The 564197-nt window shown below is 43.7% G+C and overlaps 1 protein-coding gene across 13 annotated transcripts; it reads right to left on the bottom strand.

The window, feature by feature from the left end:
* Nucleotides 1–106452: 106452 nt before the first annotated feature.
* Nucleotides 106453–489652, bottom strand: TNIK (TRAF2 and NCK interacting kinase). Of its 13 annotated transcripts, none has more exons than XM_069727314.1 (35): nt 489332–489652; nt 409320–409385; nt 297152–297208; nt 291312–291437; nt 291010–291120; nt 275632–275722; nt 274150–274280; nt 270203–270257; nt 267266–267344; nt 249331–249506; nt 242694–242760; nt 242081–242285; nt 215860–215970; nt 202364–202450; nt 198525–198731; nt 195950–196339; nt 188650–188814; nt 183561–183797; nt 181121–181227; nt 179960–180123; nt 176587–176678; nt 168558–168581; nt 158445–158519; nt 152510–152688; nt 151083–151191; nt 145464–145628; nt 139441–139579; nt 136994–137164; nt 135000–135143; nt 126759–126893; nt 126324–126424; nt 118804–118953; nt 117500–117659; nt 111913–112052; nt 107419–108386 (listed from the first exon to the last, which is right to left on the bottom strand). In XM_069727314.1, exons 1-35 carry the CDS (start codon nt 489386–489388, stop codon nt 108303–108305), a joined length of 4557 nt encoding a protein of 1518 aa, XP_069583415.1. In that variant the 5' UTR covers nt 489389–489652; the 3' UTR covers nt 107419–108302. The 13 variants fall into 13 exon arrangements, with proteins under 13 accessions (XP_069583426.1, XP_069583415.1, XP_069583417.1 ...); XM_069727316.1 differs by having other exon boundaries at nt 145533–145628; XM_069727315.1 differs by having other exon boundaries at nt 215860–215967.
* Between the last annotated feature and the right edge of the window lie 74545 nt (nt 489653–564197).

Raw genomic sequence — 564197 nt, 5'->3', positions numbered from 1 at the left:
CTATTCTTGGAGAAATATGTTAGGAATAAAATGGTCCCTAGAGGACTTAGGGTCAGCGTGATCCCATCTTTTCCGGTAGAGGATACATCTTTTGTTACACAGTGGGAAGATGCCTGTACCCTATGTTCAAATACACTCATGCAATTATTGATTAACTTCAACACAAATTCAATTGTGGAACTAGATAAAATGATTGACTATGCAGGTTGAGGTCAAGATTGGTTGTCCTACTGATAAATTGCAGAGTTTTGAGGGAGACTTTGATAAGTCGATGGATGCATTGGCCAAAAAAATTCAGGAATCTCAACTCTCTAAGTTTGGTAGAGATACCAAGGATTACCAAACTAGGAAAGTATATTTGTGGAGAAATAAAAACAATCAGCCATTTATAAGAACAACCTCAAATACCTCTCTGTCATCCCTGAGCACACGGTCTGATCAATCCTCAGCATCGGTTTCTACAACTGGAGGTGGTGGTGGTAGACTACGGATCATTCTTACCACCCCTACAAGAGAGGCAATATATCGTCTGATTTATCTAAAAGGGACAACAAGGTGGTTAATTTAAGTAACCATATACTATCAGTTACAGATTTCAAACTTTTTGGAGAAGGGTCTTTCTTTCTCCCCTACATCGAATTTTGATATGTTTTCTAGTGTTAAAGATCTTCATCTGTTTGCCCGGTCGTTGCTGTTCAAGCGATACCATTTCAATAATGAACTACATCTATTGTTCCCCACCGAGGAAGAACAGAATGCGTTGAGGATTCTGGAGGAGTTGGTGATAGAACATAGGCACGATGGAGGTAAGATTCCTCCATCTATTCGCCCTCGTTCCAACAGGTTTCCTCCGTTATCTTCCTGTGCTAATATTGATTTGTTTGTCCAGGTGGTGACGGAGGAATTTAGGAACATTCAATGCTCCTTTATACAGGATAATCTATCTAGAGCTGAGAGGGAAAGACTTAGGGGTTTCTTAAAAATCTGCTGGACATAGTCATCAAGCCGGCAGATAGAGGTGGTAACGTCGTCTTGTGGCCCGTGGATATATATGAGAAAGAAGTACAGTGGGGCAAAAAAGTATTTAGTCAGTCAGCAATAGTGCGAGTTCCACCACTTAAAAAGATGAGAGGCGTCTGTAATTTACATCATAGGTAGACCTCAACTATGGGAGACAAACTGAGAAAAAAAAATCCAGAAAATCACATTGTCTGTTTTTTTATCATTTTATTTGCATATTATGGTGGAAAATAAGTATTTGGTCAGAAACAAAATTTCATCTCAATACTTTGTAATATATCCTTTGTTGGCAATGACAGAGGTCAAACGTTTTCTGTAAGTCTTCACAAGGTTGCCACACACTGTTGTTGGTATGTTGGCCATTCCTCCATGCAGATCTCCTCTAGAGCAGTGATGTTTTTGGCTTTTCGCTTGGCAACACGGACTTTCAACTCCCTCCAAAGGTTTTCTATAGGGTTGAGATCTGGAGACTGGCAAGGCCACTCCACGACCTTGAAATTCTTCTTACGAAGCCACTCCTTCGTTGCCCTGGCGGTGTGCTTTGGATCATTGTCATGTTGAAAGACCCAGCCACGTTTCATCTTCAATGCCCTTGCTGATGGAAGGAGGTTTGCACTCAAAATCTCACGATACATGGCCCCATTCATTCTTTCATGTACCCGGATCAGTCGTCCTGGCCCCTTTGCAGAGAAACAGCCCCAAAGCATGATGTTTCCACCACCATGCTTTACAGTAGGTATGGTGTTTGATGGATGCAACTCAGTATTCTTTTTCCTCCAAACACGACAAGTTGTGTTTCTACCAAACAGTTCCAGTTTGGTTTCATCAGACCATAGGACATTCTCCCAAAACTCCTCTGGATCATCCAAATGCTCTCTAGCAAACTTCAGACGGGCCCGGACATGTACTGGCTTAAGCAGTGGGACACGTGTTGTGAATTCTGTGGCTGAATTCACTCCTGTGGTCACAAGTGGTACTGCAGCTTCTGAGCTTCCTCCCTCAGGTGTTCTGGTGAGCTCGTTAACTGCTTCATTACTTAACTCCGCCTGATGCTGCTATCCTGGCTCCTTGTCTATGTTTCAGTGTTGGATCTGAGCTTCTCCTGATTGTTCCTGTGACCTGCTGCTCTGTATAGCTAAGTGCTTTTTGCTTTTTTGTTGCTTTTTTTTCTGTCCAGCTTGTCTTTTGTTTTGCTGGAAGCTCTGAGACGCAAAGGGTGTACCGCCGTGCCGTTAGTTCGGCACGGTGGGTTTTTTTTGCCCCCTTTGCGTGGTTTTGCTTTAGGGTTTTTTGTAGACTGCAAAGTTCACTTTACTGTCCTCGCTCTGTCCTAGAATATCGGGCCCCACTTTGCTGAATCTATTTCATCCCTACGTTTTGTCTTTTCATCTTACTCACAGTCATTATATGTGGGGGGCTGCCTTTTCCTTTGGGGAATTTCTCTGGGGCAAGTCAGGCCTATTTTTCTATCTTCAGGCTAGCTAGTTTCTTAGGCTGTGCCGAGTTGCCTAGGTAGTTGTTAGGCGCAATCCACAGCCGCTTTTAGTTGTGTTTAGGATAGGATCAGGTGTGCAGTCTACAGAGTTTCCACGTCTAAAAAAAGCAACAAAAAAGCAAAAAGCACTTAGCTATACAGAGCAGCAGGTCACAGGAACAATCAGGAGAAGCTCAGATCCAACACTGAAACATAGACAAGGAGCCAGGATAGCAGCATCAGGCGGAGTTAAGTAATGAAGCAGTTAACGAGCTCACCAGAACACCTGAGGGAGGAAGCTCAGAAGCTGCAGTACCACTTGTGACCACAGGAGTGAATTCAGCCACAGAATTCACAACAGACACGTCTGGCACTGCAGGATCTGAGTCCATGGTGGCGTAGTGTGTTACTTATGGTAGGCCTTGTTACATTGGTCCCAGCTCTCTGCAGTTCATTCACTAGGTCCCCCTGCGTGGTTCTGGGATTTTTGCTCACCGTTCTTGTGATCATTCTGACCCCACGGGGTGGGATTTTGCGTGGAGCCCCAGATCGAGGGAGATTATCAGTGGTCTTGTATGTCTTCCATTTTCTAATTATTGCTCCCACTGTTGATTTCTTCACTCCAAGCTGGTTGGCTATTGCAGATTCAGTCTTCCCAGCCTGGTGCAGGGCTACAATTTTGTTTCTGGTGTCCTTTGACAGCTCTTTGGTCTTCACCATAGTGAAGTTTGGAGTCAGACTGTTTGAGGGTGTGCACAGGTGTCTTTTTATACTGATAACAAGTTTAAACAGGTGCCATTACTACAGGTAATGAGTGGAAGAAAGAGGAGACTCTTAAAGAAGAAGTTACAGGTCTGTGAGAGCCAGAAATCTTGATTGTTTGTTTGTGACCAAATATTTATTTTCCACCATAATATGCAAAAAAAATGATTAAAAAACAGACAATGTGATTTTCTGGATTTTTTTTTCTCAGTTTGTCTCCCATAGTTGAGGTCTACCTATGATGTAAATTACAGACGCCTCTCATCTTTTTAAGTGGTGGAACTTGCACTATTGCTGACTGACTAAATACTTTTTTGCCCCACTGTATATAGACAACTGGACAACAAGATCTGCTATAAAAAATTAACTTATAATCCACTTTCCACTTTTTCTGGTAAGTTGGACTCCATTATCCAGCGGGCTCTACAGGACGACGTTATCACCAAAGACTTAGCTGCTGCCTTATCTGTGAAAGAACCTACTGTACCAACATTGTATTTGCTCCCTAAAATACATAAGAACCTCCAGTCACCACCTGGCAGACCTATTATTTCAGGACGAGGAAACCTGTTGGAACATGTAAACAGGTGGATTGATTTCCATTTTCAGCCCCTGGTTACTAGCCTCCCGTGCTTCCTCAAAGACACTGGGGATCTGTTGCGCAGGGTCGACAGATTGTGTTTGGAGGGTGGGACTCTATTGGCTACAGCAGATGTGGAATCTCTTTACACCAATATCAGGCATAGTGACGGCATTAATGCCGTGAGATTTTTTCTAGACTCTTCATCATTATCTGTGGGTATGAGAGCACTTCTGCTGGAGCTTCTAGAGTTCACCCTCACCCACAATTTCTTTGTGTTTAAGGGGTCCTTCTACCTACAGCTCCAGGGGACCGCCATGGGTGCGGCCTTTGCGCCCTCCTATGCCGCTCTTTTCCTGGGGCTGTGGGAGAGGGACCTCCTCCTGTCAGATGAACAAGGATCAATAGATCGTATCCCATTGTGGACACGATATATTGATGATATCTTCTTCATCTGGCAGGGCACATCCGTCGACCTTGCTCAATATATGTCTCGACTGAACAGCAACGACTTGAATACCTTACATTTGTGGCCGATGCCGTATCTATAGATTTTTTGGATGTTACTGTCAAGAAGGGCCCTACGGGAATTGTAAATACTGATATTTTCCGTAAAGAAACATCTACAAAAACTCCATTGCATGCCTCCTCTGGACATCCGGCCCATATGATTCGATCCATACCGGTGGGACAGTTCCTTCGTCTCAGACGGATCTGCTCCACCGATTGTGACTTTGAGAAAAGGGCGGATGAACTAAGGAGACGCTTTAGGGAACGTGGATATAGCGGTAGATTGAGTAAAAGGGCCTATTTAAAAGCTAAATATACTACACGCAATAGTTTAATCTATGGTACTTCAGACCGTGCAGTGATGGGTGGTAGCGATAAGCTGAGGTTTATTACTACTTATAGTACTAAATCCCATCAGGTACGCCAGATATTACAAAAAGCCTGGCCAATATTGATGGTTGATTCTACTGTAAAGAGATTCCTCCCTGATCGGCCTTCTTTAACATCCAGGCGTGCGAGGAATCTCAGGGACCATTTAGTCCAGAGCCATTACAGTTGTCAGTCAACCAGGACATTTTTGGATAATTTTTCACCCAAGCTTGATTGTAGTCCGTGTGGCCACTGTGTCGCCTGTCCCAATGTGGAAAGGAGTTCTTCCTTTCTCAACTCTAAGGGCACGAAAATATTATATATATATATGTAAATATAACCTATTTGGACACACTATCTATACGGGCATTTGTCCGCCTATTTAATATATTATAATTTATTTTTCCTTAGTTTTTATCTTTTACTTTGTTTATTTTCTTTATTTTTTTGGTCATTAGTGGGTTTTGCCCCCTTTTATTGCGTGGGTAATTCTGTTCGCTCCAATTATACCGCAATCATGCTGTCGGTGGCCGCTTGATGTTGCTTCTGTATTTGTGGCAGTAATAGATATACTTATGCTCGTACAGCTTTTATCTTCCCCAAGATGGCCACAATGAGAATCCTAGAGCGACACCCTGTGGTCTCCAACAGTATGGTTGCGGTCGGCTGCTTGCGCATGCGCAGTTAGAACTTATGGTCTATGTCCCCACGGCTACATTTGCGCATGTCCTCTGGCTACACCAAGATGGCAGTTCGGCGTCTTCATCCCCACAGTACATATGTCACCTCCGGTTTATGATACCGCGGTGCCGCAGCCAGGGCCGGACTGGCCATTTGGCAATTCTGGCAAATGCCAGAAGGGCCTGTCTGGTTGTGGGCTGCCTTGTCTGCAACATTGTTAACAGAATCAGTGTTCTCAAGACAGCCATACTGTTAAGAATTGTGATGGAGCACAAAGTCGCTGACTCCATCACTTACCCTAGCAGGCCACGGGTAACATTAGTATATTGGTCTTGTAGTAAATATTACTTACCTCCATGCAGGGAAATATTAATAATATATTCCATCTGGTGCTTAGGGACGGGGACAGCATGGGCCTGTATGATTTCAAATGCCAGGGCTGAATTTCAGTCCCAGTCCGTACCTGGCCGCAGCCCTGTGATCACATGGGGCCCCTGTGCTTCCGGGTGATGCGGCCGAGCGGTACAGCTGCCGTGAGTTATGTGTATCGTTCTACTTCCGGTTTTGTAAGTATATATCTCCAGTCAGTTTACACACTAGTCACCCCTTGAGAAAGGCATTGGCCGAAACGCGCGTTGGGGGGACGGGTCTTTGATGCGCACGTGTACCCATCTTATACTGCCGGTATGTATATATTCTGACATTGTTATTTGATCGCTGTTATGTGACTTTTTGATTTATACACATGCTGTATACCGATGTGGCTATGATACCTATTACATGGGCTAGTGTGCATTATTTTCTGTCCATTTGTGCGTGCTGTTGATAGCACAGGTGAGTTTCCCACTTTTTACTGTGCACCTGTTGTTATTTTTGAATAAAGTTTATATATTTCTATAATGGGACTTATGACTACGTTTTTCTTAGATTTGTGTTCCTCCTGTGTATAGTATATACCTGTGTGTCATCTCTCCTGTATATAGTATATACCTGTGTGTCATCTCCCCTGTATATAGTATATAACTGTGTGTCATCTCCCCTATACATAATATATACCTGTGTGTCATCTCCTCCTGTATTAGACCGCGTTCACACGTTATTTGGTCAGTATTTTTACCTCAGTATTTGTAAGCTAAATTGGCAGCCTGATAAATCCCCAGCCAACAGGAAGCCCTCCCCCCTGGCAGTATATGTTAGCTCACACATACACATAATAGACAGGTCATGTGACTGACAGCTGCCATATTTCCTATATGGTACATTTGTTGCTCTTGTAGTTTGTCTGCTTATTAATCAGATTTTTATTTTTGAAGGATAATACCAGACTTGTGTGTGTTTTAGGGCGAGTTTCATGTATCAAGTTGTGTGTGTTGAGTTGCATGTGGCGACATGCATGTAGCGACTTTTGTGAGATGAGTTTTGTGTGGCGACATGCGTGTAGCAACTTTTTGTGTGTCGAGTTGCATGTGACAGGTTAGTGTAGCAAGTTGTGTGCAGCAAGTTTTGCGCACGGCGAGTTTTGCACGTGGCGAGTTTTATGTGTGGTGAATTTTGAGTATGTGCAAGTTTTGTGTGAGGCAACTTTTGCATGCGTTGCAACTTTTGTGCATGTGGCAATTTTTCCGTGTGTGCAAGTTTTGCGTGTGGCGAGTTTTCCATGAGGTGAGTTTTACACGTGTGGAGAGTTTTGCGTGAGCCTAGTTTTGCATATGGCGAGTTTTGCACGTGGCGAGTTTTGAGCGGCAACTTTTGTGTTTCGACTTTTATGTGGCGAGGTTGGTGTATGTGTGGTGAAATGTGTGCTGAGGGTGGCATATGTGTTCAAGCACGTGGTAGTGTGTGGCGCATTTGTGTGTGTGTTCATATCCCCGTGTGTGGTGAGTATCCCATGTCGGGGCCCCACCTTAGCAACTGTACAGTATGTACTCTTTGGCGCCATTGCTCTCACTCTTTAAGTCCCCTTTGTTCACATCTGGCAGCTGTCAATTTGCCTCCAACACTTTTCCTTTCACTTTTTCCCCATTACGTAGATAGGGGTAAAATTGTTTCTTGAATTGGAAAGCGCGGGGTTAAAATTTCACCTCACAACATAGCCTATGACGCTCTCAGGTTCCAGACATGTGACTGTGCAAAATTTTGTGGCTGTAGCTGCGACGCCTCCAACATTTTTCCTTTCACTTTTTCCCCATTATGTAGATAGGGGCAAAATTGTTTGGTGAATTGGAACGCGCGGGGTTAAAATTTCGCCTCACAACATAGCCTATGACGCTTTCAGGGTCTAGACGTGTGACTGTGCAAAATTTTGTGGCTGTAGCTGCGACGGTGCAGATGCCAATCCCGGACATACACACACACACACACACACACACATTCAGCTTTATATAATACTAGCTGAAGAGCCCGGCGTTGCCTGGGCATAGTAAATATCTGTGGTTAGTTATAGCACCTTACTTCTCTTATTTTCCCATCACGCCTCTCATTTTCCCAATCACATCTTTCATTTTCCCCCTCACATCTCTCATTTTCTCCCTCACACCTCTCATTTTCTCCCTCACTCCTCTCATTCCCCCCTAACACTTGTCATTTCAACCTCACATCTGTCATTTTCTGATCACTCCACTATTTTTCCTCACTCCTCTCATTTTGCACTCACACCTTTTCATTTTCACCTCACACCTCTCATTTTCACCTCATCACCTCAGTATATACATGTTTGTCATCTCCCTTATATATAGTAAACATCTGTATGTCATCTCCTGTATATAGTATATACCTGTATGTCATCTCCCCTGTATATAGTATATACCTGCTGTGTGTCATCTCCCCTATATATAGTATATACCTGAATGTCATCTCCTTCTATATATAGTATATACCTGTATGTCATCTCCTCCTGTATATAGTATATACCTGTGTGTCATCTCCCCTGTATATAGTATATATCTGAGTGTCATCTCCTCCTGCATATAGTATATACCTGCATGTCATCTTCTATATATAGCATATACCTGTATGTCATCTCCTCCTGTATATAGTATATACCTGTGTGTCATCTCCCCTGTATATAGTATATATCTGAGTGTCATCTCCTCCTGCATATAGTATATACCTGCATGTCATCTTCTATATATAGCATATACCTGTATGTTATCTCCTCCTGTATATAGTATATACCTGTATGTCATCTCCTCCTGTATATATATGTACCTATATGTCATCTCCTCCTCTATATAGTATATACCTGTGTGTCATCTCTCCTGTATATAGTATATATCTGTGTGTCATCTCCCCTGTATATAGTATATACCTGTGTGTCATCTCCTCCTGTATTAGACCTCGTTCACACGTTATTTGCTCAGTATTTTTACCTCAGTATTTGTAAGCTAAATTGGCAGCCTGATAAATCCCCAGCCAACAGGAAGCCCTCCCCCTGGCAGTATATATTAGCTCACACATACACATAATAGACAGGTCATGTGACTGACAGCTGCTGTATTTCCTATATGGTGCAATTGTTGTAGTTTGTCTCCTTATTAATCAGATTTTTATTTTTGAAGGATAATACCAGACTTGTGTGTGTTTTAGGGCGAGTTTCGTTTGTCAAGTTGTGTATGTTGAGTTGCGTGTGGCGACATGCATGTAGCGACTTTTGTGAGATGAGTTTTGTGTAGCAACATGCGTGTAGCAACTTTTTGTGTGTCGAGTTGCATGTGACAGGTTAGTGTAGCAAGTTGTGTGCAGCAAGTTTTGCGCATGGCGAGTTTTGCGTGTTGCGAGTATTATGTGTGGTGCCTTTTGAGTATGTGCAAGTTTTGTGTGAGGCAACTTTTGCATGTGTTGCAACTTTTGTGCATGTGGCAATTTTTCCGCGTGTGCAAGTTTTGCGTGTGGCGAGTTTTTCATGAGGAGAATTTTGCACTTGTGGCGAGTTTTGCAAGAGCCTAGTTTTTGCATGTGGCGAGTTCTGCGCGTGGCGAGTTTTGAGTGGCGACTTTTGTGTTTTGACTTTTATGTGGCGAGGTTGGTGTATTTGTGGTGAAATGTGTGCTGAGGGTAATATCTGTTCAAGCACGTGGTAGTGTGTGGCGCATTTGTGTGTGTTCATATCCCCGTGTGTGGTGAGTATCCCATGTCGAGGCCCCACCTTAGCAACTGTACGGTATATACTCTTTGGCGCCATCGCTCTCATTCTTTAAGTCCCCCTTGTTCACATCTGGCAGCTGTCAATTTGCCTCCTACACTTTTCCTTTCATTTTTTCCCATTATGTAGATAGGGGCAAAATTGGTGATTTGGAAAGCGCGGGGTTAAAATTTCACCTCACAACGAAGCCTATGACGCTCTCAGGGTCCAGACGTGTGACTGTGCAAAATTTTGTTGCTGTAGCTGCGACGCTTCCAACACTTTTCCTTTCACTTTTTTCCCCATTATGTAGATAGGGGCAAAATTGTTTGGTGAATTGGAACGCGCGGGGTTAAAATTTCGCCTCACAATATAGCCTATGACGCTCTCGGGGTCCAGACATGTGACTGTGCAAAATTTTGTGGCTGTAGCTTCGACGCCTCCAACACTTTTCCTTTCACTTTTTCCCCATTATGTAGATAGGGGCAAAATTGTTTGGTGAATTGGAACGCGCGGGGTTAAAATTTCACCTCACAACGTAGCCTATGACGCTCTCAGGGTCCAGAGGTGTGACTGTGCAAAATTTTGTTTCTGTAGCTGCGACGCCTCCAACACTTTTCCTTTCACTTTTTTCCCCATTATGTAGATAGGGGCAAAATTGTTTGGTGAATTAGAAAGCGTGGGGTTAATATTTCACCTCACAACGTAGCCTATGACGCTCTCAGGGTCCAGACGTGTGACTGTGCAAAATTTTGTTGCTGTAGCTGCGACGCTTCCAACACTTTTCCTTTCACTTTTTTCCCCATTATGTAGATAGGGGCAAAATTGTTTGGTGAATTGGAATGCGCGGGGTTAAAATTTCGCCTCACAATATAGCCTATGACGCTCTCGGGTCCAGACGTGTGACTGTGCAAAATTTTGTGGCTGTAGCTGCGACGCTTCCAACACTTTTCCTTTCACTTTTTTCCCCATTATGTAGATAGGGGCAAAATTGTTTGGTGAATTGGAATGCGCGGGGTTAAAATTTCGCCTCACAATATAGCCTATGACGCTCTCGGGTCCAGACGTGTGACTGTGCAAAATTTTGTGGCTGTAGCTGCGACGGTGCAGATGCCAATCCCGGACATACACACACACATACACACACACACACACACACACACACACATTCAGCTTTATATAGTAGATATATATATATATATATACACGGTGCAGACCAAAAGTTTGGACACACCTTCTCATTTAAAGATTTTTCTGTATTTTCATGACTATGAAAATTGTGCATTCACACTGAAGGCATCAAAACTATGAATTAACACACGAAATCACCACTGTAGCCAAAACACAGAGACTTGAGCAGCAGCGGCAGTCAATTATACAGCAAGGTGAGGGTGAGCACTATGGTTTAGTCGATATTCCAGGAATCGCTTGAGGTCCATCTTTTTAAAACTGAAAAACCCATTTAAACTGTTGGGGGCTGCTTATTCTTTCACATGGCCACCAAGAGAGTTTACTGTCAGGGGTTTACCATGACAGAGAGGAGCCAGAAGATTCCAGTGTCTGATTTCTCCTACTCCTGCGCTGAATAGAAGCACTTCACCTTTTTATTAAACTGTGTAAATTTATTTGGGCAGTGCAGGGGTTAATCTGCTCTGTTGAGAGCTGTTGGAGCTAAGGCTCTCAGCTGTGCAATGTGAGCCACTCCCATCTCTCTATATTATCTGGGTCCTGGCTAAAGGTACTTTCACACTGAGCAACTTTACAACGAGAACGACAACGATCCGTGACATTGCAGCGTCCTGGATAGCGATCTCGTTGTGTTTGACACGCAGCAGCGATCAGGATCCCGCTGTGACATCGCTGCTCAGAGCTAGAAGTCCGGAACTTTATTTGGTCGTCAGGTCAGCGTGATTCGTCATGTTTGACAGTAAAAGCAACGATGCCAGCAATGTTTTAACATGGAGCTAACAACCGGTGAGAACGATAAGTTCGTCACTGGATCCCTCCTGCATCGTTCTGGTGTTGCCGTGTTTGACGTCTCCTAGCGACCCAAACAGCGACGCTGCAGCGATCGGCTCGTTGTCTATATCGCTGCAGCATCGCTTAGTGTAACGGTACCTTAACACATATCGTCAAATCTAGCTTATGCTGCATGGCTGGAGGTTGTTGGTGGATATTTGAGTAGACAGTTGGTGGATTTATCTGTGACTGTTGCTAGGTTTGGTGAGTGTGATAATTCCCTTCACAGCCCAAGACCGTGTAGGACACTTGGCATTTGCCACAGAACACCAGGATTGGCAAATTCATCACTGGCGCCCTGTGCTCTACACAGATGATAGCAGGTTCACACTGAGCTCATGTGACAGACAAGACAGAGTCTGGAGATGCCATGCAGAGCGATAAGCTGCCTGGAACATCATTCAGCATGACCAGTTTGGCAGTGGGTCAGTGATGGTGTGGGGTGGCATTTCTTTGGATTGCCGCACAGCCCTCCATGTGCTCGCCAGAGGTAGCCTGACTGCCATTCGGTACCGAGATGAGATCCTCAGACCCCTTGTGAGACCATATGCTTGGGCGGTTGGCCCTGGGTTCCTCCTAATGCAGGACAATGCCAGACCTCATGTGGCTGGACTATGTCAGCAATTCCTGCAAGATGAAGGCATTGTAGCTATAGACTGGCCTGCCCATTCCCCAGATCTGAATCCGATTGAGCACATCTGGGACATCATGTCTCGCTCCATCCACCAATATCACGATGCACCACAGACTGTCCAGAAGTTGTCAGATGCTTTAAGGTACCTTCACACTAAACGATATCGCTAGCAATCCGTGACGTTGCAGCGTCCTCGCTAGCGATATCGTTTAGTTTGACACGCAGCAGCGATCAGAATCCTTCTGTGATGTCGTTGGTCGGGGCTAGAGGGCCAGAACTTTCTTTGGTCGCTGGCTCTCCCGCTGACATCGCTGAATCGGCGTGTGTGGCACCGATTCAGCGATGTCTTCGCTGGTAACCAGGGTAAACATCGGGTTACTAAGCGCAGGACCGCGCTTAGTAACCCGATGTTTACCCTGGTTACCATCCTAAAAGTAAAAAAAACAAACGCTTCATACTTACCTACCGCTGTCTGTTCCCGGCGCTGTGCTTTCCTGCACTCACTGTGAGCACAGCGTCCGGAAAGCAGAGCGGTGACGTCACCGTTCTGCTTTCCGGCTGCCCGGCGCTCACAGCCAGAGCAGAGAAGCAAAGCGCCGGGGACAGACAGCGGTAGGTAAGTATGTAGCGTTTGTTTTTTTTACTTTTAGGATGGTAACCAGGGTAAACATCGGGTTACTAAGCGCGGCCCTGCGCTTAGTAACCCGATGTTTACCCTGGTTACCGGCATCGTTGGTCGCTGGAGAGCTGTCTGTGTGACAGCTCTCCAGCGACCAAACAGCGACGCTGCAGCGATCCGGATCGTTGTCTGGATCGCTGCAGCGTCGTTTTAGTATGAAGGTACCTTTAGTCCAGGTCTGGGAGGAGATCCCTCAGGAGACCATCTGCCGCCTCTTAATAATAATAATCTTTATTTATATAGCGCCAACATATTCCGCAGCGCTTTACAGTTTAACAGTTTCAAACACAAAAGTCATAAGTAACAACGTTAACAATACAATAATTAAAGCAAAATAAGACGACCCTGCTCATGAGAGCTTACAATCTACCTCTTCAGGAGCATGCCCAGGCGTTGTACAGTAAGGAAGTCATACATGCACGTGGAGGCCACACATAATACTGAGCATCTTTTCCTTGTCATGAGGCATTTCCACTGAAGTTGGATAAGCCTGTAAATTGATTTTCCACTTTGATTTTGAGTATCATTCCAAATCCAGACCTCCATGGGATATTCATTTTGATTTCCATTGATAATTGTTATGCTCTATAGTTCTGAACACATTCCACTATGCAATGAATAAAAATTTGCAACTGGAATAATTCAATCAGATATATCTAGGATGTGGTATTTTAGTGTTCCCTTTATTTTTTGGAGAAATATATCCAGTATATATATATATATATATATATATATATATATATATATATATATATATATATATATATATATATATATACTGGATATATTTCTCAAAAAAAAAAAAAAAAACATATATATATATACAGTGGGGCAAAAAAGTATTTAGTCAGTCAGCAATAGTGCAAGTTCCACCACTTAAAAAGATGAGAGGCGTCTGTAATTTACATCATAGGTAAACCTCAACTATGGGAGACAAACTGAGAAAAAAAAATCCAGAAAATCACATTGTCTGTTTTTTTTAACATTTTATTTGCATATTATGGTGGAAAATAAGTATTTGGTCAGAAACAAACAATCAAGATTTCTGGCTCTCACAGACCTGTAACTTCTTCTTTAAGAGTCTCCTCTTTCCTCCACTCATTACCTGTAGTAATGGCACCTGTTTAAACTTGTTATCAGTATAAAAAGACACCTGTGCACATCCTCAAACAGTCTGACTCCAAACTCCACTATGGTGAAGACCAAAGAGCTGTCAAAGGACACCAGAAACAAAATTGTAGCCCTGCACCAGGCTGGGAAGACTGAATCTGCAATAGCCAACCAGCTTGGAGTGAAGAAATCAACAGTGGGAGCAATAATTAGAAAATGGAAGACATACAAGACCACTGATAATCTCCCTTGATCTGGGGCTCCACGCAAAATCCCACCCCGTGGGGTCAGAATGATCACAAGAACGGTGAGCAAAAATCCCAGAACCACGCGGGGGGACCTAGTGAATGAACTGCAGAGAGCTGGGACCAATGTAACAAGGCCTACCATAAGTAACACACTACGCCACCATGGACTCAGATCCTGCAGTTCCAGACGTGTCCCACTGCTTAAGCCAGTACATGTCCGGGCCCGTCTGAAGTTTGCTAGAGAGCATTTGGATGATCCAGAGGAGTTTTGGGAGAATGTCCTATGGTCTGATGAAACCAAACTGGAACTGTTTGGTAGAAACACAACTTGTCGTGTTTGGAGGAAAAAGAATACTGAGTTGCATCCATCAAACACCATACCTACTGTAAAGCATGGTGGTGGAAACATCATGCTTTGGGGCTGTTTCTCTGCAAAGGGGCCAGGACGACTGATCCGGGTACATGAAAGAATGAATGGGGCCATGTATCGTGAGATTTTGAGTGCAAACCTCCTTCCATCAGCAAGGGCATTGAAGATGAAACGTGGCTGGGTCTTTCAACATGACAATGATCCAAAGCACACCGCCAGGGCAACGAAGGAGTGGCTTCGTAAGAAGCATTTCAAGGTCCTGGAGTGGCCTAGCCAGTCTCCAGATCTCAACCCTATAGAAAACCTTTGGAGGGAGTTGAAAGTCCGTGTTGCCAAGCGAAAAGCCAAAAACATCACTGCTCTAGAGGAGATCTGCATGGAGGAATGGGCCAACATACCAACAACAGTGTGTGGCAACCTTGTGAAGACTTACAGAAAACGTTTGAACTCTGTCATTGCCAACAAAGGATATATTACAAAGTATTGAGATGAAATTTTGTTTCTGACCAAATACTTATTTTCCACCATAATATGCAAATAAAATGTTAAAAAAACAGACAATGTGATTTTCTGGATGTTTTTTTCTCAGTTTGTCTCCCATAGTTGAGGTCTACCTATGATGTAAATTACAGACGCCTCTCATCTTTTTAAGTGGTGGAACTTGCACTATTGCTGACTGACTAAATACTTTTTTGCCCCACTGTATATATATATATAACTTTTTGGCAACAATGCCAAACAATATGTTTGGCGTAAAGGCAACACAGCTCATCACCCTGAACACACCAACCCCACTGTCAAACATGGTGGTGGCAGCATCATTGTTTGGGCCTGCTTTTCTTCAGCAGGTACAGGGAGGATGGTTAAAATTGATGGAAAGATGGATGAAGCCAAATACAGGACCATTCTTGAAGAAAACCTGTTGGAGTCTGCAAAAGACCTGAGACTGGGATGGAGATTTGTCTTCCAACAAGACAATGATCCCAAACATAAAGCAAAATCTACAATGGAATGGTTCACAAATAAACGTATCCAGGTGTTAGAAGGGCCAAGTCAAAGTTCAGACCTCAATCCAATTGAGAATCTGTGGAAAGAGCTGAAAACTGCTGTTCACAAACGATCTCCATCAAACCTCACTGAGCTTGAGCTGTTTGCCAAGGAAGAATGGGCAAGAATTTCAGTCTCTCAATGTGCAAAACTGATAGAGACATACCCCAAGCGACTTGCAGCTGTAATCGCAGCAAAAGGTGGCGCCACAAAGTATTAAGTTAAAGGGGCCGAATAATATTGCACACTCCACTTTTCAGTTTTTGAATTTCCACAAAAATTTAAAATAGCCAATAAATTTTGTTCAACTTCACAATTGTGTTCCACTTGCTGTTGATTCTTCACCAAAAATTTATATTTGGTATCTTTATGTTTGAAGCATGATATGTGGGAAAAGGTTGAAAAGTTCAAGGGGGCCGAATACTTTCGCAAGGCACTGTATATACATTGTGAGGCTGTGGCCTCTGATACAGCTAGGGGGCGCTGTTTGTTCTCCCCAGAATGTGCATGCAGACGGATGAAGTCCATAGGTGTGCATGAGAGTCACGGATCTCTGGTCCGGGTTTTCCGGGTGGCTGAAGGCCACAGGTTTGTGTGTGTTTAAAAGCCCTGCAGTAAGGGGTATGGGTGTGTCAGGCCGTGTCAGGTGTCTGGCCAGGTCAGGCCAGGTGTGCGAGGTGCACATCAGTGTCAGTCTGGTGTGTGCTGGTCTGCAGAGGCAGAGGCCAGCAGAGCCAGCACCCAGGGCAGCTGATAGCCTGGCACCCGCAGCGTACACAGAGATGCAAATCGTCCATGGTACTGGTCTCGGATGTGGACAGTCCTGTGCCCGGAGGTGGATATCCTGTGCCCTTAGGAGTCGGATGTGTATAGTCCTGTGCCCGTAGGAGTCGGATGTGGACAGTCCTGTGCCCGGAGGTGGATGTCCTGTGCCCGTAGGAGTCGGATGTGGATAGTCCTGTGCCCGGAGGTGGATGCCCTGTACCCAAAAGAGGACTAGCATGTGCAACGATTGCAAACAGGTGGATATGGTGCCCGGCTGCTATCCGGAGGATATCCTGAACTGTGTATGACTGTGTGAGTAAAGAGTCTGTAAAGAGATTGTTATACAGCGATGCAGGGCACCCACAAGAACTAGTCAGAGGAGGGCTGGCGTGTGCAGTGTCTGCAACATATGAGGCTGTGTGTATGGAGACATATAGAGACTGTGAGATGGCGTGCGGTCGCCCAGGGAAACTGGACAAGGGAAGTCTGGCCTGTTTAGGGACCGCAAATCTAAAGCCATGTGATATGCATTACTTTGAACTGGTGTAAATTGATCACTGAAGTTATATGCATTTATGTGAAGTGGACTTTAATGCTGTGAAGAAACACATTAAAAGAGACTTTTGTGTTTGAATTTGTGGGTCACTGCTTCTTCACTGCGTATGAAGCTGCTGCAGCTTTACAACATATACACACAAGCGCTTAAGAAGGTCTTAGAATGGAGATTACATGAAGTTGTTTTGGAAAATTCTATGTGGTCATGTGACTTTTATACTATGTGGACAACTGAGTCCTTTACAAAGGGCCGCAGACAGTCTGATGTACTAATCTACCCATTGGCTTTATTCCTGTACCATAATTTGAACAGGTACCGTGATCTCACATTTGTCATCACTGCCACTATATGTTATATAATGCCAGTATACTCATATATATGCTCATAGATAAATGATAGCTTTAGCTTCCCGATATACCGCAGGTTCAATGTATTTTCTCTGGGAAGCTGTTTAACCTGTTTGGTCTTAAAGTAGAGAAGAATGTCCAATGACACAAGAACATAAACAACTAAATATGTGACAACCTACAGAGGGTTCAAGTCAGGAGCCGTACAGTCATCTTTGTGTGCTAGATATTTACAAGCACTTTTCACTTAAAGAGGATTTTTCACTAGAATTTTCTATTAAAACTAAGTACCTCCTCCAATTGCAGCAGCTCCACTGGTTTTGTAACAGTCTTTCTTTTTTTCTGTTCCAAAGTTATGCCCCTGATGGTAAAGATGTATATTTTTTGCTTTCAACCAACTGGATGTATACCACAGAACTTCTCTGCTGACATTTGTCTTTTCTCCTCCAATTAAACAAAAAAAATGAAATTGAGTACAAGTTGGTATGCATTGAAAATAGAAGAATGTTCACACTGGTGTTCAAACAGACAAAACCAAAGAAAGAAACAAAAACCAGTGTAAGTAGGTGGCGGGGACCCGCATGTACCTTCTCTCTCCTTAATGCTGTTCACCTGTGTCACATGTGGCACCCTGATGTTTAATGTTTTGCTATGGTGTTCACTGTAATGTATTTGTCATGTACTGTAATGTGATGTATTGTGCTTTAGCTTAGGGATAGATTAGTAAGTAGTGCAGGACCATAGGGGTAAGCAGATGGAAGGAATCACAGAGCAGAGCAGCACAGAGCAGGGAGCATAGGAAAGGCACTTCCTGATTAGAGACAGACGCCCGGGCATCATGTGTGAGCAGAGTATTACAGGCCGTGGGGATAAAGCTGTTTCAGTAAGGGTCCCCAGGCTGAGAATCATGCAGGTAGTCACCAGTTTAGACAAGAACCGTTCCAAGGAAGGGTCCAAAGCTAGTGGCTGGAATTAGGAGGCAGCTGAGTCGGCAAGCCCATTACCTTATAACTCACAGCCGGACCAGGGAAATGGCAGGAAACTGGTGGGCTTGGAGCAGGAGTGGGACAGAGCTTGTCCAGAAGAGGGCCAGGGGTTGTCCAATAGTGGGTCAGCGATTGACCAAGGATATAGACAGAGTCGAAAGGAAGAACCGAGTCTGCCTGGACAGCAGGGAAAGATAAGATGATGTCTCTGTGTTGAATTGTGCTGTCTGTGAGAGAAATATGCTGCTGTTTAGTAAAGTTTAACCATTGAAACAAAAATGTGACTCTATGGTACTTCATGGGACTAGGATTCCAGCAAAGTGAGTATTCTTCCCTTCATGTGCAAGGTGCCAGCGTTCTCACCAACTGTTGCTTCATGAACTCGCCCACGACTACCACCCCGTGCCACCTTGTTACATTTAGCGTAGTCAGCAGGATCAAATCCAGAATCCCTGCAGCTATAGGACTGGTGGAAAAGATTCCCGGGACTTGTGGACTTATTACTGAGTTTTGTAACAAGATGCTGCCAAACTCTTTCGAGAAGGAGATAGTCAGCGGCGCAAAAATGGAGGGTGGTACCACCTTTCATGGCCATCCTAGAAAGAAACTGGCACCAAAAGGAAGGAGGCCATGGCCTGAGTCGAGGCCACAGCCCACTGTGACTGATGTCTGTCTGAAATAGGTGAGGGCAAAGAAGAGATTTCAGCCTTTCCAACAGAGTGTGAGGAAATGGGTGAAGCAGCCAGAAGTGACTCTGCCCACGAATGGGAGGAGCCCAGAAGAGCAAGACTACGTGACAGGTATAGAGATACCACTGCCGAGTTACCTGTCCGTATGCAGCAGTCGGTGAGGAAGATCACCAGGAGCTGGAGCACTGTAGATGTGGAGGACCCTTAGCCAGAAGGAGCAGTCAAGAAAGCGGAAGCCGTGGAAAGAGGGACCACCGCAGCCATGATCCTGAGTTTGTGCGGCCGCAGTGGAGGACCGTCGCAGCTGTATGCAGTCACAGTGAGTGTGATGCTTACCCTCACCCCAGTCCCTGCACCTGTTTTGCCACAAGGACCATATGCTGTGGCGGTCACAGTGGTCTTTGATATCTAGGAGAGACAGGCACAGGAGGTGCAGTGTGTCCAGCAACCGCTTGTAACGACCGCAGCACCTGCAGTGAGACAGAGGGCAGAGGGGCTCTTAAAGGAAACGGTGACCACAGGCGGGTCACAGGAGTGGGAGGCACCAAGTTTGCTGAGTCGGTCGTTGCCGAAGGAAAGAAGTCGGAGGAACAGTGATGAGTCGTCCTCCAGTGGGTCTTCGGGCCATACCTTTATTGTTATGCAGGGCCAAAATGCAGCCCACTACTCTAATCAGCAGCCATGCATACACTGATGTGGCCCCGTTCCTACAAAAAAGGGATGTTTTTTGTGCAGATTGTACCAGTTGAATAGAAGAGACTGTTCCGCATCTCTGAAAGGGCAGTGAGCAATTTACGACACCAGGATTGAGTGTCGTGGGTGGCCCGAATGGTCACGGATAAAAGACTGTTGTTTTTGTTTTCCCCTTCCTCATCCAAGTTTAATTTATGCATATTTGCGTATCCCATGCTGGATTGCAGGACTGGAACCCGGAAAGGGTTTATCACCATAGACTGTGTGTGCGGTTGCTTCAATTCAAGACGCAGCCCTTTTTCGTTTTTGCGTTTTCGTTTTTCGCTCCCCTCCTTCCCAGAGCCATAACTTTCTTTTATTTTTCCGTCAATATGGCCATGTGAGGGCTTATTTTTTGCGGGTCGAGTTGTAGTTTTGAACAACACCATTGGTTTTACCATGTGTTGTACTAGAAAACAGGAAAAAAATTCCAAGTGTGGTGAAATAGGAAAAAAAGTGCAATCCCACACTTGTTTTTTGTTTGGCTTTTTTGCTAGGTTCACTAAATGCTAAAACTGACCTGCCATTATGATTCTCCAGGTCATTACAAGTACATAGACATTTTTCGGGATCTCGGGTCAGGTGAGGGCTTATTTTTTGCATGCCGAGCTGACGTTTTTAGAATAGATTAGTAAGTAGTGCTGAATTAAGAAGTTGGGAGGAGTCAGAAAGCAGAGCAGAACAGAGCAGGCAGGTATAGAGCCAGCAACAGGTCATGTTTTCAGGATTTCCTTCGTAGGAATTATTGCCTGTGAAGGTGATGCAATTATCACCTGGGCAATACTCAGGAAATCCTGAAAACATGACCTGTTGGTGGCTCTTGCGGACCGGAGTTGGGGAACACTGACATAGAGGGAGATTCGGAAACTAAAAACAGGAAATTCATGTTTAGTACGTATTTTGTGCATAGTGTTTTGTGACTGGGACAGAAAAGTCAAGGACGGTATGTTTTCTGATTTTGTGGATATAGAGTTTATTATCTGAACAACGTCTTATTGTACATAGAATAGCTCCTGGCTGGAGTCGCTTTACTCCAGTGTAATTATTAACATACTGCTGTGTATAGGAACATACATTGTGATGACAGCAGATGCCTGGCATGGGGGGTATTCTGTGCAAGAGATATCATAGTTCCATAGTTCATAAGGTTGAAAGAAGAAACAAGTCCATCGAGTTCACCAATAACGTAACATGTTCATTAAACTTACAGTTGAAAGGGACCTCCAGGGTCATAGTATCCAACCCCCTGCTCAACGCAGGATTCACTAAACCATCTCAGACAGATGTCTGTCCAGCCTCTATTTGAAGTCTTCCATTGAAGGAGAACTCGCCACCTCTCGTGGCAGCCTGTTCCACTCCTTGACCACCCCCACGGTCAAAGATTTTTCTGATCTCTGATCTGTATCTTCTCACAGAGGAAAGCAAAAAATGAGGCAGATGCTAAGTCTCCCATATTAGGGGAAATATTCCTTCCTAACTCCATAAATTGGAATCAGATAAGTTCTTGGATCAATGTCCCATAGCAGAAATCTAATTCCCATAATGTTATATTTATACTTTGTCACTTTTAGAAGCTCTCCTCTACACTTGCTCTAGTTTAGCTATGTCCTCCTTATACAGGAATTATTTTGATAATAGGTGTTATAGCCAAAGTAGCATTTATGGGTCCCAGAAGTGTTGCATCAAGTTGGTGGCCTTCTGACCTGCTCCCTGACACTGAGCTCTATCGCTTGATGCTGCTGCACATAATTTTGGTGCTGTTTGTATTACTACAGTGCATTTTACTATGTACTTGTCAGAGTGGGGGCCATTTGTCTTTACTATTGTGTCCTTCTAGTTGTGAATTTTGATTTAGTCTCAGATTATGGCCTGGGTCATTAACAATAGGTAAATGTTACAGATGAATCTACACTGTTGAAACACATTGTCACGCTCGGACACAGGTACAGTAAATCCAGCGGACAACACAGCATATAAATACAATGGGACGTAAAAAGAAGAAGAAGGCCATAACGGTAGGGAGTGGGGAAATGAGACACCTCCGGACCCCAACCTCTGCCCGTCCCTAAGCTCCCCTAATGTCCTATGCGTGTTCTTCCCCCCACCGTCCCGTGCCTAGTCTCTGACTGTCGCCTCTATGAATCCTACCTAGTGCACTGTCCGTTAAGGACGCTAGCCTCACCACTACAAATGATAGCACACAGGGGAAGTGACAAACAAGGGACTGACAAAAAGGATAATACTCAGCTCAGGATCTTCTGATAAGCTCCACGGCAGCAAAGAAAATGACACCAGGATAACAGAACTCCAACAGCAGCAACACCACCGTCACAGGCGAGCTCCACACACCTCGTTGGTCTGCACCGAAAAAAAATTGTATAACCAATGATCAGCTGATAAGTTATGTGACTATTTAAAGGGAGGTGGAAGTGGTTACCAACCAACATCAGCTGACCAGCCTAAAAGAAACTGCCAATAAAGACTGACATTAATTCTTGATAGACCAAAGGAAAAAAAATTACATTTCAGCAGACTCAGAGTTGCCATGAATCCCTTAATGATTCGTGACAGTACCCCCTTTCTACGAGGTGCCTCTGGACCCTTAAGACTGGCCTTGACCGGAAATGGCATACGGCAAGGATGCATAAAACCACTAGTATTCATCTCCGTAGTCACCTGGTCCTCAAGGTCATAGCAAACACAGACTGACTGTGATGGTAACAATGTAGGCTCTGGAGGCACAACAAATCTCCTGAGTGACAACTTGAAAGTCCCAGGCCTGAGAGCAGTCACCACCCTTTATGGCCCGATCACCCTAGAGACCGAGTGCCCAAACTGCAATCTAAAACCCACTTATTTTTTGCAAAGTGCCAACACAGCAATTTAACTGGAATACTGAGGTTTTAGATTAGAAAAACAACTCCTACATTAGCGCCCTACAGTGTTTATACTATAGAATAACAAAGAATGATGACCCCATCATAGTGTGATTTTCCAAAGGTAATCCCCACACAGCTCTCCATACAGTATAATGAGAACAAAATGTCACCCATACAGTACAATGGTTCCACATAGTCCTCCATACAGTGTAATGGGCCTCACATAATTCTCCATAAAGTGTAATTGGCTCCACATAGTGCTTTATACAGTATAATGGGGCCCACATTGCCTTCCATACAGTATTATGGCCCCACATAGTGCTTGATACAGTATTATGGCCCCACATGAGGTTCCATTATGTATTAAGGCCCCACATAGAGCTCCATACTGTATAATGGCCCCACATGATGCTCCATACTGTATAATGGACTCACATGATGCTCCATACTGCATAATGGCCACACATGATGGTCCATACTGTATAATGGCCACACATGATGCTCCATACTGTATAATTGCCACACAGTGCTCCATATGGCATAATGACCCCACATGATGCTCCATACTGTATAATGGCCCCACATGATGCTCCATATGGCATAATGGCCCCACATAATGCTCCATACTGTATAATGGCCCCACAGATGCTCCATACTGTATAATGGCCCCACATGATGCTCTATACTGTATAATGGCCACACAAAGTGCTCCATACTGTATATGGCCACACATGATGCTGCATACTGTATAATGGCCACACATAATGCCCGATGCCCGATTCTCATAGTAACATAGTTAGCAAGGCCGAAAAAATACATTTGTCCATTGAGTTCAGCCTATTTTCCATCAGAATAAATCCCCAGATCTGTATCCTTCTAAACAACCTAATAACTGTAAGATACAATATTGTTACGCTCCAGGAAGACATCCAGGCCTCTCTTGAACTCCTCGAATGAGTTCGCCATCACCACCTCCTCAGGCAAGAAATTACAGATTCTCACTGTCCTGACAGTAAAGAATAGTGATGAGCGAGTGTACTCGTTGCTCGGGTTTTCCCCGAGCACGCTCGAGTGACCTCCGAGTATTTATGACTGCTCGGAGATTTAGTTTTCATCACGGCAGCTGAATAATTTACAGCTAGTAGCCAGCCTAAGTACATGTTTGGGGTTGCCTGGTTGCTAGGGAATCCCCACATGTAATCAAACTGTCTAGTAGCTGTAAATCATTCAGCTGCTGGGATGAAAGCGAAATCTCCGAGCAGTCATAAATACTCGGAGGTCACCCGAGCGTGAGTGCACTCGTTCATCACTAGTAAAGAATCCTCTTCTATGTTGGTGGAAAAAACCTTCTCTCCTCCAGACGCAGAGAATGCTCCCTTGTGACTGTTAGCTTCCTTGGTATAAACAGATACTCGGAAAGAGATTTGTATTGTCCTCTTATTTACTTATACATGGTTATTAGATCGTCCCTCAGTCATCTTTTTTTTAGACTAAATAATCCTAATTTTGCAAATCTCTCTGGGTATTGTAGCTCCCCCATCCCCTTTATTAATTTTGTTGCTCTCCTTTGTACTCGCTCTAGTTCCATTATATCCTTCCTGAGCATCGGTGCCCAATACTGGGCACAGTGCTCCATGTGCAGTCTAACCAGAGATTTGTACAGAGGCAGTATAAGGCTCCTATTATGTGTATCCAGACCTCTTTAAATGCACCCCATGATCCTGTTTGCCTTGGCAGCTGCTGCCTGGCACTGGCTGCTCCAGGTAAGTTTATCATTAACTAGGATCCCCAAGTCCTTCTCCATGTCAGATTTACCCAGTGGTTTCCCGTTCAGTGTGTAATGGTGATATTGATTCCTTCTTCCCATGTGTATAACCTTACATTTATCATTTTTAAACCGCATCTGCAACCTCTCGTTTCCAGCTTAACCAGATCCATCTGTAGCAGAATACTATCTTCTGCATTGACTGCTTTACATAGTTTTGTATCATCTGCAAATATTGATATTTTACTGTGTAAACCTTCTACCAGATCATTAATAAACATGTTGAAGAGAATAGGTCCCAACACCGACCCCTGCGGTACCCCACTAGTCACAGCGAACCTGTTAGAGAATATACCATTTATAATGACCCTCTGCTTTCTATCACTAAGCCAGTTACTTACCCATTTACATACATTTTCCCCCAGACCCAGCATTCTCATTTTGTGTACCAACCTCTTTTGTCGCACGGTATCAAACGCTTTGGAAAAATCAAGATATACCACTTCGGTTCACTTTTAGAGCCCTTTTTGAATATTGGTACCACATTTGCTATGCTCCAGTCCTGTGGAACAGACCCCGTCTCTATAGAGTTCCTAAATATAAGAAGTAATGGTTTGTCTATTACATTATTTAGCTCTCTTAGTACACGTGGGTGTATGCCATCTGGACCTGGAGATTTATCTATTTTAATCTTATTTTGCCGGTTTTGCACCCCTTCTTGGTTTAGATTGGTGACCCTTAATATAGGGTTTGCTTGGTCTCTCGGCATTTCACCTAGTATTTCATTTTGCACCATGAATACCGTGGAGAAGAAGGTGTTTAATATATTAGCTTTTTCCCTGTCATCTACAACCATTCTTTCCTTACAATTTTTTAAGGGGCCTACACTTTCACTTTTGATTCTTTTGCTATTGATATAGTTGAAGAACAGTTTGGGATTAGTTTTACTCTCCATAGCAATGTTCTTCTCTGTTTCTTTTTTGTCAGCTTTTTCATAACGCTCTATGCTGCTCTGAAATCCTACGATGCTCCTGACCTCCGGAAAGGGGCAAGAGTAAAAGGAGTAAGGCCGGGTTCACATTACGTTTTAAAAGTCCGTTAGACGGACTGCGTTACACCATGGCATAACGCAGTGTAACGCAGTCCGTTAACACTGCCATTAAGCTCTATTTCAGGCACATCGCTAGCACACGCCCAAAATGGGCGTGCGCTAGCGATGTGCCGTCATTGAGTGACAGACCCTGGGACGCAGGCTGCAGTGTTTCCGGGTCCGTCACCACTAGCGCAGATAGAGCATCTGCTAGCTCTATCTGCATTAGCGATATGACATGTCGGCACTTGCGTTAATGCAGCCCGTTTAACGCATGTGTTGCTGCTTTAACGCAATGTGAACCTAGCCTAACACAGGCTGGACAGACAGGGGTAAACCAAGACACAATAAAGCAGCAAATAAGATAAAATACAAAGGAAAGATGGGAGCACATTAACGAGGCAGAAAAGCGACACGAAGAAAAGCCAAAAAGGGAAGGAAGAGGTATTCACATGAAACTGCATGCAACAATCTCAAAACAACAAGAGTGACTCTCCAGACAACCTTCTCCAAAGCAGCCAAGAACAGAATGAAGATTCTATTGCTTTCATGGAGGGATTCATGGAGGGAATCCAGGCACAGGTTTATATAATGGAAGGGTTTTGTTCCAATAAAGAAAATTTGTGTACCATAATAATTGGATTAGTGTAGAAAAAGGCTCACAAAAAAACTAATACCATAAAAATATGTAAATTTTATTCAAAAATACAAAAAACAATTATAAAACCAATTGACACCAGGTCAATGATGACCTACTATACCAGACCAGACCATAGGTAGGTTGGGGTATAGGTATACCTATTTCACCCTTTTTACCCCTATCTTAACCCTACCTATCAGCGGAGGTTGGCACCCTGTTGAACGCAATGTGGTGCCCCCACTCGTCGGCGGCTCTCCCTTCTATCCCTAGAATTCCCTGATTTTATCACTAAGTGGGGTTTTCCGGATTAACCCCTACAAAACACATACCGCACAACAAACCATAAAGTATTACTACAGTATATAACCAACCAAGGAATTCTAACAAAAGCCGCCACCATACAAAATACGTCTAGTACACGCTAAAAGTAATACTCATGAATACAGAGACAATTGAATAGCTCTAACGTATCCCTATAGTGATCCCTGCCTGTCAGCGGAGGTTGGCACCCTCTTGAATGCAACACGGCGCCCCCACTCCTCGGTGGCTCTTCCTGATAACCCTAGCAACCGTTTATACTTAAGTAACAGGGAGCTATACGGTGTCACCATACACTATAAAGGTGAACTGTGCTAAGCCGCCGATAACCCCTCATTGGCTTATGAAACTTGACTTCCAGAGATTTATCAACTGTCACCCGAATAACTTTAAATAAGGAGACACAGTGAAAAATACATACTCAAATGATCCAATCGTCCCAATGGGATCTCCAACTCCGAGTCCCAACAAGACATCATTGTTTTCTTAGTACACTATCAGAATGCCCTTCCAAACACATTTAGGGCATTGCAACATACCCATTAGCATAGGGTTAAACCTGTGTCTATATTTATCAAAGCGCAGAGTAATTTTTTATATATATAGCATGCACCCTCAGCATACCATACCAGGCATATACAGAGAACTAAATATTGTTATTATTGATATATGTATTTTGCACTGTGTCTCCTTATTTAAAGTTATTCGGGTGACAGTTGATAAATTCCTGGAAGTCAAGTTTCATAAGCCAATGAGGGGTTATCGCCGGCTTAGCAGCGTTCATCTTTATAGGATATGGTGACACCGTATAGCTCCCTGTTACTTAAGTATAAACAGTTGCTAGGGTTATCAGGGAGAGCCGCCGAGGAGCGGGGGCGCCGTGTTGCGTTCAAGAGGGTGCCTACCTCCACTGACAGGCAGGGATCACTATAGGGATACGTTAGAGCTATTCAATTGTCTCTGTATTCATGAGTATTGCTTTTAGCGCGTACTCAGTGGCGTATCCAGGGGGGGGCAGCCGGGGCATGTGCCCCGGGCGCAGCCAACAAGGGGGCGCCAGCAGGCCACCTGATGCGGTGGTCCAAGGAGGAGCCTCCCCGTCCACGGAATTCTCAAACTTTGCCCCTGAGGCAAGCATCTGCGGCCCGAGGTGCACGCTAGAAGAGGAGGCGGCACAGAGCTCTGGGACTTTCGCAGCTGCTGGAGACGAGAGCTGCCCACAATGCGTCGCCATGGATACGCAGTGACTTCCGACCCCGTCCAGTGCCCGGAGAATGAGACGTGCGTCGCTAAACAGGAAGTGTGCACTGTGCAGCACCTGGAGCAAAGGATTGCGGGGGCTGGGGGGATGCAGAGCCTGGCTGGGAGGACAAGGTATGGGCTCTAATATACTGCATGGGCTGCTGTATACTACATGGGCTCCTATTTATTACGTGGGCTCTGCTACATACTACATGGGCTGCTATATACTACATGGCTGCTATTTACTACGTGGGCTGCTATATACTACATGGGCTGCTATATACTACATGGGCTCTGCTATATACTACATGGGCTGCTATATACTACATGGGCTCTGCTATATACTACGTGGGCTGCTATATACTACATGGGCTGCTATATACTACGTGGGCTGCTATATACTACGTGGGCTGCTATATACTACATGGACTGCTATATACTACATGGGCTCTGCTATATACTACGTCGGCTGCTATATACTACATGGACTGCTATATACTGCGCGGGCTGCTATATACTACATGGGCTCTGCTATATACTACGTGGGCTCTGCTATATACTACGTGGGCTGCTATATACTACATGGGCTGCTATATACTACATGGGCTGCTATATACTACATGGGCTGCTATATACTACATGGGCTCTGCTGTATACTACGTGGGCTCTGCTGTATACTACGTGGGCTCTGCTATATACTGTGTGGGCTGCTATATACTACATGGGCTCTGCTATATACTACGTGGGCTCTGCTATATACTACGTGGGCTGCTATATACTACATGGGCTCTGCTATATACTACATGGGCTCTGCTACATACTACGTGGGCTCTGCTACATACTACGTGGGCTCTGCTATATACTACGTGGGCTGCTATATACTACATGGGCTCTGCTATATACTACATGGGCTCTGCTACATACTACGTGGGCTCTGCTACATACTACGTGGGCTCTGCTATATACTACGTGGGCTCTGCTATATACTACGTGGGCTGCTATATACTACATGGGCTGCTATATACTACATGGGCTCTGCTATATACTACATGGGCTGCTATATACTACATGGGCTCTGCTATATACTACGTGGGCTCTGCTATATACTACGTGGGCTGCTATATACTACATGGGCTCTGCTATATACTACATGGGCTCTGCTATATAATACGTGGGCTGCTATATACTACATGGGCTGCTATATACTACGTGGGCTGCTATATACTACGTGGGCTGCTATATACTACATGGGCTCTGCTATATACTACGTGGGCTGCTATATACTACATGGGCTCTGCTATATACTACGTGGGCTCTGCTACATACTACGTGGGCTCTGCTATATACTACATGGGCTGCTATATACTACATGGGCTGCTATATACTACATGGGCTCTGCTATATACTACGTGGGCTCTGCTATATACTACGTGGGCTGCTATATACTACATGGGCTGCTATATACTACGTGGGCTGCTATATACTACATGGGCTGCTATATACTACATGGGCTGCTATATACTACATGGGCTACTATTTACTATGTGGGCTCTGTTATATACTATGTGGACTCCTGTTTACTTCGTGGGCTCTGCTATATACTACGTGGGCTGCTATATACTACGTGGGCTGCTACTTACTACGTGGGCTGCTATATACTACGTGGGCTGCTATATACTACGTGGGCTGCTATATACTACGTGGGCTGCTATTTACTACGTGGGCTGCTATATACTACATGGGCTGTGTTATATACTGCGTGGGCTGCTATATACTACGTGGGCTGCTATATACTACGTGGGCTGCTATATACTACGTGGGCTGTGTTATATACTACGTGGGCTGCTATATACTACGTGGGCTGTGCTGTATACTACAATGTGGGCTGTGCTGTATACTACTACTGCTTCCTGGAGCAGAACAATATTGTATCATACAATTATTAGGTTCTGTAGAAGGACGTAGATCTGGGTATTTATTATGATGGAATATAGGCTGAACTGGATGGACAAATGTCTTTTTTCGGCCTTACTAACTATGTTACTATGTTACTATGTTACTATATGGGCAGTGCTGTATACTACTGTGTGGGCTGTGCTGTATACTACTGTGTGGGCTGTGCTGTATACTACTGTTTGGGCTGTCCTATATACTACTATGTGGTCTGTGCTACATACTACTATGTGAGGACTGAAACAAGGCCAGGGGGCTGGATGGGTGCAATGTCGTGATTTCTGCCCCCATAATGTGCTCAGATCTCTTCTGCCCCCCTAACCTAATGTCCTGATTTCTGCCCCCATATGTTCCTCAGATTTCTCCACCACATGCAACTGCACCCGGGAAGGGAGGGGATAGAGGAAGGAATCAGGACATTATGGGGGCAGAAGAAATCTGAGGACATTATGGGGGCAGAAGAAATCTGAGGAGATTATAGGGGCAGAAATCTGAGGGGGGGGGGGCACCAAACTGATCTTTTGCCCCGGGTGCAGGAGGAGCTAGATACACCTCTGCCGGCGTACTAGACGTATTTTGTATGGTGGCGATTTTTGTTAGAATTCCTTGATTGGTTATATACTGTAGTAATACTTTATGGTTTGTTGTGCGGTATGTGTTTTGTAGGGGTTAATCCAGAAAACCCCACATAGTGATAAAATCAGGGAATTCTAGGGATAGAAGGGAGAGCCGCCGACGAGTGGGGGCACCACATTGCGTCCAAGAGGGTGCCAACCTCCGTGATAGGTAGGGTTAAGATAGGGGTAAAAAGGGTGAAATAGGTATACCTATACCCCAACCTACCTATGGTCTGGTCTGGTATAGTAGGTCATCAGTGACCTGGTGTCAATTGGTTTTATAATTGTTTTTTGTCTTTTTGAATAAAATTTACATATTTTTATGGAATTAGGTTTTTTTTGTGAGCCTTTTGTTCCAATAAGCAGCACAATCAGTAGACCATGAGAAACCCTTTCTATGCCACAAAAAAACCTGTTAACTCAGCTAAATGCTGTGATCTTCTAATCTCATATGTACCACATGTTCCAGCAGAATGCAGCACATTCATGACACTTTTGGGGTTACTGACATCATCACTGCATTTCTTTTTTAAGAATGTGCCAAATTGTTGGTTTGTTAGTCTTGTTTATTTAGCCTTACACTGGCCTCTTTCACCTGCATTGACACCTTGAGTTAGGGTACCGTCACATTTAGCGACGCTGCAGCGATATAGACAACGATGCCGATCGCTGCAGCGTCGCTATTTAGGTCGTTGTGTGGTCGCTTGAGAGCTGTCACACAGACAGCTCTTCAGCGACCAATGGTGCCAAAGTCCCCGGGTAACCAGGGTAAACATCGGGTTACTAAGCGTAGGGCCGCGCTTAGTAACCCGATGTTTACCCTGGTTACCGTTGTAAAAGTTAAAAAAAACAAACAGTACATATTTATATTCCGGTGTCTGTCCCCCGGCGTCAGCTTCCCTGCACTGTGTCAGCGCCGGCCGGCCGAAAAGCAGAGCACAGCGGGGACAGACATTAGACAGAGTCGCAGCTTCATCTATTTGCTTTACGAGGATATTCTCCATTGCTTCCATTATTTTTGGAGATTTATAACAAACCCCTATCAGTAATTTATTATTTTTTCCTCCTCCCCTTATCTCCACCCACAGGGACTCTACATTTTCATTAAATTCACCTATATTACCACGCAGGATGGGTTTTAAGGACGATTTTACATACAGACACACCCCTCCCCCTCGCTTATCTGTATGGTCATTTCTGAACAGGCTATAGCCCTGCAAGTTAACAGCCCAGTCATGGCTCTCATCCAACCACGTTTCAGATATCCCCACCATGTTATAATTATGCTCCAACAACATTAGTTCTAATTCGTCCATTTTGTTGGCGAGGCTTCTGGCATTAGTATATATGCACTTGATGTTCCTCTCTGTACCTCTATTCTTTCTTAAATTATTAACTGTTCTAACCCCACCCCCCATGCCACCGCCACCCCCAACTTCCTCATTTGTGCCCAGGTCTCTGTCTGCACTATCTTCCCCTCCTATAAATTGAATACCCTCCCCCCCAATTCCTAGTTTAAACACTCCTCCAACCTTCTAGCCATTTTTTCCCCCAGCACAGCTGCACCCTCCCCATTGAGGTGCAGCCCGTCCCTAGCGTAGAGCCTGTAGCCAACTGAGAAGTCTCCCTAATCTCCCGTTGCCTCTCTGGCATGGCACGTGGTACAGGCAGTATTTCGGAAAATACCATGTTGGAGGTCCTTGCTTTCAGCTTGCGGCCTAAATCCCTGAAATCATCTTTAATGACCTTCCACCTACCTCTAACTTTGTCATTTGTGCCAATGTGCACCATGACCGCTGGGTCCTAACCAGCCCCTCCCAGTAATCTGTCCACCCGATCAGCGATGTGTCGGACTTGAGCGCCAGGTAGGCAGCACACCATTCGACGATCCCTGTCTTTGTGACAGATTGCCCTATCTGTTCCCCTAATAATTGAGTCTCCCACTATCAGCACCTGTCTGACCTGCCCTGCTCTCCTATTTCCCTCCTTACTGGAGCAGTCACTCCTCCGGCTTTCAGAGGACATGCCTGGCTGCAGCAGTGCTACCCCTGTACTGTCACCCCCCTCATCTGCCAACTTAGCAAACTTATTGGGGTGTTCCAGATCAGGACTAGCCTCCCTAGCACTCTTCCCTCTACCCCGCTTCCTAACTGTCACCCAGCTTGCTACTTCACCATTCTGCAGCTCCATCCCAGCATCCCCCCCCCTCATCTGTCCCATTGAGCGTCTGCTCCGTGAGCAGAAGTCTCCTCTCCATATTGTCTATGGATCTTAGTGTTGCCAGCTGCACATTTAGATCCAGAATCTGGGTTTCCAAATGCACAACGTGCTCACATCTCGCACAGCAGTATGCACCCTCGATCGGCTGCTCAAGGGCTGCATACATGTGGCAAGATGTGCACTGGATGGCATTAACAATAGTGGAGCACATTTCCTAATGGGGATTGCACCAGACAGAAAAGTTAAATAAAAAAAATAAAAAATAAATACAAAGTATTAATAAGAAACACAGCAATTCAGTAATTCCTCCCCTGGAAACTCCCTGACTCCAAAGTCACTGAATCACAAGTCACACTTACCGCCGTCCACACTTACACTCAGGCCACACTCAGCTCGCTCACACTCGCTATGCTGAAGATTTATAGATTTTTTTTTCTCTAGTTCCCTTAACAGCAATCCACCTTGCTGTTCAAATTTCTATGCTTGCGTTTTGTTGTGGAAATGCAACATGTAGTAATTTTTAGAGGCGTTTTTTGCCGCAAAAAAAAAATGCATGCGTTTTTTTGCCGCAAAAAAACTTATTGCTGCCTATGTAAACGCATGTGTTTTTAAGCACATGTGTTTGCTTGTGTTTTTAAACGCATGCGTTTCAATAGAAAAAAAAAAAGAATACACACTGATAAGCCAACCCTAACCCATAAAGGTGATAAAGGGATCCAAACCCTAACCCTAAGCCTAGGGATCCTAACCCTAACCCTAGAGATCCTAACCCTAACCCTGGGGATCCTAACCCTAGCTATTTCTGTTTATAGTGTGTTTTCTAGTTGATTTTGATGATTGGCAGTTGTCACACACTTCTCATCATGCGTTTCAAAAACGCAAACGCAGGAAAAAAACGCATGTAAACGCATCAAAACGCCGCGTTTTTTTACTACATGCAAAAACGCATGCGTCTAAAAAACGCAGCGTTTGCACGCGTTTACATGCGTTTTTTTCACCACCTGCGTTTGCGTTTAAAACGCTGCGTTTTTAAACGCAAATGTGAAACTAGCCTTATTTTCCCCACTGTAGGACTGCAATACAGTATATCATCTAATTTTGGAAGTCAAGTTAAAAACAAGGAAGGCACTAGCCATCCATATGGTTTGGGAATTTCAGTACGTTTTATAAAGCCTTATGAAATGAGCCAGGTATCTATGGCACTAAGGCTCATGTAGAGGATCTTCTATATTTATTATTTTACCCCCTGGTAGATAGAGTTTTTTATGATGATATAGGATTTATACTGTAATTCATCATTTAAATTTTTGCACACATTTTCAAATACTAGTCATAAGCACTTCTTTATTAAGAACGCCGAATGGCATTTTCACTTATTTCATCACTATATTCCCTTAATTTGTGTTCTGTCTTCCTCCACGTAGGATGCTGTGTGGATTCCAACATACGGCTAAACCTTCATCCACATCAGTAAACAGACTGTGTTGATGCTTAAGTCTTATTTATTAGGGTGATGATAACCAAAACTATAACGTTGAACAACAATGGTGGACAGTATTCATAGTAGATGATCGAATAGTGAATGATGTTGATGTACAAAGTGGATGTTCAGTGAATAATCATAGTGGATGACTGATCATAGTGGATGACTGATCATAGTGGATGACTGGTGAAAAACTGTAAAGAATAACAGCATTTCAGTATATGCACATACAGGGTGTAATCACATAAATAACTGGGACATAACAGCAAGAATTATACAGAGTGCATTACACAGTAATTCTAACAGCACTGCCCTATTCTATACAAGAATGCATCTATCTAAATGCAGAGTACACATTAACCTAACTGCAAGCTGCAAAGCACATCTGCCTAACTATATCTGACTATAGGAGCTGCATAAGGCTTAAATACTAACACAAACATAAGATGCATTAAACCTTTATAAACGTACCGAGATCCGTTAGGACAGGGGTAAGAAAGTAAGCGAGACAGGAGCACGTGTGCCTCTCTGCAGATCTGAGGAAAAATGGCTACTGAAGCTTGTCTTCACAAGAAGAATGTGGGCGGAACTAACCCATAAGACATTGCTCTTAGCAGGGAAAGGTTGGTAAACAACATGAAAAGTAGGCAACTGATGACCTCCAGTGGCCACAACTTGAATAACATGATAATTAACTCTCTGCACATTAAGATGGGCAGAACACTCCCCGCTTGGCGTCAACAGATGCCACAATTAGGTTTTTTTGGGGAAAATAATAATACAAGCTCGGTAACGGGTCTGAGGAACAGTTGGTTTTCTCCAAGCTTGCACACTCTGACCTCTACTTTCCGCACTTTCCCATCTTTACTGGGCAGGGTCTTAATGACTAGGCTGAGTGGCCACTCGTTCCGATGTGACTGACTGTCTTTGACAAGTACAACATCGCCAGATTGAATGTTTGGGCGGTCTTTCTGCCACTTTGTCCTGCTTTGCAGAGTGGAAAGATACTGTTTCCTCCATCTATTCCAGAAGACGTTGGACACGCTTTGTACCTGCCTCCATTGTCGTCTGTAGAGGTCTTTGTCATTGAATTCTCCAAGTGGAGCTTTCGGGACACAGGTTTTCTGTGTGAGTAACATTGCAGGAGTAAGGATGGATGGATCTCCAGAATCACTAGAAAGTGCTGTCAGTGGCCTGGCATTCATGATGGCTGAGACCTCTGCCAAGAACGTGGATAAACTCTCTTGTGTAAGTCTGGTGTTAGCTTGCAAGAAGATAGAGTCTAATATTCTGCGTGCTATCCCTATCATCCTTTCCCACGCATCTCCCATGTGCGATGAGTGTGGTGGATTGAAGGTCCAGGTACATCCTTGCTCACCTAGATACCTTTCCACATTATCGATGTCCAGATTGGAAGGGATTTGGAGTTCTCTTGCCGCTCCGACGAAATTTGTACCTCGGTCAGAACGAATATGCTTCACAGGTCCTCTGATTGCGATGAAGCGTCGAAGTGCGTTTATAAAACTTGATGTGTCCATCGATTCGATTACTTCGATATGAACGGCTCTGACGGACAGACACGTGAATAGAACCGCCCAACACTTTGCTTCCGTAAGTATTTTTCTAGTCCGTCGTGTAGCCACAGACCAAGGACCGAATACATCTAGTCCAACGTTGGTGAAGGGAGGTTCAGAACTGAGTCTGTCGGGTGGAAGATTGGCCATCTTCGGATTTTGGAATGTGCCCCGGAGTTTGCGACACGTAACACAGTCGAAGATGAGTTTGCTCACTCTTCTCTTAGCTCCAACTATCCATAGTCCAGCTGCCCTTAGGTTTCCTTCAGTGAACAAACGGCCTTGGTGTCTCACCAAGACATGATGGTGTTGAATCAGCAGGGTTGTTACGTGATGACGTCCAGGAATTATCACCGGGTGCTTCTCTGAAACTTCTACCTCAGCTTCTTGATGACGACCACCGACTCTCAGCAGCCCTTCTTGATCGACAATCGGGGGGAGCTTCCTCAGCCCACTGACCTCAGGAATGGGTTGTCCCTTGTTGAGGTTGTCTATTTCTCTGCCATAGGTTTCTCTTTGTACGGCACAAAGTATTATAACCTTGGCTCTTTCCAGGTCGGGAGCAGTAAACGCAAGCCTGCAGTGATGCCAACCTTTACAACGTCTCTGGCTATCAGGTAGTGCTGACTTGTAGGACTGGGTTACATGAAATAGACAAGCTATAGCTCGAACAAGTGACTTCCATGTGGAGAACCTGCTGAACCGGTGAGATTCGAGGTGGCAGCTTGAAATCTCTGTATGTAGAGCAGACACTTGAGGTCGGATCTCTTTGTCTGTGTCTGGACCCACTAGTTCGAAAGTTTCAGGCCTGCTGATGTGGGACATCGAACGGTACAAAGAGGTAGGACCTGTGAACCATGAAGTGTCCTTCAGATGACTGGGTGCAACGGATCTAGTCGCGTGGTCCGCAGGATTGTGATGAGTAGGTACGTAGTGCCACTGATTAGGGTCGGTGGATCTTCTTACCCGAAGTACCCGGTTGCTGACGTAGACGTAGAAGCGTCGTGTCTCGTTACAGATGTACCCTAGTACCACCTTGCTATCGGTGTAGAACTCTGCATCCCCGATCTTCAGGCCCATCGCATCCAAGACCAGCTCGGCCAACTCAACTGCAAGGACAGCAGCACAGAGTTCCAGTCTGGGTATCGTGTGTTCACGAAGTGGCGCCAATTTCGTCCGGCTCATAACGAACCCGATATGGCATTGTCCGCTTACGTCTGTGGATTTGAGGTACGCTACTGCTGCAATCGCCTTGACTGATGCATCACAGAAAATACAAAGTGTTTGCGTTTTGACCTCTGTGGATGGCACAGGAGCATACGGTCGTTTCACACGAAGGTTGGTCAGGGCTTCAAGAGACTTCCTCCACTCTGCCCACAGGTCAGCCTTTCCCGCTGGAAGTGGATCATCCCAATCAGTAGTGTCTTGGGTGAAGTCCCTGAGCATCAGCTTTCCTTGGATGGTTACTGGAGCTACGAACCCCAAGGGGTCGTATAAACTATTCACGAAGGAAAGAACTCCTCTGCGCGTGAAGGGTTTCTCATCCTTGCTGATCTGAAAGGTGAAGGTATCTGTCTTCAGGTCCCACAGCAATCCAAGGCTCCGCTGCATAGGAAGGGGGTCGATGCTGAGGTCTAAATCCTTTAGATCGCTGGAATAGTCTTCAGAGGGAAAGGCTTCCATCAGCTCTCGGCTGTTGGAAGAAATCTTGTGTAACCTTAGGTTAGACTGAGCGAGCATGTCACGAGTCCTCTTTAGTAGACTGATTGCGGCCTCACTTGTCGGTGTGGACTTCAAACAGTCATCCACGTAAAAATCCTTTTCCACAAAGGACCTGACGTCCGAGCCATACTCTTCTTCACACTTTTTGGCAGAATGTCGGAGGCCGTAGATTGCGACCGCTGGGGAAGGACTGTTCCCAAAGATGTGTACCCGCATCCGGTACTCTGCGATGTCTTCGTCCGGGTCGTTGTCACGGTACCAGAAGAACCTCAGGTAGTTTCTGTGTTCCTCTTTGACGAGAAAACAGTGGAACATCTGTTATATGTCGGCCATAAATGCCACTGAATCTCTACGGAAACAGAGTAATACTTCCAGAAGTCTGTTGTTGAGGTCTGGGCCCGACAGTAAGACATCATTCAATGACACGTCTTCGCATTTGGCACTTGAGTCGAATACCACTCTAATTTGACCTGGCTTCTTAGGATGGTACACTCCGAAGATGGGCAGGTACCAACACTTCTCTCTGTGTCGAAGTGCAGGTGCAATCTCTGCGTGGTTGTTCTGGAATATCTTTCCCATGAAGGTAAAGAAATGTTCCTTCGTCTCAGGTGACTTCTGAAGCTTGTGTCTTAGGGAGATGAATCTGCTGTAGACCAATTCCTTGTTGTTGGGTAGGCGTCTCCTCTGAGGTCGAAATGGTAGAGGTGCGACCCAACTATTCGCCGTATCCTTGACTATTTGTTCGTCCATGATGTCCAGGAATATCTTGTCTTCTATAGACATCGCTACCTTGTTGTCTTCCTTCATCCTGTGGAAGACTGTACATCCTATGTGGTCTTGTTCACCTTCACAGGCGTGGTCTTCGTTGATAGGAACTGAGAAAGGGCAAGGTAGGGGAGTGCTGCTCGGTAGTTCCTTTACCAGCAGACTATTGTGACACGGCTGGAAGAGAGATGGACGTCCATTTTCTAGTGTGCTGGTAAGCATACTGTTGACTGAGACCGGCTTGTGTGCTCCTCCTAGACAGACATCTCCTACAATGACCCATCCAAGGTCTTGCCTCTGCGCGTATGGAGCATTCAGTGAGCCATTGATATATTCTCTAGTCTTGTGGACTCGTAGTATATCTCTTCCCAGAAGTAAAGCTATTGGCGCTTCTGGTTCCAACTTAGTTATCAGGTGGGCTATACGCTTCAGGTGGGGGTGATACGTTGCCACCTCTGGTGAAGGTATCTCAGACCTGTTGTCAGGAATCTGGTTGCACTCCAGGATGGTCGGTAGTGACAGACAGGTCTGGCCATCCATGGACTCCACTTTGTATCCGGTTGCTTTCCTCCCCGCCGTCTCGATGGTACCTGAACATGTCCTAAGGGAGTAGGGAGAACCGGGGCCTACAATGCTGAAGTTGTCAAAGAAGATGGACCTGGCTAAAGACCTATTACTTTGGTCATCTAGGATTGCATATATCTTGAGCGCTTTGTCTCTGTGGCCTGTTGGATAGACTCGGACAAGGCAGATTTTTGAGCAGGATCTTCCTCCCTTGAGTCCCTTACAGATCTCCGTACATTGAGAGGTGACCGCAGGGGTGTCTTCGTCGGTGTTCTTCTGTTTCTCATCATGCTCCTCTGCTTGTGACAACACTCCTGGAGGTGGTCCAGGATGCAAGGCTGTATTGTGATCCGTGCTGCTGCATTCTGCACATTTCACGCTAGCTCCACAGTTCTTGGCGAAGTGAGAGGTCGTAGCACAGCATTTGAAGCACATGTTGTTTTCCTTGAGGAAACCTTTGCGATCCTCTAAAGTCTTCTCCCTGAAGGCTCTGCACTTTAGTAGAGGATGTGGTTTCTTGTGTAGAGGACACTGCTTACTGACATCCTGAGGTTTGCTCTCTTCCGTAGGGGGCTTAGTTGTCTTGTGTGGAGGACCTGTGGAATCAATATCAGTTTTATGGACTGCCACGGGTGTCTTACTGGGTTTGACACCAGGGGTAGTGGAACATGACAGAGTGAAATCAAAACTAGGGTCATTTCTGATCTTGGCTTGCTGGGTGACAAACTCAACAAATAGAGCAAAAGGAGGGAATGGTACGTTATGAATTTGTTTATACCGTGAACCATGTATAATCCACCTTTCTTGAAGATTGTAAGGAAGTTTTTGTACTATTGGATTGACACCCCTAGCAGTGTCTAAGAATGCCAATCCAGCCAAGTGATCTTCCTTCTGGGCGACCTGTAACTCTATCAATAAATCATTCAATTCTCTAAGTCTTTGATAACCCTTGGGCCCTATCTTAGGGAAATCATCAATTCTTTTGAATAAAGCATTCTCTATTACTTCTACGGACCCATAGCATTCGTCAAGTCTTTCCCACACTTTACGTAAACCTATGTGTGGGTATTCTATGTTAATGTCTCTTAGTCTTTTAGCATGCTCGACCGATTCAGTTCCAAGCCACTTTAGCAGGAGATCTAACTCCTCACTACTAGAAAGGTCCAGTCCCTGAATGGCGTTCTGGAACGAAGCTCGCCACGACCTGTAGTTTTCGGCTTTGTCAGTGAACTTTACAAGTCCATTTGTTACCAGTTCTCGGCGGGCAAAGAACTTTGCCAAGTCTATGGTGGCTTGATCAGTGTTGGTACGAGCCGGTATGTTATAGCCATGTCTAGTGTGTGGTGCGTCACCATACCTGTGAGACGCTCTTGGCTTCGGACAGTCTGCATAGTACTTTTCTGGTGAAGAAGATGTCTCTTTAAGGTGAGGTGGGAGCTGTACCTTCTTCTCAGTGGAACGGTAGCTGTGGTCGACTCCTCTGTGTTGGACGTCTTCTTGTTTGTAGTAGTGAAGTTCGGGGTTTGATCGATGATAATCGGCGTAGGCTGATCGTTGTACTCTGTCGAGGGTGTTGTCCATGCTGGAGTGTCGATGAACGTACTCTGCGACGCGCTGAGCTGGATCTTGCTGCTCTAGATCTGTTCCAAGAACGTTGCTGCGTCTCTCATAATCAGGATCCTTCATGGCTTCCAAGTACTCTGCCTTAGCTATTGCAGCTGCTGCCTCTTTGTCTACCATAAGTCTTTCTAGAGACACTTGCAGGCGCGCACCTTCTGCTTCTTGCTCTGCCCGCAAACGTGCGGTTTCGGCTTGCAGGCGTGCAGTTTGTTCTGCCTGCAAACTTACCTTTTCTGCCTCATGCTCTGCTTGTCTCAGCTTTAGATGCATTTCTTTCTCGGCAAAGGAGGACCTCGCTTTGGCTGCTTCAGCTTCAGCACGAGCGACAGCAGCCAGCTCTGCTAATGATGACCTGTTAGAGCTTGCTCGTGACCTCGTCTTGAGTGAGGATGTGCTGTTTCGAGACATTGTGCGCTTAGCTGCGTACTGCTGAGTGTTTTGGCGGGAAACTGAGTCTAGGTGCGGTGAGCTTCCGCGTGGCGGGAATGATGTAGCTTCTCTTGGCGGGCTGCAGTATAGTCCCGCGGCTGTATGGCGGCTGCTGTGATACCCGAATGCGGAGCAGTGTGGGTGTTAGCGGTTCCGTACAGTCTGAACAACTACAGCCTGCGACCGGCTATCAGTTTCACTGAAGGCAGCTAATCTGTTCTTACTTTACAATCACCGCCTGCGACTGGCGGTCTCGTTTTTCACTGTTCTGTCTTCCTCCAGGTAGGATGCTGTGTGGATTCCAACATACGGCTAAACCTTCATCCACATCCCAGTAAACAGACTGTGTTGATGCTTAAGTCTTATTTATTAGGGTGATGATAACCAAAACTATAACGTTGAACAACAATGGTGGACAGTATTCATAGTAGATGATCGAATAGTGAATGATGTTGATGTACAAAGTGGATGTTCAGTGAATAATCATAGTGGATGACTGATCATAGTGGATGACTGATCATAGTGGATGACTGGTGAAAACTGTAAAGAATAACAGCATTTCAGTATATGCACATACAGGGTGTAATCACATAAATAACTGGGACATAACAGCAAGAATTATACAGAGTGCATTACACAGTAATTCTAACAGCACTGCCCTATTCTATACAAGAATGCATCTATCTAAATGCAGAGTACACATTAACCTAACTGCAAGCTGCAAAGCACATCTGCCTAACTATATCTGACTATAGGAGCTGCATAAGGCTTAAATACTAACACAAACATAAGATGCATTAAACCTTTATAAACGTACCGAGATCCGTTAGGACAGGGGTAAGAAAGTAAGCGAGACAGGAGCACGTGTGCCTCTCTGCAGATCTGAGGAAAAATGGCTACTGAAGCTTGTCTTCACAAGAAGAATGTGGGCGGAACTAACCCATAAGACACTGCTCTTAGGAGGGAAAGGTTGGTAAACAACATGAAAAGTAGGCAACTGATGACCTCCAGTGGCCACAACTTGAATAACATGATAATTAACTCTCTGCACATTAAGATGGGCAGAACAATTTGTTTTATCACATAAATGAGTCACATTATTTGTTGTATCGAATAAGAATGGATCACCATTTTGTCCTAGTTCTGACTTGTTGCTATCATTCTCCCTTTAAGTTAGATATAAATTACGCAGGACGCTCCAGCGCCCTCTTCACTAACTCAGGTCTCACTTTAACCCCTTAACGCCCAATGACAAATACCGTATATCCGTTATAAGGCACCTTCCTTCCCCTCTTTGGTGCACCTTTTCCAGCACATCACAGCTGATCTGATCAGCTGTGATGTTCCCCTAACAGATGCAGGTGGATCACAAGGTTAACAGGCTGTTAACCTGTTAAATGCTGCTGTCAAACTCCGACAGCGGCATTTAACATGGCAATGCCGGAAGCCATCAGTGCCTTTGTCACATGATTATGGGTCGCCGATGGGTTGGATGACAACCCAGGGTCTGCAGGAGAGCCCCACGGCCGGCACTCATAGCAGATGAGCATTTTTGTAAATATAGCAGGGCAATCAGATGATCGCAGCTTCAAGTCTCCTAAGGAGACTATTAAAGTAAAACGTCTAAAAAAAAATGTAAGTATTAAAATTTTTTTTAAAAATATAAAAGTTAAAATCACCCTTTTGCCCCATTCAAAATAAACCAAATAAAAATAACCTAAAACATACACATTTAGTATTGCCATGTTCAGAAAAGCCCAATCAAAATATAAAAAGAGTTAATCCGATTGGTAAACGGCATAACAAGAAAAAAATCTAAATGTCAGAGTTACGTTTTTTTCGTCACAGCAATATTGCAATAAAATGCAACTACCCAAAATGGTATCAATAAAAATGACAGATTGGCACGCAAAAAGGAATCCCTCACACAACCCCAGATCCCGAAAAATGGGGACACTATGGGTCTCGAAAAATGGCAACTTTTTTTTTTTTTTTACAAATTTGGGATTTTTTTTCATCACTTAACTTAAAAAAATAACCTATACATGTTTGGTATCTATGAACTCATAGTGAATTGGAGATTCATAATAGCAGGTCAGTTTTAGCATTTAGTAAGCATGGTTAAAAAAAAAAAAAACAATTGTGGAATTGCACTTTTTTGAAAATTTCACCTAGTGGAGTTTTTATTTCCTGTTTTCCAGTACATGATATGGTAAATTCAATGGTATCGTTCAAAAGTACAACTCATCCTGCAAAAAACAAGCCCTCACGCGGCCATATTGACGGAAAAACAACAAAGTTGTGGCTCTAGGAAGAAGGGGAGCAAAAAATGGAAATGCAAAAATGGAAATACTCCTGGTCCTTATGGGGTTAATCACCATGTTTGTTGCCTCCTTCACTGTCCTCTTCCACCAGGGCAGGGTGGAACTCTGCTTTGTTCATGTGAGTGCAGCCTCAAGTCACCTTAGTTATGCAAACTCAGCATGCCCACTTTGTTTCATATACTCTATTAACAGCATTGCACCACATCTCACTCTCATTGCTCCATTGCAGTATTTAAACCTGGGCGCCCCCTGCCATGACACGTTTCCCCCCGGAGGAAGCTGGGCAAAATGTGTGTCGGGGTTGAGGGACGCTAGCATTTGATTGTTCACATAGCGATTTATATTGTCAAAATAGGGCTTTTGTTTATACTGTGTCTGTGCTATAAGAATCCTTTCACTTTACATTCTCACAGTATATGGCGTTATGGGAGGTGGCAATGGCAATTCAAACTGCAGCAACATGCTTTCACAGCACTGGTCTGCAGCTACCAGCCATGTTCTCCCTCCTGCAAAATGGGTGTAGAAACGTCAGTATACTCCTTGATTTCAATTTTTACACCATAGATCAGCACCACTAAAATCCTATTTCATTAGGTTGTCAGCTACAAAATTCTTTCTTTGTTTTTACTTACTTCAACATAGGTCTGAGTGAATATTACACCATTTAGGTTCTTAAATCACTAATAGTCCTCAAAGTTAAATCTAAGAAAGTGAGAAAAAAAGATTCAGATGATTATTGGTATTGCATATTTGCACTTTTTTGCCATACCCAAAGCACTCTCTTATTATTGAATTAGCATTAGTGATGAGTGAGCATGCACGCCGCTACTCGGTATTCACCCGAGCATCTCACTGCTCGAGATGCTCGGAGCTCGTCGAGTATTTCCAGAGCTCGGGTCACCGCCCTGCATGTTTGGCGCTCTTTAGAGAGTCAATGAACATGCAGGGATGTTCTGCCACACACTGTAATGCCGCAGCCATGTTGGTTGTGGCATTACAGTGATTGGCTGGCCGCACAGGGTCATCAGATCTATATCAGAACTGGCACCGCCATGCTCGTAACAGTCTACTCTGGAATTAGGCAGTGTAGGGAGAGTTGCTGCTGAGCTAGGGAGAGATTTGCTTGTGTCTTAGTTAGTGTAGGTATACCACAATATATTATACACATATCCATCTCAACTAACAGTCCTTCTGAGGGTTAATCCAGCTGCATAGATATCAGTTCTAGGCAGGCAGCGTATGTGGCAGACTGCAGTGCATATAGCAAGAGGGCCCATTCCAGTTCTGTCTGCTGCTGCTTTAACAGATATTTGTAGACATATCCGCAGGTATCAGGGTCCAGGAATAATTTTTTTTGGATCTTAATCCTGATTATTTGATTAAAAAGCAATCCAGAGAACACAGGTTTTTCTGCTCCATTTGCTTGTTGGACTGCAGAATACAGCCAGAACCTTTCCATATTACAGCACTAAAAATCCATCTATTTAAAACTGTGGTTTGTTCTTCACATGGATCACATATAATTGCGCTAAAAATTCTGCCATTTCTGGCCTCCATTTAAATTTGGTTGCAGTGTGTTAGCGAAGTTATTGACACCAGTTTGCTGGTAAAAATAGTTTCCTACAGGCCAGATAATTAAAACTGTGGTTTGTCCGTCACACAGATCACATATAAGTTCACTCCAAATTCATCCATTTGTAGAGAACGTGGAAAATATTGTCCTCCATTTAAAATGGGCAAAGCGCGTGGCAAGGGATGGGGAACTGGACGTGATGATGCATGCAGAGGCCGAGGCCATGGACAAGTGAAATTGTGCCACAAGGAACACCCACATCTTCTCACCCAACGTTCCTGTCCCAATTACTAGGGGACCGCAGCACACCACTATTGAACCCAGAGCAGTTTCAAAAGGTTGTTGGTTTTATAGCGGATAATGCTTCCAGTCACTTTGCCACCACCACCCTGTCTTCCACACAATCAAGTCTCAGTAGCCGTGAGTCTGGAACCCATATTTCTCACCCTGATCCTCCTTCCTCCCACCATGTCAAGTGCCCGGAGACAACTAATCCCACACTTGGACACTCTGAAGAGCTGTTTACTTTTCCATTTACAGATTCGGGCCTCTTGCCCGGTCCACTTGAAGTGGGGCAAGAGGAGACCGCATGTAGCGATGCCCAAATACTTGAGCAGCCACGGTCACACGAAGGTGATGGTGGGAAAGTGTCACAAGAGGTGGACGACGATGAGACGCAATTGCCAGAAAGTCAGGAGGATGACCAGGGTGCAGAAGTGGAAGATGAGGTGGTGGATGATATAGTAACTTACCCAACTTGGCAGGAAGACTTGCAGAGTGAGGACAGCAGCACACATGGGGAGGGAGATGTAGCACCCCAACAGGCAGGAAGAAGCAGTGTGGTGGTCGCAGACAGAAGGCAGGCAACCATTCCTCGTAACACCAGCATGACAGAAGGTGCCAGTCCAACTGTTAGGTCTTCCTGAGTCTGGGTGTTTTTTAAAGAGTCTGCCGATAACCGCCCAAAAGGCCATTTGCACCACCTGCCATGCCAGCATCATCAGGAGTAGCAAAACTACCAGCATGACCACCACCAGCATGATCAGGCAAATGGCAGCAAAGCACCCGACTTTGTAATCCGAACCCCAGGGTCCAGGAACAGTGTCACCACTTCTTGTTCCACTGTTGTGCATGCAAGCCAATCCCGTCCATGGTACATGTGAAGATGTCTCCTGCCCCTGTCATTGCACACACTCAACTAACACCATCAGCAAGCACGTCCAGCGCAGTGTTCAGTTTTCCATACCCCAGTCCTTGGAATGCAAGGGTAAATACGCAGCCAACGCCCCACAGGCCACACAACTAAATTCCCACATTTCGCTACAGCTTTCGCTCAAAATGTTGCCTTTTAGGCTCGTAGAGATGGAAGCTTTTCGCAACCTGATAGCGGCAGCCGTCCCTCGATACTCGGTCCCCAGCAACCACTATTTCTCCATTATATTACAAAGCTAAAGAAGAAAATAACCGGGTACCTCTAGTAGTTACCTACAATCCAAATCTGGAGGTGCTAAGGGGAGCTGCACGGAAATTACAACCTTTACTAAAAAAAGATGCCTGCTTACAATCCATTTTTCCAGACCCCCCACTACTGTGTGTTAGGCAGCCCCCAAATCTAAGAAGCATCATTGTCAAGAGCTCCCTGTCCTCTCCAACAGTTGCAGGTACCTTTCCTTGCAATCAAAAAAAATGTAAATCCTGTCCATTTATAATGACCACGGACAAGATAAAGATCCCCAATTCACATCAGGACTACAAGATCCCAGGTACTTTCAGCTGCGTCACTTCTAATGTGGTGTACCTAATTATTTGTACTAAATGTCCAACTGGGGGTCTGTATGTGGGGGAGACAGGGCAAAAGCTTAGAACAAGAATTAATTCTCACCGCCACACAATAAGAGAAAAAAGAATGGATCTACGTGTGGCAATACATTTTTGTCTCCCAAATAATAACATTATTGACATGAAATTACTTGTTTTAAAAGGTAACTTCAAATCTAAGAGAGACAGAAGAATATGGGAATATAAACTGATGATGATCTTTGACAATCTTAGTGCAGAAATGAATGTGTCGCATGGATTTATGTCTTTTTACATCAACTAAGGAACTTGCCCCTCAGACCATGTGGGGTAATCACAACAGAACCAGACCCCAATCAGAGGACAATAAAACATTCCTTATCTAAGAACTGGTCCAATATTTATGGATATAACTGTTTATCACTTATGGTAATTCTGCCTCATGGCACCGGTCTTATCCATGTTATTTTTCTGTGCTATGTTGTGCATAAATATGTGATTCTTCAGAATTTCTTTTAGTCTTTGCCTGATGAAGAGACCTGAGTAGTCTCGAAAACTTGCAATTTGTTACCATATTTTCAGTTAGCTATTAAAAGGTATCAACCACTGAGGACTCTCAATTCTAAACATTATGTGGTAATAACTCTAGAATGCTTCAATGGATCCCAGTGATTCTGAGACAAAAAAATGGAAAATTTCACAATTTTCAAACTTTAAATTTGTAAGCCCTTAAATCAGATAGTTATACCACACAAAATAGTTAATAAATAACATTTTCCACATTTCTACTTTAGAGCAGCACGATTTTTGAGCATAATTATTTTTGTTAGGATGTTAGAAGGGTTCAAAGTTGATCAGCAATTTCTCAACAAAATTTACAAAACCATTTTTTTTTAGGGACCACATCACATTTCAAGTGACTGAGGAGCCTATATGACAGAAAATATCCAAATGTGACACCATTCTAAAAACTTCAACTCTCAAAGTCCTCCAAACCACATTCAAGAAATTTATTAACTTTTCAGGTGGTCACATGAACTAATGGCATGTGTAAGGAAAAAATTAACATTTTACGTTTTCACAATAATTTTGCTTTAGTCCCAAATAATTTACTTTCATAAGGATACCAGAAGAAAATGGACCATTTGTTGTGCAATTTCACCTGAGTACGCCGATATGTGGGGGAATACTACTGTTTGGGCACATGGCAGGGTTGGAAGCAAAGGAGTATGGGGCCCGGTGAGCCCGTATCAGGCTCCGTCTCTTTTGCTCATCGGGCCTGGGCCCCAGCGGCAAGCTTCTATTGGTAACTGAACCTGCGTCCGAGACGCAGGTTCAGTTACTCTATTGCAGCCTTGCGGGCCCATGCGAGCCCACATGGCAATGGTTAAATCCGCCAGCCAATTGGAGGCTGGCAGCCAACGTCAGCGCGCATCGCCGGCATATGACGTCATTGTCATTCGCCGGAGAGTGCGAGCTGGGACACCGGGAGGGATCTCCGCCGCAGGAGCGCGGCCAGGTAAGAGGAAAGTTTTTTTACATTTTTTTTAACTGAAAGTGGCAAGCTGCAATGTTTCACCGGCAGGATAGAGACACATGGACCATCTGTCTCCATCCAGCCCGGCATAGAATGGAGACAAGAGGCAGATTGGAGACCCGTGGGCAGATTGGAGACAAGTGGGCAGAATGGAGACAAGGGGGCAGAATGGAGACACGGGGGCAGGATTGGAGACACGGGGCAGAATGGAAACACGGGGGCAGAATGGAGACACGGGGCAGGATTGGAGACACGGGGCAGAATGGAAACACGGGGGCAGAATGGAGACAGGTGGCAGAATGGAGGCACGGGGCAGGATTTGAGACACGGGGCAGAATGGAGACATGGGGCAGAATGGAGACATGGGGCAGAATGGAGACACAGGGCAGAATGGAGTCACGGGGCAGAATGGAGACACGGGTCAGAATGGAGACAGGTAGCAGAATGGAGACACGGGCAGGATTGGAGACACGGGGCAGAATGGAGACACGGAGCAGAATGGAGACACGGAGCAGAATGGAGACACGGGGCAGATGGGAGACACGAGGGCAGATGGGAGACACGGGGTGCAGGATAGAGACATGCTGCAGGATGGAGACAGATGGGGCAGGAATATGGGGCAGGATGGAGACAGATGGTACAGGATCATGGGACAGATGGGGCAGGATGGAGACAGATGGGGCAGGAATATGGGGAAGGATGGAGACAGATGGTGCAGGATCATGGGACAGATGGGGCAGGATGGAGACAGATGGTGTAGGATCATGGGGTAGGATGTGTACGATGGAGACAGATGGGGCAGGATGGGGAGATCATATGGTGCAGGATGGGACATCACATGGTGCAGGATAGGAGAACATATGGCTGGAGCCATATGTTCACATTCTGAGCAGCAACTGGCGGTGTTGGAGCCCAGGGATTACAGTTCAGGTGGTAGAAACATGAAAACAACAGGAGACCTGGATACTGTTGCCAACCTATTATTTAATCTGGAAGAGGACTGGCAAATTCCTTCGATATCCAGTCCTTGTTCATTTTCAGAAAAGTAAGCCGGTCAACGTTATCAGAGGATAGTCGCATGCGACGGTCTGTTAGTACACCACCTGCGACACTAAAGATGCGTTCCGATAATATATTAGCAGCAGGGCAAGCCAGCACCTCCAATGCATACTGGCTAAGCTCTGGCCATGTATCCAACTTAGAGACCCAAAACTTGAAGGGGGAAGAGCGGTCTGGGAGTACACTGAGAGGGCAAGACATGTAGTCTGTCACCATCTGACGGAAACGTTGCCTCCTGCTGACTGGAGCCATCTGTGATGGTGTAGACATTTGTGGCGGGGACACAAAACTTTGCCACATTTGGGCCATACTGGTCTTGCCTTGTGCTGAGGCACTGCTTCTGCTCCCTCTTTGTGCAGAGCTTCCTCCGCTGCCTCGATGCACTGAGCTGCTTTGTAAAGCACTAGAAGCACTGCTCTCGGTTGGAATGGAGAACATGATGAAATGCACCAGTGTGTCTTGGTACTCCCGCATTTTACGCTCCCAATTCATTAAAGAGTTATAGATGCTCATGAGGAGAACATAATTTTACCTCTGTACAAGTTACTAGTTTGACCACACTTAGAATACTGTGTACAGTTCTGGTCTCCAGTGTATAAGAAAGACATAGCTGAACTAGAGCGGGTGCAGAGAAGAGCGACCAAGGTTATTAGAGAACTGGGGGGTTTGCAATACCAAGATAGGTTATTACAATTGGGGCTATTTAGTATGGAAAAACGAAGGCTATGGGGTGATCATGTTACAATGTATAAATATATGAGGGGACAGTACAAAGACTTTTCTGATGATCTTTTTAATCATAGACCTGAGACAGGGACAAGGGGGCATCCTGTTGTGAATTCTGTGGCCATGAGTGGTACTTCGGCTGGTTCTGTCTATGAGCTTCCTTTGGTGGATGAGAGTGGTACTGCGGCTTCTGAGTTTCCTTCCTCAGGTGATGAGGTTAAGTCGTTAGGTGCTGCTCTATTTAACTCCACCTGGTGCTTTGATCCTGGCCTCCAGTCAATGTTCTAGTATTGGTCTTGCTTCCTCCTGGATCATTCCTGTGGCCTGTCTATCCTGCATAAGCTAAGTTCTGCTTGTGTTACTTTTCTTTGCTATATTTTCTGTCCAGCTTGCTATATTGGTTTTTCTTGCTTGCTGGAAGCTCTGAGACGCAGAGGGAGCACCTCCGTACCGTTAGTCGGTGCGGAGGGTCTTTTTGCCCCTCTGCGTGGTTGTTTTGTAGGTTTTTGTGTTGACCGCAAAGCTATCTTTCCTATCCTCGGTCTATTCAGTAAGTCGGGCCTCACTTTGCTAAATCTATTTCATCTCTGTGTTTGTATTTTCATCTTTACTCACAGTCATTATATGTGGGGGGCTGCCTTTTCCTTTGGGGAATTTCTCTGAGGCAAGGTAGGCTTATTTTTCTATCTTCAGGGCTAGTTAGTTTCTCAGGCTGTGCCGAGTTGCATAGGGAGCGTTAGGCGCAATCCACGGCTACCTCTAGTGTGGTGTGATAGGATTAGGGATTGCGGTCAGCAGAGTTCCCACGTCTCAGAGCTCGTCCTATGTTTTTGGTAATTGTCAGGTCACTTTGTGTGCTCTGAACTTCAAGGTCCATTGTGGTTCTGAATTACCTGTTCATAACAGCATCCTCTACGTCTGGAGGAAAGAAGGTTTAAGCATAATAACAGACATGGATTCTTTACTGTAAGAGCAGTGAGACTATGGAACGCTCTGCCGTGTGATATTGTAATGAGTGATTCATTACTAAAATTTAAGACGGGACTGGATACCTTTCTGGAAAAGTATAATGTTGCAGGTTATATATACTAGATTCCTTGATAGGGCGTTGATCCAGGGAACTAGTCTGATTGCCGTGTGTGGAGCCGGGAAGGATTTTTTTCCCCAATGTGGAGCTTACTCTTTGCCACATGGGTTTTTTTTTGCCTTCCACTGGATCAACATGTTAGGGCTTGTTAGGTTAGGCTATGGGTTGAACTAGATGGACTTAAAGTCTTCCTTCAACCTTAATAACTATGTTACTACACAGAGCCACAGTATAGCATCTGATTTGTATGGATACCTTGCATTTCTTTAAGGCCCCTTCACATGTCAGTGTCTCCAGTACATATGTTGAGAGTTTCCACAATTACTGGAGACACTTACGCACATAGAACCATTCAAATCTATGGTTCTGCGCACATGTTAGTGTTGAACATATCAGTTTTTTACTGGGGACACGGTCCACAATATGTCCCGAACACTTATGCACTGATGACACGCGGATGACATCCGTGTGTCATCAGTGTGACATACAGTTAGGGCCAGAAATATTTGGACAGTGACACAATTTTCGCGAGTTGGGCTCTGCATGCCACCACATTGGATTTGAAATGAAACCTCTACAACAGAATTCAAGTGCAGATTGTAACGTTTAATTTGAAGGGTTGAACAAAAATATCTGATAGAAAATGTAGGAATTGTACACATTTCTTTACAAACACTCCACATTTTAGGAGGTCAAAAGTAATTGGACAAATAAACATAACCCAAACAAAATATTTTTATTTTCAATATTTTGTTGCAAATCCTTTGGAGGCAATCACTGCCTTAAGTCTGGAACCCATGGACATCACCAAACGCTGGGTTTCCTCCTTCTTAATGCTTTGCCAGGCCTTTACAGCCGCAGCCTTCAGGTCTTGCTTGTTTGTGGGTCTTTCCGTCTTAAGTCTGGATTTGAGCAAGTGAAATGCATGCTCAATTGGGTTTAGATCTGGAGATTGACTTGGCCATTGCAGAATGTTCCACTTTTTGGCACTCATGAACTCCTGGGTAGCTTTGGCTGTATGCTTGGGGTCATTGTCCATCTGTACTATGAAGCGCCGTCCAATCAACTTTGCAGCATTTGGCTGAATCTGGGCTGAAAGTATATCCCGGTACACTTCAGAATTCATCCGGCTACTCTTGTCTGCTCTTATGTCATCAATAAACACAAGTGACCCAGTGCCATTGAAAGCCATGCATGCCCATGCCATCACGTTGCCTCCACCATGTTTTACAGAGGATGTGGTGTGCTTTGGATCATGTGCCGTTCCCTTTCTTCTCCAAACTTTTTTCTTCCCATCATTCTGGTACAGGTTGCAGAATGGAGGCACGGGGCAGGATTTGAGACACGGGGCAGAATGGAGACATGGGGCAGAATGGAGACATGGGGCAGAATGGAGACACAGGGCAGAATGGAGTCACGGGGCAGAATGGAGACACGGGTCAGAATGGAGACAGGTAGCAGAATGGAGACACGGGCAGGATTGGAGACACGGGGCAGAATGGAGACACAGAGCAGAATGGAGACACGGAGCAGAATGGAGACACGGGGCAGATGGGAGACACGAGGGCAGATGGGAGACACGGGGTGCAGGATAGAGACATGCTGCAGGATGGAGACAGATGGGGCAGGAATATGGGGCAGGATGGAGACAGATGGTACAGGATCATGGGACAGATGGGGCAGGATGGAGACAGATGGGGCAGGAATATGGGGAAGGATGGAGACAGATGGTGCAGGATCATGGGACAGATGGGGCAGGATGGAGACAGATGGTGTAGGATCATGGGGTAGGATGTGTACGATGGAGACAGATGGGGCAGGATGGGGAGATCATATGGTGCAGGATGGGACATCACATGGTGCAGGATAGGAGAACATATGGCTGGAGCCATATGTTCACATTCTGAGCAGCAACTGGCGGTGTTGGAGCCCAGGGATTACAGTTCAGGTGGTAGAAACATGAAAACAACAGGAGACCTGGATACTGTTGCCAACCTATTATTTAATCTGGAAGAGGACTGGCAAATTCCTTCGATATCCAGTCCTTGTTCATTTTCAGAAAAGTAAGCCGGTCAACGTTATCAGAGGATAGTCGCATGCGACGGTCTGTTAGTACACCACCTGCGACACTAAAGATGCGTTCCGATAATATATTAGCAGCAGGGCAAGCCAGCACCTCCAATGCATACTGGCTAAGCTCTGGCCATGTATCCAACTTAGAGACCCAAAACTTGAAGGGGGAAGAGCGGTCTGGGAGTACACTGAGAGGGCAAGACATGTAGTCTGTCACCATCTGACGGAAACGTTGCCTCCTGCTGACTGGAGCCATCTGTGATGGTGTAGACATTTGTGGCGGGGACACAAAACTTTGCCACATTTGGGCCATACTGGTCTTGCCTTGTGCTGAGGCACTGCTTCTGCTCCCTCTTTGTGCAGAGCTTCCTCCGCTGCCTCGATGCACTGAGCTGCTTTGTAAAGCACTAGAAGCACTGCTCTCGGTTGGAATGGAGAACATGATGAAATGCACCAGTGTGTCTTGGTACTCCCGCATTTTACGCTCCCAATTCATTAAAGAGTTATAGATGCTCATGAGGAGAACATAATTTTACCTCTGTACAAGTTACTAGTTTGACCACACTTAGAATACTGTGTACAGTTCTGGTCTCCAGTGTATAAGAAAGACATAGCTGAACTAGAGCGGGTGCAGAGAAGAGCGACCAAGGTTATTAGAGAACTGGGGGGTTTGCAATACCAAGATAGGTTATTACAATTGGGGCTATTTAGTATGGAAAAACGAAGGCTATGGGGTGATCATGTTACAATGTATAAATATATGAGGGGACAGTACAAAGACTTTTCTGATGATCTTTTTAATCATAGACCTGAGACAGGGACAAGGGGGCATCCTGTTGTGAATTCTGTGGCCATGAGTGGTACTTCGGCTGGTTCTGTCTATGAGCTTCCTTTGGTGGATGAGAGTGGTACTGCGGCTTCTGAGTTTCCTTCCTCAGGTGATGAGGTTAAGTCGTTAGGTGCTGCTCTATTTAACTCCACCTGGTGCTTTGATCCTGGCCTCCAGTCAATGTTCTAGTATTGGTCTTGCTTCCTCCTGGATCATTCCTGTGGCCTGTCTATCCTGCATAAGCTAAGTTCTGCTTGTGTTACTTTTCTTTGCTATATTTTCTGTCCAGCTTGCTATATTGGTTTTTCTTGCTTGCTGGAAGCTCTGAGACGCAGAGGGAGCACCTCCGTACCGTTAGTCGGTGCGGAGGGTCTTTTTGCCCCTCTGCGTGGTTGTTTTGTAGGTTTTTGTGTTGACCGCAAAGCTATCTTTCCTATCCTCGGTCTATTCAGTAAGTCGGGCCTCACTTTGCTAAATCTATTTCATCTCTGTGTTTGTATTTTCATCTTTACTCACAGTCATTATATGTGGGGGGCTGCCTTTTCCTTTGGGGAATTTCTCTGAGGCAAGGTAGGCTTATTTTTCTATCTTCAGGGCTAGTTAGTTTCTCAGGCTGTGCCGAGTTGCATAGGGAGCGTTAGGCGCAATCCACGGCTACCTCTAGTGTGGTGTGATAGGATTAGGGATTGCGGTCAGCAGAGTTCCCACGTCTCAGAGCTCGTCCTATGTTTTTGGTAATTGTCAGGTCACTTTGTGTGCTCTGAACTTCAAGGTCCATTGTGGTTCTGAATTACCTGTTCATAACAGCATCCTCTACGTCTGGAGGAAAGAAGGTTTAAGCATAATAACAGACATGGATTCTTTACTGTAAGAGCAGTGAGACTATGGAACGCTCTGCCGTGTGATATTGTAATGAGTGATTCATTACTAAAATTTAAGACGGGACTGGATACCTTTCTGGAAAAGTATAATGTTGCAGGTTATATATACTAGATTCCTTGATAGGGCGTTGATCCAGGGAACTAGTCTGATTGCCGTGTGTGGAGCCGGGAAGGATTTTTTTCCCCAATGTGGAGCTTACTCTTTGCCACATGGGTTTTTTTTTGCCTTCCACTGGATCAACATGTTAGGGCTTGTTAGGTTAGGCTATGGGTTGAACTAGATGGACTTAAAGTCTTCCTTCAACCTTAATAACTATGTTACTACACAGAGCCACAGTATAGCATCTGATTTGTATGGATACCTTGCATTTCTTTAAGGCCCCTTCACATGTCAGTGTCTCCAGTACATATGTTGAGAGTTTCCACAATTACTGGAGACACTTACGCACATAGAACCATTCAAATCTATGGTTCTGCGCACATGTTAGTGTTGAACATATCAGTTTTTTACTGGGAACACGGTCCACAATATGTCCCGAACACTTATGCACTGATGACACGCGGATGACATCCGTGTGTCATCAGTGTGACATACAGTTAGGGCCAGAAATATTTGGACAGTGACACAATTTTCGCGAGTTGGGCTCTGCATGCCACCACATTGGATTTGAAATGAAACCTCTACAACAGAATTCAAGTGCAGATTGTAACGTTTAATTTGAAGGGTTGAACAAAAATATCTGATAGAAAATGTAGGAATTGTACACATTTCTTTACAAACACTCCACATTTTAGGAGGTCAAAAGTAATTGGACAAATAAACATAACCCAAACAAAATATTTTTATTTTCAATATTTTGTTGCAAATCCTTTGGAGGCAATCACTGCCTTAAGTCTGGAACCCATGGACATCACCAAACGCTGGGTTTCCTCCTTCTTAATGCTTTGCCAGGCCTTTACAGCCGCAGCCTTCAGGTCTTGCTTGTTTGTGGGTCTTTCCGTCTTAAGTCTGGATTTGAGCAAGTGAAATGCATGCTCAATTGGGTTTAGATCTGGAGATTGACTTGGCCATTGCAGAATGTTCCACTTTTTGGCACTCATGAACTCCTGGGTAGCTTTGGCTGTATGCTTGGGGTCATTGTCCATCTGTACTATGAAGCGCCGTCCAATCAACTTTGCAGCATTTGGCTGAATCTGGGCTGAAAGTATATCCCGGTACACTTCAGAATTCATCCGGCTACTCTTGTCTGCTCTTATGTCATCAATAAACACAAGTGACCCAGTGCCATTGAAAGCCATGCATGCCCATGCCATCACGTTGCCTCCACCATGTTTTACAGAGGATGTGGTGTGCTTTGGATCATGTGCCGTTCCCTTTCTTCTCCAAACTTTTTTCTTCCCATCATTCTGGTACAGGTTGATCTTTGTCTCATCTGTCCATAGAATACTTTTCCAGAACTGAGCTGGCTTCTTGAGGTGTTTTTCTGCAAATTTAACTCTGGCCTGTCTATTTTTGGTATTGATGAATGGTTTGCATCTAGATGTGAACCCTTTGTATTTACTGTCATGGAGTTTTCTCTTTACTGATGACTTAGAGACAGATACACCTACTTCACTGAGAGTGTTCTGGACTTCAGTTGATTTTGTGAACGGGTTCTTCTTCACCAAATTAAGTATGCGGCGATCATCCACCACTGTTGTCATCCGTGGACGCCCAGGCCTTTTTGAGTTCCCAAGCTCACCAGTCAATTCCTTTTTTCTCAGAATGTACCCAACTGTTGATTTTGCTACTCCAAGCATGTCTGCTATCTCTCTGATGGATTTTTTCTTTTTTTTCAGCCTCAGGATGTTCTGCTTCACCTCAATTGAGAGTTCCTTTGACCGCATGTTGTCTGCTCACAGCAACAGCTTCCAAATGCAAAACCACACACCTGGAATCCACCCCTGACCTTTTAACTACTTCATTGATTACAGGTTAACGAGGGAGACGCCTTCAGAGTTAATTGCAGCCCTTAGAGTCCATTGTCCAATTACTTTTGGTCCCTTGAAAAAGAGGACGCTATGCATTACAGAGCTATGATTCCTAAACCCTTTCTCCGATTTGGATGTGGAAACTATCATATTGCAGCTGGGAGTGTGCACTTTCAGCCCATATTACATATATAATTTTATTTCTGAACATGTTTTTGTAAACAGCTAAAATAACAAAACTTGTGTCACTGTCCAAATATTTCTGGCCCTAACTGTATACTGGTGTCTGGGAAAAGTTTTCCAGTTAGCGGAATGAGACACACGAAGGCCAAGATGGGGGATATTGTTACCATAGGGGCTAATTAAGGGATATTATTACTCCAGTGACGTATTTATTTTATTTTTTGAGGATATGGTTTTAAATGAAAGGAGGGTGGGCGGTCCTGTTACTGTGCAGAGTAACACTGTCACTTTTTTCTTCATCTGTTGCAGTTTTGAATTTGGGAAATAAGTAATATTTTCTGCAAGCAGTGCTCTAGAAACACGCCCTGGCTGGATGAAGTGATGGCGGTATGTGCTGGATGAAGATTAAAAGCAAAGAAGAAGGACTTCACCTAGACGTCACTAGTGAGTCAGTGTGTTACCTGTACACTGATGCTATACACTGTGGTGTTGTGAATTCTGTTGTCAAACTACCTCCTGTGGTCGTGAATGGTACTTCGGCGAGTTCTGTCCATGGACTCCCTCTGGTGGATGTGAGTGAAGCTGCTGCTTCTGAGGTTCCTTACACAGGTGACGTGGTTTATCCTTTGGTTGGCTGCTCTATTTAACTCCACTCAGATCGTTACTCCATGCCAGCTGTCAATGTTCCTGCATTGGTTCAGTTCGCTCTTGGATCTTTCTGGTGACCTGTCTTCTCCAGCAGAAGCTAAATTCCTGATAGTTATTATTTGTTCATTGTTTCCTTGTCCAGCTGGTTATCATGATTTTGTCTTGCTAGCTGGAAGCTCTGGGATGCAGAGTGGCACCTCCGCACCGTGAGTCGGTGCAGAGGTCTTTTTGCACACTCTGCGTGGTCTTTTGTAGTTTTTGTGCTGACCGCAAAGATACCTTTCCTATCCTCTGTCTGTTTAGTAAGTCTGGCCTCCCTTTGCTGAAACCTGTTTCATTTCTGCGTTTGTGACTTTCATCTTTACTCACAGTCAATATATGTGGGGGGCTGCCTTTTCCTTTGGGGAATTTCTCTGAGGCAAGGTAGGCTTTATTTTCTATCTCTAGGGCTAGCTAGCTCTGAGGCTGTGAAGAGGCGTCTAGGGAGAGTCAGGAATGCTCCACAGCTATTTCTAGTGTGTGTGATAGGATTAGGGCTTGCGGTCAGCAGAGCTCCCACATCCCAGAGCTTGTCCTGTGTGAGTTTAACTATCAGGTCGTGCCGGGTGCTCCTAACCACCAGGTCACAACACAGCGGTCCTGTGTACAACATCACCAGTGATCACTGTATTTCCTTTACATTATACACTATATAGTGTATAATATAGAGAGTACAAAGGAGGGCAACAAAATTAATAAAGGGGATTGGAGAACTACAATACCCAGATAGATTAGCGAAATTAGGATTATTTAGTCTAGAAAAAAGACGACTGAGGGGCGATCTAATAACCATGTATAAGTATATAAGGGGACAATACAAATATCTCGCTGAGGATCTGTTTATACCAAGGAAGGTGACGGGCACAAGGGGGCATTCTTTGCGTCTGGAGGAGAGAAGGTTTTTCCACCAACATAGAAGAGGATTCTTTACTGTTAGGGCAGTGAGAATCTGGAATTGCTTGCCTGAGGAGGTGGTGATGGCGAACTCAGTCGAGGGGTTCAAGAGAGGCCTGGATGTCTTCCTGGAGCAGAACAATATTGTATCATACAATTATTAGGTTCTGTAGAAGGACGTAGATCTGGGTATTTATTATGATGGAATATAGGCTGAACTGGATGGACAAATGTCTTTTTTCGGCCTTACTAACTATGTTACTATGTTACTATGTTACTATATACAGAGCTCCTGTGTATAATGTCACCGGTGATCAATGTATTACCTGTACACAGACAGTGCATACAGTACAGATCTCCTGTGAATACTGGGACTTATGGTGATATTAGTATTGTGTTTTTTTTTTATTACTGATCAGTATTGTAGTATTCAGTCACTATGTGGTGGTAATATGTTGTCCGGCCATGGTGTGACGGTATTTGTTCCTTGTATGTGCTATTATTTGGTCACAATGTGGTGGTAATATCTGGTCTGGTTATGGTGTGGTGGTATTTGCTCCTTGTATGTGGTTTTATTGGTGATCATATGGTGGTAATATGTGGTCTGGACATGGTGTGGTGGTATTTGTTCCTTGTATGTGCTATTATTTGGTCACTATGTGGTGGTAATATGGTGTCTGGTCGTGGTGTGGTGGTATTTGTGCCCTGTATGTGGTATTGTTCATTTTAAAAATTGAAAAATAAATAAAAATATACCTAACTTGTATTGGATATTTTAACAAATGTTTAGTAGGTTAGAGTAGGGTAGGTCCTGACGAAACTGCGGGGGCAGTGAAATGCGCGTCGAGGTGCGCTACGGGGCCACCATCCGGGGTTGTATCATGGCCGCAGGTAATATATGAGCTGCGTATTATGTGTGCCACTATTTTACTAACTTATTACTGCATGTGTATTACGGAACTCTGGTATGTGATCACCTATGTGACTGTAATCTGAGTCAGGCACCCTACAGGGATACTGGCACTATTGTGGTTAGCCTCACTGTGTACTTCTTATACCTATATCTGATGGTACATGGTGTAGTCTTGATCTGATATACAACTGGTCTATCATATGTAACAACTATATGAAATTGACAGTCTGTAATAATATAGTATCTGATCATGCATAGCCCTATATGGGCCTTATGGTACACTGTTTATAGTTAGGTGTGATCCGGGATATAGTGATTTATACCCTTAGGATTGTGGTCTCTTCCTTTTTTGGTTTTTCGCTGATATATAGCCTGCCTTACTCTCCCCCTATCTTTTAGGGTATTGCCATATTATTGTATGTATATTTTTATACCTTTTGCCATTTAGTGCTGGTATAATTTGTAATATGTGTGCTCAATAAATTTATACCTTTTTACATATTGGCACCTTCCTTATTCTCTATTGGTCTATGTTGGTAGAGGAAGGGATCACTTTGTGATCATATGTTTGGCTGGTTCACTGTAGTTGTTAGAGTAGGGTAGGGCCTGACCTTCTCGTGGTGGCGGCTTTAAAAATCTTTTCACTGTGGACAGTTTGAGAGGTGGAGGCGGGGCTGGGGTGGAGCCTCAAGGGGGCCCCGAACATTTTGCCAGCATGGGGCCCCGAAATTCCTAGTGGCAGCCCTGATAATAGGCTGTGTAGCTAATCCTATCCTGTGTGATACTGGGCTTCCCCTGCAGTCTGTGTCAGAGGGTGGTCTGTGTTGGCACGGTAATAAATTGTTATTTCCAGCTTTACAAAAGGAGGATAACACCATAGAAATTATAAGAATAATAGGCCTCAGTTAACACAACTGTCTACAAGGAAACTGTTGCTCATAGCAACCAATCACAGCTCATCTTCTTATAAACAGCTCTGGTAAAATGAAAGATGCTTAGTGATTGGTTGCCGATACATACACACACTCATTTTTATATATAATATATATATACATACATCTATCTATATATATAATTGCCTAAGGGTTTTTCTGTCTGTCTGTCTTTCTGTCTGTCTGTCTTTCTGTCTGTCTGTCTGTCCTGGAAATCCCACGTCTCTGATTGGTCGAGGCCGCCAGGCCTCAACCAATCAGCGACGAGCACAGCGACGATGATGTCATAAAGGACGTAGACATCCCGCGTCTCTGATTGGTCGAGGCTGCCAGACCTCGACCAATCAGCAACGGGCACAGTGACGATGATGTCATAAAGGATGTAGAAATCCCACGTTTCTGATTCAGCGACGGGCACAGTATCAACGTAGATGTCATAATGGTTGCCATGGCGACGATGATGTCATAAAGGTTGCCTCGACCAATCAGCGACGGGCACAGTCTGTCGTGAATTCTGGAATCATCATTGTCCATATACTACGGGGACATGCATATTCTAGAATACCCGATACGTTAGAATCGGGCCACAATCTAGTATATATATAATTGTCTAAGGGTTTTTCCGTCTGTCTGTCTTTCTGTCTGTCTGTCTGTCTGTCCTGGAAATCCCGCATCTCTGATTGGTCGAGGCCGCCAGGCCTCGACCAATCAGCAACGGGCACAGCGACGATAATGTCATAAAGGACGTAGACATCTCACGTTTCTGATTCAGCGACGGGCACAGTATCGACGTAGATGTCATAATGGTTGCCTCGACCAATCAGCGACGGGTACAGTCTGCCGCGAATTCTGGAATCATCATTGTCCATATACTACGGATGCATATTCTAGAATACCCGATGCGTTAGAATCGGGCCACAATCTAGTATATATATAATATATATATAATATATATACCGTATATACTCGAGTATAAGCCGAGATTTTCAGCCCAAATTTTTGGGCTGAAAGTGCCCCTCTCGGCTTATACTCGAGTCAATGTGGGTGGCAGGGTCGGCGGGTGAGGGGGTGAGGGCGCTGAGGCATACTTACCTAGTCCCAGCGATCCTCGCGCTGTCCCTGCCGTCCCACGGGCTTCTGTGCTGCAGCTTCTTCCCCTCTTCAGCGGTCACGTGGGACCGCTCATTAGAGATATGAATAAGCGGCTCCACCTCCCATAGGGGCGGAGCCGCCTATTCATTCCTCTAATCAGCGGTGCCGGTGACCGCTGACAGGAAGAGCTGCGGCACCGAAGACCAGGCAGAGGGACAGCGCGAGGATCGCCAGGACTAGGTAAGTATAGCATATTCACCTGTCCTCGTTCCAGCCGCCGGGCGCCGCTCCATCTTCCCGGCCGGCGCCTCCATCTTCCCGGCGTCTGCGCTCTGACTGTTCAGGCAGAGGGCGCGATGACGCATACAGTGTGCGCGGCGCCCTCTGCCTGATCAGTCAGAGCAGAGACGCCGGGAAGATGGAGGCGCCGGAACGAGACGCCGGGAGCTGCAATCAAGGGAGGTGAGTATGTGGTTTTTTTTTTTATTGCAGCAGCGGCGGCAGAGATTTCTATGGGGCACAATGAACGGTGCAGAGCACCGTATATGGCACAGCAATGGGGCATAATGAATGGTGCAAAGCACCGTATATGGCACAGCAATGGGGCACAATGAACGGTGCAGAGCACCGTATATGGCACAGCAATGGGGCACAATGAACGGTGCAGAGCACCGTATATGGGCACAGATATGGGGCACAATGAACGGTGCAGAGCACCGTATATGGCAAAGCAATGGGGCACAATGAACGGTGCAGAGCACCGTATATGGCACAGCAATGGGGCACAATGAACGGTGCAGAGCACTGTATATGGCACAGCAATGGGGCACAATGAACGGTGCAGAGCACCATATATGGCACAGCAATGGGGCACAATGAACGGTGCAGAGCACCGTATATGGCACAGCAATGGGGCACAATGAACGGTGCAGAGCACCGTATATGGCACAGCTATGGGGCACAATGAACGGTGCAGAGCACTATATGGGGCACAGCTATGGGGAAATAATGAACGGTGCAGAGCACTATATGGCACAGCTATGGGGAAATAATGATCTATTTTTATTTTTGAAATTCACCGGTAAATGCTGCATTTCCACCCTAGGCTTATACTCGAGTCAATAAGTTTTCCCAGTTTTTTGTGGCAAAATTAGGGGGGTCGGCTTATACTCGGGTCGGCTTATACTCGAGTATATACGGTATATTCAAGGAAGCTTTATTGGCCGGACCAAATAACATTAGTTTTGCCAAAGCACAAGTACAGTAGGGAATAGGGAGTAGGGACTGTAATGATAATGGGTGGGGACGATGGATTATTAAATTAAAAAAATGTAATTCTATCTAAAGGGATGACGTACTAATTATTAGCTTTTGATCTCTGTGGTATAGACCCTATCACAGTGATCAAAATAAACCAATAGGAAAAATCCTTGCTGTTGTCAGCCCAGCAGATCTTGGCGGGTGCACTGTACATGTGCTCACCATTTTTTTGTTTCAGGAAGAATAGGCAGAGGGCCGTGGGAGAAATCTGGAGGGACCGTGGGATGGCGGAGTTGCTGAGGGGAGGGGGGGGGGTACTTGGGAATCTTATTTCTCCCACTTCCCTATGTTCATTGAGCAATTCAGCATCAAGGAGGTTTAGAATGTAAGCTCCTTTTCCTACTGGAAATTCTGTGATTAGAGAGGAGGGGGTGGGGTGAATGCCCCCTTACTGAAGTTGCTTTATAGAATTTAATGTTTTCTATGCCAAGGGACTTTTTAGAAAGTAGATATAAGATTTAATAATTTGGGTTACTAGGGCAGCTGACAAGATCCTTCATTCATTGGTTTCAATGTAAATAGATTTTCATTGACGCTTGCTAACTGCATCATCTCATCATCATACGTAGACTACTTGTTTTACTTTGCTTCATCTACAACAAAGTTAAAGAGACATTCCGTCTGGTTTTGTGTCTTACAAAATAAGAATATTTTCATACAATGGTCTCCAGCTGCTCAGTAGAGTTACACCCTATTTTCTCCAAAAGATTTCCTGGACAAAAGAAACGGAAAAGACCACCACAATGTCTTTGTTGAGATTGTTATTACTTACCATTTCAGCTACTGTTTGGAAATTACCTTTATGACAAAAGTGTATTAAATTTACATAAACTGCAATAAGTTATTATAAACTTTTTTTTGTGCTCATATTGGTTAATAAGAATTGCAAAATGTATTCCAATTGATGTATATGATATAATACTTAAAGAATTCTTCATTTTCAAAGTCGTAGATGAAATTTTAAAGCCATTTTTATATCTGCTCCGAGATCTCATTTGATTTCTACATCGTAGTAGCAAAAAAATGGAATTAAAGTCAGCGACGGATCATCATATTTCAAACGGACATCAACAGATTCATGGAACCCATTATGTTCAGTTCTCTCCTTTAGATTGTACATGCTCAAGGGAAGCAAATTTACATTTTTATTTACATGGGAACCTATTTCTAAAGTGTGATTGGTTGATTCACAAATGACCTGTTATACCCTACATGATGAAAGCAAAGATGATGGCATATGAATTGTGTACATTAGCAATTTTTCACTACTTTTCCACTTTTCAGGATCTGTGTCTAATTTCCAATTATCTCTGAGCTGGCAGATGAAAATTAGCTGCTCTGATGTCTCCCATACACAGCACAAAGACATGAGAGACTCCTACTCTGCTGTGTTTCTGAAACACACATTTAGAAGCAACAGCATGGGTACTATCACTAACAGTATTGAGCAGTGTAGCTGTGAATCCAAATCTGGGGTGTAAAACCACTTACTAGAAAGCAGCAAGGTTTCTGTGCTTCCTCTGACTCCTCTTACCTGCTCTATAGATTTTATTAAGCAGCTTTTATCTGACACCGCAGTGACCTTGAAGCCTATTTTGTTTTGACCCAGGCAGATTTTAGTAGTTTTTTAGTGTTGAAAAGTTGAAAAGGGGGGGAAGAATTTTCTTATAAGTAGAAAAAGAAATATATTTCTCTGATAAGATGTGTTACAAAGTTTATTTTATTTGCTTGTACTATTGATCCATCCAGTGTTTCTTAAAATAACAATGACAATTTAAAGTACAAGAAATAAAGGAAAAAATATCAAAATGCAAAAACTGTCTATTTTCTCTACCTTCAAATGGTGTGCTTGGCAAAAAAAGCTTATACAATTATAGCAAGGTAAAATATATAGAAATATTATTATTTTTTTTTTACTTTGACATAACTGAGCTTTTTTCCCTACTGGCAATGTTAACCATTATCAGCTTTCTTCACTTTCATGATCTGGTTTGTTAAAATATGCACCATGTGCCATAAATAGCTTTATTACGTTACTATGCAATATACTACTATATATGCTTTGTTTACTTCTTACTTTTTGTGCTGTAAAAGCATTAAGCCCCTAATAGGAGGTGGGGACCTGTACCTCATAGCAAGTGTTTGAGTAGGGGACTAATGCACTAAGTAATTTTTCCTGAAGTAAATCCACATAAAATTCTGCTTATGGGTGCCAAGCGTAATATGGAGAGTATTTTGGGTGGTTCCTTCATTACAAGCTCATACTGAGCTGCTGGTTCCAGGTTGCTGTGCCGTTCTAGTATACCTGATCTAGTAATCCATCGGAACAGCTGCTTGTTGGTTTGATGTGCTTCATTTGGAAATATCCACTTGTAGGCAGCTCAGTATGAGTGGTAAAAGAAGTTCACAAGAGGTTCAGAGAACTCTTCTAAGGCCGGGATCACACATGCGAGAAACACGTCCGTGTCTCGCATGTGAAATCCAAGCTCTGGCGCTGGCACTCCGGAGCGGAGCGTGCGGCTCCATGTGTTGCTATGCGGCCGCATGCTCCGCTCCACAGTGCCGGTGCCAGAGCTTGGATTTCACATGCGAGACACAGACGTGTTTCTCGCATGTGTGATCCCGACCTAAAACACTTTATTTTACTTTGGCTTTTTCTCGTCAGTGCTGCCCGGCCAAAACAAATTCAGTCTCATTAGTAAAAAAAATAAGAATAAAACGTTTACAGGAATTATACGCATTTTTAAAACTGCCTGCAATTAATAAAAACTGGTTGATTGTGATCTGAAGTGGATGATGAGTTTTAGGGGTCATATTAGCGTATGGCAGCCGAGGCGATGCCGAGCGTCAGTGTTCCGATCCTCTCGCATGCGATAATCAGATCACAGGTGAGGAGCAGGAGAGATTAATCTCTCCATCAACTCCATTGTCTGTCTCCGCGTTTATCGGACTGCACTTGGATGACAGAGTGCAGTCTGATGTTTGCACACACCCATAGACTTGAATAGGTGCACAATTCACATAGGTTGCCCTTAATAGGATACCCCTAAACTGGGGATACAAGTACCACTAGATACTCAAAATATAAATGTTTTGGGATTTACTGTTTAGTATTAATTTTCCCAAAAAAATGTGATTTATATTTTGAATAGGTGCACGCAGTGCGACTACGCTGCCAATCGCAATTTCACTCTCATGCAGAATTGACATGGCAAAAAATGTGCAGATCTGCTCCGACTCATTGAATAACACTGGTCAGAGTGCAATGCGAGATTTTCTCACATTGTCCTCCTACGTATTATACGCCAATATGAGCGAGCCCTTATAGCGAGACTTGCAGTGGATGATGGGATATCTGTGTGAGCATGGCAGGCCTTAGATTGGACAGAACCTGTGCAGGACTGTTTTTTATACTGTCCCGCCCCCCAAAAAAATCAATTTTACTATCTAGAGAGCTAGATTCCCCATAGAAAAGGCAGAGATGGTTTATTACTTTCCCTGCCTTCTTGATCACTGGACACACAATGAGGAATGAGTGCTGTACATACAGTTCAGTAGACTGTGAACCCACTTCCTCATCAAGTGTCACGATCACCAAGTGCCAAGGGTGCAGATGCTGCTTGGTATTAGACACAGATCAGCTCTAGGACGCAGTCATGATGCGGAATTTGCCCTGTAACTGGGGCTAATATGTGAATTTAGTTTTACGTTAAAATAAATAAAATAAAGAAAAGCCTATGTCTCCCTTACGCGTTTCTTCTTTTAATTCATCAGGGGAATGATGACATACGTGCTGCCACATACACGAGCATTGCTAACCCATGCGTCCTTTACCTGTCTTAAATAGAATCCATGTGTTCCTCCGTGCAGCGCGTGCACGGCTGCCAGTGACTCATTTCCGGCTACTATCGCCCACGCGCTGCACAGCTCGTGTGACGTAACCGCCTTGTGCATAGGCTTTAACCGGGATTAATGGATAGTACGGCATGATCCGCCTCTAAGTCCCGGATACTCTGAGGAGGCACCGCTGACAGCATCGGCCCCACAGATGAGTATAAATTGAAACGCTGTTAACAAATGTATCCACGCATAGACACCTACTGAACGTATGCTGATGTGCACAAACAGTTTTGTGAGGCATATATGTATTCCGGTGCTATCGGTGGTTTGAATACAATAGGTCGGGGTCTGGCCCGCCTTATACTGTTGTTGTTGAGCTTGCTCATTTGCTGTTAAGCACCATATGTACGAAATCCCTGAAACATATGAGTGATTTACAAATATTGTTCCATTTGGTTCTTACCTGTGTTCTGTGTTGTGGTCTTTGTTATTGTTATTGGTTTTAAAACACTGGCACTTTGTTCACCTACGGTCACGCTTGTGATTTTAAATAGTAAAAGTAAAAGTTAAGTTTTAATATTTAATCTCTAACCCGCTGCTAGATAAAATAATAAAACTGACTCATTTTTTTAAAAAAATCCAATGAATGTTGCCAGAAGGCAGATGAGAAAAGTGTCCATGCGTTTCACAGAAAATCTACGCAGCTTTAAAATTTAATTTAATTGGCTGCATGGTTTTCATAATTGAATTATTAATTAATTGAATAATTAATCCTCCCTTCTTTCCAAGAGCCATAACTTTTACATTTTCCCTCCACCAGCTGAATGAGGGTTTGTATTATTTGCAGGATAAGGTGGAGCTTTGAATGACACCATGTGCATTGCTATATTATTCACTGAAAAATAGCTAGAAGAAAAAAAAGCAAAAACAATTCCAATTATGGCGAAACTGAGAACAAGGAGCAATTCTGCCATTGCTTTTTAGGGTTTGCTCTTACAGTGTTCATTATTTCAAACAACTTTGCTGCCATTTTCTTTAACATGGGGCCTCCTCAAAGTCTGACCTCCACATGAGCCACGCAGCTTTCTGCGCATGTGTCTGAATGAAGGACGCTGGCTGGAATTGCTTGGTTACATGGGCGCATATAAAAGATCACTGCTTCTCCACGTATTTTAGGTCTGACAACACTTTACTCACAGGACACAGAATATATCACACAGATACAGAGGGCAGGCCAATAGAAAAGCGGCAGGCCAGGCATACATTACAATAGCCGCAGGTGGCCGGAGCCTGCCGATATTTACTGTGGGAATTACAAAGGTGGGGGGCGGACAAAAGGGGAATATCGTGTCCCCTTTGCCCAGGGGCGCAGCCTGTGGGCTGATACATTAGGGACATGCATCTCACTTGGAACCTATTATACATACATATAACTGCACAACATATTCTGGGTGCTGAGTGGTTCCGTAACACGTAACATAGGCAATTGAGTGACAAATGACGGATGAGACCATGGCTGTTTCCTCTATTAGGCCAGTTATTGGTATATGGTATATACACCTCTGATTCCAATGGGTGGACTATATATGCATATATATATATATATATATATTGTAGGGATTTCACTCACTCAGCTGCGACGGCTGACACTCAGGAGACGTGTTCCTTTAAAGTTCACTGGGTTTATTGCTTCATAAACCATGTGGCAAACAACAGAAAGCAAATAGCCTTTGGTTCAGGTAAAGAAAAACAAGTGTCCAATTCATCCGGCTCAGTCCTGAAGCCGTAACACACTCCGGAGGGTTTCACCTCCACACATACCCACCTGTGTTAAGCATCAGGCTTTCTTTTATATGTCTAACCACACCCAGAACCCGTCACATGACCAGACATGTGGTTGTGACATCACCACAGGTCCTGAAACACATATAGGTAGCCATGGTTACATCACAGCAGCAAGCCATCTATAAGACACATATCTCCCATCGATTAGACATCCTTTAGCCACGCTACATACCTCCCCCCTCTGCCTAAAGCCGTGGGGCTTGGCACTTTCTCCCACTAGACAAGGGATTCTTGACAGGGCATCAGCATTACCGTGCAGCTTTCCGGCCCTATGTTCCACATGGAAACAGAAGTCCTGCAGGGCTAAGAACCAACGGGTGACCCTAGCATTTCTACCCTTCGTTTCCCTTATCCACCTAAGTGGGGCATGGTCGGATATCAGTCTAAATTTACGTCCCAGCAAATAGTACCATAATGTGTCGACTGCCCATTTTATGGCCAAGCACTCCTTTTCAACGACTGAGTAGTTCTTTTCAGACGAGGACAGCTTCCTACTCAGATAGAGAACAGGATTCTCCTCTCCATGTAGTTCTTGGGAAAGGACTGCTCCCACCCCAACATCTGAGGCATCTGTCTGAAGAATAAACTCTTTCTTGAAGTTTGGGGCCATCAGAACGGGTTGCTTACATAAAACCTCTTTCATTTCTTGGAAGGCTCAATCTGTTTCTTCGGACCACTTAACCATTACTGATTTTGTCCCTTTTAGCAGGTCAGTCAGAGGCGCCGCCATTGTGGCGAAGTTTGGGATGAACCTCCTGTAATATCCCACGATTCCCAGGAAGGCTTTAACTTGCTTCTTGGAAACTGGTTTTGGCCATGTTTGAATTGCCTCCACTTTACTGATTTGGGGTTTTATTTCTCAATGACCCACTATGTATCCAAGGTACTTAGCTTCTTCTTTACCCAATGCACACTTCTTCGGGTTTATTGTAAATCCGGCCTCTCTTATAACATCAAACACCGCTTGGACTTTCTCCAGATGACTCTCCCAGTCCGGGCTAAAGATGACGATATCATCTAGGTACGCAGCAGCGTATGCCTTGTGGGGTGCAAGGACTCTATCCATAGCCCTTTGGAAGGTGGCCGGAGCTCCCTGTAGGCAAAATGGCATCCGGACATACTGGAAGCATCCATCTGGTGTAGAAAACGCCGTCTTCTCCTTGGCTTCCTGTGCCATGGGGATCTGCCAATACCCCTTCGTCAAATCCAAGGTGGTTATGTACCTGGCGGGCCCAAGCCTTTCGATGAGCTCATCAACGCGGGGCATGGGATATGCGTCGAACTTGGAGACCTCATTCAACTTCCTATAGTCGTTGCAAAATCTCCACTCCCCATCAGGTTTTGGGACCAGGACAATTGGGCTCGACCAACCGCTCTTGGATTCCTCAATGACTCCAAGCTTCAACATACGCTCCACTTCCTTGGAGACTATTTCTCGACGGGCCTCAGGAATTCTATAGGGCTTCACGTTCACGCGCACATGGGGCTCTGTCAGGACCTCATGCTCTATGACCTTCGTGTACCCAGGCAACTCGGAAAACAGGTCCCTGTTTTTCTGGAGTAACTCCCGGCATTGCTGTTTCTGGGACTCCGATAGCGTCTCCGCTATAGTAACTGCTCCAACCTCATCTTCTGGGTTGCTTAACAACGATGGAGTTACTGTCGGCTCTCTATCTTGCCACGGCTTGATAAGGTTGACATGGTATACTTGGAATGGTTTCCGTCTTCCTGGTTGGTGAATTTTATAGTTTACTTCACCAAGTTTCTCGACAACCTCATATGGCCCTTGCCATTTGGCCAAGAACTTGCTTTCCACTGTCGGAACTAACACAAGAACTCGGTCTCCCGGATTGAATTGCCTCACTCTTGCAGACCGGTTGTAGACACTGGCCTGAGCTTCTTGTGCTTGGAGAAGGTGTTCTTTCACGATAGGCATCACCTTTGCAATCCTCTGCTGCATCAGGGCCACATGCTCAATGACGCTTCTGTGGGGCGTGACTTCGGCTTCCCAGGTTTCCTTGGCTATATCCAGGAGTCCTCGTGGATGTCGGCCATACAGAAGCTCAAACGGTGAGAAACCTGTGGAGGCCTGTGGAACTTCACGAATGGAAAACATCAAATAGGGTAAGAGACAATCCCAGTCTCTACCGTCTTTCTCTATAGCTTTTCTCAGCATGCTCTTCAGTGTCTTGTTAAATCTCTCAACAAGGCCATCTGACTGGGGATGGTACACCGAGGTCCTCAACTGGGAGATTTTCAGGGCTTTGCATAGTTCCCTCATCATCTTGCTCATGAAAGGTGTCCCCTGGTCAGTCAGGATCTCCTTCGGCAGACCTGTCCGGGAAAAGACATGGACCAACTCACGAGCTATACTCTTTGAAGAAGAATTTCTCAAGGGAATTGCCTCAGGATAGCGTGTGGCATAGTCCAGGATGACTAATATATACTGATGGCCCCGGGCTGATTTAACTAAGGGACCGACCAAGTCCATGGCAATTCTCTCGAATGGCACCTCAATAATGGGCAGTGGCACAAGGGGGTTCCGGAAATGAGGAGTGGGAGCAGTTAGCTGACATGTAGAGCAGGACCTGCAATAGTTCACTATTTCCCGGTGGCACCCAGGCCAATAGAACCTCTGCACAACCCGTTCCTGCGTTATTTCCACCCCTAGGTGTGCACCCAAGATGTGTGAATGGGCCATATCCAACACCTTCCGTCTATATGGACCCGGCACTACCAACTGCTCTACCAACTCCTCCCTTATTTTCGTGACCCGGTACAACAACTCCCTGTTCATTAGAAAATGGGGAAATCTTGTGTCTGCCCCCGGCTCCTGTACCACCCCGTCAATAACTGTGACATTATTAAAGGCTTCCCTCAGAGTGGGGTCCCTATGTTGGGCAGTCCCAAAATTTTCACCGGATACCTCTAACTCCAGAATGTCAGATGCAGGGGACACTTCCTCCTCATCTCCAGCCAGGACACAAAAAGGAAACCTGTCTGACTCTGGGTGTGGCACCACCCTTCCCGGGTTCACTGGTTCCCTACTCTTGCTAGGGAGCTCAGAACCTTTCCCCCACAAATCCCAAAACAAACAGAAATCCCGGCCAATAATTATAGGGTGCAACAAGTCCTGAATGACGCCGACTATGTGGGACTCCGTGCCACATGTCGTTTCAATGTTCACACTGGCCACAGGGTAGTCCTTTGCATCACCATGTATGCACCGCACTCCGACCTTCTTTCCCGGGAGCAGGTGGAGAGGAAAAGTGGCCCTCACCAGGGTCACTAGGCTCCCCGAGTCTAACAGTGCCGTTACTGCTTGACCGTTCACCTTCACGGGACATGCTTGAGGTCCCTCGTTGGGCGGAGAGTTCACACTGCAAGCTGGATACGCATAGTATGAACAACGGCGTCCCATGCTGCAGTCCATCTGCTCAGTGGTTTGGGAACAACGGGCAGCTATATGTCCTGGCTTGTGGCACCTCCAACAAACAATATCACCCGTGGGGACCTTGGGCACCACCTCCCCCGCCCTTTGTGACCTTGGACGCACCACCCCTTTTTGGGACTCAGCTGCCTTCTGGGATCCCCAGTACGGCATGGGCTGCCTCCCGAAGGAGCCTTCCAACCCTTGGTATCTCTCAACCAGTCCGATCAGCTCGTCGGCATTCTGGGGATCACCCTGGGCAACCCAAGACTGTATAGGCCTCGGGAGGGAATGGACAAACCGATCCATCATCACCCGTTCTACCATCTGTGCAGGCGCAGAGGACTCTGGCTGCAGCCATTTCTGGATGAGGTGCAACAGATCAAACATTTGGGAACGAGGTGGTTTGTCCTGGTGATAGCCCCAGGAGTGAACTCGCTGTGCCCTGACAGTCAGTGTCACCCCCAAACGTGCGAGAATCTCGGCTTTCAATTTGTGATACTCTTTGGCATCCTACAAGGTCAAATCATAGTACGCCTTCTGGGGTTCTCCCGTCAGGTATGGCGCAAGTACCTCTGCCCACTGCTCTGGCGGAAGTTTTTCCCTCTCAGCGACCCTCTCAAACACCGTCAGGAAGGCCTCAACATCATCCCCGGGAGTCATTTTCTGCAATGCGCATCTTACCGTTTTCCGGACGTGGGTGTCATCAGCCAAACCTGGGGTTGGGGCGCTCGCCTTTCCCTGGATGGCGGTTGCCATAAGCTGCATCTGCTGCTGATGCTCCTGCTGGCTCTGCTGCATCTGCTGCTGGCTCTGTTGTAACTGCTGCCGTTGCTCCTGCTGGCTTTGTTGCATCTGCTGCCGTTGCTCCTGCTGGCTCTGTTGTATCTGCTGCATCAACAGCCTGTTGGTCTCTTGCTGCCTTTTCTCCTGCTGTGACTGCATCTGGACCAAGTGTTTCAGCAGGTCCTCCATTTTCTCCGGCAATGCTTGCTGGCTTGCAACAGCCTTGACCCAGGACATTCAAAATAAACTCACGTCTCCGCTGGGAACGCTGCCCGCATTCTCCACCAATTGTAGGGATTTCACTCACTCAGCTGCGACGGCTGACACTCAGGAGACGTGTTCCTTTAAAGTTCACTGGGTTTATTGCTTCATAAACCATGTGGCAAACAACAGAAAGCAAATAGCCTTTGGTTCAGGTAAAGAAAAACAAGTGTCCAGTTCATCCGGCTCAGTCCTGAAGCCGTAACACACTCCGGAGGGTTTCACCTCCACACATACCCACCTGTGTTAAGCATCAGGCTTTCTTTTATATGTCTAACCACACCCAGAACCCATCACATGACCAGACATGTGGTTGTGACATCACCACAGGTCCTGAAACACATATAGGTAGCCATGGTTACATCACAGCAGCAAGCCATCTATAAGACACATATCTCCCATCGATTAGACATCCTTTAGCCACGCTACAATATATATATATATATATATATATATATTGTGGTGCAGTCACCAATGTTACAGCCAGGGGGCGCTGCGTGTGCACTTCAAGATGCACTTGGAGGCATAGTTGTGATGAGACAAAGTCCGGCAGAATTGTAGATGGCCGGTATGTGTGTCGCAGAGGAGGACACTCTGCGCTGTCAGTCTAAAGTTATGTTGTGGTCTGGGAAATGTAGTCCCACATGTAAATGTGTAAATTCTAATGGGAGATTGGCACGGCTAGTCATGAGAGATGGGAGGGTCAGACTAGCCACACACATCCACACTCCCACCCAGGGGTGTGGTTTCAGGGTATGTAATGTGACCAGGGTGTGGGTCACATGGTTCCTGTGTTTGGATCTGAATGGTGCAAGTGCAAGGACCTGGAAGCCTGTATTGGATAATTCTGGGATTTCCTGAATAGCACATGGTGGGACTTTGCTACTGGTGGCCTGGGTATTGGACGGTCCCAGCTGGGGATGGACGTCCTGAATAGTACCCAGACTGGCCACCTGTGTGATCCTGTGTAACCTGGGTGTTGGGAGGTCCTGGGAGTAGGACCGGATCCCTGAATAGCATGAGGTGAGGACCGGGATCTGCAGAGCCAGTGACAGCTACTGTGTGGGGAAGCTACAGTCCTTCGGTGTCTCTGGACTGACTGATGTGTGCCGGCCAGGCAAGTTGGTGAACCCCGTAAGGCAGCTTTCCCAGAGGACTGACAAGGAGTCAGCAGGTGGAGCAGGAGCTCCCGTCAGGTACCTTCATAAACTGTAGGTGCTTGTTGTATCATGGAATGTATTGCAATGGACTGTACGTCATGTGGTTTATGAAGTTTAATAAACCAGATTTATGTGAGATATCGTGCCTGAAGTGTTTATCCTGCTGCCAAGCGAGTGTTCCCCAACACACTCAGGTAGCGTAATCTTACAATATATATACCGTATATACTCGAGTATAAGCCGACCCGAGTATAAGCCGACCCCCCTAATTTTGCCACAAAAAACTGGGAAAACTTATTGACTCGAGTATAAGCCTAGGGTGGAAAATGCAGCAGCTACTCGTAAATTTAAAAAATAAAAATAGATGCTCCATACCGTTCATTATTGCCCCATAGATGCTCCATATACAACTGTGCTATATAGAATGCTCTATACCGTTCATTATGGCCCCATAGATGCTCCATATAAAGCTGTGCCACATATAATGCTCTGCACCGTTCATTATGGCCTCATAGATGCTCCTTATAAAGCTGTGCCATATATATATTGCTCTGCACCGTCGATTATGGCCCCATAGATGCTGCTTATAAAGCTGTGCCCCATATACGGTATATTGCTCTGCACCATTGATTATGGCCCCATAGATGCTCCTTATAAAGCTGTGCCCCATATACGGTATATTGCTCTGCACCGTTCATTATTTCCCCATAGATGCTCCTTATAAAGCTGTGCCATATATATCATGCTCTGCACCGTTCTTTATGGCCCCATAGATGTGCCATATAAAGCTGTGCCATATATAATGCTCTGCACCGTTCTTTATGGCCCCATAGATGTGCCATATAAAGCTGTGCCATATATAATGCTCTGCACCGTACTTTTTGGCCCCATAGATGCTCCTTATATAATGCTGTGCCATATATAATGCTCTGCACCGTACTTTTTGGCCCCATAGGTGCTCCATATATAATGCTGTGCCCCATATATATTGCTCTGCACCGTACTTTTTGGCCCCATAGATGCTCCTTATATAAAGCTGTGCCATATATAATGCTGCTGGTGCTGCCATAAAAAAAAAATCACATACTCACCTCTCTTCGCTCAGGACGCCGGCGCTTTCAATATTTACCTGCTCCTCGTGCGGCTCCGTCTCCAGCACTGACGCTCAGCAGAGGGCGCGCACTGACTACGTCACAGCGCCCTCTAACCTGAGCGTCACTGCTAGAGGACGCTGCAAACGGAGCCGCACCGGAGCGAGGAGCAGGTAAATATCATGCAGCGCTGCGCTCCCCTTACCTGCTCCTGGCGCGGTCCCTGCAGTCCCTGGCTTCCCCGGCGCTGCAGCTTCTTCCTGTAATTGAGCGGTCACATGGCACCGATCATTTACAGCAATGAATATGCGGCTCCTCCCCTATGGGAGGTGGAGCCGCCTATTCATTTCTGTAATGAGCGGTGCCATGTGACCGCTCAGTACAGGAAGAATCTGCAGCGCCGGGGAAGCCAGGGACTGCAGGGACCGCGCCAGGAGCAGGTAAGTATGATTACACAGCCCCCGCTCTCCCTCACCTGCCGACCCCCGGGTATATGACTCGAGTATAAGCCGAGAGGGGGACTTTCAGCCCAAAAAAGTGGGCTGAAAATCTCGGCTTATACTCGAGTATATACGGTATATACAGTGGGGCAAAAAAGTATTTAGTCAGTCAGCAATAGTGCAAGTTCCACCACTTAAAAAGATGAGAGGCGTCTGTAATTTACATCATAGGTAGACCTCAACTATGGGAGACAAACTGAGAAAAAAAAATCCAGAAAATCACATTGTCTGTTTTTTTAACATTTTATTTGCATATTATGGTGGAAAATAAGTATTTGGTCAGAAACAAAATTTCATCTCAATACTTTGTAATATATCCTTTGTTGGCAATGACAGAGGTCAAACGTTTTCTGTAAGTCTTCACAAGGTTGCCACACACTGCTGTTGGTATGTTGGCCCATTCCTCCATGCAGATCTCCTCTAGAGCAGTGATGTTTTTGGCTTTTCGCTTGGCAACACGGACTTTCAACTCCCTCCAAAGGTTTTCTATAAGGTTGAGATCTGGAGACTGGCTAGGCCACTCCAGGACCTTGAAATGCTTCTTACGAAGCCACTCCTTCGTTGCCCTGGCAGTGCACTTTGGATCATTGTCATGTTGAAAGATCCAGCCATGTTTCATCTTCAATGCCCTTGCTGATGGAAGGAGGTTTGCACTCAAAATCTCACGATACATGGCCCCATTCATTCTTTCATGTACCCGGATCAGTCGTCCTGGCCCCTTTGCAGAGAAACAGCCCCAAAGCATGATGTTTCCACCACCATGCTTTACAGTAGGTATGGTGTTTGATGGATTCAACTCAGTATTCTTTTTCCTCCAAACACGACAAGTTGTGTTTCTACCAAACAGTTCCAGTTTGGTTTCATCAGACCATAGGACATTCTCCCAAAACTCCTCTGGATCATCCAAATGCTCTCTAGCAAACTTCAGATGGGCCCGGACATGTACTGGCTTAAGCAGTGGGACACGTCTGGCACTGCAGGATCTGAGTCCATGGTGGCGTAGTGTGTTACTTATGGTAGGCCTTGTTACATTGGTCCCAGCTCTCTGCAGTTCATTCACTAGGTCCCCCCGCGTGGTTCTGGGATTTTTGCTCACCGTTCTTGTGATCATTCTGACCCCACGGGGTGGGATATTGCGTGGAGCCCCAGATCGAGGGAGATTATCAGTGGTCTTGTATGTCTTCCATTTTCTAATTATTGCTCCCACTGTTGATTTCTTCACTCCAAGCTGGTTGGCTATTGCAGATTCAGTCTTCCCAGCTTGGTGCAGGGCTACAATTTTGTTTCTGGTGTCCTTTGACAGCTCTTTGGTCGTCACCATAGTGGAGTTTGGAGTCAGACTGTTTGAGGGTGTGCACAGGTGTCTTTTTATACTGATAACAAGTTTAAACAGGTGCCATTACTACAGGTAATGAGTGGAGGAAAGAGGAGACTCTTAAAGAAGAAGTTACAGGTCTGTGAGAGCCAGAAATCTTGATTGTTTGTTTCTGACCAAATACTTATTTTCCACCATAATATGTAAAAAAAATGATAAAAAAACAGACAATGTGATTTTCTGGATTTTTTTTTCTCAGTTTGTCTCCCATAGTTGAGGTCTACCTATGATGTAAATTACAGACGCCTCTCATCTTTTTAAGTGGTGGAACTTGCACTATTGCTGACTGACTAAATACTTTTTTGCCCCACTGTATATATATATATACACACACACACATATACATACACACACACCCCGGTACAGTCATTGCCAACTCCACAATATCAAAAAACGAGCCACTAGCTGCTGCCACCACAATCGATTATACAGGCCGATTGGACACACGTTACAGGTAGCATATGGCTTCAGGGGTGTGGCTTACAGAGGAAGAGGAATGGAGCTATTCGACTTTATATATTTGATCCACAAATGTAGGCAGTGGTTATAACTTATAAGAAATATACAAGATGATACATAATGGGAGCAAAACAATACAATACATACAATTACTTACATTTAAAAGGGTAAGGAAAGAAAATTCAATCTGAGTCACGGAAATGGCTCACAGCACAGTTGAGGGAAGTACTTCAATTAGGAAAATGGAACACTCTCACAGCGAACTATGTCTTCCCAGAATGATCAAAGACCCAAACCCAAATACTGGCTTTTACCACCTCAAGGTTACAAACACATATACTACCCTTCAAAAGTTTAGGGTCATTTAGAAATTTCCTTATTTTTGAAAGAAAAGCACAGTTTTTTCCAATGAAGCTAACATTAAATGATTCAGAAATACACTCTATACATTGTTAATGTGGTAAATGACTATTCTAGCTGCAAACGTCTGGTTTGCAATGTAATATCTTCATAGGTGTATAGAGGTCCATTTCCAACAACCATCACTCCAGTGTTCTTATGGTACTTTGTGTTTGCTAACTGTGTAAGAAGGCTAATGGATGGTTAGAATACCCTTGAAAACCCTTGTGCAAGTATGTTAGCACAGCTGAAAACAGTTTGGCTGATTAGAGAACCTATAAACCTGACCTCCTTTTGAGCTAGTTGAGAATTTGGAGCATTACATGTGTTGGTTCCATTAAACTCTCAAAATGGCCAGAAAAAAAGAACTTTCATGTGAAGCTCGACAGTCTATTCTTGTTCTTAGAAATTAAGGCTATTCCATGCAAGAAACTGAAGATTTCCTACAACGTTGTGTACTACTCCCTTCAGGGGAGAGCATAAACAGGCTCTAACCAGAGTAGAAAGAAAAGTCGGAGGCCCCGCTGCACGACTGAGCAACATGACAAGTATCTTAAAATCTGTAGCTTGAGAAATTGACGCTTCACAGGTCCTCAACTGGCAGCTTCATTCAATAGTACATGCAAAACACCAGTGTTAACGTCTACAGTGAAGATGCGACTCCGGGATGCTGGCCTTCAGGGCAGAGTGGCAAAGAAAAAGCCATATCTGAGACTGGCTAATAAAAGGAAAAGATTAATATGGGCAAAAGAACACAGACATTGGACAGAGGAAGATTGAAAAAAGTGTTATGGACAGACAAATCCAAGTTTGAGGTGTTTGGATCACACAGAACATTTGTGAGACGCAGAACTGAAAAGATGCTGGAAGAGTGCCTGATGGCATCTGTCAAGCATGGTGGAGGCAATGTGATAGTTTGAGGTTGCTTTGGTGCTGATAAAGTGGGAGATTTGTAAATGGTAAAAGGGATTTTGAATAAGGAAGGCTATCACTCCATTTGGCAATGCCATGCCATATCCTGTGGACAGCGCTTGATTGGAGCCAATTTCACCCTACAGAACAATGACCCAAAGCACACCTCCAAATTATGGAAAAACTATTTAGGGAAGAAGGAGGCAGCTGGTATTCTATCTGTAATGGAGTGGCCAGATCTCAACCCCATTGAGCTGTTGTGGGAGCAGCTTGACCATATGGTACGCAAAAAGTGCCCATCAAGCCAAACCAACTTGTGGAAGGGGCTTCTGGAAGCATGGGGTGGAATTTCTCCAGATTACCTCAGCAAATTAAGTGCTAGAATGCGAAAGGTCTGCAATGCTGTAATTGCTGCAAAGGGAGCATTCTTTGACGAATGCAAACTTTGAAGGAAAAAATTATTATTTCAAATAAAAATCTTTTTTTTGAACCTTGTCAATGTCTGGACTAGATTTTCAATTAATTTGGCAACTCATTTGATTAATAAAAGTATGAGTTTTCATGGAAAACACAAAATTGTGACCCTAAACTTTTGAACGGTAGTGTACCTCCTTTTCATGAGTGTGGGCTGATTGTGAGATGTGCTGGGTATGTCAGAATTTTATGAGATCCTCAACTTACATGATAACTTCACCATGGAGGTTCCAGATAGTAGATAATGTTGTCACATTTTGTTATTATGATTTTAACTTTACATACTGATCAAATATGAGCTGGATAGCATAATCTATTGGACCAATAAGTTGGAGGGGTTAGAATGGACTGATAGTGATGTGAGTGAATGTGTTCTATTTGTCCCTTTGCTACAACGCCAAAAATGTATCTCCTATATTTATCAGATTGATGCAAACCCCAATATTCATATATGGACACTGCCACTGGCTGGTCTTCAACAGATTAATTGATAAGAGGAAGTTTCCGCATTGAGAGGCAGTTCTCCTCTGTGTAAATGAATGTCCATTTTGGTATCTGGCTCTCGGAGTAGAACTTCCTGCCTTAATTACCTGGTGATTGCAGGGGGCCGCTACTTCGAAGGAGATGAGGTATTCGCTCACTCTCTAACTTTCCCTGTTATAATTAATCCCAGATGTTCAATATGAGGAGTGATATGTCCCCTCTCTGGAAATGTATTACGGATTTTTTATTTTTCTCTGACATGTATATACTTCATCCTGTGTCTCCTATTCTATACACTCCAGCCTCAATGTCTCCTATATGATGTATATGTTGCAGCTATAGTGTCTCCCTTGTGATGTATCTGCTGCAGCCCCAGTGTCTCCCATGTAATGTAGATGCTCCAATTCCCAGCATCTCCCATGTGATGTATATGCTGCAGCCCCAATGTCTCCTATGCTATTTATAGGGTGCAGCCCTAGTGTCTCATATGTGGTGTAAATACAGCAGTCACAGTGTCTCTTATGTCATGTATATGCTGCAGCTCCAGTGTCTCAAATGTGATGTACATGCTGCATCCCCAGTGTACTCTACGTGATGTGTATACACCACTCCTATATTTGAATAATAAGAATAATCTTTATTTAAATAGCGCCTACATATTGCGCAGTGCTTTACAATTCAACAGTTCATATACAAGTCATAAATATCAACGTTAAAGATAATACAATAATTAAAGCAAAAGTAATGATGACCCTGCCCGTAAGAGCTTACAATCTACAATGAGGTGGGGGGATAAACAAAGTACAGATGCTTATTTATAATGATGGTACAGCTATCTTGAGGGAAGGGGGATAAAGGCTGCACGAGGTTGTCACTAGCCAGTATGTGTGGTGCATATATATATATATATATATATACAGTGGGGCAAAAAAGTATTTAGTCAGTCAGCAATAGTGCAAGTTCCACCACTTAAAAAGATGAGAGGCGTCTGTAATTTACATCATAGGTAGACCTCAACTATGGGAGACAAACTGAGAAAAAAAAATCCAGAAAATCACATTGTCTGTTTTTTTAACATTTTATTTGCATATTATGGAGGAAAATAAGTATTTGGTCAGAAACAAACAATCAAGATTTCTGGCTCTCACAGACCTGTAACTTCTTCTTTAAGAGTCTCCTCTTTCCTCCACTCATTACCTGTAGTAATGGCACCTGTTTAAACTTGTTATCAGTATAAAAAGACACCTGTGCACACCCTCAAACAGTCTGACTCCAAACTCCACTATGGTGAAGACCAAAGAGCTGTCAAAGGACACCGGAAACAAAATTGTAGCCCTGCACCAGGCTGGGAAGACTGAATCTGCAATAGCCAACCAGCTTGGAGTGAAGAAATCAACAGTGGGAGCAATAATTAGAAAATGGAAGACATACAACACCACATAATCTCCCTCGATCAGGGGCTCCACGCAAAATCCCACCCCGTGGGGTCAGAATGATCACAAGAACGGTGAGCAGAAATCCCAGAACCACGCGGGGGGACCTAGTGAATGAACTGCAGAGAGCTGGGACCAATGTAACAAGGCCTACCATAAGTAACACACTACGCCACCATGGACTCAGACCCTGCAGTGCCAGACGTGTCCCACTGCTTAAGCCAGTACATGTCCGGGCCCATCTGAAGTTTGCTAGAGAGCATTTGGATGATCCAGAGGAGTTTTGGGAGAATGTCCTATGGTCTGATGAAACCAAACTGGAACTGTTTGGTAGAAACACAACTTGTCGTGTTTGGAGGAAAAAGAATACTGAGTTGCATCCATCAAACACCATACCTAAAGTAAAGCATGGTGGTGGAAACATCATGCTTTGGGGCTGTTTCTCTGCAAAGGGGCCAGGACGACTGATCCGGGTACATGAAAGAATGAATGGGGCCATGTATCGTGAGATTTTGAGTGCAAACCTCCTTCCATCAGCAAGGGCATTGAAGATGAAATGTGGCTGGGTCTTTCAACATGACAATGATCCAAAGCACACCGCCAGGGCAATGAAGGAGTGGCTTCGTAAGAAGCATTTCAAGGTCCTGGAGTGGCCTAGCCAGTCTCCAGATCTCAACCCTATAGAAAACCTTTGGAGGGAGTTGAAAGTCCGTGTTGCCAAGCGAAAAGCCAAAAACATCACTGCTCTAGAGGAGATCTGCATGGAGGAATGGGCCAACATACCAACAACAGTGTGTGGCAACCTTGTGAAGACTTACAGAAAACGTTTGACCTCTGTCATTGCCAACAAAGGATATATTACAAAGTATTGAGATGAAATTTTGTTTCTGACCAAATACTTATTTTCCACCATAATATGCAAATAAAATGTTAAAAAAACAGACAATGTGATTTTCTGGATTTTTTTTTCTCAGTTTGTCTCCCATAGTTGAGGTCTACCTATGATGTAAATTACAGACGCCTCTCATCTTTTTAAGTGGTGGAACTTGCACTATTGCTGACTGACTAAATACTTTTTTGCCCCACTGTATATATATATATATATATTCTAGATGGTGGCCCGATTCTAATGCATTGGGTATTCTAGAATATGCATGTCCACGTAGTATATTGCACAGCCCAAGTAGTATATTGCACAGCCCAAGTAGTATATTGCCCAACCACGTAGTATATTGCCCAGCCCCGTAGCATATTGCCCAGCCACGTAGTATATTGCCCAATCACGTATGTTGCCCAATCACGTAGTATATTGCCCAGTCACGTACTATATTGCCCAGTGACGTACTATATTGCCCAGTCACGTAGTATATTGCCCAGTCACGTACTATATTGCCCAGTCACGTACTATATTGCCCAGTCACATACTATATTGCCCAGTCACGCACTATATTGCCCAGCCACGTAGTATATTGCCCAGTCACATAGTATATTGCCCAGCCACATAGTATATTGCCCAGCCATATTATATTGCCCAGCCACATAGTATATTGCCCAGCCACATAGTATATTGCCCAGCCACATAGTATATTGCCCAGCCACATAGTATATTGCCCAGCCAAAGTATATTGCCCAGCCACATAGTATATTGCCCAGCCACATAGTATATTGCCCAGCCACATAGTATATTGCCCAGCCATATTATATTGCCCAGCCACATAGTATATTGCCCAGCCACATAGTATATTGCCCAGCCATATTATATTGCCCAGCCACATAGTATATTGCCCAGCCACATAGTATATTGCCCAGCCACATAGTATATTGCCCAGCCACGTAGTATATTGCCCAGCCACGTAGTATATTGCCCAGCCACGTAGTATATTGGCCAGCCACGTAGTATATTGGCCAGCCACGTAGTATATTGGCCAGCCACGTAGTATATTGCCCAGCCACGTAGTATATTGGCCAGCCACGTAGTATATTGGCCAGCCACGTAGTATATTGCCCAGTCACGTAGCATATTGGCCAGCCACATAGTATATTGCCCAGTCACGTAGTATGTAGTAAATTGCCCGGCCCGCGTAGTATATTGCCCAGCCCGCATAGTATATTGCACAGCCCGCGTAGTATATTGCACAGCCCGCGTAGTATATTGCACAGCCCGCGTAGTATATTGCACAGCCCGCGTAGTATATTGCACAGCCCGCGTAGTATATTGCACAGCCCGCGTAGTATATTGCACAGCCCGCATAGTATATTGCACAGCCCGCATAGTATATTGCACAGCCCGCGTAGTATATTGCACAGCCCGCGTAGTATATTGCACAGCCCGCGTAGTATATTGCCCAGCCCGCGAAGAAAAATAAAAAATAGTTCTATACTCACCTTCCGTTGGCCCCTGGATCCAGGAAGCGTTTACCGACGCTCCTCACATGCTCCGGTCTCAAGAGTGCATTGCGGTCTCGCGAGATGTTAACGTAGCGGTCTCGTGAGACCGCTACGTCATCATCTCGCGAGATCGCAATGCATGGACCGGTCACCGGAGCATCGCGAGGAGCAGAAAAGGCGCCAAAAGGTGAGTATATGATGATTTTTTATTTTTTTTAATTATTTTTAACATTAGATCTTTTTACTATTGATGCTGCATAGGCAGTGTCGGGATCACACTCAGTCGGAGCAGCCTTTGGAAGTGGGGAATCACCAGAAATAATACACAAGACACGTCTTGTATAGTGTATCACTGGGAAGTCTCTGAAGCACGCCTGCCTTCAAAGTGCTATCCCTTCTTTATATAGTTGTTTCAGTAGGTTTAGTGGTTATACAAGTTTTGCATGTTTAAACAAAGAGACAAAACAGGAAAGAAAGAAAAGAAAAGAAAACAGTTTCGTGGGCGGCAGTTTCACAACAAACAGTACAAAGGCAATTCCACAGACAAGAAAAACAGGATTTCATACTATAGCTAAAATGTCCTTGAATGGACAGGTCAATATTTATCACAAATTCTTTTTTTTTATTTTTGTTCATTGAGGTAATCATTTTTGTTCTGCTCTTCACAATCCCCCCTTTGACATATTCCATTCAAAACCTTGTCGATCATTTTAGTCATTCTTTTTGTGATATTACAAAAAAAAACAACTTTATATTCTCGCATCCATTACACAAAATTTATTTGTGCATACCGAGATACCCTTGAGTACAACCTTGAACAATACATATATAATTACAATAACCATAACTGTATGTATTAGGCTTTGCATAATCCCGGTAACCCACCCACCGATCCCTCTGAACCAATTGGCCGGGTTAAGAAAAGAAAAGGTATCTGACCACCAGCTATCCTTATTTTGGTCATTGTCTTTGTCATACTGATCCCTGAGTCGTTGTACGTCTTTTAATTTAAATCTCATACTCATAGTACTATTCGGGTCTATATAATGACAGCAGGTGGGTCCGATGATTTGACACATACCCCCTTGTGAGGCAGTTAGGTAATCCAATACCAGGGTATGTTGGTTAGTGACTATTATAAGCTGATTCTGTACAGCTATACTAGTATTTAATATGTCCAATATATCCCAAATCTGATCATCTAGATAATCCGTGGCTCTAACTAATTTATCCCACATCTGTGTTAACATAGGATAAATAAAAATGGTACTAGCAATTTTGTTGGGAATTCCCATTTGTACTATATGCGGCCTCCCCGAGGGACGTGGTGAGTTATCTGCAGCTCTTTTATACAGTGTGTGCTTGGGCACGGCTTGCATATTCACTTGTTTATTTGAAATTATGAAAGTAGCCGGGGTTAGGCGTCCTAATGTACAAGTACCCTTTATACCTACGGGAAGCCATTTATATGCTCCTTCTCCGCATATCCAAAATGTACCCTCAGGCAGATCCCACAAAGCTGAGTGCTGCAATACCAATATGTGAGCCAAATCCACAAAACTAGATACATTCTGAAGCATACACCAAGAGGGTTTTTGTCCCAAGGGGCTACAGTACCCGGCTGCGGGATTCCCACATACATGCATTCCGTTGACATACTCATTGGATTCATTACAAACCAGGTTCCCCGGCTTACTTGTACAACTGTTTGCATCACCTTGGGGGAACAACTCAGAATGTTCCCATTTTCTATAATGTATGTATCTTTCCAATACTGTAGGTTTGAAAGCATCAGAGGAAGGGGTGGTTGTACTGAAACTGAGCTGTAGATTTTCAGTGGGGACCTGTCCTAAATCAGTTAATCCAGTCTTATTCCTAGGTACCCATTTTCCTCCCTTGAATGCTAAATATTGTAAGTTGTCTATTTTTCCTGTAAGATTGCCCTGCCACCAAGGAAATTCTACCCATCCCACAATTGGTATGGCGATTGTAGTATTCCATAGTCTAGTATTGCCAGGTTGGTTGTTGGCCAGGTTGTCTGAACAATTAGGCCAAGCGAATATTTCTTCAGCTGACACGGGAACTGCTAGAAAAGGTATACTTGTGGCTGATACTGGTGAATGGGTACAGATCCAACAATCTGCCAGGGGTTGCGTATTATTTAACAAGTCATGCACTAATTTTCTATGATGTTGTACGAATCTATTGTTCAAAGGGGCTAGAGAATTCAGTCTTTCCCATGCCTCCGTTGAGGTTAACATTATTAACATCAATATCATGAGTCTTATACTGCTTTTTTGCAATGGCTTGCATGTATCCATGATGCCTTTCCTTCAAGCTTGACTGCTGTTGGAGTTGTTAACAGGACTTGGAAAGGTCCATCAAATCTCGGTTCCAGAGTCTTTCTGGTGTGTCTTTTCACGTAGACTTGATCACCAGGTTCCAACTTGTGGCCTCCTTCGAGATTTTCTGGATCTGGAAGGGAAGCAAAAACTTGCGAATGCACTTTAGTTAAACGTTTTTGTAATTCTTGTACATAAGCAGTTAAAGTCTCAGTATTCAACATCAGTTGTTGTGGAAAATAACAACCCAAATTTGCTGCTCTACCAAAAAGAATCTCATGTGGTGACAGCTTAGCCTTCCCCCTTGGGGTGTTTCGGATGGAATACAGGGCAAGTGGTAGACACTCGGTCCAAGGCTTTCCTGTTTCTGCCATGGCCTTCTGGATTTTTAATTTTATTGTCCCATTTAATCTTTCCACTTTACTTGAACTCTGTGGATGATATGGAGTGTGAAACTGGTTTTCTACTCCCAACATTTTCATAACATTCTGGAATATTTCCCCAGTAAAATGGGTACCCCTATCTGACTCGATCACCTCAGGCATGCCGTAACGGGGTATCAGTTCATGTGCTATTTTAATGGCAGTAGTTTTTGCTGAGGCTTTACGAACTGGATAAGCCTCTGGCCACCCTGAGAACATGTCCACACACACAAGCACATATTCGTATCCATTGTACCTAGGAAGTTGGATGTAGTCGATCTGGAGTCTTTGAAAGGGATACAGTGGTCTTACATGATGCTTGGTTGGGGTTTTAATGGCCTGACCTGGATTGTGTGCCAGGCATATAGCGCATGCAGCACACATGTTCCGAGCAAAATTACCAAAGCCTGGAGCCAACCACCTTTCTTTTACCTTGAGCGTCATACCATTTGCCGACACATGCGTGGGTAGGTGGAGGTCACTTGCCACTGCGGGGTACCAGGCTCTGGGTAAACACAACAAAGTTCCTTTTTTCCATAATCCTTGCTGATCTTCTGCCCCTTTTTTCTGCCACTGCCCTCGTTCTTCGTCGTCTACCTGTTTCTGAGCTTCCTTCAATCTTTCCTCATCATCTTCAGAGCTATCTAGTGTGTGGGCATGATGTAAGGGTTTACGTGCTGCCTGTTTTGCTGCCTTATTGGCTTTATCGTTACCCCTGGCTTCCTCGGTGTCGAGTCTCACATGTGCAGCTACCTTTATCACCGCTATTTCTTTAGTTTCTTGTGCTGCCTCCAGAATCTGTCTAATGAGGGAGGCATGTTTAACAGGTTGGCCTGAAGCAGTCATATAACCTCTGGCTCTCCATATTACGCCAAAATCGAAAATAATGCCATGTGCATATCTAGAATCAGTGTATATGTTTGCTGTCTGATCTTTGGCTATTTTTAGAGCTTCAACTAATGCCGTAAGTTCTGCTTCTTGTGCAGACTGATTAGCAGGGAGAGGTTCTGCTTTCAGCACTTCATGCTGAGTTACTACCGCATAACCTGTATGAAATTGTCCATTCATATCTGCATATCTACTGCCATCTATGAAAAGTTCAAATGTAGCATTACAGAGTGGCTTGTCACGTACATTACATAAGCCCTGAGTCTCTTGTTCCATTAATTGTACACAATCATGCATTGACTTTGATGGGTCAAAGGAGTTGGAGAGTGCAGTTTCAAAGGAGTTGGAGAGTGCAGTTTCCTCAGGTATGGTACCCCCCTCAGACTCTAAAGGGAGCAAAGACGCGAGATTAAGAGTCTGAATCCTGGCAAAGGAAATGTTGGGCGGCAGTAGTAGGGAACATTGGAGACGGAGGTGTCTGGCCATTGAAATATGTTTAGGTTGGACCTGGTTAAGAATGCCATGTACATCATGAGTGGTCTGAACTAGAAGTGGGTGATGAAGAACAATCTCAGAAGCTTTATCTAATAACAGTGAAATTGCGGCTACTACTCTTACACAAGAAGGTGCGGCTCTAGCTACAGGGTCCAGATGAGCTGATATGTATGCCACAGGTCTCTGTTTGTTTCCATGTTTTTGTGTGAGCACCCCTGTAGCATGTGAGGATATCTCAGCTGCCATCAATTGAAAAGGTTTAGTGTAGTCTGGGAGTCCCAAAGCCGGAGCTGATACCAGTGCTGTTTTCAAAGAGGAAAATGACTGTTTAGCCTCTTCACTGAGTGAATATGGTGTGTTGGCAATACAGTCATATAAAGGCTGCATGAGTTGACTTGCATGTATGATCCACTGTCTACAGTGTGAAACAATACCTAGGAAAGTACGCAGCTGTTTGTGATTCCTGGGTTCAAGCATGTTACGTATGGCTTCCGTACGTTGAGGTGTGAGGTGTCTGATGCCCTGTGATATGCAGTGACCTAAAAACACGACTGTTTGTTGACAAGCCTGGAGTTTCTGTCTATTTACTTTACAGCCTTCTTGCGCTAGGAAAATTAAGAAATTAACAGTTGAGGTAACTGCCGTCTGCTCATCAGGGCAACAAATAAGTAAGTCATCTACATACTGTAGAATGACTACTCCTGGTTCTGGGATGAAATTTTTTAGCACGGTCTGCATTGCTTCAGAGTACAAAGTTGGTGAGTGTACCATACCTTGTGGCAATCTTGTCCATGCTAATTGTTTACCCTTGAATGTAAAGGCAAACAAATGCCAACAGTTCTTATGTAGTGGCACAGAAAAAAATGCGTTTGATAAGTCAATTACCGTAAAATATGCAGCAGTGCTGGGAATTTGAGACAGTAAGGTATGAGGATTCGGTACCACAGGGGTGACCGGTGCCAAAACCTTATTGATTTCCCGTAAGTCGTGCACCATGCGATATTTCACCATAGTTTCTTTGGAGGACACTTTCTTTTTAACAGGATATAAGGGTGTATTGGCGGGTGACCTGATTTCTACCAAAACACCTTGTAACACATAATCCTGAATTTGTTGAGAAATCGCCTGTTCTTGCTGGGCGCTGATGGGGTATTGCCTAAGCTGAGGTAATATGGTTCCCGGGGCAGTTTCTAACAGTATAGGAGCTACTGATAAAAATCCTACATCAGTGTCTCCTTTTGCCCATAGGCTGTCAGGAACCCGAGACAAGTCAATTTTTGCTTGTTGAGTGTAAATTTCGGGAAAATCCTCCATTGCCTGTATTCTAACATATGGTTCCAGAGTTTCTGCATCTTCAGGGATGGTCAGCATAACTGTGCCATCTTCTCTAAAATGGATGTTTGCATGCATTTTACTTAAGACATCAGTACCCAACAAGCAGGTAGGTGCACCTTTAGCAAATAAAAATTTGGATACAAAAGTTTTAGGGCCAAAGCTCACATTTAAAGGTTTTGTAAAGGGCAACGCCTGAATTTTACCATCATACCCTTCTGCATATGTAACCTTTGAGGATATATTGTCAGGATATGGTAAAAAGTCCTGATTTAAAATGGAGGATGTTGCTCCCGTATCTATCAGAAAAGGTACATTTTTACCCTCAACTTCAACTTGTATTATTGGTCTTCTAGAAGGAAGAGAGACCTGCATAACTTTCAGTCATTCTGAGCTGTCTGTTTGATCAGGCACTGGGTTATTTATCCTATTTTTGGGTACAAAGGTTCCTGAATCTATATCTGTTTTTCTCTTCCTACATTCCCTTTGGAAATGTCCTGGCTTCTTACAGTAATGACAAGTAAACTTTTGATTAGCAGAGCCAGTATTAGCCTGTGCAATTCTTACTGGCTTAGAATTTTCTCTTAAGTCCATTTCTATCCCTACAGCTTTCTGTCTAGCCAGGTGTGGGTCTTCCAAGGTTCTCCAATCAGGGGTTGCGGCCTTAAGCTTTTCCTTCACTTTTGGAGACAATCCATCTATAAAGGTTTTTGTAACTAACCTCATCATTCCTGGAGCGGTTAGATCCATGCCTTCATCTCTGAAATTATTTTCTACACTTAGATAATATTCGTCTACTGATTGTCCAGATTTCTGAGCCACCACTCCCGTTGTTCCTCTCTGCCTCTGTCTCTCCCTCATGAAAACCATTAAGTGATCTACAAATTGTGTACCTGATTCTATCGTTTGCAAGGCACCATCTCCTGCTTGGGGCCTATGTACCTGTAGATTTGCTAATAGCTCCTGGAAGAGTCCAGGAGTCATTTTCATTCTACATAATTCTTCTCCATCTGCCCAAACTCCAGCGTGAGTCTGCATAATTTGCTGTATATATTGTGCAAATCTAACTGGACACTGGGTGGGATCTGGTGCGTTATGCAAGAGAGACATGCCTTCAGCGGGGGACCAAGGGAAATATTGTCGAGTTTGGTGATATCTAGTTCCCATTACTCCGTCAGCACCAGGTTCCCTAAAGGGTCTTGGTACTACCCTAACAGGGGCAAGTACAGCGCCATGTCTAGGTGTACCACAGGCTAGGCAATCATTTCTCCAGTCTGGATTTTGTTGTCCACAGTGCGGACATACCCATCCTCCTGGTCCGGCTAAACTTTGAGGTGGTGTTTGGAGAAAAGATGGGGCATGTGGGTTAAGGTATGGGGGTGGGGTATTTTTAGATTCCACATTTTGTTTTTCTCCACAGCCTGTGGGTCTAATACACCACTTTTTACTCTGTTGATTATATGTCCATCCCTCATTTTCTGCTACCCTAGAGACATCAATCAATGCTTGGATCTGATCTATCCATTTCTTGTCTCTGATTATGCCTTTTTTCCTTTCCTGAATTCCTTCCCATAGTTTTCTACTAAAAGCTTCTGCCCTAGTAACTCCAAACTTACTAAAAATCTTTTTCAGCCCCTTAGTGGCATCTTCACCACTTCTCTCCTTTATGATAGTATAGATATCTAATTCTTCTGGTTCCGACTTTGTTTGCTTATTCCCCATTTTCTTATCCTGAGCTTTCTTGCCCTAGGTGGCGTTTGGGTATGAGAATACCTCGTTACCTTCTTCCTAAGGAGCTAGGATGTCTTTTTCTTGCCCTAGGTGGCGTTTGGGTATGAGAATACCTCGTTACCTTCTTCCTAAGGAGCTAGGATGTTTAAACTGTGTTGATGTAAGAAAATCCTGATTCCTACACCTATAGCAAACAACACAAATGCAACCAGACAGAAAAAGAAAAAGAACATACAACGTATCTTGTCCCAGGCTAATTTATCTGTCCTGGGCTCATACTATCATACACTTATCCGTCACCAGGTTTTTGTCAAAGACAGGATCAGAGATTGAACATAGGCGCGGAGGTCTCCCCGAAAGGACGCAACCACGTTGCCCAGTGGGACAGTCACTTCTTCTGTTTCAACCCCCTGGGCGGCTTATAGGGCTATTCCCAACTTCCACACACCTTCTATTCACATTCACTCTCATTCAATGCCGTACTCCGTGAGGTGATCAATTCCTAAATAGTTCAAGAACCCGAGCTATAGGTATCCTCCTCTACTAGAACTACCCGCTAAAGAACACGACACAGAAAATCTTACGGACAGTGCAGGGCAGATATAAGAGATCTAACAGTGTCTCTTACCTGGCCAGGTTTTTGTTCATCTGCCGTCCATTATCCCAGATTCTCTTTTCGTTCGTATTCTGCCGGTGTTCTTGAAGGAATACACAGACCTCGGGTCCCTGTTCGGGCGCCAGGAAATGTCGGGATCACACTCAGTCGGAGCAGCCTTTGGAAGTGGGGAATCACCAGAAATAATACACAAGACACGTCTTGTATAGTGTATCACTGGAAGTCTCTGAAGCACGCCTGCCTTCAAAGTGCTATCCCTTCTTTATATAGTTGTTTCAGTAGGTTTAGTGGTTATACAAGTTTTGCATGTTTAAACAAAGAGACAAAACAGGAAAGAAAGAAAAGAAAAGAAAACAGTTTCGTGGGTGGCAGTTTCACAACAAACAGTACAAAGGCAATTCCACAGACAAGAAAAACAGGATTTCATACTATAGCTAAAATGTCCTTGAATGGACAGGTCAATATTTATCACAAATTCTTTTTTTTTTATTTTTGTTCATTGAGGTAATCATTTTTGTTCTGCTCTTCACAGCAGCATCAATAGTAAAAAAGTTGGTCACACAGGGTTAATAGCAGTGTTAATGGAGTGCGTTACACCACGGCATAACGCGGTCCATTAGCGCTGCCATTAACCCTGTGTGAGCGCTGACTGGAGAAGAGTATGGAGCGGACACTGACTGCGGAGAGGAAGGAGCGGCAATTTTGCCGCCGGACTGCGCCCGTCGCTGATTGGTCGTGGCAATGGTCGCGGGCGTTTTGCCACGACCAATCAGCGACTTGTATTTCCATGACAGACAGAGGCTGCGACCAATGAATATCCGTGACAGAAAGACAGACAGACGAAATTGACCTTAGACAATTATATAGTAGATATATAAAAGGACTTCCATTAGGGAACGTGATAGGCCACTCTAAACAGATGTGATTTTAGGGAGCACCTAAAACTGTATAAGCTGTGGTCAGTCCTGATTTCTTGGGGGAGAGCATTCCAGAGGATTGGTGCTACTCGAGAGAAGTCTTGGAGCCAGGAGTGGGAGGTACGGATGTTAGTCGAATGTTGCTTGCGGAGCGTAACAAGTGGTTAGGTCGTTAAACAGAAATTAGGGAGGAAATATAAGGGGGTGCCGCACTCTGGAAAACTTTGTGGGTGAGAACAAGCAATTTAAATTGGATCCTGTAAAGTATGGCAGGCAGTGCAATGATTGGTAAAGAGCGGACGCATCCGAGTACGGATTAGGCAGATAGACGACCCTGGATGCTGCACTAAGGATGGACTGGAGAGGGGAAAGTCGAGTGAGGGGGAGGCCAATTAATAGAGAATTACAGTAATCATGGCGGGAGAGGATCAGGGCAGCAGTGAGAGTTTTTGTTCTTTCCATGGTGAGAAAGGAGTGGATTCTAGAGATGTTCTTTAGGTGTAAGTGGCAAGAATGGGTAAGAAATTAGGTGTAAGTGGCAAGAGTGGGTAAGAGATTGTATATGGGAGGTGAAGGAGAGATCGGAGTCAAACATAACACCCAGACAGTGAGCCTGCTGCTTGGTCGTTTTTGTGGTGCCATCCACAGAGAGGGAGATATCAGCTTTAGAGAGGTCAGTAGACAACGGGAGCAGAAGTAGTTCAGTTTTGGAAAGGTTTGAGTTTCAGATAGAGAGGGGACATGATGTTGGAGACTGTGGACAAACAGTTTTGTTATACAGCGGGGGTAAGGTCAGGGGATGACGTGTATATTTGTGTGTCATCAGCATAAAGATGGTACTGAAAACCAAATCTGCTCATGGTCTGTCCGATTGGGGTCGTGTAGAGAGAAGAGAAGGGGGCCAAGGACTGAACCCAGAGGGACCCCAATAGTAAGAGGAGAAGTGGAGCCAGCAAATAATACACTGAAGAAGAGGCGAGAAAGATAGGAGGAGAATCAGATGAGAGCAGTGTCCTTTATGCCTATTGATTGGAGCATAGATATTAGGACGTGGTGGTCGACAGTGTCGAAAGCTGCAGAGAGGTCGAGAAGAATGAGTAGAGAGTGGCGATCATTACATTTTGCTGTCAAAAGGTCATTAGCCACTTTGATGAGTGCAGTTTCTGTCTAATGTAGGCAGCAGAAGCCGGACTGTGATGGATCTAGGAGAGTGAGTGGAGAGATAATGGGTAAGGTGGGAATAGACCAGGTGCTCCAAGAGTTTAGAAATGAAAGGGAGATTGGAGACTGGTCTGTAGTTATTTGTGCAGGATGGATCGAAGAGATTTTTTTTTAAATAATGGAGTAACAAATATTTGCATCTAAACATATTCAACATACAGTTATAAAATAAATATGGGCTTGAAGTGCAGGCTCTCAGCTTTAATTTGTGGGTATTCATGTCCTAATTGTAGTAAAGATTTAGGAATTATAGCTCTTTAATATGTAGCTGCCTCTTTTTAATGGCACCAAAAGTAATTGCACAATTATCTCAAAAGGTCTTTAATGGCCTGCATTGGCAATTGCCTCATTAGTCCATCAATTAAGCAGGTAAGAGGTCTGAAGCTGATTTCAGGTGTGGCATTTGCATTTGAAAGCTGTTTGCTGTGAACCAACACCATGCACTCAAAGGAGCTCCAGCCATCACATAGGGGCGAGTTAATTGTTGACCAAATATAGCAGGATCAAATGGCCCTTGGCAGAAAACAGGTTTCCCATCCCTTGTTTATATGGACCAACTGGCAGCACCATAGGACAACTCATCAGTAAACTTTTACCAGTCGGCAGTTTAAATGTCTCTTTACACTGGCAGACCAAAGTAAATGATGAGCACTCCGTGCGCATGGCCTGCCATGGTTCTCGGCAGTGCGCAAAAGATCATTTCATCTGATGAACCAGGGATTTGCAGTTATCTTGCAGTGTAAATGCAGCTTTAACAGTATATCTCTACTACTCGCTGTTATCTGCCGCCTATCATCCTGCACCTTCCCTTTTAATGTGCCTGTTGAATGTTTGCTAAATTCATTTGTTGCATTGTATTACTCATTGCTGTCCATCCATGCTGGGGTCACAGGAGATATTATCGTGTTCAAGGTGTTAGAGCATATGGTTGCAGCCAGGCTCAGTGCCTTTGATCATGTAACCTCCCCTGGGGTGTTGGCCAATTGCTAATTTATCCTAAATAAGGACCCACAATCCCTCTCACCTGATCCTTTAGTCAGTCCTATAAATTTAGTAGCATCTTAAGGGGGACACGCGTGTGGGGTCAGACACGTGCATCCCTGCAGCAAAGCATCACGGCAGCTAAGCATACCGACGCCGGTTATTTCAACGGCAGTTAGTCACGGCAGGAGTCAGGACCCCACTATGTATCTGTTTCTTCCGGGTACGTCTTCTGAGTAAGCACTTCTTATTACTTGGATGTAGCTTTTCTATTAACCCATCTTACTCTTTCACCATGTTTACATATGCCCCTACAGTGTTTGCTCCACTAGTCCTCTCTCTTTCGCTATCACAAATCCCAGCACTCTCTAACCTAGTAATCATCTCCCCCTCCCTCTTACCTCCCCACCTGTCCTCTGCTGACCTGCTCCTCAACCTCAAATCACCCACACCCCTCGACCCGGCAACAAACATGGTGGAGGAGTGGGTCTTCTCCTTTCTTCAAACTGCACCTTTAACCCAATCCCGCCTCTTCCCTCCCTTATCCTCCCCTCTTTTGAAGTCCATTCTGTCCGCATCTACTCTCCCTCCAACCTCCAAGTGGCCGTCATATACCGACCTCCGGGCCCTGCCACTGCCTTTATTGACCAATTCTCCACCTGGCTTCTTCACTTTCTCTCTGCTGACATTCCCACCATCATTATGGGTGACTTCAACATCCCCATTGATACCCTTCAGTCAACAGCCTCCAAACTTCTGTCCCTTACCTCATCCTTTGGACTTACTCAGTGGTCCTCCACAGCCACTCACATGGATGGGCATACACTAGACCTGGTATTCACCCGTCTCTGCTTTCTATCTAACTTCACCACCTCCCCTCTCCCTCTATCCGACCACCATCTGCTCACCTTCTCATCCCTGTCCTCCTCACCGATCATCCATGTCCAGCAACATGCACACCCACACAGAAACCTTGCACACCTAGACACCCACACACTCTCTGACTCCATCCTACCACTGGCATCCATATCCTCACTCCATGACGCAGACACTGCCACTGCTTTCTACAATGCCACTCTCGCATCAGCTATTGACACGGTTGCCCCTCTCGTCCATGGCAGAGTGCGACGTATCAATAGACAACCATGGCACAATAACACCACCAAAAAGCTCGGCAAGTGTCCAGGTTTGCGGAGCGGCGTTTGAAGAAAACACACTCGCAAGATGACTTCACTGTATTCAAACAAGCAACACTCGCTTTTAAATCTGCACTCACCTCTGCTAAACAGGCCTACTTCACAACCCTCGTATCTTCCCTATCCTACAACCCCAAACAGTTATTCAAAACCTTTAACTCCCTCCTCTGCCCCCCACTGCCCCCTCCAACCTCCCTCATCTCTGCTGAGGACTTTGTCACACACTTTAAAAATAAGATCGACCAGACAAGGCAAGTCTTTATTGTTCAACCACCACAACCCCTTTGTATACCAGACCAATGCCCAAACCCCATAACCTCCCTATCCAACATCACTGAAGGGGGGCTTAATTGTCTCCTCTCCAAATCGCACCTCACCACCTGTGCGCTCGACCCCATCCCATCTCCTCCTGTTATGACCTGGTGGTTAGGAGCACCCGGAATGACCTGATAGTTAAACCTCATACAGGACGAGCTCTGGGATGTGGGAGCTCTGCTGACCGCAAGCCCTAATCCTATCACACACACTAGAAATAGCCGTGGAGCGCTCCTGACCAGACCTAGGCGCCTCATCACAGCCTAAGAACTATCTAGCCCTAGAGATAGAAAATAAAGCCTACCTTGCCTCAGAGAAATTCCCCAAAGGTAAAGGAAGCCCCCCACATATATTGACTGTGAGTAAAGATGAAAGTCACAAACGCAGAAATGAAACAGGTTTCAGCAAAGGGAGGCCAGACTTACTAAATAGACAGAGGATAGGAAAGGTAACTTTGCGATCAGCACAAAAACCTACAAAAGACCACGCAGAGTGTGCAAAAAAGACCTCCGCACCGACTCACGGTGCGGAGGGGCCACTCTGCATCCCAGAGCTTCCAGCTAGCAAGACAAAATCATGAAAACCAGCTGGACAAGAAAACAATGAACAAATAATGACTATCAGGAACTTAGCTTCTGCAGGAGAAGGCAGGTCACCAGAGAGATCCAGGAGCGAACTGAACCAATGCAAAAACATTGACAGCTGGCATGGAGTAACAATCTGAGAGGAGTTAAATAGAGCAGTCAACCAAAGGATAAACCACATCACCTGTGTAAGGAACCTCAGAAGCAGCAGCTTCACTCACAGCCACCAGAGGGAGCCCATAGACAGAACTCGCCGAAGTACCATTCATGACCACAGGAGGGAGTTCGACAACAGAATTCACAACATCCTCCCCAACCTCACCACCACACTTATCCCATCCCTAACCCACCTCTTCAACCTATCACTAACTTCTGGCACCTTCCCCTCTGCGTTCAAACATGCCACAATCACGCCTATCCTTAAAAAGCCAACCCTTGATCCAACTGCTATGTCCAGCTATCGCCCAATATCGCTGCTCCCATTCGCTTCCAAACTCCTGGAGCAGAACGTCCATGCTGAACTCTCCTCCCACCTCTCATCTAACTTGTTCGACAATCTACAATCTGGTTTCCGCCCCATCACTCAACTGAGACTGCCCTGACCAAAATCACTAATGACCTACTTACCGCCAAAGCTACTGGACAATACTCTGTACTCCTCCTTCTAGACCGGTCCTCTGCTTTCGACACAGTTCACCACTGCCTCCTACTACAGATCCTCTCCTCCTTTGGCATCAAAGACCTCGCCCTATCCTGGATCGTCTCGTACCTTTCCAACCGCACATTCAGCGTCTCCCACTCCCATACTACCTCCTCATCCCACCCTCTCTCTGTTGGAGTCCCCCCCAAGGCTCTGTTCTAGGACCCCTACTTTTCTCAATCTATACACTTGGCTTGGGACAACTCAAAGTCCCAGGGATTCCAGTACCACCTCTATGCTGATGACACTCAGATCTACCTCTCTGGCCCAGACGTCACCGCTCTGCTGTCCAGAATCCCAGAGTGCCTATCAGCCATATCCTCCTTCTTCTGCTCTCGCTTCCTCAAACTCAATGTGGACAAATCTGAACTCATCATCTTTCCTCCATCCCACAAATCTTCCTTACCTGACCTATCGCAGTCAATGACATCATGCTTTCCCCCGTACCCGAAGTCCGCTGCCTCGGAGTAACCTTCGACTCTGCCCTGTCCTTCAAACCGCACATCCAAGCTCTTTCCACCTCCTGTCGCCTTCAGCTCAAAAATATCTCCAGGATCCGTCCTTTCCTCAACCCCCAATCTACTAAAATGCTTGTGCATGCCCTCATCATTTCCCGCCTTGACTACTGCAACATCCTTTTCTGTGGCCTCCCTGCTAACACCCTTGGACCTCTCCAGTTCATCCTTAACTCTGCTGCCCGACTAATCCATCTCTCTCCTCACTACTCCTCCGCTTCCCCCCTGTGCAAATCTCTTCACTGGCTCCCATTCCCTCAGCGTATCCAGTTCAAATTACTAATACTGACCTACAAAGCCATCCATAACCTGTCTCCTCCGTATATCTCTGAACTAATCTCCCGATATCTTCCCTCACGCAATCTCCGGTCCTCCCAAGACCTCCTTCTCTCCTCCACTTATTCGCTCCTCATCCAATCGCCTCCAAGACTTCTCCCGAATATCCCCCATCCTCTGGAACTCTCTGCCCCAACACGTCCGACTATCAACCACAGTTGGATCCTTCAGACGGAACCTGAAAACTCATCTCTTCAGGAAAGCCTACAGCCTGCACTGACACCGCTGCCGCCTCATCACTATCGAAGCTACCGCCTCACCAACACCAGAGCTCCTGCAACCCCCAACCTACTGTCTCCTTCCCCATAATCCTGTAGAATGTAAGCCCGCAAGGGCCGGGTCCTCGTCCCTCTGTATCAGTCCGTCATTGTTAGTTTGTTTACTGTAAGTGATATCTGTAACTTGTATGTAACCCCTTCTCATGTACAGCACCATGGAATCAATGGTGCTATATAAATAAATAAATAATAATAACAGTATCACTGGTAAGAGTCACTAATTAAATTGGAGGTTAGAGACTAGTATCATAGTAGGCTCCCTCTTGTTTTTTTCTGATTTTTTTCCTATGTTTGGATGAGAACAACTAAAATGGATTATACAAAATGTGAAAGCTTCCAAGTTTTCTTTCCGAAGCATTTCCTTATTCCATCCATGGGTTGTGTCTGGTAGTGGAGCTCATCTCTTTTGAAATGAATGCGACAGTTGCAACATCGCAATCTATGGACAGCTGTGGCAATACTTTTGGAAGACAGGAACCAGGCTTTATTGATCCAGCCCTTTATTACACAGCCTATACAGCAAACCAACAGTATTATTATTATTTCTTTTTTAGATATACAAGGTATAATCATTCATATTCTGTAGCTTATGCTATTTGTGGATATGCTGGCTGCAATCTCCTGCCTACTGATGTTCCAACATCAGTCTTTTCTATATATAAAAAAAAATAACTGAACGCTATCATTTGCATGCAAAGATGCATTCTATTTTTTCATCCAGGTCCTGCATGCTAAATTACAGGGCCACTCACTTTTTAAGTTTCCTCTGCACTCTAAATTTAATATTGGATAAATATTTGAAGTCTATACAGTCAATGTTGAAATGGCAAAGACTTTACAGTTTTGAACTCCGCTTTTATTTCTAGGGACTTGCTGTACTTTGATGTCCCTTATGTGCCACCATCTTGTAGACATCTTGTCTGCCTGCAGGGTTTCTCACAGTGAGGATGCACAGTGGTAACAATAGGCTCCTGCTGTTCGGCTACCTGGTGGAAAAACTTCACACAAAGGTTCTCCTGCTCTTACACAAATACATCTTCCTGAAAAAGATTAAACAGGAAAAGGCAGCCATTCCTTAAGAAAAATGTTGCTTTTTTTATTTCATCATTTTCAGAACTGATGAAACCTCATAATAACAGACCTACTTGTACTGTACATATTATACATCTTGTGTTGACCACCGGCCTTTTAGAATTTTCAGACGTTTTACTTCTGTGACCTCAAATGAGGATATACCGTAATCAGCTTTCTATGACAGCTGTCTGAAAAAATGCTATTCATTGCTCAAATGACGCTCGTGTTAGTTACTTTTGGCACATTACCAAAATGTATTTCTTATATTCATTCGTGCATACGTTTAGTGTGTTAAAAGTTAGGAGAAATGTTTAAAGATTTATGCATAAAGTCATATGCAGAATGATATAAAATCCTTTATTTGTAGTGTTGTGTACAAGAAATAGCAGCACAAGAAAATATTCAGACCAGACTAGTCTAAAAAGTCATCTTTGTATTTCACAAACATGGTAATCTTAAGGGGTTTTTCCCCATGAACTAAGTACATTTTAATAGCTAGATATTAGAATAATAACTTCCACAATTAAATTTGTTAAATAAATGTATTAAGAGGATAACATTTTTTATGTGAGTGCTTCTTTAAACAGGCAGGGAAATGTACTTCTTTACAGAAAAGCAAAAATCTGCAATCCCATGCTGTCCTGTCTGTATATTCTTTTTCTTCTCCTCTTGCCCAGGAGCTGTGGTATGATCAGACCGTGTCCCTGTACGGTCAGACACGGCCATTACACAGTACACAGCAGGGGCACATTTATAAGATTATCTCAGCACAGGGACATTTGTTTTTTAACCCCCTTTCTGGACGGAATATTATGTCTGATGGCAGAAGCCCCACTTTGATGCGGGCTCCGGCCGTGAGCCCGCATCAAAGCCAGGACATGTCAGCTGTTTTGAACAGCTGACATGTACCCGCAATAAGCGCTGGCGTAATCGCGATCTACCCGCACCTATTAACTAGTTAAATGCCGCTGTTAAACTGACAGCGGCATTTAACAAGCGATTTCGGTCATCCGGCCAGAAATGCACGCACCGTTGACCCCCGTCACACCGGCATAACAACCAGAGGTCTCCTGCAGACCTCTATGGTTGTGGATGCCAGATTGCTATGTGCGCCACCCTGTGGTCAGCGCTCATAAGTAATGCTGTAATTCTACTACATAGAGGCGATCTGTGAATCGCCTCTATGTAGCAGAGGCAATCGAGTTATGGCAGCTTCTAGTCTCCCCATGGAGGCTATTGAAGCATGCCAAAATTATTAAAAAAAAAAAAAATGAAAGAAAAATTAAAAAAAATTAAAATTTTAAATCACCCCCCATTCAAATTAAAACAATTAAAAGAAATCAAACTTACACATATTTGGTATCGCCGTGTTCAGAATCGCTCAGTCTATAAAAAAAAAGGAATAACCTGATAGCAAAACGGTGTAGGGAGAAAAACGTCAAAACACCAAAATTAAGTTTTTTTGGTCGCCACGACATTGAATTAAAATGCAATAACGGGCGATAGAAAGAACGTATCTGCACCAAAATGGTATAATTAAAAACGTCAGCTTAGTGCGCAAAAAATAAGCCCTCACCCAACCCCAGATCACGAAAAATGGAAACGCTACGGGTAACGGAAAATTGCTATTTTTATTTTTAGCAAAGTTTGGAATTTTTTTTTCACCACTTAGATAAAAAAGAACCTAGACATGTTTTGTGTCTATAAACTCGAAATGACCTGGAGGATCATAATGGCAGGTCAGTTTTAGCATTTAGTGAACCTAGCAAAAAAAGCCAAACAAAAAAGTTTGGGATTGCACTTTTTTTGCAATTTCACCGCACTTGAATTTTTTTTCCCGTTGTCTAGTACACGACATGGTTAAACCAACGGTGTCATTCAAAAGTACAACTCGTCCCGCAAAAAAGAAGCCCTCACATTGCCATATTGACTGAAAAATAAAAAAAGTTATGGCTCTGGGAAGGTGGGGAGTAAAAAACGAAAAAGCTCTGTTCATTAAGGGGTTAAACACATCCAATTGTGGAAGTTATTATTCCAAGATCTATTGATTAAATGTGCAGTACTTTGTTCATGGGAAAACAACGGTTAATTTAATATAACATGCCACCAATAGTCAACACAGGGATTAAAAAATAATTCCTATGGAAATTTTGATAATTTTGATCAGTACAATCATCGTACATATATATTTCACAATGATTTCATTGTGCACACCAATTTTGATAAATAATAAAATAGCTTTCACTGACTATAGCTACTCGAAAGTAAAACAAGGCAGGGTTTCCATATAACCAAGTCATACAAATCAGTATCTTTGTGCCTGAAGACAACTGATGGCAAAGCTGCATCAATTGTCATCAGTAGAGCGGATCAATCCACTGAGGATCGACTTCAAGTTGAATTTCCTAAATTCCCCTGTTATTCAAACACGCCTGGTGCCATTTCATTCACTGCTGAAGACTCAGAAAGCGGTCTGCGTTATCGTCACTACATTGAATGCCAATTTGCACAGCCTTGAACCAAGGTACACAGTCAACGTAAAGGGAATAAGATCACTTTCTGCACAAAGATGTAAACTGAAAAAAAGCTGTTGCCTGGCCAGAGATTTCTTGGTTGTCGTAATCCAAGGGATTTCTTGATTGTCATGCTTGCCCGAGCCCCCATTTTTTTTTTTTTTTCAAGAAAGAGTCAAGGAGAATTTACAGAATAGTATTGGTCCCCAGAATGGCTGCTGAAGTAAAGCAGTCATGTAGGGAGATTTGGGGGGTAAAGTTTCTCTGGGCAACAATCTACTAACATCCATTCAAAAAGGATTGGAAGGTATAAGGGGAAAGCCAAAAGACAGGACCAAGTTTAGTACCAAAAGGTACAGATGTAGGATCTAAATGAGAAACGGGTACATAGTTAGGTGAAATCAGAATCAGGAGTAAAACTGAAAGCGCCAAGTGATATTTCCATGAATAATTCACTTAATTTTACCCCACTATAAACCTATTACAGAGCTATTAATTTATAATAATTACATTTCCAGATACAGGCATAAAAATACAGAACAGCTCAAAATAGGTATCATGTATTGGTCTACATACTGTCTACTACTGCCTGGCCATCATGTATCTCTTATCACCCAATGGATAAATATGAAGACTTGAACCATTCTAAAAGAACTAATTTCCCGATATCTTCTAACATGTATTTGTCGATTCTCTCAAGACCTATAGAAGCAAAAATGTGAGAAATAAAACTTAAAGGGGTATTCCCATCTCCGAGATCCTATCCCAACATGTAGTAGGTGTAATAATAATAATAGCAAATATCTCCAATTAGAAATTTAGTATAGTTTTTCTGATTCGCTATATCTCTGTCCCCATGTGCAGGCATTGCAGGACCTTAGGTATCCATGGTTATGACCACTAGCAACTAGCTGTCACTATATCAGTGGTCATAACCATGGATACCTAAGGTCGTGTAATTCCTGCACATGGGGAAACACATAGCGAATCAGAATAAACGATACTACACTTCTAATTAGAGATATTTGTTAAAAGGAAAAAAAAGAGCATGAACCGCACATCCCAAAATCATACGTTGATCTAAAGCCGCTAGGCAAAAATTTATATACTGAACATGAGGTTTTCAGTTCAACATTCTGATCAGACTGTATGAAGCTTACTGCCACTTCACGGCAAACCTCATAGTGCGTCCTATCGCCCTAACGGAGCGGAGCCATGCGGCGACCACCGCCACCGCGGCCACGCACCAGCAGGGCGGACGGCCTGTTGCCCCACAGCACCCATGCTGCGAGACTGAGCCCCCATGACTCCAGACCGTGCCGCCCCACCAGCACAAAGCCACAGCAACAATGGCCGCCACACAGCACCAGCACCAAAATGAAAGGAGCATTGAAACTCACCTTCCTCCAGCTCTTCAGTGAGAGCCAAAATGGGCTAGACCCCTAACTTTGCAGTCTTCTGATATTTGTTATTATTATTATTACACCTACTATATATTAGGATAGGATCTTGGAGATGGGAATACTCTGTTAACTTTTAAAAATCATTAAAATGCTCAAAACACTTAATAAAATCTCCAGTAATTAAACAGGTTAAAAACCAAACTTAATTCCACATCAATAGGCACAATTCATTCCTGAATAGGTTCAAATGAGGACTCTGTATGAAATTCAGAGTGGTCAAATATCCTAACATCTCAATAGAAACACAGCAATGCTTTAGTCAGACTGAACATACTGGAGTCAAACTGACAGAAAACCCATCAGCTTATGAAGAAATATTATTTGCCGTACATAAATTAGAACAAACAAGCCAGGGGATGGAGTCCTTATATGAACCGCCATCCGATACAGTTCAACTGGAATTAGCGTAGGATTTAATATGATAATTTACCGAACGGCAAATAAACCCTAAGTAAAGATTCTGAGATTAATAAAATATAACTTTTAATTATCAAATTATTATGGTAATAATAAGAATGTGCTCTTTAATGACAGCCAATACGCCTTTTAACTGACCTTACATATAAGGCTGGGTTCCCATTGCGTTATGGGAACGCGCTTAACGGACAGCGTTGCACGGCGAAATTAACGCCGTGCAACACGTCCGTTAGCGCGCCCATTCACGGCAATGGGAACGCGCAGCACTAGCGCGTGCCATGTTCGGCACGCGCTAGCGACGCGCCGGTGTTTCCTGGCGTGCCGCGGACGCTGCTTGCAGCGTCCGATGCGCGCCCGCGGTCCGTTCCCCGCTCTCGCAGATCGGGGATCTGCGAGAGCGGGGACGTTACCGCGACCCCGGGACGCGGCCACAGTAAAAACATTGCGTTAGCGCAACCCGCTAGCACTAAACGGGTTGCACTAACGCAATGTGACCCTAGCCTAAGAGAATAGCCTCCCCATACAGGTAACAATCCAGCATCTGTCGGTTGTGCACTATAGCTGACAACTTTCTGCATCAGCCACGATCAATGTTTGCACCGTCCAAATCTGTTTAACCCCTTAGATGCTGCTGTAAATAGTTATTACTTCATTATAAATGGTTAACAGAGTGTGGGGGCTTCCTCTTTATCCCAATTGGTGCCCTCAGATCATGATTGTGTGGTCCTGATGTTTGCCATGGCAATTCATGACCAAATAGCGACCTTAAGGTACCGTCACATTAAGCGACGCTGCAGCGATATAGACAACGATGCCGATCGCTGCAGCGTCGCTGTTTAGTCGTTGTGTGGTCGCTGGAGAGCTGTCACACAGACAGCTCTCCAGCGACCAACAATGCCGAAGTCCCCGGGTAACCAGGGTAAACATCGGGTTACTAAGCGCAGGGCTACGCTTAGTAACCCGATATTTACCCTGGTTACCATTGTAAATGTAAAAAAACCAAACACTACATACTTACATTCCGGTGTCTGTCACGTCCCTCGCCGTCAGCTTCCCGCACTGACTGTGAGGGCCAGCCGTAAATATGTATATATATGGTGTGTTTTTTGCACACTATTGCTTTTTCGGCCAGCCGTAAAGCAGAGCACAGCGGGTCATGGCTGTTCTTTAATACTAACATGTTAGTCATCTGTAAGCCACTTTCCATTTTTAATATGTTGAAATAAAGTCTTTCAATTTTAATTCCGGAGCTGGATCCCCCTTTTTTCTTCATACATTAACCAATTCATCCCTGCTATTATATACATCTAATACAAAAATACAAAATCGAATACAAAATCTAATACAATAGGCGATCTCACATGGAGGTAGTTATTATTCAATTCCTCCCTTTTATGCGAGTTAAAGTGAGTAATTTCACTGGCTAAATAGCCTTTATGGGTAAGCACTGTTCAACACTTCCCCTTATGAAGCCTACCTACAGTTTTTAGGACATTAATTGTAAGTAGGATTATTGCCTCGTGGCCTCAGACAACTCTTATGGAATTTTACAATAATGTGGACTAACTGGTCTAAAAAGAGCGCTTCCAGAACTCCCGAGTATCCCCCCATCTTCTGGAATTCAGTGCTCCAACATGTCAAATGATCCAACACATTCGAAACTTTCAGACGGAACTTCCATTTCTTCAAGAAAGCTTACAGACTGCAATGCACATTGCCATCACCGGAACTGCTGCAAATCCACCAGCCTACTGTCTCCTTCCTCATCATCCTGTACAATACAAGTCCACAAGGGCAGGGCCCTCTCCTTTCTGCAGCCTTCTGTCATTGTTAGTTTGTTTTCTGTATTTTATTTGTATTTTGTATTTAACCCCCTCAATGGTACTCTAAAAAGAAATAATAATGACATAATAATGAATGGGGTCTACTATTCTACTTGACCATCAGGGCCACCAGGATACTAATACAGAAAAAATATGAAGAAAGGTGTAGAGTTACACAGTTAGAGACTAAGGAAAACGTCAAGAAAATCACATCCTATAAAAGTTGTTAGTGTGGGCCGATTTTTCACGAACCCATAGACTTGATTGGGCAAGTGCGCTCCGATTCTCAGTGGCATATAGTGCATGCTGTCATTGCCTTGTATTGCTGATTTTGTTCCGACTTTTATATGTCTCTTATATTTTCCACAGACCACTCTGTAAAGGTACCGTCACACTCAGCGACGCTGCAGCGATATAGACGAGCCGATCGCTGGAGCGTCGATGTTTAGGTCGCTGTAGAGACGTCAAACACAGCAACTCCAGAACGATTCAGGAGCGATCCAGTGACGTAACGGCGACTCACTTATCGTTCTCGCTGGTTGTTAGCTCCATGTAAAACGTTGCTGGCATCGTTGCTTTTGATGTCAAACATGACGATACGTGCCGACCTGAGGACCAAATAAAGTTCTGGAATTCTAGCTCCGACCAGCGATGGCACAGCGGGATCCAGATCGCTGCTGCGTGTCAAACACAATGAGATCACTATCCAGGACGCTGCAACGTCACGGATCGTTGTCTTTCTCGTTGCAAAGTTGCTGAGTGTGACGGTACCTTAAGAGTAAAAAAATCTGACACGTTCACAGCCCCAAAGAATATCATAGGTATGAGTGCCATTCGTGAAAACCATGGATGGCACTCCTAGGAAAAAAAATTGGATGTGTGAACGAGACCCCTTGGAACCTTGCTTTATGATGAAAAATTTTTTAATTCAGAAATATTTTGACTTTTACTTGCTCGCCAATTTTATACCAAATAAAATATTAAATGAAGACAAGCAGACTTGACACATTAATTCCCTTTATTTTATTACTGTATTCCCCAAAAACCCACAATAAAAAAGAATAGATTGAAACAGTGTATTTTTTTTATTATTTTACTGGTAAAAGGTTGTCAGTTAGCAACAGAATGTTAAAAGCCCCCGGCGAAAGTACAATCACAGCCACTAAATGAAAACAATCGCAACCTAATTGTAGATGACACAGGGTGCCACACTCTTCTCCTCCTGACCTGTAACCACTACATAAGCTTTATCCAGTACATCAGTGTCAAAGCAAAGTGCAAACAATTTTCTCATTAGTTCTCAGACTTAAGGTCTAAAATTCAGTGTATTTAGGCTTTTTAAGGAAAGAGACTAACAGGATTTCACTGGCAGTTACCAACACATCTCTGCAGGTACTCAAAAGGAGTAAGAATGCTGCAATAAACAGGTGAAGAAAAGACATCCAAAAAGAAAGAAAAAAAAACCCGAGGTAGATAAAAAGAAAACAAAACAAAACCCAGAACTCTAATAATAAAAAAAGAAGCGCAACAGAATTTTCTGGATGTAACATCCTATTACCACAGCCAGCCATGCTTGTAGCTAATAAAAATAATCTTCTGTTACACATTTCTCATCATTAAATTATTAGAGCATTTTGTATTGAAAGACTGAATTCACCTGAACTACGTACACACTTTGTAAAATTTATTTTTTTTTATACATTTTTTTTTTTTTTTGCACAGATGTGGTCTGTTACTGCACGTTGGGTAATTTCTGGAAACGAAATCTGTCTGTCTTTACAATATTGGCCTGTAAAAGTTTAATGCCTGTAACCGACTGGCGCAGGTATTTAAGACCTGCCATCCTTTGGTTATTACAAGATGTACTTTTGACCAATTTTTCAAAGGAATTGGCCACAGCCTCACAGAAGCTCCTGACGCCACAATTTATTAATACTAGAAAGTGTCGCTGTGACAATATTGGCAAAAGTCCTATTATTGCCTAATAGCCATCGATCTGAAATAGCTGCATCAGTGTGAATGAAAATTAAAAGGTGCCTTCATTTACACTCCCATATTCCTCGCCCTGACCTGTTGCATAATATACAAAAAGAAAAAACCCACAGGTAACCTCCTCCGTGCCGGTCACACAATACCTGCTGCCCACTACTGTGCCAACACACACCAATATGTATGTATCGACAGACCAGAGGAACAGACAGGTTGAATAATGGCATTAGATTTCTTTAGACTACGGCTAGTTTAGCCATATAAATTACGTTTCCAAAAAGAAGAGGAAACTGCTTTCCGATAAAAATTATTTAGGCTGTTGCTGTCAAAAAGCAACATTCAGGCTGATGAAGGCAAAAAGGTTTTTTCTTTTAATTACCCAGCTATACAGCTTTAGCTTTCAGCAAAACAGAAAAAAGGTACATTATTGTGCTGTCTCATTTTACTCAGTAATTTTACAACATATGTATATTTATATAGAACGCTAGAGCAGGCAGACGGTAATCAACAAACTGGCTCAAATCTCAATACTTTTTTTTGTGTTTGTTTGTTTTGCCATTCTTACAAAATAAGACACAATGAAAAGGTAAAATGAACAAGCCACTGTAACACAGCTTAATCTGTGGACCTCCGAGCCACAGTTTTCCCAGTGTTCAAGTGCAAAGTCTCCGTTCCGGCTGTAGGGCAGGGCTGCTGAAAACTTTCACAACCTGCTACCAAGTCTTGTGCACACTGTAGAACTGAAGACAAGAATGCTTGACTGGTTTAAATGGCAGCGGACAGTTCTACGAGGCTATGCACGTCTACAAAACCAAACCTAGTTTAGAAAGAATGCCTTGAATAGAGTTCCTTGGAAAGCTGTTACCAGTTCATCATGGAGTTTCTGTTCAAAGTCATAAAAAAGACTTGACTACTGCCTCCTGATCGCACTGATGCAAAGAATACCTGGGGGAAAAAAACAGGATGATTAATATCAATAAAATCCATCCTAAACTCTGCTGCCCGACTAGTCCACCTGTCTCCCCGTTACTCTCCAGCCTCTCCTCTCTGCCAGGCCCTTCACTGGCTTCCTATTGCCCAGAGGCTACAGTTCAAAACACTAACAATGACATACAAAGCCATTCACAATCTGACTCCTCCATACATCTGTGACATGGTGTCCCGTTACCTACCTACACACAACCTTCGATCATCTCATGATCTCCTTCTCTACTCTTCTCTCATCTCTTCCTCCCACAACCGCATCCAAGACTTCTCCCGTGCTTCCCCTATACTCAAACTCTCTACCCCAACACATCATTATTATTATTATAATTATTATCATTATTATTTATTTATATAGCACCATAAATTCCATGTTGATGTACATGAGAAAGGGGTTACATACAGAGTTATAGATATCGTTTACAGTAAACAAATTTACAGTGACAGACTGGTACAGAGAGGAGAGGACCCTGTCCTTGCGGACTTACATTCTATCGGATAGTGGGGAAGATGCAGAAGGTAGGGGCGAGGCAGTGGCTCTGGCGATGGTGAGGCGGCGGCTCTGGCGATGGTGAGGCAGCAGAATGGTTATTGCAGGCTGTAGGCTTTCTTGCAGAGATGGGTTTTCAGGTTCCGTCTGAAGGAGCCGAGGGTGGTCGATAGTCGGACGTGTTGAGGCATGGAATTCCAGAGGATGGGGGATATTCAGGAGAAATCTTGGAGGCGGTTGTGTGAGGAACGAATAAGTGTGGAGGAAAGTAGGAGGTCTTGGGAGGATCGGAGATTACGTGAGGGAAGATATTGGGAGATTAGTTCAGAGATATAGGGAGGGGACAGGTTGTGGATGGCTTTGTAGATCAGTGTTAGTAGTTTGAACTGGATTCATAAGGGAATTGGGAGCCAGTGGAGGGATTTGCAGAGGGGAGAAGCAGGGGAGTAGCGAGGAGAGAGGTGGATTAGCCGGGCAGCAGAGTTGAGGACAGACTGGAGTGGTGCAAGAGAGTTAGCGGGGAGGACACAGAGGAGGGTGTTGCAGTAGTCGAGGCGGGAGATGATGAGGGCATGCACAAGAGTTTTGGTAGGCTCTCACTTACCACGGAAACCTTCAAAAGGAACCTGAAGACCCACCTCTTCCGACAAGCCTACAACCTGCAGTGATCCTCAGTATACTGAACCGCCACATGACCAGCTCTACCCTCACCTAGTGTATCTTCACCCATCCCCTGTAGACTGTGAGCCCTCGTGGGCAGGGTCCTCTCTCCTCCTGTACTTGTGTGTGCCTTGTTTTACTCATGTTTATTGTACTTGTCTATATTTGCCCCGTTCACATGTAAAGCGCCATGGAATAAATGGCACTATAAAAATGAATAATAATAATAATAATAAAATAAGATTCAACCTCTCTGGATGAGGCGCACATGCAAAGTCCATCCCAAGAATAGAAAACAGTGTAGGGAGCCTGAACACCACAACTCTATACATTCTGTAGTGGCAGATGCCATGTGCTGCAGATCAGTTTCTATTTAAAAGTATCAGAACTGGCCTCCTGTCTCGTAGAACATGAAAATGGCCACTGAACAATGTATGACGCTGTGGCCTTCTGGCTCCATACACTGCTTACATCTGGCCGCTACCATAAGTGATCACAGATGATCGGTGGTGGTGCCAGGTGTCCATCTGCTATTGAGTACACTAAAGTACAGCTTCATGCAGAGTATATATTGTATCTCAATAAACACTAAGAAAATGAGCAAAGGTTGACTTCTGCACATGCAGCTTATAGTTTAAAGTTCTAGAATTTATTGATAAGTGAGCAGCAAAGAACTGCACAATGACAGCGCTCGATCTACCTTTACTCAGACTTACTGGATGACAATATATGTGTTCACGTAGTAACGGAATTCTAGAACTTAAAAATCTGCTAAATTTACAATCAGCCTACAATGAGTAATCTTCAGTATGTTTGCGACAGTCGTGGCTGGTTTATTAAAGCGTTATGTAAAGTTGAATTAATTGCAAGTTACTGTGAAGACAGCAGTCTTGCCTGAAATCAGCCTTTGCCGAAAATATCAGGTTTGAAAGACTTTCATACAATATGCATGGTCATATTGAGAATAAGATGATACAGGACAATGATCAGGCATGAGATGGGGACGGATGATTCAGTGATGTTCAGGGTTAATGGATATTTTAATGAAACAATGCCTTGGGACAGATATCTCGCTGACAATCTCTTAAAGGGCAATTTAGATTTTCATTGATGGATATTGTCGGATAGTGTTTGTAAATACAAGTACTTTTGCAATTTAATTTGTTAAAATTTGCAGCTTTTCTTGAGACAAAACTTTTTTTGGGCACACGAACTCGTAAAGTTTTATAGGTCCATTCACACATCCGTGAAAATCACGGATCTGAGAATGAGATCTGCGAGTGTCAGAGAATGTCCTGTTCTGATCCAATTTTGAGGATCAGAATGAGGCTGCCGTCACACGTTCAGTATTTGGTCAGTATTTTACATCAGTATTTGTAAGACAAAACCAGGAGTGGAACAAATAGAGGAAAAGTATAATACAAACACACCACTTCTGTATTTATCACCCACTCCTGGTTTTGGCTTATAAATATTGATGTAAAATACTGACCAAATACTGCTAGTGTGACGGCAGCCTAAGACATGCTCAGTGTGTCTGTAAAAGCGGGCTGCACACAGATACTGCACACAGATACAGGGATGTAGCCTTGTTATGTATAGCAAAGTCCCTTAGTATATAGTGTAATCACTTATTATGTATAGCACAGTCCCTTAGTATATAGTGTACTCACTTATATATAGCACAGTCCCTTAGTATATAGAGTACTCACTTATTATGTATAGCTCCATCCTTAGTTACATAATTTCATCTTTTATTATGTATAACACCATCCCTTATTACTTACCATACTCTAGCTATATATGGAGCCGTCCCTTATTATATAGATTCCTCTGCTGATATATATATAGATAGATATATATATATATATATATATATATATATATATATATATCTATCTATATATATATATATATATATATATATATATACATACACACTCAAACACCTATATCTTGCATAGTCTCCTTTATTATGTATATTAACAACCCTTACTACGCAGTGCCCTCTCTTGCTATGTACAGCTCCGTACCTTACATATCGGATTATACAGCCTACTATCTTTATTACATATATATATACACACACCTGTAGCTGTGTTGCCACAGGAGGGGGTCCGAGTCCGATAAAATGAAGGGGGGCCAGTCACATTTCTTGCACAGGGGCCCCAACCTGTCAGTGTCCACCCTTGCGTGGCAACATTATTGGACCAGCACCGATGGACTTCATACATCTTTGTCCATAGTAAGTTTCTGCCCATGTACATAGACCCACTCTTGCCGTTCTACTACTACAATACAGGTCCTGCAAGTTACAGAGTGATCCGCGTGTAATACCTTATCATTCCTTTCACACAGAAATTTTAACCTCTGGGCTCTCTTGTGCATGAATACCCCATCTAGATGTCCGGTTTCCACAGAACGAATTTCAATAGCTTTCTCTCCCCAGCCCATTATCTGATTGGAATGGATATAAGCTGTGAATAAAAAAAAAATAGTATAAGGTAAGAAAAATTGTGGGATTTAGAAATACAATAATGAAGCTGAAAACTCCGACAATAGCAGTCCTGTGGTCTACTTTGCATTTTCAGTAAGACTGCTGATTAGAAAGGCCCCACACACATTAGACAAAAGCTGGTGGGACTGTCGAGCTGGCAGTCTAATATGTATAGGGTCTGTATTGCAATAGCGTAAAAAAAGAAGAGAAATAATAGGGAAATTCATAGACCGTGTAACATGTTGTCCCCTTAAAAATATGATTTTAATCAGATAATCATAAAAATACCAATACCCAGTGAAACGCACAAAAAAAATGATACAAAAGAATCTAATAGTGCACCTAGCCTAATACAATAACCCTATGCTTGCCTGCTGTCCCTTCCTAACAGTGGAGGTTGGCACCCTGATAGAGTATTTGGCGCCCCCACTCCGCGGCGGCTAGCACCTGCTCACCCTGTTAAATAACTAGCAAATTATAGGAGGGAAAACAATAAGCAAATAAAAGAAATGAAAGAAAGCGTAAGGTAAGGAAACTAAGGTGCACAAAACAATTATATATCAACCTCCTGCATTGAGATCCCGTGTAGGACAATCCAGACGCTAAAAGAGTGAGCAAAAATATAAGTCCATATGCTCATAGCGTTTTTATATAACAGTCCTACTGCACACCCCACAGAGATAGAACTGTGTGCATAGGTTATCGAGATGATAATAGCAAGGGAGATATATTAACAAATGACCTGGTTCAGTCTAAGATAAAGCTTGTGCATGGCAGCACCGCCTAGGTAGCCATTGGCAGTAGTCATTATCGGTGCATTCAAAATATTCAACAATGTTTAAATACCCCAGCATAGCAGCCAACATCTATGATCACACAGAAATTTATAATGCTATACAGGAAATAAAAAATAGTAGAATGCACTCAGCTGCAATCTGATGGATGAGATAGTAGACGCTGCTTGTACTCATGCACAGTCAGGTAGACAGAGGTAGGTGGTTCCAAAGACAGCACACAAAGAGGGTGTTAACCCCAAAAGGACACTTAGCTGTCAACCAACGCCCCGACACGTTTCCCCGTCATACGGTTCCTCAGGCATCAGGGCACCTGTATCTTTGGCCTCCGGTTCATCATCATCTCTGCCCCCCGAGGAACCGTATGACGGGGAAACGCGTCAGGGCGTTGGTTGACAGCTAAGTGTTTTTTTGGGGTAAACACCCTCTTTGTTTGCTGTCTTTGGAACCACCTACCTCTGTCTACCTGACTGTGCATGAGTACAAGCAGCGTCTACTATCTCATCCATAAGATTGCAGCTGAGTGCATTCTACTATTTTTCATTTCCTGTATAGCATTATAAATTTCTGTGTGATCAAAGATGTTGGCTGCTATGCTGGGGTATTTAAACATTGTTGAATATTTTGAATGCACCGATAATGACTACTGCCAATGGCTACCTAGGCGGTGCTGCCATCTTAGACTGAACCAGTTCATTTGTTAATATATCTCCCTTGCTATTATCATCTCGATAACCTATGCACACAGTTCTATCTCTGTGGGGTGTGCAGTAGGACTGTTATTTAAAAACGCTATGAGCATATGGACTGAGGTTGATATATAATTGTTTTGTGCACCTTAGTTTCCTTACCTTACTCTTTCTTTCATTTCTTTTTTTTGCTTATTGTTTTCCCTCCTATAGTTTGCTAGTTATTTAACAGAAATCCTATACAACCACAGAAAGAACACAGTCAAAATGTCCCAAAAAATACAAATCTTTATTAAATATACATATATAAAAGACTGGATCAGAACAAGTATATATAATGCAAATGGGGCTAGTAAAAACCAACCAAATGTAGCACCACAATACACATAAAAGGGCTACATGGTGCCCCCCATAGAACAAGACACACCCAGGATATTACTAATAATCAAATGGTTAATCCCGGATATACACGGAAACATGGGCCAAGTATAAAATATCCTATAGTGGACAATAATGGGGAACAACAATGGACATATACAAGAATCAATTGCAAATGCAAATGGGCACAAACGCCCCATATATAGAAATAAAATGCTAATGCAAGTTGGCACAAACGCCCCACATGTCCACAATTGTCCCCATATAAATATCGAGTCCTAACCAGGACATGTGGCCACATGTGGCCATGTCCTGGTTAGGACTCGATATTTATATGGGGACAATTGTGGACATGTGGGGCGTTTGTGCCAACTTGCATTAGCATTTTATTTCTATATATGGGGCGTTTGTGCCCATTTGCATTTGCAATTGATTCTTGTATATGTCCATTGTTGTTCCCCATTATTGTCCACTATAGGATATTTTATACTTGGCCCATGTTTCCGTGTATATCCGGGATTAACCATTTGATTATTAGTAATATCCTGGGTGTGTCTTGTTCTATGGGGGGCACCATGTAGCCCTTTTATGTGTATTGTGGTGCTACATTTGGTTGGTTTTTACTAGCCCCATTTGCATTATATATACTTGTTCTGATCCAGTCTTTTATATATGTATATTTAATAAAGATTTGTATTTTTTGGGACATTTTGACTGTGTTCTTTCTGTGGTTGTATAGGATTTCTGTTGTACAGTTGTCCCTGCTAAATTAGTCCCTATATACACACATTGTACATCACATTTTGTTATCATTAGTTATTGATATTTATTTACATCTGTTACCTATGTGTGTAATATGTGTACCACAATTCCTTTACTTAGTTATTTAACAGGGTGAGCAGGTGCTAGCCGCCGCGGAGTGGGGGCGCCAAATACTCTATCAGGGTGCCAACCTCCACTGTTAGGAAGGGACAGCAGGCAAGCGTAGGGTTATTGTATTAGGCTAGGTGCACTATTAGATTCTTTTGTATCATTTTTTGTGTGTTTCACTGGGAATTGGTATTTTTATGATTATCTGATTAAAATCATATCTGTATTGCAATACCAAACCAGTATGACGTTTCATGGTCATGTCTTTCACGAGTTCTCCATTACTGGACAAACCCATCTCAATATTCCCAGGGAGCAACATGAAGCAAAGAAAATATAGTGACCCTTATAAATTAGGCAATAATCTGCAAACCAGCATTGGCAGGAACCATGGTTCCCAATTATCAGTTCATGTAAACATAGTTACCCACAAAGAGAAAATCACTAATTTATTGGGTAATTAGATCATTTATGCTGGTATTAAAAAGATTGTTACTGGCAGCGCATTGTACAGTGTAAACAGAGCATGTGCTGCCGATAATTACATGAATGGTGTATGGGGTCAGAACCATTGCATTAACAATCATTCTGTTCCCATTATTTTGTATTGGCTCATATACACAGACCAGGAAACAAGCACTGGACGACATGTATAGGCTCCTGCACAGAGCAAAGCAGCACAGAGCAAAGCAGCACAGAGCAAAGCAGCAGAGATCACTGACAGCCAGTGTCATCGTGAAGCCGCTCAGTAGAAGCGCTCACAAGTCATTCAAGGTGCAGCAAATCTTGTCCCCTTAATGTAGCAAATTCACTGACTGTGGTGGAATAAATAAAATAAAACCTTTAATTTCCAATTATTAAAATATTTTAAATTATTTATTTTGGTGGATATATAATTGTGAGATTGAGGGTCCTCTATCACTGAATTTTTCTCCTTAATGGAGCCCTTCCCTTAGTGAAATGAGTGCTATTCTAGCCACACCGTTCCTCACCGATCGCCAGTACCCGTGTTTTATGCTAATATAACTGTTAGGACAGAGGAATCCCAGGGTGCGGCAGACCGGCTTATTAGTAATAGTTAGTAATAGATCACTCTCTCCGGTCATGGGGACAGGGCACAGAGCTTTTCCATAAAACAACATGATCAGGTCCTATTTGTGGGTCAACTTTTACCTTCTGAGCAGCATTGTGCACAAGGCTAATTCTAAAGTGTAAAAATGCATATGCAGGCGTCCCTGACACCTGAAGAGGAGTTATTGTGACCTAATACCGTATATACTAGTGTATAAGCTGAGTTTTTCAGCATTTTTTTTTGTGCTGAAAACATCCCCCTTGGCTTATACACGAGTCACGGTCCCAGAAAGACAGAGGGGGAGGAGGAGCGGCGGAAAGGTGAGTCACAGAGGCAGGAGCCGGCAGCTGCGGCTGTAACTGTGCCCGCTGCTAAAGAGAATAGAATATTAATTTCTTCTATAGCATGCACAGTGACACCCGCAGCCACTGGCTTCCAGCACACATCCTACTCACCTTCCTGCACACCCTCGCTGCATCTGGCGCCAGCAGCATTTCCTCTATATGTCTATGGGGCCACGTCTGACGTAAGCCTATGGGGCCACGTCTGACGTAAGCCTATGGGGCCACGTCTGACGTAAGCCTATGGGGCCACGTCTGACGTAAGCCTATGGGGCCACGTCTGACGTAAGCCTATGGGGCCACGTCTGACGTAAGCCTATGGGGCCACGTCTGACGTAAGCCTATGGGGCCACGTCTGACGTAAGCCTATGGGGCCACGTCTGACGTAAGCCTATGGGGCCACGTCTGACGTAAGCCTATGGGGCCACGTCTGACGTAAGCCTATGGGGCCACGTCTGACGTAAGCCTATGGGGCCACGTCTGACGTAAGCCTATGGGGCCACGTCTGACGTAAGCCTATGGGGCCACGTCTGACGTAAGCCTATGGGGCCACGTCTGACGTAAGCCTATGGGGCCACGTCTGACGTAAGCCTATGGGGCCACGTCTGACGTAAGCCTATGGGGCCACGTCTGACGTAAGCCTATGGGGCCACGTCTGACGTAAGCCTATGGGGCCACGTCTGACGTAAGCCTATGGGGCCATGTCTGACGTAAGCCTATGGGGCCATGTCTGATGCTCAGTAGACTTGCATTATGAAAGCCTTTTCCTGGTCACGAGGAGCGCAGCATGATCCAGACAATTGCCATCATATGACTCAAAAGAGAAGTGGATCAGCACTGGATACCGGAGAAGACAGCAACTGGAGAGTATATTAACACACTAAGGCTACGTTCACATTTGCGTTGTTGTGTGTTGCGTCGGTGACGCAACGCACAACGCATGCAAAACGCATGCAAAAACGCATTGTTTTGTGACGCATGCGTCCATTTTTGGCTTGATTTTGGACGCAAAAAAAATGTAACTTGCTGCGTCGTCTGCGCCCTGACGCTTGCGCCAAAAATGACGCATGCGTCACAAAACGCAAGACAACGCATGTCCATGCGCCCCCATGTTAAATATAGGGGCGCATGACGCATGCGTCGCCGCGGCTGCGGCCGACGCAACGCTAATGTGAATGTAGCCTAACACTACACTATCATTTACACGGGCTTAGGGGGAAAAAGTTTTTTTTTTTTTTAACTGGGACAGAAAATCGTATTTTTATGCATCAAAAAGAACTCACCTACTGAAGTTGGCATCTCACCCCATTGAAGCACCACATCTTTAGTTATTCGGCCATAGGTATTCACATACACTCCCTCGTCCTCATAGCATACAAGCATTTCCATGCCATCTGTTTTGGGCAAGATGACAATGGCATGTGGGGTGATGTTACCTTGAATCTACAAATAAGCAAAGCAAAAGCAATTGTATTTTCTTATGCCAATGTTTTTATTTTGATACAAGTACTCTGGACAATTTATAATGGCTCAGCTCCAATGGCCTAAAGTATCGGGGTGACGAGACACTTGAGCTTTGCTTGCTTGATTGGATTGAAAGGGAGGTTTAGTCAATTTCAGATTTCGGTAGGACCGGCTAGCCATATGATGTGCATGGGGCCTCCTCAAGATCGGGCAGATTCAATTTTATAATCCAGACAAGGTAAGACCCTCAAAGGTTTGTGGCTTCTCCTCTCTCCCCTCATGTATATAGGCACTTGCAGTTACCAATTATTCTTTTTCTGCCTCAAATATTGACTTCTATCATACTGCAGAATAGATCCATTATCATTTTGTTGTGCATTTGTCCACAAACAGAAAAGGTAGGAGAACCTCAAGAAAACCATTAGCCCAAGTATGTTTTATTAGTACATATGTGTAAGACAAGAACTGTAGGCATTAAACCAGGTGTCAGATAGCGACAACCGCAATAGTGCCAGTGTCTTCAGGCAGGTGTCACATAAAAGTCTGGGTAGGCAGAAATCTTGGTCATTAGCACATCATAGGAAAGGGATCATTTTTTTGCTATATTAACAGAAGTGAATGGAGAGAGCCTTGCATGAGTGGCCACCTCTTTTATACTTGTGACTGGGTCAGAATGGGGAGCGACAGACCCCAGTTTTGGAGATCTGGATGGATTCCAGAGGTGCAATCCTGTGGCTATTCCATATATGCCAGAAGTAAGAAACCCCCGCTATTACAATAATGCTGAGTACAGCATGGTTAGCTATATTACAGGGAGATAAAAAAAAAATCACAGTATAAAAGACTATAATTATTATTATTTTAAGGGGTTACAATTGTGCATCTAACATAAGCTTTAGTGTCTGTATAAAGCACGAGTGTCATCTTTAGGCGAGAATCACACTTCTGTGTGTCACAGTCAGCGCACGGACCAGCCGCTGGACTTCTGGCCCAAGCTCAGGAGCCTCACATATGTCTAGGAGACCGGCAGCTGCTCGGTGCATCATGGTGCTCGGACACTGACACATCGACGTGTGAATTTAGCTTTACATTGACTATGATATGATGCTTCTCCACTACTTACGTGAGATGGGATGTAGATGTCATATGTATTCCCAGAATCGACATCAATGACATGGAAACCAGTGCTAGAGCCAAATATTACTTTTAACCTTTGACCTTCTTCTACAGTCAGGTCACAAAGCAATGGCTTATGCTGTAGATCTGTAAAAGACTAAATATATATGTATATATACCATTTTATTTTCATGTCATCTTAATAAGCACAATGCATTTGCAAAAGAAAAAAAATCTGACAATGTAACAAAGGAGGAAATCTGACAATTAAACACCGTAAGCCCCAATATACACCTGGATTGAGGCAAGAGGCTGTCCTCCAGGCTTAAAGCACCACTCCAGTGTGTGTGTGGGGGGGAGGGGTCGGTGCTGGAGTGTCGCTTTAAATGTAAGCCCCCATTCTTATACTCATATTCTGACATCTTCACCTTTTACAGACGTTGCTCCAATCCCGCGGCTCCATCTTGTGAGTGCAGCTTCTGACTGGTTGGATGTCAGAAGCTACATCACAAGAGCTCAATGCAAGTGTATGGGAGCCAGAACAAGGCACTCAGACTTGCAAGGAAGAAGGACCTCCATGAAACACTGGAGATGACGACAGGTCACTTTTCACTGGAGACCAACGGGAGTGAAGCTGTAAAAGGATGAAGGAAGCCGCATGTGAGCATGAGACAAGGGGCAGGTGAGTATGAGACAAGGGGCAGGTGAGTATGAAACAAGGGGCAGGTGAGTATGAGACAAGGGGCAGGTGAGTATGAGACAAGGGGCAGGTGAGTATGAGACAAGGGGCAGGTGAGTATGAGACAAGGGGCAGGTGAGTATGAGACAAGGGGCAGGTGAGTATAAGACAAGGGGCAGGTGAGTATAAGACAAGGGGCAGGTGAGTATGAGACAAGAGGCAGGTGAGTATAAGACAAGGGGCAGGTGAGTATGAGACAAGGGGCAGGTGAGTATGAGACAAGTGGCAGGTGAGTATGAGACAAGTGGCAGGTGAGTATGAGACAAGAGGCAGGTGAGAATAAGACAAGGGGCAGGTGAGTATAAGACAAGGGGCAGGTGAGTATAAGACAAGGGGCAGGTGAGTATAAGACAAGGGGCAGGTGTGTATAAGACAAGGGGGCAGGTGAGTATAAGACAAGGGGCAGGTGAGTATAAGACAAGGGGCAGGTGAGTATGAGACAAGGGGCAGGTGAGTATAAGACAAGGGGCAGGTGAGTATAAGACAAGGGGCAGGTGAGTATAAGACAAGGGGCAGGTGAGTATAAGACAAGGGGCAGGTGAGTATAAGACAAGGGGCAGGTGAGAATAAGACAACGGGCAGGTGAGTATAAGACAGGGGGCAGGGGAATTACCTTTAAAGCGCCACTCCAGAGGTGCAATGAAAAAAATCCACTGGAGTGGTGCTTTAATTAACATAACCCCGTTTTGTTGTCTAAAAACAGTTAAATGTTCTCTCTCTCTATTTATTGAAAAAAAAAGACACTGCAAATTTAGCATGAAATTATGATCTGGTCTCATAGATTACAGCTTTGCAAATACCATTTATGGCAACAAATAGTGTAAAAATTAGCAAAAGGGGGGAGCAACTCACTGATTCATATATCTATTTTGCATCTGTTAAATATGTTTTCGTCTGAAAAAAAATAGCAGCACACTCAGTAATTGTGTCGTCAGTTTCTGATTATTAGGTCAGGTTCACATGTTCAGTATTTGGTCAGTATTTTACCTCAGTATCTGTAAGCCAAAACCAGGAGTGGGTGATAAATACAGAAGTGGTGCATATGTTTCTATTAGACTTTTCCTCTGATTGTTCCACTCCTGGTTTTGGCTTACAAATACTGAGGTAAAATATTGACCAAGTACTGACAGTGTGAACTTGGCTTCAGAGTATATGCACACCTTAAGTATTTGGTGTATACATTTATGCATAATTACTGCATCTCTTGGCAGGAAAAACACAAAGTAAAAACGGTAATTAATCTTACCGATAATTGTATTTCCAGGAATCCATCCTGACAGCACCATGGAGGACGTCCTTCTTATACACAGTGGGACAGGAAACACGAGAGTTTAAAAGGACCCTCCCCCTTCCACCCTTCAGTGCTTTTCCAAAGTAACACATCTGGATGGATGTAAACAGAAAATTTATTTTGAACATAACAAGATTAATACAAATGTTACTTGACATAAGTAAAACAAATATTTGCCATAGGGAGGGAACTATCCGTGCTGTCAGGATGGATTCCTGGAAATACAATTATCGGTAAGATTAATTACCGTTTTCCAGGTCACCACCCGACAGCACCATGGAGAAGTACCAAAGGAAACTTCCTAGTTCTAGGGTGGGACTACCGCTTGAAGCACTTTCCTGCCAAAAGCTAACTGAGAAGAAACTACGTCTAATTTGTAGTGTTTTGAAAAAGTGCTAATGTTAGACCAGGATGCTGCATTACAAATCTGATCTACTGAGGCCCCACCTTTTTCGGCCCAAGACGTGGCCATAGCCCTGGATGAATGAGCTTTAAGGCTATCTGGAGGATCTTTTCCCTGTAACTGATAGGCCGTGGTAATAGTGGATCTAATCCACCTGGCAATAGTGGATTTTGATGCCTTTTTTCCCTTATTAGGACCCCCATACAGGACAAAGAGATTATTATCCTGTCTCCAGGCCCTAGTCATGTCCAAGTATTTCAGCACCGTCTCCCTAACATCTAAGTTATGGAAAAAGGCTTCTTTTTGATTTTTAGGAGATTGGCAAAAAGACGGAAGAACGACCTCTTGGTTAATATTTGATACAGAGGCTACCTTGGGAAGAAATCCTGGGTCAAGCCTTAAAACCAACCTATCATCAAATATTTGTAGATAAGGGTTCTGGATGGAAAGGGCCTGAAGTTCCCCTAATCTTTTGGCTGATGTAATGGCTACTAAAAAAACTGTTTTTAGGGAAAGATTAGCGATATTTATATCCCTGTTTATATCAAAGGCCTCTTTGCATAAAACATTAAGGACTAAATTAAGGTCCCAGGGAGGCACAGACTTCCTGATTGGAGGTTTCAGCCTCGAGACCGCTCTAGAGAACCGAGCGATCCAAGGGTGAGCGGCAAGGGAAGAGTCATAAAATACACTGAGGGCTGCAATTTGAACCCTCAAAGTACTTGGTTTGAGCCAGTTCTTAAATCCCTGCTGTAGGAAATCAAGAATTCTGGGTATGTTAGGGTGATCAACATCGATTGTTGTGTCTCCACAAAAACTGCAGAATTTTCTCCAGGTTCTGAGATATATTGTTGAAGTCACTGGTTTCCTACTTGCTTGTAGAATCGAAATCACTCCTTCTGAAAGGCCTCTTGACCTTAGGATCTGCCGCTCAGGATCCAAGCTGTTAACCGCAACTTTCCTGGGTTCTGATGGAGGATCGGACCCTGAGAAAGTAAGTCCCCCCTGACTGGAAGATGGTAAGGACTGTCCACTGCCAGCTTCTTTAGTAGGGGAAACCAGCTCCTTCCGGCCCAGAAAGGGACCACCAGGATCACCCGAGCTCTGTCCTCGCAGATCTTCCTGAGTACCCTTGGTACTAATGCCAGAGGGGGAAAGGCGTATAGCAGACCCGAGCTCCACGATTGAGAAAGGGCATCTACCCCTGCTGGATTGTCCTGAGGATTTAGGGAGAAGAAGGTCTTTATCTTTGTATTTCTTCTGGTCGCGAAAAGAACCACGGACGGGGTTCCCCCTACGCTGACACAGGGTCTTGAAGATTCCGCTGTTCAGTTCCCACTCGCTTTTCTCTGCTCAGAAAATCCTCAACCTGGTTCTTTGAGCCTTCTAAGTGGACTGCTGAAATTGAAAGTACCGAACTTTCTGCCCATTCGAATATCTGATCCGACAGACGTTGCAGTTTCGGATGTCTCGGGCCCCCTTGATGGCGAAGAAAAGCTACCACCGTCGTGTTGTCCGATAAGATCTTCAGATGCTTGTTCTTTAATAGGGACCGGGCTGCCCACAGAACCTTCCAAACCGCCTGTAGCTCTCTGTGGTTTGAAGAATTGTTGCTCTCTTCCGAATTCCACAGACCCTGGTAATATCTTCCGAGTACCTGGCCGCCCCAACCTTGCTGACTCGCATCCGTGGTTACCATGACTGCTGGAGTCTGGATTCATGGGACCCCCACCTGAAGGTTTCCTGACACCATCCACCATCGTAGGGATTTTCTGACTCGATAGGATAGGACAAACTGTCTGTCCAACGAAGACTGTCTTCTGTCCCATGTTGTTAGAACCGCTCTCTGTAGTTGACGAGAATAGAATTGGCTCCAGCTGACACATGGGATACAGGCTGTCATCAGGCCTAGGATCTTCATTGCATCTCTTATTGTCACCCGAGTTCTTGCAAACTGTCGAACCTTCTTTACCAGGTCTGACCGCCTTTTGTCCGGAAGAAAAGACTTCCTGATGTCTGAGTCTTGTATTACCCCCAGAAACTGTCGTCTTGATCTTGGGGTTAAGTGTGATTTTTACCAGTTCACCACCCAACCTAGTTTCTGCAGTGTGGAGATCACTAACTGAGAATCGATCTTGAGTTGGGACACTGAGTCTGCCACTAACAGGAAATCGTCTAGATATGGTATTATAATGATACCTCGTCTCCTTAGAAAAGATACGATCTCTATGATGAGTTTTGTAAAAACTCTTGGAGCCGATGCTAGACCAAACGGAAGGCAACGGAACTGATAATGGAGGACTGAACCGTCTTTCTCTATCGCAAATCTTAGGTACTTTTGATGTTGCGAAAAAATTGGGACGTGATAATACGCACTTTTTAGATCCAAAGTGCACATTACCACGTCCTTCCCTAATAGGGGAATTGTGGAGCGAATGGACTCCATCTTGAATCTTTTGTACGATAGCCATTTGTTTAATGGTTTGAGGTTTATGATGGTTCGGGATTCTCCTGATGGTTTTATTATAGAGAAAAGACCCGAGTAGTGACCTGTTCCTCTTTGGTGAGGAGGTACGGGAGTTATTGCCTCCATCCGGAGGAGATCCTGAATGTCTGACCACATTGGGGAGACTGAAGAGAGACGGGCGTTGGAGATAAAAAATCTTTCTGGGGGACGGGATACGAACTCTATCCTGTAACCCAGTGATATAACCTGAAGGACCCATGGGTTTGAGGTAATTTTTTCCCATTCCCCCAGGTAATTCAACAACCGACCCCCTATTCTGGTGGCGTCACTTTCTCCGAAACTCAGACCTAGGGTTTGAGGGACCTGGATCTCTATTTCGGTTCCTATTATCCCCCCCTTTCTGGTAACTCCATCTCCCTTGTTTACCTTTACCCCTATAGTCTGCTCTCTGACTGTAATAGGGTCTACGAAAGGGCTGGAATTTTTTCTTTTTCTCTTCTGGGAATCCCTTCTTCTCATCAGAAGCTTTTTCCAAAATGTCATCTAATACAGGGCCAAAAACCCGGCCACCCGAAAAGGGAATGGAACATAGTTTGTTCTTGGAGGGAACATCCCCCGACCAGCTTTTTAACCAAATAGCCCTACGGGCTGCATTAGATAGCGATTGCCCTCTGGCTGAGAACCTGACCGATTCTGCCGTAGCATCTGCTAAAAACCCTGTAGCTAGTTTAAGTAAGGGAATAGCACTGATGATAGACTCCCTAGAAGTTTTGGCTGACAGTTGATCTTTTAAATCATCAACCCATAGATGCATGGCTCTCGCCACGGATGTCGCCGCAATATTTGTGCGGATCACCGCGGCCGAACTCTCCCAAGCTTTTTTAAGGAGACCATCCGCCTTTCTGTCCATAGGCTCTTTTAAGTTCGAGGAGTCCTCGAATGGTATGGCAGTTCTTTTAGACAATTTTGCTAGTGGGATGTCAATTTTTGGTATATCTTCCCAGTCTTTGACCTCTTCATGGTCAAAGGGAAGACGGAGCCTAAAGTCTCTCGGTATTGATATCCTCTTCTCTGCCTCCTCCCACTCTTCCAAAATCATTGAGCTGCGGGAAGAGGTGAAGAAGGAGTCAGTAGTTGTAAACTCTGAGCAAAGCCGAGACTGAACTCGGACTCACCGAATGTGGGCATTAACCGGAAAGACTTGACGTCTGTGACCGCAGTCCCCCGAACATCTCATCCTGCACGGAAAGAGAGGTCGAAGGTTCCTCAACCTGCATAGTCTGTCTGACTGCTCCCAGTAGTTCGTCAATATCATTGGAAGAGAAAAGATACTTTTTCCCCTTCTGAGGAGGATCTTTACACAATTCTTCCTCTTCCTCAATGTCAGATTCTGATTGACTGTCCTCAGAAGACGAATCTGACTCCCTCTGCCTCTTCCTAGACCTGGGTAGATCCTGGACCTCAGGCTGGAACTGCTGGACAGCAGATAGGTTAGATATAGAAGCCTGCACTTCTTCTCTAACCATAGCTCTCATGCTTGTTATTAGAGAGGCCTGTTCCTCTCCTACAATGCGGGCGGTGCAGGGCTCGCACAGAGGCTTCTGGCACAAGGCATTAAGTTTTGTGGCACATATGGGACATCTCCTGGTTTTACCAGTCTTCTTATCCCCAGATGAAGGACGCCCCTGGAATATATAAAGGGACCACTACTAGTACCTTTAATAGGAGTATAAGGAGCGCACCTTTTAGAGGGGACTCACGTGTGTAAGGGAATCCTGTTTCCCCGTGGCCTCTACGCTGACAGTTGGTACAGAGCCTGGATCCATTGCAACTGCGGTGTCTAGCGGTATTCACTTACCTTAAATCCTTTCGCTTGTGTCCCGGCGCTCCTACAGGAGCGAGGAGGAAGGCCGCCCCCCTGCTGCCGCTGTGACCCGGAAGTGACGCGGCAGCGGTAAACCGGAAGTGCAACGCACGCTTACCGCCGACACACATGGAGTCCGGAGCGCTCTGCCGTACCTGCCCCTCCTCCGGACTGTCTGCCAAGGGACCACCCTGCAGAGATCCATGCAGGTACGCTTGGGGTAGCCGTCCGAGGTCGAGAGCCCCCCCCAGGGGGAAGCGACCTCCTAGCCAGGAGCAGCGCTACACCGGCGTCGCTGAGGGACCCAATTAATTGGGTGTCGGCGGTACAGAGATACGACCCATGGGAAGGAAGAGGCTGAGCCCCCCCGATCCACACGCTCTGTAGGGACAACGCTCTCGTCGTTCCTATCCACAGTGGGACAGGAAAAACACTGAAGGGTGGAAGGGGGAGGGTCCTTTTAAACTCTCGTGTTTCCTGTCCCACTGTGTATAAGAAGGACGTCCTCCATGGTGCTGTCAGGTGGTGACCTGGAAATACATGCGTTTTTGCCACTTTTTACATGCTTTTTCCACACTCATTAATGAGTGAAATCTGCAAGTCAAAAATTAGCAACGTGTGCATGAGACTTCAGGATTCTCATTAACTTTTCAGGTTTTGTGACAAATCTGCGCGACAAAAACATAACAAATCGGCAATATGTGCACAGGCCCTTGGAATCAAGTCCTTAATACCGGATGTTTGTACAGTAGGAATTACTTACCTTAAACGCCATAAACTTGTGATAAGGCTTTGGAGCCCAGGCGTAGATCTCTACAGCATTCTTCAATGCAATAACCAAAAACTTGATTCTTTCATATTTTACTGTAAAACAAAACAAGATAAAGCTAAAATATCAGATGATCCTAAATGCTGATCACATACAAGGGTGTTTCACACTAGCTCTTACAGACTTTCCTCTGCTTGTGTCTGGCAGTAAGATGGTATACAATGTATACACGACAGTAAGTACTCAGTGATTTATGGTACCAGATTTTAATGGTTAAGACAGGACATAAGATAATACTTCTATGACATCAAATGGTAACATCGCAGTAACAGTAGCACACATTAATGATGAGCACTGTACACAAATGACCACGTGATCAGTAGGCACAACAGAGTTATACGTATGTCGTATGTCTGGTAAAGAACTTACCAACTTTATAATGTACACAGCCTTCTAGGTCCCCTACAGTTATCCAGCCCTGCTTCTTCTCCACTTCTGGATCATTGTGCAATATTCGATTCCTCAGCCAGGACAGGTAGTACACTCTTAGTTTGTTCTTTTTCCCTAAAAAATGTATATATTCGAAAGTAATCTCAAAAGCAAACTTAAAACAGATTGTTTCTTAGAAATACATTTGATTATGTATGTATGCCTAGGAAAATGTGACAATGACAGAGGGAGCGCGATCTCTAGTTCCACCTATTGAAGTAGCAATTCTGTACGTCAAGAGGTTTTCCTCATGATATAAAGCCAAACTAGAATCTCCATTTTGCAGATCACTTTTCCAGGGTTTTTGCCCTTCATCAGTGCGCAAGAGGAGAACTACTTAGCTGGGTGAGAAACCGTTGACAAGAGCTCCAAGAGAATTTGTCTCCAGAGATTATTTTTATGAAAGGGGGCATTACCAGTGTGAGATGTAACGGCTGACAGTTAGGGTAAGTTCACACAGGGCGTTTTTGTTGATTTTTTTTCTGCAGCAAAACCTGATCATCTTGGCAGGAAAGAAGCTGCGCCAAAAACGCAGGTTTAGGTGCATTTTTGGTGCGTTTTTTTTTCTCTTTGTACTTGCCAATAAAGTTGAGTGCACACAGAGAAAAAAAAAACAACTTCATGTAGATAGATATAATGAATATAGATTGATAGAATACATAGATTGATAGAATAGATAGATTGACAGGATAGATTGATAGAATAAATAGATAGATTGATAGGATAGATAGATTGAAAAAAATAGATAGATTGACAGAATAGATAGATTGATAGAATAGATATATTGATAGAATAGATAGACTGAAAGAATAGATAGATTGATAGCATAGATAGATTGACAGAATACATGGATTGATAGGATAGATAGAATGAATAGATAGATCGATAGATTGATAGAATAGATAGATTGATAGAATAGATACATTACCTGCAGTATTGCTCTTCCCCGGCATTTTCCCACGGTGTGGAGGTTACCTCAGGTCAGGCTGTGAGGAAGAGCAGGCTCGGTGACGTCACCGCCAGTTACTGAGCCTGCGCTCGCTGCCTCTCATTCATTCCCCAGTCGCTTACAGCCGGGAGTGGTCGCATTAGCATCACTCCTGGTTGTAAGCTTTATCTCCCCCAGATACTGCGAGGGACACTCGTTATATTGGACTATGACAGATCAGGAAGTATACTTTTGCTTTTTAATTTCTTTTTATTACAGAAGATCGAGGGCTTCGCTTTGGAATGGCAGAACAATAAAAAGATGGTCAAAACTGTGTGGTGTTTTATTTCACTAAAAGACTTTTTTCTGCATGTGTTTATTTAACCCTTTAACTGCTATAGGATTCTCTCCATTACTAAGCCAGCTTAATGTCATCTTACAATAGCAAAGTGACATTAACCCCTCATTACCCCGCTTGCCACTGCTACAGGGCAAGTGGGAAGAGCCGGGCAAATCGCCAGAATTGGCGCATCTAATAGATGTGCCTTTTCTGGGCAGCTGCGGGCTGCTATTTTTAGGCTGGGGGGCCTATATCCATGGCCCCTTACCAGCCTGAGAATGCCAGCCCCCAGCTATGAGCCTTAGCAAGGCTGGTTGTTAAGAATGTTTTTTTAAAACTATTTATTTAAATAATTTAATTAAAAAAACAAAAGCGTGAGGACCCCTCTATTCTTGATAACTAGCCTTGCTGAAGCTGACAGCTGGGAGTGTTGTCTGGCTGGTCATCAAAATTAGGAGGGACCCCACGCCCTTTTTTTTTTTTTTTTTTTTTTATTATTTATTTATAGCGCAGGAGCGGCTGATGAATACTCCCATCCGCCGCTCCTGCTCTCATTGTAATTAGCGGCTGTAGGTGTCAGATGATGGGAGTAGTTGTCCCATCAGCTGACACCAGGGATCGGAGGTTAAGTTTATACCTCCGATCACAGCTGAGCGCTCCCGCTGTCTTCTGACAGCATGGGAGCCGCGGCTCTCTGACCGGCGGGGAGGATTTCCCCACCTTTCAGAAGCGGTGTTTTCCGCCCTGTCACGCATATGACAGTGTGTCAAACACGGTAATGTCGGACCACCCATTCAAGCGAATGGGGATCTGGTCCACTCTGCTGGATGACAGGCTGCATGAACGCATCATGCAGCCTGCCATTTAGATGTAGCAGAGCCGAGTGTGACATCACATCCGGCTCTCCTTGACTTTTCTGCAGCAAATACCCTGCAGAAAAGTCAACCTTGCGTATTTGCAGCGTTTTTTCACCATCCATTCAAGTCAATGAGTGAAAAATGCTGAAAAAAACGCTGAAAGAAGTGACATGCCCTATGTCAAAAAAACGCTGCAAAGCACAAAATACTGATCACACAAAAAAAACAATGTGTGTGCATGAGATTTCTGAAATCTCATAGGCTTTGCTGGTACTGTAAAAAGCAGCTGAAAATTAGCAAAAAAAAAAAAAAAAACCGCAGCAAAAATGCCCTGTGTGAACTTACCCTTAGGGTATGTTTCCACGTTCAGGAAACGCTGCGTGTTTGACACTGCGTAGAGCCGCAACGTCAGACACACAGCATTCAGATGTTACAGCATAGTTGAGGGGATTTCATGAAATCCCGTCTCCACTATGCGTTAAAAGACGCATGCGGCAGACCCGCGGAAACGGACATGCGGCGCGTCTTTTCAGAACGTGTCCTTACAATGCTCAAACAACGCAAGGACAACGCAGGTGACCTGCCAGTGACCTCAGGTGCAGATTTGGTGCAGATTTTACCTGCGTAAAATCCTGACCAAATCCTGGTGCAATCCTGAACGTGGACACATACCCTTATAATCCCACTCAACAGAAGTCACCTTTGTCACATCTCAAACACATCTACATCTGCCGCTGTTCTCTCAGCCTGATTACAACTAACACTTCTTCAACTTCCATCTCACAGGCAGCCAGTGTGGGGGGAGGAGCAGTACAGCTGAGCTGACAACAGGAAAGGGAAGCTGCAGATGTGTTTACAGCTAACACAGTGCGGCAGAGCAGAACTTTGCCTCATTACAATCGCAACACTGCAGCAACATCAGGAGAGTAGACTGTCAGTCATTAGATGTCTCACACTGGTAATGTGCCCTTTCATTTAAAATAAGCTCTGGACGCAGATTCTTGGGGATTTCTGTGTCCGGCACATAGATCTTAACAGCTCATTTACAGCGGCGTGCAAAAGTATTCACCGCCCTTGTCATTTTTCATGTTTTACTACCTCACAACCTGGAATTCTACATTTCTTTGAGAGTTTGCATCAGTTCACGTAAAGAACATGCCTACAACTGTGGACATTTGGTGTTCTTTTTATTGTGAAGCAAACAAAAAATAAGAGAAAATTACTGAAAACTTCAGGATACATTACTATCCACCACCCTAAAATCAGAACTTAGCAGAGCCTCCTTTTGCAGCAATTACAGCTACAAGTCGCTTTGGATAATGCTCTATAAACTTTCCTCGTCTTGCCACTAGGATTTTTGCCCATTCCTCAAGGTAATACTGCTCCAGCTCCTTCAAGTTAGATGGTTTCTTCTGGTGAACAGCGATCTTCAAGTCTTACCACAGATTCTCAATTGGATTAAGGTCCGGGTTTTGACTAGGCCACTCCAAAACATTTACAAGTTTCCCATTAAACCACTTGAGTGTGGCTTTAGCAGTTTGCTTTGGGTCATTGTCTTGTTGGACGGTGAACCTCTGTTCCAGTCTCAAATCAGAGACAAATTGGTTTAGCTCAAGAATATCCCTGTATTTCTCACCATTCATCTTCACCTCGACTCGGACTATTTTCCCTGTCCCTGCCGTTGAAAAACATTCCTACAGCATGATGCTGCCACCACGACACTTCACTGTGGGGATGGTGTTCTTGGGGAGATGAGCTGTGTTGCTTTGGCACCAGACAAAGGTTTTATCTTGGTGGCCAAAAGGTTCAGTTTTGGTCTCATCTGAGCACAGCACCTTCCTCCATACATTTGGGGAGTCTTCCACATGTATTTTGGCAAACTCAAAATGAGCCTTACAATTTTGGTGCGTAAGTAAAAGCTTTTCCTGCCCACTCTTCCATAAAGACTACTTTTGGAGTGTACGGCTTAGGCTACTTTCACACCTCTGTCTTTTCCCAACTGTCACAATGCGTAGTTTTGTGGAAAAAACGCATCCTGCAAAGTTGCCCGCAGGATGCGTTTTTTGCACATAGACTTGTATATTATTATATTTGTATGGACACACGTTCCATACATCGTGCACTGGATGCGTCGGCATTTGCGGACCGTTGTAGCGAAAAAACGTTCAAGGGAAAGTTTTTTCGTACGTCGTGTCCTGCATTTAAAACTGCGCATGCTCGGCCGTAACTCCACCCCCTCCTCCCTGGGAGTTTACTATGGGCAGCGGACGCGTTGAAACACTGCGTCCACTGCCCACGTTGTGCAAAAAATCGCCAACGTCTGTTGCGCCGACGCTTAGCGACGGCCGTGTCCGACGGAAATGTGGAAGAAGCCTTATTGTGGCCAGTATCTGCCTGGGAACTCTGCAGCTCCTTCAGGATTACCTTTGGTCTCTGTGCTGCCTTTATGATTAATGCCATCCTTGCCTGGGCCAAGAGGTTTGGTGGGCGGCCCTCTCGTCGGGTTTGTTATGGTGCCATGTTCTTTCTATTTGATAATTATGGATTTTATGGTGCTCTGGGGGATCATCAGAGATTGGGATATTTTTTTTTTTTTAACCCAACCCTGACTTTTACTTCTCAACAACTTTGTCCTTGACTTGTTTGGAGATCTCCTTGGTCTTTATGGTGCTGTTTGGTTAGTGGTGTCTCTTGCTTAATGGTGTTGCAGCATCTGTAGCCTTTCAGAAAAGGTAAGGGGACAGACCATCTGACACTTCGATTGCACACATGTGGATTTTCAGTCAGTAAGCATGTGACTTATGAAGGCAATTTCCTGCACTAGAAATGTTTAGTGACTTCATAGCAAAATGGATGAATACATATGCTCCTGTCAATTTTTAGTTATTTGATCCCATACATTTAATTTATGCATATATTTTTCTCACTTCACCAACTTAGACTATTTACTGCTGATGAATCACACACAAATCATGTTACGTAAATATTTAAACACAGGTTGTAATGTAACAAAATAGGTAAAAAGGGGTGAATACTTTCGCAAGCCACTGTACATATTAAGAAAAGTGTGGATTTCTCTGGAATAAGGCACTGGATTGCAAGATATAATTTTATTAAATTTTCTATGACCTACATGCACATATAGACAGCTTAGGAAGGTTGATCCTACCGATTGTTTCCATTTAAAGGTGTATTGTGGAAGTGATCAGCAATTTACCATGATATTAAATCATTCTGTGTAACAGATTTTTGAAAAACTATAAACGTTTCAAATACAATTAATTTACTCCATTGGAGCCTTACCTACAATTAATCTGGCTATATACTGTCTTCCTATTGCTGATAATACAGTTTGCCCAGGAGCAGACGACTCCTTCTCTGGTTGACCATGTGCAGCTGTTTTCTGTGGTAAAAATGGTTGTGTTTGTGGAGACTGGGGAGCACGCATATCCCATTTTGAGTTTTGCTCATAACTCTGTGAAGAGGGCAAATCAGCATGTTCTTATGAGGGAGACAGTGTTATTGCATGCAGCGAGCACATGTGACAGAATATGTGCTCACTGCATATAATAACGCTATTTGCCTTCCTTGTAAGATCTTGCTGATTTGCCCATTACTCATTGTTATGAGTGCTACTCAGAATGGGATGTTTGTGCTCCCCGGTCTTTGCACACTTACCACAGAAAACACCAGTGCATGCTCAACCAGAGAAGAAGTCTACTACTTGAAGAACTATATAGTTCGTGGCAAATAAGAAAACAAGACATCAGTAGTGATGGGAAAACACCTGGACGTTCTGGTCTGGTGGGTTCGACTGAAGAGTCAAAAAAAGTTTGGTTTGGGTACCAGAACAGCACCCGAACCCGGACTCCATTCACTTGAGTAGGGGGTCTGAGCATCCAGTGTTTGTCACACTGTCATGTACATGTCACATGTTCTCAGCCGGGCTCCTGAACTGCAGTGACCTCGATCACTAGCACAGTGAGAAATTACTCACGGTGAACTCACTGTTGCACTGTGAAAATTTTCCTCACTGTACAAGCGGTGATCTCACCAAAGTCCTGATGGGAGCGCAGCCTCAGTGACCTGTGGTAACCTTGGTGATGTCAACACTGGCCACTGAGGCTGCGCACGCAGCAGCTCATTCCTCAGTGGTTCTCAGCCTGGACGGTTGCATCTTGGCCCCTTACAGGTTGAATACACTTTATCCGAGAAGTGGATTACGGCGTAGGATAAAACGATGGACAGGTGAGGGACATTGTTGTTTTTTTTTATTTTGTTTTTCACAGGAGACGTTGGCTTCGGTGGAATAGGTGTTAGGTGAGTATTTTGTTGTTTATTATTTTATGCTTTTTAAAGGACACGAGGGCTTCAATGGAATGGGTGTTAGGTGAGTATAACTGTGTTTGTTATTTTTAAATAAAAAAGTAAAAGTATGTTTTTTTATTTCAAATAAAGGACTTTATTCTGGCTGTGTGTTTTTTTTTTTACCATATAACTGTAGGATTAGTAATGGATAGGTGTCTTATAGACGCCTCTCCATTATTAACCCATGGGCTTGATGTGAAAAGACAATACAAAGGTGACATCAACCCCACAAATATGAACCCCACTTGCCACTGTCACAGAACAAGAGGGAAGGTGCGGGCAAAGTGCCAGAATTGGCGCATCTAATAGATGCACCTTTTCTGGGCAGCTGTATGCTACTATTTTTAGGCTGAGTGGGGCTATATCCATGGCCCCTTATCAGCCTGAGAATACCAGCCCCCAGGTCTCTGTTTTAGCTTGGTTGGATGTCAAAAATGGGGAGGACCCTCAGGCCATTCATTAAATTTATTTAAATAATTGAAAAAAAAAAACAGCATGGAGACCCCCGTATTCTTCATAACCAACCTTGCTAAAGCTGACAGCTGAGGGTTGCAGCCTGCAACTGTCAGTTTTGCCTGGCTGGTTATCAAAAATACAGGGGAACTCTATCTTTAATTATTTATAGCGCAGGCATCGGCTGATGAATACTCCCATCAGCCGATGCCAGTGACCGGAGGTAAACTTTGTAAATAAGATCACAGCTCTGATCGGATTTGACAGCGTGAGAACCACAGCACTCTGACAGATGATATTAATGTTACAGTCGCCGGTGTTTCTCGCGCTGTCATGCAGATGATAGTGCAAGAAACACCCAGTGTTCCGGCTGCTGAACCCGCACAGTAAAACGGACTTCGTGGTGAAGTCCGTATCGGGAGTCTGTGCCCGAACAGTAGATGTTCAGTACAGACCCTGATCTTTACTGTACGGGTTCGCCCATCTATAGACATCAGGTAATAAAGGTAAACCTGTCCCAGAAAAAATATGCATTTAGAACAACTGATAGTGCTTGAAAAGTGAATTGTTTTTCAAAAATCTATCACACAGAAAGGATTTATTATCATGGTAATGCTTCTTTTAAACACTGATGGACAATACTTAGGAAAGGCCGTTAACTGATGAGGTCGGACCCCCAAGTCTCTCCGCAATCATCAGAATAAAGTGGAAGCAGCACAGTGAGTGGTTAGGACTTCACTCTGCCAGGTACTGGCGTGGCTGCAGCACAGTGGATGGTTAGTACTTCACTCTTCTAGGTTCTAGTGGCGGCCAGAGCATAGTGGATGGCTAGTACTTCACTCTGCTAGGTTCTCAGGGCGCCATCAGCACTTTGAGCGGTAAGTACTTCACTCTGCTAGGTTCTTGTGGTGGCCGGAGCACAGTGGGTGGTTAGTACTTCGCTCTGCTAGGTTCTCCGGTTCTCAGATGTCTGACTCTGACTGATTAAACACTGATGTCTTATGCTAACAATAGGCCATCCATCTTTAGTCCAGAAAAAAAAACGCTCTATCACTGAAAATCAATGTGCTTTGTAGAAGTTATGACATGCAAAGTGAGGGCGCAACAAGGGGGAAGGTTTGACTCTACTTGTCAGTACATAGGTAGATCCAATTACCCTAACACTCATGATATTAACTGTACAGTAAGGTTTACCAACACAGTACAAAGCTTAGATGATGGCACATGGTATATACCTGATATGGTTACAAGGACGTTCAGTCCCTCCAGAACATCCATCTGCTGAAACCTTCGCCTGTTGATAAGGTTGTAGACCTTTCCTTGCCCACTTCGATCCAACAACATAAGTCCATTCTCTGTGCCCACTAGTAAGTTTACACCTGCGTGAAACATGAAATGTATATCAGGAAAAAAGTATCGCTAAAAATCTGTATGATCATCAAGTTCTGGTGAGCAATACTATTAAGTTAAAGGGAACTGAAATGCATCGGACACTGGCTGCCCGATCCACAGGCAGCATGTATCAGACATTGGCTGCCCGATCCACAGGTAGCATGTGTCGGACACTGGCTGCCCGACCTACAGGCAGCATGCCTCATACACCAGCTGCCCGATCCATAGGCAGCATGTATCAGACACTGGCTGCCCGATCCATAGGCAGCATGTGTCATACACTAGCTGCCCGATCCACAGGCAGCATGTATTAGACACCGGCTGCCCAATCCACAGGCAGCATGTATTAGACACCGGCTGCCCGACCCACAGGCAGCATGCATCAGACAATGGCTGCGCGATCAACAGGCAGCATGTGTCCTACAACAGCTGCCCAATCCACAGGTAGCATGTATCATACACCAGCTGCCCGATCCACAGGCAGCATGTATCATACACCAGCTACCCGATCCACAGGCAGCATCTATCAGACACTGGCTGCCCGATCCACTGGCAGCATGTATCAGACACCGGCTGCCCGATCCACAGGCAGTATGTATCATACACCAGCTACCCGATCCACAGGCAGCATCTATCAGACACTGGCTGCCCGATCCACAGGCAGCATGTATCAGACACTGGCTGCCCGATCCACAGGCAGCATGTGTCATACACCAGCTGCCCGATCCACAGGCAGCATGTAGGGACAGACTAGTCAGTCAAGGAGAGTGAGCAAAGAGAAGCCGCCTGGGACCTGCCTGTCCGATCTTCCATGCGGCTCGGTCCCCGACAGTATGTTTTTCTCTGAAATGCCACAGAGTTTCAGGGCCAAACATACATCGCTGAAGTCATAGTGTCTGAGTCCTGCAGTCTGTGGATTGAGCAGCATGAATCCCTTTAAAAATGGGATCATTTTAGCACGAGTTGGCAGATAGAGATACTAACACTCAAGCAAAACTTAAGTTTCACCTCAGTGTTCAGTCATATCTTAGATTTAAGTAGTTAATGTGTCAGTGGGAAAAAATAGACAGTGTGTCATCCTGGGGTTGGTCTATATACAGAGGACAATACTACCTTTAGGAATGAAATAGCCCCAAAATATTTCTGTGTTTTTATTGAAATCTATTCCTCGAGGGCTGCAAACAGGTCATGTTTTCAGGATTTCCTTGTATTGCACAAGGTGCTGGAATCATTCTCTGCAGTTGATTAAATTATCACCTGTGCAATGCAAGGAAATCCTGAAAACATGACCTGTTTGCAGCCCTCGAGGAATGCAGTTTGACACCCCTGCTATAAAGAACAGTGAAAAAATAATATATTGGCATATTGGGGATTATCCCTATATTTCTAGAATTATTCATTCAAAGTTATATATGATTTATATTGGAGTTTCTCCTTGCTGCTAACTGGAACATCTGCAGCAGAAACTGCAATTTTAACAAAACTATAGCAAGCAGCCTAGTAAGTGATAGATTGCTGGAATCAGGGTCTCTGCCCCTACATAAAACTGCTCTGAGATGGGGGAGCAAATAACTTCTGACAGATTCCTTTGAACACAGAAAAAGAAACTGAACATGTAAAGTTAGGAGTTGACACTTTTCTGCTAGTTTATCTTGCTACATCATGGTATGTGTGTCATGTTAGGAAATGCAGCACCTGTATCGGAGCACCATCAGGGGCTGCCATTATGCTGTAGTCACAGCAGATTTGCACAGGTCCGCTTATTTCACTTTGTTCATTATGGATATTAAAGAAACATGCACAATCAGTGTCATACAGTAAAGTAACAGTCACTCACCCCATAATGCTGCACAAAGTATCTCAGAATTAAAGCGTTTCTTGTATTTCCGGATCTCTGGAGTATCGCTGTGAGGACGAATATTGGTAGGGTTCACGTTTACCACAGATATTTTTCTGGCCTCATTCAGCTTGGCTTGTTCTTGTCTAAGCAGTTCGCTAGTAAACAGGGCTAAAAAAAACACTCTCTTCATTCAGCAAAAAAAGAATAAGAAAATGGAGCATGCGTGTTCTGTCACAAATCTCAGTATTGGACAATTCATACTGGGCATTGCAACCTTTGGCACACCAGGTGTTGGTAACTCTCGTAACCCAAAATTACCTATCCAAGGGTTATGTAGAGTAGCAAGAACTCCTGTGCCGAAATGTTGGTAGCCCGTATTTTCACATTCACTTTCTTAGGGGAAAGGAGATAAAGAAATAAAACTTCAAGCACAGCAAAAGAACAAAACAAAACAAAATGCCTATCGTCACTCAACCAGGAAGAAGGACAGTCCGCACTGCTTCTTTTCAAATGGTACAGGATAGAAACCTTACAAAGCACAGGTTGCTTTAGTTGTTTTTCTTTTTATTGAGATTTTGTTGATTTTAACAATGTTTTACATACTGTAATTCTCCATGTAATTTAAAGCTAGTTTTCCAACTAATAAAGCAATCTTATATACAAATATATATAATTACGATAGAAAGATGTCCGTGAGATACATCATTAGTGCCGTGTGTGCGTATTTTATTGCACATGTATTTAGCTAACAAATAAATGAAAAAAACTGGTGTGTGGTCCCCCCCTATTTGTAATAACCAGCCAAGGAAAAGCACATAGCTTAGGGCTTGTCTTATTATACTGGGAAAGGGCCAATATCCATGGACCTTAATAGCTATTAATATCAGTCCCCAGCTGTTTGCTTAGCCTTTACTGGTTATTAAAAAGAGGGGAACCTAAAAAAGTGACATGGGGTCCCCCCCTATTTTTTAAAAAAACAGCAAAGACTAAGCAGACAACTGGGGGCGGATATTAATAGGCTGGGAAGGACCATGGGTATTGGCCCCTTCCCAGCCTAAAAAGACAAATCCTCAGCCGCTCAAGAAATTAGTTGTGCCAATTTTGTCGTTTAGCCTCAGCTTTTCCCAATTGCCCTGGTTCGTTGGCAATTGGGGTAATGGGTTTGATGTCAGCAGCAGTCGCTGACATCAAGCCTTGGGGGTTAGTAATGGAGAGGTGTCTGTCAGACACTCCATAGTCAAAAGAAATGAATACACACCACAGAAAAATCCTCTATTTGTAAAAATCACTCCCCAACAATTTCTCTCTTTTACCCTTTAAAAAAAAAATCCACACCAGTCAGCTGTAATCCAAAAAAATGGAGGTCCCAAGATGATCCTCATCTGTCAGGTCACACAGAGGGCAGCGCGAGTCCCGACAGCTGTGAACTCCGGTAATCTTACTGACTGGGATTGTCATGGGATCTCCATTTTTTGAATTACGGTGGAATGATATGGATTTTTTTTTAATAAATGGGCAAGAGAGGGAAATTGTCGGGGAGTGAATTTTACAAATAAAGGACTTTTCTGAGTGTGTGTGTGTTTATTTATTTTGACTACCTGGGACCCCCATTTTCTTAGGGTCCCCCCAATTTTTGATGACTAGCAAAGGAAATGAACAGCTGTGGGCTGATATTAATAGGCTGTGAAGCTCCATGGTTATCTGGCCCTTCCCAGTCTGATAATATCAGCCCACAGCTGTCTGCTTTCCCTTAGCTGGTTATGAAAAAAAAGGGGGACCGCACACCATTTTTTAAAATTATTTATTTACTGGGTAAAATAAGGCTAAACACCCACATGAAAGGCACTAAAGGGTGTTAGTTTATTATATGTAGGGGGCTTGTGACATTAAATTGCAACATGACATCTATCTGTTCTAATGGTTTGGGCTGTGAATTTATTGTACTTGGCTGATCAAATTTCGCATTTCTTTGCATGCTGCAATTTTTTGCACGGACTTATTTACTAACACTGGTCAGAGGATTTCCTGCATTGCACTTGTCCGATTTATACGATTGTGTGAGTGAGCCCTTACTTGTACTATGTGCAGAGTGCCTGCATGGGGAGTGATATAATTGTAAGCATTGCTGCACAGAAAAAAAAATTAAGTGAAACTATACACTGTTAACAATTAGGCACTATATTATACCTAATTTGTAGACAAGGACACTGTAGAATATGAGAGTCCTGTCTATGAAATACAGGTTATATTATAAATTTATCCGGAACATTGTAACCCTGCACCACAAAGGAAGCAATCATCCGGTCAGTTCTTCCCAGCATAAAATGGGCTAAGCCATCACAATGAACCATTATCAATAGGATCCGGAATAAGGCGTCTTATCTACCTACCTGTTTGCTACAAGACCATTACCAATTTAAGTACAAACCATTTTTCCCTAGTACCTGTTGCAGAAGACTCTTCATCATCATCGTCATCATCATCGTCATCATCATCATCGTCATTATCAGTGGGTGAAGTCTGGTAAACTCTTGGATCAACAAATGGAGTAAAGGATGATTTGGTGGTACTTCCCATGCCATACTAAAATGGTAAAAGCAGTATACTTCAAACCACAACGTTCAGAGTAGAACATTCATAAGTAAAGCTAAAACGACTTTATAAAAATTATGCATTTTTACAATAAATACAATAAAGTGCTGGTCCGCCGTACACTAGAAAAAATCTCCTATTTATCTCTACTGTTTATTTCAGTGACATATCCTGCAATGATTTTTCTAGTACCTGATTGGTTTCATTGCACACTTATTCCACTCTATAAGTAGCTTTATCAAAATATAAACTTCAACAAAAAAAGAAAAGAAAAACACAGGTAAAAATAACAATACTCTAACTATGAGCTTCCATTTCAAGTTCAGAGTAATAACCGCACATATTAGAAGAACAGATGAACATTTCTGGCTTGTGGAGCCTTCATGTAATATACTACAGTGCAAGCTGCTGCATCTCATTCTGCCCACTCTAATGGCTCTGTCTGCAGCCACTTCTCCTTAACCGACTATAAAATGAGATTTTTAACATTTTTAGGACTAGAATACCCCTTTTTTTTTAACAAGAAAAAAATATTCTTACTTAAAAGTCATTTTGTAGTCTGCAGTGCCAGACCCACTTGATTGCTTACTGAAAGGGAACCAGGCACCAGGATTAGACGATATGCAGTAAGGCCACCACTTTTCAGGCCTGATTTACAGCATTGTAATGTTCTGTATATCTGCCCAAAACCCGACCTGAAAGTGAAGAAAAATGGCTTTTATTATACTCACCTGCGTGGGTCCTGTCCGAGTGGTGTGGATGTTCTTGGTTTGGCATCTCCTATCTTATTGCGATGCCGTCCTCCTTCTTGCTTCATGTGGACGACGTGTACCTATGTTCTCCACAGCATCTCGCTCCTGCACAGGCGTACTTCTCTGCCTTGACTAGTGCAGAGCAAAGTACTGAAGTGCGCATGCTGCGCCAGGGCTCTTTGACCTTTCCTGGCACCTGCGCACTGCAGAACTTTAATCTGCCCTCAACAGGGAAGACAAGTACGCCTGCGCAGGAGCGCGATGCCGGGGAGACTGTGCAGATGACATAGGGACGCGTCATCCACGCAAAGCAAGAAAGAAGGCGGCATCACAATAAGATGGGAGGTGGCGGACAAAGAACATCCATAACCTTTGGATCGGACAGTCTCGCAGGAGAGTATTATTAAAGCTCTTTTTCTCCTCTTCCTGGTTGGGTTGGGGCAGATACAGAGCATTATAGAATGCTGTATGTCAGGCCTGAAAGGTGGTGGCCGTAACTCATATCGGCAAATCCTGGTGACTGTTCACTTTTATGGTTAAGCAGAGCACTCTTCCAACACCATAACCAATCAATAAAGGTAATTTGTCAGTAGGATGAACCCACCTAAGCCGTCTATATGGCCATACAGGTCAGATAAAGTTGATTAAAATGATACATTGATATCTGTGATTCGATTATCTTATCCAGAGAAATCAATGTTTTTATTAATATGTAAATAAGCTGTTAAGATCTATGGTCCGTTCATAGATCTCCCTAAGAATCTGTTTCAGGAGCTTACTTTAAATGAAAGGGGGCAATGCATTATCCATGTGATACATGTAGATCAGACTGCCAGTCATTACATGTCTCACACTCGTAACTCCCCTTTCATTTAAAATGAGGTCTAGAGGTAGATTCTCAGGGAGATCAGTGTCGGGTCCATAGATCTTAAAGAGACTCCTCTGTCAGCACAGAGTGACTGTTCAAACTAAGACCCACTTCTCGGTGCTTCACGGCAGGGTCCATCATTTAAATCACCTTGTCACCTGATTGGTTTCCCCCTATCTCCACCCTCCTCCTCTTTGATTTACAGCTTTGGCTTCATAGAGCCAGAAAAAGGTGGCGATAGAAGGAAACCAAGTAGGTGGGAAGGCGTATATGAATGGTTGGCCACACCATGAAGAACCGAGCGCCTGTACTTGGTCTGAGCAGTCATTCTGTGCTGATATGGTACCTTTAACAACTCATTCACATATTAAGAAAAATGTGGGTCTCTCTAGAAAAGGACATCAAATTACAGATATTAAAGGGGTTTTCCCACAAACAAAGTTAATTTTAATCAATAGATCTTTGAATAATAAGTTCCACAACTGGATGTGCTTAACAAATATGTTCCTATACTGAGATAATCTTATACATGTGCCCCTGCTGTGTACTGTGTAATGGCTGTGTCAGACCGTACAGGAACATGGTCTGATCATACCACAGCTCCTGGGCAGGGAAGACGTAGAAGAGAAGATACAGTCATTACAGGATGGCATCACAGATAATTCTTTCTGTGAGGCAAAACATCCCTTAAAAACAGATAGTGAAATGTTTAGCCTCACAGAAAGAATCAGCTTCAATCCCATCCTGTCAATATACTCACTTTTGCATCCTCCACTGCCCAGGAGCTGTGGTAATGATCAGACCATGTTCCTGTACGGTCAGACACAGCTATTACACAGTACACAGCAGGGGCACATTTATAAGATTATCTCCGCACAGGAACATTTTATTTAACACATCTAATTGTGAAACTTATTTTAATTCTAAGATCTATTAAAATGTACTTTGTGAGAAAACCCCTTTAAAACATCAGTTTGTTCAACTTTCTATGACCTACATGCCCATATAGACAGCTTAGGAGGGTAGATCACAGCATGTTATGTGCTCAAACAGGATGATCATCAGTTTCCTCTCTTGGACCAGGTACAGATGAGCATTGAAAGCCCTGTATGGAGAGCTGATCAAGCAGCCATCTACTGCACTCTTGTAAAGCCAGGATCTCTGTATACCTTTGCAACTTGATAACAGCAAGCAGCATTTTGCCTGCTACAAGGCGTCTCATCAACCTAGCAGCACAACTCCGCAGTGGGTGCATCTGTGCTCCTGCTGTGCCCTGCACTTTGGCCTTTGTCAGAGACTACTGTATATGTCAAAGCTGTGCCAACCTCAGGGTTCAAGTCAGTCGTTTTGGCCTATCTGGAAAGCTGGGGCCAAAGGTAACGTTATCTTAGGAACCCACAAAGGTAAAGATATATAAAGAGAACCATACAGGACCACAAAAAAAACACACACACTAGCGCCAAGCAAGTGCCCACCTCAAGGCTGAATGCTGATTTCTGCACCACCTGTCAATCATTCCACTCAGTATAGTAGCTACCGGGGGGACGGCAGAGTGGTGTGGGCGCCCTGGGCCCGCTGCTCTGAGGGGGCCCACCCGGAGCTACACTACTGTAACTATATTGGCGCGCGCAGCGCGATACAGTTACATTCTGCGGGCAGAGCAGGGAGAATCGATCTCCCTGCTCTGCCGCCCGGCTGCTATGGGGCCCCTGAGCAGGCGGGGGGCCCGGTGCCAGCAGTGGCCCCCCGCCGTCATCGGATGATCAGCTGTACCAGCATTTCGCCGATATAGATGATCGCAATGATGAGAGAAGGAGCACTGCGCTTCTTCTCACATCATCCCCCTGTCAGTGTTGGCGTCTGACGTCGCCGACACTGACAGCGGGCGCGATGACGTCACTGCCCGGCGCCCGCTGTCAGGAGATCAGCGGGAACAGAGCAGGAACCAGGAAGAAGAGAGGTGAGTATTTATTTAATGGGTGCTGCTGCCTTATTACAGGGTCTGCCTATGGGGGTGCTGCCTTATTACAGGGTCTGACTACGGGGGCTGCCTTATTACAGGGTCTGCCTATAGGGGTGCTGCCTTATTACAGGGTCTGACTATGGGGGTGCTGCCTTATTACAGGGTCTGACTATAGGGGTGCTGCCTCATTACAGGGTCTGACTATGGGGGTGCTGCCTTATTACAGGGTCTGACTATGGGGGTGCTGCCTTATTACAGGGTCTGACTATAGGGGTGCTACCTCATTACAGGGTCTGACTATGGGGTGCTGCCTTATTACAGGGTCTGACTATGGGGGTGCTGCCTTATTACAGGGTCTGACTATGGGGGTGCTGCCTTATACTACAGAGTCTGCTTATGGGGGTACTGCCTTATTACAGGGTCTGCCTATATGGGGGTGCTGACTTATTACAGGGTCTGCCTATGGGGGATGCCGTATGCTATAGAGTCTGCCTATGGGGAGTGCATTATACTATATTGTGGAGTATTTGGTGCATTATGCTACTGTATATGGAGGCTATCTAGGGGGCCATCATACAGTATGGAGATTACAGTGTGGGGGTCATTATACATTGTTGGAGCCATCAAACAGTTTGGGGGCTACTAAGGAGTCAGTATACTGTGTGGTACTATACAGTGAGGGGGCATTATACTGTGTATAAGAGCATCATGCTGTGTATAGGGGAGCTGTACAAGGGGGGAGACTCAGGACTTTATTAAATGTAAAGTGGGCACTTATTGTTATAGGGGAACTCAGATTACTGTGGCTATCAAAGGAGCACACACAGGGCATTATTACTTTCTAGGGCCAAAACATAGTCACTGCTTTCTAGGGCACTTGCACCTGGCATTACTATATTTTAGAGAGTTGCTTTAGAATATAGAGGGCACAGAGAACCACACAGCAGGTGCAGTAATAGGGACACATACGGCAGCAGCGGCTTAGTATTGGGGTATCAGGGGCAATAATAGGGACACATACGGCAGCAGCGGCTCAGTATTGGGGTATCAGGGGCAGTAATAGGGACACATACGGCAGCAGCGGCTCAGTATTGGGGTATCAGGTGCAGTAATGGGGACACATACGGCAGCAGCTCAGTATTGGGGTATCAGGAGCAGTAATAGGGACACATACGGCAGCAGCGGCTCAGTATTGGGGTATCAGTAGGATGAGGAGTTTGTGCAGGTTGGTAGTAGATGGTGATGGGGCTGGAATATGAGAAGTGAAATGTGTCTTTGTTGTATTCTCTGCAGACGAGTTGTAGCTGGAAGAAATTGTCATGTCGGTCTGGGCCAGATGGAAAAGACGGGAAAAATTAACGATTCCATCAGAAAGGACGTCAGTGGTAAGACATTATCTGTAACTGTGTTGTGATCTATGTTCTGTAGGGCTGGTATCTACCACTGACCATATGGCAGTAATATCCATATTGGTCTTTATATAGAGATTATCTTCAGTAACGGCGCTGTCATCTGCTGAGGTTCTCCTGCACTATTAGGGTGCATCACCAAGTTGTAATCAAGGTTACCTGGTTAGGGGCCCACTCAGAAGTTTCGCACCCTCTGAACCAAAACCCTTGCTACGCCTCTGATTCCACTGCATTTATTATAGTGTCTCACCCTATGAGCAAACCGTCAGCTGTTCAAAAAGATCACCACAATAAGTGACATCAATGCCTCCACTTACTTAGGCCAACAGGATAGTTTTATTTTTTCAGAAATATTTTTTTTCAGTTGTCAACTCCTGGGGTGCATCTAAATAGTCTAAAGAATATGATTTTTTTTTTAAATTTGAGCTGAGATTAGCTTCAAGAGGGACAGACTGCAAACTGAGCCGATCAGAGAGAACAAGCAAGCATGCAGTATATATAAAAAAAATTGCAAATCTATGTAAATGCTATAATAAAAAGTGTTAGAAGGTGTACAAAGCCTAATCTACAGAAGGTACGATTCAGTTATGACTGGTCACTATGAGGGCACACTTTGCTCCTGATCCTCACCTAAATGTTAGAACCTAGGCAGCATAATCAATAGAAAGCAAAGGCAGGACATGCTGGCATAGCACAGTCAGGTTGATGAATGCATATGCAACCGATGGGTTAATATTTTAGATCAAAGTTCAGTTTTCTCAGGTATTAGCATGTACTAATAAGGTTAGAAAAATATGGTCTTTTATGTAGTTACACCAGAATTAATACTACCAACCAGTTAGCCACCAAGCATTAAGGTTAGTTTGGTAGTGCCACCACCTACTTCAGTCCCAGTCTCCATTTCCTGTGCATGCGTTGAACCTCTCCCTAAAGCCTCAGTTGGAGTACCCACCGGAGAGTGGCTCTGTTGAACTAAGTCAGGGAGATTTATATGACCGGCAAAACCATTACTTTCTGCATGGCCAGAGCGTTTTTTATCTCCAGATGTCTGCGGAGATACGAAGGAAAGTGCATGGAAAATTACATTAAAAATGCTTAGCTTGAACATATCATGCAAGTTACATTTTTAGAAACACTACTAGAAAAGTCTAAAACAGAAGCATAAAGTAAACATACAACCTACAAAAAGATGAAAGAAAGGAGGCAAGAGCACATAGGGTGACAGGCTGAGGTAGAAGTAGGGTGGGGGTGAAAGGTGCTCACACCACTCCAACATAAGACGGTGTTCAGATTAGCTGCTGCAGTCGTGCCAGCAGATAGAAGATTCGCTTCTTCGGCATATAAACGGAGGAAAGGTATAAGGTTGGTGTTTGGAGATGACCGTGCTGCTGTAGAAGATGGAAGATTTAACACTCTGAGGTAGTTACAAGTGGCTTCATAATGTATTTCTGGTTCAAGCCAAACCTGTTTTCAAAATAAATCACAACATTGTTCGGTATGAACCAGAAACACGTAATAAGCTTGTGCCTACCTCGGATTGTGGAACCTTCCATCTTCTACAGAAGCACGGTCATCTCCAAACACCAACCTTCTACCTCTCATCTGTTAACGGGAACTGATCATGTAAAATACTGCAGAGTTGGGGTTAATCTGTAGGTTACTAGCATTCTGACACTGTGCGGCACCTGCACTGAGAGTTGCTGGAAGAAATTAACTTTATACCCCTGGCCGCTTTCAGGGGTTCAGTCACCGCTCTGTGTATGGAGGGCGGCAGCTGTAACCGCGTCCCCGGCACTGGCTGACAGCCGTGTTGAATACCGAGCTGCTGTCAGTCAGTGCAGGGGCGGTCACAGCCCCCACTCTCTATACACAGTGGTGACTGAAAAGTGCCGACGCCACCCAATGGGGAATAAACTTCATATCCTCTCGGCAGTGGGACTCTCAATGCTGGCACCACACTGTCAGAACACTATTAACCTGCAGATTAACCCCATATCTGAAGGTCAAAAAACATTATTTTACAATTATTTTACATGTCAGGTTCCCTTTCAGCGGCCTAGGCATTCATGCTACATGCAGGTAGGGAAGGCCGACCATAAGTCATGGAAGACAATTCAGCAAATTTCTGAGGTAAAATATTCTACAAATCCTGTTACCACCACCATATTCAGGACATTGCGTCAGGTGCCAAAGATGGACCTCTCATGCATCCTAATATTCTCAGCACATTATACAGCAATACAATGAACGGCACCCTTTAGACCCTTACACATCCGTCTAGGCTGGAATAAGATGTTGAAGGGGATCCCTTAACTAGTGTAATCCATAAGTGTAATCCATCTATGGTGCATAATAGTAGGAGGGGGCCCAATATAGATTTTAGTATTGAGAAAGGATTTATTCTTCAAGACTTCATTCCCAAGGTGCAAAGCTGGATTAATGCATCTTGGCACAACAGTCCCAGCAGCAGAAGACATGCAGGGAGCCACATGGCCCATGAAGACCTCCCATTACTATTAATTCTACAGAATAGGAAACTCTGATCTAAACCTTTCCAGGATGAAATGAGGAATCCACAAGTAGCAAATGATCTGTGGAGTCAGCTATGCCGGATTCCTTTCCTACAGGCACTAGCAGGGATGACATTTATTTCATGACAAGCTGAAGACCCTGATCCTGTGGGCAGCCCCCACACATGCATAGTGCTGAGGAGCATAGGCTGGATAGCATTAAATATTTTATCATATAGTTCTTGGCACTCATTATTTTGCCAGATTGCTGACAGAGTCTGGAGACTTTTCTTTCCATTTACATAAACTATGTAAAATTCACAAAGGCAACAAGAGACTTGAAAATCAATCTTCTAGGAGATGGCTGTGCCTTTCCACTCACACGTCTTGGCTGTTTTCCAGCGATCGAAGAAAAGTTAAATCAAAACTAGAAATATGACAAGAATCTGTAGTGTCACTGGTGAAGGGCGATCTTCATTCACATTACATTACATTACTGTCTTATCAGTGTTTTCTGTTCCAGTCTCCTGTCTTAGACCAGATGAAACAGGTGTATATTCTTTGAAAATACACGTTACAGAGGACGAGGTTCAAATGGGCGATTCTATTTTAATATGAGTGTGTGGCCTTCAAAAAGGATTATACAGCCACTTACACATGATTTTGGAAGTAAATATACCATCCTCAAAAGATATATTCAATAACACAGGTTTTTTGTGAATTTTGATGACAGATCCCCTTTAAAGGGGTTCACCTCCAGGGAACCTTTGTTGGTAGGCTTCCTGGACAGTAAACTGGTGACAAAAGGAGTTCCCCTACTGGGAGCAATAATCTGCGGGGAAACTACAGTCATGGCCAAAAGTATTGACACCCTTGCGATTCGGTCAGATAATACTCATTTTCTTCATGAAAATAATTGCAACACAAATTCTTTGGTATTATTATCTTCATTTAATTTGTCTTAAATGAAAAAACACAAAAGAGAATGAACCAAAAAGCAAAACATTGATCATTTCACACAAAACTCCAAACATGGGCGAGACAAAAGTATTGGCAGCCTCAGCCTAATACTTGGTTGCACAACCTTTAGCCAAAATAACTGCGACCAACCGCTTCCGGTAACCATCAATGAGTTTCTTACAATGTTCTGCTGGAATTTTAGACCATTCTTCTTTGGCAAACTGCTCCAGGTCCCTGATATTTGGGTGCCTTCTCCAAACTGCCATTTTTAGATCTCTCCACAGGTGTTCTATGGGATTCAGGTCTGGACTCATTGCTGGCCACCATAGAAGTCTCCAGTGCTTTCTCTCAAACCATTTTCTAGTGCTTTTTGAAGTGTGTTTGGGTCATTGTCCTGCTGGAAGACCCATGACCTCTGAGGGAGACCCAGCTTTCTCACACTGGGCCCTACATTATGCTGCAAAATTTGTTGGTAGTCTTCAGACTTCATAATGCCACGCACACGGTCAAGAAGTCCAGTGCCAGAGGCAGCAAAGCAACCCCAAAACATCAGGGAACCTCCGCCATGTTTCACTGTAGAAACAGTGTTCTTTTCTTTGAATGCCTCTTTTTTTTTCTCCTGTAAACTCTATGTTGATGCCTTTGCCCAAAAAGCTCTACTTTTGTCTCATCTGACCAGAGAACATTCTTTCAAAACGTTTTAGGCTTTTTCAGGTAAGTTTTGGCAAACTCCAGCCTGGCTTTTTTATGTCTCGGGGTAAGAAGTGGGGTCTTCCTGGGTCTCCTACCATACAGTCTCTTTTCATTCAGACGCTGACGGATAATACGGGTTGACACTGTTGTACCCTCGGACTGCAGGGCAGCTTGAACTTGTTTGGATGTTAGTTGAGGTTCTTTATCCAACATCCACACAATCTTGCGTTGAAATCTCTTGTCAATTTTTCTTTTCCGTCCACATCTAGGGAGGTTAGCCACAGTGCCATGGGCTTTAAACTTCTTGATGACACTGCGCACGGTAGACACAGGAACATTCAGGTCTTTTGAGATGGACTTGTAGCCTTGAGATTGCTCATGCTTCCTCACAATTTGGTTTCTCAAGTCCTCAGACAGTTCTTTGGTCTTCTTTCTTTTCTCCATGCTCAATGTGGTACACACAAGGACACAGGACAGCGGTTGAGTCAACTTTAATCCATGTCAACTGGCTGCAACTGTGATTTAGTTATTGCCAACACCTGTTAGGTGCCACAGGTAAGTTACAGGTGCTGTTAATTACACAAATTAGAGAAGCATCACATGATTTTTTGAACTGTGCCAATACTTTTGTCCACCCCCTTTTTTATGTTTGGTGTGGAATTATATCCAATTTGGCTTTAGGACAATTCCTTTTTGTGTTTTTTCATTTAAGACAAATTAAATGAAGATAATAATACCAAATAATTTGTGTTTGCAATCATTTTCAGGAAGAAAATGAGTATTATCTGACAGAATTGCAGGGGTGTCAATACTTTTGGCCATGACTGTATGCAGCAAGTGTTCACTTTCCCTGTGGCATCACCACATCGGGAATATAGCACTACACAGTCAATCTAAATCAGCGCTGTGTCATCCAGGACAAGAAAGGTCCTGCCTCTCTCCCTATTCGCCGCCTGTCTCTGAGTGTCAGACAGGGGGCAGGCAGTAGGTTGGGAATAGGCAGAGATGAAGTATTGCTGGTCCTCTGCACTTACAGCTCCCCTGCCTCTCTCCCTATTCACCGCTTGTCTCCGAGTGTCAGACAGGGGGCAGGCAGTAGGTGGGGAATAGGCAGAGATGAAGCATTGCTCGTCCTCTGCACTTACAGCTCCCCTGCCTCTCTCCCTATTAACTGCTTGTCTCCGAGTGTCAGACAGGGGGCAGGCAGTAGGTGGGGAATAGGCAGAGATGAAGTATTGCTCAACCTCTGCACTTACAGCTCTCCTGCCTCTCTCCCTATTCACCGCTTGTCTCCGAGTGTCACACAGGGGGCAGGCAGTAGGTGAGGAGTAGGCAGAGATGAAGCACTGGCCGTCCTCTGCACTTACAGCTCCCCTGCCTCTCTCCCTATTCACCGCTTGTCTCAGAGTGTCAGACAGGGGGCAGGCAGTAGGTGAGGAATAGGCAGAGATGAAGCACTGGCCGTCCTCTGCACTTACAGCTCTCCTGCCTCTCTCTCTATTCACCGCTTGTCTCCGAGTGTCAGAAAGGGGGCAGGCAGTAGATGAGGAATAGGCAGAGATGAAGTATTGCTGGTCCTCTGCACTTACAGCTCCCCTGCCTCTCTCCCTATTCACCGCTTGTCTCTGAGTGTCAGAAAGGGGGCAGGCAGTAGGTGAGGAATAGGCAGAGATGAAGCATTGCTGGTCCTCTGCACTTGCAGCTCATTATAATACAATTTCAGCTATGGATTTCTCTAAATCAATAAAACAAATCTGTACGAGAAGGAAAAGATTTACTCAGCATTAGGGTTTGTTCACACTGGAGAGTAGCCAGCGTACAACTCGGATGATTGTGAACCAGCAATTTTTATTTCATGCCAAACTGGTATGAAAAAAAATTGATGCATGTGGTGATTGGCAGCATATATTGAATGGCGCGCACCCATACCAGTCTATCGGTGTGTGGAAAACATTGGACTGCACTCATTGGAGTGCAGTAAGATATACGCCTACTCACAGAATGGAGAAGATGGAGAAACTAAGTTCTCCACCTTCTCCGCAGCTGTGATACGATTCTCACGTGTGGGAGACTCAGATCACAGTAAAATGACCATGGACTCACGTACGCAGCAGAGTTTGAGCCAAGGGTCGTTTGCACATCCCATACAATCCTCTCACATGTGAGAATGATCGGATGTTATACGCTGGTGTGAGCGAGCCCTTAGAGCGCCTTTATATACATGCCTTTAGTTTGGAGTATAAAATCTTGATGACAGGCTCTCAACTCAGTGTCCCAGCCAGCTCGGTGATCTCAGCGAAAAATATTAAGTGAGAATAATACAGAATGTAATTTCTTACCTCTCGAATCATTAAAGTCCCTTCCCTTGAGCTACTTCTGAATGATTCTGATTGGGAGTTTTCAACATTTGGCGTCCCTGTATTATATGGCTCATTATTCACAGTAGGTCTACACAAGAAAAGAACAAGAGGTCACGTCACTGGTGACTATGGTACGCGGGATCAAAGTCTGAACAGACACAAATCACTAGAACAGGTCAATAGAAATGTTGTAGACATTCTCAATGTATAACACTAATCAGCATTTCCTGCAAAGAGCATCGTTGCCCCTAAAGCAACTCTCCAGCAATGGTTTTGCTTTGCCCACACTATAATGCTAACTCACAAGTAATATTGTAACTGTGTAATTTGCTTAATCGCCACTAACTTTCATTCATACATGTTCCCACTCGGAGTATCTGACTACCAGTCCATTACGTGCTCTCATGTGTTGGCAGGAGGTCAGTCTCTGACTTTCTGTGAACTACAGGATGACCGCTTTCATTCTGTATTCTGCTCTTGAAAAAAAACTGTGCTATGATTGATCACTATAGGCAACAAAGACCATTTTAATGCAGACAGATAAGAGAAGATTGGTGCTACATTCACTCCTCTATAGAAAGTTTGAATTACTCCGCTCAACCAGTGTATACCCCCAATATACTATATAATTCTGCCCCATTCATATCTGCTTTATATAAGAGAACAATGATATAGTAGACTAGACTATACAATGTTTAGCTGTAGGTATAAACTTCCCCTGGTACACAAAGCCTCTCTATGTCTAAAAGTGCTGTGTGGAGAATCTCTTGTGTATTTCTATGAAAACAAGCTTTAATCTATTAAAAGCTGACAGGGAGAAACTTATTACCAACAGGAGGTTGAAACTGAAACTCTGTAGTATGCATCAGGGGCATGGTGGCCAACTGTCCTGAAATTGCTGGACAGTTTGAAAAAATAGGGCCCTTTTTCTTCTGTTCTGAGGCCAGGACCAAGAAACTTAAACAGATCATTAAGATTGTACTATCACCATTTTATAGTTCAGTGTGTACAGCTCATGTCTTGGACATGTATCACTTATAATAATTTATTATGCTTTTTCAATGTGTCCGTAACAAAATGTAAGTCTGTGAATTTTTGATCAGCTGTCCAGAAAAAATAAAGTCAAGTTGGCAACCTTCATCAAGCGGCAGATATTCTCTGCCACTAATCTATCACGGGCTGCCATTAAATTGCAAATGTATGCTGCCATACCAAGCCTTGTCAGAGAGGAAGAAATAACCAAGATGGAAGCAACAGAAATGGCACTATTCTTTAATAATAGCCTGTACGGCGCTATATACAGTAGGCAATGTGCGGCTTTAAGAAAGTGACTTCCTTAAAGAACATTCTGCTCTCATATAAGAGAAGAGTACATTAATGTGCGAGTACATGATAACAGTGCTTACATAAGACGTGGGATGTCATTCACTGGCACAGTTCCATCATGAGTCTCACTCCCACCATCTTCCCCTTCACTACTCTCAGACTCTTCACTGGATGAAGAATAGTCTGTCACCTTCTTGATTGGTCGATTGGTCTCCTCAATGCGAAGTTCTCTCAGCTCCTTTGCCAACGCTGTCAAGTCCTGCAAAAGGATACAGATATTTATATCCCCACATCAATCAAAAAGGAGAATGGAGGGGCTATCTCCCCAAAGCGAGTGTTACACCTTGCCATAGCCAATGAGGAAACAGCCAGACAAGAAAATTACGCACATCGCTGTCAGACACAAAGACAATGTATAAGGCAGAGGTAACATTAGAAGACAGGTTATTCCATTACTGACTTTTTTAAAACTATGTGTCTATTGCATAGAACAGATGGATATACATTTTTGTGAAGTTTCAAAATATTCTGTCATAGTAAGCTGGAAAATAGGCATTATTTTCAGATGTTACAATGTAGTAATCTTTGAAATTAACCTTTTATTGACTTTAATTCAAAATCTAAATTTGCAAATAATTTTTCCCAGTTTACTATGAATAAGCCATGATTATAAGACAGCATCATTTCCCGACCGGGACATCACAGGCAGCGTGGAAAGTTCTGTGTATACAGGTCATGCTTATAAAGCAATGTAGGTGAATTTGTGAAAAAGCATGAGAACTCTGCAGAAGATGGATTTGCTGAATCTGTGGAAAAAAACATGCAAAAGACAAAACACAGCATTGGTCTTACCATTTCCCCCTATATTTGTGACCAATATCGCCGCCAATGCATTTGATCAGGGTTTAAGGAGAAAAAAGTATTTAAAATCACCGCATTCAGCAATTTTCAGACAGACTAAAGGTTTGCATTACTATCTATAGGCATTTTCTGCAAAGAGCTTCTTCTAGGATGCAAGATTTAACTAAAACAAAAGATTTGAAAATATATATATATTTATTTGTTTTATATATACAGTGGGGCAAAAAAGTATTTAGTCAGTCAGCAATAGTGCAAGTTCCACCACTTAAAAAGATGAGAGGCGTCTGTAATTTACATCATAGGTAGACCTCAACTATGGGAGACAAACTGAGAAAAAAAAATCCAGAAAATCACATTGTCTGTTTTTTTATCATTTTTTTTGCATATTATGGTGGAAAATAAGTATTTGGTTAGAAACAAACAATCAAGATTTCTGGCTCTCACAGACCTGTAACTTCTTCTTTAAGAGTCTCCTCTTTCCTCCACTCATTACCTGTAGTAATGGCACCTGTGTAAACTTGTTATCAGTATAAAAAGACACCTGTGCACACCCTCAAACAGTCTGACTCCAAACTCCACTATGGTGAAGACCAAAGAGCTGTCAAAGGACACCAGAAACAAAATTGTAGCCCTGCACCAGGCTGGGAAGACTGAATCTGCAATGGCCAACCAGCTTGGAGTGAAGAAATCAACAGTGGGAGCAATAATTAGAAAATGGAAGACATACAAGACCACTGATAATCTCCCTCGATCTGGGGCTCCACGCAAAATCCCACCCCGTGGGGTCAGAATGATCACAAGAACGGTGAGCAAAAATCCCAGAACCACGCGGGGGGACCTAGTGAATAAACTGCAGAGAGCTGGGACCAATGTAACAAGGCCTACCATAAGTAACACACTACGCCACCATGGACTCAGATCCTGCAGTGCCAGACGTGTCCCACTGCTTAAGCCAGTACATGTCCGGGCCCGTCTGAAGTTTGATAGAGAGCATTTGGATGATCCAGAGGAGTTTTGGGAGAATGTCCTATGGTCTGATGAAACCAAACTGGAACTGTTTGGTAGAAACACAACTTGTCGTGTTTGGAGGAAAAAGAATACTGAGTTGCATCCATCAAACACCATACCTACTGTAAAGCATGGTGGTGGAAACATCATGCTTTGGGGCTGTTTCTCTGCAAAGTGGCCAGGATGACTGATCCGGGTACATGAAAGAATGAATGGGGCCATGTATCGTGAGATTTTGAGTGCAAACCTCCTTCCATCAGCAAGGGCATTGAAGATGAAACGTGGCTGGGTCTTTCAACATGACAATCATCCAAAGCACAGCGCCAGGGCAACGAAGGAGTGGCTTCGTAAGAAGCATTTCAAGGTCCTGGAGTGGCCTAGCCAGTCTCCAGATCTCAACCCTATAGAAAACCTTTGGAGGGAGTTGAAAGTCCGTGTTGCCAAGCGAAAAGCCAAAAACATCACTGCTCTAGAGGAGATCTGCATGGAGGAATGGGCCAACATACCAACAACAGTGTGTGGCAACCTTGTGAAGACTTACAGAAAACGTTTGACCTCTGTCATTGCCAACAAAGGATATATTACAAAGTATTGAGATGAAATTTTGTTTCTGACCAAATACTTATTTTCCACCATAATATGCAAATAAAATGTTAAAAAAACAGACAATGTGATTTTCTGGATTTTTTTTTCTCAGTTTGTCTCCCATAGTTGAGGTCTACCTATGATGTAAATTACAGACGCCTCTCATCTTTTTAAGTGGTGGAACTTGCACTATTGCTGACTGACTAAATACTTTTTTGCCCCACTGTATATATATATATATATATATATATATATATATATATATATACACACACACAAACACACACATATACACACACACAGTGGGGAAAATAAGTATTTGATAAACCGCTGATTTTGCAAGTTTTCCCACCCACAAAGAATGAAGAGGTCTTTAATTTTTATCTTCAACCAAGTTTGCACAAACTGAAGCAGGGATTTTGGCCCACTGCTCCATAGAGATCTTCTTCTCCAGATCTTTCAGATTTCGGGGCTGTCGTTGGGCAACCTTGAGTTTCAGCTCCCTAAAAAAAGATTATCTATTGGGTTCAGGTCTAGAGACTGGCTAGGCCACTCCGGGACTTTGAAATGCTTCTTGCGGAGCAACTCTATAGTTGCCCTGGCTGGGTGTTTCGAGTCATTGTCATGCTGGAAGACCCAGCCACTACACATCTTCAATGCTCTTACTGAGGAGGTTGCTGGCCAAAATCTCACGATGCATGACCCCATCCATCCTCCCCTCAATACAGTGCAGTAGTCCAGTCCCCTTTGCAGAAAACCACCCCATAAATATGATGTTTCACCCACCATACTTCACGGTTGGGATGGTGTTCTTGGGGTTGTAGTCATCCTTCTCCTTCCTCCAAACACGGCGAGTGGAATTGATACCAAAAACTTCTAGTTTAGTCTCCTCTGACCACATGACCTTAACCTACGCGCCCAATGGATGATCCAGATGGTCAATGGCAAACTAGACATTTGCTGGTGTGAGCAAGGGGACCTAGCGTGCTATGCAAGATTTTAATCCATGAAGGCGTAGTGTGTTACTAACAATAATGTTTGAGACTGTGGTCCCAGCTCTCTTCAGGTCATTATGATTATTATTATTTATTATTATAGGGACATTTATTCTATGGCGCTTTACATGCGAGGAGCGGTATACATAATAAAAACAAGTCCAATAATCATTGACCAGGTCCTCCCGTGTAGTTCTTGGCTGATTCCTGACCTTTCTCGGAATCATCCTTACCCCACGTTGCGAGATCTAGCATGTAGACCCAGACCTAAGAAAATTGACAGTCATCTTTTGTTTCTTCCATTTTCCATAATTGTGCCAACAGTTGTTGCCTTCTCACCAAGCTGTTTGCCTATTGTCCTGCAGCCCCATCTCAGCCTTGTGTAAGTCTAAAATTTTGTCCCTGGTGTCCTTAAACAGCTCTTTGGTCATGGCCACGGTGGAGAGGTTGGAGTGTGATTTATGGAGCGTGTGGACTGGTATCTTTTACACAGATAACGAATTCAAACAAGTGCAATTAATACAGGCAATGAGTGCAGAGTAGGAGGACTTCTTAAAGAAAAACTAACAGGTCTGTAAGAGAATTCTTGCTGGTTGGAAGGTGATCAAATACTTATTTAATGCAATAAAATGCAATTTAATTGTTTAATAATCATACAATGTGATTTTCTGGATTTTTTTTTTAAGATTCTGTCTCTCATAGTTGGTGTTTTCCGATGATAATTCCAGACCTCTCCATTCTTTGTGGGTTGGATAACTTGCAAAATCGGCAGTGTATCAAATACTTATTTTCAAATTTGATTGTGAATATTCATTAGACCCAATAGAACAATATTGGGAGTAGAGGGGGGATTTTCAAGTTATATCTGAAATGTAAAGATGGTTCTAGAATGTAGACAGTGCTCCCAGATTAATATTTGGGTTGGATTGCAATATTAAAGTGCCCACTGGTTGTCTGGCAGTGGCTTTTTCTTTTCCCATCTTCCCATTTAAAGCGCATGAATTAGCAGAGCAGAGCATGTTCATGTTCGTGTGGGGAATCAGGATAGATAATGGTAAGCCAAACTGAAGAACATTTTGTGGGAAGTATGTTTATATACAAGTCTTTAAGAATTTTATTTTATACTAATTAAAAAATATAAACTCAGAATTGTTTATGTTGTATGTATAAAATATACATGCAAAACCGGTGCCGGCTAAATGCTCCATGGAATAAATGAAAAATATTCCTAAATGCATTGGTATTAAATTGCATATTATTTACAGCTTTAGATAAGTAAATTGGATAAAGGTCTGGAGGCAAAACTCAAGCGAGTTATTTTGTCTCAATGGGAATAGAGAATTATCTGGAGATAAAATGACTATAATACCAATTGCACGGACTACCATTAGTAAGAGAAGCAGCTTTTTTTTAGCTTCAAAAAACGCATTTACATTAAGTGCGTCTATTTCAAATAAGTAAATAGCACAAAATATTGTTTTTAGGCTTTTTTGTGTGTTTTTCTTTTTTAACAAGGGAGAGCTATTACCTTCAGCAGTAATAAATTACATTACTGTTCATTAACATGTTAATGAAATACTAAAGTGATAAGAAAGCTCAGCGCAGAGCCAGTTACAGGTCTATTAATTCGCATGCCTTGGGCAGTCAATGGAATTGCTCCATTCTCAGCCATTATCCAAACGGCTAAAGACATACGATTACGGCTGGTGCATACGCAACACTCTTTCTTATGCAATAAAAAAATATAAATTACAGGTTTAGAATTAATGATGCAAATTATGACGGTAGCACATATTAAAAGGACTATTAGCTAAACCTTACTACTTTTAACCACTTTTTAAGGGAAAAAAACGGATTAAAACATTCTGCTGCTTCTTTTAATGTTTGCACATATCTATATATTGGCGAGTTGTGCACATTGAAGAGATATGCCACAGTGGAACAAATATGTTTTATATAGGGGGGATGAGGTTCTTTTAGGCAATTTTTACATGAATATTTCTTCCCCGAAGCATAGGATTGTGGCTCAGAAGATGCCACAGGAAAAAAAAATGAAATTCTCAGTATTTCCTACCTCTCATTAATAGAATGTTTAGCAATTTGTATTATTTAATATGCAAATTGTCTCTTCAGAGAGGACGTGCCCCTGTACTAACCAGACATCAGTACTGGCATATTGAGCTTTTAACAGTGTATCTGTCGCAAATCTTATTCCTATGACATAGGCCATGTTCACAAAATCAGTATTTGGTCAGTATTTTACCTCAGTATTTGTAAACCAGGAGTGGGTGATAAATGCAGAAGTGGTGACGTGTTTCTATTATACTTTTCCTCTGATTGTTCCACTCCTGGTTTTGGCTTACAAATACTGAGGTAAAATACTCACCAAATACTGATAGTGTGACGGCAGCCTTAGGCTGATGGAGCTTAATTTCCTCTAATTACATCTTTTGCTTTGTAACGGATTACATCTAAAAATCTATATATATAAGTTTCTATCAGCTTCCAAATCTAATGATCGGTGTGAATGAATGTGTAATACAAGGCAAGAAAGACTTTTTCTTACCGTTTTGTTTTTAGTTTTCACCCTCCGCGGCATGACCTTGCCATCATCCGCGGGCATTGCCTGTGAGATAACAGCCTGTAGAAAGGTATCAAGTGTGAAAGGAAAGGAGAATAAGAAACTTGGGATCCATTCGTGATCTGTCCCAGGTTTCCTGACCATGACATGCCCCAAATGTGGAAAACAGGTGGAGATTTTTATTTTTTTTATCTCACATGAACTGCAGCACACACATAAAAATCCACTTACAACAGACGGTGACAAGCGGCCTGGAAATGAATGGAGCAAGTCATATCCTTCACAATTCGTGAACACTTCCACACAGCAACACTCAAGAATAAGGAGGACGACAATGATTCTGGAGAATCCTTTCTTGGAGCTCTACGCTGATGCTTAGTTATTCCTCTTCTATATGTAGGCGTAAACTGACAAAGGGGAGTTACTATTCCATTAGCAATAGGGTGTGGCATACACTGGCAGCTCCGATTGGGCAGTCACACTGTTTGACAGCATGTTACCAGTTGCAGGTGTGTCTATCAATTCATATATTTTTCTAGATATTACTGAAGAACGGCATAATGTACAACCTTAAGAAAAGAGAATCCGGAATTGTTATTTTATTAAAAATTTACTAAAAACTGGAACATCGGGCAAGCTGAACGCTTCGCTTAAATTTCCCTCCTCACTCATGCACGGACCCCACAAGTATCCATGCACAATGACCATGCTAGACACAGATACAATAAACCATATCATGTATGGGTGAGCAATCTAACAGCGGGTAACAGACCCTGTCATAGACTTCGCTAAATTCTAAATAAAATATGTAATACACAGATCATAACCTACAGATTCAGAGGGGCTGTGTAATTACATTATATATATATATATATATATATATATATATATATATACATACACACACATATATAAACTAAAACTCCCGGACAGTAAAATCATTCTGTCATCGCTGCTTCCAAGAAAGGACATACTCAGGCCAACCACCCAAGCCATCAATGCAGAACTGACTGAAAAGATCAAGACTGTACCAAACGTGACCCTGGCACAACACCTCTCCATAAACAACAGTCACCTGCACGATGATAAACACCTCAACAAACAAGGGGTCAGCCTCCTGGCCAAAGAGCTGAAGGACATCGTGCTAAACAGAGACCCCGGGCCTGGATTCAACAGGGGCCATAATCACACTGAAAGACCCCCGAGAACGGTAAAGCAGAAAACCCCAAGGCTACCTCCTGAAGCTGGAAACAATGCTCTTTACCCAGTGTCAGACCATCAGAGGTGGAGACCTCCACAGAGGAGACCACCGAGCCCACACAGACACATGCAGAGCAGAGACAGGGTTGAGATAAAGAACCTGCTCATGGAGCTGTGCAGAATAATAATGTGACTGGATGGAACCAAGCACTTCTATAAAACTGTCAGAAATCCAGTTTGTCCCACACAGCCATACTCATTACAAGGTATATACACACAAACCACACAGAAGAATGTCTTCACTTACAATCAGCAGCTGGAATATCCAGGGTCTCAACGCCTCAACCTTTGGATCTAAAACAAAGGACCCTGATTTTATACAAAGTATGAAAAATATAGACATTCAGATCCTCCTGGAAACATGGACCAGAGCCGAAAACGAATCCCTGGTGCCTACTGGATACAAGGAATTCTCGGTCCATGCCCAGAAAAATAAAAACATCAAACAGGGCCGGGGCTCAGGAGGAGTAGTGATCTGGTATAAAGAGGAGCTCCACCAGTACATCAAACCGGTGAAGAAAGGAGGCAGCCACATATGGATCAGAATCAGCAGCTCCATCCTCACCTGTCAGTCTGATGTCCACCTCTGTGCCACCTATATACCACCACCAGAGTCCCCCTACTTCAATCCAGACTGCTTCGAGATCTTACAAAGAGAAGCCGCCCATTATCAGGCCCTGGGCAAAGTTCTCATCTTTGGAGACCTCAATGCAAGAACAGGGAGAGAGAGAGACTTCCTGACCACGGATGGAAACATCTACATACTTGGAGCAGAGAATGACGGCCAAGACCCTGTACACACTGAGAGAAACAGCTATGACAGTACAGTCAACAAAAGTGGCAGAAAGCTCCTGAACGTATGTAAAAGTTTAGGACTTCATATCCTTAATGGACGAAGCAAGGGTGACTCCTTAGGAAGGTATACACTAAACTCCCATGTAGGGAGGAGTGTAGTTGATTACGCCATTACAGACCTGAACCTGGCAGATGTCAGCGCCTTCATAGTCACCCCACAAACGCACCTGTCAGACCACAGCCAACTTCTTCCGTACATGACATCTACAGAGAAACCATCCACTCAGAAGCCACAGCAGAGCGGCCTCTTCACCCAGCCTCCATCCTATAAATGGTCCAAAATGTCGGCACTAAAGTATAAAGAAGCTTCCAGCAGACCTGAAGTACAGCGGATGCTCCACCACTTCTACAACCTCGAGTACATGCCAAACCCAGAGGGAGTGAGCCAAGCAGCAAAGGACCTCAACAATATATTCTACGCAATGGCCAGACTGTCAGACCTTAAAAAAGTCGACTACAAGAGACCAAAATAAACACAGGTCAATGGCTGGTTTGACAGAGAATGTAAAGCTGTAAGGAAGACCCTGAGAACAGCCTCCAACAAGAAACACAGAGACCCCAACCACCTGGGTCTGAGGGAATCCTATGAATCCATACAAAAGCAGTACAAAACCATCCTCAGGAGGAAGAAGCAGAGTTACATCTCTACCAAGCTTAATCAACTCCAAGACGCCCTCCAAGACAACTCCTTCTGGGAACTATGGAACCACATGGGCACCAAAGACAAGAAAAACAACAACCATATCCAAAATGGCAACCTCTGGCTCCAATACTTCAGAGACCTCTATAAAGACATTCCAAAGGAAGGACTAAGCCAAGAACAGGAAAACATAATGGCGAAACTAAAAGCAATGGAGGAAAAAATCAAAAACTTCCAAAACCCGGTGGATACACCTATAACACTACAGGAAGTAACCGAGAGACTCTCCTCCATAAGATGTAGAAAAGCTGGCGGCCTGGATGGAATCCTACCAGAAATGCTGAAGTACAGCCCACCAGAAATACAGGCTGCAATGGTTAAACTCTTCAATATTGTACTCAGTGCCGGCTACTTCCCTCGTACCTGGAACCAAGGCCTCATCACACCCATCCACAAGAGTGGAGACAGGTATGACCCAGCCAACTACAGAGGCATATGTGTCAGCAGCAACCTGGGAAAACTGTTCAACAGTATCCTGAACAAGAGGATCCTCACCTTCCTCACCGAGCACAACGTCCTCAGCAAGAGCCAAGCAGGGTTCATGCCGAACAACCGCACCACTGACCACATCTATACTCTGCACAGCCTCATTCAGAGACACGTCTACAATACAAAGAATGGGAAGATATACGCCTGCTTTGTGGACTTTGAAAAGGCCTTTGACTCAGTGTGGAACCCGGGCTTATTCCTGAAACTTCTAGAGAGTGGAATAGGAGGAAAGACCTACGATGTCATCAAAAGCTCCTACACCGAGAACCGCTGCAGTGTGAGTGTGAACGGCAAAAGAATGGCTTACTTCCAGCAGAGCCGCGGAGTCAGACAAGGCTGCAGCCCAAGTCCAACGCTCTTCAACATCTACATCAACGAGCTGGCTACCGCCCTGGAATCCTCCTCAGCACCAGGACTCACCCTCCACGACGCTCAGGTGAAATTCCTGCTGTATGCAGATGACCTGCTGCTGCTGTCACCAACCGAGAAAGGCCTCCAGGACAACCTGAAAATCCTAGAGAAATTCAGCTCCACCTGGGCTCTACCGGTCAACCTAAAGAAAACCAACACCATGGTGTTCCAGAGGAGAAAGAGAAGATCAGGCCAACACCCATCATTCGTCCTCAACAACTGCGACCTCACAGGAACGGACAAATATACCTACCTGGGCCTAGAGATTCACCGGTCAGGGAGCTTCAAACAAGCCATAGAGACCCTGAAAGACAAGGCCTGCAAAACCTTCTATGCCATCCGAAGGACACTCTACCATCTGAAGCCACCAGTGAGGGTCTGGCTAAAAATCTTCGACTCCATCATCGCCCCAATCCTCCTGTATGGCAGCGAAGTCTGGGGTCCTCACACCTACCCAGACTGGTCAAAGTGGGATTCCAGTCCAACAGAAATATTCCACCTGGAATTCTGCAAGCACCTTCTCCAGGTCCATCGGAGCACCTCCAACAGTGCTTGCCGGGCCGAGCTGGGCAGATTCCCTCTACACCTAACAGTTCTAAAGAGGGCGCTGTCATTCCGGGCTCACCTGCATAGGAGCAATCCAAGCTCCCATCACCATAAAGCCCTGATACATGTAGGTGAAACAGAAAAACCAGAACCCTCGGAACAGCCCAGCCAAACCCAACCGGACCAGAACACCAATCACAACAACCTGACAAAAGCCGGAATCAGGAAGATGGCAGACGAAGGCCAGGAGAGGTATGTCAGTGACTGGAAGAATGATATCATCAGCTCACAGAAACTGACCATGTACCGGAGCCTACAGAGAGACTACAGACTGGCCCCATATCTGGAGAAACTCCCGGACCCCAGAGACCGCCAGATCCTGAGCCGATATAGACTCAGTGCCCACAGTCTGGCCATCGAATGTGGCCGACACAGGCAGAGCTACAAGCCCAGGGAGGAAAGACTGTGCCAACACTGTGACCAGGAGGCCATAGAGGACGAAACCCACTTCCTGCTACACTGCTCCAAATACTCAGCAGTGAGGGACACTCACTTCAGGAGACTCTCACATCTCTTCCCAGACTTCATCACCATGAAGGAGGAAGAGAAAACATATATCCTGCTGGGAGAAGAAGAGAGAGCGGTGGAGATAGCAGTGCGGTATGTGAGCGAATGCCATAGACTGCTAGAAAGAACTATGATGCCATGGACTATAGCCCCCACAATGGATCTGCCCCATCCACCTCCCATATGCCATGGAATATAGCCCCCACCCTGGATCTGCCCCATCCACCTCCCCTATGCCATGGAATATAGCCCCCACCCTGGATCTGCCCCATCCACCTCCCCTATGCCATGGACTATAGCCCCCACCCTGGATCTGCCCCCATCCACCTTCCCTACAGCTCCTACCCAACATCCCCACAGTCCCTATCCCTATTGCCTTTATACACTTGCTTTGGCATTGTGTATTTGGTCCTGCCAATAAAGCTTCTTTGAATCTTGAATCTGTATATACACACACACACCGGTGTATATATATATATATATATATATATATATATATATATATATATATATATATATATATATATAGACTGTATATACATATATATATACATATATATATATATATATATACATACATATATATATATATACATATACAGTGGGGCAAAAAAGTATTTAGTCAGACAGCAATAGTGCAAGTTCCACCACTTAAAAAGATGAGAGGCGTCTGTAATTTACATCATAGGTAGACCTCAACTATGGGAGACAAACTGAGGAAAAAAATCCAGAAAATCACATTGTCTGTTTTTTTAACATTTTATTTGCATATTATGGTGGAAAATAAGTATTTGGTCAGAAACAAAATTTCATCTCAATACTTTGTAATATATCCTTTGTTGGCAATGACAGAGGTCAAACGTTTTCTGTAAGTCTTCACAAGGTTGCCACACACTGTTGTTGGTATGTCGGCCCATTCCTCCATGCAGATCTCCTCTAGAGCAGTGATGTTTTTGGCTTTTCGCTTGGCAACACGGACTTTCAACTCCCTCCAAAGGTTTTCTATAGGGTTGAGATCTGGAGACTGGCTAGGCCACTCCAGGACCTTGAAATGCTTCTTACGAAGCCACTCCTTCGTTGCCCTGGCGGTGTGCTTTGGATCATTGTCATGTTGAAAGACCCAGCCACGTTTCATCTTCAATGCCCTTGCTGATGGAAGGAGGTTTACACTCAAACTCTCACGATACATGGCCCCATTCATTCTTTCATGTACCCGGATCAGTCGTCCTGGCCCCTTTGCAGAGAAACAGCCCCAAAGCATGATGTTTCCACCACCATGCTTTACAGTAGGTATGGTGTTTGATGGATGCAACTCAGTATTCTTTTTCCTCCAAACACGACAAGTTGTGTTTCTACCAAACAGTTCCAGTTTGCTTTCATCAGACCATAGGACATTCTCCCAAAACTCCTCTGGATCATCCAAATGCTCTCTAGCAAATTTCAGAAGGGCCCGGACATGTACTGGCTTAAGCAGTGGGACACGTCTGGCACTGCAGGATCTGAGTCCATGGTGGCGTAGTGTGTTACTTATGGTAGGCCTTGTTACATTGGTCCCAGCTCTCTGCAGTTCATTCACTAGGTCCCCCCGCGTGGTTCTGGGATTTTTGCTCACCGTTCTTGTGATCATTCTGACCCCACGGGGTGGGATTTTGCGTGGAGCCCCAGATCGAGGGAGATTATCAGTGGTCTTGTATGTCTTCCATTTTCTAATTATTGCTCCCACTGTTGATTTCTTCACTCCAAGCTGGTTGGCTATTGCAGATTCAGTCTTCCCAGCCTGGTGCAGGGCTACAATTTTGTTTCTGGTGTCCTTTGACAGCTCTTTGGTCTTCACCATAGTGGAGTTTGGAGTCAGACTGTTTGAGGGTGTGCACAGGTGTCTTTTTATACTGATAACAAGTTTAAACAGGTGCCATTACTACAGGTAATGAGTGGAGGAAAGAGGAGACTCTTAAAGAAGAAGTTACAGGTCTGTGAGAGCCAGAAATCTGGATTGTTTGTTTCTGACCAAATACTTATTTTCCACCATAATATGCAAAAAAATGATAAAAAAACAGACAATGTGATTTTCTGGATTTTTTTTTCTCAGTTTGTCTCCCATAGTTGAGGTCTACCTATGATGTAAATTACAGACGCCTCTCATCTTTTTAAGTGGTGGAACTTGCACTATTGCTGACTGACTAAATACTTTTTTGCCCCACTGTATATACATATATATATACACCGGTGTGTGTGTGTATATACAGATATATATAGTGTGTGTGCACTAGCCAGGTGGGACAGAGGCTACAAAGAGTATCTTTCACTATGGAGGACCTAGGATGATTTCCTGCATGGGATAGACAACCCATTAATTTTAATAGGTATTGTGTAATGTCTCATATTCCCTGTGATGGACGCTGGAAGAAATTTGAATATTTAGATCCAGATTTCCCCAAAGTATAGCTACTTGGTGGGAATCCAATCAACGACATCCTGTAATCAATTTATTGTCAGGGGTAAGGACCTTTCTAATGAAAATAAATTTACCAAAATATTACAATGCTTTTATTACTAAAATATTAATGTCTGATGAATAGCTACCACGTTATTCTCTACTATGAAGTAGTCTTCATGTGTCAATACTGACTTCTTGCCCAAAAACTCAGAAGTCTTTTAATATGCAGCATTTTCGCCCCTACTGTACCCACCAAATACAACTGATGTATCATTAGATGAAACAATGGAACACAAGGTCAACAAAAACAAAAAATGGAGCTCGCATTAATTCAGCCTTCAGCATTAATTCAGCCGACGCATTTTGTTCCACAGTAGTTAGTAGGGGGGGGGGGGGGGGCTGGCAGAAGACAACAGAGGGACGGCTTCTTCTACAGAGTCTGGAATAGTAGACTCACAATGTACTTTAAAGTCACCAGTCAAGGTAAAAAAAAAAACAGCTGGATTTTTCCTCTAGCTTTCTGCTGTTGTCAGCAGTAATAGCTCAGTTTTCAGCACCTTGGTGTTGATAATATCAGGATAGAAACTATTAAACTGTCCTGTGGTTCCATCAGAGCTTTTCACCTACCTCTACATACCTACCTATTATATCCATCCTCCTTGTATGCAGTCGGGTGGGTACCTCTCTTCCTTATCCCCTTTTTCCCTTTGATTACCACTCCCGGCACGGCTTCTTGCCTTAGGATATTGAGGATGTCCTCATTTTTTTGTCACCTCTTTGGTTTTTTGTTTGTTTAATTTTTTGCTTTATTATTACTTTCTTCTCTTAGGGTACCGTCACACTATACGATTTACCAACGATCACGACCAGCGATACGACCTGGCCGTGATCGTTGGTAAGTCGTAGTGTGGTCGCTGGAGAGCTGTCACACAGACAGCTCTCCAGCGACCAACGATGCCGAGGTCCCCGGGTAACCAGGGTAAACATCGGGTTACTAAGCGCAGGGCCGCGCTTAGTAACCCGATGTTTAACCTGGTTACCAGCGTAAAAAAAAACAAACACTACATACTTACATTCCGGTGTCTGTCCCTTGCCGTCTGCTTCCCGCACTGACTGAGCGCCGGCCGTAAAGTGAAAGCACAGCGGTGACGTCACCGCTGTGCTCTGCTTTCACTTTACGGCCGGCAGTCAGTGAGTGCGGGAAGCAGACGGCAAGGGACATGACGGACACCGGAATGTAAGTATGTAGTGTTTTTTTTTTTTTTTTACATTTACGCTGGTAACCAGGGTAAACATCGGGTTACTAAGCGCGGCCCTGCGCTTAGTAACCCGATGTTTACCCTGGTTACAAGCGAACGCATCGCTAGATCGGTGTCACACACACCGATCTAGCGATGACAGCGGGAGATCCAGCGACGAAAGAATGTTCCAAACGATCTGCTACGACGTACGATTCTCAGCAGGATCCCTGATCGCTGCTGCGTGTCAGACACAGCAATATCGTATGGATATCGCTGGAACGTCACGAATCGTACCGTCGTAGCGACAAAAGTGCCACTGTGTGACGGTACCCTTACGACTAAAAGACTGACGAAGGTCCATGTGGGACCGAAACGTCTTTTGTTGGACAGACTGCACTAAAAATCTTCATAGGAAATTCTTGAGTTGAGTGCCAAGTTTTATTTGTATACTTACCGGCCTGGGAACCTACTTGTGCACCACTTCATACGACTTGGCTAAATTTCACACCACGAACAGAAACATGGTCTGATCATATCACAGCTCCTTGGCAGTGGAGGAAGCAAAAGAGTATACAGACAGGACAGTATGAGAAAAACATTGCTTAAAAACAGGCAGTGAACTGTATTCCATCACAAAAATAATCAGCTGTGTGTGATCCTCTGAAGTCCTGTCTGTATATTCTCTTTTGCTTCCCCCCCACTGCCCAGGAGCTGTGGTATGATCAGACCGTGGTCCTGCACGGTCAGACACAGCCATTACTCAGTACACAGCAGGGGCACATTTATAAGATCTCAGCACAGGAACATTATTTTTTTAACACATCTAATTATGGATCTTATTTTTATTCCAAGATCTATGTACTTTGTGGGACAACCCCTTTAAAGTACCTTTTAATATTCTACATTGTGACAAAGGCCATGTTGATATGAACATATTTGAGGCCGTAAAAAAATTCAAGTTTTTGAGGTGGAAACTGCTTCTGTGAACGCTCCTATTTAAGGAACTTTTTGGAGTTTTTCTTTTTCTGAAACAGTTCTGAAACATTTTGGAAATGTTTATTTCTGACGCGTTCGTTGCAGGTTTTGATTGAGCAGTACCTAGAATGGAGAGGTTTCTTTCAAGATCCATTGCGAGATAGTGGAGTGATTCTTCAAAACTTTTTTTCTCAAGCAGTTTTGAAGCGGTTTTGAAGATTTTGGAAAGGATCCACTACCAAAAATAAAATCCCTCAAAAAGCTCCATGTAAACATAGACTACTCTTGCTGGATAAGCAACATTAATACAATATATAACAGAACACACCTTGCAAAACATCATAGCACTTCATAAACAGGGAAAAAGGTGTATAAACCCACAATGTAGGAAGAATTGTCCCCCTGGCATATATCCCAACTTCCTTCATCATCAGTCGCAGTATAATTGCGATTCCTTACGTTTCTTCCTAATAAATAAGCAAGGACTGGGTCTGCAGAGAGTGATTCTATACAAATGAATGGAAGTCGGTGAGTTTGAAATGAAGACACAAAACCTGCTGATATTACACTCAGACCAGAATGGGTCACAATGTGGACTATTACACGGGATCACTAACCTCATCTATTGCTTTCTTATAGCTCTTTGCACAAGGGAGGGATAATCAGCATCGGAGAAAGCAGAGCAGGTCAAGGGAAAAACACAGGGAAGGAAGCAGGTTAAAGATACAAGTGTTAGTTCCATGCTTGTCAAGCTTTCTGACAGGGCAGACACACAGCCAAGTGCTCGCCAGAGGACACAGCACAGCGCACGAGGTGCCCAATCACTAACACACCGTGCATGCTACAGTACAGGTACGTTCATAGTGTCACATTCAACATAATACATGAACGCGATACAGACGTACGTCATTAAATATAAGAAGGTTAATATTAAGTCACACACCCTGCAGTGATAGCACATACTAGCACAATGACGCTTATGTAATCAGCCCCTCCCCCTCCAAAAAAAACACCTAAAAACAACAAAATTTGTAGAGACTAGTACTAAACAATCAGATGTACAATACAGATGAACAAATACTTATGCAACTTATTTTGTAGACTCCCAGGTCAATTCACTTCATCAGATTTTGAACTTACCGCAACTCCTTCCCACATGACGAAGTGAATTACTGTCCTGGGAAGGGGTCCGCATGCTGGGGGCGGCTAGATTACATAGCCGAGATCTGTCTAACAGCTGAGCTATATGCATGTGATTATTGCTAATTAGTGAGCGTGCTCGGATAAGGTGTTAGGGTACCGTCTCACAGTGGCATTTTGATCGCTACGACGGCACGATTTGTGACGTTCCAGCGATATATCCGTGACGTTCCAGCGATCTCGCTGTGTCTGACACGCTGCTGCGATCAGGGACCCCGCTGAGAATCGTACGTCGTAGCAGATCGTTTGAAACTTTCTTTCGTCGTCTAGTGTCCCGCTGTGGCGGCATGATCGCATGGTGTAACAAAGGTGTGCACGATATTGTATACGATGTGCGCATAGTAACCAACGGCTTCTACATCGCACATACGTCATGAAATTATCGCTCCAGCGTCGTACATTGCAAAGTGTGACAGAAGCAAACGACGCTGGAGCGATATTGTTACGATGCTGGAGCGTCACGGATCGTGCCGTCGTAGCGATCAAAATGCCACGGTGTGACGGTACCCTTATCTGACCATGTGCTGAGTGACTTCGGTGTGCTCATGAAATATGTTCCCACGCCTGCACGTCTCGCGGCTGTTGGACAGCCACATAACATGTAAGGATTGCCTAACCAACAGGCGAGACATGCAGATGCATATTTTTCGAGCACACTGCAGTCACTCGGTTAGCACATGAGCACGCTCGGATAACACCTTATCTCAGCACATTCGCTCATCACTACTGCTAAAGATCCATACAAACTAGGGCTCATTACCGCATAAGAGTCCATTCCAATGTGTCCCTAGAGCTGCCCTCCATTTTAAGTGATGGGAATAAGCTTTTGGGAAGGGCCAGTGGCAATTTTCAATGGCACTGACAGAAAACGCCAAGTGCTGAGCTCCGCAATCTCCAGTAGTTCTACAGGGAATGACTGCAGCAGGGGCATGGACCTATTCCACCCAAGCATTTCAGAGCCCAGTTCTCAGGGTCAGTGGGTGTCCCTGTGGCCGGACCCCACACAGATCACAATGTTATCACCTATGGTAACTCTCTAATGGCCAGTCCTAGCTGACCCTTGAAGGCCTTAGTGTCTGTTTTATTTCCAGAAACCAGTGTTATGCCTTCATAGGCTGTGTCTGGCAATGAAGTCCAACCACTTACAACCACAAAAAGTAGAGATGAGCGAATATTTCAATATTCGGTTCAGGTTGTGATCGCCATATTTGCAATATTCGCCAAACGCCATTGGAGTCAATGGGAGTAGAGATGAGTGAATATGTTTGGAAACGATCGTCAAACAAATTCAGCACAAATATGGTATGAATATGGCAAATTTGGATTCGGCGATCGTTTTCTGAACATATTCGCTCAACTCTAGTCACAATGACCAAGGTCACTTATCAAAAAAGCTTTATAAAAAGCCAAAAAAACAAACTTAAAATCACTAAAATTAGATTTTAATCAAAGTCTGTAGCTATACTGAAACCTGTAGCCATCAGAGATAGATGTACGTGGGAAGCATCCAGGAAGCTGTTCTCCCAACCAATCCATGGCATAGAATATGCAGATACTGATACACCCTCATCATTCACGAGAAATTAAAACACATTTATCTCACAAAGTCTCACCTCTCCTCCTGCTCCTCGCATTAGACTTAACATTATTAACTACACAAAAGCGCTTTTCTACATCTGTGCTTCCAATGTGGAGCCGCCATATCAGTGAATGGCAATGTAAAGCACCAGCAGAATGTCTGTTGTGTCGCTCACTAACCTGTCATCTTTATAATGTCTCCTACCAGGGGGAATGCAGAAAGACGATGACGGCTCAATAGAGAGATTACTAAATATTGGGAAATGACGGCACACAGCAAAGTAATAAGTAGCTGAGTGCTCACGGCTGGATCTCTAAGTACAAGGACAATAAGGGTATACAGGGAAACACACATTTACCCAACATACACGAGGTGCAGTAACCACATAGACAAAGATACCGACTAATCATTACCAGTTCACTTTATTCTAGGCGGTGCGCCAAGTATTTCATGATTAAAAAGGTCATCTGTGAATTAATTTAATATTCACGTGCTAGGAAATGTGATAAAAACAGCAAAATAATAAAGGCTCACCCCTTTAAGTCACTGCCGCTCTAGGTTCTGATGCCAATTAGTTCTACATTGCTGACACACATGCCATGTAAGCAAGTGACTGCTGCAGCCAATCACTGGCTGCAGAGTGAAAATCTAGGCAGGTAACCACTGCAACCAGTGATCTCATGCAATCTATGCAGGTGACCACTTGGGCCAAATACTTGCGAAAATAATTTATGGCCGCCACCTCTTCAAGAGGTATCCTTAAGTTTGGAAGTTATCCCCTATCCATGTGATAGGCAATTTGTCAATCGCTGGGGATCTGACTGCTGGGACCCTCAATCTTGAGAACCAGGGCTCTGAAGAGTCTAATGTGAATGGAGCAGTAGCTGATCATGCACATTGCTGATCCATTCATGGTTATGGACGTGGTGTGTTTGGTTACCTCCGGAGGACCCATTAGGGATGAATGGAGCATCAATGCACATGATCAATGACTGCTCCCTTCACATTAGACTCTTCAAAGCCTAAGTTCTTAAGATCAGTCGGGGTCCAGCAGTCAGATCCCCAGCGATTGGCAAGTATCACTTGGATGTGGAATATCTCCCAAACTTGAGAACACCCCTATAAAGCTGCTGCTGCTTTGCCATCAGTTTACCTCAAGGCAGCTGATCCACATGCCGTCTAAGCATGTGGCCAATCACTAGTGTCAGAGAGAACAACTGTGATGTGTAGGCATGTGTCCATTAGTCAGTGATCAACAGTGATCCAGCGCCTGTATATAATCTGTTGCCTAAGCACATTACCGCTGCGTCCTATGACATATCATTTGGTGGCCACTGTAGTCACCTGCTTTGCGCTGGATCACTGCTGATCACTGACTGTAATGGGCACATGCCTACACATCACAGTTGCTCTATCTGACACTAGTGATTCTATATATAGGCTATATATATATATAGACTTGAAAAAGGCTCAGTGTGAGCCGAAATGTCGCACAGAGATGTTAATTGAATAAACTTCACACTTTTTTCACCTTGAAAAGGACTTGGAGTGCTGCCTTCTTTTGCTTATTTTGTATACCCGCCTGAGGAAGGCAGATTGCCGAAACGCGCGTTGGGGAGGGCGGGACTGCTGTGCACGTGCATTGTGACCTACCACTGTGGTATGTATATTATACATCTTTTTTACATCTGTAGGGTCATAGACACTGATGATGTTTCTATATGCTGTTAGCAAATTCATTTTTCATATGGACTTTGTCCATGGAAATACCAATGCACCTCAGTCCGGTCCCTTTTGATTAGATGTGTATGTGTGGGCTTGTGTGGGGGATTGTTTTAGCCTGCCATATTGTTTACCTGTGTCTTTTTATCAATAAAGTTTTTTCTATATTTGCATAATCGGACTTTTTGGACTGCATTCTTTGGTGCTTGTTTGTGTTGTATACATGTTGGGTAGATGAGTGGACCATCCTACCCAGGAGGCCAGGCACCCACCGGTGAGCATTGTGCTGTTCCAATTTTTCTCTCTCTCTATCTATCTATCTATATATACAGGGTGGGCCAGTTATATGAATACACCTGGGTGGGTCATTTATAAAGTTGGATCCAAAATGGCCGACTTCAAAATGGCCGCCATGGTCACCACCCGTCTTGAAACGTTTTCCACCTCCCACATACTAATGTGCCACAAACAGGAAGTCGATATCACCAACCATTCCCATTTTATTTAGGTGTATCCATAAAAATGGCCTACCCAGTATATACACAAACATGCATAAATATATACTGGACAATCCCTTTATCCACCACTAAAGATTTATATTGGTAATGGATTCTGCATAGAGGCCAGGTGTCATGACAAGGGACAACTTTTCAAACCAATGACATTAGGTATAATTTGTAAAGCGCTGCAAATAAAATTATTATTATTATTATTTAAGAAGTCATCGGACAGGATCTGATGGACATTTCGCTTATCACATCCCTCACAGCCACCGGTGAGGTGTTACTTCTCCAGGCAAATGAAGAGCCTCAAAGATGAATATTATATTTACCGATTGTTCTGGCGATAACAGTCATTTTTATACAGGCACTAGCTGAAGAGCCTGGCATTGCCTGGGCATAGTAAATATCTGTGGTTAGTTATAGCACCTCACTTCTCTCATTTTCCCATCACATCTCATTTTCTCCCTCACTCCTCTCATTCCCCCCTAACACTTGTCATTTCGACTTCACATCTGTCATTTTCCGATTACTCCACTATTTTCACCTCACACCTCTCATTTTCCCCTCAGTATATACATGTTTGTCATCTCCCATATATAGTATACGCCTGTATGTCATCTCCTGTATATAGTATATACCTGTATGTCATCTCCCCTGTATATAGTATATACCTGTGTGTCATCTCCCCTGTATATAGTATGTACCTGTATGTCATCTCCTCCTGTATACAGTATGTCATCTCCTGTATATAGTATATACGTGTGTCATCTCCTCCTGTACATAGTATATACCTGTATGTAATCTACTCCTGTATATAGTATATACCTGTAAGTCATCTGCTCCTGTATATAGTATATACCTGTGTATCATCTCCTCCTGTATATATATATCTGTGTGTCATCTGCTCCTGTATATAGTATATACCTGTATGTCATCTCCTCCTGTATACAGTATGTAATCTCCTGTATATAGTACATACGTGTGTCATCTCCTCCTGTATATAGTATATACCTGTGTCATCTCCTCCTATATATAGTATATACCTGTATGTCATCTCCCCTGTATATAGTATATACCTGTGTCATCTCCCCTGTATATAGTATGTACCTGTATGTCATCTCCTCCTGTATACAGTATGTCATCTCCTGTATATAGTATATACGTGTGTCATCTCCTCCTGTATATAGTATATACCTGTATGTAATCTACTCCTGTATATAGTATATATGTGTGTCATCTCCTTCTGTATATAGTATATACCTGTGTGTCATCTCTCCTGTATATAGTATGTACCTGTATGTCATCTCCTCCTGTATATAGTATATATGTGTGTCATCTCCCCTGTATATAGTATATACCTGTATGTCATCTCCTTTTGTATATAGTATATATCTGTGTGTCATCTCCTCCTGTATATAGTATATATCTGTGTGTTATCTCCCCCTGTATTAGACCTTGTTTACACGTTATTTGCTCAGTATTTTTACCTCAGTATTTGTAAGCTAAATTGGCAGCCTGATAAATCCTCAGCCAACAGGAAGCCCTCCCCCCAGGCAGTATATATTAGCTCACACATACAAATAATAGACAGGTCATGTGACTGACAGCTGCCGTATTTCCTATATGGTACATTTGTTGCTCTTGTAGTTTGCCTATTAATCAGATTTTAATTTTTGAAGGATAATATCAGACTTGTGTGTGTTTTAGGGCGAGTTTCATGTGTCAAGTTGTGTGTGTTGAGTTGCGTGTGGCGACATGCATGTAGCGACTTTTGTGAGAGGAGTTTTGTGTGGCGACATGCGTGTAGCAACTTTCTGTGTTGAGTTGCATGTGACAGGTTAGCGTAGCAAGCTGTGTGCAGCAAGTTTTGCGCGTGGCGAGTTTTATGTGTGGTGCGTTTTGAGTATGTGCAAGTTTTGTGTGAGGCAACTTTTGCATGTGTTGCAACTTTTGTGCATGTGGCAATTTTTCCGCGTGTGCAAGTTTTGCGTGTGGCTAGTTCTCCATGAGGTGAGTTTTGCACGTGTGGCGAGTTTTGCGTGAGCCTAGTTTTGCATGTGGCGAGTTTTGCATGTGGGGAATTTTGCGCGTGGCGAGTTTTGAGCGGTGACTTTTGTGTTTTGACTTTTATGTGGTGAGGTTGGTGTATGTGTGGTGAAATATGTGTTCAAGCACGTGGTAGTGTGTGTGGCGCATTTTGTGTGTGTGTTCATATCCCCGTGTGTGGTGAGTATCCCATGTCGGGGCCCCACCTTAGCAACTGTACAGTATATACTCTTTGGCGCCGTCGCTCCCACTCTAAGTCCCCCTTGTTCACATCTGGTAGCTGTCAATTTGCCTCCAACACTTTTCCTTTCACTTTTTGCCCATTATGTAGATAGGGGCAAAATTGTTTGGTGAATTGGAACGCGCAGGGTTAAAATTTCGTCTCACAACATAGCCTATGACACTCTCTCGGGGTCCAGTCGTGTGACTGTGCAAAATTTTGTGGCTGTAGCTGCGACGGTGCAGATGCCAATCCCGGACATACACAGACACATTCAGCTTTATATATTAGATAATTAATCACGTTACATTTAACTGCAGTCACATTAGCCAATTATTAGGATTCCCAATGGGCCTTTACTTGTGCGATAGAGAAATGCCCTAAAGAGGCTAAGATTGCATTATTCTAATTCACCTTATCCAGATCACTAACATAATTCTCAGTACAGGGATATGGGATCTGATAAAATACTTTACATCCTGTTGTTCATTTTCCTGTGCACAAGATGCGAGCAGTGCTTACTCCACAGTATAAATACTACATATAACTCTATAATATGATACCTTGAGCTGCGGCGACCAAACATTCTCCATACAAGGAGCTAGAACACAGTAGCGCCATGTAGTGGCCATTCTAAAGTACTGCAGCTCAGATCACATTTGCTTACACTGGAGCTCAGCTGCACAACCATTACATAGTGTAATGAGTATCTGATGAACACTATATAGTGGTTGTGTCAAGAGTTCTGCCAAAGAAAATTGCACCCTTTTGTCCATTGAGGTGCAAAAACAGTCTAAAAATTATAATAAATCTGGCATAGGGCATGTACAATTGAGCCGGAGAATATGAGTGTATATACTTGTACAATACATCTAACTTACTATATATATATATATACATATACATATACATATACATATATATATATATATATATATATATATATACACACACACACACACACACACACAAATACATAAAAAAATGTTCATGCCTTATGCCACATTTAATATAATTTTTAGACATTTGCTGCACAATGTGACTGCAGCATAAATAATGGGGGCTGTAAAGTGAGATCAATATGATAATGTGTGTAAAACTGTAAAGCGCTGCGGAATATGTTAGCGCTATATAAAAATAAAGATTATTATTATTATTATTATCAATAGATCTGGTAACATGCATGAAGTGTACTATACAGAGTGAACCATTGATAAATGTGGCGTATCTTCAGATCACCAAATATTAGGCAGTGATAGGAAATCTGCCCTTTGTTCTTAAACTGTGAATTACAATTTATTAGGACACCTTGTGGAGAAAAGACATTATGACAGCATGCGACAAAAAAAAAAAAAAGAAATATTCAATAAACCTACAGCGGGTCGGCTCGGCCGCGTCATATTGTCTTCAGCTTTTACATTAGGTCCATCGTGTGGCAGGACTGGAGAGGCTTCAGGTTTATGGTTACCTGCAACAAGAAAAAGACAAACCAAGTTGTTTCTACTTTACATGCGGTGTCGCACATTCCATACACGTGATGAAAAGGAAAAGTTGTGAGAAACTTTAGAAGATAAAGAATATAATGTGTGACTGTAGAGGAAAAGATCACTAATACTAAAGAGTATCTGTAAAAAATACTGAGACCCTTGTTCAGGCTGCTGGTTTTCATATATTGGGGTGCAACGCGGTCAGCGTGACGTCAGCGCTGCACTGATAGACAACAGAACAGAAAGTTTTCTACATGGAGCCAACTCCCTTAATCTCCAGATTTAATTAGCATCACATTATTACCACCATAAAGATGAGCTGTGTCCCTCCTCTTATCACACACAGAAGCATAATACGGTGATAATGACATTCCGCGACTTTCTAACCTGCGGTACACTGAGTACACTGCGATGATCAGCAATCAAAGAATGAGAAAACAAGGACCTCAACTTTGTACACGCTCCTCAGGTTGGGCAAGAATTTCTGGTCTGCAGGACAGTGTCCAAAGAAGAGACAATCATATAACTCCACTTTGGTGTAACCATAACTCTGAACTCATTTAGAACAGAAAGAGGGACATGGTGAGCTGCTGCAAATTTAGACCACATTTTCTATGCAAGCTTCAATGTGGAGCCCACCCCAAAAAAAAGGCATGCAAAAAAAAAAAGCTATTGCTTTTTTAAGTTTTTATGTAGTGTTTAAAAAGCATTAAAACACAGTTTTAAATGAGCACTAAAAGTGCATCAAACATGGGTGAGAAGGCAGAAAACAAACGCAGAAAAAACTCAGAGATCGTTATTGACTAGTGATGAGCGACCGTGCTCGGGTCTATACCGAGTGACTTTGGAGTGATATGTTAGAGTCCCCGTGGCTGCATATCTCGCGGATGATTGACAGCTGAAACACATGTTTGTTAGGCCAATCCCTGCACAGGTTGCGGCTGTCGACCAGCTGCGAGACCAGACAAGTAGGCTCGGGAACTCGAACATATTTTTCGCCAAAGTCACTTGGTAGAGACCTGAGCATGCTTGGCTAACACCGCATCCGATCACGCACGCTCATCATTATTATTGACACCTGAAGAAGATGGGCAGATAAAAAGCAACAGAAAAAAAAATATCAATATTTACATTACGTGTGAACACAGCTTTGGATTAACGAAGACCGAAAACCTCACACTTTTTTATGTCATGCACTAATTATCATAAAAAATCTGTTCACTGTGTTGTTCAGGTTTTTATGATTACATGGTTACAACATTTGCCAGTGTTATTTGCAAATTTGCAATGTTTATTTTTTTAATGTGCATTAAAAATGTAATTATCGTATTTTTTTTTTTTTTTAGTAATTGTATAGCAAGAAATAGAATTTCTAAATTTTTTTTTACCCCTAGAATACAGGTAAACAGAAATGCACTGGTAAACCAAGATGTATCTCTATGTATCAGTACAATTTTCTGTAATTTTGGAGAATACAAAGCACTTTCAAGTATCGGAAATTCTCCCAAGATAGTTCCTCCCGCATGTGGTTCATAGCTTTTGATACTGCACCGATGTTGCTGGTTGGGAGTTTGAATTCCTGGGAGGCCAGAACTCAAGAAAAGAGATCAAGGAGTAGTTTAATTGAATGTATGGGTATAAAAAGCATAGAGATATCAGCCCCTCCTCGCAGAGTTAAATCGCTCACTTAAAGGGAACCAGTCACCAGTTTTTTATCACATTATTCAGCGCCTGTTGCGCATTCCATAAATGGGTATATAACCTCCTGACTCCCCTGTATACCTCCTAAAACCTTTTAAAGTTCTCACGCGCTGTATGTTAACCCTGTCAGTGGTCCGAGAGGCGTCCATTCTGGGCTCCCTGCCCTTCCTCTCAGCTTCTGATTGCCATCCTTCTGCTTTGATTGATGTGGATGACGCCTCCTGCATCATCCACATAGCCGGGCGAAATCCCATGTCTGAGCAGAGAAATTGCCAGCTCACACCTTCGCTCTATGCTCTGCCATACTGAGGCCAGAGCCGAAAACATCAGTGCGCATGCGCCCTCACACGTCTTTTCCTGCTCATGTACCAGAACTATTTTTCCGCCATTGCTGTGTGCAAGCACACTGATGTTTTCAGCTCTGCCCACAGTAGGGCAGAACAGCGCGCAGGCATGAGCTGGCGATTTCTCTGCGCAGGCGTGGGATTTCGCCCGGCTATGTGGATGATGCCGGAGATGTCATCCGTGTCAATCAAAGCAGGAGGATGGAGAGAGGCAGCCGGGAGCAGGAGAGAGCCCAGAACGGTCTCCTCTCTGACTGGACCGTCAGTATTAACATACAGCTCGGAAGAACTTTAAAAGGTTTTTTGGGGGTAAACAGGGGGTTATATAATAAGGTGACAGTATTAGTTTAGACATGAGAAATCTGGTGCCAGGTCCCCTGGTTTAATAACATGTGCTGTCCGGGAGATATCGGACAGCACACGTCCTAGTTATACACTCGAGCACAAACCTGAAAAGAATGGACATTTTTACAAGATTTATCGCCAGTAACAGCATTAAGTAACGATAAAGAAGTTCAATTATTCTGATTATTGACTTAGCAATAATCAGGAGGGGGTTTGTTCCAACATTTGCTTGTATACTCATTTATTCTCCTCTCCGGTGAGTGCTGGCAGCACATCCCTGTTTAACTCAGAGGATGTGTTACTGACCAGAGCTCATTTTTAGGCCCACCTAAAAGAAGTGATCATCCGGCAAACGAGTGCATGCCTGTGTAAATCTGATTATTTGGCAGGCATGGTAGAAGTGTGCTTATAGAGTAGAAGACATCTCATTTATGTGACATGCTCTGACATAAGACTAACAGGCTTAACCCTTTCTTGGGCACGGTAATCCTTTGGATCTAGCCATAAACACTGTACATTGTGTACTTTGTGATTCCATGTTATAAACAAGCGCTCAAAATGTGATGAAATGCCAAACACAAGAAAACATGTATCTGTGTAAAAAAGGAAACGGTTTTATTAAACTATTTCACCTTGGCACAATATGAAGCTCTACTGGCTCACAGATAAAGCTAACCGCAAAAGTCAGAGCAATGCTCCCACGCACACAATCTCTTCCGAGAGCTGCATGTGGGTGTAAAAGTGCACGGCACTGTTATTACTCTGAGCTGTGACAATGCAGTCCTACCGCTCGCAGCGCCTGAAGTTTATGTTCATGTGGGTGGATCCTGTAATTCTGACCGCCAGGCAGGAGGATTTCTGTTCAACCTTACCTTGAACTCGGTTTCGTTCACTGGAGCCTGCTTGAGAACCTGGCTGTGATCCTCCTTGTGAGCTGGGTTGTGAACTTGGTGTGCTGGAGCTGGAGGAGCTTCCACTGCTAGTTCTTTGAATGGGGTTTTCGATGACCGTTTCAGTTCTTCTCAGGTCTGGGTTACTACATAAGAGTCGGAGAAATAAAGTAAAGCAAAGATTTTAATGTTAGCACATGGCGACTTGTTAAGCTCTATAAAAAACGATACCTTCCATAGGTGGAAGCATATCAATAGAATTGACCAAACCATAGAGTTTTCATAAAGGGTAGACTCAGATTTGAAAGTTAACTTCCTGACCGCTGGGATACCTATTGATCCTAAGAACTAGGGTCTTGAGGACCTTTTAAATGGAGCGGGGACTAATCAGGCACACTAACGCTCCATTCATTTTTATGAGAGTGCTGAAGACCATCCAGTGAAATGCAGTCTAGTTGTGGTTAGTGTATGGCCACATTAAATAAGTATTATCAAGTTAAAAAGGTATCTCCTATTCAGTGGTATACGTGATAACTTCCCGGTTACTGGGGGAGGTCAGATTGCTGTGATCACCACCAATCCGAAGAAGAGCCATGTGTCAATGGAGCCACCAGGGATAGAAGATCGCTGGGCCCGACTTGTCGTTGGCAACCCCATAAGAATGAGCGGAAAGGTAGTGCACATCATTGACCTCTGCTCCATTCCCAAGTGGACATGCACCTTCACCTATTCTTACCAACATCCCCTCCCCCATAGATGTGCATGCTCAACTAAGCATGTGTTCTAAACTGGGATTGGGCATGAAGGAGCCTTGATGGAGAATCAGAAGCGCAATACATAAATACACTGCATTTACAAATGTCCAAGAATGCCAGTACTGTACTCAATAACACTGTTATACTGAAAGAATTGGTGCCAAAAGACACTAATCCAGGAGGTTTTTGAACACAATATATTGGACCTGGCTCCTTCTGAGAACGGCTTAGTTTCCATTATTTTAATGTGGATTATGCCATCATTTTTCGATCTTATGATAGTTGGGCAGTAGTGATCAGACAAGCAGCTTTCCTAATTCTAAACATTAAATAAATTCAGATGATTTTTTTAAGTAATTCTGGAAATACATTCAGGGGGATGGCACACCTTGCTCTCACGGGCTGTGTGCTCAGCCTACTGCCGAGATTGCTGCCATTCCCAGGGCAGTTCTTGCGTGCTAGCGCAGGAGATATTGAAGTTGTCCTTTGAGGCACCTGGAAGAAGAGAAATCTCAATCATGGAATTTGATAAGATATGGATGAAACTTTTTCAGAAACATAATGACATTTGAAGAAATGTGACAGTCACAAAGCATATACACATTTATAGGCTCTGGGGAGCACTTAATGCCACCACTGTGAGTCTTCAGAAAAGTCTGGGGAGATTATGCTCCAGGATTGGGGTCTGGAAAGGCAGGGGTTTCTGACCTGATCAGTGTTGTGGTGATGCATAAATGTTAATCAACACAACCAGCATTAATATCGATGAGAACAAAACAAGGTTAACACATCTCTGCATGCGGTATTAAGAAGGTGGTATAAAATTCAATTATGTGGAAAATAATGACTTGCTTTTATATCTTGCTGGGAGAAAATTGGTCAGATGTATGAAACAATTACATTAATGCGCATATTTATGTAATCTTGCATAAAGCTCTGATTCAATGTGGTGGTGAGTGAGTGCTCCCTTTGAAGTTGGGCACACACTTACGCATTTCAGATTAAAACAAAGTGCTGATGCATTTCATAGACCATTGCCTATGAAATATATTTACATGTGAATGCTAATGGCTTTCAGAACAGAATACAAAACTCTCGTTCTGTTCCACAAACCTCTCCACAATTCTGCACTTTCTGTACTTAGTTGGCAGAACCATATCATTTTCAATAGGTCCTAACATAGGATAGATCAATCAGATTGGATTTTGACTAATGAGATCCTTTGTTTTCTCAATGAAAGTGAACGTTAAAAGAAGCCCTCCTCACATCAAGTTTTTATCCTCTTAATATATTTCAGTCATCATATTATGTAGCACTGGGTACTTACAAATGCTCATTTTGCATTTTTACAAAGCTAATTTTTCAGTTTTCCATTAGGTCTATGACATCATTTGATTAAATCTGACTAGCTGAATCCTTTTAAGCTCTTTGTAGAAACAGGAGGTCAATTTTCCCTGCGTGAGTCTTGAGTCACTGCAATAGTCCCCTGGCAGGAGGAGAAGGCTTCAGCTGGGTCAGGATTTGAAGAAGGGAATGATAAATGCAGGGACAAGAGACAGCCTGTTTCTACATAGAGCAGAGAAAAGAGAAGAATTAGCTGGGTAGAAAGGCAAAATGTGGAATTGTAAGTACACAGTGCTATATAATATTATAACGGCAAAATATTAAGGCGATAAAAACTTTGAAGGGAAGAGTGCTTCTTTATTGGAGTTTTCTATGTGCATAAAATATAGCTAGGCACTTAAATGTGTCTGAATGTTACAGAGATAATGCTGTCATAAATCAGATGTAGTTTTTTTTTTTTCATTTTAATCATCTTGCCCAGCCCCTATGTTTTGATGCTGCCAGGGTTTGCTGTGGCTGGATTAGCGATGTAAAATACCACAGCTCCCAAGATTCCTTAGCCCTCCTACAGACATTGTCTTTCCTTACTGCTGTGGAGAAGTAGTGATGTAGTTACTTACAAATCTTAAACACAAAGATTAGCACTCACTGCTTCCTAGCATGTGAAACACAATCGCGCCTGAGATAGGGAAAAGTGGAGGAACGTGATGTGTTGTTGGAGTATAGAATAGCTGCAGGCTTATACAGAGACAGATGTGAGTGGGCAACATCCATATCCATACATCTGTGACCTCGTCTCCCAGTACTCTCCTGCACGCAACCTCCGATCCTCACAAGATCTCCTTCTCTATTCCCCTCTTATCCCCTCTTCCCACAATCGCACACAAGATTTCTCTCGCGCATCACCCCTACTCTGGAACCCTCTACCACAACACATCAGACTGTCACCTACCATCGAAACCTTCAAAAAGAGCCTGAAGACCAACCTCTTCGACAAGCTTACAACCTGCAGTAATCACCGATTGACCAAACCACTGCATGACCAGCTCTACTCTCGCCTACTGTATTCTCACCCATCCCTTGTAGATTGTGAGCCCTCGCGGGCAGGGTCCTCTCTCCTGCTGTACCAGTTATGACTTGTATTGTTTAAGATTATTGTACTTGTTTTTATTACGTATACCCCTCCTTACATGTAAAGCGCCATGGAATAAATGGCGCTATAACAATAAATAATAATAATATAGAATGGTTTTAGAGTCTGTTTCTACTACATTGTGTAACCTCTTTGGTTTGTGTCTTTCCCTCTTGAAATCCTCCATGTTATGATGAAGAAAATGGTTGGTATTTACACGTAATTTTTTAATGACCGTAAAACTTTTTTTCAAAATACATTTCTGAAATTTATTACAAAAGAAATAAAATATGGTGTATGGCAGACAGAAGAACACACCATAACAAAGTTTAACAAACATTAGAATAGTGACCTTTGGTGGAAGATCTTCCTCCGGACGTAACCAAGAACTACGATCAAATTTCTCAATGCGAGGAGGAAGAGGAGGATTCTCGGAGGTTGGGTCTGAATTCTGCCTTGGCATCTCAGGCCGATGAGAAACTATACCTTCCTGGAATGCAGACATGCCCTTTGCTGATTGTTCATGTAGTGATTGTGATGCTGACAGGGAAGGTCCAGGGGCTTTCACGGACACCAACATTGGAAGTTGCTAAAGAGATGATGAGTAGAAGTTGACCGTTATGGTTTAGGCAGCAATCTTTTCATTGGCATTGATAAAACATCCTTCGGAGTCTGTTAACATCTTGTTTTTTACTATGTCACAGGTATACCTTAGGAGTATTGAATTGACACGTTAATCTTACATATTGTAAGATCACAATGAAATAAGATAAAATATAACTTTTAATGTAAAAATTACAAATGGGACATACAACACTTACAAACACCACACATAAAGTACACACTACATTGTCCCTAAAGATGAACCCTGGTCTGTGTGCCTGCCTGGCTGCGGAGGTTGGCACCCTATATCAACCCACACAAGAATGGCGCCCCCGCTCGCCGATGTCTGACCCTTTTATCCTGTTGTGCCCTACAGGTAAGTGCTAGCTGATACACTTTCACAATATAGAAAGTTAGTACCCAATAGTATAGGTTAGAAAAAACAGGCAGTGCATCTGTATATGTATCTATATCTCTGACCAGGGAAAGGGAGTGAAATGCCTTGCTTGATATAGATAATATTTATCATAGAATTGATAAGAGAACCCCTCTCTCTAAACTGTTCCTCCACTGCTCCCTATCAGCGGAGGTTGGCACCCTACTTGTCAGCGGATATGGCACCCCAGCTCCATGATGGCTAGCCCTAGATGACCCTACTGATGTATAGGCCACAAAAAAAACAAACTAGGGGGTATTCCCATCAAAAGTGGAGCAACACAACTTCACCATATTTAGTTCTAAGGATGAATCATAGATACAGTTAATATTGGGAATGGCTATGAGAGGGGTACTTATCAAGCATAGATATCCTGGAACCTCTATGCGTTTCGCCTGATGGCTCCTCATGAGGTTAGATGAAGAGATACTGCATTATCTATTCATCTAACCTCCTGAGGAGCAGTCAGGCGAAAAGCGTAGAGCAGCACGGTGGCGCAGTCGTTAACACTGCAGCCTTGCAGCGCTGGGGTCCTGGGTTCTAATCCCACCCAGGACAACATCTGCAAAGAGTTTGTATGTTCTCTCCGTGTTTGCGTGGGTTTCCTCCGGGTTCTCTGGTGTCCTCCCACATTCCAAAGACATACTGATAGGGACTCTAGATTGTGAGCCCCATCGGGGACAGCCATGATAATGTGTCAAAACTGTAAAGCGCTGCGGAATATGTTAGCGCTATATAAAAATAGGTTAGATGAATAGATAATGCAGTATCTCTTCATCTAACCTCATGAGGAGCCATCAGGCGAAACGCGTAGAGGTTCCAGGATATCTATGCTTGATAAGTACCCCTCTCATAGCCATTCCCAATATTAACTGTATCTATGATTCATCCTTAGAACTACATATGGTTAAGTTGTGTTGCTCCACTTTTGATGGGAATACCCCCTAGTTTTGTTTTCTTTGTGGCCTGTAGGGTCATCTAGGGCTAGCCATCATGGAGCAGAGGCACCATATCCGCTGACAAGTAGGGTGCCAAGCTCCGCTGATAGGTAGGGAGCAGCGGAGGAACAGTTTAGAGAGAGGGGTTCTCTTATCAATTCTATGATAAATATTATCTATATCAAGCAAGGCATTTCACTCCCTTTTCCTGGTTGGAGATATAGATACATATACAGATGCACTGCCTGTTTTTTCTGACCTATACTATTGGGTACTAGCTTTCTATGTTGTGAAAGTGTTTCAGCTGGCACTTACCTGTAGGGCACAACAGGAGAAAAGGGTCAGCCATCGGTGAACGGGGGCGCCATTATCGTGTGGGTTGATATAGGGTGCCAACCTCCGCAGCCAGGCAGGCACACAGACCAGGGTTCATCTTTAGGGATAATGCAGCGCGCACTTTCTATGTGTGGTGTTTGTAAGTGTTGTATGTCCCTTTTTTAATTTTTACATTGAAAGTTATATTTTATCTTATTTCTTTGGTGTTTTTTCTCATGTTAGTGCATATTTTAATACCCCCTAAATCTAGATTTTACATTTCTATATTGTAAGATCAACAGAGGAACATCACAATGCAGATTTCTAGGAAAACTGGCTTCATAATTCCTGTTTTATGGGAAACTACGTAAGTATCTGTTAAAACAGTGGTGTCAGAGCAGTAGAGAGGTCCTCTTTAATTGGAGATCTATAAAAAACAAAATCTCTACAGTCAAACTTTCAGTGTTATGCACTCAGTTATGACTTTTGATGTCTTGAGGCAAACGGGAAATACACTTTTCTTTGAAAAATATGGAGTTGTGTTTATTTGCTTTCGTCAGATCTACAGATCAAAGAGAAGAAATGTGATTGTTTCGACTGTAGGAGTTGTGTCTCAATCTGGGTTCACACTGATAAGGAAAAGTGGTGCTAAGGCTATAGATGATGAAGCTCGATTGTGGACACTGGCCATATTTGTATTGTTCATGGCCGTTTCATCTACCACCAGGGAAGGACAGGAAAAAGAAAGTTTTTTTTTCTTTTTTTTGCATTTCTTTATAAATAGCAAACTATACCAAGGGAAAAGAGCAGTGTGAACAATTATGATGAATGAGGAAGTGCTAACGACGTTGGCTGCAAAACCATTTTCAATGGCGACATTCGTTTTGCAATAATTTCCCTATATGTTTACATAGCCGAGATACATAAATACGTCACTAGTTGTTACTTTCATAAGGTTTAGTAGCAATCGGCTCAGCAGATCTCATTTAAAGGAAAAGTATGACAAAAGACATTGTAGGTTTCTTGAAGGGAATCGGTCACCAGGTTTTTGCCACGTAATTTGAGAGCAGAATGATGTTGTGACAGAGAACGTGCATCCAGTGAAGTGTCATTTACTGGGCTGCTTGTTTTGATATAATCACTGTGTTGTCAGAAAGAAATTTACAGTAGAGGACTTGAAAAGCTGCTGCCATCCAAACCCCACTGATTGGCAGCTTTCTGCCTATGCACAGTGAACACAGAAAGCTGCTAATCAGTGGCGTGGAGGGGGTTATACAGAGCTCAGGACTGGTAGATCTGCAGCAGGGACTGCTCTCCAAGAAAGTTTTTCAGTTATGGCGATTCTGATGACAGAGGAGGCTCAGACCCCAAACCAACGACACTCATTGGAATAGATCTTGCGGATTAGTTGGTGGCGCAGGAGACTTATAAAAGTTCTTTTTTTTTTTTTCAATAATTAAGGGGAGTTAGGAGCTTATGTACAGGTTGATGGACTGCAGTAACAAACCAACTAAAGGTGTAGCTTTAGTTTATATTATGAATAGCTGGTGACAAGTTCCCTTTAAGAACCGTAGTTTCAGCAGATCACTCACAGCCCATCATTGTTTGATTTCTTTATTTTGCCACAACAATCTTTTGCTGAAAGAATACTCCCAGAAAGATTGTTCAGAAAGATTTGTCGCCCAATGTATCACTGTAGGTGATCGACACTAACGGTTAATTTGGAATAAAACATGCATGGATGCAATGATGTAAATAATGTTATTTTTTTTTTAATTATAATTATTATTATTATTATATATCACATCCCTTACATAAACTGCTACCTAGCGTCTTAGACTAAGCAGCAATACCAGCATTGTGAATGGTCAGTTACGTCACTATCTCGCCTCCTATCTGAACCCTGAAAACGACCAGAACTGGTATTCACAAAAATGACTCGCGGATTCAGTGCCTTACAGCAGTACCACTATTGGAGATAATAATATAATCATTTTTCTAGAATAATAGCAGAACTTCAACTAATAAACAACATACGTTTATTGATCTAAATATTTTACTGTTCTAACGATGCATGGGGCCTGCAGCAGGTCACATAAGGGATGCAATACTATATATTGAATCCTCCCTGAACTGGTGGCACTAATATTCTATTTGTGATGTTTAGTCTTTTTCTTGTTGATTGTGAATCTTAGTTACCCAATATAAATTACGTACCTTATGTATTTTTTATATCATGAGACCATTCAAAGTGATATATGAGAAAGTAAGGGTGACTTCTAAGAGTATTTTAAATATATTGAACTTTATTTTTTTGGACGAGTTTTATTTTGCTACCTTTTTATAATAACCGATTGAAAGGGTAGCATTTTATGTATAACTTGAAATTAAATATACAGAGGTGTAACACCTCAGGGGACATTTTCCCTATATGTTATATTCCATTTTGGGCAGGAGGGCACTACCAATAAATCCAGCATTTTTGGCGATTTACATGCCAAATGCATATGTGTCACCCAATACACTATCAAAACGTCTAAGCTCCCTCATACCTAACGTCTTAAATTTAGTCTTCCATTCCCACTATCAGGACATCTACTATATATTGTAAGGTGCAAAAGCTAAATGATCCGAAAAAGTTACTGAATAAAAACCTAACAGGGTTGTCCGATACATAAAATACCCAATATATATATCCATTTTTAACCCCTAACCACCTTTATATGAAAATTCCCTACTGTAATCCCTATACAGCTAAACTCTATCTGTTATACATTTGAAAGAAGTTTCAAAGGGGGGGTATCACAGGAAGATGTCACAGTCACTTCTATCACCCCCACTAAAACAAGACGTCATCCTGGGGTGACAATCCAGTAACCTAGCACAGCTTCTTTCAGCGTCATCCCCTGGTGACATCCGGAATCTATCCCGGTGCCAGAGGCAGAGTCACGGCTTCAGTCACTGTAGCCCCACAATATGTTTTGCCCCGTGTCATTGGTTTGGTCAGGCCAAGAACAGCCGTCATAATATGAAGACAAAATATATGTTCATATGAGCCTTTATTTTGCATTATGAAAGCATCATACTATACAATTAACTATTTAATAAAGCACACTCAGTGAAATCCAATTGATAATTGTCAGTTTTACCTGCGGGTCTATCTGTCTGTGCATTGGCGGTGTCCGAGCTGGCTGCACCCCACTGATGCTAAATGACTCCGATCTTGGCGGCAGGTTTGGATCAGATATCCTATTAGCTACTTTATGTGGCATTGCAGGGGAGCTTTGGCGGTTGAGACGAGATCGCTCCTCTACCTGTGCAACAGGAAAGCAATCAAATAAGCAGAGAAAATTCACGCTTTGTGTTTTCATGAAGGGGCTATTCATATCGCAGCCTTTCATAACCGAGATGGGAATAATTGTCCAGGCTCCGACCACTTGAGTTGGCGCTAAGGACACAGGCCACAGCGGACGAGCTATGCTTTTTCTGTAACGTGCATATAAATGAATGTCAGTTACAGAAAAAGCTCAGCACAGAGAGCTAATGACTTACACATACAGTGAAGACAAATAGCTGTAAGTGGGAAGAGGAAGCATTAGAGACTTTTTTGTGAAAAAGTGCAGGTACTCATTGGGGGTGCTAATATTAATGCAAAATTATTAATAATGCCTTAATTTCTAAATATTCTTCCAAATTTTATGTGTTCTTTAAATATGGATATAAAGAAAAAGAACTCAAAATGATTGGAAAGTCTGACACAAAGGTAACTTTAGCACAACATTTATAATTTACAGAGGGAAGGAAGGTCATGAAAGAAAGAAAAGAAAGAAGAGCAAGCAAGATAGATAGAAAGGAAGGAAGGAAGGGCAAGCAAGATAGAAAGAAAAGAAAGAAGGGCAAGCAAGATAGATTGAAAGGAAGGAAGAAAGGGCAAGCAAGATAGATAGAAAGGAATGAAGGGCAAGCAAGAAAGAAAGAAAAGAAAGAAGGACAAGCAAGATAGATAGAAAGGAAGGAAGGGCAAGCAAGAAAGAAAAGAAAGAAGGGCAAGCAAGATAGATAGGAAGGAAGGGCAAGCAAGATAGAAAGGAAGGAAGGACAAACAAGATAGAAAGGAATGAAGGGCAAGCAAGATAGAAAGAAAAGAAAGAAGGGCAAGCAAGATAGATTGAAAGGAAGGAAGGGCAAACAAGATAGATAGAAAGGAATGAAGGGCAAGCAAGAAAGAAAGAAAAGAAAGAAGGGCAAGCAAGATAGATTGAAAGGAAGGAAGGAAGGGCAAGCAAGATAGATAGAAAGGAATGAAGGGCAAGCAAGAAAGAAAGAAAAGAAAGAAGGGCAAGCAAGATAGATAGAAAGGAAGGAAGGGCAAGATAGATAGATAGATAGATAGATAGATAGATAGATAGATAGATAGATAGATAGATAGAAAGGAAGGGCAAGAAAGATGGATAGAAAGGAAGGAAGGGCAAGCAAGATAGGAAGGAAGGAAGGGAAAGATAGGAAGGAAGGGCAAGCATGACAGAAAGGAAGGAAGAACGGAATGGCAAGCAAGACAGGAAGGAAGGACGGGCAAGCTAGATAGAAAGGAAGGAAAGGTAAGCGAGACAGAAAGAAAGGAAGGGCAAGCGAGATAGAAAGGATGGACGGAAGGCCAAGCAAGATAGGAAGGTAGGAAGGGCAATATAGGAAGGAAGGGCAAGCATGACAGAAAGAAAGGGCAAGCATGAGAGAAAGGAAGGGCAAGCAAGAAAGAAGGAAAAAAGAAAAAGGAATAGATTCAATTTATCAATATACATACATTTATTTATAAATGTTATTGATGTTTGTGGGGATATAATATTAATACAAAATATTAAATACTACATTTTTGGAAAAAAACTTGTAAAAACGGAAAAATAGACATTTGAAGGAAGGGCCATTTTAAAGGCTTAATATTAACACTTTTTAATATACAGAATCGCATATATGACCATTCTATTCAAGAATTAACAGCAAAAGTTGTCTAAACGCACTCTCAGCTGTACAGAATACATCAACATGTAGCCTTAGAAAAAAAGATAATGAGCAATAGATTGAGAAGGAAGCAGGCTTGTCCTTTACGTGGCCTTACTGACCAAATGTTTACAAAAAAAAGAAAGAAATGATGCCATAATTCTTTTATGGAGAGGATGATATGTGCGTGCATTGCACGACTATTTTTAGCTTATTTTTAGGCAAAAAAAGGTTATTCTTTGTAAACTAAAAAGGAATACACTTTTCCAATATGTTTTATGAATGCTGAAAATAAGGATGTAGGAAAATTAGATAAATAGTGGAGGAAAACAGAAAAACAACAGATAACAGCGGAAAGGAAAAGAAAGTATGGATACCTGTTATACAGGATATTGTTTGTGGGTTTTTTTTTAACTCATAGTTAATAACCTCCAACATCGGTAAGTACATACACAGTTTCACCCTTATAAGACAAATTTCCACAATTTTTTGTATGCTTGCCATGCACGTAATTTTAATGAATATTTAGAATATTGTGCCTGAAACATGCCAGAATAAAACCAGAAGACGCTACATAGATAAACACACAGCACACTTCTATAAGAAAGAGTATTGCATACAATGGACAGAATTGCAGAAAGGATCCTTGTGAACCACCACCAGCCGATCACATTCAGAGACACAGAATTAGTGTGGGTATACTCCGCTAGCTATAAAAATGGCAGTACAGGCTAAACCATCACTTTTCTTTTGATTTATTTTTTAAATAATAAAATAAATGAATTGTTGATTATCCATTATTAAATATAGAATGAACCAAATATTTTGCATGAAATACCCTTAATATAAAAGAGTGACTTCAACACAAGAGAGACCGTCCTAGCATGCGCGGGATGAATGACGCTCCTTTATTCTGGCTGCATGCACTATTAGTAGTGACTGGACACAATATACCGTACTTCTCAGGGATACAAATATACTTGTTGCTACCCTAAGACTTCCTTCCGAAAATATTAATGTCAAGAGGAACCTAGAGAGCTAGTGCAATATATTTATCCTAATCACAATGGGGCTAACTTTGTACTGTCTGCAGTGGTATTATTAAGCCCAGGCAGCCAGGGCAAGTGAAGGGCCTTCAACTATCTCCAGGGGCAGACATACCCCAACCTGTGCAGTGGTAAAGGGGCCTGAGAGGTAACGGGGCCCAGTACCACCTGCAAAACGGCACATGACATATGATGAAGTGCATGGTGAGGAACTATTATACTACAAAGGGCCCATATACTGTTCATGCAAAGAGGCCCTCTTCGGACTGTGTCCTCCCCTATTTCTGACTAAGGCCGATGTCACATTTGCGAGTGCAATGAGAGAAATTTGCACGAGTCTCTCGCCTCAATACCTGGCACTGCCGCTGGCACTCAGGACCAGAGTGTACGGCTGCATGTATGGTAGTACCAGGTATTGAGGCGAGAGACTCGCGCAAGTTTCTTGCATTGCACTTACAAGTGTGACCCCGGCCTAAGCGAGAGATAAAGGCGGATAGTAAAGCCCCCATATGCAATAAATCCATCTAAACTCTATGGGGACCTCCGAAATAAAGAACAAGGCATGTTGAATTTCATTGACTGATCCTTTTGTTCCCGTAAGGGATGGAAACCTCTTAAAAGACATGAATGCCCAGTGAAACCAATCACGCAGATTTGTATAAGAGGGATCAGGAGATTCGGGGTGGGAGCGACTAATCAAAGCTTTTATCCCAGAATACTTGTATAAAAAAGTATGAAAAAGTTGCAAAATTTTTGCTTGAGATTCAGCAAAATAGGGCAGACTCGAGGAGGAGCTAGAGCAGGACATGGAGTGGCTATGGCCGCCAGTTAAATTCAGGGAAACTGGCAGACGTTTTCACGCCAGAAATGCTACTGACTGGAGTATCGTTTCTAGTTAGGCACACACTACTGAGAAGATGCCCCCATATTATTTACATGGCGTGAGCCTTACAATGAATTTGGGGCATCATTTACTCCTGCAAGCCTTTCATTGAAACTAGCGTGTACAACGCTAACCTTAATGAATTGGCCCCAGAGTGTTCTGCTGATGATTAGTAAATGTCTTAGCAAGAAGAGAGCATGATGCTCAAAATAAAATATTCAGTGCAAAATTATGGAGTTTTCGTGGTGCAAGTGAGGAGTAGGTGGATGTACTGCAGCATGAGGGTCTATATAAAGTAAAAAAAGAAAAAGTGGATGCATTGAAAAAACAAAATGAAAATAGAGGGCGTACGATACGGATGTAGATGACAAACATGCCATGCCGCAAACTATGAATAAGCAACTTGCAGTTAAGATGATATTTCATGATGGACTAGGTCAGAAGAAAGGTATAGAGAAGGCGAATGGCTGCTCAGAGACGACATCACTCTTGAATCACTGGATAAATAGGTTTAACAGACCTATGGACAATCCTAATTAGGGCTGAGGGGCGCTAGAAAATGTTGGTATACTTCAGGGGCAATTCCAATAATTAAGACATACTTATTGCATTATGGATTTTTTTCAGATGAATTCCTAATGGTTTTCTCTCCTTGTTGTTAACGACTGCGAACATTCGCCGTTTACTTACTGAATGAAAAGCTGGGAGAATCACACAGGTGCGTAGCACTGAAAACTGTGCTGTAACTTTGACAAGACCTGTAACCTGTGTCACCCCAAATAAAAGATTATTAGAAATGACAGATGTGTTAGTGGCCTAGCAAATGTTATTTATTACAGTATGGGCATTCTCCAGTTTATACTTCGACAAGAGAGCCCGAGGATCTTTTTGTGGCAGTATAGACATGTGATCCATACTTCGAAGCCTACGTAAGCAGCACTTCCGTAAACTGTGCTTGTAGCCTCCAGATTTATGCACAATTTCCCAACTTTACATATACAGTTGTGCTCAAAAGTTTACATACCCTAGCAGAATTTTTGCTTTCTTAGCCTTTTTTCAGAGAATATGAATGAGAACACCAAAACGTTTTCTCCACTCATGGTTAGTGGTTGGGTGAAGCCATTTATTGTCAAACTAATGTGGTTTCTCTTTTTAAATCATAATGACAACCCAAAACATCCAAATGACCCTGATCAAAAGTTCACATACCCTGGTGATTTTGGCCTGATAACATGCACAGAAGATGATACAAATGGAAATGACTGGCTACTAAAGGTAACATCCTCACCTGTAACCTGTTTGTTTGTAATCAGTTTATGTGTATTGCTACACAGGGGCTCTGTAAAAACAAAACCACGGTCAGGCAGACCAACAAAAATGTAATCCACAACTGCCAGGAAAATTGTTCAGGATGCAAAGAAAAACCCACAAATAACATTAGCTGAAATACAGAACTCTCTGAAAACTAACGGAGTGGCCGTTTCAAGATGCATAATAAGAACTCACTTGAAGAAAAACTGGCTGCATGGTTGAGTCGCCAGAAGAAAGCCATTACTGCATAAATGCCACTAAGTATCTTGCCTACAATAGGCAAAACAGCACAGAAACAAGCCTCAAAACTTCTGAAACAAGGTAAGTTCGAGTGAGGAGACCAAAATTTTACTTTTTGTCCATAACTGTAAATGTTACATTTGGAGAGACGTCAACAAGGCCTATGATGAAAGGAACACCATTTCTACTGTAAAGCACAGAGGTGGATCGCTGATGTTTTTGGGATGTGTGAGCTACAAAGGCACAGGAAACTTCGTCAAAGTTGAAGGAAAGATGAATGCAGCACGTTATGAGCAAATACTGGAGGCAAATTTATACTCATCAGCCCAGAAGCTGCGCATGGGACGTACTTGGACGTTCCAACATGACAATGATCCAAAACACAATGCCAAGTCGACCTGTCATTTGCTACAGCAGAACAAAGTGAAGGTTCTGTGAGAGATCTCAAGCGCACAGTTCATGCTAGTCATCCCAGGAATTTACAGGGACTGGAGGCTTTTTGCCAAGAAGAGTGGACAGCTTTACCACCTGGGAAAATAAAGAACCTCATCCACAAAAGACTTCAAGCTATCATTGATGTTAGAGGGGGCAATACATGGTATTAAGAAATGGGGTAAATAAACTTTAGATCAGGGTCATTTGGATGTTTTAGGTTGTCATTATGATTTAAAAAGAGAAACTACACAGCCAATCACTAACCATGAGTGAAGAAAAAATGTTGGTGTTATCATTCATATTCTCTGAAAAAAGGCCAAGAAAGCAAAAATTCTGCCGGTGTATGTAAACTTTTGAGCACAACTGTACATGGATTGTGGGGCCAAATATATACCAGGATTACTGAAAAGAGGCCAGTGGTTAGATGTTTCCAATGGTTATTGAAATTGTCTTTATTGCTAGACGTAACAGATTTAACCCTGCTGTTCTGTTCGGTCTGGGGAGACCTATTTTGAACTTTGGTATTTTTTGGGGTGTTCAAGATGCGGTTCTGAAACTTGTGGTTGATTGACTTAAATGAGGATGGGTCGGTCGGCCACGGGTTTCAGAGCCGCATCTTGAATATTTTAAAGAATATTGAAGTTCAAAGTCGGTCATTTTTGACCAACAGAACAGCAGGGTTAAAGATAGTTCCACCATTTTAACAGGTGACATGTTTTGCCACATTTTCCCTACAACGATTGGAAATTAATTGTGTCCACAGATTCCGCCTCTGATGACATCAGACTACCAAGAGCGACAAAAGCCGTAGACATGGCGATCAGCTGATCGCTGTGCCAGCTTCTTTTTGAAAACTTGCTGCCTTCATCAGACAATCGCTTTAGCACTTGGTTAATTAAAGAGACCTTCTTCTAAAACCCTGGCACTTTAGAAAACATTGCTGATCGTTAGGGTAGTAACTTGTGTTGAGACTTTTATATATTTATTTTTTTTCTATGATTAATATTACATAATTAATCCCTATAATTTAGTTGACAGTAAGGTCCAAAGATAAAAAGTGAGCTTGAAAATGTCAGCGCCCATACTGCCAAAATATGCATACATAGGAGTCATAGTGAAACTGTACAGAGAATAGGAAACAAACTGGAAGCCGATGATGAGCAAGTCAACACAACAAGGAGGGGACAGACGGACAAAGACAGCGGTTAGTAAGCGCTAGTACAAAAATGGAGGAAAGTAACTGCCTCCAAGGGAGATGTTAGGACTTGATGCTACAAATCATTTTAGGGATTACGTTGATCTTGAAGCCACCACAGCCAGTTATAACATGAGGTTAATACATGCTTTTAACAGCAGGTATGACATTTTTTAGATGTCTTGTAGTAGAAAGACTCCCAAGATGTACATTATTCATGCATGACCTGTCCGCCCAAGAAGTTACACAAGAAAAGCTTGTGACTATATCCCATGTGCCTTCACATATGCCTGGTCAATGGTTCATGCACGTATGTTTTGGTAAAGAATTGAAACTCTCATGACCTTGGTAAATCCCGTGTCCCTGGCAGGACTACATCCTTGTGATCGGGACCCTTTAAGGGATGTCACTGACTTCCTCCCTGGTTCATTTTCTTGTGAGTTCACTTGGAGTAAGAATCTCACTTCATCATCTAGAGATTGCACGTCATTCTGTGTTGCTTGTGACCAGGGCCCTGATTTGGAAATCTGAATTGAAGGCAATATCATGGATGGAGCTAAGTTGTCCATTTTCACACGACCTGATGCTTGCAGGTTCTGAGAATTTGGCCTAGTTGAGGGCTGCCAACTAGTAGATGCATCTTTGGTTACCAGGGGCACCTGCTGCTCGAGAACAGAAGGGTGCTGCTGCTTAGCTGGAAGAACAGGCGAATTACTAAGAGATCGCTGTTGAACCTGGGAGTGGGATCACACAAAGTTATACTATTACAACACAACATAAAAGAAAAACTCACAATGACAAATTAGATAATTTAATGGAGCATGCACATCACATTCCTTAATGGCATACAATGTATTTGTATGTTACTTTTACTTGGCTGAGTTTCTGTTAGCAATGGTTTCTTGTAACATGCAAATCCTATTGCAGACATGTTAGGCTGGGGTTACTATGTAATGCTGCTCCCTGGAAAAATAGCAGTCTTTGGCATAAAATATTGAAAGCAACTAACTAGCGATTTATAAGGTAAATATCTGGTTTTCAAAGAATAAGCAAAAAAAATAATAAAAAGGTTTAAAAAGAAGCATGGCTGACCAATAAGGATTGCTAAATACTGCTCTTAATTTCATTGAGCTTGAGGCACTGCAAAAACAATATACTAATAAGGCAACTCTAATGATGTGAAGAAAAAAACAAAACATTTAATCTATTGTAAAGAAGAGCTCCACGTGTATTTTAGTAACGACTTGCATTCAATATACATCCTGAGCTCATCCTTTCTGATAACCGTATGTGGCATCAGTCTGATTAATATTACTACTGTAAAATTATGAATAATTGAAAACTGGGATTTAATAGGGCATGTGTCCCTACACACTGATGCCAATGTCAGACAGTGGTGAGACACCCCAACCTGGTAACACCAGTTGTCAATTTATTCATCGATATTCAACAACAACATACAACAACAAGAGAGGAACAACACAATTGTTATATGAAGTAGTTTTCCAGGCATATCCAAAAAAAAAAGAACCAGCTGTCCCTGTAACGAGTCTTTAAATAACCTTATGACCTTCATTTTACCTGCATTTTTCTTTTTCGCTCCCTGCAACCATCTTTGTTGTCTGTTATTGTTTACAACCTAAATTCTCCCTCTGTTCCTCTAGACTAGATTTCCCAAGAAATGATGGGCTCAATTTTTTCTGCAAGAAGAATATGTCACACAGCTCACTTACTCCCAGCTTCAGTGATCACCCACTCCAGCCAGAAAGCACCATCCTGAGACTTCTACACAGTCTCAAGATGGATATCTCGATGCCCACTATTTCTTTCTCCTAACACTCCCATTATTTTTTTTAGTTTTCACATGCTAATATACAGTATATTTGCAGGAGAGCAAAGAGCCATATAATTGATAGATCTGTAGAACCGGCATTTTGCTTCTGCTCCCACCCTGTACACATCTCCTGTCACTCAAGGATCACTGACCACTTCTTCCATTACATCACTAGTTAGAATACACTGCTCTCAAAGGTGCTGGTCCTGTCTCCTGAATGCAGTCATTTGACAGTTCCGGAAGAGAGCAGAATTTTAACAGCAAGTAAATTATGAAGTTTCTTAATTTCTTATAGGCTTTAAAATGTTTTAATAGGCTGTGTGCCAGGAAAACCCCTTTAATGGGCAATTCAAGTTTTTACTTAAAAAAAAAAAAAAGACATGACAAGAGCTGATATATCCAATTTAAAAGTTTGAGGATAGAGCCAGTCAGCTTGAACTGGGGAGTGAGTTTCACAGTATTGCTGTAAATTGTGAGAGATTGTTCAACCACAATACGATTTTCAGGTGGGCACATAAATAACGCCTTTTTCTTATTATTTTGATCACTATTATGGAATTCTGAGTTCGTAGACGTGAGTTCCCTGATCCGGACCCTCATCTATTACCCACAATAGAAAGAAACATCTTGATCTGGATGATGAGTCAAGGAAAACTGAGAAAAGTTCCACTACTCATGTGGTGGCAACGACACTTGCCACAAGGTTCCCTCATATTCCCTCATAACCTACTAGTGATCAATGGAGCGGAAAGTTGTACCATCAGTGGTCAGACTGTTGTGGGTGACCCTTCTATGATAAAATAATAGTCTTTGCTATTAAAGAGAGATATTTTATGGGAAAATTCAAAGGAAGGTCCAAAATATGGAAATTATGTATTATGCAGAAAAGACTTCATATAAAATGTAAGCTAGATAGATCATAGTGTGACACTGACTCTATTAAACAAGGAAAAAGTCAAATGATCCAAAAGAACATTAAAAGTATAAACCTCACAGAATAGCCATAAATAAAAATTCTAAAAGTTGCTGACCCTATCCAAACGTTTGGGAACGGCAGCACTTTCTATGCAATCCAGGCACCATACCTCTTTAGCCCAGGCTGGTTTCTCTGCAGGGTTCAGCCCCTCCTTGTAATGATATAGGGGCTTCTTATCAGGCGGTCTTTGCTCCTGTTGACGTTGCTGCTGCTGTTGCTGTTGTTGCAGAGACACTAAATAATCCCGCTCCTGCTGCAGCTGCCGCTGTAATCTTTCCGCTTGCCTTTGTTCTTCTAGCTGTTTGCGCTTATATTCCTTTAAGAAAAATTACAAAGTAAAACAAGTTACACAGGAGACGATGAGAACGTAGAATATGAACGCCCAGCCGGGGTATGAATGATGTCTGCAAGGGGTGAGCGAATATTCAATGCCCTAATAATGGGTGTTATATAGTGAAGGTGATTTACGCATATTAGCTCATCATGGAAGACACTTCTAATTTGCAAAAAAAGAAAAATATGCAGCAATCAATTTACAATCATTTTCTAATAACCCTGAAAGCCGCTGAGACCTCTAAGTGGGACTGGTTATCAAAAAGTAAAACTTACTACTTTCAATGAAAAAATGACATAAAAGAATAGGGTCGGGGCCTGGTCACTCTAGTCATAGGGGGAGTCCACAATGACCTGTCATTAAAGGATATTATTCCACATCTAAAAATTATTTCTTCTAAACAGATGGAAAGCACAGGGCAAAAAAAGAAAAGCAGCCTGTGGACAATACCTCATTTAAAAATAGGGTTATACACATTATTAGTTAGAAATATGTCACATGCTTAACCGGGTATTCAACAGCAAGTTAAAGGGCAATTGTTGTCTTCAAGATCCTATGTCAATATGTAGTAGATGTAATAATAATATTAGCAAATACCTCCAATTAGAAATGTAGTATAGTTCTTCTGATTCGCAATGTTGCTTATTTCCTGTGCCGGCATTGCAGTAGCTTAGGTATCCATGGTTATGACCACTAACACCTAAATAACTCACTATATGAGTGGTCGTAACCATAGGTATTTAAGCTACTGCAATGCCTGCACATTGGGTTAAGCGACATAGCGAATCTGAAGAAGTACAGTTAGGTCCATATATATTTGGACAGAGAACATTTTTCTAATTTTGGTTGTAGACATTATCACAATGAATTTTAAACAAAACAATTCAGATGCAGTTGAAGTTCAGACTTTCAGCTTTCATTTGAGGGTATCCACATTAAAATTGGATAAAGGGTTTAGCAGTTTCAGCTCCTTAACATGTGCCACCCTGTTTTTAAAGGGACCAAAGTAATTGGACAGATTCAATAATTTTAAATAAAATGTTCATTTCTAGTACTTGGTTAAAAACCCTTTGTTGGCAATGACTGCCTGAAGTCTTGAACTCATGGACATCACCAGACGCTGTGTTTCCTCCTTTTTGATGCTCTGCCCGGCCTACACTACAGTGGTTTTCAGTTGCTGTTTGTTTGTGGGCCTTTCTGTCTGAAGTTTAGTCTTTAACAAGTGAAATGCATGCTCAATTAGGTTGAAATCAGGTGACTGACTTGGCCATTCAAGAATATTCCACTTCTTTGCTTTAATAAACTCCTGGGTTGCTTTGGCTTTATGTTTTGGGTCATTGTCCATCTGTAGTATGAAACAATGACCAATCAATTTTCCTGCATTTGGCTGGATCTGAGCACACAGTATGGCTCTGAATACCTCAGAAGTCATTCGGCTGCTTCTGTCCTGTGTCACATCATCAATAAACACAAGTGACCCAGTGCCACTGGCAGCCATGCATGCCCAAGCCATCACACTGCCTCCACCATGTTTTACAGATGATGTGGTATGCTTTGGATCATGAGCTGTACCACGCCTTCACCATACTTTTCTCTTTCCTTCATTCTGGTAGAGGTTAATCTTGGTTTCATCTGTCCAAAGAATGTTCTTCCAGAACTGTGCTGGCTTTTTTAGATGTTTTTTTTAGCAAAGTCCAGTCTAGCCTTTTTATTCTTGATGCTTATGAGTGGCTTGCACCGTGCAGTGAACCCTCTGAATTTACTTTCATCCAGTCTTCTCTTTATGGTAGATTTGGATATTGATACGCCGACCTCCTGGAGAGTGTTGTTCACTTGGTTGGCTGTTGTGAAGGGGTTTCTCTTCACCATGGAGATTATTCTGCGATCATCCACCACTGTTGTCTTCCGTGGGCGCCCAGGTCTTTTGCATTGATGAGTTCACCAGTGCTTTCTTTCTTTCTCAGGATGTACCAAACTGTAGATTTTGCCACTCCTAATATTGTAGCAATTTCTCGGATGGGTTTTTTCTGTTTTCGCAGCTTAAGGATGGCTTGTTTCACCTGCATGGAGAGCTCCTTTGACCGCATGTTTACTTCACAGCAAAACCTTCCAAATGCAAGCACCACACCTCAAATCAACTCCAGGCCTTTTATCTGCTTAATTGAGATTGACATAACGAAGGGATTGCCCACATCTGTCCATGAAACAGCCTTGGAGTCAACTGTCCAATTACTTTTGGTTCCTTTAAAAACAGGGTGGCACATGTTAAGGAGCTGAAACTCCTAAACCCTTCATCCAATTTTAATGTGGATACCCTCAAAAGAAAGCAGAAAGTCTGAACTTCAACTGCATCTGAATTGTTTTGTTTAAAATTCATTGTGGTAATGTCTATAACCAAAATTAGAAAAATGTTGTCTCTGTCCAAATATATATGGACCTAACTGTAAACTACATTTCTATATGGAGGTATTAACTAATAATATTATTATTATTATTATTAGACCTACTATATATTGGGATAGAATTGTGAACATGGGAATAACCCTTAAAGCAAAAGAAGACCCCAGGAAAAGTAGCCCAAGGTCTTCAACCATCGTATAGGAAAAGTTGGCGCAAATTCCTATTTGGACAAAAAGAAGGACACTGCTGATCTATTACATTACCGCACCTGCAGTGGTAGAAAGGGTCAAGACATGACACTGCAGACACAAATGCAAAGTCAACAGGTCCGGAAAATCTTTCTACTGCTGATCATTCACATTAGATATTTGACAAGATCCGCTGACCAACTAATGGGTGGGAATAGCCCAAATGTTTCAAGAAATGTCAAGTTATAAATAATAATGACAGACTACGTCAAAATGAAAACCAGCCATTACTTTACTGCACATGGGAATAAGATGACCACTGTTGGCCTAATGGGTAACTGTCATGGGTACGGCCACATTACCTTATTCATGTGACATTAAGGGTAAGTTCACACAGGGCGTTTTTGAGGCGTTTTTTTTCTGCAGCAAAACCTGATCATCTTTTTTTTTTTTTTTTTCCAAATTTGTTTATTAGGTTTTGAATGAAAAGACATATAAAACAAATAACCCCTGAATCCAAACTTTCCCCACCACCTCCCCAACCACCCCTTCTCTGAGTGCACTCAACTTTTAAACCTGATCATCTTGTCAGGAAAGACGCTGCGCCAAAACACAGGTTTAGGTGCATTTTTGGTGCAGTTTTTAACGCCTTTTTTGGTGCGTTTTTTTTCTCTATGCCAATAAAGCTGAATGCACACAGAGAAAAAAAAAACTTCCTGTAGATAGATAGATAGATAGATAGAATGAATAGATAGATTGATAGAATAGTCAAACCATTTGCATATTGGAACATTGCCGGACATTTGCAAAACTAGCTCCCAATTGACCAATAGGTATGTGAAGATCAATAACATCTTCTGCTGCCACTAAGCAAAAAACTATACTCGTCATCGCACGTTGGGTGTCGTCATTACAGGCATAAAACATACAAATATGTCATGCAATATGTCATGAGGGTGGCATGATTGACAAACACTTCCCGCCATGCACACACGATGGAGTGGACATGCTGGGGCAGGCCATTACCAGAAGCAGGGCTTGTTCCTGCAGTAATTGCTGCTGCAAGATCTCTAATTGCCTCTGCTCTTCCTCTAGCTGTCGCCTGATGTACTCCTGGTAGGGACAGTTTTCGAAAGAAAAAAAAAAAAGAAGTGAGAAAGCTAAAGAATAGGGGAATAGGACATTAGATAACACACAAAGAGAAACAATACAAATTAGCGAACGTGCTAAGGCTATGTTCACAAGTCCAGTAATCAGGAGTTAGAACGGATCCAGCAGCAGCAATCCGTTGACCAAGAAGCTGTGCCGACAAAACATTTTTGTCCACCTGAAAAAAAAACATTTTAACTGGTTCAGTTTTTTTTTTTTTTTTTTAAACATTGAAGTCTATGGAAAACAGGTCCATTAAAGCAAACCGGCCATCTGGATTTTGCCAAGTAAACTACAGGCATTGTCAGGTTGGTGCCGTTACACTGATTAAAATGATTATACCTGGGCTGAAGAAATCTGTCTTGTGGTTCTTGTTTATTATGTCTTTGCAGTTTTGAGATAGTGATATGCTCGTTCCCCTGTGCGGGCTGTGGGAGGGTCTTTTTTTGTTGCTCTGGCCTCATCATAATCATTATGGGCTTAAATGACAGGTCACTGAACCTTCAGTAACCTGCCTCCTATTTTAAATACTGCGCTTGAACATGTAATGTAGTAGTCTTAAAAAACAAAACATGTTGCTTCATGAAAGTGGCGGTGCATGTGCAGTAGTAACTATCAGCAAGTGATGCTCTCAATCTTCGCATGTGCTGCCCACTGTGTTTCGAGGAACAGTGTGGGAGTGCACAGAAGAAGACGAAATGGTCACCACGCACCATAGCAATGCTCCTGCACTGGTCCCCGGTACACAGTGGGTGACGCATGCACAGATTGAGAGCACTGCTGCACAGATTGAGAACACTGCTTGCCGATAGATGCTACTTTGCATGCGGTGTCGGCGCCATTTTGTTGCAGCAATCTTTTTTTTTTTTTTTTTTAAAGACCACAAAATTAAATGTGTCAGCATAATATTTAAAATAGGGAGGCAAGTCACTGTCAGTGACCTGTCATTTTAGCCTAGAAAGATGACAATAAGGCCAGAGCACCAAACAAAGAGCCGCCCACAGGCCCGTCCCGGAGCACAAGCATCTCATTAACTGAAAACTTCTAAAGGTACCGTTACACTAAACGACTTACCAACGATCACGACCAGCGATACGACCTGGCCGTGATCGTTGGTAAGTCGTTGTGTGGTCGCTGGGGAGCTGTCACACAGACACTTCTCTCCAGCGACCAACGATCCGGGGAACGACTTCGGCATCGTTGAAACTGTCTTCAACGATGCCGAAGTCCCCGGGTAACCAGGGTAAACATCGGGTTACTAAGTGCAGGGCCGCGCTTAGTAACCTGATATTTACCCTGGTTACCATTGTAAAAGTTAAAAAAAAAAAACACTACATACTCACATTCCGATGTCTGTCACGTCCCCCGCCGTCAGCTTCCCGTACCGACTGTTAGTGCCGGCCGTAGAGCAGAGCACAGGGGTGACGTCACCGCTGTGCTCTGCTTTACGGCCGGCGCTGACAGTCAGTGCAGGGAAGCTGACGCCGGGGGACGTGACAGACATCGGAATGTGAGTATGTACTGTTTTTTTTTTTTTTTTTTTTAACTTTTACAATGGTAACCAGGGTAAATATCGGGTTACTAAGCGCGGCCCTGCGCTTAGTAACCCGATATTTACCCTGGTTACAAGTGAACACATCGCTGGATCGGCGTCACACACGCCGATCCAGCGATGACAGCGGGTGATCAGCGACCAAAAAAAGGTCCTGATCATTCCCCAGCGACCAACGATCTCCCAGCAGGGGCCTGATCGTTGGTCGCTGTCACACATAACGAGATAGTTAGCGGGATCATTGCTACGTCACAAAAAGTGTGACGTTGCAACGATATCGTTAACGAAATCGTTGTGTGAAGGTACTTTAAGGCTGCCGTCACACTAGCAGTATTTGGTCAGTATTTTACATCAGTATTTGGAAGTATTTTTTGGCTTACAAATACTGATGTAAAATACTGACCAAATACTGATAGTGTGACGGCAGCCTTATACGGATTACACAAAAACCACAAAAAGGATTTCTTCACTCCAGGTATCATTTTAATCAGTATAATAGTGCCAACCTGACAGTCTCTGTAGTCTACTTAACAAAATCCTGATAACAGGTTCGCTTTAAATAGCCATCTGTTTTTCTATTTGAAAAGGATCAATTTTTTGCTTCCTGGCAGTGGAAAAATAAATAGTTAACACATATTACTGCACATGTGAACTTTCATGTAATCATCTACTTGAAACTGGTAAAGTAAGCAAAAAACGGATCTTTTTAAAGTTGGAAAAAAATATTTAATGGATCCATTTTCCATAGACTTTAATGTTAAAAAAAGGATCCAGTTGAAAGACGTTTTTCCAGTCGTGTCTGCAAAACTATCAACGGATTGCTGCTGGATCCATTCTAACTGAAGAATAATTGGACATGTGTACATGGCCTATGAGATCTGAAATCACAGAATTACCCAAATAAAACAGGAGAGAAGTGCTAGCTTCAGCTCATTTGACAGATTTAAACATTTTATATTTATATATTGGATCTTTTTTAGTTTGATATGCAATCACTGTGTCAAATATCTGTGTGTTCAAAAGGAGATTTTTGTGTACTCACCGTAAAATCTTTTTCTCCGAGCCAATCATTGGGGGACACAGGACCATGGGTGTTATGCTGCTGCCACTAGGAGGACACTAAGTAAACAAAGGATTAACTCCTCCTCTGCAGTATACACCCCTTCACTGGCTACAATTTCACCAGTTCGGTAGTAAAGCAGTAGGAGCATGAACAAATGACAAACTATGTCAAAAACCAAGAAGTAACAACAAGCCAAACAGGCTAACAGGGTGGGTGCTGTGTCCCCCAATGATTGGCTCGGAGAAAAAGATTTTACGGTGAGTACACAAAAATCTCCTTTTCTCCTATGCCTCATTGGGGGATACAGGACCATGAGACGTACAAAAGCAGTCCCTGGGTGGGAAGCAATATGCTAATACCCCATGTACCACTTGCTTACGGCTAAGGAACTGCCGCTTGCAGAATACGCCTGCCAAGGGCGGCGTCTGCAGAAGAGAGAGAATGAATGTGGTAATGTTTGGTAAAAGTGAGCAAACTGGACCATTTCGCAGCCTTGCAGACCTGCTGTGCTGACGCCTGGTGCCGAATGGCCCACGAGGCGCCCACCGACCAGGTAGAATGGGCCGTGATCCCAGCTGGGATAGGAATACCTTTGACACGATAGGATTCTTCAATGGCCGACCGAATCCATTTAGCAATAGTAGCTTTGGAAGCGGGAGAACCCTTCCTTGGCCCCTCCGGAAGAACAAACAGGGCATCCGACGTGCGGAAGGGAGCTGTCCGTGAGACGTACCGACGAAGAGCTCTCACCACATCAAGAGAGCGCAGAGCCTTCTCAATGCGGTGGACCGGAGCCGGACAGAACGAAGGCAGAACAATCTCCTCATTGAGGTGGAAAGAAGAGACAACCTTGGGCAGAAAAGCGGGAGAAGTCCGCAATACCGCCTTGTCTGAATGAAAAATTAGAAACGGAGGGCGGCAGGAGAGTGCAGCCAACTCCGAAACCCACCTGATGGACGTAATAGCCACTAGGAACACTACTTTCCACTAAATTAAGATCCCACGGATCCAAGGGCATTTTTTTAGGGAGGCGCCACGTGGGAGACTCCCTGGAAAAAAGTCTTCACCGGCAATCTATTGGCAATCTTTCGCTGGAAAAGGACTGACAATGCCGAAACGTGACCCTTTAGAGAGCTAAGGGCAAGTCCCGACTCTAGTCCAGACTGAAGAAATTCGAGTATTGCAGGGATGGAAAATACCAAAGGGGATCGCCCCTGTGTTCACCATGAGAAGAAAATTCGCCAGGTACGGTGGTAACAGCGCATGGAAACAGGTTTCCTAGCCCTGATCATGGTGGACGACACCTCGGGAGTGAAACCCACTTGGCCTAGAATCCAGGATTCAACGGCCAGGCCGTCAAAGACAGGGCCCCTGAGTTCTGGTGGTAAATGGGGCCCTGTGAGAGAAGATCCACGCGATCTGGAAGACGCCAGGGGGCGTCAGCGACCAGCTGAACCAGTTCCGCGTACCATGCCCGGCGCGGCCAGTCTGGCGCAACAAGGATCACTGGTACCCCCTCTGCCCTGATCTTCTTGATGACGCTGGACAGCAGGGGAAGAGGAGGAAAAATGTACGGGAGACGGAACTGGTGCCAAGGCAAGACCAGGGCGTCTACTCTGATGGCCCGTGGATCGAGTGACCGAGCAAAGAACTGTGGAACCTTGTTGTTCAACCTGGTTGCCATGAGATCCACATCCGGAGTTCCCCAGCGAAGACAGATCTGCTGAAAAACCTCCGGGTGAAGAGACCACTCGCCCGAGGTGAGGCCCTGGCGGCTGAGGAAGTCCGCCACCCAATTCTCCACACCCGGAATGTGGATCGCCGAGATGGGCGAATGATTGGATTCCGCCCAGTGCAGAATGTGGGACACCTCGAGCATAGCCATCTTGCTGCGGGTTCCCCCCTGACGATTGATGTACGCCACAGCCGTGGCGTTGTCGGACTGGATTCTGACTGAGTGACCCGCCAGAAGGTGATGAAACTGGAACAATGCTAATCTGATAGCTCGTATCTCCAGGAGATTGATGGTAAGGCGAGACTCTCGAGAGGACCACCGCCCCTGAGCTGTGTGGTGGTTGAAAACCGCCCCCCAGCCTATGAGGCTGGCATCGGTGGTCACCACCAACCACTGCACAGGGAAAAAGGATCTTCCCTGGGTTAGGGAGGACTTCAACGTCCACCACCTGAGGGTCTTTCTGACCCGTGGGGACAGGATGAAGCGGCGGTCGAGGGAGGACGGATTGCCGTCCCACGCCGACAGAAGCACATGCTGAAGAGGACGGAGGTGAAATTGCGCGAATGGAACCGCTTCCATGGCAGCTACCATCCGCCCGAGAACGCGCATGCTGAACCGGATGGAGTGGGAGACTGGACGGGAAAGACTTTGGGCTCCCTGCGCAAGGCCAAGGCCTTGTCTTGAGGGAGGATGACCAGACCGCGAGAAGTGTCCAGAGTCATTCCAAGGAAGGTAATCCGCTGGGCCGGAATCGGAGAGGATTTCTCGAAGTTTATCTTCCAACCCAGGCGAGAAAGAGTATCCACCGTGAGAGCGACGGACTCTTCGCAGGCTGGGTAAGAAGGACCTTTTATTAGTAGGTTGTCCAGGTACGGAAGTACCACCACTCCCCTGGAATGAAGAATGGCCATGGCAGCCGCCATGACCTTCGTGAAGACCCTGGGGGCGGTGGCGAGGCCGAAAGGCAAGGCCACAAATTGCGAAGCGTAGGAACTTTTGATGCGGAGGAAAGATTGGGATGTGGAGGTAAGCATCCTTGATGACGATGAACGCGAGGAATTCTCCTTTTTCCATAGACGCAACCACCGATCGGAGGGATTCCATCCTGAAGTGACGGACTTTTACAAATTTGTTTAACAGTTTTAGGTCCAGGATCGGACGGAACAATCCGTCCTTCTTTGGGACCACGAATAGGTTCGAGTAGAACCCTTGGTCTGGGGGAACTGGAATGATGACTCCATCCCCTTGAAGTGCCCGTATGGCCTGAAGAAGAGCTGTTGTCTTTGATTTTGGAGGGCAAGACTGGAAGAAACGCGTCGGGGGAGGGAGGGGGGAGAAAATTCTATCTTGTATCCGGTGGATACCAGTTCCCCGACCCACTCGTCGGAAACGACAGTGCCAGGCTTGGCGGAACAAAAGTAAACGCCCTCCTACCCTGTTGGAGCCCCCGGAAGCCGCAAAGAGTCATTGCGTGGAGGATCTATGGGATGTGGATCCCTTAGACCCGAGTGGTATCGGTCTGGGTTTGCAATTACGGTTAGGTCTGTAAGAGACCTGGGAGCCTCGGCCGCCGCGCGTGCCTTGTCCTGATGAGGAGGTAGAGGGAGTGGAAGACCAGTTGGTATTGTTACGAAAAGGCCAAAATCGGGATTGTTGTTGATACCGAAACGGCCGGGTAGGCTTTTGCTGGGGAAGAAATTTACTTTTTCCCCCGGTGGTGTCTGAGATGATTTGGTCTAGTTTTTCACCAAACAAATGACCCGCCTGGTAGGGCAGAGATGTCAAGGAGCGCTTGGAGGCCGAATCTGCTCGCCAATCCCTGAGCCACAGTGCTCTTCTGATGGAGATTGCATTCGCGGCTGCTTGTGCCGCGCAATTGGCTGCGTCTATTGAGGCATTGACTACAAAGTCCCCAGCCTGGGCTATCTGGTTAGCCAGGTTGACCGCCTCAGGAGGAAGGTCTCTAGCTTGCATGGTCGAGGAAAGCGTCTCGGCCCAAGCGGACATAGCCTTAGCCACCCAAGAGGCAGCAAAGGAGGGAAAGAGGGAAGCTCCTGTGTCCTCGAAGACGGAGCGAGCCAGATAATCAATCTGGCGGTCAGAGGGGTTCTTAACAGAGGAGCCGTCTGACAGGGACAGGATGGTCTTGGAAGTGAGATGTGACACAGCAGGGTCGACAGAAGGGGACTGCAGCCAGTCCTTGATTATGTCCTGAGAAAAAGGATATTTGGCCTCTATGGGTTTTTGACCCATGAAACGTTTATCGGGGCGATCTCTGTTTTTATACAATTTCTTTGAACTCAGGATGAGTGACAAAAAACTTTTGGACACGTTTAGTCTTTTTGAACGACACCACGTGTTCGGGAGTAGACACGGATTCCTCGGTCACCTTCAGGGTCTGGTTAACCGCCTCAATGAGAGAATCGAGTGTCTCTTGGGAGGGGGAGAAATCCTGAACATAAGAATCATCGGACTCATATTCAAAGTCGTTCGGGTTGTCTGGGGAAGGGGACCGGGACGCAGAGGTTGCCGACGCTGAAAAACCAGCTGGCCCGTGGTCAGGGGAAGAAACATGGGCCCGTTTCCTAGAACCCCGAGAAGGAGGAGATAGCGTGCGCCCCCTGCTGGTGGACGGATCCGTACCGTCGCCCGTATCCACCGCGGACTGACCTGAAGGGGGGCCCCGGAGGGAATCAACCGCCCTGACTAGAAAATCCATAGATCGTGACAGAGAAGCTGCCCACTTAGGGGGACTAGGCTCCACAGGGTCGGCGGCGGAGGCATCGGTGGCGGCATCGGCGGGAGGCGGCTGCGCAGGGGCCGGAACACAATCCGCACACAAAGGGCTAGTGTGAGCTCGGGGCAGGGCTGCATTGCAAGTGGCACATACAGTGAAAAATACTGTGTGCTTCTTGTTTCCCTTTTTAGTCTCCTTGGATTGAGACATAGTGTCTTCAGAGACAGAGCGGGCAGTATACGCAGGGAAGGGGTTAAGCTTTCTTGAAGCAGCTTACCCACGATCCTGCCTGTGTCCCCGGGGAGGAATTAGCCGTGGCGGTTTTGGAGAGCTGTGGACGCGTGGGCTCCTTGCAGGGAGGTAGAGCAATATGGCCCCCGAGATCTGCAGGGCGCCTCTCGTCCCAGACGAGAAGCGCCGAAATAGGGGGCGGGGTTACAGCCGTGGGAGGGATCTGCCCACTGCGGCCTACTCCGGCTGAAAAGCCGAGGACTAAATTTTTGGCCTGCCCGGCGATGTGCGGCGGCGGCCGCAAGGAGCGCTGCATACCACCGTGGCCTACTCCGGCTGAAAAGCCGGGGACTAAATTTCTGGCCTGCCTGGCGATGTGCGGCGGCCGCGACGGAGCGCTGCTTACCACCGCTGGCTGACGGCGCCTCTCCCCAGGGACCCTGACTGCATCGCTGTATACTCACAGCGTCGCAGGACCTCTTGTCCTGTGAGGGTGCGCACTCAATCCATGCACCCTGGATGGGGGATGGAGAGGCCCCTGATGCGTCCTCATCCCCAAAAAGGGGTTTGTCTTGGGGCTTTGTGGATCTTCCTCTGTCGTGCCCCGGAGAGGTACATGAGAGCAGGGCTCTATGTGCTCGCTGCAGGGAGGGGGGTAGTGGGGGGAAATCGGGACCAAGGATGGAACCGTTGCCCCAGCAATAATTTGCCCCACCAAAATTTGCCCCAGACGTCGCAGGAGAGGGACGGGGAGGTATACTCACCATGCTCGCCTGTTGTTGGTTCGGGGGAGAGCGGGCCCTATAAAAAAGGACCTGTCGCCCCCTTCACTCCGTTGGGTAAAATTAAAATCAAAAATTTAAATTTAAATTTAAAACAAGAAAGTTGGGGTCTGAAAACAGACCCAAGTGCCTCCTACAGACACTAAGCACTGGTGAAATTGTAGCCAGTGAAGGGGTGTATACTGCAGAAGAGGAGTTAATCTTTTGTTTACTTAGTGTCCCCCTAGTGGCAGCAGCATAACACCCATGGTCCATGGTCCTGTGTCCCCCAATGAGGCGTAGGAGAAAAGAAAACTAAACCTAGGATGTAAAAAGAAAAGACAACAATGTCCACAAAGTTTGTCAACCAGCAAGATATTCTACATGCTATGAAAAGTCAGTCCATCCACAGGGGTTAATTTCCACTTAGAGACAGACAAGGGGAAAGGATAAGAAGGCAGGTTTATCAATATTTTATCAATATTTTTACCACTGCGAACAATCATCATTTCGCAGCCTATTGCCTTACAGCCAGACACAAAATTGTGACTTGAAGAAGGAAAAATAGTCTGATCTCCTGGAACAAAAATAGCATTTTTTAATCAATATTTCAGTAATATACAGGAAAGGGGAATGTCATGGCAGAGATTGGGGGAATGCTTTCCTGCGTATGTTCTACATTTAACGTTCTTTAAGAATGCACAAATGTTGTTGGAAGGATTCTATGTCATTTACATTTGCTATGTATTTTCAATATGTACCCAAGGGTGTGCGTCCAACATTTTTGTATTCAGGTTGTATTTTGTTTTCTAGTTGCAAAGAATTCAATCAGATGATGATGTTTGTATTGAGAAAAAAAAGTAGTTTTTGAGAAAAACGCTGAAACCTTTAAGGCCATGTTCACATGTTCAGTATTTTACATCAGTATTTGTCAGCCAAAACCAGGAGTGGGTGATAAATCCAGAAGTGGTGACATGTTTCTATTATACTTTTCCTCTGATTGTTCCACTCCAGGTTTTGGCTTACAAATACTGAGGTAAAATACTGATCAAATATTGAATGTGAACGTGGCTTAAAGCATATAAAATAAAGCATCTAATAAAACAAATATGCTGTTAAACCATTTTATGCATGAATGTAGCCTATCAGCTTGTATGCATTATAGCATTGACAGCTAGCTCTTCAGCTTATTAGCGACCAGTGTCACAGGTAGGAGTCGCTGTTTGCTCTCCCCAGGATGCGCACGGAGGCATAGTGAGGCCATGAAGCGGCATTGCAGTCGCAGGTGTAGCTGTGATTGCAATGGTGAAGCAGTGACCGATTTCACAAGTAGGGGTCACTGTGTGTTCTCCCAGGTTGTGCAGGATGTTATGTTGTGAAACAGATTGCAGGATGGTAGTCGTGCAGTCCGTTTCATTCCAGGCCGGGGTTTTCCATGTGACTGAAGGCCACAAGTTTCTTTGTTAACCCCTTCATGACCGTGGGATTTTTCGTTTTTCCGTGTTCGTTTTTCACTCCCCTCCTTCCCAGAGCCATAACTTTTTTATTTTTCTGTCAATTTGGCCATGTGAGGGCTTATTTTTTGTGGGACGAGTTGTACTTTTGAACGACATCATTGGTTTTACCATGTTGTGTACTAGAAAACAGGAAAAAAATTCCAAGTGCGGTGAAATTGCAAAAAAAGTGCAATCGCACACTTGTTTTTTGCTTGGCTTTTTTGCTAGGTTCAATAAATGCTAAAACTGACCTGCCATTATGATTCTCCAGGTCATTACGAGTTCATAGACACCAAACATGTCTAGGTTATTTTTTACCTAAGTGGTGAAAAAAAATTCCAAACTTTGCTAAAAAAATAAAAAATTTTGCGCCATTTTCCGATACTCGTAGTGTCTCCATTTTTCATGATCTGGGGTCGGTTGAGGGCTTAATTTTTGCGTGCCGAGCTGGCGTTTTTAATGATTCCAATTCGGTGCAGATACGTGCTTTTGATCGCCCGTTATTGCATTTTAATGCAATGTCGCGGCGACCAAAAACATGTAATTCTGGCGTTTCGATTTTTTTTCTCGTTACGCCGTTTAGCGATCAGGTTAATGCTTTTTTATTATTGATAGATCGGGCGATTCTGAACGTGGCGATACCAAATATGTGTAGATTTGATTTTTTTTTATTGATTTATTTTGATTGGGGCGAAAGGGGGGTGATTTAAACTTTTATATTTGTTTTATTTTTTTCACATTTTTTTTAACTTTTTTTTTTTATTTTTTTTTTACTTTTGCCATGCTTCAATAGCCTCCATGGGAGGCTAGAAGCAGGCACAGAACGATCGCCTCTGCTACATAGCAGCGATCTGCTGTTCGCTGCTACAGTCATGGCCAAAAGTATTGACACCCCTGCAATTCTGTCAGATAATACTCAGTTTCTTCCTGAAAATGATTGCAAACACAAATTCTTTGGTATTATCTTCATTTAACTTGTCTTAAATGAAAAAACACAAAAGAGAATAAAGCAAAAACCAAAACGTTGATCATTTCACACAAAACTCCAAAAATGGGCCAGACAAAAGTATTGGCACCCTCGGCCTAATACTTGGTTGCACAACCTTTAGCCAAAATAACTGCGACCAACCGCTTCCGGTAACCATCAATGAGTTTCTTACAATGCTCTGCTGGAATTTTAGACCATTCTTCTTTGGCAAACTGCTCCAGGTCCCTGATATTTGAAAGGTGCCTTCTCCAAACTGCCATTTTTAGATCTCTCCACAGGTGTTCTATGGGATTCAGGTCTGGACTCATTGCTGGCCACCTTAGAAGTCTCCAGTGCTTTCTCTCAAACCATTTTCTAGTGCTTTTTGAAGTGTGTTTTGGGTCATTGTCATGCTGGAAGACCCATGACCTCTGAGGGAGACCCAGCTTTCTCACACTGGGCCCTACATTATGCTGCAAAATTTGTTGATAGTCTTCAGACTTCATAATGCCATGCACACGGTCAAGCAGTCCAGTGCCAGAGGCAGCAAAGCAACCCCAAAACATCAGGAAACCTCCGCCATGTTTGACTGTAGGGACCGTGTTCTTTTCTTTGAATGCTTCTTTTTTTCTGCTGTAAACTCTATGTTGATGCCTTTGCCCAAAAAGCTCTACTTTTGTCTCATCTGACCAGATAACATTCTTCCAAAACGTTTTAGGCTTTTTCTGGTAAGTTTTGGCAAACTCCAGCCTGGCTATTTTATGTCTCGGGGTAAGAAGTGGGGTCTTCCTGGGTCTCCTACTATACAGTCCCTTTTCATTCAGACGCCGACGGATAGTACGGGTTGACACTGTTGTACCCTCGGACTGCAGGGCAGCTTGAACTTGTTTGGATGTTAGTCTAGGTTCTTTATCCAACATCCGCACAATCTTGCGTCGAAATCTCTTGTCAATTTTTCTTTTCCATCCACATCTAGGGAGGTTAGCCACAGTGCCATGGGCTTTAAACTTCTTGATGACACTGCGCACGGTAGACACAGGAACATTCAGGTCTTTGGAGATGGACTTGTAGCCTTGAGATTGCTCATGCTTCCTCACAATTTGGTTTCTCAAGTCAGACAGTTCTTTGGTCTTCTTTCTTTTCTCCATGCTCAATGTGGTACACACAAGGACACAGGACAGAGGTTGAGTCAACTTTAATCCATGTCAACTGGCTGCAAGTGTGATTTAGTTATTGCCAACACCTGTTAGGTGCCACAGGTAAGTTACAGGTGCTGTTAATTACACAAATTAGAGAAGCATCACATGATTTTTCGAACGGTGCCAATACTTTTGTCCACCCCCTTTTTTATATTTGGTGTGGATTTATATCCAATTTGGCTTTAGGACAATTCTTTTTGTGTTTTTTCATTTAAGACAAATTAAATGAAGATAATAATACTAAAGAATTTGTGATTGCAATCATTTTCAGGAAGAAACTGAGTATTATCTGACAGAATTGCAGGGGTGTTAATACTTTTGGCCATGACTGTATGTAGTAGAAAATCAGGTGTGCTGTGAGCGCCGGCCACAGGGTGGCGCTCACAGCTACCGGCGATCAGTAGCCATAGAGGTCTCAAGGACCTCTATGGTTACAATGGAGAAGCATCGCCGACCCCCGATCATGTGACGGTGTCGGCGATGACGTCATTTCCGGCCGCTCGGCCGGATGCGGTAGTTAAATGCCGCTGTCTGCGTTTGACAGTGGCATTTAACTAGTTAATAGCGGCGGGTGAATCGCGATTTCACCAGCCGCTATTGCGGGCACATGTCAGCTGTTCAGAACAGCTGACATGTCCCGGCTTTGATGCGGGCTCACCGCGGAGCCCTGCATCAAAGCAGGGGGCTGACATCGGACGTACTATACCGTCCGATGTCAGTAAGGGGTTAAAGCCCTGCAGTAAAGGGTTTGGGTGTGTCGGATGTAATGTCAGTGTGAGTCTGGTGTTCAGCGAGAGTGCAGAGCAGAGGCCCTGCAGAGAGCTGGCTGTGTGTGAAGAGACACCAGTAAGTGTAGCCGAACAGCCAAGGCAGCTGAAAGGTTTGGCACTCACAATGTACACAGCGGTGCAGATGCCCACGGCAACCAGTCAAAGGAGGACTGGCATGTTTAGTGCCTGCATACAGGAGGATATGGTTCGAGGCTGCGATCCGGACTGTGTTATGCCGTGAGTAAGACATATTAACACGGTGGTGTAATTGCCCACGGTAACTGGTCAGAGGAAGACCGGCGTGTTTTGTGACTGCGATCTAAAAGATACCGTGTAGTTTGCAGTGCTGTGAAATAGACACTAATATCATATGCACTTGTGTGTGAATTGGACATTTAATGTGGGTCACTGCCTCTTCACTGCATACGTGTGCTACCGCTGCACTACACCAGGCTATCCAGAAGATTCAGAGTATGCGCATACGTTTAGAATTTGTAGTAAGTTTTTTTCTACTGCAAAAAACAGTGTTGGCAGGATAAATGCTACATAAAATATGCGCTTTTATGATTTTTTTTTTTGTCTTTATTTTATTTGTATGGATGAAAAATGCAGCAAATACGTGGAAAGTATTGATATACTTGGAAAAAAAAACACTTTGAAGGTTCATATCTGCAATGAAAAAAATAAGCATATGCATGAGATTTCAGAAATCTCATTCACTTTGCTGGTACTGTAAGAATCTGCACTTTTTCAGCAGCAAAAACGCTAAGTGTAAACAAGCCCTTGGATTGAGAACTTTATCCAAAATTAATTACAATTTTTCATTCAAATACTAGGGCATCCAATTTAGAAAACATAAAACCTTTTCATGTTCAGCCCTTCTGCGTTCCTCTTCTCTGCGCATTTGCTCCTCATAACGCCGACGCTGGTCTCTCTCCTGCTGTTTCCTCATCTCTTTTTCTCGTCTTTGCTGCTAAACAAAGAAGGGAAAATGTAAAATGATTATCAGTTATACATACATATATGCTAGCCACCTTAGGGAGAGACCCAAGTTGGGCTAAATGTAGCGGGACGAAAGAGACCGAAAAGTCATCTACTTAAAGGAAATACATAGTGGATGCTTTCCTGAAACGGAAAGTACTTGCAAGCAGCATAATACAAAGAATAGCAGGTTTACCCAGAATCCTTTGCAGTATTTAGCCCAACTTGGGTCTCTCCCTAAGGTGGCTAGCATATATGTATCGCTTGCTCACCGAGCCCCACTCCATACAGCCAACCAATTCCAGCCCTGTGCTGATGAGGGCCTAAAGCCCGAAACACGTGTCCACAGGTAGGAATTGGTTGGCTGTGTAAATTTAGAAACTAATCCGCAGCATTGCACGCTTGGCGGTTCCAAGCGCTGTGGATTAGACAGGGGTGGAAAGAGATGATTTGCATAGCTCCGCCTACTGCAAAGGATTCTGGGTAAACCTGCTATTCTTTGTATTATGCTGCTTGCAAGTACTTTCCGTTTCAGGAAAGCATCCACTATGTACACCCAGTTATACATAGTATTCTATATCTAACATTAATTTCTGCTCTGTACTTAAAACAGTTGTCTGCTTATTTAGAATTAAAAGGCTATGCTTATGACAAGTCTCGATAACAGATAAGTGATGGTCTGACTATTGGCACCACTAATTTACAGAAACCAGAAATCTTTTTAATGGCAAAAAGTACTACGAAACAGTACAATTACCGTACTCATGGCTGTAATGGAAAAAATATATATATTCACACACACATCCTCCTTCTCCTCTCGCTTCCTCAAACTCAATGTGGACAAATCTGAACTCACTCATCATCTTTCCTCCATCTCATAGATCTTCCTTACCTGACGTATCTATCGCAATTAATCCCTTTCTGCCAGCTGACGTACTATTCAGCTTTGAGCCCACCTCAAAGCCGCGACATGTCAGCTGTTTTGTACAGCTGACATGTGCGCGCAATGAGCGCGAGCAGAATCGCGATCCGCCCGCGCCCATTAACTAGTTAAATGCCGCCGTCAAACGCTGACAGCGGCATTTAACTAGTGCTCCCGGCCGCGCGGCCGGAAGTGCTCGCACCGCTGTCCCCCTGTCACATGATCGGGGGTCATCGGTGCATTGCCATAACAACCAGAGGTCTCCTTGAGACCTCTATGGTTGTTGATGGCCAATTGCTTTGAGCGCCACCCTGTGGTCGGCGTTCAAAGCACACCTGCATTTCTGCTACATAGAGGTGATCTGTGCTTCACCTCTATGTAGCAGAGCCGATTGTGAAGTGCATGCTTCTAGCCTCCTATGGAGGCTATTGAAGCATGCCAAAAAAAAAAAAAGTGTTTAAAAATATAAAAAAATAAAAAATATATAAAAGTTCAAATCACCCCCCTTTCGCCCCAATCAAAATAAAACAATAAAAGAAAAAAAAAATCAAACCTACACATATCTGGTATTGCTGCGTTCAGAATCGCCCGATCTATCAATAAAAACAAAGGATTAACCTGATCGCTAAATGGCGTAGAAAGAAAAAAAAAAATCAAACGACAAAATTACGTTTTTTTGGTCGTCGCGACATTGCATTAAAATGCAATAACGGGCGATCAAAAGAACATATCTGCACCAAAATGGTATCATTAAAAACGCCAGCTCGGCACGCAAAAAATAAGCCCTCACCCGACCCCAGATCACGAATATTGGATACGCTACATGTATCGGAAAATGGCGCAAATTTTTTTTTTATTTTTAGCAAACTTTGGAATTTTTTTTTACCACTTAGATAAAAGAGAACCTAGACATGTTAGGTGTCTATGAACTCGTAATGACCTGGAGAATCAAAACGGCAGGTCAGTTTTAGCATTTAGTGAACCTAGCAAAAAAGCCAAACAAAAAACAAGTGTGAGATTGCACTTTTTTGCAATTTCATTGCACTTGGAATTTTTTTGCCGTTTTCTGTTACACGGCATGGGAAAACCAATGGTATCATTCAAAAGTACATCTCGCCCCGCAAAAAATAAGCCCTCACATGGCCATATTGACGGAAAAATAAAAAAGTTATGGCTCTGGGAAGGAGGGGTGCTAAAAACTAAAACGAAAAAAAGCTCCGGGGGTGAAGGGGTTAAATACATCACGCTTTCCCCAGTACTGGAAGTCCGCTGCCTCGGAGTAACCTTTGACTCTGCCCTGTCCTTCAAACCGCACATCCAAGCTCTTTCCATCTCCTGTCACCTCCAGCTCAAAAATATCTCCAGAATCCGTCCTTTCCTCAACCATCAATCTACTAAAACTATTGTGCATGCCCTCATCATCTCCCGCCTTTCTGTGGCCTCCCTGCTAACATCCTTGCACCTCTCCAGTCCATCCTTAACTCTGCTGCCTGACTAATTAATCTCTCTCCTCGCTACTCCTCCGCTCCGCCCTCTGCAAATCTTTTCACTGGCTCCCATTCCCTCAGCGCATGCAGTTCAATTTACTAATACTGACCTACAAAGCCATCCATAACTGGTCTCTTCCATATATCTCTTAACTAATCTCCAGATATCTTCCCTCATGTAATCTCTGGTCCTCCCAAGACCTCCTTCTCTCCTCCACACTTATTCGCTCCTCACCCAACCGCCTCCAAGACTTGTCCCGAATTTCCACCATCCTCTGGAATTCTTTGCCCCAACACATCTGACTATCAACCACATTCGGATCCTTCAGACGGAACCTGAAAATCCACCACTTCAGGAAAGCTTACACAGCCTGCACTGACACAGCTGCCTCCTCACCACTACCGGAGCTACAGCCTCACCAACACCGGAGCTCCTGCAACCCTCGACCTACTGTCTCCTTCCCCACCACCACTGTAGAATGTAAGCTCGCAAGGTCTCCGCCCCTCTGTATCAGTCTGTAATTGTTAGTTTGCTTACTGCAAGTGATATATGTAATTTGTATGTAACCCCTTCTCATGTACAGCACCATGGAATCAATGGTACTATATAAATAAATAATATATATATACACCGGTATATATATATATATATATATATATATATATATATATATATATATATATATATATATATATATATATATATATATATATATATATATATATATATATATATATATGTATGTATATATATATATATATATATATATATATATATATATATATATACACACATATACATACACACACACACACACACACACATACATACAGTACAGACCAAAAGTTTGGACACCTTCTCATTTAAAGATTTTTCTGTATTTTCATGACTATGAAAATTGTACATTCACACTGAAGGCATCAAAACTATGACTTAACACATGTGGAATTATATACTTAACAAAAAAGTGTGAAACAACTGAAAATATGTCATATTCTAGGTTCTTAAAAGTAGCAATCTTTTGCCTCGATGACTGCTTTGCACACTCTTGGCATTCTCTTGATGAGCTTCAAGAGGTAGTCACCGGGAATGGTTTTTGTTATGACCTGGTGGTTAAGAGGCCACACTGAAATGACCTGGTGGCTAAAACGCAGCATGGAACGAGCTCTGAGAAGGTGGTATCTCTACTGACCGCAGTCCCTAATCCTAACAACACAACTAGAAATAGCCGTGGGATGTCCCTGACACTCCCTAGACACCTCGTCACAGCCTCAGATATAACTACCCCTAAAGAAGGAAATAGAAAGCTATCTTGCCTCAGAGAAACCCCCAAAAGGAAAGACAGCTCCCCACAAATATTGACTATGAAAGGAGAGGGAAATGACGAACACAGAAATGAAATTAGATTTCAGCAAAGGGAGGCCAAAACTAAACTAGATAGACAGAGAGCAAAGGATACTGTGCGGTCAGTATTAAAAACTACAAAATCCACACAGAGTTTACAAAAATGAACTCCACACCGACTCACGGTGTGGAGGGGCAAATCTGCTTTCCCAGAGCTTCCAGCTAGCCTGAATAAGACATAGTGACAAACTGGACAAAAGAGAGAAAATGCAAAGCAATAGAGTCCAAGCAAATGGACAAACAAAACTAGCAAAACTTATCTTTTGCAGACAAGGACTGGCCATATGAGAAATCCAAGGGAAGAATCAAATCCATGGACTAAGGCCCAGAGCAGGTTTAAATAACAAACCCAGGCAAGGCGATTAGTGAAGGCAGCTGCCACAGCTACCTAACGGAGCAGCAGTTCCACTTGAAACCACCAGAGGGAGCCCAAGGGCAGAACTCGCAAAAATACCATTAGCAACCACAGGAGGGAGCTCCAGAACGGAACTCACAACAGGTTTTCACTTCACAGGTGCGCCCTGTCAGGTTTAATAAGTGGGATTTCTTGCCTTATAAATGGGGTTGGGACCATCAGTTGTGTTGTGCAGAAGTCTGGTGGATACACAGCTGATAGTCCTACTCAATAGACTGTTAGAATTTGTATTATGGCAAGAAAAAAGCAGCTAAGTAAAGAAAAACGAGTGGCCATCATTACTTTAAGAAATGAAGGTCAGTCAGTCCGAAAAATTGGGAAAACTTTGAAAGTGTCCCCAAGTGCAGTTGCAAAAACCATCAAGCGCTACAAAGAAACATGAGGACCGCCCCAAGAAAGGAAGACCAAGAGTCACCTCTGCTTCTGAGGATAAGTTTATCCGTGTCACCAGCCTCAGAAATCGCAGGTTAACAGCAGCTCAGATTAGAGACCAGGTCAATGCCACACAGTTCTAGCAGCAGACACATATCTACAACAACTATTAAGAGGAGACTTTGTGCAGCAGGCCTTCATGGTAAAATAGCTGCTAGGAAACCACTGCTAAGGACAGGCAACAAGCAGAAGAGACTTGTTTGGGCTAAAGAATACAAGGAATGGACATTAGACCAGTGGAAATCTGTGCTTTGGTCTGATGAGTCTAAATTTGAGATCTTTGGTTCCAACCAGTGTCTTTGTGTGACGCAGAAAAGGTGAACAGATGGACTCTAAATGCCTGGTTGACTGTTGTGGATTCTGTTTTTGGGCTCCCTCTGGTGGTTACTGATGGTACTGGGTGACTTGTGTTTTCTGCGGTCTCTGGTGTCCACCTGTTCTATCAGGATATGGGAGTTTCCTATTTAACCTGGCTTTCTTGTCATTTCCTCGCCGGCTATCAATGTAATCAGTGTGTCTTGTTACCTCTGCTTCCCGCGTCTGTAAATCTTCAGGACAAGCTAAGTTTTTGATTTTCCTGTTCCACGTTTTGCTTAATTTTTGTCTTAGTCCAGCTTGCAGATATGAGATTCCTTTTTGCTGGTTGCTCTAGTGGGTTGATATTACTCCTCATGTTCCATGAGTTGGCACATGAGTTCAAGTAATTTCAGGATGGTTTTTTGTAGGGTTTTTCGCTGACCGCGCAGTTCACTTTTGTATCCTCTGCTATCTAGCTTTAGCGGGCCTCATTTTGCTGAATCTGTTTTCATAACTACGTATATGCTTTCCTCTCATTTCACCGTCATTACATGTGGGGGGCTGCTATTTCTGTGGGGTGTTCTCTGGAGGCAAGAGAGGTCTGTGTTTCTTCTAATAGGGGAAGTTAGTCCTTCGGCTGGAGCGAGACGTCTAGGATCATCGTAGGCACGTTCCCCGGCTACAGCTAGTTGTGTGTTTAGGTTCAGGATCGCGGTCAGCTCAGTTTCCATCACCCTAGAGCTTGTTTTGTTTTTTGTGCTTGTCCTTTTGTGATCCCCTACCATTGGGATCATGACAGTATAGCCGGCCAAAAAGTGTATCGTATTGGCTGAAGTAGGAGGAAAAGTAGTCTGAGGAAGTTAGTTTTTTTTTTTTTTTCCCTCAGAGTTTGCTGCCTAGCATTAATTGCAGCCGGGCTGCGTCTTACCTCCTCCTAATCCTTGAATGGCTCTGACCTCAGCTGTTTATCATGGACGTCCAGAGTTTGGCTTCCAGCCTGAATAATCTTGCTGCTAAGGTTCAAAATATACAAGATTTTGTTGTACATGCTCCTATGTCTGAACCTAGAATTCCTATCCCAGAGTTTTTTTCTGGAGATAGATCTAGTTTTCTGAATTTTAGGAACAATTGCAAGTTGTTTCTTTCTTTGAAATCTCGCTCCTCTGGAGACCCTGCTCAGCAAGTCAAAATTGTTATATCTTTCCTGCGGGGTGACCCTCAGAATTGGGCATTTGCATTGGCACCAGGGGATCCTGCGTTGCTCAATGTGGATGCGTTTTTTCTGGCATTGGGTTTGCTCTATGAGGAACCTAACCTAGAGATTCAGGCTGAAAAAGCGTTATTGGCTCTCTCTCAGGGGCAAGATGAAGCAGAAATATATTGTCAGAAATTTCGGAAATGGTCGGTGCTTACTCAGTGGAATGAGTGCGCCCTGGCTGCAAGATTCAGAGATGGCCTTTCTGAGGCCATTAAAGATGTTATGGTGAGGTTCCCTGCGCCTACAGGTCTGAATGAGTCTATGACTATGGCTATTCAGATTGATCGGCGTTTACGGGAGCGCAAACCTGTGCACCATTTGGCGGTGTCTTCTGAACAGGCACCTGAGACAATGCAATGTGATAGAATTCAGTCCAGAAGTGAACGGCAAAACTATAGGCGGAAAAAAGGGTTGTGTTTTTATTGTGGTGATTCAGCTCATGTTATATCAGCATGCTCTAAACGCACAAAAAAGGTTGATAAGTCTGTTGCCATTAGTACTTTACAGTCTAAGTTCATTCTGTCTGTGACTCTGATTTGTTCATTATCAGCCATTTCCGTCGATGCCTATGTGGATTCAGGCGCTGCCCTGAGTCTTATGGATTGGTCATTTGCCAACCGCTGTGGGTTTAGTCTGGAGCCTCTGGAAGTCCCTATTCCTTTGAAAGGAATTGACTCTACACCTTTGGCTATGAACAAACCTCAGTACTGGACACAAGTGACCATGCGTATGACTCCCGATCATCAGGAGGTGATTCGCTTCCTGGTACTGTATAATTTACATGATGTCTTAGTGCTTGGTCTGCCATGGTTACAAACTCATAACCCAGTCTTGGACTGGAAAACGATGTCTGTGTTAAGCTGGGGATGTCAGGGGGTTCATGATGATGCACCTCCGATTTCTATCGCTTCATCTACTCCTTCTGAGGTTCCTGTATTTTTGTCTGATTATCGGGATGTTTTTGAGGAGTCTAAGCTCAATTCGCTTCCTCCTCACAGGGATTGCGATTGTGCTATAGATTTGATTCCTGGTAGTAAATTTCCTAAAGGACGTTTGTTCAATCTGTCAGTGCCATAGCATACTGCTATGCGGGATTATGTTAAGGAGTCCTTGGAAAAGGGACATATCCGTCCATCTTCGTCCCCTTTGGGAGCAGGTTTTTTTTTCGTGGCCAAAAAAGATGGTTCCTTGAGGCCTTGTATAGATTACCGTCTTTTGAATAAGATTACAGTCAAATATCAGTATCCTTTGCCATTGTTGACTGATTTGTTCGCTCGCATTAAGGGGGCTAAATGGTTCACTAAGATTGATCTTCGGGGTGCGTATAATCTTGTGCGGATAAAGCAGGGTGATGAGTGGAAAACCGCATTTAATACGCCTGAGGGCCATTTTGAGTATTTGGTGATGCCTTTTGGACTTTCTAATGCTCCTTCTGTCTTCCAGTCCTTTATGCATGATATTTTCCGTGAATATCTGGATAAATTTATGATTGTGTATTTGGATGATGTTTTGGTTTTTTCTGATGACTGGGAGTCCCATGTTCAGCAGGTCAGGAAGGTGTTTCAGGTCCTGCGGGCCAATTCTTTGTTTGTAAAAGGTTCAAAGTGTCTCTTTGGAGTCCAGAAGATCTCTTTTTTGGGGTATATTTTTTCCCCTTCTACTATTGAGATGGATCCCGTCAAGGTTCAGGCTATTTGTGACTGGACGCAGCCTACATCTCTTAAGAGTCTACAGAAGTTCTTGGGCTTTGCTAATTTTTATCGTCGTTTCATAACTAATTTTTCTAGTGTTGTTAAGCCTTTGACGGATTTGACTAAAAAGGGTGCTGATGTTGCTGATTGGTCTCCTGCGGCTGTGGAGGCCTTTCAGGAACTTAAGCACCAGTTTTCTTCTGCTCCTGTGTTGCGTCAGCCAGATGTTTCGCTTCCTTTTCAGGTTGAGGTTGATGCTTCCGAGATTGGAGCGGGGGCGGTTTTGTCGCAGAGAAGCTCCGATTGCTCAGTGATGAAGACATGTGCATTCTTTTCTAGAAAGTTTTCGCCCACTGAGCGGAATTATGATGTTGGTAATCGGGAGCTTTTGGCCATGAAGTGGGCATTTGAGGAGTGGCGTCATTGGCTTGAGGGTGCTAGACATCGTGTGGTGGTCTTGACTGATCACAAAAATCTGATTTACCTTGAGTCTGCCAAGCGTCTGAATCCTAGACAGGCTCGTTGGTCACGGTTTTTCTCCCATTTCGATTTTGTGGTTTCATACCTGCCAGGTTCAAAGAATGTGAAGGCGGATGCTCTTTCTAGGAGTTTTGTGCCTGACTCCCCTGGAAATTCTGAGCCCACTGGTATCCTTAGGGATGGGGTGATTTTGTCGGCTGTCTCCCCAGACTTGCGATGTGCTTTGCAGGAGTTTCAGGCGGATAAACCTGATCGTTGTCCGCCTGAAAGACTGTTTGTTCCGGATAATTGGACCAGTAGAGTCATCTCCGAGGTCCATTCTTCTGCGTTGGCAGATCATCCTGGAATATTTGGTACTAGAGACTTGGTGGCCAGGTCTTTTTGGTGGCCTTCCTTGTCGAGGGATGTGCGTTCTTTTGTGCAGTCTTGTGAGGTTTGCGCTCGGGCTAAGCCTTGCTGTTCTCGGGCCAGTGGATTGTTGTCACTTTTGCCTATCCCGAGGAGGCCTTGGACGCACATTTCCATGGACTTTATTTCGGATCTCCCTGTCTCTATGAAAATGTCCGTAATCTGGGTTGTGTGTGACCGCTTTTCTAAGATGGTTCATCTGGTACCCTTGCCTAAGTTACCTTCCTCCTCTGAGTTGGTCCCTCTGTTTTTTCAGAATGTGGTTCGTTTGCATGGGATTCCGGAGAACATCGTTTCTGACAGGGGATCCCAGTTTGTGTCTAGATTTTGGCGTACGTTCTGTGCTAAGATGGGCATTGATTTGTCCTTTTCGTCTGCATTCCATCCTCAGACGAATGGCCAGACGGAACGAACTAATCAGACCTTGGAAACTTATTTAAGGTGTTTTGTTTCTGCTGATCAGGATGACTGGGTTACCTTTTTGCCGCTTGCCGAATTTGCCCTTAATAATCGGGCTAGTTCTGCTACCTTGGTTTCTCCTTTCTTTTGTAATTCGGGGTTTCATCCTCGTTTTTCCTCTGGTCAGGTGGAGCCTTCTGATTGTCCTGGAGTGGACATGGTGGTGGATAGGTTGCATCAGATTTGGAGTCATGTGGTGGACAATTTGAAGTTGTCCCAGGAGAGGGCTCAGCAGTTTGCTAATCGCCGTCGCCGCGTGGGTCCTCGACTTCGTGTTGGGGACTTGGTGTGGTTGTCTTCTCGTTTTGTTCCTATGAAGGTCTCTTCTCCTAAGTTCAAGCCTCGGTTCATCGGTCCCTATAGGATCTTGGAAATTCTTAACCCTGTGTCGTTTCGTTTGGATCTCCCGGCATCGTTTGCTATTCATAATGTGTTCCATCGGTCGTTGTTGCGGAGGTATGAGGTACCTGTTGTTCCTTCGCTTGAACCTCCTGCTCCGGTGCTGGTGGAGGGAGAATTGGAGTATGTTGTGGAGAAGATCTTGGATTCTCGTGTTTCCAGACGGAAACTCCAATATTTGGTCAAGTGGAAGGGTTATGGTCAGGAGGATAATTATTGGGTGGTTGCCTCTGATGTTCATGCTGCTGATTTGGTTCGTGCATTTCATAGGGCTCATCCTGGTCGCCCTGGTGGTTCTCGTGAGGGTTCGGTGACCCCTCCTCAAGGGGGGGGTACTGTTGTGGATTCTGTTTTTGGGCTCCCTCTGGTGGTTACTGATGGTACTGGGTGACTTGTGTTTTCTGCGGTCTCTGGTGTCCACCTGTTCTATCAGGATATGGGAGTTTCCTATTTAACCTGGCTTTCTTGTCATTTCCTCGCCGGCTATCAATGTAATCAGTGTGTCTTGTTACCTCTGCTTCCCGCGTCTGTAAATCTTCAGGACAAGCTAAGTTTTTGATTTTCCTGTTCCACGTTTTGCTTAATTTTTGTCTTAGTCCAGCTTGCAGATATGTGATTCCTTTTTGCTGGTTGCTCTAGTGGGCTGATATTACTCCTCATGTTCCATGAGTTGGCACATGAGTTCAAGTAATTTCAGGATGGTTTTTTGTAGGGTTTTTCGCTGACCGCGCAGTTCACTTTTGTATCCTCTGCTATCTAGCTTTAGCGGGCCTCATTTTTCTGAATCTGTTTTCATAACTACGTATGTGCTTTCCTCTCATTTCACCGTCATTACATGTGGGGGGCTGCTATTTCTGTGGGGTGTTCTCTGGAGGCAAGAGAGGTCTGTGTTTCTTCTAATAGGGGAAGTTAGTCCTTCGGCTGGAGCGAGACGTCTAGGATCATCGTAGGCACGTTCCCCGGCTACAGCTAGTTGTGTGTTTAGGTTCAGGATCGCGGTCAGCTCAGTTTCCATCACCCTAGAGCTTGTTTTGTTTTTTGTGCTTGTCCTTTTGTGATCCCCTGCCATTGGGATCATGACAGTTGACACCGTGAAGCATGGAGGAGGTATGATGGTGTGGGGGTGCTTTGCTGGTGACACTGTTGGGGATTTATTCAAAATTGAAGGCATACTGAACCAGAATGGCTACCACAGCATCTTGCAGCGGCATGCTATTCCATCCGGTTTGCGTTTAGTTGGACCATCATTTATTTTTCAACAGGACAATGACCCCAAACACACCTTCAGGCTGTGTGAGGGCTATTTAACCAAGAAGGAGAGTGATGGGGTGCTACGCCAGATGACCTGGCCTCCACAGTCACCAGACCTGAACCTAATCGAGATGGTTTGGGGTGAGCTGGACCGTAGAGTGAAGGCAAAAGGGCCAACAAGTGCTAAGCATCTCTGGGAACTCCTTCAAGATTGTTGGAAGACCATTTCCGGTGACTATCTCTTGAAGCTCATCAAGAGAATGCCAAGAGTGTGCAAAGCAGTCATCAAAGCAAAAGGTGGCTACTTTGAAGAACCTAAAATATAAGACATATTTTCAGTTGTTTCACACTTTTTTGTTAAGTATATAACTCCACATGTGTTATTTCATGGTCTTGATGCCTTCAGTGTAAATTTACAATTTTCATAGTCCTGAAAATACAGAAAAATCTTTAAATGAGATGTGTCCAAGCTTTTGGTCTGTACTGTACAATATATATATATATATATTACACACACACACAAACACGGCGAGTCCTGTCAGTTAGTAGCCGAAATACTGCAACCATGTGTTGGATGACCACGACACGCCAAGGCATTGATACATGATACCTAATTGTTCATACAGTAGAGTACGCTCTGACTCGCCCTCACCAGCTGGAGTGTGGGGATTGAGGGATAACGATTACGTTCCAAACGCTCACCAATGTAGAGGAGTGTCAGCACCAATATCAAAGCACTATACCGGAATGTGCAAAGTGATGTGAGCGGGTACCAAGTGGATGTAAGAATGGGGGAAAGTCTCATCACAACTCACTTCATTGTACTCTGTGTGGCTCCTCTACACTAACCAGGCCAGAAGGGAACACGCAAAGGGATCTACTTTGTTGGTTATTACTGGGTAATTTGTGTATTTGAAAAAGCTAAAGCCTTTGCATTACTACTTATTATTCCCAATTCCACTAAGTAATTTTTGTGAGAACGCATATATTTATTTAATTTAAGGGTAGAGATCTGGGACAAAATAAATAACTAAAATGAAATGTCAATGTAAATAAATTCCTAAATACATTTAATTAGCAAATCACAATCGTTTGGTAGAATTAAAATGGTCATTCCCTTGTTTCACTGAGAGAAATTTGCCCTATAATGTTAAGACAGGTGCTTGTGAAATCCTAAAAACATGATCTGTTGCTGGGCCTCGATGACGGGAATAGAGTAACTCTGCTGTAGAACATGGTATTCTGGTGGCTCTTGCAATTTGGTTTTCAATTGCCCTTGGATGGTAGCCCTGATACAAAAATGGCTGAGTCCATCAAGAAGTTTGCCTCCATCTGAGGGGTTGGAACATATCTGATTGTACCTGATAGCTTGAATGTAGACAATAAAGTTTACATATTTTGGACAAAAACTAACATCTGAGGTATATTGCACAGTCAATTGCTTTCTGGTGTGGGGATATCTACATTTTGATGATGGTTTTAAAATGTTTATTTCAGTACAGGAGTAGTTGAGTGTTAAGTTGATTGTGGGATGAAACTGATTAAAGGTGTTCATGGAAAATCTTTAGCTATTGCTCAGACTCTGTTCAGATGATTAAAATATCATCAATGTAACGGTAATAGGTCGGAGGCCTGATGGGGTAAAAGGACAAGATGTCACATTCAAGCTTGGCCATGAAAAAATTAAAGTGCCATTTCTTCCCATCTGTGTACCAGTCTGCTGTAAGTATCTGTTCTTGCAAAAAGCAAAGCAATTATGAGTAATTTTACAAGTTTCACTACAGAATTTTTCATGAAGACTTTGCAGGCATTTTATTCATCCTTGTGTGGGATATTAGCGCTCTAAGATATGGTGGCTTGGATGGTTCCATCTGGTAGAGGACCTTTTGCTGTTAGTTTCTTCAATAGGTCAGCTGGGTGTATCCTTTATTACGGGTTTAAGAACACCTTCTTCCCACCAGAAACTAAGTAAATAAGGGTGCCCACACCTGAAATAATTTGTCTCCTTGGATATCCATATTTGTTGATGTATGTAGAAAACATGAACTTCAATAAATTAAAAATTATTATTATTATTCAACCAGAACCCCATTGAAAATAAAGGTTACCCGAGCTTGAAAAGGAAATCAACGTCCATGTTCGGTGTTTAACACCAAATAGTAACTGTCCGGTAAGAAAGATGAACTCGTAAGTTCGGGTCCATCCATCTCTAGTCATCAGCTGTTATGGACCTAACAGATAGAAAAGGGAGGCATGGGGGGCTCAGTGGATAGCATTGTTGCCTTGCAGTACTGAGGTCCTGGTTTCAAATCTCACAAATGACAACATCTGCAAGGAGTTTGTATGTTCTCTTCGTGTTTGTGTTGGTACCCACCAGTTTTCTCTCAAACTCCAAAAATATACTGACAGGGAATATACCACAGATTGTGAGGCCCAATGGTGACAGTGCCGACAATCTCTGTAAAGCACGGGCGCTATATAAGTGAGTAAAATAAATGTAAGTAAATAAGAGACCAACTATTTTAGCTCTTTGTATACTTCCTGTGTAGGGTCAGACTCCATTTTTGTTAAATAGCGTTTCTGTTCGTTTTCTGATGTGTTCATCATGACTATTGCACCACTCTTTTTTGAAGGTTTAATAATGATTTCGATGGTGGTTTTCAGAGATTGTATGGCTCCTCTCTGCTGGGCACTGATGTTGGATTGATGTCTCAGTTTTGTGTCTAGGGAGGTGGATTTTACAAAATATTTGAAGAACTCTGCATACTTATCCAAATGAGGGTGGTATCCAGCTGGAGGTGTCCAGATCTCAATTCTCTCTGTTATGGTGGATTCTAATTCTTCGGTGTTATGATAAAATTCGCTCAGACATAGTCTCCTGAAGTAAGTTTCCATATCATTACAGAGATCCATTGTTCCATTTTATCCAGAGCTTTAGAAGGACAAAATAAAAGTTCCCAAGAAAACACATCAAGTTCCACTATTGGATTTATAAAGCGAGAAATTGATGACATGGTTAGATGTTTTTGCATGTGGAATGAAGCAGTTGTCCATATTGTTAGGTCTTGGTTTAGTTTTTAACTGTTTGTATTGAGGAGAACAAAAAAAGCGAATCATCCAGATGAAAAACTAGACTCACTATTGGAAAACCTGAATATCCTTGCATAAAGTCTAAATGCCTGATTTTAGTAGATCATTCAGCTATAATCAGACGCACTTCAGAGCGTCCGTATCAATGTTTGGGTGGAGAAGCAGTAATACCTCATGTCCGAGGTGCTGGCCAATAGAGCACGCAGTGCACTGCGGTGAAGCGGCCACTGGAGAGCAGTGCAGTGTTACATGAGGACAAGTCACTGCCTGGAGCCTGCGTTATGACAATGAGGCCATTTCCAAATCAATGTTTAATTACAAAAACTCATCAAGAAAGTAGAATATTAAATCTATACTGGGACAAGTAGGAGCGATGCAGACTGACACAGGCAGGCATGATGGAGAAGACTTATTCATACATGGCTGGCAAATTACAGCAACCACTTATCTAACAATGACTAAGGAAAGTAAATTATTTACTCGCCTCCACCATAGAAATTAATCAATAGGCTTAAAGGGATTGTATCAACTACATAAATAGGTAAAATTGCAAAATGGTATTAAAAACAAGCAGCTTTTCATTTTACCTAAAAATCCTCTCTATTCTCAAAAATGGAAAGATTTTAAAGGGAAACTATCACCAGCATAAACACTATTAACCTGCAGATATCTGGCTAATCTACAGGGTAATAATGTTCCTAACCTGCCTGGCGCGTGTACTTACCTGAATACCGAGGGGAGAAACTGAACTTCATTCTACCGGTACCACTCCAGTTTACAAGTCACGGGGGTGGCGCTGGTTCAGTTACTGCACTGAGCATAGAGCGCGGTGCCTGTAACTGCGCCCCTGACTGACAGCTGACTAGTGTCAGTCAGGGTCAGGCACGGTTACAGCTGCCGTTCTGTATATCGGTCACTAAACAAGAACCACCCCGTGATTGAAACCGCAACGTTGCCGGGAAGAATAACATTAATTTTCTCCCCACAGTGTTCGGCTACATGCATACCCTGGGCGGGTTAATAATGCTATTAACCTGCAGATTAACCCCATATCTGCAGGCTAATACATTTTTTTTTCTTTCGTTACAGGTTCCATTCAATTGTTATAGTTTACAGCTTGTTGCCTAGGTAACAGGCCACCATACAGTACCAGAATGGCCGGTCACAGAAGCGCGAGGCACAAGCAGGATCTATGCCTTACAGCCTGCTCGCGACAATCCGAAAGTGGCCGGATGGCTGGATCCAAGCAGTCTCTGCATCCCTGCGATTCTCCCATGCTGAAGAGGAAAAGCTTCTTAGAAGACAACATGGCTCGGATCAGTGGTGTGACCATGCCATGGGCCTGGACGCTCAATCTTTGGAAGTTCCGGAAAAACTGGGGTTGTTAACTCCTAAAGATTCATTTTGAGACAACCCCTTTATAAACTATTGATGACAGAAAAATGGGGAATATACTGGATGCTGTTTTTTTTCTTCTTTAATTAATGTATTGACCATCTTGTGCAGTTTTTGTAATATTGAAGAAATACGGATGACAAAAAAAATGGAACACACACGCAAACTAAGATGTCACAAAAAATCTGTTTTCAAAATCAAGACATTGACTCCTATGGGATAAAAATGATGTCCCAACAGATTTGCTAAAACAGGTGTGGATTTTTCCACTTCAAAAAGCTCTTTGTGATCATACCCTTATTGGACTAAACTAAAAGCAGATTACAAGGTGTTTCACTGGTAGAACGCCCAATAATCAGTAACATTAATGGAGTGTTCCTCTTTCAAACATAAATCTGCAGGAAAATATCAAAATCAACATTCGTTGTCACCTGGTGCTCCAGTGCTGCCTCTCCATTGCTCAGATTGCCAGTGTTTATAGAAGTGACATGGCGGTGAAGTCATGTCTACATCACGTGACCGCTGCAGCCAGTCACTGAGCTCAGTGGTGTTGTGCAGTCTTCCCTGGTACGTCACTGATGCACCCGTGTCCGTGAAAAACAGCAAAGAGTAGCAGAGAGACCAGTCCAGGAGCAGCAGTGGGTTTAGTAATGATGCTTTTATTTATTTTCATAAAGCCCAGGCCTTTGGACAATTTAAAGCTGGAAGGCATTACACCACTGAACTCTAAATTCCATAGTACTTATATACAGCTTTGGCAAAAATTAAGAGACCACCACATCAAAACCCTGTCATGGGCAGCCCAATCTCCAGACCTGAACCCCATTGAAAGCCTCTGGAATGTAATCAAGAGGATGATGGATAGTCACAAGCCATCAAACGAAGAACTGCTTACATTTTTGCGAGAGAAGCAGTGTGAAAGACTGGTGGAAAGCACGCCAAGACGCATGAAAGCTGTGATTAAAAATCATGGTTATTCCACAAAATGTTGATTTCTAAACTCTTCCTGAAATAAAACATTAGTATTGTTGTTTCTAAATGATTATGAACTTGTTTTCTTTGCATTATTTGAGGTCTGAAAGTACTGGGTATTTTTTTTTAAATTTTGACCATTTCTCCTTTTCAGAAAAAAAAATGAAAAATGTATTGCTTGGAAATTTGGAGACATGGTGTGAGAAGTTTGTAGAATAAATAAACAATTTACATTTTACTCAAAAATATACCTAGTGAATAAAGAGAAAAGTCAGAGAAACTGTACATTTTGCAGTGGTCTCAATTTTTGCCAGAGCTGTATATGTTTAAAAAGGGTTATCTAAACCAGACATGCTCTCCAGAATCACACTGAGAAGATACAATACTTGCTTGCAATGCTTGGAGGTCAGAAGCAGAGCATTTTTCCACCACTGCCCTTCTCAGATATACCTGCTTCCCAAAGCTTGTTGTGGTGTACCGTACAGTATGTTAGGACATGGCATTACTGGTTAAAGATAATACTATAGGTCAATAAATAAAACAATCAGGAAGGTGTGCAAATCACAAAGGAACATACAAAGAGTTGAGAAGGCTTGTATAGAATGGATGTGTGTCTACATTAGTGGATTCAATCTAAAAGTAAGCAAAGTGATGGTTTGAAGGCAAAGATCCAAAACTAGTCTCAGAAAAGGGACCATTTTCTTCTATGTTCTCTCTATAAATACATCAAATGTAGGACAGTCATAGAGAAGATAATGACTCTCCAGTACCAAGAAAACAGCAAACAAAGCTACAAATGTCTGTATTTGTGATCTACAAAGGTCTGTTTTGGTGATAAAACAATGTATACAAGTGTGAATCATCATCTATGCAATCATGAAATGGGACGCATCGGCCACTGATGTCACTCATCTCCAATTATCACTTTTCAATCTTTTAGATTAAGGACTAGTTCAAACGTAATAAAACCTTGTGTCCTGTACTTACTGTATTACAGCCTATGTGGTTTCGGTTTCCTTCCTCACGTAATGTTCTGACATTTGGCTGACTTCTTTTGCTGTTTACAAGCCTCATATGGTAAGTAACATCTATATGGAATTTCTTTTACAGTTTGTTAGTACCAGATATTTAATCATTGTTGCAATCTTTTAGTATCCAGTGCATGGGCGGACATACTGCCAGTTCAATCCGTGAGCCCGCAATGGGGGCCCTGCAGGACGGCTAATAATGAGGGCAATCTGGTCAGTTTATCTGGCCTCGAGGCTCCGGGGGGCCCCTGGCCAGATTGCCCTCATGTGCGGCAGGCAGGGAGCAATCCCAGCAGCTCCGCTGCCTGCAAGAGAAAATGGCAGCAGAGCGGAGAAATGGATCCGTCCTGCTTCCTGCCTGCGCTTCCTGTCTCACACAGCAGCGGCTGAATGACATCATCATTCAGCGCCACAGCTGTGCGAGACCGGAAGCTGCCGGCGATAGTGTGACTTCATGACTTCGGGGTACCATGCGCAGAGGGGAGGTGTGTGTGTATGTGTGCAGAGAGATGAATGGTGCTGTGTGTGTGTGCAGAGAGGTGAATGGTGCTGTGTGAGAGTATGTGTGAATATGTATGTGTGTGTAGAGAGGTGAATGGTGCTCTGTGTAGGTGGAGGAGAGGGCAATATTGAGGGTGAGGGGGCAGAAGGCAATGATTGGGTTGACAGAGAGGGCAATGATGGGGTGATGGGGCAGAAGGCAATGATTGGGTTGACAGATGATGGGGTGATGGGGCAGAAGGCAATGATTGGGTTGACAGAGAGGGCAATGATGGGGGTGGTGTAATGGCAAATGATGGGGTGGTGGGGAAAAGAATGATGTGGTGGTGGTAAGGGCAATGATGGGGATGCTGGGGGAGGAGGCAATGATGGAGGTGGTGGAATGTGTAATGATGGGCTGGTGGGGAGGATGAAATGATGGAGGTGGTGGAATGAGGAATGATGGGGTGGTGGGGGAGAAGACAATGATGATGGTGGTGGAAAGGACCTGAGGAGGTGGTGATAACGAACTCAGTCGAGGGGTTCAAGAGAGGCCTGGATGTCTTCCTGGAGCAGAACAATATTGTATCATACAATTATTAGGTTCCGTAGAAGGATGTAGATCTGGGGATTTATGATGATGGAATATAGGCTGAACTGGATGGACAAATGTCTTTTTTCGGCCTTACTAACTATGTTACTATGACAAAGATGGGGTGGTGGGGGAGGAGAAAATGACAGGCGGAGGAATGGGTAATGATGGGTGTTGTGAATTCTGTGGCTGAATTCACTCCTGTGGTCACAAGTGGTACTGCAGCTTCTGAGCTTCCTCCCTCAGGTGTTCTGGTGAGCTCGTTAACTGCTTCATTACTTAACTCCGCCTGATGCTGCTATCCTTGCTCCTTGTCAATGTTTCAGTGTTGGATCTGAGCTTCTCCTGATTGTTCCTGTGACCTGCTGCTCTGTATAGCTAAGTGCTTTTTGCTTTTTTGTTGCTTTTTTTCTGTCCAGCTGGTCTTTTGTTTTGCTGGAAGCTCTGAGACGCAAAGGGTGTACCGCCGTGCCGTTACTTCGGCACGGTGGGTTTTTTTTGCCCCCTTTGCGTGGTTTTGCTTTAGGGTTTTTTGTAGACTGCAAAGTTCGCTTTACTCTCCTCGCTCTGTCCTAGAATATCGGGCCCCACTTTGCTGAATCTATTTCATCCCTACGTTTTGTCTTTTCATCTTACTCACAGTCATTATATGTGGGGGGCTGCCTTTTCCTTTGGGGAATTTCTCTGGGGCAAGTCAGGCCTATTTTTCTATCTTCAGGCTAGCTAGTTTCTTAGGCTGTGCCGAGTTGCCTAGGTAGTTGTTAGGCGCAATCCACAGCCGCTTTTAGTTGTGTTTAGGATAGGATCAGGTGTGCAGTCTACAGAGTTTCCACGTCTCAGAGCTCGTTCTTGTATTTTTGGGTATTTGTCAGATCACTGTGTGCGCTCTGATCGCTAAGCACACTGTGTTTCTGGATTGCCTTCATAACACCTGTCATTAGCAAACATAACAGTACAAGGAGCCATACTAATGATTCTCAATAGAGGGAAAGAAAAAGTTCTGACATCATTTTTTTTTTTTTTCTGCTCTGTGTTCACTTTTTTTTTTTTCCCCTAGACATTTGGGTGATTCTGGACACAGGTGTGGACATGGATATTCAGGGTCTGTGCTCTTCAATGGATAATCTCGTTATAAATGTACAAAAAATTCAAGATACTATTGATCAGAAATCTATGTTAGAACCAAGAATTCCTATTCCTGATTTGTTTTTTGGAGATAGAACTAAGTTTCTAAGTTTCAAAAATAATTGTAAGCTATTTCTGGCCTTGAAACCTCATTCTTCTGGTAATCCTATTCAACAGGTTTTGATTATTATTTCTTTTTTGCGCGGCGACCCTCAAGACTGGGCATTTTCTCTTGCGCCAGGAGACCCTGCATTGAGTAGTGTCGATGCGTTTTTCCTGGCGCTCGGATTGCTGTACGATGAGCCTAATTCAGTGGATCAGGCTGAGAAAAATTTGCTGGCTTTGTGCCAGGGTCAGGATGATATAGAAGTATATTGTCAGAAATTTAGGAAATGGTCAGTACTCACTCAGTGGAATGAATCTGCGCTGGCAGCTTTGTTCAGAAAGGGTCTCTCTGAGGCTCTTAAGGATGTCATGGTGGGATTTCCTATGCCTGCTGGTTTGAATGAGTCTTTGTCTTTGGCCATTCAGATCGGTCGAAGCGTTGCGCGAGCGTAAATCTGTGCACCATTTGGCGGTACTGCCTGAGGTTAAACCTGAGCCTATGCAGTGCGATAGGACTATGACTAGAGTTGAACGGCAGGAATACAGACGTCTGAATGGTCTGTGTTTCTACTGTGGTGATTCCACTCATGCTATTTCTGATTGTCCTAAGCGCACTAAGCGGTCCGCTAGGTCTGCCGTCATTGGTACTGTACAGTCCAAATTCCTTCTGTCCATTACCTTGATATGCTCTTTGTCGTCGTTTTCTGTCATGGCGTTTGTGGATTCGGGCGCTGCCCTGAATCTGATGGATTTGGATTATGCTAAACGTTGTGGGTTTTTCTTGGAGCCTTTGCGGTGTCCTATTCCATTGAGAGGAATTGATGCTACACCTTTGGCCAAGAATAAACCTCAATACTGGGCCCAGCTGACCATGTGCATGGCTCCTGCACATCAGGAAGTTATTCGCTTTCTGGTGTTGCATAATCTGCATGATATGGGTCCCCGACTTCGTGTTGGGGATCTGGTTTGGTTATCTTCTCGTCATATTCCTATGAAGGTTTCCTCTCCTAAATTTAAACCTCGTTTTATTGGTCCGTATAGGATTTCTGAGGTTCTCAATCCTGTGTCTTTTCGTTTGACCCTCCCAGACTCCTTTTCCATACATAATGTATTCCATAGGTCGTTGTTGCGGAGATACGTGGCACCTATGGTTCCATCTGTTGAGCCTCCTGCCCCGGTTTTGGTGGAGGGGGAATTGGAGTATATTGTGGAGAAGATTTTGGATTCTCGTGTTTCTAGACGGAAACTCCAGTATCTGGTTAAATGGAAGGGTTATGCTCAGGAAGATAATTCCTGGGTTTTTGCCTCTGATGTTCATGCTTCCGATCTTGTTCGTGCCTTTCATGCGGCTCATCCTGGTCGGCCTGGGGGCTCTGGTGAGGGTTCGGTGACCCCTCCTCAAGGGGGGGTACTGTTGTGAATTCTGTGGCTGAATTCACTCCTGTGGTCACAAGTGGTACTGCAGCTTCTGAGCTTCCTCCCTCAGGTGTTCTGGTGAGCTCGTTAACTGCTTCATTACTTAACTCCGCCTGATGCTGCTATCCTTGCTCCTTGTCAATGTTTCAGTGTTGGATCTGAGCTTCTCCTGATTGTTCCTGTGACCTGCTGCTCTGTATAGCTAAGTGCTTTTTGCTTTTTTGTTGCTTTTTTTCTGTCCAGCTGGTCTTTTGTTTTGCTGGAAGCTCTGAGACGCAAAGGGTGTACCGCCGTGCCGTTAGTTCGGCACGGTGGGTTTTTTTTGCCCCCTTTGCGTGGTTTTGCTTTAGGGTTTTTTGTAGACTGCAAAGTTCGCTTTACTCTCCTCGCTCTGTCCTAGAATATCGGGCCCCACTTTGCTGAATCTATTTCATCCCTACGTTTTGTCTTTTCATCTTACTCACAGTCATTATATGTGGGGGGCTGCCTTTTCCTTTGGGGAATTTCTCTGGGGCAAGTCAGGCCTATTTTTCTATCTTCAGGCTAGCTAGTTTCTTAGGCTGTGCCGAGTTGCCTAGGTAGTTGTTAGGCGCAATCCACAGCCGCTTTTAGTTGTGTTTAGGATAGGATCAGGTGTGCAGTCTACAGAGTTTCCACGTCTCAGAGCTCGTTCTTGTATTTTTGGGTATTTGTCAGATCACTGTGTGCGCTCTGATCGCTAAGCACACTGTGTTTCTGGATTGCCTTCATAACACCTGTCATTAGCAAACATAACAGATGGGGTGGTGGGGGAGAAGGCAATGATGGGGGTGGTGGGGAGAAGGCAATGATGATGGCGGTGGAAAGGACAATGATGGGGTGGTGGGGGAGGAGGAAATGATGGAGGTCGTTCTTGAACTGTGAGCACAGGACCAGGTGTATAACCAGATTCGTTACACAATGAATTGGTGCTCACATGGGGAAGGGGGGAGGTTGGCCTGTGCTGATTGTGATCCATATTTAATTTCTCCTTTCCTCAAGGAAAAAGAAAGAATAACTTTAGACGGAAACATTTAGCTATTTCTGTCATTTTTGCGTCGTTTTATTATCTTTTTATACCTTTTCTTGCAATCTCAGTACATTTTATATTGAAGCTTAAAACTTTAATAAGTTTGGTCCTTGTATGCTCTAAATAATCTATAACCTTTCAGACAGTGTGTGACCTTTTTGATTGTCAGACAGAAGCATATTTCGAGGACTCATCACCCCGTGTGTTTGATGAGTGGTGGCAAAGTGTTGTGTGGACTGTGTCGAGGTATGATTTATGCTCACAATACAGCCTATAACAGAGGGTGAGTGTGAGATGGAGTGAGAGGAGATAAGTTAACCCAATGTTATGTGCTGAGAACTCTGTACGTGACAACAGGTGATGTTTATAGGACAACTCCTTATCAGCCTCTTCTATTACTTAGCTTTGATAGTATTTTTGTACTGAAATTACCCATCCGTCGAGACTGATGCTGACCCTTATTTTCTCTATATTGGGCTGCCCCATCTGCAGTATCACATCTTCCTCCTCAATCTTCTGCTGTTCTTATTCCTTTATGTGCTATGAGCATTTCCTTCTGTGACAACACCCCCTCCTTCCCTCCGTCTTCTTCAGCCATCTCCTAGGACACCTCCATCTACTAGAACTTGACTGCCTTTTCATGTATCCACAACCTTTAGCAGCTTTCTGGATATAATCCAATTCTCTTTTTGAAGTATTCAAAAGTGAAAAATGTGTATAGCTTGGAGTCTTCCGGCGTCATCGTATACTGATGGTTCACACTTTATGCTTCAACCATACAATAATACATTGATGAAACGCCATCAAGCGCCACTGGAAATAAAGCATTATCTTCTGAAGTGCCAGAAAATATATAAACCCGGGTCATCCGCTGTCATCCTAAACGCAATATATGCTTTCACCCTTCAGTTTTCAGTCGATAGCATAGGATATCATCAGAAAATAGTATATTAGATATATCTGAATGCAGGTAAAAATGTATGTCCTATGTATATCTCCAGTCTATATGTAAATATTCACTTGTAGACTAAGACATGAGCAGTGCGGAGATGGTACTTGACAACACTCATGCATTTGTGAAGTAATCACCCATTCGACTTCCTGTTGACGGGCAACGGCGCGGCTTCGCCTGAGTGCTTATCAGAAAGGACATCTTGTCAAGCATGTGCCGAGCAGCAACTATAGCCCCCATTGCTTCCTGTGCTTAGCAAAGCCAATTGCAAATAGAGAAACATAAAGTAGGTACAAAACGCTGCGGGGATGGCTAGAGAAAAAACACCCCCATAATGGAGTCTGTTCATCATTCGTTGTCTACAGGAGATGCAATCTGAAAAGACTTTGTTTTAGAAAGTACTTATTTTATCTTCTGTGTGCCGCGGCCACTTTATTTTTTATTTTTGTGCCTTGGACTATTGAAGTTTTGCAACCTATATTTTGCATGGCGATTTGTGAAGCACAGTGGGGATCAGTTCATTCATGGTGTGTGCTGCTTTCTGATGGTCATCACCACCCGAAATTACTGGTTTATCACAATAGCAAAGCCAGGTGCTTTTTATATTCACCATCACCAACAAAAAAAAATATTTATAAACCTCACACTAAAAGCTTTACCATCAAAGTGCTGATATGAAAAAGACAAGAAAACAAGTTATGTTTTATATTGTAGGTATAGAAGGTAACAGAAAATGGGGCACTTGGGGAGCTAGCAAATACACTATATGGGGTTCACAAGGATCCAAAAATCAACCAGGACACAAATTAAAGAAGCCCTTCTCCGATCAAAATTATAATCTAAATATATTACAATCATATTATAAAACACTGTGTACTTACAATTGCTCATTTTACCTTTCTGCCCAGTTCATTCTTTATTTTCTTGGCTCTATGTAGAAATAGGAAGTCTCTTGTCCCTGCATGAGTCATCCCCCTCTTCAACTCCTGACCCAGCTGCTCCACTCTGTTCCCCCCTTCCAGGGACTTTTGCAGAGATGACCCATGCAGGGAAAATCTGTTTCTACATACTGATTAGAAGGATTCAGCTAGTCAGTTGTTAATCACATCATGTCATAGATCAATGGAAAAGAGATCAATTATCTGGGAAGAAGGTAAAATGAGCAACTGTAAGTACACAGTGCCATATAATATAATGACAGAAATATATTAAGATAAACATTTTGATGGGAGGAGGGCTTCTTTAATATGGCTATCTTCTCGAACAAAAATGTCTAAATGGCAAAGATGGCTAGAAGATAGTCACACGATGCATACTCACATGCCCTAGCCGCTTAGATAAACTATGGTACTAACCGCACCGGTTGTTAGTACCAGGACAGGATTAATTGACTTTCCAGTCCTTGGATATCGAAACCCCAAGGCCAGTGACTGACTGCAGCGGTCAGGTTACAGGAAGGGACTAATAGATACTGTTTAGGGTATAATCACTACTTTTTCATAGAGCTGTGCTCTAACGTTACAATAGTTTCAACTTACAATGAAAGAGCAAGAATGAATTCTAATTGTAAGTTGAAGGACCATTGCATTTTAACACCTATAACAACCAGGTTTTTTTTCTAATTTCTTTCTTTTTAATTTTATTCTTATATTCCATCAGTCAATGATCCATTACTTTTTCATCGACACAGGCATATAATAATAATAATAATAATAATAATAATAATAATAATTTTTATTTATATATATAAGCATGCTATTTGCAGGATGAGATTAATTTATTGGAAAATGGAAAGAATCTGTTTGTGGGTTGGAATAAAGAATAAATTGTCAGTCCACTTTTGTATTTTATTTTAACATTGCTCACTGTAAGGTAACAACTACATGTCTTTTTTACTACCTTTACATCACAAAAATGCTTTTTAAAAAAAAAACCAAAAACAAACAAACAGTTTTTCAATAATATGTTGGATCTTTGTGAAGGCATTGTTATCAGGTATGGTCCACTTTTATATTTTTACACATGATAAATAAGAAACGGGGCGGGTGGATTTACAATTTACTTACTTTTTTAAAAACATTTTTAAAACATTTTCAAAGTTTTTTTTAGTTCCCCTAAAAGATTTGAAAATGCAATCATGTAAAAGGAATCTGTCACCAGGTGGTGCAATCTGAGAGTGGCATAATGCAGAGACAGAGACCCTGATTCCAGTGATGAGAACTTTACTGGGCTGTTTGCTGTAGTTTTCATAAAATCATTGTTTTATCAGCAAATTATCATTAGAGGACTAGTAAACATGATGCCAGGTAGTCAAGCACATTCATGAGCTCTGTATAACCCCGCCCTCCACCACTGATTGGCAGCTTTCTGTGTACACCGTGCATAGGAAGAAAACTGCCAATCAGTGGTGTAGGCGAGGTTATATAGAGCTTGGCATTCAGAGAACTGCTAGATCTGCATCAAATATAACAGGGATTTTTTAAAATCAAAATGACAGCAAGCATCTCAGTGACACAGCGCTGGAATCTGGGTCTCTGCCCCTACATCATGCTGCTCTCATCTATATCAAACCGTAAGCAGAAAGTAATGTTTTTGCTGCCTCTTTTAGATAACACTAGAACTGCTGCTTCAGCAACAATCGGTTCTCAAACCCTATTTACTAACAACTCCCATATGTGAGCTTCACTGCTCTCCTAGATATTTTTTCTAGAGCAGCAATTCAAGGCACCTTCTAAAAGAGCATGAACTAAAACAGGACTTGCAGCATGGTATGCTAAAGAGAATGACACAAAATAAGATAAAGTATATAACGTAAGGCATAGAGGTCACAACAGCCTCTAGTGTGATAATCACCAACAGTTGGCAAAATTGACTTTGCCAGTTAAACATATTACAACAACACAATGATAATGATTTTGAACATTTACAACAACATTACCCTAACAAAATGCAGACTAATTTTAACAGAATAAACAAGAATATACACAATACGCACCTCTTCTAAGCGTCGTCTTTGTTCTTTTTGCTCTTCAATACGTTTTTGCCTTTCAGCTAAAAGTTGTCTTTTGTGTTCTTCATTTTCGCGTTGCTGCTGTTCCAGTTGTTGGCGTCTAAGGGCTTCTGAACGTTCCTTGTTAGCCAACTGCAGCCTCAGAAAATCTCGTCTAAGGGTGGACTCTCCAGGTAGGTTTAAAATTGAGCTAAATGCACAAGAAACAAACCATTCCCCAAAAAAGATTAAATAAATGAAAAGGTATTTGGAGTAAAAAATATATATATTTATGTGGAATAAAAAAAGAGAGTAGAATACATAATGAACATTATGAAAGATTATGAAAGAGGCATTCTCATATCACTAGAACACATCACTTAACTTCTGGGGGTCCAACCTCTGGTATCCCCACCAATCCTGAGAATGAAGTGGCTGCAAAGCTCCATCCCCTTCAGTTTTACCTCTGTATAGCAGAGTTCCTGACCGCTCAGCAGCACAACTCCATTCAATGTTACCAGGTACACATATATCATTAGGGAGTTATTCATGTGCAGGTATTTGCCATTTTAAAAAGCCAGATTGAATTAGTAGATAAGCATTTTAGTAGGTAAATTACCTTGGCTCTCCTGAATCATTATCTTCCTCCTCCTCTTCACTGCCACTATATTCATATTCTGTTTCATCTACAAAGAAGGCATCTTTTATCATCATAGCATAACACAGCATTCACTATGCATGAACTGATGGAGAAAATCGGGTACACAAATATGAAAGGAAGTAGCTCATAAATTAATAAATCTTTACCAAATTAGGTTAATGTCAAAGGCACAAATCTAATTAATTTCAGTATACTTTTTCTTACAAGCACACATACGCGTTATATATACAGTACAGACCAAACGTTTGGACACACCTTCTCATTTAAAGATTTTTCTGTATTTCCATGACTATGAAAATTGTAAATTCACACTGAAGGCATCAAAACTATGAATTAACACATGTGGAATTATATACTTAACAAAAAAGTGTGAAACAACTGAAATTATGTCTTATATTCTAGGTTCTTCAGAGTAGCCACCTTTTGCTTTGATGACTGCTTTGCACACTCTTGGCATTCTCTTGATGAGCTTCAAGAGGTAGTCACCGGAAATGGTTTTCACTTCACAGGTGTGCCCTGACAGGATTTATAAGTGGGATTTCTTGCCTTATAAATGGGGTTGGGACCATCAGTTGTGTTGAGCAGAAGTCTGGTGGATACACAGCTGATAGTCCTACTGAATAAACTGTTAGAATTCGTATTATGGCAAGAAAAAAGCAGCTAAGAAAAACGAGTGGCCATCATTACTTTAAGAAATGAAGGTCAGTCAGTCCGAAAAATTGGGAAAACTTTGAAAGTGTTCTAAGTGCAGTTGCAAAAACCATCAAGCGCTCCAAAGAAACTGGCTCACATGAGGACTGCCCCAGGAAAGGAAGACCAAGAGTCACCTCTGCTTCTGAGGATAAGTTTGTCCGAGTCACCAGCCTGAGAAATCACAGGTTAACAGCAGCTCAGATTAGAGACCAGGTCAATGCCACACAGAGTTCTAGCAGCAGACCCATCTCTGCAACAACTGTTAAGAGGAGACTTTGTGCAGCAGGCCTTCATGCTAAAATAGCAGCTAGTAAACCACTGCTAAGGACAGGCAACAAGCAGAAGAGACTTGTTTGGGCTAAAGAACAAGAAGGAATGGACATTAGACCAGTGAAAATCTGTGCTTTGGTCTGATGAGTATAACTTTGAGTTCCAACCACCGTGTCTTTGTGTGACGCATAAAAGGTGAACGAATGGACTTTACATGCCTGGCTCCCACCGTGAAGCATGGAGGAGGAGGTGTGATGGTGTGGGGGTGCTTTGCTTGTGACACTGTTGGGGATTTATTCAAAATTGAAGGCAAACTGAACCAGCATGACTACCACAGCATCTTGCAGCAGCATGCTATTCCATCTGTTTTGCATTTAGTTGGACCTTCATTTATTTTTCAACAGGACAATGACCCCAAACACACCTCTAGGCTGTGTAAGGGCTATTTGACCAAGAAGGAGAGTGATGGGGTGCTACGCCAGATGACCTGGCCTCCACAGTCACCAGACCTAAATCCAATCGAGATGGTTTGGGGTGAGCTGGACCACAGAGTGAAGGCAAAAGGGCCAACAAGTGCTAAGCATCTCTGGGAACTCCTTCAAGATTGTTGGAAAACCATTCCCTGTGACTACCTCTTGAAGCTCATAAAGAGAATGCCAAGAATGTGCAAAGCAGTCATCAAAGCAAAAGGTGGCTACTTTGAAGAACCTACAATATAAGACATTATTTCAGTTGTTTCACACTTTTTTGTTAAGTATGTAATTCCACATGTGTTAATTCATAGTTTTGATGCCTTCAGTGTGAATTTACAATTTTCATAGTCATGAAAATACAGAAAAATCTTTAAATGAGAAGGTGTACAGACCAAAAGTTTGGACACACTTTCTGTGGTAGCAATGCTGGTTCAGAATGCCTTCAATTTTGAATAAATCCCCAACAGTGTCACCAGCAAAGCACTCCCACACGATCAGGCTGCGTGTCCACGATCAGGATGGCCGGCGGTATCGTCCAAGCAACTTTGCCGCTCTGCGCTAAGCCCCGCCCCCTTCTGGGACGCGATGATGCCGGATGTGTTCACAGCACACATCCGGCATCATCGCACCCATCGCATAGGGCCCTGTGCTATATCTTGCGGCAACGCAGCGTCGCCGCAAGATATACGGACATGCTGCGATCTGAAAAGACGCGCAGCATGTCCGGAGTCGCAGGGCCGCCGCGTGCGTGTTACCACGCATAGTGGAGACGGGATTTCATTAAATCCCCTCCACTATGCTGTAACATCTGGACGCTGCGTGTCCGACGCTGCGTCCCTATGCAGCGTCAAACACGCAGCGTTTACTGCACGTGGACACATACTCTCACACCTCCTTCTCCATGCTTCACGGTGGGAACTAGGCATGTAGAGTCCATACGTTTACCTTTTCTGCATCGCACAAAGACACGGTGGTTGGAACAAAAGATCTCAAATTTGTTACGCACAGAGGGCAAATAGATCTTTGAATTAGATACTTTGAATGGTAGTATTATTATTATTATTATTGTTATTTATATAGCGTCATTAGTTCCATGGTGCTGTACATGAGAAAGGGGTTACATACAGAGTTATAGATATCGTTTACAGTAAACCAATTAACAATGACAGACTGGTACAGAGGGGAGAGGACCCTGTCCTTGCGGACTTATATTCTACGGGATATAGTAGAATATTTATCAGTATTGCTCCTTATTTAGAAAGGTTTCTGAGCAGTGGTTAATTCCTAATATCCGCCGTACCAATGGTCAGAGTATATATAAAGTGAAGAGACACAAGTTAGCTCTCTCTCTGATAATGAAGAATAAGCATCTGAGAAACGCGTTGGGTGAACTGATTGGAGGTCCAATATCACACCGTACAGTATTGTGTACTGCTTACACAAAACGTCAAATGACTTTATAGGACCGATATTTTCTAGCAATTTACCTATATTTAGCTTTTGATGGGTCTCAACCAATCAGTCTCTTATTCTGCAGCAATTGTGACTATGATAGCCATGCCATTTGTGGTTTTATTTATTTTTGAAAAAAATCTAAAAGCATTTACGGTAAACTATAGAAAAAGAAAAAAAAAATCAAGACGCCAGAATCGCCAAGGGTTAGTTACCGCACTCCACATCCCCACACACAAAAAAAATTTAAATATCTTAACCCTGATGTTCTGTTCGGGTCATAGTGACCCGAACAGACTTTTTGCGGCCCTGTAGATTTTTTTCTGTAAGTCTCTAAAACTTGAGACTCCTTGACTTTTCCTCATTTGGGGGGACCTACCTATGAGTATTTTTTTTTTTTTTCGTTTACTTTTTGCTACACGCAAAAAGTTACACTTGTTGTGTTCGGGTCATAGTGACCCGACATCGTTTTTTACAGCTGTGAGGCCATATTTTCAGTGAAATAAAGGAGTTATAACCTCAGTTGGGTCTATTTATTGCATCTACTATTGTATATCAATTGATTTATTTCCTAAATTATTTCAGTGGGGTCGTACACGCGCTCTACCGGAGGTATGCATTGAGATCTGCGCACCATAAAAATGGCTTTATATTGATTATTTTTGGTGCGCAGTCTATTCTAAAATGTAGAGTGCATCCGGAGAGATCACTAGGTGTGCACTACACGTGTATATTATGCGCAGAACGGACTGCTCAGAACGCGCTGTCTAAGGGTACCGTCACACTATACGATTTACCTACGATCACGACCAGCGATATGACCTGGCCGTGATCGTAGGTAAATCGTAGTGTGGTCGCTGGGGAGCTGTCACACAGACAGCTCTCCAGCGACCAACGATGCCGAGGTCCCCGGGTAACCAGGGTAAACATCGGGTAACTAAGCGCAGGACCGCGCTTAGTTACCCGATGTTTACCCTGGTTACAAGTGTAAAACTAAAAAAAAAAAAAACAGCACATACTTACATCTGGTGTCCGTCACGTCCCTTGCAGTCTCTGCTTCCCGCACTGTGACTGCCGGCCGTAAAGTGAAAGTGAAAGCACAGCCGCTGTGCTCTGCTTTCACTTTACGGCCGGCAGTCACAGTGCTGGAAGCAGAGACGGCAAGGGACCTGACGGACACCAGAATGTAAGTATGTGCTGTTTGTTTTTTTTTAGTTTAACGCTTGTAACCAGGGTAAACATCGGGTAACTAAGCGCGGTCCTGCGCTTAGTTACCCGACGTTTACCCTGGTTACAAGCGAACGCATCGCTGGATCGCATCGCTAGATCGCTAGATCGGTGTCACACACACCGATCTAGCGATGACAGCGGGAGATCCAGCGATGAAAGAAAGTTCTAAACGATCTGCTACGACGTACGATTCTCAGCAGGATCCCTGATCGCTGCTGCGTGTCAGACACAGCGATATCGTAACGATATCGCTGGAACGTCACGAATCGTACCGTCGTAGCGATCGAAATGTTATAGTGTGACGGTACCCTAAGACATTTTTTTTGTAAAGTAAGTCTGTCTTCCTGGCTTATCTGCTTGTTTTCAGAAGGGTTCTTATCTTCTCTGCTCTTATCAGTACACATATGCTAGCCCAGACATGTTACCTTTCAGTTTCTTTGGAGAGCAGCTGTGTACATACCTCTGTTCCAGGATATCTCTGTTCCAGGCAGTATCTTTGTTTTCTACAGGTATGTTGCTTGTTATGCTTTTACTAATCAATTCTATTGATAGATTGTATATTGTAAAGGAATACTTTTATTTTATTACATGTAATTAGTGTTATTACTGTGTGATACACTGCTCTACACTAAGCATGATAGATTGCTGGATATTGAGCACTGGTATGCTTTGATGTAGTATAGAAGTTCTTATTGTTTTTGAAGCTGTTTTTTTTCTCAGACTTTATTATTATTGTTTACTTACAAAGGTTTTTTTTATTACAAAATATGTGTAGTTTTCCATTTTCTTTTTGCTCATTGATCTGTTTTTTCAGAATAAAAACAAAAAAAAAAGATTTCTAGTTCATTTTTCTTTTTTTTTACTACCAAACATGTTCACAAACAGTCTAGTAAGCAAAAAGTATAAAAAAATGGAGTTAGAGTGTCTAAAATCAAGGTTTAATAAGCCGGGTCATAGTGACCCGGAACACTACAAGTGTATAGTAAATGCGAACAAAACAGCAGGGTTAAATACCACCAAATTGGATCAATAAATACTTCAACTCAATATGCAAAAAAAAAAAAAAAGGTTTTAACCAGTGCCATGAACAGAAAAATAAAAATAAATTACGGGTCTCGGAAAATAGTGACAAACATTTTATTTTCTTAATACAAGGTTCTAAATTTATTTTAACCACTAAAATATAAAAAAAACTCACGTTTGGTATTGCGGTAAGAATTATATTGCCAGTTCATATTTAAAGCATAATGTTCGCCATAAAAACAAAACCCAAAAAACGATGCCTTTTTAATCTTTGTGTGTTTTTTTTTCACCATTTCACCTCACTAGGGAATGTTTGTCTCCCCATTTTCAATAAAATACAGTTATGGACAAACGTGTTAGCACCCTTGAAATTGTTCCAGAAAATGAAGTAACTGATTGCAATTACACATATTGTGTTATAATAATAATAATAATAATATTTATTTGTATAGCGCCAACATATTCCGCAGCGCTTTACAGTTTAACAGTTTCAAACACAACAGTCATTAGTAACAACGTTAACAATACAATAATTAAAGTGAAATAAGACGACCCTGCTCGTGAGAGCTTACAATCTACAATGAGGTGGGGGAGATACAAAGCACAGGTGTGTATTTACAATAATGTATTTACAATGATGATCCATCCATCTTCAGGGGGTGGGGGATAGATGGAGATAGTGAATGGGCTACACACACAAACATAACATAACTTTGATTACTCAATGTGATAGGCCGCTCTGAACAAATGGGTTTTGAGCGAGTGCCTAAAACTATGCAAATTGTGGATGGTCCTAATATCTTGGGGTAGAGCATTCCAGAGGATTGGCACAGCACGGGAGAAGTCTTGTAGTCGGGAGTGGGAGGTACGGATTAGTGCAGAAGTTAGTGGAAAGTCATTTGCAGAGCGCAGCGGTCGGCTAGGCCGATAGACCGAAATGAGAGAGGAGATGTAAGGGGGTGCCGCACTGTGGAGAGCTTTGTGGGTGAGAACAAGTACTTTGAATTGTATCCTGTAATGAATGGGCAGCCAGTGTAACGACTGGCGAAGAGCGGATGCATCTGAGTAATGACTAGCCAGATGGACAACCCTGGCTGCTGGAGAGGGGAAAGTCGAGTAAGGGGGAGGAAATAAACATTTATATCACAAAGCATGTGTAATTTGAATAATTTTCTGGGAAAAATACTTCATTTTCTGTAACAATTTCAAGAAGCCAACACGTTTAGCCATAACTGTATATGAACATGAAAAATATCCGGGTCCTTAAAAGGAAAATATTCTATGGAAGTCCTGGTGTGATATACAGTATTTGGAGTATTGACAGTGACAAGGTTTCTTTCTGCCATCACACATATCTCACACATAATCCCATCACTAGCATTGAAATCCTGTTGCTACATCATAAATCAAATAAAACTCCATTTACAAGTCCTAAACACAACTAATCCGCTCACCTTTCTCTCCTCGCTTCTTCTTTGTTCGATCAATGTGGTCCTTGAGCTGAATTCGAACCTGTCTCTCATTTGGTTGGTCTCTTATGAACGGATGCTTCATTAGCTGCTCTGTTGTAGGTCTTTGGCTATGGTTCTTTACAAGACAGCTCTCAATAAAGGACTGAAATTTTTTAGACCTGAAAAGAAAATTATGAAATTGAATATAGAGCAAACTCAAGTGTTTCAATAGAAAAATCAATATTCCTGATAAAGGACCTGAAATGCCAACACTTCACTGTTCTGCAAGCAGATATACAAAGCTGAGGAACGGCTGGCTCTTGGTCCATTGCCTTAATATTTCGATTAGCAGACAAAACACGGCAGTAGAAACCTAAGGGTATGTTCACACGTTCCTGATTTCCATCCTTTTTTTTTCAGGACTGAAACCGCAGCTCTTGGCAGAAAACGCAGGTCCTTTTTTTGGTCCTTTTTTTGTGCTTTTTTGGTGCGTTTTTTGATCCTTTTTTTTATGCAGTTTTCTATGCAGAGTCTATGTGTTTTCTAGGAAGTTTTTTAGGGTTAAAATGGCTGAAAATACCCTAACCCTAACCCTACCCCTATTCTAACCTTAGTGGAAAAAAAAAAATTCTTAATTTTTTTATTGTCCCTACCTATGGGGGTGACAAAGGGGGGGGGTGTCATTTACTATTTTTTTATTTTGATCACTGAGATAGGTTATATCTCAGTGATCAAAATGCACTTTGGAACGAATCTGCCAGCCGGCAGATTCGGCGGGCGCACTGCGCATGCGCCCGCCATTTTGCAAGATGGCGGCGCCCAGGGAGAAGACGGCCGGACGGACACCGGGAAGCCGGGTAAGTATAACGGGGGGAGATTAGGGCACGGGGGGGGGGCATCGGAGCACGGGGTGGGGCATCGGAGCACGGGGGTGGGGCATCGGAGCACGGGGGAGGGGCATCGGAGCATGGGGGGGTGGGATCGGGGCAGCCACACTCCGCCCACGAACTTCCGCCCGCTTCCCCGCACTTCCTGCTGCAGCGGTTCGGCACCACAAACCGCAATAAAACCCGCAGATATATTTTTGATCTGCGGGTTTTACTGCGGGTTTGACCTCACAATGGAGGTCTATGGGTGCAGAACCGCTGCGGCTCCGAAAAAAGAAGTGACATGCTCCTTCTTTTTTCCCGCAGCTATTCAGCGCGGCTTTTTTTTTTTAAATTCAGGATCATGTGCACAGCGGTTCCTGTTTTCCATAGGGTACATTGTACTGTACCCTGCATGGAAAACAGCTGCGGAACCGCAGCGGCAAAAACGCTGCGGTTCCGCAGTAAAAACCGCATTTGTGTGAACATGGCCTAAATTTATATATAAAAAAAGTAACATGGCATAAGTCACATACTACTGAGGGCATGATTTAAAGAACGTCTGTCACCGGGTCAAAAGTGGCCAGTTCTTGCCATTATCTTCTTCCTGCAGCTCCCCGTGTGTGCTGTTTTAGTTTGTTTGCTTTTTTTTTTTTTTTAAGGGGAGCCCCTATGTAAAAAAAACCCCGCTATGAACCTGTAGATATGCGGATAAGCTGAAAGTTATGCGCTCTGTAGGCCTGGCTGCTGGGAGGAAATTAACTTTATTCCTTCCGGGAGCCTTGGGATTTCAAACATAGAAGTGTGGCTGGCGCGCCTTCAGTCACCACTCGGTGCATAGACTATACACCGACACTGACTGACAGCTGTCTTAGCAGTGCATCAGTCAGTGCAGTCAGTGATAGTGCAGAGTGTAGTTACAGCCGCTGCTTAATAATAATAATAATAATAATAATAATAATCTTTATTTTTATATAGCGCTAACATATTCCGCAGCGCTTTACAGTTTTGCACACATTATCATCACTGTCCCCATTGGGGCTCACAATCTAGAATCCCTATCAGTATGTCTTTGGAGTGTGGGAGGAAACCGGAGTACCCGGAGGAAACCCACGCAAACACGGAGAGAACATACAAACTCTTTGCAGATGTTGTCCTGGGTGGGATTAGAACCCAGGACCCCAACGCTGCAAGGCTGCTACCACTGCGCCACCGTGCTGCTTACCATGTATTGAGCGGTGACTGAAGCAGCACCTCAATATCTGCAGGTTAATAAAGTTTTTCGACATTACAGGTTCTCTTTCCAGAGATAAAGGCCTTTTTATTATTTTTTGGTCTTTAACAAAAGGGTGTACTACAGGGTAATAATGCACAGCAGCCTAAATAAGGACAAGTCCCCAGAGACTTTCAAGAGCCGTACCCCCTTGGTAAAAACCATAAACATTAGCACAAAGTACTAATGTCTCCCCTCATCTCCTCTTCCCACAATCGCCTACAAGATTTCTCCCGAGCATTCCCCCTTACTCCGGAACGCTCTACCCCAACATATCAGACTCTCGCCTACCGTAGAAACGTTTTAGTTAGCCCTTGTGGACATAGTTTAGTGTTTCCTAACTAAAATGCAAGTAACTGATCAATGACTGAAATTATGAAGCAAAACATTACAAAATGAGAATATAAACATGACTAGAATCACATTTTGGGAATATTTGCAGGAACTCGCAATCGAAAAAAATCACTAGAGATTCATTTTGGGAACAAGACAGGCTAAATCAGTAAGGTTTTGATTTATGAGTATCGTCATAGGAAATATGGGAAATGTTATGTGATATTTAATTTCATTTTCATTTGATATATTCTAACCTGCAAATGTGCTGAACCAAACTGTGGAGGTGTTACCATCTTGTCTTGGACCTCAAACATGGATTGCTAAAGTGTCATGTACTGTCATTTACAACACTGCAGCAGACTTAATGGTGGAGGTTACAGTTGAGTAACTATGTCCAGCACTACCCATAGATCACCACCCAAGTACACACCGGGTCATTCTAGTCCACCGATAATCATAGAACAGGCACATAGTATATGGACAAAGGTACCGCTGTGTTCAGGTAAAGCAGAGAAGGAAGCCGTTTGATTTAACTCAAAGGGCAGTTTGAAAATTCGTAAATGTTTAGCAAAACACAGGGTTGCACAAAAATTTTGCACGTTTTCATGATGGAATAGACAAGCTGCACCAAAATAGGTGGAGCAGGGAAGTAGCCGGGCGTGGCTTCCCCCAACTGTCAAATTCTAATAGGAGTAACATTTCTGGCCAGCGGAAGACACAGCGAAGATGCCAGGAATTCGTGTGTCGTACTCAATGAATTGTACACATCAAGAGCCCTTCATTGGTTCTTTGGCTAGGTGGATATGAAGTCTACACATAAAGAGGTGTTTTTCTAGGAAACCTTCAATTTTTTTGTAAATTATGAGCAGTTTTGCATTTTTGTGTAAGATTTCAAGAGTTTCCTCTAAGATTCCTCAATATTTCTGCCCCAAAAACCTAAAAAAATACTATATGTGCAAATAGTAATACGCAACACCATTCTTAATGAATCCGCTCCAAAGGCTCTAGCACGTAACGTATTTTTCGGACTATAAGACGCACCCAGGTTTTAGAGGGGGAAAAAAATATTTTAAGCAAAAAAAGGTGGTAAAATATTTAATAACATAAACATACTATTATATGTGGTGTTATTATATATAATAGTATGTTATTATGTTGGAAGCTGCGGGTAGAAGATGGAGCTGCGGGACCAGTGTGGTGTCTGTAAAGTACTGTATGAAGATGCTGGAGGGTGAGTATAAGAATGGGGGCACAGGGCTTATATTTAAAGCACCACTCCAGCCCGCCCTCTTCATGACATCACACAGGTCCTTGTGCTGGAGCACTCAGCATCCAGCACAGCCCTGGCAGGCAGCTATGCAGCGATCTTGTCCCCTCTGGCCCCTGCTGCTGCCTCCTCCACCAGACACACAGGTCTCCCCAGCTGCTGCAGGAATCCAGCGCTGGGGAAACCATGTGTGTCCCTGTGAAGGAGTGTTCATTTGCTGCCCCTGACTCACAGCTCAGCTGACAGGTGGGCGGGGAAGCAGCTAATGAATATTCACTGCACTTTAATGATCGGGACCATTTGGTTTCCCCAGGGCTGATTCCTGAAGCCCGGCAGGGACCAGTGCAATCCCACTCGCTGCTGCCCCTGTTGTGAATTCTGTTATCGAACTCCCTCCTGTGGTCATGAATGGTACTTCGGCGAGTTCTGTCCATGGACTCCCTCTGGTGGCTGTGAGTGGAGCTGCTGCTTCTGAGGTTCCTTCCACAGGTGACGTGGTTTATTCGTTGGCTGGCTGCTCTACTTAACTCCACTCAGATCGTTACTCCATGCCAGCTGTCAATGTTCTTGTACTGGTTCAGTTCGCTCTTGGATCTTTCTGGTGACCTGTCTACTCCAGCAGAAGCTAAGTCCCTGCTAGTTAATTATTTGTTCATTGTTTCCTTGTCCAGTTGGCTATCATGATTTTGCCTTGCTAGCTGGAAGCTCTGGGATGCAGAGTGGCACCTCCGCACCGTGAGTCGGTGCGGAGGTCTTTTTGCACACTCTGCGTGGTCTTTTTGTAGTGTTTTGTGCTGACCGCAAAGATACCTTTCCTATCCTCAGTCTGTTTAGTAAGTCTGGCCTCCCTTTGCTAAACCTGTTTCATGTCTGTGTTTGTGACTTTCATCTTAACTCACAGTCAATATATGTGAGGGGCTGCCTTTTCCTTTGGGGAATTTCTCTGAGGCAAGGTAGGCTTTATTTTCTATCTCTAGGGCTAGTTAGCTCTTAGGCTGTGAAGAGGCGTCTAGGTCGTGTTAGGTACACTCCACGGCTATTTCTAGTTGTGTGATAGGATTAGGGGTTGCGGTCAGCAGAGCTTCCACTTCCCAGAGCTTGTCCTGTATGAGTTTAACCATCAGGTCATTCCGGGTGCTCCTAACCACCAGGTCCATAACAGTACAGCTGGCCCAAAGTATTAATGCATCTCAATAGAGGGATAAGAGAAGTTCTGAGACCATTTTTTTTTCTCTGCAGTGTTTTTTGTCTTTCTTTTCCCCTAAACCTCTGGGTGGTTCAGGACACAGGTGTAGATATGGACAATCAAGGTCTGTCCTCTTGTGTGGATCATCTCACTGCAAGGGTACAAAACATTCAAGATTTTGGGGTTCAGAATCCGATGTTAGAGCCTAGAATTCCTATTCCTGATTTGTTTTCTGGGGATAGATTTAAGTTCCTGAATTTCAAAAATAATTGTAAACTGTTTCTAGCCTTGAAACCCCGCTCCTCTGGTGACCCCGTTCAACAGGTAAAAATCATTATTTCTTTGTTGCGTGGTGACCCTCAAGACTGGGCATTTTCCCTTGCGCCAGGAGATCCTGCATTGCGTGATGTAGATGCGTTTTTTCTGGCGCTTGGATTGCTTTATGATGAACCAAATTCAGTGGATCAGGCAGAGAAAATCTTGCTGGCTTTGTGTCAGGGTCAGGATGAAGCAGAGGTGTACTGTCAGAAGTTTAGAAAGTGGTCTGTGCTTACTCAGTGGAATGAGTGTGCCCTGGTGGCAATTTTCAGAAAGGGTCTTTCTGAAGCCCTTAAGGATGTCATGGTGGGATTTCCCACGCCTGCTGGTCTGAATGAGTCTATGTCCTTGGCCATTCAGATCGATCGGCGCTTGCGTAAGCGCAAAGCTGTGCACCATTTGGCGGTATTCTCTGAGCATAGGCCTGAGCCTATGCAATGTGATAGGACTTTGACCAGAGCTGAACGGCAAGAACACAGACGTCAGAATGGGCTGTGTTTTTACTGTGGTGATTCCACTCATGCTATCTCCGATTGTCCTAAGCGCACTAAGTGGTTCGCTAGGTCTGCCACTATTGGTACGGTACAGTCTAAATTTCTTTTGTCCGTTACTCTGATTTGCTCTTTGTCGTCCTATTCTGTTATGGCATTTGTGGATTCAGGCGCTGCCCTGAATTTGATGGACTTGGAGTTTGCCAGGCGCTGTGGTTTTTTCTTGGAGCCCTTGCAGTATCCTATTCCATTGAGAGGAATTGATGCTACGCCTTTGGCCAAGAATAAGCCTCAGTACTGGACTCAATTGACCATGTGCATGGCTCCTGCACATCAGGAGGATATTCGCTTTTTGGTGTTGCATAATCTGCATGATGTGGTCGTTTTGGGGTTGCCATGGCTACAGGTCCATAATCCAGTATTGGTTTGGAAATCTATGTTTGTGTCCGACTGGGGTTGTCAGGGGGTACATGGTGATGTTCCATTGCTGTCAATTTCGCCTTCCACTCCTTCTGAAGTCCCTGAGTTTTTGTCAGATTACCGGGATGTATTTGAAGAGCCCAAATCCGGTGCCTTACCTCCTCATAGGGATTGCGATTGTGCTATTAATTTGATTCCTGGTAGTAAGATTCCTAAGGGCCGACTGTTTAATTTATCTGTGCCAGAGCACGCTGCTATGCGGAGTTATATAAAGGAATCCTTGGAGAAAGGTCATATTCGCCCGTCGTCATCATCGTTGGGAGCAGGGTTCTTTTTTGTGGCTAAGAAGGATGGCTCTTTGAGACCTTGTATTGATTACCGCCTTCTTAATAAGATCACAGTCAAATTTCAGTAACCTTTGCAGCTGCTGTCTGATTTGTTTGCTCGGATTAAGGGAGCTAGTTGGTTCACCAAGATAGATCTTCGAGGGGCGTATAATCTTGTGCGAATTAAACAGGGCGATGAATGGAAAACAGCATTTAATACGCCCGAGGGCCATTTTGAGTACCTGGTTATGCCATTCGGGCTTTCTAATGCTCCATCTGTGTTTCAGTCCTTTATGCATGACATCTTCCGAAAGTACCTAGATAGATTCATGATTGTATATTTAGATGATATTTTGGTCTTTTCGGATGATTGGGAGTCTCATGTGAAGCAGGTCAGAATGGTGTTCCAGGTCCTTCGTGCGAATTCCTTGTTTGTGAAGGGGTCGAAATATCTCTTTGGGGTTCAGAAGGTTTCATTTTTGGGTTTCATTTTTTCCCCTTCTACTATCGAGATGGACCCTGTTAAAGTTCAGGCCATTTATGATTGGACTCAGCCGACATCTGTGAAGAGCCTGCAGAAGTTCCTGGGCTTCGCTAATTTTTATCGTCGCTTCATCGCTAATTTTTCTAGTGTTGCTAAACCGTTGACTGATTTGACCAAGAAAGGTGCTGATGTGGTCAATTGGTCCTCTGCGGCTGTAGAGGCTTTTCAGGAGTTGAAGCATCGTTTTTCTTCTGCCCCTGTGTTGTGCCAGCCAGATGTTTCGCTCCCGTTTCAGGTCGAGGTTGATGCTTCTGAGATTGGAGCAGGGGCTGTTTTGTCGCAAAGAAGTTCTGATGGCTCGGTGATGAAACCATGTGCCTTCTTTTCTAGAAAATTCTCGCCTGCTGAGCGCAATTATGATGTTGGCAATCGAGAGTTGTTGGCCATGAAGTGGGCATTCGAGGAGTGGCGACATTGGCTTGAAGGAGCCAAGCATTCTCTGCGTGGCCTTTTTGTAGTGTTTTGTGCTGACCGCAAAGATACCTTTCCTATCCTCAGTCTGTTTAGTAAGTCTGGCCTCCCTTTGCTAAACCTGTTTCATTTCTGTGTTTGTGACTTTCATCTTAACTCACAGTCAATATATGTGGGGGGCTGCCTTTTCCTTTGGGGAATTTCTCTGAGGCAAGGTAGGCTTTATTTTCTATCTTTAGGGCTAGTTAGCTCTTAGGCTGTGAAGAGGCGTCTAGGTCGTGTTAGGTACGCTCCACGGCTATTTCTAGTTGTGTTATAGGATTAGGGGTTGCGGTCAGCAGAGCTCCCACTTCCCAGAGCTTGTCCTGTATGAGTTTAACCATCAGGTCGTTCCGGGTGCTCCTAACCACCAGGTCCATAACATGCCCCCTCCCCACGTTACATCCCTACCATAAGACACACACGCAAAAGTGCATCTTATGGTCAGAAAAATACGCTATTAGCCAGTTTCAGGTCTCCATAGAATAAGATGGGGTCCGATTCATTATTGCATTTTTGACAGTTTTGGCGTGTAAATACTTTTCAAATAATGACTTTTTTTTGCGACAAATACATAATTTATTATTTTTATTTATATAGCACCATTGACTCCATGGTGCTGTACATGAGAAGGGGTTACATAGAAAATACAGATATCACCTACAGCGAACAAACTAACAATGATAGACTGGTACAGGGGGGAGAGGACCCTGCCCTTGTGGGATTACATTCTGCAGGATGATGGGGAAGGAGATCGTAGGTTGGGGGTTGCAGTATCTCCGGTGGTGTTGAGGTGGCAGCATGGTCATTGCAGGTTGTAAGCTTTCTTTCAGAGACGAGTTTTCAGGTTCCGTCTGAAGGATCCGAATGTAGTGGACAATGGAGATGTGCGGAGGAGAAATATTATGAATGGCTTTGTAGGTCAGTGTTAGCAGTTTAAACTGGATACACTGGGGAATTGGGAGCCAATGAGGGAATTTGCAAAGGGGGGAAGTGGAGGACTAGCGAGGAGATAAATGAACTAGTTGGGCAGCAGAGTTAAGGATGGACTGAAGAGGTGAGTGTTAGCAAGCAGGCCACAGAGGAGGATGTTGCAGTAGTCAAGGAGGGAGATGAAAAGGGCATGCACAAGCATTTTAGTAGAGGGTTGAGGAAAGGACGGATTATAGAAATCTTTTTGAGCAGGAGGCAACAGGAGGTGGTGAGGGCTTGGAAGTGCGATTTGAATGACTGGGCAGAGTCAAAGATTACTCCTAGGCAGCACATTTCCAGTATAGGGAAAAGCGTGATATTTATTGTGATAGGTAGATCAGGTAGAGAAGATACGCAAGATGGAGGAAAGATTATTAGTTCAGATTTGTACACAATGATCTTGAGAAAGCAGGAGGAGAAGAAGGAAGATATGGCTGATAGACACTCTGGGATTTTGGACAGAAGAGAGGTGGTGTCTGGGCCAGAGAGGTAGATCGGAGTGTCATCACAGTACAGATGGTACTGGAAGCCATGGGACTATAAGAGTTGTCCCAGGCCAAGGGTATAGATGGAGAAGAGTAAGGGTCCTAGGACAGAGCCTTGAGGGACTCCAACAGAAAGGGCAGGATGAGGAGGTAGTGTGGGAATGGGAGATGCTAAATGTGTGGTTAGAAAGGTTAACAATTATACCAAACAATTTACACCTTAAGCATTTTTCTGCAGTGCTGGAGTGGTACTTTTAACTTAAGGTCCCTTAAATTACTTAAAGGGACACTGTCACCTGAATTTGGAGGGAACAATCTTCAGCCATGGAGGCGGGGTTTTTGGGTGTTTGATTCACCCTTTCCTTACCCGCTGGCTGCATGCTGGCCGCAATATTGGATTGAAGTTCATTCTATGTCCTCCATAGTACACGCCTGCGCAATTTTACGTATATGTTATTTTGGTGAAGTTTTGTACAATTTTGTGAACCATGCAACTTTTTGAGCTAAGAAATTGCAAAACAGGTTAATGACATAAAAAAACATTTTTTTAAATTTTTGCATAATTCATTATGCACTTGCGCTATTTTGAGGACTTTGGTGGAAAAAAACTGCAATAAAAACTAAAACACAAAAAAGAAAAGGGACTACAAAAACACAAATGATGAATTGAGGCCATGTTTTTTTTTGTTTTTTTTTACTAGAGAAGCAATTCTGGCCTCTAATTTCATATTTAGAGTCAAGACCTAGAATAGTAAATCTACTCAAACTGTGTGCAGGAAAAACATCTTAATATGGATGTGTGGAGAGAAAACACGCAATAAATAACAGATATATTGACAGAAGTCGCAATTATCATCCCTCTCTGACAGTGCTTCAACTGGTAGATTTTACAATTTCCTTTCTGATTCTTTATCTGCAGAGTGAATAACAGAACCCTACCTCCCTTGCGTGGTTTGTAAAGGAGAATGGTTATCAGGCCTCATTCAGGAACTCATTCATGAATGAAAGAGGACCATCAACATGTCGTATTTGATTCAACAAGTTTTACAAAAATAAAATGTAAAACTGTTTAGTTTCTAGTTTCGGACCTCCAGAGAAAACGCAACATATATAGTTTAATGCTGAAAAACAGAAACAATTATATATTTGAAAACCCATAATTGTTGCAGACATCCAGGAGAGGAGTAGGAGAAGCTCAAGGCCGTTACCGCAAAAATTATTCCAGCAGGAACGTCAGTAGTGTCACGGCCACTGCTTCTGCGGCCGTGCCTGCTTCCGGGACCACCGCCGCTCCCCCCGCTCATACTTACCCGCTGCGGCGTGCTCCTCCTGCAGACGTGCATCCTCTCCTTCATTCTTCTCCGCTCCTTGGTTCTCGTTGGGTGCGCGTGTGCACCGCCCACTCCAGCACTTCCTCTTTCTGATTTACAGGCACTCTGTATCTCCTCTCTGTGATCCTGGAGGACCGTGACCCGGAAGTCCTTCAGCACTCCATGTATTTAAGGCGATTCCTTCCTCTGCTCATTGCCTGTCTGTCATTTGTGCTCTGTGACTCAGCTCCACCTTTGTCTTTGCACTGCCTGTTCTGAGTCTCTGCTCTGTCCAGCCAGTTCAGCTTCTCTGCCTTTCCAAGGCTTCCTTGTCTCCTCGTCCAGCCTTCCCAGTGTCCGCTCCGTACTCTGTTAGTCTGGTGTCTCTGTCCTGTCCTGCTTCCTTTGTGTCTTCCCCTTCCCAGTGCACCTTTGGTCTCGCCTGTACTCAGCTCTTACCAAACTGTACTTCATCTTACCCCGCTCTGTCCGTCCTATGCCCAGCTTCTCTATTTTGTACCTCCTACTACCTGTCTCCGGCTTCCAGCCAAGGATATGTGTCCGGCTGCAATCCGGACAATATCGTGTGCTGTGGTTTTTTTCTAGTTGAACATTAAAGAGACGTTTTGCTTTGAACACTGCTAGGTCACTGCTTCATCACTGTACAGAGTGCTACCGCTGCACTACACAGGGTAGATTGTCAGACCACAAATAAGCTGTAAAATGTAAGAAATAAGTGCTAGATCCCTAGAATGACATAAAACCCTTAGTCAATGTGTGATCCCCAAAATACTATAATCAATGCTTCCTATGTGTGGGTTGATGTATGTTACGCGAGCATTACCATAAAATTTACGGGAACTATGAACCAATGTGCAGCATGTCACATCAATGATGTGTGGAGAAACAAGTTGTATTAACCTTGGTCTTTCCTGACTACTAATGACAAACTCCGATACTCATTTTTGTGTGAGACAAGGGCTAAAAGCGCACTGACTTTCTATTACAGTGTGATGCCTTGAATGCATTGTTGATATCACGATCTTCTGTGCCAAGAGCTAATTGCATCAATACCTGAGATCACAAGATGTTTGTATCCCGTCACTCTTTCCAGATCTCATTCTATTTCCTTAATATGACTTGCTGACCTTTTGTCTCCGCTGATGTTTGTAGGATGTGTGAAGTTTAATAAGCAGCACACAACAAATCTGCAGGCAGAAGGCGACATCCACTACATAGCAGACAGCTGGAAAAGTCTCCAAAATGTACAGCAGGCAAAAGATTACACTTCTCTGCTCAAAGTATATTACTGGGGTCCTCAGCTAATGACCCAACCAGTAAGCAAACAAATGCATTCAAAACGCCAAAAAAGCCTCTTCGGTTACATGCACACAATTTTCTAGGCAGATCAGCTCCGAAATCCACCTGAAAAAGCGATTAAATCAATAAACATATGTATTTCTATGTAAATACAACTGACTGTTCATGTCCAGTCTACTGAGCACGACTTAACCACTTCAGGGCAAGATGTGCTAAGCGGTTAAAAAAACGTGAGCAGACTATTCTTCAGGCGTGTTCCGCTCAGAAAAAGGTTTATACTTTATAACAGTCAATGGGAAATAAAAAAGTCCAGAAAAATGAAAAAAATAAAAAGATGCTTCTAAAATGCTTGATTAATGCTCAAAAAATGCCAGTGGTCAAAATGTTGAAAATAGCACTCAGAATTATGCTAAAATGATGGTTTAGGCGAACAATAAAACCTCACCAGGTTTGCCCACCTGAAAAAAAAAACCATTGTGTGTCTACGGTTTTGGGCTATAAACTTTGGGTATTCAGGTAGAGAGGGATGATCGCACTTGGTTGCTAAGGGAGCATTTTTAGATGAGCCCACTTCTATCCCTGAAATTGAGCATGATAGTGGTCCTCCATGATATCTAGAGCATTATCAGCAGCTTGGACATAACTAGGAATTGGTCGGCACATTGTTTTGCAGTCTGTAAGCTGTAACTTCCGCACCATAAGCAGCTGCCTTCCCTGCCCATCTCTTGTTCTGGCCCCGAATGCAGATGTGTCATCCCTGAAGGAAATATTAGAAGGCTATCCACATGGACAATTCGATTTGGAAAAAAGGCCACTATGAAAATAATCTAACGCAGTGTGTCCCACTCCTGCTACCTGCAGTGGTCATCTGCAAGGGAAACTATTAAGTATTATTTAGCACATCCACAGTTCAAATATGTTTTCATATCATGCCGATAAATATTAATGGCCAGTCTATGCAATGCGTCATGGACATACTGAGCTCTCTGTAGAGGGAGGCTCTTTGTAACCGTGGCAAGTCAATGAAGGTCTTGTATCTATTAACTCAGGAAGCCCTTACTGGTTATGTTACCATGGCTGGCATTATACTGTACAACACATTATAAACTAGCAGAGAATCAACTACAGATCTAACAAAGGCTATCGGGATACAAAGAACATGGCCATGGGAAATCACGGCACCAACAATGACAACTAACTTAATATCAGTCGGTGTCTTGTGCGATGTTAAGTTATCGTAAACCTCTTAAAGAGAACCTGACAGCTGATACATGCTGCCCAACCTGTTGCACTGCCTGTATGATCTCAGCCAGGTATGCTTAACCCTGAAACGCTACAGAATTACTGAGAATAACATACTTAAAGACGCGGACTGGAAGAAGCAACCGGAGACCCGACTGTCCAACTAGTTTCCAGGGTGGTTCGGTCCCCGATGGCTTCTTCCAGCCCGCTGCCCTTGATAGACAGGACTCTGCCTATGGGTGAGGGAACACGTATCAGTTATCAGGTTCACTTTATGTGATCTAACCTTTTCCACATCTGTACATCAGAAAAAAAATGCATGACTGACCATACAGGAAGAGAGGAATGTGGTACCTCCTATGCTTAAAACGTTTTTTTTTTTTTTTAAACCCCAAAAAAGTATTATGGGTCTTTTACAAATGATTGCTAAATTAACTGATACAAAAGTTTACTCCCCATCCGTGATCAGTGTATAAAAGGTCATCAATCAAACAAACGAGAAAACATTTGCCACTGATCACTTATGTGGTCATAAAAAATATTTCTGGTTGGTGGCACATCCCCAACAGGGAATGTGCTGCCAACAATAATGAAGGCAATGGGAAACGAACCATCATACGCACCGCTTCGTGGTCACCGCCTAGATAAGATGAACCTGCACGACTGCTGGGAAAGCGTCTTATGTGGCCGATATGTGTGAAGATTTTAATCATTGTGCAAGTGGATAAAATAATGCAAAGAAAGCAAAACCGCCTGTAAAATTGATGGCGCTTTCCTTTCAAGCTACAAATCACAGGAGTAGTCAAACATCAATGAGTTGACCCCTTAGCAGGGTGCTGCGGCTATTAAGGAAAAGGGCTTACCTGACAAGTCATTGAAACCGCTATTCAGACTGACATATTTCTATGGAATTCAGTGATGCAATATGTATGTCCATGTGAAAAACGCCTCCCGTTAACAAATTTAGGCCAACCAAAGTAAGATTTCATTTTGATCACATGAATACATAATTCGCATTGCAAGAATTTCAGCTATTGATCAAAGATCAAAGACTTTCTCGTTTTTAACAGAGCAAAGAAAAATGTATTTCCTACAAGTGTGGCATTAAAAGGGGTTGTCCGCTTATTTTATATTGATGACTTATCCTTGTGATTAGCTTATCAATATCAGATCGGTGAGGGTGCCGGGTGTCGCACCATGATGTGATCATATCCAGCTGGCACTGGGAAAAGCCGATCAGTTGCAGAGCGGAACAGCACAACTCCGTCACTATGTAGTGGCTGAAGTGTGATAATGCAGGTCCACTCCTCTTGAGTTGAATAGATACAGATGTGCAGTACCCTGCTGCAGCCACTATACAGATAACGGCGCTGTGCTGCTCCGCAACTGCGAACATCCTGGAACAGCTGATCAGTGGGGGTGCCAGGTGTCCCTCCCCCACCAATCTCATATTGATGACCTCTTAGATCATCAATATAAAATTAGTGGACAACCCCTTTAATACTAAAAGCATTGCAAAATTAAACTGCTTGTGATAAGTTCTTTCACTTCCTTCACAAAGTGAGGACATTTTGCAATTATTCTGCTATCCTCAACGCCGTTCTGGTGATCTGTGCAGTATCACGCCATGTGTTCGCTTTCTTTCTCCCTGAGCCACATGCACACCAGGTGCTGTTCCCAGTGGAAAGGGGAACTTTCTGTTCAGATCACTGAGCTGGCATCTTTCCTCCGTGATGAAAAAGCAGAAAGTTGTACGCTCAAGTCAAGCAGAGAATGAGATACGACAAAAAAAACATGAACGGCAGATGATAGCCGAAAAGAGAAAGGACTAAAGAATAAAAAAGGAACAACCAGGCTTTAACTGATAGCACAGCCAAGCAGGACAACAGGACTCACTCTGGTGGATCTGGCGCACCATTGTCTCATGGGTGAAAAGGTGCAAATCTAAAGGAGGCCAAAGATCCCTTGTCCTCCCACTCCAGAGATCCACAACGGCAAAGAACTAATAAAATCTAGAAAAGCACTTGTTATAGTGGGAAAATTTACACCTAGTAAGGTGCTGGGAAATGCATATACATAATCTTTCCACTCCGCCACTGAATTTGAGCTTTTTCTCCCTTTCTACAGCGCAGCTTTTATGTTCCTCTGAATACCATGTATTCCAATGGGGAAAAACAACAGCTGTGCAGAGTAAGTTCAGTCCTGCCATGCCCTGGATTTCTAAAGATTTTATTTAAGCAATCTGAGAAGCCCATCCCCAGTCTGCGCTCTCCAAATTGATGCATTCCTAATCCTTCAAGATAAACTATGCCGCGTTAGAATGACAAGTTGTTTCCACCGAGAAATTACGCTATGGTACAAGTGAGACCCAGCCAAATCAAGTTCCAACTAGCAAGAAACCGAGTAAAGGCTGCAAACAGGAAGAAAACAGTAAAACCAGAGGAAAATGCAAAAGTATGTAAGGAAAAGGTAACAAATGAGAGTCTCCTCAGTAAATATGTTTTTATAGCTACCAGAAAAGATGATGACACATATCAATCTTTCAAGACTTCTTCAGTCTCTTCATCAGGCACATTTTATTGCAGACAAGTGGCAAAAATACATAATTAAAGGGGTAGTCCAAAGGCAAAGTAATTTTATTTTTAATTCCCTATTTGATCCCATAATCTAAGCTATTTTCTAATATTTGGTTAAAGGGAACCTGTCACCCCCAAAATCGCGGGTGAGGTAAGCCCACCGGCATCGGGGGCTTATCTACAGCATTCTGGAATGCTGTAGATAAGCCCCCGATGTATCCTAAAAGATGAGAAAAAGACTTTAGATTATACTCACCCAGGGGCGTTCCCGCTGTTGGTCCAGGGCCTCCCATCTTCATCAGATGACGTCCTCTTCGGGTCTTCACGTTGCAGCTCTGACACAGGCGTGCTTTGTCTGCCCTGTTGAGGGCAGAGCAAAGTACTTCAGTGCGCAGGCGCTGGGCCTCTCTGACCTTTCCCGGCACCTGCGCACTGCAGTACTTTGCTCTGCCCTCAACAGGGCAGACAAAGCACGCCTGTGCTGTAGCTGTAGCGTGAAGACCAGAAGAGGACGTCATCTGATGAAGATGGGAGGCACCGGACCCGGGCCAACAGCGGGAACGCCGCTGGGTGAGTATAATCCAACATCTTTTTCTCATCTTTTAGGACACATCTGGAGCTTATCTACAGCATTCCAGAATGCTGTAGATAAGCCCCTGATGCCAGTGGGCTTACCTCACCCGCGATTTTGGAGGTAACAGGTTCCCTTTAAAAAATTCCCTACTGTTCACTAACTCAACTATCTAACTGCTATTCTATCTTTTTGTTTTTACTGACTTGTTTGTCTGATGACTATTCATTTGAAAGCCCCCAGTGCATCCTGGGATATTCAAAGCGTCAACAGGGGGCTGAGGATACTGTCACCGCCTCTGCCCCCTCCCTAAAAAGAAGAGTCATCAGTGATGCTCATTTCAGGGGCTGGTCCCTGTTCTGTCCTCTGACACTATCCCCTGTGTGCTGTCTGCTTATGAATAGTAATAATCCAATAGCAGAGAGGTGACCGAATATCTGGCAGAGATTATTAATGTCACTTGCAAGGGCGGCGCTGGTCTCCTGCATGCCGGGTATTCTGACACTGCTCTGTTCCTGGCTTATTATTACTTATCTAAGTAGACAACAGAGTGGATGTTGCGTACAGGAGACACAAAGGACAGCGCACAGGAGGCACACAGGACAGCGCACAGGAGGCACACAGGACCGCGCACAGGAGACACACAGGACAGCGCACAGGAGACACACAGGACAGCGCACAGGAGGCACATAGGACAGCGCACAGGAGGCACACAGGACAGCGCACAGGAGGCACACAGGACAGCGCACAGGAGACACACAGGACAGCGCACAGGAGACACACAGGACAGCGCACAGGAGGCACACAGGACAGCGCACAGGAGAGACACACAGGACAGCGCACAGGAGACACACAGGACAGCGCACAGGAGACACACAGGACAGCGCACAGGAGGCACACAGGACAGCGCACAGGAGGCACACAGGATAGAGCAAAGGAGACACACAGGACAGCGCACAGGAGGCACACAGGACAGCACACAGGAGGCACACAGGACAGCACACAGGAGGCACACAGGACAGCGAACAGGAGAGACACAGGACAGTGCACAGGAGAGACACACAGGACAGCGCACAGGAGAGACACACAGGACAGCGCACAGGAGACACACCGGTCAGCGCACAGGAGACACACTGGTCAGCGCACAGGAGACACACTGGACACAGAGAATAGACCAGCTCTTGAAATGAGCATCACTGATTACATTTCGTTTCAAGGAGGGGGCAGAGGCTGTGGCAGAGGGTCTCGTATGAATCGTCATCAAACTGGAAGTAAAAAAATATAGCACTTCAGATGTAGAGAGTAGTTAAAGAATGGTAGGGGTAGTTTAAAGCAATTATATAAGAAAATAGCTTAGATTATGGCATGAAATAGGGATTTAGATCAAATTTACTTTCACCTACGAACCAACCAGTTAATTTGTTCTTTTTCAGTGGCTTTAGTATATGCATCTTATTCTCTATATGTTTTGACCCACTTTTTAACTAAGTATTTTTTCATTTATCATCGACAACTTTGCTTATCCAAAAGTTTTAGACAGACTGATGAAATGCAATTTTTGACAAATTTTGCATTTTTTGTTGCAACTCACTCCAATCAGTGCCAGGAGTAAGTTTTCAATTTGGAAAGTTAAAGGATTTAACACTTTTGGCACTAAAACGTAAAAAAAAAATGGTTAATGACAATAATAATGTGCAACAAATTGAACACTGTGCACAATTTTGAAGAATATGGAGCAAAAACATCAGCAAATACCACAACGCAAAAAAGAAACTTTAATAAATTGCAAATGAGTAATCGGGGCCTATGAGTCCTCAGTAGGTTATAGATGACGACAAATATTAACCTGTATATCTCTTCCTAGGTATTTATTGCTATATTCAGCATTATGTCTCTCGTCCAGGAGATCTCATCCATTCTATGCATGTAGAGACGAAGTGCCAACACAGAGCTTACTCAGGAAAAGCAGTCTCAAAGTGACTCACCATTTCTTCGATTTCAATCTAGGAGCTGGATTCCGAGGGATTAGAAAAAGGGCTCTCATGGGATGCATATCACAGAGTGCTAAAGGTTAAGAAAAAATATGTCAGACGGAAAACTGACAGCAAGACAACATTTTGTACCCAACGTACGTGTGAAATGAAATTTTCGGCAATTGGCTTATAGTGGCAGAAAAATGTACCTGCTATTAACACCTTAGAGCTTTAGAAGCCTTTACACTAATCCACTGAAATCGAGGCCGTAATACTTCACAGAATAGCAAGTGAATTATGACCCAAGAGCTACACACCTGAAGCTTTGGCGGGGCTACAAACCGAGTTAGGAGACGACTAAGAAAATATCTATTTTAGAGAACCGTGCACAATCCCTAAGTTATCCTCAAGTCAAATACAGTGCTTGAAATGCTAATAAAGACATTAACATAATACAAAAGGAAACATTATTATTACATCAGTAAATTATTATTGGCTAATTTTAATAAATATGGTTTTATTACAACACAACATTTAAGGATGTTCGATTTTTACAATTTTACTGAATTTTCAGGTTTGACTGGTGCAAATCTAACAAACTAATCAAACATCACCAGGTTGGATCCATTTTTTACTGTACAACATCGTATGGAATAGTGACATCCACATGCTATACTCCAAACAAGGTAAACTCTTTTGGCCTTTGTCATGGAAAGGAGCTATACTTTGCATACACAGTAAACCATAGCATATATTAAACATATGCTCTGAATGTGAACAGAGGCATTGTATTTTATCAGCATTTTACATTTTTTATAAAAACTCCTGACTGCTCAAAGAAATGCACAAAATGTGAATGAGGCTTACAGGGGTTGTCCTTCCAGGCAACCTCTGTCAAGATTTAGAGGCACTAGAGAGGGAGACTCTCCTGCTAGCTGAAAGTCACCATATATTACGGTTGGTCCAGTCAAAGATGACCAAATGGCACAAAGTCATTCACAGAGATTTTTGCATACACAAATTGTGACTACTCAAGTAACTACAGCTTAGCTGCAGTGCTCATAGTGGACTGTGGTAGTCTGAGACACACCTCCTGACTCATCATTGGTTCTCTCCCTCCTTCTGGCAGCTGTACTTCTTCTGATTGGCTGTTATTATAGCTCAACAGGAAGTCAGAGCCTGGAAGTAGATTTACTTTACCGCAAGGGCAGAAGTATATATCACTAACCTACCCCCATAAAAGGAGGCAACAGCGTCTCATATGATGCTTAGGGAAGGAGACCAAAAAGACACTGTATGACTCCAGTGACTGTCCTATACTTCTCCCTTAGTCCAGATTTTGAAGCAGCATACCTTTTTACTATGGATTAGTAGCTTTGTCTAACACATTGAACACCGTGATATTTAACTCCTTAAGACTTATAGTGAGCATTTTCATCATAGAGCACTAAGGAAAGTGTAATGTTGGCTTAAGAGCTGACTTTGCTTCATACCATGTAGATGCTACATAGATGGCATCAGTCTAACTGCAGCAAAAAGAGTGTGCTCAGACTGCAGCAATTTAGCTATTTAAATGCCACTGTCAAATCATTGGCCATAATATTTAATAGGTTACCCAGCACTAGGTCCCATTGATTCCCCGTGAGCGATTACAGGGAACAAATGAGTCTCTAGGGCAGTCAAGTGCCTGATGAAGGCCTCCAAAACGAACATGCTAGGCCTCTTCTAAAGCTCAGTCAATTTCACTAAAATGCTATAGTATCACAGTATATACTATGAGCTATCAAACGATCACAGGTTCAGGTCCCTAAAAAAAAAAAAAGAAAGAAAATAATAAAGAAATAAAAGAAAAAAAATAATTTTTATATATAACATAAAATTGTACCGTAGAGCATTCCTCATTTTTGCATTCATTAAAGAACTTAACAAATTTAAAAAAAAAAAAAAAAATACCTATTATTTGGCATCATCATATCCAAAAGAGTCAGATCAATAAAAATGTACAATTGTTTAAACGGTACAACAGCCAAAAAAATTAATTGGAATGCCAGAATTGCAATTTTTCTGTTGCCGCATTTCCCAAAAAAATACAATAAAAAGTGGTAAAAAAACAAAACGTCACATAAAACAATGGTAGAATTGCATCGTTTCGCAATTTAAATTTTTTTCCCACCCATTTTCCAAAATGGTTTAGTAAGATGAATGGTGCCATTCCAAACCACAACTGGTCCTGAAAAAAACAAGCCTACATAAGAGTATATCGAAAAAAAATACTAAAGTTGTGGCTCTTGAAACAAGAGGAAGAAAAAAACAAAAGCGCAAAAATAAAAAATTCCTGGAGAGGGCTATAAAGCATGTCATATTCTTAAATAAAGTACGTTAGTCTACCTTCCTTCCTATTAAGTAATGGTGGAAAACATCCATTAGCACCTTGCCCCTAAGACTCTCCCATTAATCGAGTTCTTGGAAACAATTTGAAAACCATTAGCACTGTACAGGTGAGGACAAAGAATAATACTACAATGGACAATAAAACAAACACAAAGTGACGGATGATAAAATTCTGCTCCTCGGGCTAGGTAAGCTCCCTACAGAGAGGATAGTGTACTAACATCAATATCTATCTGATTAGCATTCTAGACAGGCCATCCAGAATAATAGTTCTGCAAACATTTGATAGAGAAAATACATTTTCTTTTTAGAAATATCTTTAAAAACAAAACAAAAAAGTTTTAGAAACTTTAATAATGTTCAGGGTCTCGGGAGGAGAAAGTTTCTTCTTGGGAAATGCTAACTAGTGAAGAGAGTCTCTCAGGCTAGGAAAAATATTATTTATCAGTGTGTGCTCATTATACGGCATGGGCCTAGTTTTATACATAATAATGCATCACTCATTTGTGGTAATGTAGAAAAAACATAAAAAAAAGATCAAAGTTCTGTATTACTTACGAGGCGCTCCTTCGGCCATCTCTATGGCTGTTATTCCTAAAGACCACAAATCACTCTAGAATAAAACAAAACAAAACATTACAAAACAATAATAATTTATGAATTTGCACTTTCTTCGATTTTAAGACACTGCGTCATCAATATTCAGTTATCTGGATACAAGTGTTTTTCAGAATGAAAGATAATGAACAAGTAAAAGCACCTCCAGTCTCTACAGATGGAATATGCTTTTCCAGTAGTGATGGGCAGCAGCTTTCAACCCTGATGAACAAGGACAATGAACAAAATGGATTGTTTGTCACCTGCTGCCGAGGCTGTAAGTTTTTTCCCTAGTTTTTATTACTTTTCTTTCCACGTGAAATGAAATGAAGCTTGTGTCATGATCCATTCCAGGGTTTAATCCTGTCTGCCCATTTTCCGGGCGGATCATCTCAAGGGTTAACTTTGCTCTGCCTCATTCTGGGTTCAGGTGTGCTATTTATCTCCGATGCATCCTGCTGGCGGTGTCAGCTATAGTTCTGCCTTCGGCGTGAGAACCTGACTCTGGTAGCTCTTGATCTGTCCTGCTGTGATCCCTGACTTGCCCTGTGTCTGTTTACTCCCTCTGTCTTCCCTTTTCCCAGTGTTTCCCTGTTTTTTGGCTTGATTCTCTGATTTTTGACTTGGCTCGTATTCGGACTCGCTTCTGCCTTATGTCTTTATCTTATCTGCTTCTGACTGCTGCTGAACCCCCTGGCTTGTTCCTGACCACGTGTACTGCTGCTACTATTGGTACTTCAGCTTCTAACGTTTTTTTTTTTAACTCGGCTTGTCTGACCAGTCTCTCGCCACTTGGTGGCGTCTGTGCTACTGCTCTGTGTGTGCAGTCTTACTTCCCTCTCAAGCTCCCCCTGGTGGAAGTTGTGCTATACTGCACTGCAGCAGCATGACAGCTTGAAGTGGGACAGCTGTGTAAGACTGAGGCATTTGTAGGGCTTTATACTAAACTTGGCTGAAAAGAGGCTTTACTGGGTGAAGACTATGATCTGCATGAATATGAACAGCTCAACTAGCGGCACAGTAAGGCAGTAACACTCGGGTGGTTTGGTAGAGGTGGCAGCTCTTAGTTGCCTTAGGCCACTTTCACATCTGGTTCCTCTCTCTGTTATGCATGCGGTCCATTTCACCAGTTGGCAGCCAATGCCCCCTTGTACTCCAGCGCACCCATGATATAACAACACCCAGCAATTGACATATTCTGCTTATATCTTTTGTCCTACTACTATCTGTATTTGCACATCTGGCCATTGTATATGTATAACCATTGTGTATATAGTGTATGGTCTACTGTGCCCTTATATAATTTACCATTGGGCTGCTCTTTTATATTGATCCACGAATCCATACGCCCGTTTTTCTGCTTCACTTCCAATGTTATCAGTTTCTGTCCCTATATAATCCCGTTAACGGACTGGGCTTATATCCAACGAGGAACTGGTGGCAGACCTACCAGGCTGACAGCACTCTGTTTCACTGCTGCAAGTGAATAGCACCTCTCAGCCTGTCAGAGTTGTGAGCAAGTGTGGTGCCAAGTCAGTGACTGTGTGGGCCACAGTCTCTCACTCCTTGTGCCTCCCTGGACCCGTGTGGACAGGGAGTGTGTGCGCAAAGCAGCACCAAGCTGACCTTACGTGTCCCCAAGTGGTGCAGAATATCACGTTGGTGCAAGTGAGGAGACCACACCAAGTGATCTTGCTGATGTAGTGGTGGCAGCGGTGGGATTCTGCATAATCCTTCTGGTGTCATCCTTCACACAACCATCAGCATATTTGGTTTCCAACATCATCGCTATGTTGATGATGCCCAATTACACACCTATTAACCTGCCAGTACCCCTACCTTAATACGAAATCCAGGGATTGTCTATCCGTTGTCTCTAACACCACGTCCTCCCTTTACATAACATTCTGTTTAAAACTGAACTTTTCACGTTTCCTTTCTCTAGTAACCAACTCATACCGGCCAATATTGCAACTGTCTTGGATGGTTCATCCATAACTCCCAAGCAGCGTGCTCGCTGCCTTAGAGTTATAATTGACACAGAACTTCCTTTATTCCCTTTATCCAATTGTTCCTGTTACATGAATCTTAAAAACAGCTCCATAATCTGACCTTTTCTCATGTTTTAAACTGCAAAAACTTTTACAATGGCTCTTGTTCATGCTCATCTGGACTAAGGCAATTTCCTACTGATCGGTATCAGTCCATCTAAACATCCTCAATGCAGCAGTGAGGGTTGTATTTCTGTCCAGCCGCTACACCGATGTCTCTACCCTGTGCCAATCATTGCACTGGGTGCCCCATACAATACAGCATTAGTGATGAGCGAGTGTACTTGCTGCTCGGGTGGTCTCCGAGTTTTGTAACTGCTCGGAGATTTAGTTTTTGTTGACGCAGCTGAATGATTTACGGCTGCTAGCCAGCCTGAGTACATGTGGGGGTTGCCTGGTTGCTAGGGAATCCCCACATGTATTCAAGCTGTCTATCAGCTGTAAATCATGTAGCTGCATCAACAAAAACTAAATCTCCGAGCAGTTACAAATACTCTGAGACCACCTGAGCGTGCTCGGGAAAACCCGAGCAACGAGTACACTCGCTCATCACTATACAGAATACAATACAAACTTCTCTCTCTCCAACAAGGCCTTCCACAGTTCTTCATCACCCTATATCTCTTCCATCATCTCTGTCTATCACTCTACACATGGTCTCCATTCCGCAACTGATCTAAGACTAACGTCCTCTATTATCTGAACTCCCCACCTCTATCTCCAAGGCTTCTCTCGTGCTGAGCCAGTTTTCTGGAATGCACTACCACGGACAATCCGACTAATACCTAGCCCCCACATTTTTAAAAGTAAGTTAAACACACATCCATCTCTTTAGACAAGCCTATCATCTCAATTCACCAACCTAACTCTCCACTGCTCCCCCCTTTCTAAATTGCACTCAGAACCTGGTCCCTCCTGTTCATCTCTGTCCACTTCCTTCTTGCACCAAATAGCACTTCGCATTTGTCCATAGACCGACACTTGCTGGTGCCCGGATCATAAAGCTTATTTAACATACCCTATTTAATCTACATTTTGTCTCACCCCTATTTCCCTATAGACTAAGTTTGTGTGTAAGGTCCTTATTACTCGTGTAACTGTGGCACTGTGTTACTTTGTGATGTCTTTATTTTTTAGACATGTCCCTGCTTAATTGTAAATTTCTGCTGAATTTGTTGGCAATACAGAAATCAAATTTTTATTATTTACAGTAATAACTTATTTATTTTTTTTTAACTTGGGTGTATTTTTTTTCGACTTATGATTTTTTTTATACAAATAATAGACAGTCAAATGTCATATAAATAATAAATAACAAATGATATGAAATATTTCCACATGGACGTAGGCTTCTAATAGGTTTAAAATTAAGGGCAGAAGAATTGTAGTATTTCCGATGAGTCCAAAAAGTGTTTTGTATCACTTTCTCACCAAGTCAAATGAAAAAATCTGTGCGTCCCAAAGTTCTCAACACACACACAAAAAAAAAGAAAAGTAGAAAGCAGGATAGTTCACAAAACAGAGGGAAGAATAAGCAGCATAAGACTTGCAGATGGCAATTTAACTCCAGGCACAAAATCAGCAAAGCTTCTCTGAAAAATTGCATCATTTTCTCTGGAATTGGGACTGAGTGAAAGAGGATTTGCTGTAGCTTCAGTTTGCCCCGGGAGTCCAGTAATCTGATTCATTTATATTACACCGAGGAGTGTACACAAGCAGACTTTATTACGGCTGCAAGATGACAGCTTTATGATGCTCTTAATTAATTATAGGAACTATGACTATTTCATCTCAATACATAAAAGTTCTCAGTTTCCCACTCACAAAAAGTGCAACTAGGAACAGTGCACAATGTACCTTAAAGTCATAGGTGGCATCTGGGTTTTCATCACAGGCAATGACTTCAGGAGCCATCCAATATGGAGTGCCAATGAAAGTGTTTCTTCTTCCTACTGTCCTGTCTAACTGCGCACTGACACCGAAATCCACTGTGGTCAAACGGGAAAATAAAGGAAAAACGTTACTCAAAACTGATCATCCAAAAAAAGTGATGAGTAAATATTGTATAGCTGCCCTCGACAATTACAATAAGGCTACGTTCACATTTGCGTTCTGCCGGGCTGCCTATATTTAACATGGGGGCGCATGGACATGCGTTTGCATGCGTTTTGCGATGCATGCGTCTTTTTTGCCGCAAGCGTTAGAGCGCAGAGGAAATCCGGCAAAAAAAGGACGCATGCGTCGCAAAACTATGCGTTTTGCATGCGTTCTTGTTTGCGTTGTGCGTTGCGTCGCCGATGCAGCCCCGCACAACGCAAATGTGAACGTAGCCTAAGGCATTCGCCTGATTTTGATGTCAATTAAATTAGTTCCAAAGCATTGCAAGCATTTTCAGAAGGTATGTCATATATAAAGGAGGCACTACATGCAAAATCCAGAGCCAATTGAAATCCGAAACAAGATTTCTAGAGCTCCATGACACTGGGTACCATGGGTATTAGTTACTTGGCTACTGTAACAGCTTCCACCTCTGTAGGATGACTTCATTCTAGCATTTTGTCGCGGTCCATTAAAGTGGATTTATCTCCGTATTTCACAAAACGAACAGGATACATTTGTAAACAGATCTCAGACCTGATGACACAGGTGTGCTTATTATGAAAATCCTTACCAGAATGGTTGTTGCAAGTTTATGTTAAAATAAGCGGTTCCTGTATCCAACTACAGCTGGACTGACAAACGCTTATTAGAATCTCAGGAGGGAAAACTTTTTAGAAAGAATTATACAGCCATTTTAAGATGATTAGTCAAAGCTAGTACAACAGCCTCATTGGGTCTAAGATCTATTAATAATCTACGCAGTTTATGTAGCAACATTTGGTGACGGACCCTCTTTAAGTCACTAGACAAATATAGCTCAGGCATGAATATTGGGTAGGAAGGCCGGATGCCATAGATTACGCTAAGGGAATGACAAATCCTACCATGGAGATATACTAAACGGCTCCTATTCTGGGTGTGATTGCATAACCTGCGTCTACCAGGCATACCCAGGGGATATCCTACACTTTACGGCTGCAATCAGAATTTAGAATAGTTATTCTTTCCCCTGCACGCAGTCATCTGTATAGCTGCTCTATTCAGAAAGTACAAGTCTGTTTATTACAATCATGTAACGAGTGATAGTCAATGACACGGTGACATGATCAGTGAGGGTTTCTCCCGCAGTAAACAGTGTTATTTCATTTACATTGCATCTCGGCGGTGACAAGACAGAAGAATACAAGTGAGCAGGAAACATGTTTTTCGGCGCTCATTCTAATTCACATCTTCCCTTACCTAGTTTAACTTCAGCATTTTCTGTCAGCAAGACATTTTGCCCCTTAATATCTCGATGAATCACCTTGTGCTGGTGCAGATGACTCAGACCCTGGAGAGATTGATGAGGAAAAGTAGATTGTAATTTGGATCTCAAGGTAAAAGAATAAATTAACGCAGCAATGCATCCGTCACCGGGAAAAGCAAATTCTGGACTCAAAATGTGCATTTAATGGAGCTTTTGTGCCCATTTACAACATAAATGCCGTTTATTCGGTTAAAATAATGTTTACAGATGTAAATAAAGAAGGAAAATATATACCGTATTTACAAATAAATAAGCCTCAAAGAATCCTACGCAGAAAAAAAGTCAGGGATTTACTATCACGAAAAATAAAATGGGGCGTTTTGAAGCATATTCTTATCGTCCCATCTTATAAGCTTATTTTGTAGAATATGTTCTAACAATCTGGTCGGTGGTGATCCAACCTCTGAGACCCCCGACTGTCCTAAGTGCAAAGGGACCGAGGACCCTTCATGTTACTCGCAGCAGAGTGGTGCTCCTGGCCACCAGAGCAGCTGCACCAATGCACCAAGTGAATGGAGAGCCCAGTGGTTGGACCTTCACCCTCCGCACCTTCCTCTCATCAATCATAACCATTGACAGAGCAGTACAACTTTAATAATAATAGAACCAAAGAAAAAAACTGTGATGTTCCACTTCTAGTGATACCATATTCAACATACCCCATCTAATAAACTATTTGTGACCCTACTGGCATAATTGGGTAGACTAGTAAAAAAATAAATAAATAAAAGGGTCTGAATTGAAAACCAGTAAATTAAGACATTGGAGTGCTACATCAGGTCTCATGTGCGTTAGTATAAATGTTTAGACTTTGGGTGGGTTACAGAACCATTGCTGAATACTCTATTAGGGGCTTTCATATATCATCCAGTTTAGGCCGTTTCACACGTCAGAGGCTCCAGTACGTGAGGTGACAGTTTCCTCATATACCGGAGACACTGACTCACGTAGACACATTAAAATAAATGTGTCTCTGCACATGTCAGCGTGTTTTCACGGACCGTGTGTCCGTTTGAAAAACACGGAGACATGTCAGTGTTCGTGGGAGCGCACGGATCACACGGACCCATTAAAGTCAAAGGGTCCGTGTAAAACACGTACCGCATACAGATGCTGTCCGTGTGCAGTCCGTGTGCCGTGCAGGAGACAGCGTACAGTAAGCGTTGTCCCCCCAGCTTGTGGTGCTGAAGCCCCATTAATTTCTTCTCTCCAGCAGCGTTCGCTGGAGCGAAAGAATGAAAAATCTTTTTTTTTTTTTTTTTATGTTAAAATAAAGTTCCCGGTAATCTCCCCCCTCCCTCCTCTGTGCGCCCGCCCGCTGGCATTAAAATAGCTCCCCAGCTCCCCCGATGCTTCTTCTCAGCGTTGCAGCTCTTCCTGTATGAGCGGTCATGTGGTGCCGCACATTACAGTGATGAATATGCGGCTCCACCTCCCATAGGGGTGGAGCCGCATATTCATCACTGTAATGTGCAGCACCACATGACCGCTCATACAGGACAAGCAGCGACGCTGAGAGGAAACGCCGAGGGAGCTGGGTAAGTATTTTAATGCCAGCGGGCGGGCGCACAGGGGGAGGGAGGGGGGAGATTACCGGGAACTTTATTTTAACAAAAAAAAATGATTTTTCATTCCTTCTCTCCAGCGAACGCTGCTGGGAAGAAGTAATGAATTCTGGATTCAGCACCCAAAGCAGGGGACAGCGCTTACTGTAGCGCCATCTCCTGCACGGTGCCTGTGGTACCCAGTTGGCACACGGCTGCCGCACGTGTGCCACGTGAGCACACGGACACGGATAACTCCGGTACCGATTTTTCCGGTACCGGAATTATCTGGACGTGTGGGACAGGCCTTAGAGAGCGGGGGAAAGTGTCTCTCACAATTATTTCCCTTCCAATAAGGGAAATAATTGCAGCATACACAACCTACATGGAGGGGCCCCATTGTCTTGTGAGTCCCTACACTTAGATCAAAAGCAACTTGCGAGCTGACCAGAATATTCACCAGCACCTCATGTATTTTATACATTTTTTTATTGCACTTTTTTGTCATTTTTAGGCAGGATGCAGCCAGGCCCTTTAGTATTGATTGGGTAAATTGGGGTGTGCTTTATGGGGTGCACTTATATAGCGCTGGACAGCCCCCCTGATCTAGTAGTATGGGGTCTGTAACAGGCTGTAACCAGACACTGCTTCAAAAGTATCTGTGTGACCAGCGCCATATGCTAGTCTCATCTCTGTGCATGTATAATACTAGGCAACCACCTCCTCCATGACTGGAAGGATTGGGAGTAGTCGTTTCATCAGTATTTTGCACCTGTGCTGCCCCAGCCGTCATCATGAGGGTCTGCTGCATCATGTAGTGCACTGGTAGTGTGACCTGGTGTTGGTAAGGCCGCATTTTTTCTCTATGAAATGTTATTTCCATCAGACAGCACATTCAGAATGCAGCCTCTGAACTGAGAGAGTCATCTCCTTCCATTAGAAGTAGATGGTTGTAGCAGTCTAGACTAGAACACAAAATACTACATAGAATTATGGAAATAAATATTTTAGAAAACCTAGACAAGCTGATGTAACTATATAGGTAACTATATAGGTCAAAAATGGTTCAGCCATGTCTTCTTTATGTATGCAAGGTGCATGGAGGCCTCAAAGTAACCTTCAAAAGTAAGGTACTCACAATACAACTAACCAGGGCAAAAACAGCCTTTTTATTTAAAAAAAGAAAAAAAAAACTGAAAAATAAGAAATAAAATGAACTGGTACCAGAATTGTTTGTGATGAGATAAGTGCTTCCAGAAGACTGGCGGTGGCTTATCAGCCTCTCCCCATTCCAGTAGACATACACGTTTATTGGAAATTCAGGAGAAAAAAAAAGTTACATTATGCCCAGATTAAAAGGGGCAAACTTACAGTCACATTGCAGTTTTCTAATGAACCCAAGCTTGAAGACCAGCTAATCACGTCTGCCTTCTGGGGCCCCTGTGGATCTGTGGGTAACACTATGGGCAGCTATAGATTTCCCAATAACACATACCAGCCATTCAGAAGAATGTGTGTCCAAGCAGGACATGAAAGTCCACTATAGTAGGGGCTATCTGATTCGAAATAAGGCACCGAGTGATGGACCCCCTCCATGATGTTCTCATGCTCCATCATGCATACATCTATTGTGAACAACGATCAAGTGGTAAAACTAGAACTATAGCACTTGATGAGTGCCAAACATGACCGACTCTTTAATTTAAGCTCTTCATTACAATATTGTAAAAATGTAAGATTTCTCCCTTTGTTCTACGTGATTAACATTGTTTACAGGCTTTGTGAAATGTTTGAGCTTTCCTTAATTAAGAATCATGAGCGCTGTGGTGTCCCCGAATATTCCTCTGCAGAGACGGGCAGCCCACAGTTGGCTCTCGGCCCAGCGTGTGGTGCAGCGCACATAGAGGCGCCAAGACATCAGGCAACGTAAGATAGATTAACAGGTTTCCTTTCATAATTAGCAGGAAACCTTTATACAGGAGGAATCGGAAACATATTTTCTAAGGGCCTGATTTCGATAATAAATCAAGCGGTCTAGCAGGTACAATGTTATTTTTAGTACAGGTGACCCAGTTTATGTTCCACTAAAGTCATAATCTGCTCCCGCTCATAAGAAATAGAAGAAAGAAGCTTTTTTTGTTGTTTTTTGTTTTTTTAAGTGGCAGGAGCAAACTTTTATTCTTAATGAAGTCAGGTCATTGGGAGATAATTGGATATGTACATAATTGGGAGACGGTCTCATTCAGTGGCCTATTCCTACTGAAAAGTAACAGACAACTATGTGTCCTCAATGTGACTATATAAACCATGATATAATAAAGTAGTAAGCTTGGGGGTGTAGCCATGCATTAAAGGGAACCAGACAACTGCCCTACACCCCCTAATACACCACCATGTATATAGTAACCTTTCCCTGCCTTCTACAAGCCCCTGAATGCGGACTAGTGGAGGTTGAATTCTTATTGTGCTATGTTAATCAGTAGCGGACTAGTACAGGGTGACGTTGATTACTCCGGACTTCTTCTCCCCCTATTTATCCAAGCATGCCCCTGTGGGCGTGAGCGACATGATTTGCATTAGCAATGTCAATGATGACTCTGCAAATATTGTGCACAATGTGGTCTCTCCCTGGGAAAACATATTGAAATCGGGTTTACATCCCTGGCACAATGCTTATATAAAAGGGGGCAGCAGTGATGCCGGACTTGGATAGCCGCGGAGGAGCTCCACATTTACTGGCTAGGTTTAGTGTTTGCTGGATTTCTAAATAGTAGTTTGCCAAGTTTTTTTTTTTACCTCCCCGCGCTCCGTACATCCTAGGGAAAAAGAATTAGCCATGTTGGCTTCGTCTGTGGTTAATATTTTTCCCCAGTGACCGTGACGTGAAAAATAAGCTGATGCTATGGAAGTTCTGTATCTGCTTGTTTCTCCTCCCCATCTTTTCCAACAATGGTGTGCAGCCGCATCATAAATTATTATTTACTACATATAACACTTTAACAATCCCGGCTGTCCCTGAAGAGTCCTGGCCTCCTGGTTTCATCTAAGTCAATGACACATTGCAGTATAATTTTTTTTTCACGCCTGGTGACAAAATGTCCAGGCTTTGCACTTGGCCCGCCCATCTACTTCTGCAGGACATACAGGTCGTGAGATCTTGAAAACTGTGGAATGGATACAGAAGGTTCTGTCGATCAGACATTGGCATTTCTTTTATAGCTTTAAATGTTCATTTTATATGAAATATAATATTTAGTGAGATAATACACTGGATTAGGGTTTACGGACTGTGATTGTTATTATTGCATTGTTTGGTCTTTTACTAGAATTTATGAGTCTGACACAATGAGAGCATTTTAACAGTAAGTCATGAAAGGCCTTTATGTAGATAGACCTGCAGAGCTTGATGATGACTTGTACTAATGCTCATCATAAGCCAGCTCGCTGCTAGTCATTTCCTCTAACAACTTGCTCGTTTGTTAGATTCAAGGCCCACATCACTATTTCCACACATCCATGAATATTAATCACTCGGTTATCCACAGTGAACTGTGTGTGTGGTACAATGTTCTGTCCATGAATATGAGGATTGTTCACATTATTAATTGCACACACAGCATTTTCACCATTACGGAATGAGACATCACTTTTTCAGCTCCTTGCTACTCTGCATATTTCATAGCCGGAGATATCAGAGTCCTCCCCCGGCTACCTGCGCTTTAGGATGAGCGAACGTGCTTGGATAAGGTGTTATCTGACCATGGTCGGGGGCTAACAGAGTGTTTTCGACGAGCTTGAAAAATATGTACGGCTTTTCGACAGTCACAATATAAGCCAGGATTGGCTGTTAGGCAATCCCTGCATGTGTTGCGGCTATCAAACAGCTGCAGGGACTCGAACATATTTTTCGAGCACGCCGAAGATACTTGGTCAGCACCCGAGCATGATCGGATAACACCTAATCCGAGCACGTTCGCTCATCACTAGAGGGGTATAAAGCATTAGGAAATTATACAGATCTGGAGAGGTACAAACATGCACCCCCAAACATGCACATCACACCTGAGGAACAGTTCAGGGCTCAGTCACCCATCCTTTTTTACTTAAAAGAGTGTTTTTCACAGATAGCATTCACACTTAGTATCGTCTATGGCCCTGTTCACATGTACCGATTTATTTTATGAACAGAGTAATGGAGACATGTCTGTAGTTGATCCAAATGTCATATCAAAATTGGTAAACCAAGTCTATGGGTTCGGAGAAAAAAAATGCAATGGCGTCCGAGTGTTGTCAGTTTTTCTCAAACTACTAAATAGAAGGTAAAGAGAGGATTGTTTTTTTGTCATTTGAGCAAAGTTGGACCAAAGTCAGACGACACAATTATGAAAATCTGCTGAAACTCTGAACAAAATCACTGACTAAACTAGAATCACTTTCCTCAAGTGTGACAGGAATGGCTGTGTGAATGAGCTCTTAGCTTGGAGGAGCAGAGTGTTCACTATACACAGGAGGCCAATCCTGACGCTTCATGTCTATCTGGGCATGATCATCTGTCAGTGGATTAATGAGGATTCAAGTGTCCAATCTGTTCCTCAATCCTCACTAAAGGCAAGCGACCAGCAAAAAACGACCTACTGGTTAAATCAGATTTAGGTTATATGTATTTGAATAAGAAAAAAAACTGCTTCTAATTTCACATTACATTATTTGATGTTCTGTTTTTCATGTTACATTAACTATGAGCCTAAGAAAATCTGCAGTGGTGGGAATATTAACATTTTTTATGTTTATAATACACTAGATGGTGGCCCGATTCTAACGTATCGGGTATTCTAGAATATGTAGGTAATATATAGCACAGGCTACATACTATATTGCACAGTGACGTAGTATTTAACACAACCGACGTAGTATATAACAGAGCTACGTAGTATGTAACACCGTACGTAGTATATAGCAGAGCTGCGTAGTATATAACACAGCCACGTAGTATATAACATAGCCACGTAGTGTATTGCACAGCTACATAGTGTATTGCACAGGCACGTAGTATATTGGTCAGCCACGTAGTACATATATATAGTATATAGTATATAGTACATATAGTATACAGCAGAGCCACGTAGTATACAACATAGCCACGTCGTTGTCATATATCGTAGTAGATTGCACTGGCACGAAGTATATAACAGAGCCACGTAGTATATTGCACAGTCGACGTAGTATATAACTGAACTGACACAGCCACATAGTATATTGCACAGCTACGTAGTATATAGCACAGAGCACGTAGTATATTGGACAGTCACGTTGTATATTGCACAGTCACGTTGTATATTGCCCAGCTACATAGTATATAGCAGAGATGTAGTATATAACAGAGCCCACGTAGTATATAGCAATGTGGGCACTATATGCGTGGTTAAAAAAGACTTTAAATAAAAAATAAACATATACTCATCTTCCGAGGGCCCCTTGAAGTCCTGGCGCCTGTGTGCGGTGCACGCGGCAGCATGCGGTCCCAGGGTTGGTATGAGCGCAGGACCTGTGATGACGTCACGGTCACATGACCGTGACGTCATGGCAGGTCCTTCTCGCACAGCATCCTTGGCACCGGAACCTGCCGCTTGCACCGCTGATGACAGCAGGCGACGTCGGAGGGTGAGAATAACCTTTTTTTTTTATTATTATTTTTAACATTAGATCGTTCTACTATTGATGCTGCATATGCAGCATCAATAGTAAAAAGTTGGTCACACAGGGTTAATAGCTGCGTTAACGGTGTGCATTACACCGCGGTCCGTTAACTCTGGCATTAACCCTGTGTGACCGGCCAGCGCTGACTGCAGGGCAGTAAAGCAGTGGCCATTTCACTGCCAGACTCTGGCTGTCGCTGATTGGTCGTGGCTATGGTCGTGGACGTTTTGCCATGACCAATCAGCGACTTGGATTTCCATGACAGACAGAGGCCGCGACCAATGAATATCCGTGACAGACAGACAGACGGAAGTGACCCTTAGACAATTATATAGTAGATATTGCCCCAATTTTTTTTAAAGAATACATTTAATGAAAACATCTGATTTACTCAATAGATTATTTTCTGATTATAATTTTTCTTTTATATCCCAATATTCAAGACCCAAAACAACAAAATGAGTTATTTTATATATAATTAACACAGTGAAGGAAAAAAGAAAAATAATGCAGGAAAAAGATGTAAATTAGCTCCAAGGGGCTAATCCTTGTACCCATCTGCACCACATTCCTGAGAAAAATCCAAATGCCAGCCTTGGATTTCTACCACAGATCCTCCTATAAAACATGAATCCAATTTAATCCTGACACACTGCTAAGATGATAAATTGGTCATTGGTCATGGCAGTGTAGCCACAATGCGACAGAAAAGGATAGGATTATTTAGGAGGCTAACAGCACAAAAAGGAAGAGTCCGCTCACCTGTGATCCCGCTTCACAACACGTCCTTAAAGTGAACCTCACAGCTGACACATGCTGGTGAATCCATGGGCAGCATGTATCAGGCACTGGCTATATGAGCTCAGACAGGCATGTCTGATTCAGAAATTCTGCGGAGTTTCAGAGAAAAACATAGTCTAATAGTAGCTGGAGACAGAGACTGCGCTGTAGACTAGTTGGACCTGCAGTAACAGGTGTCTGCATATTCGCCCACCAGTCACTCCAGGTCAGTGGACAGGGGCTATTGTTTTTCTCTGAAACGCAGCAACATCAGACATACCTGACGGGAGAATTTTTCACTTTTTCGTATTGTGCTTATTAAGGCTTTTTAATGAGATGCAATAAAGAAAGTATTTTAGTTAGGCATGGATCTGGTTCACAAGTTCTATATTAAGGAGGCTGACCACGAAAGGAAAACACAAATGAAGATGCCTCTTATATTCAGGGATCCTACTCTGCTATGGTAAAGAAATATCTGACAAGTTTTTGTCCCCAAAACCACTACCAACACCCAAACTGCCCTGCTCCTATACACACACCAAAGGTATATCTTGTGAACTACCATGTTGCTCCAAAAATAAGCCCTAGTACGACTTTACGAGCATGCTCAAAATATGAGGCCTACTTCAAGTATAAACCCTAGCAACAGACCAGACAGGCATTTTGGGGGGTTGATAAATTACCCAGGGCCCCCCACTCTCAGGCCCCCACTCTCTTGGGGTCCTCCATCATTTCTATTCCAAGGTTAAAACCACTGAAAGACCATGATGTCACCAAAAGTCCTTTAACTGCAGGAGTCTAGAGGAATTAAAGAGCAGACAGGCTGGTGTGCAGGGTTGGCATTAGGGTGATGAGAGGGCAAAATGGGCAATTTCTCAGGGCCTCACAGAATTAGGGGCCCCCCCGAATTTCTATTTTGAGGTTAAGACTGCTTAAGGACCTTTGGTCACATCAAAGGTCCTTTAACTGCGGTAGTCTAGAGGAACTGAGGAGAAGACTGGCTGGTATGCAGTTATTTACATGTGAATGTGCAGTGTGCGTGTTTCTGTACACATGTATGTGCAGTGTGTGTGTCTGTACACATGTATGTGCAGTGTGTGTGACGACAAATGATTATATTTGAATAAATGTAGATTTTTATTGTTCAAGAATAAATGTGGACTACTGTTTATGGAAAAAAAAAGCCATAACCTATGTTCTTTCGGAACAAAAAAATATAAGACCCTGTCTTATTTTCAGAGAAACACGTTATTTTCATACCTCATTATGATTAAAAAGCGAACGTGCTTAACTTACACCTGAAGCTTTCAGATATTAGTTGCTTGCCATTGCTTGAGATTAGTTGTTAAAAGGAACCTGTCACCCCGTTTTTTCAGTATGAGATAAAAATACTGTTAAATAGGGCCTGAGCTGTGCGTTACTATAGTGTATTTTGTGTACCCTGATTCCCCACCTATGCTGCCGAAATAGCTCACCAAAGTCGCCGTTTTCGCCTGTCAATCAGGCTGGTCAGGTCAGATGGGCGTGGCGACATCGCTGTTTCTTCCCCCAGATCTTGCATATCTTTCCGTTGGTGGCGTAGTGGTTTGCGCATGCCCATCTTCCGAATCCACTGGGCAGGAGAAGAAAAAACGCGCGATCTGCGCTATTTCCCTGGTGATCTGTGGGGGCGGCCATCTTCCTGAGGCCGCGCGTGCGCATATGGAGTCCTCTGCTGCCCGGGGCTTCAGGAAAATGGCCGCGGGATGCCACGCGTGCGCAGATGGAGATCGCGGCGGCCATTTTCCTGAAGCCGAGATGCGAACTCTGCTTCAGGAAAATGGCCGCCGCGATCTCCATCTGCGCACGCGCGGCATCCCGCGGCCATTTTCTTGAAGCCCCGGGCAGCAGAGGACTCCATATGCGCACGCGCGGCCTCAGGAAGATGGCCGCCCCCACAGATCACCAGGGAAATAGCGCAGATCGGGCGTTTTTTCTTCTCCTGCCCAGTGGATTCGGAAGATGGGCATGCGCAAACCACTACGCCACCAACGGAAAGATATGCAAGATCTGGGGGAAGAAACAGCGATGTCGCCACACCCAACTGAACGGACCAGCCTGATTGACAGGCGAAAACGACGACTTTGGTAAGTTATTTCGGCAGCATAGGTGGGGAATCAGGGTACACAAAATACACTATAGTAACGCACAGCTCAGGTCCTATTTAACAGTATTTTTTATCTCGTACTGAAAAAACGGGGTGACAGGTTCCCTTTAAAGTCATTTAAAAAAAATAATGGAAATATTAACACAGATACCAGCTGGGTAATGAATCAGAGAGCTACCATATTTTTTACCCTTACAATGAAAAGATGTAATTACTTACTGGTAATGGGATTTTTCACAACCCATGACCCCACCACAGAGAAGGGATCTACTCTTCAAGGATAGGAAACCGACAGGATAAAGGGGCGGTACCTCTCCCACACATCAGTTGCATTACAAAGAAGGAGAGGATCTCCAAACAGTTATTTACAAACCATATTATACACCCACACATTTTCATTAAGCACCAAGTAATCCCACACCTGAAATTAACTATTGTTCATCCATACAAGTGACAGGAAGGAATATATGGGTGCGGTGATGGGTTCTGGCAAGTAATTACGCTTTCTTCTCTCACACATGACAGCGCCATGGAGAGAATTACAAATAAATTAGCATTCAGGGAGGGTCCACAGCTCCCAAAGGTGAGAACAGAAAAGGAGGTCAAATCCAGTCTATAGTATTTATAAAAAGTAGAGGGAGAGGACCAAGTCGCTGCCTTACATATTTGCTCAATGGACAAGTCGGCTCTCTTGCCAAGAAGGTTGCAACAATTTTTGTGGAGTTAGCCCTTAGACCCTCTGGAATAACACTACCGTTTATGGAATAAACTAATCTGATGGCATCTCTAATTCATCTATCTAGCATACATTTTGATGCTTTAAGCCATTTCCTAGGTCCCTGAAAGGAGACAAACAACAATCAATCTTTTCTGCAGGACTTCATAAGCGGCAAGTACTTTATCAGACACAAGTACTTTATCAGACGTCTATTGTATGAAGTTTCTCTTCTTTGCCATTTTTGCGATTAGTGCAGAATGAGTTAAGAACCACTCTTTGGCTCCTATGGAACCTGGAAGCTACTTTAGGTAGATAGAGTCATTTTAAAGGCAGATCTGGCCAGTCTTCCAAGATCTGTGTAAAGGGAAAACCTACTGACAGCGCCTGGATTTCACTAACCCTGCAAGCTGAGGTTAAGGCCACTAGAAGGACTATCTTTAGCGAGAGGATTTTGACAGATACTGTGTGTATAGGTTCAAAGTGAGAGACTGTCATGATCGAATTTAAATCCCAAGGAGGTACACATGGCCTGGGAATAGGTCTTGATCTGGATCAAGCTTAGATAAAACAGGAAATCCAACTGTTACCTGTTAGGTCATAAACATACAGGACCCCAAAGGCCAAAACCTGATCTTTAAGGTTGTTAGTGGAATATCCCTGCTATAGAACTTTCTGTAGGAACTCAGATGTAATTGACTGGCACTCCATCACTCAGCATCGCCCCTGAAGTGGCTAGAAAACTTGGAAAATAGGGTTAGGAGAAAATCCCCTCTTCCATGCTGTTAAATGTAGGCTGGCCACTTGAGGATGCCACACCGTGTACTGGGAGAGAAGATCCAGAACTTCCAGTAGCACTCATATCTCGGTGATTGACATTAGTCTTAACCAGGAAAACCATGGCCTCTTGGGCCAAAGGGTAAAATCAGGATAACTCTTGCCTTGTCTCCACTGATCTTCTTCAGGGTTACTAGTATTAAAGGGGTTGTCGCCAAGAACAAACATTCATTTTAATGAATAGATCACGGAATTGTAATAACTTCCAAAATTGGTTGTATTTAAATAAAATGTTCCTGTGCTGCGATAATCTTATAAATGTGCCCCTGCTGTGTGCTGTGTAATGGCTGTGTCTGACAGTACAGGTGATCCTCCAAATGAGCTCCACATCATTTTGGGCTTGCCTGCTTGGTAATTACCATTGATATTTGGATTACCCAAGTCACCCCTCTGGATAGACTCTCTATGTTCAATCAAAGAATGGAATAAGTCGTTATTGGAGACACTTATTCTCCCTTCCAAACTTCCATTCAAAGTAAATGCAAACATCACAACATCCCACTGCAACACTTTGGTGTGAAACGGAGCTTATAACACTGCTGGGATACATTAGGTCTGAGAACCAAGCAAAGACATAGCTTCCCTGAGAGTCATGATGGAACTTTTACCGCCTCTGATACTTAGCTGCATATTTTTCCATCTTGCCATCTGGAAGATGACATTCTAGAGTCCAACATACCGTAAGCCTAAAAACAACATATGTTCTTTAAGGTAGAACTGACCTCTTCTAATTGGGAGTTTCAGTGATGAACTGACCTGCCTATAGTTAGGAAATTGTCCATATATAGGATTACTTGAGCATCCTTTTCTCGAATGTGAGCGGTCACTTCCGCTATTATTTTTGTACAGACACAAGGGGCCACTGGGAGTCCAAACTGAACTGGAAGTTTGATTTCCCCTTATGTGGCTAAGGCCACTCTGAACTCTGAGGAACTTCTGGTATTTCACATGTATTGGCACATGATAATACGCATCTTTCAGATGCAGAACCACCACATGACAGTCCAGAAAACGGACCTTTATGGCTGATCTTACCGATTCCATCTTGAAGGCATGAAATTTCCAGAATGTATTCAGACCCTTCAAAATGATTATCATTCTGAAAATTCTGTGAAATCCTCCCCCTTTTTCTCATACATATATCTAAGAGGATGGATTTTTGTACCAGTTCTAGGACCTCCGATTCCAAGGCTAAATGTTCCCCTAGAGAAGACATCACTATACACTTCCACAGAGGAACAGAGTGAAACTCTTGACTTAGGCTGGCTCTCACTAGGTTGAGAACCCAGCTGCTAGAAATTTTTTCCCAGGCAGGGAAAATGAGGGAGAAGCTTTTCCCTACCCAGGGACAGGAGTCACGGAGATAATTTCTTTTTTAACCCGTCATCTTATTTATCTTGATCTCTGGGGGAAGGGGGTCTTCTACGGTTATATCTTCTACCTGAAAGGATTTTTTATAAACCGGAATGGGCAAATTAGGGAATTTCCTTGCTGTCTCCTGCTTTCTCCAGAATGTCGTCCAAAACTTGGCCAAATAGGCCCCTTCACATAGTTTGACTTGGCTAGAATATCACCCAGCCAGCACTGATCTAGCTGCCAACCTTAAGGTACTTTCACACTCAGCGACGCTGCAGCGATACCGACAACGATGTCGATCGCTGCAGCGTCGCTGTTTGGTCGCTGGAGAGCTGTCACAAAGACAGCTCTCCAGCGACCAACGATCCCGAGGTCCCCGGGTAACCATCGGGTTACTAAGCGCAGGGCCGCGCTTAGTAACCCGATGTTTACCCTGGTTACCAGCGTAAAAGTAAAAAAAACAAACATTACATACTTACCTACCGCTGTCTGTCCCCGGCGCTCAGCTTCTCTGCACTCCTCCTGCACTGGCTGTGAGCGTCGGTCAGCCGGAAAGCAGAGCGGTGACGTCACCGCTCTGCTTTCCGGCCGCTGTGCTCACAGTCAGTGCAGGAGGAGTGCAGAGAAGCTGAGCGCCGGGGACAGACAGCGGTAGGTAAGTATGTAGTGTTTGTTTTTTTTACTTTTACGCTGGTAACCAGGGTAAACATCGGGTTACTAAGCGCGGCCCTGCGCTTAGTAACCCGATGTTTACCCTGGTTACCAGTGACGACATCGCTGGATCGGTGTCACACACGCCGATCCAGCGATGTCTGCAGGGAGTCCAGCGACGAAATAAAGTTCTGGACTTTCCTCAGCGACCAACGATCTCCCAGCAGGGGCCTGATCGTTGGTCGCTGTCACACAGAACGATTTCCTTAACGATATCGTTGCTACGTCACAAAAAGCAACGATATCATTAACGATATCGTTATGTGTGAAGGTACCTTTACTGAATCCACTACTGCATCAGACAGAAACGCTATCAATGGAATTGTAGTCAGAACGCTGTCCCTATCCACCGTATCCTTCAGCTGACCTCCTAGATGATCCAGCCAAACCATTAAAGACCTAGCGGTACATGTTGCTGAGATGGCTGGTTTCAGTGCCCCTGCAGAAGTCCCAGGTACTCTTAAGAAAGCAATCTTCCTTTCTATCCAAGGGATCCTTTTAGATGCCTTTGAGACAGTCGCTTCTAACTTTCAGGCTTTATCCCAAGAGGACGCAGAGTTCTCATCAACAGGATATTTCCTCTTAACTGATGAAGGAAAATGACCTCTCTATTCGAGTTTCTTCCATTCCCTCCTAACGAGGGATTTGATTTTTTTATTATCAGGGAATGTCCGATGCTTACTTAAAGCCTAGGAGGCTTCAGGCTCCCCAAAACATGATATCCTGGACAGATCTTTGGGCTTTAGGGTCAACAATGCCCTAACAGTGGATCTGACTGCCTTAACTAATCTGTCCTTCTCTTCTACAGGAAAACACTGTCATCGCCCACCCCCCACCCCCTCTGTCATCCGATGACAAAGTAGAAAAATAGGATTCTGAAGATCTGAAGACATCTATTCATTTTATGAATTTAGCTGAATTTGGGGATGATCATTTCCAGGATCCCTGCAGCGTCCTAAGCAGGAGCGGAGCTGCTGCCTGAACTGATCGACCAGGCCTGAGTAAATCATCTTGTCTTCTTTCGGTACCACCAACACGTCCAAACAAAGGTTCCACTGTCAAGGACAGGAAACCAACTGATGCATGGGAGAAATACCGCCAATATATCCTGTAGGCTTCATGTCCTTGAAGGGTGAATCCCTTCTGTCATGGGTGAGAGAGAAAAAACTGCATTATCTGGCTTAGTAGCATTTCTGACTGCACAAATATTGTTGAGGAGCAGTCACAAAATTCAGGGCAAATCAATGGTTATTCACGAAACTGAAAAGTGTAGAGAGAAATAATTATACATTCTTGCCATTAACTCCATAACAACATTGATTTTCCACTTTAGAGGCCAAATCCTAATAACCTGTTCTGCATCACTGTATTCTCCCTGAAACAGATGGATTTTTTTATTTTAAATATGAGAACATACTTGTCTGCTGATGGACTGCAATTTCTGAATGGGTTCATATTGGTGTTATTATTGCTTAACAACAAAACTACTGGAAGACAATCTAACAATCACTGTAAAAGGACATACCCGCAAGATTTCTCTGCAGATGTATGCAATCCACTCTTCTTTCAATGTGTTGCCTTTGGTGTTCTTGATTAGGTCAGTAACGGATCCAGCACCACAAAACTCCATCACCAGCTGAGAAATAAATGGCAAATCTTAGAAATACAGAATCGAGTAAATCAGAAATTTCAAAATCCACATTATCTTCTGCCTGTTAGCTTGTGAAGCCCTAGAAAGACTGCTCCGACATCACACCTTCCCCAACATGCTGGTATTTGCCTGTTAAATCATAAGAATATTATACAAAGATAATAAAGTGTCCTTACCCAAAGCTGATCATCCATCCCAGGCGGGTTCTTTTTAATGAATGCCCCATAATATGTGGCTATGTTTCTGTGATGTGAATACTTCTTGAGCATGTTAATTTCCTGCTTGATCTCCTCTTCTTCATCCTATGTGGTGAGACAGAAGTTGAGGTTAAATATATTGACGTCATACATAAAGGAATGTGTCACTAGAAAAGTTTTTTTTTTTTAATCAAAACGTTAGGCCAAATATGTTTTTCAAAGAAAAAAGGAATATACAAAAAAACAGGGATCTCCCAAATAATTAACAAATTTTACTAACACATGAACAACAGCTCAAAAAGTCAATTAAAAACACTTAAAGCAAATGGCTTACAAAACTAACCATACAACTTGTAATGAATTTGTGGCTGCCCTAATCCACCAAGTGACAGAGGGAAATGTGAAAACATATATTAATTGACTCTAAAGTTAATAGGCAATACAATAAAACGGAAAGAATAGAAAAATACACCCATGCGTACAATCAATATCCATTAAAGTGCCAATATGTGTGAAGGAATGGAGGAGAAAAAAATCACTAAAATAAGTATACAATGCTATATTGCACAGAACAAGCGCAGATATGATCTAGCAATGGGAGGAGGTATCCACAAATATGTGTCTTCCTCAGGATCAAGTGTGTCAAATATGTTTTTCTTTCATTTGGTGATTTTTTTTTAAATTCCCTTTACCACTATTTATACATTGTGTGCAGAATTATTAGGCAAGTGAGTATTTGAGCATATCATCACTTATGCAGATTTTCTAATTCCAAGCTGTATAAACTTCAATGCTTACTGGAAGAAGCAGCTCAGGTGATGGGTATTTGTGTGATTGGGTTGTAAGGATATGACATCCTTTATCAAGGTGTGTAGAATTAATAGGCAGCTTGTTTTCCTGAGCCAAAACGGGTCAAAAAATATTTGACCGACTCTGAAAAGTCAAAAACTGTGACAAGTCATACAGAGGAATACAGTACTCCTGAACCTGCTAAGATATTTGGGCGTAATTACAGAACCAATAAAAGTTTTGTTGTAAATAGTCAACGAGGTTGTAAAGAAAAGTTTTGAAAAAAAAGATGCTAATTAACTGCCAAAGATTTTAGAAGAAACAAATGTGAACAATCAGGAAGCCATTATCTTCCAGTGCTGTCATATTCCAGAACTGCAACCTTCCCGGACGGCCCAGAAGTACAAGGTGTTCAGTGCCCAGAGACATGGCCGAGGTGAGGAAGGCTGAAACCTGCCACCACTGAACAAGACACACAAGTGGAAACATCAAGACTGGGCCAAGAAAAATCTGAAGATTATTCAGGTTCTAAAGACTAACGAGATAAGAGTGACTCTTGATGGACAGACCCATGGCTTGATCAGTAACAAGCTTAGCCCTCCACTTGGACTCAGACACCAGCAAGGTGGAGGTGGGGTACTGCTATGTGCTGGTATTATTAACCCCTTCCCCCCAAAGCCCGTTTTCACCTTGCTGACCAGGCCAACTTTCACAATTCTGACCACTGTCACTTTATGAGGTCATAGCTCTGGAACAGTACAACAGATCCCACTGATTCTGACACTGTTTTCTCGTGACATATTGTACTTTATGATACTGGTAAAATTTCTTTGATATGACTTGCGCTTATTTGTGATAAAGGGTATTCCCATATCAGAGATCCTATCCCAATATATAGTAGGTATAATATTATTAGCAAATACCTCCACTAAATGTTTGGCATCGATAAAATAAACCTATACTGACCTCCTGTGCCGACACCGTTCCCGTGTGACAAATGAGCCTGGCACACAGCTGATCCCTAGCTTCCTCTTCATGTTCAGTCAATATGTAATCGGGGACAATGATGCCAGTCCCGGGGTCACGAGTTACAACACCGCACGAGAGCCCCAGGGAGAGTGAGTGCCGACGCCGTAGGAACGGTGCCGGCACGGGAGGTGAGTATAGGCTTTTTATCTTAATGGGCCAAACATTTATTTCAAGAAGGGCTTGTCCTAATAGTGGACAACCCATTTAAATATTCAGATTCATTAACCTTTTGGTTTCCCCTCTCCCTGCACAATGACCTCTGCACAGATCACAGAGTATACATTAAAAACATTTCAATACACATCAATATCTACAGTCTGTTGCTGGCTAGGCTGTAAAGCATTGCTTCTTAAACTAAGGCAGGCCTCAGCACTAAGGGGTCCCTTAGTTGTTGGTGAGATACAGCTAAGGAGGTTGTCACACTTGTGAATATATGCTGCACAGTCCTTTAGCTGCAGTAATCTACCATACCAATATCATTATCTAATTTTGTGTACTTGTAAACTTTGCATTTTACTTCTTATTAAAAATCCTCTACATTCAAAAAAAAAAGTGCCCATTTTAAATCTGTAGTGTACAGCTTCTCCAAAGCTGCAGAGGCAAAGGGGCCTCTATTGGCAGTATGGCAGGGTTTGGGCCAGCAGTCAGCCACAACAAAAAAAAAGTCTTCTTGACCATTAAAATACTATAAACTGTTGAAAGATGGTTGCAGCGATTCCTGAAGGACATGGTAGACTACTGTGGATTGATTGCCTGTGGCTTACTGAGAACCTGTAAGCTTTCCTGGCATGCCGGTTTTAGTAAACACTGATATATTTGTAGATTGTGAGCCCTCGCGGGCAGGGTCCTCATTCCTCCTGTACCAGTTATGACTTGTATTGTTTAAGATTATTGTACTTGTTTTCATTATGTATACCCCTCCTCACATGTAAAGCGCCATGGAATAAATGGCGCTATAACAATAAATAATAATAATAATAATAATAATAATAATATATATTGTGAATATAACTCTGCATTGTGCGGTTCCGTTACTCTTCTGAAAAAAAAAATTACATTTATTATCTGGATGTTATTATTAAAGGTGTATTCCCATATCCAAGATCCTATCCCAATATATAGCAGGTATAATAATACTAGCAAATATCTCCAATTAGAAATGTACGATCGTTTTTTATGATTCACTATGTCTCTTTCCTCATGTGCAGGACCTTAGGTATCCAAAGTTACGACCACAGCAACTGGCTAAGGCTATATTCACACTTTGCGGATTTTGCTGCGGATCCGCAGCGGATTTGACCGCTGCGGATCCGCAGCAGTTTCCCATGAGTTTACATTTCAATGTAAACCTATGGGAAAAAAAAAAACGCAGTGCACATGCTGCGGAAAAAAACGCGTGGAAACGCTGCGGATTACATTCCGCAGCATGTCACTTCTTTTCTGCGGATTTTCACCTGCTCCAATAGAAAACTACAGATGAAAATCCGCAGAAGAAACCGCAGTAAAAATCGCGATAAATCCGCAGTAAAAACCGCGACGGGTTTTCACTGTGGATTTTGGAATTCTGCTGCGGAAAAATCCGCAGTGGAATCTGCAAAGTGTGAACATAGCCTTACTGTCACTGTATCAGTGGTCGTAACCATGGATGCCTAAGGTCCTGCAATGCCTGCACATGGGGAAAGACATAGTGAATTAGAAAAACTATACTACATTTCTGATTGGAGTTATTTGCCAATAATATTATTACTATTATTACCCCTACTACATAGTGGGATAGGATCTTGCAGATGGGAATACCCCTTTAAGCTTATTAAATAGGTGATCTGCACAGATTGATCAGTGTCAGACTATATAGAGACACCTCCCAAACGGCACCATCCAGATATGCATTGGTGATCACAGTAAATGCATTCATAAAAAATATATGTGAAAATCTTTGGTCTCCATAATCATAAAACCAGCACACTGTAATAAGTAAAATATACTCAAGGGATTGTAGCCCTGCTGTACTAGCAGACACAGCCGAAGGACAATAGGCCAGTGTGCTTGGAAAGAAGCCACCATGTTATTTTAATCTCATTCATCCCCTTAATATTGTGCCTCTAGGAAGCACGAAATACAAAAGAAAGGACATTGGTAACATAATGTAGTGTAACATTCCTGCGTATTGTCCTCCATGTACAGGACATGATTACATCTCATCTCACACCTAGCTGGTCCTCGCACAGCAACAATCCTTCTGTGGAATGTTCCGTGTTAATATGTTTATTTTGGAACATGTGAACGACCTTAACTAGAGGCTATCCAGATAAAACAAGGGAAAGATAACAAAAAACACGGCACTGTTCAAGTGGAACATGTAACTACTGTCAATCGCCCCAGGAAAAGCCTCATTCATAATCCGGCCATCAGTTTGGAAGTATCTCTATACCGTTATACCGACCAGTAAAATACGCGGAAAGTGCAATGGTCAAAAATCAAGATTCCGATTCATCATTGCCTTTGCACCTTTTTATTTTGCACCCAATTCATTATTTTTTTCGCTGTTATTTGTTGCTTTTTTTTTTAAGTTTATATTATATGTGGTCACATGCTATTTTTAGTTATTGTTTTTCATTTTGTGGGTGGATTTTAGCGCTTCCGGAATGCTTTCAGCCAACTCTATTTGCAAAATTGCAAATTTCAATCTCCGCCCCAGTATCACCTTGGACTGATTTTATGCATATCAAGCTAAAGTCCCATTTTTTGCAACACTTAAAAGTCACAAAAATGGTTAAGGACAGGAAAAAAAGCCTATTTTTTTTTTACTTTGCGCAAAATTCATGAACCGCATGTGCCATTTGCTGGAAAGTCAGAGAATACCAAAAGTCAAAAAAATAAAAGGGACTTTAAAAAAAAAAAATTGGTCTAAATCTATACTAAAGTTTCAGCAAATTTACAGATACTTTGTGTTGTAAAAAATGATGACTACTTCCTTTAAAAGGTAACAGGACAGCAGATGCCCGCGTGCAGCATGCATCAGGCACTGGTTGTATGATCTTGGACAGGCATGTCTGACTTTGAAACAGTGCGGCGTTTCGGAGAAAAAGTATTTTAAAACCCGCTGGAGACCGAGCTTCATGGGAGATCAGTCATATATGGCTGAAGTCACACAGTGGCCCGGCCACGTGGGCATACAGTGGCCGGATGTGTTCTCCTCCCCGTCTCCTTTCTTCTGACACCACTTGTTACACTATCTGGAGTATCAGTGTAGGGAGCGGCGTTAGAAGAAAGGATACTGTTAATCAAAAGTGCCGGAAGGCCCCAATTATGCAAATGAGGAGGCGTAACGGTTCACCAAACTCTTGGCCGCGCCAAGTGTGCATTGAACCCTCCACATTTGCACACCAACTAAAAGTTATTTTCTCAGCCACTGAACCAGTAACCCGTACAGTGCTAGTATAGTGGTTATAGGGGCAAAGTCCCTTACAACACAGTACAACAAATGTTAAATGCATTTTGGGGGTCACGGACTACCTTTAATAAAACACTGCAGATGAGGGAAAGTTGTTTTCTTAAACAGGAACATCCATTTAAAGTCTGCCAACCATGGGTCGGGGCAGCTCTCTCTGCATATAGACCATGTGTATGGGGCAGCCAGGGGTCAGCACATGTTTTTATTACAAAGAATGAGGGGCTTTGAGCAAAGAAGTACTGTAGCTATAGATTTAGACATTTTTGAACTACAGATGTACTGTAAATATTGGTTGTGATCAATGATGGATGTGAATGAACACGGACATCCGACCTTTCAATTTCAATGATGATCGTTTATAAATAGTCCTAATTGTTTAGCAGTCCCTATCGGACCCCCTTCTGCAGCTCTGTATGGCCATCAATAGACCGTTCCATGGTAATTATCTGCCTTTCTTATATAAGATATTAGCAACTTGCAAAATAAAAGGCAACAAAGTTAACAACATTCTTAGAATATATCAGACATGAAACGAGAGATACATTACCCCTGTGACATCCATGACCTTAATGGCCGCGAGCTGCCCAGTCTTAACATGTCGACCCTGTAATGAAATCAGAAAGATATATAAATACATATTTTCAATGCGGGGATGCAGTGTAGATGTGGGCTGCACATGACAGGCCGGTCTGCAGTCACCTCTCTGATAGATTAGCCTCTGCTCCACTGCAGAAAAGAAGCAGATTTGTTGACATTTTGACACAAAGGGAATTGAGTGCAGGCCCAGATCTTCGAGTCCGCGCTGCTTTCTACATGACTAAGCATAGTAAGGGTCATTTATTTCGCACCTAGGTACCATATTGGAAGGAAAAATAAAAACTTGCTGCTTTCAGCACACTTTATTCACAACAGAAGTGCTGTCAGTACATTTCAAGGTAAAACAGAAGAGAACATGAGCAGCGCACAGAAATGTTTGCTCGTAGGGAGGAGAGTTTACAGTTAGTGATGGGCGAACGTGCCTGGATAAGGTGTTACCCGCCATGCTCCGCTGCTAACCGAGTGTCTTCGGTGTGCTCGAATAATATGTTTGAGTCCCATGGCTGTTTGAAAGACGCAACACATGGAGGGGTTACCCGATTGTTAGGCAATCTCTGCAGCGTGAGACATGGAGGAGCGGGGACTCACACATATTTTTCGAGCACGCCGGAGACAATCAGTTAGCCCCCGAGAATGGTGGATAACACTTAATCCGGGCACGGTCGCCCATCACTACTTACAGTCAATCATTTACAGATTTATCTACAAGGCATGGTCACCAGACATCAGAAGAAAGGAGACGGAGCTCCAAATATTGAAAAAGCCTAGAAGTAATATAATACGACAAGGCCCATTGTGCTCTTATCAGGTAGTCAACTAACGGTTAATGTTTCACGCTAATCATACTCTGATAAAACTCCAATATTCTCAGATTAGACAGAACATGCAGAAAGTAAAAAAGATTTATTTCACTGGATTATTTACATTATAGACCAGACCTGGGCAAATAGACAGCGACAGCTCAAGGGCTGGAACTCACATGCAACCAAGCAGCATGGCAGTGGGCACCTGATCTGCCTAGCCACTAGCGCCTAACCCTTATAACACAGGTCAGGTGACTACCGCCACATCGGAGAATGGAAAGACAGGCAGAAAGAATGTGAGTGACAGAAGAAAGCCATTATGGGAACGAGACAAAGGGCGGAAGAAAGAGCGGTGAGTGATAGAACAGAGATAAGTCAAAGACAAGGATAGACCATGGGAGAGCTCACAGTCAGGAGCGCAGCCAATCATTTATGCTTATTAGGCTGCCGCCATACTAGCAGTATATGGTCAGTATTTTACATCAGTATTTGTAAGCCAAAACCAGGAGTGGAACAAATAGAGGGAAAGTATAATACAAACATATACACTTCTGTATTTATCACCCACTCCTGGTTATGGCTTACAAATACTGAGGTAAAATACTGACCAAATACTGCTAGTGTGACGGCAGCCTTATACTTAAAGGGGTATTCCCATCGCCAAGATCCTATCTCAATATGTAGTAGGTGTACTAATAATGGCAAATACCTCCAGTTAGAAATGTAGTATAGTTCTTCTGATTCACCATGTTGTTTACCCCATGTGCAGAGCATTGCAGTAGCTTAGGTATCCAAGGTTACGACCACTCATATGGTGACAGTTACTAGTGGTCGTAACCATGGATACCTAAAGTACTGCAATACCATGCACATTGGGAAAGCGACACAGCAAATCAGAACAACTATACTACATTTCTAATTGGAGGCATTTGATACCATTATTATTACACCTAATACATAATGTGATAGGATCTTGGGGATGGTAATACTAATTTAAGGCTAATTAGTAGAAGTAGAATTATAAACTTTATTTAAAAACCCAGTAAATTATATGGTTTTGCTTATCTGTTAATATATGTTAGTATAAGCCCTATTGTAACATGTACTAATAGTAGCAGCTGGTCAATATACCCAATTCTGCTCAATAGTAAGCAATAAATTATGGCGCAGAGTTAAGGTTCAGCGGCATCTCACATGGCTCCTTGGGAAAATTAATTGCCCACCCTCGTTACAGACCATCAAGAGTGAGTAATATTTTATCAAAGGCGTTTTCTTATTGGAAATAGGTAAACTTGTTATGGTTGCACCTTGTCCCCTTCATTATTTCCTTAAACATTGAGTCACTGGCATATGCCTGGCAACTTGCATGGACAAAGCTGCAGCGAAAATGCTCCAACCTCCTGAATGACAGGGTTACAACATGCATTTGCCATCACCGAACGGCTACCCAGCAGTACGGCCCGGATTACAGTTTCCTAATACCCAACCAACTACTTATTATCCATATCTTGTAAAGCCAAAGCGGTCAGTCACGGAAGAGGACGGTGGAGAAAATGCAAACCAAGACAGTGGGAAGGTGCACCAAACTGCTTGGCCATGCCAAGGGTGCACCACGAAGCGGCTTGGTTCAGGCCACCATTTTGCAATGACAGACCCCCTGTACAGACTTCTATAATTAAAGTAAGGGTACCGTCACACAGTGCAATTTTGATCGCTACGACGGCACGATTCGTGACGCTCCAGCATCGTAACAATATCGCTCCAGCGTCGTAGACTGCTGTCACACTTTGCAATGTACGACGCTGGAGCGATAATTTCATGACGTATGTGTGATGTAGAAGCCGTTGGTTACTATGCGCACATCGTATACGATATATGTTACACCATGCGATCATGCCGCCATAGCAGGACACTAGACGACGAAAGAAAGTTTCAAACGATCTGCTACGACGTACGATTCTCAGAGGGGTCCCTGATCGCAGGAGCGTGTCAGACACTGCGATATCGTAACTATATCGCTCGAACGTCACGAATCGTGCCGTCGTAGCGATCAAAATTGCACTGTGTGACGGTACCATAAGACAAGGAGGTCTTGCAATAACAATTCAGCTTCAGTCTTTGGCCAATTGCTATGTTGTGAACCGTGCAATATTTGCCCATATGTGTTTTTCCATCCATGAATTCACTGTGGCAGCTTTCCAAACAAAGCGCACAGGATATCTTTTAAAATGGGATCTGGCTCTCATGTGAAGTTCTAGCACTGACAAAGCCCTTCCCATCATTTGGAAAGAAATGATTTGGAAAACAATTCAAGAATATTTGCCAAGAATCTGTACATTCCAGCTTCAATTCTTGCATGTGAGCAGACCATCCACTAGTTATTGTCTCACAGTTTTAGTTCATATTTTGTGCTTATTGTGAGAAGGAGAGGAAAAAAAATACATCCAGAAATTGCTTAAAGTTGTCCTGTGAAGTATCGTGACGTCGGTTTTAGTAAATGCTGGTATTGTGCATAATCTTCTCATAGAACTCTGCACAGTGCAATTCCTCTACCTTTCCTCCTGGAAACGTATGAATTAAGTCAAGGCTGGAATACCATTTTCCTGTCCTACAGTGTCTGAAACTGGAGAGTACTTATTATAAGGGAACAGTCAGATGGTCGCATAAATCGGACCAAGATCGGAATGCAGTGCACGGACTGGCTGGCGGCCAAAGAAAGTTTCAAACGATCTGCTACGACGTACGATTCTCAGAGGGGTCCCTGATCGCAGGAGCGTGTCAGACACTGCGATATCGTAACTATATCGCTCGAACGTCACGAATCGTGCCGTCGTAGCGATCAAAATTGCACTGTGTGACGGTACCATAAGACAAGGAGGTCTTGCAATAACAATTCAGCTTCAGTCTTTGGCCAATTGCTATGTTGTGAACCGTGCAATATTTGCCCATATGTGTTTTTCCATCCATGAATTCACTGTGGCAGCTTTCCAAACAAAGCGCACAGGATATCTTTTAAAATGGGATCTGGCTCTCATGTGAAGTTCTAGCACTGACAAAGCCCTTCCCATCATTTGGAAAGAAATGATTTGGAAAACAATTCAAGAATATTTGCCAAGAATCTGTACATTCCAGCTTCAATTCTTGCATGTGAGCAGACCATCCACTAGTTATTGTCTCACAGTTTTAGTTCATATTTTGTGCTTATTGTGAGAAGGAGAGGAAAAAAAATACATCCAGAAATTGCTTAAAGTTGTCCTGTGAAGTATCGTGACGTCGGTTTTAGTAAATGCTGGTATTGTGCATAATCTTCTCATAGAACTCTGCACAGTGCAATTCCTCTACCTTTCCTCCTGGAAACGTATGAATTAAGTCAAGGCTGGAATACCATTTTCCTGTCCTACAGTGTCTGAAACTGGAGAGTACTTATTATAAGGGAACAGTCAGATGGTCGCATAAATCGGACCAAGATCGGAATGCAGTGCACGGACTGGCTGGCGGCTCTCCTGAATAAAGTGTGACAGCTGCAGAGAAATACAGGAAGCCGTCACACTCGGGTGGGGAGAGCCACTGGCCAGTCCGTGCACTGCATTACGATCTTGGTCAGATTCATACAGCCATTTGACTGTGCCCTTAAGAGTATGTTGGTTTCTGTCTCGTTGGCAAGGGTAACACCCAGTTGTCCATTTCCACAAGGAGTAATAGAAGAATGTTCTTAGAAAATATGGTTATTTCATGGGAAGCACAAATATTCACTAAATAGGCAAGTCAGGGGAGTTGTAGGTAAACTTTCAAAGCAGCATATAAAGGGAGGATAACACCACACTATGGCACAGGAAAATTCTTCAAATACGATTATTAATTTATTGTCCGTTATTCACACCACAATAGGTAAAAGAAGATAGCGACGTTTCGTGTAGAACATCCTTCATCAGGCGTATGACTATTGATTGGTGGATATGTAATCTAGAAATCCCTGGCTTCAGGTTGGACTTCCGCAAGGGTAAAACCAGGTAACGCTCCTTTGTGGCTCACAGGCGACGTCCACTTTCAAGGTTATTAAAGTTTGTAAGGCTCTTATCACAGATATATTTACACATGAGACAAGTAGCTCTGCAAGCTTTGATACTTTTCTAATATGAGAAACTCGTCACCCAAAAGATGTGATAATTAAAAAGGGGGCTGCAAAGCACTTGTGGGGTATATGGTGTGAATGATTATGCAAAGTGTTAGCCACAACACAAAGGTGAACGCTGCCCAAGTCATCTAAAAATCACAAACAATAAGACTTGTCAAAATCAGTGCAAAGAGAAAGTTGAGTGGTGCTTGGAACAAATAGATTTCGTAACTGAAGGCAGCAACCAGACTGGTTGCTATGGGCACGGCACCGCATTTCCTTTGCACTACTTGTTCAAAATTTCCGCATGACCATTCTGAAAAGTAGATTTACGGTTAAGTCTTACCAACTAAGCGCTGAGCCACCCACAATTTTTGCAAGGTTGCTTGAATAATTTTTGCCTTAGGGGAAGAAGAAGGGGCACACGGGAAACAGCAATGCTGTGATTCTTCTGTGAGTCGGGCACAATGCTTGTGCTACAATGGAGTCTATGCTTAGAAAAACCCATAACCCAAATAAAAGTGGCTTTACGATTACATTTAGTGTTACATTTGTAGCATAACTTCCAGAGAATAAGAGTATTACTACCTATACTTCCATGAAACAGCAACTCTTCCTATTTTACTGATGTGCAAACCATAAAAATCAGATGCTCAGCAGATGCTTTTGCTCTTAGGCGCCACTGATCCTGGCATCTGCCAGCACCACGGAGAGCACAAAGTATTCCACATTTCATCACAATTGGCATTTCAGATTCTCTTTTAGGAGATTACTGCTGGCCAGTTATAACCGAAGTTAAGAAAGCAAGCTGTCGCACCCTTTGTAGCACCGGAGACCCCCAGTAAACAACCAGAGGCAGATTCCGAAAACTGTTTTGTGTGATAACAGATAAGATCTTTCTTGTATGTATAAAATATAAATGCCAGACTAAAAGCTGATGAGGATAGTAAACTAGAAAGATTTTAAAGGGGGCTCAATATAAATTATGTGCATCACCGTTAGGTGATCCATTTGTATTCACTAGGGATCCTATCTTGGGATCCCACCAATCACTAGAATGTGACGCACAAGTCTCCTCCTTCGCCGAGCCACAATGAGGAATGGTCTAACTGGAGGGGCACTGCACAGGTTTTCCTGCTGCGTAATTCAATCTCCTCACCATGATGGATAAGTGGATAGATCAGGGACGTTTCGCATGGAGCCAACTACACTAGAGCTAGGATACAAGCTAGAAATTTGGTATCTAATGTTGTTTGTATCACACCCGAATATTCAAGGTGGGAGCCTTCCTTGTGTACGTTCTAAACACTCGAGGACAGACAGAAAAGGGCCCCTGAACAAGAACAATATATGGGCCCTTTGCAGCCCAAGAGCTGCTAAAAATGAAACACAGCACCTGCTTTGGATGTATAAATGGGCCCCTTTACATCTAGGGCCCTTGTGTGGCCACACAGGTTGCACAAATGATAAGTCCGCCTCTGGTTCTAAGCATACATCATAAACAAACCTGTGGCTAGTGAAATTAGAGGAATATTTGTCTGACCCAGGTGGGGCCATTAAAAAAATATAGGAGTTACAGAGAATTTGCATTAGGTTTCCTCATACTGCAAACAAGGTAATCGATGGACCATCCCACAGTCGATATCGTCATCCAAATCCACTCCACCTTCCTCTATGGCCCAAGTGAAGCCAACAAAATCAATTAAGAGGGGAGGAGCTTGGCATTCAGACTGACTGAAGAAAGGTGGTCCGTTCTGGCCATGATGCACACAGCACTTCAGTTCATTTGCATATTACTTCAAAGATTGCTTTCTTGAAAAGTAGCCGATGGATTTTGGAACTAGAAGTAAAGGTTCTTCTCATGGAAAGCTGCCCTATATGGAGAAGTGTTTTTTCCTAAAGTACTTTTACCCTGACAGACCCCCATTAAGGTGACCATAAATGCCAGAGAAAAATTGATATTTTTAATGATTACAGTTGATCTTTGGGTGAAATTTAACAGCAAACAATGGTTATAGTGGATTGATTGATTGATAAACTGCCATATATCATAAGTGTGCTTTGGTTGATATATGAGCGATCCTCTATAATCGAGCATCCCACAGAGGAGGAGAGAAGGCCTGTATACCAATGTTTAATGAATCATCTTCCACCCTACATCCATTGTCACTTCCGGCAATACATTAGTCAATAATTGGCCGACATTCGACAACATTTATGGTCTTGGTACTTATCGGTGTTAGAGAAAAGATCGTTTATCAGATAAAAGTATGTCAAAGTTTGTTTAATCGTCCACCAACTTCTAATGTGCATGGCCTTCTTCGGTAGAATTAGCCTTTTCGTATACATTTTATAGCTTCGGAAATCTAAATTTTACAATTGAACACTATCCCAACTGGCACAAAAGGAGTTAAATGCAGGTTTCTGTAGCTAATCTAGCCTCATCAAGTCACTATTCAAACGCAAATTAAATTCTACATGAAATTTTTCATATATGTTTCAGAATAATCTCTGCCACAGATTACGTGGCTCTGACTGTCCACCCTATGGATCGACTATAATGCAAGATCTCAACAGGGGACAAGGGGTTACCTGTCCAGTATTATATATTCATGCAAATGCCAAGACAATAAGGGAAGGAGGCAGCTGTTCACACTATCCAAGCATGGAACGATTTACTGCAAGTCTCGGTGACCTTCATTTTCTCTCCCACCCAACTGATATGTGAGAAGATACAGCCTGTGCAGCATTGTTAGGAGATGCCAATACGTATTCCAATAACAGGAGCAGGAGGCCAAGTGCAAAACTGCAGAAAAATTGCTGAAATCTCCTAGAAATAGAACAGTAAAGTCCTATAAATGTTGCAGTCCAGCATACTAGTGAAAATAATCTGTAATTTCACAAAACCAGTAGATGAAAACTAAACAGAAATAACCATCTATTAGCATGCCCTAAATGAGAGGCAATGGAAGCTGTCGTACAGTATTACTGGAGGGTCTTTCCATTACATTATTAATTTGGTCTCTGGCCTAAAATGAACCCATTTAGTGCTGTGGGGCAGCAATAAACTATTCTCCATGACTGTCCAATAGAACATTTCATCACACGCCATCTTATAATGCTATTGTTTTGGCATAAAATAACTAAGTGAACACTGAATAAAATTGGCAAGTGGAAGGATCTTTGCAATATCGACAGTAGTCACATTGTGATGATGAGACAACTGTGTCAGCTCATCTCCAAAACAGCCAGTCTTGTGGGGTGTTCTCAGTGTCAGCGGTTAGTTCTCTACCTAAAAAGAAGTGATTTTAGGAAAGGCAAACATTACAACTATGTTAATTGATGCATTTGGATATAAACTCTGCTGCCCGACTAATCCACCTGTCCCCCCGCTATTCCCCGGCCTCTCCCCTCTGTCAATCCCTGCACTGGCTCCCCATCACCCAAAAGCCTAACGATGACATACAAAGCCATCCACAACCTGTCTCCTCCATACATCTGTGACCTCGTCTCCCGGTACTTTCCTGCATGCAACCTCTGATCCTGACAAGATCTCCTTCTCTACTCCCCTCTTATCTCCTCTTCCCACAATCGCATGCAAGATTTCTCTCGTGCATCCCCCCTACTCTGGAACTCTCTACCACAACATATCAGACTCTCGCCTACCATCAAAACCTTCAAAAAGAACCTGAAGAGCTACCTCTTCCGACAAGCCTACAACCTGCAGTAACCACCGATTGACCTAATCACTGCACGACCAGCTCTACCCTCACCTACTGTGTCCTCATCCATCCTTTGTAGATTGTGAGCCCTCGCGGGCAGGGTCCTCTCTCCTCCTGTACCAGTTGTGACTTGTATTGTTCAAGATTATTGTACTTGTTTTATTATGTATACCCCTCCTCACATGTAAAGCGCCATGGAATAAATGGCGCTATAATAATAAATAATAATAATAATAATAATAATAATAATAAAAGGCCAGCCCATCTAGTCCGAACCCACAGAAGGGCTGCTGGAGCACAAACTGCTGACAAAGATACTGCAGACCATGATGGAAGGGTCAGAACTTGTAGTGGATTGGAGATTGTTATACATGGCTCTGTGTAGCCACAGATGACCTACCACCACAGAGCGCCTACAATAGGCAAGGAAACATCTAAAATGGACAGTGGAACAATGGTAGAAAGTGGGCTAATGTGATACATGACATTTAGCTTTACATCATGTGGACAGGCGTTTTTGCGTGCGTGTCATCTGAGAAAAATGACAACAAGAAACTAAAAGTTGACAATGTTCTAGTGGGAAACCATGGGTCATGGCATTTCTGTGGATGTCACCTTGCAACATACCACCTACTTTAAACACTGTTTTAGACCAAGTAGACCCATCATAGCATTATTATTCTTACTCAAGTAGCTTCTTTCAGATGCATAAGATTCAAGGTGTTGACTTGACCTCCAAACTTTCCAGTTCTCAATCCATTCTGCGGGCTGGAGAAACAATGGATGCTCCACCTAACAACTTATAGGACCTCAAGGATCTGCTGCAAATGTTATTGTGCCAGATACCAGGGACGTCTCATGAAGTCCGCGACAGGGACATCTCATGAATTCCATGACTTGATGGGTCAGAGCTGTTTTGGTTACATTTTTATGGCTGGAGGCTTTTATGTTATAGCCTAGATGTGTACCAGATGTCGGACCCCCACAATCTTTTATCGATGACCTATCCTATGATGATTACTAGTGAAACACGAGAGGCGTAAGGAACATAATACCTCTTCCATTGTCACAAATTTCTAGCCAACGGACAGAGGATACTAATACAGCCATCAAAACAGCTGCCTTGGTACTGTGACAAATGGTAATTTATGGGATTTTACGATGTATTGGCAGACAAAAGACAATTTAGGAACACAATATCCACATTATAGTTTCTATTTCTCTTACTTGAGAAGCCAATATGTTTTTATTCCCTAATCTAAAACAAGCACCCTCATTTCCCAAAAAAATCAATTCAACTAAAAAATAGGAGATAAAATGCCATTTTATTTTCAATTAATTTGTGTAAAATATATTTTCCTGCGGTTGCTTTGATATTTTACAATTGCAGCTGAATTGCCTTTGTATCATAAAGAGTCTGAGAAACATTTGAAGTTAATTAGAAGCATGAACGGCTGTTTAAATTGCCGCACACTCAAAACCGATGACAGCGTGGAGATTCATAGCAGAATATATTTACTATTCAGTTCTAGGTGACTAAATTAACCTTGAGAAAAGTCTAGGAGAGAGATCATCAGATGTTTGCGCACATTTGCTTAAAATGCATTCATTTCTATGCATTTTTAAAAATAAGTATCCGGGATGCTTTATAATTAACATAAATATTCTCAGACTTCTTGCATTTACAATTCCAGCAGCACAAGCTCCATTTGCATATGTGGGGTAACCTCTCCGGTCATTTTTTTTTTCTTTTTAATCACCTTGACGCAAACCTCATTAGGTAAGAAACGGGCCAAGAGACAACCTTGTTCTCAACGCAGTTGGAAAATATGAATAAATTGACAACTGGGTGGTAACAGTTGGGGGTGTTTCCATGCAGTCTGTCATTGTCCAATCAGAGGTGACCGTGTCAGACTTCATAGACACACACAATTTGACATATTGTTACCATTCCCCTTATCAATATTTCCTAGAGGAGTAACATAATAGTACACTACAGACTTTTACGAAATGCTGTAAAATATATACTACAACCTTTAAAGGGATGCTCTGTGCTGATCTATTCAGCAGCAAATGCCCCATGTACGGTGACCACATTGGGGCACTATGAATAATGTTTAGGCTTCTGTCCACTCAGACGCCAAAATCTATGTAAGGCTATGTGCACACTTTCAGGAAAGTTTGCAGAATTTTCCTGAGCAAATCCGGACTACTTTCGCAGCAAATCCGCTCGCTTTTTTTTTTGTGTTTGTGTGTGTGTGTGTGTGTGTTTTTTTTTGCACGATTGTTTTGCAGATTTTACGCAGATTTTTACAGAGGTTCCCAATGCAATAATATAGTGGGAAACCCGCAAAAAATCCACAAAATTAATGAACATGCTGTGTTTTTTTCCGCGATGTTTTTTTTCGTGGAAAAAAAAGGAGCATGGGCACAAAAATTCCGGAACACATTGAATTGATGGGATGCTTAATGTAAGCGTTTTTTGTAGCGGAAAACCACCAAAAAAAAACAAAAAATCTGGAAGGTGTGCACATCGCCTTAGAGTAGTAGAGTAGCGAGCCGTGGATTTCCCTAATCTACGACCCTCCAACTCCTAGGGTGCAGGTCGCTTTATCCCTGTGAATTATAGGATGGCAGGGGCATGTACTGAATATCAGCATCTCTGCGCAGCCAATCCGGTAATGTCACGACATCGCTACACCTGCACTTGAAAGCTAAAAGAAGCGCTGGAGTGGTGCCAAGTTCTCTTAGGGTACGTGCACACATTTTTGAGGGCTGCGGATTTTTCCGCAGCGGATTTCATAAATCCACAGGTAAAAGACACTGCGTTTTACCTGCGAATTTACCGCGGTTTTTATGCTGAATTTGTGCGGATTCCACCTGCGGTTTTACACCTACGGATTCCTATTGTGGAGCAGGTGTAAACTGCTGTGGAATCCACAGCAAAATCCGCAACGTGTGCACATAGCCTTCTACTTACCAGACGCTGTCTTTAGCTGTTTGCGGCGCCACTCCGGACCAGAGTAGTGACTTTCGGCTCGTCTAACAAACCCTAGAGCGATCCGGCAGGTCACAAACTACTGGAGATCAACCAAAGCGGCGTCAATAAAAGATGAAGATGGCGGCTGGTAAGTATAAGACTAGGTGCTGAGGACTTAGATTAGAAGTGCCACTCAAGCAAAAAAACAAACGCTGGAGTGGTGCTTTAATCAGGCACTCTTGGGATATTATTACCTTTTGTACGGCACTCAAGGAGAATTATTAAGGGGCACTCTAGTCGGAGAACATCATTAGGCTTTAGGAAAACTCTGGGCATAAATTATTGTAAATCGGGCACTTGAGGGGCATTATTACTTTATAAAGGGAGCACTGAAGGGACATTTTTACTTTATAAAGGGGTACTTGGGACATAAGTACTTTTTGAAGGGGGCAGTCACTAAATTATAATTTCGCAAGGCGGCATCAGGCAAATTATAAACTTTAAAAGAGGCACACAGGAGGGCTTCTACAAATTCTTCACATAAAATGTGGCTCTCAAGGTAATACAGAGATTGGGGAACCCTGCTGTACAGGTTAAATAAAAATAAAATACAAGAGCTAACAAACCATTACATTGTTAGTCAGACACACTGGATGTTGGGGTTTAGTGTAGTTCATATCATTTCTTTGGTGCTGTATCAGGGTTCGCACTTAACGCAAAAAAAATCAAGACTCATCAGTAAATTGAAAGTCAGACTTCTAATACATAGAAGACAAGACATCAATGACATTCCTGTAACAACCCCTTATATTTCATCACAAAAGAAACAACGTGAACAGAAAAGCACGGCTCACCAGTTCAAATAATTTTACAAATAAAAGAGTGTGTCTAACAATTGCAGAATCAAAGAGCGCGATTCATGTGAACACCAGGACATAACAAGGTGAACATTTTATTGATCCATAATTATTGTCACAAGGCCAAAAATGCCTCGCACTTATTAGCTCCTAAGTGTAAATGACATAAGACTGATAATTTCCTATAAGACATTAGAAAAAAATGATGTTACATAGAGAGAACAGGCGCATAGTTCACGGTGTTTTTTTCTCATTCCATTACGGTTTTCCTATGGAACCATATTTAACAAGAAGCAGCATGATTTCAGCACCAGTGTGAGAGGTAGTTGAAGTTATATTTGGCCAAACAACTTGTGAAACACATTAATCTGCAGGGAGCAGCCTGCGGGCATCCTACCGGTAATTGATGCAGAACTCTCTCACTGATTTGTGCAGCCAAGTATAGCAGCACAATACACTGGGCTACTTAAAGGGAAACTGTCAGCAGGAATTTACTGCCTCATCTGAGAGCAGACTGTTGTAGGCAAAGAGACCCTGAATCCAACGATGTATCACATAGATTACAGGGTGCAGCCGTTCTCACACAAACAGAGCTTTTAGATTTAGCAAGAAGCAGAGCTGAGAAAGCTAACCCCACCCACACCAGGCTGTGTATGTACATGGTCTATAGACAGTGAGCTGCTTATAACAAGAGGGGGCGTGTCACACCAGGAGGCTTGTGTTGTTCTGTCCCAGCAGTGATAAGCTTCTCCTGCTAAAACAATTATTGCAAGTAAACAAAAACATGGTGCTGTCTTCAGATTACAAAGCTAAACCTGCTGACAGATTCCTTTTAAGTTCAAGGAAACCCAAATCAGGCAAAGTCAATGTAGTCTTTTATATTTCTCTTACATAAACAGGCTGAATATCTTTGGGACCATTTTTTTTTTATTTTATTTTGTACTCAAAGGCATATATTTTGGATTAAAAATAGTTTTTGCAACTGGATTTCAGTAAAAAAAAATGTGCATCATTTAGATGTTACAGGGTCTTTGATGACTGCAGACCACATCAAAGTTGAATGTGCTGAAAAACAAACAGCCGAGTTAAGCTCAGAAAAAGAGATGGTTTAAATTCAGACCATTATAGCGGCTTGACTGATGGATTCTCAGTTAACTCAATTTGCAGCCAGCAATTTACAGTGCACCACAACGGCTATGGAAGGCAAAGTGCGCAAAGTCTGACACGAAACCCAGGAAAAAAAAATATTTTATTAGTCCTAGTAAATACATGCATTTAGGAGAAAAAAAACAATGCCCCAGAGGTTACAACTTTTTTAACCCTTTCACACAAAAGCCTGTTTTCGACTTATTATCCAGGCCAATTTTTTTAATTCTGACCAGTGTCACTTCATGAGGCAACAACTCTGGAACGCTTCAAAGTATTGCACAGATTCGGAGATTGCTTTTTTGTGATATATTGTACTTTGTATTAGTGGTAACATTTGTTCGATATGAGTTGAATTTATGTCTGAAGATTTTGGAAATTTGGCGAAAATTTTTTAAAAATGTCACAATTTTCAAACATCAGCACCTTTTATGAAACATTGTTTATTTTTGTTAGGAAGGGTTAAAAGTTGACCAGTGATTTTTTATTCTTCCATAAAATTTACAAAACTTTTTTTTTGCGGACCACATCATTACATTTGATGTGATTTTGAGGGGTCTATATGACAGAAAATACTCAAAACTTACACCATTCTAAAAACTACACCCCTCAAAGTGCTCAAAAAGAGCACAGGATAAATGTGAGCCGAGCGTTACTGCAATTTATGGGAAGCAGAATAAACAATTCAACAGCAGGTGAGGAATTTATTTTATTTATTTTTTACGTCGTTCCTCGTGTGGTATAAGTGATTATACGACTTTATTCTTTGGGTGGGTTTCGATTACAGAGATACCGGATTTATATAGTTTACACAACAAAAACTATTTTTATAGAAAAATTTGGTATTGCTTTATTTGGAGAGCTATAACTTTATTTTTCCAGTGATGGAGCTGTATGGTGACTTGTTTTTTTGCGGGACAAGATGATATTTTCATTGGTACCATTTTTATTTCCATTTGACTTTTTAATTGCATTTTATTCCACTTTTTGTTTGTCAGTATGATGAAAAAGCATAGTTTTTTGCTCAAATGTATTTTTTATGATATGCACAAAAGGAGTTACCGTAACTAGTGTAACGGTTTTATAGGTCGGGTCATTCTGGAAGCTGAGTCTAACAGGCCACCATAACTAGAAGATCCGGAGGTCACGTGATGCCATGACAACCCTCGGATCCCCCATCCCAAGAGCGCCAGAGAGGTAAGAGATGGATCGCTCTCCCACTCACTATCTCCTAAATACCGCTATCTTGGCATCTAGAGTATACTAAAGGGTTAACATCATTGGGACCTGAACCATTCAGGTCCCGATGATGTCATCTGTCAGAGCTACCACTCTGCACTGGAATCCCAGCACTTGCAGGATCCTGGAGGTTCTGAACGCTGCAAGACCGCCGAAGTAGAGAAACGTAAGAGCTGAACAAAGCCCTGCACGTGACAACATTTACCTACAATGGGCAGCCGGGGAAGCGGTTTATGGTAATTGTAGCTCAGTGTCCCATGTTTTCTGTGACTGGCTACTGTTACACCTATTGTGAATAGAGTACACCTTGAATCCCGGATTAAATGTAAACAAAATAGATTTTTACCGAATGTGTTCAATGCTATGTAAACCCAAAGTGCTGCTGATAATGCATGTGTTTGTCTGTCACGGACATCACGGGTCGCGGCCTACTGGCCGCGACCAATCAATGACGGGCACAGTCCGGAAGCGAATTCCCCTTCCCTACTCCACTCCAGTCAGTGCCCCCATAGGGGTTTAGCAGTCCGTTACACCGACTGAGTTACACCACGGCATAACGCGGTGTAATGCAGTCCGTTAACGCTGCAATTAGCCCTGTGTGACCAACTTTTTACTATTGATGCTGCCTATGCAGCATCAAAAGAAAAAAGAGCTAATGTTAAAAATAATAACAAAAAATAAAAAATCATTATATTCTCACCTTCCGGCGCCTTTCCTGCTCCTCGCAACGCTCTGGTCCTAAGAATGCATTGCGGCAATGATTCGAGATCACTTAGCGGTCTCGCGAGATGATGACGTAGCGGTCTCACGAGACCGCTACATCATCACGTGTTATTGCTGCAATGCATTAATGGGAACGGAGCGTCACGAGAAGCATCGCTAAAGGCCTGGGCTGGACCGGGGGCCGCCAGAAGGGGAGTATATAACTATTTTTTATATTAATTTTTTTTTTTAAACAACAGGGATATGGTGCCCACATTGCTATATACTGCGTGGGCTGTGTTATATACTGCGTGGGCTGTGTTATATACTGCGTGGGCTGTGTTATATACTGCGTGGGCTGTGTTATATACTGCGTGGGCTGTGTTATATACTGCGTGGGCTGTGTTATATACTGCGTGGGCTGTGTTATATACTGCGTGGGCTGTGTTATATACTGCGTGGGCTGTGTTATATACTGCGTGGGCTGTGTTATATACTGCGTGGGCTGTGTTATATACTGCGTGGGCAGTGTTAATATACTGCGTGGGCTGTGTTATATACTGCGTGGGCAGTGTTAATATACTGCGTGGGCAGTGTTAATATACTGCGTGGGCTGTTATATACTACGTCTCTGCTATATACTACGTGGGCTGTGCTATATACTACATGGGCTGTGTTATATACTACGTGGGCTGTGTTATATACTACGTGGGCTGTGTTATATACTACGTGGCCTGTGCTATGTACTACGTGGCCTGTGCTATATACTACGTGGCCTGTGCTATATACTACGTGGCCTGTGCTATATACTACGTGGGCTGTGTTATATACTACGTGGGCTCGGTTATATACTACGTGGGCTGTGTTATATACTACGTGGCCTGTGCTATATACTACATGGGCTGTGCAATATACTATGTGGCTGTGCTATATACTACGTGGGCTGTGCTATATACTACGTGGGCTGTGTTATATACTGCGTGGGCTGTGCTATATACTACTATATATTCTAGAATACCCGATGCGTTTGAATCGGGCCACCATCTAGTACAATTATATACATACCATTTCTTATGCAGAATAAGAATGGATCTTAAAACCTTCAATAAAAAGATGTAATCTATACAAACCATCAATCAAGTACCGGATACTAAAATGCGCTCTGCCACATTTCAAAAATTGTTTAAAATGCCTCGACTTGGCCTCCACTTTCCTCAGGTCACGAATCATCAAGAATTAGTTGGAGATGCTTTTAAAAAAAAGCAAAAAAAACACGTTCCAAAGATGGATGCCCCTGTTATGTAGGCAATCCAGTGACACAGTGTGCCAGCAATCAGAGCACATACAGTGATCTGACAATAACCCAAAAATAATAGAACGAGCTCTGAGACGTGGAATCTCTGTAGACCGCAATACCTGAACCTAACCTAAACACAACTAAAGGCAGCTGTGGATTGCGCCTGACACTACCTATGCAACTCGGCACAGCCTGAGGAGCTGACTAGCCTGAAGATAGAAAAACAAGCCTGACTTGCCTCAGAGAAATACCCCAAAGGAAAAGGCAGCCCCCCACATATAATGACTGTTAGCAAGATGAAAAGACAAACGTAGGGATGAAATAGATTCAGCAAAGTGAGGCCTGATATTCTAGATATAGCGAGGATAGCAAAGAGAACTTTGCAGTCTACAAAAAACCCTAAAGCAAAGGGGGCAAAAAGACCCACCGTGCCGAACTAACGGCACGGCGGTACACCCCTTGCGTCTCAGAGCTTCCAGCAAAACGAAATGACAAGCTGGACAGAAAAAGTAGCAACAAAAGCAAAAAGCACTTATCTAAGCAGAGCAGCAGGCCACAGGAAAGATCCAGAAGCTCAGATCCAACACTGGAACATTGACAAGGAGCCAGGAAGACAGAATCAGGTGGAGTTAAATAACAAAGCAGCCAACGAGCTCACCAGAATACCTGAGGGAGGAAGCTCAGAAGCTGCAGTACCACTTGTGACCACAGGAGTGAATTCAGCCACAGAATTCACAACATGCCCCGCTCTGAACCATACTGTACTTAAGGTTAGGTGGGTGGTTTTAAATTGTGGCTGTCATTTTAATTTTGCTTCTTTCGCCTCCAGGACCGATCATTCATTCTCAATTTACAGGTAAAATCTGTCAGTGGAGACTGACTTTCTCATGTGAGAACTGCACCTGTGGTTTCAGAAGAACATGCAGCAGACTGGTCTGTATCTGTGTCTAGCTCCTCGCAAGTCCCTCCTATTCGCCCCTACCTCCTGTCTCTTCCCCACTATCCCATAGAATGTAAGTCCGAAAGGACAGGGTCCTCTCCCCTCTGTACCAGTCTGTCAATGTAAACCTGCTTACTGTAATCGATATCTATAACCCTGTATGTAACCCATTTCTCATGTACAGCACCATGGAATTAATGGTGCTGTATAAATAAATAATAATAAATTACCCCCTTCCTAAAAATTTAAAAGATGACTTCTCTCGTATCTCAGTAATGGGAAAATCTGTCTCCACTAAATACAGAGTGAAAGATCAAAAAATTTCTCTGATAATCTATATTACAAAGTTGGGGGCAGCACGGTGGCTCAGTGGTTAGCACAGCAGCCTTGCAGCGCTGGAGTCCTGGGTTCAAATTCCACCAAGGACAACATCTGCAAAGAGTTTGTATTTTCTCCCTGTGTTTGCGTGGGTTTTCTCCGGGTTCTCCGGTTTCCTCCCACATTCCAAAGACATACTGATAGGGAATTTAGATTGTGAGCCCCAATGGGGACAGCGATGATAATGTGTGCAACCTGTAAAGCACTGCGGAATATGTTAGCGCTATACAAAAATAAAGATTATTATTTTCATTTGTACTATTTATTTATGACATTGGTCCCCAACCTTTCTGACCCTCAGAGCCACAGTATTGGTAACTTAAGCCCCCATTACGGATATAATAACCAAAGCTTTCCACAGTGAAGCAGTATACCAAGATCCAGGGTGTCCCACATTACCCCCATTAAGTATTCTCCCACAAGCACTCCCAACACATTCATATCCAGCCTCTCACCAGCATATGTGCATCCAGATCTGCTCCTATGTGCAGGACTACTCACAGCATCCACCATATTAAGATGTGCTCTTCATACCTGTTTGATAGACCTGGAGCTAATACACAAAGCTGGCAGACAGCCGCGAGCCACAACTCATGGGACTGCGAGCCACAGGTTGGGGTGCCCTGATTTATGAAATAAAAATGAAAACAATGGTTATTCTTTAACCTATTTGCAATAGGCGCTGTACCTCAATGGTGTTGGCTGTGTTACACAGCTGGCACCAGACATTAACTGATGCAATCAGAGTTCACTCCAATCTCAACAATTTAAACTCTTAAAAGCCATGGTAAAGCACAACGACATTTAAAAGACTCTAAAATTGGTGCCATCATTTCAGATGATTAATATCTCCTTACATGACAGTCACCAGATGCTGACATGTTGCCATGGCTGCTGGGGACCTATGGATGTCCCTCCTTGTCAGCAATGTTAGAACTCCTATGAAGCCCATCCTATGACAATTGAGCAATCACAGGTTAAAATCCCCCAAGGGATTAGTAATGTAATGAAAATCCCAAAATGCAAAAAATAAAAAGAATGAACATATTTGGCATTGCCCCATGTGTAATTGCCAAAACTAAAACAGCATTTTTTTTAGCCTTTTATCCAATATATAGATATATAAATAGACATATATAGATATACAGACATAGATGTATATATCTAATATATAAAGCTGAATGTGTGTATATGTATGTATGTATGTATCTATGTGTGTATGTATGTATGTATGTATGTGTGTGTGTATGTATGTGTGTGTGTGTATGTATGTGTATGTGTGTGTATGTATGTATGTGTATGTGTGTGTATGTATGTATGTGTGTGTATGTGTATGTGTACGTGGGTGTGTGTATGCATGTACCGTATGTGTGTGTGTGTGTGTGTATGTGTGTGTGTATGTGTGTATGTGTGTGTGTATGTGTATGTATGTATATATGTATGTATGTGTGTGTGTGTGTATGTATGTGTGTGTGTGTGTATGTATGTGTATGTGTGTGTGTATGTATGTGCATGTGTGTGTATGTGTGTGTATGTATGTGTATGTGTGTGTATATATGTGTATGTATGTGTATGTGTACGTGGGTGTGTGTATGCATGTACCGTATGTGTGTGTGTGTATGTGTGTATGTGTGTGTGTGTGTGTGTATGTATGTATGTGTATGTATGTGTGTGTATGCGTGTCCGGGATTGGCATCTACACCGTCGCAGCTACAGCCACAAAAGTTTGCACAGTCACACGTCTGGACCCCGAGAGCGCCATAGGCTATGTTGTGAGGCGAAATTTTAACCCCGCGCGTTCCAATTCACTTAACAATTTTGCCCCTATCTACATAATGGGGAAAAAGTGAAAGGAAAAGTGTTGGAGGCAAATTGACAGCTGCCAGATGTGAACAAGGGGGACTTAAAGAATGCATACTTTACTAAGCTAGCTGGGGACCATGCAACTAGTATGACTAGTCCAAGGGGCAGGTCTATGGCGGTTTCTCGCAACCCAAGAGAGATTGGTCAGCCTAGGGGAGAGGCTGCTAGGAACCTGCCTCTTAGATAAGTCGTACTAATCGAATTGTCCTCAGCTAGAGTTAAGGGTTTTGTTGTCTCTGAAATGCCACAATGTTTTAGATTGAAGCATAAATGGCTGGAATAACAGCTGGTCTCCACTTCAAGCGGCCTGTAGTTCCGGCAGCATGAAATAGCATGTTTCCTTAAATACTGTAACTAATCAGTGTTTGTCATCTCTATTACTCAATCTGTTGTGCATGCACCCTGGGGGGTACACTACACATGAAAATGTGCCCTCGGGCTCGCTTTGTTACAGTCTTCCTCCTGACGGCTGCACACCTGTTCGGTCACGAAGACACTGTAGAACACAGGATCTACTGTATTATGGAGACAAAACTGAATACTGGCTCTGTTATAAAGGCACCACTATTAAATAAGAGATCTGTAGTAAGGGAATTATTGTGTGCTGGTGTTGTTCGATGCACTTTTACAGCACAAAAGAAAGCAATGTATTTAGCTGGAGGATAAGAAATCTGGTTCAAAGGTGCCAGTCTTGGGAACTTAGGAGTCGCACAGAAATGTTGTAAAATCCTTATCTAGGACATTTTTAGACTTTTCAGCTCCAAGACTCCGTTCTGTTTTGCAGTACAAACTGAAAAGTATATGTGGAAGAACCTCCAGCTTTTTAATCGACCCAATATCCCTGAGTGCTTCCATACAAAGTGAAGGTTTAGCACATAATTCATAAGAGGACAGTGCTTATGCTCTATTCACATCACTGTTTAGCTGCACAGAATAGGAGTAGGTTTCTCTGTTCTGTAAGGCTCAATTCACATATGATGGTCTGTTCCATTAAGAGGAACAGAAACAGCTTATGTGCAAACCGTATCGGTTCCATTACTGGACACAAATGGAAGCAGAGTTACCCACTGATTATTACGGGCAGATTTTAGAACAGAAGTAAAAGTTCTTAATGCCAACGGTGCAACTTTGAACTAGGCATAGTCATTAGTGTTAGATTAAAAGGGTTGTCCACTACTCGGACCATGCCTTCTGAATCCCTGTTTCCCCCCAGTAAAATAAGAACAGCTATACTCACCTTAAATTCCTGTGCTGTTCCAGCGGTGTCAGCACTGGCCCTCCCGTGGATCGTGGCACATTGTTATGTCATGCCAAACCTGCGGCCTATAATAGATGATGGCTTCACTCTCCTCTCCTACAAATGTAATTGACATTCGGTGGAATTGAGAGGACGGCAGCAGTTCTTACTTTCCCTGGATGTCTTGATTTGTAGATGGAGGCCAGTACTTGCATCAGGGATTGCGTGACAAAGTCACATGATCATTAGGACAGCCAGTGCCACCACTGCTGGAACAGCGCTAGCACTGTAGGTGAGTGTGTTTATTTTACTGTTGGGAAACATTTAGGCCATGTTTACACAATGCGTTTTTTATTGCGGAACCGCTGCGATTTTGCCGCTGCAGGTCCGCAGCTGTTTTCCATGCAGGGTACAGTGCAATGTTACCCTATGGAAAACAGGAACCGCTGTGCCCACATTGCGGAAATTCACTAAAAAAGCCGCGCTGAATAGCTGCGGTAAAAAAGAAGGACCATGTCACTTCTTTGTGCGGAACTGCAGCGGTTCTGCACCCATAGACCTCCATTGTCAGGTCAAACCCGCAGTAAAACCCGGAGACGAAAAAAATATCAGCGGGTTTTCTGCGGTTTGTGGTGCAGAAACCGCTGCAGCAGGAAGTGCGTGGGCGGAGTGTGGCTGTCCCCCCGTGCTCCAATCCCACCCCCCCATCTCCCTCCCTTATACTTACCGGGCCTCCCGGTGTCCGTACGTACGTCCGTCTTCTCCCTGGGCGCCGCCATCTTCCAAAATGGCGGGCGCATGCGCAGTGCGCCTGCCGAATCTGCCGGCCGGCAGATTCGTTCCAGGCATATTTTGATCACTGTTTTTTGAGCGTGGCTGTCCCCCCGTGCACCAATGCCACCCCCCGTGCTCCGACCGCCCCCCCCCCCTCCCCCCCGTGCCCTCATCTCCCCCCCTTATACTTACCGGGCCTCCCGGTGTCCGTCTTCTCCCTGGGCGCCGCCATCTTCCAAAATGGCGGGCGCATGCGCAGTGCGCCCGCCGAATCTGCCGGCCGGCAGATTCGTTCCAGGCATATTTTGATCACTGTGATAACCTCACAGTGATCAAAATAAAAAAAAGTAAATGACCCCCCCCCCCTTTATCTCCCCCATAGGTAGTAACAATAATAAAATAAATAAAAAAATTTTCCCCCACTACAGTTAGAACTAGGGGTAGGGTTAGGGTTAGGGGTAGGGTTAGGGGTAGGGTTAGGGGTAGGGTTAGGGGTAGGGTTAGGGGTAGGGTTAGGGTATTTTCAGCCATTTTAACCCTTACTTCCTAGCAAAAAAACTTCCTAGCAAACACAGACAATCTGCAGAGAAAACTGCATAAAAAAACGCACTAAAAACCGCATCAAAAAACGCACCAAAAAACGCACCAAAAACGCACCAAAAAACGCACCTGCGTTTTCTGCCAAGAGCTGCGGTTTTTAGTGCAGAAAAAACAGCAGGGAAATCAGGAACGTGTGAACATGGCCTTAGAAGGCCAGTATTTTATAACAAGAAAGGGTTTAAGGTAAATCATCCAGCAAAAGGAGATCCTGAAGAGACATAAACATCTGATTGACTAAAGGGGTGAGATGAGGATGTCCACAACTGTTTGGACAGTGGTGCAGTGTCAAGAAAATTGCAGGCAAAATATACTTTGTCGTAACGCACATCTTGATGGGCTGTAACAGAGTTCAAGTGCCATCATCATCTTAGGGATATTGAAAAGCAATGCAGTAGAAAAACATTGACTAGTCAGTTAAATCCATACTGATGGGAAAGCCAGAATTTGACAAAAGTAGAATTAACCGATGAGCCCTTCATGTCAGGTGTACACAATTTAGGTAGATGGAGGTGATGTAGTGGTGTGGGCAATCGGTTATCAGCATACGCTGGGTCATCTAATACCTGTCGATGGATGATGGAACAGTAGAGCTTGTGCAAATATTTAGGGGAAAAAAATGAATTCCTTTATGGTAGCCTTTTACCCTAGAGCAGTAGGACACTTCAGTACAACAATGCGCCATGACACTGGAGTCCTATAACCATGGGTTGGTCCCAGAAAACTGATCGTATTGTCTGAGAGTATGCCTTGCTTCCCTGACCTTCACAGTCCCCAAATCTTATATCTTTGGGATGAAGTAGAATCATGCTCTGTGTGTGGCAACTTTGAAAAATTATTCTGATCAATATGCCTGCAGAATGATTGCAACACCTAATCTAGTAGTCCAAGCAAATAGAAGAAATAGCAGCACTCACCAATTTCCTAAGAACAGTCCTTTATTGCCGATTGTGGGACATGCAAGCGGCGTGCAGAGGAATCAACTGACTACAGCCATTTCGCATCTTCACTGACGCTTCCAAGGAAGAGTCAGTGAAGATGCAAACCGGCCGTCATCCATTTATTCCCCTGTACTCCCTGCACGCGGCTCGCATGTTCAGCAATCAGCAATAAAGGACTGTTCATAGGAATTGGTAAGTGCTGCCATTTCTTTACTTCTATTAGCTTGGACAATTTCACTCACACTATTTGGAAATATTATTAGAGCATTTGCTCTAATAAAGGTGATTTCTCTGTAAGTAATGGTTGGGTGCCGAAGACTACCGGTACCTTACTTGATGCACATCTCGTGTAGGCATCAACAAAAATCAGCACTCAACATATTGTGAGACTACGACTCCCAGCATTCAGTGACAGTGACAGACTTCAAAGGTTAAGTATCTGGCCATTAGGAGTTGTAGTATCACAATGGCTGGAGTGCCAAAGATTAGCAATCCCTTACCTACAGAAAGCTGTGCCACAATGAACTGCTGCGGTTCTAAAACAAAAGAGGTTTCTGGGGCTACAAGATGGGAGTCTCTAATAACGTGGCCAAACTAAAAAACAAAAACAAAAACGGGTGAAATAAGTATTGAACACGTCACCAATTTTCAAAGTACGGTATATACCGTATATACTCGAGTATAAGCCGACCCGAGTATAAGCCGACCCCCCAAATTTTGCCACAAAAAACTGGGAAAACTTATTGACTTGAGTATAAGCCTAGGGTGGAAATGCAGCATTTACCGGTGAATTTCAAAAATAAAAATAGATAATTATTTCCCCATAGCTGTGCCATATAGTGCTCTACACCGTTCATATTTCCCCATAGCTGTGCCCCATATAGTGCTCTGCACCGTTCACTGTGCCCCATAGCTGTGCCATATATGGTGCTCTGCACCGTTCACTGTGCCCCATAGGTGTGCCATATACGATGCTCTGCACCGTTCACTGTGCCCCATAGGTGTGCCATATACGGTGCTCTGCACCGTTCACTGTGCCCCATAGGTGTGCCATATACGGTGCTCTGCACCGTTCATTGTGCCCCATAGATGTGCCATATACGGTGCTCTGCACCGTTCACTGTGCCCCATAGCTGTGCCATATACAGTGCTCTGCACCGTTCACTGTGCCCCATAGATGTGCCATATACGGTGCTCTGCACCGTTCACTGTGCCCCATAGATGTGCCATATACGGTGCTCTGCACCGTTCATTGTGCCCCATTGCTGTGCCATATACGGTGCTCTGCACCGTTCACTGTGCCCCATAGATGTGCCATATACGGTGCTCTGCACCGTTCACAGTGCCCCATAGATGTGCTCCATATACGGTGCTCTGCACCGTTCACTGTGCCCCATAGATGTGCTCCATATACGGTGCTCTGCACCGTTCACTGTGCCCCATAGATGTGCCATATACAGTGCTCTGCACCGTTCACTGTGCCCCATAGATGTGCTCCATATACGGTGCTCTGCACCGTTCACTGTGCCCCATAGATGTGCTCCATATACGGTGCTCTGCACCGTTCACTGTGCCCCATAGATGTGCTCCATATACGGTGCTCTGCACCGTTCACTGTGCCCCATAGATGTGCTCCATATACGGTGCTCTGCACCGTTCACTGTGCCCCATAGATGTGCTCCATATACGGTGCTCTGCACCATTCACTGTGCCCCATAGATGTACTCCATATACGGTGCTCTGCACCGTTCACTGTGCCCCATAGATGTGCCATATACGGTGCCCTGCACCGTTCACTGTGCCCCATAGATGTGCTCCATATACGGTGCTCTGCACCGTTCACTGTGCCCCATAGATGTGCTCCATATACGGTGCTCTGCACCGTTCACTGTGCCCCATAGATGTACTCCATATACGGTGCTCTGCACCGTTCACTGTGCCCCATAGATGTGCTCCATATACGGTGCTCTGCACCGTTCACTGTGCCCCATAGATGTGCTCCATATACGGTGCTCTGCACCGTTCACTGTGCCCCATAGATGTACTCCATATACGGTGCTCTGCACCGTTCATTGTGCCCCATAGATGTGCTCCATATACGGTGCTCTGCACCGTTCACTGTGCCCCATAGATGTGCTCCATAGATGTGCTCCATATACGGTGCTCTGCACCGTTCACTGTGCCCCATAGATGTACTCCATATACAGTGCTCTGCACCGTTCACTGTGCCCCATAGATGTGCTCCATATACGGTGCTCTGCACCGTTCACTGTGCCCCATAGATGTGCTCCATATACGGTGCTCTGCACCGTTCACTGTGCCCCATAGATGTGCTCCATATACGGTGCTTTGCACCGTTCATTGTGCCCCATAGATGTGCTCCATATACGGTGCTCTGCACCGTTCATTGTGCCCCATAGATGCTCCACATTAATCTGTTCTGCCGCTGCTACTGCTGCAATAAAAAAAAAAAACACATACTCACCTCCCTTGATTGCAGCTCCCGGCGTCTCGTTCCGGCGCCTCCATCTTCCCGGCGTCTCTGCTCTGACTGATCAGGCAGAGGGCGCCACGCACACTGTATGCGTCATCGCGCCCTTTGACCTGAACAGTCAGAGTGCAGACGCCGGGAAGATGGAGACGCCGGGAAGATGGAGCGACGCCCGGCGGCTGGAACGTGGACAGGTGAATATAACATACTCACCTAGTCCTGGCGATCCTCGCGCTGTCCCTCTGCCTGGTCTTCGGTGCCGCAGCTTCTTTCTCCATCAGCGGTCACCGGCACCGCTGATTAGAGAAATGAATAAGCGGCTCCGCCCCTATGGGAGGTGGAGCCGCTTATTCATTTCTGTAATGAGCGGTCCCACGTGACCGCTGAAGAGAGGAAGAAGCTGCAGCGCCGAAGCCCGTGAGACGGCAGGGACAGCGCGAGGATCGCTGGGACTAGGTAAGTATGCCTCAGCGCCCTCACCCCCTCACCTGCCGACCCCACCGCTACCGTGACTCGAGTATAAGCCGAGGGGGGCACTTTCAGCCCAAAAATTTGGGCTGAAAATCTCGGCTTATACTCGAGTATATACGGTACTCGAATATAAGCCGACCCGAGTATAAGCCGAGACCCCTAAATTTGCCACAAAAAACTGTGAAAACTTAAAGGAAACCTGTCACCTGAATTTGGCGGGACCAGTTTTCGGTCATATGGCTGGAGTTTTCAGGTGATTGATTCACCCTTTCCTTACCTGCTGGCTGCATGCTGGCCGCAATATTGGATTGAAGTTCATTCTTAGTCCTCCGTAGTACATGTCTGCGCAAGACAAGGCGTGTACTACGGAGGACAGAGAATGAACTTCAATACAATATTGCGGCCAGCATGCAGCCAGCGGGTAAGGAAAGGGTGAATCAATCACTTGAAAACTCCAGCCAAATGACCGAAAACTGGTCCCACCAAATTCATACATACATACATGCATACATACACACACACACACACACACACACACACACACACACACACACACACATACATACATACATACATATGCTGTTGCTGAGATTTAAAAAAAAAAAATGACATACTCACTTCTCGTCGCTCAGGCCCCCGGCACTTGCTGTATTCACCTGTCCTCCGTTCCACCGCTGGGCGCCGCTGTGTCTTCCGCGTCCTCCGCACTGAAGCTCAGTCAGAGGGCAGCGCACACAATAATCGCATCCTCTGACCTGAGCGTCAGTGCGGAGGACGCAGAAGACACAGCAGCGCCAACGGTGAAACGTGGAAAAGGTGAATATAGCGCACTGCCCTGTCATAATCACCTGCTCCCAGCGCGGTCCCTGGATGTCCCTGGTTCTCCGCCGGCAGCTTCCTGTATTAAGCGGTCACATGGTACCGCTCATTATAGTAATGAATATGTGTCTCCACCCCTATGGGAGTAGAGTCGGGTCCATATTCATTAATGTAATGAGCGGTACCATGTCACCGCTCAATACAGGAAGAAGCTGCCGGCGCCCGGAGAACGAGGGATGTCCAGGGACCGCGCCAGGAGCAGGTGAGTATGATTAGACAGCTGCCGCTCCCCCTCCCCTGCCGACCCCTGGGAATAACTCGAGTATAAGCCGAGAGGGGCAATTTCAGCCTTAAAAAATGGGCTGAAATTCTCAGTTTATACTCGAGTATATATGGTAAATAAACAGCTCTGGCAAAAATTAAGAGACCACTGCAAAATACCGTATTCAGTTTGTCCAATTTTCCTCTTTATAGGTATATTTTTGAGTAAAATGTAAATTGTTCATTTATTCTATAAACTTCTCACATGTCTCCAAATTTCCAAGCAATAAATTTAGTATTTTTTTTCTGAAGTAGTCAAAATTTAAAAAAAAAAGTGCTTTCAGACCTCAAATAATGCAAAGAAAACAAGTTCATAATCATTTAGAAACAACAATACTAATGTTTTAACTCAGGAAGAGTTCAGAAATCAATATTTTGTGGAATAACCATGATTTTTAATCACAGCTTTCATGCATCTTGGCATGCTTTCCACCAGTCTTTCGCACTGCTCCTGGTGCAAAAATGTAAGCAGTTCTTTGTTTGATGGCTTGTTACTATCCATCATCCTCTTGATTACATTCCAAAGGTTTTCAATGGGGTTCAGGTCTGGAGATTGGGCTGCCCACGACAGGATTTTGATGTGGTGGTCTCTTAATTTTTGCCAGAGCTGTATTTCTAAAGGTGCTATTGACATTAAATTCTCACCAGATGTCGGTAACAACAAACCAAACCCACACAGGCAAAGAAATTAGACAATAGATATCCATAAATTAAGTTATATGAAATAATGAAAAATGTCAGGAAAAAAGTATGGAACATGTATTCTGAACTTTAATTAACCCCTTAACCCCCAAAGCTTTGTTCGGTTTTGCGTTTTCATTTTTTCGCTCCCCTTCTTCCCAGTGCTATAACTTTTTTATTTTTCTGTCAATAAGGCCATGTGAGGGCTTGTTTTTTGCGGGATGAGTTGTACTTTTCAAAGACATTGGTTTTACCATGTCGTGAACTACAAAACGGGAAAAAAAATTACAAGTGCGGTGAAATTGCAAAAAAAAGTGCTATCCCACATTTCTTTTTTTGTTTGGCTTTTTTACTAGGTTCACTAAATAATAAAAGTCACCTGCCATTATGATTCCCCATGTCATTGCATGGTGAACGTGAATACAAGCCATGGAGGTTGAGTGCATCATTTATAGTTTTCTTTGAAACAAATGTACCTACTGATTCCAGGTCTTTTTGTAGCTCTCCACAGATAGTCCTTAACAGTTGTATAACTCTTTTATTAATTCACTCTACTGTCTGAAATCTTGTGGGGAGCATCTGGTTGGTGAAATAATGTTCTTTCCACTTCCAGATTATGGCCCCAACAGTGCTCACTGGAGCCTTCAGTAGTTTAGAAATTCTTCTGTAACCAATGCCATCAGTATGTTTTGCAACAATAAGGTTGCAAACTTCTTGAGACAGATCATTGATTTTACCCATCATGAGATTAGCACTGAATTGTTGTTTCATCAGCAAATACCAATGACATCGGCAGCATTGCTTTCAAAATGTAATACAGAGGGGAACTGGGACCCCCTGAGTGTGGATGTAGAGACACCCAAAATTTTACAGCTATAAGCAAAAAGTTCTAAAAACATAATGTTTCAATTCATGACTGGTAAGAAATCTTTACAATACCTTTTTAAGTAAAACATGAATAGATTTTAAGTAACCAAATCAAACGGATAAAGTGGGCAACCATGTAAAGGCGATAAAGACACAAATGCTTAAAAGTTTTCTTTAAAACTGTATAGAAAAAGTACAAAAGATTAATCCTATATGAAGGTTTTGGTTATGATTAAATTCACTCGAGTGTGAGATTGAATTGCATTATACCTGATACTAGAAAATCATTCCATCATATTGAAGTATCAACGTACTATTAATCATATCACCGTACAGAAGGATCACCAGAGACAGTGTCAGATGAGGCCAGTGTTTCTGCTAATATGCTTTTGATACAGCTTTTAGGCTGATTGATTTAAGCAATCCTCTTGCTGTGGTTGTATTTTCAGATTTCATTTGCGTTTGTGGTTTAGAAATAGTTGATCATTCCAACTTTACAGGGTGGACTAAGACTTTTTATGGTATTGTGCCAGTTATCCATTAACCACAGATGAACCATGCATTTATACATCCAAAAACAACCCGACCCAAAGGAGAAAAAGTCCCTACCTGAAAGTCATGTCTAACTGGGCCAAGTATGTGGAAAACCAATATGTCCTCTACTTGTTTTCTGTCTGCAATGGTATTTGTCCAAGTGCATGACCCGAACAGCTCATGATTTGAGAAATCCTATATCTTTGCCAAGAATTATATCTCTCTTGCGTTACCAAGAAAATCCTGAAAACATGACTTACTGGGGTACTTGAGTTGAGAAACACTTGTTTACAATATGGTTTTATACATGAAGAATTCTGACACTCCTTTAGCTCTTTTGATATACATGATAGACATGGCTCATTATTAGACATGAACCAAAAAGGCCTGGCCTTCATCTGGCCAGTATACTTTAGTATGCCACAGGACAATATAAAGAACCAGAACAGCTTGGATGACTACGCTATTCTATCACAGAAAAATAAAACCTACACTGAGCATTATACAGTTATATGAAAAAGTTTGGGCACCCCTATTAATCTTAAGCTTAATGTTTTATAAAAATAGTTTTTTTTTGCAACAGCTATTTCAGTTTCATACATCTAATAACTGTTGGACACAGTAATGTTTCTGCCTTGAAATTAGGTTTATTGTACTAACAGAAAATGTGCAATCTGCATTCAAACTAAATTTGACAGGTGCATAAGTATGGGCACCCCACCAGAAAAGTGACATTAATATTTAGTAGATCCTCCTTTTGCAAAAATAACAGCCTCTAGTCGCTTCCTGTAGCTTTTAATGAGTTCCTGGATCCTAGATGAAGGTATTTTTGACCATTCCTCTTTACAAAACAATTCCAGTTCAGTTAAGTTTGATGGTCGCCGAGCATGGACAGCCCTCTTCAAATGATCCCACAGATGTTCAATGATATTCAGGTCTGGGGACTGGGATGGCCATTCCAGAACAGTTTAATTGTTCCTCTGCATGAATGCCTGAGTAGATTTGGAGCAGTGTTTTGGATCATTGTCTTGCTGAAAGATCCATCCCCTGCGTAACTTCAACTTTGTCACTGATTCATGAACATTATTGTCAAGAATCTGGTGATACTGAGAGGAATCCATGTGTCCCTCAACTTTAACAAGATTCCCGGTGCCGGCATTGGCCACACAGCCCCAAAGCATGATGGAACCTCAACCAAATTTTACTGTGGGTAGCAAGTGTTTTTCTTGGAATGCTGTGTTTTTGGCCGCCATGCATAACGCCTTTTTGTATGACCAAACAACTCAATCTTGGTTTCATCAGTCCACAGGACCTTCTTCCAAAATGAAATTGGCTTCTCCAAATGTGCTTTTCCATACCTCAGCCGATTCTGTTTGTGGCCTGCTTGCAGAAACGGCTTCTTTCGCATCACTCTCCCATACAGCTTCTGCTTGTGCAAAGTGCGTTGTATAGTTGACCGATGCACAGTGACACCATCTGCAGCAAGTTGATGCTGCAGCTCTCTGGAGGTGGTCTGAGGATTGTCCTTGACAGATCTCACCATTCTTCTCTGCCTTTCTGATGTTTTTCTTGGCCTGCCACTTCTGGCCTTAACAAGAACTGTACCTGTGTTCTTCCATTTCCTTACTATGTTCCTCACAGTGGAAACTGACAGGTTAAATCTCTGAGACAGCTTTTTGTATCCTTCCCCTGAACAACTATGTTGAATAATCTTTGTTTTCAGATCATTAGACAGTTGTTTTGAGGAGCCCATGATGCCACTCTTCAGAGGAGATTCAAACAGGAGAACAACTTGCAAGTGGCCACTTTAAGTAGATTTTCTCATGATTGCATACACCTGGCTATGAAGTTCAAAGCTCAATGAGGTTAGAAATCCAGAAAAAGTGCTTTAGTAAGTCAGTAAAAAGTAGGTAGGAGTATTTAAAACAAGAAAATGATAAGGGTGCCCATACTTATGCACCTGTCAAATTTTGTTTGAATGCAGATTGCACATTTTCTGTTAGTACAATAAACCTCATTTCAAGGCAGAAACATTACTGTGTCCAACAGTTATTAGATATATGAAACTGAAATAGCTGTTGCAAAAAAAAACCAATTTTTATAAAACATTAAGCTTAATATTAATAGGGGTGCCCAAACTTTTTCATATAACTGTACACATCACACTGGTAACTCAGGTAATGCCCCCTTTAATTTAGCAATCTCTGGAGGCAGATTATCATGCAGATCAGTGTCTGGCCCATAGTTCTTTACAGCTCATCTAAATATAAAGAAAAATTGCAAGAAAGTGCAATCATGCACTGGCTCAGATGATAAGTGACAACTCGGCAAGAGAGCGCACTGTTAATGTGCATTGTAAGGAGACAACCCGGTGAGCAGGAAAAGCAGACATCGATGCCATTTTCAGGATCCGAATTAGTCTCATATATATAGATAGATAGATAGATATATAAAGAGAGAGAGAGATAGATATATCAGGGCAGCACGGTGGCTCTGCACTGCGCTGGAGTCCTGGGTTCAAACCCCACCAAGGACAGCATCTGCAAAGAGTTTGTATGTTCTCTCCGTGTTTGCGTGGGTTTCCTCCGGGTTTTCCAGTTTCCTCCCACATTCCAAAGACATACTGATAGGGAATTTAGATTGTGAGCCCCATCGGGGACAGCGATGATAATGTGTGCAAAACTGTAAAGCGCCGCGGAATATGTTAGCGCTATACAAAAATAAAGAATATCCATATATATATATATATATATATATATATATATATATATATACACATACACATATATATATATATATATATATATATATATATATATATATATACATACATACATACACTAGATGGTGGCCCGATTCTAATGCATCGGGTATTCTAGAATATGCATGTCCACGTAGTATATTGCCCAGCCACGTAGTATATTGCCCAGCCACGAAGTATATTGCCCAGCCACGAAGTATATTGTCCAGCCACGAAGTATATTGCCCAGCCACGAAGTATATTGTCCAGCCACGAAGTATATTGCCCAGCCACGAAGTATATTGCCCAGCCACGTAGTATATTGCCCAGCCACGTAGTATGTTGCCCAACCACGTAGTATATTGCCCAGCCACGTAGTATATTGCCCAGCTACGTAGTATATTGCCCAGCCACGTAGTATATTGCCCACTCACGTAGTATATTGCCCAGTCACGTATTGCCCAGCCACATAGTATATAGCACAGCCCACGTAGTACGGTATATTGCTCAACCACATAGTATATAGCAGAGCCACGTAGTATATTGCCCAGCCACATAGTATATAGCAGAGCCACGTAGTATATTGCCCAGCCACATAGTATATAGCAGAGCCACGTAGTATATTGCCCAGTCACGCAGTATATTGCCCAGCACAGAGCCACGTAGTATAGAGACTTAAAAAAAAAAAAAAAACATATACTCACCTATTAGCCCGTCCTGCTATACTTACCCTCCGCCGCCTTTCTCGCTCCTCTCCACGCTCCCGGGACCACTCCATTGCAAGTGGCAGCTTGCGGTCCCGTCCCAGGGCTGGTGTGAGCAGGACCTATGATGACGTCGCGGTCACATGACCAACCGTCACGGCAGGTCCTTGTCGCACACCAGCCCTGGGATCGGAAGCTACCGCTTGCAATGGAGAGGTCCCGGGAGCGTGGAGAGGAGCGAGAAAGGCGACGGAGGGTGATTATAGCAGGTTTTTTTTTATTATTATTATTTTCAACATGCCAATGCGGCATCAATAGTAAAAATATGTCATGTTAAAAATAATAGTTGGGGACACACAGGGTTAATAGCAGCGGTAACGTAGTGCGTTACACCGCCGGCCGTTAACGCTGCCATTAACCCTGTGTGAGCGGTGAGTGGAGGGGATTACGGAGCGGGCGCCGGGCAGTGAGTGCAGGGGAGTAGGGGAGGGACTAACCGGACTGTGGCCGTCGCTGATTGGTCGCGGCAGCCATGACAGGCAGCTGCCGAGACCAATCAGCGAACAAATAACCGTGACAGTAGGACAGACAGACAGACGGAAGTACCCCTTAGACAATTATGTATATAGATACATATACATACAGCACATACATACAGTGTGTCCGTAAAGTCATGGTGCATTTTTGACCAGTCACTTGATTGAACAAAAAAACGATAGAAATGTGAAATCTGCTTCAAATAAAAGAAAAACTCTCCCAGTTTCATACCTATTCAGTACAGTTCGATGTGGGCTCCATTTGCTGCCCTACACACATCAAAACGTTAGTGAAGTTCTTGCCACACACGGGTAACAGAGTGAATAACGTCTGTGATTCTCTGTTTTGAGTGATTAATGTCGTTGATACGTTCAATGTCCACATGTTGCTTCACATAACCCCAAAAGTAAAAAAAAGTCTAGGGCGTCAGATCTGGGGATCGTGGTGGTGGCCATGGCTTGACAGAACCCCTGCCTATCCACCGCCGGGGGAATGTTCTATCCAGAAACTCACAAACAATGGTGGCGTGCTGTCCTGTTGAAAGATGACACCTTCTGAAAATTGTGACACTGCATACAATTCCAACATGGCAAGATACTGTACGTGTTTATCGTCACAGACCGCTCCACGAAAAAAAATGGTCCTATTTCCTTATCATTAGTGATGAGCAAGTGTACTCATTGCTCGGGGTTTCCCAAGCACGCTCGGGTGAGCTCCTAGTATTTGTTAGTGCTCGGAGATTTAGTTTTTGTTGACACAGCTGCATGATTTATGGCTGCTAGCCAGCCTGAGTACATGTGGGGGTTGCCTGGTTGCTAGGGAATCCCCACATGTATTCAAGCTGTCTATCAGCTGTCCACCATGCAGTCAAGGCAACGAAAACTAAATCTCTGGGCACTTACAAATACTCGGAGATCACCCGAGCATGCTCGGGAAAACCCGAGCAATGAGTATATTCGCTCATCACTACTTATACATCAGGCCCCACCACATGTTCACTTTTGGGGTGTTACGTTTGCACTCAACATGAGGCATGAGGATGTTCAGCAGCCCATGTTTGGACGTTATGACATTGAACATGTCCACAGATATGGAAGGCCGCCTCATCGCTAAACACAATCTTCTGCAAAAATCTTGCATCATTGTCGATCTCATGAATATCTGTAGCAAACGCGCATCGTTTGGGTCTATCCGTCGGTTTGATAGCGTGCAACAGCCGCAATTTGTACCTCGTAAAACAGACGTTTCTTTAACACCTGATGAACTGTAGTCTTGCTTAGGTGTAATTGTCGAGCACACGCACGCACAAATGTTCTTTCCTGTGTACCATTCACATCTCGACTGGCATGGAAAACCACACAGCTGGCATAAGCTTGTGGTTGCATGATGTCACAGACATGGCAGTATATTAATCAGAGTTCAGTTTATCAGGGGTTAATCTGACTGGGGGCTCAGCAAGAGTTTAAATGAGTTTGTGTTGATTGATTGGCTCTTGTTATCTCTCCTCATAAACAGGTCTGATATGATTGGCCAGAGTAAGGGCGCCGAAATGTAAACTGTAAATAGATCTTGTGTCTGGTCAAAAGTGCACCATGACTTTACGGACACACCATATACACACATATTATATATATATATATATATATATATATATATATCACACACACACACACAGACACACAATAGATAGACATAGATAGAATGATGAATAGACAGGCAATCACTTATTTTTTCTAGCCACAATTCAAGGTTGTCAGCCCAAACTGTAATAGCATACATAGTCCATGAGTGGCGCTATTTAGGGGGGAGGGTGTGGCAGCAGCTCATGTGCAGCTGCTGTGCTCAATTTGAGAATTATGCTCATATTATACCCACATAATAATGGTCATGATTTTTAAAATTTGCTACGAAAATTACTTTAGATAACCCAGACACCGAGGTCTAATGTCAGAGACAAATACGATAAATGTTTTGTGTAGCATTGACCTAACCGAGATAAAATCGGATGTCTGCTGTTCAGTCCTGACCAACTCACGATTGTTGTGCAATACATTTTCTGCTGACAGATTTGTAGCTTAGCCTTATAGCATGTTATTTTCTAATTACTTCTGTAATCTTTCCTGCAATCTGCTGATTAACAAAGCTTTTAGGTTGGGGTGGCAATGCCATTTTTCCCAGTGTCTATTTTGCTCACAGATATTAGTAACTCACGAAGAGCTACAGTACACGATATGCAGAATTATTAGGCAAGTCAGTATCATATCATCATTTCTATGCAGATTTCCCAACTCCAAGCTGTATAAACTTGAATGCTTATTGGATGAAGCACATCAGGTGATTTGTATTTGTGTCATGAGGGAGGGAGGTGGCGTAAGGATATATCACCCGTTACCAAGGTGTGCAGAATTATTAGGCAGCTTGTTTTCTTCAGGCTGAAAAGTCCAAAATTGGTAAAGTCTTAGGCTATGTTTTGACCATCAGGAATTCCTGCGTTTTGGACGCAGCGGATACCCCGCTTAGCCCAAAGCGCCACCCCTGTTGTACGTGCTGTGATTCTGGATGTGTTCATTGAACACATGTGGAATCACCGCATCATATTCATAGACTGTGTTATTTATCTTGCAGAGACAGTGCGTCTCCGCAAGATAGATAGCCATGCTGCAGTCTGGAAAGACGTGCCGCATGTCCGGTTACGCGGCCCTGCAGGCATAGTGGAGATGGGATAAAATCCCTTCCACTATGCTGTAACATCTGGACGCTGCAGATGTAAACAGCGTCCAATCCACAGCAAATACTGAAGGAATCCGGACAGTGGAAACATAGCCTAACAGAGGGATGATGCAGCACTTTGGTTCTGTAATCACGCCCCAAAACGTTACCAATTTCCAAACATTTTGTTGCAAATAGTCAACAGAGTCACAAAAAATATAGTGACAAAAAAAAGAAAAGATGGACAATAACTGCCAAAAATTTAAGAGCCAAAAATGAAGCGACCAGGAAGCCATTATCCTCCAGTGCTGTCATATTCCAGATCTGCAACCTCCCTGGAGAGCTCGTAAGTACAAGTTGTTCAGTGCTCAGAGACATGGCCAAGGTAAGGGAGCTGAAACCGTCCACCACTGAACAAGACCGCAAAGTTATTTACACACACAGCGTAGAAACAAAAAAACGAAATGAAAAAGTAATAGTAAAATGGATGAATAAATAAAAAACACAATGAATATTCTTGATCAGTGTGGAGTTTGTCCTCTGACCTTAATGTGCTATAAATGTTTTCATAAGAATCTATGAAAGTTATGAAATGTCCTATAAATGTCTGTTCTGTTCCTGATGTGAGAGCCTTTAGTGGAGATGAATCTGTGCTGAACTTTATGTCCATGATCAGTAGTGACCAGTGCTGTGGGGTCAGTATTAAGTGGACTGACTCCGACCCCAACAAGATCTAATAATGGATTGTACTACTGAACCAATTTATGTGCTGTAAATTATTTCATATGAATTTGGGAAAGTTATGAAATGTCCTATAAATGTCTGTTCTCTTCCTGATGAAAGAATCTCGGCTTTTAGTGGAGATGAATCTGTGCTGCACTTTACATACATGCTCAGTAGTGACCAGTGTTGTGGAATCAGGGAAAGCGAGGAGTGAAAGGTTTGGCTTACAGACTCCACAGTCCTGACAATATCCAGACTTTTCACATGCAGCTTTACATGAAGATAGAGATACAAAATTCACCTCACTCCCCAATTAAATTTGATGAAAAACAAAATACCCACACATAATCGGCGACAGATTATGCCGCACATCCTGGAATACATGCAGACAGCGTTCCTGGAAAGTGTGAACAGGTGGAATTTTAAATGGTTTCAGAACAAAACAAACAGTTGAGGGATAGTTTTACACAACAGATTATGTTACAATCATCTCCATCTTTTACGAATTCATCTAGAAACCGACTGCAGTGGCTAATGTCTTGTGGTTTAGCTTTCTAACAGAGAAAAAAAACAATGTGAAAGATGCTGCATTGTCTATTGTCTTGTATTTTATATTATAGACAGGGCTGCCATCAGGGCACTACTGCCCCAGCGGCAGGCTTCTGCCAGTGCAGTAACTGAACCTGCGTCCGAGAAGCAGGTTCAGTTACTTTATTTCTGTGCTGACCCGCACGGCAATAGTTAAAGCTGCCAGCCAATTAGAGGCTGGCAGCTGACGCTAGCGTATGACGTCATTGTCATTCACCAGCGAGTGTGCGCTTGAAACACATGGAGGGAACTTCACCGCAAGCGCACGGCAAGGTAAGAAGAAAGGTTTGTGTTTTTTTTTGTTTTATTGAAAGCAGCCCGGGGCAGGATGGAGACACGGGGCAGGATGGGAGACACAGGGGGCAGAATGGGAGACAGCGGGGCAGAATGGTAGACAGCGGGGCAGAATGGGAGACAGCGGGGCAGAATGGGAGACAGCGGGGCAGAATGGAGACAGCGGGGCAGAATGGAGACAGCGGGGCAAAATGGGAGACACAGGGCAGAATGGGAGACACAGGGCAGAATGGGAGACACAGGGCAGAATGGAGACAGATGGTGCAGGATGGGGAGAACATATGGAGCAGGATGGGACATCACATGGAGGGAGGATGGGAGAACATATGGCTGAAGTCAGGAATGAGATACACAGGGGGCCAGGATGGGGGATATTATTACTGCAGTGATGTATTTATTTTATTTTTTGAGGAAACTGTTTTAAATGGGGGAGGAGGTCCTGTTACTGTGAAGAGCAACACTGATGGCTTTTTTTCTTCATCTGGTGTAGTTTAGAATTTGGGAAAAAAATAAGTAATGTGTTCTGCAGGTGCTCTAGAAAATTAGAAATTAGCTCTGGCTGGAAGAAGTGACAGAGGTCTGTGCTGGATGAAGATGAAAAGCGAAGATGAAGGAATTTACTTAGAGACGTCACTGGTGAGTCAGTGTTTTACCTATACACTGACACTATATACTATATACAAAGCTCCTGTGTATAATGTCACCAGTGATCACTGCATTACCTGTACACAGACACTGCATACCAAATACAGATCTCCTGGCACTTATGGTGATATTAGTATTGTGGTTTTTTTTTATTTCTGGTCAGTATTTTAGTATTCAGTCACTAGGTGGTGGTAATATGTTGTCCTGCCATGGTGTGGCGGTATTTGTTCCCTGTATGTGCTATTATTTGGTCACTATGTTGTGGTAATATGTGGTCTGGACATGGTGTGGTGGTATTTGTCCCTTGTATGTGATATTATTAGGTCACTAGTGGTAATATGTGGTCTGGACATCGTGTGATGGTATTTGTTCCTTGTATGTGGTATTATAGGTCACTATGTGATGGTAATATGGTGTCTGGTCATGGTGCGGTGGTATTTGTCCCCTGTATATGATATTATTGGTCATTTTAAAAATTTAAAAATAAATAAAAATATACCTAAATTGTATTGGATATTTTAACAAATGTTTAATAAGTTAGAGTATGGCCCGGCCAAAAGAGTCTACCTTGTCATGATGGCGGCTTAAAAAATCTTTTGACTGTGGACAGTTCGAGGGGTGGAGCCAGGGAAGAGTCTCCAGGGGGCCCCGAAAATGTTGCCAGTATGGGGTCCTGAAATTCCTAGTGGCAGCCCTGATTATTCATTATGTTCCGGCATACTTTGTATATATTCACTCTAAATTATAGAGCCGCTATGCAAGAACAATATGTGGGCTCTTTGCAGTCCAATAGTTTATCATAATGAGTTTTTGTGTTAATTTGGGGGTTGAAGTATGCCCCCTTTTGGGACCCTATGCAGCTACACAATTTGACCCCCCTGCCATATTTCCATCTGTATATAGTGGCAATCAAAATGATTCAAGCCCCATTACAAACTTGTTAGCATACCTTCAGCTGCTGGCTGTGTTTCACAGTCAGCATCTTCCTGTAGTAATTAACCCCTTATGTACAACTGTCAATTTTTGACAGCAGCATTTTCAGAGTGTGATCCAAGGTACACGCCATTCCAAGTGCTCATCGGCCACCCTGGGATGCGGTTGCGGGGTGATGAGTTCTCATGGCAGCCGAGAGAAGGTGAAAGCCTCCAAATTTGATGCTTTGCTTTTGCCCCTGAAGACAACAATGGTGCAAAGTGAATAGTGTCATGCATTTCTGTACATGTATTGTAATATTTGAAGTGTGAACTATGTCGTGCAGCTTTACGAATGTAATGTGCGGCAATGCATAGTATTTTAGGTAATGGTGATGCTGTGTGGGTATGTAAAGGTAATGCCTTGTGTGAGTAACACACTCCAACATGAGCATAGGGTTAGGCACAGGATAATACATACAATAAGATTTAGGACATAAGATACAATGTGATAGAGATTGTAAGAGTAAAATGCTTAGTACATACAGTTAGAAGAAAGTCATGGTAGTTAAGTAGGTGATGGGTTAAGTTTCCCCAGCAACAAAGTGCAGGGGCAGACAGAGTAAAGAGGTAGTTAATGATGATTGGTTTAGCCCACAGTTGGAGGGGTTAGGGAACCCTTTTCTGGTTTAGTCAGTTAGTGAAAGAGTTCATTGATGACTGTAACAACGACCGCACGTTTTGTTTTTATCGGTATAGAACCTTACAAAATTGCTAGCGGATATTCCTGCAGTATACAGAGCCCAAGGATAGATACAAGCCTACAACCTGCAGTAACCACCGGTCGACCAAACCGCTGCATGACCAGCTCTACCCTCACCTACTGTATTCTCACCCATCCCTTGTAGATTGTGAGCCTTCGCGGGCAGGGTCCTCATTCCTCCTGTACCAGTTATGACTTGTATTGTTTAAGATTACTGTACTTGTTTTTATTATGTGTACCCCTCCTCACATGTAAAGCGCCATGGAATAAATGGCGCTATAACAATAAATAATAATAATAATAATAATAATACAAGTGCTATGGAGGGGACCTTAATCACTTTTGTACAGAGGAAGATGGATGTGGAACCGCATGAGGGTAACTTAACGAATCCCGGAAATGCTGCGGGGCTGGACGGAAAATCCTTGGGGTGCAATGGAAAAGGTTGTGCCCAATACTGTGTTTCTTTATGATGAAAATGGACAGGTAACTAAACTTTATTACAAGACGAACTAGGTGTCCCCTAAAGTGTGTGCAGCTGCTGCTGAGGATGGAGACCAGATGACAGCAGAGGCCTGCAGCCTGCAAATTAGTGTAACATACCCTTCAAAAGATGTCACACTGGGCCAGGAAAATTTGTGGATGGCTGGACTCAAGGCAGCTTCACCACCATTCATCTGTATATGATTATCCTCTTGGCGACCGGAGCCCCTGCAGCAGGCATGCCCCCGGACACCACATCACCTTAAAGTCAAACGACAAGGTTTCCAACAGCATACCATAGCCCTTCAACTCATTCAAAGTCTAGAGATACCGGCATACTTTTATCACGCTCAGTTCCTTGGTAGTTCACCGAATCTTTTACTAATGGAGAGGGACGTCTACTGATGGTCAAGGGTTTCACTCAATCTAACAAGGGCACGTTGTGTCTTCCGAATTCAGGTCAAGACAAAGCACTTCATACCTACTTAGATCGATTGGCGATATTCGAGGAAGGAGTACTGATTTTAGGGGGGAGGAGGACCTTAATACAGCTCTTGACCGATCTCTGAACAACTCTAAGGGAGTCCCCTTGAAATGACCATGGTGATAAAAATGGCAAGTCATTGGCCAGGGCTCTTAGGGTACCGAGATCTAATAATTACGTCCCTTTTATCAAGGACCAGTCGCTACAACGCAAACATCTTCTACCTGACACTGCTGATAAGTTTAAAAACATTTACTCCTCTCTGTATTCTATCGATTCAACGAATTCGGTAATACAAAATGTGGACTTAAAGTCTCGCATTCAAACGTACATAAAAAAAACTAAACCAATCCACGATGCATGGCCAGACACCAGCTTCTGAGAGCGTTTCTGATTAATCTTAATCCATTGCTCGAGAGCAATGACCTCCAGTTCGCATACAGTTGTTTAGGGGACTAAAGCCTTGGGTAAAACTGGATAAAGTAATACAGACGTATGTATGCATTTGGGTTGGATCGCGGCTCCCGCATATATCACAGAGACCTTAACACTATAAGAAGTAAAGCACAAGGATGATGTTTTTTGGTTTACCAACATAGTTATGAGTCAGTCACTTACAGTCTGGTACTGTATGTCTGCTATATTAGTCGCCAACTACTCTTCCTGTGAAATATTTATAATGTAGATATGGTCTAAAATGTGAGTGCACAAAGACATGAGAAGTAAAAAAAACCTTTTTATTTCTTTGTGCTGTAGGCACATTCTTTCTTTGATATCTCTGAATCTTCTCTATAAAATAACTAAATAATTGTGTTTATATAAAGATATATTCGCCTAATTTATAATCTCAATATAATTTTATAAACGTCCTTCAGTTCGAAGCAGATAAATGCAAGTTTAATATTAAATTTACAGAGGACCTTTCACCAAATTTTTCATTTTGGACTGGACACGAATTAGTGGCTGCAGAGTGGAATCAATTTTTTTAATTTAAATTTTGCTTCTCTACTGTTGAGATATTACGGTAGGTGTCAAATACTTAGACTGCTAATAAGTCAACTTTTAAGTCTAAGTGGGTGTTCTTACTGTTCTCACTGGGGGCATGTACTTCTCACTGTATGATGCTGACAAATCATAAGTAAGCAGCAGCACAGTATAAAAGAACACGTCCTTACCATAGCTTAGAGCAGATTTCTCAGTGTGTGAGATAGACAGCCCCGATCTCCGCATAACGTGCTGCATGAGACAGTTTGGGGAATAGGCAGTACAGCAGAATTTAGCTGTCGCACGTTATCAACTTGGGATCAGGGCCGCCATCAGGGCATTACAGCCGTCACTGGCGTATGGGGCCCGGTGAGCAGAGGGGGCCCGCATCACAGGGCCCCTACCGGAAGCCGCAGGCTGAACCGGGCCCTTAGCGGCGGCCGGCGCTACAGCTGTTTAACAGGGCAGGACAGTAAAGCTGGACACAGGGGGGGCAGAAAGCTGGACACAGGGGGGGCAGAAAGCTGGACACAGGGGGGGCAGAAAGCTGGACACAGGGGGGGGCAGAAAGCTGGATACAGGGGGGGGGGCAGAAAGCTGGACACAGGGGGGCAGAAATGCTGGACACGGTGACAGGGGCAGAATGCTGGACACGGTGACAGGGGCAGAATGCTGGACACAGTGACAGGGGCAGAATGCTGGACACGGTGACAGGGGCAGAATGCTGGACACAGTGACAGGGGCAGAATGCTGGACACAGTGACAGGGGCAGAATGCTGGACACAGTGACAGGGGCAGAATGCTGGACACAGTGACAGGGGCGGAATGCTGGACACAGTGACAGGGGCAGAATGCTGGACACAGTGACAGGGGCGGAATGCTGGACACAGGGGCAGACTGTGAGACCCGGGGGCAGAATGCTGGACATTGGGGCAGAATGCTGGACATTGGGGCAGAATGCGAGACACGGGGCAGAATGGAGATACGGGGCATGATTGGAGACACGGGGCAGGATGAAAGACATGGGGGCATGACTGGAGACAGATGGGGGAGGATTGGAGACAGATGGGGCAGAATGGAGACACAGGGGGCATAATTGGAGACAAGTGGCAGAATTGCAGACACAGGGGCATGGTTGGAGACATAGGGGGCAGAATGGAGACATGGGGCATGATTGGAGACACTGGGGGCAGAATTGGAGACAGATCGTGCAGGATCATGGGGCAGGATGGATATGATGGAGACAGATGGGGCCGGATGGAGAGATCCCATGGGGCGATCATATGGGGCAGGATGGGGAGATCATATGGGGCAGAATGGATACTCATGAGTGCAGGATGGGAGAACATATGGCTGACGCCAGGAATGAGACACACGGTGGCCAGGATGGGGAATATTATTTACCATAGGGGCTAATTTAGGGATATTATTACTGCAGTGATGTATTTATTTTATTTTTTGAGTATACTGTTTTAAATGAGGGGGCGGTCCTGTTACTGTATAGAGTGATACTATGTTGCCTCTTTTTCTTCATGTGGTGTAATGTAGAAGTTGTGAAAAATTAAGTAATGTATTCTACAAGCGGAGCTCGAGATAACTGTGTTATTTCCTGCAGAGACGAGCCCTGGCTGGATGAAATGATGGCGGTCTGTGCTGGATGAAAGATGAAGGACTTCACCTAGAGACGTCACTGGTGAGTCAGTGTGTTACCTATACACTGTCACTATACACTGTATACTATATACAGAGCTCCTGTGTATAATTTCACTAGTGATCACTGTATTATCTGTACACAGACACTGCATACTAAGTACAGATCTCCTGTGTATAATGGCACTTATGGTGATAGTATGGTGCTTTTTTTTTAATTACTGATCAGAATTGTAGTATTCGGTCACTTTGTGGTGGTAATATGTGGTCTGGTCATGGTGTTGTGGTATTTGTTCCTTGTATGTGATATTATTCGATCACTGTGGTGGTAATATGTGGTCTGGACATGGTGTTGTGGTATTTGTTCCTTGTATGTGATATTATTGGTCATTTTAAACATTGAAAAATAAATAAAAATATACCTAAATTGTATTGCATATTTTAACAAATATTTAATAGGTTACAGAAGAGTAGGGCCCGGCCAAAAGTGTCTACCGTGTTATGGTGGCGGCTTAAAAAATCTTTTGGCCAAAACAAAAGCTGCTGGCTATATGTGTGATCTGGTGATGGGAACTGTTAATGTGTGATAGGTGAGAAGTGGAGTTTTTCCAAGAGTGAGCGGTGGGACTGTGGACAGTTCGAGGGGTGGAGTGTGGAGGCGGGGCTGGGGTGGAGCCTGGGCGGAGTCTCAAGGGGGCCCCGAAAATTTTGCCAGTATGGGGCCCCGAAATTTCTAGTGGCAGCCCTGCTTGGGATAGCACGAAAGTGTTGTACATTGCTTTTCTCATAGCACTGTACAGCTGGAGGACTTGATCAGTGGGATCAACTCCCCCAATGTTCTTGTTTTACTCAAGTACACAGTGTGGTTTGTGAACATGTGTAACGGTACCCCGTACAGTGCAGAGGGTGCTGCCATGTATGGTGATCAAGAAAAGGACATCCCTCATCCTTGTACTTGACCAAAAACATGTCGTCTCTACATTAGGCTCTGCTCTCACCCTTTCCGAGCAGCTGCCAAATTAGAGTCCTAAGGAGCCCTCTCTGATTTTTGCGGACAGTACCACAGGCTGCGGTAGCTCGCTCAGAGAGGGACATTAGTGGGATGCTGGTATAAAAGTTGCTACATAGAGGTGATAACCTTGATTGAGCAGTGGATGCACCAAATCCCACACAATTCTCCCACTCACTCCCAGGAAAGGGGGGCATTCAGGGGTTGAATCCGGGTGTCCCTCCCTTCATAATCTCTTAACTTGTGGGTGTACCCTGGGGTACTCTTGCACAGCTTGTACAATTTAATTCCATACCTGGCCCACTTACTAGGCAGGTATTGTCAGAATTTGAGCCTCTCCTTGAAATGTATTAGGGACTCATCCACATAGATGTCCCTTTGGGGATTGTACACCTCAGAAAACTCGTTCCTGAAGTGCTCAATGACCGAACAAACTTTGAAAAAACTGACAAAGTTGGGGTCATCTCGGGAAAGACACTGCTTTATCATTGTAATGCAAGAATTTGTGGAAGGCCTCAAAGGGTGTCTGGGCTAATAGCCCTACAGAATACTAGGGTGTTATAAAAAAAACATTATACATTCTTATAGCACCGATCATAGGCTGGACATCAGTGTTTCAGGCAATCTTATTGCCCGAAGCACTGAGAAACGCTGTGATTGGCTGTTCAGAACTGATAGTTGCGGGGGGCCCCAGGGACGCCGCCATATTCCCTGCTGTGAGAAAGAGCAGGGACAATCATGTGATCACCGTGCACTTTGTCACGGTGCTCGCATGATTGATATGACGTATTGTATATGGATCACCCCCACGTAAGGGCAATGGGGTACTCGGTACCGGGTCCTTCAGTTCTCTCAGCGGGGATGTCACGGTGGCCCGACCTGGATCGTGGCCCTATGAGGGGCGCCCAATAAAAGGCAGAGTTCGTAGATAACAGTAGTGTTTGTGACGCCACCTGTGGTATTCGGTCAGAGTGACCGACGCTGCTTAGGGGTCCGCTGGGGTGATGGAATGGCAGCTAGATGGTATACCTTCCCACAGGTGAAGTATTTCCCCAGGGCTTCCCAAAAGTGTAGATGATGATGGTGGATGGTGCAAGGCGCGGTGAATAACGAGGACACAATGGGTGCAGTCTCTTTACCTTTACTGCAGGCTTCAGCATCCACAGTCCAGAGTGCCGGATGACAGGGTAGGCAGAGTCCGGCCGGTCTGATGGAAATTCCAGAGTCCCCTTATCCAGGTGGAAATCGGTAGCCTTCCCCTTGCGCACAATAACGTAGTAGGTCCCTACTTGCATTAGCTACCATAAGGTCCTCACTGTGGTTACTTCTCTCTCTCTCCCCCAGATGGATAGGACAAACCTGTATAACGGTGATGTCCTGAGGCTATTTTATAGGGACCCTAGTGACACCCCTCCTCCGCGATTGCCACCGTGTCTGCTTAGGTCGGACAGCCAACTTGGAATCGACTGCCCTGCCGGTCTCTGAAGTAAATCGTAGAGTCTATTACTTCCTCGGTGTTCCGGCCACCGGATCTGCGCTTCAGATGGAGGCAGCCTGCTTGTAGCTGGTCTCCCGCTGATGTTTCACTCCTGTTGCTATGACTTCTATGCTCACTCACTACAGCACACTTCCCTTCTTGTCCTCTCTTAGGAGGCTGCCGCATGGGTTGCAGGCGCAGCTCCGTGTCCTTCTTTCCCACTGAGTCGCTGATGTTCTTCCTTTTTCCTCTGTCTTCCTGACAGGAATTCCCTGGGCCGATCCCAGTCTGCTTCTCTCCTTCCGACTCCTCCCTTCAACTCCCCCACTTCATAACCAACCCACCAGTTTTACCCTATGTGAGGAGTGGCCTAGTGAACAGAACCCTTAGCTCCCCCTGGTGGACTGGCGTGTGAAGTGTGTGTGTGGCTGTGATACCTGGCAGGGTGAACTCCTTTGGTGCCATCAGACGTAGCATCACTCCCCCCTGGTGGAATAACGACATTACTGCAACGACCAGGACTCTGGGGTGCTGCATATATACACTACATTGGTCAGGAAGTCCTTCCTGACCATGACGTATACAATTCAAATGTCAGGAAGGGGTTAATATTGGGTCAGACAGATGATGCTCTCCATGCCATATTTCATCTCTATTGATATATAGATATTTCATGCGTTGGAAATCGAGGTGTATATACCATAAGCTCACTGTGAGTTCTGCGATTACAGGCCTAGTAGTGGAAACAGTTTTGGCCTCGTCCATCATTCGTCAGTCAATTGCATAACTGTACCGACGATTGGAGGAGGCAGAGTTGTGTCTCCTGACAAATTGGTGGCAGGGGTGGAATCTGCCCGATTTTCCCTGCTGTTATCCGTGACACCATCCATCTACTTATAGTTATTTCCCTCTCCACTTGGCTACCATCTCCATTGAGTGTCCATTTCGTCCTTCTTATATTAGTCACAATACATTTTGACAGCGATTCAACAATACTTGCGTTGTTCACACGAGTCTTGATAAGGGGGTGTGCTTAAGTCCCAGCCACCCAATTTATTAAATGGAACCTGTCACCCCCAAAATCAAAGGTGAGCTAAGCCTACCAGCATCAGGGGCTTATCTACAGGATTCTGGAATGCTGTAGATAATCCCCCGATGTATCCTGATAGATGAGAAAGAGAGGTTAGATTACACTCACCCAGGGGCGGTCCCGGCACGATGGGAGTCGCGGTCCAGTCCGGGGCCTCCCATCTTCTTACGATGACGTCCTCTTGTATTCACGCTGCAGCTCCGGCGCAGGCGTACTTTGTCTGCCCTGTTGAGGGCAGAGCAAAGTACTGCAGTGTGCAGGGTCTCTCTGACCTTTCCCGGTGCCTACGCACTGAAGTACTTTGCTCTGCCCTCAACAGGGCAGACAAAGAATGCCTGTGCCGGGGCCGCAGCGTGACTAGAAAAGAAAGTCATCGTAAGAAGATGGCAGGCCCCGGGCTGCGACGCCTATTGGACCGGACCGCAGCGGGACCGCCCCTGGGTGAGTATAATCTAACCTCTTTTTCTCATCTTTCAGGATACATCGGGGGCTTAGCTCATCTTCGATATTGGTGGTGACAGGTTCCCTTTAACCCCTCTGTGACCTTAGACGTACTATCCCGTCGAGGTGCCCTGGGCTTATCTGACCCTGGACGGGATAGTACGTCATAGCCGATCGGCCGCGCTCACGGGGGGAGCGCGGCCGATCGCGGCCGGGTGTCAGCTGCTTATCGCAGCTGACATCCGGCACTATGTGCCAGGAGCGGTCACGGACCGCCCCCGGCACATTAACCCCTGGCACACCGCGATCAAAGATGATCGCGATGTGCCGGCGGTGCAGGGAAGCACCGCGCAGGGAGGGGGCTCCCTGCGGGCTTCCCTGAGACCCCCGGAGCAACGCGATGTGATCGCGTTGCTGCGAGGGTCTCGCCTCCCTCCCTGCTCCCTCCAGCCCCGGATCCAAGATGGCCGCGGATCCGGGTCCTGCAGGGAGGGAGGTGGCTTCACAGAGCCTGCTCAGAGCAGGCACTGTGAAGCCTGCAGCGCTGCATGTCAGATCAGTGATCTGACAGAGTGCTGTGCAAACTGTCAGATCACTGATCTGTGATGTCCCCCCCTGGGACAAAGTAAAAAAGTTAAAAAAAAATTTTCCAAATGTGTAAAAAAAATAAAAAAAAATATTCCAAAATAATGAAAAAAAAAATATATATTATTCCCATAAATACATTTCTTCATCTAAATAAAAAAAAAAAACCAATAAAAGTACACATATTTAGTATCGCCGCGTCCGTAACGACCCGACCTATAAAACTGTCCCACTAGTTAACCCCTTCAGTAAACACCGTAAGAAAAAAAAAAAAAAAAACGAGGCAAAAAACAACGCTTTATTATCATACCGCCGAACAAAAAGTGGAATAACACGCGATCAAAAGGACAGATATAAATAACCATGGTACCGCTGAAAGCGTCATATTGTCCCGCAAAAAAAGAGCCGCCATACAGCATCATCAGCAAAAAAATAAAAAAGTTATAGTCCTGAGAATAAAGCGATGCAAAAATAATAATTTTTTCTGTAAAATAGTTTTTATCGTATAAAAGCGCCAAACCATAAAAAAATGATATAAATGAGGTATCGCTGCATTCGTACTGACCCGAAGAATAAAATTGATTTATCAATTTTACCAAACGCGGAACGGTATAAACGCCTCCTCCCCCAATAGAAATTCATGAATAGCTGGCTTTTGGTCATTCTTCCTCACAAAAATCGGAATAAAAAGTGATCAAAAAATGTCACGTGCCCAAAAATGTTTTCAATAAAAACGTCAACTCGTCCCGCAAAAAACAAGACCTCACATGACTCTGTGGACCAAAATATGGAAAAATTATAGCTCTCAAAATGTGGTATTGCAAAAAATATTTTTTGCAATAAAAAGGGTCTTTCAGTGTGTGACGGCTGCCAATCATAAAAATCCGCTAAAAAACTCGCTATAAAAGTAAATCAAACCCCCCTTCATCACCCCCTTAGTTAGGGAAAAATAAAAAAAAATGTATTTATTTCCATTTTCCCATTAGGGCTAGGGTTAGGGCTAGGGTTAGGGCTAGGGCTAGGGTTAGGGCTAGGTTTAGGGTTAGGGTTAGGGCTAGGGTTAGGGCTAGGGTTAGGGCTAGGGTTAGGGCTAGGGTTAGGGTTAGGGTTAGGGCTAGGGTTAGGGTTAGGGCTAGGGTTAGGGTTAGGGTTGGGGCTACAGTTAGGGTTGGGGCTAAAGTTAGGGTTAGGGTTTAGATTACATTTACAGTTGGGAATAGGGTTGGGATTAGGGTTAGGGGTGTGTCAGGGTTAGAGGTGTGGTTAGGGTTACCGTTGGAATTAGGGTTAGGGGTGTGTTTAGATTAGGGTTTCAGTTATAATTGGGGGGTTTCCACTGTTTCGGCACATCAGGGGCTCTCCAAACACGACATGGCGTCCGATCTCAATTCCAGCCAATTCTGCGTTGAAAAAGTAAAACAGTGCTCCTTCCCTTCCGAGCTCTCCTGTGTGCCCAAACAGGGGTTTACCCCAACATATGGGGTATCAGCGTACTCAGGACAAATTGGACAACAACTTTTGAGGTCCAATTTCTTCTCTTACCCTTGGAAAAATAAAAAATTGGGGGCAAAAATATAATTTTTGTGAAAAAATATGATTTTTTATTTTTACGGTTCTGCATTATAAACTTCTGTGAAGCACTTGGTGGGTCAAAGTGCTCACCACACCTCTAGATAAGTTCCTTAGGGGGTCTACTTTCCAAAATGGTGTCACTTGTGGGGGGTTTCAATGTTTAGGCACATCAGTGGCTCTCCAAACGCAACATGGCGTCCCATCTCAATTCCTGTCAATTTTGCATTGAAAAGTCAAATAGCGCTCCTTCCCTTCCGAGCTCTCCCATGCGCCCAAACAGTGGTTTACTGCCACATATGGGGTATCAGCGTACTCAGGACAAATTGGACAACAACTTTTTGGGTCCAATTTCTCCTGTTACCCTTGGTAAAATAAAACAAATTGGAGCTGAAGTAAATTTTTTGTGTAAAAAAGTTAAATGTTCATTTTTATTTAAACATTCCAAAAATTCCTATTAAACACCTGAAGGGTTAATAAACTTCTTGAATGTGGTTTTGAGCACCTTGAGGGGTGCAGTTTTTAGAATGGTGTCACACTTGGGCATTTTCTATCATATAGACCCCTCAAAATGACTTCAAATGAGACGTGGTCCCTAAAAAAAAATGGTGTTGTAAAAATGAGAAATTGCTGGTCAACTTTTAACCCTTATAACTCCCTAACAAAAAAAAAAATTGGTTCCAAAATTATGCTGATGTAAAGGAGACATGTGGGAAATGTTACTTATTAAGTATTTTGTGTGACATATCTCTGTGATTTAATTGCATAAAAATTCAAAGTTTGAAAATTGCGAAATTTTCAAAATTTTCGCCAAATTTCCGATTTTTTCACAAATAAACGCAGGTACTATCAAAGAAATTTTACCACTATCATGAAGTACAATATGTCACGAGAAAACAATGTCAGAATCACCAGGATCCGTTGAAGCGTTTCGGAGTTATAACCTCATAAAGGGACAGTGGTCAGAATTGTAAAAATTGGCCTGGTCATTGACGTGCAAACCACCCTTGGGGGTAAAGGGGTTAAGGGACGTATACCTCTTGAAAAAACAGGCAAATTTGAAAACTGGCATGTGCCTTGCCACAAATCTTACTCCAATCAAAAACTGCAGTAAGAAAATGGCATTAAAATTTGTTGCACAGCTCTGCGTTGCACAAAAGTTTGGCAGCTTTTCAAAGCGCTTTATGGCCAAATCGCTTTGATGAATCGGGGCCTCAGGATCACTCTACAACCATTCTGGTAATACAAATTCATGAGAAAAATTTTTTTTATTTTTTTTTTGTGCAACTCATTGATCCATCAAAATTTGCTGTCCTAAGGTTTAAATAAGCACAGGTCCAATGCCAAAAAAATCAAAACATGTATGGCAGCTCTTGCAAAATCAGTGCTTACAGGCTGCGATAAAAGTCATAGCAGCATCGCGACACTTGTGCAATGGTAAATGTCACATGATTGTAACCACTAAGGTCTATTTGAGACTCCAGTAAAAAAAGCAAAGTGTCTAAAGTCTATTCTGGCCGAAACTTCTGGGTATCTAAGCTTTTTATAAGAAGCAAAGGCCCTCAGCTGCCATGCCCATAGGTGTGGGGGATCACACAGATTCTGCACGGAGCCACCACTGGTGCATGAGAATTACTCACTGATCCATGCCCATAGCTTGTGTTTGGCTTTTTTTGTAGAGGAAGTGGTCAGGAAGTAGTCAAAGTTATACGAGTTTACTAAGCACACAGAGAAGTTTCTTGCCTTTATTAAAATGTAAAAAAAAATTATTTTCCTATATTTGTTTTATGAAGGCATTAACAGACTCACACGGATCATATTAGGATATCAGTAGCATTTAAGGTGGTAACTAGCTGATCGCTGGGGTCTGACCAATGCACAGCCCTGTTCTCGACCTCTGATTTGGGCATCACACGGGGTTCCAGCGGTCGGACTCCCCCCGTGATCATCAATTTATCCCTTAACCTTGTTATTTGCCTTTAATATGTCAGGACAGAGATCCATATTTGCCCTTGTGTATACGGATTTTTAATGGCACTTTGCATTATTTGGTCTTGTTTCTTAGCAGGAATCTAACCATGGCTATGAGCAGGAGTTAGTATACGAAAATCTGAAAAAGTACAATGAGTGAATTATGCACCATGCGATTCATAATGTATTGTGTAGGATATAATCTTATTAACTACTTAAATCTGGTCCTATGAGGGATTGAGCAGTAGACCAGCAGCTGTGGGGGTAACCGGTACACTGTCCAATCATTATTGCGGCTTTTTTCCTTTTAATTGGAATTGCCCTAGTTCCAGATGTCACTGCCTCTGGGTGTCTGGCCTTCCATCTGACACCCGGCTTCCTTGCTAAAGCTTGTGCTGGCATTACGACGCCCTCCACATGCAGTGCCCTATTGTTCCTGCTGACCGTGGCAGGGAGATATTGCCAGTAGTACAGCAGGCGAGCCAGCTGGATCAGGAGCATTAAACAAATCAACGCACACATACACCGCACTCTTCTTTCTTCTTAAGACCTACAGAAGCAAGCAAAAGAACAAACCCAAGGCTTTCTAAGAAACATAAATAGGATTTCTTGTTGAGAAGAAACAGTATGACACCTCATTATTTTTAGTAAAGACCTGCGGTTCGCAACATTAATTTTTGCTGGAAGCAAACGGAACTTTGTGCGCTGTGATTTATTCTAAATAATTTAAACTCAGGAAGATATGCTCGCAACATGCCACCAGGCACCGCCAAGACGAGGAGGAGAAATACGGAGCGCCTTGCTTTGCTTGCCAAGTGAAATACTTTCCACACTTCTTCTAAAATCTACTTTGAGCCTGACATCTACACAAGAGACAGATTGCGCTGCTAGCTGATGCTCTGAATTATTCACGTAAGAAGGATATTGCCATATTTCACCACTATCTGAAGTTCAAATCTTTGTCTTCGAGCAGAAGCCAAACCCAAGCAGTGTGGGTTTCACAAGAAGATCAAATGAAGCCGGAGTCAGAGGCTGGAAATTACATGAGTAGAGCGAACAAGAGCAAAAGGGTAGACCCTCCCATTGGAAATGAGGTGCGCATGTTTGACCTCTGCTCCATTTAGGGGGGGGCTCTTCTGTGCCCCATTCTCGAGACCGGTGGGGCTTAGAATAGGGAATCATTTGCAATCTTGATATCAACCCTTTTAAAGAGATCTGGCTGACAATATGAGAGGGATCCTTTCAAAATCAATTGAGCAAAATTATTTTTGGGCTGTGATCTGGAATCATTTTGGGCTTTTCTACAGGATCTTTATAGGTCAGGTCTAAAGTCCTAGTTTAGGAGATTTTTCTTCAGACAAATTTGTTTCGGGGTCCGGTCTAAAACTTATTTAAAGGTTTGTTTTGAGATCTGAATTATTTTGGGGAGCCTGATATTTTGACAGGATACACAGAGGGCATCCTTACATCTCAGTTGTTTTGGGGACTAGTTTGAAGTTCATTAGTTTAGACAGTCTGGTTTCAGATCTGAATATATAGATTAATGCTACGCCTTTTAGTCAATGGCATCAGCTGCCTTAAATTGAATCTATAAGTAGGTTCATACCTACTAAGCATTCTACTGTATATAGACAGGTATTTGAGACATGTAGTGACTGACAGTCTTCTCTCCTGAACTCACTGCAGAGCTATGGATGATTAGGATTCACCTTCCATTTTACAGGCAGTCAGTGTGGGGAAGCGGAGCACAGCTGAAGTGACAGCACTGAGAGGAGAGTTACAACAGCAGATGTGTTTGTAATGAGAAAAACTCAGTTCTGCTGTACTGTGTTAGTTGTAGTTCAGCAAAGCTCTGCAGTGAGATCAGGAGAGCAGACTTTCAGTCATGTATCACACTGGTAATGTCTCCTTTAATTTAAAATAATCTCTGGAGGCAGATTCTCATGCAGATCAGTGTCCAGCCCATAGATCTTATCAACTCATTAACACGTTAAGAAAAACATGGATTTCTCTGGAATAAAACATCAGATCGCAGATAATAATAATAATCTTTATTTATATAGCGCCAACATATTTTGCAGCGCTTTACAATTTAACTAATATCAAATATGATTTTATTCAGCTCTCTATGACCTACGTGCTTATATAGACTGTTTAGGAGGAATGAGCTTACTGACAGATTCTCTTTAAAGGGGTTTTCCCATGAACAAAAGTTAATTTTAACCAATAGATCTTGGAATAATAATTTGCACAATTGTACCTGTTTAAAATGTCCCTGTGCTGAGATAATCTTATATATGTGCCCCTGCTGTGTACTGTGTAACGGCTGTGTCTGACCGTACAGGGACATGGTCTGATCACAGCTCCTTGGCAGTGGGAGGAAGAAAATACATAGACAGGACAGAATGGGATCGCAGCTAATTCTTTCTTTAAGTAAAACATTGTTTAAAAACAGGCATGGAAATGTTTTACCTCTCAAAAATAATCAGCTGTGATATCTGTATACTATCATTTTTCTTTCCCCTGCCCAGGAGCTGTGGTATGATCAGACCATGTCCCTGTACGGTCAGACACAGCTATTACACAGTACACAGCAGGGACACATGTATAAGATTATCTCAGCACAGGAACATTTTAAAACAAGTCCAACTGTGCAAATTATTATTATTCCAAGATCTGTTCATTTAATATGGACTTTTGTTCATGGGAATACCTCTTTAAGGCTGGCAGCATTATCATATACAACCACTATCCTCTTCTCAAGACTTCCTTACTTTTTTACTTCCTCCTTATCACTAACATCATGCATATCAAATTGTATAAAACTGTTATTGATTGCCTCAAGATGTTCTTTAGAACTCGAGTCTCATCTATAACTTTTACAGCGGGTGCTAAACATGGTCAGAGTCAGCTGAACAGTATGATGCAGAATGTAGGTGTGTATCTGAAGAACTGCAGGGTAAAGATTACTGCATTACTGCACAGACCGTCTGACATCAATCTACTATATAATTGTCTACGGGTCACTTCTGTCTTTCTGTCCTTCTGTCTGTCTGTCACTGATATTCATTGGTCGCGGCCTCTGTCTGCCAAGGAAATCCAAGTCGCTGATTGGTCGCGGAAAAAAGGCCACAACCAATCAGCGACGGGCACAGTCCGGAACAAAATGGCCGCTCCTTACTCCTCGCAGTCACTATCCGGCGCCCGCATACTCCCCTCCAGCCACTGCTAACACAGGGTTAATGCCGGCGGTAACGGACCGCGTTATGCCACGGGTAATGCACTCCGTTACCGCCGCTATTAACCCTGTGTGTCCCCAACTTTTTACTATTGATGCGGCATCAATAGTAAAAAATCTAATGTTAAAAATAATTTAAAAAAAACAAACAAAAAACCTGCTATACTCACCCTCCGTTGTCCGCAGAGCCAGCCGCCATCTTCCGTTCCCGGCAATGCATTGCGAAATTACCCAGAAGACTTAGCGGCCTCGCGAGACCGCTAAGTCATCTGGGTAATTTCAAAATGCATCCTGGGAACGGAAGATGGCAGCAGCCACACGCTCATCGCCTACGCCAGATCCGAAGGTGAGTATGTTAGAACTACAATGAGCCCTCGGATCCGAAGGTGAGTATGTTTATTTTTTATATTTTAACCTGTGACATACGTGGCTGGGCAACATACTACGTCACTGGGCAATATACTACGTGGCTCTGTGCTGTATACTACGTCGCTGTGCAATATACTACGTAGCTGGGCAATATGCTACGTGGCTGGGCAATATACTACGTCGCTGGGCAATATACTACGTCGCTGGGCAATATACTACGTGACTGGGCAATATACTACGTGGCAGGCCAATATACTACATCACTGGGCAATATACTACGTCACTGGGCAATATAATACGTCGCTGGACAATATACTACGTGGACATGCATATTCTAGAATACCCGATGCATTAGAATCGGGCCACCATCTAGTTCTAAATATACACACAAGAAAATATTCCACAAAAATGTCAAATACGCACATAGGACATCTTATCTCTCGGTCTTATCTCATACCTGTACATAAGATCTACCAGCCATTGACATATGAAACTCAGATTACCTAAAGCCTGTTGATCACAGAAATGTCACCGTCATTCAGTCAGCAACTCCTACATGCACAGCCATAGTGCAGCTGCAGAGCAATGCCTTGGAATGGAGTTTAAGCTACGATTTAATTGCAGCCCTTCAGACAAGCAGAACAGGGAAATATAATAATTAGAACTGTCGCTATGTACCGCACGTTCTCATGTAGTGATCGCGCTCCACTATTTATAACTGCTCAGACTATATTGTGCTTCTTGTGAACGCTATCTAAATACTGGAGAAAGTGCCAGGGACATTTATTTATTCGGGTTAAAAATATCTCAAAAGAGCAAGAAATGCTTAAAAATTGTTGTAACCCACAGAGTAACAAGAATCAATAGAAGAAACATGGTATTGTTCAACATTAATTGGCGCATACATGACTAGAATATGCACAAAACTTTATTTCACACCGGTATTCGGCAGCCTGGTCACACCGATGTTCGGCAGCCTGGTCACACCGATGTTTGGCAGCCTGGTCACACCGGTGTTCGGCAGCCTGGCCACACCGGTGTTCGGCAGCCTGGCCACACCGATGTTCGGCAGCCTGGTCACACCGGTGTTCGGCAGCCTGGTCACACCGATGTTTGGCAGCCTGGTCACACCAATGTTCGGCAGCCTGGTCACACCGGTATTCGGCAGCCTGGTCACACCGATGTTCGGCAGCCTACTCACACCGATGTTCGGCAGCTTGGTCACTGTTCGGGGGCTACTGTGGTGCGCTGGTCGTCTATAGTACTAGGGGGGAACTTTTTGCTGAAAGGCCATAAAATTAGGTAGTCAGGATTCACCACAATTAATTGGCGCATACATGACGAGAATATGAACAAAACTTTATTTCACACCGGAGTTCGGCAGCCTGGTCACACCGGTGTACGGCAGCCTGGTCACACCGGTGTACGGCAGCCTGGTCACACCGGTGTACGGCAGCCTGGTCACACCGGTGTACGGCAGCCTGGTCACTGTTCGGGGGCTACTGTGGTGCGCTGGTCATCTATAGTACTAGGGGGGAACTTTTTGCTGAAAGGCCATAAAATTAGGTAGTCAGGATTCACCACAATTAACAAGGAAACAGATGCTACGTTTACAGTGAGGACAGAATGCCACACAATGTGGCTTATGCATGCCTAACCTCTGTTTTACCGCAAAACTCTGTGCTCATTTGCCCCCTATAAGTGGGCTTATCATTTGGCGGCCACACCAAGGTTCATTACGCTTAGGAATCAAAGATGCTGAAGAATGGAACAAGTAGATGAAGGAAACATTTCAGCGCATCTCAATTCAAGACAGTTATAACACCCAGGAGAAGATGTTCATAATCATCAATGGTGAAAAATGGCAATATTGCTATCAAAATTTGTAAAGGGTAACATTTGTCCCCCCTTGTGGAGAGTGACAAGCTAGGCCTGGCATGTCAGAGTGAGGAGGCTTATACGCCATGCATGCTCATCTGGGAACTTAAATATGCAAAATGCTTCTTCTGAGAGGAAAAGGACCATAACTATAGTGCCAACTATTGGATGTAGACATCCAAAAAGTCAATATCGACCCTTTATCAAGCCTTGCCGTATGACTTGGGATAAGATTCTGGCTTTTAGTTGCATATCGCATTTGTAAAGACACACTTGAACCGGATATCCATTAAATTAATTCCATACTGGTGACAAACCAAACAGACTCTTACACACACACAAACACAAATGCATGTAAAAGTCTGGGCACCCTGGTCAAAATTACTGTTATTGTGAACAAGTTGAAGACAAAATGATCTCTAAAAGGCGTAAAGTTAAAGATTACACATTTCCATTCTATTTTCTGCAAAACAAAAAAAAGAGTCATATTTTATATTTTAAAAATGACAAAAAGGAAAATGGGTACATGCAAAAGTTTGGGAACCCTTGGAGATTTGTGTGCTCAGATAACTTTGGCCAAGGTTTCAGACCTTAATTAGCCTGTTAGAGTTTTGGTTTGTTCACCATCATAGTTAAGAATATTGATGAGCGAGTGTAGTCGTTGCTTGGGTTTTCCCTAGCAACCAGGCAACCCCCACATGTACTCAGCCTGGCTAGTAGCGGTAAATCATTCAGCTGCCGCAATGAAAACTAAATCTCCAAGCACTCACAAATACTCGGAGGTCACCCAAACGTGCTCGGGAAAACCCAAGCACCGAGTATTGTTGTGAATTCTGTGGCAGAGCTCCCTCCTGTGGTCACAAGTGGTACTTCGGCTGATTCTCTCTGGGAGCTTCCGTTTGTGGAGGAGAGTGGTACTGCGGCTTCTGAGTTTCCTCCCTCAGGTGATCTGGTGAGGTCGTTAGGTGCTTCTCTACTTAACTCCACCTAATGCTTTGATCCATGCTTCCTGTCAATGTTCCAGTGTTGGACTTGTTTTTCCCTGGATCATTCCTGTGGCCTGCTGCTCTGCATAGCTAAGTTCTTCTTTGCTATTTGTTTGCTATTTTTTCTGTCCAGCTTGTTTAATTGTTTTGCTGGAAGCTCTGGGACGCAAAGGGTGTACCTCCGTGCCGTTAGTTCGGTACGGAGGGTCTTTTTGCCCCCTTTGCGTGGTTTTCTTTAGGGTTTTGTGTAGACCGCAAAGTTATCTTTCCTATCCTCGCTCTGTTAAGAAAGTCGGGCCTCACTTTGCTGAATCTATTTCATCCCTACGTTTGTCTTTTCATCTTAACTCACAGTCATTATATGTGGGGGGCTGCCTTTTCCTTTGGGGTATTTCTCTGAGGCAAGGTAGGCTTATTTTCTATCTTCAGGCTAGCTAGTTTCTCAGGCTGTGCCGAGTTGCATAGGCAGAGTTAGGCGCAATCCACGGCTGCCTCTAGTGTTGTTTGGAGGGGATTAGGGATTGCGGTCTGCAGAGTTCCCACGTCTCAGGGCTCGTTCTATTATTTTGGGTTATTGTCAGATCACTGTATGTGCTCTGACCGCTATGTCCATTGTGATCCTGAATTGCCTATCTCAACAGTACAGGAAGCCTAAGGTGCTAATGATTCTCACTAGAGGGAAAAAAGAAGTTCTGAGACCATTTTTTTTTCTTTGCACTGTGTTTTGCCTTTTTTTTCCCCTAGACATTTGGGTGGTTCAGGACACAGGTGTAGCAATGGACATTAAAGGTCTGTCTTCATGTGTGGATCAGCTCACGGCAAGAGTTCAAAATATTCAAGATTTTGTGGTTCAGAATTCTTTGTTAGAACCGAGAATTCCTATTCCAGATTTGTTTTTTGGAGATAGAACTAAATTTCTGAGTTTCAAAAATAATTGTAAACTATTTCTGGCTTTGAAACCTCGCTCCTCTGGTGACCCAGTTCAACAGGTTAGGATCGTCATTTCTTTTTTGCGTGGCGACCCTCAGGACTGGGCATTTTCTCTTGCGTCAGGAGATCCTGCATTAAGTAATATCGATGCGTTTTTCCTGGCGCTTGGATTGCTGTACGATGAGCCTAATTCAGTGGATCAGGCAGAAAAAAATTTGCTGGCTCTTTGTCAGGCTCAGGATGAGATAGAGGTATATTGTCAGAAATTTAGAAAGTGGTCCGTGCTCACTCAATGGAATGAATCTGCGCTGGCAGCTATATTCAGAAAGGGTCTCTCTGAAGCCCTTAAGGATGTCATGGTGGGATTTCCTATGCCTGCTGGTTTGAATGAGTCTATGTCTTTGGCCATTCAGATCGGTCGACGCTAGCGTGAGCGTAAATCTGTGCACCATTTGGCGGTATTACCTGAGATTAAACCTGAGCCTATGCAGTGCGATAGGACTATGACCAGAGTTGAACGGCAAGAACACAGACGTCTGAATGGGCTGTGTTTCTACTGTGGTGATTCCACTCATGCTATCTCTGATTGTCCTAAGCGCACTAAGCGGTTCGCTAGGTCTGCCACCATTGGTACAGTACAGTCAAAATTTCTTCTGTCCGTTACCTTGATCTGCTCTTTGTCATCGTATTCTGTCATGGCGTTTGTGGATTCAGGCGCTGCCCTGAATTTGATGGACTTGGAATATGCTAAGCGTTGTGGGTTTTTCTTGGAGCCCTTGCAGTGTCCTATTCCATTGAGAGGAACTGATGCTACGCCTTTGGCCAAGAATAAGCCTCAATACTGGACCCAGCTGACCATGTGCATGGCTCCTGCACATCAGGAGGTTATTCGCTTTCTGGTGTTGCATAATCTGCATGATGTGGTCGTGTTGGGGTTGCCATGGCTACAAGCCCATAATCCAGTATTGGATTGGAAATCCATGTCGGTGTCCAGCTGAGGTTGTCAGGGGGTACATGGTGATGTTCCATTTCTGTCAATTTCGTCATCCACCCCTTCTGAGGTTCCAGAGTTCTTGTCTGATTACCGGGATGTATTTGATGAGCCCAAGTCCGATACCCTACCTCCGCATAGGGATTGCGATTGTGCTATCAATTGGATTCCTGGTAGTAAATTCCCAAAAGGTCGACTGTTTAATTTATCCGAGCCTGAGCACACCGCTATGCGCAGTTATGTGAAGGAATCCCTGGAGAAGGGGCATATTCGCCCATCATCGTCGCCATTGGGAGCAGGGTTCTTTTTTGTAGCCAAGAAGGATGGTTCGCTGAGACCTTGTATAGATTACCGCCTTCTTAATAAGATCACTGTTAAATTTCAGTACCCCTTGCCATTGTTATCTGATTTGTTTGCTCGGATTAAGGGGGCTAGTTGGTTCACCAAGATAGATCTTCGTGGTGCGTATAATCTGGTGCGAATCAGGCGAGGTGATGAATGGAAAACTGCATTTAATACGCCCGAGGGTCATTTTGAGTATCTAGTGATGCCATTCGGACTTGCCAATGCTCCATCGGTGTTTCAGTCCTTTATGCATGACATCTTCCGAGAGTACCTGGATAAATTCCTGATTGTGTACTTGGATGACATTTTGATCTTCTCGGATGATTGTGAGTCTCATGTGAAGCAGGTCAGAACGGTTTTTCAGGTCCTGCGTGCTAATTCTTTGTTTGTGAAGGGATCAAAGTGTCTCTTTGGTGTGCAGAAGGTTTCATTTTTGGGGTTCATCTTTTCCCCTTCTACTATCGAGATGGATCCTGTTAAGGTCCAAGCCATCCATGATTGGACTCAGCCGACATCTCTGAAAAGTCTGCAAAAGTTCCTGGGCTTTGCTAATTTTTATCGTCGCTTCATCTGCAATTTTTCTAGTATTGCCAAACCATTGACCGATTTGACCAAGAAGGGTGCTGATTTGGTCAATTGGTCTTCTGCTGCTGTGGAAGCTTTTCAAGAGTTGAAGCGTCGTTTTTCTTCTGCCCCTGTGTTGTGTCAACCAGATGTTTCTCTTCCGTTCCAGGTCGAGGTTGATGCTTCTGAGATTGGAGCAGGGGCTGTTTTGTCGCAGAGAGGTTCTGATTGCTCAGTGATGAAACCATGAGCTTTTTTTTCCAGGAAGTTTTCGCCTGCTGAACGAAATTATGATGTGGGCAACCGAGAGTTGCTGGCCATGAAGTGGGCATTCGAGGAGTGGCGTCATTGGCTTGAAGGAGCTAAGCATCGCGTGGTGGTATTGACTGATCATAAGAACTTGACTTATCTCGAGTCTGCTAAGCGTTTGAATCCTAGACAGGCTCGTTGGTCGCTGTTTTTTGCCCGTTTTGACTTTGTGATTTCGTACCTTCCGGGCTCTAAAAATGTGAAGGCAGATGCTCTGTCTAGGAGTTTTGTGCCCGACTCTTCGGGTTTATCTGAGCCGGCGGGTATCCTCAAGGAAGGAGTAATTGTGTCTGCCATCTCCCCTGATTTGCGGCGGGTGCTGCAAAAATTTCAGGCTGATAAACCTGATCGTTGTCCAGCGGAGAAACTGTTTGTCCCTGATAGGTGGACGAATAAAGTTATCTCTGAGGTTCATTGTTCGGTGTTGGCTGGTCATCCTGGAATCTTTGGTACCAGAGAGTTAGTGGCTAGATCCTTTTGGTGGCCATCTCTGTCGCGGGATGTGCGTACTTTTGTGCAGTCCTGTGGGATTTGTGCTCGGGCTAAGCCCTGCTGTTCTCGTGCCAGTGGGTTGCTTTTGCCCTTGCCGGTCCCGAAGAGGCCTTGGACACATATCTCTATGGATTTTATTTCAGATCTTCCCGTTTCTCAAAAGATGTCAGTCATTTTGGTGGTCTGTGATCGCTTTTCTAAGATGGTCCATCTGGTACCCTTGTCTAAATTGCCTTCCTCCTCTGATTTGGTGCCATTGTTCTTCCAGCATGTGGTTCGTTTGCATGGCATTCCAGAGAATATCGTTTCTGACAGAGGTTCCCAGTTTGTTTCGAGGTTTTGGCGAGCCTTTTGTGGTAGGATGGGCATTGACTTGTCTTTTTCCTCGGCTTTCCATTCTCAGACTAATGGCCAGACCGAACGAACCAATCAGACCTTGGAAACCTATCTGAGATGCTTTGTTTCTGCCGATCAGGATGACTGGGTGTCCTTTTTGCCTTTGGCTGAGTTCGCCCTTAATAATCGGGCCAGCTCGGCTACCTTGGTTTCGCCATTTTTCTGCAATTCTGGGTTTCATCCTCGTTTCTCTTCAGGACAGGTTGAGTCTTCGGACTGTCCTGGTGTGGATACTGTGGTGGACAGGTTGCAGCAGATTTGGACTCATGTAGTGGACAATTTGACCTTGTCCCAGGAGAAGGCTCAACGTTTCGCTAATCGCAGACGCCGTGTGGGTCCCCGACTTCGTGTTGGGGATCTGGTTTGGTTATCTTCTCGTCATATTCCTATGAAGGTTTCCTCTCCTAAGTTTAAACCTCGTTTCATTGGTCCGTATAGGATTTCTGAGGTTCTTAATCCTGTGTCTTTTCGTCTGACCCTCCCAGATTCTTTTTCCATACATAACGTATTCCATAGGTCATTGTTGCGGAGATACGTGGCACCTATGGTTCCATCTGTTGACCCTCCTGCCCCGGTTTTGGTGGAGGGGGAATTGGAGTATATTGTGGAGAAGATTTTGGATTCTCGTGTTTCAAGACGGAAACTCCAGTATCTGGTTAAATGGAAGGGTTATGCTCAGGAAGATAATTCCTGGGTTTTTGCCTCTGATGTCCATGCTCCCGATCTTGTTCGTGCCTTTCATGTGGCTCATCCTGGTCGGCCTGGGGGCTCTGGTGAGGGTTCGGTGACCCCTCCTCAAGGGGGGGGTACTGTTGTGAATTCTGTGGTAGAGCTCCCTCCTGTGGTCACAAGTGGTACTTCGGCTGATTCTCTCTGGGAGCTTCCGTTTGTGGAGGAGAGTGGTACTGCGGCTTCTGAGTTTCCTCCCTCAGGTGATCTGGTGAGGTCGTTAGGTGATTCTCTACTTAACTCCACCTAATGCTTTGATCCATGCTTCCTGTCAATGTTCCAGTGTTGGACTTGTTTTTCCCTGGATCATTCCTGTGGCCTGCTGCTCTGCATAGCTAAGTTCTTCTTTGCTATTTGTTTGCTATTTTTTCTGTCCAGCTTGTTTAATTGTTTTGCTGGAAGCTCTGGGACGCAAAGGGTGTACCTCCGTGCCGTTAGTTCGGTACGGAGGGTCTTTTTGCCCCTTTGCGTGGTTTTCTTTAGGGTTTTGTGTAGACCGCAAAGTTATCTTTCCTATCCTCGCTCTGTTAAGAAAGTCGGGCCTCACTTTGCTGAATCTATTTCATCCCTACGTTTGTCTTTTCATCTTAACTCACAGTCATTATATGTGGGGGGCTGCCTTTTCCTTTGGGGTATTTCTCTGAGGCAAGGTAGGCTTATTTTCTATCTTCAGGCTAGTTAGTTTCTCAGGCTGTGCCGAGTTGCATAGGCAGAGTTAGGCGCAATCCACGGCTGCCTCTAGTGTTGTTTGGAGGGGATTAGGGATTGCGGTCTGCAGAGTTCCCACATCTCAGAGCTCGTTCTATTATTTTGGGTTATTGTCAGATCACTGTATGTGCTCTGACCGCTATGTCCATTGTGATCCTGAATTGCCTATCTCAACAGAGTATATTCGCTCATCACTAGTTAGGAAATTTCCCTAATGGCTTTAGAAAACCAAGCCTCCTTGGACCTTGTGCTAAAAATAAATAGAATGTGACAGCAGCATTAGGCAGGTGTCACGGTTCCACCCCTCAGTGTGTCTGGAATGCAGTTACTGACAGCTGGCCATCCAATCCGGTACAGGGGCATGCTGAAGCTGTCAGTGTGTTGATTGACAGATCGACTATACAATCTGAGACTGAGGCGTCGGCTGTCTCCATCTGTTCATTATTCCAGGTAATTGCCATGCTTCTTAACGGAGCTGTGTCTCCCAGAACACTGCCAGGCGTACATTCAGCTTGTGAGGTTTGTGCTTTCCTGTGCCTTGGGTTCTGTATGCTTGATCTGTTGCCTGACCTTGGACTTTGTTCTGACCATCCGCCTGTTTAACCCCTTCAGCTCTGATCCGTTATCCTCCCGGTACTCTGACCTCGGAACGTTACCTGACTATGCTTTTGTCTCTTCCTTCTGTTTATGACGTACCCTCCTGGCTTCTGACCTTGGACTCCTTGACCACTCTGGCTCACGGCTTGCCGTGAGAAGTGACTAACGTCACAGCAGGGACAAAGTCACGGATACCAGCGATAGGTCACTTAGTTTACTGGGTGCAGCAGTTATGATAGTCACAGTTTGCTCTGCTGCAGATCTATCAGAGCTCAGTTGTTGATCTGTGCACAACCCAGTCCATACCAGCTTTCTGTATACATTGTATAGTGAGACAGCTGCTAAGCAGCACTGGGAGGTGGTTGGACTAGGATGCACTAGGCCAGTTATTCTGTAGCGATAATCTCCTGCTGATAAAACACTGATTGTATTGAAACAGCAAAATAGAACCTAGTGTGTGACACGACTCTAATCAGGCTGGTTTCCATTACATCATGGTGCTCTCAGATTACAAAGCATAAACCTGCAGATTCAATTTAAACACCCTGCCGTTTTAGCAACTCCCATACACTACAATGGAAGGCTTTCATACATGCAGTCTCTTCCTTTCTGTAGCGCTTTCTCTTGCCAGGCTGCAGCACCCATCAAACATTCATGGCATATACATTCTATGTGATATACGATATATGATGTAGATGCTAATGCTTTAAGTTCAATCTGACATCTGTGTCCCTCGGACCAGAAAAGCTTGTGCAACCCCATTCTAGCTTGGAATACTAAAAATAAATATACTAAACAGAACCCTAAATACAATCCATCCCATTTGGCCCTGGGCAAGAATCAATTAAATGATCATTACAACCATGTTAAAGAATATGCTTATTTAAACACTTATTTTATCCACTTTTTTCCCATGGTCTATAATAATTCTCTTAATGACTCGAAAGATCAGTGAGAAAGAAAATAGAAAAGTCTCTGATCTGTGAAGCCTCAGACAGTTTTACAATATGACCTACTTTTCACTGGCTGGTTTCACATGAATGACCAAAGCTTTAAGGAGTTGCTTCTGCAGGGTATATTCATTAAAATATCTCCATTATTTACAGCTTTCTGCTTAGGGGGGATGAAACCACATTTCACTATTATGGGTTTTCAATGAAAGGTTTAGGTAGTAAATCTAACACCACAAAACAAATGGGACAAATAAGAAAAATAACCTTATTAACTGGAAAAACACACACAAACACACACACACATTCATCCATTCACTGAAGACTGACTTTGTACCCGTAAAGAGCTCTGTATCTATAATATACAGGTTTACTTACTTTTTTACCTACATATAGCAGTTTTGGAAAACAGCAAGCCCTTTAAGGGGTGGAGTTTCATCCTAAATATCTATTAATTTTAATAATATAGTAAGCTAGCAAGATACTAATATGGTTTAATTAAAAAGACCCCACCATTAACTGTCACTGCCGCAGCCTCTGTCCCCACCTTGAAACGAAGAATCAGTGATATCCATTTTGAGGGCTGGGCCAGTCCCTGCTCACCAAATTATCTCTCTTTGCAGTGCGCACTGACAGTGCATTCTTGCCAGATTGTCATTTGTAAATAGAGCCAGTGAGGAGGCGCACTGCCATTGTGCGCCGAGAACAATATAGCACAGTAAGGGTACCGTCACACAGTGCAATTTTCATCGCTACGACGGTACGATCCGTGACGCTCCAGCGTCGTAACAATATCGCTCCAGCGTCGTAGACTGCTGTCACACTTTGCAATCTACGATGCTGGAGCGATAATTTCATGACGTATGTGCGATGTAGAAGCCGTTGGTTACTATGCGCACATCGTATACGATATATGTTACACCATGCAATCATGCCGCCACAGCGGGACACTAGACGACGAAAGAAAGTTTCAAACGATCTGCTACGACGTACGATTCTCAGCGGGGTCCCTGATCGCACGAACGTGTCAGACATTGCGATCTCGTAACTATATCGCTCGAACGTCACGAATCGTGCCGTCGTAGCGATCAAAATTGCACTGTGTGACGGTACCCTAAGAAAGGTGTTCATACTGTGCATACGTCAGAAGTCACAACAGATTAATGCTACGTACAGCAGGGACTAGCCCAGTCCCTGAAGCTGATGTCACTGATGACACTTTGATTCAGAGTGGTGACACAGGCTGTGGACGCAGTCTCTACCCCCTGATGATGTCCCATTTGAGCATCCCAGCATGCATTGGAGATTCTCAGGCGAAGAGTCATCAAAGCGGAAATAGGTAAAAATAAATCAATAAATAAAGCAGATAGATTACAAAGGGAAAAGTAGCGACTTTTTAATAAAACCAGATTAGAAAAACTATTAAAATAGATACATTTTCAGACCACCCCTTTAAAGAGGACAATGTAGGTAACATAACCCTTTCCTAAGCAATGTTGATGTATGTAAGGAAACATACACTGCAGCCATGTTCTCCTGGACAGAGGGATCACACATAAAGAAATGATAAGACTGACACCACTCCGTCTTACACATTACAGGTGATTGTCACATTTATTCTGTAATTGCAGCCAATTCATGGCTTTTGGCACCGCACCACGACTGCGAGAGGCCATGCTGCTTTATGGTTGCCAGATGAATGTAAGTAAACTGTACTCAAGAAGATTTGCTGCATCAATTTTCTAATTCTTTTTTATATGGGCTTTGTTTTCCAGCAAAACCACTTTCCAAGCCAGCGGCTTTGTCGAAGCCATAAAAATAAAGATTGCACTTATTGTGGATCAGAGCTTTTACGGCGCTGGCAAGCCACCAAGGGAGTGCAGACCGGCGGGTGGTGGCTACTGTACCGCAACTACTTCAGAGGGTGAAAAATGGCAGATTAGCTCCATTGTTACAATGCTCCTTAAAATCTCAAAGTGTCTGCTGTAAAAAAACAAGACGCTTCAGATATGCACTATATATTGTGCGCTTACACAAGTATTGATTTAGAGATTACTCACTGCTTGGAAATGCGGCAAAACAGGAAAAAAAAACCTTTGGTTTGTTCACACCAGTGTCAGTATAATCATGGACCGACTTAGGAGGCGACTGTATGGACGAACAATGGTGTATAGGCCTTCATGTTTGAGATAAGAAATATATAGATTGTGGATTGATGCTGCATGGAATAGAGAAGACAACTATGCCAAGCTATACAGAAAAAATAGGTCTAATTATATCATTATTAATTTTATAGCACCATTTATTCCATGGCGCTTTACACGTGGATGTTTATACCACCTCAACAGGAAGCATTGGTGGCAGATGTAAGGCTCAGCTATCCTGGAATCATGGAAAGGATCCCTCAATAAGTAGCTACGTTTAAAGGGGCTGTCCGGCACAAATCAATAAGTCTGAAGTCAGTCTGTGGGTGTGCGCTGTGGAGATTCACCGGTTTGTGGCCCAGGACCGGAGGGTATGTATTAGTTAGGCTACTTTCACACATCAGGTTTTTGCCGTCAGGCACAATCTGGCGAGTTTTGGAAAAAACGGATCCTTTTTTTTCCGGCAGACCCGTTTCTCATAGAGTTGTATTAGCGCCGGATTGCACCTGATGGCCACACGTTTCATCCGGTTTTTGTCGGATCCGTCAAAAATTATTTTTCCCTCGGATGGAGATGTACAGAGGAACATTTTTTTCTCTCCAGCGAAAAAACGCACAGCGACGGTTCCAGCGATAAAGGGATGAAACGTGATGTGAAATTACTGCATCCGGCTACACTGAGCATGCCCCGTAGTCTCTCTCTCTCCAGAACAGGAAGTCCAAACTCTAGGCCCGGTAAACAAAAACGGATCCAGCGGGGAAAAAAAAAGAAGGATCCGGCGCATCAGTTTTTCACAATTTGCAGCGGATCCGTTTTTTCCAAAAATAGCCGGATTACGCCTGAAGGCAAAAAACTGATGTGTGAAGCTAGCCTTATACATACTGCCGGCCAGTGTGAGTGACCTCGCTCTCCATACACTTGAATGGAGCAAGGCTGAGCCCTCTATAGTTGGCCACGCACACTAGCCGGCTGCGTCACTAGATGGGGAGCAGCCTTGCTACATACAAGTGTATGGAGCGAGACCATGCCCACTGGCCGGGAGTACTTATAGCTCATACATACCCTCCGGTTCCGGGTCTGAAACCAGGGAATCCCCGCTGCGCTCAATGTGTGCGTTGGAGGATTCATAAGTCTGCAGTCACACAGAGTAACTTGCAGGTTTATCGATCTGGACCGGCAACCTCTTTAATATAAAAGAAGATGACAAACCGAACGAGGTTAAAAACCCTTCATACATAGTAAAGTAATAGACTATTTCCCAATTGCTTGTTTGCAGACATGTCTGTTCTAGCTAACACTTGTACCCCCCACGTGTGGCTATCACTATGATGATGTTCTGTTCATCATGACCCCTATAGTTAATCACTCGCCTCGGCAGTCATGTGCGGTAAATGTAAAAGAAACTGCTAAGCAAGTGACTGGCTGCAGCGGTCACATTAATGATGGACATGATATCATCACTGAAGGACCAGGCAGAATCCCTGAAACAGGGGCTCTTTATTAGTAAATATCTTACTTATCCATTGAATAGAGTAGGGAAAAATCCCTTTAAGAACTAGAATTACGTAAAAGATTAAATCTACGGAAATTTCATTATGGTCGGCTGCTCAGTTGCTGGGAACGTCAATTCTTGAATTAATCTATATTTCTACGCAGCTGGGGAGGAAAGTGTTACTTCACATTGCACCTTGCCAGTTGTTACATAGCAAATGTGGCATTTACTGGACTGTCTTCTTGATTAGATCTTGAGCAATCAAACACGTGGAGTGAAAGCACTGAACTGCCAGGGAACCCTGCCTCTGATTATATTTAGTCACTGACCAAGTACTATTATTACGAAAGCTTAGAAAATTGCTAAAGGCAACAGACAAAAGAGATCTGTCAAATTCATCTATGGACAGACGATGTGAAGAAAGACATACAGACAGCGACGTCTGCAGACAACAACATCAACGCTAATATTAAAGGCTCCGAACACATTTAGGGTTTTGTGGTTGTTTTTTTTCCCCCCTTTTACTCTTCAATGCATACATTTTTGGATGAAAAGAAATTTTACACTAGATTTAATGTCGTTCAGCATTAATCCCAAAAGCCTTCTCACCCACCGTAATCACAGGAGTCTATAACAGGGAACATGGCTTTAGGACGGACACGGAAAAGCATAGAGCAGCTTACAGCGTATTGTCCACGGCCAGCCCAATCCTACATGCTTGCCAATTAGTGGAAAAGAAGATGGATCTGAGGTTTGGGGTTGTTTTTAAATTTCTTCAACAAGGTTTAATTGTGGAACTAGTGCAAGTTGTTTTTTGTCGTCTCTTCAGTGCATCCAGTTTGAAGTTTTTTTAAAGGATTATGTTCCAAAGAGGGTGCAGGCAGATTAGGCTCAAAGATGGTTGTGGATAAAAAGTGTATTTCAGAAATGCACCATGTCTTTAAGACACAAGACTCAAATTCTGAAAGATATAGGTCACGGTAGTCAGAACAGCGAACAAATTAGCAGTAAATTCTAAAATGTTCATAAAAAGATTACAGAAATTACCATAGTATACCTGAACATAGAGCAATGCAGGAATGATCCTAATTAAATAAGCACTGACAATTAGTGATGAGCAAACGTGCTGGGATAAGGGGTTATCTGGACATGCTCGGGTGCTAACAGAGTGACTTCAATGTGCTCGAATAATACGTCCGAGTCCCTGCGACTGCATGTCTCGCCATTATTCTATAGCCGCAACACATGCAGGAATTACCTTACAAACAGGCAACCCCTGCATGTGTTGTGGCTGTCGAACAGTCATGGAGCCACCGGGACTTCGAGTACGCCAAAGACACTATGTTAGCCCACGAGCACGAGCAGATAACGCATTATCCGAGCACATTCACTCTTCACGATTGACAATCTTTATTTTATTTTTTATAACCTAAACTTGTGCAAGTTAGTGATGAGCGAATATACTCGTTACTCGAGATTTCTCGAGCATGCTCGGGGGTCCTCCGAGTATTTATTAGTGCTCGGAGATTTAGTTTTCATCGCCTCAGCTGAATGATTTACATCTGTTAGCCAGGCTAAGTACATGTGGGGGTTGCCAGGGAATCCCCATATGTAATCAAGCAGGCTAACAGCTGTAAATCATTCAGCTGCGGCGAAGAAAACAATCTCCGAGCACTAAAAAATACTCGGAGGAACCCCGCGCGTGCTCGAGAAATCTCGAGTAACGAGTATATTCGCTCATCACTAGTGCAAGTGCATCTATAGTATGTGTGCTCACATACTTTCCGATCACTGTGTTCCTCGGTTTCCAGAGCCGCTCTGGTCCTCTTCTCAGCCATGTGGCTTATTCTGAGTTGCCGATTCACACCGAGGTTTATGTGTGAGCCAGAAGTCGCATTAAGGCCAAGTTCACAAGGACGTATACAAAAATCATCTGATTTTTTTCTCGCTAGTCATCTGTATTCAATAAAAAAAAATTTCTCTTTTTTTTTTTAGCAGACGTTAATTTACAAGATAATTTACACTTTCCTATGTTAAAAAAACTGCAATGTATTCGTAAAAAAACAAATGTACTATTTTTTTTGTGCACCCATAGACTTTAAAGTGTAGGTCTCATCAGACACACGGAAAAAAAACTAATGCATTCTGCGATTCTTTTCACAGGCATGGAAAGAAAAGAAAAACAAAAAAGAAAAAAAAAAAAACCACTCATCGGCACTGGCCCATTGAATAAAATTGGCCTTTGTGCTGTCCGTTTTGTTCCTCGGCTAGCACTCAGACCAAAATTATGGCTGTGTGAATGAGCCCTTAGAATGTTAGCCCTTTAATAGTCTGAAGGACAGAGATGACATGAGCGAGAGGACAACTGGAGTGGTGTTGGAAAACTGAGAAGACGGAGATCAGTAAGCATATTAACACTCTTACACTACATTACATAATCGTTTGCACAAGTTTAGCGAGTTACTTACCGGTAACTATTTTTCAGAGCCCATGACAGCACGAGAGCGGGGGTCCGCCCTTCAAGAACAGGAAACCTATAGACATAGGGGCAGCACCTCTCTCCCGCATCAGTTAGATTACAGAGCACAAGAGGACTTCCAAGGTTAGTTGCAGTTGCTTATACATTATTCCGAACACCAAATAATTTCTCACACGTGATTATGTGCAAGTGAAAGAAGTGCTCACCCACATGTGAAAGGAGGGAATATAAGGGTGCCATCATGGGCTCCGAAAAATACAGTTACTGGTAAGTAACTAAGACTTTTTTCGGTTTCCCATGACAGCACAACGAGAGAATTACAGAGAGGTAAGAAATTAGGGAGCGACCACAGCCTGAAGCACCCTTCTCCCAAATGTGAGATCGGAGGAGGCACCCATATCAAGTCTATAAGACTTATAAAATATGGGAGGAGAAGACCATGTAGCCGCCTTACATATCTTCTCAAATCGACACCCCCGATCTTCTCTGGATACCTTCCTGCTCTGAAGTAGAGTTGCCACTAGATTGTGAGAAAAACTTTTCCCCATCAACAGTGCCCTCTCAAATTCCACGCTGTCAGAAATAGGCTGGACATTCTTGGATGGAAGACTGGTCCCTGGGAGAGGAGATCTGGGAGTTCAGGAAGAACCCATGGTTTGGTGACATCGTCATCAGCCAGGAAAACCATGGCCCTCTGGGCCAAAAGGGAGCGATTAAGATAAATCCTTAGCAGAACACCACTTGCCCTAGCAGAAGTTAGGAGAGACAATGGGAAGACTACATCACCGAGTGAACTTTCATGAAGATCACTTACCAGTGTGGAATAATCTAATGGAACTGGAATATGCGGGGACACATCTCAGCCGAAGGACCTCTGGAGGATGAAGACTCATCCAGTCTGCTGGAACTTCGCTGACTGGATCTCCTTTCACAAACAACTACCTTCTGCGTTGCTATGTGGTCATCGCTGGGACACTTGTAAGTAAGGCTGCTGTTGTGCAGGTAAATGCTGCACCTGCTCCGGTAGGTCTGGTGACTCCATCATACCGTGCAGGGATTATGAGCCTGGAAGCACTTGGTCTTGTATAGGCCTGCTTTTACTCCTTAGGCCACTCTCCCAATCTGGTACCCCCGGACGGTCCTCCACGTGGTCTGGCAGGTGCTTCCTCCTCTGGGGTCTGCAGGCCGTGCATCACGCCCCTGTGACTGCGCCCCCTAGCTACACCCACCGCCGGCAACTCCGTTGTCATCCTGCCACGCTGGCCCGAAGTCACACACAACAGCCCCAGGGCATATTTACCTGCTCCTGCTGACCACGACTGAGCCGGTAATCATACCCAAATACCACTCTCCTGCTTCGGTCACTACCGTGCAGTACCCCTGGACCCACTGTGGCACTTCGACACCCTGCAGCCTGAACAAACCGGCTGGGCCTGGGAATCACTCCTTACAGGTATGTCTGAAGAGGTCCATCCGTCAAGGACAGAGAACCAACTGATGCAGGAGAGAGGTACCGCCCTTTTATGTCTGTAGGTTTCCTGTCCTTGAAGGGTGGATCCCCATCTCATCGTGCTGTCATGGGAGACCAAATAAAAAAAATGGATAAATAAATTGTGAATGCTTCTTTAAAAGAGAAGATTTAGTTATGGGTCAACATGCCTAACTTAGGGCTCATTCACACGGTCAGTATTTTACCTCAGTATTTGTAAGCCAAAACCAGGAGTGGAACAATCAAAGGAAAAGTATAATAGAAACACGTCACCACTTCTGTATTTATCACCCGCTCCTGGTTTGGGCTTTCAAATACTGAGGTAAAATACTAATTACTTAACGTGTGAACGTGGCCTTAAAAGGATAGGTCATCAGTTATCATTTGCCTGGATATCTGAAGACAGTTGTTCAAAATCCTTCCTAGGTTCCTAGGGCTGACTGCAGAGGGTTCCCCCAGTTCCTTACGAGATCACTGGGAATCCAGAAAACATGATTGAAGGGAAGAGCCCCTTTGATAATGAAGAAGTGTCTTTACGATGAATCAAAATTTAATAGGAGCTGAGCTGCAGTTCCAGGCGACAGCCGCTGCACAGGGAACGGGACTTGTGCTGTTTCAGTTTGTTTTGATGATCACATCCAGCCAACATCAAAAATGAAACAGCTGATCACTGGGCGAGGGATGGTGCAGACTGTCAGTCGTATTGATCTGATATTGAGGGATATTGTGGACAGGTCATCTGTTATGAACAGGTGATTCAGAACCACAATGGACCTGATGGTTACGAGCACAGAAAATGACCTGATAGTTGCTAATCACATAGGACGAGCTCTGAGACGTGGGAACTCTGCTGACCGCAATTCCTAATCCTATAATACCACACTAAAGGTAGCCGTGGAGCGTTCCTGACCAGACCTAGACGCCTCGGGCACAGCCTGAGAAACTAGCTAGCCCTGAAGATAGAAAAATAAGCCTACCTTGCCTCAGAGAAATTCCCCAAAGGAAAAGGCAGCCCCCCACATATAATGACTGTGAGCAAAGATGAAAACACAAACACAGGGATGAAATAGATTTTAGCAAAGTGAGGCCCGACTTACTGAATAGACCGAGGATAGGAAAGATAGCTTTGCGGTCAGCACAAAAACCTACAAACAACGACTAACGGTACAGAGGTGCTCCCTCTGCGTCTCAGAGCTTCCAGCAAGCAAGAAAAACCAATATAGCAAGCTGGACAGAAAAAATAGCAAACAAAAGTAACACAAGCAGAACTTAGCTTATGCAGGGCAGACAGGCCACAAGAACGATCCAGGAGAAAGCAAGACCAATACTGGAACATTGACTGGAGGCCAGGAACAAAGAACTAGGTGGAGTTAAATAGAGCAGCACTTAACCTCGTCACCTGAGGAAGGAAACTCAGAAGCCGCAGCCCCACTCACATCCACCAGAGGAAGCTCATAGACAGAACCAGCCGAAGTACCACTCATGACCACAGGAGGGAGCTTGACCACAGAATTCACAACAGTCATCAGTATCATAAGCCTGGACAATCCCTTTCAATAAACTACATCCTTATTCATTCCAAATTTCCTTTTTGCAGACCATTAGCTCCATGCATACTGGTCTTCTTTGAGATGAACACCTCTTTAAAGTCCAGTTTGTTTGTTTTTTACCATTGAAACTGGCGCCTTATCTTTCTAGCCTGTGAACATCATGTATTATTTTACCCTTTGATGTGGATCTGAAGCTTTGCTGCCAAATACAACAGACTGCTAAAGAACGTTCTGTGTTTCTTGTATGGCGTGTACCCGGCATTTGTCAATCTCTAGTTTTTGAAACACTTGTTTCCAAAGTGAAGAAACCCACAACAAAAAAGAGGAAATGTATGCACCAGACTGACCTAAGCAAAAGTACATAGCTAGATGCAGGAAAAGTCTAATTTTCACATCACTTATATTATTGACTAATATTGGAAGAAATTCAATGTGAGAACAAGATATCTATATATATATATATATCTATATATATATATATATCTATATATATATATATCTATATATATATATATATATATATATATATATATATATATATATATATATATATATATATATATATATATATATATATATATATATATATATCCACAGGAGCTGGGGCAGCTTCTCACTTGACAGTAAGAATACATAAAAGGACAATCATTTCCTACAGCCATTTAGCATTAAAAAAAAAAAAAAAAAAAAAAAATCACATTTTGATACATAATTTTTTCTAGTCACTTTTCCAAAACAAGTCAAAAAGTGTGACAGGGATTGGCAACTAGTGGCAAAACCAATACTGGCCTGAGAGATTTAACATAACTTACACCAAAACTTTGCATAAATCACACTACATATCTGCTCATAGCAGTTAGAGATTTCAATACCAGCCTTAAATGCACCAATTTGTTCTTCTTCATATGTTTGGCATATATTAGGCTAGGGTTCAGATTAGCGCATGAAAAAATCATCTGTTTCTCATTTGGGAAAAAAAGAATAGTTTTTCATCCACTTGATTTTCCACATGTCAGTTTCTGACAGCCTTTTTTTAAATTGACAACAAAAAAAATAAAAGGTCAAACACAGTTTCCCATTTGATCGCAATAAAATGGATGCAAGTATTATTCTGATAGATATTAGATAGAGACCAGGGGATCGCTTAGCCGGTTAACAGTTCAGGTTATAGCTCTCAGTTGTGGACAGGAGCTGCTCAAATTTCCTAATCTTCTGGGTTTCGATTCGCCTGCCTGCCACGAGATCTGTGCGGCACACAGGTGACGTCCCACCAGGATATTAATTGTAAAGTGCTGTGGAATATGTTTGCTCTACATAAATAAAATTATTATTATTATTATTATGACTAATCATAAGCAGAATTAGTTACACAAGACCCACAACCAACAATACTCGAGGGCTAAACTTATTTAGACATTTAAAGGTAACCTGTCACCCCCAAAATAAAAGATGAGCTAAGCCCACCATCATCAGGGGCTTATCTACAGCATTTTTTAATGCTGTAGATAAGCCCCCGATGTATCCTGAATGATGAGAAAAAGAGGTTATATTATATTCACCCAGGGGGGTCCCGCGGCGGTCCGGGTCCGATGGGCGTCGCAGGTCCGGTCTGGGGCCTCCCATCTTTATAGGATAACGTCCTCTTCTTGTCTCCACTCTCCGGCTCCGGCGCACTTTGTCTACCCTGTTGAGAGCAGAGCAAAGTACTGCAGTGCACAGGTGCCGGGAAAAGTCAGAGAGGCCCAATGCCTGCGCACTGCAGTACTTTGCTCTGCCCTCAACAGGGCAGACAAAGTACGCCTGCGCCGGAGCTGAAGACCAGAAGAGGACGTCATCCTATAAAAATATGAGGCCCCAGAGCGCAACGCCCATCAGACCGGACCGCAGCAGGACCGCCCCTGGGTGAGTATAATCTAACCTTTTTTTTCATCACTCAGGATACATCAGGGCTTATCTACAGCATTACAGAATGCTATAGATTAAGGCACCTTCACACTGAGCAACTTTAGAACGAGAACGACAGCGATCCGTGATGTTGCAGCATCCTGGATAGCGATCTCGTTGTATTTAACACGCAGCAGCGATCAGGATCCTGCTGTGACATCGCTGGTTGTAGCTGAAAGTCCAGAACTTTATTTGGTCGTCAGGTCGGCGTGATTCGTCATGTTTGACAGCAAAAGCAACGATGCCTGCAATGTTTTTTCACAGAGCTAACAACCAGCAAGAACGATAAGTACGTCACTGGATCGCTCCTGCATCGTTCTGGAGTTGCTGTGTTTGACATCTCTACAGCGACCTAAACAGCGACGCTCCAGCGATCTAGTTTAGGTCGGATCGTTGTCTATATATCGCTGGAGCGTTGCTAAATGTGACGGTACTTTAAGTCCCTGATGAAGGTGGGGTTAGCTCATCTTTGAATTTTGGGGATGACAGGTTCCCTTTAACAACACAAGGAGAGTAGGAAAACCTACTGAGTCCATTAAAAAGATTTTTATTATTGTAGATATAAAACATACATCGAAAAAGGACAACTAAAAAAATAGATACTGCTAGATACACATGCAGGGGAACATAGGCATATGCAGGAGGTGAAGGAAGACATGCATAGTGTGCATCACAATCCCCTAGGGATACTGGAATTAAATTGTTAAATCTTTCCAATGTATATAACCAGCAGCAGGGACTCAAAGAGCCATATTTGAACTTACATATAAATGTCACAAGCTGCCTGCAATGTTCCCAACGCACGTTTCGTTAGCTCTTCATTGGGAGCTTGTGTTGGGAGATGGATAGGTGCCAATAGATGTGTGTGTGCATCACGAGTAGTGGTGACGTACTGGCGGTGTGTGCTTTTATATGATGCAGCGCATGCGTTGCCCACCTCACCCATATATGGAAGATGCTTTGGTTTGCGGCCTCGTGACATGAAAGCGTTCCACCGCCATCATGGAGACAGTGGGTGCGCGAGTGTATCAAAGACGGCCACTTGCCCAAGCATCTATGGGGAAGGAGAGGACATGCGTTCTATAGTAAGCAACACACTCAGGAGAAAAATAACCAAGGTAAGGGAGTTTATGCTTTACAAAACAAAATATTGAATAATGATCTTCACTATAGGCAACTTACAATGGCAATAGATATATGATCCCATAGAGTGTGGGTTTATGTGCAGCACTGGGTGAGCCGTCAAAAGTGAGAGCATGTAATGTGAATACACAGGGGACTGGAAAGCAATGTGAAGGATATGAAAAGTGCAAAAACTCTCACGGTGCTAGCGGAGATGTCATCGAGGTCACGGTAGTTCAGCCCGGCTGGGAACGGAGACTTAGTGACTGGAGGTAACCTCAATGATGTCACCGCCAGTCACTGAGTCTGCACTCGCGGCAGTTCAGTCACTAGTGGTTCTCAGCCTGGACGGTCACATTTTGGCACCGTCCAGGTTGAAAACTGTATTTTCCCCAAACATGGATTACGGCTTGGGACAGAACAACGGACAGGTGAGGGATATTTTTTTTTTTTTTGGTTTATTACAGGAGAACAAGGGCTTTGGAGTAATTAGGTGAGGTCAAAAGTATGGTTTAATTGAGATTATTAAAGTAGTCTGTCATTTTTTCAATTAAAGGACTTTATTCTTGGTATCTGTGTTTTCATACAGCATGACTATGGGTTTAGTAATGGAGGTGTCTTATTGACACCTCTCCATTACTAACCTCGGGGCTTGATGTCACTGGACTATACAAAGGTGACATCAAACACCAAACTATCACCCCACTTGGCACCGCTACAGGGCAAGTGGGAAGAGCCAGGCAAAGCGCCAGAATTGGCGTATCTAATACATGTGCCTTTTCTGGGCAGCTGCAGGCTGCTATTTTTAGGCTGGGAAGGGGGACAATATCCATGGCCCCTTACCAATGGGGGGGACCCCACGCCTTTTTTAAAATTACTTAAATACTAAAAAAAAATACGGCATAGTGACCACTCTATTCTTGATAGCCAACCTTGCTGATGCTGACAGCTGAAGGTTGCTGCCCCCAGCTGTGAGTTTTGCCTGGCTGGTTAACAAAAATACAGGGGAACCCACGCTTTTTTTTAATTATTATTATTTACTTACAGCGCAGGAGCGGCTGATGAATACTCCCATCCACGGCTTCTGCTCTTGCTGTTATTAGCAGCAGCAGGCGTCGGCTGATGGGAGTAGTTGTCCTATCAGCTGACACCAGTGACTGCAGGTAAACTTTATACCTCTGATCACAGCTGAGCGCTCACGCTGTCTTTTGACAGTGTGGGAACCGCGGCTCTGACCATGCACATGACAGCGTGACAAACACCCGGTGTTCGGGCAGCCGAACCCGAACAATATCACAGACTTCCTGGTGATGTCTGTGTTCGGTGTCCTTGCCAGAACAGTAGGTGTTTGGTACGAGTGCCGAACTTTACTGTTTGGGTTCGCCCATCTTTAGTCTGCAGCAGAGCCTGGGCCCCTTGTTAACAAGCTGTAAAACAAAAAAATTACATTGAAATTATCAAGGGAAGGAAAGGGAATATTAATAGTAAATTACAAGAAGTAAGCACTAACCAACAATACCCATCAATAAAGATGGGAATAATCCTCTAAAAGCTGCAGTTTCACAACCAAGTAAAACCAGTGAATTACAGAATGTATGAAATAATGGTCAGATTCGGTCCATTCGATTCAATACGCAAGTAAGATATCGAAGATAAAAAGTAGAAAAACACAAAGGTCACTGACTGACTATAATATCTGACTATTTTTTTCCACCAAGGAAACGCTACATTAATGTACAAATTATTTCTATTAGGGATTAAATGATCTTATCACCTTTTAGTGAAACCTGTAATGCCCATCTGCTGGTGGTAAAGCAAGTGGTGATGCTCATCACAGTGAACGATCCATTGATAGATGAAATTAATGAAGTAAAAAAAAAAAAATCAGATTTGTGCCGAAGAACAGTTTCCATGGAAACCGTTTTGTAAAATTGAATAGCAGTAATTTTAATAAGTGAACTAGCCTAAACCAGTGGAAAGATTTCACTAAATGTCAGGAATTTAACACTGATGGCCTCTCCTTAATTAGGCTAATTGGCAGGGGTTTCTGAGGTTACACCCCACTAATCAAACTGATGGCCTATGCTTCATTGTGCTGATTGGTGGGGGGTCTCTGAGGTTAGACCCCACTAGACAAACTGATGGCCTATCCTTCATTGTGCTCATTGGTGGAGGGTCTCTGAGGTTAGACCCTACTAGACAAACTGATGGCCTATCCTTCATCGTGCACATTGGTGAAGGGTCTCTGAGGTTAGACCCTACTAGATAAACTGATGGCCTAGCCTTCATTGTGCTGATTGGTTGGGGTCCCTGAGGTTAGACCCCACTAATCAATCTGATTGCCTAGGCCAAGGATAGATTGAGAACCCATTTATCTTGGCCCCATCGGGGACAGCGATGATGATGTGCGCAAGCTGTAAAGCTCTGCGGAACATGTTAACGCTATATAAAAATAGAGATTATTATTATCTTGTTGCTGAAATTAGGATGGCAGTGACCGTCTCTTCTATTTACTACCACAACAGTCTGCAGACTACAGAAAGCCCCATTAAACATCTACTGAAAGTGAATAATGAATGAATAATACAACAATTATGCAAAACCTGAACCAGCTACAGCCAAACACTTACCCATGATTGTTCCCATATACACAAGTCGTGGCCTATGACAAGTACAGAATGTACGGCCAATGGAAAATGCTGGATATGCACATTACCCAAACTCCAAATCTTCATTTCTGCCTATGGTCATTGATCATCTCATCACATGCAGCCAAGTGTCAGAAGTACAATGGACACATTGCTCAGTTTTTGCCCTCTCATTCTGGTAAACATTAGCAGACATTACTAATTCAATACTTTAGCCAAATATGCTACAGTAGTTTTTTTATAAATCTACATGAACCTTGTCTTACGCCACCACTTTTATTGCATATACAGCCCTAAATATAATGCTAGGGCCACATTGCAAAGAAAAAAAAATTAGATCAAAGGAGGAAATAACATCTTCAGTACAGGAAATTAATGTCTGACAGATAAAAGTCCCACCTCTACGACCCACACCGATCTCTAGAATGGGAGCTCCTGGCCCGCGACTCACAACCTCTTTGAATGGAGGTGGCTGTGCAGGCCTTTCCATTCGGTGCTATGGGAGTTCTAATAGAATATCACACACGATTTTTACCGGAGGTGCAAGCAAGACTGGAGTGGAATCGCAATTAACGGAGAAATGTTCACTGCACAATCAGAAGGTAAAGTAGTGGTGAAGAATAGTGATGAGCGAATATACTCGTTACTCGAGATTTCCTGAGCACGCCGAGTATTTTTTAGTGCTCGGAGATTTAGTTTTCATCGCCGCAGCTGAATGATTTACAGCTGCTAGCCAGCTTGATTACATGTGGGGATTCCCTAGCAACCAGGCAACCCCCACATGTACTCAGCCTGGCTAAAAGCTGTAAATCATTCAGCTGAGGTGATAAAAACTAAATCTCCGAGCACTAAAAAATACTCAACGGCCACCCAAGCGTGCTCGGGAAATCTCGAGTAACGAGTATATTCGCTCATCACTAACATAGTAACATAGTAACATAGTTAGTAAGGCCGAAAAAAGACATTTGTCCATCCAGTTCAGCCTATATTCCATCATAATAAATCCCCAGATCTACGTCCTTCTACAGAACCTAATTGTATGATACAATATTGTTCTGCTCCAGGAAGACATCCAGGCCTCTCTTGAACCCCTCGACTGAGTTCGCCATCACCACCTCCTCAGGCAAGCAATTCCAGATTCTCACTGCCCTAACAGTAAAGAATCCTCTTCTATGTTGGTGGAAAAACCTTCTCTCCTCCAGACGCAAAGAATGCCCCCTTGTGCCCGTCACCTTCCTTGGTATAAACAGATCCTCAGCGAGATATTTGTATTGTCCCCTTATATACTTATACATGGTTATTAGATCGCCCCTCAGTCGTCTTTTTTCTAGACTAAATAATCCTAATTTCGCTAATCTATCTGGGTATTCTAGTTCTCCCATCCCCTTTATTAATTTTGTTGCCCTCCTTTGTACTCTCTCTAGTTCCATTATATCCTTCCTGAGCACCGGTGCCCAAAACTGGACACAGTACTCCATGTGCGGTCTAACTAGGGATTTGTACAGAGGCAGTATAATGCTCTCATCATGTGTATCCAGACCTCTTTTAATGCACCCCATTATCCTGTTTGCCTTGGCAGCTGCTTCCTGGCACTGGCTGCTCCAGGTAAGTTTATCATTAACTAGGATCCCCAAGTCCTTCTCCCTGTCAGATTTACCCAGTGGTTTCCCATTCAGTGTGTAATGGTGACATTGATTCCTTCTTCCCATGTGTATAACCTTACATTTATCATTGTTAAACCTCATCTGCCACCTTTCAGCCCAAGTTTCCAACTTATCCAGATCCATCTGTAGCAGAATACTATCTTCTCTTGTATTAACTGCTTTACATAGTTTTGTATCATCTGCAAATATCGATATTTTACTGTGTAAACCTTCTACCAGATCATTAATGAATATGTTGAAGAGAACAGGTCCCAATACTGACCCCTGCGGTACCCCACTGGTCACAGCGACCCAGTTAGAGACTATACCATTTATAACCACCCTCTGCTTTCTATCACTAAGCCAGTTACTAACCCATTTACACACATTTTCCCCCAGACCAAGCATTCTCATTTTGTGTACCAACCTCTTGTGCGGCACGGTATCAAACGCTTTGGAAAAATCGAGATATACCACGTCCAATGACTCACCGTGGTCCAGCCTATAGCTTACCTCTTCATAAAAACTGATTAGATTGGTTTGACAGGAGCGATTTCTCATAAACCCATGCTGATATGGAGTTAAACAGTTATTCTCATTGAGATAATCCAGAATAACATCCCTCAGAAACCCTTCAAATATTTTACCAACAATAGAGGTTAGACTTACTGGCCTATAATTTCCAGGTTCACTTTTAGAGCCCTTTTTGAATATTGGCACCACATTTGCTATGCGCCAATCCTGCGGAACAGACCCTGTCGCTATAGAGTCCCTAAAAATAAGAAATAATGGTTTATCTATTACATTACTTAGTTCTCTTAGTACTCGTGGGTGTATGCCATCCGGACCCGGAGATTTATCTATTTTAATCTTATTTAGCCGGTTTCGCACCTCTTCTTGGGTTAGATTGGTGACCCTTAATATAGGGTTTTCATTGTTTCTTGGGATTTCACCTAGCATTTCATTTTCCACCGTGAATACCGTGGAGAAGAAGGTGTTTAATATGTTAGCTTTTTCCTCGTCATCTACAACCATTCTTTCCTCACTATTTTTTAAGGGGCCTACATTTTCAGTTTTTATTCTTTTACTATTGATATAGTTGAAGAACAGTTTGGGATTAGTTTTACTCTCCTTAGCAATGTGCTTCTCTGTTTCCTTTTTGGCAGCTTTAATTAGTTTTTTAGATAAAGTATTTTTCTCCCTATAGTTTTTTAGAGCTTCAATGGTGCCATCCTGCTTTAGTAGTGCAAATGCTTTCTTTTTACTGTTAATTGCCTGTCTTACTTCTTTGTTTAGCCACATTGGGTTTTTCCTATTTCTAGTCCTTTTATTCCCACAAGGTATAAACCGCTTACACTGCCTATTTAGGATGTTCTTAAACATTTCCCATTTATTATCTGTATTATTAGTTCTGAGGATATTGTCCCAGTCTACCAGATTAAGGGCATCTCTAAGCTGGTCAAACTTTGCCTTCCTAAAGTTCAGTGTTTTTGTGACTCCCTGACAAGTCCCCCTAGTGAAAGACAGGTGAAACTGTACAATATTGTGGTCGCTATTTCCTAGATGCCCGACCACCTGCAGATTTGTTATTCTGTCAGGTCTATTAGATAGTATTAGGTCTAAAAGTGCTGCTCCTCTGGTTGGATTCTGCACCAATTGTGAAAGATAATTTTTCTTGGTTATTATCAGAAACCTGTTGCCTTTATGGGTTTCACAGGTTTCTGTTTCCCAGTTAACCCCTTCATGACCCAGCCTATTTTGACCTTAAAGACCTTGCCGTTTTTTGCAATTCTGACCAGTGTCCCTTCATGAGGTAATAACTCAGGAACGCTTCAATGGATCCTAGCGGTTCTGAGATTGTTTTTTCGTGACATATTGGGCTTCATGTTAGTGGTAAATTTAGGTCAATAAATTCTGTGTTTATTTGTGATAAAAACGGAAATTTGGCGAAAATTTTGAAAATTTCGCAATTTTCACATTTTGAATTTTTATTCTGTTAAACCAGAGAGTTATGTGACACAAAATAGTTAATAAATAACATTTCCCACACGTCTACTTTACATCAGCACAATTTTGGAAACAAAATTTTTTTTTGCTAGGAAGTTATAAGGGTTAAAATTTGACCAGCGATTTCTCATTTTTACAACGAAATTTACAAAACCATTTTTTTTAGGGACCACCTCACATTTGAAGTCAGTTTGAGGGGTCTATATGGCTGAAAATACCCAAAAGTGACACCATTCTAAAAACTGCACCCCTCAAGGTGCACAAAACCACATTCAAGAAGTTTATTAACCCTTCAGGTGCTTCACAGCAGCAGAAGCAACATGGAAGGAAAAAATGAACATTTAACTTTTTAGTCACAAAAATGATTTTTCAGCAACAATTTTTTTATTTTCCCAATGGTAAAAGGAGAAACTGAACCACGTACGTTGTTGTCCAATTTGTCCTGAGTACGCTGATACCTCATATGTGGGGGTAAACCACTGTTTGGGCGCACGGCAGGGCTTGGAAGGGAAGGAGCGCCATTTGACTTTTTGAATGAAAAATTGGCTGCACTCTTTAGCGGACACCATGTCACATTTGGAGAGCCCCCGTGTGCCTAAAAATTGGAGCTCCCCCACAAGTGACCCCATTTTGGAAACTAGACGCCCCAAGGAACTTATCTACATGCATAGTGAGCCCTTTAAACCCCCAGGTGCTTCACAAATTGATCCGTAAAAATGAAAAAGTACTTTTTTTTCACAAAAAAATTCTTTTAGCCTCAATTTTTTCATTTTCACATGGACAACAAAATGGATCCTAAAATTTGTTTGGCAATTTCTCCTGAGTACACCGATACTTCACATGTGGGGGTAAACCACTGTTTGGGCACATGGTAAGGCTCGGAAGGGAAGGAGCGCCATTTGACTTTTTGAATGAAAAATTATCTCCATCGATAGCGGACACCATGTCGCGTTTGGAGAGACCCTGTGTGCTTAAACATTGGAGCTCCCCCACAAGTGACCCCATTTTGGAAACTGGACCCCCCAAGGAACTTATCTAGATGCCTAGTGAGCACTTTAAACCCTCAGGTGCTTCACAAATTGATCCGTAAAAATGAAAAAGTACTTTTTTTTCACAAAAAATTTATTTTCGCCTCAATTTTTTCATTTTCACATAGGCAATAGGATAAAATGGATCCTAAAATTTGTTGAGCAATTTCTCCCGAGTACGCCGATACCTCATATGTGGGGGTAAACCACTGATTGGGCACACGGCAGGGCTCGGAAGGGAAGGCGCGCCTTTTAACTTTTTGAATGGAAAATTAGCTCCAATTGTTAGCGGACACCATGTCGCATTTGGAGAGCCCCTGTGTGCCTATGCAATGGAGCTCCCCCACAAGTGACCCCATTTTGGAAACTAGACCCCCCAAGGAACTTATCTAGATGCATACTGAGCACTTTAAACCCCCAGGTGCTTCACAGAAGTTTATAATGCAGAGCCATGAAAATAAAAAATAATTTTTCTTTTCTCAAAAATGATTTTTTAGCCTGGAATTTCCTATTTTGCCAATGGTAATAGGAGAAATTGGACCACAAATGTTGTTGTCCAGTTTGTCCTGAGTATGCAGATACCCCATATGTGGGGGTAAACCACTGTTTGGGCGCACGGCAGGGCTCAGAAGGGAAGGCACGCCATTTGGCTTTTTAAATGGAAAATTATCTCCAATCATTAGCGGACACCATGTCGCGTTTGGAGAGCCCCTGTGTGCCTAAACATTGGAGATCCCCCACAAATTACCCCATTTTGGAAACTAGACCCCCAAAGGAACTAATCTAGATGTGTAGTGAGCACTTTGAACCCTCAAGTGCTTCACAGAAGTTTATAACGCAGAGCCATGAAAATAAAAAAAAAAAATTATTTTCTCAAAAATGAATTTTAGCCCGCAATTTTTTATTTTCCCAAGGGTAACAGGAGAAATTTGACCCCAAAAGTTGTTGTCCAGTTTCTCCTGAGTACGCTGATACCCCATATGTGGGGGTAAACCACTGTTTAGGCACATGCTGGGGCTCGGAAGTGAAGTAGTGACGTTTTGAAATGCAGACTTTGATGGAATGCTCTGCGGGCGTCACGTTGCGTTTGCAGAGCCCCTGATGTGGCTAAACAGTAGAAACCCCCCACAAGTGACCCCATTTTGGAAACTAGACCCCGAAAGGAACTTATCTAGATGTGAGGTGAGCACTTTGAACCCCCAAGTGCTTCACAGAAGTTCATAACACAGAGCAGTGAAAATAATAAATACGTTTTCTTTCCTCAAAAATAATTTTTCAGCCCAGAATTTTTTATTTTCCCAAGGGTTACAGGAGAAATTGGACCACAAAAGTTGTTGTCCAGTTTCTCCTGAGTACGCTGATACCCCATGTGTGGGGGTAAACCACTGTTTGGGCACACGTGGGGGCTCAGAAGGGAAGTAGTGACTTTTGAAATGCAGACTTTGATGGAATGGTCTGCGGGCGTCACATTGCGTTTGCAGAGCCCCTGGTGTGCCTAAACAGTAGAAACCCCCCACAAGTGACCCCATTTTGGAAACTAGACCCCCAAAGGAACTTATCTAGATGTGTGGTGAGCACTTTCAACCCCCAAGTGCTTTACAGAAGTTTATAACGCAGAGCCGTGAAAATAATAAATACGTTTTCTTTCCTCAAAAATAATTTTTTAGCCCAGAATTTTTTATTTTCCCAAGGGTTACAGGAGAAATTGGACCACAAAAGTTGTTGTCCAGTTTCTCCTGAGTACGCTGATGCCCCATGTGTGGGGGTAAACCACTGTTTGGGCACACGTGGGGGCTCAGAAGGGAAGTAGTGACTTTTGAAATGCAGACTTTGATGGAATGGTCTGCGGGCGTCACGTTGCGTTTGCAGAGCCCCTGGTGTGCCTAAACAGTAGAAACCCCCCACAAGTGACCCCATTTTGGAAACTAGACCCCCCAAGGAACTTATCTAGATATGTGGTGAGCACTTTGAACCCCCAAGTGCTTCACAGACGTTTACAACGCAGAGCCGTGAAAATAAAAAATCATTTTTCTTTCCTCAAAAATGATGTTTTAGCAAGCAATTTTTTATTTTCTCAAGGGTAACAGGAGAAATTGGACCCCAGTAATTGTTGCGCAGTTTGTCCTGAGTATGCTGGTACCCCATATGTGGGGGTAAACCACTGTTTGGGCACACGTCGGGGTTCGGAAGTGAGGGAGCACCATTTGAATTTTTGAATACAAGATTGGCTGGAATCAATGGTGGCGCCATGTTGCGTTTGGAGACCCCCTGAAGTGCCTAAACAGTGGAAACCCCTCAATTCTACCTCCAACACACCCCTAACCCTTATCCCAACTGTAGCCGTAACCCTAATCACAACCCTAACCCCAACACACCCCTAACCACAACCCTAACCCCAACACACCCCTAACCCTAACCACAACCCTAATTCCAACCCAACTCTAAGGCTATGTGCCAACGTTGCGGATTCGTATGAGATTTTTCAGCATCATTTTTGAAAAATCCGCGGGTAAAAGGCACTGCGTTTTACCTGTGGATTTACCGTGGATTTCCAGTGTTTTTTGTGCGGATTTCACCTGTGGATTCCTATTGAGGAACAGGTGTAAAACGCTGCGGAATCCGCACAAAGAATTGGCATGCTGCGGAAAATACAACGCAGCGTTCCCGCGCGGTATTTTCTGCACCATGGGCACAGCGGATTTGGTTTTCCATATGTTTACATGGTACTGTAAACCCGATGGAACACTGCTGCGGATCCGCAGCGGCCAATCCGCACCGTGTGCACATAGCCTAATTCTAAAGGTATGTGCACACGCTGCGGAAAACGCTGCGGATCCGCAGCAGTTTCCCATGAGTTTACAGTTCAATGTGAACCTATGGGAACCAAAAATCGCTGTACACATGCTGCGGAAAAACTGCACGGAAACGCAGCGGTTTACATTCCGCAGCATGTCACTTCTTTCTGCGGATTCCGCAGCGGTTTTAGAACTGCTCCAATAGAAAATCGCAGTTGTAAAACCGCAGTGAAATGCGCAGAAAAACCGCGGTAAATCCACGATAAATCGGCAGCGGTTTAGCACTGTGGATTTTTCAAATCCGCTGCGGAAAAATCCGCATAGGACCAGAATACGTGTGCACATACCGAAACCCTAACCCTAGCCCTAACCCTACCCCTAACCCTACCCCTACCCCTAACCCTAGCCCTAACCCTACCCCTACCCCTAACCCTACCCCTAACCCTACCCCTAACCCTAACCCTAGTTCTTACCCCAACCTTAGTGAAAAAAAAAAAAATTCTTTATTTTTTTTATTGTCCCTATCTATGGGGGTGACAAAGGGGGGGGGGTCATTTACTATTTTTTTTATTTTGATCACTGAGATAGGATATATCTCAGTGATCAAAATTCACTCTGGAACGAATCTGCCGGCTGGCAGATTCGGCGGTCGCACTGCACATGCGCCCGCCATTTTGGAAGATGGCGGCGCCCAGGAAAGAAGACGGACGGACCTCGGGCGGCCAGGTAAGTATAAGGGGGGGGAGATCAGGGCACGGGGGGGGCGTCGGAGCACGGGGGGGTGGATCGGATCATGGGGGGGGTGGATCGGAACACGGGAGGGAGGATTGGAGCACGGGGAAGGATTGGAGCACGGGGTGAGGGATCGCTGTGCGGGGGGGGTGGATCGGAGCACGGGGGGGGGGTCGCTGTGTGCGGGGGGGGGATCGGAGTGCGGGGGGGTTTGATTGCAGCACAGGGGGTGTGATTGGTGCACGGGGAAGCGGACAGGAGGACGGGGGAGCGGAGCACAGGACGGAGGGGAGCGGACCACAGATCGGGGGGCTGGGGGGGCGATCGGAGGGGTGGGGTGGGTGCACATAAGTGTTTCCAGCCATGGCCGATGATATTGCAGCATCGGCCATGGCTGGATTGTAATATTTCACCAGTTTTTTAGGTGAAATATTACAAATCGCTCTGATTGGCAGTTTCACTTTCAACAGCCAATCAGAGCGATCGTAGCCACGAGGGGGTGAAGCCACCCCCCCTGGGCTAAACTACCACTCCCCCTGTCCCTGCAGATCGGGTGAAATGGGAGTTAACCCTTTCACCCGGCCTGCAGGGACGCGATCTTTCCATGACGCATATGCTGCGTCATGGGTCGGAATGGCACCGACTTTCATGACGCAGCGTATGCGTCAAAGGTCGGGAAGGGGTTAATATCCGGGTAGTTAAAGTCCCCCATAACCAGGACCTCATTATGGGTTGCAGCTTCATCTATCTGCTTTAGAAGTAGACTTTCCATGGTTTCTGTTATATTTGGGGGTTTGTAACAGACCCCAATGAGAATTTTGTTACCATTTTTCCCTCCATGAATTTCGACCCATATGGACTCGACATCCTCATTTCCTTCGCTAATATCCTCCCTTAAAGTGGACTTTAGACAAGACTTTACATAGAGACAAACCCCTCCTCCTCTCCGATTTTTACGATCCTTTCTAAACAGACTGTAACCCTGTAAGTTAACTGCCCAGTCATAGCTTTCATCTAACCATGTCTCGGTTATTCCCACTATGTCAAAGTTACCTGTAGATATTTCTGCTTCTAGTTCTTCCATCTTGTTTGTCAGGCTTCTGGCGTTTGCAAGCATGCAGTTTAGAGGATTTTGTTTTGTTCCAATCTCCTCGCTGTGGATTGTTTTAGAAATGTTCTTACCTCCCTTCTGAGTATGTTTTCCTGGATCTTCTTTGTTCAAGTCTAATGTTTTTCTTCCCGTCCCCTCTTCTTCTAGTTTAACGCCCTCCTGATGAGTGTAGCGAGTCTTCTGGCGAATGTGTGTTTCCCAGGTTTGTTGAGGTGTAGTCCGTCTCTGGCGAGGAGTCCATCGTACAAGTAATTCACACCGTGGTCCAGGAATCCGAATCCTTGTTGTCTGCACCATCGTCTTAGCCAGTTGTTTGCATCAAGGATCCTGTTCCATCTCCTGGTGCCATGCCCGTCTACTGGAAGGATAGAAGAAAAAACTACCTGTGCATCCAGTTCCTTTACTTTCTTCCCCAACTCTTCAAAGTCTTTGCAGATTGTCGGTAGGTCCTTCCTTGCCGTGTCATTGGTGCCAACATGTATCAGAAGAAATGGGTGGACGTCCTTGGAGTTGAAGAGCTTTGGTATCCTATCGGTCACATCCTTGATCATCGCACCTGGAAGGCAGCATACTTCTCTTGCAGTTATGTCCGGTCTGCAGATGGCTGCTTCTGTGCCTCTCAGTAGTGAGTCTCCCACCACCACCACTCTTCGTTGCTTCTTGGCTGTACTTTTTGCTGTCACTTGTTGCTGTGTGCCCTTTTCTTTTTTGCTTGCTGGTATTGCTTCATCCTTAGGTGTGCCATCTTCATCCTCTACAAAGATTTGATATCGGTTCTTCAGTTGTGTGGTTGGTGATTTCTCCATGGTCTTCTTGCTTCTTTTGGTCACATGCTTCCACTCATCTGCTTTTGGAGGTTCTCTGACACTTTTTTCACCTTCTGTGACCAGTAGAGATGCTTCTGTTCTGTCTAGAAAGTCTTCATTCTCTTTGATGAGTTTCAAGGTTGCTATTCTTTCTTCCAGACCCCGCACCTTTTCTTCTAAAAGGGCCACTAGTCTACACTTCTGACAGGTGAAATTTAATTCTTCTTCTGGTCGATCTGTGAACATGTAGCACATGCTGCAGCTCACCATGTAGGTTGTCACATCTGCCATGTTGCTCCTAGATCCTGCTGACTTGCTGTGTGTTTTCCTTCTTGTGTAATCTACTCAGCCAAGCTCTCTTGCAATAATGTCCTACAGGCAAAAATTCGGTTTGGTGATTCTTTCCAAGCAGCTGGTCCCGGCTGTACCCAACGATCTTCTAGCTTAGGGAGACTCTTCGCTTTCCCAGAAGGCACCTGGAATATGCAAATTAGCCTCCTCAAGCTTGAATCCCTGGTTTGATGATTCTTTCCAAGCAGCTGGTCCCGGCTGTACCCAACGATCTTCTAGCTTAGGGAGACTCTTCGCTTTCCCAGAAGGCACCTGGAATATGCAAATTAGCCTCCTCAAGCTTGAATCCCTGGTTTGGTGATTCTTTCCAAGCAGCTGGTCCCGGCTGTACCCAACGATCTTCTAGCTTAGGGAGACTCTTCGCTTTCCCAGAAGGCACCTGGAATATGCAAATTAGCCTCCTCAAGCTTGAATCCCTGGTTTGATGATTCTTTCCAAGCAGCTGGTCCCGGCTGTACCCAACGATCTTCTAGCTTAGGGAGACTCTTCGCTTTCCCAGAAGGCACCTGGAATATGCAAATTAGCCTCCTCAAGCTTGAATCCCTGGTTTGATGATTCTTTCCAAGCAGCTGGTCCCGGCTGTACCCAACGATCTTCTAGCTTAGGGAGACTCTGCGCTTTCCCAGAAGGCACCTGGAATATGCAAATTAGCCTCCTCAAGCTTGAATCCCTGGTTTGGTGATTCTTTCCAAGCAGCTGGTCCCGGCTGTACCCAACCATCTTCTAGCTTAGGGAGACTCTTCGCTTTCCCAGAAGGCACCTGGAATATGCAAGGTGCCACTAGTGAAGAAGCTTTTATTTATAAAGGTACAGCTGGTGAATTCATTATGAAAATTGGTATCTTGATCGTAACAACACATTATTTGTTCGATTCATGGAATCTTCATCAAATTTGTGACAGGGAGAGTGGGATGCCAGGGATATGCTATCTGTTCTTACAGGGCGCTGTACAGCACCATGTGGCATGGGCATTAGAAAAAAACCTAGCGATCGTGTTCCGTTAATTCCTGAATTTCCACAGAAGGGATTTGATAGAGTTGCCCGCGCACTGCCACCTTTTCATTCATAGTAATCATAAAATGTGCAACTGAAGCTACCATTCTAGGTGCACGTCGCAGAGGTGGGGCCTGCGTCTACCATATTCTGCAGATATGCCGTAAATATCTAGCCCTTTAGTTAGCTTAAAAATCTACTCCCAACTCCACTCCAGTCAGTCATCACTATGGGGATTCCGATTTACTAATAAAAATATGAGATATCTATGGAATATCACTTATACGAGTTTTGATAACTACGCAGAAAAAATAACCTCTATCTTCATAAGGTCTGTGTGTACTGTAGTCAAGCCAGAAGTAATTTTCCATCCTGGCAATATGGCTTCTTCCAGGTGGGTTCTTCCTTGTTTTTGTAAGCCCAGCAGATCCATCACACATAAGGACTACATTACACTTGTGCCTGTGTGTCTATTGCTTCTCTTTTCTTCCTCGCTCAGATTAGTGATCAGTGATGTTTCCTCTGATGTTGCACATTTCTTGCTAGAATTTTGCCAGGCACTAGACCAGACCTGTACAGCAGTAGGGTGTGTAGTTTCAAGCTGCAAAATCACGGGTAGCCGAATCGGACCCTGGCTGCGTTACTGCAGTCATGTATGTTGTAGTCTGAAATGGCGGGGTATTTCAGAGAAAACTGCCTCTGAAAAGCTATACGGAACTATGTGCCTCGGATGAGGTCTATGGTGACTTCTCTCCACCCTGCGTCCCATGCCTGACAAGTATCTCCCTCTTCTATACCATACACAGAATGAGAGACTGAGAGACCGGGCAGTCTTGTGGAGCGAGGAGAGTAGACTGGAGACCAGTAACACATAATACCCAGCCAGCTATTTTACGTATGTTTCCTCAGAAATGTTAAAGCAAAAACTTGCACGGCGGTAACAGCACAGCCGCTGTCTGATGCTTGCCGCCTGTGGTTTGGGCATCATAAACCAGCTGATGGGGTTCCATTTAATATAGGGCAGCATATTATAAATTATCCATTTGCTTGGAAATAAAAAGAGAAATTCAACAATTTGATAACGATTAGAACTGTGTAAATCACAAATCTCCGTGTCTGGATTGATCTTTTGCCAGGAGCGATCTTTACCTCTTGTATATATGGAAGAAGGGAAGTGACAACCCCCTTGGCCCCCAGAAATTATTCCAATAGTTTATTGCGTGGAACTTACAAGGCAACAAGTGGAAAAACCCTTAATAAAGATCGTAATAACCTTTAGACATATAAAATACCACGCCAATGGTGGATGGATAGGTGGCATGACAACTGTATCGGTCCACCATGAGAAAGATCGAAAACAAAATATTGCCAATACTTTAGCCAGAGTTAAGGAGCAGCAAATACAGTACATGTGGCAGATAGAATTTTCAGTCTAGAGACTCCTAAATTGAGATTGAAGTGTCTGTGGTATGCTAGGATAGTCCTATGCAGATACACTTTGGTGCATATAGACTCGGTCATATAGTACGAAGATGAATTATGCTAACCGTGTGGAAATTCATCAATGTTGTCAGAGAAGTAAAATGCAAATTTGTAAAAAAACGAGATCTATTCGGTTACTCGGGGTACATGACTTGTTGCTTTCTCATTAATCCTTCAGCAGTGAACGGAATAGATGACTTCTGAATGTCTGCCAGCATATTTAATACCATACAGAACATCAGAGGTGGCTGACATACTGAATACACTTTATGGAGGATTACCTAGCAATGTGGAAACATTGTATAGAAATTAATGCAAACATGTTCTACATTGGAATGCAAATAGTTGTGGTGCCAAGAAGCTATGTTACAGTTTCAACTTGCCTAAGGAAGGCTATTGGAAAAAAAAAAAATATACAGTGCAGTCAACAACTCACATTGCTTAGTATTGCAAGGGTTAATACTTCCATTATCTTGGAAGAACGTTGATAAAACTTACAAGGACCGTGTTCTGACAAATTAGTGTGCCCAACCAGTAAACGGCAATCCTACCAATAATCTGAGCAGATTCCTGTAAAGCAAACATTTCAGTCTATTCACGCTGCCCAAACCAATGGCGGCATGAATCAAAGCCTGGCGGCAATACCAAAGCGTTTCAGAAAAAAAAAAGTTTGAAGAGAAGGTCAGTGTCCATAGGCAGAGAGGACACTAATCCGGTGTGGCCTGATTAACAGGTCCTCACCACGTGTGTATCTGGCATGAGACCTGTCAATCACCTGGCGTGATGCAGAGAGAAGCTGGCTAAGGGCCACAACGGACAAGACTCGCCTTGCTCTATAGCACTGGATATCCAAATTATCATTTCTTTGAAACGCTGGAGAGTTTCAGAGAAAAATATACCTTGTTGCAATCACGTCTCCATGCTTTGATTCATGCTGGCTGTGGAGTGGGCCGTATGAATGGACTGACTGTTTCCCATTAAAAGAAAAAAAAAAAAGGACAAAAAAAACGGACAGACCATTAAAGCCCAGGGTATTCCCAGTTGCAAGTCGTCCACCCTGACGCGCGTTTTGGCAATGGCTTTCGTCTTCAAACGCCACTCAGCAGGGAGTCCTAAGCCACGCCTCACATTGCAGTAAGTACAACCCCCACTATCTTCCAATAATCCTGCTCTGTCGCCTTACCTTGGGCACTTTATTAGTGATAAATGCCATGTTCATAATTATTTATTTCCCATCATGTGTGGAGTAATACATTTACTGGTATGGTACCACATTATGTAACATACTATTTTTTTATCTTTTTTTCACTAACTCTGGCTGTGCGGCCCTGTGTTTTTCTAATTCTTATTGTTGCCTTCTTGATCCTTAATCATGGTTATTTATATTTTAGTACATTTCTCATTATAATGGGCTTTAACGGTCGGTCTATTTTTTGTCCGTTTCCTAATTGTTACTATACTGACCGTTTTCTTCACCATTGCTGTTCTGTGCAACACATGGTGTGGAATTATATTATTTTATTTACATATGTATTCAATTATCATATCAAACTTGGTGCCACACGTATAATGCCAATTTTTGTGCGCCTCCATTCAGGCTCCCATTAAAGCATGACAGTCAACCTGCATGGACCAAACAAGACCATCTCTGTCTGGGAGCAAAGACCCAGGACTGCAGCAAACAAAGCACCAACTAAACGCCTACAAGGCCTTCAACAGAGTGTACTAGAATATACAATGAGTGGTTCATAAAACTGGATATACTGCATAAGATACAGCGAGAGAAAACATGGTAAACTTATGATGAACTATAACAAAAACAACTGAAGAGACGAAACGGCTTATAAGTCGGTGTGCATGCAATGTGTAAGGGCATGTTCACACTGGCCACTAAACAGACAAAACAAGATAAAAACATAAAAAGCAAATACCCTGCAGTAAATATACAGCAATAGAGCATGAAAATAATATAGGGTGCTTTGTAACATTTAATGCAGGGTATCTGCTTTTTTTGTTTTTATCTTGGGCTTTTATTTTTATAGACGCATGTGAAGACCAAGTTACCCAAACAATGAGCGAAACGGTGAGAGCCTGACCCTGTAGATGGAATGGGGGTGAGAGGGTGAGAAAACAAATAAAGTGCAAGGTGATGTGACAGGAGTAGCTAGTTGAGGATGGGACAGAGTGAAATATTTCTGACCAGGCCATGGATGAACCATGGACTATGTTATGTGACAGCCCGCCTTAAATAACTACATTTTTAAAGGTATATACGGTAGTTGTTTGCAGAAAATTCCACAAAAAGTGTGCAGCACAGGAGAAGTTTTGAGTCTAATTCATTAGTCTGTATTTTTAAACAGCAAGTTCGTGAATGCAACAAGAATGGTCACATCATGGACCCCTTCACTGATATGCATGTTTGGTCTGCAAATGGGACCAAACTTGGAGATGTGCATGGGTCATAAGCTATAATGGGTGAATGTTTTAGCCGAAAAAAAAACAACAATCAAAGAACGTCTATGCAAAACACGGATGTGTGAAGGCACATGAATGAGAACTTGGTCATAGTGGTAGGTTATTGGCTCAAAGAAATGCACAAGTGGGCTGATCAATGTAGATGACAGCTGAGATTTATGACCGTGGAGAACTGTTGAGAGGTTTGTAGATACAGAAAAACTCTAAATGACCCCAATACACAATACATTAAAGTCAGATAAACCCAGACAGCGGGATTGGCTGAAAATCTAAAGGATATGTGACCCCCAGGCTCTCCCCTGACAGATAATTTCATATGGCCCATCCTCTTGTTTTCTATGACGGCCAGGCCTTATGGCTAAAGAGGATGGTGGTGATACAGACAGATATCAGGCTTAGACAGACCGAGGAAGAAGGAAAGAGAAGAAATGCAGCTTTCAAAAAAATTCTGAGCTATAAAGGGGATATGGGAGAGAAACGGCTGAACCCCTTAATGACCTGAGATATAAGAGACTAGCATCCCCATACAGGTGACAATCCAGAAGCTGCCAGCTGTACACTGTAGCTGACAACTTGCTGCATTAGCCACAATCAGTGTTTGCACCGTCCAAATCTGTTTAACCCCTTAGATCAATGTTTCTCAACTCCAGTCCTCAAGACCCACCAACAGGTCATGTTTTCAGGAATTCCTTAGTATTGCCCAGGTGAGAATTTCATTACCTGCTCAAGCATTAATTCCATCACCTGGGCAATACTAAGGAAATCCTGAAAACATGACCTGTTGGTGGCTCTTGAGGATTGGAGTTGAGAATCACTGCCTTAGATGCTGCTGTCAATAGTGACTACATCATATAAATGGTTAACAGAGTGTGGGCGCTTCCTCTTTATCCGAATTGGTGCCCTCAGATCATGATTGTGTGGTCCTGATGTTTGCGATTGGCAATTCACGGCCAAATAGCGGCCTTAGAGTCTGACGGCTACAGTGTCCTGTTCAGAAGTTAGAGGCATTTAGGTGGTAAAAATACACATTTTCATTTCTGTCATGCCACTTTGCATTAATTCCTGAAAATCACCTGAAGGGTTAATAAACTACCTGACTGCAGTTTTCAATATGTCAGGGGGTGCTGTTTTTAAAGTAGTAACTTTTGGGGGTTTCCCAATATATGAGACCCCTAAAGTCACTTCAAACATGGATAGGTCCCTATAAAAATACATTCTATAAATTTCCTTGAAAAAATGAAAAATTACTGCTACATTTTTAAACATCCTGAAATGCTAACAAGATAAAATAACATTTTACAAATGGTGCTGATGAAAGGCAGACATGAGGGAAATGTTATTTATTAATGTTTTTGTAACATAGTTATTAAGGTTGAAGCAAGACTTTAATTAAGTCCATCTAGTTGAACCCATAGCCTAACCTAACATGCCCTAACATGTTGATCCAGAGGAAGGCAAAAAAAAAAACATGTGGCAAAGAGTAAGCTTCATATTGGGGAAAAAAAAATCCTTCCCGACTCCACATACGGCAATCAGAGTAGTTCCCTGGATCAACGCCCTATCAAGGAATCTAGTATATATACATACCTCCCAACTGTCCCGCATCCAGCGGGACTGTCCCGATTTTGACAGTCAGGCCCGCGATCTCGGGCAGAACATTAGTTGTCCCGCAGTGGTTGGGAGGTGTGCTGCAATATCAGGCGGTCAGCCTCATCCCGCAACCGCAGAACAGCCTGAGCACAGCACACCACATATTGGCTGCTCCATGCGCACATGACCAGTGAGAAGGTCACAGGTGGGAGGAGTCAGGGGTCACATGATCGGGACCTCCGTAGATTGCAGGACTCGGCTGTGCTGGTTGCCAACTTGCCATGGTGCTGCTGGATGAGGTAAGTAAGCTGCCTCATGTGTGGGGTCAGGAGGTGTTTACAGTGTGGATGTAGCAGAGCCATGTGTGTACGAGGTATGGATCGGAGCCGTGTGTATGAGGTGTATCGAGCGGAGCTGAATGTGTACGAGGTATACGGAGCGGAGCCGTGTGTGTATGAGGTGTATGGAGCAGAGCTGAATATGTACAAGGTGTATGGAGTGGAGCTGAATGTGTACGAGGTGTATGGAGCGGAGCTAAATGTGTACGACATATACAGAGGGGAGCCGTGTGTGTATGAGGTGTATGGAGCGGAGCTGAATGTGTACGAGGTGTATGGAGTGGAGCTGAATGTGTATGAGCTGTATGGAGCGGAGCTGAATGTGTACGAGGTGTATGGAGTGGAACTGGAGCTAAATGTGTACGAGGTGTATGGAGCAGAACTAAGTGTGTACGAGGTGTATGGAGCGGAGCCGTGTGTACGAGGTGTATGGAGCGGAGCTAAATGTGTACGAGATGTATGGAGCGGAGCCGTGTGTGTACCAGGTGTATGGAGCGGAGCCGTGTGTGTCCGAGGTGTATGGAGTGGAGCTGAATGGGTACGAGGTGTATGGAGCGAAGCCGAATGTGTACGAGGTGTATGGAGCGGAGCCATGTGTACGAGGTGTATGGAGCGGAGCCGAATGTGTACGAGGTGTATGGAGCGGAGCCGAATGTGTACGAGGTGTATGGAGCGGAGCCGAATGTGTACGAGGTGTATGGAGCGGAGCCGAATGTGTACGAGGTGTATAGAGTGGAGCTGAATGTGTACGAGGCGTATGGAGCGGAGCTGAATGTGTACGAGGTGTACAAAGCAGAGCCGTATGTGTATGAGGTGTATGGAGCAGAGCTGAATGTGTACGAGGTGTACAGAGTGGAGCCGCGAGTGTATGAGGTGTATGGAGCGGAGCACGTGTGTACGGATTGGAGCCGTGTGTGCAAAGTGTATGGAGCGCAGCCACGTATGTAGGAGTAGCTATGCGTGGCCATTATACGGTACGAAGTATCATGTCTGGTCATTATACAGTATGCAGCATCATGTGCAGTCATTATACAGTATGGAGCATCATGTGCAGTCATTATACAGTAAGGAGCATCATGTGTGGCCATTATACAGTATGGAGCATCATGTGCAGTCATTATACAATATGGAGCATCTTGTGCAGTCATTCTACAGTATGGAGCATCATGTGTGACCATTATACAGTATGGAGCATCATGTGCAGTCATTATACAGTATGGAGCATCATGTGCATTCATACAGTATGGAGCATCATGTGTGGCCATTATACAGTATGGAGCATCATGTGCTATCATTATACAGTATGGAGCATCATGTGCAGTCATTATACAGTATGGAGCATCATGTGCAGTCATTATACAGTATGGAGCATCATTTGTGGCCATTATTGTTGTGAATTCTGCTTTTGAGCTCCCTCTGGTGGTAGCAGATGGTAATGCAGTTGTTCCTGGGCTGCAGTTGTGGACAGGTGTATCTGCTAATTGCAGTTCTGACTGGGCTATTTAGGTTTGCTGGATTCATTAGTCCTTGCCAGTTGTCAATGTTTTTTGGGACATGATGGATGTCTGTCTGGGCTTTTCCTGCTTGGTTGCCATTTCAGCAAAGATAAGTGTTTGGTTTCTTTTTCTGTGGCACACTGGCTGTGTGCTTATTTTTGATTGTATTCCTGCTCTGATTGTAGGATTCGCTGGAGTTGCAGATATACGCTCCTATGTCTTTAGTTAGATGTAGGAAGTTTTTGTATATTCTGCTGTGGATATTTTGAAGGGTTTTAATACTGACCGCACAGAACTCTGTCCTATCCTGTCCTATTTTAGCTAGAGTGGCCTCCTGTGCTAAATCCTGTTTTTCTGCCTGTGTATGTTTTTTCCTCTCAGACTCACCGCCAATATTTGTGGGGGGCTGTCTATCCTTTGGGGTTCTGCTCTGAGGCAAGATAGTATTCCTGTTTCCATCTTTAGGGGTATTTAGTCCTCCGGCTGTGACGAGGTGTCTAGGATTGGTTAGGTACACTCCATGGCTACTTCTAGTTGCGGTGTTAAGATCAGGATCTGCGGTCAGTATAGTGGCCACCTACTCCAGTGAAAGTTATCATGCTGCTCCAAGGTCACCGGATCATAACAGTACAACTGGCCCATAATGAGTTAAATGCCTCTCAGAAGAAGGGAAGAAAGGTGTTGAGCCATTTTTTTTTCTTCAGTCTGCTTTCTGTTCTCTTCCCTCTTAATCTCTGGGTGGCTGAGGAGCGTTGTGCTAGCATGAATGTTCAGGAAATAGCTTCTCGTGTAGACCAGCTTGCTGCTAGGGTACAGGGTATTTCAGATTATATTGTTCAGACTCCTGCTTTAGAACCGAAGATTCCTACTCCTGATTTGTTTTCTGGTGACCGGTCTAAATTTTTGAGTTTTAAAAACAACTGTAAACTGTTTTTTGCCCTGAGACCTCGATCCTCTGGTGATTCCATTTAGCAGGTAAAAATCGTAATCTCCCTGCTGCGTAGCGACCCGCAGGATTGGGCGTTTTCCTTGGAATCAGGGAATCCGGCTTTGCTTAATATAGACTCCTTTTTTCAGGCTTTGGGATTATTATATGATGAACCTAATTCTGTGGATCAGGCTCAGAAGACCTTGTTGGCCCTGTCTCAGGGTCAAGAGGCGGCAGAATTGTATTGTCAGAAATTCAGAAAATGGTCTGTGTTGACTAAATGGAATAATGATGCTTTGGCGGCAATTTTCAGAAGGGGTCTTTCTGAATCCGTTAAAGATGTTATGGTGGGGTTTCCCACGCCTTCTGGTCTGAGTGATTCGATGTCTCTGGCCATTCAGATTGACCGGCGCTTGCGGGAGCGCAGAACTGTGCGCGCTGTGGCGTTGTCCTCAGAGCAGATTCCTGAGCCAATGCAGTGTGATAGGATTCTGTCTAGAACAGAACGACAAGGACTCAGACGTCAAAATGGGTTGTGTTATTATTGTGGCGATGCTTCTTATGTCATTTCAGTTTGTCCTAAGCGGACAAAGAGGATCGCTAGTTCATTTACCATCAGTACTGTACAACCTAAATTTCTGTTATCTGTGTCCTTGATCTGCTCATTGTCATCATTTTCTGTCATGGCGTTTGTGGATTCAGGCGCCGCCTTGAACTTAATGGACTTTGGGTTTGCTGTTGTGAATTCTGTTATCGAACTCCCTCCTGTGGTCATGAATGGTACTTCGGCGAGTTCTGTCCATGGACTCCCTCTGGTGGCTGTGAGTGGAGCTGCTGCTTCTGAGGTTCCTTCCACAGGTGACGTAGTTTATTCTTTGGCTGGCTGCTCTATTTAACTCCACTCAGATCGTTACTTCATGCCAGCTGTCCATGTTCTTGTACTGATTCAGTTCGCTCTTGGATCTTTCTGGTGACCTGTCTACTCCAGCAGAAGCTAAGTTCCTGCTAGTTAATTATTTGTTCATTGTTTCCTTGTCCAGCTTGCTATCATGATTTTGTCTCGCTAGCTGGAAGCTCTGGGATGCAGAGTGGCACCTCCGCACCGTGAGTCGGTGCGGAGGTCTTTTTGCACACTCTGCGTGGTCTTTTTGTAGTTTTTTGTGCTGATCGCAAAGATACTTTTCCTATCCTCAGTCTGTTTAGTAAGTCTGGCCTCCCTTTGCTGAAACCTGTTTCATTTCTGTGTTTGTGACTTTCATCTTAACTCACAGTCAATACAGTTAGGGCCAGAAATATTTGGACAGTGACACAAGTTTTGTTATTTTAGCTGTTTACAAAAACATGTTCAGAAATACAATTATATATATAATATGGGCTGAAAGTGCACACTCCCAGCTGCAATATGATAGTTTCCACATCCAAATCGGAGAAAGGGTTTAGGAATCATAGCTCTGTAATGCATAGCGTCCTCTTTTTCAAGGGACCAAAAGTAATTGGACAATGGACTCTAAGGGCTGCAATTAACTCTGAAGGCGTCTCCCTCATTAACCTGTAATCAATGAAGTATTTAAAAGGTCAGGGGTGGATTCCAGGTGTGTGGTTTTGCATTTGGAAGCTGTTGCTGTGAGCAGACAACATGCGGTCAAAGGAACTCTCAATTGAGGTGAAGCAGAACATCCTGAGGCTGAAAAAAAGAAAAAATCCATCAGAGAGATAGCAGACATGCTTGGAGTAGCAAAATCAACAGTTGGGTACATTCTTAGAAAAAAGGAATTGACTGGTGAGCTTGGGAACTCAAAAAGGCCTGGGCGTCCACGGATGACAACAGTGGTGGATGATCGCCGCATACTTAATTTGGTGAAGAAGAACCCGTTCACAACATCAACTGAAGTCCAGAACACTCTCAGTGAAGTAGGTGTATCTGTCTCTAAGTCAACAGTAAAGAGAAGACTCCATGACAGTAAATACAAAGGGTTCACATCTAGATGCAAACCATTCATCAATACCAAAAATAGACAGGCCAGAGTTAAATTTGCAGAAAAACACCTCAAGAAGCCAGCTCAGTTCTGGAAAAGTATTCTATGGACAGATGAGACAAAGATCAACCTGTACCAGAATGATGGGAAGAAAAAAGTTTGGAGAAGAAAGGGAATGGCACATGATCCAAGGCACACCACATCCTCTGTAAAACATGGTGGAGGCAACGTGATGGCATGGGCATGCATGGCTTTCAATGGCACTGGGTCACTTGTGTTTATTGATGACATAAGAGCAGACAAGAGTAGCCGGATGAATTCTGAAGTGTACCGGGATATACTTTCAGCCCAGATTCAGCCAAATGCTGCAAAGTTGATTGGACGGTGCTTCATAGTACAGATGGACAATGATCCCAAGCATACAGCCAAAGCTACCCAGGAGTTCATGAGTGCCAAAAAGTGGAACATTCTGCAATGGCCAAGTCAATCTCCAGATCTAAACCCAATTGAGCATGCATTTCACTTGCTCAAATCCAGACTTAAGACGGAAAGACCCACAAACAAGCAAGACCTGAAGGCTGCGGCTGTAAAGGCCTGGCAAAGCATTAAGAAGGAGGAAACCCAGCGTTTGGTGATGTCCATGGGTTCCAGACTTAAGGCAGTGATTGCCTCCAAAGGATTTGCAACAAAATATTGAAAATAAAAATATTTTGTTTGGGTTATGTTTATTTGTCCAATTACTTTTGACCTCCTAAAATGTGGAGTGTTTGTAAAGAAATGTGTACAATTCCTACATTTTCTATCAGATATTTTTGTTCAACCCTTCAAATTAAACGTTACAATCTGCACTTGAATTCTGTTGTAGAGGTTTCATTTCAAATCCAATGTGGTGGCATGCAGAGCCCAACTCGCGAAAATTGTGTCACTGTCCAAATATTTCTGGCCCTAACTGTATATGTGGGGGGCTGCCTTTTCCTTTGGGGAATTTCTCTGAGGCAAGGTAGGCTTTATTTTCTGTCTCTAGGGCTAGTTAGCTCTTAGGCTGTGAAGAGGCGTCTAGGCCTAGTTAGGTACGCTCCACGGCTATTTCTAGTTGTGTGATAGGATTAGGGGTTGCGGTCAGCAGAGTTCCCACTTCCCAGAGCTTGTCCTGTGTGAGTTTAACCATCAGGTCGTTTCGGGTGCTCCTAACCACCAGGTCCATAACAGTTTGCCAGGCGTTGCGGTTTTTCCTTGCAGCCTTTGCAGAACCCTATTCCTTTAAGGGGCATTGATGCTACACCCTTGGCTAAGAATAAGCCCCAGTTTTGGACACAGGAGACCATGCGCATGGCGCCAGCCCATCAGGAAGATTGTAGATTTCTGGTGTTGCATAATTTGCATGATGCTATCGTGCTGGGTTTTCCGTGGTTGCAGGTACATAATCCTTTGTTGGATTGGAAGTCCATGTCTGTGACTAGTTGGGGTTGTCAGGGGGTTCATAATGATGTTCCTTTGATGTCCATCTCCTCTTCTTCCTCTTCTGAAATTCCAGAGTTTTTGTCTGATTTTCAGGATGTATTCGATGAGCCCAAGTCCAGTTTCCTTCCACCGCACAGGAACTGCGATTGTGCTATTGACTTGATTCCAGGTTGTAAGTTTCCTAAGGGTCGACTTTTTAACCTGTCTGTGCCTGAACATACCGCCATGCGGAGCTATATTAAGGAGTGTTTGGAGAAAGGGCATATTCGGCCATCTTCTTCACCGTTGGGAGCGGGATTCTTTTTTGTTGCTAAAAAAGATGGTTCCTTGAGACCCTGTATTGATTTTCGCCTCTTGAATAAAATCACGGTCAAGTTTCAATATCCTTTGCTTACCGATTTGTTTGCTAGGATTAAGGGAGCTAGTTGGTTTACTAAGATTGATCTTCGGGGGGCATATAATCTTGTTCGTATTAAGCAGGGTGATGAATGGAAAACTGCGTTTAACACGCCCGAAGGCCATTTTGAATACCTTGTGATGCCATTCGGGCTCACTAATGCTCCATCTGTTTTTCAGTCCTTCATGCATGATATCTTCCGGACTTATATTGATAAGTTCTTGATTGTATATTTGGACGATATTTTGATTTTTTCAGATGATTGGGAGTCTCATGTGGAACAGGTCAGGATGGTATTTCAGATCCTTCGTGACAATGCCCTGTTTGTGAAAGGGTCTAAGTGTCTCTTTGGGGTGCAGAAAGTCTCTTTTTTGGGTTTTATTTTTTCTCCCTCATCTATAGAGATGGATCCGGTTAAGGTTCAGGCTATTCATGATTGGATTCAGCCCACATCTGTGAAGAGCCTTCAGAAATTTTGGGGTTTTGCAAATTTTTATCGCCGTTTTATTGCTAATTTTTCTAGCGTGGTTAAACCCTTGACCGATTTGACGAAGAAAGGCGCGGATGTGGCGAATTGGTCCTCTGCAGCTGTCTCTGCCTTTCAGGAGCTTAAAAGTCGATTTACTTCTGCTCCGGTGTTGCGCCAACCGGATGTTTCTCTTCCGTTTCAGGTTGATGTTGACGCTTCTGAGATTGGGGCAGGGGCCGTTTTGTCTCAGAGGGATCCTGTTGGTTCCTTAATGAAACCGTGTGCCTTCTTTTCCCGTAAGTTTTCGCCTGCTGAATGTAATTATGATGTCGGCAATCGGGAGTTGTTGGCTATGAAGTGGGCGTTTGAGGAGTGGCGACATTGGCTTGAGGGAGCTAAGCACCGTATTGTGGTCTTGACTGATCATAAGAATTTGATTTACCTCGAGTCTGCCAAACGGCTGAATTATAGACAGGCTCGACGGTCCTTGTTTTTTTCCCGTTTTGATTTTGTGGTTTCGTACCTTCCGGTACGTTCCACGACAACGAACCTCCCAAGGGTGAGCTGACCAGGTGGACCACCCCCAATACAGGGAGCGTTAGGGGCAGGCCCGAGGGAGACTATTGCCGCGGAAGCTGATACTCGGGGACAGAAAGTACGAATGGAAAAGAGGCTGGATAAGCAGGGCAAAGAGCACGCTGGGAACAGCGGGAATACAGGACTGGCAGACTATGGCGTAGGCACAGGGTAGTCTGGCTATGGCGGACACACAGGGCAGACTAGCAATGGCGGAGACACAGGGAAGAAATTCTGCGTTGAAAAAGTAAAACAGTGCTCCTTCCCTTCCGAGCTCTCCCGTGCGCCAAAACAGGGGTTTACCCCAACATATGGGGTATCAGCATACTCAGGACAAATTGGACAACAACTATTGGGGTCCAATTTCTCTTGTTACCCTTGGGAAAAGAAAAATTGGGGGCTAAAAAACATTTTTGTGGGAAAAAAATTTTTATTTTCACGACTCAGCGTTATAAACTGTAGTTTAGAGTTCCCACAACACATCTACAGTAGATAAGTTCCTTGAGGGGTCTAGTTTCCAAAATGGCGTCACTTGTGGGGGATTTCTATTGTTTAGGTGCATCAGGGGCTCTGCAAATGCAACATGACGCCTGCAGACCAATCCATCTAAGTCTGCATTCCAAATGAGCTCCTTCCCTTCCGAGCTCTGCCATGCGCCCAAACGGTGGTTCCCCCCCCCCCCCCACATATGGGGTATCAGCGTACTCAGGACAAATTGGACAACAACTTTTGGGGTCCAATTTCTCCTGTTACCCTTGGAAAAATACAAAACAGGGGGCTAAAAAATAATTTTTGTGGAAAAAAATGATTTTTTATTTTCACGGCTCTGCGTTATAAACTGTAGTGAAACACTCGGGGGTTGAAAGCTGTCAAAACACATCTAGATAAGTTCCTTAGGGGGTCTACTTTCCAAAATGGTGTCACTTGTGGGGGGTTTCAATGTTTAGGCACATCAGGGGCTCTCCAAACCAACATGGCATCCCATCTCAATTCCAGTCAATTTTGCATTGAAAAGTCATATGGCGCTCCTTCCCTTCCGAGCTCTGCCATGCACCCAAACAGTGGTTTACCCCCACATATGGGGTGTCAGCGTACTCAGAACAAATTGTACAACAACTTTTGGGGTCCACTTTCTCCTGTTACCCTTGGTAAAATAAAAAAATTTGGAGCTAAATTACATTTTTTGTGAAAAAAGTAAAATGTTCATTTTTTTAAAACATTCCAAAAATTCCTGTAAAACACCTGAAGGGTTAATAAACTTCTTGAATGTGGGTTTGAGCACCTTGAGGGGTGCAGTTTTTAGAATGGTGTCACACTTGGTTATTTTCTATCATATCGACCCCTCAAAATGACTTCAAATGTGATGTGGTCCCTAAAAAATATTGGTGTTGTAAAAATGAGAAATTGCTGGTCAACGTTTAATTCTTATAACTCCCTAACAAAAAAAAAAATGTTGTTTCCAAAATTGTGCTGATGTAAAGTGGACATGTGGGAAATGTTACTTATTAATTATTTTGTGTGACATATCTCTGTGATTTAAGGGCATAAAAATTCAAAGTTAGAAAATTGCAAAATTTTTAAAAATTTCCCCAAATTTCCATTTTTTTCACAAATAAACGCACGTTATATCTAAGAAATTGTACCACTATCATGAAGTACAATATGTGACGAGAAAACAGTGTCAGAATTGCCAAGATCCGTTGAAGCGTTCCTTGACGGTCCTTGCTTTCAGCTTGCAGCCTAATTCCCTGATATCATCTTTAAGGACCTTCCACCTACCTCTAACTTTGTAATTTGTGCCAATGTGTACCATGACCGCTGCGTCCTCACCAGCCCCTCCCAGTAATCTGTCCACCCGATCAGCGATGTGTCGGACTCGAGCACCAGGTAGGCATCACCTCGTTCGAGGATTCCTGTCTTTGTGACAGATTGCCTTATCTGTTCCCCTAATAATTGAATCCCCCACTACCAGCACCTGTCTGGCCTGCACTGCTCTCCTATTTCCCTCCTTACTGTAGCAGTCACACCTCCAGCTTTCAGAGGACATGCCTGGCTGCAGCAGTGCTACCCCTGTACTGGCACCCCCCTCATCTGCCAACTTAGCAAACTTATTGGGGTGTGCCAGATCAGGACTAGCCTCCCTGGCACTCTTCCCGCTACCCTTTCTGTCACCCAGCTTGCTGCTTCACTGTCCTGCAACTCCCCCCCTCATCTAGTCCATTGAGCGTCTGCTCAGTGAGCAGAAGACTCCTTTCCATATTGTCAATGGATCTCAGTGTTGCCAGCTGCACATTTAGATCCAGAATCTGGGTTTCCAAATGCACAACGTGCTCACATCTCGCACAGCAGTATGCACCCTCGATCGGCTGCTCAAGGACTGCATACATGTGGCAAGATGTGCACTGGATGGCATTAACAATAGTGGAGCACATTTCCCAATGGGGATTGCACCAGACAGAAACGTTAAAATAAAAATAAATACAAAGAATTAATAAAATACAGACAGTGTGTTATGACTATCTAGATTAAAGGGATAATCATTCAAAGTTTCTGGGTTTTTTTTTATAAATAAAACACAAAACATATTGACCTAAATTTACCATTATCATAAAGTATAATGTGTCGCCAAAAAACAGTCTCAAAATCACTGGGATTTGTTGAAGCGTTCCAGAGTTATTACCACATAAAGTGACACTGGTCAGATTTAAAAAATTTGGCTCCATCACTAAGAGCAGAAATGTCCCTAGAGCAGAGGTCCCCAACGTTTCTGACCTTGAGAGCCACATCCAGCTCAGAGAGGGTTGCGAGCCACATTCAGCTCCCGCCCCCCTCACAATAGTGGCAACTAAAGCCCCCATAACAGGAATAATGGTAACCAAAGCTTTTCCACAAAAATCAACCACCCTAAACCAATACCCCCCATTCAGTATTCTCCTATAAAGCACTCCCAAGACACATCCAGCTTCAAACATCTCCTCTGACAGGTGGTATCATCTTGTCTCCAACATACCATACTTACATCATCTCAAACAACCTAAGACCAGCATTTGTGCATCCAGATCTGCTCTTCTGTGCAGGGCTGCTCACAAAATTCACCATTTTCAGATGTGCTCTTCATACCTGTTTGCTAGAACTGGAGCTAATGCACCAAGCTGACAGACAGCCGTGAGCCACAATTCAAGGGACAACGAGCCACATGTGGCTCCCGAGCTACAGGTTGGGGACCCCTGCCCTAGAGAGTATACCTATAGTGGGTGCCTTCAGCATAAAGATTGTACTGGAAACCCAAATTACAGATAGCCTACCCAAATGGCTTTTTGAAAAGGTAAACAGCAAGGAGGCCAAAAAATTAACCTTATGGAACCTTGACAGAGAGAAAAGGAGAAAAGATATACTCAGAAAAGACTCCTCGGAAGTACGGTGAGAGAAACAGAAGGATACAAGGAAAAGACAGTGTTCATTCATTACAAAAAAACAGTGTTTATCATGCACTTCATGATCTAATGACGTACAGTACTGAGCCATGTCAGTCATAGAGCCAGGTGTATGCAGATAGAGAAAGCTAAAGGAGGACTTGTGCGAGAACAAACACTCAATGCTGCTGGTTGGGTTTAGAGTCACATCCAGATCCCGAATCTCCACATAAGACAAAACCGAGACAGTCAGTATGACGAGGCAAATTGCATAGGGCAATTATCAGCTGCACTTGGTATGACCCAGGAAGCCATCACTCTTCTTCTTTGGTAAAATGTGACTCATCGGAACTGGTCTGATTTCTGGTGGTAGTTGGGATAGTCTGTGCTAGTGCTAGTTATCGAACCATTGATGTAGAAAAAGAAAAAATAATCTCCAGCATGGATCTTCTAAAAAGTCAATTTATTGAAAACACTTTAAAATGCAAACATTTGCAAAAAAGAGATGGGGGTCCCAGGTGGTCAACGCCGACGCGTTTCGACCATCAGGTCAAGACCCCCATCTCTTTTTTGCAAATGTTTGCATTTTAAAGTGTTTTCAATAAATTGACTTTTTAGAAGATCCATGCTGGAGATTATTTTTTCTTTTTCATTGCTGGCTCTGGACTACGCCCTTGACCAAGGCGGCTCCGTGCATGGACATCATTGCACTGTTGAGGGATTGGTGAGCTGACTTATTTTCTTCCCATTTTTTCCTTTTTCCCTATTTTTGTATTGATGTAGAAAGACTGAAATCTACAGCTTTGAATTCTGCCTCTTGTGAGCCATTAGATAATGTACCCAAGGTCAATGTGATATTCAGTATGTGGCAAACAGCAGAAAGGAGCAGGATTTATTCCTTCTTTAGCTTCAGGGAAGGAATGTAGATATAACATGTTATCAAAATATTATAAAGATGAAAATCATAACTTTTTCACGTTCCAGGATACATGCTGCTGCCCCTGGTGAAGGAAACCAGACAAGAGTCCAATAGCAATGACCAAACTGATGATCATGTTCCCCATTAGTTACGATTATCCTGCTCCATTATGCCAGGCACTAGCTACTAATAGGCCAGAATAATAACTGCACTACTCCACCTTCATAAAAACTTCATTGGATTTGGTTCCTTTCTAATTTTGCCCAACTGTTTAATCAATTTGGACTCTTAGTAAAGAAATCTTTAGATGAAGGGACTACTAAATTGTAACTATGAAGTGTTAATAAATGGTCATTTGCATTAAAAAATGCTTCAAAAGGATTTATGTTCCAGTTGTAATGGAAAGAACAATATAGGACACGTGTCACTGGAATATTAGCATCCCTTTACTCATGGAGCACAAGGGACTGCTGTGAAACCCATGCTGAAATAACAAGAAAATCCATTGTATACCAACTGCAATCTGTGCAGCCTTTAAATAAAAGTGAGAGAGCGGGTTCTAATGTCACGGTCCTTTGTTCTGTACATAACACACGCCAAGTCTTTCCAGCTCTATTGTTAACAACTTTATTCTGTAAACTGCTCAGCCAGTCTTTATATGATCCAAAATAAAATTATATATTTTCAGTTACTAGAAAAGTACCTCGGGTTTGGTGAGGCAGCCAGTAAAACGCAACCAAATCCAACAACTGTGTGGTATTACTTTAGAATCATAGAATGTTAGAGTTGGAAGGGACCACCAGGGTCATCGTGTCCAACCTCCTGCTCAATGCAGGATTCACTAAACCATCTCAGACAGATGTCTGTCCAGCCTCTGTTTGAAGACTTCCATTGAATGAGAACTCACCACCTCTCGTGGCAGTCTGTTCCACTCATTGATCACTCTGTCAAAAAGTTTTTTCTAATATCTACTCTGTGTCTCCTCCCATTCAGTTTCATTCCATTTCTTCTCGAGTTTCCAAGTGCAAATGAAAATAAGATATGGACCATTTTCAATAACGTTGTCTATGGGACTGACAGTGGTAACCGAGTACAGCATTCTGCTCTTTCCGCCAGCTCCACAGACATGAAAGAAGCTGCTGTGGCCATCTATAGCCAGGCTGTGCCATTCGATTTTGACTACAGTGAGGAGAAACCAGAGATAAGGACACCCATTCTTGTAATACTTAGGGTCTCAACAGTGGGGCCTTTATCGATCAGATATTTATCACCTATCTTGAGATTAGGTAAGAAATGGCTTTTAAGGAACAGTCGAGTGTCGCTGACGTAAATGAGCGAAATCCAATTACTAACTAAAGTCGGCCCGAACCTGAAGAGGAACCAGTCAACAGTCTAAAGGCCCCTTCACATTAAGCGACGCTGCAGCGATACCGACAACGATCCGGATCGCTGCAGCGTCGCTGTTTGGTCGCTGGAGAGCTGTCACACAGACCGCTCTCCAGTGACCAACGATGCCGGTAACCAGGGTAAACATCGGGTAACTAAGCGCAGGGCCGCGCTTAGTAACCCGATGTTTACCCTGGTTACCATCCTAAAAGTAAAAAAAAACAAACACTACATACTTACCTACAGCCGTCTGTCCTCCAGCGCTGTGCTCTGCTCTCCTCCTGTACTGTCTGTGAGCACAGCGGCCGGAAAGCAGAGCGGTGACGTCACCGCTCTGCTTTCCGGCTGACCGACGCTCACAGACAGTACAGGAGGAGAGCAGAGCACAGCGCTGGAGGACAGACGGCTGTAGGTAAGTATGTAGTGTTTGTTTTTTTTTACTTTTAGGATGGTAACCAGGGTAAACATCGGGTTACTAAGCGCGGCCCTGCGCTTAGTTACCCGATGTTTACCCTGGTTACCAGTGAAGACATCGCTGGATCGGTGTCACACACGCCGATCCAGCGATGTCTCCAGGGAGTCCAGCGACGAAATAAAGTTCTGGACTTTATTCAGCGACCAACGATCTCCCAGCAGGGGCCTGATCGTTGGTCGCTGTCACACATAACGATTTCATTAACGATATCGTTGCTACGTCACAAAAAGCAACGATATCGTTAACAATATCGTTATGTGTGAAGGTACCTTAATGTGTATGAGATGTCTGGACACTCCCCTGACGTTGGATGAAAGACCGGCCAGGTATGTTAGATTTCCATATCCCAGATCGTTTTGTGCTCACAGAAGATAAGCCAAGGTTAGTAATGTCTGGCAGAAGCTCACTCCCCTCTCTATAATGAGAACACGTGCATTCTTACCCAAACCGCATGCATGTTGAGGAACAGTTGCTATCTAATCTAAGTGGCACATTAAAAAGCATCACAACCCCATCATTCTAGCGATTAACGAATATTCCAGGTCACAGGCCTCCAAGGATGACATTGTAAGAATGAGGTAAAGATAATTAAATTTGAACCTTCACCTTTAACTCTATTCAATTCCTCTTTTCTCAGTTTTCAGCATCTGAAATTACTAAATGTCTTTTTTTTTTTCAATAAATTTAGCAAAATGTTTTCAGAAAAAGCAAACTTAACACCACAATCTTCATTCTTTCGGGGGTATATTTTTCTTAGATCATCTTCAAAGTATTCGCAGAGGTATCTCACCTTGTAAACTTGTCCATAAGTTCCATTTCCAACAAGTTCTACCAGTTCAAATATTCCTGCAGGATCCTAAGAAAACATAAAAAGAAGTTGAAGAAAGCACTTTAAATACACAGGTGCTAAGAATAGAAGCTTAATGTCTAAACAACCCCAGGCATACTGCTCATTGTAACAAGCCACATTTACGCAGATACACGGCGCTCTAACCTCTGTGGTCGAATCATACACTCCTCTACAAGCATGGTCCCCACGTCACCCCATATTACTAAATTCAGGCACAAAGTGCATTAATTAGACCAATATTTTGCTAATACTTAAAGGCTACAATACATTTTCAACCATTATATTTAATGTGAGCTATGTAACCCCAGAAGGTCTGCACGACGGCGGTAGACAATTTTGTTACTTTAAAGGGAGCCTGTCACCCCCAAAATCGAGGTTGAGCTAAGCCCACCGGTATCAGAGGCTTATCTCCAGCATTCTGTAATGCTGGAGATAAGCCCCCGATGTATCCTAAAAGAAGAGAAAAAGAGGTTAGATTATACTCACCTGGGCGGGCGGTCCGATCCGGTGGGCGTCGCGGTCCGGGGCCTCCCATCTTCATAGGATGACGTCCTCTTCTGGTCTTCATGCTGTGGCTCCAGCGCAGGCGTACTTTGTCTGCCCTGTTGAGGGCAGAGCAAAGTACTGCAGTGCGCAGGCGCCGGGAAAGGTCAGAGAGGCCCGGAGCCTGCGCACTGCAGTACTTTGCTCTGCCCTCAACAGGGCAGACAAAGTACGCCTGCGCCGCAGCGTGAAGACCAGAAGAGGACGTCATCTGATGAAGATGCGAGGCGCCGGACCGGACCGCAGCAGGACCGCCCCTGGGTGAGTATAATCTAACCTCTTTTTCTTATCTTTTAGGATACATCGGGGGCTTATCTACAGCATTACAGAATTCTGTAGATAAGCCTCTGATGCCGGTGGGCTTAGCTCACCCTCGATTTTGGGGGTGACAGGTTCCCTTTAATAAACGCATTGGAAAAATAAAAAATATAATTTTGTCTGCAAATTTTTCATACATGAAAATCACCAATAGTAAAAACTGACACAGTGACAAGAACCTGATGAACATAGATCTGTTTTTTTCAAGTTTGACGTCGGAATGTGGCCTTAAAGCCCATTACATCGCATGATCAAGTGAGCAGCTGCAGAATAGAATTTCATTTTCTACCTGAAACCATGCTTCCAGTAATCCTGACAAACATAATTCAAATGATACTTACTTGAACATTACCCCTATATCTGCATGGGGAACAACACTTTTAGGAGGCAATAGGTTCTCTTTAAGTCATATTTAAGGTACATGAAACGCTTTTCGCTTCGCTATGTGACGCTAGTCACGACTCACAGACTTGCCATGAGCCAGGATAGTCAACAGGTCTGGAATCAGAACCAAGTTAAAGGGGTTGTCCACGGCTTGGACAACCCCTCCTTGATGCAAATTTTTGCCCCGATAATATATATAAAAAAAAAATCTATACTCGCCTCCTGTGCTGGCGTTGTTCCAGCAGTGTCAGCACTTGTGGTTTCAGGGCTCTCGGGCTGTTGTTGTGACATCTGACCCAGCATTAAGACAAATCGAATATAGAGAGGAAGTCTGGGCTTCAGCTGCTCTCTCTCTTCCTCTTTCATGTTCGATTCGACAGGAGGCGGGGACAGTGATGCCAGCACTGATTGAGCGGTGGGGTCATGTGTCAAGAATCGTACGGGAGTCCCGGGAAGAGCGAGCATCTACACCACGGGAACGGCACCGCCACAGGAGGAAAGTATAAGCTTTATTTATTTTATCGGGGCCAATCATGGGGTATAAGAATGGGTTGTCCTAATAGTGGACAACTTCTTTAAACGTTACCACAGGGAGATGAGCGATCAACAACCACGGTATGTGCTTATACAATACAAGCAAGGGAAACACAGACCAGCACAGCCTAACAATCGAGGATCTGTGCCATACACCACAAAAAAAGCATACATTGGGAACAAAGTAAGAAAAAGGATATAAAACAGGCACTAGTAACCCTAAAATATCACAAACAACCTGAATTATGAAAAATATTTTTTTATTATAATAAAGTTGATAGGCATAAAAACAGTGTACTCTTTCTGATATTGTTACCGCCTGTGTTTTTTTTTTTATTTAGTCCCATATATAAACCTAGTAGAGGCTGCCAGAAGAATGGACAGGTCACTCCTCTTGGCAGATTAATGGCTTTCAAAGTATTGAAAATAGATAGAACATATGCATAGCAAAACTACTTGCCTTGCATATGTTCACTTTTTTTCTTCCTTTTAAAATAGCAATTTTTCAGACGTTGTGTACACATACGCCAAGTGGCACAATCTCTCCAGATTATTTAATATACCGTATATAATTGTCAGAAATGTTTCACTATTCCTACCGAGCCCTGATAGTTCAAGAAAAATTGCACTGCAAGTGGTCACCTAAGAAAACAAAGAAAATGCAGCCCAGATATGAAAGTCTTAAACAAACCTTACAGGAGAGACAAGGACTAAACATTTTTATTTTTTTGGGGGGGAAACTTGGATTGTGCGCCTACTGTCTCCTTCCCCACCATCCTGTAGAATGGTCCTTGCCCCCTGTATCAGTCCGTCATTGTTAGTTTGCTCACTGTAAGCAATATCTGTAATTTCTATGTCACCCAGTCTCATGTACAGCACCATGGAATCAATGGTGCTATATAAATAAATAATAATACAAAATAATAAGTTGCTTGCTTTGCTTTGCTTTTTTTTGTTTACTTACATAGCTTAATCTACAAAATTTAAAGGTAAAAAACAACATGAAAAATTCTCGCAATGTGTGAAATGACAAACTATGAGAGCTCCCCATAGATGAAGTTGTTAATATATCAATAGTTCTAAAAGACCAAAGCTTGCATTGTCAATTACACATTTAAAGGGTGAGATAAATGACATGAATAAAGCTCTGCTTTATAGGTTTCTTTTCGAGGGATGTTCGTTTCCTTGTGCAAATTATACCAAAGTCGAATTTCAACCCCAGAAAAATGTAAATAAAATCATATGTTTTTTTATTGCCCATAATTAGGCAGATCGTGGCTAATTATTAGGACTATGATTGATTCCTTTTTATTATACCTTCAATGAACAAGCCAAGTTATTTCTAAGCTGCCAGGAAAATAAAGCCTCCGTGGAGGGGCTCGATAGCATCGTCCATGTTTATTTGCTTAATCAGTATACATTTTTCATTCTTTTAAAATCCCATTAGTTATCTGATATTTCACACAGCCCCAGCTTGTGGCCCACAAGGAGCAATTCATTAGGCAATGAGAACGTCAGCCAGAGCCCTTCCCCAGCGCCTACTAATGCTGAAGTCATTGATCTTCATATGGCAAAATCATCGTGTGTTGGCCGCTCTGGACATATTTTTGTGTCTAATGGAGTTGTTTATTATGGGCTGTATTTTTCAGGATTTGTTTGCTCCCCTCAAACTGAATGACCTCTTTTTTGGAATTTCATTCATAACATTTCCAAATAGAGAAGTATGATTCATCCTTGCACAGAACAGGGAAAAAAAACACTATCTTGAGCAACGCAAAGATTTATTTTGGATTATTTTGTCGTTTTATCTGCTGCTCTTTTTAAAAACATTTTTAAGGGTATGTGCACACGTATTTATTAGCTCTGCGGATTTTTCCGCAGCAGATTTCATAAATCCGCGGGTAAAAGGCACTGCGTTTTACCTGCGGATTTACTGCGGAATTACTGCGGATTTTGTGTGGATTCCACCTGCGGTTTTATACCTGTGGATTCCTATTATGGAGCAGGTGTAAACCGCTGTGGAATCCACACAAAGAATTGACATGCTGCGGAATGTAACCCGCAGCGTTTCCGAGCGTTTTTTTCTGCAGCATGTGCACTGCGGATTGCGTTTTCCATAGGTTTACATTGTACTGTAAACGCATGGGAAACCGCTGCGGATCCGCAGCTGCAAAATCCGCAACGTGTGCACATAGCCTAAAGGTTATATAACTACGTATATTATGTGACTGTAAATTATAGTAATGACAGCATTCATGATTTTTATTACTTGTAATATAATTCTTAACTTTTTTTTAAATGTTTTTTTTTTGTTATTCTGCAGCACTTTGCAAAGGTTTTAGGCAGGTGCAGAAAAATGTTGCGACGTAAGAATGCTTTCGAAAATAGAAGTGTTTAGTTGTTTATTCTGATCAATAAACAAAATGCAAAGTGAACAAACATAAAAGAGATCTATAAAATAAACCAATATTTGGGGTGGCCACACTTTGCCCTTCAAAACACCATCCGTTCTTCTTGGTACACTTAGGCTGGTTTCACATTTGCGGTTGTGTCTGCAGCGTTTCGGACGCATACATCCGCATGCGTCTTGATTTCCTATCTTTAACCTTGTAGACGCAGGTGCATGCGTTCGCCCGCATTTGCTTATGCATGGTGTGCGGCGGGGCACGGCTAACGCACCATATTGAAATTTTTGAGGCAGCAAATTTCCATCAAACATGCGCAGGCATGTGCATGCGGATGAGTACGTTAAAAAACGCATTACTTTGCGTACGCATGCGTTTGATGGGCTTGCGTACTTTGGACTGCGCATGTCCAGGAACTTATTTAGACACGCCTATTGAGACACGCCCTCCTAAAAATATCAAACACATGCGCATAAAAAGCGCAAATGCATGCAAAAACGCAGTGAGACAAAGCTACACCCATCTACAGTTCTAAGTCAGACCAGAAGAGGTGTTAATGGAAAAACTGCATCCAAAACCATACTTCTGAAAAGGAAACAATGCCAAATGACTAAACTATGCATGGAAACATAGGAACTGGGCTGCAGAAAAATGTCAGCAGGTGCCGTGGACTGACAAGTCAAAATATGAAATATTTGGATGTAAGAGAAGGCAGTTTCCTCGCTGAAGGGTTGGAGAACAGTACAATAATGTCTGCAGGCAACTGTGAAACCTAGTGGAGGTTCTTTGCAAGTTTAAGGCTGCATTTAAGCATATGGAGCTGGGGATTTGGTCAAGAATAATGCTGAGAAATACAGAAAGATAATCATCCATCTTGTAAAACCATCACGTAAGCATCTGATTGGCTCCAAATTTACTCCGAAGCAGGTCAACGACCCCAAAAATAATGCCGCTATTATTAATCCCTTCCCGACAGTAAACATAAGTTTACATCACGGTTGGATAGTGGTTCCTGCAAAATTATGTAAATTGACGTCATGGTGATCATGAAGAGGAGGTCAGCGTAAGGCTATGTGCACAGGATGCGGATTTAGTGCGGATCCACAGCGGATTTTTCCGCGCAAAAACGCTGCAGAGTCGCACTGTGATTTACCGTACAATGTAAATCAATGGAAAAAAAAAAAGCTGTGCAGATGGTGCGGAAAAATCCGCGTGGAAACGCTGCGGATTTAAGAGAAGTGCATGTCACTTCTTTTGTGCGGATCTGCAGCGTTTCTGCACCCTTCCGTTATAGAAATCCAAAGTGGCAAAAAACGCAGAAAATCCACAGAAAATCTGCATCAATTCCGCATAAAAAAACGCACAAAATCCACATAAAGTCCGCGGCAAATCTGCACCTGCGGTTTCTGCCGGGAGATGTGGATTTTGTGCAGAAAATTCTGAACTCCATTCCGCAACGTGTGCACATAGCCTTATAGTTAAGCTCCAGTTATCACTGCCAGAAGCGATGCCCGCACCAACCTGGGCCATTTAATCCCCTAAATGTCATGATCAATTGCGATTGAAGCAATTAGAAGGCTGGAAGAGGAAGGGGCTCCCTCTCACTTGAGATCGGCAACTCCATGACATCGTTGCCATGGCAACTCGAGGTCAGCTACGGCAAGCCTGTTAGACCACACAGAGCATGGTCTAAGAGGCTTCTCACAGTGCAGCACTGATAGGTATGATGCATTGTAATTACAGATGAGCGAACACGAACTTAAAAGTTTGGAGTTCTCAGCGAACAGTTAGTATCCGGAGAAACTCCGAAAACGGACTTCTCCTGGAAGTCCATTTTAACATTCAGAGTATCGCCAAAAAATGTGTAAAAAAAACGCAATCAAAAAGACAAATATAAATAAAAATTATATAGCTGAAAAGGTCATCTTGTCCCATAAAAAATAGTTTTTATGTAAAAGCAGCAAAACATGAATATATTGGAACAGAAAGCGATTAAAAAAAAAAAGTTATGTACCCAAAAAAGGTACCAATAGAAGCATTAACTCGTGCCACAAAAAACAATCCCTCACATGACGTTGTTGGCAGAAATATAGAAAAATATAGCTTTCAAAATATGGCTTTTGCAAAAAAAGCATCTTTTAGTGTGTGACAGCAGTCAAACATAAAAAAAAGTATTTCAATCTGGTATCACTGTAATGACAAAGACCCAAAGAATAAAGTCATCTAATCACTTATACTGCACGAAGAACAGCTTAAAAAATAATTAAAACCAATTCTTCGTAGTAAGTCTTGGTTCACGTTTATCATGCGCTCTACGCTGGGCGCATAAACCCAGTAACTTTGCGGTCTCATTATCGTGAATAGATCTCTCAGGGGTTTCGTCTGAATTACAACATTCAGAGATTTAGATGGAAAGTAAGTACTCAGCATAGAGCACAGGATAAATGTGATCTCAAATGTTATCAATAAAATATTCACCTCAATCAACAAGAAAAAACAAGTCCCCACTCAAGTCCATCATCTGTTAACGGAAATATAGGGGGCTTCCAAGTTACTTGTGGTACAAAGGCTCTGGAAAAGTGCTATGGCTCTTCGACCCCTAAAGGAAATCTAGCAAATTTTGGCTCCCAAATTCAAAATGCCCCCCTCCCTTCTGAGCCCCAATGTGCCTAAATTACATTTAGCGTCCACATGTTTGATATTTCTGTAACGATGAGAGCCCTAATTTACGGGTGAATGTCTCCAAAAGCATAAGCTAGGCACAATGTACTGATCACTACAGTAGCAGATTTGCAGATTTGGAATTTCACATGGCAACTTCCACTGATGTTTGCTTCTGGAAAACACCCATATGCCTGTAGATAAAATTCCCAGAGGGGTGCAATTTCCAAAATGGGGTAACTTGAAAGGAGATTCTGTTCTGCTAGCATTTAAGGGCTCTATATATGGAGTCCGCAAACTATTCTATGACAATTTGTTCTCCAATAGTCAAATAGAAGAAGTATTGTACAGACACATGTGGAGTATTGCCACGTTCAGCAGAAATTGTGTGACAAATTTTGGTGCCATTTTTACCAATTTTCCCGTGTAAAAATGTAAAATCTGGTGTTAAAACAATTTTATTTTGTGGTAAAAACGTAATTATTTTTCTTCACTCTCCAATGGTATAAAATTCTGTAACATACTTGTGGTGTAAATAAGATCACTACACCCTTAGGTGAATTAATTGAGAGGTGTAGTTTGTAAAATGAGGTCACTTATGGTGGTTTTCTACTCTTCCAGTGGGATATGGCACAGGGGAACAGTAACAAAATCTGCTTGATAATATAGGGCTTCCCTTCCCTTTTGAGCTTTCCACTGTGCCTAAAAAGTAGTTCCCGATTACACGGTATTGGCGGACTCAGGAAAAAATGGACCTCACAAATTGTTGTTCAATTTCTCCCATTAACTCTTATAAAAATTAAAAACTTTGGGCCAAAACTAACATTTTAGTGGTAAAAAAGATAATTATTCTTTCTTCACCGCCCATGCAGTAAAATTCCGTGAGGCACATGTAGTGTCAACATGCTCATTGCACACCTAGTTGAATTACTTGGGTGGGTGCAGTTTGTAAAATGGAGTCACTTATAGAGGGTTTCTACTATTCTGGCACCTCAGGCGCTCTGCCAATGTATCATGCACACCCAAACCATTCCAGCAAAATCTGAGCTCCAATATGGCACTTCTTCCCTTCTGAGACTTGCATTGTGCCTCAAAAATAGTTTTGACCACATATGTGGTATTGGCATCAGGGCTGTGGAGTAGGTAAGCCAAACCTCAGACTTCGACTCCACAGCAATGTCTCAGTACTGAGCATGTACATAAAGTGCAGCACCGATTCATCGCAACTAAAAGCCTAGATCCATAGATCAGGGACAGACATTTATAGGACATTTCATAACTTTCACAAACTCACATGAAAAACATTAACAGCACATACTGCGTTGTACTACTGTACCCAATTTATTACGGTATATATTTTAGGAGTCGATTTGGTCCATACTATACCATCTCTAACTCCACAGCCTTGATTGGCAAATTCAGGAGATATTGCCTAGCAAATTTCACCATTCATTTTCTCTTATTATCTGTCTTGAAAATTAAAAATTTGGGGCCCAAGTAAAATTTCAGTGTAAATAAATAGTAATTTTTCATTTACTCAAAATAATGCTATACAATTCTGTGAATTGCCTGAAGATTAAAAATGCTCACTATACCCGTAGATGAATTGCTCAAGAGGTGTCGTTTCCAAAAGGGGGTCACTTGTGGAGGTTTCTGCAAGTTCTCTTCAAACGTGGTATCTACAATTTATTCCAGATAAAATTGAGATCCAGAATTCAGTAGGCACTCCTTTCCTTCCGAGCCCTGCCATGAGCCCAAATAGTAGTTTACCGCCACATATAGGGTATCGATGCACTCAAGAGAAATTGTATGGTCCATTTTCTCCTGTTACCCTTATGAAAATGTAAAATTTGGGGCAAAACTAATATTTGTGCTGGAAAAATGTTTCACAGCTCAATGTTATAACATTCTGTGAAGCACCTTTGCGTTGAAGACGCTACCACATCTCTACATAAGTTCCTTGAAGGGGTTTCATTTTCAAAATTGGATCACTATTTAGGCACATCAAGGGCTCTGCAAACACGACACGGCGTCCGCTATCTATTCCAGCCAATTTTGAACTCTAAAAAGTCAAATGGTGCTCCTTCCCTTCAGAACCCTGCTGTACACCCAAAACGTAGTTTTCCACCACATATGGGGTATCTGCGCACTTAGGAGAAATTGCACAACAATGTGAAAATGAAAAAATTGGGAGGGAAACCAACATTTTTGTGGGAAAAAGTAAAAAAATGCATTTTTCCTTTCACATTTCTTTAATTTCTGTGAACCTTGAAGGGTTAATAAACTTATTTGATGTGGTTTGTTATTAACCCCTCTGTGACCTTAGACGTACTATCCCGTCGAGGTGCCCTGGGCTTATCTGACCCTGGACGGGATAGTACGTCATAGCCGATCGGCCGCGCTCACGGGGGGAGCGCGGCCGATTGCGGCCGGGTGTCAGCTGCTTATCGCAGCTGACATCCGGCACTATGTGCCAGGAGCGGTCACGGACCGCCCCCGGCACATTAACCCCTGGCACACCGCGATCAAAGATGATCGCGATGTGCCGGCGGTGCAGGGAAGCACCTCGCAGGGAGGGGGCTCCCTGCGGGCTTCCCTGAGACCCCCGGAGCAACGCGATGTGATCGCGTTGCTGCGAGGGTCTCACCTCCCTCCCTGCTCCCTCCAGCCCCGGATCCAAGATGGCCGCGGATCCGGGTCCTGCAGGGAGGGAGGTGGCTTCACAGAGCCTGCTCAGAGCAGGCACTGTGAAGGCTGCAGCGCTGCATGTCAGATCAGTGATCTGACAGAGTGATGTGCACTCTGTCAGATCACTGATCTGTGATGTCCCCCCCTGGGACAAAGTAAAAAAGTAAAAAAAAAAATTTCCAAATGTGTAAAAAAAATAAAAAAAAAATATTCCAAAATAATGAAAAAAAATATATATATATTATTCCCATAAATACATTTCTTCATCTAAATAAAAAAAAAAAAAACAATAAAAGTACACATATTTAGTATCACCGCGTCCGTAACGACCCGACCTATAAAACTGTCCCACTAGTTAACCCCTTCAGTAAACACCGTAAGAAAAAAAAAAAAGAAAACGAGGCAAAAAACAACGCTTTATTATCATACCGCCGAACAAAAAGTGGAATAACACGCGATCAAAAGGACAGATATAAATAACCATGGTACCGCTGAAAGCGCCATATTGTCCCGCAAAAAACGAGCCGCCATACAGCATCATCAGCAAAAAAATAAAAAAGTTATAGTCCTGAGAATAAAGCGATGCAAAAATAATTATTTTTTCTGTAAAATAGTTTTTATCGTATAAAAGCGCCAAACATTAAAAAAATGATATAAATGAGGTATCGCTGTAATCGTACTGACCCGAAGAATAAAACTGATTTATGAATTTTACCAAACGCGGAACGGTATAAACGCCTCCCCCAATAGAAATTCATGAATAGCTGGTTTTTGGTCATTCTTCCTCACAAAAATCGGAATAAAAAGCGATCAAAAAATGTCACGTGCCCGAAAATGTTTTCAATAAAAACGTCAACTCGTCCCGCAAAAAACAAGACCTCACATGACTCTGTGGACCAAAATATGGAAAAATTATAGCTCTCAAAATGTGGTATTGCAAAAAATATTTTTTGCAATAAAAAGGGTCTTTCAGTGTGTGACGGCTGCCAATCATAAAAATCCGCTAAAAAACTCGCTATAGAAGTAAATCAAACCCCCCTTCATCACCCCCTTAGTTAGGGAAAAATAAAAAAAAATGTATTTATTTCCATTTTCCCATTAGGGCTAGGGTTAGGGCTAGGGTTAGGGTTAGGGCTAGGGTTAGGGCTAGGGTTAGGGCTAGGGTTAGGGCTAGGGTTAGGGTTAGGGCTAGGGTTAGGGCTAGGGTTAGGGCTAGGGTTAGGGTTAGGGTTGGGGCTACAGTTAGGGTTGGGGCTAAAGTTAGGGTTAGGGTTTAGATTACATTTACAGTTGGGAATAGGGTTGGGATTAGGGTTAGGGGTGTGTCAGGGTTAGAGGTGTGGTTAGGGTTACCGTTGGAATTAGGGTTAGGGGTGTGTTTAGATTAGGGTTTCAGTTATAATTGGGGGGTTTCCACTGTTTCGGCACATCAGGGGCTCTCCAAACACGACATGGCGTCCGATCTCAATTCCAACCAATTCTGCGTTGAAAAAGTAAAACAGTGCTCCTTCCCTTCCGAGCTCTCCTGTGTGCCCAAACAGGGGTTTACCCTCACATATGGGGTATCAGCGTACTCAGGACAAATAGGACAACAACTGTTTGGGTCCAATTTCTCCTGTTACCCTTGGGAAAATACAAAACTGGGGGCTAAAAAATAATTTTTGTGGGAAAACAAAAAGATTTTTTATTTTCACGGCTCTGCGTTATAAACTGTAGTGAAACACTTGGGGGTTCAAAGTTCTCACAACACATCTAGATAAGTTCATTGAGGGGTCTAGTTTCCAATATGGGGTCACTTGTGGGGGGTTTCTACTGTTTAGGTACATTAGGGGCTCTGCAAATGCAATGTGACGCCTGCAGACCAATCCATCTAAGTCTGCATTCCAAATGATGCTCCTTCCCTTCCGAGCCCTCCCATGCGCCCAAACGGTGGTTCCCCCCCACATATCGGGTATCAGCGTACTCAGGACAAATTGGACAACATTTAGGGTCCAATTTCTCCTGCTAACCTTGGAAAAATACAAAACTGGGGGCTAAAATATAATTTTTGTGGAAAATAAAATATTTTTTATTTGCACGGCTCTGCGTTATAAACTGTAGTGAAATACTTGGGGGTTCAAAGCTCTCACAACACATCAAGATGAGTTCTTTAGGGGGTCTACTTTCCAAAATGGTGCCACTTGTGGGGGGTTTCTACTGTTTAGGTACATTAGGGGCTCTGCAAACGCAATGTGACGCCTGCAGACCATTCCATCTAAGTCTGCATTCAAATGGCACTCCTTCCCTTCCGAGCCCTCCCATGCGCCCAAACGGTGGTTCCCCCCCACATATGGGGTATCAGCGTACTCAGGACAAATTGGACAACAACTTTTGGGGTCCAATTTCTCCTGTTACCCTAGGGAAAATACAAAACTGGGGGCTAAAATATAATTTTTGTGGGAAAAAAATTTTGTTTTATTTTTATGGCTCTGCATTATAAACTTCTGTGAAGCCCTTGGTGGGTCAAAGTGCTCACCACACATCCAGATAAGTTCCTTAAGGGGTCTACTTTCCAAAATGGTGTCACTTGTGGGGGGTTTCAATGTTTAGGCACATCAGTGGCTCTCCAAACGCAACATGGCGTCCCATCTCAATTCCTGTCAATTTTGCATTGAAAAGTCAAACGGCGCTCCTTCCCTTCCGAGCTCTCCCATGCGCCCAAACAGTGGTTTACTGCCACATATGGGGTATCAGCGTACTCAGGACAAATTGGACAACAACTTTTGAGGTCCAATTTCTTCTCTTACCCTTGGAAAAATAAAAAATTGGGGGCAAAAATATAATTTTTGTGAAAAAATATGATTTTTTATTTTTACGGTTCTGCATTATAAACTTCTGTGAAGCACTTGGTGGGTCAAAGTGCTCACCACACATCCAGATAAGTTCCTTAGGGGGTCTACTTTCCAAAATGGAGTCACTTGTGGGGGGTTTCAATGTTTAGGCACATCAGTGGCTCTCCAAACGCAACATGGCGTCCCATCTCAATTCCTGTCAATTTTGCATTGAAAAGTCAAACGGTGCTCCTTCCCTTCCGAGCTCTCCCATGCGCCCAAACAGTGGTTTACTGCCACATATGGGGTATCAGCGTACTCAGGACAAATTGGACAACAACTTTTGGGGTCCATTTTCTCTTGTTACCCTTGGTAAAATAAAACAAATTGGAGCTGAAGTAAATTTTTTGTGTAAAAAAGTTAAATGTTCATTTTTATTTAAACATTCCAAAAATTCCTATTAAACACCTGAAGGGTTAATAAACTTCTTGAATGTGGTTTTGAGCACCTTGAGGGGTGCAGTTTTTAGAATGGTGTCACACTTGGGCATTTTCTATCATATAGACCCCTCAAAATGACTTCAAATGAGACGTGGTCCCTAAAAAAAAATGGTGTTGTAAAAATGAGAAATTGCTGGTCAACTTTTAACCCTTGTAACTCCCTAACAAAAAAAAAAATTGGTTCCAAAATTATGCTGATGTAAAGGAGACATGTGGGAAATGTTACTTATTAAGTATTTTGTGTGACATATCTCTGTGATTTAATTGCATAAAAATTCAAAGTTTGAAAATTGCGAAATTTTCAAAATTTTCGCCAAATTTTCTTTTTTTTCACAAATAAACGCAGGTACTATCAAAGAAATTTTACCACTATCATGAAGTACAATATGTCACGAGAAAACAATGTCAGAATCACCAGGATCCGTTGAAGCGTTTTGGAGTTATAACCTCATAAAGGGACAGTGGTCAGAATTGTAAAAATTGGCCTGGTCATTGACGTGCAAACCACCCTTGGGGGTAAAGGGGTTAAAATTGGTATCACTTTGGATATATTCTGCCATTTAGGCCCCTCAAAGTCATTTCATGAGATGTGGTCATTAAAAAAATTGGTTTTGTAAATTTTGTTTTCAAACTTGAAAAATTGCTCATCAACTTTTAACCCTTCTAACTTCACAACAAAACAAAAGAATTAATGTATATACTCGACTATAAGTCTACCTGAATATAAGCCGAGGCACCTAATTTTGCCACGAAAAACTGGGAAAACTTATTGACTCGAGTATAAGCTGGGTATGCATTGTCCCCTCAGCTCTGTATCCCTGTCCTTGTATGCATGGCTCCCAGTCCCTGTATGCATGGTTTCTTATCCCCTATCCTTGAATCCATGGTTCCTATATAATAAAAAAAAAATCTACTTACCTTCCCAGCGCGCCCTTGATGTATCTCGCTCCGGTGCCAGCAGCTCTTCCGCCCGAGGGATCACGTGTCACCGCTCATTAAGGTAATGAATATTCACTCCATGCTTATGGGAGCGGAGAGGGGTAAATATTCATTACCTTAATGAGCAGGGTACACATGACAGCTTAGCCAGAAGAGCTGCTGGCGCCGGAACGAGATACATCAAGTGCGTGCAGGGAAGGTAAGTAGGATGTTTGCTGGAAGCCAGCGGCTGCGGCTGTAACTGTGCGCGCTATGGCAGAAATGAATATTCACTGCCAGCACAGTGAATATTCATTTCTCTTTAGCAGTAGGCACAGGCTTCAGCCACAGCTGCCGGCTCCTGTCTCTGTGATCTGCTGCTCCCCCTCCTCCACAGTCTTTCTGGGACAATAACTTGTGTATAAGCTGAGGGGGGCGTTTTCAGCACAAAAAAAGTGTGCTGAAAAACTCGGCTTATACACGAGTATATACGGTATGCAGTTGTAAAGTAGACAAGAGGTGAATTATATTAGCTATTTTGTGTGACATACCTCTCGGGTTTAAGGGCATACAAATTAAAAGTTTGAAAATTGCAAAACGTTCAAAGTTTTCGCCAAAATTCCAATATTTTCTCAAGTAAACGTAAAAAATATTGGCCTAAATGTATCACTACCATGAAGTACAATGTGTCACGATAAAACAATCTCAGAATAATTGGGATACATTGAGGCGTTTCAGAGTTATTACCACATAAATTCTGATTAGAATTGTAAAATTTGGAATGGTCAGCAAGGTGAAAACAGGCTTGGGGGTGAAGAGTTTAAGAACACTCTTCAACATAAAGAACAAGGAGTCTTAGAAGGGATGACATGGCCCCCAAAGGGACTGATCATAACATCAAAACATCATCAAGTCTGCCGGGGATAACATGAAGGAACAGAAAGATCCACACAAGCCTCATACCAAAAATCTGTAGTTAGTTCTTGAAAATATTTGGAATAACCTCACGGTCAGGTTCCTTTAAAAGCTGTGAGTGACTGTACCTAGAAATGATGCTGTCTTGAAGGCAAAGACCGGTCACACCAGATATGGAGTTAGATTTTTCTTCCATCAATTTTAAATTTAGTTAATTGTTAAAAATAAAAACTATTGACTCGTCTGTGTTTCAGTGCATTATTTCCACACCCACCTATAAATTTTGCACAGTACTGTGTATATGTATTAATTTCTTTAAACCTTTAGGCTATGTGCACACGTCAGGATTTTCTGCAGAATTTTCCTGATCAAAACCAGACTTTTTCTGCAGGAAATCCGCATGCGTTTTTTTGCGTTTTTAGCTAGTTTTTTGTGCGTTTTTTTCCAGAGCTTCCCAATGTTAAATAGCGACAAAAACACGAAAAATCAGCAAAATTAATGAACATGCTGCGTTTTTTACCGCGATGCGCTTTTTTTTCACAGAAAAAAGCGCATCATGTGCACAAAAATTGCAGAATGCATTAAAAACGAAGGGATGCTTATGTATGCGTTTTTTAAGCGAACGCGGAAAAAAAAAAAATCCTAAACGTGTGCACATAGCCTTAACCCCTTTACCCCCAAGGGTGGTTTGCACGTTAATGACCAGGCCAATTTTTACAATTCTGACCACTGTCCCTTTATGAGGTTATAACTCCGAAACGCTTCAACGGATCCTGGTGATTCTGACATTGTTTTCTCGTGACATATTGTACTTCATGATAGTGGTAAAATTTATTTGATATTACCTGCGTTTATTTGTGAAAAAAACGGAAATTTGGCGAAAATTTTGAAAATTTCGCAATTTTCAAACTTTGAATTTTTATGCAATTAAATCACAGAGATATGTCACACAAAATACTTAATAAGTAACATTTCCCACATGTCTCCTTTACATCAGCATAATTTTGGAACCAATTTTTTTTTTTGTTAGGGAGTTATAAGGGTTAAAAGTTGACCAGCAATTTCTCATTTTTACAACACCATTTTTTTTTAGGGACCACGTCTCATTTGAAGTCATTTTGAGGGGTCTATATGATAGAAAATGCCCAAGTGTGACACCATTCTAAAAACTGCACCCCTCAAGGTGCTCAAAACCACATTCAAGAAGTTTATTAACCCTTCAGGTGTTTAATAGGAATTTTTGGAATGTTTAAATAAAAATGAACATTTAACTTTTTTACACAAAAAATTTACTTCAGCTCCAATTTGTTTTATTTTACCAAGGGTAACAGGAGAAATTGGACCCAAAAAGTTGTTGTCCAATTTGTCCTGAGTACGCTGATACCTCATATGTGGCAGTAAACCACTGTTTGGGCGCATGGGAGAGCTCGGAAGGGAAGGAGCGCAGTTTGACTTTTCAATGCAAAATTGACAGAAATTGAGATAGGACGCCATGTTGCGTTTGGAGAGCCACTGATGTGCCTAAACATTGAAACCCCCCACAAGTGACACCATTTTGGAAAGTAGACCCCCTAAGGAACTTATCTGGATGTGTGGTGAGCACTTTGACCCACCAAGTGCTTCACAGAAGTTTATAATGCAGAACCGTAAAAATAAAAAATCATATTTTTTCACAAAAATTATATTTTTGCCCCCAATTTTTTATTTTTCCAAGGGTAAGAGAAGAAATTGGACCTCAAAAGTTGTTGTCCAATTTGTCCTGAGTACGCTGATACCTCATATGTGGCAGTAAACCACTGTTTGGGCGCATGGGAGAGCTTGGAAGGGAAGGAGCGCAGTTTAACTTTTCAATGCAAAATTGACAGGAATTGAGATGGGACGCCATGTTGCGTTTGGAGAGCCACTGATGTGCCTAAACATTGAAACCCCCCACAAGTGACACCATTTTGGAAAGTAGATCCCCTAAGGAACTTATCTGGATGTGTGGTGAGCACTTTGACCCACCAAGGGCTTCACAGAAGTTTATAATGCAGAGCCATAAAAATAAAACAAAATTTTTTTCCCACAAAAATTATTTTTTAGCCCCCAGTTTTGTATTTTCCCTAGGGTAACAGGAGAAATTGGACCCCAAAAGTTGTTGTCCAATTTGTCCTGAGTACGCTGATACCCCATATGTGGGGGGGAACCACCGTTTGGGCGCATGGGAGGGCTCGGAAGGGAAGGAGCGCCATTTGGAATGCAGACTTAGATGGAATGGTCTGCAGGCGTCACATTGCGTTTGCAGAGCCCCTAATGTACCTAAACAGTAGAAACCCCCCACAAGTGACACCATTTTGGAAAGTAGACCCCCTAAGGAACTCATCTTGATGTGTTGTGAGAGCTTTGAACCCCCAAGTATTTCACTACAGTTTATAACGCAGAGCCATGCAAATAAAAAATATTTTTTTTTCCACAAAAATTATATTTTAGCCCCCAGTTTTGTATTTTTCCAAGGTTAGCAGGAGAAATTGGACCCTAAATGTTGTTGTCCAATTTGTCCTGAGTACGCTGATACCCGATATGTGGGGGGGAACCACCGTTTGGGCGCATGGGAGGGCTCGGAAGGGAAGGAGCATCATTTGGAATGCAGACTTAGATGGATTGGTCTGCAGGCGTCACATTGCGTTTGCAGAGCCCCTAATGTACCTAAACAGTAGAAACCCCCCACAAGTGACCCCATATTGGAAACTAGACCCCTCAATGAACTTATCTAGATGTGTTGTGAGAACTTTGAACCCCCAAGTGTTTCACTACAGTTTATAACGCAGAGCCGTGAAAATAAAAAATCTTTTTGTTTTCCCACAAAAATTATTTTTTAGCCCCCAGTTTTGTATTTTCCCAAGGGTAACAGGAGAAATTGGTCCACAAAAGTTGTTGTCCAATTTGTCCTGAGTACGCTGATACCCCATATGTTGGGGTAAACCCCTGTTTGGGCACACAGGAGAGCTCGGAAGGGAAGGAGCACTGTTTTACTTTTTCAACGCAGAATTGGCTGGAATTGAGATCGGACGCCATGTCGTGTTTGGAGAGCCCCTGATGTGCCGAAACAGTGGAAACCCCCCAATTATAACTGAAACCCTAATCTAAACACACCCCTAACCCTAATTCCAACGGTAACCCTAACCACACCTCTAACCCTGACACACCCCTAACCCTAATCCCAACCCTATTCCCAACTGTAAATGTAATCTAAACCCTAACCCTAACTTTAGCCCCAACCCTAACTGTAGCCCCAACCCTAACCCTAACCCTAGCCCTAACCCTAGCCCTAGCCCTAACCCTAGCCCTAACCCTAGCCCTAACCCTAGCCCTAACCCTAACCCTAGCCCTAACCCTAGCCCTAACCCTAGCCCTAACCCTAACCCTAGCCCTAACCCTAGCCCTAACCCTAGCCCTAGCCCTAACCCTAGCCCTAACCCTAGCCCTAATGGGAAAATGGAAATACATTTTTTTTTATTTTTCCCTAACTAAGGGGGTGATGAAGGGGGGTTTGATTTACTTTTATAGCGAGTTTTTTAGCGGATTTTTATGATTGGCAGCCGTCACACACTGAAAGACCCTTTTTATTGCAAAAAATATTTTTTGCAATACCACATTTTGAGAGCTATAATTTTTCCATATTTTGGTCCACAGAGTCATGTGAGGTCTTGTTTTTTGCGGGACGAGTTGACGTTTTTATTGAAAACATTTTTGGGCACGTGACATTTTTTTATCACTTTTTATTCCGATTTTTGTGAGGAAGAATGACCAAAAGCCAGCTATTCATGAATTTCTATTGGGGGAGGCGTTTATACCGTTCCGCGTTTGGTAAAATTGATAAATCAGTTTTATTCTTCGGGTCAGTACGATTACAGCGATACCTCATTTATATCATTTTTTTATGGTTTGGTGCTTTTATACGATAAAAACTATTTTACAGAAAAAATAATTATTTTTGCATCGCTTTATTCTCAGGACTATAACTTTTTTATTTTTTTGCTGATGATGCTGTATGGCGGCTCTTTTTTTGCGGGACAATATGACGCTTTCAGCGGTACCATGGTTATTTATATCTGTCCTTTTGATCGCGTGTTATTCCACTTTTTGTTCGGCGGTATGATAATAAAGCGTTGTTTTTTGCATCGTTTTTTTTTTTTTTTTCTTACGGTGTTTACTGAAGGGGTTAACTAGTGGGACAGTTTTATAGGTCGGGTCGTTACGGACGCGGCGATACTAAATATGTGTACTTTTATTGTTTTTTTTTTTTATTTAGATGAAGAAATGTATTTATGGGAATAATATTTTTTTTTTTTTTCATTATTTTGGAATATTTTTTTTTATTTTTTTTACACATTTGGAAAAATTTTTTTTTACTTTTTTACTTTGTCCCAGGGGGGACATCACAGATCAGTGATCTGACAGTTTGCACAGCACTCTGTCAGATCACTGATCTGACATGCAGCGCTGCAGGCTTCACAGTGCCTGCTCTGAGCAGGCTCTGTGAAGCCACCTCCCTCCCTGCAGGACCCGGATCCGCGGCCATCTTGGATCCGGGGCTCGAGCAGGGAGGGAGGTGAGGAGACCCTCGCAGCAACGCGATCACATTGCGTTGCTGCGGGGGGCTAAGGGAAGCCCGCAGGGAGCCCCCTCCCTGCGCGGTGCTTCCCTGCACCGCCGGCACATCGCGATCATCTTTGATCGCGGTGTGCCAGGGGTTAATGTGCCGGGGGCGGTCCGTGACCGCTCCTGGCACATAGTGCCGGATGTCAGCTGCGATAAGCAGCTGACACCCGGCCGCGATCGGCCGCGCTCCCCCCGTGAGCGCGGCCGATCGGCTATGACGTACTATCCCGTCCAGGGTCAGATAAGCCCAGGGCACCTCGACGGGATAGTACGTCTAAGGTCACAGAGGGGTTAAAGGGGTTTTTCCAGTCTAAAATGTTAAGTCTGTAATCACTCAGAGTGACTGCTGATTTATGAATCCCCCTAGGAAACGCACTGTGCACTGCGAGAATTCGCCGGTTTCTGAGCCTGGAACGGCAGTGATGCATGCGTTATACATACTCCCGGCCAGAACCTTACTAGTCGGCGCAGCCTTGCTCCATATACTTGTATGAAGTGTATGGAGCGAGGCTGCTCCCACTGGTTGGGTTCTGGCTGGGAGTATGTACAGGGTGGGCCATTTATATGGATACACCTGGGTGGGCCATTTATAAAGATACATCCAAAATGGCTGACTACAAAATAGCCACCATGGTCACCACAAGTGATGAGCGAATATACTCGTTACTCGAGATTTCCCGAGCACGCTCGGGTTTCCTCAGAGTATTTTTTAGTGCTCGGAGATTGTTTTCATCGCCGCAGCTGAATGATTTGCATCTGTTAGCCAGCATAAGTACATGTGGGGGTTGCCTGGCTGCTGGGGAATCCCCACATGTAATCAAACTGGCTAACAGCTGTAAATCATTCAGCTGCGGCGATGAAAACAATCTCCGAGCACTAAAAAATACTCGGAGGACCCCCGAGCGTTCTCGGGAAATTTCGAGTAACGAGTATATTCGCTCATCACTAGTCACCACTCATCTTGAAACGTTATCCCCCTCCCATATACTAATGTGCCACAAACAGGAAGTTGATATCACCAACAATTCCCATTTTATTTATGTGTATCCATATACATGGCCCACCCAGGTTTATCCCCATATATGGCCCACCCTGTATAACGAAAGCATCACCGCTGTTCCTGGATCAGAAACCGGCGAATCCTCGCAGCGCACAGTGCATGTGCTGGGGGATTCATAAGTCTGCAGTCACACTGAGTGACTGCAGACTTATCGATTTGGACCGGACAACCCCTTTAAGGCCAATCATGTACATTTATTTATACCTTCAGGTCAGACATATCATTCACTTTTTTTTTTTTGCTTGTAAATGCCAATTTTTGCAATAGTGAGCCAAGATTCCCATGACAGTATGCAGTGTAAGCATGATGAATTAGCTAGCCATTTCTCTAAACTCACAAGTCTGGATGCATTTACTCATGTTCACGGAAGAATTCGTGCAGAAAACAGCGTGCACACATCTCCAGCTCTGCTATCCCGGTGTTACCAAAGCAACTGTAAATTGTCCCTAAAGGATAAGGGAAAAGGATTGGGGAATGGGGAATGACAGTTTTGGTAATCACTGCAGTAGACTTCCAAGAAATGCACAGGTGCATTAGCAAGAATCTTCATGTTTAAAAAGCAACTATCAATATTTATGACCTTTTACGTACATATGGAATGAAATGAATAAATTATAGGAGGTAATGGAAGTTCGTGCAAAACGAAGAACAGTCACCAGTGGGAAAAACATGTTACTCAGACATTAGTCCAAGCTACAAAACACATTTTGGTGCTGAAGATTTACAGAATTTGTTACACTGCGCATTTAACACTATGGTGGCTGGGCCCTGAAGGTGCCATGATAAACAATCGCACATTAGCCAGTAATTCTCCGGATGGATTAATGAAAATAACTGACAACATGATTCACTACACGTGTTTTGTCTGACAACTTACTGAACCGTTGTTGTCATAATCATAGTCACATTGTTTTGTGCTCTCATGACAAATGAGCCACTAAATATGCGGCCAGAAACTGGCAATACTGTACAATGACTAATTTTTGTTTTCTCCTGTGATTCCTAAGCACACAATGGCATTATTGTCAAACCAGCAACAGTAAGATTATTTAAAGAAGGTCTGTCACCTCTTGGAATACTTCATGGAATAAAAGGAGACCAAATATAAAACCTCTATCAATTACAAACAATTGGGAAAACTTAAAACTACTTTAGTGATGAAAGGTCTGGCCCCTTAAGAAAGGGAGACTGCAGCAGGCTCTCCACAGTCTCTCCAATTTGATAGCCAAGTGAGACTTCCTGCTTCTGAGCTGGGATATACCACTGTGTGTATGTGGGGGGAGCAGCGTGCAGCATGGAAACACAGAAGAGCTGTGCTGTTATCTCACTTTATGAGATGAAGTATAAGAAGCAAGATAAGAAGGATTGCTGTATATTATCAGGGGAAGAAGGAGGCAAGAAGCCACAACAAGGATACATCCTGTCACAGCCTCCTCTTCAGTGTGTTGTGGCTGAGGGGGTCTGTGTATGGCAGGGGTATCAAACTGCATTCCTCGAGGGCTGCAAACAGGTCATGTTTTCAGGATTTCCTTGTACTGCACAGGTGATAATTTAATCACCAACTCATTATTTGTGTAGGTGATTAAATTATCACCTGTGCAGTACAAAGAAATCCTGAAAACATGACCTGTTTGCAGCCCTTGAGGATTGCAGTTTGACACCCCTGGTGTATGGTATGTATTCAGAGACTCAATATTAACCTTTACAAGCATCTACATCCTCCACTACAATTTTAATCCCTCACAAGCAGCTATATCCTCCTCTATTAGGATGCATGGTCATCTTATTACAATACAATACAATTATTAGGTTCTGTAGAAGGACGTAGATCTGGGTATTTATTATGATGGAATATAGGCTGAACTGGATGGACAAATGTCTTTTTTCGGCCTTACTAACTATGTTACTATGTTATTACACGGCTGATAAAAAATTTGATTACTTCAGAATATTATCTTTGTACTGATTGGCATTTTACAGATTAACCACCAATATTTACTTCCCAGATTTTGAAATCTCATCTGATTTTTTGCTCTCTCTGGTAAAACCTGTGTCCCTGTATGTAATAAGGGAAAATCTGATTTGGTAATGACATCATTTACATTTTTTTCATAACCAATAGGTACTTTCACTTACAGATAACCATGCAATTCAACAAGCTTTTTTTAAATTTCTAATGATTTCCTTAATTGCAGAAAAAAATATATATAAATTATGTCATACATGTCTAGAAGACGACAAAATCTGGGCAGGTGGCAGATCGCAGCTAGTCTGCAAAATAGGAAAGTCCATCAGCCCGAATTCTACACATATCTGAGATATAAGCCACATTCCTCGTTTCTCCCATCCTAATTCCCCAGAGATAAATAGCAGTTCCAGAACGTACTCATTGTGCAAGAGGAGAGAATGTGCATGAGTGCTCTATGGCCCTCCAAAGATGGCCCTCTGCCTCCTACAGCATAAAACACTAAAATACAAGTTGCAATGAATCCAAATACAGTTTGTTAAAGTTCTGATATTTATCACATCTGACAAGGTGGCATATGATTTGCAAAATAGTGCAATGTTATGTCCCGCAATGCCATGCCCCAGTGCTCCCATGAAGTCCCGAGATGTCTACTGGATACCCCGTGCTAGTTGTTGTCCCACACAGATGAAGCCACCAGGCTCTCCACTGAGTGAATTCTGCATTTAGGAATGTACGGTATATTGGAAAGTGTTGCAGCACATGTAGTATTCTAAGGTCATTTTAATTAAACTTACTCTGGCTGCCATCGATAACGGAATACTACTCCAGCCCTTAATCTTAGAATGCAGCGGCATTAAATGGAGTGGTGGGTATTCTGTCATAGACTTGGAGACCAAGAACCCCAAATATGTGATGGTCCATGGTTCTCTCAGTAGGGATTTCCCTGACACTGGTGATGGTCCATGGTTTTCTCAGTAGTGTTTTCCCTGACATTGGTGATGGTCCATGGTTCTCTCAGTAGTGATTTCCCTGACATTGGTGATGGTCCATGGTTTTCTCAGTAGTGTTTTCCCTGACATTGGTGATGGTCCATGGTTCTCTCAGTAGTGATTTCCCTGACATTGGTGATGGTCCATGGTTCTCTCAGTAGTGATTTCCCTGACACTGGTGATGGTCCATGGTTTTCTCAGTAGTGTTTTCCCTGACATTGGTGATGGTCCATGGTTCTCTCAGTAGTGTTTTCCCTGACATTGGTGATGGTCCATGGTTCTCTCAGTAGAGATTTCCCTGACACTGGTGATGGTCCATGGTTCTCTCAGTAGAGATTTCCCTGACACTGGTGATGGTCCATGGTTCTCTCAGTTAGTGATTTTCCTGACACTGGTGACGGTCCATTGTTCTCTCAGTTAGTGATTTCCCTGACACTGGTGATGGTCCATGGTTCTCTCCGTAGTGATTTCCCCGACACTGGTGATGGTCCATGGTTCTCTCCGTAGTGATTTCCCTGACACTGGTGATGGTCCATGGTTCTCTCAGTAGTGATTTGCCTGACACTGGTGATGGTCCATGGTTCTCTTAGTAGTGATTTCCCTGACACTGGTGATGGTCCATTGTTCTCTCAGTTAGTGATTTCCCTGACACTGGTGATGGTCCATGGTTCTCTCAGTAGTGATTTCCCTGACACTGGTGATGGTCCATTGTTCTCTCAGTTAGTGATTTCCCTGACACTGGTGATGGTCCATGGTTCTCTCAGTAGTGATTTCCCTGACACTGGTGATGGTCCATGGTTCTCTCACTAGTGATTTCCCTGACACTGGTGATGGTCCATGGTTCTCTCAGTTAGTGATTTCCCTGACACTGGTGACGGTCCATTGTTCTCTCAGTTAGTGATTTCCCTGACACTGGTGATGGTCCATGGTTCTCTCCGTAGTGATTTCCCCGACACTGGTGATGGTCCATGGTTCTCTCCGTAGTGATTTCCCTGACACTGGTGATGGTCCATGGTTCTCTCAGTAGTGATTTGCCTGACACTGGTGATGGTCCATGGTTCTCTTAGTAGTGATTTCCCTGACACTGGTGATGGTCCATGGTTCTCTCAGTAGTGATTTCCCTGACACTGGTGATGGTCCATGGTTCTCTCACTAGTGATTTCCCTGACACTGGTGATGGTCCATAGTTCTCTCACTAGTGATTTGCCTGACACTGGCGATGGTCCATGGTTCTCTCAGTAGTGATTTCCCTGAGACTGGTGATGGTCCATGGTTTTCTCAGTAGTGTTTTCCCTGACATTTGTGATGGTCCATGGTTCTCTCAGTAGGGATTTGCCTGACACTGGTGATGGTCCATGGTTCTCTCAGATTTCCCTGACACTGGTGATGGTCCATGGTTCTCTCCGTAGTGATTTCCCTGACACTGGTGATGGTCCATGGTTCTCTCAGCAGAGATTTCCCTGACACTGGTGATGGTCCATTGTTCTCTCAGTTAGTGATTGCCCTGACACTGGTGATGGTCCATGGTTCTCTCAGTAGTGATTTCCCTGACACTGGTGATGGTCCATGGTTCTCTCAGTAGTGATTTCCCTGACACTGATCAAGAAGGAGTTGGCTGGGCAACCCCTTTAAAGAAGCCCTCCTCCCATCAAAGTTTTTTTCCTCTTAATATAATGCAATCATCATATTATATAGCACTGTGTACTTACAATTGCTCATTCTGCTCTTCTACCCAGTTTGTTTCTTTTCTATTAGGTCTATGACATCACATGATTAAAAACTGACTAGCTGAATCATTCCCAGCTCTTTTTAGACATGGAAAGCCAATTTTATCAGCTCGATTTAGAAACAGGACGTAAATTTTCTCTGCACAAGTCATAAATCACTGCAAAAGTCAATGAAAAGGGCAAGAGCAAAGCAGCTCCGTCAGAAGTTGAGGAGGGGAATGAGTCATGCAGGAACAAGAAACTTCCTGTTTCTACATAGAGCATAGAAAAGAGAAGAATTAACTGATTAGAAAGGCAAAATGAGCAATTGTAAGTACACATGATGATTGCAATATATTAAGGGGATACAAACTTTGTTACCCTGCCTGTTTTATCTACAGAGCTGTCATTCAAGCACTAAGCTACACCCATGGTCATAATGTGAAGAACCTTGATGACATTCAAATATTGACTTCCAGCTTTGGAAATATTGTCTTCCAGCTAGCTGTCAATGTCAAACACATCAGAATTTATTTTATATGAGTAGTCAAAAGAAAAATACCAAATTAGCCGAAAAGAAAAAGTTTAAAAGAGGCAAATCATTTTCCTACACAGTTTTAATGCATTTTTATGTATTTCTCCTTCGCTTCATTGGGGGACACAGGACTGTGGGTGTATGCCGCTGCCGCCAGGAGGCTGACACTAAGTAAACAAAGTTTAGCTCCTCCTCTGCCGCATACACCTTGACACCGGCCGCAGGCGAGCCTAGTTCATGCTTAGTGTCTGAAGGAGGCACACGTCTGGTTCCCAGACCTTTTGGATTCTCTTTTTCGTTGGAAGCGCGACAGGGGCGACGGACCCTATTGAAAGGGTCCGATCTACCCAAGCCACCAACGGGCGAGCACGTATGGTGTCGCCTCCATGCATCCTCTCCCGCAACGTGGGACTTGCCGGACTAAGCCCTGACCACCCTAAGGTAATGAAACCCTAGGCTGTACAGGTGCGTAAGCATTGTCCGTGCGGCCCCCACTGTATCACCAATGCTAAACAGCGGTGATAAGGGGGGCGGACGGTCCCTCTCCTCATCCTATGGAAAGGAAGATGGAGTTAGGGTGCCTGCACCGTCTGCTTATTACACTCAGCCCCTCTCATGCGGGCGCTGGAGAAGAGGCTGCCTGTGGGAGGGCTATGAGGACTCCGGTAGAGCGCATCATACCGGGGGTCTGGAAGGCAGGACTACTCATCTCTTTCCTGGACACTGTGGCTTGGCTGAGCTGGCGATCGCCGTGGTCTCCATGTTCCTGGCGGCACCGCGGCCTGTGTGTTACGGGCGGTGCCGCACTGCGGACCGCCAGCGTCACTTCCGGGGCGTCCAATAATTTAGTCCCTGGCTTCTTGTAGGAAGTAGGCCGCGGACGGAAGTCCCGCCTCTTCCGGCCAAGTCATTTTCCGGCGGCTCCGCCCCCTCCCTCTCCTCGCCGAAGCGCTGGGAAAACAACTTCCATGCACAGACGCTGCCATTTCCAGTTCCGCCCTTTAGTGGGGCACTCTTTTTCAAAGGCAGCTCGCATCCTTCACTCCTGGACAGGTTCCACAGGACGAACAGGGACAAAGGACTGGGGTAAGTGCTACTCCCCCAGTCTGACAGTATTTAAGCTCTGCATTGCTACGGCCTATCTAGTTCTTCCTAATTATATTATTGCAGGGCCCTATGTGTAGAAAGGCCAAAACTCACACGGTACTATATACCGCATGTGTAGTCTGTCGGTCCGCTTTTCCGCATGCCCAGAGTAAACGTCTCTGAGGCCTGCGACTCCGAACGCACTTAGGAGCCCTCCCCTGCCACTCAGGTGGATGCCGTGGTTTTCCCTCCGAAATGGGTCACATCCTTGTCACAGTCTATGGCATCCCAAACTAAGGCAATCGAGTCCCTCCAGACCCCAGCGGCGGCCAAGGACAGCGGTTCACCTGGCATTGCGAGGTCTTCTGACTCTCAGGAACCTTCGGCCTGCAGGGGCCGTACTCGCACTAGGTAGACGCAGGGAAAGCAAACCCACACAGCATCTCCCGGTCCATCAGGGGCATCTGCTTCCTGGAGTTCCCCCTCTCGTTCACCCTCTCCAGTGGAGAGTGGTGAACTCGGTTCAGACTACGGTTCCGAGGGATCCGTCAATCTAGAGGCCCCTGATTACCAGGAGTCAGTAGACAGTCTATTTGAGGCTGTCAACCAGACCCTGGGTATAGAAGATGAATCTACCTTGACCTCTGGTCATAAGGTATCTTTTAAGAGGGCCAAGCAGTCTCATAGGGTGTTCGCTTCTCACCTCGAGTTTGAGGACTTAGTCCAACGTCACAGGGAGCACCCAGACAGCCGTTTTGCGTGACAAAAGGCCCTGAATGCTATATACCCTTTTGCTCCTTAATTACGTAAGAAATGGGCAAAATCCCTTTCGGTAGATCCTCCGGTTTCTCGCTTGTCCTCTAATACACTGTTATCCCTTCCCAGTGGCTCATCTATTAAGGATCCTACAGATTGGCTTATTGATAGTTTGGCTCATTCAGTCTTTGAGGCCTCAGGTTCAGCTCTCTCACCCTCTTTTGCGGTGACGTGGGTAGCTAAGGCCATGATGTCCTGGTCAGACTCTTTAACCAAGGCTCTTCAGGAGTGGGATCTTCCAGTGGAGTTGACGGAGATGTTAAATCAAATAGCTCTGGCTGGGAGCTATCTGATCAATGCGTATTTGGATGCAGCAAACTGTGCGGCTTCAGCGGCAGCAAACGCTATTGCCATTAGAAGGGCTCTTTGGTTGAGAACATGGCAAGAAGATTCTACCTCTAAGACATCTCTTACAACCCTTCCTTACCAGGAGGGGTCGATCATTTGGAGATAAATTGGATCAGCTAATTTCTGATACAACAGGAGGAAAAAGCAATTTTCTTCCACAGCAGAGGATTAAGCAGCCTTTTCGTCGCCACCTCCAGGCTCACTTTAAGCCCTTTCGCAATTCCAGGTGGACCTCAACGTTACATCCCGCTGCTCCATGGCGACCCAATCAGGACAGGGATCATCAGATCTCATACAGGGCTAACCCTTTGGGAAGAATGCGATCTCAGAGGAGAGGAAGGGGATCTAGGTCCCATAGGTTTTTGGCGAAATGACTGGAGTCAGTCTCTGGTCTCCGCCGACAAAGTAGGGGGCCGCCTACTCTTTTTCACCAGTCCTGGCTCACTGTGGTTCACGACAGATGGGTAAGAGAACTGGTGTCCTCAGGATACAAGATTGTCAGCCTTCCCCCATGCCGCTTCTTTCCTTCCCGCCTTCCCAGCTCAAAATCCCAAGTACAGGCCCTGTTCAATTCTATAGAGTCTCTTCGACTCCGCTGAGTCATTATTCCAGTTCCAAAGGAAGAAAGATTTCAGGGGTTCTATTCCAACCTGTTCTTAGTTCCTAAAAAGGATGGATCGGTAAGGCCCATTCTGGATCTAAAACGTTTAAACAGGTTTGTCAACATTCGTCGCTTTCGAATGGAATCTCTTCGATCGGTTATTGCGTCAATGGAAAAGGGAGAGTTCTTGGCTTCAACAGATATTCAAGATGCATATCTGCACATTCCCATATTTCCTGCACATCAAAGATTCCTACGTTTTTCTGTAGGCAATCTGCATTTTCAGTTCACAGCCTTACCTTTCGGGCTAGCCACCGCCCCAAGAGTATTCACAAAGGTCATGGCGGCCGTTGTGTCCATCCTGCATTCTCGGGGCACACTCATTTTGCCTTATTTAGACGATCTCTCTATCAAGGGGCCATCTTTTCGGGCCTGCGAGGAAAACGTCAGCATTACTCTAGACACTCTTTCTTGTCTAGGGTGGCTGGTGAACCGGGAAAAATCGTCTCTTGTTCCATCCCGGAGAATTTCTTTTCTGGGGATGTTCGACACCTTACAGGGCTTGACAATCCTACCTCGAGAAAAGTCCTGAAGCTTCAGCAAGAGGTGAGGACCCTTCGCCGGCCTGTCTATCACACAATTAGGTTTTGCATGAGGGTCTTAGGGAGGATGGTGGCGACAATGGAAGCAGTGCCATACGCGCAACTCCATCTTCGTCCTCTCCAACATGCTCGGTTATCAGCATGGGACAAGAATCCATTCTCTCTCAACCTCAGGTGCCGTCTATCTTTTCAGATGAAATAGGCTCTCTCATGGTGGTCAACGAATCCATCTCTACAACAGGGGAAGCCTTTTCCCCCAGTCCATTGGCTGGTTGTCACGGCAGACGTCAGCCTGCTAGGTTGGGGAGCAGTATTTTACCGCCACACAGCCCAGGGACGTTGGTCCTCGCAGGAATCAACCCTTCTGACCAATCTATTGGAGATTCGGGCAATTCGGCTGGCGTTGCAGCATTTTCATCATCTCCTGGCAGGCCGTCCTGTCCGGATTCAATCGGACAATGCTACAGCGGTAGCATACATAAATCATCAAGGGGGTACCCACAGTAGGGCGGCCATGCACGAGGTAAGACAGGTCCTCTGCTAGGCTGAGAAGAATCACTCTGTGATTTCAGCAGTCCACATCCCGGGCGAGAAAAACTGGGCTACGGATTTTCTCAGTGGACAGGGTCTAACATCCGGGGAATGGTCTCTACATCCCTAAGTATTTCAACAGATATGTCAACTCTGGGGAACCCCAGACGTGGACCTGATGGTTTACGGGAGGAATGTCAAAGTACCCAGGTTTGTTGCCTGGTATCGAGATCCACAGGCGATTGCTGTGGACGCGTTAGTGTTACCTTGGGGCCAGTTTCATCTCCCATATCTGTTTCCACCTCTAGCACTGCTCCCGAAGGTAATCAGAAAGATCAAGACAGAAGGAGTCCCAGCTATCCTGGTCGCCCTAGACTGGCCTCGTCGGTCATGGTACGCAGACCTAGTACAGCTGCTTGCCAGAGCTCCGTGGCGGCTTCCAGACCGCCCGGATCTACTTTTGCAGGGCCCGATCTACCACCAGAGCTTAGAGGCCCTGTGTTTAATGGCCTGACCATTGAACCTTGGATTCTAACACAGGCCGGGTTTTGCCAAGAGGTAGCCGCTACCATGATTAGCGCTCGGAAATCTGTCTCTGTACGAAGTTATCATCACACCTGGAAGGTTTTCCTTTCATGGTGCAGAGAGCGGGGCTCCTCCCACTACATTTCTCCATCCCAAACATTCTTGCCTTTCTCCAAACCGGCCTGGATTCAGGGCTTGCACTGAGTACACTTAAAAGACAGATCTCAGCCTTGTCTATACTTTTTCAGCGCAAGATCGCTATTAATCTACAGGTAAAAACTTTCCTACAGGGAGTAGCTCATAAGGTTCCGCCTTATAGAGCCACCCTAGATACTTGGGACCTTAATCTGGTCTTAAGTGCCTTGTAGGAGGTTCCTTTCGAACCCCTTCAGGACGTCTCTAACTTATCTTTCCTGGAAAGTTGTTTTCTTGGTGGCCGTTACTTCAATTAAACAGGTATCGGAGCTGGCTGCCCTATCCTGCCGGGCTCCTTTTCTACGGTTCCATCAAGATAAGGTGGTGCTCAAACCAGCACCCTCCTTTTTACCAAAAGTGGTTTCTTCGTTTCACATTAACGAAGACATTGTCTTGCCTTCTTTCTGTCTGGCGCCAACGCACCATGTGGAAAAAGCTCTCCATACGTTAGACTTAGTGAGAGCGCTGAGAAGGTACGTGTCTCGGACAGCACCTTTTCGACAGATGGATGCGCTGTTTGTCCTCCCTGAAGGTCGCAGGAAGGGACTTGCGGCCTCGAGATCAACCTTGGCCAGGTGGATACGATCGGCTATTCAGGAGGCCTACCGTGTCAAGGGCGTAGCCATTCCGGCCGGAATCAAAAGCGCATTCCACTCGGGCAGTGGCGGCTTTGTGGGCGCTTCGGCACCAGGCTTCAGCAGAACAGGTTTGTAAGGCCGCAACCTGGTCTAGTTTGCATGCCTTTTCTAAACACTACAATATCCACACTCAGACTTCGGCACACGCAAGTCTGGGAAGAAGGATTCTTCAGGCAGCGGTAGCGCATTTATAGCCGGCGGATGCCTGAATGTTATACCGGTGAGTTAATTCCCCACCCAGGGACTGCTTTAGGACATCCCATAGTCCTGTGTCCCCCAATGAGGCGAAGGAGAAATAGGGATTTTTGTGCTACTCACCGTAAAATCCCTTTCTCCGAGACACTCATTGGGGGACACAGCTCCCTCCCTGATTAGCCAGATGGCTCTTTTGTTTAATTTTTTTATGACTTGTTCAGTCAGTGGGGATATTTCTAGATGTGTTGTTTTCTGTATTAATACTAATGTTTTCTTTTTTCTCTCCTACTGCTTTTGCACCAAACTGGGCTCGCCTGCGGCCGGTGTCAAGGTGTATGCGGCGGAGGAGGAGCTAATTTTTTTTATGTTTACTTAGTGTCAGCCTCCTGGCGGCAGTAGCATACACCCACAGTCCTGTGTCCCCCAATGAGCGTCTCGGAGAAAAGGATTTTACGGTGAGTAACACAAAAATCCCTATTTTGCATTGTATATCTATGCACATTAATGATGGAAACAACGAAAAGCCAGTAGCCAGTTCTGTCAAAATGGTCTTATCCTGCAAGGAAAGAAAGTCATCGCAATTATTGATGAGCGAACGTGGTTGGATTAGGTGTTTTCGGATAGGTGCTATCCGAGTGTCTTCGGTGGGCTCGAAAAATATGTTTGAGTCCCTGCGGCTGCATGTCTCACGGCTCTTCGGTATTCCCGCATGTGTTGTGCCTGTCGAACAGCCGCGAGACATGCAGCCACGGGGACTCAAACATTTTTCGAGCACACCGAAGACGCTCCGTTAGCACCCGTTCACGTTCGCTCATCAATAATCGTAATGTGATAACTCATGAAGCGCTACTGGCCTGATTTCTCTGGCTATAAAGTCACTACGCTGAGTGAGCACTACACTCTATGGCTATGTAGCTCAGAAGGAGAATGAATAACTTATAAAGCTTTGCTTTCCGTTATAAATTATGCCGCTGAGTACCACTTCTGTCAAGGGTAAAAATAGAGCAGGCTCTGCTAGGATTGTATGCTTTCCACTTACTTGCACATGTTTTAAGTAACTTCAGAGGTGATTTCGGGTAATGAGGCGACTGTCCACTCTCTAAAGTGAGTTCTGACAAGTTATATCAACTCACTGCTGAAAACATTCCCTAAAACACGAACCATGAAGGGCCAATATTAAATGGTTTTACTCTGAATATGTTCTGAAATACAAGAACAAGGTTTTATTTTTTTGCTTTTTAAAAACCTCAAATAGTTTTTATCTACAGAGGGAATCTGTATAAAAAAACCACCATGTTCCCAAAGTTGCAACTCAACTTTCTTTCAATTACCTACATCATTAGATTTGGGACATGCCACTTCTTCCCAATTCTAATAATAAAAAAAATTCCAGAAAGTGTACCGTAATTCAATTTATATTTCTAATGTTATTCTATGGCGCAATGCAGATGAGCAACTTTTTTTTTTCACTGACTGAATCTGAAAAAAAAATTACAGCCTGCACACTGGTTTCTTCCATGTGTCGGACTCACTCATTCAAGTCTAGGGGGGAGTGAAAAAAATAAATTGTCATACAGAGCCAGAGAGTGACATCCGAATTTTATGGATACATTGTAATTCTGTAACATAGGAAACTAATAACAGGTGATGTAAGAAAAAAGAAAACGGATTGCATGTAGATTGCACACGGATGACAAGTGAGAAAAAAAAGTCTGAGTTTTCTGGATGTAAGTAACGATTTTTTTATAAGTATGAAATTAAAGGGCATTTACACTGCAAGGTAACTGAACAATCATTGTTAAAAACACTGGTTTCACGATTACCTTCCCATGTGAACAAGCTGGTGATCATCTGATGAACAAGCAAAATGCTCGTTGGGTGCGATGATCTTTTGTGCAACGTTCTCAGCGGTGCATCGTCCTGTGTAAACAGGAGTCGCACTGAAGAAAACAATGGCAGCCTGTGCACTGAGCGATCGACTACAGACTGATTACATGCTCTCTAAACACCGCCAATCGGTAAATTTTACTTATCGGCGGTCATACCATATCGCCACTGGTCTATGTAAACGAATCCTTAGCCTCAAATGGGCTGTCCCAAGAAAACATTACTCGAAACTCAATGGGACATGTCAAATGAAGTGTATTAGCAATATATACTGTATTATTATTATTATTACTTATTATAGTGCCATTTATTCCATGGCACTTTACATGTGATGAGGGGTATACATAATAAAAATAAGTGCAATAATCTTGAACAATACAAGTCACAACTGGTACAGGAGGAGAGAGGACCCTGCCCGCGAGGGCTCACAATCTAGAAGGGATGGGTGAGGATACAGTAGGTGAGGATAACCATTAACAATTGTGTGCGGTTTTCTATACACAACTTCAATTCACCTTCTCCTTAAATCAGTGGTAGACACATGTTTAGTGGCTCCTCACTGTCTTTTCCTTCATGTTATATAATGGTCTACCAACGACGAGGCCGATACCATATGGTATCGAAGCTATGAGGTAACCATTCCAAGCGAGACAGAGGGAGGCGAAAAAGATATAGCTAGAAAGCTAGATTTAGCATCACTGAGGGACTATTATCTTTGTAGGTCAGGAACAGAGGACATGAGGGAGACACAACTACGTCCTGTTACATGGGACAGGCTACTGCGCACTCACAGGAAGGTTTCACACCAAAGGTGTAGAGGAGTAAAAAGGGATAAACGGGGTGAAAATTACCATGAGGAGTGATGTTTTTTTTTTTGCTTGGATATGGATAAATTAATGGTGTACATTGCTCCAAAGATGCTTATTTATTTATTTTCAATTTGTGAGAAACTGAAACCCATAACCTTCGCACCTCACCTATAACACCAACTGTATAGTAAAAAAGATGAGCTACAGGCCGTACGTTGGCTATGGATTCCATCATTGTAGAGTTAGGAGCAGCCTTCAATTTCCTGAGGAAAAGTAGTAAACACAGGAAGAGCATGGTGCCAAGATTATTGCTCCAACGACCTCTCCACATACCCATTATACTGAACAATGGGGGAAATGATTTTAGAAGTACTCAGAAGATTTCTATACCACTTTATATACACAGTCCCTGACTAGAAAGCTGGGCATGGCGGATCCAGATTCCTGACAGACAGAGTGGAGTCAGTCAGCTGTGGCGAATGTAACAGCGGTACTTCAGCACACTAAATCCTAAAGCTAGCTAATGATGGTGCAAGTCTAAAGATGCCCGTACACCAGAGAACAAAGGCAGCCAAACCCAGCTGTGGATCTGTGTATGGAAGCCTACAGACTCTCCCCCAGCAGAAAAATATTCCACAGGCTTCAGGCCGATATTCCCCATCCTTTGTTTTCCTAGAAGATTAGCCACCATTAAAGGTGTCTGGCAGATGAAACAAATCAGAACGGTGTCAGGGAATCTGTCCAGAGCCCAAATCCATGAAGAAATATTTTCCCCATTAAAACGACAGACACCAAGATGAAACTCCACAGACCTCAATGTGGTTTCATGCCACATTGCGACTAAGGGGTAAAGAACTACAATTGGCCATTATGGAATTCTATGGGATCCTATTATATCTATACATGCCCCCAATTTCATAAGAAGGTCCTGAGGATTTCCTTCTCTCTGTCAGATACTGATAGAAAACAGAATGTCTCATAAAAAATATAAATACTTGAGTTTACACAGGACAATTTTCAAAACCAACAAATAATACTAAATACTCACAAGCCTAATGAGACCAATATTTCCATTATTCATATGACGCCATTTTTAAATGTAAATTAGATATACTGGTGTAGGGACAACCTGACACAATGGTCATTCCCATCTTATGACCTCTACTTTACATTTAGATGGAATCATTTATTGCAAAACACGACAAAGAACAATCTCCTTGACACTGGCTATACAATAAAAAACCAAACAAATTATTAGTTACGGTAAATGGTTATTCTAATCTCATAAAAACCCTGCCCACCGGCTGCAATTTGTTCTAAAAAGACAAACTCCGCTTTAATCACCGTCCCAGGGTCCAGCTATATATCTTCTATGTATTTGTCCAATGGCCGCTTACAATATGCTTACATTGTGCAAATATTGTAAATGCAGTCAGGAAGAAGTGCAGGCTTTTACCACAAACCACAAGATTTCACTTTGATTAGACGTATCATTACAAGCAAAAAGCATCTACATTGGTACAGGATCTAATGTAGAGCTCCAGGATGTGCTGACGCCATGCTCAGTCATAAGAACGCAACTGCTGTCAAAACGTCTACCAAAAAGTGGAAACTGTGGGTAAAGAGAAACATGAACGTCTGAGAGCACGTAAGAGATTCAGAAGTAATACATCTGGCATGAAACAAAAATAACACATGTTCTCCACCTTAGAGTGCACTCAAATATCCGTGTGAATGTTGCAGCAATGCCCGATCTTGTATCAGACCGAGCTCAGAGTTTCACAGATGTAGATCATTCTCCGATCCGCCATTATCACGGAGGTGTGCATAGGTTGCGAATAGATCTGAGAATAAGGGTCCAAGGGCAATCCAATAAAAAAAGAAAAAAATCCATCAGCAATCAAGTATTTCTCACACTTGTGTGAATGCAGCATAACGGTATGTGCACGCAGTCTTTGTAGACCTGTCGGAGAACGAACTAAGTTTTTGACGAGTTTTCGAGGAAGATATGGAGTTTCCACTCATTTTCTGTTCCAAAACCTCCTCGAAAACTTTGATAATTATTTTTTCCCCAGTTTTCCATATCACTATATTAAAACCATAAATAAATAAAAAATCCTAAGATCTTCGCATTAGTCTCAAACTTGTTGTTTTGTACAGATGACTTGCCAAGGGCCTCATTATCATCACTGACATGCTTACAATGAAAGGTAACCTCTCGACACAATGTTAATACTTCCGACTCCCTTCACAGTAGGTGATGTCACATCTTCCCTCCTCCGCCCCCTGCACAATGCCCTTCCCCAGATTAGAGCACACTCACATGGCTTCCATACAAAGTCTGATTTGGTCTATTGCCGCCCATATGTTCATACATCAACAATCGAAGGTCAATGCTAAAAGCTTTAGCATTCAGGTTCATTTGCAAAATAAAACCCTTTTTTATAGTAATGTGATAGCTCAGCTCTCAATTATAACCCTCCGCTTGAGACAGTGTGACAAAGGAAGGCAAGGGTCTTCGCTGCTCAGGGAATGTAGAGCAGAATAGCTGGGGGGAGTGTGAAATATTTAGCAGCTTCCTCCAATTGCTAATTACATTTCTCTACTTCCTCCATCAGTCTTGTACTTCCTAATGCTTTCCAGCAATATCTGCTCAAGAAACATTCACAGGAGCTTTAAATGCCAGCTGTGACATGAAGACGGCTCCGCAATTACCACAGAGACACGATGAAAGTAAATTTGGGTAGCAGGTTTCTGTTAGTTATGTAGCCATCTGCGCTATCGTGCCTGTATTAATGGAGCAAGCAAGCACAAATCTCACGACGACGGCCTTATAGGCAACGTGCTTAAAAGCCATACCTGCATGCATTATGTAACATCAATACCTGGGCCGCCACTGACTTGGCATCTGAAAAGGGATCTCCGATGTTTACGCTTCTAATTAAACCTATATATCCTTTTTTTCTAATTAGCTTTTTATTTTAGGACTAGATGGTGGCCCGAGTCTAACGCATCGGGTATTCTAGAATATGCATGTCCACGTAATATATTGCACAGCCCACGTAGTATATTGCCCAGCTACGTAGTATATTGCCCAGCCACGTAGTATATTGCCCAGCCACGTAGTATATTGCCCAGTCACGTAGTATATTGCACAGCCCACATAGTATATTGCACAGCCCACATAGTATATTGCCCAGCCACGTAGTATATTGCACAGTCCACGTACTATATTTCCCAGCCACGTAGTATATTGCCCAGCTCCGTAGTATATTGCACAGCGATGTAGTATACAGCACAGAGCCACGTAGTATACAGCACAGACACGTAGTATACAGCAGACACGTAGTATATTGCCTAGCTACGTAGTATATTGCCCAGCCACATAGTATATTGCCCAGCCACATAGTATATTGCCCAGCCACATAGTATATTGCCCAGCCACATAGTATATTGCCCAGCCACATAGTATATTGCCCAGCCACATAGTATATTGCCCAGCCACATAGTATATTGCCCAGTCACATACAGTCATGGCCAAAATTTTGGAGAATGACACCAAAATTATATTTTCACATAGTCTGCTGCCCTCTGGTTTCTATTATATGCAATCATATTAGGAGTACCAATAGGTTATATTGATAGAATGAGTTAATGCAGCAAGTCAATATTTGCAGTGTTGACCCTTCTTCTTCAAGACCTCTGCAATTCTCCCTGGCATGCTCTCAATCAACTTCTGGACCAAATCCTGACTGATAGCAGTCCATTCTTGCATAAATCAATGCTTGCATTTTGCCAGAATTTGTTGGTTTTTGTTTGTCCACACGTCTCTTGATGATTGACCACAATTTCGCAATGGGATTAAGATCTGGGGAGTTTCCAGACCATGGACCCAAAATCTCTATGTTTTGTTCCATGAGCCATTTAGTTATCACCTTTGCTTTATGGCAAGGTGCTCCATCATGCTGGAAAAGGCATTGTTGGGCACCAAATTGCTCTTGGACGGTTGGGAGAAGTTGCTCTTGGAGGACATTCTGGTACCATTCTTTATTCATGGCTGTGTTTTTAGGCAAGACTGAGTGAGCCGATTCCCTTGGCTGAGAAGCAACCCCACACATGAATGGTTTCAGGATGCTTTATAGTTGGCATGAGACAAGACTGGTGGTAGCGCTCACCTCTTCTTCTCCGAATAAGCTGTTTTCCAGATGTCCCAAACAATCGAAAAGGGGATTCATCAGAGAAAATGACTTTGCCCCAGTCCTCAGCAGTCCACTCCCTGTACCTTTTGCAGAATATCAGTCGGTCCCTGATGTTTTTTCTGGAGAGAAGTGGCTTCTTTGCTGCCCTCCTTGAAACCAGGCCTTGCTCAAAGAGTCTCCGCCTCACAGTGCGTGCAGAAGCACTCACACCAGCCTGCTGCCATTCCTGAGCAAGCTCGGTACTGCTGGTAGTCCGATCCCACAGCTGAAACAGTTTTAAGATACGGTCCTGGCGCTTGCTGGTCTTTCTTGGGCGCCCCGGAGCCATTTTGACAACAATAAAAGCTCTCTTCTTGAAGTTCTTGATGATGCGATAGATTGTTGACTGAGGTGCAATCTTTGTAGCTGCGATACCCTTCCCGGTTAGGCCATTTTTGTGCAGTGCAATGATGGCTGCACGTGTTTCTTTAGAGATAACCATGGTTAACTGAAGAGAAACAATGATACCAAGCATCAGCCTCCTTTTAATATTTTCCAGTGATGTCATTCTTACTTAATCATGATTGATTGATCGCCAGCCCTGTCTTCATCAACACCCACACCTGTGTTAATGGATCAATCACTAAAACAATGTTAGCTGCTCCTTTTAAGGCAGGACTGCAATGATGTTGAAATGTGTTTTGGGGGTTAAAGTTCATTTTCTAGGCAAATATTGACTTTGCAAGTACAGTAATTGCTGTTAAGCTGATCACTCTGACATTCAGGAGTATATGCAAATTGCCATTAGAAAAAATGAAGCAGTAGACTTTGGAAAAATTAATATTTGTCTCATTCTCAAAATTTTTTCCATGACTGTAGTATAGTGCCCAGTCACGTAGTATATTGCCCAGTCACGTAGTAACAGCCCTGGCTCACATCGCAAACCCGATTTCTCCAGCGATGCTCTAGGTGTGCTGAACGCTTATGGAGGAAAACACGCACACCAGAAGACTTCATACACTTCAAATTTATGTTAAGGACCTATAACTTTGCCCTTCACTTCGCTAAACAGACCTACTTTACCACTCTGATCTCCTCACTATCCAACAACCCCAAGAAACTTTTTGACACCTTCCACTCCCTCCTCAGGCCAAAAGCACAAGCCCCTATCACAGATATTTGTGCTGGTGACCTGGCCTCCCACTTTATAGAGAAAATAGACAATATCCGTCAGGAAATCCGCTCCCAACAACTAAGTTCAGTGACTCCCATCCCTCCCCTCATTGCCCCTGGCTCACTCTCCACATTCGATCCCATCACAGAAGAAGAAGTCTCCAAGCTCCTCTCCTCTTCTCGTCCGACTACATGCACTACCGACCCCATTCCCTCACATCTCCTCCAGTCTCTCTCTCCAGTTGTCACAAGTCACCTAACTACAATCTTTAATCTCTCCCTCTCCTCTGGCATTTTCCCCTCCTCCTTCAAACACTATCATTACTCCATTACTAAAGAAACCCACCCTCGACCCATCCTGCACAAACAACTACAGACCGGTCTCCAATCTCCCCTTCATCTCTAAACTCTTGAAGCGCCTGATATACACCCGCCTTACCCGTTACCTCTCCACTCATTCCCTCCTAGACCCTTCACAGTCCGGTTTCCGCCCCCTACATTCGACAGAAACTGCACTCATCAAAGTGACCAATGACCTTCTGACAGCAAAACGTAATGGTGACCACTCTCTGCTCATTCTTCTCGATCTCTCTGCAGCTTTCGACACTGTTGACCACCCTCTCCTTCTCTCTAGGCTCCAGTCACTAGGCATTAAGGACACTGCTCTCTCCTGGTTCTCCTCCTACCTTTCTGACCGCTCCTTCAGTGTTCTGTTCTCTGGCTCCACTTCATCTCCTCTTCCTCTCACTGTTGGGGTACCTCAGGGCTCAGTCCTTGGCCCCCTTCTGTTCTCTCTCTACACGGCCCCAATTGGACAGACCATCAGCAGATTTGGCTTTCAGTACCATCTTTACGCTGATGACACACAACTATATACGTCATCCCCTGACCTTACCCCCGCTGTACTACAGAACGCCACTGACTGTCTGTCCGCAGTCTTCAACATCATGTCCGCTCTCTATCTGAAACTCAACCTCTCCAAAACCGAACTTCTTCTGCTCCCACCATCTACTAACCTCCCTAAATCTGACATTTCCCTCTCCGTGGGTGGCACCATAATAACACCCCGGCAGCAGAATCCGCCCTTTTCTCACCATGGAGACAGCTAAAACCCTCACTGTCGCCCTGATCCACTCCCGCCTGGACTACTGTAACGCTCTATTAATTGGCCTCCCCCTCACGCGACTTTCCCCTCTCCAGTCCATCCTTAATGCAGCAGCCAGGGTCGTCCATCTGGCTAATCGTTACTCGGACACGTCCGCTCTTCGCCAGTCGTTACACTGGCTACCCATTCATTACAGGATACAATTCAAAGTACTTGTTCTCACCCACAAAGCTCTCCACAGTGCGGTATCCCCTTACATCACCTCCCTCATTTCTGTCTATCAGCCTAACAGACCACTGCGCTCTGCAAATGACTTTCGACTAACCTCTGCACTAATCCGTACCTCCCACTCCCGACTCCAAGACTTCTCCCATGCTGCATCAATCCTCTGGAATGCTCTACCCCAAGATATTAGGACCATCCATAATTTGCATAGTTTTAGGCGCTCGCTCAAAACACATTTGTTCAGAGCGGCCTATCACGTTCACTAATCAAAGTTATGTTATGTTTGTGTGTGTGTGTAGCACATTCACTATCCCCATATATCCCCCACCCCCTGAAGATGGCTGGACCATGATTGTAAATACATCATTGTAAATACACACCTGTACTTTGCATCTCCCCCACCTCATTGTAGATTGTAAGCTCTCACGAGCAGGGTCGTCTTATTTTGCTTTAATTATTGTATTGTTAACGTTGTTACTTATGACTTTTGGGTTTGAAACTGTTAAACTGTAAAGCGCTGCGGAATATGTTGGCGCTATATAAATAAAGATTATTATTATTATTATTATTATATTGCCCAGTCACGTAGTATATTGCCCAGTCACGTAGTATATTGCCCAGCGACGTAGTATACAGCACAGAGCTACGTAGTATACAGCACAGAGCTATGTAGTATACAGCACAGAGCTATGTAGTATACAGCACAGAGCCACGTAGTATATAACACTGCCCACACAGCATATAACAGTGGCCACGTAATATCTAGCACAGCCCATGGAGTATATCACACTGCCCACATAGTATATAACACTTCCTATGTAGTATACAGCAGTGTGGGCACCATATCCCTGTTAAAAAAATAATTAAAATAATAAATAGTTATATACTCACCCGCCGGGATCGAATCCAGCGAGGCTCTGGCGCAGGCAATGAGCGCGCGGCTGCCGCCATCTTCTGATCCCAGGATGCATTGCGAAATTACCCATATGACTTAGCGGTCTCGCGAGACCGCTAAGTCTTCTGGGTAATTCCGCAATGCATCGCTGGGAACGGAAGATGGCAGCAAGCGCGAGCGTGCGGACAACGGAGGGTGAGTATAGCAGGTTTTTTGTTTTTTTTATTATTTTTAACATTACATTTTTTTACTATTGATGCCGCATAGGCAGCATCAATAGTAAAAAGTTGGGGACACACAGGGTTAATAGCGGCGGTAACGGAGTGCGTTACCCACTGCATAACACGGTCCGTTACCGCCAGCATTAACCCTGTGTTAGCGGTGACCGGAGGGGAGTATGTGGGCGCGGGGCAGTGACTGCGAGGAGGAAGGAGCGGCCATTTTCTTCCGGACTGTGCCCGTCGCTGATTGGTCGTGGCTGTTTTGCCGCGACCAATCAGCGACTTGGATTTCCATGACAGACAGAGGCCGCGACCAATGAATATCCATGACAGACAGACAGACAGAAGGACAGAAAGACGGAAGTGACCCTTAGACAATTATATAGTAGACTAGATTGTGGCCCGATTCTAACGCATCGGGTATTCTAGAATATGCATGTCCCCGTAGTATATGGACAATGATGATTCCAGAATTCGCGGCAGACTGTGCCCGTCGCTGATTGGTCGAGGCAACCTTTATGACATCATCGTCGCCATGGCAACCATTATGACATCTACGTCGATACTGTGCCCGTCGCTGAATCAGAAACGTGGGATTTCTACGTCCTTTATGACATCATCGTCGCTGTGCCCGTTGCTGATTGGTCGAGGCCTGGCGACCTCGACCAATCAGAGATGCGGGATGTCTACGTCCTTTATGACATCATCGTCGCTGTGCCCGTCGCTGATTGGTCGAGGCCTGGCGGCCTCGACCAATCAGAGAGGCGGGATTTCCAGGACAGACAGACAGACAGACAGAAAAACCCTTAGACAATTATATATATAGACTAGATTGTGGCCCGATTCGAACGCATCGGGTATTCTAGAATATGCATGTCCCTGTAGTATATGGACAATGATGATTCCAGAATTCTCGGCAGACTGTGCCCGTCGCTGATTGGTTGAGGCAACCTTTATGACATTGTCGCTATGGCAACCATTATGACATCATCGTCGCTGTGCCCGTTGCTTATTGGTCGAGGCCAATCCTGGCCTCGACCAATCAGACGCGGGATTTCTACGTCCTTTATGACATCATCGTCGCTGTGCCCGTTGCTGATTGGTCGAGGCCTGGCGGCCTCGACCAATCAGAGAGCAGGGATTTCCAGGACAGACAGACAGACAGACAGACGGAAAAACCCTTAGGCAATTATATATATAGATGAGCGTTCCATTGATTCATGATAACTGTCCAGTGTAAATGCTCTCTAAAAAGGGGTTATCAGGCCTTAGAGCTCCTGCAGACTTGCGAGTCCTCATAGCGTGTGCACTGTGCGGATTCTCCACTGCCATCAGCGGCAGGAGAGGGACCACAGGAATGTCATTTGCATACATGCGGTTACGTGCCAAATGGAACGGCCTTATTCAATGAAAGTGTATTGGCCGGGCAAAGTAATCGGAATGGAGTGGCTGGAGGTATGAAAATTGCATACTTGCAGCCACTTCTCCGCCCGCTCCTGGAACCGGCACCAGAGAAGCCTCACAGGGAGCTGTGAGGATTAACAAGTCTGCAGTCATCTTTATCTATGTGATACTCACTCTTCAGTGATAATAGCTATAATTTGCCAGAGGTTTAAGACACTGGACTCCACACAATCAGCAGGTAACAGGGCCACCATGCAAATCTTGATGCAGAAGACCAACGATGTAAAAATATAAAGTCGCTGGGTTGGTCAAATAGAATATTACTGAATGTCGAACAGAATGAAAAATACAGAGTGGAAATATAGACTTCTATAAGTTAAAAAATACAGCAAAAATATTGCACTAAAAAATATCTAGAGGCGTAAACATCCAAGGAGCCAGTTTGTTAACATACCAAAAACTTGCTTGTAACATTTGAAGAAAACACAGGCTAGAAGAAAGATTCCTTGCTGTGCATCCTCTTGTATAGATGTGAAATCCTCATCATCGCATTATCTTTCTCATTAACTGAATATATGCTACAATTTCACAAAGAGGACATTATCTGTGATCTATGGTGACATGTCCATTCCATAAATACTTGTATTCTTCCTAAGTAATAAATACTGGTGATTATATTCTTGGAACCCCAATCTGAGCCGCCACTCAGTTATTGCTCATGAAAATTTACAAATTAATTTAAACTAGGTGGTAATATTTCCATTGTTAGTAGCACGTTTCTATGCTGTCTGGCACAGGCAGAATCAGTTATACAGGGGCAGTTTGTTGGAACACTCTTCATTGACAAGGGGAATAGTAGCGCACCGGCAGCCGGAGATGCTACCACCCCGGCGGTGGTCATCACATGGCGATACATCTTTTAGGTTAGGTACCCACAAAGGTTTCATACAGTCTGATCAGAATTTTAAACTAAGAACCTCCTGTTACATTTTTGCGTAGCCGCAATAGATCAATGAGTTCAGGATGTGTGGTCCGTGCCTTTTTTCTGACAAGTATGAAATAGTAGCACCTAGCTGACAATTTATTCATACATTTTCCGAGAAGAATATTACAGGGATGATACAATTCACATCTCTTGGGAAATACGTTTCAGAGATGTATTTTTTTTTCAAAAGCTTACATTTAAAAAAAAAAACTGTTTTCCTGACATGTCAATTTAATAAAAAATAACTATTCTCACTGTCTCTTGACATCATCACTTTGGCATTTAAATTTTGCCACATTGTACACAGTCTCAGCCACTGAAAATAAAAGAGATGAGAAAAAAAAAGTCCAAAGAATCTTATTGTCTAAAAGAGAAAAATGCCAATACTGTAGTTAGAGGAACTTTATTAAATATTCTTAATTATGGTTAAAACAGACAAAAAAAAAATGTTGAAACATACTACACAAAATTACTAAAATATAGAAGAACAATAAATGAATGAGGCCATTATTCTAAAATATACTGCCAACCTCCCATCGTAAACCCAAGGGCAGTGCTCTGATAAACCACATAGGATCCAAAGTTTGAAAAGTATTATCTGTGGTGTAAGAGATTGGCCCTCTGCTAGGTGCTGGTACACACACAGGTAAACCCAGCCCTTGACCCACGCTATTAGCTCTCTCAGCCCTTTACAAGCTGGAGCCTGCTTTTCCGGGGTTAAATCTCCAAGGCTACCAACCTTGATAATGCATATCTCCCCTTGAAAACCTGTCCGGTGCCCATCTTACAGTAGTTATATTACTATACTCTCACTTGTCAGCTTTGCTGTGTAGATTGAGGAAGGCCAAGCAGAGGGCTAGGAATTTAAATACAATTTAATTATTTTAAAATCGTACAATGTGATTTTCTGGTTTTTATTTTTAGATTCTGTATCACACAGTTGAAGTGTACCTACGATAAAAATTACAGACCTCTCCATTCTTTGTAGGTGGGAAAACTTGCAAAATTGGCAGTGAATCAAATACCTATTTTGCCTACTGTAACAGGAGATAATTTTCTTATTGCTGGGGGTCCAACCACTGTGGATCCCGCTGATCAGGAGAAATGGGTCTCTCAGGAGCCCTGGCTGAAAACTGTTCTGTTAATTCTAATGGGAGTGTTGAAAACCAGCTGTGTACTGCGCTCAACAGAACCATAAAGAATGGAGAAGACTCCATTATAGGTACCTAGGGCTCTTCATAACCCCAGTTTAGGTGGGCAGTCAGACCCCCAGTAGTCGGTAAATTATTCAGTATCCCATGGATAAAGGAAAACTTTTAAACTGACAATTAGTTTTCATCCATTACAGATGCCCCAAAGCACGCAACCTGCTGTGTCTATAAAGAGAATGCAAAAAGTACTGTATGTTTGAACCTCAAATATAGCCACTTCTCTTTCTACTCTGGTTAGAGCCTGTTTGTGCTCTCCTCTGAAGGTAGTAGTACACACCGTTGTAGGAAATCTTCAGTTTCTTGGTAACTTCTCGCATGGAATAGCCTTCATTTCTAAGAACAAGAATAGACTGTCGAGTTTCACATGAAAGTTCTTTTTTTCTGGCCATTTTGAGAGTTTAATGGAACCAACAAACGTAATGGTCCAGATTCTCAACTAGCTCACAGGAAGGTCAGGTTTATAGGTTCTAAAATCAGCCAAACTGTTTTCACCTGTGCTAACATATTTGCACAAGGGTTTTTAAGGGCATTCTAACCATCCATTAGCCTTCTTACACAGTTAGCAAACACAAAGTACCATTATAACACTAGAGTGATGGTTGTTGGAAATGGGCCTCTATACACCTATGAAGATATTGTACTACAAACCAGATGTTTGCAGCCAGAATAGTCATTTACCACATAAACAATGTATAGAGTGCATTTGTGAATTATTTAATGTTGGCTTCATTGGAAAAAACTGTGCTTTTCTTTCAAAAATAAGGAAATTTCTAGGTGACCCTAAACCTTACCACAACCCTCAAAAGTGATTGCGCTATGTAGGAAGCTGCATTTTAATATTGATAAAAGTTTACCCCAGATGAAGCATGTTGTGCGAAACGCGCGTCGGGTGCACTGGCAACTAAGGCTACTTTCACACTGGCTTTTTTTTAATACGTCGCAATGCATCGTTTAGGGGAAAAAACGCATCCTGCAAAGTTGTTTGCAGGATGCGTTTTTGCCCCATAGTTACATTACCGACGCATTGCGACGTATTGACACACGTCGCAACCGTCTTGCGACGGATGCGCCGTGCTGTGGCGGACCGCCGGAAGCAAAAAATGTTAAATGTAACGTTTTTTGCTGCCGACGGACCGCTTTTTCCGACCGCGCATGCGCGGCCGGAACTCCGCCCCCACCTCCCCGCACCTCACAATGGGGCAGCGGATGCGCTGGAGAAATGCATCCGCTGCACCCGTTGTGCGGCACAACAAACGCTAGCGTCGGAATCTCGTCCCGACGCAATGCGACGGGCCGAATCCGACGCTAGTGTGAAAGTAGCCTTAATTACCCATTTTTAGTTGGTATAATGCTTGGGTATGTGTATTTTTATTACATACGTGTTTAACTGTTATAATACGGCTCCCTTTTATTAAGGCTAGCACATGTGACGACCATATGACATTTGTTGTGACAACATTGTTAAGGAACATTGTTATATTGGTCTTCTAATGTATGTATTTATTTAATTACTTTTCTATTAATTAGGCAGTTTCATTGCATTTTATACACTATATAAATGTTTCCAGCATTATATATGTAGATTTATATTATGGGCATATATCCCTACCGTGCGGTTCTAGTGACTGTGACTCTTTCTTTACCATTGTGTGAATTAGTCTGTTTTTAACATGTTTTATTAATGTTTTATCAAAGTTTGTGACTTTTTCATTGGTTGGTCGTAGTCATGATTTATCTGTAGGTTATTTATGTATTTAATGCATGAGGCCTAAGATAAATGGTTTTGGACTATATTGATGATCAGACTTCTTATAAAACTTTTCCGGCAATTAATGTAATCAATGAGCACTTTCCATGTCAAGGAACATAATGAACATTATAGCAATAATTCCCTGACAGTGTCACATGCACAGAATTAATTATAGCATTTGGCACAACATGTCGGCTGCAAAGAAATAATCTGAATAAAATAAAATTTGGAGAAAAATAAAACCTTGTGTAACACGTACATTTTTAGACTTAGTTATAGGTTACCAGGGTGCACGATGTACAGCAGTTACAGGCTGTTGAAATGATACATTCTCTAATCAACCAGCATACAGGGCCGTATTTGCCACTAGGCACTCGAGGGCACGTGCCTAGGGCGGCGACATTGCGGGGGGGCGGCACCTGGGCAAGGATTTTTTTTTTTTTTTTTTTTTAAGTCACAAACGCGACCGACGCAAAACCCCGCCCCCCCGCCTGCCTCCCCGCGCCCCTCCCCTCCCCGCGCCCCTCCCCGCCTCCGCATCCCACCCACCCTCCATGAAGAGAGACGATACTCACCTCCTGCTCCAGCCTCCAGCGATGCCTGTTCTCACCGTCTGTAGCGCGTCCTGAGTGAGCGGTCACATGGTACCGGTCATTAAGGTCATGAATATGCGCATATTCATGACCTTATTGAGCAGTATCACATGACCGCTCACTCAGTCAGGAAGAAGGCACTGCGGCGGGACAGAGCGCCAGAGGGATGTCGGCGGCTGCGGCGCGCGCAGTGTGTGGGACAGGCAGCTGAGCTGAGTGACAGGTGAGTATGAGGACGGACGGGGGCGATGTTCTGCAGGGAGGGGGGGCGATGAAGCTCTGCAGGGAGGGGGGGCAATGAAGCTCTGCAGGGAGGGAGGGAGGGGGGGCGATGAAGCTCTGCAGGGAGGGAGGGAGGGGGGGCGATGAAGCTCTGCAGGGAGGGAGGGAGGGGGGGCGATGAAGCTCTGCAGGGAGGGAGGGAGGGGGGGCGATGAAGCTCTGCAGGGAGGGAGGGAGAGGGGGCGATGAAGCTCTGCAGGGAGGGAGGGAGGGGGGGCGATGAAGCTCTGCAGGGAGGGAGGGGGGGGGCGATGAAGCTCTGCAGGGAGGGAGGGGGGGGGGCGATGAAGCTCTGCAGGGAGGGAGGGGGGGGATGATGAAGCTCTGCAGGGAGGGAGGGAGGGGGGGCGATGAAGCTCTGCAGGGAGGGAGGGGGGGCGATGATGAAGCTCTGCAGGGAGGGAGGGGGGGCGATGATGAAGCTCTGCAGGGAGGGAGGGAGGGGGGGCGATGATGAAGCTCTGCAGGGAGGGAGGGAGGGGGGGCGATGATGAAGCTCTGCAGGGAGGGAGGGAGGGGGGGCGATGATGAAGCTCTGCAGGGAGGGAGGGAGGGGGGGCGATGATGAAGCTCTGCAGGGAGGGAGGGGGGGGCGATGATGAAGCTCTGCAGGGAGGGAGGGGGGGCGATGATGAAGCTCTGCAGGGAGGGAGGGGGGCGATGATGAAGCTCTGCAGGGAGGGAGGGGGGGCGATGATGAAGCTCTGCAGGGAGGGAGGGGGGGAGATGATGAAGCTCTGCAGGGAGGGAGGGGGGGCGATGATGAAGCTCTGCAGGGAGGGGGGGGCGATGATGAAGCTCTGCAGGGAGGGAGGGGGGGCGATGATGAAGCTCTGCAGGGAGGGAGGGGGGCGATGATGAAGCTCTGCAGGGAGGGAGGGGGGGCGATGAAGCTCTGCAGGGAGGGAGGGGGGGCGATGAAGCTCTGCAGGGAGGGAGGGGGGGCGATGAAGCTCTGCAGGGAGGGAGGGGGGGCGATGAAGCTCTGCAGGGAGGGAGGGAGGGCGATGAAGCTCTGCAGGGAGGGAGGGAGGGGGGGGCGATGTTCTGCAGCTGTCACGGTCCTGTAGAGTTATCGGACATGTTTGTCTTCTCTGTTGGGCGCAGATGGAGCAGATAACGGCAGGCGACCCCCATCCTCCGCGGAGTCCCGTCCACACTGGGAGATCCCGTGTCCGCAGTCGCTTGTGCCGGTGTCACCCGCGCGGATCAGCGCCGTCCTCCCGCGGAAATATCCGGTGATCAGACAGCGAGGCTTCTACTCTGATATTCTGACCTATAGCGCCGCTCCTCTGGTGAAAGTGAGTGCAGGCGTCACATGATCGGCAGCCGCGTGCTATACTGCACGTGTTCACGGCTACAGAGCGCTCTGTCCCCGCCGTTCTCCGGTGTCTCCTTGTGCTGCAGCTTCAGCCGCCATTTCCATTATATTGCAGGATGTCAGCGCCGGACCGAGCGTTCAACCGAATCTCCTGAGACAAGTGGACGAGGAGCGCAACACCCCGAAAGGTGAGCGGAGGATACTTGTAACAACCACAGGAAGGTAGACCCCGGCAACCAGATCCAACAGTCACAATAGGAGATGTCACAGCTCACCTCCTCCTCCTCCTTAAAGGGAACCTGTCACCGCCAAAATCGCGGGTGAGGTAGGCACATCGGCATCAGGGGCTTATCTACAGCATTCTGGAATGCTGTAGATAAGCCCCTGATGTATCCTAAAACATGAAAAAAAGACGTTATATTATACTCACCCAGGAGCGTTCCCACTGTTGGTCCGGGTCTGGCGCCTCCCATCTTCATCAGATGACGTCCTCTTCTGGTCTTCACGCCGCAGCTCCGGCGCAGGCGTACTTTGCCTGCCCTGTTGAGGGCGGAGTAAAGTACTGCATTGCGCAGGTGCCGGGAAAGGTCAGAGAGGCCCGGCGCCTGCACAATGCTGTACTTTGCTCTGCCCTCAACAGGGCAGAGCAAAGTACGCCTGCGCCGGAGCTGCGATGTGAAGACCAGAAGAGGACGTCATCTGATGAAGATGGGAGGCGCCGGACCCGGACCAACAGCGGGAACGCCCCTGGGTGAGTATAATATAACGTCTTTTTCTCATCTTTTAGGTTACATCGGGGGCTTATCTACAGCATTCCAGAATGCTGTAGATAAGCCCCTGATGCCGGTGGGCTTACCTCACCCGCGATTTTGGGGGTGACAGGTTCCCTTTAACACCCTCCCATAGAAGTGAATGGTCCCCACAATACAGTCTGATGTTACTTACATATTACAGTGTCACCCGGGCTCAGTACATGGGGTGTCTCGCCCGTCACTCGGGCTCAGTACATGTGGTGTCTCGCCCGTCACTCGGGCTCAGTACAGTCATGGTCAAAAGTATTGACACCCCTGCAATTCTGTCAGATAATACTCAGTTTCTTCCTGAAAATGATTGCAAACACAAATTCTTTGGTATTATTATCTTCATTTAATTTGTCTTAAATGAAGAAACACAAAAGAGAATGAAGCAAAAAGCAAAACATTGATCATTTCACACAAAACTCCAAAATTGGGCCAGACAAAAGTATTGGCACCCTCAGCCTAATACTTGGTTGCACAACCTTTAGCCAAAATAACTACGACCAACCACTTCCGGTAACCATCAATGAGTTGCTTCCAATGCTCTGCTGGAATTTTAGACCATTCTTCTTTGGCAAACTGCTCCAGGTCCCTGATATTTGAAGGGCGCCTTCTCCAAACTGCCATTTTTAGATCTCTCCACAGGTGTTCTATGGGATTCAGGTCTGGACTCATTGCTGGTCACCTTAGAAGTCTCCAGTGCTTTCTCTCAAACCATTTTCTAGTGCTTTTTGAAGTGTGTTTTGGGTCATTGTCCTGCTGGAAGACCCATGACCTTTGAGGGAGACCCAGCTTTCTCACACTGGGCCCTACATTCTGCTGCAAAATTTGTTGGTTAGTCTTCAGACTTCATACTGCCATGCACACGGTCAAGCAGTCCAGTGCCAGAGGCAGCAAAGCACCCCCAAAACATCAGGGAACTTCCGCCATGTTTGACTGTAGGGACCGTGTTCTTCTCTTTGAATGCCTCTTTTTTTTCTCCTGTAAACTCTATGTTGATGCCTTTGCCCAAAAAGCTCTACTTTTGTCTCATCTGACCAGAGAACATTCTTCCAAAACGTTTTAGGCTTTTTTAGGTAAGTTTTGGCAAACTCCAGCCTGGCTTTTTTATGTCTTGGGGTAAGAAGTGGGGTCTTCCTGGGTCTCCTACCATACAGTCCCTTTTCATTCAGACGCCGACGGATAGTACGGGTTGACACTGTTGTACCCTCGGACTGCAGGGCAGCTAGAACTTGTTTGGATGTTAGTCGAGGTTCTTTATCCAACATCCGCACAATCTTGCGTTGAAATCTCTTGTCAATTTTTCTTTTCCGTCCACATCTAGGGAGGTTAGCCACAGTGCCATGGGCTTTAAACTTCTTGATGACACTGCGCATGGTAGACACAGGAACATTCAGGTCTTTGGAGATGGACTTGTAGCCTTGAGATTGCTCATGCTTCCTCACAATTTGGTTTCTCAAGTCCTCAGACAGTTCTTTGGTCTTCTTTCTTTTCTCCATTCTCAATGTGGTACACACAAGGACACAGGACAGACGTGGCCATTATACAGTATGGAGCACTGTGTGGCCATTATACAGTATGGAACATCATGTAGGGCCATTATACAGTATGTGGAGCACTGCATAGCCATTGTACAGTATGAAGCACTGTGTGGCCATATTTTTTTTTTGTTTTAATGTATATGAAACAGTGTGATCAGCAGTGCTAAATGGGTGTGGTTGGGACTTGGATATGGGTGTGATTAGTTGTGAAATGGGTGTGGTCAGAGGCGTGGCCTAAAATTTGCAGCGGCGCACTACGTGCGCCGCAACCTTTAGACCTTTTTCCCTTCAAAAGTTGGGAGGTATGGCACCGCATTTCCCAGATCACATCAAGTACCGCGAATCCCATAAGGAATGAATGAAACCAAACGCAGTGTTGCCGTAAGTGATCCGTTACGTGGCAGATGCAGAAAAACTGCCCGATCTGCTGCAAACGGCAACTTTCACATCAGTGATTCTTCCCAAAGTCACTGCCGATAGTGTCATACTCACCAGAGGGGGAGGCAGCGCTAAAAGTGCCTAGGGCAGCAGAAACTCTAAATACGGCCCTGCCAGCATAGCATAGAAAACAAGCAGCTATTACCTCCAACGCATGGAGCAAGCAATGGCAGACAACAAGGATTTGTCTGACATCTATATACATAATTGTCTAAGGGGTACTTCCGTCTGTCTGTCCTTCTGTCACGGTTATTCGTTCGCTGATTAGTCTCGGCAGCTGCCTGTCATGGCTGCCACGACCAATCAGCGACGGGCACAGTCCGATTAGTCCCTCCCCTACTCCCCTGCACTCACTGCTCGGCGCCCGCTCCGTAATCCCCTCCACTCACCGCTCACACAGGGTTAATGGCAGCGGTAACGGGCCGCGGTGTAACGCACTCCGTTACCGCTGCTATTAACCCTGTGTGTCCCCAACTATTTACTTTTGATGCTGCCTATGCAGCATCAATAGTAAAAATATGTCATGTTAAAAATAAAAAAACCTGCTATACTCACCTTCCGCCGCCTTTCTCGCTCCTCTCCACGCTCCCGGGGCCGCTCCATTGCAAGCGGCAGCTTCCGGTCCCGTCCCAGGGCTGGTGTGCGACAAGGACCTGCCGTGACGTCACGGTCATGTGACCGCGACGTCATCATAGGTCCTGCTCACACCAGCCCTGGGACGGGACCGCAAGCTGCCGCTTGCAATGGAGCGGCCCCGGGAGCGTGGAGAGGAGCGAGAAAGGCGGCAGAGGGTAAGTATAGCAGGACTTCAACGGGCTATAGGTGAGTATATGTTTTTTGTTTTTAGAAATTGTGTTGATGTCTGGTGAACGCAATACCCTGGTTATTGCCGCAGATTTCAATGCAAGACACCCTACGCAAGAAAATTGTCACCATTGCCATGTTATTTAGGTGTATCCATATAAATGGCTCACCCAAAAAAAAGTTTGCCTCATTACTGAACATAATGTTCTGTGTAAACTAAGGGTCCTGTTCCAATTTTTGTTTTGCCCATTCTGCAAATTCAGAGCGCCGATCTGGCATCAGTCAAACATCCCTTGGGCAGATATTAGCTACTCACAAATAGCACACCTACAAAATCCAGCTGCTGCAGCATCTCAACAAGGATTACCCAGATGGGCAAAAAATAGCCAACTTCAAAATGGCCGCCGTGGTCACCACCCATCTTGAAAAGTTTTCTCCCTCCCATATACTAACGTGCCACAAACAGGAAATTAATATCACCAACCATTCCCATTTTATTTAGGTGTATCCATATGCATAGCCCACCCAGTACATTTTCTTAAAGGGAATCTGTCACCTACTTTGTCGTATATAAGCTTCGACCACCGCCATCAGGGGCTTATCTACAGCATTCCGTAATGCTGTAGATAAGCCCCGATGTAACCTGAAAGATAAGAAAAACAAGTTACATTATACTCACCTAGGGGGCGGTCCGCTGCGGTCCGGTCCAAAAGGAGTTTGCACAGCACTCTGTCAGATCAGCGATCTGACTTACAGCAGTGCAGGGTTACAAGCTCCTGCTCTGAGCAGGCACTTGGTAAGCCACCTCCCTCCCTGCAGGACCCGTATGCCGCAGCCATCTTGGATCCGGGCCTGCTACAGGGAGGGAGGTAAGGAGACCCTCGCAGCAACGCGATCACATCGCGTTGCTCCGGGGGTCTCAGGGAAGCCCGCAGGGAGCCCCTTCCCTGCGCGACGCTTCCCTATACCTCCGGCACACCGCGATCATGTTTGATTGCGGTGTGCCAGGGGTTAATGTGCCAGGGGCAGTCCTTGACTGCTCCTGGCACATAGTGCCGGATGTCAGCTGCGATAGGCAGCTGACACCCGGCCACGATCGGCCGCGCTTCCCCCGTGAGCGCGGCCGATCGCTATGACGTACTATCCCGTCGAGGGTCAGACAGGCCCAGGGCACCCCGACGGGATAGTACGTGTAAGGTCAGAGAGGGGTTAAAACAGCCCCAATGTCTTGTTAGTGATGCGATGTGTATCACCAACATGGTCTTCTCAAGCAAAACTTCCCACTATTTCTGAAAAAAAACAAAAAAAAAACATTTTATCCTTAGGTAATTGCATCGCATGCCTTCTCTTTCAGTTATAGGGTGACGCTTTCTATCCTTCCAGTCACCGTCCTCTTCAAACTATTCACGCCCATTGTAGCCTGACTGATTGCCTGGACTGGACTGCCCTGTAAATCCCACACTTGCGCACCGCTCATCAGGTCTCCACGCATGCGCACTGAATCTGGTTGTACAGTCCCAGCTTAATTTCCTATCTGGGCATGCTCTGGAGCCACGGGAACAGTTTTTTTTTTTCCTTTTTTCCTCCTCAGAATTTGGGGTGCATCTTATGGTCCAAAATACAGGACTTCCCCTAGCCACTGACTCACAGAGGCTCCGTAAGATGCACTGATATGAAATGAAGCTAGCCTGTACACCCACATTCAGTGCACATGCGCGGAGACCTGATAGTCAGTGTGCAAGAGTGGGATTTACAGGGCAGTGCAAGCAATCAAGCAATCAGGCTGCAATGGGGTCAATTTGATGAGGGCAGCGATTGGAAAGATAGAAAGCGCAACCTCTATAACTGAAAGAGAAGGAAAGTGATGCAATCACTTAAAGGGCCACTGTCACCCCCCTCCAGCCGTTATAAACTAAAAGAGCCACCTTGTGCAGCAGTAATGCTGCATTCTAACAAGGTGGCCCTTTTAGTTTTGTGTTCATGTATTACTAAAATAAAGCGCTTTGAAACTTTTCAAAAATACCTATCTTTGTCCATGGAGGCGGGTCCTCACTCCCCTGCTTGAACGGTACTCTGCTGTCACTCACATCTTCAGGGGCTTTCGGCGCCGCCCCCTCCGCGCTGTTTTCTCTTCAAAACCGGCGCCTGCGCTGTGCAAAACTTTGTGGGGCAGGCGCAGTAAGCTCTGGCGGTCTGACGTCCCAGCCAGGCTTGCAGACTGCGCCTGTACAGGCAGTGCGGCCACCCACCTCAGGAATCCCTGCCCCGCACTGTGTTATGCATTATGCACAGTGCAGGGCTAGGATTCCTGGGCATGCGCACTGCGTGTGTCAGCCTGTCACCCAGGTCCCCCGCCTTACAGCCTCTGTCTATTCAGCTGATCGTCCTGGCGATTGCTATGAGGAGGAGGAGGCAAGAGACGCAGTATATATTTTTTTGCTTTTTCATTACAACCACAGGTGACCAGATTTGACCCTCACCTTCCTTCTCTGGACCCCTGTGCACTCACCCATACAGGTTGTATAAGTTTGTTTCTTTAAATGAGTTGTCCAGGGTTAGAAAAACATGGCTGATTTAATTCAGGAACAGTGTCACACATAACCATGGTTTGGTACTGCAATCCAGCCCTATTAGGCTGTTTCCACAGTCCGGAAACCTTCAGTATTCGCTGCGAATTGGATGCTGCGTACATCCCCAGCGTCCAATCTGCAGTATCCAGATGTTACAGCATAGTGGAAGGGATTTTATGAAATCCCGTCTCCACTATGCGTGCAGGGCCGTATCCTGCGGCCCTGAGTAACCGGACATGCGGCACATCTTTTTAGACTGCAGCATGTCTATTTATCTTGCAGGGACACTCCGTCTCCTCAAGATAAATTACACAGTCTATGTATAGGATACGGAATCACCGCCCATACAACAGGGGGCGGAGCGGGGTACCCACTGCGTCCGAAGCGCAGAGCTTCTGGACCATGGATACATATCCTTAAAGTGAATGGAGCTTAGCCAAACTACCACACACAACTCATAGTAAGGGGTCACACTGTTTCAGAAAATAAGCAGTCAAGTTTTGTTAATCCCGTTAACTCATTTTATAAATTAATGAGTCATTAAAAGATAATTAAACAACTATTATGCGTTTCATGCATTACTCAGGAACATTTTGATTAATGCACAGAATACATTCAGTGTCACACAAAAAAATATATATATTATTTTTTCACCTTTCTTATTAGATTTTCCGTACGCCTCCACAAAAACTGCCAGGACAGCTAGTGTAAATCACGAAATATAATCTGAGCTTAGATTTTAGAGCACCATCATGTTGAGAGGAAATGGTCAAGTAGTGAGGAGAACGGCCTACAGCAAATAGGAGCGCAAATGACTCATTGACAAAAACTGTGCATTCTGGCTAGCAGGGATAAAGCTCCACTCAGAACAAGTGGGAGCAGATCGCAAATGACGTTTCGGAGCAGGTGTTAAACAATGAGAACGCATGGACTTTACCCACCCACGGAGCACTTGCAAAACGTTCATTCAGAATTCTCACAATTCTAAATACTTGTCGGAAAATGTAGTATTAAGGATCATGGTGTTCTCAGACAGCAGCAAAAGCATCCTTTTTATAGAACTCCTTCAAGGGATAGATAAAGTATCATTGTCCGGAAACATCCAATCATGTTATGCAGAAGAAGACAGCGGAGACTGGAAGGAAAAAACTGCTAGATACAACAAAGGCTACTTTCACACTTCTGTTTTCTGGGGTCCGTCGTGGTGCAGCAAAATGACGTATAGATGGACGTCAGTAACATAGGGAAAAACGTGTGCGACGGATCCAGTGTAATGACGGAAGAGAGAGAGACTTTTTCCCAGAAGTGAAAAAAAACTGGATCCGTCGCTGGATTCCTGCGTGTGACGGTCAGCGACGGATCCTGCGTCCATAGGCATCCATTGGAGCCGACGACGGGCAGCGTAGGATGCGTCGCTGACCGATTTTCCAACGTGCACAAAAACGTTACAATGAACGTTTTCTCTGCACGATGAACCACTATTTTACAACGGATCCAGTGCACGACGGATGGCAATCCGTCGCTAATACAAGTCTATGGGGAAATGCACGATCCTGCATTCTCAAAAAACAACGGATTGTGACTGATGTGAAAAGACAGAAGTGTGAAAGTAGCCAAAGTTTCTCCGCTATATGTAACAATCTTTAAAGGGAGCCCATCATGTTGAAAATAATACCTGATCTGGAGGCAGGGGGCTATAGAGCAGGGGCAATGATTAGACTGATATTTTGGGGAAAAGTTTCAGCAGAACTTGTACTTGTCTCATTGAAATCCCTGGTGTTGGTGTGTATATGAGTCCAGTGGGCGGTGATATGACTGCACATGCTAACATAGCCATAAGTCTCTGAGTAGGACCACCCACTGGACTCCTATGCATACTATTAATATATTACACAGCATACTGAACCTTTTCCAACAAACTTACAAGTGCGTCTCACTAAATTATAATATCAAAAAGTTAATTTCAGTTCATTAACACAATGACTTTAGGGTTTTCATTGGCTGTAAGCCCTAATCATCAACATTAACAGAAATAAACACTTGAAATAGATCACTCTGTTTGTAATGACTATATACCGTAATATAGGAGTATCACTTTTTGTATTGAAGAACTGAAATAAATTACCTTTTTGATGATATTGTAATTTAGTGAGAAGCCCCTGTATGCATCATTCTTCTCAGCTTCTCCTGCTATACAATGCTGTCCACAGATCGCACTGCATGTACCACGTGACAGTTTCCCTTTAAATATCAAGGACACTGCAATCTCCAGGAACATGGCAACGTGGGATAAATAGTTTTAGACCAGGCATAGGATAAAAAAATTGATATTAGAGTACTACATGTCATTTCCAAACACAATCAGATTTACTTTCATATAGCCACTTGCCACAACCAACCCTATGGGAAAAAGTCATGAAATTCCAAATGTGACATGGAACATGTGGTCCTTACAGAAACTGTGCCGTGGAACTAAAAGAGAAAAACATTCCATCATAGCACCCTTTACCGGCACTGGCCAAACCTTTCCCCCAAATCTCAAATAGGGGCACCGGAATCGGTATCCATGAGAGATCCCATAAACAGCTATATAAATGGAACTTTAGCGAAGAAGCTGGCCATATCAACTAATCAATTTGCTACAATCAGATCTTAAATGCCACAAAGCAATTTCTGGAGCTGTTGGTAGAGCTATGGTAGCCCCAATAATCATCTAAAGAAAATACAATAACCCCCCCCCCCCCCCCCACAAAAAAGCAACCTATAATTGTAAATAAAACACATTACCTTTAAAATGGAGTAAATCCATGGTCAGTCAAGGTTATAACAATCAGACCAATGATAATATGATGCTTACAGATATATGTTATATTAAATAAGAAAACAAACGTCATATTGTATGAGGTACAAGGTCTATATATATCACAGTGATGGCCATTTTTATGTCTCTATTGTCATAAACCAGACAATCTTAAAGAGGTTTGTTGAAGACCTTTTGCATATTAAACTGGCTACCTCATGATAAAGTTGAATAAAACATTGTTCTTTTTTATTAATTTTCTCCTCTCCATTGCAAAATATTGACTCCTAAAGTTTAGGGTGCTTAATATGCTTATTTCCCCATAAACCAAGGCAATGTTAACCCCTGGAGCATTTTTCGGTTTTGCTATTTCACTTTTTGTTCCCCTTCTTCTCAGAGCCATAACTTTTTTATTTTTCTGTCAATATGGCCGTGTAAGGGCTTGTTTTTTGTGGAATGAGATGTACTTTTGAACAACACCATTGGTTTTACCATGTCATGTGCTAAAAAAATGGGAACAAAAAAATCCAAGTGTGGTGAAATTGGAAAAAAATTGCAATCCCACACTTGTTTTTTTGTTTGCCTGTTTTGCTAGGTTCACTAAATGCTAAAACTGACCTGCCATTATGATTCTTTAGGTCATTACGAGTTCATAGACACCAAACATGTCTAGGTTCTTTTTTATCTAAGTGGTGAAAACAAATTCCAAACTTTGTTGAAAAAAAAATTGCACCATTTTCCAAAATCCGTAGCATCTCCATTTTTTGTGTCATGCCAACATACCGGTGACCCACAATCAGATGACGCAGGTCACCGGTGGGCGGATTTCCGGTGTGATTGCCGGAAGCGCTTGTTAACTGCCGCTGTCAGCGTTTGACAGTGACATTTAACTGGTTAATAGCCGCAGGTGGATCACGATTACACCCGCAGCTATTGCAGGCACATGTCAGCTGTTCAAAACAGCTGACATGTCCCAGGAAAGATGTGAGCTCTCCGCTGGAGCCCATGTCAAAGGAAGGGTGTCCGATATTGGCGTAAATATACGCCCGATGTCGGAAAGGGGTTAAACGAGATTCTTCTCTGGGGCATTTCTTTTTTTTCCTGTATGACATCACCCAATCATAAGTAGTCTACATCATACACATAGATCTGTGTATATATTGTAAGGTTTCAGCTCTCTGGTAACATAACATAGTAACATAGTTAGTAAGGCCGAAAAAAGACATTTGTCCATCCAGTTCAGCCTATATTCCATCATAATAAATCCCCAGATCTACGTCCTTCTACAGAACCTAATAATTGTATGATACAATATTGTTCTGCTCCAGGAAGACATCCAGGCCTCTCTTGAACCCCTCGACTGAGTTCGCCATCACCACCCCCTCAGGCAAGCAATTCCAGATTCTCACTGCCCTAACAGTAAAGAATCCTCTTCTATGTTGGTGGAAAAACCTTCTCTCCTCCAGACGCAAAGAATGCCCCCTTGTGCCCGTCACCTTCCTTGGTATAAATAGATCCTCAGCGAGATATTTGTATTGTCCCCTTATATACTTATACATGGTTATTAGATCGCCCCTCAGTCGTCTTTTTTCTAGACTAAATAATCCTAATTTCGCTAATCTATCTGGGTATTCTAGTTCTCCCATCCCCTTTATTAATTTTGTTGCCCTCCTTTGTACTCTCTCTAGTTCCATTATATCCTTCCTGAGCACCGGTGCCCAAAACTGGACACAGTACTCCATGTGCGGTCTAACTAGGGATTTGTACAGAGGCAGTATAATGCTCTCATCATGTGTATCCAGACCTCTTTTAATGCACCCCATGATCCTGTTTGCCTTGGCAGCTGCTGCCTGGCACTGGCTGCTCCAGGTAAGTTTATCATTAACTAGGATCCCCAAGTCCTTCTCCCTGTCAGATTTACCCAGTGGTTTCCCGTTCAGTGTGTAATGGTGATATTGATTCCTTCTTCCCATGTGTATAACCTTACATTTATCATTGTTAAACCTCATCTGCCACGTTTCAGCCCAAGTTTCCAACTTATCCAGATCCATCTGTAGCAGAATACTATCTTCTCTTGTATTAACTGCTTTACATAGTTTTGTATTATCTGCAAATATTGATATTTTACTGTGTAAACCTTCTACCAGATCATTAATGAATATGTTGAAGAGAACAGGTCCCAATACCGACCCCTGCGGTACCCCACTGGTCACAGCGACCCAGTTAGAGACTATACCATTTATAACCACCCTCTGCTTTTTATCACTAAGCCAGTTACTAACCCATTTACACACAATTTCCCCCAAACCAAGCATTCTCATTTTGTGTACCAACCTCTTGTGCGGCACGGTATCAAACGCTTTGGAAAAATCGAGATATACCACGTCCAATGACTCACCGTGGTCCAGCCTATAGCTTACCTCTTCATAAAAACTGATTAGATTGGTTTGACAGGAGCGATTTCTCATAAACCCATGCTGATATGGAGTTAAACAGTTATTCTCATTGAGATAATCCAGAATAACATCCCTCAGAAACCCTTCAAATATTTTACCAACAATAGAGGTTAGACTTACTGGCCTATAATTTCCAGGTTCACTTTTAGAGCCCTTTTTGAATATTGGCACCACATTTGCTATGCGCCAATCCTGCGGAACAGACCCCGTCGCTATAGAGTCCCTAAAAATAAGAAATAATGGTTTATCTATTACATTACTTAGTAATAATGGTAGATAATTGGATATGCATCGGTTCAGGGTTTTCATATCAAAACTGCATTAAGTTTATTGTTTGTCATAAACTTTACAGCGCCAAAAACAAAAAATGATTTCTTGTGAATATCATAAACAGTCCTTTCTGCAGGCATAATGACAAAGTAAATGTAGCTAAAAAAAAAGATGCAAGTAGAAACGCGTTGGTTTTAAGCACAGCACCCGTGTATATTCGTGCCAACCATGCACTTATATGTGGATTAAGCAAAAACTACTTGTGTTAAATGGCTCAATAAAAGCTATATTTTACCTAAAAAGGTATATTAACTATATTGCTGCATCACTACCCATTTTCTCTTGTTCTTGCTGAGGCTACTCTGCCCTGATTCGAGCGTGGCTTGGGCCTAAGCTGGGAACTACACACCAGTATAGTTCTTTATGAAGTAAATGTAGCAGCCTCATCAATCTTGGTATTCCAGGCAGTATCTGCCCAAGCAGTTTTTAACACCAAACAAACACACTTCTGTTCAGCGCCAGCCCAAATGCCACAACTCAACTCTGCAGAGCTAACCCAGCTAATGTTATTAGGCCTGTAAGACCGAGGCTGGAGTGTGGGAGTGATCCTTCCCATCCTGCCTCTTTTGGTTGCTCCTAAATCCCAGACCCAGACACATAGTGGATGGGAGATACAGTACAGTACTAGAGAGGTTAATCGGCCATGACAGGTTGATTGGGAGCAGCTGAAGAGTTGGGAGAGATGGCTGCTCACCATATCTCCACCCCTGGATGTGGTTCACATTGCCAAATAGGACCTGTTTGTCTCACACATGTCTGTGTTTATGGAGGTGTGTAGACCACCTGGATTCTGTGGCTTCGCTAAAGTTTACTTTATGTTATACTTTGTGCCGGACAAGGGCTGTAGTTAAGGTTTCCTGTGATGTGGTTTATGAAGAGTCTGAAATAAACCAGCCAGACTGATAAACAGAAACTGTTCCTGTGATACATCAGATTGTTCCCAAGTGAGTAGCACTGTTACAACACTCACACAGAGCTGTTTTCTCCGGTATCAGCTATCTGGATCACTCTATGCATGAGCCAGAAGTCTCTTTTACAATGAAACCCCTTGCAGCCTTCGTTTTAATACTCCATTACATTGTAAAATACCCTTCAGGGTCAAGCAGAGCACATTGTGACCCAGAGAGTCTAAAAAGCAGTGATGTCACTGAGAGAAGGTGACGGTAGGCGCGTGTGTGTGAGCGAGTGAGTGTGAGTGTGTGAGTGTGTGAGTGTGTGTGTTTTAATATTCTCAGTATATACATTTATACAGATAAAAAAATTAAAAAAATCTTCCTGAGAGGACTTCACTGGTGTTTTAATATAATTTTCAAGCCCTCACGGGAATTCAAATTTGCGATTGTTTGAAAAAATACACTAGTAATCATCTATAAAGCACAGGTGTATCATGGTGGTGATAGTTCTTCACCAGGTCCCTGTCACTGGCTGTCATGGCAACATCATCAGCATCCCGTGATCATGCCTCAAGACATATGGGGCAATGATCTACTTTACAGACCCCCTCACCCTTCAGGGTCCCGCCTCTGTCAGTGACTGACAGCAACATCTAATTGTTCTAATTGCTCATGGAAGAGACAGGTGTCGGCTATATAATGATCGGCACACTCCATACATCTATGTCATAGGAGAGGTGTGGGTGTATCGTATATAATGTGGGGAAAGGGATTAATGAGGGCTACTCGCCCGAACTGACATGGTTTTAGAAGATACTTTTACTTCACATGAAATAATAATCAGGTGGGGTTTCTTTTAACCTTTAGGGTCCATTGGACGCCAAGCGAGTTTATTTTCGTCATATTTCCTCAAATATGGAACGTAGGTAGCAGTCCGTTTCGGTAGCCCCTCTTTGATATATGTTGTTTATTTTACCATATATAAACCCACGCACCCCACTCGACTAACAGTGTAGCTAACTGTGAAGGTTAACAATTGTGCTGTGCCATTCCACGGCTATTCCTCCAACAAATGGGCAAACATGGTGTCACCAGGTTATTGGTGGGACCCTATACTCTGATCTGTCCCATAGGTGGGAATGGAAACACCCATTTGTCAATGTATTCATATATTTTTAGGAGAGATAACAGCACAGCAAATGGTTATGAGAAAAGTTGCCCCAGAATTTTTATTTTATGGGGAAAATATTTCTATTTAAAGTGACGTATGTCAATATTCTTCAATTATAATCATTACATAAAATCAAAATACATAAATCATAATGACTAGTGTAATCCATTTTTCATGCTTTTTTTTGTTTGATATTTAACGCAAAGGATGGATTTTGAGGGAATAGTATGTTTCCCACTCTTTGAATTCACTGACGTAAATTAATGTATTAATATTGCTCTGTGCGAACACGACATTTTCCTAATTACTGTCAGCATCTAAAGGGAACCGGTCAGCAGAGTTTTATTAGTAAAACTAATGTCATCTATTTGTTTTACTTACTTACATAGCACAATTAATTTCCTGACTTGTTTCTTCATTATATGGGGAGACTTTGCACTGATGAGTGAATTCATGCAGTTTCACATCTTAAAGGGAACCTGTCACATGAAAAATTAACCTGCAGATTTGGGGTTAATCTGCAGGTTAAAAGCGTTCTGAACCCGCCCTGAGAACCCCTCTGCCGGGAGGAAACAAACTGTATTTCTCCAGGTAGAATTCGGGTTTCAGTCACAGGGTGATGTGAGTTCAGACGTTGCTTTATGTATAGAGATCGGTGGCTGTAACCGTGCCCCCCGCAGTGACTGACAGCAGCTCAGCACTAGAGCCGGCTGTCAGTCAGTGCCGAGGGCGTGGTTACAGTGACTAGATTATTCAAGAACAGAAACAAAGTTATAGATTTAATCAATCCAGACATTAGTTTGGAGAATAAAAACCTACTGACATGAAAAAATAATTAATTTATATAATCTATGCATTAGCCTTATGCCCCTACCCCCACAAATTTCCTCTTTCCTCCCCACTGGTGACTATTTCCAATCTTCAATCCCTGGGGACACTTGAAATTCCCAGTGATGAATAACCATTGATACACTTTCTTACATCTTCTGAAACTAATGATTCTCTATTGATTTATTACGAATGCTTTACGTCCAGCTTTCAACACTTTCATTCCAGAAAGAAATTCCAGCTTCTGTCCAGTCCCGTATTTATGAGGAAAAATGCCTTGTTCTAAACATGTTCATCAAGAAGGATCGGTTGGTCTTTTCTTTTACTAAACAATAAGCTCATTGTCTTCCACATTTATCTGATAGTAACAGTCCAAGAATGGTTACTGTAAGATACAGATGACAGAAGGGTCCCAGATTACTTGCAGAACTTGGTGCAGGAGCAGTAACGTTTATGTTGAGGTCTATGAGGTTCATCAATGAATGGAAACAGTCAATATGGCAGTGAGGAGGAAAAAGAGCCGTAGATCATGGAGAGTGAATTTCAAATAGGCAAATATTGGTACAATTTCATTTTCCCCGCAAGATGTACATGACTGATCTATGAGAATATCGATTAAGGTAACAAGTCATAAAAAAAAAAGATATACCAAACAATAATCTACATAGAAAAATAAAAAATAATTGGCTTCATGTGAACACAGGGCTGAGCAGCCAATAAATGAGGAAAAAACCACATTCACTGGCTGAATGAATGGTTCATGTGATGTGCTGCAGTCATCACTGTCGGCCGCACATGGAGCCCGTAAGAAAGGGGGGATGTAACCGAGTGTCAATCAACTTCTATATCAAGGATGCCAAAATCAAATACACAGGGGGACAAAAGTAAAAACTTGGACAAAGTCAGGGGCCAAGCTTCATATTTATTTTAAAAAGTCTACAATTGAGTCAGTTTTTCCTGATTATCAAATATAATGAACTTTGTCATATGGAAACAAACTTAAAAGTAGTAGTTCCACAAACACAGTACATTTTAATTAATAGATCTTAGAGTAAAATATTGGAATAATATGTTATGCAAAAGCATTAAAAAGCATATGGTTCAATGGCCAAATTTAAAGGGTTTGTCCACTACTTGGACAACCCCTTCTTATTCCCCACGCTTAAATAAAATTCCCTGATAAATAGCTTATATTCACCTCCTGTGTCAGCGCCGTTCTAGCGGAGTTGGCATTTGCGATCCTGGGGCTCTCGTGTGGTTGTTGTGACATGTGACCCATACGCTCCAATCAGCTCTGGCGTCACTGTCTCCGCCTTTTGTCGAATTGAACATGAAGAGGAAGTCCGGGCTGCAGCTGATCTCGGACTTCCTCTTCATGTTTAATTCATCAGAAGGCGGAGACATTGACGCAAGCAATGATTGGGCACTGGGGTCACATGTTATAACTGCCCGAGAGCCCCATGGAGAGCTAGTGCCAACAGCACAGGAACGGTGCTGGCACGGGAGGAGAGTATAGGAGTCAAGCATGGGGAAAGAGAAGGGGTTGTCAAAGTAGTGGGTAACTGCTTTAAATATAAAATAAGAAATAAAAAACCTTGAATAATACAGATAATAAAAGTATTATGCAAACAAAAGTGCCCCACACACAGTGAATTGCTCCACAGTACCTTCCATAAGCATGGTATGATGACACTAATATACCCTCCTCCCTTAGTCCCCTCGAGAAAGAATGGTGACCCCATCACAGCATGATTCTGCAACTGTAATCCCCACACAACCATCTAAACAGTATAATGGGCGTCACACAATATAATGGGCCCCACATAGTGCTCCACGCAGTATAATGGGCCCCACATAGTGCTCCATGCAGTATAATGGGCCCCACATAGTGCTCCATGCAGTATAATGGGCCCCACATAGTGCTCCACACAGTATAATGGGTCGCACATAGTGCTCCACACAGTATAATGGGCCCCACATAGTGCTCCACACAGTATAATGGGTCGCACATAGTGCTCCACACAGTATAATGGGTCGCACATAGTGCTCCACAGTATAATGGGCCCCACAGGGCTGTGGGGTCGGAGTCGTGGAGTCGGAGTTAGTTCTGGTTGGAGTCGGAGTCGGTACAAATGTACCGACTCAGATTCCAGCTTTAAAAAAAATGTATTAATATTTCATAATTGAACTTTCATATGAATTTTATAAATGTTACTCAACTATACATGTTCTATCAAACTATGAACAACAGTGATAAGCAGTTCTGCTGGAGATAGAGACATTTCTTAAGGTACCTTCACACTAAACGATATCGCTAGCGATCCGTGACGTTGCAGCGTCCTGGTAGCGATATCGTTCAGTGTGACACGCAGCAGCGATCAGAATCCTGCTGTGATGTCGTTGGTCGGGGATAGAAGGCCAGAACTTTCTTTGGTCGCTGGCTCTCCCGCTGACATCGCTGAATCGGCGTGTGTGACACCGATTCAGCGATGTCTTCGCTTGTAACCAGGGTAAACATCGGGTTACTAAGCGCAGGGCCGCGCTTAGTAACCCGATGTTTACCCTGGTTACCCGGGGACTTCGGCATCGTTGGTCGCTGGAGAGCTGTCTGTGTGACAGCTCTCCAGCGACCAAACAGCGACGCTGCAGCGATCCGGATCGTTGTCTGGATCGCTGCAGCGTCGTTTAGTGTGAAGGTACCTTTACTTCTTGTGTGTCACTGTTCTCCACTGCCCTTATCTAATCTTATACTTGGTTAACCTCATGCTGCCCCAACCCCCCTACTTACAATGTATGAAACTAAAAGTGAAAATGTGTTGCAAATTCTTAGTATTAAAGCTCCTCCTCTAGACTAGATGTTTGGTGTGTGTCTTCCAAGCATCTCACAGCTGCTACCCAGAAGAGGAAGACTGTAAGAAGTATTATCCTTTCAACAAACTTTGCGTCAGTTAACTGTGAGCACATGAGGAATAAAAGTATTACCAAGTGGTCTGATTACTTATATGATGGTGAGAAACTGAATAAGTACGATGTTAATATTTTACAACAGTAAATTTCTTGTTACGAATTGGCCATTTATGAAGGAGTCGGAGCCGCAACTGTGGCTTACCGACTCCACAACCCTGCCACATAGTGCTCCACACAGTATAATGGGTCGCACATAGTGCTCCACACAGTATAATGGGTCGCACATAGTGCTCCACACAGTATAATGGGTCGCACATAGTGCTCCACACAGTATAATGGGTCGCACATAGTGCTCCACACAGTATAATGGGTCGCACATAGTGCTCCACACAGTATAATGGGTCGCAGATAGTGCTCCACAGAGTATAATGGGTCGCACATAGTGCTCCACACAGTATAATGGGTCGCACATAGTGCTCCACACAGTATAATGGGTCGCAGATAGTGCTCCACACAGTATAATGGGTCGCACATAGTGCTCCACACAGTATAATGGGCCTCACATAGTGCTCCACACAGTATAATGGGTCGCACATAGTGCTCCACACAGTATAATGGGTCGCAGATAGTGCTCCACAGAGTATAATGGGTCGCACATAGTGCTCCACACAGTATAATGGGTCGCACATAGTGCTCCACACAGTATAATGGGTCGCAGATAGTGCTCCACAGAGTATAATGGGTCGCAGATAGTGCTCCACACAGTATAATGGGTCGCACATAGTGCTCCACACAGTATAATGGGTCGCACATAGTGCTCCACACAGTATAATGGGCCTCACATAGTGCTCCACACAGTATAATGGGCGTCACATAGTGCTCCACACAGTATAATGGGCCTCACATAGTGCTCCACACAGTATAATGGGTCGCAGATAGTGCTCCACACAGTATAATGGGCCTCACATAGTGCTCCACACAGTATAATGGGTCGCACATAGTGCTCCACACAGTATAATGGGCCTCACATAGTGCTCCACACAGTATAATGGGCGTCACATAGTGCTCCACACAGTATAATGGGTCGCACATAGTGCTCCATACAGTATAATAGGTCCCATATTAAAAAAAAAAACTCACCTCTGCCTGTTTCCCTGCTGCTCCAGTCTCTTTGAGGCATCTTCAGATCCTCTGCACACCTTGATACAAAGGGCATGTTGTAAAGACATCATCATGCTTGCTGAGCAGAGAGGTCAGACTCAGAGGGGGAATGATGGGAGAGGGAGCGTCTGCTGTTGCTCCCTCCTGCATCATTGCTTTCAATAATATCAGCATCTAGGATGCCAATAAAGTTGCAAGTGCAATTCCAAGTGGGTTACACAGGCCAAATATACTCAGGGAGACGCGATTAGTGTCGTGGGCCAAATATACTCACCTGGGCCAGAGTTTGACATATGTGCTGTATATAGTCGATCACACGCTTTTTTTTTATGGACAGAATGATAGAATATTGATTTTATTTATATTAAAAGCTAGGTATTAGAGGAAGCTATAATATGTGCATCATGGGCAGCTGCACAAGATCAATGGTCACACTACTTTATTAAAGCAGAATAATAGGGTTAACTAATATCTGGTTGGATGCAAGAAAGGAACTATGCTAATTATTAAAAAGAAATCTGTCAGCAGCTTTTTGCTATTTACTCTGAGAGCAGCATAAAGTAGGGGCAGAAAGCCTGAATCCAGGGACGTGTCACTTGCTCAGCACCTTGCTGTAGTTTCAATACAATCAGTGTTTTATCAGCAGGATATTATCACTGCCAGACTAGGTGTGTTGTGCTAATCTGTGCAACTCCACCCCCACTACGGACTGGCAGCTTGCTGACACCGCATGGTGTACACAGAAAGCTGCCAATCATGGGTACCAGTGTTCTCTGCGAAAACCATGGATAGCACTCATCCGATATAATCGGTAATATGCACGAGCCCTTACTAACAGATAAGGGGTCCAGTGAGGGATTTTTGGAATAGCCATGAAGGAGGTCTTCACTCATCAAATTACCAGTTAGAAACACTGGGATCCTCTTCTGCGCCTTTACAGCAAACATTTGGCGTTTGCACAATGGGCTCTACATGTTGGTAGAAATGACATTAGCAAAATGTAATAACACAATATTGTGAATGTGAAGCCGGACGAATACGCTCAATTTCCTTTGAACAAAACTGTAGTGAATAACAAAGTCTTGTGCTTCTAATGGACGTGAACAACTCTGCCGCTTTCACATGATTTCACTCCGCTACACGACAAACACTTTGTGCTCTAATAAACAATTTTATCGCACTTTTCATAATATCGCCATCTGTGTTTGCTTGTGTGTCTTTAGTACCGTAGTACAGTGAGCTGGATATACACAACAGATAAATGTAGGCCAAACGTGACAATTTCAGCAAGACCAGAAGACCATCTACTACAAGGGCTCTCAAACATAAGGCCCCTGAGGCCGCTCCAGGCGGCACGCAGGCACTGTAGACCCATTGCCGGTAGTCCTGGTCGCACATTCAATGGAAATGTAATGCCGCACAGAGAAAAGCTGCTCAGCAATACCAATGCTTGCCGCCGGCCAGAGGCTGACATTACTACGAGAAGGGGACCAGGATGGGGTATTACTACAAGAAGGGGACCAGCATGGGGCATTACTACAAGAAGGGGACCAGCATGGGGTATTACTGCAAGGAGGGGACCAGGATGGGGCATTACTACAAGAAGGGGACCAGCATGGGGCATTACTACAAGGAGGGGACCAGGATGGTTCATTACTACGAGAAGGGGACCAGCATGGGGCATTACTACAAGGAGGGGACCAGGATGGTTCATTACTACGAGAAGGGGACCAGCATGGGGCATTACTACGAGAAGGGGACCAGGATGGGGCATTACTACAAGAAGGGGACCAGCATGGGGCATTACTACAAGGAGGGGACCAGGATGGTTCATTACTATGAGAAGGGGACCAGCATGGGGCATTACTACAAGAAGAGGACCAGCATAGTGGGACTACTACAAGAAGGGGACCAGCATGGGGCATTACTACAAGAAAGGGACCAGGATGGGGCATTACTACAAGAAGGGGACCAGGATGGGGTATTACTACAAGAAGGGGACCAGCATGGGGGGGATTACTACAAGAAGGGGACCAGCATGGGGCATTACTACAAGAAGGGGACCAGCATGGGGCATTACTACAAGAAGGGGACCAGGATGGGGCATTACTACAAGGAGGGGACCAGGATGGAAGGGGACCAGGATGGGACATTACTACAAGGAGAGGACCAGGATGGGGCATTACTACAAGAAGGGAACCAGGATGGGACATTACTACAAGGAGAGGACCAGGATGGGACATTACTACAAGGAGGGGACCAGGATGGGGCATTACTACAAGAAGGGGACCAGGATGGGGCATTACTACAAGAAGGGGACCAGGATGGGGCATTACTACAAGGAGGGGACCAGGATGGAAGGGGACCAGGATGGGACATTACTACAAGGAGAGGACCAGGATGGGGCATTACTACAAGAAGGGGACCAGGATGGGACATTACTACAAGGAGAGGACCAGGATGGGACATTACTACAAGGAGGGGACCAGGATGGGGCATTGCTACAATGAGGGGACCAGGATGGGACATTGCTACAAGAAGGGGACCAGGATGGGGCATTACTACAAGAAGGGGACCAGGATGGGGCATTACTACAAGAAGGGGACCAGGATGGGGCATTACTACAAGAGGGGGACCTGGATAGTACATTACTACAAGAAGGCGACCTGGATGGTACATTACTACAAGAAGGGACCAGGATGGGGCATTACTACAAGAAGGGGACTAGGATCAGGATGAGGCATTACAATAAGAAGGGGACCCGGATGGGACACTACAAGAAGGAGACCAGGATGAGGCATTAATACAAGATGGGGACCAGGATGAGGAACATTATTACAACATGATCAAAAGGTATACAGAAAAAAAAATGGCATCACTAACAATGTCACCTTGTCCTGCAAAGAAAATGCGGCCCCCTCAAATTCAATTTTTTTTCGATGTACTGCCTGTATACCCAGCAGAGTTTGGGTCCCCTGATCTACTACGGTAAGTATGGTGGTGTCCTCACTATTCCCTAACAGCAGGTGTCGGAAGAAAGGAAGGTCAAGCATGTTGAGATTTAACATGACCACCAATCCTTTTCATCTCATAGGAGATGGTCTGCAGTCATTGGTTTCTAGCAAGGTGGGAGGTCTGCAGGAATTGCCGTCAGGTGTATGGACACTTTTACTAATGTATATGAAGTAACCTGAAATTCCCTCCTGGCAGGTGTCTATCCTACTATTGCTATTAGCAAGGGCTTCTTCAGAAGTCAGTGATTTTTCTGGCACTCATAAAGCAGTCCGAGTTATCAGTGTTTTTAATCAGATTTTCATCAGTATTTGGACAGTATGAGAACATAATGGCTGCTACTCAAGCTTCTATTACCAAGCAGCCCCTGACAAACAGACAGCATGCAGACGGCATTCGAGTACAGTACAGTGTTTTCTAAGACCCATAAACCTGCATTGGCGAGATTGATCCGTGAACAGCTCCATAGACTATAATATAATAAGTACGGGACCTTCTGTGAAGAACAGATCGAACACTACGTGAAAAACGTACATCTAAAGGAGGCCTAATACTTCAATGTCTTATTTTCAATGTCTTGTGTGAAGGCTTTAGTGTTTTTCACATATGGATAGGTAGATTTGAAAACCGCTAGAAAAACGTGATTCCAAAAGCATGCTGTCCATCTAAACACAGAACATATCTGTAAGAAAGCTTTTATAGGTTAATACAGACTGCAGTTATAGTAAACCTATCAGTACCAGCAAACCAACTGCTTGAACTAAAAGGAGTCCAACTAATGCATTGGTGGTATCCTTGTAGAGGAGATCTTCCCCTACATTGCATAGCTGACAAACTAGTTACATGACTTCTGCGGCAGAAAAGGAGGCCATTTTGAAAAACATTACTTTTGAGAATAATGTAAGAAAAAGGAGGATTTGAGAACACAGCAGATAATATAATTAAAGAGGTTGTCCTCTACTTTATCATTGATGACCTATCCTGTTGTCCCCGCCATGATCTGTCAGGGAAGAGCACATTATCGTCAGCTGATCCCGCCATTGATATTGGGGAGCAGGTGGAGAAGTGGCTGACTTCTCTAATGTTTATGGGAGTCGTAATAGTCACTATCCAAGTTCTTCCACAGAAAATTCAGCAGAACCATGAACATCTTGGTGGCAGGGGGCAAGGCCATGCTGAAATAGGAAACTCAATATTGCACCATTTGTACCACAGAATCAGAAGTGTGTAAAAGCAGTGCCAGTAAAACATAACTAACCAGCTATCCCATAATGCCCGTCTATGTTACAGTAAGGTTTCTGCAGGGTGGCAGCTTTGCCTGTTATCTCCATGACAACCCTCCCCAATCACAAAATGTGACAGATTTACCATAATGATACTAAACAGGAGATAACGAAGGTGCTGGAGCTGACGGCTAAAATCCACCAATGGCTGGAAATTATGCAATCATGTGACCATGCTAAAGAAAATGAAAGGGACTGTCTATTAGTTGGACATCCCCTTCTCAATCCCCGTTTCCCCCAGGAAACTACCACCTATACTCGCCTCCAGTGTCGGCACTGGCTCACCCGGGGCTAGCGTGACGTTATGTCACACAAGCCCTGCAGCCAATCAGCGACTGCTTGGCTCGCCTTTCCTACGGATATAATTGACATCCGGAAGAAGAGACCAGACGCAACCGACTACCCCGAATGTGTGAAGCAGTGGAGAGTGAAGCAAGCGCTGATTGTCGCATTATCCCTGCGGTTTATTTCACACAAGTCGTAGGAGAGCCAGTGCCGACATGGTTGGAACAGCACTGGCACCGGAGGGGGTGTTAAGTGTTAGTATTTTATAAGGGGGAACATAGTATTTGAGAAGGGGTTATCTGAATGGTGGACAACCCCTTTAAAGGATTTGTATATTTTAATGTTTTTGAGCTGAAAAATCACTGCAATCTTATCAGGGTAAGATTTACGGTATGAACCATAATTAACAAACCTTTGGAGTAGTCCTACTGTAAAAGTGCCATTATGTTAGATCATACAAGACATACCATGGCGCCAGCATTCAGGCCCTTATTGATTCCCTCTTATGATGTCCTAATGTGTCGAGTGCTGGTCCATACACAGTCAGTAGCGCAGTACCACCACCTGAAGCCTTGCATACCTTTCCCATGTTATTCCTCCTGGAAAGGTATGACTAAATGGACCCGAAGTGTCAAAGATTGATACTGGCAGCTTAAACTGGATTGTGTCAGACTGTGTATGGACATCCCCAATTTGGAAAGATGTCACATTATGCTTTTTCTTTTTTTAAGTAAATCACAGAGGAGCCCCACAACACAGATCAAGAAAATCTGCTCAGGAATTATTTCATGATGAAGCATTCACTGAAACAAACGTGTCAGTGGAGCCAACCGGCCCTTTCTTACCATTCTGGCATCCGAGTACCAAGGGCTTATATACATTTTTGCTATTACTACCCGCAGCTGACCTTATTCCGCTTTCCCTCTCACATGTATCAACTTCAACTCTTGATTCATGTTTTTTAATCTGTATTAATTTTTTATATAAAATCATTTATCTTTATATATTCCTCTTTTGTGTGGTGTTTTTGGATACTTTGTATCCTTTATTAGGCTGTGTATGCTCACGAGTACTCATCCAGTTACTTATTACTTTTGATTATGATGGGGATACTGATCTTTACACTTTACAGACCCTTTATACTTATGATATGTTTTTAGATATCTTAATAGTTCTTTGGATGTTAAGGTACCGTCACACTAAGCGACGCTGCAGCGATACCGACAACGATGTCGATATCGCTGCAGCGTCGCTGTTTGGTCGCTGGACAGCTGTCACACAGACAGCTCTCCAGCGACCAACGATGCCGGTTCCCTGGTAACCAGGGTAAACATCGGGTTACTAAGCGCAGGGCCGCACTTAATAACCCGATGTTTACCCTGGTTACCAGCGTAAAAGTAAAAAAAAAAAAACACTACATACTTACCTTCCGCTGTCTGTCCCCCGGCGCTCTGCTTCTCTGCACGCCTCCTGCACTGGCTGTGAGCACAGCGGCCGGAAAGCAGAGCGGTGACGTCACCGCTCTGCTTTCCGGCTGACCGACGCTCACAGCCTGTGCAGGAGGCGTGCAGAGAAGCACAGCGCCGGGGACAGACAGCGGTAGGTAAGTATGTAATGTTTTTTTTTTTTTACTTTTACGCTGGTAACCAGGGTAAACATCGGGTTACTAAGCGCGTCCCTGCGCTTAGTAACCCGATGTTTACCCTGGTTACCAGTGAAGACATCGCTGGATCGGTGTCACACACGCCGATCCAGCGATATCTGCAGGGAGATCCAGCGACTAAATAAAGTTCTGGACTTTCCTCAGCGACGAACGATCTCCTAGCAGGGGCCTGATCGTTGGTCGCTGTCACACATAACGATTTCCTTAATGATATCGTTGCTACGTCACAAAAAGCAACGATATCGTTAACGATATCGTTATGTGTGAAGGTACCTTAATTCACATGTGGATACGCATTCAGTTTTTGGGCAGAGAATTCACTAATTTATGCAATTTTTGAAAATGGGCTGAACTTAAAGGATTCCCCCATTGCAAACAATGGATGGTTTTCATAGCAGAATTAGAAAATAAAGTTAGAAATAAACTATGCATATGGAACCCTTGCCTTTAACAGACCCTGTATCACGCGGACTCGCCACGGGTCCCCCTCTAACACGCGGACTCGCCACGGGTCCCCCTCTAACACGCGGACTCGCCACGGGTCCCCCTCTAACACGCGGACTCGCCACGGGTCCCCCTCTAACACGCGGACTCGCCACGGGTCCCCCTCTAACACGCGGACTCACCACGGGTCCCCCTCTAACACGCGGACTCACCACGTCCCCTGATTTGAACTTGACAGCCTTATAGGCATATATGAGGCTGTCAAGTTCAGGTCAGGAGACCCAGGAGCCAGACAGCGCACAGCAGTATCTACACGGACGGCGTTTCACAGATGTCTGAATTTGGCCAAAGGCACTGAGAGTTTTGTCTCCAGGGCAATACTAAGGAAATCCTGACAACATGACCTATAGGGGACTTGTGGACTGCAGTACAGACATACTGATCTACACTACCTACACTTGGTGCACAGTGCTATTATTACTGTGGGGTTGATTCTTTGTCCATGAAGATCATGGCTGCGGTTTGTGCTTTTTTGAGCTTGTATGGTCTAGCGTGTCATGGCTTATCTGTTTTTGCTCAGACATACACTTTAGAATAGACCACGCTTACATCTGACCAGAGCAGCTCTAGCAAAGCGACTGCCTTATGAGTCTGCTACCGAGCCGGATGTGATCGGGTCAGACACATAATGGCCATATGTCTCATTCGCTGAAATGCAAATATAGACAGATAGGAAGTTGTATCCATCTCTGGGTTTATCTCAGGACACAGCACTCGCTCTGCAGTTGACCTATCTACACTTACTTGCTAGATTTAGGTCTAACATGCTACTAAAACTACATTGAAAAGGCAAAATAAAAATCCAATATAAATACACAGATAAAAAAAAAAATCCACCTTTAAAAAAATTTAGGAATTATAGTGCAAGTTATTAAAATCATGAATGTTTTCACCACTAAAATTTATAGTCACAAAGTTAAAACAAAATACACGTCAATGTGGTTATCTAACCGTAAAAACGGTAGCACATTACAAACGTAACTGAGTTGAGCAAATATTTTGTGATATTGGATCTTTCACCACCTTTTTTATGTTTCATTAGGGGCATGTACTTCTATGATGCTGACCAATCATAAGCAGGCAACAACAACAGAGGTGCAGAAGAAGCTGTGATGATGTCATCAGGGTCACATGACCAGAGTGCACAGGTACTGCCAGCCAAAGTGTGCATTTAAAGGGAACATTAACCAGCAGATATGGGGTTAATCTGCAGGCTAATAAGCGTTATTAACCTGACAACAGTTAACCCAACGCGACAGGAAGAAAATGAACTTTATTCGACATTGCAGTGCTCCAGTTTCAGTCATGGAGGCGGCACCAGCTCCGCTTCAGTCACCGCTCTGAGGTTACAGGTGCCGCTCTGTGACTGAACCCACAATGGCGTCATCCACATGACTGAAACCAAATGCTGCCAGGGGTAATAAAGTTAATTTTCTCCCCACAATGTTCAGGTAAGTGCAAGCACTGGGTAGGTTTATAACGCTATTAGTCAGCAGATTAACCCCATATCTGCAGGTTAATAGGATTTTTTGTGATGATGGGTTCCCTTTAAATAAGCACTAAAGATACATTACACAGCACAATAGTGTGGAGCGTTTAAACAGTAAAAAAATGGAAAACACTCAGATGGCAAAAGGATGGCATCCATGTTTGTCTCAATATCTGACATGAAATCAGAAAAAAAGTTCCTGTTTTGGGGAGAGGGAGAGAGGGAGAGAGGGAGAGAGGGAGAGAGGGAGAGAGGGAGAGAGGGAGAGAGGAGAGAGGGAAAGAGGGAAAGAGGGAAAGAGAGAGGGAAAGAGAGGGAAAGAGGGAGAGAGGGAGAGAGGGAGAGAGGGGGCGAGGGGGCGAGGGGGAGAGGGGGAGAGGGGGAGAGGGGGAGAGGGGGAGAGAGGGGGAGAGGGAGAGGGAGAGGGAGAGAGAGAGAGAGAGAGAATGTATGAATATGAATCTTTTAAGGAATTTTTATTACTTACTGCAAAGTCAAGAGTTTACATCCATTTCATTAGTATTTGGTACTATTGCCCTTAAACTGAATGACTTGGGTGAGACGTTTGGGATATCCTTCCACAAGCTTCTCAATAGCTGGTTGGAGTTTGGGCCCACTCCTCCTGACAAAACTGGTGTAACTGATCCAGGTTTGTAGGTCGTCTTGCTCGCACCTGCCTTTTCAGCTTTGCCCATAAATTTTCAATAGGATTGAGATCAGGACTTTGTGACGGCCACTTCAAAACATTGACTTTGTTATCCTTAAACCACTTTGTTACCATTTTGGCAGGATGCTTCGCGTTATTGTCCATTTGGAAGACCCATTTCCGCTTAAGCTTTAACTTCCTGGCTTATGTCTTGAGATGTTGCTTCAGGATTGCCACATATTCATCTTTTCTCATATGCCATCTATTTGTGAAGTGCACAAGTCCCTGCTGCTGCAAAACAACCCCACAACATGACGCTGACACCCCCATGTTTCACAGTTGGGATGGTGTTCTTAGCCTTCCAAGCTTCTCCCTTTTTCCTCCAAACGTAACGATGGTCATTATGCCTAAAACGTTAAATGTTAGTTTCATCAGACCACAGGAAACTGAAGGTCTTTATTCCGATGTGCATTTGCAAACATTATTCTGACTTTTTTTGTTTCTTTTGGAGTAATGGCTTCTTCCTAGCAGATTGGCCTTTCAGCCCATGTTGATACAGTACTCGTTTCACTGTGGATATTGACAAAATCTTACCAGCTTCCGCCATCATCTTCACTAGGTCTGTTGCTTTTGTCCTTGGGTTGATATGAACATGTTGGACCAAAGCACGTTCATCTCTGGTACACAAAACCTTCCTGAGTGGTGTGATGGCTGCACATTCCCATCTTGTTTGTACTTGTGTATAATTGTACAGATGAACGAGGCACCTTCAGGTATCTTGAAATTGTACCCAAGGATGAGCCAGACTTTGCAAGTCCACAATTCTCTTTCTGATATCTTGGCTGATTTCTTTAGACTTTCCCATGATGCTACACAAAGAAGCAGTGTGTTTCAGGTGTGCATTAAAATACATCCACAGGTGTCTCCAATTAAGTTAGATATTGCCAAAAAAACAAAAAACAAAACAGAAGCTTCCAAGCACATGACATCATCATATGGGAAGTCCAGAATTGTTTAAGGTATAGTAATCTTAGTGTATGTAAATGGTTGACCCAAGTCATTCATTTTATGGGCAATGGTATCAAATACTAATGAAATGTAAGTAAACTTTTAATAAAGTAATAAAATGCCTTAAAACATTCTTTCTCTCATTATTCTGGCATTTGGCAAATATTAATTATTATGGTAATACTAACTAACCTAAAACTGGAAAGGTTTATTCCGATTTCATGTCAGATATTGAGAAAAACATACATGTGTGTCTTTTTATATATTGAATGTAAACTGCTGGTTTCATCTGTACGTGTTCTATCTGAAAAAACAGACTTCTGATCAAGGCCTTGTAATCTGTCCATACCTGGTCTACACCGCTACATTAAAACACACCGCTATCAGTAATGTGCCCAACTGGGCCAAGAAGAAGCTCCTGGAGATTATACGGCCTACTGCATTCCGCTATAAGAAAATGTGAAATATAATGTAATATTTCGATCATAGTTCATTCATCTAGGTATATCATATCCAGAATTCAACATGTAATATATTACCCCATAAAGGACACCTATCCATGATGGGGTCTCTTAGTACATTTCCTATTATTGGTCAGGTCAAGATTTTGTGATGGCAGAAACAGTCTACGTAAGTAAGTCATAGGCACCGGGTTATGTATTACGAGTCCAGCCGGCCAGGAATTTGTCAGGGGCGCAGTATTAAGGTGTCGGGGGCGCACAGTGCTCTTTTGGGGCCTGTCTGAATGCAATGTCCAATTTTCTTGACTTCACAGAGAGGTGAGGGTTAACGTAACGACCGTACAGGGAAATTGGAGGAGCGTCTTTACCATCAGTTTAGACAGCAAATTCTGTATTGATCCTGAATCATACAGTGTGAAATAAGTGGAAGCCATCAAAGCATCACTATGGCTCCTGACCTTCCACAGTCCTCATCAATTCTATTCTAGCCTCACAGAGGCGTGGGCTGCTCCCGCTGATATTGGGCAATATCCTCCGAGGGGCACGCCAAGTACATTGTGGATCCAGAGGATTCTTGCAATTCACAAGAATATACAGAATGATTCTGAATGTGGACATTAGTCTACGCTCAGAATTAGAGACGGGCCTATTGGGCTCATATTCACGAATGTATCCCTGAGAACGAGAAGAAAGCGTCTCCATTGTACATATTTCTATATAACGGGGAGACAGTGTGTGCAATGGAGCAGCGCTAAGTCTCCCATTCATACAATGTGACTCGCCTCGTCCGTGTTTCATCTCGGTGACATATAAAGACATACAGTACAAAGAGGCGCTTCTCTTACAGCGCAGTCTCATTAGCATAGGTCACTTTACGAGGGTCCGGGGTTAGAATTCATTGACCGCTGTCAGCAGCATGTGTAGGGCACCATCAATGCAGAACATGAACATGGCACCCACATACTAACAATGGCTGGCGAGCCCTGGGTAATGCTGGGTGCGAAAAGGAAAGGCCAGGCAGAGATCAGCATCCATGTGTACCGAGATGGCAAGATCCATGGCGATGTGCAGCCCCCTGACCCTGGGGCACAGCACTGCTCCCCTCCTCATTGTCTCAGGCAGGCAGGCACTGGTCATGGAATGCAAGCTACATTCTCTAGAGGAAAAGTCAACTGTCAGCCCGATCCCTGGAATCCAGGAGCCTGGGTGCCCGGGGGGCAGGAGCCTGGGGGCCAGGAGCCTGGGGGCCCGGGGGGCAGGAGCCTGGGGGCCCGGGGGGCAGGAGCCTGGGGGCCCGGGGGGCAGCAGCCGGGGGCCCGGGGGGCAGGAGCCTGGGGGCCCGGGGGGCAGCAGCCTGGGGGCCCGGGGGGCAGGAGCCTGGGGGCCCGGGGGGCAGCAGCCTGGGGGCCCGGGGGGCAGCAGCCTGGGGGACCGGGGGGCAGCAGCCTGGGGGCCCGGGGGGCAGGAGCCTGGGGGCCCGAGGGGCAGGAGCCTGGGGGCCAGAAGCCTGGGGGCCCGGGGGGCAGGAGCCTGGGGGCCCGGGGGGCAGCAGCCTGGGGGCCCGGGGGGCAGCAGCCTGGGGGCCCGGGGGGCAGCAGCCATACAAAGCCCGTGGTGTGGCTCCATTCACACTGCAGGCACGGATGACACCTATAGGCAGGCACACGATGTCGGGCAGAGCAATGATACAAAGGAGGGCGATCACCGGGCACAGGCGGCTCCCTCCCTCGCAGCGATGGATGCCATGTCTTACCCTCAGCGCTGACAGGTCTATCTCGTCCAGGCTGCGGGCTGGGGAGTCGCTCGCCATGTTTCCTCGTCTCTGCTAGTCCTCTCTCGGCTCGGTGATTCCAGCAGTCGCCTGTGCTTCCCGGAGCCGGGGAGGTGGTCGGCAGCAGGGGCGGCTCTATCAGCGGGGACGTGGGGGAGGATGGATGCAGGACATGCTGAGGCTGCGGTGCCGGGAGGCGGCTGTGTGCACCGGAATAACGAGGCTCGTACACAGCAGCACGGGGATGGAGAGCGGCTGCTGCTCGGAGCCGCCTGTCACCGCTTCCTGGGAGGGTCCAGACACGGGAGGTGTGCCCCCTGCTGGGGAGAAATGTGCCTCGTGCTGGTGGGCACCACAGACATGGGTGATCACAGGGGCTGCACACACGGACCCCCCCTCACCCACCGCATCCTCCCAGGTGCTTGTCTGTCAGGCTGAGAGCTAAATATCAGGGCCACAGTGGCCTCACGGGCAGTGCCCCAGTATGAGCCATTCCCAGTGATGATGGGCCACAATGTATGCCTACCGTACCGTACCGTACCGTACCGTAGGATCTCACGCCTCTTCCAATCATATCTGAGAAAACAGGAAGATCACACTTGGGTCTCGTTCAGACGGCAGGTTTTCACCGACCGCACTCGTGCCTATTTTAGTCTATGGGGTTGTTCACACAGTTGTGGTTTTTTGAGGACCAAGTGGTCCCAACCAGAACACGGAGACGTCTGATATTGATCCGAATCTTGTACCGAAGTCACCAGTGCACGCTGAGCGCGGCGTCCGGTGTCCGCTGACCGATAGGAGAAGCTCGAGAAACCTCTAGCCATTGCTTGTTTTTTTTGCGTACGAGAAAAAACGATGTAAGGCTATGTGCACACGTTGCAGATTAGGCTTAGGAATTTCTGGTGCGTATTCTGCTTCCCGTGGCAGAAAACGCACCTGTGGATTTGTTGCGTTTTTTGTGCGTTATCGCTGAGGTTTTCTTGCGGATTTGCTGCGTTTTTACCCCTGCGGTTTTCTATAATGGAATGGGTACAAAAACGCTGCAGATTCACAAAAAAGAAGTGACATGCTACTTCTATTAAACCGCAGCGGATTTTCCACAAAGTGTGCACAGCATTTTTTTTCTCATTGATTTACATTGTACTGTAAATCAATTGCGGATCTGCAGCGTTTCTGCACTGCAAAAAACGCTGCTGATCCGCAGAGAATCCGCAACGTGTGCTCATACCCTAACTGATGGTAAAACATGTCAGTGACCAAACCGATGGAAAAAATCACTGATGTGAACGAGGAGTTCCCCTCATCAGTACCCGCAAGTCCCATTCTGGCGCTCACCTGGTCCCCGCTGGTCAGCACCCGCTAGTCCCCTCATTCACAGTGTGACCATTATTGGGTTAAGTGGAAATTATTAGGCATTTGAAAATTTGGGGTCCTTAAAGCGGGGGTGGGGAATCTTTCTTTTGACAAGAACTATTTGGATATTTATACCATTCTTCGGGGCAATACAAATTGTGCGCTACTCGGCCCATGAACTACGTCCTGACGCTGTGCCCAGGGAGTACGGCCTGACGCTGTGCCCACTGAGTATTTCCTGACGCTATGCCCACGGAGAATGTCCTGACGCTGTGCCCATGGAGTACGGCCTGACGCTGTGCCCACTGAGTACGGCCTGACGCTGTGCCCATTGAGTACTTCCTGACGCTGTGCCCACGGAGTAGGGCCTGATGCTGTACCCACTGAGTACGGCCTGACGCTGTGACCACGGAGAATGTCCTGAAGCTGTGCCCACGGAGTATGGCCTGACGCTGTGCCCATGGAGTATGGCCTGATGCTGTGCCCACTCAGTACTTCCTGACACTGTGCCCACTGAGTACGTCCTTACGCTATGCCCACAGAGAATGTCCTGACACTGTGCCAATCGAGTACATCCTGATGCTGCGCCCACGAGCTACGTCCTGATTCTGTGCCCACGGAGTACGGCCTGACACTGTGCCCATGAGCAACATCCTGATGCTGTGCCCACAGAGAATGTCCTGAAGCTGTGCCCAGTGAGTACTTCCTGGCGCTATGCCCACGGAGAATGTCCTGACGCTGTGCCCATTGAGTACATCCTGACGCTGTGCCCATGAGCTACGTCCTGATTCTGTGCCCACGGAGTACGGCCTGACGCTGTGCCCACTGAGTACTTCCTGGCGCTATGCCCACGGAGAATGATGTCCTGATGCTGTGCCCATGGAGTACGGCTTGACACTGGCACTGGTGTCAGGATGAAATCTTTTATTGCCCGCACCTCAGCGTTCAATAGTGAGTACTGCGTGTGTGTTCTCACAGACTAAGAAGAAATGAAAAGGCGGGCAAAATATAGCTGCCGGTCCAAGCACTGCGGTCCCTGGGAAGTTGACCCGGGGCCGGATGAAAGGTCATCAAGGTCGGGGGCCTGAGATTACTGGAATAATCAGATTACTAGATGCAACATGCAGTCAATAATAAGGCGGAAGTTTCCAATAAAACGGTTTATTTCTCTTGCGTGGCAGGAGAATGGGGTAACTGTGGAACAGGTGAATAGTTCAAAACCGAATAATTACAGCATGCAATATACAATATCAGATACAGAGGCATGTAAAAGTTTGGGCACCTCCGGTCAGAATTACTGTTATTGTGAACAGATAATCATATTGAAGATGATAACGTTAAAGATGACATATTTCCTTTCTATTTTAGGCAAATTGTGTGTATAGTATTGTTTTTTACATTTTAAAAATTATAAAAAGGAAAATGGGTAGAAGCAAACGTTTGGGCACCCTTGGAGATTTGTTTGCTCAGATAACTTTGATCAAGTTTTCAGACCTTAATACCTATTAGGGCTATGGCTTGTTCACCATCATTGTTAGGAAAGGTCAAGAGATGCAAATTTCCTAGCTTTATAAAAACCCAGCCTCCTCTATCCTTGTGCCAAAAAAACAGCAGCAATGGGTTCTTCTAAGCAGCTGCCTAGCACTCTGAAAATGGTGGGGAACCACAAAGCAGGAGAAGGCTATGAGAAGACTAGATGGTGACCCGATTCTAACATATCGGGTATTCTAGAATATGTAGGTAGTATACAGCACAGGCTATGTACTATATTGCACAGTGACGTAGTATATAACACAACCGACGTATCTAACATAGCTACGTAGTATATAGCAGAGCTACGTAGTATATAACATAGCCACGTAGTATATAACATAGCCACGTAGTGTATTGCACAGCTATGTAGTATATTGGTCAGCGACGTAGTATATAGCAGAGCCACGTAGTATATAACATAGCCACGTAGTATATTTTAGAGGCACGGAGTATATTGCATAGCTACGTAGTATATTGCACAGCCACGTAGTATATAACAGAGCCATGTAGTATATTGCACAGTCGATGTAGTATATAACAGAATCGACACAGCCACATAGTATATTGCACAGCTACGTAGTATATAACACAGAGCACATAGTATATTGCACAGCCACGTATATTGCACAGTCACGTTGTATATTGCCCAGCTACATAGTATATAGCAGAGATGTTGTATATAACAGAGCCCACGCAGTATGTAACACAGCCCACGTAGTATACACAGCCCACATAGTATATAGCAATGTGGGCACTATATGCGTGGTTTAAAAAGACTTAAAATAAAAAATAAACATATACTCGCCTTCCGAAGGGCCCTTGAAGTCCTGGCGCCTGTGTGCGGTGCACACGGCAACTTCCGGTTCCAGGGATGGTATGAGCGCAGGACCTGTGATGATGTCGCAGTCACATGACCGTGACGTCATGGCAGGTCCTTCTCGCATAGCATCCTTGGCACCGGAACCTGCCGCTTGCACTGCCGAGGACAGCATGACGTCGGAGGGTGAGAATAACCTTTTTTTTGTTTGTTTTTTATTATTATTTGTAACGCATACGCAGCATCAATAGTAAAAAGTTGGTCACATAGGGTTAATAGCAGCGTTAAAGGAGTGCATTACACCACGATCCGTTAACACTGGCATTAACCCTGTGTAAGCGCTCAGCGCTGACTGCAGGGCAGTAAAGCAGCGGCCATTTCGCTGCCAGACTATGGTCGTTGATGATTGGTCGTGGCAGTGGTCGTGGGCGTTTTGCCACGACCAATCAGCGACTTGGATTTCCATGACAGACAGAGGCTGCAACCATTGAATATCCGTAACAGACAGAAAAACAGACAGAAAGACAGACAGACGGAAGTGACCCTTAGACAATTATATAGTAGACTAGATGGCAGCCCGATTCTAAAGAATCGGGAGTCTAGAATCCATATATACTTTATTTATTCAAATGTAAGAATAATACAATTAATAAATAATAGTAAGAAAGAACAAAAAATGGCTGCACTCACCAGCTCTTGACAATTCTTGTTATTTAAGGTACAGTTACACAGGATCCATGAACATGCTTATGAGGGGAGGGATGAAAGACATCAGACGACAACTTTGCGCTTACGTGCGGCATCGGCGGCTTTTCGCTCTGCATCATTACCATACTTTATATCAGACCTGATCTTACGTGCGCCATCAGCAGCTTTGGACTCTGTGTCATTAGTATACTTAACAGTATCCAGGCGCTTGCATCTATCCTCTGTACTCTTGTTAACACGCTGTTTGCGCTTACGTGCGGCATCGACGGCTTTTCGCTCTGCATCATTACCATACTTTATATCAGACCTGATCTTACGTGCGCCATCAGCAGCTTTGGGCTCTGTTTCATTAGTATACTTAACAGTATCCAGGCACTTGCATCTATCCTCTGTACTCTTGTTAACACGCTGTTTGCGCTTACGTCCGGCATCGGCGGCTTTTCGCTCTGCATCATTACCATACTTTATATCAGACCTGATCTTACGTGCGCCATCATAAGCTTTGGACTCTGTGTCATTAGTATACTTAACAGTGTCCATGCGCTTGCATCTATCCTCTGTGCTCTTGTTAGCACGCTGTTTGCGCTTACGTGCGGCATCGGCGTCTTTTTGCTCTGCATTATTAGTATACTTTCTATCAGACCTAATCTTACGTGCGCCATCAGCAGCTTTGGGCTCTGTGTCATTAGTATCCTTACTATTAGAGCTCATGTTGGCTAAGCTAAACAGCTTTAAGCGTGGTGGTGGCAAACAACAGGTTAATAAGAGGCAGTGTCAGGTAGTAGGAAAATAGCCAGTTAATAATAGGCAATAGTTCTTTGCAGGAATGCAGATATTAATAAATAGGCAGTTTATATTGCAGAGAAATTGCTGGGCAATAATGGACAATGTCCTTATGTGGCAAATAATAGAGCAATATACCCAATGTGGCAAAGAAGAGGTTAATAAACGGCAGTCTCTCAGTATAACAGTCAGTGAATAATAGGCAGTATATGGAGAAAACACCAAACAAAAGTTCAAAATTGGTGTGAAAATGTCACTGAACCACTTCACAACTAAATATATATAGTTTTGGTAAATGGTATTATTTTTTTGACGAAATTCGGCAGGAGCTTGAAGAGCAACGTCACTGGGCCCGCCTCCACGCAGTAGAAACTTGCTGTGAGGTAAAAATTCAAAAATCACACCAAAATGGCGGGCGGAGTGTGTCACAGTACGGCACGTTTCTGATTGGTCGCTCGCAGCAGGCGGCAACCAATCAGACACTGGACACTGTTGACGTCACTTATCTCCGGACATTAGCTCCGGACATTAGCTCCGGACATTATCTCCGCACATTAGCTCCGGACATTAGCTCCGGACATTAGCTCCGGACAAAGCCACGGAAGTTGGCACAAATTGCAGGAAGTAGTATTCTAGGCAATTAATCTCCGGACATTAGCTCCGGACATTAGCTCCGGACATTAGCTCCGGACAAAGCCACGGAAGTTGGCACAAATTGCAGGAAGTAGTATTCTAGGCAATTATATATTAGATAGCAAAGTGTTTTCCAAATGTAATTAAGAAATGACAGTTAACTGAAACAGCGGAGGTCAAAAAAGTTATGGAAGACAGCAACATTTCAGTGAGAGCTACTCACAGGATTGCTAGAGAGGCAAACAGAACCCGCACTTGATTTCAAAAGGCCTTCAGAAAGATTTAGCAGTCTCTGGAGTTGTGGTACATTGTTCTACTGTTCATAGACACCTGCACAATATGACCTTCATGGAAGAGTCATCAGAAGAAACCTCTAATGGGTCCTCACAATAAAATTCAGAGTCAGAAGTATGCGAAAGAACATCTAAACAAGACTTATGCATTTTGGAAACAAGTCCTGTGGACCGATGAGGTTAAAATAGTATTTTTGGCCACAATGATCAGAGGTATGTGTGGAGAAAAAAGGGCACAGAATTTCTGGAAAAGAACATCTCGCCAACCATTAAGCATGGGGATAGATAAATCATGCTTTGGGGTTGTGTTGTAATCAATGGCCCGGGTAACATCATGTCACGAGTAGAGGGAAGACTGGATTCAAGAAATTTCAACTAATTCTTGATGCAAGAAAAAGCTGACGTTGAAAAGCGGATGGATTCTACAAATGGATAATGATCTTAAATACACATCAAAATCCACAATAGAACCCTGCGTGGCCAAATTGAAAATATGTTTTTTATGTTATGTTTTGTTATGTATAACCAGTAAAATCTGATTGAACTAAAATCCACAATAGACTACATCAAAAGGCACAAGCTGAAGGTTTTACAATGGCCCTCACAGTCCCCTGATCTGAATATCATTGAAAATGTGTGGCTAGACATCAGAATAGCAGTGCATCCAAGACGAACCAGGAAAAACACAGAACTGGAAGAAATTTCCAAGGAAGAACAGATTAAAATCCCTCAAACAAGAATCAAAAGACTTTTGGCTAGCTACAAAAAGCATTTACAAGCTGTGATACTTGCAAAAGGGGTGTTACTAGGTACTAACCATGCAGGATGCCCACATTTTTACATCCATCCATTTTCCTTTTTTGTAATTTTTAAAATTAAGATGAAAAAATGTATATGTTTTGCCTAAAATTCAAAATAAATGTGTTAGCTTTAACTTAAGGCCTTTTAGAAAGCTATAACTTGTTTAACTGTTGGCAATAACAGTAATTTTGAACAGGGGTGCCCAAACTTTAACATGTCACTCTATACAATGAATTCTCAGGTTCACTATAACTGGTTCACTATAACTGTTATAGGGCTCTCTTGTATAATCTTACAACTTCCTAACAGGGGTAGTAGTCACAGTACTATGAGAGTCACTGTTCTGTTTCTTCTTCTAGCACAGGCCCTAACCGATTCTTCCCACTAGGCCCCAAGTCTTTCTGACAAAGTCTAGCTAAGCTTGCTGGACCTCTCTCTCATTGACTGCCCCCCGTCCGGTCTTTTGTATTACCCTGGCCAACCCCTGTATAGTACATTCATGCTGGAAGCAACAGCTCGGCTCACTTGCACCTCCTGTTCATTGCAGGCATCCACCCTCGAGCGGGGATTGCCAATTAATATTTGGTGCTTGACCAACAATTGATGTCTCTTGTACCTGGTGTGATATGTGCTGGGCCTCGACTCTTGACTGGCGTCGTATGGGCTCCGGATCTTGACCGGCACAGCTCTGGTCCTAGGGCCATCTGAATTCCGGAACATGCCTTGCACAAGTCCGGTTCACGATGCTGCTCAGTGCGGCCTGGTTCCTGAACCTTGACTCATGTCATCTGGATTCTGCTTCCAGATGCTCCACAACCCGCTGACTCAAGCTTTTCTGCCACGACCTGGCACCCCAACCTCAGCTTCTTCTTCGACACACGTCCTGACCGTCGCTCATGTTGATGTCAAATTCACTCACCTTTTTGGCGCGCTGGCTTATACCAGGGAACTGTGTCATCAAGATTGTCAGACCAGGTCCACCATCTAAACTTGTCCCTCCTGAAACTATCCATCTTCCGGTTTATTCCGTAGGGTCCCATTTGGATAGTAGATGGCAATCCTTATACACAAATGCCAAACAGCGCTGGATATTCTCATTCTTACAAGGAGAGTGCGAGAGTCAGACTGATGAGCGGTCGCTCATCAATCAGGCACTCGCGCTGCCCTTTTGAGGACCGGCCTCTGTGAACTAAGGTAGCGTCAATAAGGTTACTTCAGTTCACAGTGGCCGGTTCTCAAAAGGGACGCACGAGTGCCTGATTGATGGGCGGTCCCTCATCCGTCCGGCAATCGCACTGCCCTTGTGAGAACTAGCCGCTGTGAACTGAGGTGACATCAGTAAGGTTACCTTGTGTCAGTAAGATTACTGCCGATCAGAGTCACTGTGTGATAGCGTGGGAAACAGCAGCTCTGACTGGCGCTAACTTACTGAAGTCACAGCTGGTCACAATCACTGTAAAGGATGTTCCTCTTGTGGTGGGTCAGCCAATCACAGCCATGCCAATATTTGTCATGGGTGGAAGTGCCCACAGCCACAATGCTTGTGGATTGGCTGCTCTGCCGCCTTTAAACAAGCTTTATTCAAGTGCCAAACCCGAACAGTAACATGGACTTCCGTTTAGAAGTCCGTGTTTGGGGTTCAGTACCAGGCACTAGGAGTCCAGTGTCAACTCCATACTTTACCGTTTGGGTTCTCTCATCCCTAATCACAAGCTCAGTATAAGTCTATGAAAGCCTCATTCTGGCTTTGTTCTGGTTCTCATAGACTTACATTGAGGAGTATATCATATACAACTATGCCTGATGAAGAGACCTGAATAGTCTCAAAAGCTTGCTATTTATTACCATCTTTTCAGTTAGCCATTGAAAGGTATCAACCACTGAGAATTCTTAAATTTTAATATTTTTCTAGCACCATATTTTTACTGAACAAGTATGCTATGTTAAAACTAATGTACCATTAATAAACCACACAAAAGGTTTAAATACCACCGCATAATGACCATATGTTTTCACCACAATCAATGAGAATTTAACCATCATCCTGTTCCTAAACAAAATCCACTGTACCAAGACTAGTATGCCAATAATACCACAAACAAAGGGATAAATGTGGCAAACCATGACCAGATCACATATTAAAAGCACGTACAGCAGGGGTGGGCAGTTAATTTTCCCAATGGGCCACATGAGAGACTGTGACTGTTGTGGAGGTCCGAACCAATAGGCTGAAATTAGTTCTGCTTAATATTAATTATATTAATTAAATACAGAACAGACCAAAAGTTTGGACACACCTCATTTAAAGATTTGTCTGTATTTTCGTGACTATGAAAATTGTACATTCACACTGAAGGCATCAAAACGGTGAATTAATACATGTGGGATTATATACTTAAAAAAAGTGTGAAACAACTGAAATTATGTCTTATATTCTAGGTTCTTCAAAGTAGCCACCTTTTGCTTTGATGACTGCTTTGCGCACTCTTGGCATTCTCTTGATGAGCTACAACAGGTAGTCACCAGGAATGCTCTTCCAACAATCTTGAAGGATTTCCCAGAGATGCTTAGCACTTTTTGGCCCGTTTGCCTTCACTCTGTGGTCCAGCTCACCCCAAACCATCTCGATTGGGTTCAGGCAGAGGCGTAATTACCGCGGTCGCAGCGGTCGCCATTGCGACCGGGCCCGTCTGGTCAGGGGCCCGGAAGGTCCGAGGCACCCGACATCAAGTTGCAGTGCAGGAGATTTCTCCCTCACGGCAACAGTCCGAGGCGTATCTAGGGGGAGGGGTCAGCCAGGGCATGTGAGAGAAAGAAAGCAGCTCCGGTCAGCACGGTGAGACTGAGAGCTTCTCCTGAGCTCTGCAGCCCCGGGACAGAAGGCAGGGAGGAGGTGCGTGCAGGACAGGCAGAGCTTCTGTAAGCAGGAGATGCTGAGGAGCTGCACATTTATATCAGCCTCCCCTTTGTGTGTGTGATCTGTAGTGTGTACGTGTGTGTGATTTGTAGTGTGTGCGTGTGTATGTGATCTGTAGTATGTGTGTGTGTGATCTGTAGTGTGTGCGTTTGTGTGCGATCTGTAGTATGTGTCTGATTTGTAGTGTGTACGTGTGTGTGTGTGTGATCTGTAGTGTGTGCGTGTGATCTGTAGTGTGTACGTGTGTGTGTGAGCTGTAGTGTGTGCGTGTGTGTGATCTGTAGTATGTGTGTGTGTGATCTGTAGTATGTGTGTGTGATCTGTAGTGTGTGTGATCTGTAGTGTGTGTGTGCGATCTGTAGTATGTGTGTGATCTGTACTGTGTACGTGTGTGTGTTCTGTAGTGTGTGTGATCTGTAGTGTGTGCGTGTGTGATCTGTAGTGTGTGCGTGTGTGATCTGTAGTGTGTGCGTGTGTGATCTGTAGTGTGTGCGTGTGTGATCTGTAGTGTGTGCGTGTGTGTGTGATCTGTAGTATGTGTTGTGATCTGTAGTGTGTGTTTGTGCGATCTGTAGTATGTGTGTGTGATCTGTAGTGTGTGCGTGTGTGTGTGATCTGTAGTGTCTGCGTGTGTGTGATCTGTAGGGTGTGCGTGTGTGTGTGATCTGTAGTGTGTGCGTGTGTGTGTGTGATCTGTAGTGTGTGCATGTGTGTGATCTGTAGTGTGTGTGTGTGTGATCTGTAGTGTGTGTGTGTGTGTGATCTGTAGTGTGTGTGTGTGAGTGTGTGTGATCTGTAGTGTGTGTGATCTGTAGTGTGCGTGTGTGTGTGTGACCTGTAGTATGTGTGTGTGTGATCTGTAGTGTGTGCGTGTGTGTGATCTGTAGTATGTGTGTGTGTGTGATCTGTAGTATGTGTGTGTGATCTATAGTATGTGTGTGTGATCTGTAGTGTGTACGTGTGTGTGATCTGTAGTGAGTGTGTGATCTGTAGTGTGTGCGTGTGTGTGTGTGATCTGTAGTGTGTGCGTGTGTGTGATCTGTAGTATGTGTGTGTGATCTGTAGTGTGTGCGTGCGTGTGTGTGATCTGTAGTGTGTGCGTGTGTGTGTGATCTGTAGTGTGTGCGTGTGTGATCTGTAGTATGTGTGTGTGATCTGTAGTGTGTACGTGTGTGTGATCTGTAGTGTGTGCGTGTGTGTGTGATCTGTAGTGTGTGTGTGATCTGTAGTATGTGTGTGTGTGTGATCTGTAGTGTGTGTGATCTGTAGTGTGTGTGTGTGTGTGTGATCTGTAGTGTGTGTGTGTGTGATCTGTAGTGTGTGTGTGTGTGTGAGGCAGAAGCGTAACTACCACAGTCGCAGTGGTCGCCGTTGCGACTGGGCCTGGCAGGTCAGGGGCCCGGCAGGTCAAAGGCACCCGACTCCTCCCACCGCCGCATTGAACTATACTGGCGTCTATGACGCCGATACAGTTCAAAGCATTCCCTTCTGCCTCTGACACTGCGGGTGCGTGATGACATCACTTCATCGCGCACCCGCTCTCTGCAGGACCCAGGCAGTGCAGCATCTGCACAGGTGACGGCGGCCACCATATTGGCAGAGCCTGTGGTGGCTGCTGGGTCCGAGGAACATTCGGCTCTGGATCTGGCGGGGGGCACGTGGACCGATCCGCCTAGGAGGGGCATGCCGCAGCTGCTAAGCCATGTGGAGGATCCAGGGATGAACATGGAGGTGTACGGGACCGGCGGCAGTGAGGTGTGTCTTCTGCCCGGGTGTTGCCGTCTTCGGCCCCCAGCATCCCGGCCTCCTGTGACACCAGCCCCGTTTCCTCCCTGCTCTCCCGTGCCCCATGTCCTCGTAGGTCCCCAGGTTCAGGTCATTGGGTTCCTCCAGGCCCCGTATGCTCCTTGTCACTCCTCCCCTGGTCCCCCAATACTCCTCATCTCCCATGCCCTGAGTCCTCCTGCTCCCCCCATGCATTCCCAGCCCCGTGTCCCCATGTGACCCGTGTGCCCTTCTCTCAAGTCTCCCCTGTCCCCTTTCTCACCGTGTGTTCCCCATCTACCCTGTCCTCGTAATCCCTGTGCCCCCTTCTTCCCTGCTCCCAAGTCTCCCCCTGTCCCCTTGCAACTCCGTCTACTTGCGTCCCTATCTACTCTGCCCTCGGAGTCCCCTTGTGTCCTCTTGTGCCTGTCTCCCTTGCCCCCTAGTCCCCGTGTGTCCCCTTGTGCCCTTCTCCTCTTCTTCCTGGTCCCCATAAGTCCCCTTGAGCTTGTGTCCCTTGTTCCCATGTGTAGCCTTGTGTCAGTCTCCCTTGCCCACTAGTCCCTGTTTGTCCCCTTGTGCCTGTCTCTTTTGTCCCCTTGCGCTTGAGTCCCTTGTCCCTGTGTGTCCCCTTGTCAGTCTCCCTTGCCCACTAGTCCCCTTGTGCCCTTCTCCCCTGCCTCCTAGCCCGCATGTGTCCCCTTGTGCCTGTCTTCGTTGCTCCCTAGCCCCCCGTGTCACCATTGTGCCTATCTCCCTTAGCCCCCTTGTGTCCTTCTCCCCTGCCCCATAGTCACCATTTGCCCGTGTCTTTCTCACTGCACTTGTATGGAGGGGCTGCATTATACTATGAGGGGGGCTGCATTATATTCTATGGGGGGTTACATCATATTGTATGGTGGGGCTGCATTATACTTTTGTGGGGTGGCTGCATTAAACTCTGTGGGGTGGCTGCATTATACTATATGTGGGCTGCATTATACTGTATCGAGGACTATGGGGAATACATTTTACTATATGAAATATTATGGGGTGCATTATACTATGAGAAATGAATTGTACGACTTGGATGACGATGGCGGTGCATTATACTATATGGAGCACTATGAGGAGTGTATTATACTATATGGAGGATTGAGCAGTGTATTTTAATATATGGAGGACTATGAGGAGTGTATAATACTATATGGAGGACTGAGGAGTGTATTATACTATATGGAGGACTATGAGGGGTGCATTATACTATATGGAGCACTATGAGCAGTGTAGTATACTATATGGAGGACTGAGGAGTGTAGTTTACTATATGGAGGACTCAGCAGTGTATTACACTATATGGAGCACTATGAGGAGTGTATTTTAATATATGGAGGACTATGAGGAGTGTATAATACTATATGGAGGACTATGGGGAGCGTATTATACTATTGTACTATATGGAGGACTATGGAGAGTGTATTATACTATATGTATGACTATGGAGAGTGTATTATACTATACGGATGACTAGCTGAAGAGCCCGGCGTTGCCTGGGCATAGTAAATATCTGTGGTTAGTTATAGCACCTCACTTCTCTTATTTTCCCATCACGCCTCTCATTTTCCCCCTCACATCTCTCATTTTCTCCCTCACTCCTCTCATTCCCCCCTAACACTTGTCATTTCAACCTCACATCTGTCATTTTCTGATCACTCCACTATTTTTCCTCACTCCTCTCATTTTGCACTCACACCTTTTCATTTTCACCTCACACCTCTCATTTTCACCTCATTACCTCAGTATATACATGTTTGTCATCTCCCTTATATATAGTATACATCTGTATGTCATCTCCTGTATATAGTATATACCTGTATGTCATCTCCCCTGTATATAGTATATACCTGCTGTGTGTCATCTCCCCTATATATAGTATATACCTGAATGTCATCTCCTTCTATATATAGTATATACCTGTATGTCATCTCCTCCTGTATATAGTATATACCTGTGTGTCATCTCCCCTGTATATAGTATATATCTGTGTGTCATCTCCTCCTGTATATAGTATATACCTGCATGTCATCTTCTATATATAGCATATACCTGTATGTCATCTTCTCCTGTATATAGTATATACCTGTGTGTCATCTCCCCTGTATATAGTATATATCTGTGTGTCATCTCCTCCTGTATATAGTATATACCTGCATGTCATCTTCTATATATAGCATATACCTGTATGTCATCTCCTCCTGTATATAGTATATACCTGTATGTCATCTCCTCCTGTATATATATGTACCTGTATGTCATCTCCTCCTCTATATAGTATATACCTGTGTCATCTCTCCTGTATATAGTATATATCTGTGTGTCATCTCCCCTGTATATAGTATATACCTGTGTGTCATCTCCTCCTGTATTAGACCTCGTTCACACGTTATTTGCTCAGTATTTTTACCTCAGTATTTGTAAGCTAAATTAGCAGCCTGATAAATCCCCAGCCAACAGGAAGCCCTCCCCCTGGCAGTATATATTAGCTCACACATACACATAATAGACAGGTCATGTGACTGACAGCTGCCGTATTTCCTATATGGTACATTTGTTGTAGTTTGTCTGCTTATTAATCAGATTTTTATTTTTGAAGGATAATACCAGACTTGTGTGTGTTTTAGGGCGAGTTTCGTTTGTCAAGTTGTGTGTGTTGAGTTGCGTGTGGCGACATGCATGTAGCGACTTTTGTGAGATGAGTTTTGTGTGGCAACATGCGTGTAGCAACTTTTTGTGTGTCGAATTGCATGTGACAAGTTAGTGTAGCAAGTTGTGTGCAGCAAGTTTTGCGCATGGCGAGTTTTGCGCGTGGCGAGTTTTATGTGTGGTGCCTTTTGAGTATGTGCAAGTTTTGTGTGAGGCAACTTTTGCATGTGTTGCAACTTTTGTGCATGTGGCAATTTTTCCGCGTGTGCAAGTTTTGCGTGTGGCGGGTTTTCCATGAGGTGAGTTTTGCACTTGTGGCGAGTTTTGCAAGAGCCTAGTTTTTGCATGTGGCGAGTTCTGCGCGTGGCGGGTTTTGAGTGGCGACTTTTGTGTTTCAACTTTTATGTGGCGAGGTTGGTGTATTTGTGGTGAAATGTGTGCTGAGGGTAATATGTGTTCAAGCACATGGTAGTGTGTGGCGCATTTTGTGTGTGTTCATATCCCCGTGTGTGGTGAGTATCCCATGTCGGGGCCCCACCTTAGCAACTGTACGGCATATACTCTTTGGCGCCATCGCTCTCATTCTTTAAGTCCCCCTTGTTCACATCTGGCAGCTGTCAATTTGCCTCCTACACTTTTCCTTTCATTTTTTCCCATTATGTAGATAGGGGCAAAATTGTTTGGTGAATTGGAAAGCGCGGGGTTAAAATTTCACCTCACAACATAGCCTATGACGCTCTCGGGGTCCAGACGTGTGACTGTGCAAAATTTTGTGGCTGTAGCTGCGACGCCTCCAACACTTTTCCTTTCACTTTTTTCCCCATTATGTAGATAGGGGCAAAATTGTTTGGTGAATTGGAACGCGCGGGGTTAAAATTTCGCCTTACAACATAGCCTATGACGCTCTCAGGGTCCAGACGTGTGACTGTGCAAAATTTTGTGGCTGTAGCTTCGACGCCTCCAACACTTTTCCTTTCACTTTTTCCCCCATTATGTAGATAGGGGCAAAATTGTTTGGTGAATTGGAACACGCGGGGTTAAAATTTCGCCTTACAACATAGCCTATGACGCTCTCGGGGTCCAGACGTGTGACTGTGCAAAATTTTGTGGCTGTAGCTGCGACGGTGCAGATGCCAATCCCGGACATACACACATACACACACACACACACACACACACATACACACATTCAGCTTTATATATTAGACTATGGAGAGTGTATTATACTATATGGATGACTATGAACTTTGCAGTATATTATATAGAAGACTAGGGGGGTGCATTATATTATAAGGAGTACTATGGGGGTGCATTATACTTCTTGTATGGATCCCCATGACTTCTATGTAAGCCCCTGATGAGTATAATGGTTTATTTTCTTTTATAAATTACATAACAATGGCAGTACGGGGGACAGATATATACCAGGATGGGGCACCGGATAGTTACGCCACTGAGGTCACACTATACAACTTTGCAATAATGCTATAGTGTGCAAAATGAATAGGGAAAATCTGAATTTGGGTGGAAAATATTTTTGCATGGTTGGGGGGGCCCCATTTGAAAGTTCGCATCGGGGCCCATAACTTTCTAGTTACGCCACTGGGTTCAGGTCTGATGACTGTGGAGGCCAGGTCATCTGGAGTAGCACCCCATCACTCTCTTGGTCAAATAGCCCTTACACAGCCTGGAGGTGTGTTTGGGGTCATTGTCCTGTTGAAAAATAAATGATGGTCCAACTAAACGCAAACCGTATGGAATAGCATGCTGCAGCAAGATGCTGTGGTAGCCATGCTGGTTCAGTATGCCTTCAATATGGAATAAATCCCCAACAGTGTCACCAGCAAAGCACCCCCACACCATCACACCTCCTCCTCCATGCTTCATGGTGGGAACCATGTAGAGTCCATCCGTTCACCACGGTGGTTGGAACCAAAGATCTCAAATTTGGACTCATCAGACCAAAGCACAGATTTCCACTTGTCTAATGTCCATTCCTTGTGTTCTTTAGTCCAAACAAGTCTCTTCTGCTTGTTGCCTGTCCTTAGCAGTAGTTTCCTAGCAGCTAATTTACCATGAAGGCCTGCTGCACAAAGACTCCTCTTAACAGTTGTTGTAGAGATGTGTCTGCTGCTAGAACTCTGTGTGGCATTGACCTGGTCTCTAATCTGAACTGCTGTTAACCTGCGATTTCTGAGGCTGGTGACTCGGATAAACTTATCCTCAGAAGCAGAGGTGACTCTTGGTCTTCCTTTCCTGGGACGGTCCTCATGTGAGCCAGTTTCTTTGTAGCGCTTGATGGTTTTTGCCACTGCACTTGGGGACACTTTCAAAGTTTTCCCAATTTTTTCAGACTGACGTTCATTTCTTAAAGTAATGATGGCCACTCGTTTTTCTTTACTTAGCTGCTTTTTTATTGCCATAATACAAATTCTAACAGTCTATTCAGTAGGACTATCAGCTGTGTATCCACCAGACTTCTGCACAACCCAATTGATGGTCTCAACACCATTTATTAGGCAAGAAATCCCACTTATTAAACCTGACAGGGCACACCTGTGATGTGAAAACCATTCCCGGTGACTACCTCTTGAAGCTCATGAAGAGAATGCCAAGAGTGTGCAAAGCAGCCATCAAAGCAAAAGGTGGCTACTTTGAAGAACCTAGAATATAAGACATAATTTCAGTTGTTTCACACTTTTTTGTTAAGTATATAATTCCACATGTGTTAATTCATAGTTTTGATGCCTTCAGTGTGAATGTACAATTTTCATCGTCATGAAAATACAGAAAAATCTTTAAATGAGAAGGTGTGTCCAAACTTTGGTCTGTACTGTATAATAATAATTTTATTTCTATGGCGTTAACAGTTCTGCAGCACTTTATATTTTAGAGGAGACAATAAAAGACATTACAGAAAAACAATAATCCAAAAAATCAATAGATACCAAGAGGAGTGAAGGCTCTGCTCTCAAGCTTACAATCTATGAGGAATATAAACCGAGCATCTATCACCTCCGCATGAAGCAAGTAATGGTAGAAAAGAAAGATTTGTCTGATATACACCAATATATGGCAACACTGGTTATGCTGTGTTACATCTTCTATATAGAGTTGTGTGAAAAAATGTTTTCTCCCTTCTTGATTTCCTATTCTTTTGTATGTTTGTCACTCTTAAATGTTTCAGATCACAAAACGAATTTAAATATACTACAAGTAAACACAAAATGCAGTTGTTAAATGAAGGTCTTTATTCTTAAGGGAAAAAGAAATCCAAATCTCAGTCTCTCTGTGAAAAGGTGACTGCCCCCCCTCCTCAAATCATAGATTAACTGTGGTGTATCACATCTTTGGGATGCTCAGTTCAAATTCCCTAGTCACACTTGCTCTCCATCAAGAAATCGCTTAAATAGGACCTGCCTGACAAAGTGAAGTAGACCAAAAGATCCTCAAAAGCTAGACAATCCTTCTGCAATCCAGATATTCTGGAACTAATGAGAAACAAAGTTATTGAGATCTATCTATTTCAAGCTTTGGGACTCCAGTGAACAAGCGTGAGAGCCATTATCCACAAATGGCGACAACATGGAACAGTGGTGACCTTCCCAGGAGTGGCTGGCAGACCAAAATTACCCCAAGAGCGCAGTGACGACTCATCCAAGAGGTCACAAAAGACCTTACAACAATATCCAAAGAACTGCAGGCTTCACTTGCTTCTGTTTAGGTCAGTGCTCATGACTAGAGTTGAGCGAACTTGTTCTGGTTCCCTCTTGTTCGGCAAGCTATAGCCCAACAAACAGGCTCTCTATGCATGTGCTGTGACTGTGACACATGCAGATTTGGAGCCGATAATCTGATTGGCCAGCGAGATCCAGGAAGCCGTGTCCCCTCTGCAACTTATTCGGCAAGTGCTAGAGCTTGCCAAATAAGAGGGAACTCAAACAAATTCACTCAACTCTATTAACGACTCCGCCATAAGAAAGAGACTGGGAAAAAATGGCCTGCATGACAGAGTTCCAAGACGAAAAGCAGTGTGGAGCAATAAGAACATAAAACATCTTAATGATCCCCAAGACTTTTGGGAGAATACTCTGTCGACTAACGAGACAAAAGTTCAAATTTTTAGAAGTTCTATGTCCCATTACATCTAGCATAGAAGCAACACAACCTTTTAGAAAAGGAACATCATACCAACAGTAAAATGTGGTGGTAGTGTGATGGTCTAGGGCTGTTGTGCTGCTTCAGGACTTGAAAGTCTTGCTATAAATGGAACCATGAATTCTGCTGTCTACCAAAAAATCCTGAAGGAGAATGTCTGGCTATCTGTTCGAGACCTTAAGCTGAAGAACACTTAGGATATGCAGCAGAACAACTATCCAAAACACACCAGCAAGTCCACCTCTGAATGGCCTAATGAAAACAAAACTAAGACTTTAAAGTGGCCTAGTGAAAGTCTGGACCTTAATCTGATTGAGATGCTGTGGCATGACCTTAGAAAGGCGGTACATGCTTGGAAACCCTCTAATGTTGCTGAATTGCAACAATTCTGCAAAGATGAGTGGGCCAAAATTCCTCTGGAGCATTGTAAAGTGCTAATTGCCAGTTATCCCAAACGCTTGATTGCAGTTGTTGCTGCTAAGGGTGGACCAGCCAGTTATTAGGTTTAGGGGCAATCACTTTCACACATGGCCAGTAGGTTTTGATTTATTTTCCCCTTAATAATAAAGACCTTCATTTAAAAACTGCATTTTGTGTTTACTTTTGTTATCTTTGTTTCATATTTAAATTTGGCGATCTGAAACATTTAAGTATGACAAACATGCAAAATAATAGGAAATCAGGAAGGGGGCAAACACTTTTCACAGAACTGTATAGATCCTATTTATAATTTGACATCTCACCTATCTTTTTAACCCCTTCACCCCAAAGCCTGTTTTCACCTAAGTGACGGCCAATTTTTACAATTCTGACCACTGTCACTTTATGAGGTCATAACTCTGAAACGCTTCAACGGATCCTGGTGATTCTGACATTGTTTTCTCGTGACATATTGTACTTCATGATAGTGGTAAAACTTCTTCGATATGACTTGCATTTATTTGTGAAAAAAAAAAAAATTTGTCGGAAATTATGAAAATGTTGCAATTTTCAAACTTTTAGTTTTTATGCCCTTAAATTAGAGAGTTATATCACATAATATAGTTAAAAAACAACATTTCCCACATGTCTGCTTTACATCAGCACAATTTTGGAAACATAATTTTTTTTTTGTTAGGGAGTTATAAGGGTTAAAAGTTGACCAGCAATTTCTCATTTTTGCAACAAAATTTGCAAAACCATTTTTTTTATGGACCACCTCACACTTGAAGTGACTTTGAGGGGTCTATATGACAGAAAATGCCCAAAAGTGACACCATTCTAAAAACTGCACCCCTCAAGGTACTCAAAACCACATTCAAAAAGTTTATTAACCCTTCAGGTGCTTCACAGGAATTTTTTGAATGTTTAAAAAAAATTGATACAGGAAAGAAATATATCTTGGTACCGTGTTAGCCAGTGTATACAATAATATTTAGAATTGAAAGTCCTCAGTGGTTGATACCTTTTAATGGCTAACTGAAAAGATGGTAACAAATTGCAAGCTTTCGAGACTACACAGGTCTCTTCATCAGGCAAAGACTAAAACAAATTCTGAAGAATCACATATTTATGCACAACATAGTATAGGGGGAAAAAAAAAAAAGGAGGGGAAAGAAAAACCATGGATAAGCCAGGTGACATGAAGCAGAATTACCATGGGTGATAAACAGTTACATCCATAAATATTGGGCCAGCTCTTAGATAAGGATTGTTTTATTGTCCTGTGATTAGGGTCTCTGTTGTAATGACCCTTCATGGTCTGAGGGGCAAGTTCCTTAGTTGATGTAAAAAGACATAAATCCATGTGACACATTCATTCCTGCATTAAGAGTGTCAAAGGTCGTCATCAGTTTATATTCCCAGACTCTCCTGTCTTTCTGCGATTTGAAGTTTCCTTTCAATACAAGTAATTTCATGTCCATAATGTTATGATTTGGGAGACAGAAATGTATTGCCACCGGTAGATCTATTCTTTTTTCTCTTATTGTATGGCGATGGGAGTTCATTCTTGTTCTAAGCTTCTGCCCTGTCTCCCCCACATACAGACCCCCAGTTGGACATTTAGTACATATAATTAGGTACACCACATTAGAAGTGATGCAGCTGAAAGTACCTGGGATCTTGTAGTCCTGATGTGAATTGGGGATCTTTATCTTGTCCGTGGTCATTATAAATGGACAGGTTTTACATTTTTTTCTGGTTGCAAGGAAATGTTCCTGCAGCTGTTGGAGAGGACAGGGAGCTCTTGACAATGATGCTTCTTAGATTTGGGGGCTGCCTAAAACACAGTAGTGGTGGTCTGGAAAAATGGATTGTAAGTGGGCATCTTTTTGCAGTAAAGGTTGCAATTTCCGTGCAGTTCCCCTTAGCACCTCCAGATTCGGATTGTAGGTAACCACTAGAGGCACCCGGTTATTTTCTTCTTTAGTTTTGTAATGTAGCAGGTGATTCCTTGATATTCTGGTGGCTGTTGTGATCTGATTTTCAATTGTTCTTGGATGGTAGCCCTGATTCAAAAAGGTCTTTCTGAGGCGACCAAGGTGTTCATCCCTATCCATGGAGTTGGAACAAATACGATTGTATCTGATGGCTTGGCTGTAGACAATAGAGTTTTTTATGTGTTTTGGATGGAAACTGTCCCATTTAAGGTATGTTGGGCGGTCGATTGGCTTCTGATACAGGGATGTCTCTATTTTATTGTTCTGCAGCTTAATGATGGTGTCCAAAAAGTTAATTTCAGTGCAGGAGTAGTTGAGTGTCAAGTTGATGGTAGGATGAAATTGATTAAACTGATCATGGAACGTCTTTAGCTGCGGCTCAGACTCCGTCCAGATGATTAAAATGTCATCAATGTAGCGGTAGTACGCCAGAGGCCTGATGGGACATGAGGACAAAAAGTCGCTTTCAAGCTTGGCCATGAAAAGATTTGCATACTGTGGGGCCATTTTACTTCCCATTGCTGTGCCAGTCTCCTGTAGATAGATCTTCTTGTCAAACTCAAAGTAATTGTGGGTGAGGATGAATTTTATAAGTTTCACCACAGAATTTGCATCAGTCCCTGCGTTTTCCAGGAAGAATTTGCAGGCATTTAATCCATCCTGGTGTGGGATATTGGAGTGCAAAGATTCCACATCCATGGTGGCCAGGATGGTTCCTTCTGGTAGAAGACCTATTGCTGATAGTTTATTCAATAGGTCAGTTGTGTCCTGAATGAAGCTGGGTGTATCTTTTACCAGGGGTTTAAGAATACCCTCTACCCATCCAGATACCTGCTCAGTAAGGGTGCCCACACACGAAATAATTGGTCTTCCTGGGTTTCCAGATTTGTGGATTTTGGGAAGCATGTAGAATGTCCCTGTTCTTGGACTTTCTGGTGTCAGGTCATTGGCTCTTATGGATTCGTCGGGCAGACAAGATACCAACTTGTTTAGTTCCTTGTAATAATCCTGTGTAGGATCCGACTCCAATTTTTTGTAGTAGCGTGTGTCCATAAGTTGTCTGTTTGCTTCCCTCATATAGTCTGATGTGTTCATCATGACTATTGCACCGCCCTTGTCAGCAGGTTTGATGATGATTTCTTTACTGGTTTTCAGAGACTGTATGGCCTTTCTCTCCTGGGCACTGATGTTGGATGTTTGTCTCCTGTTAGTATCTATGATGGTGGATTTTATCAAATATCTGAAGGAGTCTATATAGTTATCCAAATGAGGATTGCGTCCAGGTGGAGGTGTCCAGTCTGACCTCTTCTTTGTTGATAGGATCCCTTTTCCTTCAGTCCAGGTGGGTCCTGAATCTTCTGCATCACTGAAATATTCCCTCAGGCGCAGTCTCCTGAAAAAATGTTCCATATCACTGCAGAGTTCAGTTTTATCCAGGGCCTTAGTGGGACAAAATGAGAGTCCTCTGGAAAGCACGGCCAGCTCCTCTTTGTTGGGTTTATAATCTGAGAGATTAATGACACAGTTATTTGTGCCTGGAATGGAGTTGTTGTCCAAGTTGTCAGGTTTTGGCTTTCTGTATCTGTTTGCATAGAGTCCTGAATTGAGGCGCAATCTGTGCAGTTTCTTTTCCTTGTTATGAATTAGATGGGTCCGTAGTTTGTTGTAATATTGTTGTAATTTTTGCTCTGCGTCTTCTGTAAGTGTTTTCCTCAGAGTTTCAAATTGCCCTTGGACTTTACTCTTTATGCTGTAGCAGACATGCAAAAGATGATTCCTTAATCTCTCAGAAGTCCTGTGACACAGGTTCTGTGCATAATGGGTATTGTAGGTATGAAGAATTGGGTTTGTAATCCAGAGTCCTTTGGGAATTAGATTCTCCTTTTTGCATTTAGATAGGAAAAAAATGTCGCTGTCCATTTGTGCACGTTTCTTCAGAAGTGGTTTTAGTTCCATAAAGATGCGGTACATTCTGGTATCCTCCATTTTGATACAGGAAAGAAATATATCTTGGTACCGTGTTAGCCAGTGTATAGAAAAATATTTAGAATTGAGAGTCCTCAGTGGTTGATACCTTTTAATGGCTAACTGAAAAGATGGTAACAAATTGCAAGCTTTCGAGACTACACAGGTCTCTTCATCAGGCAAAGACTAAAACAAATTCTGAAGAATCACATATTTATGCACAACATAGTATAGGGGAAAAAAAAAAAAAAGGAGGGGAAAGAAAAACCATGGATAAGCCAGGTGACATGAAGCAGAATTACCATGGGTGATAAACAGTTACGTCCATAAATATTGGGCCAGCTCTTAGATAAGGATTGTTTTATTGTCCTGTGATTAGGGTCTCTGTTGTAATGACCCTTCATGGTCTGAGGGGCAAGTGTCATGATCCCAATGGCAGGGGATCACAAAAAGGACAAGCACAGATACAAACAAGCTCTAGGGCGATGGAACCTGAGCTGACCGCGACCCTGAACCTAACACACAAATAAAAGTAGCCGGGGAACGTGCCTACGATGATCCTAGACGTCTCGCTCCAGCCGAAGATCTCACTTCCCCTATCAGAAGAAACACAGACCTCTCTTGCCTCCAGAGAAATACCCCACAGCAAATAGCAGCCCCCCACATATAATGACGGTGAAATGAGAGGAAAGCACATACGTAGTATGAAAACAGTTTCAGCAAAATGAGGCCCGCTAAAGCTAGATAGCAGAGGATACAAAAGTGAACTGCGCGGTCAGCGAAAAACCCTTCAAAAAACCATCCTGAAATTACTTGAACTCATGTGCCAACTCATGGTACATGAAAAGCAATTTCAGCCCACTAGAGCAACCAGCAGCAGAGAATCACATATCTGCAGGCTGGACTAAAAACCAAATTAAGCAAAACACAAAACAGGAAAATCCAAACTTAGCTTGTCCAGAAGGTTCTAGGAGCAGGGAGCAGAGGTAACAAGACACACTGGATACATTGATAACCGGCGAGGAAATGCCAGCAAAGCCAGGTTAAATAGGAAACTCCCATATGCTGATGGAACAGGTGGAACCCAGAAACCCAGGAAAGACAAGTCACCCAGTACCATCAGTAACCACCAGAGGGAGCCCAAAAACAGAACTCACAACAGTACCCCCCCCCTTGAGGAGGGGTCACCGAACCCTCACGAGAACCACCAGGGCGACCAGGATGAGCCCTATGAAAAGCGCGAACCAAATCATCAGCATGAACATCCGAGGCAACCACCCAAGAATTATCCTCCTGACCATAACCCTTCCACTTGACCAAATACTGGAGTTTCCGTCTGGAAACACGAGAATCCAAGATCTTCTCCACAACATACTCCAATTCTCCCTCCACCAGCACTGGAGCAGGAGGCTCAAGAGAAGGAACAACAGGTACCTCATACTTCCGCAACAACGACCGATGAAACACATTATGAATAGCAAACGATGCCGGGAGATCCAAACGAAACGACACAGGGTTAAGAATTTCCAAGATCCTATAGGGACCGATGAACCGAGGCTTGAACTTAGGAGAAGAGACCTTCATAGGAACAAAACGAGAAGACAACCACACCAAGTCACCAACAAGAAGTCGAGGACCCACGCGGCGACGGCGATTAGCAAACTGCTGAGCCTTCTCCTGGGACAACTTCAAATTGTCCACCACATGACTCCAAATCCGATGCAACCTATCCACCACCATGTCCACTCCAGGACAATCAGAAGGTTCCACCTGACCAGAGGAAAAACGAGGATGAAACCCCGAATTACAAAAGAAAGGAGAAACCAAGGTAGCAGAACTAGCCCGATTATTAAGCGCAAACTCGGCCAGCGGCAAAAAGGTAACCCAGTCATCCTGATCAGCAGAAACAAAACACCTTAAATAAGTTTCCAAGGTCTGATTAGTTCGTTCAGTCTGGCCATTCGTCTGAGGATGGAATGCAGACGAAAAGGACAAATCAATGCCCATCTTAGCACAGAAAGTCCGCCAAAATCTAGACACAAACTGGGATCCCCTGTCAGAAACGATGTTCTCAGGAATCCCATGCAAACGAACCACATTCTGAAAAAACAGAGGGACCAACTCAGAGGAGGAAGGCAACTTAGGCAAGGGTACCAGATGAACCATTTTAGAAAAGCGATCACACACAACCCAGATGACGGACATTTTTTGAGAGACAGGGAGATCCGAAATAAAGTCCATGGAAATGTGCGTCCAAGGCCTCTTCGGGATAGGCAAAGGTGACAAAAATCCACTGGCCCGAGAACAGCAAGGCTTAGCCCGAGCACAAACCTCACAAGACTGCACAAAAGAACGCACATCCCTCAACAAGGAAGGCCACCAAAAAGACCTGGCCACCAAGTCTCTAGTACCAAATATTCCAGGATGACCTGCCAACGCAGAAGAATGGACCTCGGAGATGACTCTACTGGTCCAATTATCCGGAACAAACAGTCTCTCAGGCGGACAACGATCAGGTTTAGCCACCTGAAACTCCTGCAAAGCACGTCGCAAGTCTGGGGAGACAGCAGACAAAATCACCCCATCCCTAAGGATACCAGAGGGCTCAGAATTTCCAAGGGAGTCAGGCACAAAACTCCTAGAAAGAGCATCCGCCTTCACATTCTTTGAACCTGGCAGGTATGAAACCACAAAATTGAAACGAGAGAAAAACAGTGACCAACGAGCCTGTCTAGGATTCAGACGCCTGGCAGACTCAAGGTAAATCAAATTTTTGTGATCAGTCAAGACCACCACACGATGTCTAGCACCCTCTAGCCAATGACGCCACTCCTCAAATGCCCACTTCATGGCCAAAAGTTCCCGATTACCAACATCATAATTCCGCTCAGCCGGCGAAAACTTTCTAGAAAAAAACGCGCATGGCTTCATCACTGAGCCATCGGAGCTTCTCTGTGACAAAACCGCCCCCGCTCCAATCTCGGAAGCATCAACCTCAACCTGAAAAGGGAGCGAAACATCTGGCTGACGCAACACAGGAGCAGAAGAAAACCGGCGCTTAAGTTCCTGAAAAGCCTCCACAGCCGCAGGAGACCAATTAGCAACATCAGCACCCTTCTTAGTCAAATCCGTCAAAGGCTTAACAACACTAGAAAAATTAGTTATAAAACGACGATAGAAATTAGCAAAGCCCAAGAACTTCTGTAGACTCTTAAGAGATGTAGGCTGCGTCCAGTCACAAATAGCCTGAACCTTGACGGGATCCATCTCAATAGTAGAAGGGGAAAAAATATACCCCAAGAAAGAAATCTTCTGGACTCCAAAGAGACACTTTGAGCCTTTTACAAACAAGGAATTGGCCCGCAGGACCTGAAACACCTTCCTGACCTGCTGAACATGAGACTCCCAGTCATCAGAAAAAACCAAAATATCATCCAAATACACAATCATAAATTTATCCAGATATTCACGGAAAATATCGTGCATAAAGGACTGGAAGACTGAAGGAGCATTAGAAAGTCCAAAAGGCATTACCAAATACTCAAAATGGCCCTCAGGCGTATTAAATGCGGTTTTCCACTCATCACCTTGCTTTATTCGTATAAGATTATACGCACCCCGAAGATCAATCTTAGTGAACCATTTAGCCCCCTTAATGCAAGCAAACAAATCAGTCAACAATGGCAAAGGATACTGATATTTTACGGTAATCTTATTCAAAAGACGATAATCTATACAAGGCCTCAAGGAACCATCTTTCTTGGCCACGAAAAAAAAACCTGCTCCCAAAGGGGACAAAGATGGACGGATATGTCCCTTTTCCAAGGACTCCTTAACATAATCCCGCATAGCAGTATGCTCTGGCACTGACAGATTGAACAAACGACCTTTAGGAAATTTACTGCCCGGAATTAAATTTATAGCACAATCGCAATCCCTGTGAGGAGGAAGCGAACTGAGCTTAGGCTCCTCAAAAACATCCCGATAGTCAGACAAAAACACAGGAATCTCAGAAGGAGTAGATGAAGCGATAGAAATCGGAGGTGCATTATCATGAACCCCCTGACAACCCCAGCTTAACACAGACACTGATTTCCAGTCAAGGACTGGATTATGAGTTTGTAACCATGGCAGACCAAGTACTAGAACATCATGCAAATTATACAGTACCAGGAAGCGAATCACCTCCTGATGAACGGGAGTCATACGCATGGTCACTTGTGTCCAGTACTGAGGTTTATTCATAGCCAAAGGTGTAGAGTCAATTCCCTTCAAAGGAATAGGGACTTCCAGAGGCTCCAGACTAAACCCACAGCGATTGGCAAATGACCAATCCATAAGACTCAGGGCAGCGCCTGAATCCACATAGGCATCGACGGAAATGGATGATAATGAACAAATCAGAGTCACAGACAGAATGAACTTAGACTGTAAAGTACTAATGGCAACAGACTTATCAACCTTTTTTGTGCGTTTAGAGCATGCTGATATAACATGAGCTGAATCACCACAATAAAAGCACAACCCTTTTTTCCGCCTATACTTTTGCCGTTCACTTCTGGACTGAATTCTATCACATTGCATTATCTCAGGTGACGGTTCAGACGACACCGCCAAATGATGCACAGGTTTGCGCTCCCGTAAACGCCGATCAATCTGAACAGCCATAGTCATAGACTCATTCAGACCAGCAGGCGCAGGGAACCCCACCATAACATCTTTAATGGCCTCAGAAAGGCCATCTCTAAACTTTGCAGCCAGAGCGCACTCATTCCACTGAGTAAGTACCGACCACTTCCGAAATTTTTGACAATAAATTTCTGCTTCATCTTGCCCCTGAGAGAGGGCCAACAAAGCTTTTTCAGCCTGAATCTCTTGGTTAGGTTCCTCATAGAGCAAACCCAATGCCAGAAAAAACGCATCTGCATTAAGCAACGCAGGGTCCCCTGGTGCCAATGCAAATGCCCAATCCTGAGGGTCACCCCGCAGGAAAGATATAATTATCTTGACTTGCTGAGCAGGGTCTCCAGAGAAGCGAGATTTCAAAGAAAGAAACAACTTGCAATTGTTCCTAAAATTCAGAAAACGAGATCTATCTCCAGAAAAAAACTCTGGGACAGCAATTCTAGGTTCAGACATAGGAGCATGTACAACAAAATCCTGTATATTTTGAACCTTAGTGGCAAGATTATTCAGGCTGGAAGCCAAACTCTGGACGTCCATGATAAACAGCTGAGATCAGAGCCATTCAAAGATTAAGAGGAGGAGGAAGTAGCCAAGCTGCAATAAGGCTAGGCAGCAAACTCTGAGGGGAAAAAAAAAAAAAAACTTCCTCAGACTACTTATCCTCCTACTTCAGCCAATACAATTAACACTTTGTGGGCCGGTTATACTGTCATGATCCCAATGGCAGGGGATCACAAAAAGGACAAGCACAGATACAAACAAGCTCTAGGGCGATGGAACCTGAGCTGACCGCGACCCTGAACCTAACACACAAATAAAAGTAGCCGGGGAACGTGCCTACGATGATCCTAGACGTCTCGCTCCAGCCGAAGATCTCACTTCCCCTATCAGAAGAAACACAGACCTCTCTTGCCTCCAGAGAAATACCCCACAGCAAATAGCAGCCCCCCACATATAATGACGGTGAAATGAGAGGAAAGCACATACGTAGTATGAAAACAGTTTCAGCAAAATGAGGCCCGCTAAAGCTAGATAGCAGAGGATACAAAAGTGAACTGCGCGGTCAGCGAAAAACCCTTCAAAAAACCATCCTGAAATTACTTGAACTCATGTGCCAACTCATGGTACATGAAAAGCAATTTCAGCCCACTAGAGCAACCAGCAGCAGAGAATCACATATCTGCAGGCTGGACTAAAAACCAAATTAAGCAAAACACAAAACAGGAAAATCCAAACTTAGCTTGTCCAGAAGGTTCTAGGAGCAGGGAGCAGAGGTAACAAGACACACTGGATACATTGATAACCGGCGAGGAAATGCCAGCAAAGCCAGGTTAAATAGGAAACTCCCATATGCTGATGGAACAGGTGGAACCCAGAAACCCAGGAAAGACAAGTCACCCAGTACCATCAGTAACCACCAGAGGGAGCCCAAAAACAGAACTCACAACAGGCAAGTTCCTTAGTTGATGTAAAAAGACATAAATCCATGTGACACATTCATTCCTGCATTAAGAGTGTCAAAGGTCGTCATCAGTTTATATTCCCAGACTCTCCTGTCTTTCTGCGATTTGAAGTTTCCTTTCAATACAAGTAATTTCATGTCCATAATGTTATGATTTGGGAGACAGAAATGTATTGCCACCGGTAGATCTATTCTTTTTTCTCTTATTGTATGGCGATGGGAGTTCATTCTTGTTCTAAGCTTCTGCCCTGTCTCCCCCACATACAGACCCCCAGTTGGACATTTAGTACATATAATTAGGTACACCACATTAGATGTGATGCAGCTGAAAGTACCTGGGATCTTGTAGTCCTGATGTGAATTGGGGATCTTTATCTTGTCCGTGGTCATTATAAATGGACAGGTTTTACATTTTTTCTGGTTGCAAGGAAAGGTTCCTGCAGCTGTTGGAGAGGACAGGGAGCTCTTGACAATGATGCTTCTTAGATTTGGGGGCTGCCTAAAACACAGTAGTGGGGGGTCTGGAAAAATGGATTGTAAGTGGGCATCTTTTTGCAGTAAAGGTTGCAATTTCCGTGCAGTTCCCCTTAGCACCTCCAGATTCGGATTGTAGGTAACCACTAGAGGCACCCGGTTATTTTCTTCTTTAGTTTTGTAATGTAGCAGGTGATTCCTTGATATTCTGGTGGCTCTTGTGATCTGATTTTCAATTGTTCTTGGATGGTAGCCCTGATTCAAAAAGGTCTTTCTGAGGCGACCAAGGTGTTCATCCCTATCCATGGAGTTGGAACAAATACGATTGTATCTGATGGCTTGGCTGTAGACAATAGAGTTTTTTATGTGTTTTGGATGGAAACTGTCCCATTTAAGGTATGTTGGGCGGTCGATTGGCTTCTGATACAGGGATGTCTCTATTTTATTGTTCTGCAGCTTAATGATGGTGTCCAAAAAGTTAATTTCAGTGCAGGAGTAGTTGAGTGTCAAGTTGATGGTAGGATGAAATTGATTAAACTGATCATGGAACGTCTTTAGCTGCGGCTCAGACTCCGTCCAGATGATTAAAATGTCATCAATGTAGCGGTAGTACGCCAGAGGCCTGATGGGACATGAGGACAAAAAGTCGCTTTCAAGCTTGGCCATGAAAAGATTTGCATACTGTGGGGCCATTTTACTTCCCATTGCTGTGCCAGTCTCCTGTAGATAGATCTTCTTGTCAAACTCAAAGTAATTGTGGGTGAGGATGAATTTTATAAGTTTCACCACAGAATTTGCATCAGTCCCTGCGTTTTCCAGGAAGAATTTGCAGGCATTTAATCCATCCTGGTGTGGGATATTGGAGTACAAAGATTCCACATCCATGGTGGCCAGGATGGTTCCTTCTGGTAGAAGACCTATTGCTGATAGTTTATTCAATAGGTCAGTTGTGTCCTATAATGACCACGGACAAGATAAAGATCCCCAATTCACATCAGGAGTACAAGATCCCAGGTACTTTCAGCTGCATCACTTCTAATGTGGTGTACCTAATTATATGTACTAAATGTCCAACTGGGGGTCTGTATGTGGGGGAGACAGGGCAGAAGCTTAGAACAAGAATGAACTCCCATCGCCATACAATAAGAGAAAAAAGAATGGATCTACCGGTGGCAATACATTTCTGTCTCCCAAATCATAACATTATGGACATGAAATTACTTGTATTGAAAGGAAACTTCAAATCGCAGAAAGACAGGAGAGTCTGGGAATATAAACTGATGACGACCTTTGACACACTTAATGCAGGAATGAATGTGTCACATGGATTTATGTCTTTTTACATCAACTAAGGAACTTGCCCCTCAGACCATGAAGGGTCATTACAGCAGAGACCCTAATCACAGGACAATAAAACAATCCTTATCTAAGAGCTGGCCCAATATTTATGGGCGTAACTGTTTATCACCCATGGTAATTCTGCTTCATGTCACCTGGCTTATCCATGGTTTTTCTTTCCCCTCCTTTTTTTTTTTTTTTTTTTTTTCCCTATACTATGTTGTGCATAAATATGTGATTCTTCAGAATTTGTTTTAGTCTTTGCCTGATGAAGAGACCTGTGTAGTCTCGAAAGCTTGCAATTTGTTACCATCTTTTCAGTTAGCCATTAAAAGGTATCAATCACTGAGGACTCTCAATTCTAAATATTTTTCTAAAAAAAATTGAACATTTAACTTTTTTTTCACAAAATTTTTACTTCAGGTCCAATTTGTTTCATTTTACCAAGGGTAACAGGAGAAATTGGACCACAAACGTCATTGTACAATTTGTCCTGAGTATGCCGATACCCCATATGTGGGGGTAAACAACTGTTTGGGCACATGGCAGAGCTCGGAAGGGAAGGAGCGCCATTTGACTTTTCAATGCAAGATTTGCTGGAATTGAGATCGAAGCCCATGTCACGATTGGAGAGCCGCTGACGTGCCTAAACAGTGGAAACCCCCACAAGTGACACCATTTTGGAAAGTAGACCCTCTAAGGAACTAATTTAGATGTGTGGTGAGCACTTTGAACCTCCAAGTCCTTCACAGAAGTTTATAATGTAGAGCCGTAAAAAAAATTTCATATTAATTTTCACAAAAAATGATCTTTTTGCCCCCATTTTTTTTCCCAAGGGTAACAGGATAAATTGGACCCCAAAAGTTGTTGGCCAATTTGTCCTAAGTACGCTGATACTTCATATATGGGGATAAACCACTGTTTGAGCGCATGGCAGAGCTCGGAAGGGAAGGAGCGCCATTTGACTTTTCAATGCAAAATTGGCTGGAATTGAGATCGGAACCCATGTCGCATTTGGAGAGCCCCTGACGTGCCTTAACAGTGGAAACCCCACACAAGTGACCCCATTTTGGAAAGAAGACCCCCTAAGGAGCTTATCTAGATGTGTGGTGAGCACTTTTAACCCCCAATTGTTTCACTAAAGTTTAGAATGTAGCGGTGTGAAAATTAAAAAATAATTTTTTCTTTCCACAAAATGATGTTTTAGCCCGCAATTTTTTTTTCGCCAAGGGTAACAGGAGAAATTGGACCACAAAAGTTATTGTCCAATTTGTCCTGAGTACGCTGATACCCCATATGTTGGGGGGAACCACCGTTTGAGTGCATGGCAGAGCTCGGAAGGGAAGGAGCGCCGTTTGAAATGCAGACTTAGATGGATTGGTCTGCAGGCGTCATGTTGCATTTGCAGAGCCCCTGATGTACCTAAACAGTAGAAAACCCCCATAAGTGACCCCATATTGGAAACTAGACCCCCCAAGGAACTTATCTAGATGTGTTGTGAGAACTTTGAACCAACAAGTGTTTCACTACAGTTTATAACGCAGAGCAGTGAAAATAGAAAATATTTTTTTTTCCACGAAAATGATATTTTAGCCCCCAGGTTTTTTTTTCCCCCAAGGGTAACAGGACAAATTGGACCCCAAAAGTTGTTGTCCAACTTGTCCTGAGAACGCTGATACCCCATATGTTGGGGGGAACCACTGTTTGGGCGCACAGGAGAACTCGGAAGGGAAGGAGCACTGTTTTAGTTTTTCAAAGCAGAATTGGCTGGAATTGAGATCGGACGCCATGTCGCGTTTGGAGAGCCCCTGATGTGCCAAAACAGTGGAAACTCCCCAATTCTAACTGAAACCCTAATCCAAACACACCCCTAACCCTAATCCCAACGGTAACCCTAACCCCAACCCTAACCCTAGCCCCAACCCCAACCCTAACCCTAGCCCTAACCCTAATGGGAAAATGGAAATAAATACATTTTTTTACATTTTATTATTTTTCCCTAACTAAGGGGGTGATGAAGGGGGGTTTGATCTACTTTTATAGCGTTTTTTTTGGTGGATTTTTAGGGTTGGCAGCAGTCACACACTAAAAGACGCAAAAAATAGTTTTTGCATCACCACATTTTGAGAGCTATAATTTATCCATATTTTGGCCCACAGAGTCATGTGAGATCTTGTTTTTTGCGGGACGAGTTGATGTTTTTATTGGTACCATTTTCGGGCAGATGACTTTTTTTGATCGCTTTTTATTCCGATTTTTGTGAGGCGGAATGAACAAAAACCAGCAATTCCTGAAATTCTTTTAGGGGGGGGCGTTTATACCGTTTCACGTGTGGTAAAATTGATAAAGCAGCTTTATTCTTCAGGTCAGTACGATTACAGCGATACCTCATTTATGTAATTTTTTTATGTTTTGGCGCTTTTATACGATAAAAACTATTTTGTATAAAAAAAATAATTGTTTTTGCATCGCTTTATTCTGAGAGCTATAACTTTTTTATTTTTCTGCTGATGATGCTGTATGGTGGCTTTTTTTTTGCGGGACAAGATGACGTTTTCAGCGGTACCATGTTTATTTATATCCGTCGTTTTGATCGCGTGTTATTCCACTTTTTGTTCGCCTGTATGATAATAAAGCAATGTTTTTTGCCTTGTTTTTTTTTTTTTTTGCGGTGTTCACTGAAGGGGTTAACTAGTGGGATAGTTTTATAGAGCGGGTCGTTACGGACGCGGCGATACCAAATATGTGTATTTTTATTGTTTTTTTTTAATTTACATAAATAAATGGATTTACTGGGAAATGTTTTTTTTTCTTTATTTGGGGATTTTTTTATTTTTTTTTATACATTCTATTTTTTTTTTTTTACTTTCTACCATTGTCCCTGGGTGGGACATCACTGTATTAGATCAGATCGTTGATCTGACAGAGTGCATGGCACTCTGTCAGATCAACGATCTGACAGGCAAGTTCAGGAGGCTTTCCGGCGCCTGCTCTCAGCAACTCTCAGCAGGCGCCGGTTAGCCAGGTCATTTCATGACCCGGAAGGAGTCCTGCGGCCATCTTGGATCCGGGGACTCCTTCCGGGTCACCGGAGCAACGCGATCTCATCACGTTTCTCCGGTGGGAGAGCGCAGGGAGCCCCCGTCCCTGCGCGATCCCCCTCTATGCCGCTGTCACTACTGACAGCGGCATCAGAGGGGTTAAATGCCCGCGATCGGTGCTACCGCCGATCGTGGGCATTGCTGCGGGGTGTCAGCTGTCATATACAGCTGACACCCGCACCCGATCACCGCGGCGCTCAGCGCGAGACCGCGGTGATCGGTGCGCCGTACTAGTACTGCTGCTGGCACAAATGCAGTGCCGGCAGCGCAGTACTAGTACGGCGCATGTCACGAAGGAGTTAAATACCATATATACTCGTGTATAAGCCGACCCGAGTATAAGCCGAAGCACCTAATGTTGCCACAAAAAAACTGCGAAAACTTATTGACTCGAGTATAAGTGGATTATGTATTGTCCCCTCATCCCCATCCTGGTATGCATGGTTCCTCACCCCATCCTTGTATCCATTGCTCCTTATTCCCATCCTTGTCTGCATGGCTACTTATGCCCTTCCTTGTCTGCATGGCTCCTTATTCCCGTCCTTGTCTGCATGGCTCCTTATTCCCGCCCTTGTCTGCATGGCTCCTTATCCCCGTCCTTGTCTGCATGGCTCCTTATTCCCTTCCTTGTCTGCAGGGCTCCTTATTCCCATCCTTGTCTGCATGGCTCCTTATTCCCATCCTTGTCTGCATGGATACTTATTCCCGCCCTTGTCTGCATGGATCCTTATTCCCGTACTTGTCTGCATGGATCCCTATTCCCGTCCTTGTCTGCATGGATCCCTATTCCCGTCCTTGTCTGCATGGATCCTTATTACCGTCCTTGTCTGCATGGATCCTTATTCCCGCCCTTGTCTGCATGGATCCTTTTTCCCGTCCTTGTCTGCATGGTTCCTTATTCCCGTCCTTGTCTGCATGGTTCCTTATTCCCGTCATTGTCTGCATTGCTCCTTATTCCCGTCCTTGTCTGCATGGAACCTTATTCCCGCCCTTGTCTGCATGGATCCTTATTCCTGTCCTTGTCTGCATGGATCCTTATTCCCATCCTTGTCTGCATGGATCCTTATTCCCATCCTTGTCTGCATGGATCCTTATTCCCGCCCTTGTCTGCATGGCTCCTTATCCCCGTCCTTGTCTGCATGGCTCCTTATCCCCGTCCTTGTCTGCATGGATCCCTATTCCCGTCCTTGCCTGCATGGATCCTTATTCCCGTCCTTGTCTGCATGGCTCCTTATTACCGTCCTTGTCTGCATGGATCCTTATTCCCGCCCTTGTCTGCATGGCTCCTTATCCCCGTCCTTGTCTGCATGGCTCCTTATCCCCGTCCTTGTCTGCATGGATCCCTATTCCCGTCCTTGTCTGCATGGATCCTTATTCCCGTCCTTGTCTGCATGGATCCTTATTCCCGCCCTTGTCTGCATGGATCCTTATTCCCGTCCTTGTCTGCATGGATCCTTATTCCCATCCTTGTCTGCATGGATCCCTATTCCCGTCCTTGTCTGCATGGCTCCTTATCCCCGTCCTTGTCTGCATGGCTCCTTATCCCCGTCCTTGTCTGCATGGCTCCTTATCCCCGTCCTTGTCTGCATGGATCCCTATTCCCGTCCTTGTCTGCATGGATCCTTATTCCCGTCCTTGTCTGCATGGATCCTTATTCCCGCCCTTGTCTGCATGGATCCTTATTCCTGTCCTTGTCTGCATGGATCCTTATTCCCATCCTTGTCTGCATGGATCCCTATTCCCGTCCTTGTCTGCATGGATCCTTATTCCCGTCCTTGTCTGCATGGATCCTTATTCCCGCCCTTGTCTGCATGGCTCCTTATCCCCGTCCTTGTCTGCATGGCTCCTTATCCCCGTCCTTGTCTGCATGGATCCCTATTCCCGTCCTTGTCTGCATGGATCCTTATTCCCGTCCTTGTCTGCATGGCTCCTTATTCCCATCCTTGTCTGCATGGCTCCTTATTCCCATCCTTGTCTGCATGGATCCTTATTCCCGTCCTTGTCTGCATGGCTCCTTATTCCCGTCCTTGTCTGCATGGATCCCTATTCCCGTCCTTGTCTGCATGGATCCTTATTCCCGTCCTTGTCTGCATGGCTCCTTATTCCCGTCCTTGTCTGCATGGCTCCTTATTCCCATCCTTGTCTGCATGGATCCTTATTCCCATCCTTGTCTGCATGGCTCCTTATCCCTATCGTTGCATGCATGGCTCCTTATCTCCATCCTTGTAAACATGGTTCCTCATCCCTATCCTTGTATGTGTGTCCCCCATGAAAAAGCATAAAAAAACATCCTACTTACCTTCCCTGTCATGTTTTACGTTTTCCATAATTCGGACAGTATAAAACTAATGATAGTTTCCTTTCAAACTATATTGTGACCTCCATTTCAGTCTGTCCAACTAAATGACTGATTTGACTATATATTATTATTATTATTTATTATTATAGCGCCATTTCTTCCATGGCGTTTTACATGTGAGGAGGGGTATACATAATAAAACCAGGTACAATAATCTTGAACAATACAAGTCACAGCTGGTACGGGAGGAGAGAGGACCCTGCCCGCGAAGGCTCACAATCTACAAATAACATCAGAATCACATGAAGAATATAAAGTATCCAATGTTATGGAATTGGTTTTCTACTACACATCTATATTTTCTTAACTTATCTAGGACCTTGAGTTGTCCTGTGTATTTTCTTCATAAAGAACAAAATAGAGCTAATCTACATTCACAAATACTATGTTTCCATCCCACTGAGGCTTCAAGGTTCTCTGCAGCTCATGCAAACCTAAAGCAATCAGCTTTTATCCTATTTTATTGAAAACATCAGAGAAACATGGCTTCTCGCCCACTTTCACGCACAAGCATTCCTCTTCAATGCTTTGTGTTACTGCCATCAAGGACGCCTGGCTCTTGCAGGATCTGTCATTAAAGACCTCTATTTTCTTACTTCACTATCCATTGGGATGTCACCTTTCTCCTTGTGGCACTGCAAGGGTAGCCATTTTTCTGGGATCTGCATATCTAAAGGCTTCTAATTTACACAAGACACAGGAGATGTTCACTTATTAAAATTCACACAATCAAATTAAGACATGAATTCTGATAATCTCAATTTGAATATAACGAAAGTATTGACTTTTTTGGCCCAGTTTATTGTTTGGAAATGTAACTTGACAATTTTCTAATGATCTATTTAGGGGTGTTGAGGAAAGGGATGCAGAGGTAGGAGGCACACCTCAGCCCTGGCCAAATAGCTCTTCTACTATATAATTGTCTAATTGTCACCGCTAACACAGGGTTAATGCCGGCGGTAATGGACCGCGTTATGCCGCGGGTAACGCACAACGTTACCGCCGCTATTAACCGTGTGTGTCCCCAACTTTTTACTATTGACGCTACCTGTGCGTCTTCAATAGTAAAAAATGTAATATTAAATATTAAAAAAAACAAAAACTGCTATACTCACCCTCTGTAGTCCGCTGAGCCGCATGCGCCAGCCGCCATCTTCCGTTGCAGGTACCGGTGGCAAAGATGGTATGCGAGAAGGACCTGCCATGACGTCACGGTCATGTGACCGCGACGTCGTCACAGTTCCTGTGCTCATACCAACCCTGGGACCGGAAGCTGCTGTGGACTACAAGGGGCCCTCGAAAAGGTGAGTATATATATATACTGTATATATATATTTTTTTAACCTGTGACAAACGTGGCTGGGCAATATACTACATAGCTGGGCAATATAATACGTGACTGGCCAATATACTACGTGGCTCTGTGCTGTATACTACTTTGCTGTGCAATATACTACGTGGCTCTGTGCTGTATACTACTTCGCTGTGCAGTATACTACATGGCTCTGTGCTGTATACTACGTAACTGTGCAATATACTACATGGCTCTGTGCTGTATACCACTTCGCTGTGCAATATACTACGTGGCTCTGTGCTGTATACTACTTCACTGTGCAATATACTACGTGGCTCTGTGCTGTATACTACTTCGCTGTGCAGTATACTACATGGCTCTGTGCTGTATACTACGTCACTGTGCAATATACTACGTGGCTCTGTGCTGTATACCACTTCGCTGTGCAATATACTACGTGGCTCTGTGCTGTATACTACTTCGCTGTGCAATATACTACGTGGCTCTGTGCTGTTTACTACTTCGCTGTGCAATATACTACGTGGCTCTGTGCTGTATACTACGTCACTGGGCAATATACTACGTAACTGGGCAATATACTACGTCACTGGGCAATATACTACGTGGCTCTGTGCTGTATACTACTTCGCTGTGCAATATACTACGTCACTGGGCAATATACTACGTAACTGGGCAATATACTACGAGGCTGCGCAATATACTACGTCACTGGGCAATATACTACGTGGCTGCGCAATATACTACGTAACTGGACAATATACTATGTGGCTGCGCAATATACTACGTGGCTGTGCAATATACTACGTGGCTCTGTGCTGTATACTACGTCACTGGGCAATATACTACGTAACTGGGCAATATACTACAAGGCTGCGCAATATACTACGTCACTGGGCAATATACTACGTAACTAGGCAATATACTACGTGGCTGCGCAATATACTACGTAACTGGACAATATACTACGTGGCTGCGCAATATACTATGTCACTGGGCAATATACTATGTGGCTGGGCAATATACTACGTGACTGGGCAATATACTACGTGGTTGGCCAATATACTACGTCACTGGGCAATATACTACATCACTGGGCAATATACTACATGGCTGGACAATATACTACGTGACTGGGCAATATACTACGTGACTGGGCAATATACTACGTGGCTGGGAAATATACTACGTGGCTGGGCAATATACTACGTGACTGGGCAATATACTATGTGGTTGGCCAATATACTACGTGGCTGGGCAATATACTACGTGGGTTGTGCAATATACTATGTGGCTCTGTGCTGTATACTACGTCACTGGGCAATATACTACGTCACTGGGCAATATACTACGTAACTGGGCAATTTACTACGAGGCTGCGCAATATACTACGTCACTGGGCAATATACTACGTAACTAGGCAATATACTACGTGGCTGCGCAATATACTATGTAAGTGGACAATATACTACGTGGCTGCGCAATATACTATGTAAGTGGACAATATACTACGTGGCTGCGCAATATACTACGTCACTGGGCAATATACTACGTGGCTGGGCAATATACTACGTGACTGGGCAATATACTACGTGGTTGGCCAATATACTACGTCACTGGGAAATATACTATGTCACTGGGCAATATACTACGTGGCTGGACAATATACTCCGTGGCTGGGCAATATACTACGTGGCTGGGCAATATACTACGTGGCTGGGCAATATACTACGTGGCTGGGCAATATACTACGTGGTTGGCCAATATACTACGTGGCTGGGCAATATACTACATGGGCTGTGCAATATACTACGTGGACATGCATATTCTAGAATACACGATGCGTTAGAATCGGGCCACCATCTAGTCTATCATAAAGGAAGACATATTATAAATGACATATTGTAGGAAGGTAGTCCTGTTACTGCGGACAAAATGATTGACAAGATACCGCAAATCAACAGCTTATCGAATGTGAGAAAATGTATAGAAATGAAATATGAATGCAGCTGCATGTATGAACTAATCTGCACATGTCTCAAGGAGTTGCATTAAGGCTGGTTTCACATTTGCGTTTTTTGCCGCTGCGTTTTTGCGCAAAAACGCATCCGGTTTTTTCCTATACTTAACATTAAAAACATGCGTTTTAAGCACATGCGTTTGGTTGCATTAAAAACGCATGCGTTTTTATAGAAAAAAACAGAAAACACACTGATATGCCACCCCCCACCATAAAGGTGATAAAGGGATCCTAACCCTAACCCTAAAGGGATCCTAACCCTACCCCTAACCTTAACCCTAGGGATCCTAACCCTAACCCTACCCCTAACCCTAACCCTACCCCTAACCCGAAGGGTTAGGGTTAGGATCCCTTTAGGGTTAGGGGTAGGATTAGGGTTAGGGTTAGGATCCCTAGGGTTAGGGTTAGGGGTAGGGTTAGGGTTAGGGTTAGGATCCCTACCCCTAACCCTAGCTATTTCTGTTTATAGTGGGTTTTTTACTTGATTTTGATGATTGGCAGCTGTCACACACTTCTCATCATGCGTTTAAAAAACGCAAACGCATGAAAAAACGCATGTAAACGCGTCAAAACGCAGCGTATTTTTCTCCACATGCAAAAACGCATGCGTTTAAAAAACGCAGCGTTTACATGCGTTTTTTCACCATGCGTTGTTTTTTTTTTAACGCATGCGTTTTAAAACGCAAGTGTGAAACCAGCCTGTGATGGTCTGTTTAATCTAATTATTGAAATAGTAGAAGATGTAGGAAACCTATAATTCTGGTTGAGTATCCGTGAAAAAATCCAGTAGGCAATAAAAGGAGTATCTATGTGGTTTATTCTCAATGTGTTTTAAAGTTCTCAAACTTATTATTCAGGAGAGCCATAAAGATCTTTGTGGTTCTCCTGAAGAATAAGTTAAAAAACTTCAACAATAAACTACACTGATTCTTCTTTTACTGCAACATTGATTTTTTTTTGTTAACACACAACCAGCAGTGCAGGTTACCCACATCTCCTACTGCTTCATTACCACATTTATGTCAAAACCTTACTATTGTTGTGTTTCACACAATCATGCGAGGTGAGAAGTATCATTCACTATACCTTATACATTGTAGATCAGATAAAACCCTATTGTGTTTGATTTCTCCCCCAAACTAATCTAAGCTGATTATTGTAGCATTACATAGACGTCATTCATAAGAGTTGGTGTTACAGAAAGGTCCTCTGGCACATAGAAAAAGTCTATGGAGTGGTGGACCCCTCTCTATGATGTTCTTTACTCCCTAGTAGGGCATTTAGACAGGGGGTGTCTGTAACAGTCCATTCAAATAAATTAACCTTACACTGTGTTACTGCTTTTTTTTTCTCTATATGAAAAAATATGAACTTATATTTTGATCAGTATTGTGTGAGCCTGTACACTGTACATTCAACAAGAATTTGTGTGACATTCTTCACTATGATGTAAAAAAGAATAGCGTGTACTTGTCCTCCCTCTATACAATACTGGAGCTACCTCAGCATTTCCTAAATAGAGGGTATCTGAGACTCAGTAGTTCCTGCAAACAGACTTAATTATGCTTAGAAGAACTAATACATATATGCTAGCCACCTTAGGGAAAGACCCAAGTTGGGCTAAATGTAGCGGGACGAAAGAGACCGAAAAGCCCTCTACTTAAAGGAAATACATAGTGGATGCTTTCCTGAAACGGAAAGTACTTGCAAGCAGCATAATACAAAGAATAGCAGGTTTACCCAGAATCCTTTGCAGTAGGCGGAGCTATGCAAATCATCTCTTTCCACCCCAGTCTAATCCACAGCGCTTGGAACCGCCAAGCGTGCAATGCTGCGGATTAGTTTCTAAATTTACACAGCCAACCAATTCCTACCTGTGGACACGTGTTTCGGGCTTTAGGCCCTCATCAGCACAGGGCTGGAATTGGTTGGCTGTATGGAGTGGGGCTCGGTGAGCAAGCGATACATATATGCTAGCCACCTTAGGGAAAGACCCAAGTTGGGCTAAATGTAGCGGGACGAAAGAGACCGAAAAGCCCTCTACTTAAAGGAAATACATAGTGGATGCTTTCCTGAACATCTTTTTTGTACAGCTGACATGTGCCTGCAATAGCCGCGGGTGGAATCGTGATCCACCCACCGTGGCTATTAACCAGTTAAATGCCGCTGTCAAACTCTGACTGCAGCATTTAAATTGCGCTTCCGGAAATCGCACCAGAAATACGCACACCGGTGACCCCCGTCACGTGATCGCGGGTCACCAGTGTGTTGCATGACAATCTGAGGTCTCCTGGAGACCTCTATGGTGGTGAGTGCATTCTTGCTGTGAGCGCCACTCAGTGGTTGGCGCTCATAGCAAGTCAGTAAATCTGCTATATAGAGGTGATCTGAACATCGCCTCTATGTAGTAGAGCCAATCAGGTTGTGGCAGCTTCTAGTCTCCTATGGACACTACTGAAGCATGCCAAAAGTAAAAAAAAATGTTTTTAAAAATATTTAAAAAAATGAAAAAAATATAAAAGTTCAAATCACCCCCCTTCGCCCCATTCAAAATAAAACAATAAAAATAAACTCAAACATACACGTTTGGTATCGCCGCGTTCAGAATTGCCCAATCTATCAATAAAAAAAAGGATTAACCTGATTGCTAAACGGTATAGCAAGAAAAAAAGTAAAAACACCAGAATTACGTTTTTTTTGGTCGCCGCAACATTGCATTAAAATGCAATAACGGGCGACCAAAAGATCGTATCTACACCAAGATGGTATCATTAAAAACGTCAGCTCGGCACGCAAAATATAAGCCCTCACCCAACCCAAGATCTAAAAAAATGGAGACTCTATGGGTATCGGAAAATGGTGCTATTTTTTTTAACAAATTTTGGAATTTTTTTTCAACACTTAGATAAGAAAGAACCTAGACATATTTGCTGTCTATGAACTCGTAATGACCAGGAGAATGATAACGGCAGGTCAGTTTTAGCATTTAGTGAACCTAGTAAAAAAGACAAACAAAAACAAGTGTGGGATTGCACTTTTTTTTGCAATTTCACCTCACTTGAAATTTTTTTCCTGTTTGATATGGTAAAACCAATGATGTCATTCAAAAGTACAACCCGCAAAAAAACAAGCCTTTGTATGGCCATATTGAGGGAAAAATAAAAAAGTTATGGCTCTGGGAAGAAGGGGAGAGGAAAACGAAAGCGCAAAGCCGAAAAAAGCTCTGGGCGTTAAGGGGTTAATAGGTTTGAATAGACTGATATTTAGGCTACCCTTAATGTGAACCCTGGAATAAGTGATCTGGGGAGGACCCTACCAGATACCAATATTGGATGTTGCGTCCATTTTCGTTGCACATTTTTGCACTCTGCACTTTTTCTATATTCACATTTATTATTTGACTCTTTTAGATTATGTTTATTAATTTACGAATTACTAATTTGCTATGCCTGTTGCATCTGAAGCACGGTGGCTCAGTGGATAGCACTGCAGCCTAGCAGCGCTGGAGTCAACCAAGGACAACATCTGCACGGAGTTTGTATGTTCTCCCCGTGTTTGCGTGGGTTTCCTCCGGGTTCTCCGGTTTCCTCCCACATTCCAAAGACATACTGATAGGGAATCTAGATTGTGAGCCCCATCGGGGACAGCAACAATAATTGTGTAAACTGTAAAGCGCTGCGGAATATGTTAGCGCTATATAAAAATAAAGATTATTATTATCTGAAGGAGGCGAGAGTGAAGATGCCACTGATTGACTGTAAGGGTCTCCATCCTCTGCCAATGGGAAACAGTGTTCCACAACCATTCCCCTGCTAGCAAATACAGATTAGACAAGTAATAATAATAAACCTAGTGGTGCTCCTTATATAAGCACATATCTGACTATATTGGATTGATAGATATGTGATTAGATTTGAACACAGTATTAGAATATATCACTGTATATATAGGAGATCACAATGGGAAATGTTAGGAAATCTCAGTAAGCAGCCTCAGGATTCATCATGTAAGTAAAACCATCTCGGCATCAATGTAAAATTTTAAGCAAGTACTTTTACATTTTAGATTTACACAAAGGCCATGTTATGCGCTCAGGATTTGACATGGTTAAATCCTGACGTATGTTTTAGAACGAATCATAGCCAAAGTTCAAGGCTGACACTCGGATTTGCTGGGGGATCTGCACAAGGATTAGAGTTTAGTGGGGCTAATCCATGTGTTTTTCTGCGTGGAATATAGAGCATGTTGGATATTTCATGCAGATTTGTTTTCCTCTGTATGTAAATAGGATACGAAATACCCCAATTCCTTGCACAGGAGACAGCACGTTAGCAGATCCTCACTGGAATCCTCATCGAATTCTGGATGTGTGAATGTGGCCTAAAGGCTCTTTTTGATGGGTCTTCACATCTTGCTATAGAAAGTTGTAAATTGAAAGCAGTTATATTATTGGTTGCCAGGGGTTATGTAATGCAATTTCTAAATCAATCCCACTTTTCTATAACCTGTGTCCTGCGGTAGCTTTACATTACACTAGGGGGTTTGCTACATTGCCGTGACACAGCTGTCAAATGGGGAAGACGCATGCAGCAGTTATAAGAGATACTATGTCACACACAATGGCGAGGCAGGGGAGAGAACGCTTCCGTCACTTCAGCTACATGTCAAAATGGGTCACATATGACATTGCTTCTGTCTGGCTATGCTGCCTATGTTTAGGACGGTGTAAAATGCAAATAAAAATACATAATTAAGCATTAATAATATATAGTACAGTATTTCAGCTGCCTCGTCACACGACACACTGGTACTTACAATTAAACTGATGCAATGCTATATTATACCCACCTACATACATATATACAGAATAAATATGTCTATAGATAAATGGATAGAATTCACTAAATAAAGTCACTGGGACAATTAGAACTTTGTATAGAGAACATTACATACATGTTATAATGAGTTAGCACTTTTTCTTAGTAGGTTCCCTAAATGTTACGTTATCCTTTACCCCATATGTAGAGAAAGTGTAATTAATTCCCATAGCAACAGTGAGCACAATAGCAGGGAGTTCGGAGTGACATTCCAATAAGTATTGTGTATATTCTGCACTCATGGCGGTAAGCCTGGCATCCTTCGGGAAATCATATGGCATGCTTAGCGAGACGTCATCTATAGACCCCCGGCCGTCATATCATGAGAGGAAAAGACATTTGGCACAGGATTCTTTTCTAACATCTTAAATTGAATAAAGAATAAGTTGATTTTTTTTGTTTAGTTTTGTCATAGACTTCAGGTTTTAGCTACTGTGCTCCAAGAAAATAATGCTCATGGGCAGCGGAGTGTTAAATATGAGTATGTAATCACTATACTGATGCAACACCAATGGCCTACTTAAGTCATTTTGTGCAGGTTTTTCATTTAGGAAAAACAGGACACAACGTTTAGATGGCAGCTTTAATATAACCAAAGAGGCCAAAATATATGTCCTATTAGAGCATATGGACGTCATAGAGGAGGTTTCCATACCCACATGGATTCAGCACTATAAGCCAGAATGGAGAATTGCTCTATAAAGGAGCTCCCATTCCAGTGGACCCAGTAAAGTCACTGCACGAGAAGTATAGCCAGCCATCTTTATATCATTTCACCCACTACTTGCATAAATTCTTCACAAGGCAGTTTGGAGACTTCTTAAAACATTTCATCTTAGAAGCTTTAAATCTATTTCAATTGAAAGTAGTCCTGGAAAAACCAGAGCCTTCAACTAGAGTCACCCTGAGTCATGTTAAGTAAGCTAGCCAATCTATTATGGCTTCGAAATTGTCATATTAACTTCAGTATCATTGTTTCCCATGTCTCCGTGCCTGGCACATTACTCACAAGGAAGTGACTTGGTTTCTTAATCAAGTAAGGAGGAAATTTACAACTCGAATGTCTCAATGAATTACATTACTCACATAAAGCCTGATGTCCCTTCTTAGAAAGAGGAAACCTCTGCTTGTGTGGATTTTGGCAGTATGTTTTGTTTTTCTTTCTTGTGGATAGCTTCTGTGGGATTCTAGTAATGAATACAATAGAAGATATATACTTACTAGAATTGTCCTTCTCCAGTCCCATGGCCTCCTGGTTGTATAAACAGTTGGGTACAGACATCCAGGACACTTATGGTGGGGGTATTACATGATGCTGGCTATTTCTGGCTTTTTTTCTTACTATCCCCCCCCCACTGCCAGCAGTGTCACTTTTTTCCCAACAAGCATGAATGACATCAGATGGCACCTTTTTTATTGCCATATGGAGAAGACAATAAGAAGCTATCAAATACCTCTTGTGCCACCTCCCAGTTGAACAATAGATCAGCCATATTAAAATTTAGCATGCTGAAATACATTTTTCCAATAGCAGAAATTCTGGCGACTGTTGGGTTTTGCCCAAATGCTGATAATACTAGAAGGATCTGACAATTCTTTTCCACAGCTCTGTCTGTCACTGTTCTTAGACATAGTTTTTTATGATTTGTTTCAGTATTTTCATGTAATTAACCATAAATGCTGCAAAGATGGAGAAAGCTACCACCACCCCCACATAGTGACTGGCAGCTCTATCTATAAAAAAAGAACCCAAGACATGAAAAGCTGTCAGTCACTGTGCGTGTAGGGAACGTGGAACTTGTGATCTTTCTTTACCAGTCATGAATGGCCTTTTATAAAAAAAATTACAAATAATACAAATTAATAATAAAATTATATATCCTTGTGCCCAGTGTTACCCACCCAATTTATGCTGCCTTAAGATTGGGGTATCAAAGGGAAGCTGACAGATTTGCTTCCATGTACAGTTGTGCTCAAAAGTTTACATACACCTGCAAAATGTTTGCTTTCTTGGCTTTTTTCAGAGAGTATGAATGATAACTAGTGATGAGTGAATATATTCGTTACTCGAGATTTCCCGAGCACGCTCGGGTGTCCTCCAAGTATTTTTTAGTGCTCGGAGATTAAGGCTGTGTGCACACGTTGCGTTTTCTTTGCGTTTTTTCGCTATAAAACGTGATAAAAATGCATAAAAACGCATACATATGCATCCTATCATTTAGAATGCATTCTGCAATTTTTGTGCACATGATGCATTTTTTTATCCGCGAAAAAAAAGCATCACGGTAAAAAAAAACGCAGCATGTTCATTAATTTTGATTTTTTTTTTCCGCATTTTTCCCACTATATAATGCATTGGGAAAGCTCCGGAAAAAAACGCTAAAAAAAGTGGTAAAAGTGCGAAAAAAAGCATGTGGTTTTCTCGCAGAAAATGTCCGGTTTTCTTCAGGAATTTTCTGCAAGAAATTCTTACGTGTGCACATACCCTTAGTTTTCAGCGCCGCAGCTGAATGATTTACATCTGTTAGCCAGCATAAGTACATGTGGGGGTTGCCTGGTTGCTAGGAAATCCCCACATGTAATCAAGATGGCTAACAGATGTAAATCATTCAGCTGAGGTGAGGCAGTAAATCTCCGAGCACTAAAAAATACTCGGAGGTCACCCGAGCATGCTCGGGAAATCTCGAGTAATGATTATATTCGCTCATCACTAATGATAACACCAAAACTTTTTCTCCACTCATTTTTAGTGGCTGGGTGAAGCCATTTATTCTCAAACTACTGTGTTTTCTCTTTTTAAATCATAATGACAACTCAAAACATCCAAATGACCCTGATCAAAAGTTCACATACCCTGGTGATTTTGGCTTGATAATATGCACAGAAGTTGACACAAATGGATTTGAATGGCTGCTAAAGGTAACATCCTCACCTGTGACCTGTTTGCTTGTAATCAGTGTGTGTGCATAAAAGCTGAGTGAGTTTCTGGGATCCAGACAGACTCTTGCATCTTGCATCCAGCCACTGACGTTTCTGGATTGTGAGTCATGGGGAAAGCAAAATTGTCAACAGATCTATGGGAAAAGTTAGCTGAACTGTATAAAACAGGAAAGGGATACAAACAGATATCTTGGCACAGGTGAAGAGCAGTACAAAGAAATTAGTATTATACTGGAGAGAGGTGCCACAGACAATAATGCACTGCACTGCACTGCACTGCACTGATACAGGGGTTTTACTACTGGCCATATATTTCGGTCAATCGTGTATAGGTTGATGGGATTGATGGAGGTTTCTGAATTGTGTATTAACCCCTTTCCAACAGCGGGCGTAATAGTACACCGATGTCAGATACCCTACCTTTGATGTGGGCTCCGGCGGTGAGCCGACATCTTTCCTGGGCAATGTCAGCTGTTTTGCACAGCTGACATGTGCCTGCAATAACCGCGGGTGGAATTGCGATCCACCCGAGACTATTAACTAGTTAAATGACGCTGTCAAATGGTGACAGCGGCATTTAAATGGCGCTTCCAGCTATCGCTCCGGAAATATGCACATCGGTGACCTGCATCATGTGATCACAGGTCATCGGTGTGTCAGCATGCCATCCCGAGGTCTCCTGGAGGCCTCTTTGGTTGTCACCGCCGGATTGCTGTGAGCGCCACCCGGTGGTCGGAGCTCATAGCAAGTCAGCAATTTTACTACATAGAGGCGATCTGACCATCCTGTGGAGACTATTGCAGCATGGCAAAAGTAAAAAAAAAGTGTTTAAAATATTAAAAAAATATAAAAGTTCAAATCACCCCCCTTTCGCCCCATTTCAAAATAAAACATTAAAAATAAAATCAAACGTACACATATTCGGTATAGCTGAGTTCAGAATCGCTCGATCTATCAATAAGAAAAGGATTAACCTGATCGCTAATCGGCGTAGCAAGAAAAAAAGTCTAAACGCCAGAATTACGTTTTTTTTGTCGCTGTGACATTGCATTAAAATGCAATAACAGGCAATCAAAAGATCGTTTCTGCACCAAAATGGTATCAATAAAAACGTCAGCTCGACGCACAAAAAATAAGCCCTCACGCAACCCAAAATCACAAAAAATGGAGACGCTACGGGTATCGAAAAATGGTGCAATTTTTTTTTTTAGCTAAGTTTGGATTTTTTTTTCACCACTTAAATAAAAAAAAAACCTAGACATGTTTAGTGTCTATGAACTCGTAATGACGTAAGAATCATAATGGCAGGATTTTAGAGGTTTTATTTATTACTAGAATGATGAATGTGAATCTACAAATGCGTTCTTGTGGTACAGAGAGCACTTGCCCTGAGTTTACGCACTGTAGCATGAACTCATTAGATTTTTCGATGTGCACCAGGATTGGTGTATTGTGTTGACAAGGGCGTATTATGATGCAGTGAAAAATTACATATTGTGTGGCATTGTCTGTTCCCCTTCTCCACAAAGATGTGCAGTGGGGTAGAAGCTCATTGTAGCAAAGTATAATCAATGTCGATTCCTGGAAGCATTTCATGACATGGTAACTTGTAACATTACGTCCTACCGAAAGCAAAGTAGGGTTTCTGAATACACTACACAATCTTCGGTTAATGAAGTAACACATAATAATAGGTGGGCGATCACTCATATTTATCACACAAACTCCCTTTCCGGCCATTTACAATTTGGTTTTATAAAAAAAAAATGTAATAGAGTTGTTTTTTCTTGATATATATTTTCATCCAAGAATTCTGCCCCCTCCATTAGTGCCTTAAGATCTTATACATTTTACAAGGCAAGATCAGGCAAATAACACAAGAAACACCTATTGTAGAGAACTCCCTTTATGAATTTGCCAATCTAAAGTCTGCATTTTAAACTACTAATTCTATAGTATTTCTTTCTGCCAGGGCCGGACTGGCCATCGGGCCAGAAGGGCCGATGGCAGTAGTGGGCCGCTCAAGTGTGCCGCTGTCGGCACACTCCCCCCGCTGTCGGCACACTCCCCCCGCTGTCGGCACACTCCCCCCGCTGTCGGCACACTCCCGGCCCCGCATTCAACTATACCGGCGTCATAGACGCCGGTACAGTTGAATGCAATGATGGGGAGAGAGCGTCTGCTGTCGCTCCCTCTCCCATCATTCCCCGCTCTCTCTGCCGCTTACACTGCGGGTGCGCGATGACGTCATATCATCGCGCACCTGCTGTGTGACCGGGCGGGCAGACTGCAGCTGCTGAGACCAGAGCCAGGAGCAGCACAGGGCAAGAGGAAAGGTGAGTAGAGTCAGTGTTTTTTTTTTTATTATTATTACATGGCATGGCTGCATTACATTCTATGGGGCTGGGCAGCACTGCATTATATTGTATGGTGGCTGTGCTGCATTACATTCTATTGGGACTGGCTGCATTACATTCTATGGGGTCTGTGCTGCATTACATTCTATGGGGGCTGGCTGCATTACATTCTATGGGGCTGTGCTGCATTACATTCTATGGGGCTGTGCTCCATTACATTCTATGGGGGCTGTGCTGCATTACATTCTATGGGGCTTTGCTGCATTACATTCTATGGGGTCTGTGCTGCATTACATTCTATGGGGGCTGTGCTGCATTACATTATATGGGGCTGTGCTGCATTACATTCTATGGGGGCTGTGCTGCATTACATTTTATGGGGGCTGTGCTGTATTACACTCTATGGGGGCTGTGCTGCATTACATTCTATGGGGGCTGGCTGCATTACATTCTATGGGGACTGGCTGCATTACATTCTATTGGGACTGGCTACATTACATTCTATGGGGCTGTGCTGCATTACATTCTATGGGGGCTGGCTGCATTACATTCTATGGGGCTGGCTGCATTACATTCTATGGGGGCTGGCTGCATTACATTCTATGGGGACTGGCTACATGACATTCTATGGGGCTGTGCTGCATTACATTCTATGGGGGCTGTGCTGCATTACATTCTATGGGGCCTGTGCTGCATTACATTCTATGGGGACTGGCTGTATTACATTCTATGGGGACTGGCTGCATTACATTCTATGGGGGCTGGCTGCATTACATTCTATGGGGGCTGGCTGCATTACATTCCATGGGGACTGGCTACATTACATTCTATGGGGCTGTGCTGCATTACATTCTATGGGGGCTGTGCTGCATTACATTCTATGGGGCTGTGCTGCATTACATTCTGTGGGGGCTGAGCTGTAATGCTGGATACAGCTGTGATTATATGTTATATAGTCGTGTTACACTCCCCTCACTTCTTGTAACCTACAAGTGTACACAGATATTATAGTCACCATGTGACAAGTGGGCCTGTGTAACTTCAAATGCCAGGGCTGAATTTTAGTCCCAGTCCGGCCCTGCTTTCTGCCATAAAAGGTCCCTTCTACTCCAAAGGTGGACTTTTTTGGTCTGCAGCTACTCCACTTTACTCCAAACATAGCACTTGGCAAGTGCTGTATATACGAGAGTACTAGCCTGTGTAGATTACTAATGTGGATTATTTATCCCCTTATTGCATTTGATAAATATTCATTTTAAGTATTATTTTGTGAAACACGCATTTCCCCCATTCCCTTTTATATGTAACATGATCCTGAAAGTTAACCTAATTTACATAAAAGTGTGCATGTTGCATGCATATAACGCTCTAATAAATAGGCACATTTTCTCTTCAGAGGTGAAGAGGCATGTCATCTATAGGAAGTAGTAATCCTAAAAGGCGACCCACTAACAAGCCTTGTCGCATGAATAAAAGCCAAACCAAAATCTTGAAGACACTATTTCGGGGTACTGCCCCTCATCAGTGCAGAATGTGAGATCTTGTTTGGCTGTGTGAGAAGCGTCTGATTGGGATCCAAGGGGTAACGTTTCTCCTTGCTGAGAGTGACATGTCAAACCTGCATATTTAATTACCCTGATGCGCATTGCAAGGCTTAAAAGTCTCTTCGCCTCAAGGCGTTTCATCGCCTTACAACCCTTTACTAGAACGCATGATAGTGTAATTTCTTGTTAGGCCGGGGTCACACTAGACCGTAATACGGACGAGTGCAATGCGATAAAAAATCGCATAGCACTCGTCCCAATGTTAATCTATGGGGCAGCTCCCATCATCCGATATTTTCTCGGCCGTATTAAGGATCCGAGTGAAATCGCAGCATGCTGCGATTGTCAGCGTTTCTCGGCCGAGAATCGCCAATGAAAGTCTATGGGGGTGAGAAAAAATAGCATAGAACACGGACCATCAGTGTGACTTGCAAGAAATTCTCAGGCATTGGGCAGGTGACAGGAATGGCTCAGCCATTATTTGCTCATTTTGCAAGTGTGTAAGAAAATCTCACCATACGGATGCCATACGGATGTCACACGGATGTCACACGGATCATTTGATGCGAGAAAATCGCATCCTCGCACTGCACACGGATCACTGTTTTGGGAACATTTGTGCGATTCTCGTCCGTCAAAAACAGACCGTTTTTTTATACGTTGTGTGTGTCCCCGGCCTTAAGTGTAAAATATCTTAGAAATGTCTTTTATAAGATAAGAGCAAATATTTAATCAGTCAGAAAAGAATACGTGCTTCATACCCTTTTCTCATAAAACAGAAGTTCCATTTAGTAATAAATGACTAGTGCTTACTATTGCCCAACCTGCCTGGTGCAGTTTTCCTGTTAGTCGCATATGATATCCTCACATATTTATTACCATCTCTGCGTGCACATAAAATATAATTGCTCTGAGATTTTAGCCACAGGGAGACAACATCAAAATGTCAATCATATACTTTGCTGCTTATGTCCTGCTGTTTGGCTTCTTTCTGTTAATTCTTCTTTATGTAACCCTGCACATGAACATGTCTGATAAGGAATGACAATGTTCCTGTTCTGTGGTTTATTGCAGCTATATAAAGATACTAGCAAAAACCCTCCATAAAAAAAACAAACAAACAAAGGATGTCTTCAGTTACCTTAATATCTGTAAACATTGTTATCAATTGCTATAGTTGACCTACTAGATCTATTAAATGTTATATGCATTGTGACGCAGTGACCAGTGTCACATGTAGGGTTCGCTGTGTGTTCCCCCAGGATGTGGAGCCCTATTAGACCCGCTGGAGTGCCTTGTTGTCACAGCAGGACGCATGAGAGTCACTGGGCAAAATAAAAGTAAGGGTGGACTTGGACAAGCTATCTGGGCTGGGATTGTTCATGAAAAGCTGGTATGGGCTTTTATTTTTTTAACAGACTGCAGGAAGGAAGTGGGGTCGGTCCGTTTCCTCAAGGTCGGGTCTTACAGGTGGCCTAAGGACACAGATTCCAGTTTGAGAGTGCATTGTAGTCATAGGTGTAGCTGTGATTGCAATGCAGAATAAAAACAAGTATGGGTCTTGGGCATGCTAGTGTCCAAGGCAGATTTAGAGAAAACCTGCTCTGGCTTTTGGTGTTTTGAAACAGACTGCAGGATGGTAGTCATGCAGTCCATTTCAGTCCCGATCCGGGTTTTCCATGTGGCTGAAGGCCACAGATTCAAGTTTAAAATCCCTGCAGTAAAGGATTTGGGTGTGTTAGGGTCAGAGTGGAGTTTGCAGCAATCAAAGCAGATGGTTCTGCAAAAGCTCAGATATGTGTGAGTAACACAGAGCCCAGCAGAGCGAACTCCTGGCACCGCAACATACACAACAGCCGTGCAGTCGCCCACGGCAATTGGTCAGAGGTGGATCGGCATATTTAGGGACTGTAATCTGGAGGATATGGTTCCCGGCTGTGAACCAGAGGATATCGTTTACTATGTAGAGCTGTGAGTTGCACATTAATGCTGTGTTTTTGTGAGTTGGACATTTAATACTGTGAACTAAACGCATTAAAGAGACTTTTTGTTTGAACTGTGCTGGGTCACTGCCTCATCACTGTGTAAGTGTGCTACAGCTGCACCACACCATTCTTGCATGTTGGTGCTAGAACAGGACCTGAAAATGACCCTCTGAACAAAAGATCAAGACATTAAATTACAGGACTGACTGTACAGAAAAAAATCTAGGGGTCAAAAAAATACTTGTTTGGTCCTGCAAGACACCATTGAATCAAAGCAGTAGAAATAAACCAATAGCAACTTCTCAGGTTTGTTTCTAAAATATAAAGTGACCCATTATTATATGAGATCAATGTTTAGAGGAGAGGTGCCAATGCCAAGTGGTCTACTGAATGCGACAGGATTGGGGTACACAAAAGCTATAACAAGTCGAGCTTTTAGAGCACACTTAGTGAAGTGGATTAAAAAAAATCTGATACATTGACCGAGGTTGATGGAACAATATTGTGGACCTGAACAGAGGGCTATGCTGAACGGCAAACAAGAGGCGCATGACACACTGGAAGCTGCAGAGCCAGATCGTATTATCCCATTCCCAGCCCTGCAAGGAAAATATTACTCCCCCCCCCCAGAGAGGTGTTTCGCTATCTACAGCTCAAAAATTTTGTCACCTTACTACTAAAAAACTCCACTCCACCTTACACTTTTAGGCCATGTTCACACCATCCTTTTCTTAATGCGGAATCGCCGCGATTTTCCCGCTGCGGGTCCGCAGCTGTTTTCCATGCAGGGTACATTACAATGTACCCTATGGAAAACAGGAACTGCTGTGCCCACATTGCGGAAAATCGCGAAAAAAGCCGCGCTGAATAGCCGCGGTAAAAAAGAAGTACCATGTCACTTCTTTTTGCGGAACTGCAGCGGTTCTGCACCCATAGACCTCCATTGTGAGGTCAAACCCGTAGTAAAACCCGCAGATGAAAAAAATATCTGCGGGTTTTCTGCGGTTTGTGGTGCAGAACCGCTGCAGTGTGGCTGCCCCCCCGTGCCCCAATCCCACCCCCCCATGCTCCGATGCCACCCCCGTGCTCCGATGCCCCCCCCTGTGCCCTCATCTCCCCCCCTTATACTTACCCGGCCTCCCGGTGTCCGTCCGGCCGTCTTCTCCCTGGGCGCTGCCATCTTGCAAAATGGCGGGCGCATGCGCAGTGCGCCCGCCGAATCTGCCGGCCGGCAGATTCGTTCCAAAGTGCATTTTGATCACTGAGATATAACCTATCTCAGTGATCAAAATAAAAAAAATAGTAAATGACACCCCCCCCTTTGTCACCCCCATAGGTAGGGACAATAAAAAAATTAAGATTTTTTTTTTTCCCCACTAAGGTTAGAATAGGGTTAGGGTTAGGGGTAGGGTTAGGGGTAGGGTTAGGGTTAGGGGTAGGGTTAGGGGTAGGGTTAGGGGTAGGGTTAGGGGGAGGGTTAGGGTTAGGGGTAGGGTTAGGGTTAGGGGTAGGGTTAGGGGTAGGGTTAGGGTATTTTCAGCCATTTTAACCCTAAAAAACGTCCTAGAAAACACACAGACTCTGCATAGAAAACTGAATAAAAAAACGCATCAAAAAACGCATCAAAAAACGCACCAAAAAAGCACCAAAAAAAGGACCTGCGTTTTCTGCTAAGAGCTGCGGTTTTTAGTCCTGAAAAAAAAGGAGGGAAATCAGGAACGTGTGAACATAGCCTTATTCCCTTCGAACAAAGATACTGCCAAAATCCGCATTCTTTGGCCACTATATAACTTCTCTATTCCCATATTAACTCCCCTGCACATAGGCATTGCCTGAACTACGTTTGTCGCTGGGAGTTGGATATCGGCTCCACTCTAACCGATTCGGAGTGGTCCCAAATTTGGTCCTCCTCTACTGGAGGAATATTAAACACCTTAATGTTGGAAACAAACTATAAGGTGCTGACAAGGTGCTACCTGATCCCAGCTAGAGTGGCCAAGGCAATCACCAATTACTTCAGAGGGTGTAATCCTACAGGCGATATGTTTCATATATGGTGGTTATACCCCACAGTACGTAGATTTTGGATCATAGTATACCACCTAATTTTCTCAATTACAAATCTAAACCTTTAAAAAAAGCCCTTGGGAAGCTTTACTTAACAAACGTATTCTCAACGCCCCTAGTCACACTCAAGCCCTAATCAAATTTATATTTTTGGCAGCCAAACAAACCATAGCTTTAACTTGGAAGAAACCAAGCCTTGATTTGTCTGATGTTAAGAGGCGCCTTTCTTGGTATATGATTAATGAAAAATGTACAGCTATACTTACAAATAAAGTTAGTACATTTGAGAAAGTGTGGCTCCCCTTGGGCAGAATATGCCAATCATACCCCCTTTGCCACTCCTGTATTCCACTTAAACGCTCCAGATTCCCCTGATTTGGTTTGAGTCTCCGTTTGAGTCTCCTTATGGGACTTGGGTATACCCCGGGCTTCCTTTCTACTCCCACTTCCTTATCCCCTCACCCGGTTGTTTGCCCATTGTCTGTATTTCCTATATATGTTTTCTCTTGATCATATGCTTGTATTAAGATTTCCTTTCGTACTTTATTTGTAAACTTTAATTTAATAAAATTATTGTTGAAGCTGCAAAGCAAGGAGTGTAGATAAATACTGGAAAGCAAGTGAAGGGTGATGTAGATAAAGGTGTTATAAACCTCATGAGTTTTGCAGATATAATTGCAGCATAATGTGATCAGATAACAGTTCATAATGCATACAGCAAACGATGGGTTAAACAGCAGGTCGAACGGTCACATTATGTAACCATAAATTTATGCCTCAGTTGTTTATTTGTTGATCAAGCCCAGCAAACCACTTCCTTTAATTTGGAAGTTCGAGTGTTTGCAAAAAAAGACCCTCATATGGGAAGGGACTGCAAAGTGAAGAAGCCTGTATGGTAATTACAATATGTGGCTGCTCTCGATTCCTCCAAAATGACACTAAATGGTGTAGTGAAGCATTGGAAATATTGTGTCATGTACAGGAGTATTAATTAGTGTCACCCGCAGTGAGCCAACAGAGCAACATAGTGGCGGAAACTAGGATTCACACAGATGAAAGCCCAAACAATTACAAAGTTCAAGTACATGCAGAAACATGATAAAATGTGAGTGAAGTGTCAGATAATAGCACAATCTTATTATCCTTTCTTGTATATAATTCAAGAGATAAATGATGCAGAAATACCGACTTTAGGGGTGCGTCCACATTTTCATGCACATTTCCAAGTATTCTGTTTTTATCAATGGCTATAGATGTGGGGATTAAAGGCTTCAAAATTCATGGCATAACATTTGTGTAATTTTCTGATTAATCACAGGGATCCTCTTTATATAGAAACTATAGAAATATTAGACTGGCTTTTTTCTTTAAGAATACAATGCTATATAGGGAAGTATTTTATTTCTGGAATAACAAGACAAAGTAAGTGGTCCATGTTCTCCTGCCCTGTATTGTCCTCCCCACCAGGACGAACATTTCAGTAGATATACTGATGTTCACAGGAAGAATAATTGCTGCGTTTAAGTCTGCAACCTTAAATTACTGTGACATTTTTCTATTGTTCTGCGAAACATGTGAAAAGGAAAAAACAGTTGTAATTCTTCTGAGAGGAAAAGAAAGAGCAAGGCTGAAAGGGGATCTGACACCAGATTTCACTAGACAAGCTGTGTACAAGTAGATCTCTTAGACCAATTGAAAGAGTGCACTTACTTTGAAAAATCTATCTCAAAATAACTGTGGAATTATTTCTGAAAGTTTTCCTATCAGATATTAAATTTAGCATTTTTAGGACTTCAGCTCTCTGTCTTTATAGCTTGATTCAAAAGATGCTAATTTAAGGAATTAAGTAACGTGATACATGCTATTTATTTATTTTACGCACTCATATAGCACCATTAATTCCACAGCACTTTACAGACATTATCAGTACTGTCTAAATTGTCGGGTCACAATTCCCTATCAGTATGTGTTTGGAGTGTGGGAGAAAAGCGGAGAACCCAGAGGAAACCCACACAAACACAGGGAGAACATACAAACTCCAAGTCATCCTTAAATTCTGTGTCCCATTTATATCAATCACCCTATTATGGTTTCAGCTTGGAGCGGCCGCTACCTCACTTGTCCTATATTACTGTATCACCATACACTTCCTATTAATGCTATTAAAAAGCAACCCTAAGCCTCCCCAACATGTTTCACCCGACAACCTGGTGTCATCAAGGCATTGAGGCAATATGAGCAAGCACCTGAAAAACCTGATTCTTTAAAGGTGTGGTTCTGATGTCATATGGGAGTATCCAATCACTACTCGCAATTTATAGGACCAATGGGTAACCATATCATGTGAGGTCATTACCTCTCACCAATCTTATAGATTCGCCAATTCTGGCACTTAGCCTCACTTCTCCCACTTGCCCTGTAGTTGTGGCAAGTGGCAGGGCCGCCGTCAGCACCCGGCGTACCCGGGCAACTGCCGGGGCCCTGAACAAATGAGGGGCCCACTGGTGGCTGGGACACCAGGGAGCCTTGGCTGCTCCCCCAGCAGCTTCGGCACTACTTGAGCTCAGCTGTCACTTAAACAAACATGGTCGCGCACAGTGCACTCTGCAGCTGTAGTAATGATGCGGCCGGGCAGACACACAAGCAAAGTTAAAGGCACAGTGCTGGCCCGACCGCATCATTTAGTAGCAGGCACAGCTGCAGAGCGCACTGTGTGCGGCCATGTCTGACTGCCATCAAACAGCACGCCCTCCATAGCTACATGCCAGAGCAGCCTGATGAGCGCAGAGCCAGGGGGAGGTGAGTGAGGCTTGTGTCTGTCTGTGTATGCATGTATGATGTGCATATCTGTGTGTATATCAGTATGTATGACTGTATATATTTATGTATTTTTGTGTATTTGTCTTCAAATATATGTATGTACATATCTGTGTATTGTGTGTGTGTGTGCATGTCTGCGTATTGTATGTGTATATGTGTGTATTTTACTGTGTGTGCTGTGCATGTCTGCGTAGTGTGTGTGTGCATGTCTGCGTACTGTGTGTGCATGTCTGCGTACTGTATGATTGTGCATGTCTGCGTACTGTATGTATGTGCATGTCTGCGTACTGTGTGTGTGCATGTCTGCGTACTGTATGTTTGTGCATGTCCGCGTACTGTATGTGTGTGCATGTCTGCGTACTGTATGTGTGTGCATGTCTGCGTACTGTATGTGTGTGCATGTCTGCGTACTGTATGTGTGTGCATTTCTGCGTACTGTATGTGTGTGCATGTCTGCGTACTGTATGTGTGTGCATGTCTGCGTACTGTAAGTGTGTGTATGTCTGAGTACTGTATGTGTGTATGTATGCGTACTTTGTGTGTGCGCATGTCTGAATACTGTATGTGTGTGCATGTCTGCTTATTGTATGTTTGTGCATGTCTGCGTACTGTATGTACGTGTATGTTTACGTATTGTATGTGTACATGTCTGCGTATTGTTTGTGTGAGTGTGCGCATGTCTGCGTTTTTTGTGTGTGCAGATCTGCCTATGTGAAGGATGAGGGGGAAGGCTAGGCCCTGTGTAGTATATCTATATTTCTCCTCCGTATCTGTGCATCATGAATCGTGGTATGTGGGCCCACTGAGACTCTTTTGCCCAGGGCCCACAAAAACCTGGAGCCGGCCCTGGCAAGTGGGGTAATATTTGTGGGGTTGATGTGACCTTTGTATTGTCCGGTGACATCAAGCCCATGGATTAGTAATGGAGAAGCACCAATAAGACACTTATCCATTCCTAATCCTATAGTTATATGGTAAATAAAGACACAGACAGAATAAAGTCCTTTCATTTAAATAATCACACAGACTCCTTTATTTAATTTTAATTTACCATATTTACTGCATCGCCTAATCCCAGACTCTCTCGATCTCCTGCAACAAAAATAAAATAATAGACCAACATAAATACTCCCTGTCCACCGTAGTCCGTTTACTGAGTGTCCCACGACGATCTCACGTGTAGGACTGTCACATCAGGATATGACACAGCTCTACTCGGCCACTGGTGATACACTGACAGGAGGTAAACAGTCCTGCAGTGTATCACTGAGAGTTCACCGGAGTTCGTGCTCTCACTTACGGCACCGGTGCGTCGGGGATTAAGTGTTTGGTGAGTATGAATCGTTTTTATTGTTTTACAGTTGAACACAGTCGCCCGATGATGTCCCATTATCGGCTTATGCTGTCCCTGTTTTATGTCACAGCAGATATAGCCGGGTGGGAGTATTAGTCCCATCAGATGATGCCTGGCTACACACACAGACACCCGCAGACAGACATACAGACACCCGCACACACAGACACACACAGACACCCACAGACAGACACAGACACCCGCAGACACACAGACACTTGCAGACAGACACACGCAGACACACACATAGATAGGCCCGCACATATTCTCGCTCACACATAGTCTCCGCCCACACATATATTCTCCACACACTCTTCCTCCTTCCTTTCTTCAGAGTTTTAGCACGCAAATCTGCAGCTAATCCGCAGACCTTTTTACACCTGCGATTTAGCTGTGGATTTGATTGACTCAATGTAAGTCAATGGGTGCAGAAATGCTGCAGATCCGCAAAAAAAATTGACATGCTGCGGAAAATAAAACACTGAGAATCAGTGCGGAATTTTCCCCAGCATGTGCACACCATTTCTGGATTCCCATTAATTAACATTGCCTGAGCACTCTTTGCGGATTTGGTGCAAATCAGCATGGAAAAAACGCTGCAGATCAGCAACAAAATCAGCAACGTGTGCACATAGCCTTATAACTTCCTAACAAAAAATTTGTTTCAAAAATTGTACTGATGTAAAGTAGCAAAGTAGACATGTGGGAAAGTTATTTATTAACTACACTGCTCAAAAAAATAAAGGGAACACTAAAATCCCACATCCTAGATATCACTGAATGAAATATTCCAGTTGTAAATCTTTATTCATTACATAGTGGAATGTGTTGAGAACAATAAAACCTAAAAATGATCAATGTAAATCACAACTAATATCCCACGGAGGTCTGGAGTTGGAATGATGCTCAAAATCAAAGTGGAAATTGAAGTTACAGGCTGATCCAACTTCAGTGGAAATGCCTCAAGACAAGGACATGATGCTCAGTAGTGTGTGTGGCCTCCACGTGCCTGTTTGACCTCCCTACAACGCCTGGGCATGCTCCTGATGAGGCGGCGGATGTTCTCCTGAGGGATCTCCTCCCAGACCTGGACTAAAGCATCCGCCAACTCCTGGACAGTCTGCGGTGCAACATGACGTTGGTGGATGTGCGAGACATGATGTCCCAGATGTGTTCAATTGGATTCAGGTCTGGGAAATGGGCGGGCCAGTCCATAGCTTCAATGCATTCATCTTGCAGGAACTGCTGACACACTCCAGCCACATGAGGTCTGGCATTGTCCTGCATTATGAAAACAACCCAACAAAAATTTAGGTGACATTTTTGATATCAAGTCATCTCTTTTGAAGTACACATAATCCTAATGTCTCAAATAGTAGGACACATTAACAGGCAATCATCTATTACACATAGAGCAAACAACAGAAGAACAGAGGATGATACATAGGCCAAAATAGATATAAAAATAGAAAAAACTTTATTACAATAGTATACAGAGAAACAGGTGAAGAGGTTGATGCAACCACAGTGCATATGTACAATCAAGCGAAACCTTCGTCAGGGGACTTTGCCGAAACGTGCGTCAGGGTGATGTGGTGACCTTTGGCTTCCTGCTGTGCCTCTCTCGTGACTGCCTTTGGTGATTCATTGCACCTATATCTGGGTATGCTATATCATTGTTATTGACTTCTCTTTGTCACGGCTATTTACTCAGCTATAGGCCGGTATATCCATTTCTATATGTTAGGGGCCATCAGTGTGATCTATATTTACATCCATCAGGGCTGCCACTAGAAATTTCGGGGCCCCATACTGGCAAAATTTTCGGGGCCCCCTTGAGACTCCGCCCAGGCTCCACCCCAGCCCCGCCTCCACGCTCCACCCCTCGAGCTGTCCACAGTCCCACCGCTCTCTCTTGGAAAAACTCCACTTCTCACCTATCACACATTAACAGTTCCCATCACCAGATCACACATATAGCCGGCAGCTTTTGTTTTGGCCAAAAGATTTTTTATGCTGCCACCATAACACAGTAGACACTTTTGGCCGGGCCCTACTCTACTGTAACCTATTAAATATTTGTTAAAATATGCAATACAATTTAGGTATATTTATATTTATTTTTCAATTTTTTAAATGACCAATAATATCACATACAAAGAACAAATACCACAACACCATGACCAGACCACATATTACCACCACATAGTGACTGAATACTACAATTCTGATCAGTAATAAAAAAAAAAGCACCATACTATCACCATAAGTGCCATTATACACAGGAGATCTGTACTTAGTATGCAGTGTTTGTGTACAGATAATACAGTGATCACTAGTGAAATTATACACAGGAGCTCTGTATACAGTGTATAGTGTCAGTGTATAGGTAACACACTGACTTACCAGTGACGTCTCTAGGTTGAAGTCCTTCATCTTTCATCCAGCACAGACCGCCATCATTTCATCCAGCCAGGACTCGTTTCTGCAGCAAATAACACAGTTATCTCGAGCTCTGCTTGTAGAATACATTAATTAATTTTCCCAACTTCTACATTACACCACATGAAGAAAAAGAGGCGACATAGTATCACTCTACACAGTAACAGGATCGCCCCCTCATTTAAAACAGTATCCTCAAAAAATAAAATAAATACATCACTGCAGTAATAATATCCCTAAATTAGTCCCTATGGTAATAATATTCCCCATCCTGGCCACCGTGTGTCTCATTCCTGGCGTCAGCCATATGTTCTCCCATCCTGCCCTCATGAGTATCCATTCTGCCCCATATGATCTCCCCATCCTGACCCATTTGTCTCCATCATATCAATCCTGCCCCATGATCCTGCAAGATCTGTCTCCAGTCATGCCCCCATGTCTTTCATCATACCCCGTATCTCCATTCTGCCCCTGTGTCCAGCATCTCCTCTGCCCCTGTGTCCAGCATCTCCTCTGCCCCTGTCTGTGTCCAGCATCTCCTCTGCCCCTGTGTTCAGCATCTCCTCTGCCCCTGTGTGTCCAGCATCTCCTCTGCCCCTGTCTGTGTCCAGCATCTCCTCTGCCCCTGTCTGTGTCCAGCATCTCCTCTGCCCCTGTCTGTGTCCAGCATCTCCTCTGCCCCTGTCTGTGTCCAGCATCTCCTCTGCCCCTGTGTGTCCAGCATCTCCTCTGCCCCTGTCTGTGTCCAGCATCTCCTCTGCCCCTGTGTGTCCAGCATCTCCTCTGCCCCTGTGTGTCCAGCATCTCCTCTGCCCCTGTGTGTCCAGCATCTCCTCTGCCGACTGCCCCTGTCTGTGTCCAGCATCTCCTCTGCCCCTGTCTGTGTCCAGCATCTCCTCTGCCCCGGGCCCCCTCCCCTGGATCGCCGCTACCAAAAAAAAAAAAAAACTTCTTACCTTGCCATGCTCCCGCGGCGGGCGAAGCTCCTCCACGCAGGTGAAGGACGCACTCGCCGGCGGCTGACGATGACGTCAGACGCCGGCGAGGTGCGACTGCGCACTGCCGCCGTTCAAGTCAGCTGCCAGCCTCCGACTGGCTGGCGGCGACTGTTAACTATTGACGTGCGGGCACGGGCCCGCACGTCAATAGTGAGCCGCAGCGCCTGCAGGGGGGGCCCGGTGAGCAGATGAGACGGGGCCCGATGCGGGCCCCCTCTGCCCACCGGGCCCCATACGCCAGTCATGGCTGTCATGCCCTGATGGCGGCCCTGACATCCATTCACATGTATGATTATGTCATCTATCATGGAGAATATATTACTTATAATCTAATTGCCATGGTCTACCCATCCCGTTTCGCAGTGTTCCTAAGTGGACAGTTTCATAGAATCATAGAATGGTAGAGTTGGAAGGGGTCTCCTGAACACACTCCCTCAGACATCTACCCTCACAAGATTCACTCCATCCCAAAATTCTCCCTGAAGACCACTCAATATGAGGGGAGTAGTAACGAAGCCAAGGTATCCCTAACAGCACCTCATCAATTCCCTCGGGAATGACAAGTAGGGAGATAATCTCCTAATGGGAAGATGACATAGAGTAAATGGGATGGTTTGGTGTGTTATTTGTGAGGGCAGTGTCAACCCATTTACCACTCATACAGTCACTGGTTTGGCGAGCATCACCAGGGATATTGCGTGCAATTGGGTGAACGCAGAAGACATGAAGTTGCCCTCCACCCCGGAATCCACACAAAGCTCTACCATGTGAGTGGATGGGCCAGGGTAATTGTCCCCTTGAAGGACAGTTTGGAGGAAAATGCCGCTGTGTCTACTGAGCTTCCTCCTATGGTCACTAGACGCGGTCGTTTTCCAGACCACTGGGGTCATTTCCTGGCATAATCTCCTGACTGCTGGCAGACAGGACAGATAATGGGTACTCAAGGGACCCGGGACTTAGATCCCACACGAGAGACCTCCATGGCCTCATGTGGCTCGGACGCCTGATCCGGAGATTTCAGAGGTCTGGCGAAGGTGGCAGCCAGCCAAAACCTTTGCCTACACTGGGCTCGCTCCAAACTTTGCTCGTTAAAACGACGGTCGAAGCGAGTGGAGACCGCTTATCATGGTTAGAACATGGCTAATATCCTGTTCTCTCAGGGTTAATTTTGCTGGCCTCCCTTTGGATCTGGGAGGGGTACTTATACTCACTGCAGACTAGGATTCCCTGTCAGCTATACTTTCATCTAGTCTATGTGCCTGACCTTTGGAGTGTTTGCCCAGTTTGCAATTGTTTTCCTTGCTCTCCGTGTGTTACTCTGCTTGTTTGTTCTTCTGGATTTCTGACCTCTGGCTTCCCTTCTGACAATCCCCTGTCTCACCCCTCTCCTGTGTTCATCGTCTCATCTGCACCCCTACGCCTGGCTCCGCCCCTGACCACCTCCTACTTTGTCTCATAGTTCAGGTCCTGGTTAGTTACCCAGCGCTTTACTCAGCTCCCTTGCTGCTGTGTGTAGCTCCGTTGCTGCTGTATGCAGCTCCCCCGCATCAGTAATTCCCGGGAGTTGTGACACCGCTATTAGCTCCTCCAGTGTGGCGGGAATCTCCCTAGTGGCCAAAGCATCCTTCACATGGTCAGTCAGCCCCCTCCAAAATACAGGGATGAGGGCTTTATCTGGCCACTCCAGCTCAGATGCTAAAGTCCAGAAGTGGACGGCAAAATGGTTGACCATGGATGAGCCCTGTGTCAGTGCCAGCAGTTGGAGCACCGTATCATGAGTGACTTGAGGTCCCACAAAGACCTGTTTCAGAGTGCTCAGGAACCGCGGAGCACTCTGCAGCACATGATCGTCGCACTTCCACAGCTGTATAGCCCACTCCAACACCCTGTCCGGCAAGAGAGATATAATGAATCCCACTTTAGCCTGCTCTGAGGGGAAACGTACAGCCAAGAGCTCAAGGTGTATCACACACTGGTTCACGAATCTCCTACATGACTTGCTATCGCCAGAGTACATATCTGGCAGCGGGATAAGGTCGGAACAGGAGTGGCAGTGGACAAACTAGCTGCAGCCACGCTAGCAGCCTGAACAGCTACTGCGGTAACATCCACAGCTGAGGTTGTGCGCTCGAGAGCCGCCAACCTGCCCTCCAGCTGCTGGATGTACAGCTGCTGTCGCTGTTCATTCACCATTACTATCCAGACCCTGGCGCTAGTATAATGTTAGGGCTGGTGGAACGCACCAAATAATATAAAGGAAGCTATAAGGCGTTCACAGCCCAGGGTCCACCGTGCAGAGATATTACCTGCTGCTCAGTAATGGCGCACTGTATTTGACGGTATAATAGAAACACACACGGGTTAGCTTCACCCGGTATGTATGGAGGCGAAGCCTGTTGCATCACAGGTACACGATACTGCAGATTGAACGCTAGTGTGTGGGACTCTGCCCCAAGGACACGGGGTTAGAGTCCCTCTTGACCCACTAGCGCTCGGCACTGCAACTGTTGTGCATTAGAGAAAACTATCTAAAGATTTAGCCCACTAAGTGTGGCCAGCACCGCTCTGGCGGACGCCACTAACCTCTTTATCTAAAGACCGGAAAGTGCACTAGCTGCGCAAGGCGCTGCACTGGCGGACACTGCTGAGTTGATACAGTAAGATCGTGCCTCGTGCTGGATGGCACTTAACTGGCGCTATGTCAGCTCCAATCACCCACACTCAGACAACAATGCTAAGGAAGGGGATCATTTAGGAGCTTTCACCAGAACATAAGCACATCCACACACACGACTTCAGTTTATCCTAACGCATGGCCGAGCTGCCACGTGAACCTTTTATAGTTGCAGCCTTCTGGGACCTTGCCAGTGGTCCAATCGGCACCGCTAGAGGACCTAGGAATGTGACCCCCAACCTCCAATGAGAGGTCATCCCACGGGCATGCTCAGTAGGCAAAAATCAGGACTTAGTCCCAAGAATGTCTGCTCGCCGCTGACTAATGCTGGTTACAATAGCTGGACTTGGGATGGCAGCAGTAACCAGATGCACAGCATCAGCTTGAGCAAGACGCTGGGACTGATGTCTCTGCTGAGCAGGCTCCTCTGCAGCTGGGGAATAATGGGGCACCACAGAGGACATGGTTCGAGATTCCCCCTATGAGCGGCGGGAACTTGACACCTAACACACACAGACAGACCCGCACATATTCTTCGCTCACACATATTCTTCGCTCACACATATTCTCTGCCCTCACAATTGTAAGGGGTGTTCAGGCCGGTGGTTTGAGTCCTGCATTCCTGTGCATATCTACCTAATGAAACTGGGTATGTTTTGTGTTTGGTGTGTGCCCTGTGTAGTTTATGATATTTGACACTGATTAATATGATAATGGCTGACACTGTTCCGATATCTGTGTGTTAATGACAGGAATAGGGACAGTCAGTGGCAGTGGTAGGTCAGCACTGGTAAGGTTTATGGCAGTGTAGTTGTGGGTTAGTGTTAAGGGGGGCACTGTAGAGTAGGAGATTAGATTGTGTTGAGAACTGATTTCAGTCAGAGAGTAGTAACAGTTGAGAAAGGGGTGGAGCCAGTGTAGCGGCAGGGAGAGTGCCTTTCTGAGGTAATTTTCAGGTAGTGAGAGGAGCTAGAGCTGTGTGAGGAGAATTGTTCTAGAAGGAGTTGTGACAGAAAGCTGAACAGAGCAACAGTGCAGAGTTAAGAGAGCGAGGCAGCCTGGAAGAATCAGTGGCTAGTCTGTGGGTTACCTCCCGTGACGTCTGGTATTTACAGCCCGAACAGGAATTGCAGAGGCAAGCTGAATTTTCACCCAAGATGGGGAAAGTGGACGGGGAGCACTCAGTATCAGCTAGCTGGATGGTTCAGGAAGCTGCGGGCCCACACAACACACAAAATGGACATGATATTTCTGTAGCGGAGCGTCAGGGTGTGATGAGGAAGCAGCAGCAATCCCTCGGTACGGCTACCACCCTGGCCCCCGTTACAAAGTGGCGTAGTCGGCAGGATCCAGATGCCTTGCATTTGGAGAATGGAGAAACCCCTGAAACGGCAAAGATGGCGGCCGTTAAAGACTTTAAAATGGCGGACGATGGTGCAGAAGCAGGAGATAGCTCCGTCCATCGTGAGCATTCTAAACTGAAAATTGGCGCGAAAACCTGTCGTGTAGAGACTGTGGCCTGAGGCCAGGGTAGATCCCCCTGTGAGCGGTGCCCGCCCGCGGTGGGCGCAGCGAAAGAAAAAGAAATCTCATCATCAGCAGCAGATTCCTGGAGAATGGAAGGATGATCCATCAGCAGCAGCTCTGGGTTCACCGGTGACCGCTGGAGCACAGGCATGGAGCCCTTTAGATGATGTACGGGACTGGAGGGGAAGTGGAGCAGAGGCTAGTGGACGCTCCTCCGGTACCCCCTTTGATGATAAGTGGGGACAGTGACTGTAACTGCACCCCAGATCAGAAAGTTGTGCTAGTTGCACCAGATGTGAAAAAGTGTGACTGTTCAGCGTCCCTGAGGGCAAGAGCCCTGTAATGCTGTGAGGGACTGTTCTGGGTCCCGTGGGCAGGAGCCCAGAAGTCAGTGCGGTGAGAATGGCCGCAGTTAAAGAATTGTTTTGAACTGTTTTCCCCACTCCAAGTTTTGTTGCGCCTGTTGCTGCTCTGGAGACTATGATAAGATCTGTGAAATGCCATTGTTTAACCTGAATTTTGTTTGCAGGAGGTAAACTGAGCAGCACACATGTTTTCAAGGGACCTTAGTCTGTAAATAAGAGGGAGGGGGGGAACATATGCAGGATGACCTGATGAGTGAGCCGGGTCTGAAGAGAATGGATTGCATGCTCCTGAATGGTTGGAGCTGTAGTAATTTGGCCATGTGGGCCATTAAGAAGAGTGTGGACATTCAAGTCAGTTTAGGACTGGTCAGTGGACCTGGAGAGTCCTATGGAGAACTGTCTGTCTGTCCGGGTCTCAGGAAGAGAAGACTGGGGTCAAACAGATCCATATTGGAGTCTGGACAACCCGAGGATCGTGTCGGGTTACGCCAGGATTGTGCTCACATGATGGTGAGCTGGTGAGAAAAGAACTGAACTGTTTGTTCCAAGGTCCCAACCAAGTGGGACCAGTACCAATCCTGACCAGAAATGGGTCAAATGTGGTGGACTGGAGCAAAGATTTTTTGTTGTAATGTATAATAATTGTTGAAGTTATTGATTTTTTAATAAGATGCCATTACACTGTACTTATTGTGATGTGTATATTCCACCAGTACCGTATGGTCGGGGACGACCATGGTTTTAGGAGGGAGGTATGTAAGGGGTGTGCAGGCCGGTGGTTTGAGTCCTGCATTCCTGTGCGTGCCTACCTAATGAAACTGGGTATGTTTTGTGTTTGCTGTGTGCCCTGTGTAGTTTATGATATTTGACACTGTTTAATATGATAATGGCTGACACTGTTCCGATATCTGTGTGTTAATGACAGGAATAGGGACAGTCAGTGGCAGTGGTAGGTCAGCATTGGTAAGGTTTATGGCAGTGTAGTTGTGGGTTAGTGTTAAGGGGGGCACTGTAGAGTAGGAGATTAGATTGTGTTGAGAACTGATTTCAGTCAGAGAGTAGTAACAGTTGAGAAAGGGGTGGAGCCAGTGTAGTGAGCGCCTTTCTGAGGTAATTTTCAGGTCGTGAGAGGAGCTAGAGCTGTGTGAGGAGAATTGTTCTAGAAGGAGTTGTGACAGAAAGCTGAACAGAGCAACAGTGTAGAGTTAAGAGAGCGAGGCAGCCTGGAAGAATCAGTGGCTAGTCTGTGGGTTACCTCCCGTGGCATCCGGGACTTACGGTCCGAACAGGAATTGCGGAGGCAACCTGAATTTTCACCCAAGATGGGGAAAGTGGACGGGGAGCACTCAGTATCAGCTTGCTGGATGGTTCAGGAAGCTGCGGGCCTGGGAGCCATGGTGCAGGAAGAAAAGAAGAAAAGCTGAGGAAGCAGACCAGGGAAAACGCAGGAGATGGATTACTTATGTATTGGGAAAATGGATGGACTGTAACTGTTATGAAGATGCACGAGTTAAGTAAAGATTTATTGAAAATGAACTTGGACTTTGAGGACATTTGTGTGTGTCTGCGACGGATTGGAGACCTGTATGCTGTGAAGGATTCTGACCCACAGGTGGGTGAAACACGTGACACACACAGCACACCACAAAATGGACATGATATTTCTGTAGCGGAGCGTCAGGGTGTGATGAGGAAGCAGCAGCAATCCCTCGGTACGGCTACCACCCTGGCCCCCGTTACACAATCTTCTTCCTTCTGACATCATTTCCTTTCTGCAGCATTTTTGGCAGCACATCCGCAGCAAATCCGCAAACCTTTTTACACCTGCTGCGGATTTGACTAAGTCAATGGAGGCAGAAATGCTGCAGATCCGCAAAAAGAATTGTCATGCTGCGGAATATAAAACGCTGAGAATAAGGACGGAAATTTCCGCAGCATGTGCTCAACAATTCAGGAATGCCATTGATTAAAATTGCTTTAATAATACAGTGCAGATTTATAGCATTTCTGTGTGGAAAAACGCTGCGGATCCACAACGTGTGCACATAGCCTTTATCTGAGCCTGGAACTTACAGGCCTTTTAAGTTTAACCTCTATTGTGGGCAAAATCTTTGAGGGTTTTCTAAAGGTACCTTCACACATAACGATATTGTTAACGATATCGTTGCTATTTGTGACGTAGCAACGATATCGTTAATGAAATCGTTCTGTGTGACAGCGACCAACGATCAGGCCCCTGCTGGGAGATCGTTGGTCGCTGAACAAAGTCCAGAACTTTATTTCGTCGCTGGACTCCCTGGAGACATCGCTGGATCGGCGTGTGTGACACCGATCCAGCGATGTCTTCACTGGTAACCAGGGTAAACATCGGGTAACTAAGCGCAGGGCCGCGCTTAGTAACCCGATGTTTACCCTGGTTACCATGCTAAAAGTAAAAAAAAACAAACACTAGATACTTACCTACAGCCGTCTGTCCTCCAGCGCTGTGCTCTGCACTCCTCCTGTACTGGCTGTGAGCCGGAAAGCAGAGCGGTGACGTCACCGCTCTGCTTTCCGGCTCCCAGCCAGTACAGGAGGAGAGCAGAGAAGCAGAGCGCAGCGCTGGAGGACAGACAGCGGTAGGTAAGTATCTAGTGTTTGTTTTTTTTTACTTTTAGCATGGTAACCAGGGTAAACATCGGGTTACTAAGCGCGGCCCTGCGCTTAGTTACCCGATGTTTACCCTGGTTACCGGCATCGTTGGTCGCTGAAGAGCGGTCTGTGTGACAGCTCTCCAGCGACCAAACAGCGACGCTGCAGCGATCCGGATCGTTGTCGGTATCGCTGCAGCGTCGCTTAATGTGAAGGGGCCTTAAGAGATGTTATCGTGGAGTATGTCAATAAGAATAACTTCATAGCCCAACATCAACACAGGTTTATGAGAGATCTGTCCTGTAAAACTAATCTGATGAGTTTTTGTAAAGAGGTAAGTTCCAGATTCAACCAGAGTGTTGTTTAACCAAACTTTGCAAAGGGACTTGATACAGCGCCACATAAAAGGTTGGTACATAAAATGAGAAAAATGGGACAAGGGGAAAATATATGTAACAACTGGCTCAGGGATAGGAAACAGAGTGTTGCATTATTAACCACCCTCTCCGATTGGGTCACAGTTAACAGCAGGGTACCATGTGGGTCAGTATTGGGCCCTCCTATTAACATTAATTAATAACCTTGTAGATGACATACAGAGTAAATTTTCAATATCTGCCAAAGATAATGAATTCTGCAGAGTAATAAACACAGAACACTCTGAGCACTCCACCCATCAGCCTCTTGCAGTTTTAATTACAGCAGGATCCTAACTTCCTATATAATTTTAGGCTTTAGCCTAGGAGAAGATTCACATTAGGCTAGGTCCCAACAGAAAGATTCTCCTTATCATTTCTGTCAGGTACACTCACATGAATTGGTCAATATATGCAATAAGCATTCTGTTTTTCCTATTTTCTAGAGCAATAATACAATTGAAATTTAATATTTCATGTTTGCATGCTATAGCACTACAAAGTACTACTTTATTTGTTAGTTATACAAGGAAATGAGTGGACTGCAGTATCAAGACAGGTTATCAAACTTTGGGTTATTCAGTTTGGAAAAATAAAAGTTTATGGGCGATCTTATTACAATGTACAAATATGAGGGGATAATGGAGAGATCTTTCTAATTAACTTTTTACACCTTGACTTGCAGTGATGACAATGGTGTATCCTCTACATGTAGAGAAGGTTCAATTATAATCACAGACTTTGATTCTTTACTGTAAGAGCAGTGATACTATACTATAGAACTCTTTCCAATGTGATGTTATACTTGTTGATTCACTACAAAATTACAAGGAGGGCCTGGGTGCCTTTCTTGATAAACATATTACAGGTTATGGGCACTATATGATGGAACATTGATCCAAGGAACCAGTCTGATTGCCATATGTGGAGTTGGGAATTATTATTTTTTTTCGGATATGGAGCAATTAGAATCTGCCTCGTGAGCTTTTTGCCTTCCTCTGGATCAACATGTTAGTTTATAGGTTGAACCTGATAAATTTATGTCCACTGTCAACCTTACAAACTACGAAACTCTGAAATATCAGAATTTGAAACTTAAAAAAAGATTATACAGCCATACTGGCTTGGGTTTCAATGTAAGTACACCAACATCATTGGGTGAAAATATGGAATTAAACAAATCAACGACCGCCAAAACGCATAAAAATGGCTGCTAATAGGCCTTTTTTCCTCATTGCCGTTTGAAAATGACGTTCGATAATAAGGTAATAACGCCCTCCAGATTTGGAAAATCTCCAGGGTTTCAGCTACTGGGTGTAAAAAAAAAATGGAAAAAATTGTGAGAGCAGATATACAGTTAGGGCCAGAAATATTTGGACAGTGACACAAGTTTTGTTATTTTAGCTGTTTACAAAAACATGTTCAGAAATACAATTATATATATAATATGGGCTGAAAGTGCACACTCCCAGTTGCAATATGATAGTTTCCACATCCAAATCGGAGAAAGGGTTTAGGAATCATAGCTCTGTAATGCATAGCGTCCTCTTTTTCAAGGGACCAAAAGTAATTGGACAATGGACTCTAAGGGCTGCAATTAAATCTGAAGGCGTCTCCCTCATTAACCTGTAATCAATGAAGTAGTTAAAAGGTCAGGGGTGGATTCCAGGTGTGTGGTTTTGCATTTGGAAGCTGTTGCTGTGAGCAGACAACATGCGGTCAAAGGAACTCTCAATTGAGGTGAAGCAGAACATCCTGAGGCTGAAAAAAAAGAAAAAATCCATCAGAGAGATAGCAGACATGCTTGGAGTAGCAAAATCAACAGTTGGGTACATTCTGAGAAAAAAGGAATTGACTGGTGAGCTTGGGAACTCAAAAAGGCCTGGGCGTCCACGGATGACAACAGTGGTGGATGATCGCCGCATACTTAATTTGGTGAAGAAGAACCCGTTCACAACATCAACTGAAGTCCAGAACACTCTCAGTGAAGTAGGTGTATCTGTCTCTAAGTCAACAGTAAAGAGAAGACTCCATGACAGTAAATACAAAGGGTTCACATCTAGATGCAAACCATTCATCAATACCAAAAATAGACAGGCCAGAGTTAAATTTGCAGAAAAACACCTCAAGAAGCCAGCTCAGTTCTGGAAAAGTATTCTATGGACAGATGAGACAAAGGTCAACCTGTACCAGAATGATGGGAAGAAAAAAGTTTGGAAAAGAAAGGGAACGGCACATGATCCAAGGCACACCACATCCTCTGTAAAACATGGTGGAGGCAACGTGATGGCATGGGCATGCATGGCTTTCAATGGCACTGGGTCACTTGTGTTTATTGATGACATAAGAGCAGACAAGAGTAGCCGGATGAATTCTGAAGTGTACCGGGATATACTTTCAGCCCAGATTCAGCCAAATGCTGCAAAGTTGATTGGACGGCGCTTCATAGTACAGATGGACAATGACCCCAAGCATACAGCCAAAGCTACCCAGGAGTTCATGAGTGCCAAAAAGTGGAACATTCTGCAATGGCCAAGTCAATCTCCAGATCTAAACCCAATTGAGCATGCATTTCACTTGCTCAAATCCAGACTTAAGACGGAAAGACCCACAAACAAGCAAGACCTGAAGGCTGCGGCTGTAAAGGCCTGGCAAAGCATTAAGAAGGAGGAAACCCAGCGTTTGGTGATGTCCATGGGTTCCAGACTTAAGGCAGTGATTGCCTCCAAAGGATTTGCAACAAAATATTGAAAATAAAAATATTTTGTTTGGGTTATGTTTATTTGTCCAATTACTTTTGACCTCCTAAAATGTGGAGTGTTTGTAAAGAAATGTGTACAATTCCTACATTTTCTATCAGATATTTTTGTTCAACCCTTCAAATTAAACGTTACAATCTGCACTTGAATTCTGTTGTAGAGGTTTCATTTCAAATCCAATGTGGTGGCATGCAGAGCCCAACTCGCGAAAATTGTGTCACTGTCCAAATATTTCTGGCCCTAACTGTAAAAATCATATCTCCCTCCTCTAACATTATACAACATGCCAGAGGAGAGAGAAGTGGTGTCCCCAAGCTCTCCATGGTACCTTGGTACCAGTAACGACATTCCTTGGCCCTCTTCCTCTTCATGAAGCAAAATGCCAGGGTCATGCACATTGCGCCCTCCAAGATCTATCGGCCGCACCCAGCAGCTGCAGAAATTTTTCCTGTTGCTTGCTAACTTTTGATCACTGTGATAGACCCTATCACAGTGATCTAAAGCCCAATAATTAGTAGATAGCACAGCAGTTGGGCTGCGCCTTACTGTGCACCTCATTGATCATCCCCCCCCCTTGAAATCCCCTTAGTCAGATTACATTTTTTTATTTTATAATTATTATTTCTTTCATTCTTTGCTGTTAAGACGACCTAATTTTATCAAATTTTTGTGTAGTGCTTGTGGTTTCAAAATGCTCTCTATACCCCAGGATAATATTCTTGAGGGGTGTAGTTTCCAAAATATGGTCAGTTGTAGGGAGTTTATGCTATTTAGGCACCTTAGGGGCCCTGCAAATACAACATAGTGCCCGCAATCTCTTTCAAATTTGTGTTCCAAAATTCAAATATTACTACTTCTGTTCTGAGCACTGCTGTTTGTCGAAACAGAACTTTTGGTCTACATGTGAGGTATCGCTGTGCTAGTAAGAAAGTGAGTAACAACTTTGGGATCCACTTTTTTATGTTACTTCTTTCAAAAGTAAAAAAAATGGGGCTGAAGCAACATTTTAGAGGGAAGATTTTCATTTTTTTCATTACAATTTGCATTAATTCATGTGTAACACCTGAAGGGTTAAAAAATTGCCTGACAACAGTTTTGAAGTATTTGAGTGGTGTGGCTTATAAAATGGTATCATTTTTTGTGAGTTTCCAATATATAGGCCCCTTAACCCCTTTACCCCCGAAGGTGGTTTGCACGTTAATGACCAGGCCAATATTTACAATTCTGACCATTGTCACTTTATGAGGTAATAACTCATAAATCTCATAATTCTGAGATTGTTTTTTTGTTACATATTGTACTTCATGATAGTGGTAAAAAATTTCAGTATGACTTGCGTTTATTTGTGAAAAAAATTGAATTTTGGCAAAAATTTTGGAATTTTCAAACTTTGAATTTTCATGCCCTTAAATCATTATGTTGTGTCATAGTCATTATGTCAGACAAAATAGTTAATAAATAACATTTCCCACATGTCTACTTTACATCAGCACAATTTTGGAAACCACATTTT

The sequence above is a fragment of the Ranitomeya imitator genome, chromosome 5, assembly GCF_032444005.1.
Source record: "Ranitomeya imitator isolate aRanImi1 chromosome 5, aRanImi1.pri, whole genome shotgun sequence".
In the NCBI taxonomy this organism is placed as follows: Eukaryota; Metazoa; Chordata; class Amphibia; order Anura; family Dendrobatidae; genus Ranitomeya; species Ranitomeya imitator.
This window is presented reverse-complemented; position numbering and strand designations above follow the sequence as displayed.

Coding starts and splice junctions, on each gene's coding strand:
- TNIK (XM_069727314.1), bottom strand. CDS start 489,388: ATGGCGAGCGACTCCCCAGCCCGCAGCCTGGACGAGATAGACCTGTCA. Junction 183,798..188,649: donor ACAGACAGATAGACCCGCAG/GTAAAACTGACA, acceptor TCATCTCTTTAG/CAACTTCCAATGTTGGTGTC. Junction 117,660..118,803: donor ACATCTACATCCCATCTCAC/GTAAGTAGTGGA, acceptor GCTTATTTGTAG/ATTCAAGGTAACATCACCCC.